A 418,625-nucleotide genomic window follows, 5' to 3' on the forward strand; every position below is an offset into this window, starting at 1 on the left:
TGAGGAAGAAGGAGGGAGGTCTGCGCCCGTGCATTGATTATAGAGGTCTAAATTCCATCACGGTGGGTTTCAGTTACCCACTACCTCTTATTGCCACGGCAGTGGAGTCTTTTCACGGGGCGCGCTTCTTCACAAAATTTGATTTCAGGAGTGCGTATAACTTGGTGCGTATCCGAGATGGAGATAAGTGGAAAACCGCATTTAGTACCACATCTGGCAATTATGAGTACCTCGTCATGCTGTATGGGTTAAAGAATGCGCCCGGCATCTTCCAATCCTTTGTAGACAAGGTTCTTCGAGACCTGCTCGGTCAGGGTGTGGTGGTATATATCGATGACATTTTGATTTACTCCGCCACACGCGCCGAGCATGTGTCTCTGGTGCGTAAAGTGCTTGGACGGCTGCTGTAGCATGACCTATACGTCAAGGCTGAGAAATGTGAGTTCTTCAAACGAGTCGTCTCTTTTCTGGGATATCGCATTTCCACCAATGGGGTAGAGGTGGAATGTGACCGCGTTACAGCCGTGAGTAATTGGCCGACTCCAACCACGGTGAAGGAGGTGCAGCGGTTTTTGGGGTTTGCCAATTACTACCGGAGGTTTATACGGGGCATCGGTGAGGTCGCGGCTCCCATTACCTCACTGCTGAAGGGGGGGCCGGTGCAGCTGCAGTGGTCGGCAGAGGCGGACGGAGCCTTTAGTCGTCTGAAGACTTTGTTTACCGACGCCCCGGTGATGGCTCATCCGGACCCCTCTTTTCCATTCATAGAGGAGGTAGACGCGTCCAAGGCTGGGTTAGGAGCAGTGCTGTCGCAGCGCTCGGGCGCGCCTCCAAAGCTTCGCCCCTGTGCGTTCTTTTCTACGAAGCTGAGTCCGGCGGAGCGCAACTATGATGTGGGGGACCGGGAGTTGTTGGCTGTGGTCGAGGCCCTGAAGGTGTGGAGACATTGGCTTGAGGGGGCACGTCACCCTTTCCTCATCTGGACTGATCACCGTAACCTGGAGTACATCCGGGCAGCGAGGAGACTTAACCCTTGTCAAGCCAGGTGGGCCATGTTTTTTGAGGTTTCAATTCACCTTGTCGTACATTCCAGGTTCCCGGAACCGGAAGGCCGATGCACTGTCGCCTCTCCACGACACCGAGGAGCGGACCATTGATCCTATTCCCATCCTCCCTGCCTCCTGTCTGGTGGCACCAGTGGTTTGGGAGGTGGATGCGGACATTGAGCGGGTGGGGCAGTCAGAACCTATTCCACCTCAGTGTCCCACTGGTCGGAAGTACGTCCCGCTTAGTGTTCGCGATCGTTTGATCCAGTGGTCGCACACTCTACCCTCCTTGGGTCATCCTGGTGTGGAACGGACAGTGCGGGCCCTGAGAGGGAAGTACTGGAGGCCCACCTTGGTTAAGGATGTCAGGCACTATGTCTCTTCCTGTTCGGTGTGCGCCCAGTATAAGGCTCCTAGGCACCTGCTGCGAGGGAAACTACAGCCCCTCCCTGTTCCACAGCGACCGTGGTCCCACCTGTCGGTGGATTTCCTTACGGATCTCCCGCCTTCTCAGGGGAACACCACGATCCTGGTCGTTGTGGATCGGTTCTCTAAGTCCTGCCGTTTGATCCCTTTGCCCGGTCTTCCTACGGCCCTACAGACTGCAGAGGCCCTGTTTACGCATGTCTTCCGGCACTACGGGGTGCCCGAGGACATCGTCTCTGATTGGTGTCCCCAGTTCACGTCCAGGGTGTGGAGGGCGTTTATGGAGAGGCTGGGGGTCTCGGTCAGTTTGACTTCGGGTTTTCACCCCGAGAGTAATGGGCAGGTGGAACGTATTAACCAGGATGTGGGCAGGTTTTTGCGGTCCTATTGCCAGGACCGGCCAGGGGAGTGGGCGAAGTTTTTGCCATGGGCCGAGATGGCGCAGAACTCTCTGCATTCCTCTACTAACCTGTCGCCCTTCCAGGTGGTGTTAGGATACTAGCCGGTCCTGGTGCCTTGGCATCAGAGCCAGATAGAAGCTCCTGCGGTGGAGGAATGGGTTCAGCGCTCGAAGGAGACCTGGAGTGCCGTCCAGGAGTGCCTTAAACGAGCTGTAGGACGGCACAAGGAGAGCGCTGACCGCCGCCGCAGTGAGGCCCCCGTGTACAAACCGGGGGACAGAGTGTGGCTCTCGACCCGGAACCTGTCTCGAAGCTGGGTCTGCGATTTGTGGGGCCGTTCAAAGTCCTGAGGAGAATAAACGAGGTGTGTTATAGGTTACAACTTCCTTCATATTACCGTATTAACCCCTCGTTTCATGTGTCTCTCCTTAGGCCGGTGGTAGCTGGTCCGCTACAGGACGCTGAGGTGTGGGAGGTCCCTCCGCCCCCCCTGGACATCGGGGGGGGCCCCGGCGTACACAGTCCGGTCCATCTTGGACTCACGACGTCAGGTAGGGTGCATGCAGTACCTCGTGGACTGGGAGGGGTACGGTCCGGAGGAGAGGTGCTGTGTCCCGGTGGGGGACATTCTGGATCCAGCCCTGTTGCAGAGATTCCACAGCCTCCGCCCGGATCGCCCTGCTCCTCGTCCTCCGGGTCGTCCCCGAGGCCGGCGTCGGCGCGCTGCGGGAGCCGCGCGTCGGGGGGGTACTGTCACAACGTCTACAGAAGGTGGCGCCACTTCCTGGTCGGGCGGCGTCGGTGGTCGTCGTCCTACTAGCTGCCACCAATCCATGTTTCATGTGTCTGTTGGTTATGTCTGTTTAGTACGCACCTGTTCGTTGTTTGTAATTAGTGGGAGAGTATTTCGTTGGTCTGTTTCTTGTTCTGGGATTTGTGCGGGATTGTTTTGTGTTACGTTGAGGTTAAGGGCTGGATGATTTTTCCTATGTGTTTTATTTACACAAAATGTTTTATAGGCTATAGGGTTGCCGGGCTGCGCCCCGTGTATTTTTTGAGTTTGGAGCTGTTCTCCCTCTTGGTTGTGGTTTGCACCCTGCCTAGTCGCTGTATTCACTCTGGATATTATTAAATATATATTCTACAGACCTTTCGTCTCCTGCGCCTGACTCACCCGTTTCCTGCTCCTTGAGATACATGACACTTGTCAATATGTATTTTAGCAAATTCCAGTCTGGCTTTTTTATGTTTTTCTTTCAAAAGTGTAGTCCTCCTGGGTCTTCTTCCATGAAGCCCACTTTCGCTCAAAAAGCGACGGATGGTGCGTTCAGAAACTGACGTACCTTCACCTTGGAGTTCATTGGCAGCCAGTCAGGAAGTTATCCTTGGTTCTTTTTCTACCTTTTGCACTATCCTTCTGTTCAATCTGGGGTCGATTTTCCGCTTGCGGCCGCGCCCAGGGAGGTTGGCTACAGTTCCATGGACCTTAAACTTCTTAATATTTGCAACTGTTGCCACAGGACTATCAAGCTGCTCGGAGATGGTCTTATAGCCTTTATCTTTACCATGCTTGTCTATTATTTCTATGATCTCCTCAGACAAATCTCTCCTTTGCTTTCTCTGCTCCATGTTCAGTGTGGTGCACACAATGATACAAAACAGCACAGTGACTACTTTTCTCCATTTAAATAGGCTGAATGACTGATTACAAGATTGGAGACGTGTGATACTAATGAAAGAAACAAATTATTTTGAAATATCACTATAATCAAATTATTTATTATATTTTCTAAGTAGTACCAACAAATGTGACCAGACCATTTTAGAATATCTTTGTAGAATAAGCAATCATTCATCTATTTTCACAGCTTCTTTGCTTTATTCTATGACATACCAAAGGCATGCAAGTATACATGATAAAATAGCTTTTAATTTCATCACTTTTCAGGAGGAATGAAACGTTATTTCAATGAGCTGTAATGGTACCAACAAACTTGAGCACATCTGTATTTGCATAACTTTACACAAAGCAAAGGTAGGTGATACCGTAGATTATACTGTATGTTAAGCAATCAAATAGCTGCACCTTGGAAGTACCTTATAATGCAGAGGTGTTATCTTTCATGATACTCTGATAATCGACTGTGAGAGAATGACTTATGACAAAAGGACTATGTCAATGAATTATAGCATGAACCCTAAACACGGACGTGTTACATGTACGCATAGCATGAAGCTGATAATAGACTATAAAAACAAAGGATATATAGATCAGAGAAAAAAACACACCTCCAATGCTGATGCTATTGTGGCACATACCGTAACCCCAACAAACAGATTTGTTGGGTGTAGTAATTCATCTTGCTCCATAGTTTGTACTTGATTGCTAATGTCTATATCCTGTGATATAAAGTGCATTCAATGGTGCTTCAGGGGGAGAGGAGAGGACAAGCAAGCAGCTAGCCATCTTGTCTGTATCAGATTGCTTCACTGTCAGGATCCATTGAGAAACTCCAAACAACAGGTCATTGTCTCAAATGGCACCCTATTCCTTATATAGTGGACTATTGACTAGAGCCTGATGGGTGCACTACATAGTGCACTACTTTTGACCACCACCTATAGGGCTCTGGTCAAAAGTAGTGCACTACATAGGGAATAGGGTTCCATTAGGGATGCACCCATGCCTATCCATAGTCACGAGGAGAAGGGGTAGAAGGGGGAAGTTTATGCTAGCGAGCGGCTTGCTAGTGGGGATATCCTCCCTCACAGCAGTACGGAGGGAGGAGAGGGAAAATCGACGCCCTCCTCAACACAAAGGACCGCTTCACTTCTTTCTTGGTAGCTGTTATTTTTAGTCAAAACATCCAATACAATTGAACGTAGTGTGGGTCAAGGGGAGGCTAGGACACTTGTGAGGGAGCGGAGGGAGGGAGTGAGGGAGGGTGCCTGAGGAACAACAAACAGATGTTCTTTGATGATAATTGCAGAGAAGGGAAAAGGAGTGTGGACGGAGGGAGTGTGTTTGCGCACGTGTGTTTGTGTGTGAGTGTATGTGTGTGTATGGACAGAGGCAGGGAGGCTAGCTCATTAAAGTGTTCACTTTTTTAGGCACTCTCCTGACCTCCCCTTAAGCCCGTGTCGGTTTCTCCCCCAAGAGTCAGTCCCTACCTACACATGGAACTCTTTTCCACATCAGGTAACCCAAGCTAGCTATTAAAACAGATAGAAAAAACCCAGATAAAACAACACCATGGCACAACGTGGACTGTGAAGACACACACACACACACATACACATACACATATATGTAAATGTGTCATGGTGGAGCAGTGTAAAAGTGTCATGGTGGAGCAGTGTAAATGTGTCATGGTCGAGCAGTGTATATGTGTCATGGTGGAGCAGTGTAAATGTGTCATGGTGGAACAGTGTAAATGTGTCATGGTGGAGCAGTGTAAATGTGTCATGGTGGAACAGTGTAAATGTGTCATGGTGGAGCAGTGTAAATGTGTCATGGTGGAGCAGTGTAAATGTGTCATGGTGGAGCAGTGTAAATGTGGCATGGTGGAGCAGTGTAAATGTGGCATGGTGGAGCAGTGTAAATGTGTCATGGTGGAACAGTGTAAATGTGTCATGGTGGAGCAGTGTAAATGTGTCATGGTGGAGCAGTGTACATGGTGGAGCAGTGTAAATGTGTCATGGTGGAGTAGTACACATGTGTCATGGTGGAGCAGTCATGTGTCATGGTAGAGGAGCAGTGTAAATGTGTCATGGTGGAGCAGTGTAAATGTGTCATGGTGGAGCAGTGTAAATGTGTCATGGTGGAGCAGTGTAAATGTGGCATGGTGGAGCAGTGTAAATGTGGCATGGTGGAGCAGTGTAAATGTGTCATGGTGGAACAGTGTAAATATGTCATGGTGGAGCAGTGTAAATGTGTCATGGTGGAGCAGTGTACATGGTGGAGCAGTGTAAATGTGTCATGGTGGAGTAGTACACATGTGTCATGGTGGAGCAGTCATGTGTCATGGTAGAGGAGCAGTGTAAATGTGTCATGGAGGAGCAATGTACATGGTGGAGCAGTGTAAATGTGTCATGGTGGAGCAGTATAAATGTGTCATGGTGGAGCAGTGTAAATGTGTCATGGTCGAGCAATGTAAATGTGTCATGGTGGAGCAGTGTACATGGTGGAGCAGTCTAAATGTGCATGGTGGAGCAGTCTAAATGTGTCATGGTGGAGAAGCAGTGTAAATGTGTCATGGAGGAGCAGTGTACATGGTGGAGCAGTGTAAATGTGTCATGGTAGAGCAGTATAAATGTGTCATGGTGAAGCAGTGTAAATGTGTCATGGTGGAGCAGTCTAAATGTGTCATGGTGGAGCAGTCTAAATGTGTCATGGTGGAGCAGTACAATTGTGTCATGGTGGAGCAGTACAATTGTGTCATGGTGGAGCAGTCTAAATGTGTCATGGTGGAGCAGTGTAAAAGTGTCATGGTGGAGCAGTATAAATGTGTCATGGTTGAGCAGTGCAAATGTGTCATGGTGGAGCAGTGTAAAAGTGTCATGGTGGAGCAGTATAAATGTGTCATGGTGGAGCAGTCTAAATGTGTCATGGTGGAGCAGTGTAAATGTGTCATGGTGGAGCAGTGTAAATGTGTCATGGTGGAGCAGTGTAAATGTGACATGGTGGAGCAATGTAAAAGTGTCATGGTGGAGCAGTTTAAATGTGTCATGGAGGAGCAATGTACATGGTGGAGCAGTGTAAATGTGTCATGGTGGAGCAGTTTAAATGTGTCATGGTGGAGCAGTCTAAAAGTGTCATGGTGGAGCAGTTTAAATGTGTCATGGTAGAGCAGTGTAAAAGTGTCATGGTGGAGCAGTTTAAATGTGACATGGTGGAGCAGTGTAAATGTGGCATGGTGGAGCAGTGTAAATGTGACATGGTGGAGCAATGTAAAAGTGTCAAGGTGGAGCAGTGTAAATGTGACATGGTGGAGCAGTGTAAAAGTGTCATGGTGGAGCAGTGTAAATGTGTCATGGCAGAGCAGTGTAAATGTGTTGTGATGTTTTGTTCCTGTTTGGACCCCAGGAAGAGTAGCGGCTGCCTTGGCAACAGCTAATGGGAATCTTAATCAAATATTAAAAATACTAAATACTATTGTATCATTACCTCAAATGCATGTAAGTCCCTACCTGTTGTTGTACCATTACCTTACTACCTTACTCACCAGCAGTGACATCTGTTCACATTTGTAGGTAGCAAGTCCACCCCACCCCTGCACGACAGAATCTGAATGCCAATATCCTTCGCCTTGAACCAACCTGGGGGGGAAAAGTACATGTCACTCAGTGACAATCATTCTTCAAATGAAAGGTTAGGGAGCCACAGCCTTTAATCAAGTGAGGCTGTTAAAGTCAAGCCGTAAAGACACGCTGCCAGTGGCTGCTAGCCGATGAGTTGAGTGATTGATTTGTGTAAATCATTTTCTTTTTACAAGCTGCAGCAGCGGCAGCCCAGTGGAAACAGATGGAGGGACTCCTGGACTAGCTGACTGTCATACCCCTGCCTGACTGGCTGACTGTCATACCCCTGGATGACTGGCTGACTGTCATACCCTGCTTGACTGGCTGACTGTCATTCCCCTGCCTGACTGTCATACCCCTGGATGACTTGTTGACTGTCATACCCCTGCCTGACTGTCATACCCTTGACTGACTGGCTGATTGTCATACCCCTGACCGACTGTCATACCCCTGCCTGACTGGCTGACAGTCATACCCCTGGCTGACTGGCTAACTGTCATATCCCTGGCGACAAGTTTGATTTAATATCTCAATGGAAATATTATTTTATGTCATGCAAATTCTGGGAACTTTCCCCCCCAAAAATTGATTTCTGGATTTCTGGAAAACCTGTGAATTTTGGGAAAGTTCTGTGAATTTTGCAACCCTGCGTGCAAAAATGATGGCGGCCCCCAAGCACTTACCACAAATTCCTCGTTTTGCTAAGTTCGCCGTATTGTACATTCTTCTCCATTACTCTTTTTTTGTATGGTCATTAGCACAGTATTCATGATCCCAATTTTAGCTTGAAGAAGCCGGCAAATTTAAAAATGTAGATTGTGATGATTTATTGGGACAATGAACCTCTTGCTGCTGGTGATTCTCTGATCCACCTCTACGCAGACGACACCATTCTGCATACTTCTGGCCCTTCTTTGGATACTGTGTTAACTAACCTCCAGACAAGCTTCAATGCTATACAACTCTCCTTCCGTGGCCTCCAACTGCTCTTAAATGCAAGTAAAACTAAATGCATGCTCTTCAACCGATCACTGCCCGCACCTGCCCACCCGTCCAGCATCACTACTCTGGACGGTTCTGACTTAGAATATGTGGACAACTACAAATACCTAGGTGTCTGGTTAGACTGTAAACTCTCCTTCCAGACTCACATTAAGCATCTCCAATCCAAAATTAAATCTACAATCGGCTTCCTATTCCGCAACAAAGCCTCCTTCACTCATGCTGCCAAACATACCCTCGTAAAACTGACCATCCTACCGATCCTCGACTTTGGCGATGTCATTTATAAAATAGCCTCCAACACTCTGCTCAACAAATTGGATGCAGTCTGTCACAGTGCCATCCGTTTTGTCACCAAAGCCCCATATACTACCCACCACTGCGACCTGTATGCTCTCGTTGGCTGGCCCTCGCTTCATACTCGTCGCCAAACCCACTGGCTACAGGTCATCTACAAGTCGCTGCTAGGTAAAGCCCCACCTTATCTCAGCTCACTGGTCACCATAGCAGCACCCACCCATAGCACGCGCTCCAGCAGGTATATCTCACTGGTCACCCCCAAAGCCAATTCCTCCTTTGGCCGCCTTTCCTTCCTGTTATCTGCTGCCAATGACTGGAACGAACTGCAAAAACCACTGAAGCTGGAGACTCATATCTCCCTCACTAGCTTTAAGCACCAGCTGTCAGAGCAGCTCACACATCACTGCACCTGTACATAGCCCATCTGTAAATAGCCCTTCCAACTACCTCATCCCCGTACTGTATTTATTTATCTTGCTCCTTGGCACCCCAGTATCTCTACTTGCACATTCATCTTCTGCACATCTACCATTCCAGTATTAAATTCCTATATTGTAATTACTTCACCACCATGGCCTATGTTATTGCCTTACGTCCCTTATCTTACCTCATTTGCACTCACTGTATATAGACTTTATTTTTATTTTTTTCTACTGTATTATTGACTGTATGTTTGTTTATTCCATGTGTAACTCTGTGTTGTTGTATGTGTCGAACTGCTGTGCTTTATCTTGGCAAGGTCGCAGTTGTAAATGAGAACTTGTTCTTAACTAGCCTACCTGGTTAAATAAAGGTAAAATAAAAAAGAATCATAAATAAATAAAACATATTGCACGCCGTAGTTTACTAACAACTCAGTGGATAGTGCTAAAACCAATGACATCATATCTGAATTCTGCCATCTTTGTGCATGTTCGCCATTGAACCAGGTTTTCAATCTTCCCCTAATACTATCATAGACAAATACAGGTGCCCTTCAACCTAACACAAGCCTAATTCAAGGTCCATGTAGGTCCAATTTACTACATTCACAGTCATACCACTTCCCTCTTTCACATTGTCATTGAGAGGCTTTTTATATGATATTGATATAGATGTTCAACCTTTTATCCAAGGTAGCTCTTGGCCTGCTCTGCTGTCATGTCTGAGTCAGTCTTAACATCTTGTTACATAGGCATTCTCCTGTATATCCCGTGACCTTTCCTTTCCCCTATTGAGCTGCGAAGAACGCCTGAGCGTCCCAGAGCTGTTAGGAGTAGTGGGCAGTGGGGTGGTGTACGGGGGGGGGAGCGATTGAGCTGCCCTACATCTATCTATCTCTCCCCAAGGAGGGTCATGTTTCTCTTTCCAACATTTATTTGAACGCTATCATTTTCCGGGGATTCATATCTGAAAAATGGCATTGATTCTGGGGATGATAGATGCTAAGTGTCCATCTATCGACAGGCTTATTGACAGACAGGCCTGTGTAAATTTTGCATCTTATTACCCTCTGGGCTAAATGATACACCTTGTAAACCGGGAGGATGTAACTAGTCGATGGCTGTTCCCTTCACCTTTCTGTGTCCCAAATAGCGCCATATTCCCTATATAGTGCACTACTTTTGACCACAGCCCTATGGGCCCTCGTCAAAAGTAATGCACTATGTGTAGGCACAAGGATGCCATTTGGGGCTCATCCATTGTCTGGAGGTGTATCTCCTACTGAGCTGCCTGACTGTCACTGAGGAACACTGTGATTAATCTTGCTGTGGAAACACCTTATCAGTCTCTGTGTTGTTGAATAATTAAACGCAATAAGGATGGAGATTGACTGGAGGATGGAGATTTAGTTGGCTTATAGTCCACCGTGAAGAATCTTTAAGTCTTTTCTGCGGATTTTGTCGCTGTTGTTTTCTGTTATTTCTTTGACCTTGTGGCTAATATTGTTGTAAAGCATTTTTAGCAAAACTGTATGTACCATAAATCCTATGTAATATTATCATTACTTTTGCCCAATATAGTTTTTTACACAACACAGAGAGGTTTTTGTCATGCAGTACAGTGACCTACAAATGTGACTCTGAATGTGAAATAAAATCTGTGGTTAAATCGGAGGGTGATTGTAAATAGAAGATACTCCTGTCTTGGGAAGTTTGCTGTAGCATTAAAATGACTTATGTGGAGCTTTAAATCGACTGTATGTGCTGTGGAGCGACTCGATATTTTACTGCATTGTTTACAGGGAACCATTTCTCTCTGACTCGCTGAGGCTTATTGCATCTTAATCCTACCCTATTGTAACACTGCCGGCTAGGACGTTAAATAGTGCTCCACTGCCAGCCGTTTTCTCCATCTCAATTGGTTTTATAGTAATACACAATTTAACCTTCAGAATAGCATTTGCAGGTTCATAACATCTTGAACAGGTGTAATTTTTCTAACAAACAGGGAGCTACAATGTGACCCAATTTATCTGGGTTTGTAGTAATGCATACCATTAATCTATACGGCGATTCAGGAGCCATTACTTTCAGCATGCAGGCTAATAATTCATTCTTATTGTTCGAGACTTGCACCTAAGAGGGACTGTTTGTTTCCGATCCAGTTGTGTTCTTGGTGCTTTAACATCCTACAGAGACATGAGAAAAGCAAGGTTGTTACTCATAAAGTAGAATGCTTTAGAGCAGAGTGTCGGAACCGTCACAGATTATTGAGAGTAAAATGGCCAGCTGAGTATTTGGGCTGCCATTTGGAAATGGACTACATTCCTGGGTGATTACGCTGCATAATGTGCATTATAGTTTAGTTTTCTGGATGGTTCCTCTCTAAAAGATGCCTTTGACAAAACAATGCAGAGTGGAGTGGTACACTTACAATGGTCTGGGTTGGTATATCATGTTTGATTGGTGCTCAAAAGAAGCAAGATCAAAATCTGACATCCCACCATAACTTGGGCCTGAATACACATTGCTCTGCCAACTGGAAGCATAGTACCAGCCAGGATGGATGATATGGCATCCTAATTATAATCAGTATCTAAATACTGTTATTGTTCCCTGCTTCAGTTAAACATTGCCTTGTGTTTGCAGGCATTCAAGTGATTAATTACCCCACAGCGCGTGTTTAGTGGCTAGTTACAATAGCAGAAAGACCTCAATGCACTGTCACCATTCTTTCTGACACTGGGATCAGAATCCAACTATGCAGCTAGGCTACCTGTTGCTGTTCTCTTTCAATCCACCCAACCTCCTTGTTCTGAAAATAAATTAGCGTATTCTACATAATGCAGTGAACCCTAATTCTCTTTGATTAGTAGTGAGTTAGATGATAGTGACCCATTGAAATTGGTCATCAGCATAAATAACGAGCGAATGAACTGATAAAATGCATACTCGCTAGCCGTCGTAAATCAAGTGAAATCCACTAGGCTGTGGAAGTGGGTGGAATTAGGAGTCCATGGTCCTATTAATTATGTTGCCCGGTGTAGGAGACAGTGTGATAAATCAACCGTGAGAGGCCCCTTCAGTAGGGCGGGGGCCTTGGAGTAAGACTGCCTGCAAATTGCTGTGTGTCTGCCCCTAATTGTTTCTTAAATAACAGTCCTTTTGGAAGGCAGCTCGGAGAGGTAGACTACCAAGGAGGGTCAGCGAATGTCTTATACTTCTTACCCTGTGCTGTGATTCAGTTAGCCTTACCCTGTGTTGTGTTCCAGCTAGTCTTACCCTGTGTTGTGTTTCAGCTAGTCGTACCCTGTGTTGTGTTTCAGCTAGTCTTACCCTGTGCTGTGATTCAGTTAGCCTTACCCTGTGTTGTGTTTCAGCTAGTCTTACCCTGTGTTGTGTTTCAGGTAGTCTTACCCTGTGCTGTGTTTCAGCTAGTCTTATCCAAATAATCTCTTTCTCTTCCTCCTTCCTCTCCATTTTAAGTAAATGTAGAAGATATAGCTAGTTTATTGGGCTATGTTTGAGAATCATTGCTTAAGTGGTACATCACCTTCGCTATATTTCTTTTCAAACTACCCTGAAACTAACCCGTAACTACATTATAATGTGCAGTATGTCCGTTTTTAAGATATAGTGGAGAGAGGGGTAAGTTGAGCGAAGAAACGATACACAAAATGAATCATTTGACGAAATATTTAGGAATAGGTCATAATTTCATGGAGTCTTTGAAGGAAAAAAAAACACATGGACAAAGTGGTAAGTTAGGTGAAAAAAATAAAAGATTTTCAGGAAGTCAAATGAATGTATTGTGTTAAAGGTTTCATGATACTTATATCTAAATCAAAGTAGATCATTTTAAGATTGTTCTATACGTCAGTTGGAGTCTCTATAAGTTTCAAAATGAGGTCCTAAACCTAGCATGAAAGTGCATCCTTGTGGCTGTGTGGGCTAATATAGTCAAAATGTTTGCCTTGGGGTAAGTTGAGCCAATGGCCATGGGGTAAGTTGAGCCAATGGTTGAGCCAATTGCAAGTTGAGAAAATTGAAGTGTTTTCTTCCCAGGTGTAATGCAACACATTATTGCAGGGATATGAGGTAACAACAGGGCCTGGCCTATGTCAAATCAAATCAAATTGTATTTGTCACATGAGCCAAACACAAAAGGTGTAGACCTTAGAGTGAAATGCTTACTTCCAAGGCCTTAACCAACAATGCAGTTTTATCAAAATACCTTTAAAAAGTAAGAGATAAGAATAACAAATAATTAAAGAGCAGCAGTAAATAACAATAGCGGGGCTATATACAGGGGATACAGGTACAGAGTCAATGTCAATGTGCGGGGGCACCGGTGTCGAGGTAATTGAGGTAGTATCCAAATGTAGGTAGAGTTATTAAAGTGACTAAGCAGAAATTGTGTGTCTATCAATTTGCAATGTATGATATCAATTTGCAATGTATGTCTATCAAAGTGCTATGTATGATGCAATGCCATTTGATTAGCTGTTCAGGAGTCTTATGGCTTGGGGGTAGAAGCTATTTAGGAGCCTCTTGGACCTAGACTTGGCACTCCGGTACCTCTTGCCGTGCGGTAGCAGAGGGAAGAGTCTACGACTAGGGTGGCTGGAATCTTTGACAATTTTTAGGGCCTTCCTCTGACACCGCCTGGTATAGAGGTCCTGGATGGCAGGAAGCTTGCCCCGGTGATATAGTGATTACATGAGTGAACAGGGAGTACAGGAGGGGGCTGAGCACACACCCCTGAGGGGCCCCCGTGTTGAGGATCAGCGTGGCGGATGTGTTGTTACCTACCCTTATCACTTAAGGGTGGCCCGTCAGGAAGTCCAGGATCCAGTTGCAGAGGGAGGTGTTTGGTCCCAGGGTCCTTAGCTTAGTGATGAACTTTGAGGGTACTATGGTGTTGAACGCTGAGCTGTAGTCAATGAATATCATTCTCACATAGGAGTTCCTTTTGTCCAGGTGTGAAAGAGCAGTGTAGAGTGCAATAGAGATTGCATCATCTGTGGCTCTGTTGGTGCGGTATGCAAATTGGAGTGGGTCTAGGGTTTCTGGGATAATGATGTTGACGTGAGCCATTACCAGCCTTTCAAAGAATTTCATGTCTACAGACGTGAGTGCTACGGGTCGGTAGTCATTTAGGCAGGTACCTTAGTGTTCTTGGGCACAGGGACTATGGTGGTCTGCTTGAAACATGTTGGTATTACAGACTCAGACAGGGAGAGGTTGAAAATGTCAGGGAAGACACTTGCCAGTTCATCAGCGCATGCTAGGAGTACATGTCCTGGTAATCCGTCTGGTCCTGAGGCCTTGTGAAGGTTGACCTGTTTGAAAGTCTTACTCACATCGGCTGCAGAGAGCGTGATCATACAGTCATCCGGAACAGCTGATGCTCTCATGCATGTTTTAGTGTTACTTGCCTCGAAGCGAGCATAGAAGTTATTTCGCTCGTGTGATAGGCTCGTGTCACTGGGCAGCTCTCGGCTGTGCTTCACTTTGTAGTCTGTAATAGTTTGCAAGCCCTGCCGCGTCCGACGAGCATCGGAGCCAGTGTAGTACAATTTTGCTTGGAATATGTTAAGTGTTAAAAAAGTACAAAGTATTTGTTAAGCCTGTGTTAAAAATGTGTTCGGGAAATAAAGATGGACATGGTTTTAAAAAGGTAGTGGTAATACTTCATTCAGTACAGAAATGTGTAGGCGGCTTAACTTACCCTTTCCCGTGGCTCAATTTACCCCATACCCGGGGTAAGTTGTGCCATGAGATCACTTTTTTTGGACAAGCTATGTTTTGAAAACTGTTATGTTTACATGAATTCTGATTATTTCCAGGGATACACAACATACTGAAATATATGTAGATATCTTTGTTAGAAAGGATACTATATTTCCCTTAGAGTGGTGCTGAATGTAAAATATTTATCAACTCACCCAACTCTCCCCTCCTGTAATATAGACTCTAAGTGGGCAAATATACATATACATTATTTTCCCCTTTCAATATATTTCAATATAATAACATTTGAAAAATACATTTCAATAAATCTTTATCTGCTTTTATCTAAGTTCAGTTCTTTAGAGAATCACTTTCCTAGTGTTTGTTCATTCACACTGTGTCAAATTTCCATGCAGAGATTTTTCTTTTACCCCTCAAATAATGAAATAAAATGGATGAAATTAAATTACTTTAACTTTTGAGGCATGTAATAGCGATCAGCCCTCTTCAACATAGAGAAAAGTTCAGCTTATTAATGAGAATACTGAAGCCGTCATGAGCTACTGGTGCTCATTAAATTACTACTCCAAAGTGTGCATCACAAATAGCACCCTTTTCCCTAAGTAGTACACTATGTAGGGAATAGGGACCCATTTGGGACGCATCCCGACTAATAAAACTCCTTGAATTTGGCGCAGGAACTTAATTTATATTTATAGAGCGGTAAGCATCACCTACCATATAATGTGGTGTTTCCAGGGTATTTAACATTAAGACGGTCAAGATATGTCAATAAATGGCTTGGCGTCCTCCTCGACTTCTAGCTGCCAGTAGGAGTGATGAAAGGGTCTCGGTGGTCGGTGCTTTGATCTGTGGGAGGAGTGGTGTGTGTGTGTGTGTGTTCAGTGTGCGTGCATGCTTGTGTGTGTCCGCCACTGTATGTGTGTTCCGTCCTTCTGGTGACTTTCAGCCTGGGTGTAGGCTAGATGTTTGACTTTAAATAATGCTCCTCCTGTGCAGTCTGGGAAGGTGAGGAATAATGGTGTGGACTTTCATGACATTGCGTCAGTTCCAAGGTGACTGACTCTCGGACTGATTGCTCCCTCTCTCCTCTTCTCGCCTTGTCAATACGCATCCACTTGTCTGATGGAGTCACATCAGGGCAAGGCGCCTGACACCACAGGGTCTTTATTTCCTGCAGCAATCCTTTTAGAGCACACATCAATGGTGATTAATACAGTGTCAGACAGGGAGGCAGCAAGGAGGTTGAAGTTAACCCTGTACTGCCAGCCACACTGGCCAGGCCAGCCACCAGGACAGCACTGTACTGCCACTGCGACCCACAGATGCGTTTGCGCACGCTTGCACACACGCACACACACACTTACACACACACACCACTCCTCTCACCTTACCATGCTGCTTTGGGATGAAAGGGGAAAAGACACTAAATTAATACCATAGATCAAAATCTTTCCTTTTTGAGGAGGCAAGCTATTTTTGTATTTATTGTTTTATAAAAAAAAAACATACATTCTACACCTGAAGTGAAGCTGCTCCAACCAAATTCCCAAGTCCCCATGTCATTTCTTTAGAACAATTCTCAAACCTGATCTGTTCCAGTCATAAGTCCCACCCCTCAGCTTCCCTCTGCCCATCCCATCTATCTCCCTTTTCTAATCCCTTTGCATGCTGTAATGCTTCACATGTTGTATACTTTCAATCTTTCTAATAGCATAGAATCAACCGATTGCGAGTTGGGGGGAGAGAGAAAACAACCAACATGTACTGGTTAGAATAACAAGCAGCAAGTATAAAGTCATAGACTCCAGGCTGAATGGGGGATGTTCTCATTATATCTTAGTTATCAACACCTGATTAATTATACATCTTAACAATCCCATGATTGAGGAGGTAAGTCAACAGATTCTGGAACCATCTGGGTCATTCATAACCATATGTTCACACTTTGTTGCTGTGATATAACGTTTCGTGAAAACATTGGAATAAATGTTGCTGTTTTCTTGCTGCATATGATGATGTTTTTACTATTGTCCTGATAGAGTTTTTAACTCTTGCAATACATAACCTCTCCCTCACATGGAAGTGATTGTAGCTTTGAGCCTGTGGGTACTCAGAACCACTGGGGTGCCTTGTGACTCGTGATTGGGTGGGGTCATCACGATTAAGTGCCATCGATACTAATACATCGAGAGAGAGACGGCTCTGGCCCATCATCCGTCTGGGTCTAGCCTCTTTAATTAGACTGACAGCTCTGAAAACGTGGCCTGATGCAGAATCTGTCTTGTGCCGCGAGGAACATTAATTCAAATCTCAGTGTGAGAGTTAATGACGAGAGCAGGACGGGGAGGTGGGAGCAGCATCTGGGGGACTCGAGGGGACACCAGCATGCTTGTGTGAACTGTGCTGTTATGGCCTGAAGAGAAAGATCTCTAAGGCCTAGACACCTAAGGCCCCACAGTCAGTGTTGCACTATGTGACTACTGGCGGGAGATGATCAATGCCAGATCTTTCGCTTGGAACTCCAATTAAGTAATAGTGCCCAAAAAGCCGGTGTTTGGAGGATATATTGGCACGGGTGTTGTTAGACCAGAGACGAAGTCGCGACACAAATCTAGAGTTCTGCAAATCTATGGTTGCTAACCAAGATTGCTAACCAAGATTGCTGGTCATTAATTCATTTTATTCTGTATCTATGGACGTAACCAAGTCGTTCATTCTAAATGCTCGCTGGCAACGTTCTTATCACTTGCATGCTAGGTAGCCAACTAAGGGCTAACACAGTCACGTCAAACAGTGCAGCCTGAATAACAGCAAAGAATCTGCATCTGCGTATGTTTCAACTGTTTTCTAGTGACATTTATTTGTATATATCCATAACAATGAGCAATATTTGCTCTCTTGTCAAGAGACTGTTCAGAGGAGCTAGCCAACTACACAGTTAACAAAATCACTTCAAACTGAAGATGGAAAGACAGCAAACTAGCTGCATTTCAAATCGTTTCACCTGTCTTTCCATTGACATTTCTTTGTATATCCATACAAATTATGGTGATTCATGATTTTGACTGGCTGAGAAAAGTTGTCTGTCTTGTCCTGACACGTTAATCCTGAATGGGACAGTGGAGATTGAATTTCAATATTGAAACGAGACAGATGTTGAAAACCAATTGATAGTCTAAAAGAACGGGGAGATAATGTCTAGTTGCTTTTTACAGTGGAGATCAAGTTTATAAATTGCCTGGCTGGGCTGATGACACAGTGGACTGTGCAGTGAGATGGAACAGTAAATAGGCATTTCAACATCATAGCCTTACTGGCCATTTACACTAGACAAGTGGCACTCACATAGCTACGCTAGCCTCGCCCTCATGTGAGTGCAAACAAGCTAGCAAGCAAGCTAGGTATCAACAGCCATTGTCAGCCAATCCAGTAGGGGTTAGATGCTATAGTGAGCTTCGATTGGTCACTAGCGTCGTGATATAGCAGAGGATTTGAATAAAGTTCAGCTTTCTCTAACTTTAGCCACGCCCTGCTCAGCTCCCATGCTCGTATCACTCAACGGTCCCCTGCCCACTCCGCTTCTCTCGCTTTCCTTCCAGTGAAAGTGAATGGCTTCCGATGTTTCATCACGCGATGTTGCTTCCTTGTGTAAACGCAGAGTTTGCCGGTGGTAACTTGTGGAATAGACAATGGCTGGAACGCGGTTTTATCCAATCAGTGTCCAGGATTAGACCCACCCATTGCATAAATGTTTACAATCCATCTGTGTTTGATGGTATAAATAGTCTCTGAGAATAATGATAGAGATCAGTGGTGACTGATGCCACACTGCATAGGTTGCATCAGTTATAATACAGTTAGTTACACAGTAATAATTGGTCCCCATCACGGTTCATAAAACATAATTGAGCTGATCTGATAATGGCTTTTCTCAGCAATAATATATGGTATTTTCAAATCACATCAAGCTTGATGGCTCTATCATTATCAGCATTAAGAAGATCGTATCTCTAATCACTGTTTACTGTTATTTTAAGTTCCTCAAATTACTCCATGCAGAAGACACTCAGTCTTTAATAGTTCAGCTGCTCATTTCAGTTTGACTTGAGTCCACGCCCCTCCGATAGCTGACAAATTATAACCTTTTTTCACGACGCAATTTAGGGCACTCAAATCAGATTTGAAAAGAGCATATTATGCACAACAAATATGCGTAATTCACCCCCCAAAAATTTAACTTATAAAATGTGAAATAAAGCGAAGAGAGACTAAGTAGATTTACACGGTTCGCTAGTATGAATGTCTGGTATCATATTCTCTCACAGATCCTCTCACGCAGTGCCGCACCAGCTGCCTGGCTGCGTGGAAAAAAGAGTGCACAGAAGTGTAACAATGGATATCAGTGGAAAGTGCTTTAAAGTTAAAGCTGATGGATGGCTTGTCATAAAAAATAATTGTGCTGGTTGGTGAAAGTGGGTCTGCGTGCGCAGAGGCGGGAGAGCTGGATCTTGTGGAGAGCAAAGCGGAGCAGAGCAGGAGCAGAGAGGCTGATGGGTAGTGACAGGGGTCTGTCAAGACGTAGTGGCTGCCCAGAGTAGTGTGAAGACTGGGGCTGTTTCCCAAATGGCACCCTATTCCCTATATAGGGCCATAGGGCTCTGGTCAAAAGTAGTGCACTTTATAGGAACTAGGGTGCCATTTTGGATGTGGTCTGGAGCTAGAAGGTGGCTGGCAGAACAGAACAGAGCAGGCTGGCTGTCAGAGCAGGAAAGTGCCTTTAATACATCCAGAAGAAAAGGAATCCGCCTGTCAGGCCTGCTCAGCCACTCGCAGAGAGAGAAGGGGGACAGAGTGAGACTAGGTCATGTCTGTGGGGTGGTTATTGGGCTGGTTACAGGTACAGTACTAGTCCTTTAGGGAGACAGATCATCAGCTAGTCAGGGCTGCTCAGCTACTCGCAGAGAAGGAGGAAAGGAATATGGTGGAATGGGTAGAGACAGAAGGAGGAAAGGAATATGGTGGAATGGGTTGAGATAGACAGAAGGAGGAAAGGAATATGGTGGAATGGGTAGAGACAGAAGGAGGAAAGGAATATGGTGGAATGGGTAGAGACAGAAGGAGGAAAGGAATATGGTGGAATGGGTTGAGATAGACAGAAGGAGGAAAGGAATATGGTGGAATGGGTAGAGACAGACAGAAGGAGGAAAGGAATATGGTGGAATGGGTAGAGACAGAAGGAGGAAAGGAATATGGTGGAATGGGTAGAGACAGAAGGAGGAAAGGAATATGGTGGAATGGGTTGAGATAGACAGAAGGAGGAAAGGAATATGGTGGAATGGGTAGAGACAGAAGGAGGAAAGGAATATGGTGGAATGGGTAGAGACAGAAGGAGGAAAGGAATATGGTGGAATGGGTTGAGATAGACAGAAGGAGGAAAGGAATATGGTGGAATGGGTTGAGATAGACAGAAGGAGGAAAGGAATATGGTGGAATGGGTAGAGACAGAAGGAGGAAAGGAATATGGTGAAATGGGTAGAGACAAAAGACACTCCGAAGACACTAACAGTTGTAAAGTGCCTTTTAAAATTATTCATCCCCCTTGGCATTTTTCCTATTTTGTTGCATTACAACCTGTAATTTAAATTGATTTTTATTTGGATTTCATGTAATGGACATACACAAAATAGTCCAAATTGGTGAAGTGAAAACGGAAAAGTGGTGCGTGCATATGTATTCACTTCCTTTGCTATGAAGCCCCTAAATAAGATCTGGTGCAACCAATTACCTTCAGTAGTCACATAATTAGTTAAATAACGTTCACCTGTGTGCAATCTAAGTGTCACATGATCTCAGTATACATACACTTGTTCCGAAAGGCCCCAGAGTCTGCAACACCACTAGGCAAGGGTTACCACCAAGTAAGCGGACCATGAAGACCAAGGAACTCTCCAAACAGGTAAGGGACAAAGTTGTGGAGAAGTACAGAGCAGGATTGGGTTATAAAAAAATATCCGAACATCCAACGGAGCACCATCAAATCCATTATAAAAACAATGGAAAGACTATGGCACCACAACAATTATGTCAGAAGAGGGCCACCCACCAAAACTCACGGACCAGGCAACGAGGGCATTAATCAGAGAGGCAACAAAGAGACCAAAGATAACCCTGAAGGAGCTGCAATGCTCCACAGCGGAGATTGGAGTATCTGTCCATAGGACCACTTTAAGCCATACACTCCACAGAGCTGGGCTTTATGGTAGAGTGGCCAGAAAAAGCCATTGCTTAAAGAAAAAATAAGCAAACCCGTTTGGTGTTCGCCAGAAGGCATGTGGGAGACTCCCCAAACATATGGAAGAAGGTTCTCTGGTCAGATCAGACAAAAATGTTACTTTTTGGCCATCAAGGATAACGCCATGTCTGGCGCAAACCCAACACCTTTCATTACCCCGAGAACACGATCCACAGTGAAGCATTGTCACGTCTTGACCATAGTAAGAGGTTATTTTCTATGGTAGAGTAGGTCAGGGCGTGACAGGGGGTGTTTTCTATTTCTATGTTTAAGTTCTAGGTTGTCTATTTCTATGTTGTTTTTTTGGGTTGATCTCCAATCAGAGACAACGAGGACCAGCTGCCTCCATATTTAAGTAGGGGTTTTTCTTCCTGTTTTTTTGTGGGTAGTTGTTTTCTATTTCGATAATGTAACCTTACAGAACTGTTGGCTGTCGTTTTGTTTCTTTTGTCAAAGTGTTCTTTTCATTAAATTACAATTATGAGCACTCAACACGCTGCGCCTTGGTCCCCTTTATACGACGCCCGTTACAAGCATGGTGGTGGCAGAATCATGCTGTGGGGATGTTTGTCATCGGCAGGAATGATGGATGGAGCTAAATACAGGGAAATTCTTGAGGGAAACCTGTTTCAGTCTTCCAGAGATTTGAGGCTGGGACTGAGGTTCACCTTCCAGCAGGACAATGACCCTAAGCATACTGCTAAAGCAACACTCGAGTGGTTTAAGGGGAAACGTTTAAATGTCTTGGAATGGCCTAGTCAAAGCCCGACCTCAATCCAATTGAGAATCTGTGGTACGACTTAAAGATTGCTGTACACCAGCGGAACCCATCCAACTTGAAGGCGCTGGAGAAGTTTTGGCTTGAAGAATGGCCAAAAATCCCAGTGGCTAGATGTGCCAAACTTATAGAAACATGCCCCAAGAGACCTGCAGCTGTAATTGCTGCAAAAGGTGGCTCTACAAAGTGTTGACTTTAGGGGGGTGAATATTTATGCACGCTCACGTTTTCAGTTTTTTAGTCTTATTTCTTATTTGTTTCACAAGAAAAAATATTTTGCATCTTCTAAGTGGTAGGCATATTGTGTAAATCAAATGATACAACCCCCCCAAAAAATCTATTTTAATTCCAGGTTGTAAGGCAACAAAATAGGAAAAATGCGAAGGGGGGTGAATACTTTCGCAAGCCACTGTAGGAATAGGGACAGGGTAGAGACAGAGTGAGACCGGCTAATGTCTAGTCTGTGGGGTGAGTGGATTGGGACTGTCTGGTTTGTTACAGGTACAGAATTCTACTAGTCCTTAAAGGAAGACAGATCATCAGCAGCTAGTCGTGTCTACTAGGTTGCATCCCAAATGGCACCCTATTCCCAAATCAATAAAATCAAATCAAATGTTTCACATGCTTCGTAAACAACAGTTGTAGACTAACAGTGAAATGCTTACTGACGGGCCCTTCCCCAACAATGCAGAGAGAAAAATAGAGAAATAATAGAAAAATATAAAACGAGGAATAAATGCACAATGAGTAACACTAACTTGTATAGTGCCTATATACTGCCCCTATATAGTATGATACTTTTGACCAGGGCCTTTAGGTTTCTGGTCAAAAGTAGTGCACTTTATACAAAGAATATGGTGCCATTTGGGAAGCAGACACAGTCTACCACCAGTTATTCTTCCGTTTGGTGTGGGTCTGGGTTCATTATTAAATCTGCCCCTCATTACAATTGAAATTTGACAGCCAAGAAATTGGATTGTCAACTGCTTTACATTGTAAATGCAAGTTAAAATGCACCCACCACCACCTCTACCTCTTTCAATGTAATTTAATAGAACTGTTAATTTTGAAAAGCATAGCTTTGACATTGTGGTAGGCAAGCCATGGGTTGTTTTATAGTCTGTGTATATACACTACCGTTCAAAAGTTTGGGGTCACTTAGAAATGTCCTTGCTTTTGAAAGAAACACGTTTTTGTCCATTAAAATAACATCAAATTGATCAGAAATACAGTGAAGACATTGTTAATGTTGTAAATGACTATTGCAGCTGGAAATGGCAGATTATGGAATATCTACATAGTCATACAGAGGCCCATTATCAGCAACCATCACTCCTGTGTTCCAATGGCACGTTGTGTTAACTAATCCAAGTTTATCATTTAAAAAGGCTAATTGATCATTAGGAAACCATTTTGCAATTATGTTAGCACAGCTGAAAACTGTTGTGGTGATTAAAGAAGAAATAAAACTGGCCTTCTTTTTTTGGTTTGAGCCAGTTTTCCCTGTTCTGTGAAGGGAGTAGTACACAGCTGTAACAGTTGTCGTCTGGAATGGAGGACCAAAACGCAGCAGGAATGTGGATGCTCATCTCGATATTTATTTGAAAATAAAGTGAACACCAAAATAACAAAAACGACAAAGAACTCACGAACACCCAAACAGTCTTGTCACGCTCACACACACAAAACAAGAAACAATCTCCCACGAACACTAAACCAAACACATACCCATATATAGGACTCAATCAGAGGCAACGAGAAAGCACCTGCCTCCAATTGAGAGTCCAACCCCCATTAACCTAAACATAGAAATACAACTAACTAGACTAAACATAGAAATACATTAACATAGAACAGCGCCCAAAAACCCCGGAATACATAAATCAAATACCCTTCTACAAAACCACCACCCCGAACCACATAAAACAAATACCCTCTGCCACGTCCTGACCCAACTACAATAACAAATAACCCCTATTACTGGTCAGGACGTGACAACAGCGTTGTATGAGATCTTCAGTTTCTTGACAATTTCTCGCATGGAATAGCCTAGTCGTTTCTCGCATTTCTCGCATGGAATAGCCTAGTTTCCAATAGTCATTTACAACATTAACAATGTCTATACTGTATTTCTGATCAATTTGATGTTATTTTAATGGACAAAAATGTGCTTTTCTTTCAAAACAAGGACATTTCTAAGTGACCCCAAACTTTTGAACGGTAGTGTATATGGAATTGAACTAATCCAGTAAAATTAGTCATTTGTAGATTGTGTGTGTGTGCGGGCGTGCACGTGCGTGTGTGTTATGCAAGTGGCAGGGCGTTTGATTGGAGGGATGATTCGTAGACAGATCTAACAAAGGGATCGGATTACCCTCCCAGACGGACAGTTGATAGACAGAGAAGTAAGGGGTCTCATTTAGAAGGGAAAGGCTGTTTGCGCTGCCAATATGACAAAGGGGAAGTCGACAAGCCATTGATCCACGCTCACAGATGACAGTTTAAAAAATCTGCAATAATCATGACAAATGAGGAGAGGTACTGCAGGCGGAGCGTTCTCAATAATCAGAACAGAAAGAGAACAGAGAGCGTGGAGAAGAAATTCCAAGGTCAGAGAAACCCAACGGCTTCCAGACTGAACTTCTATGTGGATGGATGCTTTGGCCAAATTAAATATTGGTAAAGATAGGGGAGGTGTGTGGTCCACGCACTCCTGGAAGTCTGTATTGCATAATAATGTCTCCTTTGCCCTTGGCATTCAGATGGTTCTTCTGACATACAGAGAATCCATACAGAGGGACATTCACTTTACTTAATAAGTCTCCCTAACGCCCTTTAACACACGCACGCACGCACATACACGCACGCACGCACGCACCCACACACACACACACCACTCAGCTCCTGAGGCCTTGCCTCTGCATGGTGGATGAGTCTTCTAATCAGCCTTATCAGTCATATCTGAATTTATCTTATTCCAGAGAAGATGTCAATATATTAGCCGTTGTGTCTGATACACAAGGTGACCCCTGGCTGACTTAATGGTATAATTCATTATCCAGTAATGAAGTCAATATCTTGTCTCGAGGATGTCTGTCTATTGGGACAATTAATTGTAGTGTCATTACAGTTAGCTCTTTTCATTTAAGCTTGGCAAGTCGCATAAAACTAATGTTCTTAGTTATCGGCTGCTCAAGTAGAATGGAAGAGGAGGAAATTGCAAAGGAGCTATTCGAGGGGCTGCTGCTACGACCGACACAAAAATACCCTTTTCCAGTGACACACAAACACTCTGTCATCGCGGTCCCTTTGGGAGATGCTACAACCTTCTCTTTTTTTGGACTACATAACTTTACCCAGAAGAGCACTGTAAGTGGTCTGTGTGTAGCTTGTGTAGAGGAGTCAGGCGCAGGACAGCGGATATTAGTAAATAAACGTAATTTACTCAAAATAGACAAATATAATACAATAAAGCGAGCCCACATAACGGACCGTCTTACATACAAACAATTACTCACAAACAAACATGGGGGAACAGAGGGTTAAATAAATAACAAGTAATTGGGGGATTGAAACCAGGTGTGTAAGACAAAGACAAAACAAATGGAAAATGAAAAGTGGATCGGCGATGGCTAGAAGGCCGGTGACGTCGACCGCCGAACACCGCCTGAACAAGGAGAGGGACCGACTTCGGCGGAAGTTGTGAAAGGCACCCCATTCCATAGAAGCCTTTTAGCAGCGTCGGCACTTCTAAACTCAGTAAAAACAGAAACATCCTCTCAATGTCAACTGCGTTTATTTTCAGCAAACTTAACATTTAACATTTACGTCATTTAGCAGACGCTCTTATCCAGAGCGACTTACAAATTGGACTTACATGTGTAAATATTTGTATCAACATAACAAGATTCAACAATTGAGACATAAACTGAACAAGTTCCAGAGACGTGACTAGCAGAAATTGAATAATGTGTCCCTGCACACAGAGGGGGAGGTCAAAATCAAAAGTAACAGTCAGTATCTGGTGAGGCCACCAGCTGCATTAAGTACTGCAGTGCATCTCCTCCTCATGGACTGCACCAGATTTGCCAGTTCTTGCTGTGAGATGTTACCCCACTCTTCCACCAAGGCACCTGTAAGTTCCTGGATATTTCTGGGGGGAATGGCCCTAGCCCTCACCCTCTAATCCAACAGGTCCCAGACATGCTCAATGGGATTGAGATCCGGGCTCTTCGCTGGCCATGGCAGAACACTGACATTCCTGTCTTGCAGGAAATCACGCACAGAACGAGCAGTATAGCTGGTGGTATTGTCTTGCTGGAGGGTCATGTCAGGATGAGCCTGCAGGAAGGGTACCACATGAGTGAGGAGGATGTCTTCCCTGTAATGCACAGCGTGGAGATTGCATGCAATGACAACAGGCTCAGTCCGATGATGCTGTGACACACCACCCCAGACCATGACGGACCCTCCACCTCCAAATCGATCCCGCTCCAGAGTACAGGCCTCGATGTAACGCTCATTCCTTCAACGATAAACGCGAATCCGACCATCACCCTTGTTGAGACAAAACCGCGACTCGTCAGTGAAGAGCACTTTTTGCCAGTCCTGTCTGGTCCAGTGATGGTGGGTTTCTGCTTGTAAGCAAAGTTATTGCCGGTGATGTCTGGTGAGGACCTGCCTTACAACAGGCCTACAAACCCTCAGTCCAGCCTCTCTCAGCCTATTGCGGTCTGAGCACTGATGGAGGGATTGTCTGTTCCTGGTGTAACTCGGGCAGTTGTTGCCATCCTGTACCTGTCCCACAGGTGTGATGTTTGGAAGTACCGATCCTGTGCAGGTGTTGTTACACGTGGTCTGCCACTGTGAGGACGATCAGCTGTCCGTCCTGTCTCTCTGTAGCGCTGTCTTAGGCGTCTCACATTCCGGACATTGCAATTTATTTTCCTGGCCACATCTGCAGTCCTCATGCCTCCTTGCAGCATGCCTAAAGCACGTTCACGCAGATGAGCAGGGACCCTGGTCATCTTTCTTTTGGTGTTTTTCAGAGTCAGTAGAAAGGCCTCTTTAGTGTCCTAAGTCTTTATAACTGTGACCTGAATAGCATTCATTGAACAAGCAAGGGAAACAGTGTTTAAACCCTTTACAATGAATATCTGTGAAGTTATTTGGATTTTCACGAATTATCTTTGAAAGACAGGGTCCTGAAAAAGGGATATTTTTTTTTTCTGAGTTTAGATAGATAGATACAGAAAACAGCAAAGTTGATTATAGGCTAGATTTTGCTTGGCTTAGATAAACTGACCTTTCGGGTAGCTCGTTCAGCCAGGGTAACTAATTATGTCAGTCGTTGAGCCGCGGTTCAATGGGACGCGAGGTCCAAGACACGAGAGGATAATTTAATATCCTATCACGTTATTCTGATTGACATCATTTTGGCTTTGGGACCTGACTTGTGACTCCCGTGTGAAAAGTACCATGTGGCTACAGGCAAGCACATTTCAGAGGAAGTGTGCTTTCTGTCGTCTCAGTCCCAAACTAGCACAGCGCTGTTATTAACAACACGCAGGGTATTAGCTTGTGGTGAAAATGGACTGGGAGGAGGTTGGGTCGAGGGAAGTGGAAAACAGTTACATGTTCAGTGGATACTGGATACCCAAATGTGTTGTTTAGTCATAAACGTTGGTCATGTTTTTAAGGAGTATTTGTAATAGAGCATAAAAGTGGCTTAGATGCAGTGAAACAGACATTCCACACCGTTTTTCAGAAGTTTGTTTGTGGACCATGACATGTCACCCTTTTTGATGCAATGTGTAAGTATAGCACACATACAGGATGTTTTGGTCTTTGAACATAGTTTTTAAAAGATGAGAATTATCACTGGACCCAAGCCATGCAATGTTGAAACCTGTTTTGTGTGTTGTCCGATCTCTACACCCATAATCTCATTGTCTTTACCCTGATACTATAAAAAAGTCAGGTTATTATCTCTCTGACACAACTTCTCCGGCACAACACACTTCCTTTGCCTTTGCAGTGTAGGAAGGGTAAAGCATAGTTCCTGTTTTTCTGTGCCCATCTGTAAGGAAAAAACAGCCCAAGGTAAAACGATGACTGCGACTTGGCACAAGATTAAACGTCCCTCTGCAAAGTCCATTAATAATTCTCATATTTTGGAAACAGACCATGGTTGCATCCCTAATGGCACCGTATTCCCTATATAGTGCACTACTTTTGACCTGGGTCCTGATCAAAATAGTGCACTATATAGGGAAAAAGGTGCCATTTGGGATGCAGTCTTTACCTACAGTATCTGCTGTATTTAATCTCCTCTCACAGGGAGAGAAAAAAGGTCAACTGGGAGAGAGGGAGGAGTGGAGAAGAGGTTTTTTTCTTCTTCCTGTTCAGAGTGATGGGCCTAGCTTTTCCAAGGCACCACATTTGTCTGTCAGGACTCAGAGTTACGGCAGTGATTTAGTCTCCATCACATCAGCCTGGTGTCCGGTTGATGATACTGCCAGGCGGGATATAAGGGGAATTTGTCACTTCAGGATTTGACAGGGAGATAATTGCTGATAGTTAACAGAATAGGAAGAATACCCAGCATTACAGACAAACCATAAGTTGGGGGTTTGGAGGGAGGATATGTTTTGCTTGTGGATGATGCAACTTCAATCTGGTGAAGGGCCCATAGAGCTCTGGTCAAAATGTGGTCCCATAGAGCTCTGGTTAAAATGTGGTCCCATAGAGCTCTGGTTAAAATGTGGTCCCATAGAGCTCTGGTCAACAGTAGTGCACTATCTAGAGAAAAGGGTACCATTTGGGACTCAGACCCAGACATTCCTCCCTGTCTCCCTGCAAATGTTATTTTTCCCCTCATTATTTCTCTGTTGAACATATGTGACTTTATGCCCTTCTCCTGTGCGTCTAGCTTACAAAATACTTTACATTTTTTGCTTAGTTTAATATATGCTCTTTATACTACCATTAACGGTTTCGATGGAGAGAATTACTGTACTTTCATGGCACTTAAAAAGGCAGATGTAGTAAGCTGCTCTGAGTCCAACAGAGCTGGAGTTTCTAAAGTTTTAAACATACTGCCTTGAGGCCAGTGAACTGTACCTTTAAGGCCACTGGGCCCAATTAGTTAGAATACACTTTCAAGTGGTATTTGATTTCTACCTCTGCATCTGGCAGATTGACATACAGTATGAGTATGTTTTCTATGTTTTGGAGCAGGAAGTTTTAGATGTTGGATATGACAAATTGAAACAATGATAATGATAAAAGATAATATGTTCTTAGTCAACTTACCTGGTAAAATAATGGTAAATAAATAATATGATATATTCTGTGTTTACTTTTATAAAAGACAATAGCAATTAGTTAAAAAATGTGTTTGAACCCAAACGATGGTGATCAAGGCAAGATATTTGATAGGTCAAAATGGCACCCTATTCCCCATATAGTGCACAACTTTTGACCACGGTTACCACCGGTCATAGTACTGCATTATATAGGGAATATGGTGTCATTTGGGAAATATCCATTGTTTCCTTTTAAGATTCAGTAGACAAAGTCGACAGGTCACACTAGACAGATTTAATAGGTGTAGTGGGAGGATCACTTAGCTAGCTAGCCAGAGATAAGGGAAATGTGCCAGAAACAAACTCAGCTGTGGTATTTAGGGAATCATGTCTCTAATATAGCCAGCGTTGCGGTCAGAGAGCAGAGCAGAACAGAGTACTCCCCCCCCTCCCAGCCCCTGGATACATCCCAAATCACACACTTTTCCATTTATAGTGCACTACTTTTTATCAGAGCCCTATTGGGCCCTGGTCAAAAGTAGTGCACTACATAGAGAAAAGGGCGCCATTTTGGACACAGCCCCTGTCCTGTACTCCTGTGTGTTAACTAACACTCACCAGAGCGCTGGGTTGAACTGGGACTGTGAGCCAGAGAGAACAAGACATGCAGGCTAGCTATCTCACAGCAGAAAGGTAACCTAGCTGAACCTAGCCTACTGCGCCCACAGTGGGAGTGGAGAGACTACTGAGGAAGTCAGAGGGGATTTGGTCAGATATACAGTACCTCCATAAAACACCCATTTTTATCTCTTCTGGGACTTCAGTGGCAGAGGAAAGACTACTGAAGAAGACAAAGTCCATAGAGAAGTCAGTTATAGTGGGTGATTAAGCAGATTTACCTAGGATGGAAATATCGCTTTAGGTCTTTGGGGATGTATTTACTACTGTTGTTTCAGTTGGTGTGGGTTTTATGTGCAGTTTGTGCATTGGAGGTGTTGCGCAGAAGATTACCTGGCCTTATGTTATATTTTTATGAGGATGCACAAAAGGATATATCAGTTGATATAGCATGAAATCCTATGATTTAATTTAATTGACGTAATCTTGAAATGCTCATTATGTACGGTAGAAATCTAATATTTCCTACTGGGTTTGCAGTTATAGATGCATATATGCTAGTGATGCTTTAGATGGATTGATTGGTGAAGAGGTTAGATGCCTGGGTTCTTGTTCCCCTCTATAACTGCTAGGCCTCAGTCCTCAGTCTTGTCCTAGACTCTGCTACATCCCAAATGGCACCCTACTCCCTAAGTAGTGCAGTATATTAGGAATAGGGTGCCATTTTCAAGTTTCATGTTTTAATGTCACATGCACAAGAACAGTGAAATGCTTTTCTTGCAAACTCAAAACCCAACAATGCAGTAATAAATAACAATGATGCACTAAAAATAACAAAGTAGAACATAAACACGGAAGATATAGAAATAAGAAATAAGAAGAACATAATAAAGTAAGAAACATTTGGGACATAGACCCAGAGCCAGAATCTACCTACGGATAACTACCACTAATGAAGGTCTCTTAAGATTTCTCCAGCAGGTAGCACCCAGCCCAGTCAGTCATCACAGATTAGGTCAGTGGAACGTACATCTATACAACATCCATTCGGCTGGCTGCTGGAATGTCTGACTGTTGCATGATGGATAACTGATGGAATGAGTTTTTGCCTGGCTCTCGCTATTATAAAATCTTTTCATTGTCATCATCAGACGTGGGCCTACGAATGAAGGGGATTGATGAATGAGGGAGCAGAGTGTCAGAAACAGAAACATCCTCGCCCCTGGGTTTGTGTTCCAAATGGCACCCTGTTCCCTATATAGTGAACTACTTTTGACCAGAGCCCACTGTGGGATTGTTGTTGTAAACGCTAGAGGAACCCGTGGAACATAATGGGAAGAGATAGAACCTTATGGTGGATGGAACTGGTGTTACCACAGTGACAGTGTTCCGTGATGAATGTTCTGCTTCCATCTGGTTGGTGAAATAAATATCTGGACCTGTGTTTGACCTCACACACACCAGACACATCTTTCATGTTGGGGTGACATCCACATCCATGTGGGAATCCCAATTATTGGCATGGGGGTTGGAGCTAGGTAGCAGAAATAGCAAGTGTTGTTGTTTTTAATGAGCTTTGTCCTGAGCTAAGGGGTAAAATAAAAACAGGCCTCAAAATAAGTTTCTAAAACCTGCTGATGCTGTGTTTAACAATATCATCAAGGCAGAGTCCAGGGCCTACATTTTAAAAAAGCAGGAGAGGAATGAGTCTCGTAAAAATGTGCATAGGCACAGCCTTTTTCTTCCTCCCAATCTCCTTCCCTCGCTCTGCTTCCCTGCGCTTGGCTCGGCTCTCTCTCTCTCTTTCTCTCTCTCTCTCTCTCTCTCTCTCTCTCTCTCTCTCTCTCTCTCTGTGTTCTCTTCTGACCTTGCAGCTTCTGTGCCCCATCCATCTTGGGCTGCTTAGCCATTTCACTGGATTCATACTGTGCACGATTAACGCAATTCATCACCACAATCATCCTCGATTAATCACCCCTTTCCAATGAATGTTTTGACATCCAGTTAATTTTCTGCTGATGATTTATCAAATTATAATCACCATACTCTGAAGGAGTCATTCATTATGTTGATACATGATAATGATGCCAAAGTGGATTGAATTTTAAGTAAGTTCTCTGGGATTATAACATATGCGTTATTTTGAGTAATGTTTTATAACCTGTCCTTTTACAGGGCTAGGACACTCCAGGGACTGAGCCGGCACTAATGTTATAATAATCAATGCAGAAAAAGGCAGGTTCTTAATTCAATTTTTTCTCCACAAATTGTTTGGCCAGGGCACCGAGAGCATGAAGAAAGTTAAATTAAATTCAAAGACTGATTTAAGATGAAGTAATTAAAGTTTTCACTAATTCAATCACGGCTTAACCACAGTACTACAGATAAAGAGAAAGCAAGGACTTTCTTTCACTTTGCTACACTCAGGTTCTTAACTATCTATTGAAGTTTCATGCTCATCATTATTTGGGTCTAGGGAAATCCATCAAGAAAATTGCCAGCCATTAGCCTATTAGTCATTAGGAAAAGAAAATATATATTTTCCATTAATTTGTATTTGCTTTAATACAGTATATACATTAGTGCACGTATTGTTTAGTGTCAACATTAACAGTGCAATGTTGTTAGGCTTCTTTGAAAACAATACAACATGTACTAATACCTTAATGTGTTTTATAATGTGTTTTATAATTAAAATGATGAAGCCACCCAGTCATAGGGAGGGACTCTCTGTGTCAGACTAAATTAACTGTGATTGCTGTATGGTCTCATTGCCTAGTCTTGGGACCTCTTGCTTCACTGGTTAATTCGAGGCTACATTCAGATTGAATTTATTGTCTGAACAGCTTACGACATGCAAAATCACATGAGTCTTTTGTTTTGTTGTGTGGATGACTACATGCTGTGACCCAAATGGCACATTATTCCCTATATAGTGCACTACTTTTGACCAGAGCCCTATGGGCCCTGGTCAAAAGTAGTGCACTATAAAGGGAATAAGGTGCCATTTGGGATGCAATCCATGTCAACGTAGGCTGAATAAACACTGTTAGGCAATTCATTAGTCCAGTGCTCTACGTGCAGCGTGATGGGGTCAAGTGTCTCGTTCCCCTTTTAGGGGTTCAATGTCAGCTTGTTGTTCCAAGTTACACGATGACGGGAGACAATTCTCCAAGAGCCTAATGATTTTGATGGTTTAGTGGTATGGATCTAGATAGTAAGTTAAGAAAATACATGTATATTTTACTCAATGTCCATTGTTTTAATTAACACCACAAGTGCGTTTTGCAGAAGCAATATTTATGAAATATATATTTTTTAATGATATTACTTTTGCGTACAGCTTATCTTTATCAGGTGAAAGGGTTAGATGAATGCATTACGGCATAATGATGGATAAACCTGGCGCTTATAAATGAGAAAGTATCCAAGTCTTCTATAGGGAAGTGTAAAAACCCTTGGACATCTGGCTTTGTTGGCCCTAATAGTCTTCCTACCAAGGGACTGATTTGGCTGTCCTCTTGTGTGTTACTCTTGTATCTCACTCCCACCAATTCTGGCAGGCTAAGTGGTCAAATTGAGCCATTTTGTTTCACTATAAAATAAACCTAGACCTATTATGGTGATTTGTCATTCACGGCCACTCCCTTATCCCTCAAAACGCAAAACGCCCATCTCTCTCTCTCTCTCTCTCTCTCTCTCTTCCCCTCTTCGGTTCCCCAGCTCTAAAGTGAAATGCATCGTGGGTAACCTTGTAGAGTGGTCCTGCCTGTGTTTCTAGTTTCTGTGGCCATCTGGTGTGATGTGCGGGCAGCAGCGGAGGCTCGGCAAAGGGGCTTGGCCTACGGGTTCTTGTCAAAAATACTGCACTACATAGGGAATAGGGTGCAATTTGGTATGTAACCTCAGGGCCTGGTAATTGATGTTGCTTATTCATCTGCTTCCTGTGTATTTTCTCTGCCCTTTACTCACTGCATGGCCTTTTTTGGCTGAATTGTTTGAAGATTTACTGTAGTTCTTACTGGGCTCTGTAAGAGAAGTGGGACTGCATTCCAAATGGCAGACTATTCCTTGTTCAGTGCACTACTGATCAGGGCCCATAGGGCGCCAATAGTGTACTATATAGGGAATAGGGTGTCCAGGCTGAGGGCCCTGCTTAGACAAAGGCCTGTTTTCTTAAGACAAGATAGAGCCAACTCCGCACCAAAAATCTTCCTATGCAGTGCTGTCCCTTGACGCAGAAAAATAATTTGACCGCTTTGAATGGAGATACTTACGTGTATGGGTTGTGTTAAAGCATTTTGGGTTTGGTTCCTCTTTCATTCACATGATTCAAACGCCAAATCCAAATACGGCTTGAAAATTACATCTTGAAATACTTCTTGGACATTTACATTTTTTGACATTCTTATTGTACAGAAATCCACAGCTAAGCTGCATGGCGTGGCACTGTAGTGGGCTGGTGAAATGCCATCTCTACCATCAAAGACCTTTGTTAGGTACACCTCTTCTAATATTATCTTTGACTACCAGATCTTGATTAATTGAGGTTGATAAAAACAAGGGATTCTGTTTTCAGTGTAATTTACAGCACTTCTTCAAAGCCAGGTAAAAAATGGGCTACATCTCAAATGGCACCCTATTATTATATGCATTATAGTGCACTACTTTTAACCAGAACCCTGCACAACATAGGGAATAGGGTGCCATTTGGGATGTAGCCATATTCTTTTCCAAAAACAGCTAAGCAACTGCTATCTTTTCTCATGAAATACAGTCAAAGGGGGGCTATTGCAATTCAATACTGGAACAGTGTTAGCACTATAGACCTGAATGGATACATCTTTCTTTTAGGCCTACTGCTGAAGTTCATTGTGGTGCAAACACTCCCTTGAGTGAAGTTTATGCTCTCTAGCTTGTTAAATTGCCTTTGAAGTATGAGCTTAAACGTCAAGAGTTAGCGCCTCCAGGGGCAATGTCTACTAAGCTAACATATGGAATTGTTTTAAGATAGCTAAATGATTCATGGTATGACTATGTGATTTGGAATTTTAGGAACCCTGTAGGTATATATATACATAGAGAGAGAGGTATATAAATTCAATTTGGCCTTACTGCTATTAACCCACAGAACACACTGAATAACATATCCATGCATGGCAAAACAGATAGTAATACAATTAATCAAAATGAAGTATGTTTTGAAGTATGTTTCATATTTACCTTAGTTGGGAAATGCCTTATTCACTTCTATTCATTTTTACCACACAGTCACAGGTGACCTTCAGACGATTCCTGAGAAGATTGTGGGCAGCATAGAGCAAAACAGACATGTCTGTGTTTGTGAGAGTCTCTGATTTTTACTAATAGAACAGTGATTACAATGCCGATTTCTGGTTGGGTGAGTGCTCAGGGCATCGACAATCAAGATATCCAGAGCAGTAAATGTGCCCCATAAGAGCCAGATACAATGTACAATAGAGTGCGTGGTCAATAAATAACAATAGTTGTAAAATCACACTGAGGAACCTCATAGAAGTATCAAAATCAATATCAAACAATTGTATGCTACAAAATAGCACTGACACAAACAATATAGATTCTACAACCCAATTGTCATATAGCCGCTATATGACGATTGTGTTCTAGAATCTATATTGCTTGTGTCAGTGTTCTTTCAGTTCCGCCTGCCCTTGATATCTGTCACCCGAGGTGCAGATAAACAGTGGGCCTATTTGAAAACAAAGATCTGATTATGGGGGAACATTTAATCCCAGCTTGACGAGTCAGCAGGCTGCATGGGCGACAGCTTTCAGGAGAGCCCTTTTGAAGTGGTCTTTTCAGAGTCTTGACTCATTACACAATAAAGAGCACTTCGCATGTAACTGAAGTGGCTTGGGAAATGACGGCTAATGATGTTGACAGCAGCAGAGAATTACAAAGGAATTTGACTAGACTTGCATAAGCTCTATCCATCTCTTTGCAATAGAGCAGAGGAATGGAGATGCCTTTTTTGTTGTCGCAAAGGGTCTGGCTGAGTTGTTGTACAACGAATCAACAACAAGGATTTTCTATCGACACAATTTATTGAATGGGGGAAAAACTCACCAATGTTACATAGAAAGGACTAGGCTACATCATGCATGATATTTACTTGGTATTTTTCCCAGTAGAAAATGGTCTAATTACGGTCTACTGACTCTCAGCATCACACACATTTTGAGGCCAGGTTATTAACGCACTAACACTGAAAAGTGTCATCGAATTTACAACAGGAAAAGGTGTTAGGGTCTGTAGCAATGCTTGTCAAAAAGAGCAGTTTAATACCAATGAAAATATACCAGTTCTATGACCCGAATAACCCCAATGTTAAACTGTCATCTGTCTTTGAAAAGTCACCAGTTGTCAACACCCTATCCTCTTTTAATTGAGAAGGGGGTGCAATAAAGCAAGGTTGATAAGTAGAATAGTTTAATTAACACTTAGTTCGTTATTCTGAAGAGGTATAAGATAAATGTCTTTTTTTAATTGAAGCATTGTTTTTTTCTTAATTTAAGCATTGTTTAGTTCATGTTCAACTAATAATTTACAAATGATGCCAACCAATATATTTTAAGTCTGAAATCCTAGTTTGGGTTCTGTCATTATAGTGTAATCCAATCTTAATATCTTATTTTGTATAGAAATTTGCATATTAATTTAGCTGTAGCCCTTTCTTGCAATCAAATGACCTAGTGGCCTCATAGGTGGAATGTTATTAATATTTTTCATATTTTAATAATTAATGGTGTTTGTATGTCAAACAGTTTTGCTATATTTCAGTCTTCTGTGATGCATATAAAGTGCAATATTGGGAACCAACCTCAAAATGTTATACATTTCAACTCTATATCTGACACGGTACAGGTGTCTTCTTTTTAAGCCCATAACAATGTGTGTGAGGTGTATACTTTTGTTTCAAAGTAGATTTTTAAGACTACCACGAATCACTCTGACCCTGATTTAGCCCACTGCAGTAAATTGAAGTAGGTATCAAGTTCACATAAAAAATGGCCTTTGTACTTTATGACTTCGATATAAAACTGCAATACATGATGCTGAACCTAACACTTCAACAGATCGGTGGAGATGTGAACTTTTTGCAATGGGCTTCCCATGGGCTAGCCATCTTGTTCTTTATCCTGTCCAAACAATAGGTGGACTAATCTTGATCATGAGACTGTGAATAAGAGGGCAGGAATGTGAATGGTAAACACACATAAGAAGAGAGAGAGGCACCTGTGAGGACAATATATTCTACAGGGGGAGGGGGAACAAAATGCACACAAGGGCCACGTCCCAATTCAAATCAAAGTTTATTTGTCACGTGTGCCGAATACAACAGGTGTAGACCTTACAGTGAAATGCTTACTTAAAAGCTCTAACCAACAGTGCAAAAAAAGGTATTATGTGAACAATAGGTACAAAAATAAAAAAATAAAAACAACTGTAAAAGACAGTGAAAAATAACAGTAGCGAGGCTATAACAGTAGTGAGGCTATATACAGGCACCGGTTAGTCAGGCTGATTGAGGTAGTATGCACATGTAAATATGGTTAAAATGACTATGCATATATGATAAACAGAGAGTAGCAGTAGCGTAAAAGAGGGGTTGGCGGGTGGTGGGTGGCAGGAAATAATGCAAATAGCCCAGTTAGCCAATGTGCGGGGGCACTGGTTGGTCGGCCCAATTGAGGTAGTATGTACATGAATGTATAGTTAAAGTGACTATGCATATATGATAAACGAAGAGTAGGAGCAGCGTAAAAGAGGGGTTGGGGGTACACAATGCAAATAGTCCGGGTAGCCATCTGATTACCTGTTCAGGAGTCTTATGGCTTGGGGGTAAAAACTGTTGAGAAGCCTTTTTGTCCTAGACTTGGCACTCCGGTACCGCTTGCCATGCGGTAGTAGAGAGAACAGTCTATGACTGGGGTGGCTGGGGTCTTTGACAATTTTTAGGGCCTTCCTCTGACACCGCCTGGTGTAGAGGTCCTGGATGGCAGGCAGCTTAGCCCCAGTGATGTACTGGGCCATACGCATTACCCTCTGTATTGCCTTGCGGTCGGGAGGCCAAGCAATTGCCGTACCAGGCAGTGATGCAACCGGTCAGGATGCTCTCGATGTTACAGCTGTAGAACCTTTTGAGGATCTGAGGACCCATGCCAAAACTTTTCAGTTTCCTGAGAGGGAATAGGCTTTGTCGTGCCCTCTTCACGACTGTCTTGGTATGTTTGGACCATTCTAGTTTGTTGGGGCTGTGGACACCAAGGAACTTGAAGCTCTCAACCTGCTCCACTACAGCCCCATCGATGAGAATGGGGGCGTGCTCCGTCCTCCTTTTCCTGGAGTCCACAATCATCTCCTTAGTCTTGGTTACGTTGAGGGAGAGGTTGTTACTCTGACACCACCCGTATAGGCTGTCTCGTCGTTGTCAGTGATCAGAACTACCACTGCTGTGTCATCTGCAAACTTAATGATGCTGTTGGAGTCATGCCTGGCCATGCACTTGTGGGTGAACAGGGAGTACAGGAGGGGACTGAGCACACACCCCTGAGGGGCTCCAGTGTTGAGGATCAGCATGGCAGATGTTGCTACCTACGCTCACCACCTAGGGGCGGCCCGTCAGGAAGTCCAGGATCCAGTTTCAGAGGGAGGTGTTTAGTCCCAGGATCCTTAGCTTAGTGATGAGCTTTGAGGGTACAATGGTGTTGAACGATGAGCTGTAGTCAATGAATAGCATTCTCACATAGGTATTCCTTTTGTCCAGGTGGGAAAGGGCAGTGTGGAGTGCAATAGAAATTGCATCATCTGTGGATCTGTTTGGGCGGTATGCAAATTGGAGTGGGTCTAGGTTTTCTGGGATAATGGTGTTGATGTGAGCCATTACCAGCCTTTCAAAGCACTTCATGGCTACGGACGTGAGTGCTACGAGTCTGTAGTTATTTAGGCAGGTTGCCTTTGTGTTCTTGGGCACAGGGACTATGGTGATCTGCTTGAAACATGTTGGTATTACAAACTCAATCCGGGACATGTTGAAAATGTCAGTGAAGACACCTGCCAGTTGGTCAGACACCTGCCAGTTGGTCAGCACATGTCCAATTGGCACCCTATCCCCTATATAGTGCACTACTTTAGACCAGGCCATTTCAGATGAACTCAAGGCAGCTGGAAACCTTTTAATTAGTGCTAATTACCTTACCAGACGAACGTAGGTCAGTCGGGTCTTGAAAGGAATTGTGTCAGCGAGAAGGTGAGAGAGCAAAGATAACTGCATTAGCTAGCTGCACATTTGACTCTGTTGAGTCAGAAAATAATAGGCATAGGGAAAATAGGTTGTTAATGCAACTTTAAACCTTTCCTCAAGCAAGTTGCCCTAAGGCCTAATTCCAATTAAACAATCAAATGGTTTAATTTTCTATTATACTGAACAAAAATATTAACGCAACATGTAAAGTTTTCGTCCCACGTTTCATGAGCTGAAATAAAACACACAAAAAGCTTATTTCTCTCAACTTTTGTGCAAAAATTTGTTTACATCCCTGTTAGTGAGCATTTCTCCTTTGCCAAGATAATCCATCCACAAGTGTGGCATGTCAAGAATTACCTCGACTAATTCGACTAACCGGTGCACCAACACATTGACTCTGTACTGGAACCCCTTGTATATAGCCTCGCTATTGTTATTTTACTGCTGCTGTTGAATTATTTGTTACTTTTATTTATATTTTTCTACTTATCTATTTCTTACTTAATTTAAGGATCAGGGTCCCGCTAGCGGGACAACTTCCGGTGAAACTGGAGGGCGCGCAATTCAAATAAATAATCATAAATATTAGGGATTTTAAACATTTGGGTACATAAGTGTCTTATATTGGTTGAAAGCTTAAATTCTTGTTAATCTAACTGCACGGTCCGATTTACAGGAGCTATTGCAGCGAAAACATACCATGCGATTGTTTCAAAATATTCAAAATATTTTTCCACCGGCACAGGTTTCATACATTCACATATAACGATTAAATATTCACTTACTTTTTGAAAATCTTCCTCTGATTTGTCATCAAAAGGGTCCCAGCTATAACATGTACTGTCGTTTTTTTTTAGATAAAATCCTTCTTTATATCCCAAAAAGTCAGTTTAGTTGGCGCCATTGATTTGAGTTATCCACTCGTCTTTGAAGTTACAAGCCTGAAACATTGAACATAGACTGCTGACACCCTGTGGAAGCCATAGGAATTGCATCCAGGGAGCTAATTTTCAATATGACCTTTCTCTTGCATTTCTAAGAGGATGGTGTCTCTCAAAAAAATAATTCTGTTTTTTATTTTTTTTTATTTTCTACTACCATATCTATTGTGTTATATTCTCCTACATTATGTTAACATTTCTACAAACATCAAAGTGTTTTCTTTCCAATGGTACCAATTATATGCATATCCTGGCTTCAGGCCCTGATTCAGACAGGAAGTGGAGAAAAAAGGGGCCTAGCCCTAAGTTAACATGTTTTTGTCTTCTTAGCTTCTTAAAGCATTGTTGGTTAAGTGCTTGTAAGTAAGCATTTCACTTTAAGGTCTACAGCTGTTGTATTCGTCGCATGTGACAAATAACATTTAATTTGATTTTGATTTGAAGCTGATTAAACAGAATGATCATTACACAGCTGCACCTTGTGCTGGGAGGCAAGCTTCTCTGTAAAAACCTACCAGTACCTGACAAAATATCTGCAAGTTTGTCAGTCAATTCTCTCCTCAGGTTTCCGCCACCATTGCAGTAAATACTATATATATATATATATATATATGAAAGACACGTGTTTCAACTGGTCAATTAACACAATAATAACACCAAAGAAATTTTGACAATATAATATGGCTAACCAGAATAAAAACCCTCTATGGTTCTTCAAAAGGATCTAAAAATAACCTTTGAGATTGAGAATGGTTCTTTATTGAACCCTTCTCCATAAAGTTTCTTTCTATAAAGAACCATAAAAAGGGTTCTATATAGCCCCAAATACGTTGTAACCATAGCGGAACTCTTTTTTTGGGGATATATAGAACCTTTAGTAACGGTTATTTATAGAACCTTAGGAAATAGTTATTTATAGCAATATAAAGGTTCCATTTAGAACCTTATGAGGATTGTTCTTTATAGAACCTTACATTTTTTTATAGAGCAACGAAAATGGATCCGCTATGGTTACAAGCCAAAGAAGCCTAATTTGGCACTATACAGAACCATTTTTATTTTACTGTGTGGGTCAAAATCATCTTAAAAAGTCAGTCAGTCTCCTTCCCTTCAAATCCAATCCATTTACATTACATTTACATTTACGTCATTTAGCAGATGCTCTTATCCAGTGCGACTTACAAATTGGTGCATTCACCTTATGATAACCAGTGGAACAACCACTTTACAATAGTACATCTACATATTTTTTGGGGGGAGGGTGGGGGGGGGTTAGAAGGATTACTTAATCCTATCCCAGGTATTCCTTAAAGAGGTGGGGTATCAGGTGTCTCCGGAAGGTGGTGATTGACTCCGCTGTCCTGGCATCGTGAGGGAGCTTGTTCCACCATTGGGGTGCCAGAGCAGCAAGCAGTTTTGACTGGGCTGAGCGGGAACTGTGCTTCCACAGAGGTAGGGAGGCGAGCAGGCCAGAGGTGGATGAACGCAGTGCCCTTCTTTGGGTGTAGGGACTGATCAGAGCCTGAAGGTACGGAGGTGCCGTTCCCCTCACAGCTCCGTAGGCAAGCACCATGGTCTTGTAGCAGATGCGAGCTTCAACTGGAAGCCAGTGGAGTGTGCGGAGGAGCGGGGTGACGTGAGAGAACTTGGGAAGGTTGAACACCTGACGGGCTGCGGCGTTCTGGATGAGTTGTAGGGGTTTGATGGCACAGGCAGGGAGCCCCGCCAACAGCGAGTTGCAGTAATCCAGACGGGAGATGACAAGTGCCTGGATTAGGACCTACGCCGCTTCCTGTGTGAGGCAGGGTCGTACTCTGCGACTGTTGTAGAGCATGAATCTACAGGATTGGGTCACTGCCTTGATGTTAGCGGAGAACAACAGGGTGTTGTCCAGGGTCACGCCAAGGCTCTTAGCACTCTGGGAGGAGGACACAATGGAGTTGTCAACCGTGATGGCGAGATCATGGAACGGGCAGTCCTTCCCCGGGAGGAAGAGCAGCTCTGTCTTGCTGAGGTTCAGCTTGAGGTGGTAATCCGTCATCCACACTGATATGTCTGCCAGACATGCAGAGATGCGATTCGCCACCTGGTTATCAGAAGGGGGAAAGGAGAAGATTAATTGTGTGTCGTCTGCGTAGCAATGATAGGAGAGACCATGTGAGGATATGACAGAGCCAAGTGACTTGGTGTATAGCGAGAATAGGAGAGGACCTAGAACTGAGCCCTGGGGGACACCAGTGATGAGAGCACGTGGTGCGAAGACGGATTCTCGCCATGCCACATGGTAGGAGCGACCTGTCAGGTAGGACGCAATCCAAGAGTGAGCCGCGCCGGAGATGCCCAACTCGGAGAGGGTGGAGAGGAGGATCTGATGGTTCACAGTATCAAAGGCAGCAGATAGGTCTAGAAGGATGAGAGCAGAGGAGAGAGAGTTAGCTTTAGTAGTGCGGAGAGCCTCCGTGACACAGCAAAGAGCAGTCTCAGTTGAGTGACCAGTCTTGAAACCTGACTGATTTGGATCAAGAAGGTCATTCTGAGAGAGATAGCAAGAGAGCTGGCCAAGGACGGCATGCTCAAGAGTTTTGGAGAGGAAAGAAAGAAGGGATACTGGTCTGTAGTTGTTGACATCGGAGGGATCGAGTGTAGGTTTTTTGAGAAGGGGTGCAACTCTTGCTCTCTTGAAGACGGAAGGGAGGTAGCCAGCGGTCAAGGATGAGTTGATGAGCGAGGTGAGGTAAGGGAGAAGGTCTCCGGAAATGGTCTGGAGAAGAGAGGAGGGGATAGGGTCAAGCGGGCAGGTTGTTGGGCGTCCGGCCGTCACAAGTCGCAAGATTTCATCTGGAGAGAGAGGGGAGAAAGAGGTCAAAGCATAGTGTAGGGCAATGTGAGCAGGATGCTTGGAATTTAGAGTGGTAGAAAGTGGCTTTAGCAGCAGAAACCGAGGAAGAAAATGTGGAGAGTTGGGAGTGAAAAGATGCCAGGTCCGCAGGGAGGCTAGTTTTCCTCCATTTCCGCTCGGCTGCCCGGAGCCCTGTTCTGTGAGCTCGCAATGAGTCGTCAAGCCACGGAGCAGGAGAGGAGGACCGAGCCGGCCAGGAGGATAGGGGACATAGAGAGTCAAAGGATGCAGAAAGGGAGGAGAGGAGGGTTGAGGAGGCAGAATCAGGAGATTGGTTGGAGAAGGATTGAGCAGAGGGAAGAGATGATAGGATGGAAGAGGAGATAGTAGCAGGAGAGAGAGAGCGAAGGTTGCGACGGCGCAATACCATCTGAGTAGGGGCAGAGTGAGTAGTGTTGGAGGAGGGCGAGAGGGAAAAGGATACAAGGTAGTGGTCGGAGACTTGGAGGGGAGTTGCAGTGAGATTGGTAGAAGAACAGCATCTAGTAAAAATGAGGTCAAGCGTATTGCCTGCCTTGTGAGTAGGGGGGGGACAGTGAGAGAGTGAGGCCAAAAGAGGAGAGGAGTGGAAAGAAGGAGGCAGAGAGAAATGAGTCAAAGGTAGACGTAGAGAGGTTAAAGTCACCCAGAATTGTGAGGGGTGAGCCATCCTCAGGAAAGGAACTTATCAAGGCGTCAAGCTCATTGATGAACTCTCCAAGGGTACCGGAAGAGGGCGATAAATGATAATGATGTTAAGCTTGAATGGGCTAGTGATTGTGACAGCATGGAATTCAAAGGAGGAGATAGACAGATGGGTCAGGGGAGAAAGAGAGAATGTCCACTTGGGAGAGATGAGGATTCCAGTCCCGCCACCCCGCTGACCAGATGCTCTCGGGGTATGCGAGAACACGTGGTCAGACGAGGAGAGTGCAGTAGGAGTAGCAGTGTTTTCTGTGGTAATCCATGTTTCCGTCAGTGCCAAGAAGTTGAGAGACTGGGGGGTAGCATAGGCTGAGATGAACTCTGCCTTGTTGGCCGCAGACCTGCAGTTCCAGAGGCTGCCAGAGACCTGGAACTCCACGTGGGTCATGGGCGCTGGGCCCACCAGGTTAGAGTGGCAGCGGCCATGCGGTGTGAAGCGTTTGTGTGGCCTGTGCAGGAAGGAAAAACAGGGATAGACAGACACATAGTTGACAGGCTACAGGAGAGGCTACGCTAATGCTAAGGAGATTGGAAAGAAAATTAACTAAACAACTGGGGAAGCTAGAGAGCAGGGCCTCCCTCACTAACCATTCGCTGAAACACTCAAATATAACTATTCCAACTTCCACTTAGAAATTATAATTGATGTAAACTACAGTGGTTCAATGTTTCCAGGAATAGGCTCAAACTTAGTTTATTCAGCTAGATAACTTGGTACAGTATTCTTCCGTGAAACCCACCCAGTGCACCGTGTCTTATGACACTGTAGCTAACTAGCATGCTAGCATCCAATAACACACGGTTAGGACCAATACTTGGTTACAACAAACTACCAATGGATCATTCGTGTCCGTGTCTAGTTCCTTTCATAACGCAGAAGTAATTAAACGTTGGCTCGCTAACACAAAGTCAGTCCTGCTAGCTACACAAGTGGACTACACAACTCGAAAGCTTACGTTGCAAAAATCTTATTGACTAAAAATGATACAGTACTGCTAGCTGGTAGCTGGTAGAGTTGGCTAGCTAGCAGTGGCTGCGTTTACCTTTATCTTTGATACAAAGACAACTATGTAGCTAGCTAACGTTACACTAATCAAATCGTTCCGTTGTAATGTATTTAGTTTCTACAGTACTGCTAGTTGGTAAAGTTGGCTAGCTAGCAGTGGCTGTGGTGTTGTGATGTTGACGCCGTTTGGAAAACGGTGCGAACGAACGAATACAGCTGGCTAGCTGGCTAGCTAACCTTATTAGTTTCTCAAAGTTAGTTTCTCAAAGCTACACCTACACCTTTAGCTACACCTTTATCCTTGATGCAAAGACAACTATGTAGCTAACTAGCTAACATTACACTAATCAAATCGTAATCATATCGTTCCGTTGTAATGTAAGGAATGTAAGGAAATGTAATATTACCCGCGGAGTGAAGAACAGCACGACTACTCACTCCAGCATCCGGAAGTGAGTAGTCTTATATCTTCTTATATCTAGTCAACCAATCCTGTATTACATTCTTATATCTAGTCAACCAATCAGTATCACATTCTTATATCTAGTCAACCAATGAAATCAAATGAAATCACATTTTATTGGTCACATACACGTGACTAGGAGATGTTATTCCGGGTGTAGCGAAATGCTTGTGCTTTATATAGAGGAGCAATGTCAGAGCAGAACGAACTAAGATACAGTAGAATAGTATAGAAAACAGTATACATATGAGATGAGGAATGCCAGATATGTAAACATTATTAAGTGACTAAGATACTGTAGAATAGTATAGAATATAGTATATCGATATGAGATGAGTAATGCCAGATATGTAAACATTATTAACAGTCTGATGGCCTTGAGATAGAAGCTGTTTTTCAGCTTTGATGCACCTGTACAGACCTCGCCTTCTGGATGATAGCGGGGTGAACAGGCAGTCGCTCAGGTGGTTGATGTCCTTGATGATCTTTTTGGCCTTCCTTTGACATCGGGTGCTGTACATGTCCTGGAGGGTGGGTAGTTAGCCCCTTGTAATGTGTTGGGCAGACCGCACCACCCTCTGGAGAGCCTTGCGGTTCCGATGGTGTAGTTGCCGTACCAGGCAGTGATACAGCTCGACAAGATGCTTTCAATTGTGCATCTGTAAAAGTTTGTGAGGGTTTTAGGTGACAAGCCAAATTTCTTTAGCCTCCTGAGGTTGAAGAGGCTCTGTTGCGCCTTCTTCACCACACTGTCTGTGTGGGTGGTCCATTTCAGTTTGTCAGTGATGTGTACGCCAAGGAACTTGAAGCTTTCCACCTTCTCCACTGAGGTCACGTCGATGTAGATAGGGGGTGCACCCTTTGCTGGTTCCTGAAGTCCGCGATCATCTCCTTTGCTTTGTTGACATTGATTGAGAGGTTGTTTTCCAGGTACCACACTCCCAGAGCTCTCGCCTCCTCCCTGTAGGTTGTCTCATCATTGTTGGTAATCAAGCCAACTACTATTGTGTTTAGTCTGAAAACTTGATGATTGAGTTGGAGGCGTGCTTGGCCGCACAGTTATGGGTGAACAGGGAGTACAGGAGGGGGCTGAGGAAGTCCAGGACCCAGTTGCACAGGGCGGGGTTCAGACCCAGGGCCTCGAGCTTACTGATGAGGTTGAAGGGTACTATGGTGTTGAATGCTGAGCTATAGTCAATAAACATAGGTATTCCTCTTGTCCAGATGGAATAGGGCAGTGTGCAGAGTGATGGCGATTGCATCGTCTGTGGATCTATTGGGGCGGTAAGAAAATTGAAGTGGGTCTAGTGTGGCAGGTAAGGTTGAGGTGATATGATCCTTGACTAGTCTCTCAAAGCACTTCATGATGACAGAAGTGAGTGCTACGAGACGATAGTCATTAAGTTCAGTTACCTTTGCCTTCTTGGGCACAGAAACAATGGTGGCCATCTTGAAGCATGTGGGGACAGCAGACTGGGATAGGGAGAGATTGAATATGCCTGTAAACACACCAGCCAGCTGGTCTGCGCATGCTCTGAGGACGCGGCTAGGGATGCCGTCTGGGCCGGCAGCCTTGCAAGGGTTAACACATTTAAATGTTTTACTCACGTCGGCCATGGAGAAGGAGAGTCCACAGTCCTTGGTAGTGGGCCACAACTGTGGCACTGTGTTATTCTCAAAGCGTGAGAAGAATGTGTTCTGCCTGTCCGGAAGCAAGACATCGGTCTCGGTGACGTGTCTGTAGTCCCTGCCACATACGTCTCGTGTCCGAGCCGTTGAATTGCGACTCCACTTTATCTATATACTGACGTTTTGCTTGTTTGATTGCCTTGCAGAGTGAATAAAGACGCTGTTTATATGCTACCATATTCCCAGTCTCCTTGCCATGGTTAAATGCTGTGGTTCACCCTTTCAGTTTCACACGAATGCAACCATCTATCCATGGTTTCTGGTTAGGGTAGGTTTAAATAGTCACAGTGGGTACTACATCTCCTATACACTTCCTTATAAACTCAGTCACTGTATCCGTGTATGCGTCTAGATTATTTTCGCAAGCTACCCGGAACATCTCCCAGTCCATGTGATCAAAACAATCCTGAAGCGTGGATTCCGATTGGTCAGACCAGCGTTGAATATTCCTTAGCACATGTATTTCCTGTTTGAGGTTCTGCCTATAGGAAGGGAGGAGCAAGATGGATTCATGGTCAGATTTGCCGAAAGGAGGGTGGGGGAGGGCCTTGTAAGAATTCCGGATGTTTGAATAGCGATGGTCGAGAGTCTTAGCAGCGCGAGTAGTACAGTCGATATGTTGATAGAACTTCGGCACCCTAGTCCTCAAATTTGCTTTGTTAACATACGTGGTTTTCAGTTTGCATAAAGTCCAGTGAAGTTCTTTGAGGGCCGTCTTGGTATCGGCTTGAGGGTGGATGTAAAAGGCCGTGGCAATTACGGAGGAGAATTCTATTGGGAGACAATATGGTCAGCATTTGATTGTGAGGTATTCTAGGTGGAGTGAACAAAAGGACTTGAGTTCCTGTATATTCCTAGAATTACACCATGTGTCGTTAATCATGAAACACACCCCTCCGCTATTCTGCTTCCCGGGGGGAGATATTTATTCCTGTCTGCGCGATGTACTGAGAATCCTGCTGACTTTACCGACTCCGACAGAGTATCCCGAGAGAGCCATGTTTCCGTGAAACAAAGTATGTTACAGGCTCCGATGTCCCTCTGGAAAGAAATCCTTGCTCTGAGCTCATCAACTTTGTTATCCAAAGACTGAACATTAGCGAGTGATATATTCGGAAGCGGTGGGGGGTGTGCGCGCCTCCTAAGTCGAACCAGCAGGCCGCCTCGAGTGCCTCTCCTCCACCGGCAATGTTTTGGGTCGGCCTCTGGAATAATTGAAATTGCTCTGGAGAGAGTGAACAAAGGATCTGCTCCAGGGAAGTCATATTCCTGGTCTTAATGCTGGTAGTTCTGGTGAGTTACCGTCGCTCTAAACACAAAACATTTCCTGAGCAAAAATGTCAAAAATAGTACATAAAAAACAAAATACTACAGAGTTCCTAAGAGCTAGTCGCAATGCTACCATCTCCGTTGGCGCCATCAGTCCAATCCAGTATCACATTCTTCTATCTAGTCAAACATCTAGTTTTGCATTCTGATATTTAGTCAAACATCCAGTTCGCATTCTTATATTTAGTCAACCAATCCAATGTCACATTCATATATCTACTCAACCAATCCAATGTCACATTCTTATTATGCTTACCTACGGCCAACCAATCCAGTCACATTCTGACATTTTTACCTACAGCCAGCCAATCCGGCGTCACATTCTGAGATTCTTATCGACAGGCAACCAATCCAGAGTCACCTTATAACGTACAGCTAACCAATCCAGCATCACATACAGTATGTAACTTACAGGCTACAGGAAACCAATCTGGCTCACATTCTGACATTCTTGCCGACAGGCAACCGATCCAGAGTCACCTTCATTACCTACAGGCAACCAATCCAGTGCCCCATTCTTACATTCTTACCTTTGGGCCACCTCTGGTGTTCCACTGATCCTCGGTCATTAATCAAAGTAAAGAGCTGTCCTGACCGCAGCCCCATCAGCCCTCATCCCTTTGAAGTAGCCTGTCCTCTGCAGCATGAGGAAATAATTTGCTGCCTAATTCAATGAGCCATCAGCCCGGTCCAGCAGACCTAATGACGTGAGAATATTAACCTCACCACCACCAAGAGTGGAGGCTGCAAAGCTAGCACTGGATATATCCAGGAAAGCCAGTCTATTATTCACCTAACCAAGGCCTGTTTCCAAAATGGCACCCTGCTCCCTATGTAGTGCACTACATTTGACCAGGGCCATGGTCAAAAGTAGCACACTTTTAGCAGATAGGGTGCCATTTGGGATGGAGACCAAGGATTCAGTTGAGCCCCATTTCTCAGATCAGGACAGGCTTGCCCTATTTGCTCTCTCGTCGTGGCCATCTCTGCCTCAGCACTAAACCCTTAATGGGATACTTTGAGGCCCTTTATCTACTTCCCCAGAGTCAGAGTTTTGTCTCTGTGTCCAGTATGAAGGAAGTTAGAGGTCGTTTTGAGAGGCAGTGCTAACTAGCATTAGCACAATGAATGAAAGTCTATGGGTAACTACTAGCATGCTAGCAGATACCCATAGACTTCCAACTATTGCGCTAACACTACATAGCATTGGCTCGCAAAATTAAATCTAACTTTCTTTGTATTGGACACAGAGACATAAAAATGGTAATCCATTAGTTCATCTGACTGGGGAAGTAGATAAAGGGCCTCATTTCCAAAATCCAGGAGTATCCCTTTAACCACTGGACTCTATTTTTTATTTTTTTAATTTTTATTAATTTCACCTTTATTTAACCAGGTAGGCCAGTTGAGAACAAGTTCTCATTTACAACTGCGACCTGGCCAAGATAAAGCAAAGCAGTGCGACACAAACAACACAGAGTTACACATGGGATAAACAAACATACAGTCAATAACACAATAGAAAAATCTATATACAGTGTGTGCAAAAGCAGTAAGATTAATGAGGTAAGGCAATAAATAGGCCATAGTGGCGAAATAATAACAATTTAGCAATTAAACACTGGAATGAAAAATGTGCAGATCATGAATTTGCAAGTAGAGATATTGTGGTGAAAGGAGCAAAAAAAATAAAAAATATGGGGATGAGGTAGTTGGGTGGGCTATTTACAGATGGGCTGTGTACAGGTGCAATGATCGGTAAGCTGCTCTGACAGCAGATGCTTAAAGTTAGTGAGGGAGTTAAAAGACTCCAGCTTCAGTGATTTTTGCAATTCGTTCCAGTCATTGGCAGCAGAGAACTGGAAGGAAAGGCGGCCAAAGTAGGTGTTGAGTTTGGGGATGACCAGTGAAATATACCTGCTGGAGTGCGTGTTACGGGTGGGTGTTACTATGGAGACCAATGAGCTGAGATAAGGTGGGACTTTACCTAGCAAAGATGACCTGGATCCAGTGGGTCTGGCGACGAATATGTAGCGAGGGCCAGCCAACGAGAGCTTACAGGTCGCAGTGGTGGGTAGTATATGGGGCTTTGGTGACAAAACAGATGGCACTGTGATAGACTACATCCAATTTGCTGAGTAGAGTGTTGGAGGCTATTTTGTAAATGACATTGCCGAAGTCAAGGATCAGTAGGATAGTCAGTTTTACGAGGGTATGTTTGGCAGCATGAGTGAAGGAGGCTTTGTTGCGAAATAGGAAGCGATTCTAGATTTAATTTTGGATTGGAGATGCTTAATGTGAATCTGGAAGGAGAGTTTACAGTCTAACCAGACACCTAGGTATTTGTAGTTCTCCACATATTCTAAGTCAGAACTGTCCAGAGCAGTGATGCTAGTCAGTCGGGCAGGTGTGGGCAGCGATCGGTTGAAGAGCATGCATTTAGTTTTACTTGCATTTAAGAGCAGTTGGAGGCCACGGAAATGGAGTGTTGTATGGCATTGAAGCTCGTCTGGAGGTTTGTTTACACAGTGTCCAAAGAAGGGCCAGAAGTATACAGAATGGTGTCGTCTGCGTAGAGGTGGATCAGAGAATCACCAGCAGCAAGAGCGTCATCATTGATGTATAGAGAAAAGAGTCGGCCCGAGAATTGAACCCTGTGGCACCCCCATAGAGACTGCCAGAGGTCCGGACAACAGGCCCTCCGATTTGACACACTAAACTCTATCTGAGCAGTAGTTGGTGAACCAGGCGAGGCAGTCATTTGAGAAACCAAGGCTGTTGAGTCTGCTGATAAGAATGCAGAAAAAGGTGAAGACCGCCAGCCGTGGCTAACGAAGACTAGTAGCTAGTTAGCTGGCTAGCTTTTGACGGAACTTCCAGTTATAAGAAATAAAAGTAGCAGATCTGTACCATATTGGGTGAGGTGGGTTGCAGGAAAGTATATTTAGTTCATAGATAGAAAGTGAGATTAAGATATATACAAAAGAGACCGGCTATTTACACGGGATAAGACACAGGATAAGACAAAGACAAACCCATACGTCCTATAACAGTATGGTACACAGGAGGCCGATGGCACCTTAATTGGGGAGGACAGGCTCATAGTAATGGCTGGAACGGAACTAAATGGAATGGTATCGAACACATCAAGCACATGGTTTTGCATGAATTGATAGAGAGAGATACTGAATCAAATGATACGATAACACTGGAGGCTGCTGAGGGAGGACAGTTCATAGTAATGGCTGAAATGGAGTAAATGCAATGGTATCCATTGCATTTACTCCAATTGCATTTACTCCATTCCAGCCATTACTATGAGCTGTCCTTCCTCAACAGCCTCCAGCTAGCTAAAGCTTTCACAATGTTGAATGATATAGAATTTTTAATACTAACATTTCAGATAATATTCTGTCAGTACATGCAAAACTTTTGTTTTCTTCTCGAAAAGTGTCTCATATATATTTACTAGTACAATTAAATCCCTTGATTTTTAATACAGATCAGCTGGCCTGGTAACACCTGAGGATATGAAGAACATTGCACTTCTGAAAATGCTCTTGCCATAATGCTGTACAACATTGTATTTTAAATAACATTAAAAAAAAACTAATATTTTTCCAACAAATGTTCTTCCAAGTAATTTATTATGCTTTCTTATCTTGACAGGCAATCTGTACGAACGGCAAAGCATCCAGTCCATTATGCCCATCACTCCTGCAGTATTGGCAAATTCATCAGGCATTTCTCTCTCAGCCCCCCTGAGCAGCATGTCAATTTGCCTGTCATCATTCCTTCCCAAGTCTTTACTGGCAGCCTTGTTGGAATATAAACATGACTTATCTGGCTGCGTCCCAAATGGCACCATATTCCCTATATAGTGCATCCTATGGGTCCTGGTCTAAAGTAGTGCACTACATGGGGAATAGGGTGACATTTAGGATGCAGACATGAATTCTCAGTACTAGATCTGGTGGCTGGAAGCTTGTCTTTGATGAAGCATTACCCCTCAAAGTGGAGAACATGTTCCAACCCGAACAGTATTGAAACATATGACTTTAGTGTTTAATCGAATTTGTACAAATATTTAGATTTTTTTTTGAGAGTTTAGAAATGTATCTGGAAACAAAATAAATATGGCCTTACTTAGCTTTTTTGAGAGAAAGTGGGTCTTGAAGGCCTCTGATAAGAATGCAATGAAAAATGTGTTTTTAATTTATTTATGAATATCATTCAACAACATTTCTTGAGTAATCATTCTCTCAGCATCTTCCTATTCTAGGCGGTTATAATGGCAATGTTGTCAAGGCTATCAAAACCCCAAACTTTACCTCATACCTGGAGACATTGCAGAGACTCTTGAAATGACACAAAGTGAAATCCAATTTGACACGTGAGAAAAACATGTTGTGGCATGTCTCAGTGCCTTGCAGGCTGGCCTTACTTCCTCTATGGTCACAGGTTGAGGACATGCGACCTAAAATGCATGCAAACTAATGGCCGGAGTGAGTGAAGTTTCCTCCAATAAGCCCAAAGTGTTCGCCTGATGTCAGCAGGAGTTTATAAATACGCATGTCTGCGTATGCACTCGTCTATCGATCCATCCATCTCCGTCTGTCCACCCATCTCTACATCACCCTAGCTATCTCTTGGCATTCACTCGCTTTGAAGAAGGAGGAGAATGAGAAGGAAAAAGAGGGTTGCTTTAGGAGGCGGCTCAATTAGCAATTTCCCCTCACCTCTGCATCGAAAAGAGATAGGAATAAGTATGTACAGGCTGCAATCGCAAGTCAATGTAATTTTGATAATCTCTTAAATCTACTTGTCATTATCTGTTTGATAAATGCACCGTAAATCAAATCCACAGTGTATTATCCACTCAGTAAAGGCATTTGTCATATCAGGATATCATTTTTTAGTAGGAAAACATCTCCCATTTAAATAAATTAAGCTTAATGATTTATTTTGGATTTGGCTCTGACTATTTTGCTTATTAATGTCTGCAGCTTACTGTAGGTTGCGGGTTAGTTAGGACCAACACACCTACACTCTTAAAAATGTAGGTTGAAGTTGGAACCAAATACGGTTCTTGAGAGCGATGCCATTGGGAACCATTTTAGGGTCTTTGAAGAACCATAAAAAAATCCAAAACCAGAAATGTTTCGGCCCTGCAGAAATGAAATATCCCTGCTGTAGGGTTTTAAGCCTCATTTGGATATTTTCCGGGGGGAATTTTTGAGTTACCAGTACCGCCATGACTGTGTTTGCTCGTGACAGAGACATGGTTTTTCCCATTCATTCATTTTAAGTCCTGTGGCCTTCACCAAGAGGATATGTTGTCATAAAAATGTTATTCTTTGAAACAATACAATAATAATTTCATAAGATCTTATTTTGAAGGCCTAGTTTTTATCCTATTACAGTGACCTGAAACTCATAGTTTAAAGGCCACATAAGGCCTGCAAGTCACATTATGCTGTCCATGAGACGAGAACAACATGCTCTCGTGTTTGTCTATAAAGCACGTCTGAATAAACTACCTTCTTATTTATCATCACTCATCAATATTATAATTATAATTCCTAAAACCAGGTCTCAAGCATGGATTACACTTGAGGCCCATGCGATTTCCACAGAGTTGGGTATGGCTGCCTTTTCCTGTTACGCTCCTTGCCTATGGACTAGCCTGCAGACTAAACTTAAACTTGAGACTTGTCCCCCTTGCCCATTTTAAACATTTATTGGAGGATTTTTATTTTTGCATTGCTTGTAACTGTTTCGGGTAATGCAAGTTCTTGTGCTGTTAGGGGAATAACCTATGTGTAAATGTAATAATCTGCTGCTGTATTTTTTTTGTGTTATCTGTGATCATTTTGTTTGTCTTGTGTAGTTTCTTAATAATTGTACCTAAACTGTATGTGTAAACATGTATACGCAGGGCCCAGCTGTAAAAGAGATCTTGGTCTCAGTCTTTGTTACTATTGCAATCCAGGCCGAGTGGGGATATCCAACATTCTGAATTTCAAACTATAGAACCCCTTTCCTACATTTTAATATAAAAATGTATTTTATCAAACAAAACTATGCTACATTTTATCTCTGGGATCCTCAGGATGACAAATCAGAGCAAGATTACTGAATGTAAGTACATTATTTACCTTCAGAGGTGAATGTATTTAAACCAGTTGCCGTGCTAAAAGGTTTTTGTTGTTGTGCACTCTCCTCAAAAAATAGCATGTTATTTTCTCACTGTAATAGCTACTGCAAATTGGACACTGCAGTTAGATTTACAAGAATTGAAGCTTTCTGCCCATAAAAAGCAGTCTGTCCTGGAAAGTTGGCTGTTTACAACGTCATTCTAGTCACATTAGCGGACGTTAGCAACAACCGTCCCAGTTTAGGGACACCGATCCCGTAGAGGTTAATTGAACTTCTCATTTAACACTAGAAATATTACACTGAAAAATCAATACTAGTTAACCCCTACCAATTTGCTCTGTGCTATGAAAGGCCACGTCTGCAGGCTTCCATACATTTCAAGAACCTTTTAGAATTCTGAAGAACCATAGATGCCACATCAAGAATCGGGCAAGAGTTTGCCAAGGAACCTTAAGAGTTGAGGAAGAACTAATTTAAGAACCTTCATCTTTTCAGTGTGGTTGGCACCATTATCCCCCGGAGAGAGACTAGTGAAACCCTCTGTTAGGGTAACAAGGCCCCACGTAAATTCATATGAATACCTTAGGCCTTGTCCCTCGGGATAAACCAAACGGAGATCTGAACAATGGGATTTTCTACACACAAAAAAACAAGGGTTCCTCAAGGGTTCTTTGGGAAGGGTGATGGTTCTATGGCTCATTAGAATATTTTGGGGCATGGTTTACTCACAGCTCTTTTTGTACAATCATGAGTGAAAGTGTGTTTCCAGTTTATCTAAAGTAATATATATGACTATGGCCAATGACGGTGTCTTGTGAAAGACTCTTGTATGGCCTTGTGTCAATTGAAAACAGTTGACTAAATCAGTTAGTGTTTCTAAATTCTTTCCTCAGAGACCCCCAGCAGTTCCAGAAGTAGATCACTTGATTCAAGCTGGATATGGAGGTCCTGGGCTGGCGTGGTTACACGTGGTCTGCGGTTGTGAAGCCGGTTGAACGCACTGCAGTGCAGCAGCCAGAGCAGAGAGAGCAGATGTCTTGAGGGAGATAGATGTGTGTCTCAAGGTGAGAGATAAACAAGATGGTACCTGTGAGGTGGGAGATGTAACGGGCAACCCTCAGCTCATTAGTGAACTAAGAGGAGGAAGCTGAATGCACACACAGCTCAACGCTCAGCTCATCAATGTCCACAGGAAATAATAAGAGGGATCTATTTTAATATCCATATCTTGTCAACCAGTCAAGGAAATCTGTCATAGTGATGTGTGAATGCTCAGACACTGCAGCATATTACGTATGAGTCAATGACTATGAAATAAGCACAGTAATAATAATGTAATGAAATCATGCAATGAAAACCACCTTTCCTTAGGCCTATACTGTGCTATGTCCTTCAATTTATACAAAAGCAAATTATCTTTGAAAATGAAACATAGTTGTAAGGAGCTTATTGGTCACTATATTGTACATAGCTATTACAAACTATATTGTACCTAGCTTTTACAAACGTCTTTAGGTCTTCAAGTGTTATATAAATCCCATGTATTATTGTTATTATAGCTATCCAGACTACTCTAAATGATCTTTTCAAGTGGAAAATTGTTATTTTGAGCTTATTGGTCACTTTATGCCCAAGTGTCCCTTGTGGGACTTCCTGGGTTTAAAAAAATTACTTAAACCAAGCTACCATCCAGACTGCACAAAATATGGTTGGTTCCCATCTCAGTCCCATCAGTCCCATAGCAGTGAATTTAGTTGATTAAATCAATGGGTGCATGCAGCAGAACTGACACGAAAACAACAATTAATAAGCAACCCCCAATGCACCGCACCGCAGCTCCCTCTTAACCAGGCAGCTAATAACATTACACTGCAAAAATACCCTAATCAGACAGGTGGACAGGGATTTGAGAACACTTTGATTTTCTTACTGTGGAAGTCAGTATTATTGTGCTGGGACTCAAAAGCATATGGGTAGGATGTATTGTATTGTTTACCATTGGTATCACAGTCTAAGGTATTGTTGTGCTAAAAGTTCTGTACCTTATAAGTAGCCTATCATTTTATTTTGGCTATCTTAGTTTTTGTACCACAGTTTGTTTCCATTGAACTACAGTATATGTTACAGATAAGTGTCCTACAACAATATGTAAGCTTGTTGTCTTGTGATCTCTCTCTCTCTCTCTCTCTCTCTCTCTCTCTCTCTCTCTCTCAATGTAATGGCTTTATTGGCATGGGAAACATATGTGTTAATGTTACGAAAGCAAGTGAAGGAGATAAAAAAAATAAAAATAATGAAATAAACAATACAAATTAACAGTAAACATTACACTCACAAAAGTTCCAAAAGAATAAAGACATTTCAAATGTCATATTATGTGCAAAAAGTTAAAGTACAAAAGGGAAAATAAATAAACATAAATATGCGTTGTATTTACAATGGTGTTTGTTCTTCACTGGTTGCTCTTTTATTGTGGCAACAGGTCACAACTCTTGCTGCTGTGATGGCACACTGTGGTATTTCACCCAGTAGATATGGGATTTTATCAAAATTGGGTTTGTTTTCTAATTCTTTGTGGATCTATGTAATCTGAGGGAAATATGTGTCTCTAATATGGTCATACATTTGGCAGGAGGTTAGGAAGTGCAGCTCAGTTTCCACCTCATTTTGTGGGCAGTGTGCACATAGCCTGTCTTCTCTTGAGAGAAAGGTCTGCCTACGGCGGCCTTTCTCAATAGCAAGGCTATGCTCACTGAGTCTGTACATAGTCAAAGCTTTCCTTAGGTTTGGGTCAGTCACAGTGTTCAGGTATTCTGCCACTGTGTACTCTCTGTTTAAGGCCAAATAGCATTCCAGTTTGCTCAGTTTTTTTGTTAATTCTTTCCAATGTGCCAAGTAATTATCTTTTTGTTTTCACATGATTTGGTTGGGTCTAATTGTGTTGCTGTCCTGGGGCTCTGTGGGGTGTGTTTGTGTTTGTGAACAGAGCCCCAGGACCAGCTTGATTAGGGGACTCTTCTCCAGGTTCATCTCTTAGTAGGTGATGGCTTTGTTATGGAAGGTTTGGGAATTGCTTCCTGTTAGGTGGTTGTAGAATTTATCGTCTCTTTTCTGCATTTTGATAATTAGTGGGTATCAGCCTAATTCTGCTCTGCATGCATTATTTGGTGTTTTACGTTGTACACTAAGGATATTATTGCAGAATTCTCAATTGGGTGTTTGTCTCTCTCCTTCTCTTTCTCTCTCTCTCTCTCTCTCTCTCTCTCTCTCTCTGTCGCTCTCTCTCTCTCCCTTTCGCTCTCGCTCTCTCTCGCTCTCTCACCCTCTCTCTCTGTCTCTCTCTCCTCTCTCTGTCTCTCTCGCTCTTTCTTTCTTTCTTTCTCACTCTCTCTGTCTCTGTCTCTGTCTCTCTCTCGCTCTCTCTCCTCTCTTTCTCTCCCTCTCTCTATTACTCTCACGCACACTAGAATGCACATTAAAAAGGATTTGTTCCCCAAAGAAGGTCGGCATTTGTAAGGATACTGACAGATTTAAGCATCAATTAACTTGATCTACAGTGGGCACATTATCATACGAGGTTGTCAGCTGTGGCCATTTGAGGGAAACAAATACCCCAAGCTTTGTGCACCTTCCATGGCTTGAACTTTGTATGGACCCGGAGTTGCAATGAATGTCACAGTCCATCATTCATCCTGTTAGAAGCCATGCATTCTGTTTGAGAGAGAGAGAGAGATAAAGAGGGGGAGAGAGAGAGCGAGTGTGTATGTGTGTGTGTGTGTGTGTGTGTGTGTGTGTGATCAAGTTATTCCATACTAATAACCATAAAGAAAATGTGGATTCCAAAATGCTTTGTCATGTGCGCTTGCCTTCTTGCATTGTGATGTCAGGCCCATCTCATCCTATCCTATCCCAGGCCCGTTCTGAGGTCCTAAGCCTCATTACGTTGGCTAGGAAAATTATACCTCTGTGCCATGGTGATGGATGACAAGTTAAATTTGTGTCCAGGGACTGAAGGTGAATGGTGACAGAGGTATTTATCTTGAGAATGGAGGCTAGGGTCAGGCGAGGCTGGGTGCCTTCAGACACAAGACGTTGATAAATTCATCCAGCGGACCCCATTGCTTCGGCCTTTTCTTTGTTTTGAATCCTGGTCATTAGCTAAGTGACCCGCATCGCTCATGCTGCCAGGGTGTGAAGAATGCCTCACTGTGCCCAGCTAGCCAGCTAGCCATCCAGCCATCCCATGGCTACCTCAATGCTGATGCTTGTAGTTCATTCCTCTACTGGACTCAGACCGTTGAATGTTTTGCTTCGGCTGCTATATTCACTACAAAGTTAAATGTAATTAAATATAATAGAAAATGTAATCTACGTAATCCCCAAAAGCATTATTGATCATGAGCGGGCCATAACCAATAACCATTAATACTGCATACTTAAAGAAATGTTAAAATCTCACCTTAATGGTACATTCTTTTATAAATTGCCGAGGTGGAGTCACTTTTGAGGACACAAGCTCAAGTACACAGTACAAATATGATACAAATATGAAATATTTTATGATGTGTTTCCTTTTCAACAAAACTGTATGAATAAGGCTTTAAATGACTTATATGCTTTCTAAAAACAGCACAATCAAATTATTAAACAACTAACTATAAGATTTCACATTCCTTATAACTGTAAAATTATGTGTTTTTGTATGTTTAGTGTTAGATAAAACGTGCATATTTTTCGTCTATGACAGAAAGTGTTTTTCTGTCTAAAATGTGTCATTTATTTTAGATGAATGGCTATACATCGATCTCTGAATGTACTACAGTGATGAAACCAATCTCTCCTGCTGCACTACAATGTAAAGATTTCAGGCATGTGCTTTGTTAGTGATGTACTGTAGGGTTCAGCCTGGAGTTGATGGACAGTCGGAGGACCGATTGAAATGGAAGGAGGGACATCCCAGTTTCAAATGGTTTTAGATGTCACACAGGCTCCGAAAAAAATACTAGTGTGTCAGTGGGAACCAAGGCTATCGGTCATGCAAGCTATTTTGATCTACGGTGTCCACAGATCGATTTACTGTATAAGTGAACATGATGGGCGGAACCGGTACGAGAACCATAACATCGAAGAGGTTTTAACCAGAATTTAACTATTCATGCTTTTAGAGAAAGCTCAGTGTAGGTCTCTGAATAGGCTAACGTCCTCCAGACAGCAAGAGGGATTCCATATACAGTACATTCAGACAACTTCTCTTTTCCCATATTTTGTTACGTTGCAGCCTTATTCTAAAATTGATTAAATTAAATGTTTTCCTCATCAATCTACACACAATACCCCATAATGACAAAGCAAAAACAGGTTTTTAGACATTTTAGCAAAAACCTTCGCTATGAGACTCAAAATTGAGCTCAGGTGCATCCTGTTTCCATTGATCATCCATGAGATGTTTCTACAACTTGACTGTAGTCCACCTGTGGTAAATTCAATTGATTGGACATGATTTGGAAAGGCACCCACCTGTCTATATAAGGTCCCACAGTTGACAGTGCATGTCAGAGCAAAAATCAAGCGATGAGGTCGAAGGAATTGTCCGTAGAGCTCCGAGACAGGATTGTGTCGAGGCACAGATCTGCTGCAATGAAGGTCCCCAAGAACACAGTGGCTTCCATCATTCTTAAATGGAAGAAGTTTGGAACCACCAAGACTCTTCCTAGAGCTGGCCACCCGGCCAAACTGAACAATCGGGGATAAGGGCCTTGGTCAGGGAGGAGACCAACAACCCGATGGTCACTCTGACTGAGCTCCAGAGTTCCTCTGTAGAGATGGGAAAACCTTCCAGAAGGACAACCATCTCTGCAGCACTCCACCAATCAGGCTTTTATAGTAGAGTGGCCAGACAAAAGCCACTCCTCAGTAAAAGGCACATGACAGCCCACTTGGAGTTTGCCAAAAGGCACCCAAAGGACTCTCAGACCATGAGAAAGAAGATTCTCTGGTCTGATGAAACCACGCCTGAACGCCAAGCGTCACGCCTGGAGGAAACCTGGCACCATCCCTATGGTGAAGCATGGTGGTGTCAGCATCATGTTGTGGGGATGTTGTTCAGTGGCAAGGACGAGGAGACTAATCAGGGTTGAGAGAGATCCTTGATGAAAACCTGCTGCAGAGCAATCAGGACCTCAGACGGGGCGAAGGTTTACCTTCTAACAGGACAACGACCCTAAGCACACAGCCAAGACAACACAAGAGTGGCTTTGGGACAAGTCTTTGAATGTCCTTGAGTGGCCCAGCAAGAGCCCGAACTTGAACCCGATCGAACATCTCTGGAGGGACCTGAAAATAGCTGTGCAGCAACGCTCCCCATCCAACCTGACAGAGCTTGAGAGGCTCTGCAGAGAAGAATGGGAGAAACTCCCAAAATACTGGTGTGTCAATTTTGAAGCGTCATACTGTTTCATGAAGTCTCAAGGCTGTAATCGCTGCCAAAGGTGTTTCAACAAAGTACTGAATAAAGGGTCTGAATACTTATGTAAATGTGATATGTTTTTAGAATTTTGCTAAAAATAGGCTTTTAGAATAAGGCTGTAATGTAACAAAATTTGGAAAAAGTCAAGGGGTCTGAATACTTTCCGAATGCACTGTATTTGAATATTTGTATCTAAAAGCATAATTGAGAAATAATTAACAGAAATGTTCATATTTACCCAGGCCTCCTTTTAAGACTCCAAAGGATTTTAATCTGTAGGTGCCACAAAGCAAACACTGGTGTCATATGAAGCTTTATCACGGGCTATGTAATATTATTAGTATTTTGATTTCAATAATACTTTTTTAAAATTAAATGTATGAATTTTGAAAAATACAGACATGAATATAGAAAATATAAATTTTTTGATTAGGCACATTTTAAAATATATTGTTGAACATAATAGGGACACAGTATCTTCATGCCTTTTCGCCTGGTGGGCAGTGCTATACGTCACAATGTGTTTCAAAGTGCAAGGACTATCCGATGCACGTCCATGTTCAACCGAGAACCCTCCGCCTGGGACCTCATTCATAACGTCTTCACTGTCATCATTATGGTGAGTTTATTGTCTACAATTGCATTTTTCATATTAGTACATCATTTTTCTTTATTTGAAGTAACGATAGCTAGCTACTGAGTGCTTGGACCAGTTTTCCCGAAAGTGGTGTCACGACTTCTACCGAAGGTGGCTCCTCTTCCTGTTCGGGCGGCGCTCGGCAGTCGTCGTCGCCGGTCTACTAGCTGCCACCGATCCCTTTTCCTTTTCGTTTGGTTTGGTCTGTCTTGTGTTTCACCTGTTTCTTGTTGAGGTTCATTAGTGGGTATTTATTCTCGCTCTAACAGTTTGGTTCGTGCGGGATTGTTTTGTTTTCCCTGTCGTGGTTTTGGGTAGCGGTTTATGTGTTTGGCTCATTTAGACAGGTGTATGCTTATTCTGGTCCTGTGCCTGTTTATTTTGAAGGACTCTGGAATAAACGCTTTCTCTGTATATTTAGTCTCCTGTGCCTGACTTCACCCCCCCCCACCTCTCCTAGGGAGATTTGACAAGTAGACAATGTATAGGACTAACGTCAAGTTTTGCTTGTTAGCCAACCAACAACATCAATGTCGCTATCAAGCTAATCTACTAAATTTACCTGAATTAAATATATGAAACTGATCATGACTCAATTTAATCTGATTTCACTGTGATGTGTTAGTTAACATGCAATAATACCTGTACACTGTCAATCACAGATTAATGATTTGCATTTAGATGAACTAATTCAGATTTATTTAGTCTAGTATATCCTTTCGCAGAAAAAGCAAAAGGAAAAAGTGTATTTCTCTCAAATGTTTTGCACAAATTTGTTTACACCCATGTTAGTGAGCATTTATCCTTTGCTAAGATAATCCGTTCACCTGACAGGTGTGGCATATAAAGAAGCTGATTAAACAGCATGATCATTACACAGGTGCACCTTGTGCTGGGGACAGCAAAAGGCCACTCTAAAAGGTGCAGTTTTGTCCCACAACACAATGCGACAGATGTCTCAAGTTTTGAGGGAGCATGCAATTGGCATGCTGACTGCAGGAATGTCCACCAGAGCTGTTGCCAGAGAATTGAATGTTAATTTCTCTACCATAAGCCGCCTCCAACGTCATTTTATAGAATTTGTCAGTACGTCCAACCAGCCTCACAACCGCAGACCATGTGCATGGGGTCATGTGGGCAAGTGGTTTGCTGATGTCAACGTTGTGAACAGAGTGCCCCATGGTGGTGGTGGCATTATGGTATGGGCAGGCATAAGCTACGGACATCGAACACAATTGCATTTTATCGATGGCAACTTGAATGTACAAAGATACCATGATGAATTCCTGAGTCCCATTGTGAGGCCCATTTTTTTAGGTGTCTGTGACCAACAGATTCATATCGGTATTCCCAGTCGTGAAATCCATAGATTAGGGGCTAATACATGTATTTCAATTGACTGATTTCCTTATATGAACTGGAACTCAGTAAAATCCTTGAAATTGCTGCATGTTGCGTTTATATTTTTGTTCAGTATACATTGATATTTGTTTCAGTTGTACAATAGTAGACCTAGCTGCATAAACTGTATGTATGTGAAAACATCTCTCTCACTCCCTATACTTCACAATATGTAGACTTATTCAACTACCAAAAACAGACTTATCCAGCTGAAGCAATCTATGTTGTGCATGCTATGGTGTGCGTTTTACAGTAGACCTAGCTACACAAGCTGTAGCCTTTCTCTCTCTCTCTCTCTTTCATTTATTTGAGGCCAACTTTACACTAATATTGTCCTGGAGGCATACTTACACACCCAGTATCATTACATTATATCACTGAACTTTTTTAATATAACATAATTTGTTTAGCTTCTTTCTATTCTGTGGCTGCATGAAATAGCAAACATAACGTGAATTCAGCGATGACATTACTTCACCTTTGTTACTCCCTGATGAAACAGTAACATCCATACTGTAGTTAGATGGTGTCCTAAATGTGCACACATTTTTAAAAACCTGTTTTTTCTTTGTTATTATGGGGTATTGTGTGTAGATTGATGAGGATTTTTTTTATTTAATCAATTTTAGAATAAGACTAACGTAACAAAATGTGGAGAAAGAGAAGGGGTCTGAATACCTTCTGAATGCACTGTATTAGATACCGTTCCACTGATTCCGCTCCAGTCATTACCACGAGCCCCTGTGACAACAATTTTGGACCCCCTTGTGGCCCCCCTAAATGTGGAGTATGAAATAATTTTGACATAACACATTTTTGCTATCGTTCTTTTTTTTACATCCGTTATTAGACAGTGATGATGATTATAAACATGGTCTTTTGCCTGCTAATGCCTGCAATGCAGTGAAGAAAACGATATGACAACAATAATGTCTAATGTAACTGGCCCCTCTAACAGTACAACTGGCCCCATCTTGGCCCCCCCTAGTTGAAATGGTCTAGTACCGCCACTGCTATTAAGGTGCCACCAACATTCTGTGATTTGGAAATATCCTTGTTGAAGCAATTTTTGGGTATGCGTTACACAGCAGTGTGAAAGAATTGTCTTTAAACTTATACCCCAGAAGTGAATCATGTTTATTAGATGCTTAAAATAATACTTAAAGTTCAGTGTCAGCTCTATTGTAACTGTGGGCCTTGCTGTTCACAGGAAAGGGCTGGGGCACGTTCAGCATGAAACAACGATTTGAAACATTATATAGAAATAAGCTATGTAGACCAAACATGCATCTTTGACATGTAGAATAAGGAATCATGGCTCTGTTCATGACAATTCTATCTGCAACGTTCACCAACGTTTGGCTTCTGAACGTGGTTCTGTTAACATTTTCCAGTAAAGTATATGGATTGAGGAAGTGGTTGGATGCAACACAGAGACCCCTAGTGGAGAATTACAATGCTACAGTAGAGTTGTCAAGTCTAGAATTATATAATATAGTCAAAGATATGATGTCATTACGTCTGAATGACAATTCTCTCTTATTGCAACGCAGTCTTTGCCTGAGTGTGTTGTGTGAAAGGAATATCCAGCATCAATGATATGCATAATATTTGTAGCTGAGTCTATAGGAATTTAATTTACAATGCTGCTATAGGCTGAACTTATTTTTTCCTCCTCTTGTAGGTGTCAGTGGGTGCTGTGAGTGCTTGAACAGGGCTATAGGGTGGTGCAACCGAATAGTAATGGCAAAGCAGAAACACACACACACACACACACACACAAGTAAATGTTGTGTGTTCTACTCAGGCAGAGTGTTGTATCTATTCCTGTACTGCATCAGTGGTGTTGTGATTTGACACTTCAGGCCTCATTTTCCAATTATGTGAATTCATTAGTGATTGATACAATGTGAAGTGGTCATTTGTTTCTGCTTTTGAAAAGTTTTCTTCTCGGCCCCAGCGATCGCTAACCACTTTAGCACACTCCATCCATCATTTTGTCAACGTTCTAATGTTCTAGCACCAAAACCAACTAGGAAATGAAAGAGGAACAAGGGACAAGCCGCTGGCTCTTTTCACCATATGCCAAATTACACATTTGGAGACTTAAATGTTGTACGACAGTTGTCGTATGACAATCACTTCTTTGACAAGTCAATACATTTTGAGGTAAATTAAGTCATGGGTCCCAATTTATTTTAGGATACACAGTTCACAATGCAGGAGTAGGCTACACAATGCAGGGACATTAGCATACAATATCTTAACGTTCTATGTAGGCTAACTGTAAGTGAGAAATGTATTAATAGCTAGTCTAGTGTGTTACGACGAGGTATCAGCATACAGTGTATGTTGATTATTGACAGCTTTTTTTAAGCATGAAATAGAACGTATTTTTTAAAGGCCACCTATTGTCAATCAACCTCTCAAACATTTTTTTTCTCTTTTAAATAAAAGCTCTGTTCGTCCAAAACAAAACCCTTTCCAGAATGCTTTCTGCCCCATTATTAACGACATCGTGGAACATTAATTATGCTTTCAGAATGTCGGTCCACGATGGCAGGATAATGCTGCTGCCATTTGCCATTCTGCTTTTTGACCATGATTTATAAATATATTTACTTTTACCAGTTCTCTTAAGTGCTTTCTTTTAACATGCACGGTATATTAATCATTTACCACAGAGGAATACTGTACCTTAAGGCTTAAAGGAATACACTTGCTTTGGCCTATGGAAGTTAAAAGGCTTTGTGGTTGGTTTGACGCTGACGGAAGGCATTGACTGACAGCTTATGTGTGTTTTTGTAATGTAATATTTATAATGTGTCACATACCAATGCATCAGTCAATGGCTGTTGTTTCTGTGTAAGGTGTTTTTTGTCTGACAAGGTTAGGCAGTCAAGCAGTCAGGCAGGCAGGCAGGCAGGCAGGCAGGCCTTGGAATACAACCAAACCTTTGATTTTGCCCCGGAAATCAAATGAGTGCCCGTGAGTGAATTTTTAGTAATGACGTAAACACGGAATGAAAACAGATGATCATGTTATTGAAAGAAAGAGCTCAGTGTTCTCAGTGCAACTGGATGAATGATCCTCAAATACCCCCCCTCCCTGTACACACACACACACACACACACACAAACACAGAGACACACACACACGTACAGTATGTATACTGTAGATATAAAGAGCCTACTGTATACAAAGTGTGTGGTTATCTGCCTATGTTAGGGATTCCCAAACGTTTTTGGCCCACGACCCCATTTTGATATCAGAAAATTCTCGCGACCCCAACCATGTGATTTAAAAAAGAAAATTAACATCCAATGTTTTTTATTTTTATTTGGGGCTATGGCAGTCAATTGAAAAACATTCTAACAGTATTTCTTATTGTCTTTTCAACTTACCATCACATACATTTAATGTGGGGCTATGACAGTCAATTGCAAATTAGTCTGACATAATGTCTCTTGTCTCACCACTGCTAACGAGATAGGTGTGCTTGATGCATTTCGCATCGGAGCTTCTCAAAGTCATGGGGCGTGGTTGACAGTGTGCACCTCATCTCTGCTGTCACATCCAACCTGGATTGATATTTGGTTTTAATGCAGATGAGAGCACTGAATCCAACTTCACACAGATATGAGCTGGCACAGAGTAGCATACTATGAGTTTCAAGGTGCTTTTAAGACAACTGGAAAAAATACGAGGTCAAATCATGACGTCAGTGATCTTCAGGTCGGAAAGTCGGAGTTCCCAGTTATCCTGAACACACTGAAGTTGGAAGTCAGAGATTTCCAGTTTCCAAGCTCCCAGTTGTTGAACACGGCATTAAAGAGGGAGACGGTAGGGTATTCCCTTGAGTCAGGAACCAGCGGCCCGTGAATGCGTTGTCTGCAGCATTCGGTCACATGACAGCTCGATCAGCTGTTCGATTTCACTTATCGGCATGTCAACTGAGCCAGGATCACAGTCAAACAGATTGGGAAGTTGGTCCCAAAGTGCTCTTCCAAGCGTTGGAGGTGAGAAGTCATCACTCGTGTGGGACACTTACTGATGCTGTTTTCTGTTATTTTCTTTTCATTACACAGAAAGTCAACCAAGTCTATTTTTTCTACATCCATTATGAATGACAACAGTGCCTCTCTCAATGCGAAAAATGTTTCCGACATTCTCTCTTGATAACCACCAAGCCTCGGACTGAAATAGAACATTGTCATGCCCTGATCCCATATTTCCACATAGTTTTGCAAACAGGTGTGGGCGCAATGGATGTCGTTTGATGTAGTTTACAATGAAAGTTACCTGCTGCATCATATCTCTGAGTTCTGTGCTCAGCTCTTTTGCCAAAAGTTGTCTCAGTGTATCATACTATGCGTCCTTATGGCAGAGGGAGACATAACTAGAGTGCAGAGGCATGCCGACCGTCCCGCCATAGATGGAGCACCATCTGTGCAAAAGCCCACCATTCGATCCCATATAGAATCTGTTTTTCGTCAATATAGCCATGTAGCACACTGAACATCCCTTATGCAGTTTCATGCTTGGGAATCATGAGGCAGAACAATATGTCCTCGTGAATAGCATCCCACAACAAGTATAGCGAACAAAAGTCAATGCATGGGCATCTCGGCCCTCACAGCTAACGTCCATTTGGAGAGCATAAGCTGGGGAGTTTTTGAGTCGTTCAGTCAGAGCATAAATTCTTTGTTTAACAGTGTTATCTGAAAAAATTATTGATGTGAGTTTCTGTGCCTCTGCCTCCCCACACATTGTTTTCACCATATCAATTGCTACTGGTATTATCAAAGTCTCTGCAGTAGTGTGTGGTTTCATAGCATAGTGGGCCTAGCCATTCACCATGGGAAGTGCAAAGGTCAAGTGCTGACATTTCCAATGATCTAAGGGCGCTCTCTCGTAGAATTTTATGCTTTAGATTTGGATAATTTTCATTTAGATTTTTAAGGTTAAAACCTCTTGGGGATAGAATCCCAGTGACGGGATTGCTAGCATGGCGGGAAATTCAAAACATCAAAAATCTAATAATTTCAATTTCTCAAACAATCAACTATTTTACACCATTTAAAAGATAAACATCTCCTTAATCGAACCACATTGTCCGATTTCAAAGAGGCTCTACTGCCATATGAGTTCTGTTATACTTAGAGACACCATTCAAACAGTTTTAGAAACTTCAGAGTGTTTTCTATCCAAATCTACTAATAATATGCATATTCTATTTTCTGGGCCGGATTAGTAACCTGTTTAAATTGGGTATGTTTTTCATCCGGCCGTGAAAATACTGCCCCCTAGCCCCAACAGGTTAACCACATTACAATGATTTTGAGATACAAAAACGATTATATAATATATATATTTTTTGTATATATATACAGTACCAGTCAAAAGTTTGGACACACCTACTCATTCAAGGGTTTTTCTTTATTTTTACTATTTCCTGCATTGTATCATTTTTTAAAACTATTTTCTACATAATAGTGAAGACATCAAAACTATAAAATAACACATATGGAATCATGTAGTAACCAAAAAAGTGTTAAACAAATCAAAATATATTTTACATTTGAGATTCTTCAAAGTTGCCACTCTTTGCCTTGATGACAGCTTTGCACACTCTTGGCATTCTCTCAACCAGCTTCATGAGGTAGTCACCTGGAATGCATTTCAATTAACAGGTGTACCTTGTTAAAAGTTTATTTGTGGAATTTCTTTCCTCCTTAATGCATTTGAGCCAATCAGTTGTGTTGTGACAAGGTAGGGGTGGTATACAGAAGATAGCCCTATTTGGTAAAAGACCAAGTCCATATTATGGCAAGAACAGCTCAAATAAGCAAAGAGAAACGACAGTCCATCATTACTTTAAGACATGTGTGCTATGAAAAGGCCACATCTGCATGTTTCCATTTTAAGACCTTTTAGAATTCTGAAAAACCGTAGATGCCACTTCAAGAACCCCACACGTAACTCAAAGGTTCTTTATCGGGCAAGAGTTCTCCAATGAACCTTGAGCTGAGGAAGAACCGTTTAAGAACCTTTTTTTCAGTGTAGGACAGCACTTCCATGCCATTTGTTTTGGTTGAGATAAGAGCTGGGATGTCAGCTATAATCAGCTGGGTGTGTGTGCGTTCATGCACTGATTGCATACTGTAAAGGCTACAGTATGTGATCATCAAAATGCACTTTACACAAGTGATCATAATAATGTACGTCAGGTTCTTACTGTTTTAAGTCTTGTCTTGAGTTTAATATACAACAAATGAAATGCAAATAAAACAATGAATTAGGTTCGATAAAACATGCACATTTGAAAGGAAGAAAACAACTTTTGAAGAAAGAAACTAATTTTCTTTGTTTTTAAATGCAGTGGTTGTATAAGAACATCTGTTTGTGGAGAGGGGTTGTGAGCAGGACAGCACAACAGTGGGAATTTCACTAACATCGAGGGCCAACTTTTCAGCGGCAGCAAATTGAGTAGTGTGTCGTGATCCAGTAATTGATGTAGACTTTCAATGCGATCTACAAGTTCTCAAATTTTGTGTGTCACACTGAAACAGGTAGCACAAGCAGATACAGAGGAAAGGAGTTAGCGAGGCTGTCCACCAGTTGAGATTGTTTTGCAGGTGGATGACAAAGTGAATAACAGAAGAAAAACTAAATTATAAAAAGGCTGAACATGGACATTTTTTTTTTAAGATACAGCACTTTCTCAACTTAATCTAATTGTCACATTGTCGTTAAGACCACTTCGTTAAAAACAACAGCCAAGGTCATTAAGGGGTTAGCTAATTAACACAAGGGAGAGGAGTCACAAGGTAATGAACGGAGGCTCTTTGGCGGCACGCACTGCAGTATGATCTGTAACCAACGCACGCATGCACACACACGCATACATGCCATGCAGCTGCAGTAAGGTCAGACTAAGGGCAGATAGCGAGTGCTGAACAAAAATAAGAAGCGCAATTAGAGAGATGACTCATCCTGCTCTCATTTCAAGTTAAATTACACCTCGTAAAACAGACTGTAAAACTTAAAAGTACTCATAATTCCCTCACGATTTATTTATTAGCTGTGTGTGTGTGTGTGTGTGTGTGTGTGTGTGTGTGTGTGTGTGTGTGTGTGTGTGTGTGTGTGTGTGTGTGTGTGTGTGTGTGTGTGTGTGTGTGTGTGTGTGTGTGTGTGTGTGTGTGTGTGTGTGTGCGCGCGCACTGAAACACATCGGCAGGTAGCCTAGCGGTTAAGAGCATTGGGCCTGTTAACTGAAAGGTTGCTGGTTCAAATCCCAGAGCCGACTAGGTGAAAACTCCGTCAAGGCACTTATCCGTAATTGCTCCTGTAAGTTGTTCTGGAAAAGAGTATCTGTAAAATGACGATAAATGTTTAATATTTGTACAATGCTTTCGACTCTGTCAATTCTTCTTTGGACACACAATTCTTATCGGCAGACTCAACAGCCTTGGTTTCTCAAATGACTGCCTCGCCTGGTTCACAAACTACTTCTCAGAGTTCAGTGTGTCAAATCGGAGGGCCTGTTGTCCGGACCTCTGGCAGTCTCTATGGGGGTACCACAGGGTTCAATTCTCTGGCTGACTCTTTTCTCTGTATATATCAATGATGTCGCTCCTGCTGCAGGTGATTCCCTGATCCACCTCTACGCAGACGACACCATTCTGTATACATCTGGTCCTTCTTTGGACACTGTGTAAACTAACCTCCAAACGAGCTTCAATGCCATACAACACACCTTCCGTGGCCTCCAACTGCTCTTAAACGCTAGTAAAACCAAATGCATGCTTTTCAACCGTTCGCTGCCCGCACCTGCCCGCCCGACTAGCATCACTGCTCTGGACGGTTCTGACTTAGAATATGTGGACAACTACAAATACCTAGGTGTCTGGCTAGACTGTAAACTCTCCTTCCAGACTCGCATCAAACATCTCCAATCCAAAATTAAATCGAGAATCGGCTTCCTATTTCGCAAACAAAGCCTCCTTCACTCACGCCGCCAAACATACACTCGTAAAACTGACTATCCTACCAATCCTTGACTTCGGCGATGTAATTTACAAAATAACTTCCAATACTCTACTTAGCAAACTGGATGCAGTCTATCACAGTGCCATCCGTTTTTTTTACCAAAGCCCCTTATACCACCCACCACTGCGACCTGTATGCTCTAGTCGGCTGGCCCTCGCAATATATTCATCGCCAGACCCACTGGCTCCAGGTCATCTATAAGTCTATGCTATCTCAGCTCACTGGTCACAATAACAACACCCACCCGTAGCACACGCTCCAGCAGGTATATCTCACTGGTCATCCCCAAAGCCAACACCTTCTTTGGCCGCCTTTCCTTCCAGTTCTCTGCTGCCAATGACTGGAACGAATTGCAAAAATCGCTGAAGCTGGAGACTTATATTTCCCTCACTAACTTTAAACATCAGCTATCTGAGCAGCTAACAGATCGCTGCAGCTGTAGATAGCTCATCTGTAAATAGCCCACCCAATCTACCTACATCATCCCTATATTGTTTTTATTTACTTTTCTGCTCTTTTGCACACCAGTATTTCTACTAGCACATCATCATCTGCACATCTATCACTCCAGTGTTCATTTGCTAAATTGTAATTACTTCGCTACTATGGCCTATAAAATTGTCTTACCTCCTCACGCCATTTGCACACACTGTATATAGACTTTCTATTGTTTTCTATTGTGTTATTGACTGTACGCTTGTTTATTCCATGTGTAACTCTGTTGTTGTTTGTGTCGCACTGCTTTGTTTATCTTGGCCAGGTCGCAGTTGTAAATGAGAACTTGTTCCCAACTAGCTTACCTGGTTAAATAAAGGTGAAATAAAAAATAAAATAAAATAAACATAATTGTAAGTAATATTCTAATACTTCATGTGAATGTGATAATACATTCATCTGTGTGCGGAGGTTGACAATTAATGCCTAGGAATACAAATGTTAATGCTATGTAGTTTGAGAAAAGAGATATCTATGTAAAGAGCTGATGATTTTACGCAATTCGTCATTAGAACTGACTGAACAGTTGCTGATGCTACGTGTCTGTGTGAATCATTTCTCATCTTTTCTCCCCTTTCAGGGGTATGACATTACAATTGTATAGCTAATACGCTATGTGTTTGTAGATGGACTGAGGTGAATAAACTTACAGCAGCCATGTCTGGGGTCATTTTCTACTTGTTTTTGCAGTTCTCCAAATAGCATTTTAAAGTATTTTAATTGGATAGAAATGCTGTAAATGAGCTTCCACTTTCAAAACAATTTGTGCGGCTACTGTGAAATACAAATCCCATCCCTCAATGAAATTCATTCATTCATTCTGATTAAGGTAGCATTTACTTTTTTTACAATATACTACAGTCAATTGTACGGTATTGTACTGTGTGTTATTACAGAGTACTTGCTTTAATACCATATTTATAGAAAGTAGGTGTACTGTAATATGAAATCATTGGCGACCGGTCATTCAGGGCAGGTCGTAGATTTTCAGATACTCAACAAGAAGGTCTGATTTCATTATTACTGAAACAGGACCGAAGTGGTAAATATAAAGATCCAGTTCATTAAAAAATTGGAGGCCCCTTACACTTCAGGGTTGTGATGCAAAGATTCTAGTAAAGTGCATAGCGCGTAGAATTAAAAAGGTATTGTCGGATATTATTCATCATAATCAGACAGGTTTTTTACATGGACGATACATTGGAGATAATATAAGACAATTACTGGAAAAATTAGAACACTGACAAATCTGGGAAACCAGGCCTGGTATCCACAACTGACTTTGAAAAGGTTGTTGATAAAGTATTTCCAATTTATAAATGCCTGGAACATTTCAATTTTGGAGAATCTTGTATCGTTGACTATAGGAAAAGAAGGGCGGAACATCAACGGGGCTGAAGTGGAGCGGGTCGAGAGTTTCAAATTCCTTGGTGTCCACATCACCAACAAACTATCATGGTCCAAACATACCAATGCAGTCGTGAAGAGGGCACAACAACACCTTCTCCCCCTCAGCAGACTGAAAACATTTGGCATGGGTCCCCAGATCCTCAAAAACGTCTACAGCTGCACCATCGAGAGCATCCTGACCGGTTGCATCATCTCCTGGCATGGCAACTGCTCGCCATATGACCGTAAGGTGCTACAGAGGGTAGTGCGTGGGGCCCAGTACATCACTGGGGCCAAGCTTCCTGACATCCATGACCTATATACTAGACGGAGGAAGCCCCAAAGAAGCGGTACCGGAGCACAAAGTCTAGGACCAAAAGGCTCCTTAAAAGCTTCTACCCCCAAGCCATAAGACTGCTGAACAATTCCTCAAATTACCACCTATTTACATTGGTGAATCAAATGTATAATAAGGCTGTAACGTAACAATGTGTGGAAAAAGTCAAGGTGTCTGAATACTTTCCGTTGGCACTGTACGTATTGAATTGCATGGCCTTTAAAGGCACATTGTCAAGTGTCCCATAAAATAAGGGCATCTGCCGTACCTATGTTATGTAGGAAAAAGTCAGTTATAAATTTTTCTGTCCTGTTTAAAAACTAGTTGTCATCCATTAGGCTTTGATTACATTTCCAATATCCTCACCCACATGGAAATTCTGAGTAATGAACATGCCAATTATTTGATGTTCCGACCGCATTCTGTCACCTATCAACACTTTTTAAACTTTTGGTGCCAGCGAGAATGACATTAGAAAGTAGTCAAGAAGACTAGCTTGACTGACCCAGCAACCTCTTTACAGTCAATGGGCCCTGGTCAAAAGTAGTGCACCATCTCAGGCATAGGGTGCCATTTGGGATGCAGCCTTGGATTTCTGTTCTCGTGACATCTGCAACTCAGTACTACTACAGGAAGAAATGGGCAGTATTTCTGTTACATGTATTTCAAATATGTATATTCAATTACTTCTGAGTATTTTGTAATTTGTATTTGATTTGATTTAGATTTATAAGGATCCCCAATGGCCAATGCCAATGGTGAGAGCTGGTCTTACTGGGGTCCGACACATAACGAAAAAGACAATACAGACAAAATACTTTACAATTGACATACATTTAAAAACATGAACATGTTGTGTGCGTGCGTGCGTGTGTGTGTGTGTGTGTGTGTGTATCTACCCGTTACACATACATGTTAGTACACACAAAAAGTAGGTCACATGGGGTAGAGGCGTTGTGCCGTGATGTGTTGCATTATTCGTTTTTTTATTCCAGGTTTGCTGTTCACTTGCGCTATATAAGATGGAAGGGATTTCCATGCCCTCATGACTTTTTATAATGCTGTACGTTTCCTTGAATTTGTTTGGTAACTGGGGACTGTGAAAAGACCTCTGGTGGCATGTCTGGTGGGGTAAGTTGTGTGTCAGTGCTGTGTGTAAATTGACTATGCAAACATTTTGGAATTTCCAACATTATTGTTTCAAGAAGTGACGCAGTCAGTCTTTTCTCAACTCTTAACCAAGAGACACTGGCATGCATAGTGTTAATGTTAGACCTCTGATTACAATGAAGAGCAAGACGTGCCGCTCTGTTCTGGGCCAGCTGCAGCTTAACTAGGTCTTTCTTTGCAACACTTGACCATATGGCTGGACAATAGTCAAAACTAGAGCCTGGGCTGAACTACACTCCAATGTATTTTGTAAAAGTATACTTTCGAGAGCAGTAATTTCCATTTTTAAAATACAAAATACTTTTCTGTACCAACCATTTTGTGGACCCCTTTCACCCTGCATTGGTATCAGAAGTCTGATGGTACTATGATGTGATGAGAGTGTCTGCTAAATGAACTAAATATAAATGTATATGTATTAACAATTGCAAAGCATATTCTAACCAAGGCCTATAATAATACCCAGTGTGCTTTGCAGCTCATTTTGGTATGTTCATTTTCACATACATTTACATTTTGGTCATTTAGCAGACACTCTTATCCAGAGTGACTTAGAGTCAGTCATTTAACTAAGGTAGATAAACAACAACATATCACAGTCTTAACAAGTACTGTAACAAATAACAAGTTACTGAGAATGTTGTTGCTGTTCTGGTCGACTACTTGTAAATATATTTCTGTATTTTAAAATATTGTTCTGCACTTTATTTTGACACATTGATCATTATCATATTTTGTAATTGTATTTTGTAATTGCATTCTGTAATTTTTGCCCATCCCTGACTACAGATGATGGATTCCTCATTCATTAAGTAAGGATCCGCCCCTTTTCTTCCATTTTCGCCTGAAATGGCATACTCAAATCTAACTGCCTGTAGCTCAGACCCTGAAGCAAGGATATGCATATTATTGGTGCCATTTGAAAGGAAACACTTTGAAGTTTATGGAAATGTGAAAGGAATGTCAGAGAATATAACATAATAGATCTGGTAAAAGATAATACAAAGAAAAAAACAACTGTTCTTTTGTATTTTTTGTCCCATCATCTTTGAAATGCAAGAGAAAGGCCATAATGTATTATTCCAGCCCAGGTGCGATATACATTTTGGCCAGCAGTCTATGTGCAAAGTTTTAGAGTGATCCAATGCGTTTATGTTCAAAATGTTGTATGAAGACTGCCCAAATATGCCTAATTTGTTTATTAATAACTTTTATGTTCAAAGTTTTGCACTCTCCTCAAACAATAGCATGGTATTATTTCACTGTAATGGCTATTGTAAATCGGACAGGGCAGTTAGATTAACAAGAATTTAAGCTTTCTGCCAATATCAGATATGTCTATGTCCTGGGAAATGTTCTTGTTACTTACAACCTCATGCTAATCGCATTAGCCTATGTTAGCGCAACCGACCCGTGGAAGGGACACTGATCCCGAAGAAGTTTTAAACTTGAGCCTATTTCAATGCTGAATTGAATGTAATTTAGAAAACAAGTGGCATACAGTAGAGGCTGCTGAGGGAGGATGACTCATAATAGTGTCTGGAACAGTGCAAGTGGAAACCATGTGTTTGATGTATTTGATACCATTACACTGATTCCACTCCAGTCATTACCATGAGCCCGTCCTCCCCAATTAAGGTGTCACCAACCTCCTGTGGCGTCATAAGGCATTTTTTCCCCTGCACAATTCCTTTCTGAATTTAAAACTAATCCAAGAAGTAATCATCTAGTTTTTCAAAAGTATCTGTAATCTGATTCAAATAGTTTTGCTGGTAAAGTAACTGAATATGATTTTTTTTGTGTTCAGATAACATGTAGATTGAGTAGATGTAATCAGTTACTCCCCAACCCAGCTAGTAAGTGTTTTTCTATTCATCATGGTTATATCACAAACTCGTCTCTAGTGGTGATTGTTAGATCTCAAGTAACTTTCCTCTTTACAGCCCATAAAATCAATGGACATATTTTCAGAACAGGTTAACAGAACTGTATTGATGCAATCATCCACACATTTACCACAACCTTGAGCACAACAGAATTTAGTAATTAAGTCTGTCATTTCTTTGGCAATTTGCTCACAGCTTGAAACACTAGTCAATTGTTCAAGACTGTCAACAGTATTTCCTGAATATCGACTTTGTACCATTAGGTTTTCTTGCAACTATGAATAAAAACAATCTAAAAGTTATTTGTTGTATTTTAAAGTTAGCTAACCATAAAAAAAATTGTGTGACATTCTGTCACTTCTTGAAAAGGCGCCTCAATACTCGACAGACAGCACTGTTGATTGCTTTCCCACCTCTCACGGGAGAGGACCCAAATTACCTTTAATCTCCCGGCGCGCCACTCAAAACAAGGACAAGTGTTCAAGTGGGCATGCTCTTGTCATCATTTTCATTTCAAGATTTGTTCTCTATTCTCTCTGTTTCAGCACCAAACAGTGAATACAAAGGACATGGGGAAAAAAGGACATGGTTCATGTGAATGTATTATTTTTCTCATTTGACAAGAACCTCTTACACCTTTTCTCCCTTCAAAAGATCCAAAAACACAGGTTTAATCACGAAAATGAACAAATACTCCTCCTCAATCAAGCAGGACCTTTGAATCTAACAAACTACCAGGGATGTATAGTTATTTTGTTTGACAATAAAAACACATTGGAATGCTAATTATCTTTGTTGAACGAAGCTCTTCATTGGTCGTCTACTGCCTAATGTCAGTAGCCCACAGGTAACCTGACCGATCTCATTGGCCTATACCCCATCCCTTTCTATTACACACTCATGACATTATCCTTGGGCCCATACTACCATCAGTAAGGTCAAGTGACACTCAAACTGGTTTCAGTTTAGTTACATTCCGGCTTTAGACTATGGTGATATCATCTATTGTACAGTATATCAGGAACGGGCAACTTTGATTGGAGTGGGGGCCACAAAAAATATGAACTCATCATGAGGGGCCGCAGTGGCTTGTGGGTCTGCGTACCCACACCCATAACCCCCCCAACACACACACACATTGCGAGCAAAACATTTTAGTGGCCCCCCTCTTGACAGCGGAGATAAATATTTTTCGTTTTAGAGTTCATTTCGTGCACATTTTGCCATGGGGTGGAGAGAAATGTTTGCTGTTTTTAATATGACATCGGAGTGAGACTGACAAACAAAATCAATGGGGGCCCCGCGGCCGGTAATTCCAACATGATAAGAAGTTTAGATACTGTAGCTGGCCGCTGAACTAACTTAGCAATCTAAAAATGTTTAGCTGACATGGGCTGATTGACTGATTATCAGTGATTGACCTAACATGAGAAAACCTGCTGATTCACAACCACATTTTGAAACTACACCTTGTAAGTTGAGACCCCGACTGGGTTTTAAAAAAAAATTATGTTTTACATTTTTTCATTGATCCGAGTGCCTTCAAAAGGGGTGCCGCCAGTTGCCCATCCCTGATCGATATGAATGCAGCTGCCACTCTATTAAAGCTATTGGACACAGTTTATCATAGTGCACTAGGCTTTAATACGGGCGATAGGTTCAGTACACATCACTGCATTCTGTATCAGAAAGTAGGCTGGCCCTCTCTTATGTCTCGTAGATCAATGTATTGCTCTCTTTTTGTATATAAAGGCCTCTTGTGCAAACTTCTGATATTACTTGTTGTTAAATTACAGACATAAGAGTCATCAGACCTGATCACAGGGATGGCTCACTCTGGAGATCTCTTCGGTTAGATAGATCTGTGTTGTATTTTTGCACCTTATATGTGGAATGATCTTCAGAACTCTCTAAAGTTGGATGTTTTGGTGCTGTTAGGGCCGTTCAGATGGCTGGTTGGTGATTTTTTACTGATGAATGTGTTTTTCATGATTATGTTTTGTAAGTTACTTTTCTTAAATTGCTTGTAAATATTGTGTTTCTGGATTGCATTGGATTTGTACTCCCTGTACTCCCTGTTCACCCTCTCCCTCAATGTCAACAAAACAAAAGAGCTGATCGTGGACTACAGGAGACAGCAGAGAGAGCACGCCCCCATCCATAGTGGAGGGGGTCAATAGCTTCAAGTTCCTCGGTGTGGACATCACTGACAACCTGAAATGTTCCCTTCACACAGCGTGGTGAAGAAGGCACAACAGTGCCTCTTCAACCTCAGGAGGCTGAAGAAATTCGGCTTGGCCCCTAAGACCCACACAAACCTCTACAGATGCACCATTGAAAGCATCCTGTACGGCATAGCCTGGTATGGCAATTGCACTGTCCGCAACCGCAGGGCTCTCCAGGGGGTGGTGCGGACAGCCCAACACATCACTGGGGCATGCTGCCAACCCTCCAGGACACCTACAGACCAGCAAGGCCAGGACCTCAGCCACCCAAGCCTGTTCACCCCGTTACCATCTAGAAGGTGGAGTCAGTACCGGTGCCTCAAAGCTTGTCATGTCCTGACCAGTAATAGGGGTTATTTCTTATTATAGTGTGGTCAGGGCGTGGCAGGGGGTATTTGTTTTATGTGGTTCAGGGTGTGTTTGTGTATGTGTTCATGTAGAGGGGGTATTTGGTTTATATGGTTCGGGGTGGTTGTTTATGTAGAGGGGTATTTTGATTTATTAGTCCAGGGTTTTGGTTATTGTTTTATGTTAGTTTAGTTCTATGTTCAGTCTAGTCGTTTGTATTTCTATGTTTAGTTAATTGGTGTTGGGGCCTTCAGTTGGAGGCAGCTGTCTATCGTTGCCTCTGATTGAAGGTCCTATAAATAGGTATGTGTTTTGTCATGGGATTTTGTGGGAGATTGTTGCTGTGTATAGCTTTGTGCCTTACCGGCCTGGTCTTTGTCGTCGTGTTTTTGTATACGTGTTTGTTTTGTTTTTCCTTCTTTGTCCTTAAATAAAAGAAGATGAGTATACATTTTCCCGCTGCGTCTTGGTCTAAACCCTACGAAACCCGTGACAAAGCTGGGACCAAGAGACTGAGAAACAGCTTCTATCTCCAGGCCATCAGACTGTAAAACAGTCACCACTAGCCGGGTTCCACTGAGTACCCTGTCCAGAACCTTAGTCACTGTTCTAGCCAGCTATCACCCGGTACCCAAAACCTTAGAGACTACTGCCGTATGTACATAAAGTTATTGAACACAGGTCACTTTAATAATGTTTACATACTGTTTTACCCACTTTATATGTATATACTATAGTCTAGTCATGGCTCATCCAATATACAGTAACTACTGCTGTACAAACCTTGTCCATACTGTCTTTACACACCATTATATGCAGCTGCAGGGCATTCGGAAAGTATTTAGACCCCTTGACTTTTTCCACATTTTGTTACGTCACGGGGTGGCTACCTTCAAGAATCTCAAATATAACACATTTTGATTTGTTTAACACTTTCTTGGTTACTACATGATTCCATGTGTGTTATTTCATAGTTTTGATGTTTTCACTATTATTCTACAATTTAGAAAATAGTTTTAAAAAGTATAGAAAACCCTTGAATAAGTAGGTGTATCCAAACATTTGACTGGTACTGTATATTTATATTCTCTGACATTGCTCGTTCTGATTATTTTTCATAATTTTGTATTATTTGTTTTGGATTATGTGTGTATTGTTGTTGTTGTTTTGCTACGTATTACTGCACTGTTGGAGATGGAAACACAAGCATTTAGCTAGGTATTACTGCACTTTTGGAGCTATAAATACAAGCATTTAACTAGGTATTACTGCACTGTTGGAGCTAGAAACACAAGCATTTCGCTGCACCTGCGATAACATCTGCAAATCTGTGTTTGCGATCAATAAACTTTGATAAATATAGTGAATTTGTTTGATTGTGTGCAGGGCTCCATTGTAAAACAGGCCTTGTTCTATGTGAGATAACTCTGTTTAAATACAGTTAAATGAAAACAGAAAAGGCACCATTAACTGTGATATTGTTGAACCCTATAGATGTTGCTAGATGGCAATTGTTACAGTAACTACTCCAATGATTATCATTCCATGCCATGTGTGTTTTACGTTATAGTTGTCTGCCTGCCTGTCTGCCTGTCTGCCGGTCTGCCTGTCCGTGTCATTATAAAGGTCAGTAGGTCTACAAATTGTGAGACTCCAGCCAACCAAGCCATAGACTGTTCTCTCTGTTTCCGCACGGCAAGCGATACTGGACCAAAACAGGCTCCTAAACAGCTTCTATCCCCAAGTCATAAAACTGCTAAATTGCTAACGAAATCGCTACAATGACTTTGTGCATTGACCCTTGTATTTGTAATTCTTTTGTTGCACTGACTCTATGCACACTCACATGACTCTACACACTCACTCACACACACTCACACACACTCACACTGACACACACACACACACACACACACACACACACACACACACACACACACACACACACACTTAATTTGCTCACATACTGTATATAATACGCACACACATTCATACTGACTCTACACACACGCACATACATACAGTTGAAGTCGGAAGTTTAAATACACTTAGGTTGGAGTCATTAAAACTTGTTTTTCAACCACTCCACAAATTTCTTGTTAACAAACTACAGTTTTGGCAAGTCGGTTAGGACATCTACTTTGTGCATGACACAAGTCATTTTTCCAACAATTGTTTACAGACAGATTATTTCACTTATAATTCACCGTATCACAATTCCAGTTTACATGCACTAAGTTGACTGTGGCTTTAAACAGCTTGGAAAATTCCCGAAAATGTGATCATGGCTTTAGAAGCTTCTGATAGGCTAATTGACATAATTTGAGTCAATTGGAGGTGTACCTGTGGATGTATTTCAAGGCCTAACTTCAAACTCAGTGGCTCTTTGCTTGACATCATGTGAAAATAAAAAGAAATCAGATTTTTTTTTGTAGACCTCCACAAGTCTGGTTCATCCTTGGGACAATTTCCAAATGCCTGAAGGTACCACGTTTATCTGTACAAACAATAGTACGCAAGTATAAACACCATGGGACCATGAAGCCATCATACCACTAAGGAAGGAGATGCGTTGTCTCCTAGAGATGAACGTACCTTGGTGCAAAAAGTGAAAATCAATCCCAGAACAACAGCAAAGGACCTTGTGAAGATGCTGGAGGAAACAGGTACAAAAGTATCTATATCCACAGTAAAACGAGTCCTTTATCGACATAACCTGAAAGACCGCTCAGCAAGGAAGAAGCCACTGCTCCAAAACCGCAATAAAAAAGCCAGACTACGTTTTGCAACTGCACATGGGGACAAAGATCATACTTTTTGGAGAAATGTCCTCTGGTCTGATGAAACAAAAATAGAACTGTTTGGCCATAATGACCACCGTTATGTTCGGAGGAAAAAGAGGGCAGCTTGCAAGCCGAAGAACACCATCCCAACCATGAAGCACGGGGGTGGCAACATCATGTTGTGGGGGGGCTTTGCACTTCACAAAATAGATGGCATCATGAGGCAGGAAAATTACGTGGATATATTGAAGCAACATCTCAAGACATCAGTCAGGAAGTTAAAGCTTGGTCGCAAATGGGTCTTCCAAACGGACAATGACCACAAGCATACTTCCAGAGTTGTGGCAAAATGGCTTAAGGACAACAAAGTCAAGGTATTGGAGTGGCCATCACAAAGCCCTGACCTCAATCCTATAGAAAATGTGTGGGCAGAACTGAAAAAGCGTGTGTGAGCAAGGAGATCTACAAACCTGACTCAGTTACACCAGCTCTGTCAGGAGGAATGAGCCAAAATTCACCCAACTTATTGTGGGAAGCTTGTGGAAGGCTACCCAAAACATTTGACCCAAGTTAAACAATTTAAAGGCAATGCTACCAAATACTAATTGAGTGTATGTAAACTTCTGACCCACTGGGAATGTGATGAAAGAAATTAAAGCTGAAATAAATCATTCTCTTTACTATTATTCTGACTCTGAGCCCGCCTGCCTAATCGTTCTGCCTGCCTCTGACCCTGAGACTGCCTGCCGTCCTGTACCTTTTCCACACCTCTGGATTGTTGACCTCTGCCTACCCTGACCCTGAGCCTGCCTGCCATCTGGTACTGTTGCCCCACCTCTGGTTTACTGACCCCTGCCTGCCTTGTCTATTGTCTGCCCCTGTTGGAATATTAAACCATTGTAAATTCAACGTTTCTGCATCTGGGTCTTACCTTGATTCCTGATAGTATGAACTGGCCATGACTGACCCAGCAGCCCTGGCCAGCTGCGCAACGACATCTCCACCCAGGGAGCCACCATCGGTAGGCACGAGGAATTGCTTCGTGGCCTTGTGGAGGGGGTACAAACGTTAGCTAAATGCCATGACTGGGAGTTGGACAGTTTTCTGGAGCAATTCCACGGGTTGTCTGGGAGACTGCCTACCACAGTGATAAACCCGCTAGCAGCGCCGTCTCATCGGTCACTCCACCTTCTCGGGAGCCCCGCTTACCTCCTCCGGAACGCTTCAATGGAGAGCCGAGCACCCGTCGGCATTCATAGCTCAGTGTGCCCTCGTCTTTGAGCTTCAGCGCTCCTCCTTCCCCTTGGATCGCTCCAAGAAAGCCTTCCTCATCACACTGATGTCCGGGAGGGCATTCACCTGCGCTACTGCTGTGTGGAAACAACAGCCGGCCATATGAGCTAGTCTGGAGGGGTTCGTGGGAGAAGTGAGGAAGGTTTCTGATGCCCGTTCTCTGGGTGAGAGGCCGCCCGGAAGCTAATCCAGCTTCGGCAGGACTCCCGCTGTGTAGCTGATTTATGCGGTGGATTTCCGCACATTGGCAGTGGAGAGGGAATCAAGAGGCACTGTTCAATATGTTTCTGCACAGCGCCTCGGGGGAGGTCAAAGATGAGCTTGCAGCCCGGGAGCTCCCGACGGTCTCGTTGCCGAGAGAACCCGAGGCCTCCCGACCTGCCCCGAGGGCTGCTGAAGACGGCCGAGTCACCGCTTCCTGAGCCTATGCCACTAGGAAGAGCTGGGCTGTCGCCAGCGGAACGGCAGAACAGGATCGACAGAGTTGTCTGTGACTCTTGGTCATTTCATGTCCTCTTGTCCTTTAAAAAAAACAGGCTCAACAGTAGGAGCGAGTACTCTGGTGGGCCATATGGAGAACATTCCTGCTTCCCTTGCTTGTACCACTTTTCATGCCATTCTGCTGTGGGGAGACCAGTCCAAATCTCTCTGGGTTCTCATTGACTCTGGGGCTGATAAGAGTTTTTTGGACACTACCCAGCTGAACATTCCCACTCAGCCCCTCTCCTCCATTCCCACGGACGTTAGAGCACTGGACGGGCGCTCTATAGGTGGAGTTACCCACAACACCACTCCCATCAATCTACGTGTGTCAGGGAGCCAATGCGAGGCTATCCAGGTCCTGCTCATCAAGTCCCTTCAAATTCCCGTGGTATTGGGATTCTCCTGGCTCCAGCGACACAATCCCCTCATTAACCTGTTATGGCTAGGGGGCAGTATTTTCACGGATGGATAAAAAACGTACCCGATTTAATCTGGTTACTACTCCTGCCCAGTAACTAGAATATGCATATAATTATTGGCTTTGGATAGAAAACACCCTAAAGTTTCTAAAACTGTTTGAATGGTGTCTGTGAGTATAACAGAACTCATATGGCAGGCAAAAACCTGAGAAGATTTCATGCAGGAAGTGGCCTGTCTGACAAGGTGTCGTTCGTCTTGTCTCTGTTTATTGAAGAGTGAGGATCTTAGCTGTCCCGTGACACTTCCTACGGCTGCCATAGGCTCTCAGAAGGCGGCAAAATACTGAATCGTGGCTTTGCAGGCTCTGGCTGAAAAAAAGTAGCGCATTTGGGTAGTGGCTGGTTACAGTACTGTGAGACTCAGGCTCGTGCCCGCGTCGACCGAAAGCTTTGTTTTCTTTCCTCTGTTTAGCTAAATGGACATTCCCGGTCGGAATATTATCGCTTTTTTACGAGAAAAATGGCATAAAAATGGATTTTAAACAGCGGTTGACATGCTTCGAAGTACGGTAATGGAATATTTAGATTTTTTGGTCACGAATTGCGCCATGCGCACGACCCTGATTTACCATTTCGGATAGTGTCTGGGACGCACGAACAAAACGCCGCTATTCGGATATAACGATGGATTATTTTGGACCAAACCAACATTTGTTATTGAAGTAGCAGTCCTGGGAGTGCATTCTGACGAAGACAACAAAAGGTAATCAAACTTTTATAATAGTAAATCTGATATTGGTGAGTGCTAAACTTGCCGGGTGTCTAAATAGCTAGCCCGTGATGGCTGGGCTATGTACTTAGAATATTGCAAAATGTGCTTTCACCAAAAAGCTATTTTAAAATCGGACATATCGAGTGCATAGAGGAGTTCTGTATCGATAATTCTTAAAATAATTGTTATGCTTTTTGTGAACGTTTATCGTGAGTAATTTAGTAAATTGTTAGCAAATTCCCCTGCTAGTTCTGAACGTCACATGGTAATGTAAAAAGCTGGTTTTTGATATAAATATGCACTTGATTGAACAAAACATGCATGTATTGTATAACATAATGTCCTAGGTGTGTCATCTGATGAAGATCATCAAAGGTTAGTGCTGCATTTCGCTGTCTTCTGGGTTTTTGTGACATTATATGCTAGCTTGAAAAATGGGTGTCTGATTATTTCTGGCTTGGTACTCTGCTGACATAATCTAATGTTTTGCTTTCGCTGTAAAGCCTTTTTGAAATCGGACAGTGTGGTTAGATAAAGGAGAGTCTTGTCTTTAAAATGCTGTGAAATAGTCATATGTTTGAAAAATTGAAGTTTTTGTATTTTTGAGGAATTTGTAATTCGCGCCACGCCTATCATTGGATATTGGAGCAGGTGTTCCGCTAGCGGAACGTCTAGATGTAAGAGGTTAACTGGTCTACTGGTGCCATCATGGGCTGGAGCCCGTTCTGCCACGCCCATTGCCTGAAGTCAGCACAACCTGCCCCGGGACGTCCTCCTGCGTGCTCGGAAGGTGCCCCGGACCTATCCGCCATTCCTGCGGAGTACCAGGACCTCCGGGAGGTGTTCAGGAAGGCCCGGGCCACTTAGCTCCCGCCGCACCGACTGCGGGATTGACCTTCTCCCTAGCATGACTCCACCCCGGGGACGACTGTACTCTCTGTTGGGACCAGTGACCAAGGCAATGGAGACCTACATTGGGAACTCCCTTCATCCGTTCTTCTTCTTCTCCCGCCGGCGAAGGGTTCTTCTTTGTGGAGAAGAAGGACAAGACCCTGCACCTGTGTATCGACTACCGGGGTCTCAAAGACATAACGGTGAAGAACCGCTACCCGCTACCCCTCATCTCCTCGGCCTTTGAGCCGCTCCAGGGGGCCACTGTGTTTTCCCATCTACGGAACGCCTACCACCTGGTGCAGGTACGGGAATTGGACGAGTGGATGACCGTATTTCTACACGGCCAGTGGTCACTAAGAGTATCTGGTCATGCCATTTGGCCTTATCAACGCCCCTGCTGTGTTCCAGGCTCATGTCAATGATATTCTCCCCGACATGTTGAACCGGTTCGTCTTGGTCTACCTAGATGACATCCTTGTCTTCTCTTGTTTCACCCAAGAACATGTGCTCCACGTCCAACAGGTTCTCCAACACCCCCTGGAGAACCAGCTGTTTATAAAAGTAGAGAAGTGCGAGTTCCATCGTTTCACCATACCTTTTCTGGGTTTCATCATAGCGGCAGGGAGTGTGCAAATGGACCCGGGAAGGTGAGAGCGGTGGTGGATTGACCCCAGCCTACTTCCAGGGTGCAGCTGCAACGCTTCCTGGGGTTTGCCAACTTCTATCACCACTTTATCCGGGGCTACAGCACCCTGGCTTCCCCCCTGTCCACACTCTCCTCACCCACGGTTCCATTCACATGGTCTACAGCTGCTGACCGGGCGTTCCGGCTTCGCTTCACCACAGCTCCCGTCTTGGTTAATCAGGACCCTTCCCGTCAGTTTATGGTGTAGGCAGATGCTTCTGATGTCGGAGTGGGGGCGGTCCTGTCCCAGCGTTCAACCCTGGAACTCAAGGTACATACCTGCACATTCTTCTTCCACCGCCTCAACGCCACGGAATATAACTATGATGTGAGGAATTGTGAGCCTCTCGAGGTGAAAACGTCGTTGGAGGAATGGAGGCACTGGCTGGAGGGGGCAGAACACCCATTCATTCATCGTGTGGACCGACCACAAGAAGCTGGAGTATCTCCGCACTGCCAAGTGCCTCAAATCCAGGCAAGCAAGATGGGCCCTGCTGTTCACACGGTTCAACTTCTCCCTCTCATACCGGCTGGAATCCAAGAATGTCAAGCCGCATGCAGTGTCCCGCCGCTATAGCTCCATGGGTACCACCCCAGAGCCCGAGACCATCCTTCCCACCTCGTGCCTGGTGACGGCACTCAACTTGGGTATAGGGAATCAGGTCCGGGAGGCATAGCGGTCCCCAGCCAAACCCTGAGGGGGCCCTGATAATAGGATATTTGTTCCTGATGCTGTCCGCTCTGCGGTCCTGGAGTGGGCCCATTCCTCCAGGCTTGCCTGCCACACAGGCTCCCATCGGACCCTGGCCTTCATGCAACAATGCTTTTGGTGGCCTATGATGGTTCCGGATGTCGCCGCGTTTGTCTCCACCTGCACGGTCTGTGCTCAGAATAAGACTCCTCAGCAAGCTCTGGCTGGTCTTCTGCAACCACTGCCTGTCCCTTACCGCACCCTGGTCCCACATATCCCTGGATTTCGTCACAGGTCTCCCCCGTCTGAGGGCAACACTGCCATCCTGACTGTGGTCGACCGGTTTTCCAAGGCTGCTCACGGCATTCCTCTCCCCAAACTACCCTCGGAGCGAGACAACCAGGATCATGAGACTACTCTGCACTGCGTGGTCTCTGCCAACCCCACCTCCTGGAGCCAGCAGCTGGTGTGGGTCGAGTACACAACATCCTTCCATGCAACACCCTTCCCTGCTCTGCCACGGGTCTATTTCAGTTTGAGCTGATACCCAGGGGTATCAGCCCCCGCTCTTCCCCAAGCAGGAGGAAGAGGTCGGCATACCTTCTGCCCAGATGTTTGTCCGCCGCTGTCGTCATACCTGGAGGAAGGCCCGGTTGGCCCTCCTCAAGACCACCTCCAGGTATCGACGACAAGCGTATCGCCATCGGACCCCGGCTCCACAGTATCGCCTCGGGCAGAAGGTATGGCTATCCACCCGGGATCTGCCCCTCTGGGTGGAATCCCGCAAACTCTCCCCCAGGTTTATCAGCCCATTTCCCATCTCCAAGATTATTAGCCCCTCTGCTGTTTGACTTCTTTTGCCCCGTACCCTTCGTATACATCCCACCTTTCATGTGTCCAAAGTCAAACCTATGTCTCACAGCCCTTTGTCTCCTGTTTCCAGGAGACAAAGGGTGTCTCTCATCTTCCCCATTATCCCCTGTGTATTTATACCTGTGTTCTCTGTTTGTCCGTTGCCAGTTCATCTTGTTTGTCAAGTCAACCAGCATTTTTGTTCTCAGCTCCTGCTTTTCCCAGTCTCTCCTGACTCTGAGCCTGCCTGCCTGACCACTCTGCCTGCCCCTGACCCTGAGCCCACCTGCCATCCTGTACCTTTGCCCCACCTCTGGATTGTTGACCTCTGCCTACCCTGAGCCTGCCTGCCGTTCGGTACTGTTGCCCCACCTCTGGTTTACTGACCCCTGCCTGCCTTGACCTGCCTATTGCCTGCCCTTTTGGAATATTAAACCATTGTCAATTCGACATGTCTGCATCTGGGTCTTACCTTAATTCCTGATAGCTACTGACCCTGGAACTGACTCTGTACATAGCTACTGACCCTGGAACTGACCCTGTATATAGCTCCTGACCCTGGAATGGATCCTGTATATGGCTTCTGACCTTGGAACTGACCCTGTATATAGCTACTGACCCTGTAAATAGCTACTGACCCTGTATATAGCTACTGACCCTATATATAGCTACTGACCCTGGAACTGACTCTGTACATAGCTACTGATCCTGGAAAAGGCTCTGTATTTAGTTACTGACCCTGGAACTGACTCTGTACATAGCTGCTGACACTGGAACTGACCCTGTATATAGCTACTGATCCTGGAACAGACCCTGTATATAGCTACTGACCCTGGAACTGACCCTGTATATACTGTAGCTAGTGACCCTTGAACTGACACTGTATATAGCTTACATACTTTCTCGTGTTCTTATTTATATATATATATATATATTTATTTATTTATAATTTTGTTCTCTTCATTTTACAGTATAATACTTTTACTACTGATATTGATTACTGCAATGTTGGTAAATAGCTTGCAAGAAAGGCATTTCACTGTACTTGTGCATGTGACAATAAAACCTAAAACATAGTTTAGTTGAAAAGTTGAACGTATATCAGTACCATTCTAGTGTTGCCCTGCAGCAGTTGGCATACTAGACATTCCATATGTCAGGTCACATTAAGAGGATTCGTGATGGTGTATTCACCACATATAGGTGGTCTCTAAATTAAGATGTCAGTCTCAGAGTTCAGATGACAAGCATTAAAATCAATGCCTTTGGAAAGTATTCAGACCCCTTGACTTTTTCCACAATTTGTTACGTTACAACCTTAACCTAAAATTGATTAAATAAAAAAAACATCAGCAATCTACAAACAATACCCCATAATGACAATTTACATAAGTATTCAGACCCTTTGCTATGAGACTCGATATTGAGCTCCAGTGCATCCTGTTCCTATTGACCATCCTTGATATGTTTCTACAACTTGATTGGAGTCCACCTGTGGTAAATTCAATTGATTGGACATGATTTGGAAATGCACACACCTGTCTATATAAGGTCCCACAGTTGACAGTGCATGTCAGAGTAAAAACCAAGCCATGAGGTCGAATGAATTCTCCGTAGAGTGCTGAGACAGGATTGTGTCAGAGCACAGATCTGGGGAAGGGAACAAAAACATTTCTGCAGCATTGAGGAGCCCAAGAACACAGTGGCCTGCATCATTCTTAAATGGAAGAAGTTTGAAACCCCCAAGACTCTTCCTAGAGCTGGCCGCCCGGCCAAACTGAGCAATCGGGTCAGAAGGCCTTGGTCAGAGCTCTAGTGTGCCTCTGCGGAGATGGGAGAACCTTCAAGAAGAACAACCATCTCTGCAGCACTCCAACAATCAGGCCTTTATGGTAGAGTGGCTAGACGGAAGCCACTCCTCAGTAAAAGGTACATGACAGTCCGCTTGGAGTTTTCCAAAAGGCACCTAAAGACTCTCAGACCATGAGAAATAAAATTCTCTGGTCTGATGAAACCAAGATTGAACTCTTTGGCCTGAGTGCCAACCGTCACTTCTGGTGGAAACCTGGCACCATCGCTACGGTGAAGCGTGGTGGTAGCATCATACTGTGGGTATGTTTTTCAGCGGCAGGGACTGTGAGACTAGTCAGGATTGAGCGAAAGATGAACGCAACAAAGTACAGTCGTGGCCAAAGGTTTTGAGAATGATACAAATATTAATTTCCACAAAGTCTGTTGCCTCAGTGTCATTAGATATTTTTGTCAGATGTTACTATGGAATACTGAAGTATAATTACAAGCATTTCATAAGTGTCAAAGGCTTTTATTGACAATTACATGAAGTTGATGCAAAGAATCAATACTTGCAGTGTTGACCCATCTTTTTCAAGACCTCTGCAATCCGCCCTGGCATGCTGTCAATTAACTTCTGCGCCACATCCTGACTGATGGCAGCCCATTCTTGCATAATCAATGCTTGGAGGTTGTCAGAATTTGTGGGTTTTTGTTTGTTCACCCGTCGCTTGAGGCTGGCCACAAGTCCTCAATGGGATTAAGGTCTGGGGAGCTTCCTGGCCATGGATGCAAAATATCGATGTTTTGTTCCCGAGCCACTTAGTTATCACTTTTGCGTTATGGCAAGGTGCTCCATCATGCTGGAAAATATATTGTTCGTCACCAAACTGTTCCTGGATTGGTTGGGAGAAGTTGCTCTCGGAGGATGTGTTGGTACCATTCTTTATTTATGGCTGTATTCTTAGGCAAAATTGTGAGTGAGCCCACTTCCTTGGCCGAGAAGCAACCCCACACATGAATGGTCTCAGGATGCTTTACTGTTGGCATGACACAGGACTGATGGTAGCGCTCACCTTGTCTTCTCCGGATAAGCTTTTTTCCGGATGCCCCAAACAATCGGAAAGGGGATTCATCAGAGAAAATGACTTTACCCCAGTCATCAGCAGTCCAATCCCTGTACCTTCTGCAGAATATCAGTCTGTCCCTGATGTATTTTCTGGAGAGAAGTGGCTTCTTTGCTGCCCTTCTTGACACCAGGCCATCCTCCAAAAGTCTTCGCCTCACTGTGCGTGCAGATGCACTCACACCTGCCTGCTGCCATTCCTGAACAAGCTCTGTACTGGTGGTGCCCTGATCCCGCTGCTGAATCAACTTTAGGAGATGGTCCTGGTGCTTGCTGGACTTTCTTGGGTGCCCTGAAGCCTTCTTCACAACAATTGAACCGCTCTCCTTGAAGTTCTTGATGATCTGATAAATGGTTGATTTAGGTGCAATCTTACTGGCAGCAATATCCTTGCCTGTGAAGTCCTTTTTGTGCAAAGCAATGATGACGGCACGTGTTTCCTTGCAGGTAACCATGTTTGACAGAGGAATAACAATGATTCCAAGCACCATCCTCCTTTTGAAGCTTCCAGTCTGTTATTCAAACTCAATCAGCATGACAGAGTGATCTCCAGCCTTGTCCTCGTCAACACTCACCTGTGTTAATGAGAGAATCACTGACATGACGTCAGCTGGTCCTTTTGTGGCAGGGCTGAAATGCACTGGAAATGTTTTTCTGAGATTCAGTTAATTTGCATAGCAAAGAGGGACTTTTCAATTAATTGCAATTCATCTGATCACTCTTCATAACATTCTGGAGTATATGCAAATTGCCATCATACAAACTGAGGCAGCAGACTTTGTGAAAATTAATATTTGTGTCATTCTTAAAACTTTTGGCCACGACTGTACAGAGAGATCCTTGATGAAAACCTGCTCCAGAGCGCTCAATACCTCAGACTGGGGCAAAGGTTCACCTTCCAACAGGACAACGACCCTAAGCACACAGCCAAGACAATGCAGCTGTGGCTTTGGGACAATTCTCTGAATGTCCTTGAGTGGCCCAGTCTGAGCCAGGACTGAAACCCAATCGAACATCTCTGAAGAGACCTGAAAATAGCTGTGAAGCTACGCTCCCCATCCAACCTGCTAGAGCTTGAGAGGATCTCTAGAGAAGAATGGGAGAAACTCCCCAAATACAGGTGTGCCAAGTTCGAAGCGTCATACCCAAGAAGACTCAAGGCTGTAATCGCTGCCAAAGGTGCTTCAACAAAGGACTGAGTAAAGGGTCTGAATATTATGTAAAAGTAATATTAATTTTTATTTATTTTTATAAATGACCAATTATTTATTAAAACCTGTTTTTGCTTTGTCATTGTGGGTTATTGTGTGTAGATTGATGAGGGAAAAAATGATTTAACACATTTTAGAATAAGTCTGAAGCCTAACAAAATGACAAAAAAGTCAAGGGGTCTGAATACTTTCCGAAGGCACTGTAGATCTTTCTGACCCACATACCATGCTAATGAGTCCATACATAAATAACTCAACCCATTGAATTGCAAACCATTGGTCTGTTTGGATTAAGTTAGTTTGGGACATATTTATGTTTGTATCTTAATTTAATTATACTTTTCTCAGCCATCATGAAGGTAAACAATGGTTTGGACCTTATTAAAGTAGAATATTACCAATATGAATTTGGATGCCATAATTGGCTCTTGACTTGTGGGTGGATAATTTAGGTTTCACTATGGTAATCAGGGGTATAGCTTACTGGATCATTTTCCATATCCTTAGTGCCAGTGGCCCTTTATTCATTATTTCCTGACAGACTATTCAATGTTATAAAATTGTATCAGTCAAAAAATGTGATACACAGACCAGCTGGCTAACCTGAATAAAGGTGTGAAACTCTGTCCCTCCATTCAACTTCAGATAGCCCTAGATTGGTTTTCCAGCAACTTGATAAGGTGCATATATGTCATAATAAAATTCACACTGAACTCAATGCCCCACATGTGGAAAGGGTGTTGGACACTGTCTGGGAGTAGGTTGTTGTTTTTCACAAAACGTTCCCTATGTGAGGTAGATCAAGCCCACATCATAGAGACAATCAAGTACTCACTTGAACTTATGTTACACCCCAGGCCGAAGCTGGTGCTACAACAAATTCTACCAACTACGCCAAATAAGGCATGATGCTGACATGACACCTCTTTACGTTAGGTTAGCCTTGGCTCATGTGTTAATACTACGCTAAGCAGCTTCCTCTGTACGTTAGCTATAGCTCATGCCTTATTACTACGTTAAGCAGCTACCTCTATACGTTAGCTATAGCTCATGCCTTAATACTACGCTAAGCAGCAACCTCTATACATTAGCTATAGCTCATGCCTTAATACTACGCTAAACAACTGCCTCTATACGTTAGCTATAGCTCATGCCTTAATACTACGCTAAGCAGCTACCTCTATATGCTCTGGCTCTGAATTTATGCTACCCTGACTCTGAACAGCTCGTTACACTCACATAATCAAACATGTTTTTTCTTGTGTAGATTTTCTTGTGTAGATGTATAATTATAATTAGTATGCTTTGTTTAACTGATTGAACAAATGTTTTTCTACTTACAGTGCACTCCAAAAGTATTGGGACACTGCCACATTTTTTGTTGTTTTGGTTCTGTACTCCAGCACTTTGAATTTCAAATCATACAATTAGATTCAGGTTGAAGTGCAGACTTTGCAGCTTTAATTTGAGGGTATTTTATCCATATTAGGTGAACCGTTTAGATATTACAGCATTTTCTGTACATAATCCGCCCATTTTAGGGGACCAAAAGTATTGGGACAAATTCACTTACATTTGTATTAAAGTAGTCAAAAGTTTAGTATTTGGTCCCATGTTCCTAGCACGTAATGATAACATCAAGCTTGTGACTCTACACGCTTGTTGGATGCATTTGCTATTTGTTTTGGTTGTGTTTCAGATGATTTTGTGCCCGATATAAATTAATGGTAAATAATGAATTGTGTCATTGTGGTGTGATGATGAGTGAGAAAGTTACAGACTCACAAATGTCACAGCCCCAAGACATGCTAACCGCTCACCAATACAATAATCATGGTAGCGTCCACATTAATGTAGACGTGTATAGAAACATTATATTCTTACTTACAATAAAAGGGAATCCCAAATGACACAATACATGATTTACCATTCATTTCTATTAAGTCTGCACTTTAACCTCATAGTCATTGTATCATTTGAAATGCAAAGTGCTGGAGTACAGAGCCAAAACAACATAAAATGTGTCACTGTCCAAATCATTTTGGAGCTCACAGTATACTGTATTTGTATGTTGGTTTTTGTTGTGTGATTTTCATATACACTGTAAGCCATTTTGGGCTTCCAACCTCACCTGCACACTGTTTTACTTTAAAACAAATCTGTACTCTTTTGTCTTTCACTTGTTTTCTTTGGTGCGAATAAATAAAAAAAAAACATGAAATTAGCTCTGGCTCATGTGTTTTGGCAGGGCATATCCACCCTGTGAGGTTAAAGCCCAGAAGACAGGCTGGAAAATGACTGCAACTGAAGGAGTTAAGAGCAGCAGCAAAGGCCCGGCTCTGGGAAATATACCCAATCAAATCTTATTCTCAGTACCACACTGCATGGCTGTATGACTATACAGTAGCTGTAGCAGCTAGAAACAGCGGTTTTCACCTGTCATACTCATTACTCTTATCTGTCTGTAGCATCAGATCCACAACACGTCAATAAATGTTGGGGAGGATGGGATTCCCACCAATGTAATGAAATACTGTGGATGGTGTAAAATGCATTATGTTGATTATGGTAGGGTACAAAGTCATGGTTAGGATTAATGCTCTGTCTGGTCAAATGACCATTATATTTACTATATAATTGGATTAGAGCGTAACTTAAAAACAGGGTGCTAAAGTAATGACAGTATAAACCAAATTATATGTAATGTGATATTGTATAATTATTGATTGTAACACTTTTCACATTAGTTTAAAATGGGTGTGTTAATGCAAGAGAGACAGAGAGAGAGAGAGCGAGAGAGAGAGAGAGAGAGAGAGAGAAAGAGCACCTCTTGGGTGGTCTACCATTCCTGTCGCTGAGTTAGTCTTCATCATGCATTCCCTACCTTTGTCTGATGACCATTGTAGACTAGCAGCAGAGCATGTCAGAAGACATTTATAAACTGTGTGGTTCGAGCCCTGAATGCTGATTGGCTGACAGCCGTGGTATATCAGGCATACATAACACTCCTGAAGTGAAGCCAGAAAAAGACTCAAGGTTGCTGCTTTTTAGCCGTCATTGTCGTTCCTCGTCCCTCCCTTTAAAGAGATTGTTAAATACTGTTGTGCTTGGGACTCCCTCCGACACAACAACACACACACACACTCGCTCTCCTCCACCACCACCTGAAAGGGGTCTTTGTGGCCATAGGGCCCCCATCCGTTACCTGCTGACAGGCAAAGCATGACTGATGATCTGCCTGAGGTGCCCCAGTATACTTTGTCAGCTGCTCATAATTTATACATCTTATCTCTGTCAGGAACTAAAGACAGAGCAAGGCTTTATGGAAATGAAAACAGAGATTTGTTTAGACTCCAGCATGTTCGAGTGAAGTGGAGTGATACCAGACCTGGTGGAGAACAGATTTGAAACATTTGTTTGAACCCAGTATTTGTTTGAAAACTGTGTTTGAACCCAGATATGAGTGATATTTCTGATAGATAGGGTTTCTGCAAAGTTAGCTCCCTTTATCTGGCTGACACTCGTTTCATTTTGCCAATTTTTACCCTAAGCCTGTGTTCCAACTAGCACCCTATTCCCTATATAGTGTGCTACTTTTTGGTCAAAGGTAGCACAGTATATAGTGAATAGGGTGCCATTGGGATGCAAACAATGTGTTTGTGATGGGGCTCTCCTCTGAGGCCAATCAGGGCTATGTCTGTTTATTCACTCTGGCTCTGTCGTATTTCTAGCACAACCAGGGCTATATCTGTTTATTCACTCTGGCTCTGTCGTCTTTCTAGCACTCAGGGGAAGTGGTGAAGACATGATACAGAAAGCTGGAGGTGCATCCAGACAGACACCTGGTAATAAAACATGACCTGTTTCCATGTGGGTTTAGCTTTAGTTAGTGAGACTTGTTTTACATGGAGTATTTATGGTTAGGGTTTCAAATGCATTCGGAAAATAAATGCAATGCAATCACAAACCATGTTGTAAGTGCAGTGAGATATTAAAATGTATTACAAAAGTTGTTAGTGTAATTACAAATGTAACTACACTGCAATAAGGACCCTGCAAAGGAAAGCGTTACTTAATTCTGATATATTGAGAGGTTTTGGGAGGACCTTATTGAACCCACAGTACAACTGAACACGGGTGGTTCCATGTGGCTCAGTTGGTAGAGCATGGCGCTAGCAACGGCAGGGTTGTGGATTCGATTCCCACAGGGGACCAGTATGAAAAATGTGTGCTCTCACTACTACTGTTAGTCGCTCTGGATAAGAACGTCTGCTAATGACTTAAATGTTTACAAAAATTATGTTGAAATAAAAGTTGTGCTAACTTGAAATTACACACCCTTGTGACTAGTTGAATAAAGGTTAAATTCTTATTTTTTTCTAAGAATAATAATATCTTCATAATAGGTCAGATGTGACAACTATGGTGCTGTAGATCATTCCTTCTCATGGACTGAGATGATTTGTTACCCTAAACTGGAGCTTGATCCATGTGAATTGTTAGGTGAATTACAGTGGAGGATACTTGTAATAGGAAGTTATCAATTAAACGTCACAATAGGGTGCAGAGTGTTCATCAGAGTTATACAGTAGGTAACTGTTTAGCTCTATCATCAGAGTTATACAGTAGGTAATGTAGAACTAAGAACAGATATAGCCCTTGGTTCACCCCAGACTTGACTGCCCTTGACCAGCACAAAAACATCCTGTGGTGTACTGCATTAGCGTCGAATAGCACCCGCGATATGCAACTTTTCAGGGAAGTCAGGAACCAATGCACTCAGTCAGCTAGGGAAGCTAAGGCTAGCTTTTTCAAACAGAAATTTGCTTCCTGTAGCACTAATTCCAAAAAGTTTTGGGAAGAGCACCTCCTCCCAGATGCCCACTGCACTGAGGCTAGGAAACACTGTCACCACTGATAAATCTATGATAATCGATAATTTCAATAAGCATTTTTCCACGGCTGGCCATGCTTTCCACCTGGCTACCCCTACCCCGGCCAACATCTCAGCACCCCATGCAGCATCTTGCCCAAACCCCCCCGCTTCTCCTTCACCCAAATCTAGGCTGCTGAAGTTCTGAAAGAACTGCAAAATCTGATCCCTACAAATCAGCTGGGCTAGACAATCTGGACCCTCTCTTCCTAAAATTATCAGCTGAAATTGTTGCAACCCCTATTACTAGCCTATTCAACTTCTTTTTCGTAACGTCTGAGATCCCCAAAGATTGAAAAGCTGCCGCAATCATCCCCCTCTTCTAAGGGGGAGACACTCTAGACCCAAACTGTTATAGACCTATATCCATCCTGCCCTGCCTTGCTAAAATCTTCAAAAGCCAAGTTAACAAACAGATCACCGACCATTTCGAATCCCACTGTACCTTCTCCACTATGCAATCTGGTTTCCGAGCTGGTCATGGGTGCACCTAATCCACGCTCAAGGTCCTAAACGATATCATAACCGCCATCGATAAAAGACAGTACTGTGCAGCCGTCTTCATCGACCTGGCCAAGGCTTTCGACTCTGTCAATCACCGTATTCTTATTGGCAGACTCAATAGCCTTGGCTTCCCAAATGACTGCCTCGCCTGGTTCACCAACTACTTCTCAGATAGAGTTCAGTGTGTCAAATCGGAGGGCCTGTTGTCCGGACCTCTGGCGGTCTCTATGGGGGTGCCACAGGGTTCAATTCTCGGGCCGACTCTTTTCTTTGTATGTATCAATGATGTTGCTCTTGCTGCTGGTGATTCTCTGATCCACCTCTACACAGACGACACCATTCTGTATACATCTGGCCCTTCTTTGGACACTGTGTTAACAAACCTCCAAACGAGCGCTATACAACACTCCTTCCGTGGCTTCCAACTGCTTTTAAATGAAAACTAAGTGCATGCTCTTCAAACATTGCTGCCCGCACCCTCCCGCCCGACCAGCATCACTACTCTGGACGGTTCTGACTTAGAATATGTGGACAACTACAAATACCTAGGTGTCTGGTTAGACTGTAAACTTTCCTTCCAGACTCACAGTAAGCATCTCCAATCCAAAATGAAGTCTAGAATAGGCTTCCTATTTCGCAACAAAGCCTCCTTCACTCAAGCTGCCAAACATACCCTCGTAAAACTGACTATCCTACTGATCCTTGACTTTGGCGATGTCATTTACAAAATAGCCTCCAACACTCTACTCAGCAAACTGGATGTAGTCTATCACAGTGCCATCCGTCTTGTCACCAAAGCCCCATTTCTTTTCTTCTGTGTTATTGACTGTACGTTTGTTTATGTGTAACTCTGTGTTGTTGTTTTTGTCGCACTGCTTTGCTTTTTCTTGGCCAGGTTGCAGTTGTAAATGAGAACTTGCTCTCAACTGGCCTACCTGGTTAAATAAAGGTGAAAAAAAGAAAAACTGTAGCTCTATCATCAGTTACACAGCAAGTAATCGTTTAGCTCTATCATCAGAGTTATACAGTAAGTAACTGTTTAGCTCTATCATCAGAGTTATACAGCTAGTAACTGTTTAGCTCTGTCATCAGAGTTATACAGCTAGTAACTGTTTAGCTCTATCATCAGAGTTATACAGCAAGTAACTGTTTAGCTCTGTCATCAGAGTTACAGCAAGTAACTGTTTAGCTCTTCATCAGAGTTATACAGCTAGTAACTGTTTAGCTCTATCATCAGAGTTATACAGCAAGTAACTGTTTAGCTCTATCATCAGAGTTATACAGCTAGTAACTGTTTATCTCTATCATCAGAGTTATACAGCTAGTAACTGTTTAGCTCTATCATCAGAGTTATACAGCTTGTAACTGTTTAGCTCTATCATCAGATTTATACAGCAAGTATGCTTTTCATGATCAGTAAACATCAATATATCATGTAATTTCAGATACAGTGCCCTCCGTAATTGGGACATGGAATACCTTTTTCTTCTTATAGCTCTATACTCCAAAAGTTTGAATTTGAAATCAAACAATAACTATGAGGTTACTGTCAGCTTTAATTTGAGAGTACATCCATCCGTATCAGGTGAAACATTTAGAAATTACAGAACTTTTTATACATGGTCCCCCCATTTTAGGGGACCAAAAGAATTGGGACAAATTCACTTATGTGTATTAAAGTAGTAAAACATTATGTATTTGGTCCCATATTCCTAGCACGCAATGACTACATCAAGCCTCTAACTCTACAAATTTGTTTGATGCGTTTGCTGTTTGTTTTGGTTGTTTCAGATTATTCTGTGCCCAAAATAATCTGTAATGAAACAGGGATTTTGGTACAATTTGTTGAAAGCTCCAAAGCATTCAGAAAGCCTTGGTTTCCCATCACTTGTACTTCTAGAGGCCTTAACAAAGACTTCCAAACTGGTAGTGACTACAGGGCAAAACAGACCAAAGACATGGAAAATGCTCAACCAGGTTTGAGACTTGCTGCCACTCCAAAATGTCACTTATACACATTTAATTGTTGAGGCACTCAACCACAGATCAGTTAAATTGGTTCAGCGCTCTCACTCACCGGTGCAGCAAATGCAGCCTCTTACAAGGCACGCCTCATAACACGATAATGAGCCAGAAACACAGTGGGGTGGATTTACAGTACCATTTGAAATACAGTATTTCTTTAAAGTAATGGACTGTTTTGTTAAACCAACGTTTCATTGGAATTTATGGTATCGTTTATCAGTTAAAATCACCCAGAGTGTATTGCAATATATGGCAATTTACTGTAAATAATGAATGCGTTACATTGCTTTTAGTTTTACTTTATAATAGTGTAAAAACAACAGTTCCTGTATAGAAATAAAATAATTGTGCTGGTAGTATGGGTCATATCTTTTGAACTGTTTGGGCTAGAAACAAACCATTTTCTTTGTAGCAATAGTTCAAAGATAACGGTCACGAATCTGTGTTCGGTTTGTTCACTATGGCACCCACACGCTGCGGTACAGCGAAGCCTAATCATAACAAGATACTTTTTGGGGGGGACCAAAATAGTCTGTGCTTCATGCGTCTCACCCGTCAGCATGAGGTTGGCGCCTGAAACTGAACATTTGAATTTACAGTAGCCATAAGGTATTATTGTAAAGAAATGCAGAATGTTAGAGTCATTTTTACAGAAGTCTTCCAATTATAGTTAATAACAATATTTTTCAGCATTTTACCCACAATGCAGTGCAATCTACAGCATTCATTCTGTAAAAAATTGAGGTGTTTTACTGTGCATTCTACAGTGTTTTACTGTTGTAATTACAGAAAAGTCCTACATTGTGTATAATATAATAGATAATCCAAAACAAACATGAACTTTGACCTTAAGAACAACCCAGACAGGTGTGTCTGCTCAGGTGATGACAGATCATATTATCCACTTTTCTGTGCTCATCGATACATTGTTACATCACAGTTTAGCTTCTAATAAATACACCACAATGAGTGTAGCCTATAGTGCCCCTCCATATTCAGAACTACATTGTAACTATCTGTATATCCACAAACAGACGTATGAATGTACTTCTGAGTGTATCTTGATTTCTAGGTTATAGTATACTAGAATTTCAGACGGGACTGTATACTAGCTATTCAGACTAGGACTTGTCTGGTGTGTCTGTCTGTCTCCTATCCATCTAGCTCTGAGCTGGTGAACCAGCAGATATAATTTGCACCAGTACATCATCATGTGGCTGTAACCTTAGCTTGGAGAGAGGACTCAGTCTTTGTTCTCTGGCAGGCTCACTGCCGATGTCTGGCGGAGTGCTGAAAGATATGATTATCCCTAATGTCAATGCATAGCACCATCCCTGATAAGAGATTGCTTCACTAGAGTCCACCTCACTTATCTCTCTCTCTCTGTCTAATATTTTATGCTCAGCTTTTTCTATGGAGGGTGGGATACGAAAGAGAGCTATTACTACATGTAAATGCCAAAATAAAGGAAACACTTGTGTAACTGAGGGATACAAAGTACATTGAAAGTAGGTGCTTCCACACAGGTGTGGTTCCTGAGTTAATTGAGCAATTAACATCCCATAATGCTTAGGGTCATGTATAAAAATGCCCAGTTGTGTATTATTTTGCCTACCATGGCTAGAAGATCTCAGAGAGTGACTTCGAAAGAGAGGTCTCAAAGTAGCATAGGGGGTTTAAAATGTTTGTGTGTGTGTGTCTCAGTGTGTGTCTCAGTGTGTGTCTCAGTCACCAGATCTCAACCCAATTGAACACTTATGGGAGATTCTGGAATGGCGTCTGAGACAGTGTTCCACCACGATCAACAAAACACCAAATGATGGAATTTCTCACTGAAGAATGGTGTTGAATCCCTCCAATAGAGTTCCAGACACTATGAATCTATGATAAGGTGTATTGAAGCTGTTATGGCTCGTGGTGGCCCAAAGCCCTATTAATTATGTTGGTGTTTCTTTTATTTTGGTTGCTTGTAGCTAAATAACTTAAAAACACCATTGAAGTGTAAAATTCAACAAATTAGTGAATAAAAAGGTGATACTTGTCTGTGATTTACCATAACAAACTAATGTAAACTCTTTACTAGTGCGGATTGGCTGCATTGAGTGGTGGAGTGGAGGGGGAGAAGACCTGTAGTTGAAAAGCATGTGACTGTGAGTAAGCGAGGGGGTGGGGAATGATGGGGGTACCATCCCCCCTGAGCAGCCCAGTGATGAGGAGCAGTGTCTATCCTCAGATTAGGACCAGGAGATGAGAGGACGGAGACACAAGGGGGGCGGATGGGGCCATGAGGGGCCAGGGCCTGTGGAATGCCAGCTGCGAGACAGCCAATTCCCCCAACCCTCATCACACCACGTGCACCACACATCTCTCAGCACCTACTGTTCCACCAGCCAAAGCCCCCCTTGCTATTAAGTTGACAGAACTGTTCATATCCTGGGCTGGGATGATAGATATGTCATATCTCTGTTGAAAACCCTGTTTGTCTCTCCCAGGTGTATGAACTCCCTTCTTCTTTCTCTCCAGCGACGGTGCAGACAGACAGACAGTGCACATGGCACTTTTCGACACTCGGGGGAAGATAGTGATTTGGCATTAAGACATTATCAAAGGGGAGATCTTTCCCATGCAATTATGGTGGAAAATAAAGGTGATGAGATGTGTCGCACAAAGGAAAGCAGAGGATCAAAAGGGGTTTGGAACTGATTACAATAAAAGGCAGCTAGCATCCAGCTAGCTAGCACTTCAACCCAGTCTGTGAAATCCATGGCACTGTTTATAAACCAGTATGTAACTCAAACACAGAAACAAACATATCATTTTTTCAAGACTGAATTCGATTCATATTGTATTATTTCAAGCCAACAATTGTTAGGCTAGTCCCTGTATGTGTGATGCTCTTTTACTGTATACTGGTGCAACTAAAAAAAGATAATCTGAATCTAGTGACTACGCTTAAACTATGTTTGAAAAACCAGCCCTTAGAGGCCTATTGGGGCAGGTAAGCAAGTTTTAGCACTAAAAGAGTGGTTGTCAGAAAATGCTGCTAATGAGTGGCCTCTCACAAAGTGGATTGGCTGTTTCATTTCTTATAAAGCGTAATTGTTCCCTGTAATCCAGACTGAGTACCACTTCTCTTTCATCTCCATAGAAGAGATTAAAAAAAAATAGATTTGTCATCCAGGCCGGGAGGCCATATTCCACTCTTAGCTTCAGCCGGCTCAGCTCAACCCTCAGCTCTCTCTCTGTCTCAATGAGATTTACTGACCACTGTTATCACTAAGGGCACTATTCAATTCGCATTGCGGAAGTTCAGCTTTACAGCGTGAGTGAAGTTTAAAGGCAATGTTCCCGCTGCATTGCATTTACGCAACTGCATTTACGGTAAACATTGCATGTGTCTGAAATTACCTTTAAATTTCTATCGCTGAATATGTAACACTTCTGCTTTACAGATTGAATACAGCCCTAATTCTCTGAACATTACAAGTTGGTGAGAGGTCATTATCGTTTACGTTTCCTATGAGTGAGAATGAATAAAATATAAAAATTTTCTTCTTAGCTTTTCTTCTTTGTCTTATTTTATTAGCCCTTTTTTCTCCCCAATTTCATGATTATGATCTTGTGCGATGACCTTCCCCTAACGACGCTGGATCAATTATGCGCAGCCCTATGGGACTCCTGGTCACAGCCGGTAATGACACAGCCTGGGATCGAACCCCAGTGTAACGATGTACACTGAGAGTCGGGAAGCAAGTTCAGGGAGTGAATACATTTCATAAATAAACGAACACAACAAGAAACACGAACAGCGCACCAACATGACAGAAACAGAAACAATGACACCTGGGGAAGGAACCAAAGGGACTGACATATAAAGGGCAGGTAATCAAGGAGGTGATGGAGTCCAGGTGAGTGTCAATGCACTGATGCGCGTAACGATGGTGACAGGTGTGCGCCATAACGAGCAGCCTGGTGACCTAGAGGCCGGAGAGGGAGCACACATGACACCCAGGCTGTAGCGATGCCGGAACACTGTGATGCAGTGCCTTAGACCGCTGCGCCACTCGGGAGGCTCCTTCGCTTTTCTTTCAATTACATTTTTATTTTAATCATTGTGGACGTATCAGGCACGTTTAATCAAACAATCAAAAGCCTCAGTCATATTTCTTCATACATTCTTAATCATCAGTCATTTACAATGGCAGAGCAGGGCTCTCATTCTTGTCAAAATGTAGGCTAACATGTCAATACATTGACTGATGGATGCTACAGTATTGTTATCTGAAAACATTTCTATGAATCTTCTAGAATGTTTTGAAACTCCAACTGAAATTCCAACATGTCACTTCCTGTAACTCACAGCGAATAGAAAACCAGAGCCAGTGAAATAATGAATCAGGTTGATGGACAGAATTATAACCTGCTTGCTTTCCTAGCTACTTCTCCAATGAAGCACAGCAGCACACAGCTCCATCAGCTAGCTTAGCACTTCTGAACAGCTGCAGTGATTTAGCACCACACCAGGGGAGGACAGAGGACGGTGGTTATTGAATTTATTCACAGGAAGGTGGTGGCTAATACTGGCTCATAGTCTTTACGCAGTAGAGCAATCACCTAGCATGTCTCCTTTAAAAGGGCGGAGAGAATTCACTGATGACAAAATAGTCTCTAATTTATGAATGACTAAAGATAATTGAGTTTCTATGAAAGGAATAAACTGGTTGAAATAGGTGTTTTCTGGGAGAGATCGACATGATATTCCACATGATGGTGTGCTTGCAACGTTCCTCTAAACTTAGAGTTGTAAGTATTCCTCGCTTGGACAAAAAGCTCAAAGGAAAAGTACAGCAGCAGATCAACTGAAAGTGTCTTTTTCTTTTTCAAAAGTTGCTGGAGTTCCCTTACAGTTGCTTTAAGCAATAGAATCACCATTAATCCTCATTCAGTCACTCTCTTGTCACTGTGAAATCTCCTCCTCACCCCTCAGTCAGAAAGAGAAAAGTCCTTCAGGGGCCTGATAGGTTGTGGACTGATGCTTAGCAACAGAATTCCAGTGCCCTAAGTAGCAGTAAGCTCCTCGCTGCACCCTTTGATGTGGCTGTCAAGCCAGATTTACATGGCTTTAACACATTGTCATCACGTCCAGATGTATAAAGGGATAAAAGAAAGTGGTGTTTACACTTTTTTCAGTTATAATTAAATGGTGTTCCTGATGATTATGATTCCTGAAGTGACGGGTGGGAGATGGAGCGTAGGGAGGAGGGGATTCATCCAGGGAGGTCTGACGGAAGCAAAGCTACATAGTGCAATTTCACCTCCGGACATTTTAAGGAATCTTTTTTATTCAAGAGCTTCTCATCCATGAAAGATGTGAATGTCTTTCACTTTCCACTCCAACAGGTGACAGACCAACAGTTAAATACGTTGTAAACCAAATAAGATTGTTGTAAGTTCACAGTGATATCTGGAACTGTCAGCTATCCATACAGTAGAAGCAGCTACACTAAAAGTTCCAATTCCAATAACTGTATTGATCTCCAGGGCTCCAAAAGCATATCTGTCATATTAGTGAGTACAGATGTAGTGTCCCCATGGTGATACATTCTGATGCAATCGGATTAATTGCTGTGATAACTCATAGCAGATATATTAAGACATAAACACTCAGTCAGACATATGCCTTGAGGATGGTGTTGGAAAACAACCCTGAGCTTGATGATGTGAGTCATCTGGACACAAGTGCTAAGTGTCACAATCTGAAGCACACTCATATGCTCTGATGACGATGTATTAGACAGCAATTAAGTTGAAATCAAGTACATTACTATAGGGACATAAGCGGAACCCATCATGCTAAAGAAGGATAAACACATGTCAGTAAACTTGAGGGAGGTATGAATTTTACATTACAAATCATCTGAGCGCAGAAGTTGAAATCTGGTGTTCAAGGTTCAATACTTGAACCCCTTCTATTCTCACTTCCTAAACGTTCGAGTCGCTACAATGATAATTTCTCTCGGTTTGGCTAAGAATACTAGTAATACATTTTATAAAGGAGTGTTAGAAAGAAGCATAATGAGAAATGTTGTTCTAGGGATCTAAAAGTTGAGCTTTTGATATGTAATCCATCCTCAATAATTTCTCTCTCAGTACTAAAAAACCTCTCTGTGGCCTTGTTGTATCTTAAGAGGTCCCTCTTAGCCTTTAAGATTCAGATCTAAAGGTCTTATTTCAAAGTGCTATTCGGTTCATGCATGTGAACCAAGGGACTGCTGCTATCAAACCATGTCCTTTGACTGACTTACAATAGGATCTCAACCACTGAAGAATGCCTTCGATCTCCATGTGAGTGGGGCTACTTGTACCATTGAGGGCAATAGAGTTTTTAGGGAGGCCTTGGCTAAATCATTCAGATCTTACATATTGTCTTTTCTCTTTTACATCTTTTTAAAAACTTTTCTGAACTAAATTCAAGTTCAAACACGACATTATTATATCACTGTAATTTTGAAATAGTTTTGACCAAGACAGTATTATACACATATGAAGTCAAAATCAAGCAGAGAAGACTGCGAAAGATGAAAAACTACACTTCAGGAAAATGAAACGAGAGAGCGACTGAGCGAGAGCGAGGGAAAGACAGACAGAGTGAGAGACTGAGAGACTGAAATGAGAGACAGAGAGAGAGAGACTGAGAGAGAGTGACTTAGAGATAAAGAGAGAGACCTATCAAAGACCTCTCTGATGAGAGTAGGCTACCCGTCCTGTTGGGGGAGGACGCAGAGAGCTGTGGGTTGGCAGCGCACTACATTGCTGCCTGCCATAAGATGAGGGACAGTGTCTGACAGACCAACCAACCTGCACATGTCCTCTATGGTTACTGTTATTGTTCAATGTATGGTTATTTTGACCCTTGATTATTGTTGTTACTGTTGTCCCGTTGACAATATTGGTTATTATTATTTTAATTATGTTAATATTGTAAATCTCCAGAGTAAGCTTTGGCAATATGTACATTGTTACGTCATGCCAAAAAAGCTAATAGAATTGAATTGACAGAGAGAGACTGAGAGACAGAGAGAGAGACTGAGACTGGGTGAGAGAGAGATGCTCAACATGCTCTGCTCACACCTACTGTGATGGTCTGGTCCTAAACCACACAAAAACAACACTAGACACTAAGGAACACAAAGCTTTGACTATCTCATCCTGGAAGATGCATGTTCTGAGGTCATCTGCCTTTGGCCTAAAGAGCAGGAATTGTGACTTCTTCAAAGAAATTGGAAATACAGACATTGTCATCCTACAAGAAACATGGTATAAAGGAGACGGGCCTACTGGTAACCCTCTAGGTTACAGAGAGCTGGTAGTCCCATCCACCAAACTACCAGGGGTGAAATAGGGAAGAGACTCAGGGGTATGCTAATTTGGTATAGAGCAGACCTAACCCACTCTATTAAATTAGTCAAAACAGGAACATTTTACATCTGGCTAGAAAATAATGAGAAAATTATCTCAACAGAGAAGAATGTCCTCATGTGTGCTACTTATATCCCCCAATGGAATCCCCTTTAACAGCTTCTCCAACCTAGAGGGGTCATGTACTAGTCTGTGGCGACCTAAATGCCAGAACTGGACAAGAACCTGACACCCTCAGCACACGGGGGACAAACATCTACCTGGATGTGAAAGCATTCCCTCCCCCATATGCGCCCCTAGACACAACTACAATAACATAACCAACAAAAACGGGTCACAACTCCTGCAGCTCTGTCGGACGCTAGGCATGTACAGTTGAAGTCTGAAGTTCACATACACTTAGGTTGGAGTCATTAAAACTAATTTTCAACCACTCCACAAATGCCATGTTAAGAAACTATAGTTTTGGCAAGTGGGTTAGAACATCTACTTTGTGCATGACACAAGTCATTTTTCCAACAATTGTTTACAGACAGATTATTTCACTTATTATTCACTGTATCACAATTCCAGTGGGTCAGAAGTTTATATACACTAAGTTGACTGTGCCTTTAAACAGCTTGGAAAATTACAGAAATTGATGTCATGGCTTTAGACGCTTCTGATAGGCTAATTGACATAATTTGAGTCAATTGGAGATGTACCTGTGGATATATTTCAAGGCCTACCTTCAAACTCTGTGCCTCTTTGCTTTACATCATGGGAAAATCAAAAGAAATCAGCCAAGACCTCAGAAAAAAATTGTAGACCTCCACAAGTCTGGTTCATCCTTGGGAGCAATTTCCAAATGCCTGATGGTACCACATTCATCTGTACAAACAATAGTATGCAAGTATAAACACCATGGGACCACGCAGCCGTCATACCGCTCAGGAAGGAGATGCCTTCTGTCTCCTAGAGATGAACGTACTTTGGTGCGAAAAGTGAAAATCAATCCCAGAACAACAACAAAGGACCTTGTGTAGATGCTGGAGTAAACAGGTACAACAGTATCTACATCCACAGTAAAACTAGTCTTATATCGACATAACCTGAAAGGCCGCTCAGCAAGGAAGAAGCCACAGCTCCAAAACTGCCATAAAAAAGCCAGACCACGGTTTGCAACTGCACATGGGGACAAAGATCGTAGTTTTTGGAGAAATGTCCTCTGGTCTGATGAAACAAAAATAGAACTGTTTGGCCATAATGACTGTCGTTATGTTTGGAGGAAAAAAGGGGTGGCTTGCAAGCACGGGGGTGGCAGCATCATGTTGCGGGGGTGCTCTGCTGCAGGAGGGACTGGTGCACTTCACAAAATAGATGGCATCATGAGGGAGGAAAATTATGTGGATATATGGAAGCAACATCTCAAGACATCAGTCAGGAAGTTAAAGCTTGGTCGCAAATGGGTCTTCCAAATGAACAAGCATACTTCCAAAGTTGTGGCAAAATGCTTAAGGACAACAAAGTCAAGGTATTGGAGTGGCCATGACAAAGCCCTGACCTCAAACCTATAGCAAACGTGTGGGCAGAACTAAAAAAGCGTGTGCGAGCAAGGAGGCCTACAAACCTGACTCATTGTGGGAAACTGTGGAAGGCTACCTGAAACGTTTGACCCAAGTTAAACAATTTAAAGGCAATGCTACCAAATACTAATTGAGTGTCTGTAAACTTCTGACCCACTGGGAATGTGATGAAAGAAATTAAAGCTGAAATAAATAATTCACTCTACTATTATTCTGACATTTCACAATCTTAAAATAAAGTGGTGATCCTAACTGACCTAAGACAGGGAATTTTTACTAGGATTAAATGTCAGGAATGGTGAAAAACTGAGTTTAAATGTATTTATCAACAAATTGGCGAGGGCACTAGAACAGTCTTCGGCACCCAGCCTCACCCTACTAGAATCTGAAGTCAAATTTCAACTTTTTGCTGATGATCTGGTGCTTCTGTCCCCGACTTAGGTGGGCCTACACCAGCACCTAGATCTTCTGCACAGATTCTGTCAGACCTGGGCCATAAATCTCAGTAAGTCAAAAATAAGGTCCAGTTGCCACGACCACGAATACAAATTCCATCTACACACTATTTCCCTAGAGCACACAAAAAACGATACATTCCTCGGCCTAAACATCAGCACCACAGGTAACTTCCACAAAGCTGTGACTGATCTGAGAGACAAGGCAAGAAGGACCTTCTATGCCAACAAGAGGATCATAAAATTCGACATACCAATTAGGATCTGGCTAAAAATACTTGAATCAGTTATAGAACCCATTGCCCTTTATGGTTGTGAGGTCTGGGGTCCGCTCATCAACCAAGAATTGACAAAATGGGTCAAACACCAAATTGAGACTCCACATGCAGAATTCTTAAATAATGTCCTCTGTGTACAACGTAAAACACCAAATAATGCATGCAGAGCCGAATTAGGCCGATACACTCTATCAAAATCCAGAAAAGAGCGGTTCAATTTTACAACCACCTAAACTGAAGCGATTCCCAAACCTTCCATAACAAAACCATCACTTATAGAGAGATGAACATGGAGACGAGTCCCCTAAGCAAACTGGTCCTGGTGCTCTATTCTCAAATACAAACAGAGCACCAGGACAGCAACACAATTCGACCCAACCAAGTCATGAGAAAACAAAAAATAATTTCTTGACACATTGGAAAGAATGAACAAAAAACTGAGCAAACTAGAATGCTATTTGGCCCTAAACAGAGTACACCGTGGCAGAATTCTTGACCACCGTGACTGACCCAAACTTAAGGAAACTTTGACTATGAACAGACTCAGTGATGTCGTGTCTGGAATATCATTAAATGTGAAGACTTATTTATATTAAATCCGTTCTCCAGGTTTAATTATTATGTAATTAAACTAATCATGTAAACATTAATTAACTAGGAAGTCGGGGCACTACGGAAAATGTTGAGATTTACATAGTTATAATTTTCAGAATATAACTCTTCAGATATTTTAATATCTGATCAATTACAGTCTTCTATTAATGAATTATTATTATTACCTCATCTTGTTCTCATTACTGAACACCGCAAAACATTGGATATCTGCATGAACCCTAATTTCCATAATGAATCAGTAATATACAAATTGGCTTAATTATATATTTACTAACTAACCAAATAATCACAGAAATACATAACAAACAAACAGTAGACATTGGTTACTAACAATGATAGAAACATCCCTAGTGGGCTAAGCCGATATGACGGCTTGGTAGACAAAGAAAAGGGGTGGGGACTGAGAAAGAACAGGAACGACAAAATGGATCCACTACACACAATGGATAATTATAATAATTGAAATGCTAATCCTTTGCACATGAACGGCCACTCATTCGAGAATAATTGCAATGCATATATTTACACCCGTATGTCATTGTTGTCTTCTCTGTTGGAATCCGATCCATCTGCTGGAGAGTCAATCGACAGAAAGTCTCTGGTTGTGTTCATAATTGATACATTAGGCGTACCCATGGATGTCGCATAGAATAGGTGTTTCACTCTTATTTGCTCTTATTCTGTACTGATGCTAGTTTCAGAGTTTAACCTCTCTGGAGTATGTGGGACGCACTATTCAACAGCCAGTGAAATAGCAGGGCGGCAAATTCAAAACAACAAAAATCTCAACTGTAACGCCCTGGCCATAGAGAGGGGTTTTTGTTCTTTATTTTGGTTAGGCCAGGGTGTTACATTGGGTGGGCGTTCTATGTTCTTTTTTCTAGGTTGGTTTGTTTCGTTGATTTTGGCCGTTTGGCTTCCAATCAGGCACAGCTGTAGTTTGTTGTTGCTGATTGGGAGTCACACATAAGTAGCCTGTTTTTCCTTTGGGTTTTTGTGGGTGATTGTTTCTGTCTAGTGTTTTCTGTTTTGTTCATGTAGGACCAGACAGGACTGTTTGCTGTCGTTTCTGTCGAGTATTTTGTTTATAGTGGTTCATTTGATTAAATCTTTAAAATGAATACACATCCTCCGCTGCATCTTGGTTTTCTTACGACAACAGCCCTTACATCAACATTCAAATTTCTCAAACATACAACTATTATATCCCATTTTAAAGATACACTTCTCGTTAATCCAACCACATTGTCCGATTTCAAAAAGGCTTTACGGCGAAAGCATAACATTAGATTATGACAGCAACCAAGACAAGAAAACCACACAGCCATTTTCCAAGCAAGGAGAGGCGTCACAAAAACCAGAAATACAGATAAAATGTATCACTAAGCTTTGATGATCTTCATCAGATGGCACTCATAGGACTTCATGTTACACAATACATGTATGTTTTGCTCGATAAAGTTCATATTTATATCCAAAAACCCCATTTTACATTGGCGTGTTATGTTCAGAAATGTTTTGCCTCCCAAAACTTCCGGTGAATGAGCACATCAATTTACAGAAATACTCATCATAAACGTTAATAAAATATTCAACAGTTATTCAAAGAATTATAGATACACTGCTCATTAATGCAACCGTTGTGTCAGATTTCAAAAAAGCTTTACGGCGAAAGCAAATTTTGCAAAAATCTGAGTACAGCGCTCAGATATCAAAACAAGCCATATAGATACCCGCCATTTTGAGTCAACTGAAATGACAAAAATTACATTCTAAATATTCACTTACCTTTGATGATCTTCATCGGAATGCACCCCCAGGAATCCCAGTTCCAGAATAAATGTTAGTTTTGTTTGATAAAGTCCATCATTTATGTCCAAATACCTCCTTTTTGTTCATGCGCTTAGTCCACTACGAATGCAGGAAGCGTGCACAAAATGTCAAGATGAAAAGTCAAAAAAAGTTATATTTACGTTCGTAGAAACATGTCAAATGATATATAGCGTCAATCTTTAGGATGTTTTTATCATAAATCTTCAGTAATATTCCAACCGGACAATTCCAATGTCTTCAAAAAAGAAAAGGAACACAGCTAACTCTCACGCGAGCCTCGCCACTGAGCTCATGTCATTTTCTCAGTCGTCTACTTCCAGGAGCTCGTATTCTCTCCCCATTCACAGTAGAAGCATGAAACAACGTTCTAAAGACTGTTGACATCTAGTGGAAGCCGTAGGAAGTGCAAAATGAACCCTAAGTCACTGTATACTGTATAGGCAATCACTTGAAAAACTACAAACCTCAGATTTCCACACTTCCTGGTTGGATTTTTCTCAGGTTTTTGCCTGCCATATGAGTTCTGTTATACTCACAGACATCATTTAAACAGTTTTAGAAACTTCAGAGTGTTTGCTATCCAAATCTACTAATAATATGCATATCCTACCTTCTGAGCCTGAGTAGCAGGCAGTTTACTACGGGCACGCCTTTCATCCAGAGGTCAAAATACTGCCCCCTACCCTAGAGAAGTTAACCATTTCCAGCCGTGTAGCCAAAACTACAGCTGTATGGTCTAATGGTCTACAGAATTGTAGCCATTCCAACGTGAAAATTCTGTCCCAGCGTTCTCTGACTTATTACATATTATGTAGGAACTGGGTTTTATACTCTGTGGAAAAAGGGGCCGTTCTATGATGCCTAACGTGACGTCTGGGCTCACAGGGGTGTGGCCACTGACTAGTTAATCTTTATATGAAAATCCATACTCTCATTTAGAAGGTTAACATCACATTACATCTTTTCACCATAAATAGTTTCATGTTTAATCACATTCGTTTCACAACATTTAGATGTAAACCTGACAGATGGGAAATGTACACTTTAAGAGATACAGTTATGTGTGTTTCCTGTCCTTCATGAGATCCCCAAGTGAAACACACTCGTTATGACTGTGCCTTAAGTGTCCACGGACCATTCCCACATTCTCAAAAGTAGAAATATTGTTTAATTTTCACATTTTGTGGATTGGGATTTTGGCCAAGTCTCTCCCTGTGTCCCACAGTCACACATTCCAATCTCAATACTACAGACCCAGAAGCAGAGTATTTACGACTGTCATAAACTGTGGAGAAAGAGAGAGGGGGCTATGATACTCCCCCCAGGGCACTTCATGACAGTGAGTATAGCCTTGCTATTGAGAGAGGCCAGACCTGACTCTCAAGAGAAGACAGGCTGTGTGCACACTGCCCACAAAATGAGGTGGAAACTGAGCTGCACTTCCTAACCTCCTGCCAAATGTATGACCATATTAGAGACACATATTTCCCTCAGATTATACAGACCCACAAAAACAAATCCAATTTTGATAAACACCCATATCTATTGGGTGAAATACCACAGTGTGTCATCACAGCAGCAAGATTTGTGACCTGTGGCCACAAGAAAAGGGTAACCAGTGAAGAACAAACACCATTATAAATACAACTCATATGTATGTTTATTTATTTTCACTTTTGTACTTTAACTATTTGCACATCGTTACAACACCATAATAGCCATAATATGATGTTTGAAATGTCACTATCCCTGTGGAACTTTTGTGAGAGTAATGTTAACTGTTACATTTTTATTGTTTATTTCACTTTTGTTTATTATCTATTTCACTTGCTTTGGCAATGTAAACATTTGTTTCCCATACCAATAAAGCCCTTTGAATTGAATTGAATTGAGAGTGAGAGAGAGAGACAGACAGTGAGAGAGAAACAGAGAGAGCGAGACACAGAGAGAGAGAGAGAGCGAGAGAGAGCGAGAGAGAGAGACTGGTCCACTGCTCTCGTGTTTAAGTCATCTGTTGTTTGGGTTAGAGATAGCCTTCCTTTGGAACAATAGATAGCCGCCAGTACACACTGAACTCAAACAGGCAGTGAGAGACAGTGGGGAAATTAGGGACAGTTTGCACAGAATTGTAAGTCGTTGCAACAGGTCAAAATTATTACAATTACAAGAGAGTTGTTTACCTTATAAGGTGCCCAATTCAGCTTTACGGGACATCGTCTCATCTGATGTGGCTGAAGTATAAATGTGTCTGTGTCACGTCCTGACCAGTAAAGGGGTTATTTGTTATTGTAGTTTGGTCGGGACGTGGCAGGGGGTGTTTGTTTAGAGTGTTTCGGGGTTTGTTGGGCTATGTTCTTATGTAAGAGGGGTGTTTGTTTTATGTGTTTGGTGGTTAATGTTCTATGTTAGTATCTTTCTATGTTCGTTCTAGTCTTTCTATTTCTATGTTTAGTTAATGGGGTTGACCTTCAATTGGAAGCAGCTGCTCCTCGTTGCTTCTAATTGAAGGTCCTATTTAAGAGGGGTGTTTTTCTGTGGGATTTTGTGGGTAGTTGTTCCTTGTTTAGTGTTTGTGCACCTGACAGGACTGTTTCGTTTTGTTATTTTTTTGTATATGTATTTATTTGTTTCTCCTTCTTCAAAATAAAAAGAAGATGAGTATACATATTCCTGCTGCATTTTGGTCAAATCCTTATGACACCCATGACAGAACTACCCACCAACAAAGGACAGAGCAGCGGGGTAAGGAGCACGATGAAGAAGGATGGACATGGGGGAGATGAGGATGAGCATATCCAGGGCTATGGAGGAGTTAAGGGAGCCTGAGAGGCAGCGGGTAGTTTGGCTGGGCCAGGGTTGAGCCCTAAGCCAACTCCCTGTGCTTACCGGAGGCAGCGTGGTACTGGTCAGGCCCCGTGCTATGGGGTGATGTGCACGGCGTCGAGGCCGAACATCCACAGGCCGGTGTGCTCGGTGCCAGTGTCCTGCATTTGCCGGGGGGGGAAGCGGGCACCCAGCCAGTATGGGTGGTGCCAATCCTGCGCTCGAGACCGCCAGTGCGCCTCCACGGCCCAGTGTATCCTGTTCCCGCTCCCCACACTAGCCCTGAGGTGCGTGTCTCCAGTCTGGCGCCTCCACTACCAGCCCCACGCACCAGGCCTCCAGTGTGTCAGCCCAGTCCAGCTCGTCCTGCTCCTGCTCCTCGCACTAGCCCTGTGGTGCGTGTCCCTAGTCTGGCGCTTCCTAAGCCAGCCCCACGCATCAGGCCTTCTGTGCGCAGTCCCCGTCCAGAGCTTCCGGCAACAGTGCCCTGTTCAGAGTGTCCGGCAACAGTGCCTCGTCCAGAGTGTCCGGCGACAGTGCCTCGTCCAGAGTGTCCGGCGACAGTGCCTCGTCCAGAGTGTCCGGCGACAGTGCCTCGTCCAGAGTGTCCGGCGACAGTGCCTCGTCCAGAGTATCCGGCGACAGTGCCTCGTCCAGAGCTTCCGGCAACAGTGCCCCGTAGAGAGACGGTCCACACTCCGGAGCCAATACGACAACCGTGACAGTCTGAAGTAAAATTCTGTATACGCATGGGTTTATTAAGACTTCCTGCCCTAGATGCAGTAAACTCAATTAATGATTAATAAAAATTGAATTAGAAAGAGAGAGACTGTGAGAGAGCGAGTGAGAGACTGTGAGGGACCAAGGACTAATAACAAAAATTTTTTTTATTACAAATTTGACCCAAATAATTATCATGGCATTTGTGTAGACAGCAACCTGGAAAAAATATTCTGTGCCATTATGAACAGCAGATTACTGCATTTTCTCAGTGAAGACAATGTCCTGAGCAAAAGTGTAATTGGATTCCCACCAAATTATCGAACATCAGACCATATTTATAACTTACACACCCTAATTGATAACCATGTCAGTCAAAACAAAACAAGCATGTTCCCATGCTTTGTAGATTTACAAAAAGAATTTGATTCAATTTGGCATCAAGGTCTTTTACTGAAATTAATTGAAAGTGGTGTGGGTGAAAAACCATACAGTACCAGTCAAATGTTTGGAAACAGCTTCTCATTCAAGGGTTTTTCTTAATTTTACTATTTTCTACATTGTAGAATAATAGTGAAGACATAAACACTATGAAATAACACATATGGAGTCATGTAGTAACCAAAAAAGATTCTTCAAAGTATCCACCCTTTGCCTTGATGACAGCTTTGCACACTCTTGGCATTCTCTCAACCAGCTTCACCTGGAACGTCCTGAAGGAGTTGCCACATATGCTGAGCACTTGTTAACTACTTTTCTTTCACTCTGCGGTCCAACTCCTCCCAAATCATCTCAATTGGTTGAGGTCAGGTGATTGTGGATGCCAGGTCATCTGATAAAGCACTCCATCACTCTCCTTCTTGGTCAAATAGCCCTTACACAGCCTGGAGGTGTGTTTGGGTCATTGTCCTGTTGAAAAACAAATGATAGTCCCACTAAGCGCAAACCAGATGGGATGGCGTATTTCTGCAGAATGCTGTGGTAGCCATGCTGGTTAAATGAGCCTTGAATTCTAAATAAATCACAGACAGTGTCACCAGCAAAGCACCCCCACACCATCACACCTCCTCCTCCATTCTTTACGGTGGGAACCAGACGTGCAGAGATCATCCATTCACATACTCTGCGTCACACAAAGACACGGCGGTTGGAATCAAAATTTCAAATGTGGACTCATCAGACGAAAGGATAATTTCCACTGGTCTAATGTCCGTTGCTCGTGTTTCTTGGCCCAAGCAAGTCTTCTTATTATTGTTGTCCTTTAGTAGTGGTTTCCTTGGAGCAATTCTACCATGAAGACCTGGTTTACGCAGTCTCCTCTGAATAGTTGATGTTGAGATGTGTCTGTTACTTAATCTCTATGAATCATTTATTTGGGCTGGAATCTGAAGTACAGTTAACTCTAATAACTTATCCTGTACTGCAGAGGTAACTCTGGGTCTTCCTTTCCTGTGGCAGTCCTCATGAGAGCTAGTTTCATCATAGTGCTTAATGATTTTTGCAGCTGCACTTGAAGAAACTTGAAAAAGTTATTGAAATTTTCCAGATTGACTGACCTTCGTGTCTTAAAGTAATGATGGAGTGTCGTTTCTCTTTGCTTTTTTGAGCTGTTCTTGCCATAATATGGACTTGGTCTTTTACCAAATAGGGCTATCTTCTGTACACCAACCCTACCTTGTTACAATACAACTGATTGGCTCAAATGCATTAAGAAGGAAAGAAATTGCACAAACTAACTTTAAAAAAGACACACCTTTTAATTGAATGCATTCCAGGTGCCTACCTCATGAAGCTGGTTGAGAGAATGGCAAGAGTGTGCAAAGCTGTCATCAAGGCAAAGGGTGGCTACTTTGAAGAATCTCAAATATAAAATATTACACTTGGTCTGCGATTGTGAGGTCGGTTGGACGTAAAGCCAAATTCTCTAAAACGATGTTGGAGCTGGCTTATGGTAAAGAAATTAACATTAAATTCTCTGGCAACAGCTCTGGTGGACATTCCTGCAGTCAGCATAGCAATTGCATGCTCCCTCAAAACTTGAGACATCTGTGGCATTGTGTTTGTGTGACACAACTGCACCTCACTAAAAGGGATGTAAACAAGTTTGTGCACAACATTTTAGAGAAATATGCTTTTTGTGCATTTGGAAGATTTCTGGGATCTTTTATTTCTTCTCATGAAACATTGGACCAACACATTATATGTTGCATTTATATTTTTGTTCAGTATATATACAGTGCCTTCGGAAAGTATTCAGACCCCTTGACTTTTTCCATATTTTGTTTTACGTTACAGCGTTATTCTAAAATGGATTCAATCGTTTTTTTCCCTCATCAGTCTACACACAATACCCCATAATGTCAAAGCAAAAACAGGTTATTAGAAATGTTTGCTAATTTACATATTTAAAAAAATGTATATCCCATTTACATAAGTATTCAGACCCCAAAGTACTCAGTACTTCAAATCAAATCAAATCAAATGTATTTATATAGCCCTTCTTACATCAGCTGATATCTCAAAGTGCTGTACAGAAACTTCAACTTTGTTGAAACACCTTTGGCAGTGATTACAGCCTCAAGTCTTCTTGGATATGACACCACAAGCTTGGCAAATCTGTATTTGGGGAGTTTCTCCCATTCTTCTTTGCAGATCCTCTCAAGCTCTGTCAGGTTGGATGGGGAATGTTGCTGCACAGATGTTTTCACGTCACTCCAGAGATGTTCAATCAGGTTCAAGTCCGGGCTGTGGCTGGGCCACTCAAGAACATTCAGAGGCTTGACCCGAAGCCACTCCTGCGTTGTCTTGACTGTGTGCTTAGGGTCATTGTCCTGCTGGAAGATTAATCTTCGCCCCAATCTGAGGTCCTGAGTGCTCTGGAGCACGCTTTCATCAAGAATCTCTCTGTACTTTGCTCCTTTCATTTTTCCCTCGATCCTGACTAGTCTCCCAGTCCCTGCCACTGTAAAACATCCCCACTGCATGATGCTGCCACCGCCAAGCTTCACCGTAGGGATGGTGCCAGGGTTCCTCCAGACATGACGCTTGGCATTCAGGCCAAAGAGTTCAATCTTGGTTTCATCAGACCAGAGGATCTTGTTTCTCATGGTCTGAGAGTCTTTAGATGCCTTTTGGCAAACTCCAAGCGGGCTGTCATGTGATTTCTACTGAGGAGGGGCTTCCGTCTGGCCACTCTACCATAAAGGCCTGAATGGTGGAGTGCTGCAGAGATGGTTGTCCTTCTGGAAGGTTCTTCCATCTCCACCGAGAACCTCTTAAGCTCTGTCAAAGTGACCATCGGGTTCTTGGTCACCTCCCTGACTATGGCTTCTCCAACAATTGCTCAGTTTGACCAGGCGGCCAGTCTTGGTGGCTCCAAACTTCTTCCATTTAAGAATGATGGAGGCAACTGTGTTCTTGGGGACCTTCAATGCTGCAGAAATATTTTGGTACCCTTCCCCAGATCTGTGCCTCGACATAATCCTGTCTCGGAGCTCTAAAGATAACGGCTTGGTTTTTGCTCATACACCGTCAAATTATATAGACAGTTGTGTGCCTTTCCAAATAATGTCCAATCAATTGAATTTACCACAGGTGGACTCCAATCAAGTTGTAGAAACATTTGAAGGATGATCAATGTAAACAGGATACACCTGAGCTCAATTTCGAGTCTCATGGCAAAGGGTCTGAATACTTACTGTATGTAAATAAGGTATTTCTGTTTTTTATTTGAAATAATATTGCGAACATTTCTAAAAACCTGTTTTCGCTTTGTCATTATGGGGTATTGTCTATGAATTACTGAGGATTTTATTTATTTAATCCATATAGGTAACAAAATGTGGTAATGTCAAGGGGTCTGAATACTTTCCGAAGGCACTGTAAATTAATTGGCCAAAGCAATCAACAGCCCCCGGTCTTACTCTTAATGACACACAAATCAAATGCGTCCTGTATGCAAATGACCTGATACTGCTGTCCCCCACAAAAGAGGGGCTACAGCCACAATTACATAATCTGCAACAGTTCTGTCAGACCTGGGCACTAACCGTCAATCTCAAAAATACAAACATTCTGATATTCCAGAAAAGGTCCAGATGTCAGGGAAACCAATACACATTTTTACTAGGCTCCACTCATATAGAACACACACACACATAAATCTCGTTCCAAGATGGCGCAGCAGTCGAACGTCTGTTTTGTCTTGTCCCGTCCCGTCCCATGTATATATCGTTTTCTTCATATATATTTTGGATATATTTCTAATATTTGTAATCTCTATTTCCATCTACTGACTGAACATACTCTCCTGCAACCCGTATCGCCCAATGTGGTATGGATCTGCTATTTTAGACACTTTAGAACCGGAACCCCCATCAGAAGCTAGCCAGCTAACTAGCTACTAGCTAGTAGTCAGTTAGCCACTGCTAGCGGTCATCACCGTTAACTCAGACATCAGCCAGCCTCAGCCCGGTCAATTCCTGACAGTCTGCACAGCGCGATATCATCCCAGAGCATGTCGGACTGCTTTTTCTCTACCACATCTCCGGATTTGTACCGCAAGCTCTGAACCTTTACACCGGATCATCACAGCTAGCTAGCTGCTATCCGAGTGGCTTCTCCTGGCTAACGTCTCTGTCCCGAAGCAAGCACCAGTTAGCCTAGAGCTAGCCTCGAGCTAGGCCCATCTAGCCGAAGAGGTCCATCAGCCAGTTCTTGGGCTACAATACCTATTTTGCCAACTGGCCTGGACCCTTTTACTGCCGAAACGGAGCCCCGTCGATCCATCACAACTGGTTTGCCAATGTATCCGTCTGAGGAGGTTTCAACAGGCTCTTCCGTTGCGATGTCCCCCGGAGGCCCATCTGCTAGCCTGCTAGCCCCGGCCCGCTAGCTGACTGAATCGCCGTGTCTCCAGCTCGCCTAGCTACTCACTGGACCCTATGATCACTCGGCTACACATGCCTCTCCCTAATGTCAATATGCCTTGTCTACTGCTGTTTTGGTTAGTGATTATTGTCTTATTTCACTGTAGAGCCTCCAGCCCTGCTCAATATGCCTTAGCTAGCCCTTTTGTTCCACGCCCCACACATGCAGTGACCTCACCTGGCTTAAATGGTGCATCTAGAGACAAAACCTCTCTCATCGTCACTCAATGCCTAGATTTCTCTCCACTGTACTCACATCCTACCATACCCTTTTCTGTACATTATGCCTTGAATCTATTCTTCCGCACCCAGAAATCTGCTCCTTTTACTTTCTGTTCCGAACGCACTAGACGACCAGTTCTTATAGCCTTTAGCCATACCCTTATCCTACTCCTCCTCTGTTCCTTTGGTGATGTAGAGGTTAACCCAGGCCCTACAGGCCCCAGCACCACTCCCATTCCCCAGGCGCTCTCATTTGTTGTCTTCTGTAACCGTAAAAGCCTTGGTTTCATGCATGTTAACGTTAGAAGCCTCCTCCCCAAGTTTGTTTATTTACTGCTTTAGCACACTCCGCCAACCCGGATGTCCTAGACGTGTTTGAATCCTGGCTTAGGAAGGCCACCAAAAATCCTGACATTTCCATCACTAACTATAACATTTTCCGACAAGATAGAACTGCCAAAGAGGGCGGAGTTGCAATCTACTGCAGTGATAGCCTGCAGAGTTCTGTCATACTATCCCGGTCCGTGCCCAAACAATTCGAGCTTCTGCTTTTAAAAATCCACCTATCCAGAAACAAGTCTCTCACCGTTGCCGCTTGTTATAGACCCCCTTTAGCCCCCAGCTGTGCCCTGGACACCACATGTGAATTGATTGCCCCCCATCTCTCTTCAGAGTTCGCACTGTTAGGTGACCTAAACTGGGATGTGCTAAACCCCGAACCTACCAGGTACCACCCTAAATCTGTAACCATGGGCACCCTCTTAGATATCATCCTGACCAACTTGGACCTCTAAATACACCTCTACTGTCTTCAACCAGGATCTCAGCGATCACTGCCTCATTGCCTGCGTGCGCAATGGGTCCGCGGTCATACGACCACCCCTCATCACTGTCAAACGCTTGCTAAAACACTTCAGCAAGCAGCCTTTCTAATCGACCTGGCCCAGGTATCCTGGAAGGATATTGACTTCATCCCGTCAGTAGAGGATGACTGGTTGCTCTTTAAAAGTGCTTTCCTCACCATCTTAAATAAGCATGCCCCATTCAAACAAAATTGAACTAAGAATAGATGTAGCCCTTGCTTCACCCCAGACTTGACTGCCCTTGACCAGCACAAAAACCTCTTGTGGCGTTCTGCATTAGCATCGAATAGCCCACGCGATATGCAACTTTTCAGGGAAATCAGGAACCAATATACTCAGTCAGTTAGGAAAGCTAAGGCTAGGTTTTTCAAACAGAAATTTGCATCCTGTAGCACTAATTCCAAAAAGTTTTGGGACACTCTAAAGTCCATGGAGAATAAGAGCACCTCCTCCCAGCTGCCCACTGCACTGAGGATAAGAAACACCACAAATTATTCTACAATAATCGATCATTTCAATAAGCATTTTTCAACGGCTGGCCATGCTTTCCACCTGGCTACCCCTATCCTAGCTAACATCTCAGCACCCCCTGCAGCAACTTTCCCAAGCCCCCCCCCCCCACACACACTTCTCCTTTGCCCAAACTCCAGACAGCTGATGTTCTGAAAGAGCTGCAAAATCTGATCCCTACAAATCAGCTGGGCTAGACAATCTGGACCCTCGATTTCTAAAATTATTCGCTGAAATTGTTGCAAACCCTATTACTAGCCTATTCAACCTCTCTTTCGTATCGTCTGAGATCCCCAAAGATTGGAAAGCTGTCGCGGTCATCCCCCTCTTCTAAGGGGGAGACACTCTAGACCCAAACTGTTACAGACCTATATCCATCCTGCCCTGCCTTGCTAAAATCTTTGAAAGCCAAGTTAACAAAGAGATCACCGACCATTTCGAATCCCACCGTACCTTCTCCACTATGCAATCTGGTTTCCGAGCTGGTCATGGGTGCACCTAAGCCACGCTCAAGTCCTAAACGATTTCATAACCGCCATCGATAAAAGACAGTACTGTGCAGCCGTCTTCATCGACCTGGCCAAGGCTTTCGACTCTGTCAATCACCGTATTCTTATTGGCAGACTCAATAGCCTTGGCTTCCCAAATGACTGCCTCGCCTGGTTCACCAACTACTTCTCAGATAGAGTTCAGTGTGTCAAATCAGAGGGCCGGACCTCTGGCAGTCTCTATGGGGGTGCCACAGGGTTCATTCTCGGGCCGACTCTTTTCTCTGTATACATCAGTGATGTTGCTCTTGCTGCTGGTGATTCTCTGATCCACCTCTACGCAGACGACACCATTCTGTATACATCTGGCCCTTCTTTGGACACTGTGTTAACAAACCTCCAAACGAGCTTCAATGCCATACGGCACTCCTTCCGTGGCCTCCAACTGCTTTTAAATGCAAGTAAAACTAAGGGCATGCTCTTCAACCGATTGCTGCCCGCACCATCCCGCCCGTCTAGCATCACTACTCTGGACGGTTCTGACTTAGAATATGTGGACAATTACAAATACCTAGGTATCTTGTAAGACTGTAAACTCTCCTACCAGACTCACATTAAGCATCTCCAATCCAAAATTAAATCTAGAATCGGCTTCCTATTTCGCAACAAAGCCTCCTTCACTCATGCTGCCAAACATACCCTCGTAAAACTTACTATCCTACTGATCCTTGACTTCAACAATGTCATTTACAAAATAGCCTCCAACACTCTACTCAGCAAACTGGATGTAGTCTATCACAGTGCCGTCCGTTTTATCACCAAAGCCCCATATACTGCCCACCACTGCGACCTGTATGCTCTCATTGGCTGACCCTCACTACATAATCGTCGTCAAACCCACTGGCTCCAGGTCATCTATAAGTCTATACTAGGTAAAGCCCCGCCTTATCTCAGCTCACAGGTCACCATAGCAACACCCACCCGTAACACGCACTCCAGCAGGTATATTTCACTGGTCATCCCCAAAGCCAACACTTCCTTTGGCCGCCTTTCCTTCCAGTTCTCTGCTGCCAATGACTGGAACGAATTGTAAAAATCACTGAAGCTGGAGTCTTGTATCTCCCTCTCTAATTTTAAGCATCAGCTGTCAGAGCAGCTTACCGATCACTGTACCTGTACACAGCCAATCTGTAAATAGCAAACCCAACTACCTCATCCCCATATTATTACTTATCCTCTTGCTCTTTTGCACCGCAGTATCTCTACTTGCACATCATCATCTGCACATCTGTCACTCCAGTGTTAATGCTACATTGTAATTATTTCGCCTCTATGGCCTATTTATTGCTTTACCTCCCTACTCTTCTACATTTGCACACACTGTACATAGATTTTCCTGTTGTGTTATTGACTGTGCGTTTGTTTATGTGTAACTCTGTGTTGTTGTTTTTGTCTCATTGCTTTGCTTTATCTTGACCAGGTCACAGTTGTAAATGAGAACTTGTTCTCAGCTGGCCTACCTGGTTAAATAAAGCTGAAATAAACAAAAAATTATAAACATACACCACATATTTATTATTTTAAAAAATTGCTCAACCTGGCCGTGATTCAACTGAAAGACAAAGCAAGGAGGGCTTTCTATGCCATTGAACTATCTATTAAATTAGACATAAAAATTAGGATCTGGCTCAAAATATTATAATCAATAATATAACCAATTGCACTATATGGCAGTGTAGTGTGGGTTCTGTAAGATTATCCTCAGAGTACAGAGAAAAACAACGCATGCACAGCAGAATTAGGCCAATTTCCTCTTCTGATTAATATTCCAAAAAGAGCCACCAAATGATATAATAATTTAAAAACAAATGACCCCCCTCCTAACACGCTGAGGGGGTGGCCCTCCTCTGACACACACAGACACAGACAGACAGACAGACAGACAGACAGACAGACAGACAGACAGACAGACAGACAGACACACACACACACACACACACACACACACACACACACACACACACACACACACACACACACACACACACACACACACACACACACACACACACACACAGACCCCATGCCAAGCGGGTGTCCCTCTTCTGAGACCACTGACCACTTTGCAGCACATCCACTGGTACCATGCCAGTGAGAGGGGGAAAGGTAGTGAGAGAGAATAAAACAATGGGAGAGAGAGGGAGAGAGAAAGAAAGAGAAGAAAGAAATAGAGAGAAAGAAAGAAAGAAAGAAAGAAAGAAAGAAAGAAAGAAAGAAAGAAAGAAAGAAAGAAAGAAAGAAAGAAAGAAAGAAAGAAAGAAAGAAAGAAAGAAAGAAAGAAAGAAAGAAAGAAAGAAAGAAAGAAAGAAATGTCAACTCTCAAATGTCAAGAGTTGGCCATAGAAAATAGTCCGCATAGCCAGCTGGTTCTGAGGCTCAGTTCACTAACCCCTACCAATCCAACAAAGCCCCAGGACAGCACTCAGAAAATCACAAATTTTTCCCATAATGCACCATAATTCACAGTATGCTGCTGTAAATATACAGCAAAACAGGTAATTTTACAGCAGTGTAGCAGAATGCCATTGTCCCCATAATATATTGCTCTTTACAGTACTGCACTGTAATATAGAGTTACAGTAGCGAACTGTAAAAGTTTTGCTGTAAATTCACAGAAATGTGTTACACTGATGTGTGCACTTATTGTATGTTGCTCTGGATAAGAGCATCTGTTAAATAACTGAAATGTCAATTGTAAATGTTTTACATACAGATCTCATATTACTGTATTTAATTATCCGTTATATTTGACTGTGTAAAACCTAGCAGTAGTAGTTATTTATCTGAGAATGAGGCGGATATATTCACTAAATGACCAAAAGTATGTGGACACCTGCTCGTCAAACATCTCATTCCAAAATCCTGGGCATTAATATGGAGTTGGTCCCCCCTTTGCTGCTATAACAGTCTCCATCCTTCTGGGAAGGCTTTCCACTAGATGTTGGAACATTGCTTCGGGGACTTGCTTCCATTCAGCCACAAGAGTATTGGTGAGGTCGGGCACTGATGTTGGGCGATTAGGCCTGGCTCGCCTTCACTGGAACTAAGTGGCCTAGCCCGAACCATGAAAAACAGCCATTATTCCTCCTCCACAAAACTTTACAGTTGCACTATGCATTGGGGCAGGTAGCGTTCTTCTGGCATCCGCCAAACCAAGATTATGATGGTGAAGATGGTGAAGCGTGATTCATCAATCCAGAGAATGCGTTTCTTGACCAATGGCGCATGCTTTACCCCACTCCAGCCAAAGCTTGGCATTGCGTATGAGTGATTTTAGGCTTGTGTGCGGCTGCTCGGCCATGGAAACCCATTTCATGACGCTCCCGAGGAAAGTTATTGTGCTGGTGTTGCTTCCAGAGGCATTTTGGAACTCGGTAGTGAGTGTTGCAACCGAGGACAGACGATTTCTACGCGCTACACTTCAGCACTAGGCGGTCCCGTTCTGTGAGCTTGTGTGGCCTACCACTTTGCGGCTGAGACGTTGTTGCTCCTAGATGTTTCCACTTCACAATAACAGCACTTACAGTTGACCAGGGCAGCTCTAGTAGGGCAAAAATTTGATGAACTGACTTGTTGGCATCCTATGACAGTGCCACGTTGAAAGTCACTGAGCTCTTCAGTAAGGCCATTCTACTGCCAATGTTTGTCTATGGAGATTGCATGGCTGTGTGCTCGATTTTATAAACCTGTCAGCAACGGGTTTGGCTGAAATAGCCGAATCCACAAATTTGAAGGGCTGTCCATATACTTTTGTAGATATAGTGTAGCATTTAGCAAAAAAACATGATTATTTGTCTCTCTGAAATGAAACCATCAAGTGATAGATTTTCAACAAATACATGTCTGTCATTGAACATGCCATAATTAGATATGAAAAAACACTAATCTCTTTCATAATATTTTTAAACAATAAAAGCAAATTTACCAACATTTCTGAAAATGGATATGTAGCATTTTGGAATGAAGCGCTTCAAACATAAAGTGGATAGTAGTATAGTAATAATATTATATTGAATAGTATTTAAAACCAGCAGCCAAGGAGGGGGGGACAGAAGAAGCCAGTGTCCAGTGGTGATTTTGCATCCTCTAACCCGTGGGTGGTAGTGTTAATAATGGGCCAACTAGGAAATGTTCATTATTGTGGACAAGCAGCAGGATTATGAGGGTCTTTGTGGGAGCATGAAGAGCGTCGGTGGGAAAAGGTCTGTAATCGGTGGGGCTGAGAGGAAATTAAGCCAGGCAGGTGGCAGATCCCCTTTTAAACAGGGGTACTTAGGAAATGAAAGCAAAACGCAAAGAGGATATTCAAATATGCAACCAGACATTGTTGTCTTTCTTGAGAGGTTATATATCCCAAATATCCACAGATGCAAAAACAAAGAAAGAACACAAAGAAAAAGCACTGGTAACAATGTATTAGGATAATCCATCTGTAGATGCTCTTCAGACTATCTGGAACATTTCAGCTAACTATCTACTAACCCTAACCCTTAAGCCTTATCCTTTCTCTAAACTTAACCCTTTCCCTAGTCCTAACCCTGACCATAACTCTTACCCGAACCCTTATTCTAAACCTACCCCTAACCCTAACCCTTAAGCCTTATCCTTTCTCTAAACTTAACCCTTTCCCTAGTCCTAACCCTGACCATAACTCTTACCCGAACCCTTATTCTAAACCTACCCCTAACCCTAACCCTTAAGCCTTATCCTTTCTCTAAACTTAACCCTTTCCCTAGTCCTAACCCTGACCATAACTCTTACCCGAACCCTTATTCTAAACCTACCCCTAACCCTAACCCTTAAGCCTTATCCTTTCTCTAAACTTAACCCTTTCCCTAGTCCTAACCCTGACCATAACTCTTACCTGAACCCTTATTCTAAACCTACCCCTAACCCTAACCGTAACCTCAGCAAGCAGTTGCTTATCAACATATAGTTTGTTGATACTATGACATACTTTTTATATAGTAACATTTCTAAGCATTGTAAGCATTATTCATAAGCATTTGTAATAATTTATGAAGCATTTATACACATTTATAAAAATTTATAAACATTTATAATGGCTTATTCATGAAAGTAGTAATAAAGTGTTACTAGATATCCTATTCCTGCCTATTATAACTTTGTAAAGAAATCCAAATCGACCTCACTGCCTGAGATCTATCTGTCTGCTAAATAACTGGTAATGAAGTGTACTCCACAACAAAAACAAGTACAGGTAAATGTCGAATATGTCTATCACATTTCCATGAACATAACAAACAGCTAGCTACTTAGTCAGCTGTGCTGGCTACCAGACTGCACTCTGGGAATATGTACCAGTTGAGTTGATTGGGTAGTAGTGCCATGCCACCTGTTGGTTTGACTTCACATAGCAGCAAAACTTTAGGAGACGCATTAAACTGTTGCCTGACAATCTGATGATACAACGCTGTCATTATCATTCCAACAGATCATTACTTGTAGAACTGTGTACTTCTCTTAGGTATGACTTAAATAATGTAAAGTACGTACAACATGTAAAGTATGTAAGTATGTCCATAATGTAAAGTATGTACAGTATGTAGAGTATGTACAGTACGTACAGTATTTATAGTATACACAATATGTAAAGTATGTACAGTATGTAAATAATGTAAATAATGGACAGTATGTAAAGTATGTATAGTATGTAAAGTAAGCATGGTATGTAAAGTATGTACATCAGTATGGAAAGTATGGAAAGTATGTACAGTATGGCAAGAAGGTAAAGTATGTAAAGTAAGTACAGTATGTACAGTATGGAAAGTATGTAACGTGTTTACAGTATGTACATGTACAAAGTATCACAGTATGTAAAATATGTAAAATACATAATGTATGTACATTATGCTCAGTTTGTAAAGTATGTAAAGTATGTATGGTATGTGCAGTATGTGAAGGATGTACCGCGTGTGAAGTTTTGCGGTATGTAAAATATGTACCTTATGTAAAGTATGTACCATATTAAAGTGTTACAGTATGCAAAGTATGTAAGATATTTACAGTATGTACAGTATGTGCAGTTATTTACATTCTTCATAGTATAATAGTTTTTATTCCTGGCATTGATCCTTGCCTTTAACATTACAAACCCTGTAGTATTTCAGACTATAACAGAGGATATCTTTGTTGATTTTCAATACGTCACCGCACCCAGGTCGTTGCTGTAAATGAGAACGTGTCCTCACTCAACTTACCTGGTAAAACAAGGGTAAAATAAAAAATAAACCTTCAGTGTAGCTTTAGGACCTGGTCTAGCAGGGGATTTAATATGATGATTCCATTTTAATAAATTATTAACATTTACTGCACTTCTATTGAACATATTATAGCTGCATGTGGTACGATATTTGTTTAGTAAATGGCACTTAGGAGCATACAGCCACTGGAGGAAGGCTCCTCTCAATAGCCAATTTTCATTAGCCCACACCAGTCTGTCTCTCTCTCTCTCTCTCTCTCTCTCTCTCTCTCTCTCTCTCTCTCTCTCTCTCTCTCTCTCTCTCTCTCTCTCTCTCTCTCTCTCTCTCTCTCTCTCTCTCTCTCTCTCTCTCTCTCTCTCTCTCTCTCAATCAGTTGTGTTGTGACAAGGTAGGGGTGGTATACAGAAGATAGCCCTATTTGGTAAAAGACCAAGTCCATATTATGGCAAGAACAGCTCAAATAAGCAAAGAAAAATTACAGTCCATCATTACTTTAAGACATGAAGGTCTGTAAATCCAGAAAATGTCAGGAACTTTGAAAGTTTCTTCAAGTGCAGTCGCAAAAGCCATCAAGCGCTATGATGAAACTAGCTCTCATGAGGACCGCCACAGGAAAGGAAGACCCAGAGTTACCTCTGCTGCAGAGGATAAGTTCATTAGAGTTACAAGCCTCAGAAATTGCAGCCCAAATGAATGCTTCACAGAGTTCAAGTAACAGACATACCTCAACATCAACTGTTCAGAGAAGACTGCGTGAATCTGGCCTTCATGTTCGAATTGCTGCAAAGAATCTACTAAAGGACACCAATAAGATGAAGAGACTAGCTTGGGCCAAGAAACACGAGCAATGGACATTAGACCAGTGGAAATATGTCCTTTGGTCTGATAAGTCCAAATTTGAGATTTTTGGTTCCAACCGCCGTGTATTTGTGAGACGCAGAGTAGGTGAACGGATGAGCTCCGCATGTGTGGTTCCCACCATGAAGCATGGAGGAGGAGGTGTGATGGTGTGGGGGGGTGCCCCCCATTATCAGTGATTTATTTAGAATTCAAGGCACACTTAGCCAGCATGGTTACCAAAGCATTCTGCAGCATTACACCATCCCATCTGGTTTGCGCTTAGTGGGAATATCATTTGTTTTTCAACAGGACAATGACCCAACACACCTCCAGGCTGAGTAAGGGCTATTTGACCAAGAAGGAGAGTGATGGAGTGCTGCATCTGATGACCTGGCCTCCACAATCACCCGACCTCAACCCAATTGAGATGGTTTGGGATGAGTTGGATTGCAGAGTGAAGGAAAAGCAGCCAACACGTGCTCAGCATATGTGGGAACTCCTTCAGGACTGTTAGAAAAGCATTCCAGGTGAAGCTGGTTGAGAGAATGCCAAGAGTGTGCAAAGCCGTCATATTTAGATTTGTTTAAAACTTTTTTGGTTACTATATGATTCCATATGTGTTATTTCATAGTTTTGGTGTCTTCACTATTATTCTACAATGTAGAAAATAGTAAAAATAAAGAAAAACCCTTGAATGAGTAGCTGTGTCCAAACTTTTGACTGGTACTGTATATAGAAACTTTCAATGAACAACTCATCATATATATATATATATATATATATATATATATACTTTTGGGGGGAACTCAGTCAGGGTCTCAACTTACTGTTGAGCATTAGAATAATAGAATAGACAAGGTGCAATTTTGAAATTCGGTTGTCCATCAGCAGGTGACTCAATTAGCCCATGTCAGAATTGTATTTATTTATTGGGAAGTTAGTCTAGCAGCCAGCTATTTAAACTTGTAGTAAGCATGGTCAAATGACCAGTTATCATATTAAAAATGGCAAACATTTGCCTCCAGCCTATGGCAAAATGTGTAGAATTGTAGGAAATTAGCTGTAAAACTGCTATTTTTTCTCTCCGCCCTATTGCGAAATGAGTGGAATTGCATCAAATTTGTTATAAAATGGCTAAATCTTTTCTCCACCCCATGGCAAAATGTGTAGAATCCAGTGGCAGTCACTGCCGTTCATGATGAGGGAGGACGATTTTTCTTACATGAGCATGGCCTTATTTCTATTACAGCATGTTGGATGACTGTCATTCATACTCCATTCACCCAGTTCAATGTAACATCGATAGGTTTAGGCTGACACTCAAATTTTCCCTATACCCATCATGAGCTTGCTACAACCTAACCTATGAATGAAAGTTTACAACGTAGTTGCACACATGTCGAGAGAACATTTTGAGATGACGGACAGTGACACATGGACAGACAGTGGCACATTAAATACTGTCTTGCACACTCTTGCCTGCATCTATCTTATCGAAGGTATACTCATTAGTCCAACAGTTAAAAACAAGAGTTTCTATTGGACAAATTCAGGTATTTTTATCCCTGTTTTGTTTGCTTCTGTTTAAGAAACGTTTTTCAACAGAATCGGTGGAATGAATACACCCCTGATCACGCATAAACACAGTTCACTTTCATAGCAGCCATGTTGTATTCCTTCTCGCCTCTATGCACTCTCCTCTCACCTTTTCCATTCATTTGTGGACTTCAATGAACAACTCATCAGCTGTATGTGACCAGGCGAGAAAACCTTTCCATGTCATAACTGCTACAAACAGCCTATATCGTTGTCCCCATATTAGCTAAAGTAACGTCCTAGTCAACATAGCTAATAGAACTAATGCTTTAGTAAACCCGCTACAATCATGCAGTAACTTTACAGTGTATAGTTAGTAAGCAGTTACAGCGGCAGGCCCCGGTGGCAATAAATTAATAAAACCAAAAGCTTACCTTGACTTGGAAGAAATCCAGTGTTGTGTTGGACAGTCATAGCCAGCTAGCTAACATAGCATCCCTCTGTTTGAGCCGGGTGTTTGAGTAACTAAACCATCCAGCTGCATTTTCTAGTAAGTGAAACTGAAAGTGAAAAAAATAACAAAATCTCTCTCTCTCGCTTCTCCTGCATTTTTGAAGAAATGAATTTGTTGAAAACTGTACACAGACCCACTAGCCACTGCGGCCCCTAATGATTTTTTCCCATATTAGCATAGACATGAAATCAGTCAAAAGAACAAGAACAAGATAAAACTAGCTGAAGCAAGCCACCTAAGATTCCCCACATGGTGGCTTCTTGTCATTGTTGCTAGCTATCTGGCCACCCAGAATCACAACACATGGCCTTCTGCCCCATTGAAGAGCGCCCATAGTTTTCATGACGTTGTTGGCTAACCCGTCTATAGGAAGTTCTGATGTTCCCTGTAGCTCAGTTGGTAGAGCATGGCACTTGCAATGTCAGGGTTGTGGGTTTGATTCCCACGGGGGACCAGCATGAAAATGTATGCAGTTGCTTTGTATAACAGCGTCTGCTAAAATGTTCAAAGCTGATCTTCATGACTCAGTCAACTGAATCATCTCCCAGCAACATGTCACATCTAAAAAGATCAACCTTTCAAGTCCTGACAGCGAGATGAGTTGTCTAGTTGGATTAGGACAACAGAGAAACCTTTGGTATGACAGATGGGAAGGTAACTATGCTGAATAGTTTTGGTTTAAGTTCACCTAAAAAGGGATAATAGGATAAATATCACTAACCCTTCACAAAAAAGGTTACCTTATAAACACTTTATGTTATAAGAATAAGTCAAGTTTACCAAGGTCACCTTATGGTAGTGTTACCAACATATCTGTACTTTATACAATCTTGAGAAAACTTGAGAATTTTATTTGCATTAGATCAAATCGAACTCATAAACAACATCAATGATCTAACTATGCTGCTGACAAAAGACTGTCAGGATCCTGAATTCAACCCCACAGAGAAAGATCCCCAAAACATCTGGATGCCTGTCCTATCATAAATCTACAAGATAAATGCTGGAGCTTCAAAAGTCAGAGAGAAATAATGACTTGTGCAACATCTTGGCACAACCTGAAACATACTTGAAATACAAAACATCTCAGATGCACAACTCAAAGGGAGGCCACAAATCACTCAGGCACATGAGTTATGATTTCAGTGCATTTAAAACATTTTAAAAGCACGGAACCCTCTTGAATCAACATTAGTTCTATGTCCGCCTTGTTATTCAGTTTGTTTAAGGCCAGAGCGAATGCAAGCTTATTCTACACTATATTTATGATGATACTGTTACTCACTGTACACCAGGTTTGGTTTTTGTAGCCATCTTCTCAACATTTTCACAATATACACTACTGGTCAAAAGCTTCAGAACACCTACTCATTCCAGGGTTTTTCTTTGTTTTTACTATTTTCTACATTGTAGAATAATAGTGGAGACTTCAAAACTATGAAATAACACATATGGAATCATGTAGTAACCAAAAAAGTTTTAAACAAATCTAAATATATTTTATATTAGAGATTCTTCAAATAGCCACCCTTTGCCTTGATGACAGCTTTGCACACTCTTGGCATTCTCGCAACCAGCTTCACCTGGAATGCTTTTCCAATAGTCTTGAAGGAGTTCCCACATATGCTGAGCACTTGTTGGCTGCTTTTCCTTCACTCTGCAGTCCAACTCATCCCAAACCATCTCAATTGGGTTGAGGTCGGGGGATTGTGGAGGCCAGGTTATCTGATACAGCACTCCATCACTCTCATTCTTGGTAAAATAGCCCTTACACAAACTGGAGGTGTGTTGGGTCATTGCCCTGTTGAAAAACAAATAATATTCCCACTATGCCCAAACCAGATGGGATGGCGTATCGCTGCAGAATGTTGTGTTAACCATGCTGGTTAAGTGTGCCTTGAATTCTAAATAAATCACAGTGTCACCAGCAAAGCACCCCCACACCATCACACCTCCTCTTCCATGCTTTACGGTGGGATATACACATGCGGAGATCATCTGTTCCCCCACACCGCCTTGAAGACACGGCGGTTGGAACCAAAAATTGGCAATTTGGACTCCAGAACAAATGACAAATGTCCACCAGTCTAATGTCCATTGCTCGTGTTTCTTGACTCAAGCAAGTCTCTTCTCCTTATTGGTGTCCTTTAGTAGTGGTTTCTTTGCAGCAATTAGACCATGAAGGCCAGATTCACACAGTCTCCTCTGAACAGTTGATGTTGAGATGTGTTTGTTACTTGAACTCTGTGAAGCATTAATTTAGGCTGCAATTTCTGAGGCTGGTAACTCCAATTAACTTATTCTCTGCAGCAGAGGTAACTCTTGGTTGTCACGTCCTGACCAGTATAAAGGATATTTTGTTATTGTAGTTTGGTCAGGACGTGGCAGAGGGTAGTGTATTTATGTAGTACGGGTTTTTTTTGGTCACTGGTTTATGTTTGTATTTCTATGGGTATGTTCTAGGTTAGTTTTCTATGTGTAGGTTGGGTGCTGGACTCTCAATTGGAGGCAGGTGTTTCTAGTTGCCTCTGATTGGGAGTCCTATAAGTAGGTGTGTGTTTTGTTTGTTCACTTGTGGGTAGTTGTTTGAGAGCACTGCTTCTGTTGAGCCTGCGTCTCTGTTCCTGCGTCTCTGTTCCTGCGTCTCTGTTCCTGCGTCTCTGTTCCTGCGTCTCTGTTCCTGCGTCTCTGTTCCTGCGTCTCTGTTCCTGTCAGTAGTTTGTTTATTGTTTTTCCGTGGTGTTCGCATTTTGATTAATAAATATGTTGAGCACGCAACCCGCTGCGCTTTAGTCCCATTCTCTCTTCATCGACAGCCGTGACATTGGTCTTCCATTCCTGTGGCGGTCCTCATGAGAGTCAGTTTAATCATAGCGCTTGATGGCCTTTGCGACTGCACTTGAAAAAGTTATTGGAATGTACCATATTGACTGACCTTCATGTCTTAAAGTAGTGATGGACTGTCATTTATCTTTGCTTATTTGAACTGTTCTTTCCATAATATGGACTTGGTCTTTTACCAAATAGGACTATCTTATGTATACCCCCCTACAACTTTAACTGATTGGCTCAAACACATTAAGACGGAGAGAAATTCCACAAATTAACTTTTAAGAAGGCACACCTGTTATTTTAAATGCATTCCAGGTGACTACCTCATGGAGCTGGTTAAGATAATGCCAAGAGTGTGCAAAGCTTTCATCAAGGCAAAGGGTGGCTATTTGAAGAATCTCAAATATAAAATATGTTTTTGGTTACTACATGATTCCATGTGTGTTATTTCATAGTTTTGATGTCTTTACTATTATTCTACAATGTGGAAAATAGTAAAAATAAAGAAAAACCCTTGAATGAGTAGGTGTTGTAAACCTTTGACAGGTAGTGTATTTCTGAAATATATGGATTTTTAGATTATATTACATTCTTATTTAGTCACATGCACATATAGTTGCAGTGTAAAGTGAAATACATTACTTAAGCTCCAAGCTCCAGCAGTGCACAATGCAACCATATGATTAACTCAGAAACATTAAGCCTACAAACAACACGTCTGCTCTTCTTGGAACAACAGCAAAGACCATGCAGTGTTTTTATTTATCTTAAAAGACCCCCACAGAGTTGTCATCTGGCCTTTGAGATCTGAGGTGACAGGACATTTTTCATGATTGTCCTTGTCTTGGAGAAACACCCACATGTTATGGATCTGCCCCTTTTTTTCAATTTTTGCCTAAAATGACATACCCAAATCTAACTGGCTGTAGCTCAGGCCCTGAAGCAAGGATATTCATTTTCTTGGTACCATTTCAAAGGAAATGCTTTGAAGTTGTGGAAATTTCAAAATAATGTACGGGACTATATCACAATAGATATGGTAGGATAAAATCCAAAGAAAAACCAACCAGAAGTAATTTTTTTTGAGAGCCCATGCTCTTACAATGGAAAGTATAGGGAAATAATTAAATCTAGCTCTCAGTATGCAATTCCTATGGGGTTGTGTGTGTTTTTATTGGTCCGCGGGCCTACAAAAGGGGATCTGCGGGCGACCAGTTGCCCATCCCTGATCCAAGCCAACCCCGTCTGTTTTGCCCCATAACTGTGCACGTGTCAGTTTTGATACTTAACAACTAACCTGTCTATAGGCTATCATTTCAGCACACTCTTTTCATCAGACCATCTTATATGTCAGGGATCATCAACCAGATTCAGCCGTGGGCTGACTTTTTTTCTGGAGCGGATGGTCATGGGGCCGGAACATAATATCAAAACATTTGTAGACTGCAAATTGACAGCAAGATATAATATTTGACTAAAACATCATCATTTCAAACCTTGCTTAGATTTGTATACAATAAAGTGTCTGTCTTTTATGCATGGGAATACTTTCCTTGTGTTTTTACAATATTTTATGGCCCAAAAGAAACATCTAAATAAAATAATACTAATTGGGGGGCCAAATAAAACCACCCGTGAGCCAAATTCAGACCGCGGGCCTCTCGTTGGGGAACCATGCCATAGGCTGTCATTTCAGTACACTCATTTCAGCAGACTCATTTCAACATACTCATTTCAGCATACTTATTTCAGCATACTCATTTCAGATAATAATGCTGCCATATACATGAAGTGGAGACATCGCACATTATGCAAATTAAACTCTAAGTTAACCTTAACCCTATAGTCAACCCACACTAAAAAAAACAATAAACACTTCTATTCTGCCATTACATCTAAAATTCTACTTTACAGTTTTTGTTTCTTCTCGTCTCCTCAGTAGTGAAACAGTGATATTCTTGGGAATACCTGTCTGTATTTCACATGAATAGTCTTCTATTTAACCCCTGAAAGTCTAAGCCTTGAAATTGGCCTTTAGTACTATAGCCCATAGAAATGCATTGAATAACACATTCATAAATGACTTCAGACAAGTTCCGTGGGGCCTGTGAGGGTTGTAGAACAAAATGGAGAAAACCAATGTGTTCATGAGAGTCATCTTTCCATAGAGTGCTCATATTGTAGGCCAAACCATTCTGACGCTAGAAAAGTTTTGGGGAGTAAGACCGATTTTCGGGATGTCTCCTGGCCTAACAAACAGTGCTGTAACTCTGCCACTTAACACAGCAGATGCGAAAGCTGACATAGGCAGATGCGGTGAATCAAAACTCAGCCCATGGAAAAAAAACTGATATCTCTAGCTTAAACTGACAGATTTTTATGTGGATTTAAAATAAATGTTCATTTGATTGACTGAATCACAGTAAATGAGTGGGAAAACCCATCTCCCTGCTTGACATGGAATCATGGCTCTCTCTGGATATACTGTCTCCTTCCATACAGCCAGCTGGGTTCTCAGTTCATTGCACAGACATGAATAAAGAACTCTCCGGAAAGAAATAAGGCAGGGGTGTATGTTTCATGAATAACTACTCATGTGTGATTGTGAAAACATACAGAAACTCAAGTCCTTTTCTTCATCCGACCTAGAATACCTCACAATCAAATGCCGACTTTATTACCTCACCAGATAATTTTCTTTGGTTATAGTCACAGCCGTGTATATTCCCCCTCAAGCTGATACCAAGATGGCCCTCAAGGAACTACACTGGACTTTGTGCAAACTGGAAACCACATATCCTGAGGCTGCATTTATTGTAGCTGGGGATTTTAACAAAGCAAATTTGAGGAAAATGCTACCGAAGTTTGACCAACACATTGACTGTAGTACTCGCTTAGGAAAAACATTAGATCATTCCTAGTAGCCTTTTCGAGATGCCTACAAGGCCCTCCCCTGCCCTCCCTTTGGCAAATCAGATCACAACTCAATTTTGATCCTCCCTTTCTATAGGCAGAAACTCAAACAGAAAGTACCCGTGCTAAGGTCTATTCAACGCTTGTCTGACTAATCGGAATCCCTGCTTTAAGATTGTTTTGATCACGTGGACTGGGATATGTTCCGGGTAGCCTCAGAGAATAACATTGACATTTACATGGACACGGTACCTGAGTTCATCAGGAAGTGTATAGGGGATGTTGTTCCTACGGTGTCTATTAAAATCTACCCAATCCAGAAACCGTGGATAGATGGCAGCATTCGCGCGAACCACCACATTTAACCATGGCAAGGTGACTGGAAATACGGTTGAATACTAATTGTAATTATTCCCTGCGTAAGGCAATCAAACAATCCAAATGTCAGTACAGTAACAAAGTGGAGTCGCAATTCAACGGCTCAGACACGAGACGTATGTGGCAGGGTCTACAGACAATCACGAATTACAAAGGGAAAACCAGCCACGTCGCGGACACCGATGTCTTGCTCACAGATAAGTTAAATACCTTCTTCACCCGTTTTGAGGATAACACAGTGCCACTGACATGGCCTGCTCCCACGGACTGTGGGATCTCGTTCTCGTAGCCGATGTGAGTAAGACATTTAAGCGTGTTAACCCTCGCAGGGCTCCCGGCCCAGACAGCATACCTAGCCGCATCCTCAGAGCATGATCAGACCAGCTGGCTGGAGTGTTTACGGACATTCAATCTCTCCCTATCCCAGTCTGCTGTCCCTACTTGCTTCAAGATGTCCACCATTGTTCCTGTACCCAACAAAGCAAAGGCAACAGAACTAAATGACTATCGCCCCGTAGCACTCACTTCTGTAATCATAAAGTGCTTTGAGAGGCTAGTTAAGGATCATATCCCCTCTACCTTACCTGACACCCTAGCCCCACTTCAATTTGCTTACCGCCTCAATAAATCCACAGATGATGCAATCGCCATCGCACTGCACACTGCCCTATCCCATCTGGACAAGAGGAATACCTACGTTAGAATGCTGTTCATTAACTATAGCTCAGCCTTCAACACCATAGTACCCTCCAAGCTCATCATTAAGCTTGTGGCACGGGGTCTGAACCCCTCCCTGTGCAACTGGGTCCTGGACTTCCAGACAGGCTGCCCCCAGGTGGTGAAGGTAGGAAACAATATCTCCACTTTGCTGATTCTCAACACAGGGGCCCCACAAGGGTGCGTGCTCAGCCCCCTCCTGTACTCCCTGTTCACCCATGACTGCGTGGCCATGCACGCCTCCAAATCAATCATCAAGTTTGCAGATGACACAACAGTAGTAGGCCTGATTACCAACAATGACGAGACAGCCTACATAGAGGAGGTCATGGCCCTGGCGTATTGGTGACAGGAAAACAACTCTGCCTCAATGTCAACAAAACAAAGGAGCTGATCGTGGACTTCAGGAAACAGCAGAGGGAGCCTGCCCCTCTCCACAACGACGGGACCGCAGTAGAGAAGGTGGAAAGCTTCAAGTTTCTCTGCATACACATCACTGATGATCTGAAATGGTCCACCCACACAGACAGTGTGGTGAAAAGGCACAATCCGTGCCTCTTTAACCTCAGGAGGCTGAAGAAATTTGGCTTGGCCCCTAAGACCCTTAGAAGCTTTTACAGATGCAGATTTGAGAGCATCTTTTCGGGCTGTATCACCACCTGGTACGGCAACTGCACAGTTCGCAACCGCAGGGCTCTCCAGAGGGTGGTACGGTCTGTGCAATGCATCACCGGGGAACACTGCCTTCCCTCCAGGACACTTACATCACCCGATGTCCGAGAAAGGCCAAAAAGGTAATCAAAGACAACAACCACCTGAGCCACAGCCTGTTCACCCCGCTATTATCCAGAAGACGAGGTCAGTACAGGTGCATCAAAGCTGGGACCAAGAGACTGAAAAACAGCTTATATTTCAATGCCATCAAACTGTTAAATAGCCATCACTAGCCGGCTACCACCCGGCTACTCAACCCTGCACCTTAGAGGCTGCTGCCCCATATACTGTACATAGACATGGAATCACTGGTCACTTTAATAATGGAACACGAGTCACTTTAATAATGTTTACATACTGCTTTACTCATCTCATATGTACTGTATATACTGTATTCTATTCTACTGTATTTTAGTCAATGCCACTCCGACATTGCTCGTCCTAATATTTATGGATTTCTTTATTCCATTCTTTTAATTTTAGATTTGTGTATTGTTGTAAATTGTTAGATACTACTGCACTGTTGGAGCTAGGAACACAAGCATTTCGCTACATCCGCAATAACATCTGCTAAATATGTGTATGTGACAAATAAAATGTTATTTGATTCGACACTATTAAACTAATTCTTACCACGGACCTTTGAGACTCCTCCACTACAAACCGGAGGTAGGCTATTTGTCCCAAATGCACCCTATTCCCTATTTAGTGCACTACTTTTGACCATAGCCCATAGGGCTCTTGTTTAAAGTAGTGTACTATATCAGGAATAGGGCGCCGTTTGATAGGCAGACGATGAGCTGTACTCCAGCTCCAGCAGTTATCATTGTTACACAGTGAATGAGATTATAATGCCATGGCTGGGACTCTGGGGAAGACTGTGCTGTAAGGGCATAAAAGGAGGAATTGGAATGGAAATGGATCTCCAGTGTTATTTTGCTTTCTCTCTCTCTCTCTCTCTCTCTCTCTCTCTCTCTCTCTCTCTCTCTCTCTCTCTCTCTCTCTCTCTCTCTCTCTCTCTCTCTCTCTCTCTCTCTCTCTATCTCTCTCTATCTCTATCTATCTATCTATCTATCCCCTATTATAACTGGTGCTAACATGGGTCCTTTGTCCTGATCTTGTCCACATTCTGATTGTGCCCGCATTTCCAGAAATGTGTCTACACATGGTATTAAAGGTATTCAAATGTGTCTGCATTGTGACCAGGTTTCCTGGTCCCTTCCTTTATGCAAATTATTGAACAGCTTTTCTTTCCTAATAATATTTATATATTTACTGTAAGACACATATTGATGAAATCAGACAATGGTGCCACCTGTCAATGATTTTAGAGGGCGGAATAATGATTATCTAAATGGTATCTCTGTCCAGATCTGTCTACACTTGTAAGATAACCGGACACAATCTGAACCTGACTACCTCCGGCGGTGGGCGGGATGATCGGGATGATTGTCTACACCTGTCTTAAAATGTTGGCAAAATCAGAATGTGGACAAGATCAGGACAAAGGACACAAGTTAGAACCAGGTATACATGGGGCTTCTCTCGCTCTCTCTCTCTCCTCCCCCCTCCCTCCCTTATGGAAAAACCACATGTATTTCACGTGACGTGTTCCAAAAACACATGTTTTAATGTGATCAAGTGATATTATGTAAAGTTAATGTCAACTTGTAAAGCAATGTGATAACATGAAACTACACGTGAAATCATGTGATTTTCCACATGTGAAATCATGTTGTTTTTCTGTAAGGGCTCTCTCTGTCTCTCTCTCTGTATCGCTCTCTGTCCAGAGGTTACAGAAGGAAAACATAGCCTTTTACAATAACCCTTTATCACTACAACGTTCAATCTTCAGTGTGTACTGGCTCAGGGATTCACTGTATCTCATTATTTTAATACTTTCAAATATTTTTGAATGACATTTTTCTAATTCTGTATTGCAGAATATGGAATAGCAGCGTTAGTTGTACAATTACACTTCATCAGAGAAGACAAAAGAGCAGTGTGACGGTACTCTCTGGAGGAGTTGGTTGGGGATGCAATGCTCAGCAGTGGCATATGTTAGAAGAGATGATAAAAATAGTGGAAATAAATGTGCTGTTTTTGAGACAACCTTGAGAGCAGAGATACAGTGCCACAGGGCTGGCTCCTAGTCGCTAACTAAATGTGACAGTTGGGCAGTAGAGCTGTTTCTAGTCACCACACATCAGAAATTGATATTTGGACCAAACAAAAATTCATACTGACTCATTCGTTTTTTTTCCCTACACATGGTTTATGGACAAGTTACAAAAAATGTTTTTGGGGCTTGAAACTTAAAACACTATACATCAAGATATTAACCTTATTGCATTCATGTGTCTGTCTGGGGGGGGGGGGGGTGAGCATAAACATCAAATGTCAGGTTGAAGGACAATAAAGTACATCTTATCTGTGATATTATATAGCTGAGCTCTGTATCTTCCATCCACTTCCAGATCATATTCCATCCTCTCTCCGTATCTCAGCTGGGACTTTGTCATGCAGCCAAGCACATAATATGCTCTGAGCTCTGTATCATGTCCAATTATAATTATCTTTGTCAGGCCTGAGCCCTACAACCCTCATGCAGATAATATGATAATATGTCTTCATAACCAAGTGACCGTACATGCGCAATATTTATCTCCTTCTGAAGATTACATGTCAATAAAGTAATGGCGTCTGGGAGGCGGCGTGGTGTGACGGGGAAGATTAAGATGATTGCGCTTTCTATTCTACGTGTCAGGGTTGTGTACACATCTGATGGTGGCGAGGGGGTGAGGAGAGTGAGAGAGAGAGGCTCAGCCAGGAAGGCTGTCATTGGAGCTCCTTTGTTAAAACCCTTTCCTGCAGTCGAATGACCAAAGCGCCCTCTAGCGGCCTCATGGGTGGAACGGAATTAATATTTTTCATTAAAAAATATATTTTTTATCCGATGTTTTTATGTCAAAGGATTTTGTTATATTTTGTTATATTGTAGTCTACTGTGATGTACTGGATGTGATCTGTAACCTGTTGGATGACTGGTATTATGTAGTTGTTGAGCGGCTTCACTGCAAGTATATTGTATGTTTCGAATATTCAATAAATAAATAAAAAATACTTTCCCTCAACATCAGTAAAACAAAGGAGTTGATTGTTGACTTCAGGGAGCAGAAGAGGGAACATGTCCTGATCCACATCAACGGTACTGTAGTAGAGAGAGTCGCGAGTTTTAAGTTCCTCGGCGTCCACGTCACCAATGACTTGTCATGGACCAACAACACCACCACTCTTGTCAAGAGAGCGCAACAGCGTCTCTACTTGCTAAGGTAACTGAATAAATTCGGAATGCTGCCCCGGGTCCTCTCCAAATACTACCGCTGCACCATCGAGAGCATCCTGAATGGTTGAATCACGGCCTGGTACGGGAATTTCTCAGTGCACGACCACAAGGCGCTCCAGTGGGTGATGAAGATAGCCCAGTACATCACTGGGACCGTGCTCCCACCCATCCAGGACATCTACTTGAAAGAGTGCCTGAGGAAAGCACGCAACATCATCAAGGACCCTACACACCCCAGCCATGAGCTGTTCTCTCCCTTACCGTCAGACAGACTGTATCGGAGCATGAGGTCTGATACCAACATGCTCAGTGACAGTTTCTATCTACAAGCCACTTGAAAAGGACTGACCACCTGCTCTGATTCTCTGCACCTTAGCACACATACACTCACTTGTGCACACACCCACACAGACATACATACACACATATACATTCATGCTACACACACATCACAACTGCTGCTACCAGATTCTTATTATACTGCTCAGTTTATACATTGCCCCCCCCCTCCCCCCAAAACATGTGTAAATATTGGACTATAAATTGTGCCTTCTTCCTGTATTATACTTGTGCTAAAATGTTTATTATATTCTACTGAGCCATTTACTTTATATTCATATTCTTACATTATATTGTGTCTTATTGTTGTTGCATTGTCGAGAAGGATCCTGCAAGTAAGCATTTCGTTGTATACCATGCGTATCCCGTACGACTAATAAATAGAACTAGAACTTGAGGTTCCTGATGCTTGGCAACCCACTAGCTGTGGGTCTTGCTGCTTCCCTCCTCTCCCAAACTATGATGTGATGTGACACAGTGACAGAAAACAGGGGAGAGGGGGGACAGAAATAAATGAACAAGGGATCAAAATAACTGTGTCCTGGCCTGGGCTGGAGTGGGGCCCATCAACACCAATAAGCGTTAGCTGTGAACACAGTGTCACAATGGGAGAAGTGTCATATCACTCAGCCAGCGAAGTAGAGGGCTAGCTTCATTTGACTGGATACGCATCAGTCAGTCAGGGTAATGCATGGTGACGTGGTGTAGAGAGGGCCTCACCTCTGGCTCTCTCATTATGGTGCGTCAGTGTTAGTGGAAACCTTCTCCTGTCACGATTCAGTTGCAGCATCAGACCACCATCTTTGAAATGGCCCCCTATTCCCTATAATAGTGAACTACTTTTGAACACGGTGCCATTTTGGACACACTCCCTCTCCTGTCAAGCTCCTGTTCCATCTAGTTCAGACCACTTTCTTATTTACTTGAGCTCCTTCCATCCATGTGTCCAGTCGTCTCTATCAAGGGTCTTACCAGTACAGTAGAAAGATGAGCGATGTTGCATGAAACTCTTTTAAAGGATCTTACTGACAACAGTAGGATGATGTGCAATGATCCATGAAACTGTTTTAGTTGTTTTGTGTGTGTGGTTGATCCTAGCCAGTGGTGGAAAAAGTACTCAATTGTCATACTTGAGTAAAACTCAAAAAGTATTTGGTTTTAATAGACTTAAGTATCAAAATTAAATGGAATTTCTAGACTTAAGTATCAAAAGTAAAAGTATAAACCACTTCAAATTCCTTATATTAAGCAAAGCAGACGGCACAATGTTCTTGTTTTTTTAAATTGACGGATAGCCAGGGGCATACTCCAACACTCAGACATAATTTACAAACGAAGCATTTGTGTTTAGTGAGTCCGCCAGATCAGAGGCAGTAGGGATGACCAGGGATGTTCTCTTGATAAGTGTGTGAATTGGACCATTTTCCTGTCAAAGTGTAACAAGTACTTTTGGGTGTCAGGGAAAATGTATGGAGTAAAAAGTACATTATGTTCTTTATGAATGTAGTGAAGTAAAAGCAAAAGTTGGCAAAAATATAAATTGTAAAGTACAGATACCCAAAGAAACTTAAGTAGAACTTTAAAGTATTTTTACTTAAGTACTTTACACCACTGATCCTAGCAAACTACTCCCCAAAAAGCGAAGCACTAGCATGATTGAACATGTCGATACCCAACAACTGAAAGCAAAAACATAGATAAAATAAAAAGTAATTCATATCAGAGATGACATTCCGTTAGTTGGCCTTTGTTTAACCTGTCACAAAGCTTCAGTAATACAGACATGTGATGGACTGTATTATCCTGTCATTGTCTCCTGCAGACTGGCATGCCAGAGAAAAGAAGACACCTTTAAAGTCCATCCCAAATGGCATCATAAACCCTATGTAGTGCACTCCTTCTAGGGTGACATTTGGGATGCTGCCTTAGATTTCTCTTATGAGACAAGGTAACTAGAAGATTGTTCCTGTGGTTACAAAATGGCGGCATTAGCCACCACCAGAGTCCCATCTCCGTCTCCTCCCAGCCCCAGTGTCATGTTTCATTATCGGGCGTCCAGTAGAATAGTCACCAACTGATAAAGCCAAGGCATATCATTCCCTCCGACTCCGAGGTGGAAGGGAATTTAATTCTGGAGTACATAAATTTGCGACCATGAGAGATCATAGTAAGGAGACTAATTTAAGGAAAATTCAATTAATTTAATAGATAGACCACTCTGTCTGGGAAAAGTCTGTACATAACATATTGTTACAGTAGCTCTGCTGCCGGGAGATAAGGGAATAGTAATTTAAGACTGGGCACAGCACTAGCACTAGGGATGAAGGCCTGTAATCCCGTCGGATTGAACCTCTTTGCAGAACATCATAGGGGATAGAGAGTGTCTGACAAGTATTATTTCGTAAAGGGGATTTTGAAAAAATCTTTCAATTTAGCGTGATAATTGAATTGACTGTTGACCCAAGGCCTCAGGACACACACACACATCATACATGCGTGTGCATACCAGGAACATGCACATATAGAGGTCTAAGGGTGCCTGGTCCTCTGCTCTTCTGCCCTCCTATGAGAAAAAGTGCCCTTTCAGATTGGTGGTGATTTTCAATGATTGTATTTTTATTTCACTTTAGTCTATTTTCTCTCTTGTTATTTCAACGAATTGCCCATCAAACTTGGTCTGGCTAACACCGAACTCCAAGTCGTCAGTTGCATCAACCAAGCCACATCAAACTAACTGATTTCTCAGTTTTTAATCTAAGAAATGTCCCCCTCCCACCCTTCTGCCTGCTCGTCCTGCAGGCAGAAACCACCGGCGCGGAACAATAGTGTAGTAGTGGCTACCTTGTGAGTTGCACGTGTCATCTCACAGTCAGGAACAGGGAAGGCTTCAGTTCAACTGTTTGTTAGTAGGACTAAAAGGCAGATGTCAGAAACAAAACATACTCCAATCACCGGTAAAGACTGGTTAGATTGTTTCAACAGAATAGCTAACTACATTTGCTAGTGAAAGTTTACACACCCCTTGCAAAGTCTTCACATTTTGCTGCTTTAAAAGGAAATCCAAAAAGGGAATAAATTCTTATTTTTTTCTCCGATCTATACAACCTACTCCACATTTGCGAAGTTAATAATAATTATAACAAAAAATATGTCTTGATTGCATGTCTTCACACCCCAGAGTTAATACTTGGTGGAAGCACCTTTGGCAGATATTACAGTTGTGACACATTTAAAATAAGATTCTACTAACTTTGCACTACTCCTACTCCAAAGCATAGCTTCTACTTGTCCCTCTGAAGAAAAACAAATGAATCCCAGGGTTTTCAAAAGACTGAGGTGGGTTTCCCTCTAACCTTTTTACTTGGGCTTTGCTCCATTCATATTTATTTTGATCCTGACAAACTCCCCAGTCCCTGCCGGTTACCAGCATACCCATAACATGATGCTGCCACCACAATACTTGAAAATACAGAGGGTTTCACCAAGCCTGTAGGTTTTAATTTAGGCCAAACCTTAAATGTATTTGCTGTGTTGTCTTGCAGTATTGTTATGTTTTATTTAGTATGTAGGTAAGTGTGGTAGGGCCACATTCAGTACATTACCATGATACACATCCCACCCCTAGTGGGCAGTGGCTGCCGGGGCCAGGTAAGGAAGCTCTGGTATGCATAAGAAGTCTGTGGTATGCACAGGTGGGAGAGATTACTGAGTGAATCAGCTAAACGAGGCTGATCTACCAACCCACTGGGCTCTTTATTTTGTGTCATGCCCTTTTGGATTTGTTTGGTATTATTAGTTATTGTGTGCCACCAACTGAGCGACCGCTGGATCTCCAGCAAGCAAACCCTCTGTCCCCAGGCACACACACACACAACATGGTGCGCACACTCATACCTTCTCTTTAATGCACACACCTAGTCAGTCAGGTTACCGAACAATTTGATAAGCCTACAGTAGTTCCCCTAGACCAGCTATTCCCAAACCCAGGGGTAAGCGCAATGCCGTCGGGGGTACACCAAATAAAAATGAGATTCACATTTTCAAACAGTCCATTTAGATGTTCCAATGGGGCTATACATATGGGTGATGTTTTCTTCTCTATTGAGTAGCCTCGTTTCGCTGCCAAAAATAAAATTAAACCATCTAGTGTTCAGCGAAATAACAACACAATGTCAAATACAGGTAGCCTAGTCAAATAATTAACATCCAATCACATTAACTGTTACTCTCTCGCAGGAAACCTTCACTCTTGCGCAGGCATGTAGAAATGAAATATGCCAATTTGAAAAATAAGCCACGGGAGTTTTCTGAGCGAGAATTAAGACAACTTTCGAGTAATAAGACATGTATAAAAGCAACAGATACCATTAATAAGAAGGGGCTATAAGCATCGTATATGGTGAGCTACCGAGTGGCTAGGACAGGCAAGCCCCATGCTATTGTGGAGGACTTAATTCTTCCTGCTGCCGCGGATATGGCTGGGACAATGGTGGGGGAAAAGGCCCCAAAAACTGTACAGACAATGTCTTCATCAAACAACACTGTTTCACGACGCATCAGTGACATGGCAGGAGATGTTTTGAAACAATTACTGCTTCGCATACAAGCCAGTGAATTCTATGTGTTACAGCTGGATGAGTCAACAGACGTGGCGGGCCTGGCACTGCGCCTGGTATATGTCCGTTATGTTTATGAGGGGTCAATTAAGGAAGACATCCTCTTCTGCAAACCACTGGAAACCAAGATAACAGGAGGGGATATTTTTAAAGTAGTGGACAGCTTTGTGAGATCAAATGGACTTTGGTAGTCAAGATGTGTTTGTATCTGTACTAATGGCTCAAAAGCCATGACAGGGAGACATAGTGGAGTGGTAACGTGCGTGCAATGATATGGGCAGCGACCATGTAACGCTTTTACAACATACAGAAGTGTGCTGGTGATCAAGGGGCGAGGTATTGACACGTTTTTTTAACAGTAACGTTTTCTTTACTGACCATAATTTTCACTTGTCTGACTGCTTGCATGATGACGAGTTTCTCACACGACTGGCCTATCTGGGTGATGTTTTTCTAGCCTGATTGATCTGAATCTGGGATTACAGGGACTCTCCAGGACTATATTCAATGTGCTCAAAATTGAGGCTATGATTAAGTTGGAGCTTTTCTCTGTCTGCATTTACAAGGACAACCCACAGGTCTTTCCATCGTTGTATGATTTTTTTGTGTGCAAATTAACTCAAGCTTACGGACAATTACTTTTTTCAATTTTTGCTAATGACATGCCACTGACTTTGAGTAAAGCCAGAGTTTCTATGTGTGCCGATGATTCAACACTATACATGTCAGCTACTACAGCGACTGAAATGACTGCAACACTCCAGAAAGAGCTGCAGTTAGTTTCAGAGTGGGTGGCAAGGAATAAGTTAGCCCTAAATATTTCTAAAACTAAAAGCATTGTATTTGGAACAATACACTCACTAAACCCTAACCTCAACTAAATCTTGTAATAAATAATGTGGAAATTGAGCAAGTTGAGATGACTAAACTGCTTGGAGTAACACTAGATTGTAAACTGTCATGGTCAAAACATATTGATGCAGTAGTAGCTAAGATGGGGAGAAGTCTGTCTATAATAAAGCGATGCTCTGCCTACTTAACAACACTATCAACAAGGCAGGTCCTACAGGCCCTAGTTTTGTCGCACCTTGACTACTGTTCAGTCGTGTGGTCAGGTGCCACAAAAAAGGACTTAGGATAATTTCAATTAGCTCAGAACAGGGCAGCACAGCTGGCCCTTGGATGTACGCAGAGAGCTAATATTAATAATATGCATGTCAGTCTCTCCTGGCTGAAAGTGGAGGAGAGATTGACTTCATCACTACTTTTATTTATGAGAGGTATTGACATGTTGAATGCACCGAGCTGTCTGTCTTAACTACTGGCACACAGCACGGACACCCATGCATAACCCACAAGAAATGCCACAAGACATGCCAGAACAGACTATGGGAGGCACACAGTGCTACATAGAGCCTTGACTACATGGAACTCTATTCCACATCAAGTAACTGACGCAAACATAAAATTAGATTTAAAAAAAACAGATAAAAAAAAACACCTTATAGCGGGGACTGTGAAGCAACACAAACATTGGCACAGACACACGCATACACACACACACACACACACACGATAACATACGCACTATACAGTACATACACATGGATTTAGTACTGTACATATGTGGTGGAGTAGAGGCCTGAGGGCACACAGTGTGTTGTGAAATCTGTGAATGTATTGTAATGTTTTAAAATTGTATAAACTGCCTTAATTTTGCTGGACCACAGGAAGAGTAGCTGCTGCTTTGGAAGCAGCTAATGGGGATCGATAATAAATACAAATACAAATGTGATATAGCGAAGCACCTGAGTGAGCTGGGTGCGCAATTACGCAGGTGTTTTCCCGAAACGGACGACACAAACAACTGGATTTGTTATCCCTTTCATGCCCTGTATCCAGTCCACTTATCGATATCTGAACAAGAGAGCCTCATCAAAATTGCAACAAGCAGTTCTGTGGAAATTGAATTTAATCAGAAGCCACTGCCAGATTTCTGGATAGGGCTTCGCTCAGAGTATCCTGCCTTGGCAAATCAAGTTGTTAAGACACTGATGCCCTTTGCAACCACATACCTATGTGAGAGTGGATTCTCGGCCCTCACTAGCATGAAAACTAAATAGAGGTACAGACTGTGTGGGAAAGGATTTAAGACTGAGACTCTCTCCAATACAACTCAACACTGCAAAGTTATGTGCATCCTTTTAAGCACACTCTTCTCATTAACCTGTGGTGAGTTATTCACAATTTTTTATGAACAAATAAGGTTTTATATGTAAGATGGCTAAATAAAGAGCAAAACTATTGATTATTATTATATTATTATTTGTGCCCTGGTCCTATAAGAGGTCTTTGTCACTTCCTACGAGCCGGGTTGTGACAAAAACTCACACTCATTCTAATGTTTAATAAATGTATCATATAGTGTGTGTGTGGCAGGCTTACAATGATGGCAAAAAACAACATTTGAGAGTGCGCTGACCCTGGTGCTAGAGAGGGTACACAGCTGGAGGTTGAATGTTAGAAGGGGTACGGGACTATAAATAGTTTAGGGAACTGCTGCCCTTGACAAAGTGAGTATAGTCTAAAAGGAGGTTGTCTAATTGGTTCTGTAGCACTATGCTAAAAAATATATGTTGACATTTTGTCTAGAGGAGCATTACATAATTATAAATGTAAGAAGTTTAAGTCAAGTTTCTTTTTTTTTTTTTTTACAAACTAAGTGTAATACGAATAATTGAAGCTATTTCCCAGCCTCCAATTTTGTTTGCTACTCTATAAGCTTAAACAAAAAAACAAAAAAGTATTGTTTAACAGTTTTTGTATTATCATAAGATACTAAGATACGTAAGATACACTCAGTTTTAGAACAGTGTTATGAGCAGTGTAATGTCTTTACCTTTTTTGGCTGCTAGTGTACAGTATCTACAGTACTCAGTCTAGTGTACAGTATCTACAGTACCCAGGTCGAGTGTACAGTATGTACAGTACTCAGGTCTATACAGTATCTACAGTACTCAGATCTAGTGTACAGTACCCAGGTCTATACAGTATCTACAGTATTCAGGTCTAGTGTACAGTATCTACAGTACTCAGGTATAGTGTACAGTATCTACAGTACTCAGGTCTAGTGTACAGTATCTACAGTACTCAGGTTTAGTGAACAGTATCTACAGTACTCAGGTCTAGTGTACAGTATCTACAGTATGCAGGTCTAGTGTACAGTATCTACAGTACGCAGGTCTAGTGTACAGTATCTACAGTATGCAGGTCTGTACGGTATCTACAGTACTCAGGTCTGTACAGTATCTACAGTACTCAGGTCTGTACAGTATCTATAGTATTCAGGTCTGTACAGTATCTACAGTACTCAGGTCTAGTGTACAGTACTCAGGTCTATACAGTATCTACACTACTCAGGTCTAGTGTACAGTATCTATAGTACTCAGGTCTAGACAGTACCCAGGTCTAGTGTACAGTGTCTACAGTACTCAGGTCTATACTGTATCTACACTACTCAGGTCTAGTGTAAAGCATCTACAGTACTCAGGGTGTTTGAAGTGTTGAATAAACTTGGGTCAAAGGAAATCTGCCTAGTGACATGTAGCCGTGGTTATAACCACCTTACATTTGCAAACCATCCATAGGTCTCAGAGGAAAGTTGAATGCACAACAACATTTTGTGCATGTCATTATGATATAGTGGTCTGGAAACCTTTCATATGTGTCCCAAATGGCACCCTATTCCCTACACAGTGCACTACTGTTGACCAGGGCCCATAGGGTGTGCCATTTGGGACAAAACTCCTGTTACCCCTCCTATGTTTATTTTTTATTTGTTATTATTTTACTTTTATTTAGCCAGGTAGGCTAGTTGAGAACAAGTTCTCATTTACAATTGCGACCTGGCCAAGATAAAGCAAAGCAGTTCGAGACATACAACAACACAGAGTTACACATGGAGTAAAACAAACATACAGTCAATAATACAGTAGAAAAATAAGTCTATATATAATGTGAGCAAATGAGGTGAGATAAGGGAGGTAAAGGCAAAAAAGGCCATGGTGGCAAAGTAAATACAATATAGCAAGTAAAACACTGGAATGGTAGATTTGTAGTGGAAGAAAGTGCAAAGTAGAAATAGAAATAATGGGGTGCAAAGGAGCTAAATAAATAAATAAATAAATAAATACAGTAGGGGAAGAGGTAGTTGTTTGGGCTAAATTATAGATGGGCTATGTACAGGTGCAGTGATCTGTGAGCTGCTCTGATAGCTGGTGCTTAAAGCTAGTGAGGAAGATAAGTGTTTCCAGTTTCAGATATTTTTGTAGTTCGTTCCAGTCATTGGCAGCAGAGAACTGGAAGGAGAGACGGCCAAAGGAGGAATTGGCTTTGGGGGTGACCAGAGATATACCTGCTGGAGCGCGTGCTACAGGTGGGTGCTGCTATGGTGACCAGTGAGCTGAGATAAGGGGGGACTTTACCTAGCAGGGTCTTGTAGATGACCTGTAGCCAGTGGGTTTGGCGACGTGTATGAAGCGAGGGCCAGCCAACGAGAGCGTACAGGTCGCAGTGGTGGGTAGTATATGGGGCTTTGGTGACAAAACGGATGGCACTGGGATAGACTGCATCCAGTTTATTGAGTAGGGTATTGGAGGCTATTTTGTAAATGACATCGCCGAAGTCGACGATCGGTAGGATGGTCAGTTTTACGAGGGTATGTTTGGCAGCATGAGTGAAGGATGCTTTGTTGCGAAATAGGAAGCCAATTGTAGATTTAACTTTGGATTGGAGATGTTTGATGTGAGTCTGGAAGGAGAGTTTACAGTCTAACCAGACACCTTGTTATTTGTAGTTTTCCACATATTCTAAGTAAGAACCGTCCAGAGTAGTGATGCTGGACGGGCGGGCAGGTACGGGCAGCGATCGGTTGAAGAGCATGCATTTAGTTTTACTAGTATTTAAGAGCAGTTGGAGGCCACGGAAGGAGAGTTGTATGGTATTGAAGCTCGTCTGGAGGGTTGTTAACACAGTGTCCAAAGAAGGGCCAGAAGTGTACAGAATGGTGTCGTCTGCGTAGAGGTGGATCAGAGAATCACCAGCAGCAAGAGCGACTTGTGACCAAACAACTGCAGTGCCTGCCTGTTTTCAAATTCAGGGCTATTGATAAAAGTTTTAAATGGCTGCCATATTATCCTGGGACTGCAGGGAGATTAATTTGAGTCAATGTTCATCTGTAATTAATTTGCCATTTATACTGCACAACCACCAGAAAGAGAGTGAAAGACCAGAAAGAGAGAAAGAGAGAGAACGAGAGAGAAAAAGAAAGAGACTGCTGCACACCAATGACAGGGAAACGCTGTATCGAAGCAATACTTAGGATTCATCCCAAATAGCAACCTATTCCCTATGTAGTGCACTACTTTTGATCAGGGCCCATAGAAACTTAGCTTCAATCCTGGATAGATTCGATTTTGTTAAACTCTGAAAGCTTGGACAAAGTAGCATAAACCACAGTACAGTATTGTCAACAAAAAAGATTGTGGTGAAACCCTATATCATGTTTGACTGTTCATCAATTACACACATTACTCAGTGTAATTGGATGTAATGTGTTTCAAGAACTTGAAACTAAATGACTATGACGAACTGAGTAATATGTTTAAGATAAGAAAGTCATTGTGGAAAAAGTACCCAATTGTAATACTTGAGTAAAAGTAAAGATACCTTAATAGAAAATGACTGAAGTAAAAGTAAAAGTAACTCAGAAAAATACTACTTGAGTAAAAGTCAAAGTATTTGTTTTTAAATATACTTAAGTATCAAAAGTAAACGTAATTGATGATATATACTTAAGTATCAAAAGTAAAAGTATAAATCATTTCAAATTCCTTATATTAAGCAAACCGGACAGCACGATTTTCTTGTTTTTTAATTTTATTTACAGATAGCCAGGGGCACACTCCAACACTCAGACATCATTTACAAACAAAGCATGTGTGTTTAGTGAGTCCACCAGGTCAGAGGCAGTATGGATGACCAGGGATGTTCTCTTGATAAGTGTGTGAATGGACCATTTTCCTGTTCTGCTATGCATTCAAAATGTAAAGAGTACTTTTGGGTGTCAGGGAAAATGTATGAAGTAAAAAGTAGATAATTATATTTAGCAGTGTGGTAAAGTAAAAGTAAAAGTTGTCAAAAATATAAATAGTAAAGTATAGATACCTCAAAAAATGACTTAAGTACTTTCAAGTATTTTTACTTAATTTTGCTCTGAAGTACCCCCTCTTGTGCCTTTTACCAGTAACTTGTGCATAGGCCAAGTACCACCAGGGGTCCTAAAGTTTAGATGTTTGCTTATCATATCTGTAGGGTACCGTTTGGGTTGCACCCATGGACATTATACATTTTTGTATACTTTTTAGCCAGTAGTTCTGAAAGTAGCACTTATGAGCCGTGGCTAACTGAGTCAAGACAGTAATTCTGCAAATAGATTATGCATGAATGAACTACACATTGACACATCCAGCCCAAAGTGGTAGATAAAAAAAACTTTCTTAGTCGCAAAAGTACCGGAGCATGTCTTTAAATTGGTGGTACAGTAACCAAACAAGGTTGGGAACCACTGGATTATACGACTACAAATATAGCAGTAAATATGAACAGTATCTAATGGTGTTGGTGATGAAACGTTCCGTGCAGATCAGGCCGAATGACTGTGTACAGCTAACGGCTTACAGTATGGCTGAAAGCATGTAAATAACCTCATAATTCACCCTCTGTTAGGGTTGTAAATGAACATGAGAACACAGGCTATCTATCTACCCTGAAGGTATTATTTAAGCTGTTAGCGATGATAAGAAAAGTTTAATTGCGTTGTTAATAGATTTTTCCGGACCATTATGGCCTTCATTGATTGCGGGGTTGATATAAACGTTATACACATGCAATGTGAAAGGGACAGGCCCATAAGGAGTGGATAGAAAGCCTCGGTGGCAGGGAATAGATAACCTTGAGACTAAGCGCTGCTACATCCTTTGGTTATGTCATTCCTTGACATATTGATGGCTCTTGAAAAGCTAAAAGCTGATTGAATGCATAATGCAATCATTCACTTCAGCTCGCAATTATTTCCCCTCTCTGACAGAAATGCGATGCTGGTTAGATTGGACGACAGCTTTACTTCTGTTGTCTGCGATATCCTTGTTGCTCATGACATGAAATACATGGGGAACATTTTCTTAAAACCACCTGTGTATAATAATGCATGTATTGTATTATGGTGCTATCTATTGAATTATCACTGTTCATAAGTATTCATACCAGCTCATGCCTCCTCATAACAATCTCTGCCTACGGTAGTATACTGTTTTTATAGTTATTGACGTAATAGGAACACTGTCATTCACTTGAAATAGAAGGATTTTTATATTTTTATCGTTAGCGTTATTGTTCTAGGTGTGGACAGACCATTAGTTTTCAAAATTAGATATAAACTGTATCGGAGAATGGTCTGCTTCTTCTACTGCCAGATTATATACAGTGTGATGGAGATATTAGGCTACAAATCACTTTCATCCTGGTATTGTAATGTCTCTTTAATTGTATACAGACCCTCTTCTGGATGTCAAGACAAGAGTTCTCAGTGCTCTCTCATACAGTATTCTCTGTGGCCCAAATGAAACAATCTTGCAACGCCCCTCAGCCTCCCCTCCTCTGCTTCCCCTCATCCTCCCCTCCTCTGCTTCCCCTCATCCTCCCCCATCTGCTTCCCCTCATCCTCCCCTCTGCTTCCCCTCATCCTCCCCCCATCTGCTTGTTCCCATGGATTTTAGATTTCCCCTCTGATAGATGAGATGTGAAGGCAAGGTATACATTTCCTTCATCTTTCATTCCCTTACTTTTCCTCCCACCACCACCACCTTTCCTTTCCCGCACTCTATCTATCAAGCTGTGTTTCTGCTATCATCCTCTGTTTGTACCTGGTCCCTTTTCCTTCCCAGCTGGCTGTTCAAGACCGTAAGAGTCAGGTGAGCTGTTATACCCTGCAGTGTAGACTACACTGGTGCCCATAGTCCCCGGTTATGCCAACATCACTCCCGCTGCTACGACAACCAAACACTAGCAGCCAGTTGAGGTAAAACAAGCATACTGTAACTACGCCAAACAAACAGGCTGCTAGCCAGAACATCTTTGTGAATTAGCGATATAAACAAACCCCAACTACTGTACAGTCTAGCTGCTCCAGCTCTCATACACACCTATCGTTTTGATGGGAAACCATCCCACCATCTACATGACCAGCCATAAACACATAACACCCCCTCCACCACCCTCAGTGTCTTGCCTGGTAATCTGTTTGAATCTGCCTAAAATGATGATGAGCTTTATCCCTCCATCCATCGCCTCAACACTTTGTCTCAAGGCGAGCTGCAGCAGCTGGAGTACACCTCTCTCTCTCTCTCTCTCGCTCTCTCTCTCTCTCTCTCTCTCTCTCTCTCTCTCTCATAGTGTCCCCTGCTTCCTGTCCTCCTCCCTTCCAGGAAGCGTATCATGGCCCAGTCATATTCTCCTGGTGGTAGAGCCTTATGAGAGACGACAGCTCCTCACACTTCACTGTTTGGATCACCTCAAGTACTGTAGCTGCAGATATTGGGGAAAATGACACTTCCCACCGCAAAGACCAAATGTAGATTAACTGAAGGTGTCCGGAGGCAGGCCCCTGTACAGCCCCTCTCCTCTCCATCCTGACAGAGCGGGCCTGCTGGTGTAAACTCAAAATACAAGAGAGACTGGGGCTGTGTACCAAATGGCACATTATTCCTATAGTTGACTGCTTTTGACCAGGGCCCATAGGGTCCTCAGAGTGCTGAACATTTGAAATGAACTGACCACCTGCTCTGATTTGCCACACCTTAGCACACATGCACTCACTCACTCACGCACGCACCCACACAGACATCCGCACACCCACTCAGACATCCACACACCCACACAGACATACATACACTCACACACCCACACAGACATACCCACACCCACACAAACACACACATACTGTATACATTCATGCTACACACACATCACAACTGCTGCTTATTATGATTGTTAAATACTGCACAATTTAAACACTTGCCCCCCAATCCCCCTTCCCCAAAACACATGTAAATATTGGACATTAAATTATTAAAATGTTTATTCTATTCTACTGAGACATTAACTTTATGTTCGTATTCTTATCTTTTATTATTTCTTATTGTTGTTGCATTGTCCAGAAGGAACCTGCTAGTAAGCATTTCGGTGGGCGGTGTATTCCATGTGTATCCTGCACAACAAACTTGAAACAGGCTGACAGTCTGAAAAGACATCTGAGAGGACTGAATTCTGGAGACAGAAGGGTGATGTTGGTGGTGGTTGATACACTTAGAAGCAGCAATAGGAGGGAATGTCAGGTTTGCTTAGACTCAATGGTAATGTGTTTGTTTGAATATGCTACCCACTAATGCAAATAGTTCTATATACTGCCATGTAAAGGCACTATATAGCGCTATATGTGCTATTCAGTGCTATATGGATTTTTTTTGGAAGGTTCTAAATGGAACCTGTATGGTGCTATAAAAAAACATTCGTAAGGTTCTATAAAGATCCATAAAAAAAAGTTATATCCACCACCAAAAAGGGTTCCGCTATGGTTGCAACACTTTTTGAGGGTTCTTTATAGAACCTTCATAGAGAATGCAAAGTGCGAAGTGTTTTTAGTTTTTTATTCTGGTTCAATATCCATATAATATTGTTAAATATAATATTGTTAGAATTGCATGGTTGTATTATTGTCTTCATTAAATAGTTGAATCAGGTGTGGTAGCTCTGGAATGGCTGGGGGTCCCTGAGGATGTCATTGAGAACTACTGACTTAGACAACAGTTCTCAACTGACACAAAGCCACATGTGAGTCTTTCACAAGACACCATCACTGGTCACAGTCATATATTTATATAATATGTAATATCATAACACAGCACATTAGATCAACTGGAATGACACTCTCACTCACGGTTGCACAAAACCACACCCCAATATATTTAATGAGCTGCCGCCCCTACATTTTATTTATTACTAAAAGAGAAAATAACCCTTTTTTTACTGCAAAGAACCATTGAAGGAATCAAAAGGTTCTTTGGGTCAGTATGGTTCCACATACACCCATCACCCTTCCCAAAGAACCCTTGAGGAACCCTCATTTCTTAGTGTGTATGGCACCACCAGTATCTCTATCCTCATATCTGTTTTCTGTCACTACGTACAATCCTGGGCCTGTCTCGGCACTTTCTCCTCTCCGAGCAGGGCCCTGCCTGTCCTGACAATGTCCTTTCACATCATGTTATTGTATAGCACACTCTGGGATGCAGTAGTGCAGTCAGCAAGACATCACTCAGCCTCTTTGTCTGATGTCTGCCCCCCTTTTCTTTGCCATTAATGCACTTGGCGTCCATTTGAAAGTGACGGGGAACGGAATGTGCCTATCTGTTTAGCTGTCAGAAGATCATTGACAATAGTAATAGCACTCACTGTTTGCCTCATTAGCCTTACTGAAATCCATAGCGGCAGGCTGAAGGATCTGACAAGTGGCAATCTCCCCACCACTTTTATTTCATCCGCTGTACTGTTATTCCCTCACTCTGCCTTTCTATCCTGTCTCGCTCTCTCATTCTCTTGTTCTATCTCTCTCTCTCTCATATCCTTTCAAAATCACAGAACAGAGATACATTTTTGACATTACAGTACAGAAATGAAATCTACCCACGGTGTTAAGGATTTCTCCAAAATATTCAGAATGAATACATGAGGCCAGACCTATTCAAGGGATAGCAGGTTTGTACACACATCCACCAAATATTCCAGGGGCATGGCAAATGGATTTTGGGTCCACTGGGGTTTGTCACATCAGAACAGTGCTTCAGTACAGATCACAAGGTCAGATCTTCTTTTAAAATTATAGATGTCTCAAATACAGTCTCCTCACTTTAGAATCAGGATTTGGTGCACTAAAATGTATTGACTTTTTTCAGTGGCTAAGGTGTGGAATGTTGAACACCTCTGCATGTCAACACAGTCTCAACTGGTGTTAATCTGCGGTTCAGTTAATCCTAAATGACCTGTAAGTAATCTATGCACAGGTATTTAGATGCCCTATTCCCTAGAGTGGCTACGATTGACAAAACAACAAGTTTGGTCATCTTGTGTTACAATCATTTTCTTTACATACAGTTCAAGTCAGAAGTTTACATACACCTTAGCCAAATACATTTCAACTCAGTTTTTCACAATTCCTGACATTTAATCCTAGTAAGAATTCCCTCTTAGGTCAATTAGGATCACCACTTTATTTTAAGAATGTGAAATGTCAGAATAATAGTAGAGATAATTATTTATTTCAGCTTTTCTTTCTTTCATCACATTCCCAGTTTGTCAGAAGTTTACATACACTCAATTAGTATTTCGTAGCATTGCCTTCAAATTGTTTAACCTGGGTCAAACGTTTCGGGTAGCCTTCCACAAGCTTGGCACTATAGGTTGGGTGAAGTTTGGCACATTCCTCCTGACAGAGCTGGTGTAACTGAGTCAGGTTTATAGGCCTCCTTGCTCGCACACGTTTTTTCAGTTCTGCCCACAAATTGTCTATGGGATTGAGGTCAGGTCTTTGTGATGGCCACTCCAATACCTTAACTTTGTTGTCCTTAAGCCATTTTGCCACAACTTTGGAAGTATGCTTGGGGTCATTGTCCATTTGGAAGACCCATTTGCAACAAAGCTTTAACTTCCTGACTGATGTCTTGAGATGTTGCTTCAATATATCCACATCATTTTCCTGCCTCATGATGCTATCTATTTTGTGAAGTGCACCAGTCCCTCCTGCAGCAAAGCACCCCCACAACATGATGCTGCCACCCCCGTGCTTCACGGTTTTGATGGTGTTCTTCGGCTTCCAAGCCTCCCCCTTTTTCCTCCAAACATAACGATGGTCATTATGGCCAAACAGTTATTTTTTTGTTTCATCAGACCAGAGGACATTTCTCAAAAAAGTACGATCTTCGTCCCCATGTCCAGTTGCAAACCGTAGTCTGGCTTTTTAATGACGGGTTTGGAGCAGTGGCTTCTTCCTTGCTGAGCTGCCTTTCAGGTTATGTCGATATAGGACTCGTTTTACTGTGGATATAGATACTTTTGTACATGTTTCCTCCAGCATATTCACAAGGTCCTGTGTTGTTGTTCTGGGATTGATTTGCACTTTTCGCACCAAAGTACGTTCATCTCTAGGAGACAGAACGCGTCTCCTTCCTGAGTGGTATGACGACTGCGTGGTCCCATGGTGTTTATACTTGCGTTCTATTGTTTGTAGAGATAAACGTGGTACCTTCAGGCATTTGGAAATGGCTTTTTCTGAGGTCTTGGCTGATTTATTCTTATTTTCCCATGTTGTCAAGCAAAGAGGCTAGGTAGGCATTGAAATACATCCACAGGTACACCTTCAATTGACTCAAATTATGTCAATTAGCCTATCAGAAGCTTCTAAAGCCATGAAATAATTTTCTGGAATTTTCCAAGCTGTTTAAAGTCACAGTCAACTTAGTGTATGTAAACTTCTGACCCACTGGAATTGTCATACAGTGAATTATAAGTGAAATAATCTGTCTATAAACAATTGTTGGAAAAATGACTTGTGTCATGCACAAAGTAGATGTCCTAACCGACTTACCAAAACTATAGTTTGTTAACAAGAAATTTGTGGAGTGGTTGAAAAACGAGTTTTAATGACTCCAACCTAAGTGTATGTAAACTTCCGACTTCAACTGTATACCCACAGACAGATAATATATATAAAATTGAAATTCATTGGTCGCGTACACGTATTTGCAGATGTTACTGCAGGTGCAGCAAAATGCTTAGGTTTCTAACTCCAACAGTGCAGTAATATAGGATGAGCCATGACCAGAATATAGCATATACATATATTGTGGGTAAAACAGAATATAAACACTGTGTACATAGGGCAGCAGTCTCTAAGGTGCAGGGTAGAGTACCGGGTGGTAGCCGGCTAGTAACAGTGACTAAAGTTCAGGGCAGGGTACTGGGTGGACTATTTTACAGTCTGATAGCCTTGAGATAGAAGCTGTTTCTCAGTCTCTCGGTTCCAGATTTGATGCACCTGTACTGTCTACGCCTTCTAGATGATAGCGGGGTGAACAGGCAGTGGCTTGGGTGGCTGATGATCTTCTTATAGATGGCTCTACATATTCCCAGAGATTACCTACTACACAATCTTCTCCACAGTAGTATTAAACAATCCATCATTCCCTTAACTGTGGCTGGTTTTGTTCCAAATAGCACCCTATTCCCTATATAGTGTACTACAAAAGTAGTGCACTATATAGGGGATAGGGTGCCATTTGGGATGCTGTGTTCAGTAATCAGACACATCCCTCTAGTGTCTTCTGCCTGTCTCTCCTGACTCCTCTGGCCCTGTCAGCTTCTCCTAGTGTTGCTTCAATCTCACAGTCACTCTGAGCTGAGCAGTCAAGTAGATGCTGACATGATTGCCTTTAAGCAGCGCCTCTTGTCCCCATCCCTCTTCTATCCCTCTCTGTCTTCCCCTCTCTTCTCCTCCCCTCTCTTCTCCTCCCCGCTCTTCTCCTTCCCTCCCCTCCTCTCCCCCCCCACCCTCCTCCACCCCTACTCCTCTCCTGCCCTCTCCTCCTCCCCCTCCTCTCCTCCCTTACTCTCATCATCAGTGACACACAGCTGCAGCCAGACAGGCCAGGCACCTCTTGTGACAGTAAGAGCACCATGATGGATTGCCCTGCCAAAACTGCTGATCAAAGGGGGTCAAAAGTCAAATCTGGGGCTGCACTATCTGAGCATGTGCAAGAGAGATAGGTTGCACTGGGCATGTGAAATAATTAGATAGGCAGTGGAGCTCTTGTTACAAATAACTCAGTTAAATCTGAATTTTATGAATTTTTGTTTGGTTTATAAACTTTTTTGAATTGAATGTGTTTATTTAATCTTTATTTTGTTTCTTTTTCAGTTTATTTGATCAAAGACACATTTTTAATAAGTATTTTTTTGGACTGTGAACATGAACAGCTGAGCTGGAGTACTTGATCTTCGGGGTTCATCAATATAATAGTGATTGGATGTGCTATCAGAGGTGTTATGGAGTGCAGTTTTATTAGTGCTTGTCTGATTGAGGAACATGGCTTATGTATACAGACAACTGGCACAGACAGTCATAGGAGGAAGATACCAAAATGTGCACCTCACCCCTCTCCCCTCTTTCCCTCATACATACACACACGCGCACATGCACACACACATACAGTATATAAACATAAAATGTAATCTACGCCCTGATCTGGCTGAATAGGCGCTCTGCTGAAAAGAGCAGACATTTAAAAGTTTGTGACATGTGTCACAGTAGCATTGACCCAGTGGTAGTGATGTACTGTAGGTAGAGATGACAGCATCCCAGCCACTGAAGATAACTCTGGGACATGCCAAGTTTGGTATGTGTCACGTCCTATCGTTGTCACGGCCACGCATCTCAACAAGATGCAGAGGTACTCCTGTACGTAAACAGCATCATTAAAACGGTCATGTTTTTACCTTTTACCTTGTTGAGAGATTACATGGTTAAAGGATTTATTGAAGTGATAATACCCGAGAAGCCAGTGTTTGGAGGAAGTCAAAGTCGAGGGCCGGCAAACTGTGCAACTATTTCCTCCAAACACCGGCTTCGAGGGCGTTATCACTTTTATACAACGGGTTGCCAACATATTCAAATAATGATTGACATATTTTCATTAAAAACATTATTTTGATGAATTTATTCATACTATTTTATCCTTGCACAAGATATAGTCCAGACACAAATCTAGGGTTGCTACCCAAGCCGTCAAGATGGTTTAAGAATTTGTACATGGTTTAAGGATTTTTATATATATATATATTTATATTGGATGCCTTCCTAATTTTGGGTTAAAACATTTATCAAATGTACTAATATTGGATAGACTTAGCACACATTTTGCTGAGGGGATATGTTCTTTGGAGAAAAGTTGTAATATTCTAGCTGTGCCACTAGAGATGCTGGTTCGAGTCCAGGCTCTATCGCAGCTGGCTGCGACCGAGAGACCAATGGAGCGGCGCACAATTGGCCCAGCGTCGTCCGGGTTAAGTGACGGTTTGGCCGGCAGGGATGTCCTTGTCCCATCGCACTCTAGTGACTCCTGTGGCGGGCCGGGAGCAGTGCACGTTGACACTGTTGCCAGGTGTAGGATGTTTCCTCCGACACATTGGTGTGGCTGGCTTCCGGGTTAAGCGGGCATTGTGTCAAGAAGCAGTGCGGCTTGGCGGGTCGTGTTTCGGAGGACACACAGCTCTCGATCTTCGCCTCTTCCGAGTCCGTACGGGAGTTGCAACGATGAGACAAGACTGTAACTACCAATTGGATACCGCGAAATAGGGGACAAAAAATGGGTAAAATAATATAAATATATATATATATATTTTGTCCACCCACACTGTCTCAGGGATACACTATGTGCCTTGTATCTCACAAAGAATAAGAAAATTACATCTTTATGGAAGAACTGACCCAGTCATCATCCCCCAGGTCGTAGGCCTACTCCATCAATAAGAGTCAGACATACAGTAGTGCACTACATAGGGAATAGGTTACCATTTGGTACGAGTCTGATTTCATGCCTGGTTTCAGATTAGCGACATTTATCACTGTGAGAGAAGATGGTATAATTAGCTTGTCAGTCTACTTTAGGCTGAGCTAGCGCCCGGCTAGCTCTCTGCGGGAAGAAGGATGGACTGCATGCCAAAGGACCTGACAGCCAGTCGATAATGTGGCAATTAATGTCATAAATAATTCTAAAGCCAATTACTTCAAAATGGACCCTGCACTCTCAAAAAAGCACTGTATTTGCTATCCTTCCCCTTCTAGCAGAAGGGGTCGATTTTTTCCCTTCTACATATGCGACTAATATAGCCATATGGCAGGGTTCACCAACTGACAGTGGTTTGATTTGGCCCCCAAAGATATATAAACATTTTAAAAAATGAATTAAAGACTAAAAACACCAGGAAATCAGCTCCAAAAACGTTGATGTTGGATAATCTGTTCCAAGTATTCCCACGCATAATACAGACATGTGATCGTATACAAATGCAAGCAATGTTTGAAATTATTATGTTTTTGTCAAATATCATATCTGCTACTTGCGGTCAACTTGCAGTCTACAGATTATTTGTAATTGTGTTCCGGCCCCCTGACCTGCCACTCGAGAAAGAATTGGCCTGTGGGGGAATCTAGTAGAGGATCCCTGCCATATGGTGAAACCATAATAATTTCGGATAGGATTTATACAGTACATGGTCTTATGTGTATTTGTACAGTCAACACAAACATACATTTCATTTGAGAATGCCTAATATACTGTGTGTGTGTGTGTGTGTGTGTGTGTGTGTGTGTGTGTGTGTGTGTGTGTGTGTGTGTGTGTGTGTGTGTGTGTGTGTGTGTGTGTGTGTGTGTGTGTGTGTGTGTGTGCGTGTGGACGTGTGTGTACGGACGTGTGTGTGTGTGGACGTGTTCCTACAAGAATAGTAAATGAACAAACATTTGACCAACTGGGGACATTTTGTTAGTCGCAACAAAGTCAAATGCTATTTCTAGGGGGTTTAGGGTTAAAGTTAGTATTAGGGTTAGTTCTAGTGTTAGGTTTAGGGTTAAGGTTAGATCTTCGGGATAAGGTTAGGGGTTTGGGAAAATAGGATTTTGAATGGGACTGAATTGTGTGTCCCCACAAGGTTAGTTATACAAGAGTGTGTGTGTGTGTGTGTGTGTGTGTGTGTGTGTGTGTGTGTGTGTGTGTGTGTGTGTGTGTGTGTGTGTGTGTGCGTGCGTGCGTGCGTGCGTGTGTGTGTGTGTTGGTGGTATCATTATTTCTTTGTCATATTTTCCAATAAATTTCTATTGAAATTGGAACATGTCAAAACATATATTGTTAATATGGGTATCAAACGACTGTTTTCATCTAAATGAATGTGCCTCATCTCCTCTCATGTCCGGTCATAACAGAATGGTTTCTCAAGTTCATAAATAATGTGAGTCAATAATTGAATGGGAATAGCAGTTAAATATATCAGATGTATCTCTAAATCCTTCCGGAAGGCCTTGAGACGGAGGGTCAAGCTGGGTGGTAATATATAGAGTAGACTGTGATGTCTGAAGGTTGTGTCAGTTCTCTTCTACATAATGCATGGATCGTGTAACTCAGACTGACTCCAATCTCCTGAACCTGAACCTTGGAATGAGCATTTTACTAAGTAAATCAGCCAACATGGTGGCATTTCTATTAACCCACCAATGTGCTACTGACACAGTCATGAATCATGAATCATATCATATCATACAAATTATAAATCATGTTTACTACTACATAGGGTGAGGGGTAAATGTTATTAGATACATACCGCCATCTGTTTGCAGTTATGGCTAATTTATTTTTAGCGCAGTAGTAAGTAATAAAATGGAGTGTTGTCTTTTAGAGGGTTGGGAGTAATAACAACTGGGAAGGAGGGTAAATGGAGGGCACTGGTGTAATCAATCTAGCATATACTCAGTCAGAGTATAATTAATGTACTTGTACTGAAGTGTCTTTGGCACATTGAATTTTACCGTGAATTTCACCAGATTATACCAAACATTGACTGTACAGTATAGTTAATACAGTAATGTTCACTATCAAGAGGTCCAAATGCAACATGATAAGTCATTACTTCAGCAGATGTACAATAGCCTATATATGTAAAACAAATATACTTCCCACATTGTCTTCTCAAGGTACACTGTAAAGAAAAAATCCTGTTGTTTTACTGTAACTTACTGGCAGCCAGTTACCTGTAAATTACTGTAAAAGAAAGTACAGTATATAACTGTAATTTCCCCCCAAACTGTGGTTTAACACTACATTACTGTAAAGTGCTTGCTTTACAGTAATGTACTGTTAAACCAAAATGTAACCCTATGAGGTTTATATTTTGTCTGTGAAGCAGTGTAGTCTTCTCTGGATATGTTCAATAATATTGAATGTGTAATATGTTGCATTATATCTCACTGTAGTGTAAATGCTTACTGTACGCCCTATAGGGTTTATATGTTATATTTGAAGCGGTTTACACCCCCCCAGGACACTGTGGTTCAAGCATTGAGGTAGCAGAGAGCTTCGATTTATGCAAGCACTGAAACAAAGGAGTCAAACATTTTGACCTTTACAGAAAACACAAAGGGTTCAGGGCCAATGGTGCCTCAGAGGCAAACTGTACCCTTTTGAAGGAGCAGGGGGGCCTTCGCTTACGACATGGATCAAATGTTTATCTGCTACCGTTTGTACCGCTCAAATTGTACCAGTTGAAAAAGGGAAGAACAGAATCTCCTTGGCTGTCTTTGCTACACCGTTCTTTTTTCCTTCCATGTATGCTTCACCTTTATTATTTAGATATTTTTTCATGAATGCTTTCTTTTTTATATAATATAAGAGTCAAAAATAGGAGAAAAGGAAGGAGTAGTGATAGTGGAAGTAATACAATTTTACTTTACTGATTTTACTCAAGTTGGGTTTATTGAAATGTTTTAAAATGGTTGCAAGGTCCACTACTGTACAGGTCCCATATTGTTCAACCCCTCTGCTTGCGTGCAGCCAGGTCTGAGAAGAGAGGATCCTTCTGTTCTCATTACTTTCTGTATCAGAGAGGAACCTAATGCAAAATGAATGTGGCCCATGGCATAAAATATGGTGGTCGAGCTTGGCACAGAAGATCTCTGTTCAAAAAGCCTTGGAACATCTGTGTAAACACATGGCTTTTTTTCAACGATGTAGACAATGTTCTCCTAGCCTTAAGATAGATGTCTGGGGCAATATACATTGCCCTGAGGCTGTACTCTACTGTACCAGGCTGGCCCTCAACATCTGTAAACCACCCAGATCTACTTGCAATATCCAAGCATTATCGTAGGGTGTAGTGGAATATCCCAGCATTATAGCAGGGTACAGAAGAATTAAGGCTTGGGTCTTAATTTGGGGTCTTCGTTCATACAAATATTTTCTTAAACATTTAGCTTATTAGTCTAGTGAACAAAAAACAGTGTCGACTTTGTACAGTAAAAAAGGATCTAACATGTCCCCACACTATTTCAATATTAGGATTTTCTTCCAAATATTTTTGGTGGTGTAGTTCTCCACTAATGCATAGAATCAATTGTCAATATAAAGATAAGCAGACCTTTGTACTATTGAATAACAATAGTTTCAGACATTCAGAAGAAATAACATGGTCTGAAAAGACACGGGTGGTTTTATAAAGGTCATATCTGTGGGCTTACAAGCGTTTGTAATCCAAACAAAAAAGAACAAGAAATACCAGTGAACGATAACAACCTCATAGAAACCTGCTCCTCCTTCCTTTGTTGTTGTTCTTCTTCTGTATTTCTGTTAATAATAGCCCAGGGTAAAGATTTATCTGCTGTTGACAATTTACTTCAGCTTCAAATAAAGCAGCCAAGGTCACTTTTTCCTTCCCCTCTTTTTCTCCTTCTGTGGGCTGCCGGTCCCCACAGGATTAAATTGTCATGTCCTTCTAATAGACAGCACAGGGAATCATTAGTCCTGCTCAGCTGTCTGACTGATAGGCTTTTCAGGCCTATCACCAGAGTGTCTGGCTGTGTCCAGAATAGCACCCTATTCCCTACACTGTGCACTACTGTTGACCAGGGCCCATAGGGAAACACATAGGGCTCGTCAAATGCAGTGCACTATGTAGGGAATAAGGTGCAATTTGGGACGCAGGCACAGCCATAGGCCTCCCCTCCCTCCCTCCCTCAGCCAGCCAGCCATTATTGACACTGTGTCAGGGCTGAGAGGGGGATGGCTTAATCAGGCAGGACACTCAACATTGATTTGACAAGCCTGGCGTAATGACCTCCTTGTTTTGGTAAAGGATCACTGTTTATCCAGGATGGCATTGATGCACTAAGAGCCACCGCCTAGCTAGCTAGCTCGCCTACTGCATTGTCATGGAAACTATTATCACTAGAGGCTGCATGGCTAGCTCAGCTCTGGTGTGTGTGTGTGTGTGCTCTGATGCTGCTCTGGCAGTGATCTCAGTAACCAACAATCCCATATTTCAGTAGTGCAGTAGTGCATAGGGATAGGGATTCGAGTGTGCTTCAGTAGCTGCGACAGCCATGGTGTATCAGTGCAATCAACAGCCCCTCCGGTTTCCTCGAGCATCTGAGGTGTCAGACAGTAAATATTATTGGCATGCTGACAGTCCCCCGCCGAGCCAGGGTGTGTAAAAACGTTAATAAGCAACATGATGGGCCCACTTCATCCCAAGGTGAGAATGTGGAGACTGTCTTATCAACTATTATCCACAGGCTGCACTGAGACAGCCAAGCCTCCCCTGTCAGATGATTTGTCTGGCAATCGCAAAGGGGGAATTCAGACACAGAGTTACACGCTTGTAAATGGAAATGTATTCCCTTTTTATGCTTTTCTCTCGGTGCGTATTCTGACCTTGAACTTAAGCATGAGGAAACGCATGTGACAGTCAGCTTTTCCTTTGGGGTGGAGATTAAAGAAATAAAGGTGTGGCTACAGATACGCCGTATTCTGACCTTGACATAATTCCCTCATTCCACCACCTTTACGCGTGAGGAAACCATGAATAAGGTCGAGCACCTGTAGGTTCAAAGTGGAAAAACATCTACACTTAATAACAGTGTTCTCCTTGCACTGTAATGTATAAATTGATAAGTGCTAGGTAAATGAGTAATCCGTTTGGAGAAGGGGATTGTAATTACAACTAGAAATTGTTTTAGATGATTTTTTCTTATGATCACTGGAGACATGTGAAACCAGTCATATGGAAGCAAACTGAAAATCATATCAACATGGAATGTATTGCAAACCCTTTTTCACAGCGAAGTAGGCTATAACTAGCTGTGCCGTTATTCAGAATTGTTATTGTTTGTCTTCATAATTTGCGGGGATGAAATTTGGAGATCCAATCTATTGGCTTCGGATGTGATCTTCCTGTCCGGGTTGGCGCCCCCCTCGGGTTCGTGCCATGGGGGAGATCTTCATGGGCTATACTCAGCCTTGTCTCAGGGTAGTAGGTTGGTGGTTGAAGATATCCCTCTAGTGGTGTGGGGGCTGTGCTTTTTTCAAAGTGGGTGGGGTTATATCCTGCCCGTTTGGCCCTGTCCGGGGGTATCGTCGGACAGGGCCACAGTGTCTCCTGACCCCTCCTGTCTCAGCATCCAGTATTTATGCTGCAATAGTTTGTGTCGGGGGGCTAGGGTCAGTCTGTTATATCTGGAGTATTTCTCCTGTCTTATCCGGTGTCCTGTGTGAATTTAAGTATGCTCCCTTTTATTCTCCCCCTCTTGTTCTGTTTCTCTTTTTCTCTCTCTTTCTTCTCTCGGAGGACCTGAGCCCTAGGACCTTGCCTCAGGACTACCTGGCCTGATGACTCCTTGCTGTCCCCAGTCCACCTGGTCATGCTGCTGCTCCAGTTTCAACTGTTCTGCCTGCGGCTATGGAACCCTGACCTGTTCACTGGACATGCTACCTTGTCCCGGACATGCTCTCTCTACCGCACCTGCTGTCTCTAACTCTGAATGATCGGCTATGAAAAGCCAACTGACATTTACTGCTGAGGTGCTGACCTGTTGCAACCTCTACAACCACTTATCTGACCCTGCTGGTCATCGAGGAACGTTTGAACATCTTGGCCATGTTCTGTTATAATCTCCACCCAGCACAGCCAGAAGAGTACTGGCCACCCCTCAGAGCCTGGTTCATCTCTAGGTTTCTTCCAAGGTTCCGGCCTTTCTAGGGAGTTTTTCCTAGCCACCGTGCTTCTACATCTGCATTGATTGCTGTTTGGTTTCTGTACAGCACTTTTTGACATTGGCTGATGTAAAAAGGGCTTTATAAGTACATTTGATTGATTGATTGTAGCGCCCAACCTACCGTGTTGATTTATGCACTCGACAATGTTTTAACTATATGCTATATCATGTTAAATATAAGCAACTATTGGGAGACAGTAATACCCACATACATTTATAACTGTCACTTTAGTGTCCATTTTGCATCATTCCATTCCATTCCGTTAACCTTTCTTTCCTTTGTCACGTCCGTGTAGTTTTTCCTGAGGGTCGCTAGCAGTAGTGGATCATATTACGTTCGCAATAATTATAGAACTCAGATCACACATAGCAGTTTAAACCTGCAGCCTGGCACACGGTTCAAGACGGCTGCACTGCTGTCATTACAGTTCAATTCTTAGTGAGGATTATTATGGTAGATTTATAGGACTGTTTAACCCCTATTGTACAGTACACTTGTCTCACCTTCCAATATTTCATGGATTTAACTTGAATATGGAAACTTTCAGGATTAATCAAACCACTGTCTTTTGCTTCATCAATATATTTTGTTCATAAAGGCTCAACAAACCAGTTTTTGTTATGATTCATAAATACTTTCCTAACCCTAAAATAATTTACAAGATCAGAGTATTTTTTTTATCTACCAATTGATGCTGAAACAGAGACGAATATTCATATATTTAGATGACTTTCTTTCATTGATCCCTAATATTCTGAACCTCTTCTCTTGATATGCTAGTGAGTCTGTCAACAAAATTCGAATTAAAGGTACACCGTATTTAAAGAGCGTGTTACACACCTGCATAAGGTAAATCTGAATACCTGGACACATCTAGACAAAGGAACACTTATGTGAGAATGTGATTCATTGACTACAGCTCAGCGTTCAACACAAGTGCCCTCAAAGCTCATCACTAAGCTAAGGACCCTGGGACTAAACACCTCCCTCTGCAACTGGATCCTAGACTTCCTGATGGGCCGCCCCCAGGTGGTAAGGGTAAGTAACAACACATCCTCAACACGGGGGCCCCTCAGGGGTGCGTGCTCAGTCCCCTCCTGTACTCCCTGTTCATTCATGACTGCATGGCGAGGCACGGCCATGCAGTCATCCAGCACCATCATTAAGTTTGCCGACCACAACAGTGGTAGGCCTGATCACCGACAACGACGAGACAGACTTATAGGGAGGTCAGAGACCTGTGCCAGGACAACAACCTCTCCCTCAACGTGATCAAGACAAAGGACATGCTTGTGGACTACAGGAAAAGGAGGACCGAGCACGCCCCCATTATCAACGACAGGGCTGTAGTGGAGCAGGTTGAGCGCTTCAAGTTCCTGGTGTCCACATCACCAACAAACTAACATGGTCCAAGCACACCAAGACAGTCGTGAAGAGGGCATGACAAAGCCTATTCCCCCTCAGGAGACTGAAAATATTTGGCATGGGTCCTCAGATCTTCAAAAGGTTCTACAGCGACTGGTTACGTCACTGCCTGATATGGCAACTGCTCGGCCTCCGACCGCAAGGCACTACAGAGGGTAGTCCGTACGGCCCAGTACATCCCTTGGGCCAAGCTTCCTGCCATCCAGGACCTCTATACTAGGCGGTGTCAGAGGAAGGCCCTAAAAATTGTCAAAAACTCCAGCCATCCTAGTTATAGACTGTTCTCTCTGCTACCGCACGGCAAGCGGTACTAGAGTGCCAAGTCTAGGTCCAAAAGGCTTCTAAACAGCTTCTACCCCCAAGCCATAAGACTCCTGAACATCTAATCAAATGGCTACCCAGACTATTTGCATTGTCCCCCCCTTGTACACTGCTGCTACTCTGTTTATTATCTATGCATAGTCACTTTAATAACTCTACTGTACCGACATGTACATATTACCTCAATTACCTCGACTAACCGGTGCCCCCGCACATTGACTCTGTACCGGTACCCCATGTACATAGCCTCGCTATTGTTATTTTACTTCTGCTATTTAATATTTGTCACTTTTATTTATCATTTGGGGGGGGGGGATTTTTGCTTAAAACTGCATTGTGAGGATACCCTAGGATAGGGGGCGCCACAGCGCATTTTGAAAAAAATTCGTTCCCATTTTCAACGGCCTACTAATCAAACTCAGAAGCTAGGACATGCATATACTTATTATATATGGATAGAAAACACCCTAAAGTTTCTAAAACTGTTTGAATGGTGTCTGTGAGTATAACAGAACTCCTATGGCAGTCAAAACCCCGAGACCGATTGAAACAGGAAGTGGAATTCAGAATTGTGGACTCGACTTCTCATCTTTCCCTATTAATCACACAGTTAACAATGGTTCAGTGAGCACTTCCTATTGCTTCCACTAGATGTCGCCAGTCTTTTCACAGTGGTTTGAGCCTTATACAGTCGAAACTCAGTGAATGAGACGCGTTGGAAATTGGTCACAGGGGATGGGCCATCACCATTATGACGCCGGCGGCCATGTCTACCCCCACCTTTGTAAACGGTTTGAAACACAATGAAATCATCCCCCTCGAATCTTATTGGCTCTCTTGGTGTTACAGGCCCTGAAGATTAATGTTTTACAACGTTTGACATGTTTGAACGAACCTAAATGGGAAAAAAACGTTTTATTTCGACACGGCTGTGCCACGCCCGGCAGAGTATTTGGATACAGCATTCAGACGCGCTAACAACAGAAAGCTAATGGAACATAAATGATGGACTTTTTCGACCGAAAATACATCTGTTGTGGACCTGGGATTCCTGGAAGTGCTTTCTGATGAAGACAACTAAAGGTAGGCGATTATTGACAATATTATACAAGATGAGATGTGACATGCGATTGTTCCAAGATGGCGCCGAGCTCGGTTTATTAGCTCATTTTCTGTGTATCGCATCTCCTTTTATCGCAAAGTGTGATTACCCAGTAAAGTTAATTTAAAATCTGGTATGACAGGTGTTCTCAAGAGATATTCATCTATAAATGTTAGATTGACAATATAAATTTAAAAAATCGTTTTCGAATAGTAATAAATGGAATTATGCGCTATTTCCCGGGACGCATTTGAGGGGAAAATAGTCAGTCAACGTTACGAGCCGATGTAAAATGCTGTTTTTATATATAAATATGACCTTTATTGAACAAAAGAATGCATGCATTGTATAACATGATGTCCTAGGTGTGTCATCTGATGAAGTTTGTAAAAGGTTAGTGCTGCATTTAGCTGTTTTTTGGTTATTTGTGATGCAAGTGGTTGGTCGGAAAATGGCTATGTTGCTGCTTTTTACGATGGACTCATCTAACATAATCTAATGATTTGCTTTTCCTGTAAAACCTTTTTGAAATCGGACGACGTGGGTCGATTCAGGAGAGGTGTATCTATAAAAAAAATATATATATATATAAAAATAAAAAATTAAATTATGATTTTTTTTTAATGCTAATTGGCGATATGATTTTTCGCTGGATTTTGATCCCGCTAACGGGATCAGACGCTGAAGAGGTTTTAAGGGCTTGTAAGTAAGCATTTCACTGTAAGGTGAAATACCTGTTGTATTCGACGCACATTTGATTTGCACATTTGATTTGATTTGGAATACCAACTACTGAGAAGTGCATTGGAAAGTGTGCATAGGAAAAACATGCATTACCTATGTCTGAATTTGCCCCAAAATGCCTTGTGTATACTAGAATATATAGCCTAGAAGCTACAGTATGCTGGACTGTATTCCTCTTAAAATGGAGTTGATATTTCATATGTACAATATAATTAGTAATTCAATTATTAGGGATCCTCCACACCTATAAAAAAAATATAAGATCACAAATAACAATATGACATAGAACACAATACATCAGATTTTTTAATTTGTGAAAATACAAAATTAAATCATGTACAACTTATTTACAATCCTTAAAAAGACAATATACTGTATTTAGCATTGGATATTGTATGTGCAAATGTAGGACCTTAATTTGATAGTAGTGTATTTGAGGTTCAAAAAAGCTTCTGAAGTTTGTAGTTTCCACTTTGAAATTTCAGACTTGATTTTCCCTAAAGGAACATTTTCATAATGTCCATGAATTCTAATACACATAATTCACATTTCCGCTTTGCTGCAGGATTATTTCCTTGCTGTAGCAAACTGGCTCAAATTAAGATTCTACATCTGTATGACATAGTCAGAAATATAAACGTAGCACTTGTCATTGTGTCCACAAATCAAAGTGTTAAAATATACAAACAAAACAAACTAAACTGCAATGCCAATCTCCTCTTCACCCAACATCTATAAACGCAATAGAAATAATTCACTAAAGCTTTGTATTGACTTCTTGAAAGGACCTAGAAGTAAACATAGAACATTTTATTTCGCAGTTACTAAGTAAATGCCTAATTTCAATGTTAGTTTAAGACTTTTTAACTCTCATTATTCATTACAATGCTAATTATCTTCAGGGAATCTGTACATTCCCAATAACCTTTTACAATTAAATATCACATTTTTCCAAGAATTTACATGATTTGAAATGTAATTTATACGGTTTGAAATGTCTCTATGACTAGATATGACACGCTCTTCTTTAGCAAAAGCAATATACATGCCCTGTTTCTATATAATCCCTATCTTAATAAACCACTTTCTCTACAGTGGGTCTTTAGCCAGAGTTGTCCTTTGACCTAAACACTGCCCGGCACATTGCTGGCATGGAAATCTTGGGTGTTCCCCACGTCAGCAAAATGCCACACCATTTCTTTCTTCAGATTACTGACCTTTTCTGTCTCTTTAGAGTCATGTACTGCTTTGTATTGTATGCAGACAGAAAAGAGATTAACACATATGGTTATGGTTTATGGACATGACACATTGGTGAACAGTTTTAGTGTCAGTTGTGTTACACCAAAACATGAGAAACTGGCAGTAAAAAGCTTTGTACTGTAGTTAGCCAAATGCTCCCTTTAGATTCAGCTGTTTTGGGGTATATCTACAGAAAATCCTTGACCTTCTTCTACAGTCTGAGTACAGCACTGGGACTGGTCATGGAGAACATCCAAGGTACTCTAGTGCCTCCATGCCAAGCAGTGCTTACAGCCAAAGAAGGATCCGTCTACTGGTATAGCTCTGGTCCAGGGGGTTAATGCGCATTCCTCTACTAACAGAGTTGCGGAGAGAGCTGTGAGATCGGTGAGTGGGTTCAGGGGTCAGGGGTTGTTGTAGTTGCGTGATGGTACCAGAGCTACAGATATATACACCCACTTCATACGATATGTGGCTTTCTAATTTTTTCACCTAATTCCTGGTGATATTAACATAATTTACAGTATAACCCTCCCTGTGAATCCAGGTAAGTCTATTAAGGAATTACGGTATAGGTAGGGGTAAACAGGTAGGGTTATACAGTATAACCTAATCTAATAAGTAGGCCTATTAGTTAAGGTAATTGAGGTATAGGTAGGGTTAAACAGGTAGGGTTATACAGTATAACCTAATCCAATAGGTAGGCTTATTAAGGTAATTAAGATATAGGTAGGGTTATACTGGTAGGGTTATACATTATAACCTAATCTAATAGATAGGCCTATTACAGTAATTAAGATTTTGGCAGGGTTAAACAGGTAGGGTTATACAGTATAACCTAATCCAATAGGTAGGCTTATTAGTTAAGGTAATTAAGGTCCGTTCATCTTATTAGCTGCTCGGTTAGCTACTGAACATCCTCCAAAACAGCTTCATCATACTTGGGTTATAGCATTATGTCGCTATAATGACAGGTCAAATGTATTGGGAATATGGTTTATTTTGTATTTCCAGTGTCATTCCACCCACATCTCATATTCCAGTATATTTGTTGGACATTGATATCAAAGCTAAAAAGGCAGGAAGTATCCTGTAGATCAGAAGATGCGAAAACAAACTGGCCAATCGAAATAAGGCTTGGGCCAATACAATAAAATGTACTATTTTGACATGAATGTTGACAATCAATCACAAATATAGTCTTGCGAACTGACTCTTAATAAATGAAGATCCACAAAGTGATAATATGGTGAAATCAAAATCGATAACAATATAATTCTGGTGGGACAGCATTTAACAAAAAAACCATATACCCTTTTGCAAACTTTGTTTTGTATTGTATCTTACCAGGCATGTCAAAAACACATGGACCCAAAGCGTACGACTTTCCAATACTGGATACATGTCAGTCTTGAAACACTATTCTACAAATGAATGTTAAAAAATGAAAATGCTTTCAATGGCAAATCATTTGTCCAGTTTCATAACAATCTAATATAATGTTTCATGATATGTAATCTTGTGTTGCGTTGCTATCTATTCTGACTGAAGCGACCCTCATTCTCCAAAATGGGTAATTGATGGAGTCTGGTCACTAAGGAGGAACTGGCTGTGCAAACTACATGGCTGAGTGTTAACGTTAGTGACTGACTGTACATTTGATTGATATATGATTGTATTTATGTATATTACGTTGCTTCATTTATATATAAATATATATATTATGTTACTGTATGTACTGTACATATGAACTGGGAAAAGGTTGTCCTTTTCCAAGATGTTAGTTTGTACTGATGTGATCAGTAACTGGTGACTGATGAAGAAGGAATCTGAGGGAGAATAATGAATGATGTTTTCCCATGCAAACACCCCATTCGTCCCAGCAATTCCTTTGTTCTCTGGAGTTCTATGTTAAAAGAATGCTTCGGGATTTTGGCAATGAGGCCCTTTATCTACTTCCCCAGTGTGGATACCATTTTTATGTCTCTGCATGCAGTTTGAAGAAAGTTTCTAACTTGCATTAGCGCAATGACAAAGTCTATGGGTATCTGCTAGCATGCTAGCACATAGACTTCCAGTCATTGCGCTATGTGTAACGCTTGTTAGCATTGGCTCGTGAAACTACCTCAAACTTCCTTCATACTGGACACAGAGACATAAGAATTGTATCCACGAGTTCATCTGACTCAGGGGGAAATATATACAATCCCAAAGTATCCCTTTAAAGCTAGAATCTTTACTTGAAACAATAAAGCGGTCAACCCTTTTTGGGGGGGTAAAAAAGCTGAGGGATGGGCCTGGAGAAATGTAACCACTCTCAAATTCATAGAGAGAGCTACGGATGCAAGGACTGACCAGCCATGATATCAACATTACAGTTTTAACCATGTTTTGAGGCTATATAGTATTTGTTTACATATACATTGTTTACAAACATTGGAGTAAAACAAGCGTATATTTTGGGTTCTGATGGGGTACGACAGTTGAACTAAGCTCATGAGGCAAGTTTAAGTTATATTCTTCAAGATTCAATGGGTATATATCATTAAAGCAACTAAAGATTCTAGCTTTAAGGTGTTCTTCAGGTTCCAGTTCCACGGGTTCTAGGTGTACTTCCATGTGTTCTCTAGGTGGGTTCTAGATGTTCTTGGGTTCTAGTTCCAAGTATTCTTTCCAGGTGTTCTACAGGTGGGTTCTACTGTAGGTGTCAACATGGGGTTCTGTAGTTCAGCATTCGTCCTCCACCTCTCTGATGGATGGAATATGGTTGTTGGTGGATTTGTAAGGGTTCTGGTTGACCTGGTGGTTGGCTGTGTGACTACTGTGACTAGTACTCATTGGCTTGATGTGAATGCTCCTGTGGTAGGCCGCGTTCTTAGGCTCATCTGTAAACCATGTCTTTTCTGAGAAGCAACAGAGAAATCAAACAGTTAATGGTTTGTGGATGTTACTGGTTCCATCTTAAATGTCACCCTATTCCCTATACAGTGCACCTTCTTTTGACCAGAGCCCATAGGGGACTGGTCAAAAGTAGTGCACTAGGGAATAAGGTGCCACTTGGAATGCAATCACTGTTTACCAAAATGTCTAAGTGATTAAAAGGCTATATCATAAGCATTCCAAATCAGTGCTGTTTAAGCTGAATGGGACATAATGTCAGATAGCAAGCTATCTTTATAGAATAGTTTACCATGCTGTTGTGTGTGTCAGTGGTCATGCAATGCAAATATCATAATGTACCGCCACAGTACAATAGTCTAAACAATCAATGCATTCAGCTCTGGGTCAGCTGGGATGGCTGAAATGGACTCATAGTCCCTAATGGCACCCTAATCCTTATATAGTGCACTACTTTTGACCCAGAGCTTTATGGGTCCTGGTCAAAAGGTGTGCACTTTAAAGGGAATTTACTCTACTTTGACTGACTTTACTTTTTTACTTTATGTCCCCATCTGGAACATGTGTTTGCTGTTTAATTTGTCTGAAAACAAGTCAAAGTGGCATCAAACCATTTGGTGTGGTCATATGAACAACTCCATAATGTAGTATTTAAGAGGGACTGATGATGAGCTTATAGTCATGCAGGTCTGGGATGCTGTCGGACATTGTTGCATTTATTTTGGAAACACCAGAAGTATCTTTGCTTTCATTTAGAAAGCAACAAAAAAAAGTCAACAAGGGCATGACTGATGCATTATCTACTTCATGCATATTCATTCATCGCATCCATACCTTGGCCCATTTTATTCATCCTTGTTGCACTTTAGAAAAACAAGTGTGAACTACGCATGTAAGACAAATAGCCACCATACATTGTATAACCATATGTCTAATAACCATTCTAAATGTGCTGGGATGAAACTTAAAGGGGTTCTTCAGGATTTTGTTTCTACTTCCTCTGAGTCAGATGAACTCGTGTATACCATGTTTATGTCTCTGTGTCCACTATGAAGGAAGTTAGAGGTAGTTTCGAGAGCCAATGCTAACTAGCGTTAGCGCAATGCCTAGAAGTCTATAGGTATCTACTAGCATGGGTATCTATGAGTTCATCTGACTCTGGAGCAGTAGATAAAAGGGCCTCATTGCCAAAATCCCAAAGTATTCATTTAAGGATTTTGGGCACTGACCAGCCAGGCTAATAGATCACAAATTCAAAATCTGTGCCATGCGATATTTGAACATTTCACTGGCCTGGCTGGCTAGTTTGTCAGATTTTCTACTAGCCCAGTATAAAAAGTTCTAGCCTCAGGCTAGATTAATATCCATCCCTAAAATTGATGTTACAGCATGTACGCTACATTGGTATACAAATGCAAAGCAACTATAGAATGTCCATGCTTGTTTCCACAGCGTTCAGAGAGTTGTCCATGCTACTGAATAAATGGTCCTCTTTTTGATTTCACTGTAATTAAAAAAAAGATATGAAAAGCATGCAACATCCAAACTTAATATATCTAAAATAGGCATTCGCCTATATTAAAATACTAAAATAAGTATGCTATGTGAGACCAAAAAATATGCAAGATAAATAAAAACAAGCTTGTAAGTATATTTGTAGTCTCACCTACAGTACTAACCATTGTAGCATTCACTCAGCAACCTCAGTAACTGTTAAAGATATCCTGTAAACCCACACTTAAACTTCAGTATTCTCAAGGAGATCACACACAAATGATCTCTCAGTATGCATTTATAAATATGTTTATAAATAGTGAGTCAAACCATTAATAAACCATTAACACATGCCTTATAAATAATCTGATGAGTTGACAATAACTGCTTTATAACCGATTTATTAGTACACTGGTAGTACATTATAAATTATTTTGAAATTGTGAACAAACTATGTTCAAACACCTTATTAATTATCTTAACTCAGTAATAAATAATTAAAACACTGTAATGCCTATTAACAGATTGCTTATTGACATTTACAAATATAGGAACAATGATTAATAAATGTAAGTAAACTGTTTATAAATAGTTTATTATGGGATCTTAATATCAAGTGTTACATTCTGCTGTTATCAGCGCTTGAATTGGGATGAAAGAAGTGCAGGAACTGTCTTTTTCCAAGTCGGTCCTTTAAACTATGTTTGGCGAAATTCAAAAATGACATTATGCTATAGAGACCTCTGATTATTCACTGTTAAGGGTTCATACACATTTTCAATGACTTCTCCATGACTTTTAACCAAATTTGCATGACTATTATTATAGTCTACATGAAAAAGTAAGCATTATTGAGACTGGAAGGCTGCTTACTGTTGCCACCCTTGATATAAAATATTAAAACCAAATACTTTTGTCTTTAAAAAATTATTCCCTCGTTCAATGATTCAGGGATCAAATGGATAAGGTATCTAACTAGACATGTTTATATACAGTACCAGTCAAAAGTTTGGACACACATACTCATTGCAGGATTTTTCTTTATTTTTACTATTTTCTACATTGTAGAATAATATTGAAGACATCACAGCTATGAAAAAACACATATGGAATCATGTAGTAACCAAAAAAGTGTTAATTAGGATAGGAGGCAGCATTCGGAATTTTGGATGAAAAGCGTGCCCAAAGTAAACTGCCTGCTACTCAGGCCCAGAAGCTAGGATATGCATATAATTGGTAGATTTGGATAGAAAACACTCTAAAGTTACCAAAAATGTTAAAATAATGTATGTGAGTATAACAGAACTGATATGGCAGGCAAAAACCTGAGTAAAATCCGTCCAGGTAGTGCCATAATTTTGAAATGGGTGTTTTTCTATTGAAAGCCTATCCATCATATAAACGGTTATGACCCAGATTGCATTCCCTATGGCTTCCACCAGTTGTGAACAGTCTTTAGACATTGTTTCAGGCTTTTATTCTGAAAAATTAGGGACAATGACCTCTTTAAATGAGTGGATAGTGGAAAGTCCCCAACCTGTGCGCGTGACCTAGAACGCGCCTTTCGTTGTTTTTCTTTTATATTGACGCCGCTATTGTCCGGTTGAAATATTATCGATTATTTAGACAAAAAACAACCTGAGGATTGATTATAAACATCGTTTGACATGTTTCTACGAACTTTACTGGTACTATTTGGATTTTTCGTCTGCCTGTTGTGACCGCATTTGAGCCAATGGATTACTGAACAAAACGCGCCAACAAAACGGAGGTGTTTGGACATAAAGAGGGACTTTATCGAACAAAATTAACTTTATTGTGTAACATGGAGTCTTGTGAGTGCAACCATATGAAGATCATCAAAGGTAAGTGACTAATTTTATTGCCATTTCTGACTTTCGTGACTAATCTACTTGGCTGGAAAATGTTTGCATGCATGGTTTGCTTTCGCCATAAAGCCTTTTTGAAATCTGACACAGCGGCTGGATTAACAAGAAGTTAAGCTTTATTTTGATGTATTACACTTGTGATTTTATGAAAGTTAAATATTTATAATAATTTAATTTGAATTTGGCGCTCTGCAATTTCACCGGATGTTGGCCAGGTGACCCACTAGCGGCACGCCTTTCCCAAACAGGTTTTAAACAAATCAAAATATATTTGAGATTCATCAAAGTAGCCACCCTTTGCGTTGATGACAGCTTTGCACACTTTTGGCATTCTCTCAACCAGCTCCATGAAGTAGTCACCTGGAATGCATTTCAATTAACAGGTGTGCCTTTTGTGGAATGTGGAACAACACATTTGTGGAATGTCTTTCCTTCTTAATGCATTTGAGCCAATAAGTTGTGTTGTGACAAGGTAGGGGTGTTATACAGAAGATCACCCTATTTGGTAAAAGACCAAGTCCATATTATGGCAAGAACAGCTCAAATAAGCAAAGAGAAACGATAGTCCACCATTACTTTAAGACAATGTCAATCAATCCAGAACATTTCAAGAACTTTGAAAGTTTCTGCAAGTGCAGTCGCAAAAACCACCAAGCGCTATGATGAAACTGGCTCTCATGAGGACCGCCACAGGAAAGAAAGACCCCGAGTTACCTCTGCTGCAGAGGATACATTCATTAGACTTACCAGCTTCATAAATTGCAGCCCAAATAAATGCTTGACAGAGTTCAAGTAACAGACACATCTCAACATCAACTGTTCAGAGGAGACTGCGTGAATCAGGCCTTCATGGTCGAATTGCTGCAAATAAACCACTGCTATAGGACACCAGTAATAAGAAGAGGCTTGCTTGGGACATTAAACCGAAATAAATCTACCCTTTGGTCTGATGAGTCCAAATTTGAGATTTTTTTGTTCCAACCTCCATGTATTTGTGAGAGACAGAGTAGGTGAACAGATGATCTCCGCATGTATGGTTCCCACCGTGAAGCATGGAGGAGGAGGTGTGATGGTGCTTTGCTGGTGACACTGTCAGTGATTTACTTAGAATTCAAGGCACACTTAACCAACATGGCTACCCCAGCATTCCATCCCATCTGGTTTGCGCTTAGTGGGACTATCATTTGTTTTTCAACAGGACAATGACCAAACACACCTCCAGGCTTTGTGTATTTTAATTGACAAAGAAGGTGAGTGATGGAGTGCTGCATCAGATGACCTAGCCTCCACAATCACCCGACCTCAACCCAATGGAGATGGTTTGGGATGAGTTGGACCGCAGAGTGAAGGAAGAGCAGCCAACAAGTGCTCAGAATATGTGGGAACTCATTCAAGACTGTTGGAACAGCATAACAGTTGAAGCTGGTTGAGAGAATGCCAAGAGTGTGCAAAGCTGTTATCAAGGCAAAGGATGGCTACTTTGAAGAATCTAAAATCCCAAATATAGTTTGATTTGTTAAACACTTTTTTGGTTACTACATAATTCCATATGTGTTATTTCATAGTTTTGATGTCTTCACTATTATTATACAATGGATAAAATAGTAAGATATAGAAAAAACCCTTGAATGAGTAGTTTGACTGGTATTGTATAAGGCTCAGATATTACTGTTTCAGGGGAGATCTATGCACAGCAAGTTATTTGTCAATTAGGCTATTCTTAGATCATTTTTTACGTTGTCACATTAACTGTTTAATACATTTACATTTAAGTAATTTAGCAGATGTTCTTATCCAGCGCGGCTAACAGTAGGGAATGCATACATTCTCATACTTTTCCGTAGAGGGGAATCCCAGCTTTCCTACGGTGCAGATGTATTTAGGCTATCTATAGTGCCGGTGGAAAGGCGACAACTACATTAATGCTTAGTTAGCTATAATTAAATAGAGACATAACTGCTACAAGTTATGTTTTGAATTGGCCATCTAGTTAGTCTGTTGTCCGTCATTATTTTATACCTGCTGCTGAAATGTCGCACTCTCTCTCCTCGGGCAACAGCCCACTCACACTTGCACACACGCAGCACCACAGACGTGCACTGAAGGGTCATTCCGATAATAGCTGATTTTTTAATTGATTGATCATATTTAAAAGTGTGCTTTCATGATTTACATTAACAACAATTATGAAACTAATTTCCATGACCTTACAAACCTTAATTTGACAACTTGGAACTGCGCATCATGCCATTCAGGCTGGCACATTTTCAATCTGCACAAGTCTACTGTCACACGCAGATTCACTGACTAGTGGCAAATAAACTTGAACAAAGCGGAATCAGAAAAATGAATGCCCACTCTCCCTTGCTATTATTCAATGCAGATCCTGCCTTCATTCCACTTTGATCAAACTTTTTTGCCTTGGTGTGGGAATCTGGGCCGGCAACATGCTATTTTGTTTTATAGAGGAGCCGGTACGCAATTCCCCAAAAATTAGAAGTGCCGGTACGGCGCTCCGGACAGCTCTGGCCCAAGTCAAGCACTGGCTGTCATCATCAACTTAAGGCACTTCGGTAGCCATTTTGATTTCTATGTTATAGAGCCATTGATGTCGATCAGTGAGAAGAAACCGGATAGGACACTTGACAACAGTTAAGACAGTTCACAGACATTACTCAACAAACACAAACACAGAGAATCAGACAAACATGGTTACGTCCCAAATGGCACCCTATTCCCTGAACCCTAAAAGCAACAATCTTTTTTCTTTTTTTGACTCAAATTGGTAATGATTTAAAAGAGACACTAACTGTCAAGCAGTAACACTTTTTATTTTATTAACCTTTTGTACCATAAATGAAATGGCCAATAGAGCTCTGGTCAAAAGTAGTGTACTATATAGAGAATAGGGTACCATTTGGGATGCATCCATCTTTAGAGGGGTACATACTTCTGTTTGTCCCGCGAGTCCCTGTTCTTGGCGCGGTTGGTACGGTTGGTGGCAGTGAGAGAATGGACGGAGGAGCTCTTTTTGCTGGAAGAATGGGAGGAATGGGAGCTGTGGGAGAGGCTGGCCCTGGACTGACCCGCATTGTGGTCAAACTGCATCAGGCAGAAGATCAGGTCTGATGGCACCAACTCAAAACCATATGGCGGATTGGTTATCACATACCTAAAGAGGAAAGATACCGTGATGAGTCATCAATACAAATGATCTACTATTGATTTATCCCCAAAAATTATCAACCAGATGCCAAAGCTGGTTGAAATGACGTAATTACAACCATATTACAACGGTTGAAATCTAGTTGTAATGATGTCGTTGCAACCAGTTTTGCCTTCTGCGTAGTGGACATTCTGCCAACAGTAATTTAAGCTACAACATACTCACCGTTTAGTGCATTGACTTGTATGACTTTGTGTGTTTAAATGTGCGTCTCTTAATCGATAAATTCCGAAGCACAGCATGTTGTATGTTTTTAATGCTTTACAGAATAAGTCACCGTAGCAACCACCATCCTGTAAGGCAGAGAAGCAGAACATTTCATACTGAGTTTTGATATTTCTCACACGTTTGTCAAATGATACAGATCTCAATAAAAAATCTGATAAAAATACATATATTTGTTAATGTGAATGAAAGGTGTATTTACATATGAACATAGTATATCTCCCTCAAAACGAATTTCATTATAAACATGTCCACTGTTTGTATGGTTCAGCATTTGCAATGATAGGGGTCACAGGGCTGGATATATCATATCACCCAGCCGTCTCCACATGCCTTGTTCTCCCCTACTGGCCTCGGTGAGCAAACAGCCCCGAAGGACTTCTCTCTACTGCAAGCCGAGGTGACAAAACACAACCAGTCACTTACTCCCAAGTCAGCGAAAGGCCCGTCGTACAAGGCTAGCTGTGCCACACGACACCTGTCCCGGTTAGCGAGGGTCTGCGGCGTGCTGTAGCCTCCTCGTAATGCGTTCTCCTCCGCCAACAGACCCTCCAGCTCCGGAGTGGCCCCCCCTGTTACCAGCGTCCGGATCAGGGTGAGGATATTATCATTGAAGTATGTCTGAAAGGATGAAGGAGAAGGAGAGAGAGAAAGAGAGAGAGAGAGGGAGTATCCTTAAGCAAAGCAAACCCAGCCAAAGTCACAGCTGAATCCACTCAAAGTGCCATGCAGCCTGAAGAGACAGTGCTATCTAACCCTGGCCTGTCTCTTCACGTCGCCCTGCACCCAGACTGAACAAACAGGATATTCCAATTACTGCAGGTTACTCTCTCTCACACTCCTCTCCTTTCACGTCCATCAAACAGAGCTACATTGACTTGTTCCTACACATTCATGCTGTTGAAGTACTCTTAGGAGTGGTAAGATCTGGAACGAAAGGTTTAGCTGGATAGAGAAGAGACGACAGTAGAGTAGCTGTGGTGGGATAATAAATATTTAACAACCTCCTGTTAGTCAGTTACACCAATGTAGACTAGAGAACATGTTCAGGCCTTTTGATTTCTCTGTCCCTTCTCCTTAATATCATGCACATGTTGGTGACTGCTTTGTTCCCCATTAGTGAGCCTGTACTGTGATGTCTGCCGCTTTCTATCGCTGTAGACTATAGAGGCTACAGCTGTCTCTCTGTCTGTCTGTCCTTGTTTGTTCTACACAGGGACATGTCCCCTGGCTGGGCTGCTGTCAGGGCTCCAGAGCAGAATGATGGACGAGGTCAATCTATTAAGTAGCATGACCTTTGTCTACAGTGAATCGCACTTCTCAGTCAAAGTGAAAGGTAGACAGATGAAGCCATCATACCAGGTAAAGTGCCAGGCTTTCGTGTCTTACTTCCTGGAGCTTTTTAAACACTGGGACATAAAATGCAATTGTACCAATGGGATTCCACTAAGACATTGCTTGATATGATGATGTCTGTATAGATACCTTTTAGTTAAAAACATCTATAGTTACACCTTTCTAACCAATATTTTCATTGCGCATTTAGGGTATGAAATGTCTAAACCACAAGCACTTTGCGTTATCAACTGGGGTCCAAACCCCGGTCTCTGGCGAGCCCACTGAGCTAAAGCCTAGCCAATCGGTCAGGTGAGCCAACACAAGCCTTCAGGTCTGGGTTTTGTGTCGTACCGCACTCATCAGGGAATCCAGCACACTGACTGCGAAGGCCGTCCCACAGGCGAAGGGCTGAGTGAGGTACAACTCTGTGTCAGGGTCATCATCATCATCCTGGTCCAGGAACTGAACATTGGAGTCATTCACTGGTGGAGAAAGACATACAAATATGAACTTATTGATGTGTATGCTACTACAGTATCATGGTATAGCATGAGACACATGCTGTTGACTTTGCCAGTAACATGCCGACTAGACCGGCCAGGTTGCGTGCGTGAGCATTGCAGCACATACATGTTATTCACTCATTTCATCCAAACTGCTTGTGCGTCAACGGGCAGTTTGGATGCGCTGATGCGCTGTAAGTCCCGCCTTTCCCATCTACTCATTGGTTTTCCCAAGCATACCCATGTGGGTGATTGAAAGATGAATGTGGAGAGATTAATCCTCGACTAACCTGTGCCCCCGCACATTGACTCTGTATTGGTACCCCCTGTATATAGCCTCACTATTGTTATTTTACTGCTGCTCTTTAAGTAATTTTTACTTATCTATTTTTTACTTAACACTTATTTTTCTTAAAACTGCATTGTTGGTTAAGGGCTTGTAAGTAAGCATTTCACTGTAAGGTCTACCTACGCCTGTTGTATTCGGCGCATGTGACAAATACAATTTGATTTGATTTAATCAAAGAAAACTAACAAAAAACGAACTAGGTCTCCCCTTTACCTGTGAAATAATTGTCAAAATAGAGATTCAAAATCGTGTGTTAACTCAAAATTCTACAGAAATTCTACAGAGTTCCAGCAAAAAATAGGACCATTATGGATTTCAGGTAAAATAACAACCCAATGTTTATCTCCCAGGCCAAAGTAGCTAGCAACATCAAGCTAGCTAAATGTCCATGAATGTTTCATGTGTGTTTCGACCAGTCTCCAAATTAATAGAGTTGGTTCACAGTTGGTTTTGATATTTTAACTTGCGTCTTAAACGTGTCTAGTGGGGAGAGACAAAATCAACATGACCACATGGCGGACGCGCGTATGGGGCCGGTTTGGTCAAGGTGTAGGCTGCTGAATATACAATACAGTATAACTCAATTTAATCAAAAGCTCAACCATATGGAGTAAAGAATTATCATGCATACCATATACTTTTACATACAGACTAAATGTGCAACTTAATCTGAGACATTGTTCACATCCAACAGTGACTATGAAGCATCACATATTCAGTGATAGAATGTACACAATGCCTGATAGCACAGAGGGATTGCTTTAAACAGTCAATGGCACGGGATATGGATTGTTATGAGAATGAGAGGGGGTTTAGTATTTCATAAGTATACATTCAAATCATTGTTGTACTTGGAGAAGATCTTAATCTTATAGGCATCCTTGATGAAACCAAACATAGACTGAGTGTACAAAACATTTAGGTACACCTTCCTAATATTGAGTTGCACCCCCTATTGCCCTCAGAACAGACTCAATTCTTCGGGGCATCTACAAGGTGTCTCTTATTGATGTGTATGCCACAGGGATGCTGGCCCATGTGACTACAATGCTTCCCACAGTTGTGTCAAGTTGGCTGGATATCCTTTGGGTGGTGGACCGTTCTTGATACACACAGGAAACTGTTGAGCGTGAAAGACCCAGTACCGTTGCCGTTCTTGACACACTCAAACCGGTGAGCCTGGCACCTTCTACCATACACGTTCAAAGGAACTCTTTTTTTCTTCCCAATTCAACCTCTGAATGGCACACAAACACAATCCATGTCTCAATTGTCCCAAGGCTTAAAAATCCTTCTTTAACTTTTTATTGCAGTGGGATAAATCAGGGTCAAATAATTTATTGGTAGTCTTAAACAAAATGGATTAAATAAAATTAATAAATCCTCATCAATCTACACACAATACCCTATAATGACAAAGTCAAAACAGGCTTTAAAAAATGTTTGCAAATATATTACAAATAAAAAACTGAAATTCCTTATTTACATAAGAATGCAGACCCTTTGCTATGAGACTCGAAATTGAGCTCAGGTGCATCCTGTTTCCATTGATCATCCTTGAGATGTTTCTACAACTTGATTAGAGTCCACCTGTGGTAAATTCAATTGACTGGACATGATTTGGAAAGGCACACACCTGTCTATATAAGGTCCCACAGTTGACAGTGCATGTCAGAGCATAAACCAAGCCTTGAGGTTGAAGGAATTGTCCGTAGAGCCACCAAGACTCTTCCTAGATCTGGCCGTCCGGCCAAACTGAGCAATCGGGGGAGAAGGGCCTTCGTCATGGAGGTGACCAAGAAAGTGATGGTCACTCTGACTGAGCTCTAGATTTCCTCTGTGGGGATGGGAGAACCTTCCAGAAGGACAACCATCTCTGCAGCACTCCCCCAATCAGGCCTTTATAGTAGAGTGGCCAGATGGAAGCCACTCCTTAATAAAAGGCACATGATAGCCTGCTTGGAGTTTGCCAAAAGGCACCTAAAGACTCTCAGACCATGAGAAACAAGATTCTCTGGACGGATGAAACCAAGATTGAACTCTTTGGTCTGAATGACAAGCGTCACGTCTGGAGGAAACCTGGCACCATCCCTATGGTGAAGCATGGTGGTGGCAGCATCATGCTGTGGGGGATGTGGGAACTAGTCAAGATCGAGGCAAAGATGAACAAAGCAAAGTACAGAAAGATCCTTGATGAAAACCTGCTCCAGAGCACTCAGGACCTCAGACAGGGGCGAAGGTTCACCTTCCTACAGGGCAACGACCCTAAGCACACAGCCAAGACAATGCAGGAGTGGCTTCAGGACAAGTCTCTGAATGTCCTTGAGTGGCCCAGCCAGAGTACGGACTTCAACCCATCGAACATCTCTGGAGAGACCTGAAAATAGCTGTGCAGCAACACTCTCCATCCAATCTGATTGAGTTTAAGAGGATCTGCAGAGAAGAATGGGAGAAACTCCCCAAAGACAGGTGTGCCAAGCTTGTAGCGTCATACCCAAGAAGACTTGATGCTGTAATCACTGCCAAAGTTGCTTCAACAAAGTACTGAGTAAGGGGTCTGAATACTAATGTAAATGTGATATTTCCATTTTTTTTAAATATAAATTAGAGAACATCTAAAATCCTGTTTTTGCTTTGTCATGATGGGGTATTGTGTGTAGATTGATGAGGGGGAAAAAACAATCATTTTTAGAATAAGTCTGTAACGTAACAAAATGTGGAAAAAGTAAAGGGGTCTGAATGTTTTCCAAAGGCACTGTACATTACAGAAGACTGAAATATAACAAAACCGTTTGACATAGAAACACTGGATTTTCGGTGTAAAAATCAATAAATGTTTATTCATTATGAAAAATAGTAATAACATTCCACCCATGATGCCACTAGAGGGCGCTTTGGTCATTTGACTGCAGGAAAGGTTATCCTGTCTCCTCCCCTTCATCTACACTGTGGATTTAACAAATTACATCAATAAGGGATCATAGTTTTCACCTGGATTCACCTGGTCATGGAAAAAGCAGGTGTTCCTAATATTTTGTAAACTCAGTGTATATTGAATCTGTGAGTATTGTCTCTGGTTGGATTTGTGGTCAGCTATTACAACCCATATCCAGGCCATTCATACACTCATGACTTCATGCATATTTAAAGCCTCAAGCTTTGAAATTCAACGCAAGCAATCCTCAAGAGATTAAATATATAGTATTAACGACACCGATAAGACATAGTTTTGTCTTGTAAATATAGCTATAGTTCCAGCTATATCTACACTGAACAAAAATATAAACGCAGCATACAACAATTTCATTGATTTTACTGAGTTACAGTTCATATGAGGTTATCAGTCAATTGAAATAAATTCATTAGGAACTAATATATGGATTTCATATGACTGGGAATACAGATATGCATCTGTTGGTCACAGATACCTTGGAAGGAAATGGGCCTCACAATGGGCCTCAGGATCTCTTCACTGTTTTTTTGTGCATTCAAATTGCCATCCATGAAATACAGTTGGGTTTGTTGTCTGTAGCTTATGCCTGCCTGCCCATAACATAACCCCACCGCTACCATGGGGCACTCTGTTCACAATGTGGACATCAGCAAACTGCTTCCCCACAAGATGCCATAAACGTGGTCTGCAGTTGTGAGGCCGGATGGACATACTGCCAAATTCTCTAAAACAACGTTGGAGGCAGCTTATGGTAGAGAAATGACAATTCAATTCTCTAGCAACAGCTCTAGTGGACATTCCTGCAGTCAGCATGCCAATTGCATGCTCCCTTAAAACGTGAGACATATGTGGCACTGTGTTGTGTCAAAACTACACATTTTTGAGAGGCCTTTTATTGTCCCCAGTACAAGGTGCACCTGAGTAATGATCATGCTGTTTAATCAGGTTCTTGATATGCCACACCTGTCAGGTGGATGGATTATCTTGGCAAAGAAAAAATTCTCACTGACAGGGATGTAAACAAATTTGTGCACAACGTTTGAGAGAAATAAGCTTTTTGTGCCTATAGAACATTTCTGGGATCTTTTATTTCAGGTCATGAAACATGCGACCAACACTTACCATGTTGCGTTTATATTTTTGTTCAGGGTATTCATTTAAAAAGTCTTGTTACATACTTTTCACTGCCCAAAACTATGTCAAAAAAATGTTAAACATGCCTTTGGCCACAAAAAGCACAAAGCTCTTAAAAAAGAAAGTATTGATGTTGAGTTTTGTTTCAGAAGTGCTACTTCTATCAGACACTTCCAGCTGGGTGCGAAAATAAACGTCAGTCAGATTTGACGAGTCAGATGAAAGGAAGGAGGTCATTGGCCAGAGGATATGATCTATGAAGAACTAAGATGCTACTTTGGAAACAGCCACAAGGACTTGTTTTGGGATGAAAGGTCCTTGTGATTCTCAGAAAAGAGAAAGAAAAGAACAGGCGGATGAAGAAAGGAAGAAAATAAATAGGCCAAAACAGTCAATTGCAACAAAAGAACCCAGAGTAACATAGTACAATGTGCTCAAAGTGATACCATGGGAATGAACCAGACTAGGGCTATGTCCCAAATTTCACCCTGTTCCCTACATAGTGCACTCCTTTTGACCAAGGCACAGGGCCCTGGTCAAAAGTAATGCACTACATAAGTAATAGGGTGCCATTTGGGAAGCAACCACAGTCTCTTGGGCCAGGCAGCACGAGAAATCAAAAGGAAGCTTGATGGAGGAGGAGGAGGCGGCTGTAGAGCAACACTGAGGGACTAGCTTCTTACCCAGCTCTGTTATTATTTGTATGTTGATCCCACTGCTTTTATCCTGACTGAATGAAACCACAGGCAGGACTTTGCCTGCTGTTTTTGATAATGGTGCTACAGACAAGTGTTAGGGAGAAATAGTTAGGTGATGAAGCATGTTCAAGAGGTTGTTAAGATTCGATGAATGTATTAGTCATGAATGGTTAAAAACATGAAAATCATCTTCAGAATGTTAAAGAGCAGCAATTGACTGAGGAATTATGCTCTGTTTGGTGTTGGTTGGTTGTCATCGTCAAAACCTGAAACATTCTTACTATAGATTAGAAAATGTTTCATATTCTCAATGAGGCAATTCATTTTGGTGCTTTTTCGTCAATCATTACAAAAAAGTATTAATATAATTACATGAAACGTTTCCTTTTCACACATTTCACCCTCCTAAAAGAGTTTGTCAAAGTGACATTTCATTCATACCTGCTGACATACCTAGTTCAGTGATGATGGGGATGTTGGCTCCTGTTGTGATGGAAGCCTGTCGGACTAACCCCCCATGAAGTGGACTGTTTTCAGGAGAGGACCTGTCCATGCCTGGAGGAGTGAAACCTGCATGGAAAGATATATAGACGTTAATGACTGCCAATGACATATATTAAAATGCCTTATGTAGCTGTTATAAAGGCTTTATGAATGCGTACATTGTAGGTTACTACAAAACACATTCCTGCTATGTAGCACTGTTGTTCTGCCCCTGAGCATGGCATTTATCCCCATTGTTCCATGGCACCGATGACGTGGATGTCGATTAAGGCAGCCCTCCGCACCTCTCTGATTCAGCGGGGTTGGGTTAAATGCGTAAAATACATTTTAGTTGAATACATTCAGTTGCGCAACTGACTAGGTATCCCCCTTTCCCTTTACTTATCTATTATCTGAGGAAGGTATATCAGTAGAAAGGAACAAATAATGATTTATTTATGAGTTGATGTATATTTTAGCCATTCTTTGTCACATTCAAATAATTTGTAGTAAGACAATATTACACAATGTTGAGTGCAATATTCTTGAGAGGTCCCTCCATCCATCCCTAAAACATAACAAATGTTACATGTGGCCCATTTTGTTTCCATTAAAGCCACAAAATAATAAAACAAGTGACGTGAGATTGACATGACATCTCTTGCTTTCCTCAAACTGACAAGTAAACACATTAATTCAGTGATGCTGTATGCATTATACATGGTCCTTGTTTTGACATCTGTGTCTTGCTGCTGACTACAGAAAACCGCTAGGTCATACAAGTATTAGACACAACCAAAGTGCACAGAAATGTATTTTCAGGTCAAGAGGTCTCATTTTCAATGCCAGGGAGTGGCAGGCCATTATTGAAGACCATCTCACTCCACTGCCACTCCTCACACGAGAATTGTTTGATATAATATTGATAAATGATCTGCTATAAAAAATATATAGAAATGTTCAGATTGATTACATATGAATAATAATAATAATCATAATTATTCATGTGCATTTTAATCTACAAACAAATACACATTTAATTGACTTTGCTTTCTCAAGTAAAGCTTTATGCCAGGATAATGCCAGATTATCACCAATTACATTATGAAGAAACCAACCAGTAGCTAACTAGTCATTGAAGAACATGAATCACCAGGCTTTCCTGTCAAACACACCAGGTCAGGGATATTCTTCCTGCCAGGGCCTGTCCCCTCTGGGCAGAGCACTGAACTATGATAGGCCAACTCCTTCCCCTTGCTTACCTTGGGAGTTAGCCTGCAAGACCCCGATGCTATCGTCAAACTGCATGGACTTGATGTTGAGTGACGCCAGGATGCATTCCTTGTCCTGCAGTGACGCGTCGTCAATATTGTTCTGATTGGCCGACAGGATGACACACATGTCACAGAGGTTGATATTGACAGCCCTCAGATCGGCCCGGCTTAATGGTGTGCCCTGTGAAATATGAATATAAGATGAACAAACATTGTTATTCTATAATAAATTATAATAGTAGAGATGTGATGGTGTGCCCTGTGACAGGAGAGGGATACAAAGATGAAAAAGTTATTCTATACACTGTAAAACATTTCCTGTAATTTTTACAGTAAATTGCTGGCAGCACAGTAATTTGTTACAGTGTAATAACTTGTACAACACTGTAGTTGAACAAAGCCAAAATGTAAAGATATATACAGCTATATAACATTAAACAAAGATAGTCATTGTACAAAGTGTGAATGGTCACGTCACATCGCTGAGTCTCAGTTTCAGTTATTTAACTCTGTTTCAATTAACTCATATTCCTTTTGTGTCTTTCTTCTAGAGGAAAACAAACTGACATCAATTTTCAAAATGTGATTTAGCTCTACTCACAGGTAAGATGGAGACTTTGGGGAAGTTGTGAAGGGTCTCCCATTCCCTCTTCAGATACTCCAGAGAACCCACAAACACGATGGGTTTCAGCTCGTGGTAGTGGAAGTTGCTAGCTCTCAGAGGCATCACAAGGTTCCTTAGGCCCACCAAAGCCGACTTCGCGTCTCCAAATATACAGACGACCACGTGGCCGCTTAGGACAGTCATGGCAGCTTCACTTCTGGTCTGAGACAGGGAAACAAATCCAGTGACATAATATAATACAAGCCTTATAAAAGGACATTAGAAAGGCTCTTACTTATAACAAGTAATAAAGCATTATACCTGCAGGCTGCAAATTACTAACCAATGCTATCCTCATTCAGTTCAGTTATTCTGAACAAAGTGTCCCTTGAAATTATTATTCACCTACTGACTGTAATATAGTATCTATTAGATTGTAATTTGCCATTTCTAATACAGCATATTGGTATAAGAAATGTCCTATACACAGAACCCCCCCATGGAGCAAATGGCATGCCAACCACCTCATTACAATGTGTTTAACTGCCCTTTTGTGACACGATACGTCTGTCGCGGGAGAGGACCGTGTCACCGGATGCGTTCCAATTAACACCCTATTCCCTTTATAGTTGACTACTTTTGACCAGGACCCACAGAAAACCCATAGATCTCAGGTCAAAAGTAGTGCACTATATAGGAAATAGGGTACCATTTGGGACACAAGCAATGATGAATGACCCCCCTCAGCGGGAGGGAGTATGGAGAAGCGTGAGGGAGTGAGGTACCCACCAAGATGACCTTCTCGATGTCTTTGGACTGGCACCAGTGGAACATCCCTGTGGAGTCGTACTTCTTCACGTTCATGTCCATGTTCTCAATCTGTTCGTTTCCCGGCATGAGGAGAGGGTCATGCCTAATCAAACAAAAGAAGGAGGGAGGGAGGGAGGAGAGAGAAGAGGGAGGAGAGAAATGGAAGGATAAGAGATAGACCTGGAGGGAGGATTGGAAGCTTGTCGTCGTTGTGTCGTTTTAAAACGTAATGAACTGGCGCATGGTCGGCAGCCGCTGGTCAATATTTGAACATCAAGATGAAAGGCAATAAATTGTTGAGCATTATTTACATGCGGTCGTATAACCTGAAAGTTGGCGAGACATATTTGTCTGGTTTATATTTCAGCTCAGCAGATGGAGGTATAGTATATCATGCTTACAAGCTAGAGATAAAGAACATCTACATGTCAGAAAAGCATATTTCAGATCAGGGAACCTGACTGCTGCTTACAGTATGTACAGTGCCTTCAGAAAGTATTCACACGCCTTGACTTTTCCAAAATTTTGTTGTGTTACAACCTGAATTTAAAATATATTAAATTGAGATTTTGTGTCACTGGTCTACACACAATACACCATAATGTCAAAGGGGAATTATGTTTTTAATTAAAAATGGAAAGCTGAAATGTCTTGAGTCAATAAGTATTCAAACCATTTGTTATGGCAAACCTAAATAAGTTCAGGAGTAAACATTTGCTTAACAAGTCACATAATAAATTGCATGGACTCACTCTGTGTGGAATAATAATGTGTAACATGATTTTTGAATGACTACTTCATCTCTGTACTCAACACATACAATTATCTGTCGAGCAGTGCATTTCAAACACAGATTCAACTATAAAGAGCAGGGAGGTTTTCCAATGCACCTATTGGTAGATGGGTAAAAACAAAAAAAACAGACATTGAATATTATTTTGAGCATGGTGCAGTTATTAATTACACTTTGAATGGTGTATCAATACACCCAGTCACTACAAAGACACAGGCGTCTTTCCTAACTCAGTTGTCGGAGAGGAAGGAAACCACTCAGAGATTTCACCATGAGACCAATGGTGACTTTAAAACTTCTTAAGGCTAGGGGGCAGTATACGGAAGTTTGGATGAATGAGGTGCCTAAAGTAAACTGCCTGTTACTCAGGCCCAGATGCTAGGATATGCATATATTGGATAGTATTGCATAGAAAACACTCTAAAGTTTCCAAAACTGTTAAAATAATGTCTGTGAGTATAACATAACTGATATAGCAGGTGAAAAGCCGAGAAGAATCCATCCGGAATTTTTGTTGTTGTTGAGGTGACGCCATTTAAAATGCCTGTCTATGGGAAAATCAAAGGAATACCTCCCAGATTGCAGTTCCTAGGGCTTCCAGTAGATGTCAACAGTCTTTAGAAAGAATTTCAGGCTTGCTTTTTGAAAAATGAGCTAGAATTTGTAGTTTTTCTAGGTGGCTCCCATTTTGGCAGTAGTACTTCGGTAATTATCTCCGGTAATGAACATGCTATTCTCTGTCTTAAATTGTATTGTTTATTTACATATTAGGGTACCTGAGGATTGATTAGAAACATTGTTTGACTTGTTATGATGAAGTTTATTGGTAACTTTTGGGATTCATTTGTATGCATTTTGAACGAAGGAAACTGGTGGATTACTGAGTCAAGCGCGCCAGCTAAACTGACTTTTTTAGGATATAAAGAAGGACTTTATCGAACAAAAGGACCATTTGTTATGTAGCTGGGACCCTTGGGATTGCAAACTGAGGAAGATCTTCAAAGGTAAGTGATTTATCTTATCGCTATTTATGACTTTCGTGACGCCTCTGCTTGTTTGGAAAATGTTTGTAATGCTTTTGTATGCGGGGTGCTGTCCTCAGATAATCGCATGGTATGCTTTCGCCGTAAAGCCTTTTTGAAATCTGACAAAGCAGCTGGATTAACAAGAAGTTAAGCTTTTAAATGATGTAAGACACTTGTATTTTGAATTTCGCGCTCTGCAGTTTCACCAGATGTTGGCTAGGTGCGACGCTAGCATCCCACCTAGTCCAAAGAGGTTTTAAAACACTTGAATGGCTGTGATAAGAAAAAACTGGGGATGGATCAAAAACACACATCCTGTTTGCAAATAAGGCACCAAAGTAAAAAATGTGTCAAAGAAATTCACTTTCTGTCCTGAATACAAAGCGTTATGTTTGGGGCAAATACAACACATCACTGAGTACTATTCCACATATTTTCAAGCATGGTGGTGGCTGCATCATGTTATGGGTATGCTTGTCATCGGCAAGGACTAGGGAGTTTTTTGTTTAATAAAAATAAATGGAATAGAGCTAAGCACAGGAAAAATCCTAGAGGAAAACCTGGTTCAGTCTGCTTTCCAACAGACACTGGGAAACAAATTCGCCTTTCAGCAGGACTATCATTTAAAACACATGGCGTTGATTACCAGGACAACATTGAATGTTCTTGAGTGGCCTATTTATAGTTTTGACTTAAATCAGCTTGAAAATCCATGGCAAGACTTCGAAAATGGCTGTCTAGCAATGATCAAGAACCAACTTGACAGAGCTTGATTAATTTTTTTAAGAATAATGTGCAAATATTGTACAAACCAGGTGTGCAAATCTCTCAGAGCCTTACCCAGAAAGATTCACAGCTGTAATCGCCGTCAAAGGTGATTCTAACATGTATTGACTCAGGGGTGTGAATAGTTATGTTTGTGAGGGCACTCTATGTGTCATAAATGGCACCCTAGTCCCTATATACTGTAGTGCACTACTTTTGATCAGAGCACTATGGGCCTTGGTCAAAAGCAGTGCACTATATAGGGATAGGGTGCCTTTGGTTCGCACCCTCTTTCACTATTGTTAAGTGTCCTGCACTCAATATAGCACTTTACCTCCTTCGGGTTTTCACATAAGGCATCAGCAGGACTGCCCATAAAATTCCAGTTTCCATCCTCAAAACACACTCATCAATATGATATTAAAAACCTTTTAGGGGATCTGCAAACAAATCACTTTTACTCAAAGTCGAAGTCAAAGCTTTTTTTATTCTTATTTTTTTCAAGACTCTTTTTTCTGCTTATTCCTGTCAGAAGCGATCAGTGGAGACGCCAACAAACTGCAGGGTCATCAGAGTGAGTGACATCAATGGTGAGGAGGAAGAAGGAAGGAGATGGCAGCAATACACTGCTTCTGGATGCCTCACAAATTGCACCCTATTCCCTATATAGTGCACTACTACCTTTGACCAAGGCCCAAGAGGCTCTGGTCAAATGGGCCTTGGTCAAAAGTAGTGCAACACATAGGGAATAGGGTGCAATTTGGGACAAACACTCTGACTGGCATGAGCACGGACAACCAATTACGGCTTCCTTACAGCATACAGCTTCTGACGCTGCACTCCTCACGGTAAAAGCTTTAACAGACCACACTTTAAATATTTCAGCAATTTGCCCAATCATATTTGCTTTCCAAACTGAAGGCCATTAATGTTTTAGCATCTGAGCGGTGTGTGTGTCAGGGCCGAACAAACCAATTTCTAGTGAGTGCGGTTATGAGCATCTGAGCTTGATGGTATCCTACACTGACCACTAAACGTTCTCCAAAAAAGGGTACCTGCGGTTGTACTGTGCATGCATTGACGCTAAAACAGATATGATCTTTACATACCTTTTGAAAACAGTAGTAGTATTCAGGTTGTGGAGACAGGTTGGGGAGAAGGCCAATCGGTAGTATGAGGGTTAAAGCACATTTTATATGGGATTATTAATTGTGTTTTAGGATATAACGCCTTATCATCAAGTGCTACAGGCCTAGAAAAATAAGCATGCCTGTTACCATGTTAATCTTTGAAAATAAATACTACTTTTAGTTCCATACATTGTCCCTAGCTTTTGTTACAACATGGATTAGTCAAATACATTTGCCTGAAGATAATACCCTCTGAAATATACACATACTCTGTCTTCATCCTTTTAAATACTTTATATCTTTTATCAGTTAAAAGCACTGTATCTTTGATCTGTATGGACATTAGAAGAATGCCACCCTAAGTAAGGTTTTAAGTATGCATGATGGTGTCAACTGAAAGTACAATCCCTCAGGCTCCATCAGACAGGAGACCCAAAATGTCTGCCTGTGGGGGTTTAACCCAAGGCTATAGCCATAATGTCCTCTCTCTCAGGAAAGTAGTTGGATAACGCTGGCAAACGTCTAATTTAGAGCAGCAATCAGCAGTTGAAACAATAACAAAGCAAACTCCCGTCTCTGTTTTGGTAAAAAGCTGAGGGATGGGGCTAGAGAAATGTAACCACTCTAAAATCCATGGACAGAGCTATTGATGCAAGGACAGACCATCCATGATATCAAAATGATACTTTAAAAAAATGTTCTGAGGATATGTCGTGTTTATTTAAATGTACATTGTTTACAAACATTGGCGTAAAACAAGCTTATATTTTGGGTTCTGATGGAGTATGACAACTAAGCTCACGAGGCATTTATTTTATTATAATCTTCAAGAATCAGTGTATATCATTCATTTATAAGTTCAAAAATGGATGAAGCAACTGCAGATTTCACTTTAAAATGCTTTCTACTTCTCAAACTCAAATCTGTCAGGAGAACTCAATTCAAAACGACAATTCAAAAAGACCCAGATTTGTACGTGAAAGACACAAAGGTTGTGTTTAAACAGGGTTAGTGGAGGAAAAGTCTTGGTGTTTTAGTGTGGTGCACGACCCACACTTAAATATGTGAAGATACACTATACAGTACCAGTCAAAAGTTTGGACACACCCACTCATTCAAGGGTTTTTCTATTTATTTTTTTACTATTTTCTACATTGTAGAATAATAGTGAAGACAAACTATGAACTAATACTTATGGAATCATGTAGTAACCAAAAAAGTGTTCTTCAAAGTAGCCAGCCTTTGCCTCGATGACAGCTTTGCACATTCTTGACATTCTCTCAACCAGCTCCATGGGGTAGTCACCTAGAATGCATTTCACTTAACAGGTATGCCTTGTTAAAAGTTAATTTGTGGAATTTCTTTCCTTCTTAATGCATTTGAGCCAATCAGTTGTGTTGTGACAAGGTAGGGGTGGTATACAGAAGAAAGCCCTATTTGGTAAAAGACCAAGTCCATATTATGGCAAGAACAGCTCAAATAAGCAAAGAAAAATGACAGTCCATCATTACTTTAAGACATGAAAGTCAGTCAATCCGGAAAATTTCAAGAACTTCAAGTGCAGTCACAAAAACCATCAAGCGCTATGATGAAGCTGGATTTCATGAGGACCGCCACAGGAAAGGAAGACCCAGAGTTACCTCTGCTGCAGAGGATAAGTTCATTAGAATTACCAGCCTAGGGCCTCCCGAGTGGCGCAGTGGTCTAAGGCCACTAGAGATCCTGGTTCGAGTCCAGGCTCTGTCGAAGCCGGCCGCGACCGGGAGACCCAATTTTGTCCATTCGCGCACTAGCGACTCCTGTGGTGGGCCAGGTGCAGTGCATGCTGAGATGGTCACCAGGTGTATGGTGTTTCCTCTGACACACTGGCGCGGCTGGCTTCTGGGATAAGCGGGCATTGTGTCAAGAAGCAGTACGTCTTGGCTGGGTTGTGTTTCAGAGGATGCACAGCTCTCGACCTTCGCCTCACCAAAGTCCGTACAGGACTTTCAGTGATGGGACAGGACTGTAACTACCAATAGGATACCACGAAATTGGGGAGAAAAAGGGGTAAAAAATAAATATATAAAGAGTTATCAGCCTCAGAAATTGCAGCCCAAATGAATGCTTCACAGAGCTCAAGTAACAGACACATCTCAACAAAAACTGTTCAGAGGAGACTGCGTGAATCAGGCCTTCATGGTCGAACTGCAAAGAAGAAACAACTCATAAAGGACACCAATAAGAAGAAGAGACTTGCTTGGGCCAAGAAACACGAGCAATGGACATTAGACCGGTTGAAATCTGTCAAAATGTGAGATTTTTGGTTCCAACAGCCGTGTCTTTGTGAGACGCAGAGTAGGTGAATGGATTATCTCCACATGTGTGGTTCCCACCGTGAAGCATGGACGAGGAGGTGTGATGGTGTGGGGGTGCTTTGCTGGTGACAATATTTGTGATTTATTTATACTTCAAGGCACACTTAACCAGCATGGCAACCACAGGATTCTGCAGCGATACGCCATCCCATCTGGTTTGCGCTTAGTGGGATTATCATTTGTTTTTCAACAGGACAATGACCCAACACACCTCCAGGCTGTGTAAGGGCTATTTGACCAAGAAGGATAGTGATGAAGTGCTGCATCAAATAACCTGGCCTCCACAATCACCCGACCTCAGCCCAATTGAGATGGTTTGGGATGAGTTGGACCGCAGGATGAAGGAAAAGCAGCCAACAAGTGCTCAGCATATCTGGGAACTCCTTCAAGACTGAAAAGCATTCCAGGTGAAGGTAGTTGAGAGAATGCCAAGAGTGTGCAAAGCTATCAAGGCAAAGGGTGACTACTTTCAAGAATCAGAGTGGCGCAGTGGTCTAAGGCACTGCATCTCAGTGTAAGAGGTGTCACTACAGTCCCTGGTTCGAATCCGGGCTGTATCACATCCAGCCGTGATTGGGAGTCCCATAGGGCGGTGCACAATTGGCCCAGCATCGTACGGGTTTGGCCGGGGTAGGCCGTCATTGTAAATAAGAATTTGTTCTTAACTGACTTGCCTAGTTAAATTATTCCATATGTGTTATTTCATAGTTTTGATGTTTTCACTATTATTCTACAATGTAGAAAATAGTAAAAATAAAGAAAAACCCTTGAATAAGTAAGTGTGTCCAAACTTTTTACTGTATATACAAAAGTATGTGGACACCCCTTCAAATTAGTGGATTCGGCTATTTCAGCCACACCCTATGCTGACAGGTGTATAAAATCGAGCACACAGCCATGCAATCTCCATAGACAAACATTGGCAGTAGAATGGCCTTACTGAAGGGCTCAGTGACTTTCACCGTGGCACTGTCATAGCATGCCACCTTCCAACAAGTCAGTTTTTACATTTCTACCATGCTAGACCTGCCCCCGTCAACTGTAAGTGCTGTTATTGTGAAGTGGAAATGTCTAGGAGCAACAACGGCTCAGCCGCGAAGTGGTAGGCCACACAATAAATCTTACATTTACATTTTACATTTTAGTCATTTAGCAGACGCTCTTATCCAGAGCGACTTACAGTAGTGAATGCATACATTTCATACAATTTCATACATTTTTTTTTTTGCTTAACGCTACAGTATACAATAACATTATAGACGATTCTGTACTACTAACTTTGTGGCAATGCCCCCGTGCACAAAGCGTGGTCCATACAGAAATGGTTTGTTGAGATCAGTGAGGAAGAACTTCACTGGCCTTCAAAGATCCCTGACCTCAACCCCATCGAACACCTTTGGGATGAATTGGAACGCCGACTACGAGCCAGGCCTAATCGCCCAACATCAGTGTCCAACCCCACTAATGCTCTTGTGGCTGAGTGGAAGCAAGTCCCCGCAGCAAGGGTCCAACATGTAGCGGAAAGCATTCCTAGAAGAGTGGAGGCTGTTATAACAGCAAAGTGTATGCCTAGTTCTCACAATGGTTGATCATCAGAAACAACCACTTCTATTAGCAATTAGTTATCTCAATTTATTTTATCATTTATTCTCAGTAGTTGCCTGCATGTGGATATACCTCTATTTCAAAGTATAAACTATTAGCTCCTTCATATGTACTTTGCATATGTACATTTTGGCTGGGCTGATCTAACATTATCAATTTACCTTATACATTTTTTTTATTTTACCAGGCAGGTCAAGAACAAATTCTTATTGACAATGATGACCTGACATGTTGTGTTCTTAATAATCTGTAGGAAGTTGAAAGGAAGACCAGAACAGGTGCTAATAAGAGTGAAAGCATTTAGTGCTTTTACACCCAGCTAAATATTTCATTACGAGCTGGATGTTTCACCACTCACTCAGTGGAGGACTGTCACTTCAATCTCCACTCCCCACCATGACTGGTGATTGAGGCAGAGACTGTCTGCCAAGATAGCTATCTCTCACAGTCTCACAGACACACCGTGTGCATTCCAAATAGCACTCTATTCCCTATATATAGTGCGTTACTTTTGACCAGGACCCATGAGGCTCTGATCATTGGTAGTGCACTATATAGGGAATAAGGTGCCATTTGGGAAGCAAACACTGTCAACCATGACGGCCTGGCTGCCTGTCACTAGCCTACACCGCCACTCGCCTCAGCCGTGATGTACCCAACATGACATGTGTGTCACGGTGCAGACGGGTATAAGCAAATGCTTTGTGACTTTCCACAATTAGATGTGTCTCATGGCCCATCAAGAGGTATGGAAATGGTGTTAATTTCAGCGAGGAGGAAATCGTCAAGGAGGATAGTGGAAGAGGAGGTGAGGTGTGACTTGTTACTTCAGTGACATGTCACATTCTCTCTCTGCCATCATCAGGAGATGACTATATCACCATGACTGCGTCCCAAATGGCACCCTATTGGCACCCTATTCCCTACATAGTGTGTTACTTTTGACCAAAATGAAGGGCACTTTGTACTTAGGAAATAGGGTTCCAATTGAGACGCATCCTATATCTCCTAGTATCTCTACAGCTGATTGCTTTCATCAACACATACTGTAGGCTATGGGTTTAATTATTTACACTGTGTAGATTTAGCAGAGTTGAAATCTGTATGAATGCCATAGGTTTCAGATCCATCCGTGAACCAAGAACATTTTGGGGCGTTTCTTTTTTTACATTCTAATTAGTAATATTTCTCCTGCCTAGCTTGTAAGCCTATCACAGTGATGGATTAATTTAGATTCACTTTCAACATGAAAGATAATACATCAGTTGCGTATAAAATCAATGAATTCTAGAGCATAGGAGTTGACAGCTCAACTGAGAAGAAACTCTGCTAGAAGCTGGGCATTTTATTTGTGTCAAATTTCCTCTTCCAGCATTCCCTTTAGTAAGAGTAATGTAGCTACAGCAGCTCCTAGCTGTGGGTGAACACTCACTCTGTCCCGCTCCACTCCAGCAGGCAATGAAAGCAGGCGATGGCTTTGAAAATGCTCCCCCATCATACAAACTGACAAAGGCATGCTTTTCAAAAACCCACAGCCAATCTGTTGATCATTACTTATTTACAGAGGCCCCCAGGTCCTGTAGAAAACACATTTGATATAGTATACATAACCAGATGGTTTTTTTCTCCGCTTGTAGAAATAAAGTATCCCTGAGGCTAACCCAAACAATCCCCCCTTCTCCACAGCGCATACAGCCAGGCAGTCAGGCGATGCACCGTGTAGCTCTTAAGTAGTTCACATATGAAAGATCAGATCCACCTGTATATCCAGCAGTATTAACATGACTAACAGAGGAGGAGGATACGATAGGATAAACTTCAATGTCCCCGAGGGGGAAATTGGCTTAGACACACAGTACTGCTGTATACAAAATAAACACTGTACATTACACACTTTGGTGTGAGTCTGGTGAGTTAGCGTCCGTTTAGCTAAGGGCTATAACATGAAAAAGCCTTAGTCTGAGTAACATTACAGATCCCCAGGTCTTCAACTACCTTCCCAGGAGCCAGGGAAACCTCCTAAAGCGGTACTGTAAAGCTCTGACACCACTTCTAAGCAAATCAAAAGAGGGCAAATGCCTGCTAAGAAAAATGTCCAGTCAAACAGATCAAAGAAAACATGTGTAAATTATGTGACAAACAGGGGCACTCCTTAGTTTTCTGCACAAAGGTGATTTCCTCATGTAAGAGGGTGAACAACTGTTTGTGGGTAACTGTAAAGTGTAGTATTATTATAACTTTCTTGGAAGTACCTTCAATTCAACTTACTTTTACACAAGTATATAGAGTAGTAATATACAGTAGAATTCCATCATGTTTTATACAGAGAGGTTTGGAGTTGTTCCATACACTGCTGTGCAACTTCTCTCTGACCTGGTTCATCTATTACCTTTCCCCTTCAATGATAAGGATTCTTCTATTCCCTCTAATGGCCTAATGTGTTGAATAACAGTCCCTATCACCCGTCAAAATCAATAAACACTCATTTAATTCCATGGGACAAGATAAAAGCAAGGTAGCATTTGATTTTCAGTTTGGATGGTGATGGTGCACATCACTCGTGGCCTTATGAACCAAAAATAGAACTCAAAGGGATTGCTACAATAAAGGAGTAGCCCCAGGCGATAGAACCACAGGAGCCTCTCTGATTGGTTGGTGATGTCATTAGTGTCACTGCTGTTTAAAGACTCCAGTACATGTGGATGGGACTAGGATGGTGACAGTTGAGGCCTTAAAACTAGAGTATATCTCAAACAGATTATCATGGTCGGTCCGTCTGTCCCTCTCATTAAATAACTATTGAAGCTCTATGTGTCATTAACCGCTGATGAACTGACAGAGTAAAAATGCTTCGGCGTTAGAGAGTTCTCTGTCGCTTCTTTTTCTATGTCTCATTCCATGCAACACTTATCATCACACAGTTGTTAGGTTAAAGAAATAGAAAATAATATTACTGATATATAGTGCTCTCTTGAAGCTGTTGTCCTACCTCATCATTTTTGGTGAACCGTTGGGTGAGTTCCTTGTGTTTCCATTGCGTTGTTTCTTTTTAGGCGACAATGTCGAATGCTGCTCCTCTTCGACTGCAAGCACAGGCAAGAGTATGAGGAACAAAGGAATGCCTGAGTGAGAACACTTACAGTAAGTCCTACATTTACTGTATGTAAGTAACCAAGACAACACCAAGACAACACAATCAGTTCAAAAGTCAGAGAAGATCCCAAAGAGAGAGGTTAGAATAAGGAATGGGAGACCAGGAGGTGAGGAAAGGTTGAGGTGGGGTAAGGGCAAGACAGGAGGGCAGGAGGGCACATGGTATGCAAGTACAACCTGACATGTTTGACAAACAGTCCAAAATCCCCAAAATGCAACTCAACCAAAATGCAGGTGCACATTGTCCGTGTGTGTGAACATAATGATTCAACATGCTGTAGTGCCATCCCCATCATGCTGCTGATATAATGTATCACTGACTTACTGTAAAACTGACTTACTGTAAAACAGTAAGTGCTCATTTTAGCTCTTACTGTAGCTTTCATACTGTGAAACCTATGAACTTCAGCAATACGGATTGAATCGAGCCCCTAGTATCACTAAGAGTGTGTGACTGACTGTAACACATGCATTAACCCAGTATAGGCAAATATTATTTAAAATTCCATATGTCCTATTAGCGACTACTCATTATATTAGAAACACTTAGATGCTTCTACTGCCGGCTATGAAAATCACTCACAATGTTCGTTCATCTAATTAAGATAATAAAGCATAAATATCACGGAGATGACATCGGAAATATGGCCCCTTTGTTCTAATGTCTGAATGCATCTGAGGTGGCTGGTCTTTAGTTTCCTCTCATCTCGGGGCCTGACGACATTGACTGCGATGCCCTTGGCTCGTGTAATTAGGTTGGTCTGAGTGCCAGTATGATTTATCCACCGCTCAGCTTCCCCTTGGACATTGTCTTTTAACACTACGTGAAACTACATGCACTGACCCAGGCTCTTCTCTTTGCAGAAAAATAAATTACAAGTTTCACCCTCGAGTAGAAATGAATTTAGCTGATATCACATTTATACACAAAAAAAGAAAGAAGACAAAACAGCTCGTCTGTGCCAGTTGAGTGAAAATAAAATGGAAGAAAAACAGCAAGTTGACAGCTTCTAACTAAGACTGTTACTAAAATCCTCTCATTGCATGTTAGCGTTTCTATTCACTTATCTTTAACACTCAACTAGCCATGTTAGCAGCCATGTTGAGTTATAACGAGTTAGATATACAAAACCAGGATAATGTCCCAAATGGCACCCTATTCCCTATATAGTGCACTACTTTTGACCAGGGTCCATGGGTGCCGTTTGGGACACACTCAGACAAAACCAGGAGAAGCAGCTAAGTGGTTTTAAATTATGTTTCAGACTGTCAACACGACACAACGTGTTTCAACCTGACCTCCCTTTACAAAGGAATCTAGAATGTAACTCCTACATTCAAATGAATAACATCTCAAATATCATGGTCCTTTGAAGTTGGGCTACACGTCCAATTGCAACGCTGCTGGCATGTCTACCTACGACAGCATAATGGAAACAGGGACGAAGCATTGTAAGTAAGGGGCTTTCAGCAGAGTGGGATGCTGCTCACCCACCCACACACAGACACACATACACACTGCTGGAGATGGCTGGTCGTTTGTTCACATCTTCCTCAGTCAGTTTGTTCAATATTTAATAGCTCCCAGCTGACAGCTGCACACACTGGGTCATTAGTAAGGAATGCTACACATGCAACCACTCCACTCCACCCCAGCAGTACAGCAGCCTTCGCTTCAGTCACAAACACATGTGCTGTGACATTAGCTGTTGAGCAGGGCCTAGCTAGCCTAGCCACACCGTGCCGCACAGAGGCGAAACGCAAAGGGGGCTTGTAACCCCTCCACTCGAGCCTAGCAACAGCCTCACTCACAAACACATGCGTTATGATGCTAGCTAGTATTGTTGAGCCGGGCCTAGCAAGCCTAGCCACACCGTGCCGCAAGGAAGGGCAACACAAGGGGGCTTGCAATCTCTTCCTCAACCCCAGCCACGGTCTCAAACACATGTGTGTTGTTATCTAATAGTGGTGAGCAGGGGCCTAGTTACTGTAGCCTAGCTAGCCACACCATGCTGTGGTTCTATGTGAGAGGGCTTCTTACATGTACAGTGTCTCATATTGAGCAGGGTGGCATTACTGGAGTGGCTGAGCTGGTATCTGTATTTCACTGGCAGGCTGCGTGCCCTCTGGAGCCTGCTGGCCTCCTCTGCTGCCAGCCCCCCTGGTCCACCTGGTCCCCTCGCCACCTCGACCAGCTCTCTGGAACCCAGGAGGCTACGCCTCAGCACTGAGGGCCCCCTGGAAGGCTGCAGGCTTCCTTTACGGTTGTTGACTAGAGGAACTGACCCAGAGCCGGACCCAGAGCCAGGCAGTACTACTCCACTGTGGGGCGTTGCTACTTTATGGTGGGCCGCGTTGGCCGTGGAGTTGTGGTTCAATTTAATAGACTTGTTCTGATAGGTTGACCTTTTGATATGGGTGTTGTCTTTAACTGCCAAATAGAAAATAATGAAAATTAGCAAATAATAATAATCGCAGTTTATGAAATGTAGTCTGTCCTCAAATTAGTTACTATGGGGTTGAATTAAAATGACTTTATAATGGGTTGGATATCAGTGGATTTTTTTTTTTCATAGTCGTGTCATTCATTATTATTTTAAGTACGGGGTATGGCACAAGAATGCTAACAGTTAAATAATTAAGGAGCTCATTGTTATTAAACACCACTTAACCAGTAGACTCTTAAAATGAAATGTTAGATATGACATTTACTTTGATATTCATAATAAACATGAATGAATCAACAGCAGGGCTTTCAGGTGTTACTTGGATTGTTGAACTATAAGAACAACGGCATGACAACGGACATTTACAACCAGTGTCTAAAAAGGAAAAATAGCATAATGCTGAATGAGGATGAGCTAAATGTAGTTAATCACAATAAATCTAATAAATCAACTATTTTAATCCCTAATCAAAGCTGTTTATTTGTTTATTTACTTATCTAATTTCCTAGTGTTTAAAATAGACAAAAATTGTAAATATGACTCAAATCTAACAATACCATCAGGAGGAAGAAAGATATTTCCACCTCGCCCAAAGCTAGCTGGGAGCAGAAGCCAGTGAAGCCAGGGTGTAGAGATGATTATTTAACTGGTCAGCTGTCTAATACATTACCGTCCCAGCCCCAAACCTCCTGCATTCATCTGTCCCACATCAAATCCACACAGCTTTACAGCAGGGACAACACATTGTGGCAGATGTGCTGGCTATCTAGGACCAATGATGTTCAGTGCATTCTGAAAGTCTGAATACTTATGTAAGTATGGTATCTGTTTTTTATTTGTAATAAATTTGATAACATTTGTAAAAACCTGTTTTTGCTTTGGAATTATGGGGTATTGTGTTTAGATTGATGAGGATGTTAAATACATTTTAGGATAAGGATGTAACGTAACAAAATATGGAAAACGTGAAGGGGTCGGAATACTTTCCGAATGCACTGTAAAATATTTGCCCTGGATTGCTGATTCTATGTATTGGCCATTGAGAGGCTTTGAAGACACCAGTCGGTATTCACACTACCCAGTAGGAGCAGTCCTCCAGAGGACATTAATAATGTAATTCTACAGTATTTTAATTAAATGTTTCAAGGATTTACATGTATTTAAATATTTGTGTTGTTGTAGTGGGGACAGTAATATTAGTCACCTCAAAATTATACTTTAAGGAAAAGGTTTTTATATTTTTGAATTTTTGTTGTTTAGCTCACATAACATAATTGAAAGTATGCATTAAGCTGTCTGTAATAGAATGCACATATATTCAAAAATTAATATAGTCATTAATAACTTCTATAGCTTACAAAATAACATTTCTATAGCTTCCTAAAAATGTTTAACAATGGTGGGGGACTGCTATGATGGAGGCACAGTGGTTTCAACACAGCGCCCCTATCAGTCATCTAGTGAATGTATAAATCATTGTCTAGGGCCCTCAACTCTGTAGATGGTCTATAGTAATATTTTCTCACTGCACTATACCCCTCCTAAATAATGTAGAAGATTATGTGTTCTCATTGTCAACCCCCCCCAAATGAAAACAATTGATCCAATAGCTATTTCCAAGTTCTCTTGAAATTCTCCAGACATAAGTGTTATCTGAGAACTAGAGTGCTATACTCTACAGTCCAGTGAACTCCAGAGATACCTTAGAGCCGTAGCACCATCTACTGCTCAAATTACAACTAATACTTAATGAAACATATAGTATTGGAATATAAAACTGAAAAACAGGTATCGGTCTGTATTTTCCAACCCAAAATATTTTTAAATCAATAAATAAAGTGATACAATAAAATGTCATCATGAGAGTTATACAGTTAATTTGCCTCATGTACCATGTTAGGCTTACTGTACAGCCATGTTTTTATCACAGGGCAACATCAGACAGACACTAGCCCCCTTCCCAAAGATACACAACCCAGTCCAGAGGGACATAATACATAGTCGCTTTATCAACGTCAGTGTTTGAGGATGTGGGATTACTGAGCAGTGAAACGCAGGAGTGACTGACAAGCAGGGTTGAGGTAAATTAATTTTTGTATTTGTTTTAATCTTTATTTGACTAGTAGTTAAAAATACATTTTTATTTATATTTAATGCACTCAATCTAGGAAGTAAACTGGAATTCCAATTCCAATTTTTCTCCCATTAGAAAAATAACCATTAAGGAAAACTGGAATTGGAATTTAAGTGTACTTCCTGAATTAATGAAATTAATTGAAATGGAATTGACCCCAACCCTACTGACGAGCAAACAGGAAAATATGAGGTAGACACAGTCAGAAGGATGGAGGCAGGGAATGGACAGGGGACTGGGAGGAGGGGGGTTAATGACTTAAGAAACAAATAAAAACATAAATTGAAATCAAAACTTACTTGATTTGATATATCCGTTATAGTTATTTTTTGCTGAGAAAAATGCAGATACAATGAGAGGTTACAGGGTTGTTGCAATGAGAGCAAATGATATAGGATAATAATACAGGTTATAACTGAAGGCTGCAATGTTGGTTAGAAAGCCGCTGTTGGGTTAAATCTCTTTAAGACACTACTGAACTGTGGTGTGCCTTGAAGACCATATAGACAAAGCAATGGAAAAAAGAAACAAATATTAAGAAAAGAAGAATGTTTCAATGATTTGCGGTGATGCCGTCAGCAAGCTGAAATTATGAATGGTTAACTTAAAATGATAAACCTTATTCTTACAGCGCAACGTAGTTGTAGTTACTGCAAATACAGTACAGCATACATCGATGACAGAGGCCTATAGCAGAATGGTCTACATCTACAAAGGAAAGATTTTCCCTACTCCCCTTGAAAAATAAATGGGATATCCCCGGTTCCACAGGATTGCCTGGGAACATCTGGATGCATGGAAGTTACTTTCTGTGAGTCAGTGATTCGGCTTTTGGACCCAGAGAAAGTACATGTTCATAAATACATTACGCATTGAATCCCGATCCCTGTATAGTACAATATAAAGGTCAGGCTTTGGGCTAAAGGCAGGACTGTGACAGGACATGTTCAACCAGGGAGCATGCTGGTCCTGGCATCTGTCGTCTGCGATCGGCCGGCACAGGACTAAGAGACTAGCATCTGTCCCCCAGCGAGGGGGGGGGTGAGAGGGAGCGAGAAATGGGGAGAGAGGGAGAGAAGAGAGGGAGAGGAAGGGAGAGAGAGAGGGCCCTGGGCGAGGAGAGAGAGAGATGGGGAGAAAGGAAGGGAAGAGAGGGAGAGGAAAGGAGAGAGAGGAGGAGAGAGAGGGGGCAGTGGGGGGATGGGGAGAGAGAGCGAGAGATGGGGAGAGAAGAGAGTGAGAGGAAGGGAGAGAGACAGGGGGAGAGAGGGTGCTCTGGGTTGCCTAGTGGTTAGGAACTGTCACCCTGAGTTTCATGACAACCGGTAGCACTCCAAAAAAAAAGAAAATGCAAACATAATTTCCATGTCAGCCCGCGTAAGTCCCTGCCCTCAGCATATCGCACACCGTGTAGACAGCGACTCTGGAGCATTCTCTGCTATCTTATCCATGCAGCCAGACTACAGCTAGTCAGCTGGTCACATCCACAACAGCCCTGGAAGACATGATGCAGCTGGAGGCGAGAGGATAGCCCCAGAGATGTAACTATGTGCTGTAGATCTGCTTTTGATCAAAAGACTTTTGCTTAAACAAATTTGGACTGACTTAATATATCAAAGTAACATGTAACAACACATTGCATATTCTGCTCTTCTCAGGACTTATTTTCCCCCGACACAAACAACAACATGCACTAGTGTCGGGTGATGATGTCATGCGCCGACACCTCAGAGAGATATAAAGGAACAAAGCTCCCTTGGCTCCATGTCTGTGTCTCTGTCTGTAGGGGCCTGAGTTACCAGAGACAAAGCTCCCTTGGCTCCATGTCAGTGTCCCTGTCTGTAGGGGCTTGTTTCTTGGCAAGCTGGGTTGTGTGTCTTACAGCCCCGGCTCTTAAAGCATCTAAATGATGAGTGATCCAGGTCACTAGTAAATGTACCCCATTGTGAAACCCTTCAACAACGTCCAAATAATAAAGGCAAGGAGAATTGGTTTAGTCCACCCAAAATATCTAAATATTAGCAGAAATATAGTATTTTGTCAATAAACTCAGCTTATTCAAATGTAAGAGATGTACTGTAACCAACTAAAAACCTTTCATAATTCAATAAAATAATGATACATCATTTCATACCCATCTTGAAAGAATCCATATAAATTATACATTTTTAAAACAACAACAATAAAGCCGTAAATGATCTGACGCTAAAGTAAAACTAAAATACTAACTATGAAGAAACAGCACAACACACGCTAGACTAACATAGCATGCTCTAGAAGACAACTACCATCTTCACTAGTAGCAGGACAAAGACACTACACAATACCTAAAATCATAACACGAATATCCAACAACATCAACAATCACACCAGTAGCTAACAAAACTGCCATATTTAAACTATTGATTATTTTTTAAACCACACAGAAAACACACGAGCCAGACTTTGTACCACATGAACATACATACAGTGAACATCACGAACATGGATAACACATGCTGTGTCACGTTGACAACTTACAGGCACTTAAAGTGGTTGAGAAATCATTAAGAGAGACAGGAGAGAGAGGGAAGCCACGCTGCTGAAGGGTGTCCTTCGTGCTACTATCATGATGCACATTGGCTGACATGCAAGAGCAGTCACACTCTGAATGGCCGCAATCAAAACAACATGCCAGCATCATTCTCTTGTAGACGGACATCTTGGCTACAGTCATGGGACGGTAGGGTGGTTGGTTTGTTGGTTGGTTGGATGGCAGGATGAGAGGAGGAGAGGAAAGGCAGCAGGTTAATGGCAACGCAAGGTTATTCTGTACCTAGGGAGGAGGATGGGGCTGGGGGATACTTGGGAAGGGAGTAGCTGGGGAGTCAGACCCTAACTACCACGTCACTGGCTGGTACTACTATTCTATCATCTAAAACTGACCAATGTAGCTAAATCCTATTGTGGGCTTTAGTTTGAAAACATTCATTGATGCTAACTTGTGTTCTTATGCACATAAAATTAGGATCTTCAGTCAGTAGCTATCTTCTGAGACTTGTGGATGTAAATATCAAAGGGTCAATGATGACACTCAAGGTCATGGATGATAGATGTCCTGAGGTGAAATACACTGTACTCAATACTAGCATATAAAAGGTGAGTGGATGGGTTACTGTATTCATTGTGTAGTGTATCACAGTTATACACAGTTATAGTATCACAGTTACACCAAAGGTATATCACATGATATAGTATGCAGCCTAAAGGTTTAAATAAAACAGTTTGCTGGTTTTGTGATGAACATGAACTGTAAGCATTTGACAACCCAAGCAAAGCAGGACTCATGCCAAAAGCTATAACTACAGTATATCTTTGTCATCTTGACATAGATCCTCAGAAAAGTTCACATGATGTAGCCACTGGATGAGATGTTAGCCACATACAGTACAGTACACACGTAAGAGGATGGGACTGGGTACTGGTTGAGCCTGCATGGGAAAGAATTGTGTTCACTTTGTTGGATTCGTAAGAAGTGAAGGTGTAGTGACTTTTGGGTAGAAAAAATGGCACCTTCAGATTTCAAATTGTGCTGTGTTGTAACAATTACTAGTTTATAGAGTTTGGAGGACATCTGGTGGTTAGTTACAGTAGAACTGCTTCTTTTTCTACAGAAGTCAAATACATTTTACATTTACATTTTAGTCATTTAGCAGACGCTCTTATCCAGAGCGACTTACAGTAGTGAATGCATACATTTAATTTCATGCATAATCACGTAAATACCACACTCTAAAAAAAGGTTATTGAGGGGGGTTCTTTGTCAGGTGTGAGGGTGATAAGTGTAACATTTTTTTTTTGCATTTCAGGATGGTTGGTTGTGTGATGGTTGTGAAGTACCATCCTGTTCTTTCCCCCTCCAACATGAATGCCTTTATGCCATGAAGTACTACACTGTTAAAAAGTTCCTCTAATTTTTATTCATTCTGGGGTTTTTCTTTATTTTTACTATTTTCTACATTGTAGAATAATAGTGAAGACATCAAAACTATGAAATAACATATGGAATCATGTAGTAACCAAAAAAAGAGTTAAACAAATCAAAATATATTTTATATTTGAGATTCTTCAAAGTAGCCACCCTTTGACTTGATGACAGCTTTGCACAATCTTGGCATTCTCTCAACCAGCTTCATGAGATTCATTTCAATTAGCAGATGCGCCTTGTTAAAAGTTAATTTGTGGAATTTCTTTCCTTCTTAATGTGTTTCAGCCAATCAGTTGTGTTGTGACAAGGTAGGGGTGGTATACAGAAGATAGCCCTATTCGATAAAATACCAAGTCCATATTATGGCAAGAACAGCTCAAATAAGCTAAGACAAATGACAGTCCATCATTACTTTAAGACATGAAGGTCAGTCAATACAGGAACATTTCAAGAAATGTGAAAGTTTCTTCAAGTGCAGTCGCAAAAAACAAACATCAAGCCCTATGATGAAACTGGCTCTCATGAGGACCGCCACAGGAAAGGAAGACCAAGAGATACCTCTGCTGCAGAGGATAAGTTCATTAGAGTTAACTGCACTTCAGATTGCAGCCCAAATAAATGCTTCACAGATTTCAAGTAACAGACATCTCAACATCAACAGTTCAGAGGAGACTGCGTGAATCAGGCCTTCATGGTCGAATTGCTGCAAAGAAAACACTGCTGAAAGACACCAATAAGAAGAAGCGACTTGCTTAGACAAAGGAACACGAGCAATGGACATTAGACCGGTGGAAATCTGTCCTTTGGTCTGATGAGTCCAAATTAGAGATTTCTGATTCCAACCGCCGTGTCTTTGTGAGACGCAGAGTAGGTGAACGGATGATCTATGCATGTGTGGTTCCCACCGTGAAGCATGGAGGAGGAGGTGTGATTGTGTGGGGAGGCTTTTGTGGTGACACTGTCTGTGATTTATTTAGAATTCAAGGCACACTTAACCAGCATGGCTACCACAGCATTCTGCAGAAATACGCCATCCAATCTGGTTCGCGCTTATTGAGACTATCATTTGTTTTTCAACAGGACAATGACCCAAAACACACCTCCAGGCTGTGTAAGGGCTATTTGATCAAGAAGGAGAGTGATAGAGTGCTGCATCAGATGACCTGGCCTCCACAATTAACCGACCTCAACCCAATTGAGATGGTTGGGATGAGTTGGACCACAGAGTGAAGGAAAAGCAGCCAACAAGTGCTCAGTATATGTGGGAACTCCTTCAAGATAGTTGGAAAAGCATTCCTCATGAAGCTGGTTGAGAGAGTGACTGCCCGCCTGGTTCACCAACTACTTCTCTGACAGAGTTCAGTGTGTCAAATCGGAAGGCCTGTTGTCCAGACCTCTGGCAGTCTCTATGGGGGTGCCACAGGGTTCAATCGTCGGAACGACTCTTTTCTCTGTATACATCAATGATGTCGCTCTTGCTGCTGGTGATTCTCTGATACACCTCTACGCAGACGACACCATTCTGTATACTTCTGGCCCTTCTTTGGACACTGTGTTAACTAACCTCCAGACGAGCTTTAATGCCATACAACTCTCCTTCCGTGGCCTCCAACTGCTCTTAAATGCAAGCAAAACTAAATGCTTGCTCTTCAACCGATCGCTGCCCACCCCTACCCACCCGTCCAGCATAACTACTCTGGACGGTTCTGACTTAGAATATGTGGACAACTACAAATACCTAGGTGTCTGGATAGACTATAAACTCTCCTTCCAGACTCACATTAAGCATCTCTAATCCAAAATTAAATCTAGAATCGCTTCCTAATTCGCAACAAAGCAACAAAGCATCCTTCACTCATGCTGCCAAACATACCCTAGTAAAGCTGACTATCCTACCGTGACTTCGGCGATGTCATTTACAAAATAGCCTCCAACACTCTACTCAGCAAACTGGATGCAGTCTATCACAGTGCCATCCGTTTTGTCACCAAAGCCCCATATACTACCCACCACTGCGACCTGTATGCTCTCGTTGGCTGGCCCTCGCCAAACCCACTGGCTCCAGGTCATCTATAAGTCATTGCTAGGTAAAGCCCCGCCTTATCTCAGCTCACTGGTCACCATTTGCTCCTTTGCACCCCAGTACCACTACTTGCACACTCATCTTCTGCACATCTATCACCCCAGTGTTTAATTTGCCATACTGAAATAATTTCGCCACTATGGCCTATTTATTGCCTCACCCCCCTTATCCTACCTCATTTGCACACACTGTAAATAGACTTTCTCTATTGTATTATTGACTGTATGTTTGTTTATTCCATGTGTAACTCTGTGTTGTTGTTTGTGTGGAACTGTTTTGCTTTATCTAGGCCAGGTCACTTGTTCTCAACTAGAGTGTTTAAAGCTGTCATCAAGGTAAGGGTGGCTACTTTGAAGAATCTAATATATTAAATATATTTTGATTTGGTTTAACACTTTTTTGGTTACTACATGATTCCATATGTGCTATTTCATAATGCTGATGTCTTCACTATTATTCTGCAATGTAGAAAATAGCACAAAAAAAGAAAAGCCCTTGAATGAGTAGGTGTGTCCAAACTTTTGACTAGTACTGTAACTGTCAACCAGCTGTCAGTAACTTACTGTACTTAACCTGGACTTTCCTGATTACAAGATAGCGTAATATTAGTTGACATCTGCTAAGCACTTGGGACCTCACCTGGCAGCAAACAGACCTTCCTGCCACGCCATCAGGTCAGTGAGAGTGACAGAGATCAGCCAAAGTAAGTTCCTGTGAATTTTACAATAACTACTTGAAGCAGGCTGACAGTAAATTATTGAAAAATAAACATGAACTACAGTACCTGGTGACCAACTGCCATTAAGTTACTGGAAAATGCACAGTAACCTTAACCCTTATGGAAAAAACACATGAATTTAACATGTGAACACGTGACCCTTTGTGATCACTTGTGATTTACTGTGAAGTTAATATGATAACGTGATAGCATGTGACAACATGTGATAACATAAAACTACACATGACAACATGTGAGAACATGATCTCATATGAAATTAATGTGAAATAAATGTGACAACATTGGGATGCAAAATTTCAACATGTGAGAACATGAAACTACAAGTGACAACATGTGAGCACATGTGAAAACATGATCATGTGAATTTGTTTTTACAACATGGGGATGCAACATTTCAACAAGTGATACCATAAACTACATGTGACAACATTTGAGCACATGTGAAAGCCTATATGTCAAATGCCATTTAGAATACTTTAAAAGGCATTATCGACATTCATTAAATTTAAACAGTCATGGTCCCCTGCAGCTTTTGTCTAGTTGCCAGTTTGTTTCAGGGATGACCCCAAGGACATTTACATTACATTTACATTACATTTAAGTCATTTAGCAGACGCTCTTATCCAGAGCGACTTACAAATAGGACGCTTTTAGGATGTTCTCAGAATGTTGTGTTATGGTCTCCTATAGGTTTTTGTCTAAAATACGGTAAATCTAAAACTAGTTACTGTATTTTACAGCTAAATTAAGGTGTTATGTTAAAGGACAGTATACTGCAGAGATTGGCTATATATTTATTGCCAATAATACTTTTCAGCATGTTGCCTAAAGTTGCAGTACAAATAAAGTAAACATGCACAACAACTTAAGTGTTATTTCTATAAAATGACAGTATGCTGCTATATTCTGATTTCAATTACTGTAAAATCTTGTATAATTTTGTACTGTGAACACAATTGGGAAAAGCTGCCCAGAATCAAGTAAATAATTGTACAATTATCAACACCAGCGTAACATCAACATAAAACTATGCAGGGCTTAAGGACACTACAGTATACATTTGGGGATTTTAACTTGCAACCTCTTGATAGGGAGTGCATTGATGTTTCGGCAGTGCCAGCAGGGTCATACTCATTACTTGGAACATATTTTTATTACATTTTTTATTTAACTAGGCAAGTCAGTTAAGAACAAATTATTATTTACGATGACCTACATATATTAACACACTCAAAAAATAAGGGTATGGTTAAGGTACAGTGTTGTTCCTTGGCGTACAAAAAAAGTCAAAGGTATACATATAAACTCACATGGTACAGTTTATATTTTGAATATAAGGTACAATCATTATTACACTTTGAAATATAGGTGGGGGCAGAGATGGGCAGTATTTCTGTTACATGTATTTGAAGTATGTATTGCTGAACTATACTCCAATGTATTTTGTAACAACATACTTTTGAGTGCTGTAATTTGTATTTTGAAAATATAAAATACTTGTCTATACCATTTTTTTTATAGTGGTTCACCATTTTGTGGCCACCTTTCACCCTGCATTGGTATCAGATTTCTGATGGCACTATGGTGGGATAAGACTGTCTGCTACATGAACTAAATATGTGTGTATGTAAACACTTACAATTGCAAAGCATGCTGAGTATTATTCTAATGAGCACCGCCACAAAACAAGGTTCGGTCGAGAAGGGATACAGCTTTTGTCAAAATTGACTTTTCGTAGCAGGTTTTGTAAAATTTATGCAGCAGTTTAATTGAATTAATGTAGCAGGTTAGGATAATTAGGTTAAACTGTATCCCATCTAGACATTACCCCAAAATAAGGCCAATAATAATAATAATACCTAGTGTGCTTTGCAATTCATTTTGGTTCATTTTCACATACATTTACATTTTGTAATTTAGCAGACACTCCTATCCAGAGTGACTTACAGTCAGTGCATTCAACTAAGGTAGATAAACAACAACATATCATATCAAGTAAAACGTTTCTGTAACCGTTACTGAGAATGCTGTTGCTGTACGGCCCTTCTACTTGTAAATGTATTTTTGCATTTTAAAATACAAACTACATGTATTTCAATAAAATACATTTCAAAATACAAGTATTTTGTAGATTATTTTTGATACATTGATATTTATGGAAGTTTGTAATTGTATTTTGTAATTTTTTACCCATCTCTGTGTGGTGGAAAAGTACTGGTTGGGGCTCATTAGCATATTTGGGGGAGTGGTCAAATGTTGGCCATTAGCTAATTGCCGTTTCCCAATGACTTTAAAGCACCTGAATGCATCCAACTGGTATTTCCAACTTCACAATTGGTAAATTCCCACCTCCCACATGGTTACTAATGCAGTATTATATTGAATATATTGGGTAGAAAAATTTATCATTGTACTAGATTCTCTGCACATGTACCCTTTTTGTACACCAGGGAACAACATTGTACTGTATCCATACATACTTTCATATTTGATAGTGTGTGGAGATATGTTCATTTTAACAAAACCATCTGGTGGCCCTCCAGAGACATTAATGCACTCCAGACCAAAAGGTTGCAAGTTCAAGTGCCGAGAGCATTTATGCACACAGGGCTAGATTCTATAAGATCTGCACTAATGGACACCTGCATAGTGGTTGTTTTGGCAGTGTCAGAGGTGGAACTGCATTAGAGCTGTCAAATCCCCAAGCAGTTCCCGGCCTTATACCTAAAGCAGACATTACAATTGGCTGCACAGAGCTGCATTAAGAGAAATTCCATGCAGCCTTGTTCACAATTTGGAACACCGGACTGTGCTATGTAATCTACAGCTCAATTAGGCTGATAGAATTTTAAAACATTATTTGAGTTTCATTACTTCTATATAGCCTACACTTTCTCATTATGAAATTCTAACATGATTAGGATGGGTGTGGCTTTGTGACAATGACCACATGAGCAGCCACTCACCGATTTGACAGGTCTAATGAGTTACAACTCCAACGCCGCCATATTTATTTTTATTTTATCTTTATTTAACTAGGCAAGTCAGTTAAGAACAAATTCTTACTTACAATGACGGCCTACCCCGGCCAAACCTGGATGACGCTGGGCCAATTGGACTCCCAATCATGGCCGGTTGTGATACAGCCTGGATCACCAATATGCTTGATCTGATTGAATCTAGGCCTTAACCTGTTTGGGATAGGGGGCAGTATTTTCACGGCCAGATAAAAAACGTACCCGATTTAATCTGGTTACTACTCCTGCCCAGAAACGAGAATATGCATATAATTAGTAGATTTGGATAGAAAACACTCTAAAGTTTCTAAAACTGTTTGAATGGTGTCTGTGAGTATAACAGAACTCATATGGCAGGCCAAAACCTGAGAAGATTCCATACAGGAAGTGCCCTGTCTGACAATTTGTTGTCCTTCTAGGGCATCTCTATCGAAAATACAGCATCTCTGCTATAACGTGACATTTTCTAAGGCTTCCATTGGCTCTCAGAAGGCGCCAGAAAGCGGAATGACGTCTCTGCAGTCTCTGGGCGAAAAAAAGCAGGAGTTTTTGTGAGTGGTCAGGCAGGGAACAATGACAGTGGAGTGCGTGTGCACGAGACGACTCCATGTTTTTCTTTCAGTCTATGAATGAATATAACGTCGCCCGGTTGGAATATTATCGCTATTTTACGAGAAAAATTGCTTAAAAATTGATTTTAAACAGCGTTTGACATGCTTCAAAGTACGGTAATGGAATATTTTGAATTTTTTTGTCACGAAATGCGCCCGCGCGTCACCTTTCAGATACTGACATGAACGCACGAACAAAATGGAGCTATTTGGATATAACTATGGATTATTTCGAACCAAAACAACATTTGTTGTTGAAGTAGAAGTCCTGGGAGTGCATTCTGATGAAGAACAGCAAAGGTAATCCAATTTTTCTTATAGTAAATGTGAGTTTGGTGAGCACCAAACTTGGTGGGTGTCAAATTAGCTAGCCTGTGATGGCCAAGCTATCTACTCAGAATATTGCAAAATGTGCTTTCGCTGAAAAGCTATTTTTTTAAATCTGACATAGCGATTGCATAAAGGAGTTCTGTATCTATAATTCTTAAAATAATTGTTATGTTTTTTGTAAACGTTTATCGTGAGTAATTTAGTAAATTCACCGGAAGTTTGCGGTGGGTATGCTAGTTCTGAACATCACATGCTAATGTAAAAAGCTGTTTTTTGATATAAATATGAACTTGATTGAACAAAACATGCATGTATTGTATAACATAATGTCCTAGGAGTGTCATCTGATGAAGATCATCAAAGGTTAGTGCTGCATTTAGCTGTGGTGTTGTTTTTTGTGACATATATGCTTGCTTTGAAAATGGCTGTGTGATTTATATTTGGCAGGGTACTCTCCTGACATAATCTAATGTTTTGCTTTCGCTGTAAAGCCTTTTTGAAATCGGATAATGTGGTTAGATTAACGAGAGTCTTGTCTTTAAAATGGCTTAAAATAGTCATATGTTTGAGAAATTGAAGTTATAGCATTTTTAAGGTATTTGTATTTCGCGCCACGCTTTACCATTGGATATTGGTGAGGCGTTCCGCTAGCGGAACGTCTGTCCCTAATTAATGTCAAGTGTCCCTGAGCACTGCTACTTTTTCGTTGGTGTTCGTTGGTCAGATAATCGCAATATTATGGTTGCGTCCAAAGTGTGCTAACGAATGTTGAGGTCAATTCAAAAAGTCAACCAAATTCCAAAATAATTTAAATTAGAATTTCTGTGTACTTCCCGAATACAGTTCGTTGTATAAAGTTCAGCTGAAGAAATACATAAAAAGTTGTTTCCACTATTTTCACCACAACTCCGTAACTGGTAACTTACTATAAAATTACATGATTTTTTATTTTACAGTTTGTGCCAAAAGCACATCTAAACAGGTATCCTATACGTTTAAATGCAATTGCAAGTGAGGAATGGCAAGCTAATTTATGTGAAATCATGTGAAAACGTGTTTTTGGAACACTTCACATGTGAAAACGTGTTTTTGGAACACTTCACATGCCATTTTACATTTGAAAACGTGTTTTTGGAACACGTCACGTGACATTTGAAATCATCTGAAAATGTGTTTTTGGAACATGTCACGTGACATTTCACATGTGAAATCATGTGAAAACCTGTGTTTTTGGAACACTTCACATTTTACATTTAACATTTAAAAACCTGTGTTTTTGGAACACTTCATGTGACATTCTACTTGTGAAAACATGGATTTGGAACAATTCACATGTGACATTTCACATGTATGATCATGTGAAAACCTGTGTTTTCGGAACACTTCATATCTGACATTTTACATTTGAAAACTTCTGTTTTTGGCACACTTCACGTGACATTTCACATGTGAAATCATTTGAAAACCGGTGTTTTCGGAACACGTCACGTGGCATTTAACATGTGAAAATATGTTTTTTGGAACACTTCACTTGTGACATTCCACATGTGAAAATGTGAAAACATGTTTTTGGAACACATCATGTGACATTTCACTGGATTTTTTTTTGTTGAACACTTCACATTAGTGATCACATGCAATTTCATGTGTTATTGCTGTTCAGCTAAAGTATGACCCCACCTGGTCGTTGAACAGACAAAATCCGGATTTTAAGTACACTGACCTTTCTGCTGCGCCACAAAGTCTGTAGCATTGCCATACATATTCATTACCTATAATACATCTCTGCACTCATCATTGATTTCATTTACTTACAGTATTTCAGCAATTTGAGGGTTTTCTGTATAGCTGTCTAATGTTGGTGGGGCATATTATTCTGTTTTAATGTCACACCTGAATCACTATGATAAATATAATAGTTTTTCTTTGATTGTATATTTAACAAAGCTGAGATTTAGGCCTAGGAACAGTGGGTTAACTGCCTTGTTCAGGGGCAGAGCAACAGATTTTTACCTTGTCAGCTCGGGGATTCGTTCTTGCAACCTTTCGGTTACTAGTCCAACGCTCTAACCACTAGGCTACCTGCCGCAAGGAACATCATTCTCACATAGGTGTTCCTTTTGTCCAGGTGAGAAAGGGCAGTGTGGAGTGCGATTGAGATTGCGTCATCTGTGGATCTGTTGGGGCGGTATGCGAATTGGAGTGGGTCTAGTGTTTCCGGGAAGATGCTGTTGATGTGAGCCATGACCAGCCTTTCAAAGCACTTCATGGCAACCGATGTGAATGCCACGGGGCAGTAATCATTTAGGCAGGTTACCTTCGTTTCCTTGGGCACGGGGACTATAGTGTTCTGCTTGAAACATGTAGGTATTACAGACTCGTTCAGGGAGAGGTTGAAAATGTCAGTGAAGTCACTTGACAGTTGGTCTGCGCATGCTTTGAGTACACGTCCTGGTAATCCGTCTGGCCCAGCGGGTTTGTGAATGTTGACCTGTTTAAAGGTTTTGCTCACATCGGCTACCGAGAGCGTTATCACACAGTCATCAGGAACAGCTGGTGCTCATGCATGCTTCAGTGTTGCTTGCCTCGAAGCGAGCACAAAAGGCATTTAACTCGTCTGGTAGGCTTGCGTCACTGGGCAGCTCGCATCTGGGTTTCCCTTTGTAATCCGTAATAGTTTTCAAGCCCTGCCACATCCGACGAGCGTCAGAGCCGGTGTAGTAGGATTCAATCTTAATCCTGTATTGACGCTTTGCTTGTTTCATGGTTCGTCTGAGGGCATAGCGGGATTCCTTATAAGTGTCTGGATTAGTCTCCCACTCCTTGAAAGCAGCAGCTCTAGCTTTTAGCTCAATGCGGATGTTGCCTGTAATCCATGGCTTCTGGTTCGGATATGTATGTACAGTCACTGTGGGAACGATGTCGTCGATGCACTTATTGATGAAGCCGATGACTGAGGTGGTGTACTCCTCAATGCCATTGGATGAATCCCGGAACATATTCCAATCTGTGCTAGCAAAACAGTCCTGTAGAGTAGCATCCGCGTCATCTGACCACTTCCGTATTGAGCGAGTCACTGGTACTTCCCGCTTTAGATGTTGCTTGTAAGCAGGAATCAGGAGGATAGAAGTATGGTAAGATTTGCCAAATGGAGGGCAGGGGAGAGCTTTGTATGCGTCTCTGTGTGTGGAGTAAAGGTGGTCTAGGATTTCTTTCCCTCTGGTTGCACATGTGACATGCTGGTAAAAATTTGGCCAAACTGATTTAAGTTTGCCTGCATTAAAGTCCCTGGCCACTAGTAGCGCCGCTTCTGGGTGAGCATTTTCTTCTTTGCTTATGACCTTATAGAGTTGGTTGAGAGCGGTCTTAGTGCCAGCTTCGTTCTGTGGTGGTAAATAGACGGCTACGAATAATATAGATGAGAACTCTCTTTGTAGATAGTGTGGTCTATAGCTTATCATAAGGTACTTCTTTAAGGCTTCTTTAATATTAGACATCGCACACCAGCTGTTATTGACAAATAGACACACACCCTCACCCCTCCTCTTACCAGAGGTAGGGTCTCTGTTCTGCCGGTGCATGGGAAATCCCGCTTGCTCTATATTATCCGTATCGTCGTTCAGCCACATCTCGTAAAACATAAGATGTTACAGTTTTTGATGTCCCATTGGTAGGATAATCTTAATCGTAGGTCATCAATTTTATTTTCCAATGATTGCACGTTAGCAAGAAGAACAGATGACAGTGGGAGTTTACTCACTCACCTACGGACTCTCAGAAAGAGGCGAGGATCTGGGCCTGTTCCAGTGAAAGCAGGGTATCCTTCTCGTCGGACTCGTTAAAGGAAAAAGTTTCTTCCAGTCCGCGGTGAGTAATCGCTGTTCTCATGCCCAGAAGTTATTTTCGGTCATAAGAGACGGATGCAGCAACATTATGTATACAATAAGTAAAAAAAACGAGTTACACAAAACGCAAAAAAACCAACAAAAAAACAGCACAATTGGTTGGGAGAATGTAAAACGTCAGCCATGTTCTTCGGCGCCATCTTTGGTTCACTCCAAAGTAATCAGAATGAAGCAGCAAACTGTCCCTTACAGCAATAATACCTTAATCAAGCTCTAAATATAGAGTAACTTTTTGAATATTTACCGAATTTTCACTGCAACCAGTAGCCAGAAAATGTTGAACAGTGTAATGAAGAACCCTCTGGTTGTTACAGTGTAATGAAGAACCCTCTGGTTGTAACAGTGTAATGAAGAACCCTCTGGTTGTAACAGTGTAATGAAGAACCCTCTGGTTGTAACAGTGTAATGAAGAACCCTCTGGTTGTAACAGTGTAATGAAGAACCCTCTGGTTGTAACAGTGTAATGAAGAACCCTCTGGTTGTTACAGTGTAATGAAGAACCCTCTGGTTGTTACAGTGTAATGAAGAACCCTCTGGTTGTAACAGTGTAATGAAGAACCCTCTGGTTGTAACAGTGTAATGAAGAACCCTCTGGTTGTAACAGAGTAATGAAGAACCCTCTGGTTGTTACAGTGTAATGAAGAACCCTCTGGTTGTTACAGTGTAATGAAGAACCCTCTGGTTGTTACAGTGTAATGAAGAACCCTCTGGTTGTTACAGTGTAATGAAGAACCCTCTGGTTGTTACAGTGTAATGAAGAACCCTCTGGTTGTTACAGTGTAATGAAGAACCCTCTGGTTGTAACAGTGTAATGAAGAACCCTCTGGTTGTTACAGTGTAATGAAGAACCCTCTGGTTGTTACAGTGTAATGAAGAACCCTCTGGTTGTAACAGTGTAATGAAGAACCCTCTGGTTGTAACAGTGTAATGAAGAACCCTCTGGTTGTAACAGTGTAATGAAGAACCCGCTGGTTGTTACAGTGTAATGAAGAACCCTCTGGTTGTTACAGTGTAATGAAGAACCCTCTGGTTCTGTTAATGTAATTTATGTTTACATGGTTATACCAAGAATTATTCGAAGAACTGATGTAAAAAGGTCAAAAAAGGGTTCCTTACAGGGACAGAAAATATATATAATTGGTACTAACTAGCACCCTTTTTTTCTCGTGTACCACAGGAAAAATTATTGTTATGTAATTGGACTCGTTTAAGGCTACATTGTATATTTGGCTTCATCAAATACTTAAGGTTGACGGGTATCTACCCTAATGTATATATCGACAAATCTACCAATCATCACGTTTTTTGTGTTCTCCTTGACCTGAGAGTATAGCGTGCAAATGAGATGTGAGTGAACGTGAAGGATGCAGGCAGAAGTGTCCACCATCGCCACATGCAACATGTGCAGTACACTCAACAATAACAAAAGAGATCGAACTCAAGGGTAGCAGGCTGTACTACGGAGGGTAGGGGTAGGGCACCTATATTACTCACAATAAAGCACTATACGTGAACAGTTAAAACATTGTTTCATGTTCCAAGGCAGCAGAAAGAGAATACATCAAACATTAGTGTCAGTAGATATGGTCATCAAAGTTATGAGACAAGACAAGCCTCTTTAGACTAGGCACAATATAGAAGAAGCCTGTTTGAAATCTTGAAAGGAGAAAATAAAAACAGATTTAAGACAGATCACACTGTTTTCGTTGTTGTCATGACTGGTCCGAGATCTGTTCGGACTGTTTTGTCAACTTTTATAGTCATTGCAATGCCAAACATGACAGATCTGGGACCAGGCTATATGTTTCTATATCCTCAGTCTCTTTATTGAGTGCTATATTAAATATTAATAAATATGCGACCCAAACGGCCACCTATTCCCTATTGTGTCCACTACTTATGACCAGGGCCCTGTGGGATCTGGTCAAACGTAGTGCACTATATAGGGAATAAGGTGTAATTTGGGAGTCAGCCTAAGAACATAGATGGTGATTTATTTCTGTACACAGTTATTTGGGCACTCGATGCTTGTTTAAAGTAATCATATGGCCTTTCCTGAGGCAGAGGTTACAGGGTTTTATCCTGTGGATTATTAATAAAGGACATAATTGGTTTAGACAAATGGCTATGTAGGTCGTGTAAAGACAACGGTTGTGTTCCAAATGGCATCCTATTCCCAATATAAGGCACTACTTTTGACCATAGTTCTATGGACCCTGGTAAAAAGTAGTGCACTATAAAGGGACAGGGTGTCACGTGACACAGACAATGTAGTGACGCTATAATGTTTATGCGAATGTTGGGCTCTGTTCAAACCTCTAAACAAATACCTGTCAACAGGCATCTAAAGCGGTGTTTATTCAACAACTTTGGTAGTTATTCTACATTAATAATATCTAATATGTATAGAAATGCGTAAAGTAGAACATACAGTACAGTATAATACATGTACAGTATACACATTGTTCAAATATCTTTTATTAGAAAAACATACTAACACCTCGATCACACCGACAGCGCCATTGCATTTTGGTACACATTCATTTCCAACGTAACGATGCGTTTGCCTTGCAGCATTGCGTTGCAGAGGCAGTTGCAGTGCGTTCTGTGTGGTGCATACGTTGGATTTATCGAACATATGCGTCAAACTGTATGCTTAGACGGCTTAACAGAAACGGTATCAGAGATTGAATGTTGAACTTTTGTTGCACACATATCCAGATGATGCTGCGTACCATTTTGCACAATAACAAAGTAGGTGTGATTGAAGCGTAAGACACAGTTTTATACAGTATCTACATATGCATATTCAAATATGCATGTGCATTAAAGACAAAGCTCAATAAATATTGTTATTAATTAAAGAACAGTAAATAAATACTTACATCGTTTGCATCCACATTTCTTTATCCTTTTGGGATCTGTGATATCATCGTGACAAGCTTTGCAGTAAAAAAGTGCCCTAAGAAAACAGCACAAACATATTTCAGTATTAAATCATCAGTAAGTCCAAGAGTAATTGAACATACGGTAGTTTGATGTCAAACTGTATTTGGAGGCTTTCTGTCTCTTCTAACAGAGGCAATTAGGTACATTTTCCTACATTTACAATACATTTTATCCTGATGCCTAGTCACCTTACCCCTGTACATATTTACCTCTATCACTCCACTATTCCTGCACATTGGAAATATGGTACTGGAACTGACCCTGTATATAGTATACTTACTTCATCGTGTTCTTCTTATTTCTTATTTTTCTATCTCATATGTTTTGTTCTACCTTGTTATTTTTAGTGCATCATTGTTATTGATTACTACATTGCTGGGTTTACAGTTTGCAAGAAAGGCATTTCACTGTACTTGTGCATGTGACATTAAAACTTGAAACATTTACATACCTTTTTACTTCTTTGGCATCGCTGGCGATAAAGAACCCCAGGGTTCCTTCCTGCATCTTCACATGGTTCCCGGGGTTGATGAGGGTGCTGTTGTCAATACAAACAAATATACATGGTCGTCAATGAGGAGAATCTTTCTGTTACATTTAACATCCTAATGCATTAATCACAAGGAATGGTACACAAGGTACACCTTTCGGACAAACACGGGTTGGTGAGGTACTGTAGTTCCTGGGAATCAAGCTAAAAACAAATGCAGGTGTCACTGGTATTATAAAATGGCTGCCATCACCCAATGATAATTAAACAGTGACAAGTAATGATTAGAGAACCTCCACCTATAGAGAATGGAAGGGACAATATGAGCATCCTCAAAGCTAAACCAGTGGCCAAAACAGGTTGTAATGATACCATTTCAACCAGCTTTGTCAGCTGGGAAGATGCTTGTATTCTAACTAGCCAGATCACCCCAGAACTGTTTGTGTACAAACAGATTTGGGGCGATCAGGCTATTTGTATAAACCTGATGGTGCAGTAAACAAGCACTGGCTCTTTAAGAGGAACATACACGCCACATCAATCCTCACTAATTAGGTTAAGATGGTACATGGCAATGTTTTCAGTCTTTAATGATTTTAGATGGAAAGTAGTCATTGATGTTTCTTTTCCATTGAGACTGTGACAGTAATTAGGCCAAACACACCAGCCATGCTGTAATAAAAGAAGAGTTAATTGCATAATTTCACACCTGCATACACATCAAACAGTAATCTGAAATTGGATGGTGGAAACATCAAACTATAAATATGAATACAAATCTGAATAACAAATGTGACATGGATGACTGTGGGTGTGTTTGAAAGTACTGAAGGTAAAAATAAAGAATATGGATGTCGGGGGCATACCACTTTCTTTGTCAAACTTTGTCAACTTTCTGTAAACCATAAAGTGTGTCAAAAATGCCAATTAGTGATGAGTACTGTGTATTAAGTTAAAGTTGAAATCCATTACAATAGATCACAGTCAGGACAGCTCTATTGTCATGGCAGTCTGGATATTGAGGTTTGCATGTAAAGATCTGGCAAATGGACAACCTGTATTGTGCTGCATATGACTTGGTTCAACATGATTTTTACAATACAATTTCTGACAAACATCACATCGTACAATTGGCAATGTACAACACACAAGTAGGAGTGAACTTTACCTGCTTTCCCTTATATCAGACTTGTACTCGATAGCAATCAGTAGCAGCTTCAGCTTCACATAGCAGAGTCTAGAGAGGAGCATTCAAAATCAGAAATATTTATACACAATCAAAGAGATAAGTAGGAGAGAGAGAGACGGACAGATGTAGAGAAAGAAAAGGAGAGAGAGAGATGGAGAGAGAAAAAATAAAAAATATAGAGGGGGAGAGAGAATATACTTGATATAGTAGGGTACTTCAGAAACGAGGGTCATACTTACTCACAAATGGTCGGGAAGGATAAGCCCACAAAGGCACTAGACAGGTACTCAGTGTACATTTCATTGGCTACTCCTTCCAGGTAATACTTCTGCCACGTGTCCTCTTCAATCTGAAACAATAACAGATAAAACATGGCTTGCAAAGGTACAGTATGTTATCATGAACATATTTCACTCGAACAAAAGTTAACAAAGTGACCATAAAGCAAATAACCCTTTAAGAGTAATTAAATCTATGGTGTATACTTAAATATAAGACAAGTATTCTGAAATTGCAAATACAGTCAGACAAAGTGTGAACATTACTGTGCTAAAGGCTGTGGAAAAGTGGAATAATGTTAGTTCAATATCTCTGGCTCTTCCTGGTCCTTCGAGACGGTTTTAAACGGATGACCTAACGATTACAGTCTCTTTGGCTCTCCCTAACGAGTACCTTGATGAAGGACCTCATGGAGAAGAGGTTGGCCAGCATGGTGGACAGGCCCTGAGCCAGACAGCTCTGTGCTATGAAGCCCAACTTCAGCTCAGCAAGGCAAATGGCATCGTCACCCTCCTTCCAGTTCCAACTGGGAATGTTCAAAAGGTGGGCCTGGGGACACACAGGAAAGATGGAGCGAGATTAGGGTTATAAAATTCTCGTACATTTCCTGAATTTTGCAACCCTTCTATACAAGGGAGGTGCAGGAAGAGCATCAGTAGAGAACTCATGTTCGCCTGCCTCCGCTGGAGTTCAATGACACAGTGTAATAAGTGGCACTCCGAAGGGTTTGTACTGTACACACCTTGTTGTGGTACTGCAACATCTGGGTAATGATTCTGATTTTTGGGTGGTAGTTCTTGATGGATATCACCCTGGAATATTGTTACAAGAAACAACATAAGACCCATCTAACAAATCTAGGACACAGTAGTAGTAGTAACACAGGTTTCTTGCTTAGGGAACTTGAGGTTAGACATTGGTATGTATTATCAATGCATTTCTCCAGAATACATTTTCACGTGCTCTCGAGCATACTGTACTTGTGTAATTTATCAAGGTGATAGAAAATGGAATAACTTTTGTATATCAGAATACATTTCCATATTTCCAATATACAGTTATACAACACAGCGTGGTTAAGTTGTCTCTGTACCTCATGATGTTGGAGGCATCCTCAGCATCAGGGTCTGCACAGTATTTATTAGCTAGGATCAAACAGGCGTCTGCTGACTCTATCTGAGGGCGGGAGATGACAGAAACATAAGACCTGACTCTATACAGACAGAGGCTGTTTCCCTAAAGGCACCCTATTCCCTACATAGTGCACTACTTTTGACCCTGGTCAAAAGTCGTGCACTACTGTATGTAAGGGAATAGGGTGGCATTTGGAAGGCAGATAGACTCAGGACATTAGACCGATGCCAACCACCCAGGTGCTCCATCTGTAGAGACACCAGATATCAGAACTGCATTCACTCAGAGCTATGAACAGCATTGCATGTCAGAGTGTGTTAATTTCTAACTTCAGACAAAGTATATTGCTCTCTTATTTACCCTTTATAGATATCAATAGCCGTGTCCGAATACCCATACTAAATAGTTGGCATTTTGGGCTTGCAAAAATATAAAATGTTAAACTATGTGAAATTCCCAAAATGTTGTATGCTTTAAATGCCAGGATGTCATACTCATTTTGGATTTTCATCTAGTAAAATTCACTGCACACTATTGAGGAAGAGATTAGTCTTTGGAGACCCACGTGTGTTTGACAACATCTGATAATCAGATATGGTTTCACGCTGAACCCAAAATGAGCGAATGGCGGTAATCAACGCAATTGTGCATTAGATTATGCATTCTCAGTATGGATGAGCCCAGTATGTTGATATTTGTTGCTTACTGCATTCGATTTGACTAAAAACAGACCTTCTAATGTAGTAGGATTTGTACATATTATGCAGTTTTAGTATGTAGTAAGCAGCACAGATTTCAGGCACAGCCAATAACTTACCTGGCTGCTAAATTATGTCTCAATGAATGTTTGACAGTAAAAAATACAATTTACACAATACCGTTCAAAAGTTTGGGGTCACTTAGAAATGTCCAGGTTTTCTAAATAAAAGCAACTTTTTTGTCCATTAAAATAACATCAAATTGGTCAGAAATACAGTGTAGACATTGTTAATGTTGTAAATGACTATTGTAACTAGAAACGACAGATTTTTTTATGGAATATCTACATAGGCATACAGACGCCCATTATCAGCAACCATCACCTGTGTTCCAATGGCACGTTGTGCTAGCTAATCCAAGTTTATCATTTTAAAAGGCTAATTGATCATTACAAAAACCTTTTGAAATGATGTTAGCACAGCTGAAAACTGCGTCCTGATTAAAGAAGCAATAAAACTGTCCTTCTTTAGACTAGTTGTGTTTCTGGAGCATCAGCATTTGTGGATTCGATTACAGGCTCAAAATGGCCAGAAACAAAGGACTTTATTCTGAAACTCGTCAGTTTATTCTTGTTCTGAGAAATTAAGGCTATTCCATGCGAGAAATTGCCAAGAAACTGAAGATCTCGTACAATGCTGTGTACTACTCCTGTCACGCCCTGACCTTAGAGAGACGTTTATTTTCCTCTAGTTTGGTTAGGTCAGGGTGTGATGTGGGGTGGGCAATCTAGTTTGTCTATTTCTTTGTGTTGAGCCGAGTATGGTTCCTAATCAGAGGCAGCTGTCTATCGTTGTCTCTGATTAGGAATCATACTTAGGCAGCCCTTTTTTCCACCTTCAGTTGTGGGACCTTGTTTTTGTGTAGCTGCCTTTGAGCAGCCCCAGAACGTCACGTTTTCATTGTTCTCCTGTTTTGTTGTTTTGGTGAGTTTCATTTTCATTAAAAAAGATGTGGAATTCCATGCACGCTGCGCCGTGGTTTATTTATGATTTATGATCGGGAGTTCGAAGATAGCGATCCTGACAGAAGATCCCACCACAAGAAAGCCAAGCAGCGTGCGCTTACTGGGAAAACGAGCTGGACCGGGGAGAAACAACATCGACGGAAGCACGAGAGGCAGCCCCCCAAAAAATGGGGGGGGGGGGCACACTGGGAGTTTGTCAGAGTCAGGGTGGAGATCTGAGCCAACTCCCCGTGCTTACCGTGGGGAGCGAGTGACGAGGCAAGCACCGTGTTATGCGGTGATGCACACCATGTCGCCAGTGCGCATTCACAGGCCGGTGCGATCTGTGCCCGCGCCCTGCAGTTGTCGAGCTAGGTTGAGCATCCAGCAAAGACGGATTGGGCCAGCCATACACTCCAGACCTCCAGTGCGCCTCCACGGCCCAGTATATCCTGCGCCAGTTTAACGCACTGTCGCCGGTGCGCCTGCACAGCCCAGTTCGTCCTGTGCCAGCGCTCCGCCCTTGCCGGGCTAAAGTAAACATCCAGCCAGGACGGGTTGTGTCAGCCCTAAACTCCAGACCTCCAGTGCGCCTCCACGGCCCAGTATACCCTGTGCCAGCTCTGCGCACCCGGTCTCCTGTGTGTCTCCTCAGTCCGGTGAGACCGGTTCCAGCTCCACGTAGGAAGCCTCCAGTGATGATCCAAGGTCCGAAGCCTCCAGTGATGATCCATAGCACGAAGCCTCCAGTGATAATCCATGGTCCGGAGCCTCCAGTGATAATCCATGGCACGAAGCCTCCAGTGATGATCCATGGCCCGGAGCCTGTAGGGATGATCCATGGCACGGAGCCTCCAGTGATGATCCATGGCCCGGAGCCTGTAGGGATGATCCATGGCACGATGCCTCCAGTGATGATCCATGGCCCGAATCCTCCAGTGATGATCCATGGCCCGGAGCCTCCAGTGATGATCCATGGCCCGGAGCCTCCAGTGATGATCCATGGCAAGAAGCCTCCAGTGATGATCCATGGCGCAGAACCTGTAGCGATGATCCATGGCACGGAGCCTACAGCGAAGTCCCCCGGTCCGGAGCCTCCAGCGACGTTCCCCGGTCCGGAGCTTCCAGCGACGTCCCCCGGTCCGGAGCCTCCAGCGACATCCCCCGGTCCAGAGCCTCCAGCGACGGCAGCCCCGGTCCGGAGCCTCAAAGGTAGCCCCGGTCCGGAGCCTCAAAGGTATCCCCGGTCCGGAGCCTCAAAGAAAGCCCCGGTCCGGAGCCTCAAAGGCAGCCCCGGTCCGGAGCCTCAAAGGCATCCCCGGTCTGGAGCCTCCAGCGATGGCAGCCCCGGTCCGGAGCCTCAAAGGCAGCCCCGGTCTGGAGCCTCCAGCGATGGCAGCCCCGGTCCGGAGCCTCAAAGGCAGCCCTGGTCCGGAGCCTCAAAGGCAGCCCCGGACTGGAGCCTCCAGCGATGGCAGCCCCGGTCCGGAGCCTCAAAGACAGCCCCGGTCCGGAGCCTCAAAAGCAGCCCCGGTCTGGAGCCTCCAGCGACGTCCCCCGGTCCGGAGCATCCAGCGACGGCAGCCCCGGTCCGGAGCCTCCAGCGACGGCAGCCCCGGTCCGGAGCCTCAAAGACAGCCCCGGTCCGGAGCCTCAAAGGCAGCCCCGGTCCGGAGCCTCAAAGGCAGCCCCGGTCTGGAGCCTCCAGCGACGTCCCCCGGTCCGGAGCATCCAGCGATGGCATCCCCGGTCCGGAGCCTCAAAGGCAGCCCCGGTCCGGAGCCTCCAGCGATGGCAGCCCCGGTCCGGAGTCTCAAAGGCAGCCCCGGTCCGGAGTCTCAAAGGCAGCCCCGGTCCGGAGCCACAAAGGCAGCCCCGGTCCGGAGCCTCAAAGGCAGCCCCGGTCCGGAGCCTCTGCCTTTGAGCAGCCCCAGAACGTCACATTTTTGTTGTTCTCCTGTTTTGTTGTTTTGGTGAGTTTCATGTTCATTAAAAAGATGTGGAATTCCATGCACGCTGCGCCTTGGTTTATTTATGATCGGGAGTTCGAAGATAGCGATCCTAACAACTCCCTTCACAGAACAGTGCAAACTGGCTCTAACCAGAATAGAAAGAGGAGTGGGAGGCCCCGGTGCACAACTGAGCAAGAGGACAAGTACATTATAGTGTCTAATTTGAGAAACAGACCCCTCACAAGTCCTCAAATGGCAGCTTCATTAAATAGTACCCGCAAAACACCAGATTCAATGTCAACAGCCTATAGGGAGGAGGTCAGAGACTTGGCCAGGTGGTGACAAAATAACAACCTATCCCTCGAAGTAAGCAAGACTGAGGAGATGATTGTGGACTACAGGAAAAAGAGGACCAAGCACGCCCCCATTCTCATCAACGGGGCTGTAGTGGAGAAGGTTCAGAGCTTCAATTTCCTTGGTGTCCACATCACCAACAAACTAGAATGGTCCAAACACACCAAAACGGTCATGAAGAGGGCACGACAAAGCCTATTCCCCATCAGGAAACTAAAAAGATTTGGCATGGTTCCTGAGATCCTCATAAGGTTCTACAGCTGCAACATTGAGAGCATCCTGATCGGTTGCATCACTGCCTGCTACGACAATTGCTTGGCCTCCGACTGCAAGGCACTACAGAGGGTAGTGCGTATGGCCCAGTACATCACTGGGACTAAGCTGCCTGTCATCCAGGACCTCTACACCACGCGGTGTCAGAGGAAGGCCCAAAAAAAGACCCAGCCACCCCAGTCCTAGACTGTTCTCTCTACTACCGCATGGCAAGCGGAACCGGAGTGCCAAGTCTAGGACAAAAAGGCTTCTCAACAGTTTTTACCCCCAAGCCATAAGACTCCTGAACAGGTAATCAAATGGCTACCCGGACTATTTGCATTGTGTGCCCCACCCCAACTCATCTTTTACGCTGCTGCTACTCTCTGTTTATCATATATGCATAGTCACTTTAACTATACATTTATGTACATACTACCTCAATTGGCCTGACCAACCAGTGCTCCCGCACATTGGCTAACCGGGCTATCTGCATTGTGTCCCGCCACCCACCTCCCACCAACCCCTCTTTTACGCTACTGCTACTCTCCGTCCATCATATATGCATAGTCACTTTTACCATATCTACATGTACATACTACCTCAAACAGCCTGACTAACCGGTGTATGTATGTAGCCTCGCTACTTTTATAGCCTCGCTACTGTATATAGCCTCGCTACCCTCATAGCCTGGTTCTTCTCTAGGTTTCTTCCTAGGTTTTGGCCTTTCTAGGGAATTTTTCCTAGCCACCGTGCTTCTACACCGGCATTGCTTGCTGTTTGGGGTTTTAGGCTGAGTTTCTATACAGCACTTTGATATATCTGCTGATGTAAGAAGGGCTATATGAATACATTTGATTTGATTTGTTATTTTTCACTGTGTTTTTACTGTTGTTTTTATTTCTTTACTTTTTTTGCACTGTTGGTTAGAGCCTGTAAGTAAGCATTTCACTGTATTCGGCGCACGTGACAAATAAACTTGTTGGCGGCTTTTTCTTCACTCTGCGGTCCAACTCATCCCAAATCATCTCAAATGGTCTTCTATGCAGAGTTCCTCTGTTCAGTGTCTGTGTTCTTTTGCCCATCTTAATATTTTATTTGTATTGGCCAGTCTGAGATATGGCTTTTTCTTTGCAACATTGCCTAGAAGGCCAGCATCCCGGAGTCACCTCTTCACTGTTGACGTTGAGACTGGTGTTTTGCGGGTACTATTTAATGAAGCTGCCTCTTGTGCGGAATCTGTTTCTCAAACTAGACACTGTAATGTATTTGTCTTCTTTCTCAGTTGTGCACTGGGGCCTCCCACTCCTCTTTCTATTCTGGTTAGAGCCAGTTTGCACTGTTCTGTGAAGGGAGTAGTACACAGCGTTGTACGTGATCTTCAGTTTCTTGGCAATTTCTCGCATGGAATAGCCTTCATTTCTCAGAACAAGAATAGACTGATGAGTTTCAGAAGGAAGTTCATTGTTTCTGGCCATTTTGATCCTGTAATCGAACCCACAAATGCTGATGCTCCAGAAACACAACTAGTCTAAAGAAGGACAGTTTTATTGCTTCTTTAATCGGGACAACAGTTTTCAGCTGTGCTTACATAACTGCAAAAGGGTTTTCTAATGATCAATTAGCCTTTTAAAATGATAAACTTGGATTAGATAACACAACGTGCCATTGGAACACAGGAGCGATGGTTGCTGATAATGGGCCTCTGTACGCCTATGTAGATATTCCATTAAAATCAGCTGTTTCCAGCTACAATAGTCATTTACAACATTAACAATGTCTACACTGTATTTCTGATCAATTTTATGTTATTTTAATGGATGAAAAATGTGCTTTTCTTTCAAAAACAAAGACATTTCTACGTGACCCCAAACTTTATAAACCCTTGTAAACGCTTTATAAAAGGTAACCATATTGTAAAGTGTGACCAAATGTTCTTATACAACAAGGACCTGGTATAGTTATTGAAGAGTTGGACTGTCAAGGCCCTATTCTCCATTAGTAGCTGAAAGGAATAAGTCAGGTTAATACTCATTAAAACAGGCCGGTTACCTTGACTCTGGCCAGGTCATGTGGGTTGAGAACAGATCCCTGGTAGAACTCCACCTGGGTGAAGTGGCGTTTAAACAAGGCTTCCAGCTCAAGATTAGGGGAAATACTGGGACACAAAGTAGAGTTTGTTAATGTTAACCAAGGCCTCCACTTCACCTCAAGATTCGGTTTAGTACTGGGACAGACAGGAGAGCGATCTATGTGTTAATGTTAGGGGCTGAGTGAGGTCTGCTCTCCTCAGCAAATCAAAGTGCAATTATTATGTAGTATTTGAAATGTAAATGATTCTAATGTATTGCTATAAGTAGTATGCTGGTGTACCGGGCAGGCCCAGCGCTACCAATGGTTTGCATGGATCTGGGTGCTTTTTAGGATATAGTCATTGTAGAGTCTGAGTATTCCAAAAAAAGGAAAGGTGGTGGCAGTTCCCGAAAGGTTGTTGGAGTCATTTTTGGGAGCTGCTATCACCTTTCCTTCTCTGAAACACTCAGTATTGTTATGAGTTTTGGGGCCATTTTCCCAGACCCAGATTAAACATAGTCGTGGAATTAAACACACTTTCAATTTCCCATCGAGTATGGTTTTTAGTCCAGGACTAGGCTTAATCTGGGTCCTGGAAACTGGCCTGTAAAGTGTAAGGAAAAAACATGGTACACTTACTTATGGAGAAAAACAATTTCTACATTGACATCATCCCTGTCCTTGTGTAGGAAGTCTTTAAGGAAGTTGGACACACTTTCAAGTGTTATATGACCACAGACCACGATGTGCCTATAGGAAATAAGATCCAGGAATAGTCATAAGATTTAAGCTATGGTTCGCTAAAAGCTGCAGCCAAAATAAAGACGCTGATAAACTGCTGATAGATGTCAGTGTCACGTTCCTTCTTGATTCTCAAAATAAAATAAAATTATACGTTGGATCTGACAAAAAAAGTATTGTCCACACCACAGTATAGTCAATAAAAACAGGACCTAAGAAATGTGGTTTCTGTGTAGAAAATGAACACTGCCAGCCCTCTGTTTACTACCCCCAAAAATACATAATTCTCCCTGGTTTGTACATGTTCTGTGATGAACAGGAGGCCATTTTTATGTGAACAGGTGTCAGTACTAAGAGCTCTTTAGTCCTATGTGGTGCCTGAAGGACAGGAGAGATCACAGAGCTGAGCATGTTCTGGATTGCCAGTAACAGATTAAAAAGGATGAGTTTCCTTTGTTGGCGATTATGATGTGATTACTACATTGTACAATCCAGGAAAGAGCTTATCTTTAGCTAGAGACATCTTGCCTCCACGTGAGGGAAGTTTTCCGTCAGACTGTAACCCTGCTACAGGATAGTACATGCAGGATTGTGCGATAACGCTTCATCGTGAGATGAACTCAGGATGGGTTTAAGAAGGGCATTTTCCAAACCAATTGGTTTGATTTTGTAGATGTTACAAGTAATATATACATACTGACAACTCACATACTGTACATCGTTTTGAAATACCTCTTTAATATTGTATCTTATTAGAGTTTGGGGTGGCAGGTAGCCTAGCGGTTAGGAGTGTTGGGCCAGTAACTGAAAGGTCATTGGTTCAATTCCCTGAGCCGACTAGGTGAAAAATCTGTCAAAGTGCCCTTGAGCAAGGCATTTAACCCTAATTTCCAATTCGTACGTGTGAAATAATTATTATTACATTTGTTATTTATTGTATCATATTTACTTTATATTATTGGGGCTTTTATTACTTGAATATTACAGAGATGCTATATTTATATTTGTAGATGAAGGTATTAAAATGTATTTACGGTATAACTGAGACATAAGGATATGAACCACTTGAAACAGAAATACAGATACATCAGCATACAGAAGGAAAGAGGGAATAAATGGCCAAAACAGAGTTATAGAGACTGGACTAAAACCAAGTACAACAATTCTACAAAACAAAATTCTAAAAGCGAGCCAAGAGAAATCAAAGTTTGTTCAGAGGGTGGAAGCATCCAGCGATTTAGGGCAGAATCCTATTGTACCTTAAGAAACATGTTTTTAACTTGAATTTCAGTGTGATCCATGCATTGATTATGTGTTTGGGCCTTAGGGTGTAGGTCTGACTGAAGATTAAGGCCAGGAATGTAGCAGGGCTTGGAAAATAAAATGAACTGGTGGTACCAGACAAAAAATACATCATCCAGAAGAGAAAAAACAGGAAATTAAAGGCAAAATATAAACGGCTAAAAAATAACTAACTAAAAGCATGCGAGGAACATGCAAGATCATGTGTGGACGAAGCAGATGTAAAAGGTAACCGCATTTCAAATCATCTGGAAGAGAATTATATTTAAAATAGCTGATTATTTAACTGTAGGTAATCCCTTCTTGTAGTTTCTTAGGACACTCTTTTGCTATTGTGCAGTATTTTCTATGACATCATCTCTGTCACCAAGATATAAGACATAATGTTCAACATTTATTTTGAAATAATATAAAGGTACTACAGCTATAGCTGCAATCAGTCTTGACTTTACTGTAAAAAAGATAATAATAAAAAAAAATACAACTACTTTGTGGTGGGTGGCATGATGCATATGATTGGCAAACACGAAACACAGACACAAACATGTAAGCATTCTAGTAAATAAGCAAGTACAACACTCAAGCATATAGCAAATAATGCATTTGACACATCACAAAAAAACATGTATTCATTATAAGAAGCAATGACAGCTAGCACACAAATACCGGTACAAAGCAATAGCATAAGCTTTCATGGCCAAGCTCTCCAGTCACCAGTATGACTTTATTCCCCAAAATGTATAAAAGTATTAATATCAATAATTTCTGGATAATTACTGGTATGCCTCTTTAGGAGAGGGGGACTTGAGTAGTCACACCAAAACCACACTTTTTAGAATCATTTTTGTTTTGTATATTTGTTTGACTTACTTTCTGCCTCGTGTTGAGTTATAACTCCCTCCGTATTTCTTCCGATTAAGGATGAGAGCAGCAATTTCTGGCACGTAGCGAGCAAACATGGCCTACATGCATGGAACAGAAAAAAGAAAAGGGCATGCAGAGGATGGTTCTACTGCGGCAGAGGCAGTAGAGCCTCCCAGTAATACTTACTTTCTCCCATTAACCGCACTATAGGAACCACCATATTTCTTGCGGTTTCCTATTAACTCTATGATTTCAGGGACGTAGCTCGCAAACATGGCCTAAGGAGAAGATAGGAGACAGAAGAAAATACTAAAAAAAAGATACGCAAAAGAGAGAGCAGGGCGTCTATTTTTGCTTAAAAGATATCCGTAAAATCAAAAAGAAATTTGAGAAATTAAGAGAGAAAAAATATTTGAATAGAAAATGTTTTTAAAAAAAATTGTTCTGGATACAGTAGGTTACACACTGAGTGCACAAATCATTAGGAACACCTGCTTTTTCCATGACATAGACTGACCAGGTGAATCCAGGTGAAAGCTAGGATCCCTTATTGATGTCATGTGTTAATGTGTCATGTGTCCACTTCAATCAGTGTAGATGAAGGGGAGGAGACAATTAAAACATGTATTGTGTATGTGTGCCATTCTGAGGGTGAATGGGCAAAACAAAAGATTTAAGTGCCTTTGAACGGGATATGGTAGTATGTGCCAGGCCCACTGGTTTGTGTCAAGAACTGCAACGCTGCTGGGTTTTTCACACAACATTTTCCCGTGTGTATCAAGAAAGTTACACCACCGAAAGGACATCCAGCCAACTTGACACAACTGTGGGAAGCATTGGAGTCAACAGGGGCCAGCATCCCAACCTGGTGTCAGAGCATTTCGTATTATTCTGTATGTAAATCTGGGATATTCCATTTAGTATGGTATGTATTAATTTGTGGATGTCCGTCACCCAATTCGTATGATATGTAATGAATTACAATTCGTATTATATGTTATGAATTTCCAAAACGTATGATATGTTACAAATTGTAGCTAGGTGGCTAATGTTAGGTAGCTGGCTAACGTTAGCTAGGCTAGGGGTTATGGTTTAGGGTTAAGGTTAGGTAATTAGCTAAAACGGTTAAGGTTAGGTTTAAGGGAAGGGTTTGCTAACATGCAAAGTAGATAAAAAGTAGTATATAGTTGAAAAGTTGCTAATTAGCTAAAATGCTAACATTTTCCATGATGAGATTCGAACTCACAACCTACTTTAATTTTTGCCTTAAGTAACCATCTGTCTTACGTAACCATATGTCCTCGGATTTACATTTACTATGTTACATCTAGTCTATGAGACCAGGCTGAGCATCAAAGTGGAACACTTTGGACACCTTGTAGAGTCCATTCCCCAACAAATTGAGGCTGTTCTGAGGGCAAAAGGGGGTGCAACTCAATATTAGGAAGGTGTTCTTAGTGTTTTGTACACTCAGACAAAGTTAGATTACTACACTATAGTAAAAGTTATAACACAATCTGAAATTATGTAAAGGTTGTCATATTCAGATTAGAGAAAAAAATGTATAATAAGCAATGAAGAAGAAAAAAATGACAGGAAATATTTAACTTAACCAGCTTTTACGGAAATGTATTTAGGAAAAAAGCAGGAAAAAATTACAGTTGACTATATCTGTATGCCAAGCTGTGATTGAAAAGAAAAAGTTGAAAGTAATAAAAAGGAAGAAAAAAACCTTATATGCCATGTTTTGTCCAACAAACACTTATGCCAGGTTGATTTGAATAGTACAGCCCAATGTAACATAGCTGCAAATTGCATCAATTCATTAAATTGCTGAAAAATTACCTGAATTATGTCAATCCTATAGATGTGAAGCCTTGTGCATACCTACATTTGACTTGACAGTATATACAACTTATATATAACTTATATATTGTATACATTTATATAAACTATATAATATAACTTACATGAACGTATATAAACTTGGGTAGGAGAGTGACACATCATATTGTTAATGTCACTGATAATACTCAGGTACAATGTCCAGAGATGAAGGATAATAGAGGCCTTTCAGCAACCCTTGAACCTCCGAACTACTGTAGTAGTACTGTACTAATGTACAAACTCAGCCTTCTTCCATTGTTATCCCAAATAGAAATGATCAAGTCAAATTAACATATTAAAAGTTAAATAGTTTTGGTTGCATATCATGCTAACTGACTGTTGTGTATCATGGGTGTTACTGGCATCCACTGCTGTGCCATGTTAATCATCAAGCTGGTCTATAGATCACTCCTTTCACTGTGTTTGTTGGAATTTGGGGAAGGGGAAGCTCAAGGATTGGGTCACCTGAAACCGCACATTACTTTAGTTAATGTTGCGAACCATTAGAAAACAAATCTTACTCGGTTTGAAAAATATAGAAATGCAATAAAACTATATAATAATAATAATACATATACATGTATATACCTTCAGTACAATTATTATATAATAAATATTATAGGCGTATAATACTTACAAATAATAATACATTTGACAATAAACTGCCATGGGTAACAAACTGCCACAAAAAACAACTATAAGACAACAATGGAGCTTTGATTTTAACAGGCACTGAAGTGCAAAGACATTCCAGCTGTTGGTAGCAGCAGCAGGGACATGAATCATGATGATTGCAGGTGTGATCGTATGGATGAAGGACGGAAGCAGGTTAGGAGTAAATGAAATAAGAGAGGGATTTTTACCAAACCACCAAGGATGAAGAAGACCATGAAAAGTCGTCCCAGGGTGGTTTTTGCATACACGTCTCCATAGCCCACAGTGGACATAGTAACCATGAGTAAGTAGACACATTCCCAGTAGGAAAGTGCTTGGGAATTTTGGAAGTTTTCCCAAGGATCCCCTGAGTTTTCCACCTAGAACAGAGGTCACAATAATGGATATTTAAAGAGAGGAACATGCAGAGCATTGTATTACAACTTACTGACTTGCTTACATACTTACTCAATGGCCGTCTCCGAATACCCATACTTGTATTCTAAATAGTAAGCATTTTGGGTAAGTCAAAAAAGTTTTATAGTATGTGAAATGTAGAAAATTGAGTATGGTTTAAATGCCAGGATGTCATACTCATTTCAGTTTTCATTTAGTAAATTTGCTGCATACGTTTGAGGAATAGAATCGTCCACGTCTGACAACAGCTGACAATCAGCTGAGGGTACGTGCTGTACCAAAATGAACCAATGGCGGGAATCAACGCAATGTGCGTATTAGATGCCGCATTCTCAGTAGGATGAGCCTAGTATGCTGATATTTGTTTGCTTACTGCATTCGTTTTTACTTAACAATACGTTCCAAATAGTATGTAGTACGATTAGTACACGGTATGCAGTTTTAGTAAGTAGTAGCCAAGACAGATTTTAGACACGGCCACTTCATTATTTACTTTATTGTTTACTTACGGACTTATTCACTTAGTCACACCGTATCAATTATTTACTGTTCTCAGAACCGTAATAAACTTCTACATTTTCAGAAGCAATTACCATGCTACCATTTAGTGGTCCTGCTCATTTAAAAACAGAGCCGAAAATATTCCACAGTTATATCATCCATCAAGTGAGGAATACTTTGAAGGGCCTAGGTTGTACAATGCTTTACTTAACATTTTGCCCACCTATCTGTTATATGTGTCAGAGACGGAGTATTTACCATAATACAGTACTTAGTCCTTCTGTTTTGCCTTTATGGCTCTCTGTAACTTACCAGATGTATGAAGCCTGCCGCTGTTAGCCATGTACTTATGAAGATTGAACATAAGTTCACCAGTTTTATGGAATTGCTATTGAAAACAAGAGAGCCAGACAATATCAATTAACAATGCTAGTGTTCAACACCAAAGACCTGCCTTGTGTGAGTTCAAAAGAAGAACACCAGTAAAGGATGCCCTTTTGATAACACAATGAATAATTGGTAACACTAACTTGAACTATTATGTCAAAACAGTGCCAAAACATTACATATCACAAAGTAGTTATTGCTGTATAAGTGCCTAATGGTGATTTTGTCTGAAGAACATCCTTTGGGATAACGGATGATAGCTGGTTACAGTCTGAGCTGCTCAACCTACAATATTATGTAACAACAACCAACCAAAAACTTGGTCAAAAAGTTTTTGGGAATATTATTTCAAAATCCAAAATTTTAAACTAATGACGAACTAGCTTTCATGGCCGTTAACTTTTCAATACAGAATCAACTGTGAATACAAATGTTCCTAAGGTATTTACAGGTAACTGACAAAATAAAGGAAACACCAGCATAAGGCATTGGGCCACCACGAACCAGAACAGCTTCCATGAACCTTGGCATAGATTCTACAAATGCCTGGATCTCTGTTGTTGGGATGCAACACCATACAGTACTTCCATGAGAAATTCCATCATTTGGTGTTTTGTTGATGGAAAACTCTGTCTCAGGCACCACTCCTGAATCTCCCATAAGTGTTCAATTGGGTTGAGATCTGGTGACTGCGACGGCCATGGCATATGGTTTATATCGTTTTCAGGCTCATCAAACCATTCAGTGACCCCCCCTTGCCCTGTGGATGGGATCATTGTCATCCTGGAAGAAACCACTCCCATCAGGATAGAAATGGTGATCTCTCACAATGGCGGTGTATTTATTGACGTTTACCTTGCCCTCTAAGGCAGGGTTTCCCAAACTCAGTCCTCGGGACCCCAGGCGACTGTACACGCTTTGGTTTTTGCCCTACCACTACGCAGCTAATTGAAATAATCAACAAGTTTTGATAATTTCAATCAGTTGTGTAGTGTTTGGGAAAAAAACTTGAGGACCGAGTTTTGGAAATGCTGCTGTAAGGGGTTGAGTGAACCATGCCAGAAGAATATACCCCACACCATAACAGAGTCGCCAGAATCCTCATTTACTCAAGTGTTTCCTTTATTTTGTCAGTTAACTGTATATTTCTAAGGTAATGTTACAGTGACTTGCATTGTTCTGGCCGTTCATGTACTGTGTGTTCTGTTCTGTTCTGGCCTTACCTCCATTACAGTAAACGAGTCTGGGGATTATTCAAAAAAAATGTTGAGCTATAAGCTCTTTCTGACATCTGTGCAGCACAAGCTTTAATTCTAAGCAGTGGGGTAAATTGTAGAATTCATCATGCTGCCCAATAGGTTTCCAAGAGCAGAACATGTGCACAATTTGGAATTCCAATGAAAAATATTGAAATTAAATTGAATATAGGATATGTTATACATCCTAAAGAACAATACCTAACATGTTAGCATTTCAGTTTTTAAAAGTGACAAAAATTATTTACTTGTTATCTCAGAAGTACAGTATAATATGGTAACTTCTTTCATTCCCCAAATATGACAGCAATAAACCAAACTGTTCCCAAGTAATCCACCCAGACTGAAAGTAGGCCATGCTCAGCTGACTAGTTTCCAAGAATTTCTTTTTTTTTTTGAGAGGAGGTTCTATATTTAACAATTTGCAGTAGCTACTGTACATTAAAATGCCACTGTATTAGAAGAGCCTGTGAGCGTATTGTATAATTGTAAATGTATCAATATTCATCACAGAGCCAGAATTACAAACATTGTCATAACATAGTGCATGCAAATGCTTTGAATACTACTAACTGGAATTAATACACACCAAATTTTACTGAAATTGAATACAGTGAAGGTGGAGAAAATAATAATGCACTTACCTAGTTTTTAATATGTTCAAAAACTGTAAGATTTCTGAGAACTGTATCAACCTTAACGCCCTTAAAAACCTCAAGCCTGTGTGAGAGAAAAGTAAAAGTAGAAGTTATTCAGAGTGAATTATTTGCATGTTATTAATATAAATCCGCCCACTGTAAATCCGGAAAAACACAGGAAACCAACATAATTGCATACCCTTGAAGCCTTCATGCATTTTTAAAAGCTTCAATGGATTCATGACTAATAGAAAATTAAAGGCCTCTCAAATAAACAAAAATAGCAGTGGAAAAGCACAACCAAAATTTTGACCTTTCAAAAAACAAAACAGCAGCGACGAAGCAAGTAGCAGCAACTGCAAAAAAACGTACTAAAAACAACAAACTCTGCATCAAATAATCTTCTGGAGAAAATAAATACAATGCTAATATCAGGAGACCACTAAGTCAAAAAGCACCAGCGTAAGGACTAAAAGAGCGAAAACAGCAAGAGATGAAAACCTGGATTAGTCGGACCAAAGACATGTGGACAGGCCCAGTTAGATGGGTCAACAGTCGCATAACGTCAAATAATCCCAAATTTGTTGCCATTTGTTTTTTAAATCTGCTAAATCTGAGTACCCTTCCAAGAGTTTAAGGACACAGGTGCACTGGTGAATTGCCAAATGCTGTCGCATGTGTGTGTGTGGCCTGTGCCACACAAAACCAAACAGCCTGTGGCTAGTCGTGCTCACCAGTACAATCTAATCATCCAACAGTTCGATGTGAAAGAATGAATTGTTTATTTTTATGGCACAAAAGTCTGTTTCAGTATGGCACACAACAGTATGTCAATCCCACAATCCCCTGGGTTAACTAAGTGTACTACAACACATGCACAGTAGATGTAGACCTACTGTATTGTCAATGTTGTGTCACCTAGAATATATAATTACATTTGTTTAAAAAGAATGACAATATATTGTATTTTCCTCCATTTTCAATGATTATTGTCCATCATTTCCTAAATTATAAAATCAGATTATGTTACTCATAATCCAATTTTTTCAATCACTTTTTTACAAGTATGTGGTAACCTCTTATGTGGTAAATCCACATTGCAATCAATACATGTTCATATAGAAAACTTGCTTTCACAATGCAATGCTCACATTACTTTTGATATGACTGCCTTCTTATTTATTAAAATACGTTTTACTCATACTTAATCCATTTTCTCTAAATTGATAATCCCTTACCCGTTTGGTAAATCTATAGATTTTAAACTGTTTTGTCTGCTATATACATATGTGGACACCTACAGAACTAAAATGTATGTTTGTAAAGTATAAAGTAGGATATATACGGCAATGCACTATTATGATTTTAAATCTGATATTGACAGGAACAGAAATGTACTGCATGTAACAAAAACATCCCTTATACAGTAAGCATCCCTTATCCCTTATACATATAATTATGGATAAAGTGACTAGGCAACAGGGTAGATAATAAGCAGTAGCAGCAGCGTACGTAATGAGTCAAACGAGTTAGTGAAAAAAAGGGTCAATGCAGATAGTTAAACGGTTAACCAATAGCTACCTGGACTAACTATTTAAAAGTCTTATGGCTTGGGGGTAGAAGCTGTGGTCCTTTTCAGAGTTGGTGCATAGGTACCACTTGCCTTGAGGTAGCAGAGAGAACAGTCTATGACTTGGGTGGTTGGAGTCATTGACAAATTTTAGAGCCTTCCTCTGACACCGCCTGGTATAGAGGTCCTGGATGGCAGGGCGCTTGGCCCCATCAACTTGTATGCCAAGCAGTTGCCATACCAAGCGGTAAAGCGGTAAAGCAGCCAGTCAAGTTGCTCTCAATGATGCAGCTGTAGAACTTTTTGAGGGTCTGGGGGCCCATGCCAAAACTATTCAGTCTCCTGAGGGGGAAGAGGTGTTGTCGTGCCCCCTTCCGGACTGTGTTTGTGTGTGTGGACCATGATAATTCCTTAGGTGATGTGGACACCGAGGAACTTGAAGCTCTCGACCTGCTCCACTATAGCCCAGTTGATGTGGGTGTGCTCGGCCCTCTGTTTCCTGTAGTCCATGATCAGCTCCTTTGTCTAGCTGACGTTGAGGAAGAGGTTGTTGTCCTGGCACCACACTGCCAGGTGTCTGACCTCCTCCCTGTACGCTGTCTCATCATCATCTGTGATTAGGCCTACCACCGTCATGTCATCGGAAAATGGAATGATTGTGTTAGAGTCATGCGTGGCCACGCAATTGTGGGGGAACAGGGTGTACAGGCGGGTACTACGCACACAACCCTAAGGGGCCCCCGTGTTGAAGGTCAGCGTGGCGGAAGTGTTGCTGCCTACCCTCACCAGCTGGCGGCTCGTCAGAAAGTCCAGCATCCTGTTGCAGAGGGAGGTGTTAAATCTCAGGTTCCTGTGCTGAACGCTTAGCTGTAGTCAATGAACAGCATTCTTCTTCTTCTTAGGTGGGGTTTAACTGCTGTTGGCATCCAATATATTGCATTACCGCCCCCAACTGGACTATAGTATAAATCCATTATACATTGTGATACAAAATGGGAAAAGGAAAAAGGAAAACACCCTTCCAACTAACCCTACATTATAAACCCACTACGTCATTCGACTACTTTGACCCTATCTGCTCCTGCACCATGCCAGCGGCCTGGGAGGATGGGACCCCACACCTCAACACACCCTGTAACTCTTATGAAGTCAAATCTTGTATACGCAAATACTTCTCTGCAGCTGCCACCACCACATCTATTTTCTGTGATTTGCATTCCATTTCTGCTGTACAGTTGATAACCATTGCTATGAAGCCAACCTTACTGAAGCATATACAGTGCCTTGCGAAAGTATTCGGCCCCCTTGAACTTTTCGACCTTTTGCCACATTTCAGGCTTCAAACATAAAGACATAAAACTGTAATTTTTTGTGAAGAATCAACAACAAGTGGGACACAATCATGAAGTGGAACGAAATTTATTGGATATTTCAAACTTTTTTAACAAATAAAAAACTGAAAGATTGGGCGTGCAAAATTATTCAGCCCCCTTAACTTAATACTTTGTAGCGCCACCTTTTGCTGCGATTACAGCTGTAAGTCGCTTGGGGTATGTCTCTATCAGTTTTGCACATCGAGAGACTGAAATTTTTGCCCATTCCTCCTTGCAAAACATCTCGAGCTCAGTGAGGTTGGATGGAGAGCGTTTGTGAACAGCAGTTTTCAGTTCTTTCCACAGATTCTCGATTGGATTCAGGTCTGGACTTTGACTTGGCCATTCTAACACCTGGATATGTTTATTTGTGAACCATTCCATTGTAGATTTTGCTTTATGTTTTGGATCATTGTCTTGTTGGAAGACAAATCTCCGTCCCAGTCCAGGTCTTTTGCAGACTCCATCAGGTTTTCTTCCAGAATGGTCCTGTATTTGGCTCCATCCATCTTCCCATCAATTTTAACCATCTTCCCTGCCCCTGCTGAAGAAAAGCAGGCCCAAACCATGATGCTGCCACCACCATATTTGACAGTGGGGACGGTGTGTTCAGGGTGATGAGCTGTGTTGCTTTTACGCCAAACATAACGTTTTGCATTGTTGCCAAAAAGTTCGATTTTGGTTTCATCTGACCAGAGCACCTTCTTCCACATGTTTGGTGTGTCTCCCAGGTGGCTAGTGGCAAACTTTAAACGACACTTTTATGGATATCTTTAAGAAATGGCTTTCTTCTTGCCACTCTTCCATAAAGGCCAGATTTGTGCAGTATACGACTGATTGTTGTCCTATGGACAGAGTCTCCCACCTCAGCTGTAGATCTCTGCAGTTCATCCAGAGTGATCATGGGCCTCTTGGCTGCATCTCTGATGAGTCTTCTCCTTGTATGAGCTGAAAGTTTAGAGGGACGGCCGGGTCTTCGTAGATTTGCAGTGGTCTGATACTCCTTCCATTTCAATATTATCACTTGCACAGTGCTCCTTGGGATGTTTAAAGCTTGGGAAATCTTTTTGTATCCAAATCCGGCTTTAAACTTCTCCACAACAATATCTCGGACCTGCCTGGTGTGTTCCTTGTTCTTCATGATGCTCTCTGCGCTTTAAACGGACCTCTGAGACTATCACAGAGCAGGTGCATTTATACGGAGACTTGATTACACACAGGTGGATTCTATTTATCATCATTAGTCATTTAGGGCAACATTGGATCATTAAGAGATCCTCACTGAACTTCTGGAGAGAGTTTGCTGCACTGAAAGTAAAGGGGCTGAATAATTTTGCACGGCCAATTTTTCAGTTTTTTATTTGTTAAAAAAGTTTGAAATATCCAATAAATTTCGTTCCACTTCATAATTGTGTCCCACTTGTTGTTGATTCTTCACAAAAAATTACAGTTTTATATCTTTATGTTTGAAGCCTGAAATGTGGCAAAAGGTCGAAAAGTTCAAGGGGGCCGAATACTTTCGCAAGGCACTGTATCACTCGTTGGCCAAACCCTCTGTGCTGGCACAGATCTACTACTACAAAATGTATTTATAAAGCCCTTTTTACATCAGCCAATGTCGCAAAGTGCTATACAGAAACTCAGCCTAAAACACTAAACAGCAAGCAATGCAGATGGATAAAGTTGTGTGTCAACTTAATCCATCCTCCTCTACTTTCTTCACTGTCTCAACATATGACACCGGCACTACTCTGACTCTGGTCCCCTCAACCTACCTCTTTTGTACCGGACACTTCCAATCCCCAGCATCGTGGGCACTCCTACAGTTGACACACAACTTTATCCACCAAGACTACACAATCCTCTGTCCCATGCCCTCCTGCACACTTCCCACATCTTGGAATCTCGCTCCTACACACTGCTGCGACATGACCACAAACGTTTCATGAACAGCATTCTCACATAGGTGTTCTTCTTATCCAGGTGGGAGAGGGCAGTGTGGAGTGCAATAGAGATTGCGTCATCTGTGGATCTGTTGAGGCGATATGCGAATTGGAGTTGGTCCAGGGATGATGATGTTGATGTGAGCCATGACCAGCCGTTCAAAGCCGTTCATGGCTACAGATGTGTGTACTACGGGGCGATAGTCATTTAGATAGGTTACGCATATTGTTTTTATGCAGATTTTAGAATACTCGCATGAACATCTGTCGCCAACTGTATGGAAACCTAGCTAATGATCTACATTTTTTTATACATCTCCCATTTGGCATGTCTCATGACGCGGTTTACAGCAGCACTGATGGCTTAGTTCAGAGTTTTGAACAACCCTTCCTCCCATTTTGTTCCATGCTGACTGAAGACCTAGCTAGCGAGTAACTAGCTAACACCAAACACAGCTATATAAACCATTCCCTCTTCAAACACGCCTTCTCTGACGTTGGTTACAAGGCGATTCTAGTACTAATTAAGTAAGAGAATATCATGGTTTTTTTTATTAAGGGGTGGATCAGCTTTAATATTGCGGTAAGATTGTTGCTTTCATCAATGTACAGTTGAAGTCGGAAGTTTACATACACTCAATTAGTATTTGGAAGAATTGCCTTTACATTTTTTTTTTTACTTGGGTCAAATGTTTCAGGTAGCCTTCCACAAGCTTCCCACAATAAGTTGACTCAAATGATATCAATTAGCCTATCAGAAGCTTCTAAAGCCATGACATCATTTTCTGGAATTTTCCAAGCTGTTTAAAGGCACAGTCAACTTAGTGTATGTAAACTTCTGACCCACTGGAATTGTGATACAGTCAATTATAAATGAAATAATCTGCCTGTAAACAATTGTTGGAAAAATGACTTGTGTCATGCACAAAGTAGATGCCCTAACCGACTTGCCAAAACTATAGTTTGTTAACAAGAAATGTGTGGAGTGGTTGAAAAACGAGTTCTAATGACTCCAACCTAAGTGTAAGTAAACTTCTGACTTCAACTGTATGCATACATAGACATTCATACATATACATACTTTTTTTTAGAATATACCTTTATTATTCCCTGCAAATCCTACCACCCCTCCCCCAATTGGAGTAAACTAATAAACAATAACACTTAGGCACTCCCTTCAGTTTATACATATTATACACATTTTACAGACACAGTCCATTTTACAATAGTTATATTTTGCTTGTTTTTAGTCCTTCTATTTCTGATGTCCATCCAGTTTGATTTCTATTTGTAACTGTGCTATTTCACAACATTTCTGAACCTATATACATGTTATAGAAACTATGTTTTCCATTGGTTATCTTGTTATTAGTCCCAACCTTCAGCTCCATTCAACCACTCCCATCTATCTCTTATCACCATCCATATACCTGCTGGAGCGTGTGCTACGGGTGGGTGTTGCTATGGTGACAAGTGGGAATCGAACCCACAACCCTGGCGTTGCAAACACCATGCTCTACCAACTGAGCCATGCAGAAATTTGCCTTGCAAAGACTTATAGATGACTTGGAGCCAGTGGGTTTGGCGACGAATATGTAGCGAGAACCAGCCAATGAGAGCATACAGGTCACAGTGGTGGGTAGTATATGGGGCTTTGGTGACAAAACGATGGCACTGTGTTTGACTACATCCAATTTGCTGAGTAGAGTGTTGGAGGCTATTTTGTAAATGACATTGCCGAAGTCAAGGATCAGTAGGATAGTCAGTTTTACGAGGGTAAGTTTGGCAGCATGAGTGAAGGAGACTTTGTTGCGAAATAGGAAGCCGATTCTAGATTTAACTTTGGATTGGAGATGCTTAATGTGAGTCTGGAAGGAGAGTTTACAGTCTAGCCAGACACCTAGGTATTTATAGTTGTCCACATATTCTAAGTCAGAACCATCCAGAGTAGTGAAGCTAGTCGGGCGGGCGGGTGCGGGCAGCGATCGGTTGAAGAGCATGCATTTCATTTTACTAGCATTTAAGAGCAGTTGGAGGCCATGGAAGGAGTGGTGTATGGCGTTGAAGCTCGTTTGGAGGTTTGTTAACATAGTGTCCAAAGAAGGGCCAGATGTATACTGAACGGTGTCGTCTGCATAGAGATGGATCAAAGAATCACCCACAGCAAGAGCGACAGGGGTTGCAACAATGGCGGCAGATCATTTTAGGAAGAGAGGGTCCAGATTGTCTAGCCCAGCTGATTTGTAGGGATCCAGATTTTGCAGCTCTTTCAGAACATCTGCTATCTGGATTTGGGTGATGGAGAGAAGCAGGGGGGGGGGCTTGGGCCAGTTGCTGTGGGGGGTGCAGAGCTGTTGGCCGGGGTTTGGGTAGCCAGGTGGAAAGCATGGCCAGCCGTAAAGAAATGCTTATTGAAATTCTCGATTATCGAGGATTTATCAGTGGTGACAGTGTTTCTTAGTCTTAGTGCAGTGGGCAGCTGGGAGGAGGTACTCTTATTGTCCATGGACTTTACAGTGTCCCAAAACTTTTTGGAATTAGTGCTGCAGGATGCAAATTTCTGTTTGAAAAAGCCAGCCTTTGCTTTCCTAACTGACTGTGTGTATTGGTTCCTGATTTCCCTGAAAAGTTGCATATTGCAGGGACTATTCGATGCTAGTGCAGTACGCCACAGGGTGTTTTTGTGCTGGTCAAGGGCAGTCAAGTCTGGAGTGAACCAAAGGCTATATCTGTTCTTAGTTGAATTTTTTTTTAAAGGGGCATGCTTATTTAAGAGGGTGAGGGAAGCACTTTTAAAGAACAACCAGGCATCCTCTACTGATGGGATGAGGTCAATATCCTTCCAGGATACCCGGACCAGGTCGATTAGAAAGGCCTTCTCACAGAAGTGTTTTAGGGAGTGTTTGACATTGATGAGGGGTGGTCGTTTGACCGTGGACCCATAACGGATGCAGGCAATAAGGCAGTGATCACTGAGATCCTGGTTGAAAACAGCAGAGGTGTATTTAGAGGGCAAGTTGGTCAGGATGCTATCTATGAGGGTGCCCATGTTTACGGATTTGGGGTTGTACCTGGTAGGTTCCTTGATAATTTGTGTGAGATTGAGGGCATCTATTTTAGATTGTAGGACGGCCGGGGTGTTAAGCATATCCCAATTTAGGTCACCTAGCAGTACGAACTCTGATGATAGATGGGGGGCAATCAATTCACATATGGTGTCCAGGGCACAGCTGGGAGCTGAGGGGGGGTCTATAACAAGCGGCAACAGTGAGGGACTTGTTTCTGGAGAGATGGATCTTTAAAAGTAGAAGCTCGAACTGTTTGGGCATAGACCTGGATAGTATGACAGAACTCTGCAGGCTCTCTCTACAGTAGATTGCAATACATCTTGCATCAAGAAGTTCCTCGTCTGTAATTTGGCTTTCACATGAGTCTTTCTGTACAGATGTTAAATTTTACCTTATTAATAGGAAAGAAATCCTTACAATTAGCTTCGGTTAGCGAGATGGAGGAGACTCACACGAAAACATTTTCTTAAAGTACTTGACTTCCTCTTTCAAAATATCATTTGGTTCCATCATTTGTAACAAGTTTCAATATATATTTTTTGGTAGCATTTCTATGTTAAAGATTGGAAAATAATTTGGTGCATTTTTTCCCCATATTCCATCCAGTTCGCTTTATTTTTATAAAATATTACACTGGATCTTTCTTGAATAAGTTCCTCCATTTCTTTTTTTTTTCTAACTTATTCTGTGCCTCTATGGTGCAGTTTTTATTGCTATCGAACTGTACTGCTAGTCCTTCAATTTCCTTTGTTAATATGGACTCTTTTGATCTAAATTGCTTTTGTTTTATAGATGAGTACTGAATTGCATGGCCTCTAAAGGCACATTTAAAAGTGTCCCATACAATAAGGGGATCTGCTGTACCTATGTTATGTCGGAAAAAGTCAGTTATAAATTCTTCTCTTCTAGTTATAAACAAGCTATCATCCAGTAGGCTTTGATTAAATTTCCAATATCCTCGCCCACGTGGAAATTCTGTAAGAGTAATATATATGCCAATTATGTGATGATCTGACCGCATTTTGTCCCCTATAAACAGTTTTTTAACTTTTGGTGCCAGAGAGAATGACATAAGAAAGTAATCAACACGACTAGCTTGATTAAGCCTCCGCCATGTATATCTCACTAGGTCAGGGTATTTAAGCCTCTATATATCCACTAATTCCAATATATCCATGATTTCCTTAAGTGCCTGAGGGTGATAGTTTGTAGTGTGATTTCCTTTCCGGTCCATAGAGGTATTTAAAACTGTATTAAAATCCCCCACCATAATAATAGAGTCTAGTGTTGCTTGTAGAGTTGATAAATTCTTATATATATTTTCAAAGAAGCTTGGATCATTATTATTTGGACCGTATAGATAAATAAGCCATATCTGTTTATTGTATAATAACATATTTAACATAATCCATCTACCTTGATGATTTGTTTGGACAATTTGCACATTTGGATCAAAATTACTGTTAATCAATATTGTCACCCCTTTTGAATTTCTTTGCCCATGGGAGAAATACATTTCGCCCCCCCAGTCCTTTTTCCACAAAACTTCATCTAAAATCGTTGAAAGAGTTTCCTGTAAACAATAGATATTATATTCCTTATCTTTTAGCCAGGTAAATACTGATCGTCTTTTCATATTATCTGCTAAGTCATTACAATTATAACTGGCTGTACTTATTTCACCACTTACCATAATGAGACACAAGTTTCAATTCTATTTATCAAAATATATGTTTGTAAACGTACCATTAAAAAGTAACATGATGATTGAGTGTCTATATAGCTGTACCATGATATTTGCATTGCTACTAAGTAAACCTCCAATTGGTCCCCACTATTCCACCCGCTAAAAGCCCTCTTCATCCCGAGTTGGGTTGTCATCCCAATGCCCGGCAGACCACCCCCGACCCCCGGATCCCATAGCCCCGGAGAGACCGGGATCCATCCTTCGAAAAGAGCACACAGTGCCACCCACAGAACAGAAGCAGATCAGAATATTAGAATATCATGTTACCATTGGTGTATTAAAATGAGAGTTAAGGTGATGTCGCCTTGTCCCCTTAATAATGAATCCAAGTGTTTGACATGGGGGAGGGGACCAGTAACTTTATCATCAAACTTAATCAATGAGGAAGCAACAGTCATACTTGGGTCATCATACTTTGATCTGGTTTCCTTCAAATAATCACATTGTGAAAAACATGACTGACTGTTCATGACCTTTAACCTGTTTAAAGGTCTTACGCACATCGGCTACGGAGAGCGTGATCACACAGTTGTCCGGAACAGCTGGCGCTCTCATGCATGGTTCAGTGTTGCTAACCTCCACGGGAGCATAGAAGGTATTTAGCTTGTTTGGTAGGCTCAGGACCCGCGGCTGAGTTTTCCTTTGTAATCCGTGATAGTTTGCAAGCCCGGTGTATTAAGGTTCGATCTGGGTCCTGACGCTTTGCCTGTTTGATGGTTCATTGGAGGGTATAGCGGGATTTCTTATAAGCGTCCGGATTAGTGTCCTCCTTAAAAGCAGAAGCTCTAGCCTTTAGCTCACTGAGGATGTTGCCTGTAATCCATTGTTTCTGGTTGGGATATGTACATACATTCGCTGCGGGGAATACTTCATCGATGCACTTATTAATGGATGAATCATCAGATGAATCCCGGAACATATTCCAGTCTGTGCTAGCGAAACAGTCCTGTAGCTTAGCGTCCACTTCATCGGACCAATTCCATATTGAACACATGTATAGCCTAATGTGAAAACAGTGTAATGTCTTGTAATTTACAGTACTGTAGCATACTACATTTAAAGGGACATTTTGAAATGTTTTGCTATTGGATTAACTGGTTGTTAAAACAACTAAATTGAGAAGATATCATGTTTTCTTTTGGTGATTAAATCAATGTTCTCATGGTATTTCACAGTAAACATATATTTTGGATAAATCATTGAACGGTGAAAGATTAATGCACAATAAAAAGGTTTTGAATATAAGACTTGCTGTGTTACAAGTGTTACCAGTTTGGAGTTTTGTACTAAGAGTTTTAAAAATTCACCACATGCTTGTGAGAATAGCACCAAAGCTATGTAGAAACAAATGCCCTCAAAAGCTTGACTGTGTCAATCCTAGAAAGTAACTAAAAAACATTACCGTAATGCATGACTCAAGGCAACTAAAACCTCCTAAATGTACCAGCACTAGAGGTATTAACCAGGGTGTCAATGTCTCACTCTGATTTAGTCCTGGGTATATGTACTGAATACAAGTATCAAAGCATCCCAGGTAGACTGTAATATAATTTCTTACAGCAAATTCTACTCTAAAGTACTTGTAGACTAAAGCATATCCTCTCTTGAAATTAGTAAATATTCCTAAATAATCTTTAGTTGAACTGCAGCCCCAAGAGTAAACAATCAAGTAAAATCCATCTCCATAGACGTGCAGTAAATCATGCCTTTGGTAACAAAAATGTTACGGTAAATCAAATATCTATAATCTATAAATACAATATATAAACCATTCAGCGTCTCACTTCCTCCCCACACATTTTTATATTGATGTTACAGAAGCTTCGTCCAGATGGCAACACAACGCACAACACAAACACCGGACCTGAGCTCTCTCTCTCTCTCCAGCTGACACGATAGCCGCCAGTGGAATTTGGACCAGGCATAGACAGCCAGTCTCTGGATTTATATTAGATCCTATATATTATTTGCTACATCGGCTAGCAACGTCTTAAGTTCTTACCCCAGTAAGAGATGAAATGAAAACAGGAAGTCAAGGTGTGACACAGGTTGTCCCGGTCCTCTTTCTCCACGGCCTGCCGTCGCTGGACCATCTTGACCCTGTAGCCATTCTGAAAGAGCTCCCCGCAAGACTTCTTACGTCTCCACGTGTTCTGAAACTTCTCAGAGCGTGTGCCCCCTTCGGGCCCTCGGTACACTAACATCTTAGTCGGAATCATGATGTATGTCTTCCAAGACTGACAAATACCTTTGGCTAAATGACGGGCAAGTCGGCAAAAGCTTCTCAAAATCAAAAGTAAGTTGTCCAGTTGTTGCTTCTCGTCAGTCAGTGTCCAAACATTGCTCAGTTCAAGGCTTCACAACATCCTCTGGAACCACGTTTTCCAATTCCTTAAAACAGCTTACTCTATCTATCCACTGCTTCTTTTCCCTTCCTTTATCACACAGCAAATCAATCAAAGGCTCTCAGTATCCATCTCGGACAGCAGAGAAAAGACGAGCAGGTGGGCTCAACATGTCTGTGTCCAGCAGGAAGAGATTTAGGTGTGTTGGGATCAGATTTACCACAGACACTCATACTGTAGCATCCTCGTTGTGATCATCAGTGGTGTACGGCAAGCTTAAAGCAAGCCCCTCTTCTGATCCATCAGAATATTACACTATAAGCTCCTTTAGGATTCGCCAACCCAGAGAAAGACAGAGGCCAGACAGACGGTGAGGCAAGTATGTCCTATTACTACCAGAAAATGTACAGTACATCTCATCAGACTGCAGATAGTCTATAGGATGGCCACATTCTGTCATAGACAGTCATTTTAGGGTAGAATGTATTTTAACTCCTCAAAACTGTCACCAGAAAGAAAGTGTATCACCACGTGATGTGGCAGTGCCGAGTCAAGCTCTGGGCATAGAGTGGCATTTTTCCTATTTTGTTGCCTTACAACCTGGAATTAAAATATATTTTTGGGGTGTTTATTTTTTACAAAACATCTACTTTTTAAAAAAAATATTTTTGTTGTAAAAAAAAAACAAGACAATCAAAAACTGAAAACTTGAGCGTGCATAATTATTCCCCCCCAAAGTCAATACTTTGTAGAGCCACCATCTGCAGAAATTACAGCTGCAACTCTCTTGGGGTATGTCTCTATAAGCTTGGCACGTCTAGCCACTGGGACTTTTGCCCATTCTTCAAGGCAAAACTGCTCTAGCTCCTTCAAGTTGGATGGGTTCCACTGGTGTACAGCAATATTTAAGTCATACCACAGATTCTCAATTGGATTGAGGTCTGGGCTTTGACTAGGCCATTCCAAGACAATTAAATGTTTCCCCTTAAACCACTCAAGTGTTGCTTTAGTAGTATGCTTAGGGTCATTGTCCTGCTGTAAGGTGAACCTCCGTCCCAGTCTCAAATCTCTGGAAAACTGAAACAGGTTTCCCTCAAGAATTTCCCTGTATTTAGCATCATCCATCATTCCTTCAATTCTGACCAGTTTCCCAGTCCCTGCCGATGAAAAACATCCCCACAGCATGATGCTGCCACCACCACGCTTCACTGTGGGGATGGTATTCTCAGGGTGATGACAGGTGTTGGGTTTGCGCCAGACATTGAGTTTTCCTTGATGGCCAAAAAGCTACATTTTAGTCTCATCTGACCAGAGTACCTTCTTCCATATGTTTGGGGAGTCTCCCACATGACTTCTGGCGAACACCACACGTGATTGCTTATTTTTTTCTTTAAGCAATGGCTTTTTTCTGGCCCCTCTTCTTTAAAGCCCAGCTCTGTGGAGTGTACAGCTTAAAGTGGTCCTATGGACAGATACTCCAATCTCCACTGTGGAGCTTTGCAGCTCCTTCAGGGTTATCTTCGGTCTCTTTGTTGCCGCTCTGATTAATGCCCTCGTTGCCTGGTCCGTGAGTTCTGGTGGGCGGCCCTCTCTTGGCAGGTTTGTTCTGGTGCCATATTTTTTACATTTTTTAACAATGGATTTAAATGGTGCTCCATAGGATGTTCAAAGTTTCAGATATTTTTTTAGAACCCAACCCTGATCTGTACTTCTCCACAACTTTATCCCGGACCTGTTTGGAGAGCTCCTTGGTCTTCATGGTGCCGCTTGCTTAGTGGTGTTGCAGACTCTGGGGTTTTTCAGAACAGGTGTATATATACACTGAGATCATCTGACACTTAGATTGCACACAGGGGGACTTTATTTAACAAATTATGTGACTTCTGAAGGTAATTGGTTGCACCAGATCTTATTTAGGGGCTTCATAGCAAAGGGGGTGAATACATATGCACGCACCACTTTTCCGTTTTTTTTATTTTATTTATTTTTTGAAGCAAGTTATTTTTTTCATTTCACTTCAACAATTTGGACTATTTTGTGTATGTCCATTACATGAAATACAAATAAAAATAAATTTAAATTACAGGTTATAATGCAACAAAATAGTAAAAACACCAAGGGGGATGAATACTTTTGCAAGGCACAGTATCTGAGAAGCTTTAGGAATCATTAATGAATTTTTCTCTGGATTTGGTGAAAGAACAATGATCCTGAATTCATCACAACTGCTGTAACAAAAGCTGACTGCTACCTACTGTACATTCAAGCTGAATGTTTTACATTCCACATAGCAGCTCAAAGCAGGAAAGGGCAGCAATGCTACTGTACAACAGATGGAAAAGCATTACATTCTATTGATGGAAAGCTTATATATTAGTTCATCTATTCATTCAGTATATCAATTGAGGTACACTTGCTATTGAAAATGTGTGCAATGAAAGTAATTTCAAAACATTCAGATGTTAAGTGAAATCCCAATGTCCAAAATCAACACAAAATATAAAACCTTTCCAGCAAGATTACAGAATAACATTTTCAAAAAACATCTATCTTATTTTCTTTCAATATCCATAAGTGCAATCATTTAAGGCTAGTATCAGTGGACAGCTTAACACTAAAAGCCTCTTTCTGTGTTTATTTGTACAGCTCATGAGTAAAAAGCTGGAGCATTTGGAGCAGGAATTAGCTGCTATCTTGTCTTTTTGGCCAATGTTCTGCTGCTCTCTGGCACTCGTCCCCGAAAAGCTCTCACAAATTACTTACTAAAGCAGCAATGGAGGTTTGAATTTGAATGACAAACTGGTTTTATTTTCCATCCAAAGGTATCAAAAACCAGAACAGTTGAACTTCCAACTAAGACTTAGTCAACATGGAAACTCAACTTGCAGGGTAGCTAGGCAACATCACTCAACAGAATTACTTGGTACGTTGCCAGAGTTAGCTACAGTAGTAACTTGGAGGGTAGCCTATAAGCAGTTAGCTACAGTAGTAACTTGGAGGGTAGCCTATAAGCAGTTAGCTACAGTAGTAACTTGGAGGGTAGCCTATAAACAGTTCACTACAGTAGTAACTTGGAGGGAAGCCTATAAGCAGTTAGCTACAGTAGTAACTTGGAGGGAAGCCTATAAGCAGTTCACTACAGTAGTAACTTGGAGGGTAGCCTATAAACAGTTCACTACAGTAGTAACTTGGAGGGAAGCCTATAAGCAGTTAGCTACAGTAGTAACTTGGAGGGAAGCCTATAAGCAGTTAGCTACAGTAGAAACTTGGAGGGTAGCCTATAAGCAGTTAGCTACAGTAGTAACTTGGAGGGAAGCCTATAAGCAGTTAGCTACAGTAGTAACTTGGAGGGTAGCCTATAAGCAGTTCACTACAGTAGTAACTTGGAGGGTAGCCTATAAACAGTTAGCTACAGTAGTAACTTGGAGGGAAGCCTATAAGCAGTTAGCTACAGTAGTAACTTGGAGGGAAGCCTATAAGCAGTTAGCTACAGTAGTAACTTGGAGGGAAGCCTATAAGCAGTTAGCTACAGTAGTAACTTGGAGGGAAGCCTATAAGCAGTTAGCTACAGTAGTAACTTGGAGGGAAGCCTATAAGCAGTTAGCTACAGTAGTAACTTGGAGGGTAGCCTATAAGCAGTTAGCTACAGTAGTAACTTGGAGGGAAGCCTATAAGCAGTTAGCTACAGTAGTAACTTGGAGGGTAGCCTATAAGCAGTTAGCTACAGTAGTAACTTGGAGGGTAGCCTATAAGCAGTTCACTACAGTAGTAACTTGGAGGGAAGCCTATAAGCAGTTAGCTACAGTAGTAACTTGGAGGGTAGCCTATAAGCAGTTAGCTACAGTAGTAACTTGGAGGGTAGCCTATAAGCAGTTCACTACAGTAGTAACTTGGAGGGTAGCCTATAAACAGTTAGCTACAGTAGTAACTTGGAGGGTAGCCTATAAGCAGTTCACTACAGTAGTAACTTGGAGGGTAGCCTATAAACAGTTAGCTACAGTAGTAACTTGGAGGGAAGCCTATAAGCAGTTAGCTACAGTAGTAACTTGGAGGGTAGCCTATAAGCAGTTCACTACAGTAGTAACTTGGACGGTAGCCTATAAGCAGTTAGCTACAGTAGTAACTTGGAGGGTAGCCTATAAGCAGTTAGCTACAGTAGTAACTTAGAGGGTAGCCTATAAGCAGTTCACTACAGTAGTAACTTGGAGGGTAGCCTATAAGCAATTAACTCCAGTAGTAATTTGGAGGGAAGCCTATAAGCAGTTCACTACATTAGTAACTTGGAGGGTAGCCTATAAGCAGTTAGCTACAGTAGTAACTTGGAGGGTAGCCTATAAGCAGTTCACTACAGTAGTAACTTGTAGGGTAGCCTATAAGCAGTTCACTACAGTAGTAACTTGGAGGGTAGCCTATAAGCAGTTCACTACAGTAGTAACTTGGAGGGTAGCCTATAAGCAGTTAGCTACAGTAGTAACTTGGAGGGTAGCCTATAAGCAGTTCACAACAGTAGTAACTTGGAGGGTAGCCTATAAGCAGTTCACTACAGTAGTAACTTGGAGGGTAGCCTATAAGCAGTTCACTACAGTAGTAACTTGGAGGGTAGCCTATAAGCAGTTCACTACAGTAGTAACTTGGAGGGAAGCCTATAAGCAATTAGCTACAGTAGTAACTTGAAGGGAAGCCTATAAGCAGTTCACTACAGTAGTAACTTGGAGGGTAGCCTATAAGCAGTTCACTACCGTAGTAACTTGGAGGGAAGCCTATAAGCAGTTCACTACAGTAGTAACTTGGAGGGTAGCCTATAAGCAGTTCACTACAGTAGTAACTTGGAGGGAAGCCTATAAGCAGTTGGCTACAGTAGTAACTTGGAGGGTAGCCTATAAGCAGTTCACTACAGTAGTAACTTGGAGGGAAGCCTATAAGCAGTTCACTACAGTAGTAACTTGGAGGGTAGCCTATAAGCAGTTAGCTACAGTAGTAACTTGGAGGAAGCCTATAAGCAGTTCACTACAGTAGTAACTTGGAGGGTAGCCTATAAGCAGTTCACTACAGTAGTAACTTGGAGGGTAGCCTATAAGCAGTTCACTACAGTAGTAACTTGGAGGGTAGCCTATAAGCAGTTAGCTACAGTAGTAACTTGGAGGGTAGCCTATAAGCAGTTCACAACAGTAGTAACTTGGAGGGAAGCCTATAAGCAGTTAGCTACAGTAGTAACTTGGAGGGAAGCCTATAAGCAGTTCACTACAGTAGTAACTTGGAGGGTAGCCTATAAGCAGTTCACTACAGTAGTAACTTGGAGGGAAGCCTATAAGCAGTTCACTACAGTAGTAACTTGGAGGGTAGCCTATAAGCAGTTCACTACAGTAGTAACTTGGAGGGAAGCCTATAAGCAGTTGGCTACAGTAGTAACTTGGAGGGTAGCCTATAAGCAGTTCACTACAGTAGTAACTTGGAGGGAAGCCTATAAGCAGTTCACTACAGTAGTAACTTGGAGGGTAGCCTATAAGCAGTTAGGGCTACAGTAGTAACTTGGAGGGTAGCCTATAAGCAGTTCACTACAGTAGTAACTTGGAGGGAAGCCTATAAGCAGTTGGCTACAGTCAGTTGGCTACAGTAGTAACACTTAGGGTAGCCTATAGGCAGTTGGCTACAGTCAGTTGGCTACAGTAGTAACACTTAGGGTAGCCTATAAGCAGTTGGCTACAGTAGTAACACTTAGGGTAGCCTATAAGCAGTTAGCTACAGTAGTAACTTGGAGGGTAGCCTATAAACAGTTAGCTACAGTAGTAACTTGGAGGGAAGCCTATAAGCAGTTAGCTACAGTAGTAACTTGGAGGGTAGCCTATAAGCAGTTCACTACAGTAGTAACTTGGAGGGTAGCCTATAAGCAGTTAGCTACAGTAGTAACTTGGAGGGTAGCCTATAAGCAGTTAGCTACAGTAGTAACTTGGAGGGTAGCCTATAAGCAGTTCACTACAGTAGTAACTTGGAGGGTAGCCTATAAACAGTTAGCTACAGTAGTAACTTGGAGGGAAGCCTATAAGCAGTTAGCTACAGTAGTAACTTGGAGGGTAGCCTATAAGCAGTTCACTACAGTAGTAACTTGGAGGGTAGCCTATAAGCAGTTAGCTACAGTAGTAACTTGGAGGGTAGCCTATAAGCAGTTAGCTACAGTAGTAACTTGGAGGGTAGCCTATAAGCAGTTCACTACAGTAGTAACTTGGAGGGTAGCCTATAAGCAGTTAGCTACAGTAGTAACTTGGAGGGTAGCCTATAAGCAGTTAGCTACAGTAGTAACTTGGAGGGTAGCCTATAAGCAGTTCACTACAGTAGTAACTTGGAGGGTAGCCTATAAGCAATTAACTCCAGTAGTAATTTGGAGGGAAGCCTATAAGCAGTTCACTACATTAGTAACTTGGAGGGTAGCCTATAAGCAGTTAGCTACAGTAGTAACTTGGAGGGTAGCCTATAAGCAGTTCACTACAGTAGTAACTTGGAGGGTAGCCTATAAGCAGTTCACTACAGTAGTAACTTGGAGGGTAGCCTATAAGCAGTTCACTACAGTAGTAACTTGGAGGGTAGCCTATAAGCAGTTAGCTACAGTAGTAACTTGGAGGGTAGCCTATAAGCAGTTCACTACAGTAGTAACTTGGAGGGTAGCCTATAAGCAGTTCACTACAGTAGTAACTTGGAGGGTAGCCTATAAGCAGTTCACTACAGTAGTAACTTGGAGGGTAGCCTATAAGCAGTTCACTACAGTAGTAACTTGGAGGGAAGCCTATAAGCAATTAGCTACAGTAGTAACTTGGAGGGAAGCCTATAAGCAGTTCACTACAGTAGTAACTTGGAGGGTAGCCTATAAGCAGTTCACTACAGTAGTAACTTGGAGGGGAAGCCTATAAGCAGTTCACTACAGTAGTAACTTGGAGGGTAGCCTATAAGCAGTTCACTACAGTAGTAACTTGGAGGGAAGCCTATAAGCAGTTGGCTACAGTAGTAACTTGGAGGGTAGCCTATAAGCAGTTCACTACAGTAGTAACTTGGAGGGAAGCCTATAAGCAGTTCACTACAGTAGTAACTTGGAGGGTAGCCTATAAGCAGTTAGCTACAGTAGTAACTTGGAGGGAAGCCTATAAGCAGTTCACTACAGTAGTAACTTGGAGGGTAGCCTATAAGCAGTTCACTACAGTAGTAACTTGGAGGGTAGCCTATAAGCAGTTCACTACAGTAGTAACTTGGAGGGAAGCCTATAAGCAGTTGGCTACAGTAGTAACTTGGAGGGTAGCCTATAAGCAGTTCACTACAGTAGTAACTTGGAGGGAAGCCTATAAGCAGTTGGCTACAGTAGTAACTTGGAGGGAAGCCTATAAGCAGTTGGCTACAGTCAGTTGGCTACAGTAGTAACACTTAGGGTAGCCTATAAGCAGTTAGCTACAGTCAGTTGGCTACAGTAGTAACACTTAGGGTAGCCTATAAGCAGTTGGCTACAGTAGTAACTTGGCGGGTAGCCTATAAGCAGTTCACTACAGTAGTAACTTGGAGGGTAGCCTATAAACAGTTCACTACAGTAGTAACTTGGAGGGTAGCTTATAAGCAGTTAGCTACAGTAGTAACTTGGAGGGAAGCCTATAAGCAGTTCACTACAGTAGTAACTTGGAGGGTAGCCTATAAGCAGTTAGCTACAGTAGTAACTTGGAGGGAAGCCTATAAGCAGTTCACTACAGTAGTAACTTGGAGGGTAGCCTATAAGCAGTTCACTACAGTAGTAACTTGGAGGGTAGCCTATAAGCAGTTCACTACAGTAGTAACTTGGAGGGTAGCCTATAAGCAGTTAGCTACAGTAGTAACTTGGAGGGTAGCCTATAAGCAGTTCACAACAGTAGTAACTTGGAGGGTAGCCTATAAGCAGTTCACTACAGTAGTAACTTGGAGGGTAGCCTATAAGCAGTTCACTACAGTAGTAACTTGGAGGGTAGCCTATAAGCAGTTCACTACAGTAGTAACTTGGAGGGAAGCCTATAAGCAATTAGCTACAGTAGTAACTTGGAGGGAAGCCTATAAGCAGTTCACTACAGTAGTAACTTGGAGGGTAGCCTATAAGCAGTTCACTACCGTAGTAACTTGGAGGGAAGCCTATAAGCAGTTCACTACAGTAGTAACTTGGAGGGTAGCCTATAAGCAGTTCACTACAGTAGTAACTTGGAGGGAAGCCTATAAGCAGTTGGCTACAGTAGTAACTTGGAGGGTAGCCTATAAGCAGTTCACTACAGTAGTAACTTGGAGGGAAGCCTATAAGCAGTTCACTACAGTAGTAACTTGGAGGGTAGCCTATAAGCAGTTAGCTACAGTAGTAACTTGGAGGGAAGCCTATAAGCAGTTCACTACAGTAGTAACTTGGAGGGTAGCCTATAAGCAGTTCACTACAGTAGTAACTTGGAGGGTAGCCTATAAGCAGTTCACTACAGTAGTAACTTGGAGGGAAGCCTATAAGCAGTTGGCTACAGTAGTAACTTGGAGGGAAGCCTATAAGCAGTTGGCTACAGTCAGTTGGCTACAGTAGTAACACTTAGGGTAGCCTATAGGCAGTTGGCTACAGTCAGTTGGCTACAGTAGTAACACTTAGGGTAGCCTATAAGCAGTTGGCTACAGTAGTAACACTTAGGGTAGCCTATAAGCAGTTAGCTACAGTAGTAACTTGGAGGGTAGCCTATAAACAGTTAGCTACAGTAGTAACTTGGAGGGAAGCCTATAAGCAGTTAGCTACAGTAGTAACTTGGAGGGTAGCCTATAAGCAGTTCACTACAGTAGTAACTTGGAGGGTAGCCTATAAGCAGTTAGCTACAGTAGTAACTTGGAGGGTAGCCTATAAGCAGTTAGCTACAGTAGTAACTTGGAGGGTAGCCTATAAGCAGTTCACTACAGTAGTAACTTGGAGGGTAGCCTATAAACAGTTAGCTACAGTAGTAACTTGGAGGGAAGCCTATAAGCAGTTAGCTACAGTAGTAACTTGGAGGGTAGCCTATAAGCAGTTCACTACAGTAGTAACTTGGAGGGTAGCCTATAAGCAGTTAGCTACAGTAGTAACTTGGAGGGTAGCCTATAAGCAGTTAGCTACAGTAGTAACTTGGAGGGTAGCCTATAAGCAGTTCACTACAGTAGTAACTTGGAGGGTAGCCTATAAGCAGTTAGCTACAGTAGTAACTTGGAGGGTAGCCTATAAGCATTTAGCTACAGTAGTAACTTGGAGGGTAGCCTATAAGCAGTTCACTACAGTAGTAACTTGGAGGGTAGCCTATAAGCAATTAACTCCAGTAGTAATTTGGAGGGAAGCCTATAAGCAGTTCACTACATTAGTAACTTGGAGGGTAGCCTATAAGCAGTTAGCTACAGTAGTAACTTGGAGGGTAGCCTATAAGCAGTTCACTACAGTAGTAACTTGGAGGGTAGCCTATAAGCAGTTCACTACAGTAGTAACTTGGAGGGTAGCCTATAAGCAGTTCACTACAGTAGTAACTTGGAGGGTAGCCTATAAGCAGTTAGCTACAGTAGTAACTTGGAGGGTAGCCTATAAGCAGTTCACTACAGTAGTAACTTGGAGGGTAGCCTATAAGCAGTTCACTACAGTAGTAACTTGGAGGGTAGCCTATAAGCAGTTCACTACAGTAGTAACTTGGAGGGTAGCCTATAAGCAGTTCACTACAGTAGTAACTTGGAGGGAAGCCTATAAGCAATTAGCTACAGTAGTAACTTGGAGGGAAGCCTATAAGCAGTTCACTACAGTAGTAACTTGGAGGGTAGCCTATAAGCAGTTCACTACAGTAGTAACTTGGAGGGAAGCCTATAAGCAGTTCACTACAGTAGTAACTTGGAGGGTAGCCTATAAGCAGTTCACTACAGTAGTAACTTGGAGGGAAGCCTATAAGCAGTTGGCTACAGTAGTAACTTGGAGGGTAGCCTATAAGCAGTTCACTACAGTAGTAACTTGGAGGGAAGCCTATAAGCAGTTCACTACAGTAGTAACTTGGAGGGTAGCCTATAAGCAGTTAGCTACAGTAGTAACTTGGAGGGAAGCCTATAAGCAGTTCACTACAGTAGTAACTTGGAGGGTAGCCTATAAGCAGTTCACTACAGTAGTAACTTGGAGGGTAGCCTATAAGCAGTTCACTACAGTAGTAACTTGGAGGGAAGCCTATAAGCAGTTGGCTACAGTAGTAACTTGGAGGGTAGCCTATAAGCAGTTCACTACAGTAGTAACTTGGAGGGAAGCCTATAAGCAGTTGGCTACAGTAGTAACTTGGAGGGAAGCCTATAAGCAGTTGGCTACAGTCAGTTGGCTACAGTAGTAACACTTAGGGTAGCCTATAAGCAGTTAGCTACAGTCAGTTGGCTACAGTAGTAACACTTAGGGTAGCCTATAAGCAGTTGGCTACAGTAGTAACTTGGCGGGTAGCCTATAAGCAGTTCACTACAGTAGTAACTTGGAGGGTAGCCTATAAACAGTTCACTACAGTAGTAACTTGGAGGGTAGCTTATAAGCAGTTAGCTACAGTAGTAACTTGGAGGGAAGCCTATAAGCAGTTCACTACAGTAGTAACTTGGAGGGAAGCCTATAAACAGTTCACTACAGTAGTAACTTGGAGGGTAGCCTATAAGCAGTTCACTACAGTAGTAACTTGGAGGGAAGCCTATAAGCAATTAGCTACAGTAGTAACTTGGAGGGAAGCCTATAAGCAGTTCACTACAGTAGTAACTTGGAGGGTAGCCTATAAGCAGTTCACTACCGTAGTAACTTGGAGGGAAGCCTATAAGCAGTTCACTACAGTAGTAACTTGGAGGGTAGCCTATAAGCAGTTCACTACAGTAGTAACTTGGAGGGAAGCCTATAAGCAGTTGGCTACAGTAGTAACTTGGAGGGTAGCCTATAAGCAGTTCACTACAGTAGTAACTTGGAGGGAAGCCTATAAGCAGTTCACTACAGTAGTAACTTGGAGGGTAGCCTATAAGCAGTTAGCTACAGTAGTAACTTGGAGGGAAGCCTATAAGCAGTTCACTACAGTAGTAACTTGGAGGGTAGCCTATAAGCAGTTCACTACAGTAGTAACTTGGAGGGTAGCCTATAAGCAGTTCACTACAGTAGTAACTTGGAGGGAAGCCTATAAGCAGTTGGCTACAGTAGTAACTTGGAGGGAAGCCTATAAGCAGTTGGCTACAGTCAGTTGGCTACAGTAGTAACACTTAGGGTAGCCTATAGGCAGTTGGCTACAGTCAGTTGGCTACAGTAGTAACACTTAGGGTAGCCTATAAGCAGTTGGCTACAGTAGTAACACTTAGGGTAGCCTATAAGCAGTTAGCTACAGTAGTAACTTGGAGGGTAGCCTATAAACAGTTAGCTACAGTAGTAACTTGGAGGGAAGCCTATAAGCAGTTAGCTACAGTAGTAACTTGGAGGGTAGCCTATAAGCAGTTCACTACAGTAGTAACTTGGAGGGTAGCCTATAAGCAGTTAGCTACAGTAGTAACTTGGAGGGTAGCCTATAAGCAGTTAGCTACAGTAGTAACTTGGAGGGTAGCCTATAAGCAGTTCACTACAGTAGTAACTTGGAGGGTAGCCTATAAACAGTTAGCTACAGTAGTAACTTGGAGGGAAGCCTATAAGCAGTTAGCTACAGTAGTAACTTGGAGGGTAGCCTATAAGCAGTTCACTACAGTAGTAACTTGGAGGGTAGCCTATAAGCAGTTAGCTACAGTAGTAACTTGGAGGGTAGCCTATAAGCAGTTAGCTACAGTAGTAACTTGGAGGGTAGCCTATAAGCAGTTCACTACAGTAGTAACTTGGAGGGTAGCCTATAAGCAGTTAGCTACAGTAGTAACTTGGAGGGTAGCCTATAAGCATTTAGCTACAGTAGTAACTTGGAGGGTAGCCTATAAGCAGTTCACTACAGTAGTAACTTGGAGGGTAGCCTATAAGCAATTAACTCCAGTAGTAATTTGGAGGGAAGCCTATAAGCAGTTCACTACATTAGTAACTTGGAGGGTAGCCTATAAGCAGTTAGCTACAGTAGTAACTTGGAGGGTAGCCTATAAGCAGTTCACTACAGTAGTAACTTGGAGGGTAGCCTATAAGCAGTTCACTACAGTAGTAACTTGGAGGGTAGCCTATAAGCAGTTCACTACAGTAGTAACTTGGAGGGTAGCCTATAAGCAGTTAGCTACAGTAGTAACTTGGAGGGTAGCCTATAAGCAGTTCACTACAGTAGTAACTTGGAGGGTAGCCTATAAGCAGTTCACTACAGTAGTAACTTGGAGGGTAGCCTATAAGCAGTTCACTACAGTAGTAACTTGGAGGGTAGCCTATAAGCAGTTCACTACAGTAGTAACTTGGAGGGAAGCCTATAAGCAATTAGCTACAGTAGTAACTTGGAGGGAAGCCTATAAGCAGTTCACTACAGTAGTAACTTGGAGGGTAGCCTATAAGCAGTTCACTACAGTAGTAACTTGGAGGGAAGCCTATAAGCAGTTCACTACAGTAGTAACTTGGAGGGTAGCCTATAAGCAGTTCGCTACAGTAGTAACTTGGAGGGAAGCCTATAAGCAGTTCGCTACAGTAGTAACTTGGAGGGTAGCCTATAAGCAGTTCACTACAGTAGTAACTTGGAGGGAAGCCTATAAGCAGTTCACTACAGTAGTAACTTGGAGGGAAGCCTATAAGCAGTTGGCTACAGTAGTAACTTGGAGGGTAGCCTATAAGCAGTTCACTACAGTAGTAACTTGGAGGGAAGCCTATAAGCAGTTGGCTACAGTAGTAACTTGGAGGGAAGCCTATAAGCAGTTGGCTACAGTCAGTTGGCTACAGTAGTAACACTTAGGGTAGCCTATAAGCAGTTAGCTACAGTCAGTTGGCTACAGTAGTAAAACTTAGGGTAGCCTATAAGCAGTTGGCTACAGTAGTAACTTGGCGGGTAGCCTATAAGCAGTTCACTACAGTAGTAACTTGGAGGGTAGCCTATAAACAGTTCACTACAGTAGTAACTTGGAGGGTAGCTTATAAGCAGTTAGCTACAGTAGTAACTTGGAGGGAAGCCTATAAGCAGTTCACTACAGTAGTAACTTGGAGGGAAGCCTATAAGCAGTTAGCTACAGTAGTAACTTGGAGGGTAGCCTATAAACAGTTCACTACAGTAGTAACTTGGAGGGTAGCCTATAAGCAGTTAGCTACAGTAGTAACTTGGAGGGAAGCCTATAAGCAGTTGGCTACAGTAGTAACTTGGAGGGTAGCCTATAAGCAGTTCACTACAGTAGTAACTTGGAGGGTAGCCTATAAGCAGTTAGCTACAGTAGTAACTTGGAGGGTAGCCTATAAACAGTTAGCTACAGTAGTAACTTGGAGGGAAGCCTATAAGCAGTTCACTACAGTAGTAACTTGGAGGGTAGCCTATAAACAGTTCACTACAGTAGTAACTTGGAGGGTAGCCTATAAACAGTTAGCTACAGTAGTAACTTGGAGGGTAGCCTATAAGCAGTTAGCTACAGTAGTAACTTGGAGGGTAGCCTATAAGCAGTTCACTACAGTAGTAACTTGGAGGGTAGCCTATAAGCAGTTCACTACAGTAGTAACTTGGAGGGTAGCCTATAAGCAGTTCACTACAGTAGTAACTTGGAGGGAAGCCTATAAGCAGTTAGCTACAGTAGTAACCTGGAGGGTAGCCTATAAACAGTTAGCTACAGTAGTAACTTGGAGGGTAGCCTATAAGCAGTTCACTACAGTAGTAACTTGGAGGGAAGCCTATAAGCAGTTCACTACAGTAGTAACTTGGAGGGTAGCCTATAAGCAGTTCACTACAGTACTAACTTGGAGGGTAGCCTATAAGCAGTTCACTACAGTAGTAACTTGGAGGGTAGCCTATAAACAGTTCACTACAGTAGTAACTTGGAGGGTAGCTTATAAGCAGTTAGCTACAGTAGTAACTTGGAGGGAAGCCTATAAGCAGTTCACTACAGTAGTAACTTGGAGGGAAGCCTATAAGCAGTTAGCTACAGTAGTAACTTGGAGGGTAGCCTATAAACAGTTCACTACAGTAGTAACTTGGAGGGTAGCCTATAAGCAGTTAGCTACAGTAGTAACTTGGAGGGAAGCCTATAAGCAGTTGGCTACAGTAGTAACTTGGAGGGTAGCCTATAAGCAGTTCACTACAGTAGTAACTTGGAGGGTAGCCTATAAGCAGTTAGCTACAGTAGTAACTTGGAGGGTAGCCTATAAACAGTTAGCTACAGTAGTAACTTGGAGGGAAGCCTATAAGCAGTTCACTACAGTAGTAACTTGGAGGGTAGCCTATAAACAGTTCACTACAGTAGTAACTTGGAGGGTAGCCTATAAACAGTTAGCTACAGTAGTAACTTGGAGGGTAGCCTATAAGCAGTTCACTACAGTAGTAACTTGGAGGGAAGCCTATAAACAGTTCACTACAGTAGTAACTTGGAGGGTAGCCTATAAGCAGTTCACTACAGTAGTAACTTGGAGGGTAGCCTATAAGCAGTTCACTACAGTAGTAACTTGGAGGGAAGCCTATAAGCAGTTGGCTACAGTAGTAACTTGGAGGGTAGCCTATAAGCAGTTCACTACAGTAGTAACTTGGAGGGAAGCCTATAAGCAGTTGGCTACAGTAGTAACTTGGAGGGTAGCCTATAAGCAGTTAGCTACAGTAGTAACTTGGAGGGAAGCCTATTAGCAGTTGGCTACAGTCAGTTGGCTACAGTAGTAACACTTAGGGTAGCCTATAAGCAGTTGGCTACAGTCAGTTGGCTACAGTAGTAACACTTAGGGTAGCCTTTAAGCAGTTGGCTACAGTAGTAACACTTAGGGTAGCCTATAAGCAGTTAGCTACAGTAGTAACACTTAGGGTAGCCTATAAGCAGTTAGCTACAGTAGTAACACTTAGGGTAGCCTATAAGCAGTTAGCTACAGTAGTAACACTTAGGGTAGCCTATAAGCAGTTAGCTACAGTAGTAACTTGGAATCTGTGCATGTTTACTTCCAACTAACATAACAGTTCTGAGTGCTTTCTGGGTCTTTAGTGTTTGAGTGCGTATTTGTGGATGTGTGTGTCTGTGTGTATCTATGTCAGAATGTTCAGACAGAAGATTTGGGAAAAGGCTCTTTGGTCGATGAGAGATTGAGCCTGACTAGGGATATGAGAGCGTATTCATTCAGTGAGGGCAGTAGTGCTAAGCTCTAGCCACAGAAGTTACAGCATGACCTGGGTTCAAATACTATTCAAAATAATATCTAATACTTTACTTGGGCTTGATTGAGTTTGCCTGGCTTAATGAACCAATAGAATAGTCCCAAAACTGCAAACCCCGCTGTTAATTCAGATATAGCATTGTCATAGCATTGCCAGGTCATCACCATCAATCTCCATCTATTTTTAAAAGCAACTGAGTGCTAAAGCATGTCTTAGTTGGATGCACATTAAGGCCCAGCAGATGGCAGTCTTTTCTTTGGACAAAGGACAGCCTGTAGGGTTATCTTACCCTATGGGCCTGGTCAAATGAAGCGCACAAACTAGGGAATAGAGAATCATTTTGGATACAGAGCTTTATCTACCTATGTCCCCTGAGGGGTATCCTATGAATCAGGTTTGAGGACCTAGTGAGGTAACTTTGTTAAACTCTGAGATCAACTAGGGATAACGAGTCATACGAATGTGGCTCACCTTTTAGTCAGGTACATTTCTATGGCAACGAATCATTCAGAACTAACTTGCTCCGGGGTAAGCGAAGTCAGGGCTAACTCCATTTATCATGACGTTACCATTGGTGTATTAAAATGTGGCTTTTTGTGATAACACAAAAATCTCTTAATAATCCAACCTCGATCCCGCCTCCTGAATCCAAGTGTTTGACATGGGGGAGGGGACCAAAATGTCATCACATATCATGACAAACATTTTTTTAATTTAACCTTTATTTACCTAGGAAAGTCAGTTAAGAACAAATTGCTATTTACAATGACGGCCAACAAACATGATTTTGACAGTTCGGGACCTTTAAGCCTAAGCTGGAAGATGAAGTTACCTGAAGCTGGTTAGCTTTAGAAAACCCTGAATAGATCTATTGTTTCTTGCTTCGTAGGATACCCCTCTGGTCAAAAGTAGAGCACTATAAAGTTAATAGGGTGCCATTTGGGACATAAACCTTTATCTGCCTGTGGGCCCTGGTCAAAAGTAGAGCACTATATAGTGAATAGGCTGCCATTTGGGACACAGACAGAGCTACAGTCAGATGCTGATCAGGACTGAGAGGAGGGAGGCGTGGTCCTGAGTTCTTATTGACAGCTAATTGACAACTGATTGACAGCTGATAAAGCCCTAACCAACACCTGCATGTGATGAAGCAGAAAATCACCTTTATCTGTAATCTCCTATAGACCTCTCGCTCTCTCCTGGAGATTAGCCACAGTCCTCTGCATCCCAAATGGAACCCTATTCCCTATATAGTGCACTTCTTTTGACCACGGCCCATGAGGAATAGGTTGTCATTTGGGACAAGGACTCAGGCACACATTCATTTAGTAGATTGATTTCTATTTTAAAGCAGTGAATCAGGCAGGCGCCACTCAACAAAAGCCTATTAACTTTAATATCCCATTCATCATGTACTTTCAATCATAGACCAATTTCAATCACTTCAATCATCATTCCAGGTACTGTGGCAAGCAAAACAAAAAAGCTTGTTCAATGACATGAAAGGTATTGAAATGACTTGTTGTATTCCATCATGGCAACCTAATCCAAGACTGACAGCAGTGCAATATCACAACATTGTGAAATGTACATTGACAGGAACCAGAAACCATCACTGGTAAGTAAACAAATGATTGCTGTCAATGAACAACCAATACCATTATTACTGTCAGCCCCAGCAGCTACTCCCAGCATCTGCGGATGTTGAAAAGAGGGTTGGGTCCAACATAAGCTAACCAAAGTGAAACAGACCAAAAAGGAATCCATCAGGATCAACTAGAAAACAATGATTTAATACAACAATCCATCTTAAACCACTGTAATACAAATATAATCCAGTGGGGGGCGGTGCTGACCTGCTCACCATCGAGGTTGAAATATAAAACACCACTCCCACATTTGGCCAACCTGTAGGCTGTTTTGGAGGTCTGAGCAATCCAACCAGGACCAAGACTACTACATTAGAACTAGCCCATATAATAGACCTTTAGAGGTGTAAATGTATACAGGTATTCTGTACTTACCAAGCCAGCTCCTGTTGAGATAAACTGACACGAACACCGGGGGAACAGTGAAGAAGTCCACCACTGAGTTCACCTCCAGCCAGAACCACAGCTTGTCATTGGCTGCAATAAACTGAAAGGGAAAATAAACCAATTAACTACAGTACCAGTCATTCCAGGGTTTTTCTTTATTTTTACTATACTGTAGAATAATAGTGAAGACATCAAAATTCTGAAGTAACACTGATGGAATCATGGAGTAAACAAGAGTGTTAAATAAATCAAAATATATTTGAGATTCTTCAAAGTAACCAACCTTTGCCTATTTGCACACTCTTGGCATTCTCTCAACCAGCTTCATGAGGTAGTCACCTGGAATGAATTTCAATTAACAGGTGTGCCTTGTTAAAAGTTAATTTGTGGAATGTATTTTCTTCTTAATGTGTTTGAGACAATCAGTTGTGTTGTGACAAGATAGGGGTGGTATACAAAAGAAAGCCCTATTTGGTAAAAGACCAAGTCCATATTATGGCAAGAACAGCTCAAACAAGCAAAGAGAAATGACAGTCCATTATTACTTTAAGACATGAAGGTCAGTCAATCCAGAAAATGTCAAGAACCGTCGAGCGCTATGATGAAACTGGCTCTCATGAGGACCACCACAGGAAAGGAAGACCCAGAGTTACCTCTGCTGCAGAGGATAAGTTCATTAGAGTTACCAGCCTCAGAAATTGCAGCCCAAATAAATGCTTCACCGAGTTTAAGTAACAGACACATCTCAACATCAACTGTTCAGAGAAGACTTGCGTGAATCAGGCCTTCATGGTCGAATTGCTGCAAAGAAACCACTACTAAAGGACACCAATAAGAAGAAGAGATTTGCTTGGTCCAAGAAACACGAGCAAATTATTAGACCGGTGGAAATCTGTCCTTTGGTCTGATGAGTCCAAATTTGAGATTTTTGGTTCCAACCGCTGTGTCTTTGTGAGACGCAGAATACGTGAACGGATGATCTCCGCATGTGTAGTTCCCACTGTGGAGCATGGAGAAGGAGGTGTGATGTTGTGGGGGTGCTTTGCTGGTGACACTGTCAGTGATTTATTTAGAATTCAAGGGACACTTAACCAGCATGGCCACCACAGCATTCTGCAGCGATACGCCATCCAATCTGGTTTGCGCTTAGTGGGACTATCATTTGTTTTTCAACAGGACAATGACCCAAACACACCTCCAGGCTGTGTAAGGGCTATTTGACCAAGAAGGAGAGTGACGGAGTGCTGCATCAGATGACCTGGCCTCCACAATCACTGGGCCTTAAACAAATTGAGATGGTTTGGGATGAGTTGGACCGCAGAGTGAAGGAAAAGCAGCCAACAAGTGCTCAGCATATGTGGGAACTCCTTCAAGACTGTTGGAAAAGCCTTTCAGGTGAAGCTGGTTGAGAGAATGCCAAGAGTGTGCAACGCTGTCATCAAGGCAAATGGTGGCTACTTGGAAGAATCTAAAATATATTTTTGATTTAACACTTTTTGATTAATACATGGTTCCATATGTGTTATTTCATAGTTTTGATGTCTTCACTATAATTCTACAATGTAGAAAATAGTCAAAATAAAGAAAAACCCTTGAATGAATAGGTGTGTCCAAACTGTTCACTGGTACTGTATAACCCACCGGCAGGGTTGGGGTTAATTCCACAAATTCAATTCTAACTAAATTCCCTCTCCCTGTAAATTTGAATTCAGACATAATTCAATTAATCTTATTTCCATTGTTAGGTACATTCTAAGAATTCCATCCCCAATCCAATATTATCCCCAACAATTACACAAATTCAAATTCAATTCCCTCAGGCTTTCAGGCTGATCCTGTCACTGCTCAGACAGCCTAGCTATACTGGAAATACAGAAATACATATACATGTTTTAAATAATTTAAAACAAATCCTAGAGTAAATGTTTCATACTAAGTGAATTAATTCCATTAACGGGGAAATGTACAAATATTGAATTCCAATTCAATTCCAAATTAAAAATGTTTTAAAATTCCAATTCAAACAGTTTAATTCCAATTCAATTCCAATTCCATAACTTGGAGATTATTGAAACTCGAGTCAAATTCACCCATAATATTCCACTTCCTGTGACAATTAACTGGAATTGATCACAACTCTGCCAACCATCCCCCTTTTAATGTTGATACATGACTGTTGTTTGTTCAGGGTACAAAAAGGCATTAAAGTTATGAAAGAACGACAGGTACCCGCAAACTGTTGAATGCTTCCACAGTGCGATGTTTTGACTTGAATGACTTTATCGGTCTTTGTTTCATGACATGATTGAAACTTCACTAGCGTAACAACTTGTTGTGTACAAGTCCTATGTAGCCTTGTACTTTCTTTACTTACCCGTAGACCAAAGTACAAGAGGAAGAAGACGTTGAAAGCCATGTCAATCTGTAGTGTGAAGTCTTTGTAGAAGTTCTGACAGGACTCGATGGGGCTGTCAAAAACACACAGAAAACTAAAATGTTAGAAATTTTTCACTTAGATGCATTCTTCTTCCCTGATTTAAAAAAAAAGCGAAAAAATGAAGAGGAATGAAAGAACTTGAAGGTGCAAAAGTTTGTATTTTCCCAGGATGTCTGTAGCGCAAATAACATGCATGAATAGTCACACAAGCATGTAATTGTAACATGTTGATATACCCCTGATTAACACTTAAAGAACTGTGTGTACATTATTCTTCTGAAACTCACATTTACATGTTAGTCATTTAGCAGACGCTCTTATCCAGAGTCACTGAGAGTCAGCAGTTTGGCTAAACTGTGGAGTTATTGGCTCAGATTCATTTTAATTTCCACAATACAGAAAAAAACAATGCTGTTGTAGACAAATGGTAATCTTAGGATATCAATTCAATGTAATTAAATCCAAACCGAGATTAGGGAAGGACAAACAATTGGACCAAAACACAGTTTGAGATGATTATGTAAAAAGACAAACACAGAGAGGACACCGCTGCACTTTGTTCTGACATGGTTCTGACATAAAGCTCCACTCATTCTGGATCAAGTGTCCACTGGCCAGCCTGGCAGCTAGACAGTTCCCCTCCTTCTCTCTCTCTCTTTAGTTAATGGTATTTCTTCATCAGTCCTCACACTGACTTCTGAGTTGTTTCCTGAGGGGTATGCTACAATGCAAGCTAGATTTACTCAGGGTTTTATAAAGCTAGCCAGCTTCAGTTGACGTCAGATTCCATCTTACATGCTGACCAGACCAGACGCGTGGCGTGCGCGAGCGTCGCAAAATACATTTACACATACATGTTATTCATTCTTTGCACCCACACTGCTTGCGAGCGTCTGCATAGCTAGGCACTCAAATAGAACTTGGTTCTATTTGTGATGCTTGATGCTCTGCAAGTCCTGCCTCTCCCAGCTCCTTATTGGTTTTTAGGAGCATATACCCACGTGCTATCTCCTCATTGGTTTTTAGGAGCATATACCCACGTGCTATCTCCTCATTGGTTTTTAGGAGCATATACCCACGCCGGTGATTGAAAGATGAACTGAGGTCTACACTCCAGTCGGTTATGGTAATGCCCCTTAAAGTTGGTTGCCAACCGCCATATAAAGTCCAAAGAAGAGGAAGAAGCCTGAAGGAAGGAGGAGAGATGACTAGAAACTAATTAGGTTTACCATTTTATCTGTGGATTAATTCTCGGAGTAGAGGACCTTGTGCATTCCAGGTAAAACAACAACCCAATGTTTAGATTCCAGGACAAATTAGCTAGCAACAGCAAGCTAGCTAGCTAAATTGCCATAAATGTTTAATGCTTTTGGACCTGTCCACAAATTAATATAATTGGTTCAGAGTTTGTTTTGATAATTCAATCTGCGTGTCCTCATCGTCTGGTGTGCGGGGACAAAATCAACACGCACGCACGCGTGCAGTCTGGTCAGCATTTTAGACTGTCATGTTACGAAGGTGGATATTGATCGTGTACCTGCCCTCGAGCCTGCGCGACCTGGGCTTGCAACTGCATGTTCATGTCGCACGAGGCTAGTTGAATGCTGAAACATTAATACATTGGTGAGTAAGTGCAAAATTTTTATTTGCACCGAAATCCTAATTAAATAAAAGTAATCTTGCCAATTCATCAGGCTATGATGTGAAATAGGCTTTTAGAAGTGTCGTCTTTATTTTATTACGTATCGTTAATGTCATCTTTGGTGTGCTTATCAATGCACAAGCACCTTTCCCCCCTCTTAATTGTATTAAGTCATACAAAAGTTTTACAGTGCGCAAAGTTTGAAATGCATTCTGTCATTAGTAAATGTTTGTGATAGGTATTTTAACACACAATAAAACATTTGATTAATACAAATATTTAAAGGTCCTGAACAGTCAGATTCCCGTTTAAAATAGCCTTTTGACTTACTAAAACATCACCAAAAATATTTTTTCCAGATAAAAATGCTCAAAATGTGTGAAAAGTAACTTTTTCTCTGTCAAACTAACAGGAACTCTGAAAAGACAGGCTGAGTTGGCGGGGAGCTTATGATTTGATTTGATTAATTTAATTTATGCTCTCAGTCGATAAGACTGAATTATGCAGAATACAGTTACATTTAGACAATACTGTAGCCCTTTCCTACAGTCAAATGACCTAGTGGCCTCATGGGTGAAATGTTATTAATTACAGGTGCCAAATGGTTTTGTTATATTTCAGTCTTCTGTGATGTATATGAAGTGTAATATTGGGATGCAGACTCAAAATGTAATACATTTCAACTCTATATCTGACATGGTACAGGTGTCTTCTTTGTTTAACCTGTTGGGGATAGGGGGCGGTATTTGCACGGCCGGATAAAAAACGTACCCGATTTAATCTGGTTACTACTCCTGTCCAGTAACTAGAATATGCATATAATTGTTTGATTTGGATAGAAAACACCCTAAAGTTTCTAAAACTGTTTGAATGGTGTCTGTGAGTATAACAGAACTCATTTGGCAGGCCAAAACCTGAGAAGATTCCAAACAGGAAGCGCTCTCTCTGACTATATCTTGGCCTTCTTGATCATCTCTAACCAAAACAGGGGATCTCTGGCATGACGTGACATTTTCTAACGCTCCCATAGGCTCTCAGAAGGCGCCAGAACGATGAATGGTGGCTTTGCAGGCCCTGGCTGAAAAACAGTAGCGCATTTTGTAAGTGGTCGATCTGAGGACAATGAGACTGGAGGCGCGTGCACGAGCCGACACCATGTTTACTTTCTCTCTCTTTGAACGAAAACAACGACTCCCGGTCGGAATATTATCGTTTTTTTACGAGAAAAATTGCATAAAAATTGATTTTAAACAGCGTTTGACATGCTTCGAAATACGGTAATGTAATATTTTGGGGTTTTTTGTCACGAAACGCGTCGGGCGCATCACCCTTCTTTACCCTTCGGATAGTGTCTTGAACGCACAAACAAAACGCCGCTATTTGGATATAACTATGGATTATTTGGAACCAAACCAACATTTGTTATTGAAGTAGAAGTCCTGGGAGTGCATTCTGACGAAGAACAGCAAAGGTAATCAAACTTTTCTAATAGTAAATCGGAGTTTGGTGAGTACCACACTTGGTGGGTGTCAAAATAGCTAGCCTGTGATGGCCGGGCTATCTACTCAGAATATTGCAAAATGTGCTTTCACTGAAAAGCTATTTTAAAATCAGACATAGCGAGTGCATAAAGGAGTTCTGTATCTATAATTCTTAAAATAATTGTTATGTTTTTTGTGAACGTTTATCGTGAGTAATTTAGTAAATTCACCGGAAGTGTTCGGTGGGAATGCTAGTCACATGCTAGTCACATGCTAATGTAAAAAGCTGGTTTTTGATATAAATATGAACTTGATTGAACAAAACATGCATGTATTGTATAACATAATGTCCTAGGATTGTCATCTGATGAAGATCATCAAAGGTTAGTGCTGCATTTAGCTGTGGTTTGGGTTTATATGCTAGGTTGATAAATGGGTGTCTGATTATTTCTGGCTGGGTACTCTGCTGACATAATCTAATGTTTTGCTTTCATTGTAAAGCCTTTTTGAAATCGGACAGTGTGGTTAGATTAACGAGAGTCTTGTCTTTAAAATGGTGTAAAATAGTCAGATGTTTGAGAAATTGAAGTAATAGCATTTCTAAGGTATTTGAATATCGCGCCACAGGATTACACTGGCTGTTGAGTAGGTGGGACACAAGCGTCCCACTGGCCCAGAGAGGTTCATGTTTGTACACTCATTGACTGGCAGACAATTTACAGATACCATGACTCTCAATGATGTCAAGAACTATATGATTTGCCCGCTTGGTATGTCTCTTGATGTAATGACATGACAACTGTGTTAGAGTCTTGGGCAACCCTTCCTCCGCTTTTGTTCCATTCTGGCTGAAGACCTAGCTAGCCAGTTACTAGCTAAAACCAGACACAGATGAAAGCGGAAACCTATACATATATTAATATGAGAAACCTCTAATTATATTTACTGACACGTTGCAATCAAATTTTGTCACCAGTAGAATAGCTACCTACAATAGCGCTGTAATTCACGCCCCTCTGCGACCACGCCTTCTGCGATGTTGGTTACAAAGCGGTACTTATTTAAATTAGGTAAGAGAATAAGACGTTAGTTACCATTGGTGTATTAAAATGAAAGGATTTTGCGATGACATGGTGTAACGTCTGCTTCCAACTCACACTCTCAAACACGTAGATCCCCTGAACGCAGCTCACTTTCCAGCCCACTTTCCAGCTCTCACACTCAAATATATAGATATCCTGAACGCATCTCACTCTCCAGATCCCAATCACCTGAATTCTGATCACCTGTTCACACACCTGTATGTTATTATCACACGCTATTTAGTTCAGTTCTTTGCACCCCATCATTGTGAGGTATTGTTTGTTTTGTGACACACTTCTATTCAGAGCTCTGTTTTTCCCGTAATTTAATCCTCCGTGTATGATAGTTTTTGCCTGCCTCACTAACGACGCCTTTTGCCTATTCCCTGCCTGTACGTTAGCCTATCGGATTTCCTGTTATCAACCTATTGCCTGATCTCCCGGACGACATTACTAGCCTTTTCCCTGCCTGTACTGTTGCCTTTTTGGACCCACTGTGTATGACCTTCTGCCTGCCCCTGGAACCAGCTACCTGCCTCCTCCTGTGGTCCTTTACAATAAACACCTGCTGCTCCCTGCGCTTGAAACCAGCTCTCTGTCTCTCATCATGTTCACTACACATGGGGGATGGGACCAGTAACTTAATGACTAAACTAAACTAACAATGTATAGAGCATTCGGGAAAGCTTTATTCTAAAATGGATGAAATAAAACATTTTCCAATCTACACAAAATACCCCATAATGACAATGCGAAAACAGTTTATTTTTAAACATTTATTAAAAATGAAAACAGATACCTTTATTTACATAAGTATTCAGACCATTTGCTATGAGACTTGAATTAACCTCAGGTGCATCCAGTTTCCATTGATTGTCCTTGAGATGTTTATGCAACTTGATTGGAGTCCACCTGTGGGAAATTGAATTGGACATGATTTGGAAAGGCACACACCTGTCTATATAAGGTCCCACAGTTGGCAGTGCATGTCAGAGCAAAACCCAAGCCATGAGGTCGAACAAATTGTCCGTAGAGCTCCGAGACAGGATTGTGTCGAGGCTCAGATCTGGGGAAGGGTACCAAAACATTTCTGCAGCTTTGAAGATCCCCAAGACCACAGCGACCTCCATCATTCTTAAATGGAAGAAGTTTGGAACCACCAAGACTCTTCCTAGAGCTGGCCGCCCGGCCAAACTGAGCAATCAGGGGAGAAGGGCCTTGGTCAGGGAGGTGACCAAGAACCCGATGGTCACTCTGACAGAGCTCCAGCGTTCCTCTGTGGAGATGGGAGAATCTTCCAGAAGGACAACCATCTCTGCAGCACTCCACCAATCAGGCCTTTATGGTAGAGTGGCCAGACGGAAGCCACTCCTCAGTAAAAGGCACGACAGCCCCTTGGAGTTTGCCAAAAGGCACCTAAAGGACTCTCAGACAATGAGAAACAGGATTCTCTGGTCTGATGAAACCAAGATTCAACTCTTTGGCCTGAATGCCAAGCGTTACATCTGGCGTAAACCTGGCACCATCCCTCCGCTGAAGCATGGGGGTGGCAGCATCATGCTGTGGGGATTCTTTTCAGTGGCAGGGACTGGGAGAATGGTCAGGATCGAGGGAAAGATGAACAGAGCTAAGTACAGAGTTCCTTGATGAAAACCCGCTCAAGAGCACTCAGGGCCTCAGACTGGGGTGAAGGTTCACCTTCCAACAGGACAACGACCCTAAGCGCACAGCCAAGACAACACAGGAGTGGCTTCAGGACTAGTATCTGAATGTCCTTGAGTGGCCCAGCCAGAGCCCAGACTTCAACTCGATCGAACATCTCTGGAAAGATCTGAAAATAGCTGTGCAGCGATGCTCCCCATCCAACCTGACAGAGCTTGAGAGGATCTGCAAAGAAGAATGGGAGAAACTCCCCAAATACAGGTGTGCCAAGATTGTTGCGTCATACCAAAGAAGCATCGAGGCTGTAATCGCTGCCAAAAGTGTTTCAACAGATGACTGAATAAAGGATCTGAATACTTATGTAAATGTGATTAATTTATTTTTTATACATTTGCAAAAAATGTCTAAAAACCTGTGTTTGCTTTGTCATTATGGAGTATTGTGTGTAGATTGATGAGGGAAAAAAACATTTAAATTGATTTTAGAATAAGGCTGTAACGTAACAAAATGTGGAAAAAGTCACGGGGTCTGAATACTTCCCGAATGCACTGTACAGTCATTTTCATACTTTGGTCATCCTACTTTGATCTGGTTTCATCCAAATATCATCTAATTTCATGAAGAACATAATCTTGACCGCTCGGGATGTTTAAACAAGGTTGTGAAAATGAAAAGTAGGCTTGGAACCAGTACCAGGGATGAGCAACTACAGTACTCAGGACCTGATTGGTGTCACACCCCAGCTAACACACCTGACCCCAATAATCAACTAATCATGATCTTCAGTTTAGAATGGAATTAGTTTAATCAGCTAGGTTTGCTAGGGATGGGGGAAAAGTGTGACACCACTCTGGCCCCCGAGCACTGGAGTTGCCCATCCCTGGTATGTAATTTTTTAGGTTAACAGATAAAGCAGATTGCGTTTTTAATTTTGCCTGTTGCATTATTTTTTCATTATGGTAGGGTTGTTTACAAAGAGTGCACGGACAAGGAGCAAATGGAAGCTTTCCTGAGTTGACGATCCACTGTTGTGCAGCTCAAGAGAGGTGATTAAGTTACACTTGAAATTCACTACTGTTTGCCAGCTTAACTATCTGTGTACCCTATACATTTCCTCTAGCTCAGGCCTACAGCTATGCATTTGGTTTGCTAATTTGCAAGCTCAAGCTTCTTGTAATTTAGCCCAGAATTTCAAGTGTAACTTCATCACCTCTTGGTTACAGCAGATGTACAAATACCCTTTATTTTTTATCACTGAACCCTCTCTCTGGCTAGGACATATAGACAAACTCTGTGTGACTTTTACTGCTGAGGTCGATTACCATCCCCCGCCTCACCCTGACCTCATTGTCCAGTGTTAGGGACAAGGTTGCCAGGGAATTCAGTCAGCTGACCTAGTCAGCCAATCACAGGCCCTATCAGGTGGGTTAACAGACCCCTTAGTTGGACACGGGCGTAGAAAGACGACAGGTCAGAAGAACTCTGCACCACCTCAACACAACGCACCACTGGACCCTTCCAACATGGACAAGCTTCCATCTTGGACTTCCTAACTGTGTGTTAGTGTGTGAATTACCATAAACCACTTTCATCGAATCTCTTCCTATTTGCTGTGAATTAAATTAATGACTGGTTTATCTTTGTGAGAGGGAAGGAATCTGATTTCACTGGTCCTCAACTCACAGCACATTTAATTCAGGATAAGTGGAGTTAGCCCTGAGTTAGCCTGCCCTGGAGAAGGTTAGTTCTTAATTAGGGATAGGGTTTAGTTTAATGAAATTCCGCCTGACTGACGTGCCCAAAATAAACTGCCTGTTACTCAGGCCCAGAAGCCAGGATATGCATATAATTAGTAGCATTGGATAGAAAACACTTTGAAGTTTCTAAAAAACTGTTAAAATAATGTCTGAGACCATAACAGAATTGAAAAAAATCCAGCGAAAATCCAACCGGAATCTTTTTTTTTTAGGTACCAGGCTCTTATTATGGAAACCAATTGTTTCTATGTAAATCCATCTCCCAGATTACAGTTCCTATGGCTTCCACTAGATGTCAACAGTCTTTATTCAAGGTTTCAGGCTTTTTTTTTTTAAACAAACAAGTATTTGGAGTTTTGGTTAGGAGACCACCTGAACAATATCAGTCTTTCGGCGTGCGAGGGAGAGGGCGCACGCTTAAGAATTTTCCTTTCCTATTGAACATACTACTTTCTGTATGAAATATTATTGTTTATTTACATTTTAGGGTACCTGACGATTAAATAGAAACGTCGTTTGACTTGTTTGGATTAAGTTTAGCGGTAGCTTTTTGGACTCCTTTGTCTGCATGTTGAACGAGTGGATTACTGAAATTGATGGCGCCAACGAAACAGACATTTTGGGATATAAAGAAGGATTTTATCTAACAAAACGACCATTCATGTTGTAGCTGGGACCCTTGGAATTGCAAACAGAGGAAGATCTTCAAAAGTAAGTGATTTATTTCATCGCTATTTGTGATTTTTATGAAGCCTGTGCTGGTTGAAAAATATGTTGTGGGGCGCCGTCCTCAGACAATCGCATGGTATGCTTTCGCCATAAAGCCTTTTTGAAATCGGACAACGCAGTTAGATTAACAAGAATTTAAGCTTTTAAATGATATAAGACACTTGTATGTTCATGAATGTTTAATATTACGATAATTTATTTGAATTGTGCGCCCCCCAATTTCACCGGATGTTGTTGGCTGGTGTCCCGCTAGCGGGACGCCTATCCCTTAAGGATTCACTGCCATAGAAATGTACCTGTCTAAAAGGTGAGCCACTTTCATGTCACCGGTTATTCAGAGTTGAACTCCTCTATATCGCATCGTACCTTGCCACTCTGGTGTGATAAGAGTAATGAAGGCTCCTCAGAGGAGGAAGTGAAGGACCATCCTCCGCAGTGATTTACATTTTTACATTTAAAAAGTTATCCTTTTCAGATAAAACAATACTAAATATAATCACGTCACCAAATAATTGATTAAAACATACTATCTTGCATGAAGGTGTACAGTACCCTCAACAGCACTCTGTAGGGTGCACTATGGTGTAGCCGGAGGACAGCTAGCTTCCGTCCTCCTCTGGGTACATTGACTTCAATATAAAACCGCGGAGGCTCATGGTTCTCACCCCCTTCCATAGACTTACACAGTAATTATGACATCGTCCAACCTCTCAGAGCTCTTGCAGCATGAACTGACATGTTGTCCACCCAATAAAAGGATCAGATAATGAATCTAGTGCTGAAAGCATAAGATACAGCTAGCTAGCACTGCAGTGCATAAAATGTGGTGAGTAGTTGACTCAAAGACAGAGAAAGACAATAGTTGAACAGTTTTTGACCAAGAGAGAGACTTTTTTTCACTTTCAGTTTCATTTACTTAGCTAGCCAGTTTAGCCTAATCAAACACCCTGCTCAAACAGAGGGATGCTATGTTAGCTAGCTGGCTATGACTATCCAACACAACACTGGAACTCAAGATAAGCTTTTGGTTTTACAAATCTATTGCCATCGGGGCCTGCCGGTGTAAGTGCTAAACTGCCTACTGAGTGTACACTGTAACGTTACAGCATGATTGTAGCAGGTTTACTAACGCGTTAGTTCTATTAGCTATGTTGACTATAGCGTTACTTTAGCTAATATGGTGACAATGCTGTGTAGGCTGTGTGTAGCAGTTATGATATAGTTTGGCTTGGAAAGGTTTTTTCACCTGGTCACATACAGCTGATGTTTTGCGCATTGATGTCCACAAGGGACAAAGGGAAAAGATGGGAGGAGAGCGCATAGATGCGAGAAGGAATACAAGGTGGCTGTTATGAAAGTGAACTGTGTTTACGCGTGATAGGGGTGTATTCATTCCGCTGATTCTGTTGAAAAAGTTCCTTAAACGGAACAAAACAGGGATGAACATACCTGAATTTGCAAAATATAAACTGTTGTTTGCAACTGTTGGACTAATGATCGACCTGTGTGCACCTACGTTGTAAACTTTAATTCATAGGCTAGGTTGTAGCAACCTCATGATGGGTAGTGGGAAATGTTAAGTATCATGTTGTAGCCTAAACCTATCGCTGTTACATTGAACTAGGTGAATGGAATATGAATGACAGTCATCCAACATGCTGTAATCAAAATAGGGCCATTCTCATGAAAAAAAATGTCCTCTGACCGCCACTGAATAACAGCGTCTGCCAAATTACCATAATGTAAACGTACAAATGAACAGCTCAAAGCATACTGGGTATTATTCTAATGAGTTTGCCCCTGAAATGATTGGACTTATTTCGGGGGTGGATCTCATTGGAATAATACCCAGCCTGGTTTGCAAGTGTTCATTTGTATATTTACATTTTGGTCATTTAGCAGACACTTATCCAGAGTGATTCAAGGTAGGTAAACAACCATATATCACAGTCATAGGAAGTAACATGTTTTTTGTTACCATTACTGAGAATGTTTTTCTAGTGAAGGCATGTACTTGCAAATGTATTTGTATTTTGAAATGACAAAATACCTCAATATACCTGTGTCTTATGTAAATACAATACTTTCCAAAAGTATTTTGTATTTTAGTTTGATACAATGGTCTCTAGAGTATGTGGTAGCAAATCTATAGGAAGAGAGAGACTGCAGATTCTTTCAAACAAGAGACCCGACTATGTTTGTTATGCTTTCAAGTCTGAACCATTCACCAACAATGGTTCAGAGTTTAAGGCTTAACAAACATAGTCGGGTCTCTGCGTTTATAGAAAAATACATCATTTTTGTATACGTGGCAGTCAGCAGATGGTGTGTTAAAGGCAATTAGTTGTCTGTGCAGATTTAAGATAGCACAAGGTTGACAACCTGAGGGCTCAACCGTTTAACTGCATTCACAACAGCAAACACTATAATGTGCTAATTTCTGCAAGTTTCCATACATGTGACTTTTTGTAGATAGTAAACCCACTGGATGTCACATGCTCCGGTCGCACCCAAACGGACTATATTAGCTATAAATCCCACAAAGACAAGTTTTATGCCTTTAGAGATTGACTACTCACTCAAGGATGATTGAGGCTGAGGATGTCCTAAAATGTACAATGTACATTGTGTAAAAATAATTCTTCAGTAGGCCTACAAGGCTAATTACAGGAAGGGCCCATATCTGTTACAACCAGCTGTCACTTAACAGATGACACGCTACACAACAAGTTGCTGCCGCTGTGAGTCAAAGTGTGACTTGAGGCAAGCTGAGAGCCTTGTTGTTGACATTGGGTCAGCTAATGACGTTGGGTCAGCTAATGACGTTGGGTCAGCTAACGCTTCAGGCGATGGACAGAGGGATAATACAGTATACAAACTTCTTAAATTCATTTATATATAAAATGTTATTGAAATATAATAATCAGAACCTTTAGAAAAACTGACAAGGGAAGTACCACAACACGGTTCATTTTGCAAGTCAAAAGATTAAAGGTCAGGTCAAAGGTCATATGTTCTTCATCAGGTGAAAAGGTATTTCAGGTCGTAACCTGGATGACAGGGTGGGAGTACACATGGTATTGCATAGAACGTAACTCTACCTGCGTTCGGTTAGATAATGAAATTGGACAAATCACTCACAAAAAACAACAGACAGCACTAACCATAGTACTCTAATGTAGTGGTTCTCAACCTGGGGTACTAGTACCTCTGTACTGGCTTATCCACATGGGCTACTTGGGAAAACTCATAAGAACATAGAGTAGGCTTAATGATCACTTGCACATGAGGGGGTGCATTGTGAAGTGGTACTTCAGGCAGATTGTGCTATTTTGTATCCAACTTCATATAGCCAGCCAGAAGAAAGGCACACAGACACCCACACTTCAGTTTTTTTAGTAAAAGATATCAAACAGTGATGACAGGCATTGACAGGACAGTCACATGTTCACTGCTCTCAGAATAACTCTTTCAGACTGAATGCACAAAGGGATTGTAAAGTATAAATGTGTTGTAAAAAGTTATATTTTGTGTAATGAAACAATATTCCAATGCCTGTATGAGCCTAGCTGGGCACAATCTCCTGAGACCAGATGGCTAATGACTTCTCTCTATAAAGTCCTTAGTTGGTAGATCATGATGCTTGCAACACCAGGGTTGTGGGTTCAATTCCCATAGTGTACCAGTACGAAAAATGGATGCACTCAGTCGTTCTGGATAAGTGTGTCTACTATTTGACAAAAAATGTAAACGTAAGTTTGGCCACACCTCCCCCCTGTTCTCTGGGCAATAAAAAAAGCTTTTAGGCGTCCTTCCTTTACTTCCTAATGGCACATCAGTAGGCTAAATAATAGCAATATAGCCCTTTTAATGCAAAACACGTCAAAAATCTGAAAGGGCGTTCCGTTGGTGTTTCCTAGTGCTTAATGAGTGATGTTGATTGTTCTAGAACAGGAAATTTGGTATTTCCTGTCTGTTCTGTTCTGTTCCGTCTGAGAGAGGCTCGGATCCTTGCCTTATAGAGATTATTAAGCAATTTCATCTGTGAGTAAAGGATTGTTGGCGTCGTGTGGTCGTTGAAATTTACTGTAAGCCCGAGCGGGCAACGGCAGTTACCTGGAAAGGATTTATCTCTAAAATGAAGAGATGACAGGACAGAAAGACAGGAGAGGACAGACAGGACAGGACAGACAGGGCCAGGAGTTAAAGGACAGAACAGGGACAGACAGGACAGGAGGTAAAGGACAGAAAGGACAGGACGGGGACAGACAGGACAGGAGGTAAAGGACAGAAAGGACAGGACAGAAAGGACAGGACAGACAGGACAGGAGATAAAGGACAGGACAGACAGGAAAGGACAGAAAGGGCATGGCAGGACAGGACAGACAGGATTTGAGGTAAAGGACAGGAAGTAAAGGACAGAAAAGACATGACAGGACAGACAGGAAAGAACAGAAAGGACACGGCAGGACAGGTCAGACGGTAAAGTACAGAAAGGATAGGACAGACAGGACACGAGGTAAAGGACAGAAATAACATGACAGGACAGGAGGTAAAGGACATGACAGGAGGTAAAGTACAGAACGGACATGACAGGGACAAGACAGACAGGAGGTAAAGGACAGAAAGAACATGACAGGGACAGGACAGGAGGTAAAGGACAGAAAGAACATGACAGAGATAGGACAGACAGGACAGGAGGTAAAGGACAGAAAGGACAGGACAGGAGGTAAAGGACAGAAAGAACATGACAGGGATAGGACAGACAGGACAGGAGGAAAATGGACAGAAAGGACAGGACAGGAGGTAAAGGACAGAAACAACATGACAGGGATAGGACAGACAGGACAGGCGGTAAGGGCCATGGCAGGACAGGAAAGGGCAGGAACAGAAAAGACAGAACAGAGCAGGAGGCAGGATCCGTGCTCAGGGTTCAAATCAAATCAAATGAAATGTATTTGTCACATACACATGGTTAGCAGGTGTTAATGCAAGTGTAGCGAAATGCTTGTGCTTCTAGTTCCGACCGTGCAGTAATATCTAACAAGTAATATAACTAACAATTTCACAACAACTACCTTATACACACAAGTGTAAAGGAATGAATACGAATATGTACATAAAAATATATAAATTAGTGATGGCCGAGCGGCATAAGTAAGATGCAGTAGATGGTATAGCGTACAGTATATACATATGAGATGAGTAATGTAGGGTAAGTAAACATTATATAATATAAAATGGCTAGTGATACATTTATTAGATCAATTTTTCCATTATTAAAGTGGCTGGAGTTGAGTTAGTATGTTGGCAGCAGCCACTCAATGTAAGTGATGGCTGTTTAACAGTCTGATGGCCTTGAGATAGAAGCTGTTTTTCGGTCTCTCGGTCCCTGCTTTGATGCACCTGTACTGACCTCGCCTTCTGGATGGTAGCGGGGTGAACAGGCAGTGGCTCGGGTGGTTGTTGTCCTTGATGATCTTTTTGGCCTTCCTGTTCTAACAGCATGTGGTGATGACTGAATCATACAGTATAGTATGTACAGGCGTGTGAAAGCTTCTAAAAATCTCAGGGTAATAAGAATAATACATACTTCTGGGCCTTGTTTTCCAGTCACTTAACATTACGATGATCGTACCAACTTTTTAAGTTTCCCAAACAAGCACGTAGTGCTCACTAAGTGCATCGCTGCTCTCGGATCAGCTTTCTCCATTCAAATATTACCTTAACATTCAAATTATTCCACAATACTGACGACGGATCAGCTCCTACAGATATTACCAATGGCTGCAAATAGGCTATTGAGGTGACTTATTATGCTTACCCAATAATAATGCATTAAATCACAGATTTGGCACATCATTGTGTCACACATCATGAACCACCTTGAGGCAAAAATGACAGACAGTAGCCTAGTCACAAAATATAACTATATTGATAGAACATGACATCGATTCAATATACAGTTGAAGTCGGACGTTTACATACACCTTAGCCAAATACATTTAAACTCAGTTTTTCACAATTGCTGACATTTAATCCTAGTAAATATTCCTTGCCTTAGATCAGTTAGGATCACCACTTTATTTTAAGAATGTGAAAAGTCAGAATAATAGTAGAGAGAATGATCTATTTCAGCTTTTATTTATTTAATCACATTCCAAGTGGGTCAGAAGTTTACATACACTCAATTTGTATTTGGTAGCATTGCCTTCAAATTGTTTAACTTGGGTCAAACATTTTGGGTAGCCTTCCACAAGCTTCCCACAATAAGTTGGGTGAATTTTGGCCCATTGCTCCTGACAGAGCTGGTGTAACTGAGTCAGGTTTGTAGGCCTCCTTGCTCGCACACGCTTTTTCAGTTCTGCCCACAAATATTCTATAGGATCTCAATCAGGGCTTTGTGATGGCCACTCCAATACCTTGACTTTGTAGTCCTTAAGCCATTATGCCACAACTTTGGAAGTATGCTTGGGGTCATTGTCCATTTGGAAGACCCATTTGCGACCAAGCTTTAACTTCCTGACTGATGTCTTGAGATGTTGCTTCAATATAGCCAGATAATTTAACACATAAGAAGCTAGCTAGCTAACAAAGAACAACAAAGAATATCTAGTTAACAGAAGAAAAGAAAGAGAAAATCAGGACAGAAGAAAAAGGATATCAAAGTGAAACAGTTCTCTAAAGACACATGAGACAATAATACAAGAAACAACACTTCTGTCGCTCGTCAACTATGTGTCTGTCTATCCCTGTTCTCTCCCCTCTGCACAGGCCATACAAACACTTCACACCGCGTGGCCGCTGCCACTCTAACCTGGTGGTCCCAGCGCGCACGACCCACGTGGAGTTCCAGGTCTCCGGCAGCCTCTGGAACTGCCGGTCTGCAGCCAACAAGGCTGAGTTCATCTCAGCCTATGCTACCCTCCAGTCCCTAGACTTCCTGGCGCTGACGGAAACATGGATTACCACAGATAACACCGCTACTCCTACTGCTCTCTCTTCGTCTGCCCACGTGTTCTCGCATACCCCTAGAGCATCGTGCCAGCGGGGTGGTGGCACTGGAATCCTCATCTCTCCCAAGTGGACATTCTCTCTTTCTCCCCTGACCCATCTGTCTATCTCCTCATTTGAATTCCATGCTGTCACAGTTACCAGCCCTTTCAAGCTTAACCTGTTAGGGCTAGGGGGCAGCATTTGCACGTCTGGATAAAAAAATGTACCCGATTTAATCTGGTTACTAATCCTACCCAGTAACTAGAATATGCATATACTTATTATATATGGATAGAAAACACTCTAAAGTTTCTAAAACTGTTTGAATGGTGTCTGTGAGTATAACAGAACTCATTTGGCAGGCAAAACCCTGAGACATTTTCTGACAGGAAGTGGATACCTGATGTGTTGTATTGACTTTAAACCTATCCCATTGAAAAACACAGGGGCTGAGGAATATTTTGGCACTTCCTATTGCTTCCACTAGATGTCACCAGCCTTTACAAAGTGTTTTGAGTCTTCTGGAGGGAGATCTGACCGAACAGGAGCCATGGAACGATGATGTCCCATTAGACACCTGGCGCGCGAGTTCATGTTGGGTACCCTCGTTCCAATACGTTATAAAAGAGTATGCATTCGTCCACCTTGAATATTATTCATGTTCTGGTTAAAAAAGGCCCTAATGATTTATGCTATACAACGTTTGACATGTTTGAACGAACGGAAATATATTTTTTCCCCTCGTTCATGACGAGAAGTCCGGCTGGCTTAGATCATGTGCTAACAAGACGGAGATTTTTGGACATAAATGATGAGCTTTTTTGAACAAAACTACATTCGTTATGGACCTGTGATACCTGGAAGTGACATCTGATGAAGAGAATCAAAGGTAATGGATTATTTACATAGTATTTTCGATTTTAGATCTCCCCAACATGACGTCTAGTCTGTATCGCAACGCGTATTTTTCTGGGCGCAGTGCTCAGATTATTGCAAAGTGTGATTTCCCAGTAAGGTTATTTTTAAATCTGGCAAGTTGATTGCGTTCAAGAGATGTAAATCTATAATTCTTTAAATGACAATATAATATTTTACCAATGTTTTCTAATTTTAATTATTTAATTTGTGACGCTGACTTGACTGCCGGTTATTGGAGGAAAACGATTTCCTCAACATCAATGCCATAGTAAAACGCTGTTTTTGGATATAAATATGAACTTGATAGAACTAAAAATGCATGCATTGTCTAACATAATGTCCTAGGAGTGTCATCTGATGGAGATTGTAAAAGGTTAGTGCATCATTTTAGCTGGTTTTATGGTTTTGGTGACCCTGTCTTTGACTTGACAAAACATTACACACAACTCTTGTAAATGTACTGTCCTAACATACTCTAAATTTATGCTTTCGCCGTAAAACCTTTTTGAAATCGTAAAACGTGGTTAGATTAAGGAGATGTTTATCTTTCAAAGGGTGTAAAATAGTTGTATGTTTGAAAAATTTTAATTTTGACATTTATTTGGATTCAAATTTGCCGCTCTTGAAATGCACCTGCTGTTGATGGAGTGCACCACGGGTGGCACGCTAGCGTCCCACCTAGCCCATAGAGGTTAACATCCTTATCATTTATCGCCCTCCAGGTTCCCTTGGAGAGTTCATCAATGAGCTTGACGCCTTGATAAGTTCCTTTCCTGAGGATGGCTCACCTCTCACAGTTCTGGGTGACTTTAACCTCCCCACGTCTACCTTTGCCTCATTCCTCTCTGCCTCCTTCTTTCCACTCCTCTCCTCTTTTGACCTCACCCTCTCACCTTCCCCCCCTACTCACAAGGCAGGCAATACGCTTGACCTCATCTTTACTAGATGTTGTTCTTCCACTAATCTCATTGCAACTCCCCTCCAAATCTCCGACCACTACCTTGTATCCTTTTCCCTCTTGCTCTCATCCAACACTTCTCACTCTGCCCCTACTCGGATGGTATTGCGCCGTCCCAACCTTCACTCTCTCTCTCCCGCTACTCTCTCCTCTTCCATCCTATCATCTCTTCCCTCTGCTCAAACCTTCTCCAACCTATCTCCTGATTCTGCCTCCTCAACCCTCCTCTCCTCCCTTTCTGCATCCTTTGATTTTCTCTGTCCCCTATCCTCCAGGCCGGCTCGGTCCTCCCCTCCTGCTCCGTGGCTCGACGACTCACTACGAGCTCACAGAACAGGGCTCCGGGCAGCCGAGCGGAAATGGAGGAAAACTCGCCTCCCTGCGGACCTGGCATCCTTTCACTCCCTCCTCTCTACATTCTCCTTTTCTGTCTCTGCTGCTAAAGCCACTTTCTACCACTCTAAATTCCAAGCATCTGCCTCTGACCCTAGGAAGCTCTTTGCTACCTTCTCCTCCCTCCTGAATCCTCCTCCCCCTCCCCCCCCTCCCTCTCTGCGGATGACTTCGTCAACCATTTTGAAAAGAAGGTTGACGATATCCGATCCTCGTTTGCTAAGTCAAACGACACCGCTGGTCCTGCTCACACTGCCCTACCCTGTGCTTTGACCTCTTTCTCCCCTCTCTCTCCAGATGAAATCTCGCGTCTTGTGACGGCCGGCCGCCCAACAACCTGCCCACTTGACCCTATCCCCTCCTCTCTTCTCCAGACCATTTCCGGAGACCTTCTCCCCTTCCTCACCTCGCTCATCAACTCATCCTTGACCGCTGGCTACGTCCCTTCCGTCTTCAAGAGAGCGAGAGTTGCACCCCTTCTGAAAAAAACCTACACTCGATCCCTCCGATGTCAACAACTACAGACCAGTATCCCTTCTTTCTTTTCTCTCCAAAACTCTTGAACGTGCCGTCCTTGGCCAGCTCTCCTGCTATCTCTCTCAGAATGACCTTCTTGATCCTAATCAGTCAGGTTTCAAGACTGGGCATTCAACTGAGACTGCTCTTCTCTGTGTCACGGAGGCTCTCCGCACTGCTAAAGCTAACTCTCTCTCCTCTGCTCTCATCCTTCTAGACCTATCTGCTGCCTTTGATACTGTGAACCATCAGATCCTCCTCTCCACCCTCTCCGAGTTGGGCATCTCCGGCGCGGCCCACGCTTGGATTGCGTCCTACCTGACAGGTCGCTCCTACCAGGTGGCGTGGCGAGAATCTGTCTCCGCACCATGCGCTCTCACCACTGGTGTCCCCAGGGCTCTGTTCTAGGCCCTCTCCTATTCTCGCTATACACCAAGTCACTTGGCTCTGTCATATCCTCACATGGTCTCTCCTATCATTGCTATGCAGACGACACACAATTAATCTTCTCCTTTCCCCCTTCTCATAACCAGGCGGCGAATCGCATCTCTGCATGTCTGTCAGACATATCAGTGTGGATGACGGATCACCACCTCAAGCTGAACCTCGGCAAGACGGAGCTGCTCTTCCTCCCGGGGAAGGACTGCCCGTTCCATGATCTCGCCATCACGGTTGACAACTCCCTTGTGTCCTCCTCCCAGAGTGCTAAGAACCTTGGCGTGATCCTGGACAACACCCTGTCGTTCTCCACTAACATCAAGGCGGTGACCCGATCCTGTAGGTTCATGCTCTACAACATTCGCAGAGTACGACCCTGCCTCACACAGGAAGCGGCGCAGGTCCTAATCCAGGCACTTGTCATCTCCCGTCTGGATTACTGCAACTCGCTGTTGGCTGGGCTCCCTGCCTGTGCCATTAAACCCCTACAACTCATCCAGAACGCTGCACCCCGTCTGGTGTTCAACCTTCCCAAGTTCTCTCACGTCACCCCGCTCCTCCGCTCTCTCCACTGGCTTCCAGTTGAAGCTCGCATCCGCTACAAGACCATGGTGATTGCCTACGGAGCTGTGAAGGGAACGGCACCTCCACACCTTCAGGCTCTGATCAGGCCCTACACCCAAACAAGGGCACTGCGTTCATCCACCTCTGGCCTGCTGGCCCCCCTACCTCTGAGGAAGCACAGTTCCCGCTCAGCCCAGTCAAAACTGTTCGCTGCTCTGGCACCCCAATGGTGGAACAAGCTCCCTCACGACGCCAGGACAGCGGAGTCAATCACTACCTTCCGGAGACACCTGAAACCCCACCTCTTTAAGGAATACCTAGGATAGGATAAAGTAATGCTTCTAACCCCCCCCCCCCCCCTTAAAAGATTTAGATGCACTACTGTAAAGTGATTGTTCCACTGGATATCATAAGGTGAATGCACCAATTTGTAAGTCGCTCTGGATAAGAGCGTCTGCTAAATGACTTAAATGTAAATGTAAATGTAATTTTCCTACCTCATGATGCCATCTATTTTTTGAAGTGCACCAGTCCCTCCTGCAGCAAAGCACCCCCACAACATGATGCTGCCACCCCTGTGCTCCACGGTTGGGGTGGTGTCCTTCGGCTTGCAAGCCTCCCCCTTTTTCCTCCAAGCATAACGATGGTCATTATGGCCAAACAGTTCTATTCTATCAGACCAAAGGACATTTCTCCAAAAAGTACAATCTTTGTCCCCATGTGCAGTTGCAAAACGTAGTCTGGCTTTTATATGGTGGTTTTGGAGCAGTGGCTTCTTTCTTGCTGAGCTGCCTTTCAGGTTATGTCGATATAGGACTCGTTTTACTGTGGATATAGATACTTTTGTACCTGTTATCTCCAGCATCTTCACAAGCTCCTTTGCTGTTGTTCTGGGATTGATTTGCACTTTTCGCACCAAAGTACGTTCATCTCTAGGAGTCAGAACGTTTTTCCTTCCTGAGCGGTATGACGGCTGCGTGGTCCCATGGTGTTTATACTTGCGTACTATTGCTTGTACAGATGAATGTGGTACCTTCAGGCGTTTGGAAACTGCTCCCAATGATGAACCAGATTTGTGGAGGTCAACATGTTTTTTTTCTGAGGTCTTGGCTGATTTCTTTTGATTTTCCCATGATGTCAAACATCGAGGTGTTGAGTTTGAAGGTAGGCCTTGAAATACATCCACATGTACACCTCCAATTGACTCAAATGATGCCAATTACCCTATCAGAAGCTTCTAAAGCCATGACATAATTTTCTGTAATTTCCCAAGCTGTTTAAAGGCACAGTCAACGTAGTGTATGTAAACTTCTGACCCACTGGAATTGTGATACAGTGAATTATAAGTGAAATAATCTGTCTGGAAACAATTGTTGGACAAAAAACTTGTGTCATGCACAAAGGAGATGTCCTAACCAATTTGCCAAAACTATAGATTGTTAACTTCTTGGTGACAGGGGGCAGTATTCAGAAATTCAGATGAATAACATGCCCAAATTAAACTGCCTGATACTCGGGCCCAGAAGGTAGGATATGCATATCATTGGTATATTTGGATAGAAAACACTCTAGTTTCTAAAACTGTTTGAATGATGTCTGTGAGTATAACAGAACCCATATGGCAGGCAAAAACCTGAGAAAAAAATCCAACCAGGAAGTGGCTTGTAGTTTTTCTATCTAATCCCTATTCAAACTACAGTGTCTGTGGGGTCATTTTGCACTTCCTAAGGCTTCCACTAGATGTCAACAGTCTTTAGAACCTTGTTTTATGCTTCTACTGTTACTGGGCAGAGAATAGGAGCTGACTCAAGCCTGGGACCAATGAGTTGTTTACTGCGCACTCACACAGGCGCGCCCTTCCTTCTTTTTCCTCTGTAATGAATACGCTATTGTCCGGTTGGAATATTATCGAAGATTTATGTTAAAAAGACCCTAAGGATTGATTGTAAACATCGTTTGACATGTTTCTACGAGCTGTAATGGAACTATTTGACTTTTCGTCTCTGGTTTTGCACTCGCGCATTATGCCTTTGGATTAGTGATCTGAACGCGCGAACAAAACGGAGGTATTTGGACATAAATATGGAGTTTATCGAACAAAACAAAAATTTCTTGTGGGAGTCCTGGGTTGCATTAATCTTACATCTAGACGTTCCGCTAGCGGAACACCTGCTCCAATATCCAATGATAGGCGTGGCGCGAATGACAAATTCCTCAAAAATACAAAAACTTCAATTTTTCAAACATATGACTATTTCACAGCATTTTAAAGACAAGACTCTCCTTTATCTAACCACACTGTCCGATTTCAAAAAGGCTTTACAGCGAAAGCAAAACATTAGATTATGTCAGCAGAGTACCAAGCCAGAAATAATCAGACACCCATTTTTCAAGCTAGCATATAATGTCACAAAAAACAAAACCACAGCTAAATGCAGCACTAACCTTTGATGATCTTCATCAGATGACAACCCTAGGACATTATGTTATACAATGCATGCATGTTTTGTTCAATCAAGTTCATATTTATATCAAAAACCAGCTTTTTACATCAGCATGTGACGTTCAGAACTAGCATACCCCCGCAAACATCTGGTGAATTTACTAAATTACTCACGATAAACGTTCACAAAAAACATAACAATTATTTTAAGAATTATAGATACAGAACTCCTCTATGCACTCGATATGTCCGATTTTAAAATAGCTTTTCGGTGAAAGCACATTTTGCAATATTCTGAGTAGATAGCCCAGCCATCACGGCTAGCCATTTAGACACCGACCAAGTTTAGCCCTGATCAAACTCCGATTTACTATTACAAAAGTTTCATTACCTTTGTTGTCTTCGTCAGAATGCACTCCCAGGACTGCTACTTCAATAACAAATGTTGGTTTGGTCCAAAATAATCCATCGTTATATCTGAATAGCGGCGTTTTGTTCGTGCGTTCCAGACACTATCCGAAATGGTAAATCAGGGTCGCGAGCATGGCGCAATTCGTGACAAAAGATTTCTAAATATTCCATTACCGTACTTCGAAGCATGTCAACCGCTGTTTAAAATCCATTTTTATGCCATTTTTTTCGTAAAAAAGCGATAATATTCCGACCGGGAATCTCCGTTTAGCTAAACAGAGGAAAGTAAACAAAGCTTTCGGTCGACGCGGGCACGAGCCTGAGTCTCACAGTACTGTAACCAGCCACTACCCAAACGCGCTACTTTGTTTCAACCAGAGCCTGCAAAGCCACGATTCAGCATTTTGCCGCCTTCTGAGAGTCCATGTGAGCCGTAGAAAGTGTCACGTAAGAGCAGAGATCCCCTGTAATTGATAGAGATAATCAACAAGGCCAAGAAATGGTCAGACAGGGTACTTCCTGTACAGAATCTTCTCAGGTTTTTGCCTGCCAAATGAGTTCTGTTATACTCACAGACACCATTCAAATAGTTTTAGAAACTTTAGGGTGTTTTCTATCCAAAGCCAATAATTATATGCATATTCTAGTTTCTGGGCAGGAGTACTAATCAGATTAAATCGGGTACGTTTTTTATCCGTCCGTGAAAATACTGCCCCCTAGCCATAACAGGTTAAGGAGAAGTGTATCAATAATTCTTTCAATAACTGTTGTAAATTTTATCAATGTTTATGATGAGTATTTTTGTAAATTGATGTGCTCATTCACCGGGAGTTTTGGAGGGAATACATTTTCTGAACATCACACCAATGTAAAATGGGGTTTATGGATATAAATATGAACTTTATCGAACAAAACATACATGTAATGTGTAACATTGAGTCCTGGGAGTGTCATCTGACGAAGATCATCAAAGGTTAGTGATTAATTTTAGCTGTATTTCTGATTTTTGTGACACCTCTCCTTGCTTGGAAAATGGGTGTGTGGTTTTTCTTGTTAAGGCACTGTCCTAACGTAATCTAATGTTATGCTTTTGCCGTAAAGCCTTTTTAAAATCTGATACTGTGGTTGGATTAAGGAGAATCTTATCTTTAAAATGGTGTATAATACTTGTATGTGTGAGAAATTTGAATTATGAGATTTTTGTTGTTTTGAATTTGCCGCCCTGCTATTTCACTGGCTGTTGATAGTGTGTTACAAGACATTTGTGGAGTGGTTGAAAAACAAGTTTTAATGACTCCAACCTCAGTGTATGTAAACTTCTGACTTCAACTGTAATTGAAATAGCCTATATAGGCCCATGTAGCCTACTGTATATAGGCCTATCTTTTTAATGTATTCATCTCGGTTTTCGTTTGAAGCTTAATTTTATCCTTCACTTGTTTGTAACAATTGCAAATACTTTGTAACTTTGTATTTGAAGTCAACTTAGTTCACAAGTTATCGGCAGTCACAGTCAGACAGATAGTCTAAACATCTCAATTATATGTTTAGGGGAGATAAAGTGATACGGAAGGGCATTTTGGCTGCACTACGAGTGGGCTGATCTCATGTCCTGACCATAGAGATCTCTTATTTTCTATGGTAGAGTATGTCAGGGCATGACTGGGGAGGTTTATTCAAGTTTTATTTTTCTATGTTGTTTGGTTCTAGTTTCTGTTTTTCTATGTTGGGTTTTTTGGATGATCCCCAATTAGAGGCAGCTGGTCATCGTTGTCTCTAATTGGGGATCATATTTAAGTAGTTGTTTTTCCCACCTTTGTTACTGGGAGATTATTTTGAGTTAGTGCATGTAGCACCTCTTCGTCACGGTTTGTTGTTTTGTTTATGGTTTATTGTATGTCTTGCATAGTTTCACATTATAATAAAATATGTGGAACGATATTCCCGCTGCACCTTGGTCTGCTCCTACACACAATCGTGACAGAATCTCCCACCACCAGAGGACCAAGCAGCGTGGTCAAGAGGAATGGACCTGGGAGGAAATCTTGGACGGGAAAGAACCCTGGAGGCAGGAAGGGGAGTATCGCCGTCCGAAGGAGGAGATAGAGGCAGCGAGAGCAGAACGACGACGCTACGAGGAACAGAGAGTGGTCGGCGGAGCCGAGGGGTGAACCAGAGCCAGTCAGGGAGTCGAGTGAGGAACTCAACAAAAGATTCCGGAGAGAGGTGTTGGCGTTGAGAGCGCTGCAGAGCGGGCGTGCTTACCCTGAGGAGCGTGTGATCAGTCAGGCACCGTGTTATGCGGTGATGCGCACTGTATCTCCAGTGCTCATTCATAGCCCGGTGAGCACTGTGCCTGCGACCCGCATTTTCCGGGCTAAAGTGAGCATTCAGCCAGGACGGGTTGTGCCGGCTCAGCGCTCCTGGTCTCCAGTACGCCTCCTCGGTCCAGGATATCCTGTGCCAGCTCTATGCACTGTGTCGCCAGTGCGCATTCACAGCCCAGTTCGTCCTGTGCCAGCGCCCAGCATTTGCCGGTCTAAAATGAGCGTTCAGCCAGGACGGGTTGTGCCAGCTCTACGCTCCAGACCTCCAGTGCGCCTCCACGGTTCAGTATATCCTGCACCAGTTCTACGCACCAGGTCTCCACAGCCCAGTACGTCCTATGCCTCCTTCTCGCACTCTCCCTGGAGTGCGTGTCCTCAGTCTGGTGCCACCTGTCCCGGCTCCACGCACTAGGCCTCCAGGGTGCCTGCCCAGTCTGGTGCGTTCTGTGCCTACTCTCCGCACTCGCCCTGAGGTGCATGATACCAGTCTGGCGCCACCTGGTCCAGCCCCACGCATCAGGCCTCCAGTGCGCCTTCCCGTTCCAGAGCTTCCGGCGACAGTTCCCAGTCCAGAGCTTCCGGCGACGTTTCACCGTCCGGAAACTCCTGAGATGGTCCACGGTCCGGGACCTCCTGAGACGGTCCGCGGCCCGGGACCTCCTGAGACGGTCCGCGGCCCGGGACCTCCTGAGACGGTCCGCGGCCCGGAGCCTCCAGCAATGCTGGTGGGTTTGCAGGATGAGAGGGTTCTTCGTCCCGCACCAGAACCGCCTCTGATGCGGGAGGATCCGCGGGATGAGAGGGTTCTTCGTCCTGCACCAAAACCGCCACCAACACTAGACACCCCCCCCCCTAACCTTCCCTTTTGGTTTCAGGTTTTGCGGCCGAAGTCCGCACCTTTGGGGGGGTACTGTCATGTCCTGACCATAGAGAGCTCTTATTTTCTATGATAGAATAGGTCGGGCCGTAACTGGGGGGGGTTTAATTCTAGTTTTATTTTTCTATGTTGTTTGGTTCTAGTTTCTGTTTTTCTATGTTGGGATTTTTGGATGATCCCCAGTTAGAGGCAGCTGGTCATCGTTGTCTCTAATTGGGGATCATATTTAAGTAGTTGTTTTTCCCACCTTTGTTTGTGGGAGATTATTTTGAGTTAGTGCATGTAGTACCTCTTTGTCACAGTTTGTTGTTTTGTTTATGGTATGTCTTGCATAGTTTCACATTATAATAAAATATGTGGAACGATATTCACGCTGCGCCTTGGTCCGTTCCTACACACAATCGTGACATCTTAGCTGCCTTGAATTTGCCTGTCTGGTTTGGTGGTTATGCATGTTGCTAGTATGTGCTAACTGGCCTGAATAATACTGTTTTTTTAAATATAACATTCCTAAAGAAAATCAGAAGACTGGATGGTAATTTGTTTTCAACATGAAGCCATGAAAGATTCTGATGCATTTGGATAATATTCATACGGATAGAGCAATGAAGAGCTAATCGGGTTCTATAAAGGGTTCTATATAGCCCCCAAAAGGGTTGTAACCATAGCGGAACCTTTTTTTAGTGCTATATATAACCTTTTTTAATGGATCTTTATAGAACCTGAGGAAATGGTTCTTTATAGCACCATACAGGTTCCATTTAGAACCTTATGAGCATGGTTCTTTACTGAATCTTCGGAAAATGTTTGCGCTATCGTTACAAACCAAAGAACGCTTTTTTGGCACTATATAGAACCATTTGTTTTTAGTGTGTAGATGTGAGAAGGTTTTTAAGAACCACGTTACTAACGAAGGCTCTGGGAAATACCTTGGCTACTACAGATACATCGTAAGAAGGTTCTAATAATGATCTTAACGCTAGGAAGTCTGTGGGAAACGAGGCCCAGGTCCAGTGCATGCATTTTGGCCTATTGCCCACAATCCCGATACTAAAGTACACACTAAAAACCTATGGTTCAAAATAGTACCAAATAGTGGTTCTTTGGCTTGTAACCATAGCGGAACCCTTTTTGGTGCAACATAGAACCCTTTTTTGAAGGTTCAATAAAGAACCATGATCATACGGTTCTAAATGGAACGTGTATGGTGTTCCTGTCCTAACATTCTATAAAATAACCATTAAAAAAGGTTCTACGTATTTAGCACAAAACAAATAATTCCCTTACCGTTACAACCCTTACAGAAGGGGATATATAGAACCCTTTTTTATGGTTCTTTATAGAACCTTTATGGAGAAAGGTTCTTTATATAACCATTCTCAATCTTTGTAAATTATTTTAAAGAATCATACAAGGTTTTTATTCTGGTCAGCCATATTATATTGTTAAAATTCCATAGGTATTATTATTGTGTTAACGGTGGTTGGCCTGATGTCCGACAATGATGAAAAAGCCTATAGAGAGGAAGTCAGTGACCTGGCAGTGTGGTGCCAGGACAACAACATCTCCCTCAACGTCAGAAAGACAAAGGATCTGATCGTGGACTACAGGAGACGGAGGATCGAGCACGCATCCATCCACATCGACGGGGCTGTAGCGGAGCGGGTTGAGAGCTTCAAGTTCCTCGGTGTCCACATCACTAAGGAATTATCATGGTCCACACACACCGACACAGTCGTGAAGGAGGCACGACAATGCCTCTTCCCCTCAGGAGGCTGAAATGATACAGCATGGGTCCTCAGATCCTCAAAAAGTTCTACAGCTGCACCACTGAGAGCATCTTGACTGGCTGTATCAACACTTGGTACGGCAACTGCCCGGCATCTGACTGCACGGTGCTACAGACGGTAGTGCGTACGGCCCAGTACATCACTGGGGCCAAGCTTCCTGCCATCCAGGCCCTCTATACCAGGCAGTGTCAGAGGAAGGCCCTAAAAAAATAAACAATGCAACTGCAACCACCCAAGTCATAGACTGTTCTCTGTGCTACCGCTCGGCAAGAGGTACCGATGCACCAAGTCTTGAACCAACAAGACACTGAACAGCTTCTCCCCCGAAGCCATAAGAGTGCTAAGTAGTTAGTCCGGGTAGCAATTGGTTAAATATTTAACTATCTGCATTGACCTTTTTTGCAGTAACTCTTTTGACTCATCACATACGCTGCTGTTACTGTTTATTATCTATCCTGTTGCCTAGTCACTTTATCCCTACCTATAAGTGCAGTACACATCTACCTCAATTACCTTGCACCCCTGCACATCGACTTGGTACTGGTAACCCCATGTATACAGCCACGTTATCGTTACTCATTGTTTATTTATTCCTTGTGTTATTATTTTTCTATTATTTCTCTTTACCCTCGGCATTGTTGGGAAGGGCCTGTTAGTAAGCATTTAACTGTTAGTGTACACCTGTTGTTTACGAGGTATGTGACATAAAAGTTAATGTGATTTGAGAAGTTGAATCAAGTGAGCTACCGCTGGAACAGCTGGGGGTCCCTGAGGAGAGAATTAATAACCATTGACTGATTTAGTAACTGCTCTCAATTGACACAGAACACCATCATTGGCCATAGTCATTTATAATATGTAAGGGAATAGCACAACAAATTAGGTCAACTGGAATGGCACTCATTCATGGTTGCACAAATAGAGCTGTGCGCAAACCCTGCCTTAAAATATTCTAATGAGCCACCTCCTCTACATTATTATAATTAAAATAGCAAATAACCCTTTTGTGAACTGTAAAGAACCACTGAAGAGCTCAAAGGGTTATTTTAGTCAGTTTGGTTCCAAATAGAAACATCACCCTTCCCAAAGAACCTTGAGGAACCCTCATTTTGTAGTGTATACGTGATTTTGAATGTACAGGAAACCAACCATAACTGCCATAATCTGCCACATCTACAGTTACAGTTGTATTATCCACTTTGCAGGCCATCAAAAATGTTTAGTATGTGTAAGGAGCATATATTTTGTTTCAGAAATCATATTTCAGTGCCAGCAGCATGCCACCCTGCATCCCACTGCTGGCTTGCTTCTGAAGCTAAACAGGGTTGGTCCTGGTCAGTCCCTGGATGGGAGACCAGATGCTGCTGGAAGTGGTGTTGGAGGGCCAGTAAGAGGCACCCTTTCCTCTGGTCTAAAAGAATATCACATTTTCCCAGGGCAGTGGTTGGCGACATTGCCCTGTGTAGGGTGCCGTCTTTTGGATGGGATGTTAAACGGGTGTCCTGACTCTCTGTGGTCACTAAAGATCCCATGGCACTTATCGTAAGAGTAGGGGTGTTAACCCTGGGGTCCTGGCTAAATTCCCAATCTGGCCCTCATACCATCACGGTCACCTAATCATCCCCAGCTTACAATTAGCTCCTTCATCTCCCCTGTAACTATTCCCCAGGTTGTTGCTGTAAATGAGAATGTGTTCTCAGTCAACTTACCTGGAAAAATATGGGTTAAATAAATATTATTACAGCTTCTCTATAAATCAGGTTATAACCACATTAATCACCACATGTGCCTCTGGTACCACATCATTTGCCAGATTAGATTTGGATCCCATTGACAAAAAGAGAATCTCATTGTTTAGTAGAGCTCTGTTGTCACAGTGTAATAGCTTCCGGTGTACTATCATAACAAAAATCACGATACACTGTAGGTTACAGCTGTAATGTGTTGCAAAAAAGAATACTTACTCAGAGGAATCTATGAAGTATATTACAAGGGCTCCGATGCTGAGGGCAAAGACAAGCACCACCTGAAGAGGAGAGAGAGGAAAAGTTGGTCTCTAAGCTTTGCACTATTAATAAAGACCATCTAATGCATTCAATGTTATTAAGTAACACACTGAGAGGTAACATAAAGGTCCCAGTAATTAGCCTACTCTGGGGATATCACATTTACTGAGGCAGATAATATGTTAATTAAAGCTGGAATCCAGAGCGGTGAAACTGCCACGTCCATTTCACCGAATACTGTTTAATCCCTCTGACATCATTGCACACCATTGAACATGCAATAGAACAGTAGAGTATGTACTACAATTAATTTTTTTACCACAATGCTGGATGCTCATTTCCACAAAGCAATAACAAATGTGCCTCTGGTGGCAAGTGGCGCTGTTTTGCCTATCGCAGATCTCAGCTTTAAGGCCAAGGATAAATCATTCCTAACTGGCACTGTTAGAATATACATACATCACATCATCTCATTCTGACAGGGTTATAAAAGAGAGTGCTAGGCTACAACTACACCCAGGAACACACACACACACACACACACACACACACACACACACACACACACACACACACACACACACACACACACACACACACACACCCTAGCCTAGCTCAAAGGGAATAAACACAAACACAGAGAGAACTGTAAATAGAGCAGTATGCTACACCCTAGCTGAAAGGGAATACACCACACAGAACAGTAAACAAGATCTTGGCTCATCACGTCAATACAGTGAGACGAGGCGACAGTATAGCGGGGGATAAACAGAGATACGGCAAAGCCTTGAGCCTAGTCATATAGCTAACACAATAACAAAACAAGGGCATTGAGTGGCACCCTCTCTCTCTCTGTCTGTCTAATAGAGGAGGGCCTTTTGAATACAATTGAACATGTAGTCTATCTAAGGCCTGGTCCCAGATATGTTAGTACTGTTAAGCAACGTTTATGGTTGATGTTATGCCTAGTGTTCAGCATTACAAGGATCATGGGAGTTGACTAAACAAAACAAACAGATCTAGGCCCACATTGGGAGAGACTACAGGTTAAAGATGCACTATGCAGAAATCGCTCCGCCATAGTTCGCCTAATTTCAGTTTATGTGACAAAACAAGCAAGTACACTGTAGTGTAGAGAATCATTGTAATGACTACTCTGTTTGTATTCTGCCATATTCTCAGTCACCTTGCCATGGTTAAATGCGGTGGTTCGCACTTTCAGTTCTGCTCGAATTCTACCATCTATCCACGGTTTCTGGTTAGGGTAGGTTTTAATAGTCAAAGTGGGTACAACATCTCCTATACACTTCTTGATGAAATCAGTAACCTTCTCAGTGTACACGTCAATATTATTCTCGGAAGCTACCCGGAACATATCCCAGTCCGCGTGATCAAAACAATCTTGAAGCATGGATTCCGATTGGTCAGATCAGCGTTGAATAGTCCTTAGCATGGGTACTTCCTGTTTGAGTTTCTGCCTATAGGAAGGGAGGAGCACAATGGAGTCGTGGTCAGATTTTCCGAAAGGAGGGCAGGGAAGGGCCTTGTATGCATCCCGGAAGTTGGAGTATCAATGGTCCAATGTTTTTCCAGCGAGAGTACTACAGTCGATATGCTGACAGAATTTAGGTAGCCTTTTCCTCAAATTTGCTTTGTTAAAATCCCCAACTACAATAAATGCAGCCTCAGGATATATGGTTTCCAGTTTACATGAAGTCCAGTGAAGTTCCTTGAAGGCTGAGGGGGATATACACGGCTGTGACAATAACCCAAGATCATTCTCTTGGGAGATAATACGGTCGGCATTTGATTGTGAGGTGTTCTAGGTCGGGGGAACAAAAGGATTTGAGTTCCTGTATGTTATTACAATTACACCATGAGTCGTTAATCATGAAACATACACCCTTCTTCCCGGAGAGATGTTTATTCCTGCCGGTGTGATGAACTGAGAATCCAGATGGCTGGACCGACTCGGACAGTATATCCCGAGAGAGCCATGTTTCCGTGAAACAGAGTGTGTTACAATCCCTGATGTCTCTCTGGAAATAAACCCTTGCCCTGATCTCGTCAACTTATCCAGGGACTGAACATTAGCGAGTAATATACTCGGAAGAGGTGGGTGGTGTGCGCACCTCCTAAGTCAGAATAGAAGACCGCTCCGAATTCTTCTTCTCTGCCGGCGAAGGTTGTTCAAAACTCTGATGCAGTTGTCATGTTTTTTTATTTTAAATCTTTATTTTAACAGGGAAAACAGACTGAGACCTGGATCTCTTTTACGGCTGTGCCCTGTGTAAACATGTTGACATGTACAGTTTTAGGCATACAGACAAGAACATTTCAAACATACAAAACAAAGACACAATTCAACAGAAACAATCACAGACAACATACACCATACACATCCGTCAGTGATGTGAGACATGCCAAATGGAAAATGTATATATTATTGATGCAACTTCAATGTTGTTTGAGTTGCTTTGTGTATCACCAAATTAGCTTGAAATTATTTTTCTGCAACATTGCTCACCGAATCCAAGTTGCTTGACAAGAGCTGTCAGTCAAGGCAAACTCATGAGTATCAGCTCCCTGCCCGCTCAGCCTTTTCTTTTCAAACTTCCCGGTAGTTAACCATGAGAGAAAAAGTACTTTTCAGAATGACTGTGCAGGCCCTTCAATATCCAGTAACTCACTGGCAGCTTAACTGTCAATATGTTATTGTAAAATGCACAGTAATGTACTTGCAACTAGTGATGTTACGTATCAAAAATTAAACATGAACGTCCCAGTGCTCAACTACAATTAAGTTACTGGAGAATTCACTAACCTCTTACCAATGCAGCTCTTGATTGATACTATTTACAAAGATTGTAGAACAGAGAGTATGCAAATGAGGTGCTCAACCTTCATGAACATATCGATAAAACCACTTAAACTGGTACACTTCCACTAACAGCACAAACACAGCATATTTTAGACCATGCCCCCAAATATGCTAATGAACCCCCCCCCCAGCACATTGCTCCATCCAACATTTCAAAGTGCAGTGAAAGTAAGGTAAACAACAGCGTCATTTTACAACAATAACACCTTTATTCAACTGTAAAAATACTGTAACTCAGTATATGGTAACTTACATGTCAAATTACAGGTCATTTTTAACAGTGTGTGCCATAAGCAAATCTGAAGTATCCTATAAGTATAACTGTAGAACCTGTCATTGGTTCTACCTGGAACCAGAGTGTTCTTCGTGTGAGGGTTCTAAATGAAATGCAAAAGGGTTTCCCTACTTACAGGGACAAATCAAAGGGTTCAACATGGCATCCAAAAGGGTTCCCCCATAGGAACAAATGACAGAATGTCTATTGGTTCTAATGGTTTAACAATCTTTATCACACCCACAGATCCAGTGGTGTAGCAGGAAATTCAGCTGGCTGTCAACCAAGAAGTCGTGAGTTAAAATCCCAATTGAGGTTGACTCCAAAGTAATCAGAATTTTGCTGGTCTGCAAAACCACTCCCATCATTGTCATATTTCCCAGCATGCTGTGTTGCAGTTACAGTGAGGGAAAAAAGTATTTGATCCCCTGCTGATTTTGTACGTTTGCCCACTGACAAAGAAATGATCAGTCTATAATTTTAATGGTAGGTTTATTTGAACAGTGAGAGACAGAATAACGACAAAAAATCCAGAAAAAAGCATGTCAAAAATGTTATAAAATGATTTGCATTTTAATGAGGGAAATAAGTATTTGACCCCTCTGCAAAACATGACTTAGTACTTGGTGGAAAAACCCTTGTTGGCAATCACAGAGGTCAGACATTTCTTGTAGTTGGCCACCAGGTTTGCACACATCTCAGGAGGGATTTTGTCTCACTCCTCTTTGCAGATCTTCTCCAAGTCATTAAGGTTTCGAGGCTGACGTTTGGCAACTCGAACCTTCAGCTCCCTCCACAGATTTTTCTATGGGATTAAGGTCTGGAGACTGGCTAGGCCACTCCAGGACCTTAATGTGCTTCTTCTTGAGCCACTCCTTTGTTGCCTTGGCCGTGTGTTTTGGGTCATTGTCATGCTGGAATACCCATCCACGACCCATTTTCAATGCCCTGGCTGAGGGAAGGAGGCTCTCACCCAAGATTTGACGGTACATGGCCCTGTCCATCGTCCCTTTGATGCGGTGAAGTTGTCCTGTCCCCTTAGCAGAAAAACAACCCCAAAGCATAATGTTTCCACCTCCATGTTTGACGGTGGGGATGGTGTTCTTGGGGTCATAGGCAGCATTCCTCCTCCTCCAAACACAGCGAGTTGAGTTGATGCCAAAGAGCTCCATTTTGGTCTCATCTGACCACAACACTTTCACCCAGTTGTCCTCTGAATCATTCAGATGTTCATTGGAAAACTTCAGACGGGCATGTATATGTGCTTTCTTGAGCAATGGGACCTTGCGGGCGCTGCAGGATTTCAGTCCTTCATGGCGTAGTGTGTTGCAATTGTTTTCTTGGTGACTATGGTCCCAGCTGCCTTGAGATCATTGACAAGATCCTTCCGTGTAGTTCTGGGCTGATTCCTCACCGTTCTCATGATCATTGCAACTCCACGAGGTGAGATCTTGCATGGAGCCCCAGGCCGAGGGAGATTGACAGTTCTTTTACGTTTCTTCCATTTGCGAATAATCGCACCAACTGTTGTCACCTTCTCACCAAGCTGCTTGGCGATGGTCTTGTAGCCCATTCCAGCCTTGTGTAGGTCTACAATCTTGTCCCTGACATCCTTGGAGAGCTCTTTGGTCTTGGCCATGGTGGAGAGTTTGGAATCTGATTGATTGATTGCTTCTGTGGACAGGTGTCTTTTATACAGGTAACAAGCTGCGATTAGGAGCATTCCCTTTATGAGTGTGCTCCTAATCTCAGCTCGTTACCTGTATAAAAGACACCTGGGAGCCAGAAATCTTTCTGATTGAGAGGGGGTCAAATACTTATTTCCCTCATTAAAATGCAAATCAATGTATAACATTTTTGACATGCGTTTTTTTCTGGATTTTTTTGTTGTTATTCTGTCTCTCACTGTTCAAATAAACCTACCATTAAAATTATAGGCTGATCATTTCTTTGTCAGTGGGCAAACGTACAAAATCAGCAAGGGATCAAATACTTTTTTCCCCTCACTATAGATTTTTTCAATTGTTTGGTTTCAATATCTGTGTTTTTGCATGTAAACTAATTGATAAATTAAATCAATTAATTTATCTTATGCTACACAAAGATAAACAACATACATTTTCCTAAACTAATCCAATTTGTTAGGCTACTTATTACACCCTTTACTGAAATGGTTGTTCCAGTTTAGATGGTTTAGGTACTCACTGCCTTTCTAATCCAGCCAGTCATTCTGAATGCAGATTGGGTATGTCCACTCTGGCTGGAAACATCACTTTGCTAGTCAGTATAATATGTTTTGATGCTGGTCACATCACCAGTGTCCTAAACACCGCAAAGGCTAGTTATGGGGAAACAAAGCTTCCTGAAGCATTGAGCATTTCCAGCCAATTATGTCAAAAATAGGTTCATAATGCAAGGCTTTGATCAACACAGTGTACACTATTGGCATATGCTGATCAAAATAATTTAGAGCAGCCAAAGTACTATAGACAACGTCCCACACCCCATAGCGCCTGCACAGATTAGCCTTTTTGTCTTCTACCAAACCAATCAGGTGGCTGTTCGATGAAACAAAGTTTTGAACGGCATTGATCACGTGCCTCTGATAAAGTTTTGCAGGCATCGGCACACTGTTTAGAAGTATGCCTCAGAGCTCTGCAAAAACACCCCGAAGGCTGGTCACCAGCAAAAACACAACGAAGGATGATCTGCCAGCATAACAAGCTAGACCATGCTGGTCTGACCAGCATCTGACCAGCACGGAGCATGCCCTATGGGCCTTGGTCAAAAGTAGTGCGCTATATAGAGTGCCGTTTGGGACACAGCCAGAGAGTGGCTTGGGGTAAACTGAGAGAGCAAGCAGTCAATTGCAGAAGAAACGGTGATACCCAGCACCACTTATCATATTTAGACCAGTAAATAAGGCCAACAATTAGACAACATTTGAGGGAAAACTCTCTTATTAACTGCGTAGTCCATTGGCAGGAAAACAGGGAAGAAGGAAATCAACTTGATGAGACTGATAATATAGCTTCTATCTGAAACTATAGGTATATAAATAAATACTTTTTTTATATAACTATTTTCCCTAAAGTATGAAATGCGCCACACAACATGAAACGTTATTAAAAAGCCCATTAGGGACAATAATAATCTTATTTTTTCTTCAAAGAGTGGGGCAGTCCCACAGTGTATTAGATAGGACAGGAAAGGTAGGAGGAGAGTGGTAAATAGCAGTGAATCGGATTCAAACCCACACTGCGCAGGTACATATATTCTGAAAGGAAGCGGCTTAGACCACCAGGCCACTATCAAGCATATTGTCATTGCTACAAAATTAACAACCCACTTTCCTTATTAAATTTAAACCGCAGTGCATTTAATGTGGTCGGGGCCAGTACACTACAGTACTGTAATCCTGAGAAGCACAGATGAGATAAAAGCATCAGAAGTTAACTCCTCTCAGCATCCAGACCCGGGTTCAAATCTTCAAAAATTTTGTAGCATTTATTTTAGACTGCCAGGTGGGCGGGGTCTGTACTTTTTAATGCTTTTCTATTGGTTCCATTCCAACATACAAGCTCTATCAAGTACCACTTTAGTATTTGAACACACCTCTGACATGCCACGTTTTACATAATGTTGTACGAAGTAGCAGTGACCATGCCTGCCTTTGTCTATTTAGTAAAGGACAGCCTGAACCAGCAGCAGCCCTAGCCATCCATAATAGATGAGTAGCTCAGAACTCATTCATTTCCATGATGATGTGACATTGTATTGTCAGTGTGTCCATTGACGTCTCCCATGATGAGAAAACACCTTCATGAATTTTTTATTTCCTGTCCTTGGCTTCCTTTTTAAAAGCAGAGCTGGGGATTTCTCTCTCTATCTCTCTCGCTTGCTCACTCGCTCACGCACTCACTCACGCACTCACTCACTCACTCACTCACTCACTCACGCACTCTTTCTCTCTTTCTGTCTCTGAGCAATCCAATTTAGAAACAATGGCAGCCAGAGACAACGCCCCGAAACCTACAACTCATTATAAAACCAAATGAGAAACAGATGTAGTATTGGCAGTCAGGTAGATGTGCCAACTCACTCATTCTGTAACAAGACGAAACAATATCTACAAAGTTTGTCAATGAGGGTCTATGGCAGCCTGTATCATTTACGTTAGTCATTATTAATCATTACATAATCATGCCATGGTCAAACCTGCCATCTTCAATATCGTGGTGGATGAGCCACCGGTAGTTGATAGATGGGTGTTTCCACAAGAGGGCCCAGTTGGCTAGCTCATCCTTAGTCCTATGGGCCCTGGTCAAATAAAGTGCACTACATAGTTGCCATTTGGGACACAGATTAGCATGTACCACTTTACATACTAAGAAACCTGCCTAGAAAAGTAATATACTGTAATAGATGTACACTTATTATCCTGGTTTCACATCTGTGCTCTTATTGTCATTGTCAAACTAGTACAAAACTGATCTGGGACCAGGCTAGATTTGCATGAGGATACAATGGGCTTTCAGAAACAGAAACTTTATGCACCTGATTCTTGATATACAACTGTCTTGTGTATGTAAATGAGGAAACCCAGATAGATAACAGGAACATGGTTTGTACAGCTACAGTATAAGACTACAGCATACTCCAAGTCACTATTATTCGAGGCACAAGTAAGTATCAAGTCACAAGGTCCGAGTCTCAAGTTGAGTCCCAAGTAGATCGGGTCAAGACTCGAGTCAAGTCCAAGTCGTGCATTCTAAGAGCAAGTCAAGTCGAGTCACAAGATTTCAAGTCTCATGTCAAGTAAAAAAAAAAGAATAACAGCCCTTTTCATTATTTTGTCTACAACACATTTTGACTAGCTACAATAATAAACCTTTTTTTAACTAGGACTATTAAATAGCAGAGGTGGGACAAAGTCACAATTATTCAAGTCACAAGCAAATCTCGAGTCTCAAGTCGAGTCCCAAGTAGATCGGGTCAAGACTCGAGTCAAGTCCAAGTCGTGCATTCTAAGAGCAAGTCAAGTCAAGTCGAGTCACAAGTTTTCAAGTCAAGTAAACATTTTGTTTTTAATGCAAGGACTTGTTCAACTACAAATCTTTGTCTATTTATTGAGGCTACCAGACAGCCCTTTTCATTATTTTGTCTACAACACATTTTGACTAGCCTATGTAATTGTAAAATATGAACCTTGTACCAGTCAGTAGGACATGAAATCAGCAGAAGGCTGGTTGACATGCTCAGAGTGTAGATTTATTTACGGGTCTTAGTGAGCCAATGGTTAAAGAGCCAAATCATACAAAATATACAAGTAGATTTACCAAATATACACTGGCAATAGCCCAAATGAAATAGCCTCTGTATCAGGCTTAACTTGTCCTATCTGAACAGACACAGATAAAGGACAAGACTGTACAGCCTCTCTCTGAGAAACCAAATGGAATCTGTCTAACAGGAGCTCAAACAGGTAGGCCTACATAATATAAGCACTTGGCCCCCAGGACCATACAATTACCCAATTAGCAACTACAACCAATAAACTGGTTCTTCAATGTAAAAGGCAATTCCCACATCCATTGCTACATTGGTACATTCATCTTAAGCAGACATAATTATTTTTTATGATATTTCAACACCACGCATACATGGAACAATCATTTTCTCTTTGTCAATGTTCTGACTTCAAAGCATTCTATGGGCACTGAGACGATTGCGCACTCCTATTACGCACAACAAAAATGACAAAGACACAGACACACGGAACCACGACCTAACCCGGAAAATATGAACAAAGGAAACCACAAATTGAATTAAATAAAGAGAACTTCTACCTCATTGGTCTTGCGAACGTTCATGTGCACTATAAATATCACGCCCACTCAGAGCAGGCTAAGAAATGGTTGGCGAAATGTGTCGTAGGCCTATCAAACGTGAAACAGAAATGTCTACGTGTTGCAATAAACGGTCCGCGGATGGAGTGATAGATTTAGATTTACCACACAGGGCCTATGCTTTAAAAAGGGGTGAAAGCGACAGCAAACATTTCAACAAGAGAAAAAAGCTCTCTTCACTGGCGGGAGTTCAGAGAGCGAAGAGAGAAGGGAGTCTTCGCCACAGTAATAATTCACTTTAACAACAAATTGCAAATGCAAGCTTCATAAATAAATGATCCGTTTCAAGCAATTGTTAGGCGTACATACCAAAAGACCAGCAGGCCTATGTTAGTAATTGTTGCCCCATTGCTGGTCAACTTGCAAAGTAAACAGTTCATAATATTGATCAAACTATTTTTGGAGCTGCATATTTAATTATGGCAATATTCTCTCCCTATAATTTGACATTTGCGCTGCACCCAATCCTATAGCTGTAAAGCAAATCAGCAATCTGTTCGCCAGCTCACCCGACCTGTGTTGATTGACAGTTTGCTGTTTTTTTTATAAGGGCTATGCTGCGGCTGCTGTCTCTGGCTGCGTGGAGAGTAAATCCACAGACTCTGTGCCACAAAATGAATGACAAAACATTACAAAACCTGGCCAGATAATGTCAAGTCATCAGTCTCAAGTCAAAGTTGAGTCCCGAATTGAGGCTCCAAGTCAAATCATTTAATTTTCTGTCAAGTCTCAAGTCAACAACTCTGCTACACATGCTGGTATTTTCTACTACAAATCAGACTGATTTCCACAAAAAACTCTGTATGAGGAAACATTTCTATTCAATGCGGATGTATAGGCTACAATGTTTTCTACTTGCTCTGGTTTACAGACAATTCCTACTCTTCACTGAACGAAAACCATCAGAAAGACCAGGATGTGTGTTCCAAATGGCACCCTATTCCAGGTCCCCTGGTCAAAAGCAGGGAAAATACTAGGATAAGACAGGGAACCGGGAAAAGACAGGGGAAGAGGGAAATAACAGGGAAAAGACAGGGAACAGGGAAATAACAGGGAAAAGAAAGAAAGAAAGAAAGAAAGAAAGACTTATGTGACAATTTCCATATATAGTCAAGGCCAGCGAGAAGACTAGTTTTCAGGTAAATGAAATACTTTGTCCATCGAGTAAATCTTTTTGGTTGTTGAATTTTTTACATTCCAAGGCTAATGCTACTTCTGAGATATTATAATGGGTTGGCTTCATTGATATTGTGATACACTATATATACAAAAGTATGTGGACACCCCTTCAAATGAGTGGATTCAGATATTTCAGCCATGCCCGTTGCTGACAGGTGTATAAAATAGAGCACACAGCCATGCAATCTCCACAGACAAACTTTGGCAGTAGAATGGCCTTACTGAAGAGCTACCTGCCCCAATGCTACCTGTCCCAATGCTAATAGCATTCAATGAATGCTACTCATTGACTACAGCTCAGCGTTCAACACCATAGTACCCTCAAAGCTCATCACTAAGCTAAGGATCCTGGGACTAAACACCTCCCTCTGCAACTGGATCCTGGACTTCCTGACAGGCCGCCCCCGGGTGGTGAGGGTAGATAGCAACACATCTGCCACGCTGATCCTCAACACTGGAGCTCCCCAGGAGTGCGTGCTCAGTCCCCTCCTGTACTCCCTGTTCACCCACGACTGCATGGCCAGGCACGACTCCAACACCATCAATAAGTTTGCAGACGACACAACAGTGGTAGGCCTGATCACCAACAACGACGAGACAGCCTATAGGGAGGAGGTCAGAGACCTGGCCGGGTGGTGCCAGAATAACAACCTATCCCTCAACGTAACCAAGACTAAGGAGATGATTGTGGACTACAGGAAAAGGAGGACCGAGCACGCCCCCATTCTCATCAACGGGGCTGTATTGGAGCAGGTTGAGAGCTTCAAATTCCTTGGTGTCCACATTAACAAACTAGAATGGTCCAAACACACCAAGACAGTCGTGAAGAGGGCACGACAAAGCCTATTCCCCATCAGGAAACTAAAAAGATTTTGCATGGTTCCTGAGATCCTCAAAAGGTTCTACAGCTGCAACATCGAGAGCATCCTGACTGGTTGCATCACTGCCTGGTACGGCAATTGCTCGGCCTCTGATTGCAAGGCACTACAGAGGGTAGTGCGTATGGCCCAGTACATCACTGGGGCTAAGCTGCCTGCCATCCAGGACCTCTACACCAGGTGGCGTCAGAGGAAGGCCCTAAAAATTGTCAAAGGCCCCAGCCACCCCAGTCATAGACTGTTCTCTCTACTACCGCATGGCAAGCAGTACCGGAGTGCCAAGTCTAGGACAAAATGGCTTCTCAACAGTTTTCACCCCCACGCCATAAGACTCCTGAACAGGTAATCAAATGGCTCTTTTACGCTACTGCTACTCTCTGTTCACCATATATGCATAGTCACTTTAACCATATCTACATGTACATACTACCTCAATCAGCCTGACTAACCGGTGTCTGTATGTAGCCTCGCTACTTTTATAGCCTGTCTTTTTACTGTTGTTTTATTTCTTTACTTACCTATTGTTCACCTAATACCTTTTTTGCACTATTGGTTAGAGCCTGTAAGTAAGCATTTCACTGTAAGGTCTACACCTGTTGTATTCGGCGCAAGTGACAAATAAACTTTGATTTGATTAGATTTGAATGCATAGTGCCAACTGTAAAGTTTGGTGGAGGAGGAATAATGATCTGGGCTGTTTTTTATGGTTCGGCTAGACCCCTTAGTTCCAGTGAAGGGAATTCTTAATGCTCCAGCATACAGTGACATTCTAGACGATTCTGTGCTTCCAATTTTGTGGCAACAGTTTGGGGTAGGTCCTTTCCTGTTTCAGCATGACAATGCCCCCGTGCACAAAGCGAGGTCCATACAGAAATGGTTTGTCGAGATCGGTGTGGAAAGACTTGACTGGGCTGCACAGAGCCCTGACCTCAAACCCATCGAACACCTTTGGGATGAATTGAAATGCCGACTTCGGAGCCAGGCCTAATCACCCAACATCAGTGTCCTACCTCACTAATGCTCTTGTGGCTGAATGGAAGCAAGTCCCCGCAGCAATGTTCCAACATCTAGTGGAAAGCCTTTCCAGAAGAGTGGAGGCTGTTATCGCAGCAAAGGGCGGGACCAACTCCATATTAATGCCCATGATTTTTTAATGAGATGTTTGAAGAGCAGGTGTCCACATACTTTTGGTCATTTAGTGTATGTAAAAAGAAAAGTTCCACCTGCAGTAGATGAGTTATAAACTTGGTGTCATGTCACTCCTCAAAGCTATGTGGTTATATTCATTGTCCACAGCCATTGAATCAGCATATCAAAGAAGACACAGAGAAGATATCAAAATGCATATATATATATTCTCCTTTGATTTTGACCACTTTTTCTGTCTCAAGCCATCTGCCTGTCTTAGAAATGTTTAAAATCTGAACCACTGTCATAAACGACATTTCATTGAGACAACTGTGTGATGTGATTTTGATATCATACAGATGTATGTAGTTGTAGTCTTACAGAATACTACAAACTGATATGTAATAACATTAGGCTAGTGAACCCTGGACTGGAGGTGTGGCTTAGTAGGGGTGTGGCTTTCAGATAGTTGTCACCCACGGTTAAAGGAGGGGACTGAATCTGTCTCCATCTGTTAGTCACACGCGATATCTCAGAGAGCGCTGGCCCGATTTTGGCTAAAAAAGGGTGAATAATGTGTCTTGCCATAGAGAGCAACCATTTACAAAATGTCATTGATTGGCCAGATGGTGGTGCTATAACAAGTGATTGAAAATGCAGACTTTGAAAGGTCACACCTGTCACCATGTTTGACCCCCTCACCCCATGATATTAAGTACATGGGTCCCTCTTTTCACAAGGAACACATTTGCCTCAGGGACCCATAATGGATTTTCCACAATTTAAAATTTTGTGAAAAACACTTCAAACACTACTTTTCTGCCACCAAATGACCAATCTGCACAAAACTTGTTATGTGTCGTCTATGGACAAAGGTCTCTCAACGCAACATTTTTCAAACTAGTACCTAAAACAACATGGCCGCTATTCACCAATAAGTATTAATGTGGGTATGGTCTAGCACATCAATGCATATAAATCAGTCAAAGATATTCGTATCGTAACAACAACACTGTCAACCCTCAACATATGCAAGATCATTCATATCGACCACACGGTGGCCCTATAAGAGGCACGTTTATATTTCTTGATCTGTTTGACTCAGAGTGATGAAATTTGGTACACATGCTCAGCGATATGAGTCTAGCTAACCCACGCGATATCTCAAACACCACTGGCACGATTTTGACGAAACTTGGGTGAATGATGTGTCTTGCCATGGAGATCCAACATTTACAAAATGACACTGATTGGCCTGAGGGGGCCGCTTCAGTAATCAACTGTACGTATATTGGTCACACACGATATCTTAGATACCACTGGCACGATTTTGATGACGCTTGGGTGAATGATGCGTCTTTCCATAGACATCCGTCATTTTCAAAATTACACTGATTTGCCCGAGGGGGGCACTTCGTCATTCAAGGGGGACAACATGTTTACTGTTGCCTTGTACTTTTTGGAACCTTTACATACAGGTTCCTCAAAGACCCTTTTCAGAGGGATTCCTCAAAGAACCTTTTTGAACTGGAAAGGTTCCCCCTGTGTGGCAATTTGTAAAACCCCAAAAGGTTCAAGAGTGTAGAGCCACCCCATTATGTTTGCACTCAGTATGTTCAAAACATTTGCATTGCAACATTGCCCACAGAGAAACCATACAAAATAAACCACATTATCTTTTAGAGGAGGATTGGGAGTCTCAAAATTAATCTCAGGGAACACCTGGTAGTGTAATACACCTGAGTATTACACTACCTATATGAATAGGTAGTGTAATACTAGCTGAGTATTTCCCAGCCAGGACATCCCTGAGCTCTATCCTTGAGTCCCAATCGGCAGCTTATTCCCTGTTTAGTACACTACTTTTGACAATGGCCTATAGGTGTAGTAGACTATGAAGGGAATAGCGTGCCATTTGGGTCTCAGCCCTTGTGTGTTATTCAGGTCCCCCCTAAAGTATCTTTATGTTTTATATTTGGACCAGAGGATAAAGGGAACCCAGGTCAGCAGTTCACCTCAGAGCCAACAACAGGTCAGTGATATATTGGTTTGATGAATGCAGAGCCACATAGTAAACAGTGTTAACCACATAGTACACCGTGTAGCTTGAGAGATTCACAGAGGATGTGACCCTACAGAGATCCATCAGAGCACAGGAATGGAAACTGAACAGAGAGTTGACTACGTCGGACAGAACTCTAGGACAGAGAATGTCTGGCATCCTCCAGATTGGGAGGTTACATTCCAGTTTGACCACTGGACTCATCTAGCAGCGTGTGATAACTTTGACACCTTCTGGAAACAGAAGACACTCTACAGGAATGACGGAGTCCATCCAAATCATCTTGGCTCCTGGACTCTGTCCACGCATTTCAACGCTGCGTTGAAACAATGACTGGCAAATGATCCAAGACCAGCTCAGTTAATCCCTGCCATGGTGACAATGAGTTGTCATAATGCTGCATCAAATGTACATGATCTTAGGGGCATTGGCAAACACAATGTAAGTCATTTATGTACCCCTAATTGCACCGAATACATCTGTTTATCCTACAGCTATTGTAAGCAGTAATCATGAGCCTATAAACCAGAGTTACACTGTTAGCACTGAGGTGGTGTGCCTTAGTAGGAAGACCACTTTGTGCAGCTCACCCTGCACTATCAGCTCCAATGTAAATAACATGAGTAAGTCTACCTCTGATAAGGTTCCCAGTAAAGCATTAAAAGCAATCAAGCAACCCAGAAAAGTTCTAAAAATAGCCCATATTAACATATGTACATATGAGTGACTGGAACGAATTGCAAAAATTGCTGAAGCTGGAGACTTATATTTCCCTCACTAACTTTAAACATCAGCTATCTGAGCAGCTAACTGATCGCTGCAGCTGTACATAGTCCATCTATAAGTAGCCCACCCAATCTACCTACCTCATCCCCATATTGTTTTGATTTACTTTTCTGCTCTTTTGTACACCAGTATCTCTACGTGCACATCATCATCTGCTCATTTATCACTCCAGTGTTAATCTGCTCAATTATAATTCTTCGCTACTATGGCCTATTTATTGCCTTACCTCCTCATGCCTTTTGCACACACTGTATATAGACTTTCTTTTTTTTCTACTGTGTCATTGACTTGTTTATTGTGTTATTGGCTTGTTAATTGTTTATTCCATGTTATTCCATGTGTAACTCTGTGTTGTCTGTGTCACACTGATTTGCTTTATCTTGGCCAGGTCGCAGTTGTAAATGAGAATTTGTTCTCAACTAGCCTACCTGGTTAAATAAAGGTGAAATAAATTAAAATAAAATAAAAAATGTAGCCTAAGAAACAAGGTCCATGAAGTCAATAACTTGCTTGTAACAGATGACATTCATATTCTGACTATCTCTGAAACTCACTTTGATAATATCTTTGATGATACAGTGGTAGCAATACATGGTTATAACATTTACCGAAAAGACAGAAATGCCAACGGGGGCGGTGTTGCGGTCTATATAAAGAACCACATTCCTGTAAAGCTTAGAGATGATCTAATGTTAAATACTGTTGAAGTAATATGGCTACAAGTTCATCTGCCACGCCTAAAGCCCATTCTTGTGGGAAGCTGCTATAGACCACCAAGAGCTAACAGTCAGTATCTGGATAATATGTGTGAAATGCTTGATAATGTATGTGATATCAACAGAGAAGCATATTTTCTGGGTAATTTAAATATTGACTGGCTCTCATCAATCTGCCCACTCAGGAAAAAACTTAAAACTGTAACCAGTGCCTGCAACCTGGATCAGGTTGTCAGTCAACCTACCAGGGTATTTACAAACAGCACAGGTATTAAATCATCAACATGTATTGATCACATTTTTACTAACGCTGCAGATATTTGCTTTAAAGCAGTATCTGTCACGTCCTGACCATAGAGTGCTCTTATTTTCTATGGTAGAGTAGGTCAGGGCGTGACTGGGGGGTTTATCTAGTTTATTTTTTCTATGTTGTGTTCTACTTTCTTTTTTCTATGTTGGGGGTTTTGTATGATTCCCAATTAGAGGCAGATGGTCATCGTTCTCTCTAATTGGGGATCATATTTAAGTAGTTGTTTTTCCCACCTGTGTTTGTGGGAGATTATTTTGAGTTAGTGCATGTTGCACCTCTGTCGTCACGGTTTGTGTTTTGTTTATAGTTTATTGTTTGTTTAGCTAAGTTTCACAATATAATAAAGATGTGGAACGATACTCACACTGCGCCTTGGTCCGTTTCTACACACATGTGTGACAGTATCCAAATCCATAGGATGTAGTGATCACAATATAATAACCATATCTAGGAAAACCAAAGTTCCTAAGGCTGGGCCTAATATAGTGTATTAAAGGTCATACAAGAAGTTTTGTAGTGATTCATATGTTGATGATGTAAAGAATATTTGCTGGTGTGTAATGAGGAGCAACCAGACACTGCACTTGACAGATTTAGGAAACTACTTATTCCAGTTACTAATAAGCACACCCATTAAGAAAATGACTGTAAAAACTGTTAAAGCCCCTTGGATTGATGAGGAATTGAAAAATTGTATGGTTGAGAAGGATGAGGCAAAAGGTATGGCAATTAAGTCTGGCAATCGTACTGCAAATTAAGAAATCATGTGACTAAACTATATAAAAAGAAACAAACTACAAAATGAAACAAAGATAAATTATATAAAGAATGATAGTAAAAAGCTTTGGGGCACCTTAAATTACATTTTGGGAAAAAATGCCAACTCGGCTCCTTCATTCATTGAATCAGATGGCTCATTCATCACAATTCCCACTGATATTGCAAACTACTTTAATGACTTTTTCATTAGCAAGATAAGCAAACTTAGGGATGACATGCCAGCAACAAACACTGGCAGTACACAACCAAGTATATCAGACCAAATTATGAAAGACAAGACTTGTACTTTTGAATTCCGTAAAGTCAGTGTGGAAGAGGTGAATAAATTATTGTTGTCTATCAACAATGACAAGCCCCCGGGGTCTGACAACTTGGATGGAAAATTACTGAGGATAATAGCAGACGATATTGCCACTCCTATTTGCCTAATCTTCAATTTAAGCCTACTAGAAAGTGTGTGCCCTCAGGCCTGGAGGGAAGCTAAAGTCATTCCGCTATGCAAGAATAATAAAGCCCCCTTTACTGGCTCAAATAGCTGACCAATCAGCCTGTTACCAACCCTTGGTAAACTTCTGGAAAAATTGTTTTTGACCAGATACAATGCTATTTCACAGTAAACAAATTGCCAACAGAACTCAACAAGCACAGCACTTACACAAATGACTGATGATTGGCTGAGAGAAATTGATGATAAAGTGATTGTGTGGGCTGTCTTGTCAAAAGCTGCGCTGACGTCTAACATTATTGATCATAGTCTGCTGCTGGAAAAATGTATGTGTTATGGCTTTACACCCCCTGCTATAATGTGGATAAAGAGTTACTTGTCTAACAGAACACAGAGGGTGTTCTTTAATGAAAGTCTATAAAATATAATCCAGTTAGAATCAGGAATTCCCCAGGGTAGCTGTTCAGGCCCCTTACTTTTTTCAATTTTTACAAACAACATGCCACTAACTTTGAGTAAACCCAGAGTTTCTATGTATGCGGATGACTCAACACTATACGCGTTAGCTACTACAGCGACTGAAATGACTGTAACACTCAACAAAGAGCTGCAGTTAGTTTCAGAGTGGGTGGCAAGGAATAAGTTAGCCCTAAATATTTCTAAAACTAAAAGCATTGAATTTGGAACAAAACACTCACTAATCCCCAAACCTCAACTAAATCTTGTGGAAAATTAACAAGTTGAGATGACTAAACTGTTTGGGGTGACGCTAGATTGTAAACTGTCATGGTCAAAACATATTGATGCAGTAGTAGCTAAGATGGGGAGAAGTCTGTCTATAATAAAGCAATGCTCTGCCTTCTTAACAACACTATCAACAAGGCAGGTCCTACAGGCCCTAGTTTTGTCGCACCTTGACTACTGTTCAGTCGTGTGGTCAGGTGCCACAAAAAAGGACTTAGGAAAATTGCAATTGGCTCAGAACAGTGCAGCACGGTTGGCCCTTGGATGTACACAGAGGGCTAATATTAATAATATGCATCTCAATCTCTTTTGGATGAAAGTGGAGAAGAGATTGACTTCATCACTACTTTTACTTATGAGAGGTATTGACATGTTGAATGCACCGAGCTGTCTGTCTAAACTACTGGCACACAGCTCGGACACCCATGCATACCCCACAAGACATCCCACAAGAGGTCTCTTCACAGTCCCCAAGTCCAGAACAGACTACGGGAGGCACACCGTACTACATAGAGCCATGACTACATGGAACTCTATTCCATATCAAGTAACGGACGCAAGCAGTAAAATTATATTTAAAAAAATAGATCAAAAACACCTTATGGAACAGCGGCGACTGTGAAGCAAAACAAACATCGGCACACACACACACACACACACACACACACACACACACACACTATACATACACATGGATTTAGTACTGTAGATATGTGGTAGTGGTGGAGTAGGGGTCTTAATTTTGCTGGACCTCAGGAAGAGTAGCAGCAGCTAACGGGGATCCATAATAAATACAAAAAATATGGAAAATAACTGAGCACTGACCTCTGACTGTTGAATGTTTCTTCATCTAGTTTGGAGAGATCCCCTTGTCCTTTAAGACAGTAACACAGTACCTATTCAAATGACTCCCTTTGTGATGAAATCACAGTCCATACCAGGACAATAACAGGACAATGTTATTGTGAGTCAATGTCACTGACACTAAAATAAACTAATTACACTTGGGCTTCTGAGTGGCACAGCGGTCTAAGGCACTGCATCTCAGTGCAAGAGGTGTCACTACAATCCCTGGTTTGAATCCAGACTGTATCACATCTGGCTGTGATTGGGAGTCCCATAGGGCAGTGCACAATTGGCCCAGCGTGTTTGGCCGGGGTAGGCCGTTATTGTAAATTAGAATTTGTTCTTAACTGACTTACCTAGTTAAATAAAATAAATATTTTTTAAAAATGAATAAGTGACCTAAATAAAGAGTGGATCATTTCAAATAATTTGTTGTGGGTATCACACAGTAGCACAGTCCAATGGCAGAAGCTAGTGGAACAGTAATTTGTTACGTTTTCTATTGTACATGAAGAGTGGAGCAAATGAAAGGTCCTTCCTAACTAGCCTGTTGACACAAATCCTTCCTTTTACAGCAGTAGGCAGCTGTTCCATTGTATCCATCAGGGAAACTTTGACTAAGTCCCAAATGGTACCATATTCCCTTTATAGTGCGTAACTTTTGACTATGGCCCTATGGGCCCGGGTCAAAAGTAGTGCACTGAGTAGGGAATAGGGTGCCATTTTGGACATGGCAACAGCTACACCACTACGCCCACAGCTTCCAACCACCAAGTGATAACAGCAAGTTAGGGTTCTATTCAATCTGTACAACTGAAGCGTTACATGTGGCGCAATAAAAATGTTACGGTCATTTCCGACTGAGACGACATACAATGTACGCAGCGTTTACCGTAAATACAATCTCTGCTAGTGCGGCAATATTACCTTTCAATTTCAATCACGCTATAACACTGAACTTCAGCGATACAGATTGAATAGAGCCCTTAGCATCTTTATGACAACAGCCATAAACATGATGTAGTGATTAACATGATGTAGTGTCATGAGGGAGACTCTGGCAGACATCCAACGAGCATCTGAGACATTTACAACACCATTACCGTGAGGCTCGAAGATCCCTCTCCAACCTGACACAGGAAATGTTATTGGGTATTGCAGAAATGACAGGCATCTGTCTTCAGGTTTACAATAGTAACATCATGTCACCAAGCAACACAGCTGCTGCTGTTGTTTCTGTTGTTGTTGTTGTTTGAAAATGACAATGGTACACAAAAGAAAATGCTGGGTTCAAAAAAGATATATATATATTGGGGAAAATATTGGACAGAACGCACGTTGAGTTATTTTGATCCAGCCAGTTGGGTCACTTAGTTGGGTTGTTGGGTTAATGATGCTGGGTTACTGCGCTATGACCTACCGGGTCAGATCAGAAGACTAGAAGGGTGACTTAGTAGGGCCGTCTCTTTCAGCTAGTTCTTTTTGGCCATCTGTGAGTGTAAATGTCATTTCAGTTCATCTGTTCTGTTGAATTTGTAACTGTATGTTTAGAGCTGACACTTTCATAGCATTTATGAGGCTTACACAAGAGTATGAGTTCCTAAACTGCCTTTGCATATCCCAAAGTTGGGAGAGTTACCATATTGAAATAATGTTTTATATTAAAATATGTAATGTGCAAAAATATTGAAGGCAAAGTGAAATATTCAGTATACAGACTAAACATGATAAAGAGGAATGACATGTACTCATGGGTGGCCATGAGTACATGTCATTTCCAATAGGCACGCCCCCAATAGGCACGCCCCCAATAGTAATTCCTGTTCATCATGATAAGTTTGTACACTGCAAATTTTAATATTCCTTCAATATTTATACACATTACATATTTGTATATACATTACTATACAGTCAAAATGTACAGTCCATGAACTTTTGGAATAGACGACAAAGGCACATTAGCATAAAACTTGCTCTTTCCTCCACCTCTCTTTTCTTTCATTAACACCTGCTTTCATTCCTTTTACCTCTCTCTGCAAATAAACTCTTATTTTTATGCACAGACCAAAGAGATTATTGAGGATAAAATCTACAGAGAGGAACAGCTACTGTATGTGGCATGCTGACACAGACCGAGAATTAAACCCCCAGACAGCATGGCATTACTATCTGCCTAGGCCCTGTGTGCCAGCAGTACACACAACCTGCATACTAATAGGGCCTGTAGAACAACACAACACTCCACTCCACAGGCCTATAGTACATCCTAAATGACACCCTATGTAGTGCACTACTTTTGAGCAGGGCCCGTAGCACTATAAAAGGAATAAGGCACCATTTGGGACGCATACCCTGGCTTCCTCAAACATGCTCTTAATATAATCTACACAGCATGTATTTCATAAACAACTTAATTCACCCAGACCCAGTTATAACATAACAAAGGAAAATAGGAGAGAACAGGTTCACTGATAGTCAAGTCATTCTGGAATCTTCATCTAGATTCTAGAATCTTCATAATCACATAAATAAAATGGAGGGCAGTAACTTGGCAAGCACAAACCATTTAGTAAATTAGATGCTTGATAGTATTTAACAACCATGCCAATACTAAAGTAAATCTGAAAGAAAGTAACACTGCATAAATTAATCCTTAATCAAAGTTCTATAAAATGTTAATGTTCTTAAAATAAACAATGCCAATACCAAAGTATCAATGATTATAAAGTACAACTACTACCGTAAATAAATCCTTAATGGAACTTTTATAATAAAATGTTGCTTCAGTCAAAGACGCTACTGTACCTGTAGACTTTAAATCATTGCGCTAACAGTAGTTAGCATTGACTCGCGAAACTAGCTCTAACTTCCTTCATACTGCACGCAGATACATAGAATGGTATCCATGAGTTCATCTGATTCTGGGTAAGTACACTGTAAAACATTTCCTGTTGTTTTTACAGTAACCTACAACCAACAGCACAGTACATTACATACAGTACAAGTCAAAGGTTTGGACACACCTACTCATTCCAGGGATTTCTTTATTTGTACTGTTTTCTACATTGTAGAATAATAGTGAAGACATCAAAACTACAAAATAACACATATGGAATCATGTAGTAACCAAAAGGGTTAAACAAATCAAAATATATTTTATATTTGAGATTCTTCAAAGTAGCCACCCTTTGCCTTGACAACTTTGCACACTCTTGGCATTCTCTTAACCAGCTTTTAATTTATTTATCCTTTATTTAACTAGGCAAGTCAGTTAAGAACAAATTCTTATTTACAATGATGGCCTACCCCGGCCAAACCCAGACAACGCTGGGTCAATTGTGTGCCGCCCTATGGGACTCCCAATCACAGCCGGATGTGATGCAGCCTGTGTTGAACCAGGTACTGCAGTGACGCCTCTTACCCTGAGATGCAGTATCTTAGACCACTGCGCCACTCGGGAGTCCGAATGTAGTCTTCATGAGGTCGTGTTAAACAAATCAAAATATATTTGAGATTCTTCAAAGTAGCCACCCTTTGCCTATTTGCACACTCTTGGCATTCTCTCAACCAGCTTCATGAGGTAGTCACCTGGAATGCATTTCAATTAACAGGTGTGCCTTGTTAAAAGTTAATTTGTGGAAATTATTTCCTTCTTAATGTGTTTGAGCCAATCGGTTGTGTTGTGACAAGTTAGGGGGGTGGTATACAGAAGATAGCCCTATTTGGTCAAGTCCATGTTATGGCAAGAACAGCTCAAATAATCAAAGAGAAATGACAGTCCATCATTACTTTAAGACATGAAGGTCAGCCAATGCGGAACATTTCAAGAACTGTGAAAGTTTCTTCAAGTGCAGTCGCAAAAACCATTAAGCGCTATGATGAAACTGGCTCTCATGAGGACCGCCACAGGAAAGGAAGACCCAGCGTTACCTCTGCTGCAGAGGATAAGTTGTTTCGAGTTACCATCCTCAGAAATTGCAGCCCAAATAAGTGCTTCACAGAGTTCAAGTAACAGACACATCTCAACATCAACTGTTCAGAGGAGACTGCGTGAACCAGGCCTTCGTGGTCGAATTGCTGCAAAGAAACCACTACTAAAGGACACAAACAATAACAAGAGACTTGCTTGGGCCAAGAAACAAGAGCAATGGACATTAGACCATTGGAAATCTGTCCTTTGGTCTGATGAGTCCAAATTTGAGATTTTTGGTTCAAACCGCCGTGTCTTTGTGAGACGCAGAGTAGGTGAACGGATGATCTCTACATGTGTAGTTCCCACCGTGAAGCATGGAGGAGGAGGTGTGATGGTGTGAGGGTGCTTTGCTGGTGACACTGTCTGTGATTTATTTAGAATTCAAGGCCCACAACCAGCATGGATGCCACAGTATTCTGCAGCGATACACCATCCCATCTGGTTTGCTCTCAGTTGGACTATCATTTGTTTTTCAACAGGACAATGACCCAACACACCTCCAGGCTGTGTAAGGGCTATTTGACCAAGAAGGAGAGTGATGAAGTGCTGCAGATGACCTGGCCTCCACAATAACCCAACCTCAACCCAATTGAGATGGTTTGTGATGGACTGCAGTTGGACTGCAGAGTGAAGGAATGTGTTCACAAGTTACAATTTTCGATTTGAAAGTCCTGTATTTTGAAAAAAGTATTGCTAACATGCAAAAGGTTTTGGTATTTTATATCACTTGCACTTCTAGATTAGTGATGTTACGTTTGACACCGGAGCTCAAGGGAATACGTAGAAATCATTATGCAGTGTACTTCAAAGCGGTGTGCCGATGCCTATATTACTTTATCAGGAGCACATGATCAATGTTTGACGAAACAAAGTGTTGGACGTCAACCACTTGATTGGTTTGGTAGAAGACAAAAAGGCTACGCTGAGCACCCGCTAAGGGGTGTGGGACATATAATAATTTGGCTGTTTTAGGTTATTTTGACCAGCAGGTGCCACTAGTGTACACTGTGTTGTTCAAAGCCTCGTGTAATGAACCCATTTTCAAAAACTTCAAGCTTCTCTATCACTATTCTAGAGGCCCTTAAAGGAAAACTCAGCCCCAAAACTATTTTGGTATTTGTTTCATTTGTCCACTGTTGACATAGTCCCAAAAATGTTTTGCTTGTCATCCACGTATGATGCAAAATGCATCATACTGGGATGATTTCTGTGTTTTGAATGTTACATACAGTGCCTTTGGAAAGTATACAGACCCCGTGACTTTTTCCACATTTTGTTACGTTACAGCCTTATTCTAAAATAGATTAATGAATTTTTCCTCATCAATCTACACACAATACCCCATAATGACAAAGCAAAAACTGGTTTTTAGACATTTTTGCTAATAAAAAATAATACTGAAATATCACATTTACATAAGTATTCAGACCCTTTACTCAGTACTTTGTTGAAGCACCTTTGGCAGTGATTACACCCTCGGGTCTTCTTAGGTATGACGCTACAAACTTAGCACACCTGTATTTGGGGAGTTTCTCCCATTCTTCTCTGCAGATCCTCTCAAGCTCTTTCAGGTTGGATGGGGAGCGTCGCTGCACAGCTATTTTCAGGTCTCACCAGAGATGTTTGATCGGGTTCAAGTCCAAGCTTTGGCTGGGCCACTCAAGGAGACTTGTCCCGAAGCCACTCCTGCGTTGTCTTGGCGGTATGCTTAGGGTCGTTGGAAGATCTTCCTGTTGGAAGATGAAATTTCGTCCCAGTCTGAGATCCTGAACGCTCTGGAGCAGGTTTTCATCAAGGATCTCTCTGTACTTTTCTCCGTTCATCTTTGCCTCAATCCTGACTAGTCTCCCAGTCCCTAACACTGAAAAAAATCCCTACAGCATGATGCTGCCACCACCATGCTTCAAAGGGATGGTGCCAGGTTTCCTCCAGATCTGACGCTTGGCATTCAGGCCAAAGAGTGTAATCTTGGTTTCATCAGACCAGAGAATCTTGTTTCTTATGGTTTGAGATAGGGCTGGGCGATATGGCCAAAATATTATATCGCTCTATTTTAAAAGAATTGGACGGTATGACGGTATTTTTAGTTTTTGAATAATAAAAGCTCTATATTTGCTTTATGAGTAGTGAGTGATCCTCGGGTGGCAACACATACATTCTAAGTGATTTCAGTCTTTCGCCATTCTGATTGTTTTATACTGTTCAATTAAACTTCAACCAAAACAAATTTCAGCACTTTTATACATTTCTGCATTTCCTGCACTGAATTGCAGTGGTGGAAAAAGTACCCAATTGTCATAACGTAAAGATACGTAAATAGAAAATTACTCAAGTAAATGTGAAAGTCACCCAGTAAAATACTACTTAAGTAAAAGTCGAAAAGTATTTGGTTTTAAATATTCTTAAGTATCAAAAGTAAATGGAATTGCTAAAATGTACTTAAGTATCAAAAGTAAATGTATAAATAATTTCAAATTCCTTATATTAAGCAAACCAGATGGCACCCTTTTCTTGTTTTTTTATTTTATTTCCGGATAGCCAGGCGCACACTCCAACACTCAGACATAATTTACAAACAAAGCATTTCCTCCAGATCAGAGGTAGTAGATGACCAGGGATGTTCTCTTGACAAGTGTGTGAATTGGACCAATTTCCTGTCCTGCTAAGCATTCAAAATGTAACGAGTACTTTTAGGTGTCAGGGAAAATGTATGGAGTAAAAAGTACAGTATTTTCTTTAGGAATGTAGTGAAGTAAAAGTAAAAGTTGTCAAAAATGAAAATAGTAAAGTACAGATACCAAAAAAAAACTACGTAAGTAGTACCTGAAAGTATTTTTACTTAAGTACTTTACACCACTGCTCAATTGACATAATTTGGGCAAATAATCTAAGTCATATTTTTAACCAAATGTTGCAATTGCGATTTGCCTTGCGAATTAGAGCAAAACTGTTGGAATCATGGAAATAGAATGACTATTCTAATTATATAGTTAGAATATAATTGTGGGCACTTTGAATACAGTGTTGTTTGAGATGACAATAAATTAAAATGCCAGGGAGGAGTTGTTGTGACAGGGTAGGAACTAAAGTGTTGATAAGTGTTTCCTAAGGGACCCTCTAAGCTTTGGCTACATTGCATGTTCTCTTTGCTACTTCATGTAGCTAACATATTCTTGCTTTGCATATTCCTCTGATTGAGAAGATACTGTTGCACAAATAATATGCTGATTTAGGTCTACACTATCACTGGTATTATCAGGCTGTATTAGCTAGCTACATTTGCTCTTACTCAGTACATTTATTAGCTAGCTAGCTAGCTATTAGTATTAGTGGCTAACAACTAGCGTCTCACAAGATTTAGGGCAACTTGCTAAGAAAAGACAAACTAGCTGTTTGCTGATGTAAGAAACACAAACTAATAGTGTCATTATAGAACGCTAGTGGATTTATATTAAGAAGCAAAGTGACAACAGCATTGTTGTCATCAACATTGTTGCATGTGCTGCATTGACCATGCAGACGGAACGCAAGTGTCTCGTGGTTGAGGAACATCAAATGCGCTCCTTGAGTGACAGGGAGCATGGCTAGGTCTGTGTGGAAAGTGGCACGGAGAGAAAGAGTGGAGAGAGATGACTGAAGTAGCGAAGTAAACTATAAAAATGGACATTACACATAGCGTATCACATTTAACAAACCAAACATTCAAATACCGATATAGAAGGTAAAGTAAAAACCCAAACCGGTCCCTGCATCAATACCGGTATATCATGAAATACGGTTTACCGCCCAGCCCAAGACTGAGAGTCTTTAGGTAGGTGCCTTTTGGCAAACTCAAAGCGGGCTGTCATGTGCCTTTTACTGAGGAGTGGCTTCCGTCTGATTGGTGGAGTGCTGTAGAGATGGTTGTCCTTCTGGAAGGTTCTCCCATCTCTAGAGTTCCTCTTTGGAGCTCTGTCAGAGTGACCATCGGGTTCTTGGTCACCTCCCTGACCAAGGCACTTCTCCCCCGATTGCTCAGTTTGGCCGGGCGGCCAGCTCTAGGAAGAGTCTCAGTGGTTCCAAACTTCTTCCATTTAAGAATGATGGAGGCCACTGTGTTCTTGGGGACGTTCAATGCTGCAGAAATGTTTTGGTATCCTTCCCCAACCTTTCCAAATCATGTCCAATCAATTGCATTTACCACAGGTGGACACCAATCAAGTTGTAGAAACATCTCAAGGATGATAAATGGAAACAGGATGCACCTGAGCTCAATTTCGAGTTTCATAGCAAAGAGTCTTATGTAAATAAGACATTTCTGTTTGTATATTTAATTAATGTGGAAAATTTAAAAAAAAACATTTTTTTATCTTTGTCATTATGGGGTATTGTGTGTAGAGTGATGAGAGAAAACATGTATTTAATCACTTTTAGAATACAGCTGTAACCTAACAAAATGTGGAAAAAGGGAAGGAATACTTTCCGAAGGCACTGTATGCACAAAAAGATACTAAACAAAACCACATACCAACTAGTTTCCCCTTCATTAGGCATGGCTCCATATACAACAGCAGGATGTTAATTTGACCAGTTTTTCACAGTAACAGGATATTATTGTGTGGATTATAATTAATGGACATTTTTGTAGGGGTTGATACATTTATAGTTAGGGAAAATCAAGTCTGACATTTAAGTGAAATCAAAAACTTTAGAAGCATTTTTAAACCTTAAATGCCATACAGGCTTGCAAGTCCTGCTGTGCAGGACATTTCCTGCAACAGGGTGATCAAATTAAGATTCTACACCTGTAGTTTCTCACAACAGATTATAATGAAGTGCTCCTTAACATACTCTAAGCAGGTTCAATTACAACCATAGACTGCAAATAAATACAGAAGCTAAATAAGACAAATCTTCCCTTAGCACTTTACCATTTACTGACTCAAATACTTGAAGTTATAATATAATGCCAATATCAGCTTGATATTTGTTGATTCCTCGGTGGGGCATGTTACGTAATCATTTAGGATGAATCACAATATGAGACAATAAGATGTTATTACAGTAATGCATGTACTTCAATGTCTACCCCCTGTATTACAGGATGACAACATAATAATACAGGCAGACAGATAAGGCAGACAGAAAAAGTATATCCTAAACATCGTCTATGACGTGATGTGCTGGACACACAGGGTAAAATATCTCTCTCTTATGTTGTCAATTAATTATTCTGTCTGTCTGTGTTTTTATTCCATGGCGCTGTTGCCTCATCCTCTTCGTACTGTATTTGAATGTTTACAGAATTATAGCTTCAATATTCAATGCCTTTAAAAAAAAATGTTGGCCTTTAATTCTACAGAGAATACCCTATTATCTTACATAAGGAAATAACACCAGACAAATGTCCACATTGAAATATTTGATGCGTTTCCTATTTATGATTCCAAATATGTTCTTATAACTTTTGATAGTCAACTTTAATGGTATAATACACCCAGCAGCAACATGTGAGGGTCATAAATTTGGTAATTATGGGAGTCAATAACTACATCCCAAAACAGCATCCCATATCCAGTACACTACATTTGACCAAAGCCTTATGGGCCCTGGTCAAAAGTAGTGCACTATAAGGAACAGGTGCTATTTGGGACATACCAAAGACAAAAGCATGCATTAAAAAAAGGGCTTTATGGGCTGATGTAAAAAAACAAAATAAAAAAAGCTTGATAAATACATTTGATTAATAGCGTGTTAATGCTTTTATCTGCTATTGGAGACATGATGCCTGGCTGTAGAGACATGGCTAATTGCTAATCATCCATGCCTTGAGCTGCTGTTTACAGAAAGGATGCTAAACTAAGGAGGATGCACGCGCACAAACACAGAGAACAGGCTCCCTCAGTGACGTCATTGGGAGTTACTCAGTCAACAGAAGGCGCTGCATGGAACCAGGGTGGAAAAAGGAGACGCAGCTGATTTGCTCATTTTTCTCCTGTGTGGTGTTTATGACCCAGCCCCCTCCATGGTCAAACATTTTGTCTGATCAGCTTTAACAAGCACAACATCTGCCCTTTATCGTGTGTCTTTTTGCTTGTTGCCTTTAGAAATATAAAACCAAGACACAGGGACAAGTCACAACTTCTGACAACCAACACTCACAACAAAGTATCAGTTGCAGAACAAAGTCTCTAAAATAAAATAGTCAGGAGTTAAGAGAAAAGGTATAATATTAATAACTTCAACACAAGTACTTTCAAAGCAATACAGAGAGTAAAGCCAGCATACAGCAAAGTTGCTGTACTGTAAATCCCAAAACTTGAACACATCCAGTTAAGAGTCACATTCACACCTTTTTTGAGAGTCCATAACCAAGACGGAATAGCCCTAACACATTTATAACATCTTGAAATTCAGCACAAGCTGAAAGTTTCATTTTTTCAGAGACAAAGTAGAATCTACATTTCCCGACAGCTGGTTCCCAAATTACAGTCCAGCTTGGTGGGTAAAGTACTAACCAAACACAGGGAAATGACAGTCTAAATACTTATTCATGTGACTCCAACATCCTGCTGGCCTTCCTGTTCTGTAGAGCCCTGATGGGGGTTTGTGTGGCAGGTGCAGAGTCCATAGAGATTACCAGGAACAGCTATTAAACCATGATGCATCCAAAAAGGCACCCTATTCCCCATACAGTGCACTACTGGTGACCAGGGACCATAGGGCTCTGATCAGAAGTAGTGCACTCTATAGGGAATAGGGTGCCATTTGGGACGCAGACAGAGTCGACCAGGCAAACAGGAATAGCTCTTAAGTCCTGGCTAAATGAGCCACTGATTAAAGGGAACAACGAAATCGAACACTCCAGAGGAAAGCAGTTTGGCCTGAGAGACAAACACACACACGTAAGACCCACAAAGAGGTATATAATAGTATTTGTATGTACATTTAGCACACTTTCCCAGAGCCACATACAGTTAGTGCATTCATCTTAAAAGATTTTACTGCAGTAGACTGTGATTTTTAAACAATTCTACTTTGAAACAAAAGCACACACACCTCACACATAGTTATGGGCTTAAAAAAACCCTGCCCAGCTCTGCTGTCCTAGCTTCAGGGGGAACCTGGCTCCACCATTGGGGTGCCAGGACAGAGAAGAGCTTGGACTGGGCTGAGTGGGAGCTGCCCTCGAGAGGTCGCAGAACGGAGTGCTCTGGTTGAGTGTAGGGTTTGAGCTTAGTCTGAAGGTAGGGAGGGACAGTTCCTCTTGCTGCTCCGTAGGTAAGCACCATGGTCTTGTAGTGGATGCGAGCCTCGACTGGAAACCAGTGGAGTGTGTGGAGGAGTAGGGTGACATGGGAAGGTTGAAAACCAAGCGGGATGCAGCATTCTGGATAAGTTTCAGAGGTTTGATGGCACAAGCAGAGAGCCCAGCCAACAGGGATTTGCAGTAGTTCAGACAGGAGATGACAAGTGTCATGATTAGGACCTGTGCCACTTGCTGGGAGAGGTAGGGTCATACACTACGGATGTTGCAGAGCATGAACCTGCAGGAGTGAGTCACTGCTTTGACTGCAGAGAACGACAGGGTGTTGTAAAGGGTCACACCAAGGTTCTTTGCACTCTGGGATGGTGACACTGTGGAGCTGTCGACCGTTATGGAGGTCTGAGCGGGCAGGCCTTACCCAGGAGGAAGAGCAGCGGCGTCTTGTCCAGATTGAGGTAATGGGCCGCCATCCAAGCGGAGATATTTGCCAGGCATGCAGAAATGTGTGTCACCATCCGAGTGACTTGGTGTATAGCGAAGTGGAGAGGGCCTAATACTGAGCCCTGGGGGACACCAGTAGTGAGAGTAGGTGGTGCAGACACAGATGGTAGGAGCAGCCTGCCAGGTAGGATGCAATCCAAGAGTGTACAGAGCCTAAGACGCCCAGCCTTGAGATGGTGGAAAGGAGGAGATGGTGGAAAGGAGGATATGATGGTTCACGGTGTCGAAGGTAGAGGATAGATCTAGGAGGATGAGAACAGATGAGAGAGAGTCAGCTTTGGCAGTGTAGAGAGCGTCCGTGACACAGAAGAGCAGTCTCGGTTGAGTGACCCGTCTTGAAGCCTGAGAGTTGATCAGAGACAGCACGCTCAAGTGTTTTGGAAAGAAAGGGGGCACAGGTTTATAGTTTGACGTCAGATGATTCTAGTGTTGGTTTCTTGAGGAGGGGAGCGACTCAAACCATTTTGAAGTCAGAGGGGATGCAGCCAGTGGTCAGTTGATGGAAGTGAGGAATGGGAGAAAGTCTAGGGAGATGGTCTGGAGAAGGGAAGGCGGGATGGGGTCGAGCGGGCAGGTTGAAAGCGGCCAGACCTCACTAGTCGCAGGTTTTCATATGGAGAGAGGGGAGAAAGAGGTCAAAGCGTAGGCTAGTTCTGTGTGACTTGGACCAGTGGACTCAATAGGCTAAGTGAATGATTAGGAGCGGATGTCATCAACCTTCTGGTTGACAAAGTCATCCGTAGAGGGAGGAGGAGCAAAAGTGTTTCCTAGGGTTAGAGGCAGAAGCTTGAAATTTAGAGCCTTAGAAAGTGGCTTTTGCAGCAGATAAAGAGGAAAAGAAGGTAGAGAGGGAGTGAAAGGCTGATAGGTCCTCCAGAAGTTTAGTTTTCCCCCATTTTCACTCAGCTACCTGCAGCCCTGTTCTGTATGCTTGCAATCAGTCCCTCAGCAAGAGCATGAAGGGAGGGCCGAGCCAGCTAGGAGGAAAGGGGACAGTGCAAGTCATAGGATGTGGAAAGGGAGGAGTGTAGGGTCGAAAAGAGGCAAAATCGGGGCAGGAGGAAGAATGATTTAGCAGAAGGGAGAGAGGATAGAGTAGTGGGAGAGAGAGAGACAGAGAGCGCGAAGATTGCAATGGCAGATGACCATCTGGGTAGGGCCTGAGTGGCTAGGGTTGGAGGAAAGGGAGACAAAGTAGTGATCAGAGACCTGGAGTGGGGCCTTCCCCACCCAAGTGAGATTAGTAGGAGAACAGCCTCTAGTAAAGATGAGGTCAAGCGTATTCCCTGCCTTCTGAGTTGGAGGGGATTGGGAAAGGGTGAGGTCAATAGAGACAAGGAGGGGAAAGAGTTGGAAAGAAGTTAATCGAAGACAGACATCGGGAGGTTGAAGTCGCCAAGTACGAAGAGTGGTGAGCCATTGTCAGGAAATTAGCTTAAAGTGTCAAGCTCATTGAAGAACTCTCCAAGGGCACCTGGTGGGCAATAGATGACAACGTTAAGCTTGAGTGGACAAGTGACCGTATGGAATTCAAATGAGGAGACGACAGGTGAGAGAATATCCTCACCTGGCGAGAGAATATCCTGTGAGAGAATATCCTGTGAGAGAATATCCTGTGCCACCACCATGCCACAGACCAGATGCTCTTGGACTATGAGAGAAGTAGTCAGATGAAGAGAGAGCAGATGGATTAAGTGTTTTCTGGGGTGATCCATGTCTCCATCAGAACCAAAAAGTCAAGGAACTAAAAGGCAGCATAGGCTGAGATGAACTCTGCGTTCTTGACTGCAGATCGGCAGTTCCAAATGCTGCCAGAGACCCGGAATTCCACATGTCTTGTGCACGCAGGGTACACTAAATTAAAAGAGTAGCAGCCAAGAGGTGGGGGGGTCTGTAAAGCCTACAGGGAGAGGAGCAAACAGGTATAACAAAAAAAAAACACTTTCAAAAAATTGTATTATTGAATTTTAAAAGATAATCTACCTGCAGTGAAGCCGCTCAACATTTAGATTACATTCAGTCATCTAGCAGACACTCCCATCCAGAGCAACTCAGAGCAACCGAGGTCAAGCGCCCACCCAAGGGCACAAGAACAGATCCCCCACGCAGTAATCGATGCGGTGCCTGTTAATTTATCATTGAATCACAGCCTATTTCACCAAACGGATGATTTAACAAGCACATTCGCGAAAAAAGCACTGTCGTTGCACCAATGTGTACCTAACCATAAACATCCATGCCTTTCTTAAAATCAATACATAAGTATATATTTTTAAACCTGCATATTTAGTTAATATTGCCTGCTAACATGAATTTCTTTTAACTAGGGAAATTGTGTCACTTCTCTTACGTTCTGTGCAAGCAGAGTCTGGGTATATGCAGAAGTTTGGGCCGCCTGGCTTGTTGCGAACTGTGTGAAGACCACTTCTTCCTAACAAAGACCATAATTCATTTGCCAGAATTTTACATAATTATGACATAACATTGAAGGTTGTGCAATGCAACATTTAGACTTATGGATGCCACCCGTTAGATAAAATACGGAACGGTTCCGTATTTCACTGAAAGAATAAAACATTTTTTTTCGAAATTATAGTTTCCGGATTTGACCATATTAATGACCTAAGGCTCGTATTTCTGTGTGTTATTATATTATAATTAAGTCTATGATTTGATATAGCAGTCTGACTGAGCGATGGTAGGCAGCAGCACGCTCGTAAGCATTCATTCAAACAGCACTTTCCTGCGTTTTCCAGCAGCTCGTCGCTGTGTTTCAAGCGTTGCGCTGTTTATTACTTCAAGCCTATCAACTCCCAAGATTAGGCTGGCCATACTAAAGTACCTATTAGATCATCCAATAGTCAAAGATATATGAAATACAAATGGTATAGAGAGAAATAGTCCTATAATATCTACAACCTAAAACTTCTTACCTGGGAATATTGAAGACTCATGTTAAAAGGAACCACCAGCTTTCATATGTTCTGAGCAAGGAACTTAAACGTTAGCTTTTTTACATGGCACATTTTGCACTTTTACTTTCTTCTCCAACACTTTGTTTTTGCATTATTTAAACCAAATTGAACATGTTTCATTATTTATTTAAGACTAAATTGATTTTATTTATGTATTAAGTTAAAATAAGTGTTCATTCAGTATTGTTGTAATTGTCATTATTACACACACACACACACACACACACACACACACACACACACACATATATATATATATATATATATATATACACACAAAAACAATTAAAATCAAAATAAATAAATACCATATTTTATTTTAGAATTTTTATTTATTTATTTATTTATTTTTGTTTTGTATTTTTTTATTTTTAAATCAGACGATTAATCGGTATCGGCTTTTTTTGGTCCTCCAATAATCAGTATCAGCGTTGAAAAATCATAATCGGTCGACCTCTACTTCCAACCCAACCAAAACCGACCCAATCCACCACCAAAAATATCAAAATAGAAAAGAATTCACACACACAGTTGTCAAAGCTACAAAAGAGCAAATAAGATCAGAAAATAACTAGGTGAGAGAGGGGTGTGTAGCCTTCCTCAAAGAACTCTGCAGAACTGGCTTTGTTTCGGCGACGGGCTTAGTTGTGCTGACAAGACTGGCACAACCACTGCCTACAGCTGCTACTGAGAAACCAGGGGAGACTGAAGTACTAACACTAATTGATAATTGCCTAGCAGAGGTGGAGAGCATGCCGCCCTGTACTAATTGCTGATTGCCTAGGAGAGGAGAAGCCACACCCCTCCAATACAGCCACTGATTACCAAAACAAGTCCCAAATTGCCGTGCCAGTTAATCCTGGTTGATGTGTCAACAATCATCTGCATGTTATGAGCAGTCAGCATTTCACACACCAAGTAGGCTGCTGGGAAGACAGGCAGGACTTAAAGTAGATGGCCCCAGCTAGCAAAAAGATAGCACTAGACAACAGATAAAGGCAAAAAGGATACTTATCACTCCTGGAGAGATCACGAATCCTCTAGCTATAGAATGAAACACAACTTTTGCATTTTAGCTCTGTAGAGTATATGGAGCTACCAGCCTCTGATCAAAACACTGAAAAAGGCCATGAATGGCACTCTGCTACAGATACTATTCTGCTATAGACACAGAGAGAACATGTATAAACCAGTGGAGGCTGCTGAGGAGAGAACAACTCATAATAATGGCTGGAACGGAGCGAATGGAATGGCATCAAACACGTAGAAACCAATGTTCGCTCTCCCCAATTAAGGTGCCACCAACCTCCTGTGGTATAAACACATCACATCAAATATTAAATATATTTAGCATTTGACTTGACCTACAATGTGCCAAATTCAACAGGATATCAAAATGACAAGTAGGCCATATGAGACTGACCCTTCGGCCTATTTTTCCATTCGAGTGCCAGGCATTCAACGCAACAGGGGAAACGGTTACCAGCATCTCTGCTGTGCTTTGGTGTGTAAAGCTAGCTGCTAGCCTATGGGTAAATAGCTATCCCGGAGGGCCTTGATGGCCAAAGGCAATGACTGGTTTAATGTTTTCTAAAGGTTTTGTGACGTTACCATAGCATCAATGGTACACCCTTTGCTGCAGTCAAAAGACTAAATCACCCTTTAGTGTGGAATGTTATAAATATTTTTATTAAACATTATAAAAAATATTTAAAAAATAAACGACAATCTGGTGTTTCTATGTCTCACGGTTTTGTTATATTTCCGTCTTCTGTGATGTATATAACGTGTAATATTGGGCTGCGAACTCAAAATGTATTACAACTCTATATCTGACATGGTACAGGTGTCTTCTTTTTAGGTCTATAACCATGTGTGTGAGGTGTATACTTTTGTTTCAAAGTAGATTTGTTTAAGACCAAGAAACACTCTGTGTGACCCTGATTGAGCCCACTGCAGTAAAAGGTTAACATACATTTCCAATTTTCCAGGTAAATGCAGCCTGAATGCAACACCCCAACCAGAACCTTAAAGCATTACTTGACTGGACTCTGTCCAAATGTATTAAACAAAACCAACCTATTCATTCTTTGGCATTGAATACATTTTGTGTGTCATTTTGACAGATTGCCCTTAATTTACAGTAAGTGATGCAGAAACCTTGAAGCACTTAGAAATTGGACACTCAATCAAAGCTTTGGCTGATATCTTGAACTGTTCAGGTTGTATTTCATGTGGAGGTGTAATACTGTAACTACTCAGAGCCTGAAACACAATACACTTTGTTTGGCTAAGGTCACGCAGTGTCACACAGTGTACAGTGAGGGAGCTGACTAGGACTGTGTCCCAAATGGCACCCTATTCTGTTGAGATGAAGTATAATGTTCTAATACATCACACTACTATCAGTCTGAGAGATTAAGCATCTCAGAATTAAAGACTTCAAGATAGAAAACAGCTTTAACTTAAATAGCCTATATCAGTTCATATATCATACTCAATAGAAGTACTTATTCTAAAGGAAGTTTTTAGCTTGATTGCAATTAACCAAATAGACTGAGATAACGGTCTTAGCTCTGTCAAGGTTATGTACCCTAAATGGAATAATGACAACATATTAACACGGGTACAAACACACACAGACTCTCTCTCTCCTCTAAAGTTATTCATAATCTTAAAGTGGTCGCAGTGTTAATTCAACTCAGACTTGCTTTGGGAAAAGCTCATCAGTTTGGTGTAAAGTGGCGATGCGTTAGAAGGAGGATGACAGCTGCTGAATCAGGAAGCCACCTTGCTTGTTAACACCTACTTTTACACGTTTGTGTGTGTGTGTGTGTGTGTGTGTTTTGTTGCGTACGCACAAAATATGACCCAAAAAATGTGTGTGCCAGTTTTCAGGTAAAATTTGGCATTTATAAAAACTGAAGTTGAAGTGAGTTTGTTCTTATCCTCCCTGCAAACTTTAGGCCATGCGTGATCAGTTTCTAGTGGTTGAATTATTGCATTGCAAGAATGCAAAAGTAGCCTAGTAGCCTTGTGCAGGAATATGACACTCTTATTCATAACAAAGAAACATTTAGCAAAATATAATAACAATCATTTACCATTAGTGAGAACAGCATTAAATCGTACAATTTTATTTTAGCATTCAAAAATGATTAGAAATAGGCATATCTTTTCTATTATTTATTTAATTTCCATGATCATTGAAGAATAAACTCATTTTCTGACTGTGATGGTTTCATACTGGTAAAATAGCCTATAGGGCTACAACAAGTTTGAATAGGCTACCATTAATCCCATCAGTCATTTAATTGGACCCACTTCACAGTAGTAAATACATAAGCTTGTTCAACTATTTGTCTCCATGTGATCTGATCCCAAGTTTAACTGTACAACAGACGGTTCACCTGTTCCATTGACGTTCGTAGGCTATGTCTGAATACTGTAATGTCACATTTCTCCAGTAGAGAATATTTAATTTATAAACATAATACAGTTGGATAAAAAAGTATTGGGGCAGTGACAAATGTTTTGTTTTTTTGGTTCTGTACTCCAGCGCTTTTGATTTCAAATGATACAATGACTAGGAGGTTGAAGTGCAGACTGTCAGGTTTTTATTTGAAGGTATTTTCATCCACATCGGGTGAATCGTTTAGAAATTACAGCACTTTTTGTAAATAGTCCCCCCATTTTATGGGACAAATTCACTTATATATGTATTAAAGTAGTAAAAAGTATATTATTTAGTCCCAAATCCATAGCACGCAATGATTACATCAAGGTTGTGACTATACAAACTTGTTGGATGCATTTACTGTTTGTTTTGGTTGCGTTTTAAATTATTTTGTGTCCAATAGAAATGAATGGTAAATAATGTATTGTATCACTTTTATTGTAAATGAGAGTAGAATATGTTTCTAAACACTTCTACATTAATGTGGATGCTACCATTACGGATTGTCCTGAATGAATTGTGAATAATAATGAGTAAGAAAAGTTAAAAGCACAAATATCAGACCCTTAAAACACACTAACTTCTCACCATTACAATAACAGGGGAGATGATATTTGTGCATCTGTTATTTTCTCCCTCATCATTATACACAATTTTTAGTAATCATGGTAGCATCCACATTAGTGTAGAAGTGTTTAGAAACATATTCTTTTTTACAATAAAAGTGACTCCAAAATATCACAATACATTATTTACCATTAATTTCTACTGGGCACAACATAAACTGAAACAACCAAAACCAACAGCAAATGCATTCGAAAAGTTTGTAGAGTCACACGTTTGATTTAATCATTGCATGCTAGGAATATGGGACCAAATAAACTTTTGACTACTTTAATACACATACAGTATAAGTAAATATTTTCCAATACTTTTGGTCCACTAAAATGGAGGGACTATGTACAAAAAGTGCAGAAATTTCGAAACGATTCACCGGATACGGATGCAAATACCCTCAAATAAAAGTGGACGGTCTGCGTATTGTCCCAATACTTTGAGCTCACTGTACAGTACATTTGGAAAGTATTCAAACCCCTTGACTGGCACCATTCCTACAGTGAAGCATGGTGGTGGCAGCATCATGCTGTGTTGATGTTTTTCAGCGGCAGGGACTGGGAGACTAGTCAGGATCGAGAGAAAGATGGACAGAGCAAAGTTCAGAGAGATCCTTGATGAAAACCTGCTCCAGAGCGCTCAGGGCCTCAGACTGGGGTGAAGGTTCACCTTCCAACAGGACAACGACCCTAAGCACACAGCCAAGACAACGCAGGAGTGGCTTCGGGACAAGTCTCTGAATGTCCTTGAGTGGCCCAGCCAGAGCCCGGACTTCAACCCGATTGAACATCTCTGGAGAGACCTGAAAATAGCTATGCAGCGACGCTCCCCATCCAACCTGAAAGAGCTTGAGAGGATCTGCAGAGAAGAATGAGAGAAACTCTCCAAATACAGGTGTGCCAAGCTTGTAACGTCATACCCAAGAAGACTCGAGGCTGTAATCGCTGACAAAGGTGCTTCAACAAAGGACTGAGTAAAGGGTCTGAATACTTATGTAAATGTGATATTTCAGTTAATTTTTAATACAATTGCAAACATTTCTAAAAACCTGTTTTGCTTTGTCATTATGGGATATTGTGTGTAGATTGATGAGGGGGAAAAACAATTTAATCAATTTTACAATAAGGCTGTAACATAACAAAATGTGGAAAAAGTCAAGGGGTCTGAATACTTTCCGAATGCACTGCATCTTTGTGCTTACAGTTGTATACAGTATATTTATGCTTTATAGGGGCTTATCGTATCGTGGTATAAGGTTTTATACCAAACTGAAATTGTATTACTTTAGTTCCACTGTAGAAGAGAGTTCTCTATGACTGGACTGAGTCCCAAATGGCATCCTATTAGCATTCTATTCCCTATATGCTGTACTACTTTTGACCAGACCTCTATGGGTCCTGGTCAAAAGGAGTGCAATGTAAAGCAATAGGGTGCCATTTGGGATGCAGTCAGGATAGAAGACTGGAGAGGGAAGAAGCTAGCTGGCGGTGCTGGCTGTTAGAACGTGTCAGTCTGTCAGAGTGGGGTCTGCAGGAGGATCTGCAGAGAAGAATGGGAGAAACTCCCCAAACACAGGTGTACCAAGCTTGTAGCACCATACCTAAGAAGACTCAAGGCTGTAATCGCTGCCAAAGGTGCTTCAACAAAGTACTGCATAAAGGGTCGAATACTTATGTATATGTGATATTTTGTTTTTTATTTTGTTTAAATTTGCAAAAATGTCTAAAAGCCTGTTTTTATTTTGTCATAATGGGGTATTGTGGGTAGATTGAGGGAAAAAAATGATTTAATCCATTTTAGAATAAGGCTGTGATGTAACAAAATGTGGAAAAAGTCAAAAGGGTTCTAAAACTTTCCGAATGCACTGTATATCATAATATATAATAACCATTGCAGAATAAATTCCTCACCTTTCATGGCCATGATGAGTTCATATTCCCAAAGTAGCCATAAAACAAATTACCATGCGAATCTCTCATTTAATTGGGCCTATTAAATAGGCTATTATAATTTCTAGTTTTTGCTCTATGCATCCGAAAGGGAGCGCAGTTTATAATATACAGTAGAATTTAACAGGTGAACAGACAGTATATCTTTTGCATTGAAGTGTGTAGGCAATGTTTCAGAATTCGCGGGCAGTGCAGCATATATAGGTTCGTGGAAAAGTAAATACAAAACATAATTGAATTCAAATGATCTGTTACAGGTCCACAACAATTTGCAATTGTTTTTGTCTTTCAGAGAAATGGTCAGACACAGCAAATGAAAACATTCTGTCAACACCTCCAAAGACATTTGATCAAGATCGCCATTACTTTTTCCTTTAGATACTGTCTAGGCCTGATTTCAATACTTTGTTAAGTATACAGCAAATAAGAGCGTTGTCACCATAAAAGGTGAATAATTCTTCTGTGTTTTTCCGGCGAAATTATAATACTGTATGGCGTGCGCCAAATTGATCGATCTCAATATTTGTGTGTGCGCAGTCTTTTCAGAACCGCAGCGTTTATACATCTAAATGTGTCAGAAAAACAAGTCACTGCCCAACTGTCTTTGTAGGGTCGATATGAGAGTTATGCCACAAAATAGGACTGACGTCAAGAAATAAACAACATATTAAATATAGGTGAGAAATACTAAGAACCACAGCTACCGCATCAGTAGGCTAAATATACAATGAAGAGCTTTAGACCGTTTCTTTATATAAAAACAAACAGATAGTATTATAGGATACAACTTTGAATTGAGATATTATATGTGTTTATTTATAGTTTGAAGACTAGGAGGAGACAGTGATGACAACCCAGGGATTGTGTCCCATATGGAATTGTTTTCCCTAAGACAACAGACCCGTCCAGGCAGCTGCCACTAACCTAAAATAGCAGGCTGGGGAGGGTTGACACACACACACAGTGGTGGTGCTAGCTGGGCACTAGGGGTTTATTTGCACTGTGGTGGGAGGAAGGCCAGGAGCAGTTAGAGAGCTGAAAGTCACATGCACGTCTGCATGTGGACACACATAAACACACGCACGCAGGGACGGACAACAGAAGCACGCACATACACACACTTTCCAATCCCACTGGCATCACAGGCCACAGGTGGCACATGGCCTTATCTCCACTGCCAAAGGGCATTGAAGCTGGTGACTATGTGTGACACCAATGAGGGCTCCACTCTCCACTACATATGCCAGCAGCACTACTACCCTGTAGAGGCAAGAGTCAAATGGGTATGCTTCAGACATTTAGGGGAGAGGATAGAAGAGATGAGGACAGGGCAGGAAAGGAGATGAGAGGGCAGGATAAGAGCGAGATGATAAACTCAGTATTGCCTGACTCATCAGGGAGAGGAGAGTGTTATGGTGACTTTGTACTGAGATGAATGGAACATAGATGGTTTGATGATTAAAAACCCATTTCAGTTGTATCATCTACCATCTCTCTTCAGGTAACGCTGAGTTTACCCTCCCATTACTTTCCAATGACACCAAGGATGTTTCTCTTTGCTAGAGTCTCTCTCTCTCTCTCTCTCTGTCTCTCTCAAATTTGTCTCCACTTTTGTGGATTGGGGTGATCAGTCCTTGGTTCCAAATATTGGGGAAGATGCTAGAGCTAAGGATGATGTTAAAGAGTTTTAGTGTAGCCAATTGGAATTTGTTGTCTGTATATTTGATCATTTCATTGAGGATACCATCAACACCACAGGCCTTTTTGGGTTGGAGGGTTTTTATTTTGTTCTGTAGTTCATTCAAGGTAATTGGAGAATCCAGTGCATTCTGGTAGTCTTTAATAATTGATTCTAAGATTTTTTATTTGATCATGTATATGTTTTTGCTGTTTGTTCTTTGTTATAGAGCCAAAAAGATTGGAGTAGTGGTTCACCCATACTTCTCCATTTGGGATAGATAATTATTCGTGTTTTTGTTTGTTTAGTGTTTTCCAATTTTCCCAGAAGTGGTTAGAGTCTATGGATTCTTCAATTACATTAAGCTGATTTCTGACGTGCTCTTTTTTTTCGTAGTTTATTTCTGTATTGTTTTAGTGATTAACCATAGTGAAAGCGTAGACTCAGGTTTTCTGGGTCTCTATGTTTTTGGTTGGACAGGTTTCTCAATTTCTTTCTTAGGTTTCTGCATTCTTCATCAAACCATTTGTCATTGTTGTTCATTTTCTTTGTTTTCTGTTTGAAATATTTAGATTTGATAGGGAAGCTGAGAGGTCAAATATGCTGTTAAGATTTTGTACTGACAAGTTTACACCTTCACTATTACAGTGGAACGTTTTGTCCAGGAAGTTGTCTAAAAGGGGTTGAATTTGTTGTTGCCTAATTGTTTTTTTGGTAGGTTTCCAAAGTACATTCCTTCTATCTATAGCATTTCTTAATATTACTCAGTTCCTTTGGCTTTGATGCCTCATGATTGAGTATTGCTCTGTTCAAGTAGACTGATTTTTCTGTGATATGATAGGGGTGTCAGTGGGCTGACTGAATGCTCTGAGAGACTCTGGGTTGAGGTCAGAGATAAAGTAGTCTACAGTACTACTGCCAAGAGATGAGCTATAGGTGTACCTACCATAGGAGTCCCCTCGAAGCCTACCATTGACTATGTACATACCCAGCGTGTGACAGAGCTGCTGGAGTTCCAATCAGTTTTTTGTTGGTTACGTTGTCATAGTTGTGCCTAGGCGGGCATATGGGGGAGGGAATGCTGTCACCTCCAGGCAGGTGTTTGTCCCCCTGTGTGCTGAGGGTGTCAGGTTCTTGTCCAGTTCTGGCATTTAGGTCGCCACAGACTAGTACATGTCCCTGGGCCTCGAAATTATAGCTTCTCCATCCTGGAGGGGGAAATCAGTCTTCATTAAAGTATGGTGATTCTAGTGGGGGGATATAGGTAGCACACAGGAGGACATTTTTCTCTGTTAAGATTATTTCCTTTTGAATTTCTAGCCAAATGTAAAATGTTCCTGTTTTGATTAATTTAGAGTGAGTTAGGTCTGCTCTACACCAAATTAGCATACCCCCTGAGTCACTTCCCTGTTTCTCCCTGTAACCTAGAGGGTAACTAGTGGGTCCGTCTCCTCTATATCATGTTTCGTGTTGGATGACAATGTCTGTATTTCCGATTTCTTTGATGAAATCCAGGTTCCTGCTCTTTAGGCCAAAGGAAGATGACCTCAGGCCTTGGATAATCCAGGATGAGATAGTGAAGGCTTTGTGTTCGATAAAGTGTCCAATGTTGTTGGTTGTGTTGTTTGGCCTCAGGCCAGTAAGTGTGAGCAGAGCCTGCTGAGCATCTGGTACATTCCATTGCTTGGGCTAGTGTAAGAGTGTAGGTTGGGCCTGTTTGCCCGCTCAAGGCCTGGGCGTATGTGTGACTACCAAGTTGAGGCCCTCTTTGCGGGAGTGGGGGCATGGGGTGGGCAGGAGGGGCATAGGTCTGATCTGAGGGGGCCTAAATGGGTGTGGGCATGGTTGACTTGGGTGGGTGGATGTGGCTGGTGGTGTTGTGGTCTGGATGTAGGTCCTCTTGGTGTGGGTCCTCTATGTGTAGGTCCAGGGGGTCCCGCAGGTCTGGGAGAGTGTCTCGCTGGTCTGGGCGGGGTGTCTACTGATCTTTTTTTATTTATTTATTTAACCAGGTAGGCAAGTTGAGAACAAGTTCTCATTTACAATTGCGACCTGGCCAAGATAAAGCAAAGCAGATTCGACACATACAACAACACAGAGTTAGACATGGAGTAAAACAAACATACAGTTAATAATACAGTAGAAACACAAGTCTATATACAATGTGAGCAAATGAGGTGAGATAAGGGAGGTAAAGGCAAAAAAGGCCATGGTGGCAAAGTAAATACAATATAGCAAGTAAAACACTGGAATGGTAGATTTGTAGTGGAAGGAAGTGCAAAATAGAAATAGAAATAATGGGGTGCAAAGGAGCAAAATAAATAAATAAATAAATACAGTAGGGGAAGAGGTAGTTGTTTGGGCTAAATTATAGATGGGCTATGTACAGGTGCAGTGATCTGTGAGCTGCTCTGACAGCTGGTGCTTAAAGCTAGTGAGGGAGATAAGTGTTTCCAGTTTCAGATATTTTTGTAGTTCGTTCCAGTCATTGGCAGCAGAGAACTGGAAGGAGAGACGGCCAAAGGAGGAATTGGCTTTGGGGGTGACCAGAGAGATATACCTGCTGGAGCGTGTGCTACAGGCGGGTGCTGCTATGGTGACCAGTGAGCTGAGATAAGGGGGGACTTTACCTACCAGGGTCTTGTAGATGACCTGGAGCCAGTGGGTTTGGCGACGAGTATGAAGCGAGGGCCAGCCAACGAGAGCGTATAGGTCGCAGTGGTGGTTAGTATATGGGGCTTTGGTGACAAAACGGATGGCACTGTGATTGACTGCATCCAGTTTATTGAGTAGGGTATTGGAGGCTATTTTGTAAATGACATCGCCGAAGTCGAGGATCGGTAGGATGGTCAGTTTTACAAGGGTATGTTTGGCAGCATGAGTGAAGGATGCTTTGTTGCGAAATAGGAAGCCAATTCTAGATTTAACTTTGGATTGGAGATGTTTGATGTGAGTCTGGAAGGAGAGCTTACAGTCTAACCAGACACCTAGGTATTTGTAGTTGTCCACATATTCTAAGTAAGAACCGTCCAGAGTAGTGATGCTGGACGGGCAGGTAGGTACGGACAGCGATCGGTTGAAGAGCATGCATTTAGTTTTACTAGTATTTAAGAGCAGTTGGAGGCCATGGAATGAGAATTGTATGGCATTGAAGCTCATCTGGAGGGTTGTTAACACAGTGTCCAAAGAAGGGCCAGAAGTATACAGAATGGCGTCGTCTGCGTAGAGGTGGATCAGAGACTCACCAGCAGCAAGAGCGACATCATTGATATATACAGAGAAAAGAGTTGGCTCAAGAATTGAACCCTGTGGCACCCCCCTAGAGACTACCAGAGGCCCGGACAACAGGCCATCCGATATGACACATTGAACTCTATCAGAGAAGTAGTTGGCGAAGCAGCCGAGGCAATCATTTGAGAAACCAAGGCTATTGAGTCTGCCGATGAGGATGTCGTTATTGACAGAGTCGAAAGCCTTGGCCAGGTCAATAAATATGGCAGCACAGTATTGTTTCTTATCGATGGCGGTTACGATATCGTTTAGGACCTTGAGCGTGGCTGAGGTGCACCCATGACCAGCTCTGAAACCAGATTGAATAGCGGAGAAGGTGCGGTGGGATTCGAAATGGTCGGTAATCTGTTTGTTGACTTGGCTTTCGAAGACCTTAGAAAAGCAGGGTAGGATAGCTATAGGTCTGTAGCAGTTTGGGTCAAGAGTGTCCCCTCCTTTGAAGAGGGGGATGACAGCAGCTGCTTTCCAATCTTTTGGAATCTTAGACGACACGAAAGAGGTTGAACAGGCTAGTAATAGGGGTTGCAACAATTTCAGCAGATAATTTTAGAAAGAAAGGGTCCAGATTGTCTAGCCCGGCTGATTTGTAGGGGTCCAGATTTTGCAGCTCTTTCAGAACATCAGCTGACTGGATTTGGGAGAAGGAGAAATGGGGAAGGCTTGGGTGAGTAGCTGTGGGGGGTGCAGTGCTGCTGACCGCGGTAGGGGTAGCCAGGTGGAAAGCATGGCCAGCCGTAGAAAAATGCTTATTGAAATTCTCAATTATAGTGGATTTATCGGAGGTGACAGAGTTTCCTATCCTCATTGCAGTGGGTAGCTGGGAGGAGGTGTTCTTATTCTCCATGGACTCTACAGTGTCCCAGAATTTTTTTGAGTTTGTGTTGCAGGAAGCAAATTTCTGCTTGAAAAATCTAGCCTTGGCTTTTCTAACTGCATGTGTATATTGGTTTCTAACTTCCCTGAAAAGTTGCATATCATGGGGGCTGTTCGATGCTAATGCAGAACGCCACAGGATGTTTTTGTGTTGGTTAAGGGCAGTCAGGTCTGGAGAGAACCAAGGGCTATATCTGTTCCTGATTCTAAATTTCTTGAATGGGGCATGCTTATTTAAGATGGTGAGGAAGGCATTTAAAAAAAATAACCAGGCATCCTCTACTGACGGGAGGAGGTCAATATCCTTCCAGGATACCCGGGCCAGGTTGATTAGAAAGGCTTGCTCGCTGAAATGTTTCAGGGAGTGTTTGACAGTGATGAGTGGAGGTCGTTTGACCGCTGACCCATTACGGATGCAGGCAATGAGGCAGTGATCGATGAGATCTTGGTTGAAAACAGCAGAAAACATCTGTTGCTCCTGTGTAAAGTGTTGGGGCTGCGTTTGAGAGCGATGTCCTTTAGGGTCCGGGCGAAGATGGGCACTGCTGCCTTGTATAGGTGGACCAGGTCGTAAAGGCTGTTCAAGTCCAGGATGGAGTTGTGGGCCAGGAAAACATTTGGTTTTGAGGCACAGTCATGGGAAATACTTGCGTTTACCCGCTGTATGGTAGCAGGGTGGAAGTCTTTTCGTGGTAGCAGGGTGGAGATAACCACTTGTGCGTTGGAGAAAGTAGAAGAAGCTTTTACAATCAATCCCTTGAGTGCTGTGGCCACCATTTCCTGCTGTGCTCTCAGGTCTTTTGTGCCTGTGTGTATTATTATGTGGCTGGGTGAACCTAGTTGGTTCTCAGACAGAAGGTCTAGGGCGCGCTGGGTGTTTGGACACCAGAGTTTAGACACTCTGTGTTTGGGAAAAAGTATTTTTTACTTGTATATATTTCCCGTTTGAGTCCATAAGGAGTACAATCTGTGTCTTGTGTATGTCCTCGGTGGGTGTGGGGGGGTTGTCAGGAGGGCTATCAGGGTGTCTGACAGGGGGGATGCTCAGAGGGGGTGATATCCCCTGGGCTTGGGGTTCTTCATTTGTCTGTCCCTGTGATTTCGACACTATGGTCAGGGCTAGACTGTTCTGCTATGGCTCTCTCCCTGTCCCTCTCTAGCGGATTGCTCCTCAGACTGAAAGATTCTCCTTGTAGTGCTTTTCTCTCAGCTGCAGGTCATTCATGCTCTCTGAGGATGAGAACGCTCCTCTGGTCGACCAGTGTGTGTGTGCACGTGCACTTGCAGTGTGTGTGTGTGTGTGTGTGTGTGTGTGTCTGGGAGACAGTGTGTTTGTGTGAGGAGCTGCCTGCTACACTGTGGGCTCCCGAGTGGCACAGCGGTCTAAGGCCCTGCATCTCAGTACAAGAGGCAACACTTCTGGTTCGAATCCAGGCTGTATCACATCCTGCCGTGCTTGGGAGTCCCATAGGGCAGCGCACAATTGGCCCAGCGTCGTCCAGGTTTGGCCGGGGTAGGCCGTCATCGTAAATAAGAATTTGTTCTTAACTGACTTGCCTAGTTTAGTAAAGGTCAAATAAAAATTAAACTTGAGAAACTATCCTACCATATTTGCATAACCTGCAATAGAGCATGCTGGGAAATATAATAATGATCGGCGTGGTTTAGAGCAAACATATGTTTGTAACTTTACTCAGCAAGCTTGTTCAAATTCAGCTGATTTCGAGCAGAGTTTGAGTAAACAAACTTTTACACATGAGCTAAAATGCTTGTCCTTTTGAAGTCCACTCAAATCACATAATAACGTTGATTAACGTTGGTTAAGTTGGCTTTTTTACAGTATAGGTTTCCATAACCTTAACCATCACTCATATGGACTGTATAAATGTGTTCCTCACATCCATGACATGACTGGGATTGGGCTTAAGGTAGAGGTCATAGCGCCAGTTCTACGGTTCCAATAATAGAACACCTTTCCCAGTGGCCAGCCAAGCCTCATTCGCTCTCCTATCTCTGCCTTTTTTTTCTCTCTCTCCTCCCAATCTCCCACTCTCCTTCCCTCTTTTCTCCTCTCTAAATGTCACTCAGCAGGGGACTGTCACATTAGACAAAACATGCTTTACTGAGAAACCAAATCGGCCAGCAATGTAAAATCCTCCACCCAAACACATTTCAACTGTCTTTCAACTACGTGTAACCGATGTGAAATGGCTAGTTAGTTAGCGGTGGTGTGCGCTAATAGCGTTCAAATCGGGTGACGTCACTCGCTCTGCGACCTTAAGTAGTTGTTCCCCTTGCCCTGCAAGGGCCGCGGCTTTTGTGGCGCAATGAGTAACGATGCTTCGGTGGGTGTCAGTTGGTGATGTGTGCAGAGGGTCCCTGGTTCAAGCCCAGGTTGGGGCGAGGAGAGAGACAGAAGCTATACTGTTACATACGCCTAACAATGACACCGACATTGTGAATAATACTAAATTGGAAATAAAAACATGTCACTTACTACAAGCGGCCTGCAGAGTTTTCTGGCAGGACTGCAAACAGACAAACACAAGCCACCTGTTCAGCCCAGAGAACAGCAGCTTGATGACACCTCTAATGAATGGTCTTGACTCATACACAACAGTATGGTTGATTACAGAGAATCGGAAAAGGAGAAGGGAATCTTATAAGGTATTCATGGGTTTGTACGTTTCGTTACAATATTGTTTTGAACGTTCGTTTTAGGATTGATGTCCAACTGAACGTTCTACTCAATGCATTCTCAGTGGGCGCTGATGAAGATTTAGTCTGAAGTGCATTACTGTGGCTTTGAAACACCATGATATTTCAAAAGGAGGCAAATAATTCGGAAAACCTTTTGTCATCTTTGTTATGTCGCCAGATTGACTTTAGATGCAGTACAACTTTAGCTAGCTAGATAAGATTGAGCGGACATCACTGAACTGTAGCTAGCTAACGTTAGCATTGCTAGCAATTCTTTACAAACTTTGCTAGCTAATGGCAACATTGCCATCTCTCTTAAGTAAATTTGACAACATAATAAAGGGGCAAAGTTGTTCCTACTAATTATTTCCCTATTTTAGCAATATCATCGTATTTCCAGTCCACTATAGTGTAATTTGGACAAAACAGTCATTAGCCTCCATTCAGAATGAATGAGAGAGAGAGAATAAGTATCAGAGAGAGAGAGAATGTTTACTGTCCATTTGTTATTGTTTATTTCACTTTTGTTTATTATCTATTTCACTTGCTTTGGCAATGTAAACATATGTTTCCATGACAATTAAGCCCCTTAAATTGAATTGCGAGAAAATAATTATCAGAGAGAGAGAATTCTCAGAGAGAGAGAGAGCTCTGCATTGCATCTTCTGTTTTATCTGGGTGCACAGGGAGGGCATACTGCTGATCATAAACAGATAAGCTTTTTAGATATAGAGACGAGCTTAGGAAGGATATTGTAATCAAATAAACCTTGTTTGAACTTTTACTATCTGTAAAGACGGGCTCCAGGCTTCCCTGCTGCAAAATAACAGATATATTAAGACTGGCATTCTGAGGGGACACCTATTTGTCAGTCAGTCAGTCATGCTCCTGCTGTCAAAACGTTAACAGACATTTTAGTTTCGGTCTGAGGCGAAGACAGAAATGTTACATTAATATCCGATTCTATTCTCACATGCACTCAAGACCCGAAATACACCCTCAGATGGCCCAGAAATAGGCTTTAATTTGCCCCCTAAACAAGCTGACACAGAATACACACATCTGCCATGCTTAGGCAAGCTGTTGTTGCCATGGTGACAGTCAGGGTCTAGTCACTAAACAGTGGCGGTTGGCTCCACTGTGCTATTATTGTTAAGCTGCATTGGAACCCTCGTAGAGATCACACTAGTCCTTATATGATCACACACAAACATACATTGACATACACGCGTTGACACACACACACAATGACACTTATTCTTTCCAAATCATCACAGCTGCCAAAACCAACCAGAGAGGGACATTATTCACATAGTGATATGTCGATCAGCTGACCTCCCTTCTGCTCGGTCTTTGGCTACATCCCAACTGGCACCCTATAGTGCAGTACTTTTGACCAGGATCTATAGGGCTCTGGTCAAAAGTCGTGCACTATGTAGGGAATAGGGTGCCATTTCAGAATCAGCCTTTATCATAGAGGAGAGAACTAGGAAGCTATCTGGCTAAATCCTCATTTTAGGAGCATTTATCCTCTATTTCCAGCCACCACACAGATTAGAGGACAGGACAAACAGTACCAGCATGACCTGAGACATAGGGGCTCTATTTTAACAAACCTAACGCGATGGTAATTCTTAGCGCTGGTGGTAGCGTTATAGGTTCAGGGGGTGTCAGAATAATTTTTGCAAGAGGGCTAAGTTTTGATGAATAAACAAGTTGTGGGTGTGTCGAGGCTAGACACCTCACTGGCCAATCAGAACATGCTTCATAGCTAAATATGTGGTTGCTTCAAGTTGTGTATTTATTGGAATGTTAGTTCGTTATGGCCTAGTTTGTTAAATGGTTTCAATACGTATGATGTCTACCTTGTTCTAATTGCATTGCTTCAATATGGAAATACATTGTTAAACATAGGCTATAGTATTCACACGGATATAGGGGCTAGGCCTACTGGAAATTGCAGTCTGGACATGGACATGCCAAACATAGTCAATAAGCAAGATTACATTGACTAGGCTATTGATAAGGCCTACAATTCTGATCAAACCAAATAAAAACAACTTGTTTTAAATAGGCCGTGTCTAAATACAGTTCAAGGCACCATAATTGCACCCCGTGGTCATATAATACAGACAAGGCAACGGGCTATGGAGGGTTTTACACAAATACAAACTTTTGACAGGAGCTGGATAACGATCCAATATAAAGAGAAAGGGGGAATGTCCATTCACCGTTATACTGCTCGCAAATGTTTTACAAACATCATGGAACAATATTACACATCATTTTTGCATTTCTCCAGAAATAGCAGGTGAAATTGCATCGCATTCAAGCCATGTACGGTCTCACCATAAGCCCATGGACAGTAAATCTTGGTAATAAGTTTGGTTTTCCATTTAATTAAAACTATCACTCTGTTTTTTACGCCAACAACAATATTTCTAAATAGGATCGGGTCTGAAGCATGATATCATAAATCGCATCTCTCGTTCCACGAGCATAAGGCAATGTGTGCACACGTAGGCCTAAGGGTTCTTCGGCAGGAGACATGGATGTTTGTCCTATCGATTGAATATAGTTTATTAACTAGTATACAATAACCCTACAATAGGCCTAGTTATAACAAACATGTAGCCAATCACGTTTGGAAATATTTGTCTACACACATTGGATTCGCATTTCGAAAATGTACTGTATGTTCGAGCCATGGACAAGTGGACATGGCTCAAACATTCTAATAAGATTAGAGTACCATCGCTGTTGATATCTCACTGGGCAGAAACTGGTTGAATCAACGTTGTTTCACGTCAATTCAACAACAAATAAATCTAAAAAACTAATTGGATTTGCAAAAAGTAATCAACAGGCCTTTCTTCTATTCCACCCAACATTTAACCTAAATCCAACGACATGGTCCTTTTTTTGTTACTGATTTCATGTTGAATTCATGTTAGTTGACCACTCAACCAGATGTAAATCAAAACTAGATATTGAACTGATGTCTGTGCCCAGTGGGATTGCCTGTTAGTGACTTCGCCACATGAAAGGTAAACAAACAAACAGGCAAAAAGCCTAGGTCACAAGTGGATTTAGCACCAAAGACAGTCATCGGAATTCCCACAATTTGACAGTTAGGTCCAACAAATTTAAGTGAAAGATGCCATTTTTTTTACAAAATGGTCAAGGAAAAATAAGCTGTCTAATGTAAACAAACTTCCTACAGTCACTGACACCTTTTCACAAACTTTTCACAGAAGCTGCATGGACAAAAACCTTGTCCAATATAAAGAAAAACAAGAATGCCTGTTCATTGTTTTGCTGCTCGTGATATTTTTTTAAATAACATTGGTTAAAGGCTACTGACTAGGCTACTGACTAGGCTACTGACTAGGCTACTGACTAGGCTACTGACTAAGCTACTGTGCGCCTCTGCTGGCAAAATGGATGCCATAACCAATTGTGTTACAGCTTTTGGCGGGTCTTAAATATCACCATTAGCACTGGTTGAAATTGGCACATTGTCACACGTTTTTAAGGGCACAACTCAAACATTTCCACCCCCCCCACCTCAGTGCAAGAGAGCTGATATAAGAAAGGGAAATGACCAACCCTGGCGCCAGGTTCTGAAAATAGCAGAGCGCTGGCTTTTACAAGTCAAAATTGCCAAAGAGTGTGCGTTTGACACTAGCGCCAGTTTAACGGCAGCCGAAAATAGACCCCAAGCTGTGTCCCAAATGGCACGCTATTGACCATGGGGCTCTGGTCAAAAGTAGTGTACTAGATAGGGAATATGGTGCCATTTGGGAGACACATTCTATACTAGAAACCGTCTGCAACCCTTTTTTTGGACAATGTAATGGCCTAAAAAGAATCATTCAAATCATTTACAATGTGTAGCTAGGCTAACAGTGTTAGAAATGGTCCAATAACCACCATCTTTATTCCAGAGGAGGCTGCTGAGGGGAGGATTTTCACAATGTCTGGAATGGAATAATATGTGGTTGACACCATTCCGTTCATTTTGATCTAGCCATTCCCATGATCCCGTCCTCCTATTTACAGTGCCACCAGCCACCACTGTTTCAAACAGTAAGGGTAGCTGGTGACTTTGTTCTGCTTCACTAAGCCTAGGTGAAACTGCACCATTCTGACAGTGAATAAAATGAGAGTTCCTTCCTGGTCCATGCTGCTAAAATCATGAATGACAGCCTCCCTCCATCCATGTAGACAGTACAGTGGGCCAGGCCAGCTGGAGGTTGGACTACAATTGGGACTGGGGAGCAGGGTGGGGATGGAGGGGATGGAGAGGGGTGGCAGAGGGGATAATGCCCTTTAAGCACTGCATCCAGCCTACAGCAGCCCTTGGCACACCACTCCAACGTACACACGCCATTTCATTAGCCCTTCCTCCCCAGTCCTCCCCCATCATCACCCGTCCCTAAACTAGCTTTGCTAAGCACTGATAGCCAAATCATCAACGATGGCATCAACCCTTTTAAGGAGATGTACAGCCAACAGCGACCGCTCTGATGCCAAGCTGATTTTGCACCTTGCAGAGGATGACTGAGGACAGAGGACTGTCCTTAACTATAGGCCGCCTGGGCTGGCAGGATACACAGGATGGGTCCCAAATGGCACCATTCCCTATATAGTGCACTATGGGTTTCCGTATGGGCCCTGGTCAAACGTAGGGCACTATAAAGGGAATAGGGTGCCATTCGGGGCATGGGACGGGGTTAAAGTGAAATGAGGAGCGTCTCTCTAATCTGATGCTGGTTAAGTCTCTTCTCTTAATCTCACTATACAATATAATGAGGATAGCGTAGGATGGAGCGGAGGCATGTGACACACTTTGGTGAGCACTTCCACCGGTTCGGCTGATGATATCTGGGTTCTTCAAATACTATTTCAAATCATTTAAAATACTTTATCTGTACTTGAGTGAGATAGTCTGGTATAACAGACCAATATAGTAGTTCCAAAACTGCAAACCCCTCCTACTTGGCACTCCAGGCAGACCAGAGCAAACGCTCCAAGTATTTCAAATACTGTTTGAACCCAGGTCTGCTAGCTCACCAAAATGTAAACGGATCAACTGTGCTCTCTTGCTCTCGCTCTCAGGATAAGGGTATTACGGGATGGGATGGGGGGGGGGGGTATGGCCTTAATACTGTCCTATCTCAGATCCACTTCTCCACTTTGTCAGACGTCACCCTGGCTTTGTTGTGACTGATGGATGGTGTAGCTCTTTGTGTGTGAGACCATGTTAGGTTATGGTCTGTAAAAGCAGGGAGACACTAATTGGTGGTTCTTGATGAAGGCTCTTGATATAAATATAATATTAATTATTTAGCCTAAATGTTGGTCAAGTAAATCCACAGCAAGCAGACATGCATGTGCAACTTCCATTTTCATTTGTATAGACATAAATACAGCAAGTATTTCATTTGCAGCCCTGAGAGTGAGCTTGTGGCTTGCCAAATGTATTCAATAATTAACTTCTCATAATGACTAATGCAGGAAATGAACAGGCCCACAGAACAAATGGCATATTCAAGCCATTTGTATAAGAATTTCCATAAAAATGGAACGCTGGTTTTCAACGCTTCGGGGATACCACTTTCTCTGAGTCCTCTATATTCCTTATCAACTTTTCCTGACAGGTGACATTCACGTGTACCACGCCTTGTGAAAACATAAAGCAACCCAGAACAAAAATATGAGACACTAACTCACCCAGAGTCTGTCCTAATATGGACACTGTACAGGTTACTATAAAACATGGACCCTCCAGGATTCTGCCCTTATATGGGTACTGTAGTACCAGGACTCGGTCCTGGTAGGGACACCATACAGATGACTATGCAACATGGACTCCCCAGGACTCAGTCCTAATAGGGACACCATACAGATGACTATGCAACATGGACTCCCCAGGACTCAGTCCTAATAGGGACACCATACAGATGACTATGCAACATGGACTCACCAGGACTCTGCCCGTCAGTGTCTGGGCTGATATCATGACCCCGGCCCAGTCTTTGACGGAGGTCATCCAGCCCACCTCGCTGAGTGCAGCCACCGTCTCCTTGGTGTGCTTGATCCCATCCCCATGGGAGGTAGGGTTGTGGACCCGCTGAGCATTCTGGAAGAGAGAGAGAGCGAGATGTATTAAAAGAAAGAGATGGAGAAGGGGGTGAGAAAGGATAGAGACAGAGGGAATCAGCATTACTAATCAGGGTATAAGATCTTCAGAGCAAATGTATCGAATGTACTATCACGCTCCACCAGTCTCAAGCCCTGAAGAACAATACATGGTCGAGACCATAGCAGCCTGTTTTGCTTTCAATACGTCAACACACACGTTAGCAGGAGACAGGAGAGTAAGGCAAACACTGAGCCTAACACGGGCCTGGGAGACTGTGTGCATGCGTGTCTCTGTGTGCGCCTGTGTCTACCGTGTGTCTCTAGGAGAAGGTGTGTCTCTGGGAGAAGGTGTGTATGTGTGAGGAGTGTCTCCATGGTAGCCAAGCAGCCAAAGAGCACCTCTGCTGCTGCAGCCCAGCCAACTCACTGAGTTTCTGCCGCCTCAGTGAGTGGGCTGGGCTGTCTGCTGCCTCAGTGAGTGGGCTGGGCTGTCTGCTGCCTCAGTGAGTGGGCTGGGCTGTCTGCTGCCTCAGTGAGTGGGCTGGGCTGTCTGCTGCCTCAGTGAGTGGGCTGGGCTGTCTGCTGCCTCAGTGAGTGGGCTGGGCTGTCTGCTGCCTCAGTGAGTGGGCTGGGCTGTCTGCTGCCTCAGTGAGTGGGCTGGGCTGTCTTCTGCCTCAGTGAGTGGGCTGGGCTGTCTGTTGCCTCAGTGAGTGGGCTGGACTGTCTGCTGCTTCAGTGAGTGGGCTGGACTGTCTGCTGCCTCAGTGAGTGGGCTGGACTGTCTGCTGCCTCAGTGAGTTTCTGCCTCAGTGAGTGGGCTGGGCTGTCTGTTGCCTTAGTGAGTTTCTGCCTCAGTGAGTTTCTGCCTCAGTGAGTTTCTGCCTCAGTGAGCTGGTTGGGCTGTCTGCTGGACTGTCTGCTGCCTCAGTGAGTTTCTGCCTCAGTGAGTGGGCTGGGCTGTCTGTTGCCTCAGTGAGTTTCTGCCTCAGTGAGTTTCTGCCTCAGTGAGTGGGTTGGGCTGTCTGCTGCCTCAGTGAGTTTCTGCCTCAGTGAGTTTCTGCCTCAGTAAATGGGCTAGGATGTCTGCTGTGCGAATACTTAACAGTGTGTGTCATAAGCGCATCTGAAGTATCCTATAAGTATAACTGTAGAACCTGTCATTGGTTCTACCTGGAACCAGAGGGTTCTTCATGAGGAAGAATTTCTGTTACATGTATTTAAAATACGTATTTTAATTACTTCTGAGTATTTTGTATGTTGTATTAGACTGGATTGAACTACACTCCAATTATATTTGTAACAAGATACTTTTGAAAGCTGAAATGTGTATTTTCAAAATACTTTTCTATACCATTTCTATATAGCTGTTCACAATTTTGTGGCCCCCTTTCACCCTACATTGGTATCAAAAGTCTGATGGCACTATGGAGTGATAAGAGTGTCTGCTGAATGAACTAAATATAAATGTATATGTAAAAATGAACAATTGCAAAGCATGCTGAGTATTACTCTAATGAGCTCTGCTCCGAAACAAGGCAAATGACAATACCCAGTGTGCTTTGCAGTTGTTCATTTTCACATTTGTCATTTAGCAGACACTATTATCCAGAGTGACAGTGCATTCAACTAAGGTAGATAAACAACAACATATCACAGTCATAGCAAGTAAGAAGTTTATGTAACAGTTACTGAGAATGTTGTTGCTGTTCGGCAGGCTACTTGCAAATGTAGTTTTGGATTTTAAAATACATGTATTTTAATGATATACAATACTTTGTAAAAGTATCTTATATTTTATTTTGACACATTGTTCTTTAGGGTATTTTGTCATTGTAATTCATAATTTATGCCCATCCCTGATGAAAGGGTTGTAAATGGCCCTCAGAATGGTTCCCCCATAGGGACAGATTACAAAACCCTGTAACCAGAGGGTTCTTCATGAGGGTTCTACTTGATTTATTTAGAACACCCATAGAATTTTAACATAATATGGCTGACCATAAAAAATAACTGTATAGTTCTTCAAAGGGTTCTAGAAACAACCTTTCAAATTGAGAATATTAAGAGCATGTTCCTTTTCTTTATTTTTTTTTTATTGAATATTTAAAACATACAATATACTTGCAGTGAAGCCGCTCAGCAACTACATCACATTAGTCATCTAACAGACTCACATCCAGAGCGACACACAGAAGCAACCAGGGTCAATGCCCTGCTCAAGGGCACGTTGACAGATCCCCCACAAGGTCAAAAACGGGGAGCCCAACCAGAGATCCATCAGCCACCGGTCCAAGCTCCCAACCGCCAGGCCACCAAGATCCCCCCCCCCCCACAGTTCCTCAAGAGCTGCCCCTCAATCATCCATGGTTCTTTATAGAACCATCAAAAAAGGAATCTATATACTTCAGCACCAAAAAGGTTTCCGCTATGGTTACAAGCCAAAGAATCTGGTACTATTTAGAAGAAAATGATTTGTGTTCACTACCTCGTGAAGCGCCCCACGGTCCTGCAGCCTCACCACATGACGCTCCTTGCTTTTCTACCCATAACCCCCGTAGCCTGCACCTCACTGCCCAATGACCTTATGCCGTCAGATGTTGGTTCCGTCCCAAATGGCACCCTATTTCATATATAGTGCCCTACCTTTGACCAGGGCCCATAGTGCAGTAATACACTATAAACGGAATAGGGTGCCATTTGGGATGCATCCCTATTTTCACAGGAGCTCAGGACCTATGAAGAATCGCTTGATGCAATTTCACTGGGTTCTGAGAAGGTCGAGAGGCCAGTATGAACATGTTCACTGATGGGGAAAGAATAGAATACAACAAGACGCTGTGGTGATTGTGACCTTGTTTTCTCACAGATGATGGCACTGTGTGTGTGTGCCCGTGTGTGCGTGCGCTCGAGTGTATACCTATCTGCGTCATCTTCCAACAGCTGGTTAAACAATGCTACGTTTATTAGAGTCAGACTGCTGTGACTGTCGTCCATTTGTTGCAGTGTTAATACCCAGGATTTGAGCATGCCGTGCTCCCAACATGCACTGGGGTTGTTGTGTGTCTACACTGATTGGCTAGCATGACTTCAAAGCTCTCCTGGCATGTAACTGTGCAGCAAGCGGCATGTGCTGTGCCTCTGCTTCAACCATAAACCTTCAGAGAGCTGGGGGATCGGCACTGTTCCGATGGCACACACGCAAAGCACAGGACGTATGAATGGAAAGGCTACTAACACAGAAACAAAATCGCGCTCAATTGTTTGTATGTCTGTGAACAGCAGACAATAACGCATAATAACTAAAATATGTGAACAGATATAAAGGACATTTCTGAAATTAGGTTATATTGTCAGAGAGGATAGCATTATTCTGTGGCTCTTTCATGAGGAGATGCAAACCAAACTGAAGTGGTAATACTGGCACTGATAATATGTAGAAAACCCCATAATGAACAAACCCAGCTTCTTGTTGTTGTGGTTGTTTGTGTTTTTGTTGCAGCAGATCGTCTTTAGGGAAGCACCGTAACAGTTGCGGAACGGAAAACAGCATATTTAGTCTTATTTAGTGTCAGTCTAATGCTGTGAAATCTAGGTCACGTCCAAAATGACATCCTATTCCCTACATAGTGCACTACTTTTGACCAGAGCCCTATGAGCCCTGGTCAATAGTAGTGCGCTATATAGGCAATAGTGTGCCTTTTGGGAAGCATACATAATCGTGTTAGTAGGAGCTATTATTTAGAGCAAAGCCAGGCGTCCTCTAGCAGACGAGCAGACAAACCATGATACATCTCCTATTGCAGGGGTAGGCAACCCTGTTCCTGGAGTGCTGCAGGTACTTCAATACTTTGTCACAACTAGATACCACACGAGACCAACTGAGCTAATTGTCAGAGGAAGGCCTTAAAAATTGTCTCCAGTCAGCCAAGTCATAGACCGTTCTCTCTGGTACCACACGGCAAGCGGTACTGGAACACCAAGTCTAGGTCCAAAAGGCTCCTTAACAGCTTCTACCCCCAAGCCATAAGACTGCTGAATAACTAATCAAATAGCCACCCGGACTATTTACATTGACACCCCCCCTCTTGTTTTTACACTGCTGCTACTCAATGTTTATCATCTATGCATAGTGACTTTACCCCTACCTACATGTACAAATTACCTCAACTTACCTGTTCACCCGCACGTTGATTCGGTACCGGTAACTCCTGTATATAGCCTCATTATTTTATTGTGTTACCTTTATTTTATTTAGTAAATTTAGTAAATATGTTCTTATTTCTTGAACTGCATTGTTGGTTAAGGGCCTGTAAGCATTTCACGATAAGGTTGTATTTGGCTCATGTGACAAATAAAATGTGATAATTGATCAGTTCAGTGATTGCCTATATTCAACACACCTGGTCTTCCAGGTTGGTTAATAAATCAAAAACATGAAGCACCTGCGTCACTCCAGGACCAGGGTTGCTTACCCATGTCCTATTGTCTGGCCAGGGACATGCTCCTGCCCGCATGAGGCAAGGGCTCCATCCCAAATGAAACCTATTTCTAATGTAGTGCACTACTTTTGAACAGGGCCTGTAATAGTGCACTACATAGGACATGAAGGTCAGTCAATGTGGAAAATGTAAAAAAAACTTTGAAAGTTTCTTCAAGTGCAGTAGCAAAAACCATCAAGTAGCAAAACCATCAGCAGCAAAACCATCAAAAACCACCATCAAAACCTCAAAAATTGCAGCCCAAATAAATGTGTCAGAGTTCAAGGAACAGACACATCAACATCAACTGTTCAGAGGAGACTGTGTGAATCAGGTCTTCATGGTTGAATTGCTGCAAAGAAACCACTACTAAAGGACACCAATAAGAAGAAGAGACCTGCTTTGCCAAGAAACACGAGGAATGGACATTAGACCGTTGGAAATCTGTCCTTTGGTCTGATGAGTCCAAATTTGAGATGTTTGGTTCCAACCGCTGTGTCTTTGTGAGATGCAGAGTAGGTTAACGGATGATCTCCACATAGGTGGTTCCCACCGTGAAGCATGGAGGAGGTGTGATGGTGTAGGGGTGTTTTACTAGTGAGACTGTCAGTAATTTATTTAGAAAACACTTAACCAGCATGGATACCACAGCATTCTGCAGCGATACGCCATCCCATCTGGTTTGCACTTAGTGGGACTATCATTTGTTTTTGAACAGGACAATGACACAACATTGACACAAGCAAGGGTTGCCTTCCAGAGAGACAGATTGTAACATTCTCTGTTTCATGGAAAAATGGCTCTCTCAGGATATGTCGTCGGAATCGGTTCAGCCACTGGGCTTCTCCATGCATCGCGCCGATAAACACTTATTTGGGAAGAGGAAGGGTGGGTGTATGCTTCATGATTAACGACTCAGTGTAATCATAACAAGTTCTTCTGCTCACCCGACCTAGAATTCCTTACAATCAAATGCCGGCCATATTACCTCCCAAGAGAATTCTCGTAAGTTATCGTCACAGCTGTGTACATTCCCCCTCAAGCAAACACCACGACCGCCCTTAAGGAACTTCACTGGACTCTATGTAAATTGGAAAACATATATCCTGAGGCTGCATTTATTGTAGCTGAGGATTTTAACAAAGCAAATTAGAGAACAAGGCTACCTAAATTCTATCAGCAAATTGATTGCAGTACTCACGGGGGTAATACACTCGATCACTGCTACTCTAACTTCCGCAATGCATACAAAGCCCTCCCCAGCCCTCCCTTCGGCAAATCCGACCATGACGCCATCTTGCTCCTACCGTCTTACAGGCAAAAACTCAAACAGGATGTACCAGTGACTAGAACCATTCAACGCTGGTCTGACCAATCAGAATCCACGCTTCAAGATTGCTTTGATCACGCGGACTGGGATATCTTCCGGTCAGCCTCAGAGAACAACATCGATCTATACGATGACTCGTTAAGTGAGTTTAAAAGGAAATGCATTGGAGATGTTGTACCCACTGTGACTATTAAAACCTATCCTAACCAGAAACCATGGAAGGATGGCGGCATTCGCGCAAAACTGAAAGCGCAAACCACCGCATTTAACTACGGAAAGAGGTCTGCAAATACGGCTGAATATAAACAGTGTAGTTATTCCCTCCACAAGTCAATCAAACAAGCGAAATGCCGGTACAGGAACAAAGTGGAGTCGCAATTCAACGGCTCAGACACGAGACGTATGTGGCAGGGTCTTCAGGAAATCACAGACTACAAAACGAAAACCAGCCACGTCACAGACACCGATGTCACGCTTCTAGACAAACTAAACACCTTCTTGCCCGCTTTGAGGATAATACAGTGCCACCATCATGGCCCGCTAACAAGGACTGCGCCCCCCCCTCCCTTCTCCGTGGCCGACGTAAAACATCTAAACGTGTTAACCCTTGCAAGGCTGCTGGCCCAGACGGCATCCCTGGATGCGTCCTCAGAGCATGCGCAGACCAGCTGGCTGGTGTGTTTACGGACATATTCAATCTCTCCCTATCCCAGGCTGCTGTCTCCACTTGCTTCAAGATGGCCACCATTGTTCCTGTACCCAAGAAGGCAAAGAACTGAACTAAATGACTACCGCCCCGTAGCACTCACTTTTGTCATCATGAAGTGCTTTGAGAGACTAGTCAAGGATCATATCACCTCCACCTTACCGGCCGCCCTAGACCTACTTCAGTTTGAATACCGCCCCAACAGGTCCACAGACGACGCAATAACCATCACACTGCACATGCCCTATCCCATCTGGACAAGAGGAATACCTATGTAAGAATGCTGTTCATTGACTACAGCTCAGCATTCAACACCATAGTACCATCCAAGCTCATCATCAAGCTGGAGGCCCTGGGTCTGAACCCCGCCCTGTGCAATTGGGTCCTGGAATTTCTGACGGGCCGCCCCCAGGTGGTGAAGATAGGAAACATCTCCACTTCACTGACCCTCAATATGGGGCCCCACAAGGGTGCGTGCTCAGCCCCATCCTGTACTCCCGGTTCACCCACAACTGAGTGGCCATGCAAGCCTCCAACTCAATCATCAAGTTTGCAGACGACACAACAGTAGTGGGCTTGATTACCAACAACGACGAGACAGCCTACAGGGAGGAGGTGAAGGCACTCGGAGTGTGGTGTCAGGAAAAAAACCTCACTCAACGTCAACAAAACAAAGGAGATCGTGGGCTTCAAGAAACAGCAGGAGGGAGCACCCCCCTATCCACATCGAAGGGACAGCAGTGGAGAAGGTAGATGTGTACGCCAAGGAACTTAAACCTATCACAGACAAACTGAAATGGTCTACCCACACAGACAGTGTGGTGAAGAAGGCGCAACAGTGCCTCTTCAACCTCAGGAGGCTGAAGAAATTTGGCGTGTCATGCAAGATCCACAAACTTTTACAGATGCACAATCAAGAGCATCCTGTCGGCCTGTATCACAGCCTGGTACGGCAACTGCACCACCCTCAACCACAAGACTCCCCAAAGGGTGGTGTGGTTGGCACAACGCATCACCTGGGGCAAACTACCTGCCCTCCATGACACCTACAGCACCCGATGTCACAGGAAGGCCAAAAAGATCAAAGGACAACAACCACCTGAGTCACGGCCTGTTCACACCGCTACCGTCCAGAAGGCGAGGTCAGTACAGGTGCATCAAAGCTGGGACCGAGAGACAGAAAAACAGCTTCTATCTCAAGGCCATCAGACTGCTAAACAGCAATCACTAACTCAGAGAGGCTGCTGCCTACATTGAAATCCAATCACTGGCCACTTTAATAAAATGGATCACTAGTCACTTTACACAATGCCACTTTGAATGTTTACATATCTTACATTACTCATATGTATACACTATTTTATACCATCTATTGCACCTTGCCTATGCTGCCATATATTTACATGTACATATTCTCATTCACCCCTTCAGATTTGTTTTTTTAATTCAATTTTAAAGTTTTCTGAATTCTGTGTTTCACGATTTACGCAAATTTGATCATCATAAAGAGTGTCTAATAATCTGAATGAATAACAGTAAATGTGTAATAATGCAACAACATTACACTATTTTTTTATCAAGGTAAGTGCTTCAATGCAAGTTCTGTGTTTCATGATGCATTTTAAAAAGTAATGCAAGAATCTAGGCAACAATGCAGCAAGCAATAGGCAAAACCTAGACTTATACTTATGTAAAAAATAAATAAAACAATTTACATTTTTTTTGAATTCATTGTTTTTGTAAAATAAAGTGCTTCACATAAGTGTTTCATTATAAATGGATAAAAAAAATATATAAAAAGATTCATGCAAGAATCTATGGCTAATATCTATGGCTGGAGCCTGCCCACGGATCTTCTGTTGAACGGCACTCAAATGTTGGTCGAACACACGGGGCAGGTGAGTTTGACGGAGGCTGCTGTCATTTTCGGGCAATGCTCCTCCCTGTTTGCAATGCTTCACTGGAAACAAGCCGTAGCTTTCTTAGCTTTGCTAAGGGGATGTCAGACTCGGTGCACACAGCCACAAAAAGGCCTGAATAAATTCTCGTCTTGAATCTTCTGATGCGCTTGCACTAGTAATGGTTGTTTGAAGAGGCTCTGGCTAACACGGTGCTTTTCCTTGTTCTTCACATGGGCTTTAGACTTTAAGTGGTCATCACATGTATTTTTACGGGTCCTATCAATAGTGTGTTGACAGAATTTGCAAAACAGCTTATCGCCTGACTCATAGTCCTTTGGGTATTGCTCCGCTCTGAATTTAGGGGTTAGAGTACTTTTAAAAAAAAAATGTATGACTTGGCCGTCTCAGACAGCCTCTTCGACGTTTCTCAAAGTGACAGCCAAGTTGTGAGGTGACGTAAGGGTCCTACCTACGACCAACCCCCCTCGAAAACAGAAGTATTTCTCTAGGCCTACTCGTCTGTAATTTTACAATTATGAAATCATTTAGGTTACTACAATAATTAGGCCCAGTTTTGATTAAAAACAATTATCAATTTCAGCCAAATTATGGAAAATTCTGCAATATTCCTCGTTTTACAGTTAATTCCATGATTCCGTCCGCGTTTTTCGCATTACGGAAATCATAGGGCCCCTGGAGTGCTGCATCAGATGACCTGGCCTCCACAATCACCTGACCTCATCCCAATTGAGATGGTTTGGGATGAGTTGGACTGCAGAGTGAAGGAAAAGCAGCCAACAAGTGCTCAGCATGTGGAAACTCCTTCAAGACTGTTGGAAAAGCATTCCAGCTGAAGCTGGTTGAGAGAATGCCAAGAGTGTGCAAAGCTGTCAAGGCAAAGGGTGGCTCCTTTGAAGAATCTAAAATACTACATGATCCCATGTGTTATTTCATAGTTTTGATGTCTTCACTATTATTCTACAATGTAGAAAATAGTAAAAATAAATTAAAACCCTTGAATGAGTAGGTGTCTCAAACTTTTGACTGGTACTGTATGTTTCAGTAAGATTGGATTTTTGGCATTTATAGTAATAGTTATCAACTACTGCAGGGATGGAACGTAACTCCCAAAAAAAGAGAGGTTGTGGTGTAAGCTGCAGAGAGGTATTTGGGTGTGCGAGACTTGACATCAGAAGAGTTACAGGGTGTGTTAAGTGGTGGTGTCCCATCCTTTCAGGCTGTTCACCTGCGGTAGCACTAAATAGATTTAAATAGTGGAGTAGGGTATTTATTTATACTTTTTGTGAGTGTAGTGTTAGATGGTAAGGTATTTGTTGTATTTTATTTTTTGAATTTGTATTCTTTTTTTTCAAGCAAAGTATAAGGGAGTTATACTCCAGTCTAGTAGGTGGTGGTAATGCAACATTTTATTGGATGCCAACCGCCGTTAAAACATCATCGAAGAAGAAGAGGGGAACAATTTTTTAAAAGCAGTGGAACTGGCTTCGAGGTCCAAAGTTGAATTTGAGAGCACTGGGGCATACTTTCTGAGCACTCCAGTTCTTCCATACAGCTATGGAGATGGAAGATGGATAGAGATGGAAAGGTTTCAATACAGGTTGTCACTCTCAGACATGTTTCTGTCTCTAACAAGAATGTGAGGAATGCACTACCATTTAATATGACCAATAAAATATGAGATGTGTAGGCTATCGTTTTGTTTGTATCTCCTATCAGCTTGGCTTAGTTACTGAGTCGGAGAGGAGCGGAGGAGAGAACAGTAGAGGAGGAAGGGAGGAGAGGGCATTTCAATTGAATCCCAGTTAGTCGTATCTGGCTAAGAGGATCAGGATAAGTGAATCTGTGTTAGGGTGAAAGTGAGACACTAGTGAGGGGAAGATGTTTGTTTGTGTTGTCTCTGTGGAGCCTTAGATTGAATAGCTTGATTGACATTTCAAGACAATGTTCCCCCTTTAGCGGAGACTGCATTCACGGTAAACGCTGCATATGTCGGCTCAATCTGAAATGACCTTAACCTAGCAATCAAACAAGGAAATGGTTCCATATCATTTTTCAAGTATTCATTTTTCCCATACGGGATTTTAGAAACACTTAGAATAATGTCTGTGTTTCATGTTGGCTTACCCTGACATGGAGGTTTGATAACCGTGCCAGTATCTAAGACAAGGTGACTTTTATCAATATATTGGCCAATATTTACCCCCCAAAAATGAAATGCTAATTAGCTGCTAATGTGGCTGTCATAAAGAACTACAAATGCCATGATCTGGACAAGACTGCTGAATCAAGGCAAAGGTAAGAATCTTTGGATCAACTATCTATCGTTAGCTACATTTAGTAATGAATAAACTGGCAAAGTGCCTTTAAATTGACAATTCTATGAATTGTCTTATGCAAGTTTTAAATTGACAATACCTGTTAGCAAAGATGTCAGCTAGAGATGATGTGCAGGAGCTTGCAGGGATTTGTAGTCTTGCATGATGTCTACTTTGATGCTAGATAGCATTGTCCGAGAGAGATTTTCATGGTTATAAAAAAAATCCCAGGGTAAGCCTAAACAAAACACAGCCCATATTTGAAGTGTTGTTAAAATTCCCTATGGGAAAAATGAATGGTTGAAAAACAATTGGAACCATTTCCCTGTTTGACCGCTAGGGTATTATGACACCTCCACTGTGGGTCTCTATAGAAATCCAGTCAGAGTTAGGATAACCCAAAATGTTAACTTTTAGTCAATGGCAAACTGCATTTAAAATGACTGCCAAAATGGAGAAATTTGCTAACGGAGACCATCTAAATGGGATTAGCCATGTTAGTAACGGGTGCAATAAATCCAACTACTAACTAATTAGATTAGTTTAGAAACATTTGTTATTTATCTTTGTGTAGCATAAGATCAATCCAATCAATCAAAGGTACATGCAAAAACACACATACTGTACTGATACAAACTCTAAAAATCTACCTGCAATGGAGCATGCTTGGAAATATGATAATAAGGGGGGTGTTTTGAGAATGTGTGATGATTGCACCTTTAAATTCAAGATATTGGGTTAATAAAATGTACCAAAATACTAGATTATCCACACATGTACCCCAAAAGGTACCGAACAGATTATATGTGCACCTCTGAAGGTACACTGTGTAATTTGATATTTTTGTACCCCCGGGCACAATACTTTACACTAAACCTACCCTTTTTTCTGAGAGTGTATACAATGCTACACACTGCTACATTCAGAGATGTGCAAAGATATGTAATGCATCTTGTTACAATTACACAATACTCTAAAGACCAATGTATAAAATACAAATACCATTGACATTTAGCAGACACTCATCACACCACAGTGGCATCAGACTTCTGATACTAATGCAAGATGAAAGAGAGCCACTAAATTGTGAACCGCTATAAAACATGGAATAGAAACGTATTTTGTATTTTGAAAATACAAATTAAAAGGTCTTGAAGTATCTTTCTACAAAATACATTGGACTGTAGTTCAGAAGTAATTAAATATGTATTTTAAATACATGTAACAGAAATACTGCCCATCTCTGATGACACTACACTCTGAATTACCCTTCTGGCCATGGTACTCTGTAAAGCTTGAAGCCATTTTGATTTAGTCTAGTGCAACCTGTCTTCAATATAGCTGAGGAGTCATTCACAACCATTGATTTAGTAGAATAAAAAAAATGTTTTTAGTCATAGTGTTACATAGAATGAAGTACTAATACACCTATGGTAATGAACCTTCAGTTGAGCTCTTTCTATCAGATACACATCGTTCTCCACACATAGTTCTGAGCCAAGGTCAGGGAAATGTTGTTGCTTTTGATTGACACATGACATTCAAATAGCACCTGGTTAAATTGTACCCTGAATGTACTTCAGAGATAATGACTGAGTAGTCAACGAGAGAATCTGATGAAGGAAAAGTAAAAAAGTGGCATTAAATTCATATAATTGTCTTCAAACTGTGACCCTCTCAGATAGTTAATGACTAAGTCTAAAAATGTAGCATAAAAAGCCGTTCTCTATGAATTTTTTATGTCAGAAATGGCAGAGTTCAGAGATAAATGGCCAGTGGTGATATTAGACATCCCTCAGACCAATTAGTATAGTGAAAAGATCTCCTCATAAATCAAAGATGGCTGTCTAGCTTCGTCCTCAGGGAACCAAGATGACTGTTCTCACCTTCAGGAGACCAAAGTGGACTCCAATGTGAAGATCCTTTCATTTCTACTGGATTCCCAACTTCCCAATCAAGGCAAAATGGGTAGATTATAATACCACTAATTAATATAGAATGAATGAAGTGAACACATCAGTGAAATTTGCATTGATGGATTTAACTTGTGACGATGCAGACTAACGTCAAAAATACACAATTAACCGGTTTTCAACTTAAATGGCCTATTTATTCACGTTCAGATGAGAGCTTGCGTTTATATGTGTTAGCAATGATGGTTCTTTACATCCAGGCTTGTATCGAGTCATTACGTTGCTTATTTTGACTAAAAACCATGTTTTAGTTTGTAGCACTTCTACCGCAACTATCCTGCTTGAGTCTCATGACATGATGGCGGGCTGTTCTACAGAGCGCGTCCACTACTTTAGCTGTGTAGTGCGCGTGCATTGGTTAGAATAATCTATTTTAAAATTCAAAAAGGCACTCGCACATCTGAGCAATCTTTCTTGCAGGTGAATGGCAACAGTTGAACAAGATGAAGGAAAAAGGAAACCGCACACTGCTCTTGATAGTATCACTGATCTTTAATAAGCTTACTTATCGGCCTCACAGCCTTGTCAGGGACATAATATTACATTTCATGCTATTTAAAAAGTTGTTAAATACTATTACCAGTTACCATCATATTTGTTGATGGAAAATAAAAAGGTTTTTTGTATCTTGTTTTGAGGTGTCTCTTTTGTTTCATGTGAGGATAGGAATGGTTCCATTATTGGTATTTCCAATGGGACCATTTCCTGTTTTGAGGTCTTCTCTGGTCCAAAAAGTTGGAACCGAACCTAAATGGACCCAAGGACAGTCAGACCCAAACAGACCCAATAATTTTATTAATAAGGTGGACCCGGACAATCAGACCAGAACCCAAATGGACCTGACGATAACTAGACCAAACACATACAGTTGAAGTTGGAAGTTTACATACACCTTAGCCAAATACATTTAAACTCAGTTTTCACAATTCCTGACATTTAATCCTAGTAAAACATTCCGTCTTAGGTCAGTTAGGATCACCACCTTATTTTAAGAATGTGAAATGTCAGAATAATAGTAGAGAATGATTTCCGTTTTTATTTCTTTCATCACATTCCCAGTGGGTCAGAAGTTAACATACACTCAATTAGTATTTGGTAGAATTGCCATTACATTGTTTACCTTGGGTCAAACGTTTCAGGTAGCCTTCCACAAGCTTCCCACAATAAGTTGGGTGAATTTTGGCCCATTTGTCCTGACAGAGCTGGTGTAACTGAGTAAGGTTTGTAGGCCTCCTTGCTCACACACACGCTTTTTCAGTTCTGCCCACAACTTTTATATAGGATTGAGGTCAGGGCTTTGTGATGGCCACTCCAATACCTTGACTTTGTTGTCCTTAAGCAATTATGCCACAACTTTGGAAGTATGCTTGGGGTCATTGTCCATTTGGTAAACCCATTTGTGACCAAGCTTCAACTTCCTGACTGATGTCTTGAGATGTTGCTTCAATATATCCACAGAATTTTCCTGCCTCATGATGCCATCTATTTTGTGAAGGGCACCTGTCCCTCCTGCAGCAAAGCACCCGCACAACATGATGCTGCCATCCCCCGTGTTTCGCGGTTGGGATGGTGTTCTTCGGCTTGCAAGCTTCCCCCTTTTTCCTCCAAACATAACGATGGTCATTATGGCCAAACATTTGTATTTTTGTTTCACCAGACCCAGAGGACATTTCTCCAAAAAGTATGATCTTTGTCCCCATGTGCAGTTGCAAACTGTAGTCTGGCTTTTTTTAATAGCGGTTTTGGAGCAGTGGCTTCTTCCTTGCTGAACGGCCTTTCAGGTTATGTCGATATAGGACTCATTTTACTGTGGATTACTCCAGCATCTTCACAAGGTCCTTTGCTGTTGTTCTGGGACGGATTTGCACTTCTCGCACCAACGTACGTTCATCTCTAGGAGACAGAAAGCGTCTCCATCCTGAGCGATATGATGGCTGCGTGGTCGCATGGTGTTTATACTTGCGTACTATTGTTTGTGCAGATGAATATGGTACCTTCAGGCATTTGGAAATTGCTCCTAAGGATGAACCAGACTTGTGGAGGTCTCCAATTTTTTTCTGAGGTCTTGGCTGATTTCTTTTGATTTTCCCATGTTGTCAAGTAAAGAAGCACTGAGTTTGAAGGTAGGCCTTGAAATACATTCACAGGTACACCTCCAATTGACTAAAATTATGTCAATTAGCCTATCAGAAGCATCTAAAGCCATGACATAATTTTCTGGAATTTTCCCAGCTGTTTAAAGGCACAGTCAACTTAGTGTATGTAAACTTCTGACCCACTGGAATTGTGATACAGTGAATTATGAGTGAAATAATCTGTCTAAGCAATTGATGGAAAAATTACTTGTGTATGTAATAGAGGTCGACCGATTATGATTTTTCAACGCCGATACCGGTTATTGGAGGGCCAAAAAAAGGCGATACCAATTAATCGGCTGATTGTTTTATTTATTTATTTGTAATAATGACAATTACAACAATACTGAATGAAGACTTATTTTAACTTAATATAATACATCAATAAAATCCGTTTAGCCTCAAATAAATAATGAAACCTGTTCAATTTGGTTTAAATAATGCAAAAACAAAGTGTTGGAGAAAAAAGTAAATGTTCAATATGTGCCATGTAAAAAAAGCTAAGGTTTAAGTTCCTACCTCAGAACATGAGAAAATATGAAAGCTGATTGTTCCTTTTAACATGAGTCTTCAATATTCCCAGGTAAGAAGTTTTAGGTTGTAGTTATTATAGGAATTATAGGACTATTTCTCTATATGATTTGTATTTCATATACCTTTGACTATTGGATGTTCTTATAGGTACTTTAGTATTGCCAGTGTAACAGTATAGCTTCCGTCCCTCTCCTAGCTCCTACCTGGGCTCGAACCAGGAACACATCGACAACAGCCACCCTCGAAGAAGTGTTACCCATGTAGAGCAAGGGGAAAAACTACTCCAAGTCTCAGAGCGAGTGACGTTTGAAACGCTATTAGCGCGCACCCGGCTAACTACCTAGCCATTTCACATCGGTTACACCAGCCTAATCTTGGGAGTTGACAGGCTTGAAGTCATAAACAGCGCAATGCATTGCGAAGGGCTGCTGGCAAATGCACGAAAGTGTTGTTTGAATGAATGCTTACAAGCCTGCTGCTGCCTACCATCGCTCAGTCAGACTGCTCTATCAAATAATAGACTTAATTATAACATGATAACACACAGAAATATGAGCCTTAGGTCATTAATATGGTCGAATCCGGAAACTATCATCTCGAAAACAAAACGTTTTTCCTGTCAGTGAAATACGGAACCGTTCCGTATTTTATCTAACGGACGGCATGCCTAAGTCTAAATATTCCTGTTACATTGCACAACCTTCAATGTTGTCATAATTACGTAAAATTTTGGCAAATTAGTTCGCAACGAGCCAGGCGGCCCAAACTTTTGCATATACCCTGACTCTGCGTGCAATGAACGCAAAATGACACAATTTCACCTGCTTAATATTGCCTGATAACCTGGATTTCTTTTAGCTACATATGCAGGTTTAAAAAGATATACTTCTGTGTATTGATATTAAGAAAGGCATTGATGTTTATGGTTAGGTACAGTCGTGCAACGATTGTGCTTTTTTTCGCAGATGCGCTTTTGTTAAATCATCCCCCGTTTGGCGAAGTCGGCAGTCTTTGTTAGGAAGAAATGATCTTCACACAGTTCGCAACGAGCCAGGCGGCCCAAACTGCTGCATATACCCTGACTCTGCTTACACAGAACGTAAGAGAAGTGACAATTTCTCTAGTTAAAAGAAATTCATGTTAGCAGGCAATATTAACTAAATATGCAGGTTTAAAAATATATACTTGTGTATTGATTTTAAGAAAGGCATTGATGTTTATGGTTGGAGCAACGTGTACCTAAGCAATTATATGCAACGCAGGACAGGTTAGATAAACTAGTAATATCATCAACCATGTGTAGTTAACTAGTGATTATGATTGATTGATTGTTTTTTTTTATAAGATAAGTTTAATGCTAGCTAGCAACTTACCTTGGCTTCTTACTGCATTCGCGTAACAGGCAGGCTCCTCGTGGAGTGCAATGTAAAGCAGGTGGTTAGAGTGTTGGACTAGTTAACCGTAAGGTTGCAAGATTGAATCCCCAAGCTGACAAGGTAAAAATCTGTCGTTCTGCCCCTGAACAAGGCAGTTAACTCACCGTTCCTAGGCCGTCATTGAAAATAAGAATGTGTTCTTAACTGACTTGCCTAGTTAAATAAAGGTCTATTAATTGGACCCGAGTGACAAAAATGAAAAGAATAACTTGTTTCAATATATTATTAAAAAAAATTAAACGGAAAAGTGTTGTGTGCATATGTATTCCCCTTTGCTATGAAGCCCCTAAATAAGATATGGTGCAACCAACTATCTTCAGAAGTCACATAATTAGTTAAATAAAGTCCACCTGTGGGCAATCTAAGTGTCACATGATCTCAGTATATATATATATATACCTGTTCTGAAAGGCCCCCCAGACTCTGCAACACCACCAAGCAAGGGGCACCACCAAGCAAGGGGCACCATGAAGACCAAGGAGCTCTCCAAATAGGTCAGGGACAACCTTGTGGAGAAGTACATATCAGGGTTGGGTTCTAAAAAAAGATCTGAAACTTTGAACATCCCATGGAGCACCATTAAATCAATTATTAAACAATTGAAAGAATTTGGTACCACAACAAACCTGCCAAGAGAGGGCCACCCACCAACACTCACAGACCAGGCAAGGAGGGCATTAATCAGAGAGGCAACAAAGAGACCAAAGATAACCCTGAAGGAGCTGCAAAGCTCCACAGCAAAGATTGGAGTATCTGTCCATAGAATCACTAAGCCGTACACTCCACAGAGCTGGGCTTTACGGAAGAGTGGCCAGAAAAAAGCCATTGCTTAAAGAAAAAAATAAGCAAACATGTTTGATGTTCGACAAAAGGCATGTGGGAGACTCCCCAAACATATGGAAGAAGGTACTCTGGTCAGATGAGACCAAAATGTTGCTTTTTTGCCATCAAGGAAAATGCTATGTCTGGCACAAACACAACACCTCTCATCACCCTGAGAATACCATCCCCACAGTGAACCATGGTGGTGGCAGCAACATGCTGTGGGGATGTTTTTCCATCGGCAAGGACTGGGAAACTGGCCAGAATTGAAGGAATGATGGGTGGTGCTAAATACAGGGAAATTCTTGAGGGAAACCTGTTTCAGTCTACTAGAGATTTGAGACTGGGACAGAGGTTCACCTTCCAGCAGGACAACAACCCTAAGCATACTGCTAAAGCAACACTCCCATGGTTTAAGGGGAAACATTTAATTGTCTCTGGAATGGCTAAGTCAAAGCCCAGACCTCAATCCAATTGAGAATCTGTGGTATGACTTAAATATTGCTGTACACCAGTGGAACCCATTGAACTTCAAGGAGCTGGAGCAGTTTTGCCTTGAAGAATGGGCAAAAATCCCAGTGATGTGCCAAGCTTATAGAGACATACCCCAAGAGACTTGCAGCTGTAAAAGGAGACTCTAAAGTATTGATTTTGGGGGGGTGAAAAGTTATGCACGCTCAAGTTCTGATTTTTGTCTTAGTTCGTTTCACAAGAAAAAGCATCTTCAAAGTGGTAGGCATGTTGTGTAAATCAAATGATACAAACCCCCCCAAAATCTATTTTAATTCCAGGTTGTAAGGCAACAAAATAGGAAAAATGCTAAGGGGGGTGAATACTTTCGCAAGCCACTATGTTGGATATCCTTTCTATGAGTAAATTTAATAGAGTAAAATAAATATGGTATAGGCTATGCAGAGCCGTGGTTGGGTCCACTCGGGTCTATCAGCTGTAGTTACATAGAACCGAGACCCGATGACAATCAAACAGGACCGACCCGGACCCGAGGGAAAAGTTTGAACTTTAGACCAAGATCTTGGGTATTCGAGTTTGGGTGGACCCATGAAGCCCTCTATCTATTCTAAGTTTAAAGGGCTGGTCATGTATGGACAATTGTATGCTCTCAGGTAAGCCTATTTCACTCCTGTTTGTGAGTCGTTCTGTAGTGTTTGCAGTTTTTATGTAAATTTTGCATAGCTGAAAGCCAGGGTATAAACAAATTGTTTCTAAAAATTACTTTGTTAATTAGCAACATCGATTGAACATTAAACTTCAATTTTTATATATTCTCGTAACACCATACATCATTAATCATTGCAATATCATTAGCTTTGTAAATTATCTGCTTTCTGACTATTTGATACATTATGCAGTCACTTCTAAATTTAGGTTACACTTTCATCCAAACTAAATCTAGGCTCTACCACATCGGACATTAGACATGATTGATCAGCACTATAATCTCTGGATCCTTCAACATCATTTCTTAAAGGAAGAAGACATTAAACAGGAATAGAACATGCGGCCCTTGATACAATTTCTGCAGAAGTCCTTGCATTATTCAAAAACATATTAATACATATGTCACAAGATCTCAATTATAAATTAATCCGTTCTCTATGGTGAAAACTAAAAGCTATGGAAGCATCTCAAAATTCAAAAGTGGTATTAAAGTACCTGTTATTACCACTGTTTGGGCTATAGTCCAATAAATGCCAATATGTTGCCAGTTAACAAAAAAAACTCAGATTGCTTAGTGCTTACTCATATAATACTACACTTCTGTAACTGCTAAACTTGCACATTACCAGAATATCTCCATACATCCCATTTTTGTTTTGCCCCATAATAATGTTCAATCAGAGACTGTGTAGGCATAACTCTTATAAGATACAGGATATTCTAAACAAGAATGGGATGAAAGGGAATGTTCTGAATGTGCAAGTTCGGAAGTTAGAGAAGAGTAATATAACAGTGAGTAAAACACAATTCACACAGATAACAAGAATAACTTTTTCCATGTAAGAATATAACTGTCATACACAATCCATCTCTCTGTGTGTGAAAATCTGATCAGGAAAAGCATTTACAGGGCAGCTTCATTAAATAGTACCCGGAAAACACCAGTCTCAACGTCAACAGTGAAGAGGCGACTCTGGGATGCTAGCCTTCTTGGCCAGTAATTATGTTAGCTGTGCAAACATAATTGCAAAAGGGTTTTCTAATGATCAATTAGCCTTTTAAAATGATAAACTTGGATTAGCTAACACAACGTACCATTGGAACACAGGAGTGATGGTTGCTGATAATGGGCCTCTGTACGCCTATGTAGATATTCAATTTATTTTTGTACAATCTGTCGTTTCCAGCTACAATAGTCATTTACAACATTGTCTACACTGTACTTTTGGTTAATTTGATGTTATGTTAATGGTCAAAAAATGTAATTTTCTTTAAAAAACAAGGACATTTCTAAGTGACCCCAAACTTTTGAACGGTAGTATATGTAACATAATAAAGAAATCCTCATCAAAATCCTCAGTTTAAGCTACAGATATGTTTTTTGAATGGGCTGTGTCTCAATCCACTGCATCCTCATATGTTGCCCAAAACTCAAATGTAGCTGTCATGTCATTACATCAAGAGGCATGCCAAACGGAAGATTCCAAGGCGTTTTCAAATAAATGTGAGTCAAGGTAAGCTCCCCTCCCACTAAGTCTGTCTTTTCAGTAGTTTGACAAAGTAAAAGTATGTTAAATTTAAAAATCTCTTTCTACTGGGAAAAATTATTGTGGGTGATGTTTGTCGTCACTAAAAAGGGCATTTTTACACGGGAATCGGAATGACTGTTCGGTAGTGATGTTACATTTGATACCGGAGCTCCGAGGCATGTGTCGAAATCGCTAAGCAGTCTGCTTCGAAACAGTGTACCAATACTTGTATCACTTTATCAGAAGCACGTGATCAATGATGTCTGAATCTTTGTTTTGTCGAACAACCACCTGATCGGTAAGGTATTGGTTTCGGTACAAGACAAAAGGCGTATGCGAAGTCCTCTATAATAATTTGGGTGTTCTAAATGATTTTGATCAGCAGGTGCCACTAGTGAACACTGTTGATCGAAGCCTCGCATAATGAACCTAAAGTATTTTCAACAATTGGCTGGAAATGCTCAATGCTTCAGGAAACTTAGTTTCCCCATCACTACTGTTTGGGAGCAAAAAAAAAATATCTGTTGCATTCACTGATAACACTAACTCAATTTGACTGCCAAGATACTTCACGTTTAAAAAATGCCTGACTCCGCGAATGGTGATCCTCAAGAGCTTTTGATGGTGATTTGGTGGTCCCCGGAATGGAAAAGATTAATCCTGACACCGGTCTCTTAATTTAACCCTCACACCTGACTGAAGATCAAGCCTGACCACATCAGTGACTGGCATCATCAATAAGTGCATCTATGACATTGTCCCATTGTCCTGTGCGTACATATCCCAACAGGTCAACATTCCCAAGGCCGCAGGGCCAGACGGATTACCAGGACATGTACTCCGAGCATGCCCTGACCAACTCGCAAGTGTCTTCACTGATATTTCAACTTCTCCCTGACTGAGACTGTAATACCAACATGTTTCAAGCAGACCACCATAGTCCCTGTGCCAAAGAACATTAAGGTAACCTGCTTAAATGACGATGGACCCATAGCACTCACATCGGTAGTCATGAAGTGCTTTGAAAGGCTGGTCATGGCTCACAACACCATTATCCCAGAATCCTTAGACCCACTCCAATTTGCAAAACGCCCCAACAGATCCACAGGTGATGCAATCTCTATTGCACTCCACACTGCCCTTTCCCACCTGGACAAAAAGAACACCTATGTGAGAATGCTATTAATTGACTACAGCACAGAGTCCAACACCATAGGGCCCTTAAAGCTCATCACTAAGCTAAGGACCCTGGGACTAAACACCTCCCTCTGCAACTGGATCCTGGACTTCCTGACAGGCCGCCCCCTGGTGGTAAGGGTAGGTAATAGAGGTCGACTGATTAATCGGAATGGCCAATTTAATTGGGGCCGATTTCAAGTTTTCATAACAATCGTCATTTTTGGACACCGATTTTGGCCGATTACATTGCACTCCACGAGGAGACTGCGTGGCAGGCTGACTACCTGTTACGCGAGTGCAGCAAGGAGCCAAGATACGTTTAATGCTAGCTAGCAACTTATCTTATAAAACAACAATCAATCTTAACATAATCACTAGTTAACTACATATGGTTGATGATATTACTAGTTTATCGAGCTTGTCCTGCATTGCATGTAATCGATGCGGTGACTGTTAATTTATCATCAAATCACAGCCTACTTGGCCAAACGGGTGATGGTTTAACAAGCGCATTCGCAAAAAAAGCACTTTCGTTGCACCAATGTGTACCTAACAGTAAACAACAATGCCTTTCTTAAAATCAATACACAAGTACATATTTTTAAAACGGCATATTTAGTTAATATTGCCTGCTAACATGAATTTCTTTTAACTAGGGAAATTGTGTCACTTCTCTTGCGTTCTGTGCAAGCAGAGTCAGGGTATATGCAGCAGTTTGGGCAACCTGGCTCGTTGCGAACTGTGTGAAGACCATTTCTTCCTAACAAAGACCATCATTAATTTGCCAGAATTTTACATAATTATGACATAACATTGAAGGTTGTGCAATGTAACAGCAATATTTAGACTTATGGATGCCACCCGTTAGATAAAATACAGAACGGTTCCGTATTTCACAGAAAGAATGTTCTGTTATAATCTCCACCCAGCACAGCCAGAAGTGAACTGGCCACCCCTCAGAGCCTGGTTCCTCTCTAGGTTTCTTCCTAGGTTTTGGCCTTTCTAGGGAGTTTTTCCTAGCCACCGTGCTTTTACACCGGCATTGCTTGCTGTTTGGGGTTTTAGGCTGGGTTTCTGTACAGCACTGTGAGATATCAGCTGATGTAAGAAGGGCTATATAAATACATTTGATTTGATTAGAATAAATGTTTTGTTTCGAAATGATAGTTTCCGGATTTGACCATATTAATGACCTAAGGGTCATATTTCTGTGTTATTATATTATAATTAAGTCTATGATTTGATATTTGATAGAGCAGTCTGACTGAGCGGTGGTTGGCAGCAGCAGGCTCGTAAGCATTCATTCAAACGGCACTTTCCTGCATTTGCCAGCAGCTATTCGCTGTGCTTCAAGCATTGCGCTGTTTATGACTTCAAGCCTATCAACACCCGAGATTAGAGTGGCAAGTGCCTATAAGAACATCCAATAGTCAAAGGTGTATGAAATACAAATGGTATAGAGAGAAATAGTCCTATAATTCCTATAACAACTACAACCTAAAACTTCTTACCTGGGAATATTGAAGACTCATGTTAAAAGGAACCACCAGCTTTCATATGTTCTCATGTTCTGAGCAAGGAACTTAAACAATAGCTTTTTTTACATGGCGCATATTGCACTTTTACTTTCTATTCCAACAGTTTGTTTTTGCATTATTTAAACCAGATTGAACATGTTTCATTAATTATTTGAGACTAAATTGATTTTATTGATGTATTATATTAAGTTAAAATAAGTGTTCATTCAGTATTGTTGTAATTTTCATTATTACAAATATAATAATGGACGTGTATATCTGCCGTTGTCTTATCCCATGTAAATAGCCAGTCTTTTTTTGTGTGTGTGTGTGTGTGTGTGTGTGATATATATACTGCTCAAAAAAATAAAGGGAACACTTAAACAACACATCCTAGATCTGAATGAAAGAAATAATCTTATTAAATACTTTTTATTTACATAGTTGAATGTGCTGACAACAAAATCACACAAAAATAATCAATTATCAACCCATGGAGGTCTGGATTTGGAGTCACACTCAAAATTAAAGCGGAAAACCACACTACAGGCTGATCCAACTTTGATGTAATGTCCTTAAAACAAGTCAAAATGAGGATCAGTAGTGTGTGTGGCCTCCACGTGCCTGAATGACCTCCCTACAATGCCTGGGCATGCTCCTGATGAGGTGGCGGATGGTCTCCTGAGGGATCTCCTCCCAGACCTGGACTAAAGCATCCGCCAACTCCTGGACAGTCTGTGGTGCAACGTGGCGTTGGTGGATGGAGCGAGACATGATGTCCCAGATGTGCTCAATTGGATTCAGGTCTGGGGAACGGGCGGGCCAGTCCATAGCATCAATGCCTTCATCTTGCAGGAACTGCTGACACACTCCAGCCACATGAGGTCTAGCATTGTCTTGCATTAGGAGGAACCCAGGGCCAACCGCACCAGCATATGGTCTCACAAGGGGTCTGAAGATCTCATCTCGGTACCTAATGGCAGTCAGGCTACCTCTGGCGAGCACATGGAGGGCTGTGCGGCCCCCCAAAGACATGCCACCCCACACCATGACTGACCCACCGCCAAACCGGTAATGCTGGAGGATGTTGCAGGCAGCAGAACGTTCTCCACGGCGTCTCCAGACTCGGTCACGTCTGTCACGTGCTCAGTGTGAACCTGCTTTCATCTGTGAAGAGCACAGGGCGCCAGTGGCGAATTTGCCTATCTTGGTGTTCTCTGGCAAATGCCAAACGTCCTGCACGGTGTTGGGCTGTAAGCACAACCCCCACCTGTGGACGTCGGGCCCTCATACCACCCGCATGGAGTCTGTTTCTGACCGTTTGAGCAGACACATGCACATTTGTGGCCTGCTGGAGGTCATTTTGCAGGGCTCTGACAGTGCTTCTCCTGCTCCTCCTTGCACAAAGGCGGAGGTAGCGGTCCTGCTGCTGGGTTGTTGCCCTCCTACGGCCTCCTCCACGTCTCCTGATGTACTGGCCTGTCTCCTGGTAGCGCCTCCATACTCTGGACACTATGCTGACAGACACAGCAAACCTTCTTGCCACAGCTCGCATTGATGTGCCATCCTGGATGAGCTGCACTACCTCAGCCACTTGTGTGGGTTGTAGACTCCGTCTCATGTTACCACTAGAGTGAAAGCACTGCCAGCATTCAAAAGTGACCAAAACATCAGCCAGGAAGCATAGGAACTGAGAAGTGGTCTATGGTCACCTGCAGAACCACTCCTTTATTGGGGGTGTCTTGCTTATTGCCTATAATTTCCACCTGTTGTCTATTCCATTTGCACAACAGCATGTGAAATTTATTGTCAATCAGTGTTGCTTCCTAAGTGGACAGTTTGATTTCACAGAAGTGTGATTGACTTGGAGTTACATTGTGTTGTTTAAGTGTTCCCTTTATTTTTTTGAGCAGTATATATATATATATATATCTCTTTCTACCTACAAACTAATAAATATACTTTCCTGCAACCCGCCTCACGCAATGTGGTACGGATCTGCTATTTTTATTCCTTATAACTGGAACTTCCATCAGGAGCTAGGCAGCTAACCAGCTGCTAGTCTTTCTTAGCCACGGCTAGCGGTCCTCGCCTTTTTCTTCCCCGGCATTAGTCAGCATTAGCTCGGACAATCATCTGCCAGTCTGCACAGTGGGATATCAACCCAGAGCATATCGGACTGCTTCTCTCTACCATATCACCGGATTCCTGCCGCTCTGGATCATTACACCGGACCATTACTCCAGATCATCGCAGCTAGCTTGTGGCTACTGTTAGCTAACGCCTCTGTCCCAAAGCAAGCACCAGCTAGCCTAGCCTTGAGATAGCCTCGAGCTAGGCCCATATCCCAGCTAATTCTAGGGCTACAATACCTCCTTTGCCAATTGGCCTGGAGCTTTTATTGAACACGGTGCTGACGTGATCGCCCAATGTGGTCTCAACAGGCTATTCTGTTACGATATTGCCGAAAAACCATCTACCAGCCCAGCCCGCTAGCTTTTCTGAACGCTGTGTCCCCTGCTCGCCTAGCATAGTAGTGACTACCGAACTTTTACATTTTAGTCATTTAGCAGACGCTCTTATCCAGAGCGACTTACAGCAGTGAATGCATACATTTTTTCCCCTTTTTTTCTCCATACTGGCCCACCGTGGGAATCGAACCCACAACCCTGGCGTTGCAAACACCATGCTCTACCAACTGAGCCACAGGGAAGAGCACCCTGACACACCTATTGCTGCTCTCTTGACCCTATGATCACTCGGCTACACAGCTGATGCCCCCTGGACTGTTTCAATAACACGGTACCTCATTTTGTTTACCTGCCGGCCCCAGCCTCGAACTCAGGTCCTGTATGTACCTAACTGACACGCTCTGCCCATTCATCGCCATTTACCCGTTGTTGTCTTAACTCTCCTGATCAACACCTGTGATTGCTTTATGCCTCTCTCGAATGTCAATATGCCTTGTCTACTGCTGTTTTGGCTAGTTTTTATTGTTTTATTTCACTGTAGAGCCCTCAGTCCCGCTCAAAATGCCTTAGATAGCTCTTTCGTCCGACCCCACACACATGCAGAGACCTCACCTAGGTTAACTGATGCCTCCAGAGACGACCTTTCTCATTGTCAACCAACGAATAGGTTTACCTCCACTGCACTCACATTCTACCATACCCTTGTCTGTACATTATGCCTTGAATCTACTCTACCACGCCCAGAAATCTGCTCATTTTATTCTCTGTCCCCAACGCACCAGACGACCAGTTCTTATAGCCTTTTGCTGTACCCTTATCCTACTCCTCCTCTGTTCCTCTGGTGATGTAGAGGTTAGCTGGGGGCCCTGTAGCCCCCAGTTCAACTCCTATTCCCCAGGCACTCTCATTTGTTGACTTTTGTAACCGTAAAAGCCATGGTTTCATGCATATTAACATCAGAAGCCTCCTCCCTAAGTTAGTTTTTTTCACTGCTTTAGCACACTTCGCCAACCCTGATGTCCTAGCCGTGTCTGAATCCTGGCTTAGGAAGGCCACCAAAAATTCTGAAATTTCCATTCCCAACTACAGCATTTTCTGCCAAGAAAGAACTGCCGAAGGGGGTGGAGATGCAATCTACTGCAGATATAGCCTGCAGAGTTCTGTCATGCTATCCAGGTCTGTGCCCAAACAGTTTGAGCTTCTACTTTTAAAAATCCACCTTTCCAGAAATAAGTCTCACTGTTGCCACTTGTTTATAGACCCCCCTCAGCCCTTAGCTGTGCCCTGGACACCATATGTGTATTAATTTCCCCCCATTTATCTTCAGAGTTTGTCCTGTTAGGTGACCTAAACTGGGATATGCTTAACACCCCGGCCATCCTACAATCTAAGCTAGATGCCCTCAATCTCACACAAATTGTCATGGAGCCTATCAGGTACAATCCGTAAACACGGGCACCCGTCTAGCATCACTACTCTGTAGGGTTCCAAGTAGCTCTGGATATCTAGCAGGCCGGTTAGCAGAATGGGCCTTCAGCGGACGTCGTGCCTGAGGGGCCTGTTGGAATCCTCGGGCAGATTATGTCGGTTTATGTAAATAAATAATTATGTAAATTAGCATGCCCCATTGAAAAAGTGTAGAACTAAGCACAGATATAGACCTTGGTTCGCAGTCATCCCCCTCTTCAAAGGGGGTGACACTCTAGACCCAAACTGTTACACACACACACACACACACACACACACACACACACACACACACACACACACATCCTACCCTGCCTTTCCAAGGTCTTCGAAAGCCAAGTTAACAAACAGATCACCAATCATTTCGAATCCCACCGTACCTTCTCCGCTATGCAATCCGGTTCCCGAGCTGGTCGAGGGTGCACCTTAGCCACGCTCAAGGTCCTAAATGATATCATAACCGCCACCAATAAAAGACAATACTGTCCAGCCGTATTCATCGACCTGGCCAAGGCTTTCGACTCTGTCAATCACCGCATTCTTATCGGCAATTTCTCATATGGCTGCCTCGCCTGGTTTACCAACTACTTCTCAGACAGAGTTCAGTGTGTTAAATCGGAGGGCCTGTTTTCCGGACCTCTGGCAGTCTATGGGGGTGCCACAGGGTTCAATTCAACACTCCTTCCGTGGCCTCCAACTGCTCTTAAATGCAAGTAAAATTAAATGCATGCTCTTCAACCGATCGCTGCTTGCACCTGCCCGCCCGTCTAGCATCACTACTCTGGACGGTTCTGACTTAGAATATGTGGACAACTACAAATAACAAGGTGTCTGGTTAGACTGTAAACTCTACTTCCAGACTCACATTAAGCATCTCCAATCCAAAATTAAATCTAGAATCGGCTTCCTATTTCGCAACAAAGCATCCTTCACTCATGCTGCCAAACATACCCTCGTAAAACTGACTATCCTATCAAACCTTGACTTCAGCAATGTCATTTACAAAACAGCCTCCAACACTCTATTCAGCAAATTGGATGTAGTCTATCACAGTGCCATCCGTTTTGTCACCAAAGCCCCATATACTCCCCACCACTGCGACCTGTATCCTCTCGTTGGCTGGCCCTCGCTACATATTTGTCGCCAAACCCACTGGCTCCAGGTCATCTATAAGTCTTTTCTAGGTAAAGCCCCGCCTTATCTCAGCTCACTGGTCACCATAGCAACACCCACCCGTAGCAAGCGCTCCAGCAGGTATATTTCACTGGTCATCCCCAAAGCAAGCACTTCCTTTGGCTGCCATTCCTTCCAGTTCTCTGCTGCCAATGACTGGAACGAATTGCAAAAATCACTGAAGCTGGAGACTCATATCTCCCTCACTAACTTTAAGCATCAGCTGTCAAAGCAGCTTAGAGATCATTGCACCTGTACATAGCCCATCTGTAAATAGCCCTTCTGTAAATAGCCCAGCCAACTACCTCATCCCCATATTGTTATTCATTTTTTTGCTCCTTTGCACCCCAGTATCTCTACTTGCACGTTCATCTTCTGCACATCTATCACTCCAGTGTTTAATTGCTGAATTGTAGTTATTTCTCCACTATGGCCTATTTATTGCCTTACCTCCCTAATCTTACTACATTTGCACACACTGTATATAGACTCTTCTATTGAGTTATTGAATTAAAATGTGTTTATTCCATGTGTAACTCTGTTGTTTGTGTCGCACTGGTTTGCTTTATCTTGGCCAGGTCGCAGTTGTAAATGAGAATTTGTTCTCAACTGGCCTACCTGGTTAAATAAAGGTGAAGTAAAAAATAAAACACTGACACCTGACTGAAGATCAACCCTGACTACTGTCTGTTAACCCTCACACTGACACCTGACTGAATATCAACCCTGACTATTGTCTGTTAACCCTCACACTGACACCTGACTGAAGATCAACCCTGACTACTGTCTGTAACCCTCACACTGACACCTGACTGAAGATCAACCCTGACTACTGTCTGTTAACGCTCACACTGACACCTGACTGAAGATCAACCCTGACTACTGTCTGTTAACCCTCACACTGACACCTGACTGAATATCAAACCTGACTACTGTCTGTTAACCCTCACACTGATACCTGACTGAAGATCAACCCAACTACTGTCTGTAACCCTCACACTGACACCTGACTGAAGATCAACCCTGACTACTGTCTGTTAACCCTCACACTGACACCTGGCTGAAGATCAACCCTGACTACTGTCTGTTAACCCTCACACTGCCACCTGACTGAAGATCAACCCTGACTACTGTCTGTAACCCTCACACTGACACCTGACTGAAGATCAACCCTGACTACTGTCTGACACCTGACTGAAGATCAACCCTGACTACTGTCTGTTAACCCTCACACTGACACCTGACTGAAGATCAACCCTGACTACTGTCTGTAACCCTCACACTGACACCTGACTGAATATCAAACCTGACTACTGTCTGTTAACCCTCACACTGATACCTGACTGAAGATCAACCCTGACTACTGTCTGTAACCCTCACACTGACACCTGACTGAAGATCAACCCTGACTACTGTCTGTTAACCCTCACACTGACACCTGACTGAATATCAACCCTGACTACTGTCTGTAACCCTCACACTGACACCTGACTGAAGATCAACCCTGACTACTGTCTGTTAACCCTCACACTGACACCTGACTGAAGATCAACCCTGACTACTGTCTGTTAACCCTCACACTGACACCTGACTGAAGATCAACCCTGACTACTGTCTGTTAACCCTCACACTGACACCTGACTGAAGATCAACCCTGACTACTGTCTGTTAACCCTCACACTGACACCTGACTGAAGATCAACCCTGACTACTGTCTGTTAACCCTCACACTGACACCTGACTGAAGATCAACCCTGACTACTGTCTGTTAACCCTCACACTGACACCTGACTGAAGATCAACCCTGACTACTGTCTGTTAACCCTCACACTGACACCTGACTGAAGATCAACACTGACTACTGTCTGTTAACCCTCACACTGCCACCTGACTGAATATCAACCCTGACTACTGTCTGTAACCCTCACACTGACACCTGACTGAAGATCAACCCTGACTACTGTCTGTTAACCCTCACACTGACACCTGACTGAAGATCAAGCCTGACTGTTAACCCTCACACTGCCACCTGACTGAAGATCAACCCTGACTACTGTCTGTTAACCCTCACACTGACACCTGACTGAAGATCAAGCCTGACTGTTAACCCTCACACTGCCACCTGACTGAATATCAACCCTGACTATTGTCTGTTAACCCTCACAGTGACACCTGACTGAAGATCAACCCTGACTACTGTCTGTAACCCTCACACTGACACCTGACTGAAGATCAACCCTGACTACTGTCTGTTAACCCTCACACTGACACCTGACTGAAGATCAACCCTGACTACTGTCTGACACCTGACTGAAGATCAACCCTGACTACTGTCTGTAACCCTCACACTCACACCTGACTGAAAATCAACCTGACTACTGTCTGTAACCCTCACACTGACACCTGACTGAAGATCATTCCTGACTACTGTCTGTAACCCTCACACTGACACCTGACTGAAGATCAACCCTGACTACTGTCTGTTAACCCTCACACTGACACCCGACTGAAGATCAACCCTGACTACTGTCTGTAACCCTCACACTGACACCTGACTGAAAATCAACCTGACTACTGTCTGTAACCCTCACACTGATACCTGACTGAAGATCAACCCAACTACTGTCTGTAACCCTCACACTGACACCTGACTGAAGATCAAGCCTGTCTGTTAACCCTCACACTGACACCTGACTGAATATCAACCCTGACTACTGTCTGTTAACCCTCACACTGACACCTGACTGAAGATCAACCCTGACTACTGTCTGTTAACCCTCACACTGACACCTGACTGAAGATCAACCCTGACTACTGTCTGTTAACCCTCACACTGACACCTGACTGAAGATCAACCCTGACTACTGTCTGTTAACCCTCACACTGACACCTGACTGAAGATCAACCCTGACTACTGTCTGTTATCACACTGACACCTGACTGAAGATCAACCCTGACTACTGTCTGTTAACCCTCACACTGACACCTGACTGAAGATCAACCCTGACTACTGTCTGACACCTGACTGAAGATCAACCCTGACTACTGTCTGTTAACCCTCACACTGACACCTGACTGAAGATCAACCCTGACTACTGTCTGTTAACCCTCACACTGACACCTGACTGAAGATCAACCCTGACTACTGTCTGTTAACCCTCACACTGACACCTGACTGAAGATCAACCCTGACTACTGTCTGTTAACCCTCACACTGACACCTGACTGAAGATCAACCCTGACTACTGTCTGACACCTGACTGAAGATCAACCCTGACTACTGTCTGTTAACCCTCACACTGACACCTGACTGAAGATCAACACTGACTACTGTCTGTTAACCCTCACACTGACACCTGACTGAAGATCAACCCTGACTACTGTCTGTTAACCCTCACACTGACACCTGACTGAAGATCAACCCTGACTACTGTCTGTTAACCCTCACACTGACACCTGACTGAAGATCAACCCTGACTACTGTCTGTAACCCTCACACTGACACCTGACTGAAGATCAACCCTGACTACTGTCTGTTAACCCTCACACTGACACCTGACTGAAGATCAACCCTGACTACTGTCTGTTAACCCTCACACTGACACCTGACTACTGTCTGTAACCCTCACACTGCCACCTGACTGAAATCAACCCTGACTACTGTCTGTTAACCCTCACACTGACACCTGACTGAAGATCAACCCTGACTACTGTCTGTTAACCCTCACACTGCCACCTGACTGAAGATCAACCCTGACTACTGTCTGTTAACCCTCACACTGACACCTGACTGAAGATCAACCCTGACTACTGTCTGTAACCCTCACACTGACACCTGACTGAAAATCAACCTGACTACTGTCTGTAACCCTCACACTGATACCTGACTGAAGATCAACCCGACTACTGTCTGTAACCCTCACACTGACACCTGACTGAAGATCAAGCCTGTCTGTTAACCCTCACACTGACACCTGACTGAATATCAACCCTGACTACTGTCTGTTAACCCTCACACTGACACCTGACTGAAGATCAACCTGACTACTGTCTGTTAACCCTCACACTGACACCTGACTGAAGATCAACCCTGACTACTGTCTGTTAACCCTCACACTGACACCTGACTGAAGATCAACCCTGACTACTGTCTGTTAACCCTCACACTGACACCTGACTGAAGATCAACCCTGACTACTGTCTGACACCTGACTGAAGATCAACCCTGACTACTGTCTGTTAACCCTCACACTGACACCTGACTGAAGATCAACCCTGACTACTGTCTGACACCTGACTGAAGATCAACCCTGACTACTGTCTGTTGACCCTCACACTGACACCTGACTGAAGATCAACCCTGACTACTGTCTGTTAACCCTCACACTGACACCTGACTGAAGATCAACCCTGACTACTGTCTGTTAACCCTCACACTGACACCTGACTGAAGATCAACCGTGACTACTGTCTGTTAACCCTCACACTGACACCTGACTGAAGATCAAGCCTGACTGTTAACCCTCACACTGATACCTGGTGATTTGGTGGTCCCCGGAATGGAAAAGGTTGTGAACCGCTGCACTAGACAGACTGAGACACCCAGCAGTGATGCACATTGATTAGTGAAGGCATGGAAGAGGCATGGATGGAGCCATGTCTGCACATAACCCAGACCACCGTGTAAGGCTGCGTCCAAAATGGCATCCTATTACGGCACTACAAAGGGAATAAAGTGCCATTTGGGACGTACGGTATAAACTGTCAAGACGATGGGTCCTTTTCCTCTGGAATATAAGAAGCACACATAACCAACCCATAAAGTAAAATGCAACATCCATTTATGGCCAGCTATGTAAACTAACATTGATTGATTTATCCGGCAATAGATGTCGTTCAATTGATAATATACATTTTTGTTCTAATTCCTCTTAAGGGAAAAGTAATCAGATTACGTTACAGAGTTTGGGTAATCCAAAAGTTACATTACTGATTAAGATTTTGGACAGCTACACTTTATATACACAAAAGTATGTGGACAAAGCTTCATTCGGCTATTTCAGACACACCCGTTGCTGACAGTTGTATAAAACCGAGCACACAGCCATGCAATCTCCATAGACAAACATTGGCAGTAGAATGGCTTTACTGAAGAGCTCAGTGACTTTCAACGTGGCACCGTCAGAGGATGCCACCTTTCCAACAAGTCAGTTTGTCAAATTTCTACCGTGTTAAGAGCTGCCACGGTCAACTGTAAGTGCTGTTATTACGAAATGGAAACATCTAGGAGCAACAAAGGCTCAGCCACAAAGTGGTAGGCCACACAAGCTCACAGAACAGGGCCTAAGAGTACTGAAGCACGTAGCACATAAAAACAATACTCACTACCGAGTTCCAAACTGCCTCTGGAACCAATGTCAGCACAATAACTTTTCATCGGGATCTTCATGAAATGGGTTTCAATGGCCGAACAGCGGTACACAAGTCTAAGATCACCATGTGCAATGCCAAGCGTCGGCTGGAGTGGTGTAAAGCTCACCGCCATTGGACTCTGGAGTAGTGGAAACACATTCTCTGGAGTGATGAATCACACTTCACCATCTGGCAGTCCGACAGACACATCTGGGTTAGGCAGATGCCAGGAGAACTCTACCTGCCCGAATGCATAATGCCAACTGTACAGTTTGGTAGAGGAGGAATATTTTTTTCATGGTTCAGGCCTCTTAGTTCCAGTGAAGGGAAATCTTAACATACAATGACATTCTAGATGATTCTGTGCTTCCAACTTTGTGGCAACAGTTTGGGGAAGGCCTTTTGCTGTTTCAGCATGACAATGCCCCCATGCACAAAGCGAGGTCCATAATGAAATGGTTTGTTGATCTGTTTGGAAGAACTTGACTGGCCTGCAAAGAGCCCTGACCTCAACCCCATTGAACACCTTTGGGATGAATTGGAATGCCAACTGCGAGCCAGGCCTAATCGCCCAACATCAGCGCCCGACCTCACTAATACTCTTGTGGCTGAATGGAAGCAAGTCCCCACATCAATGTTCCAACATCTGGTGAAATGCCTTCCCAGAAGAGTGGTCGCTGTTATAACAGCAAAGGGGTCCAACGCCATATTAATGCCCATGATTCTGGAATGAAATGTTTGACCAGCGGGTGTCCACATACAGTTACACTGCAAGTCTTTGCTATGTAAAGCTCCGCCTTATCTCAGCTCACTGGTCACGATAACACCCACCCGTAGCACGCGCTCCAGCAGGTATATCTCACTGGTCATCCCCAAAGTCAACACCTCCTTTGACCACCGTTCCTTCCAGTTCTCTGCTGCCAATGACTGGAACGAATTGCAATTTATTTTATTTTTTTATAAATAAATTGCTGAAGACTTATATTTCCCTCACTAACTTTAAACATCAGCTATCTGAGCAGCTAACCGATCGCTGCAGCTGTACATAGCTCATCCAATCTACCTCATCCCCATATTGTTTTCATTTACTTTTCTGCTCTTTTGCACACCAGTATTTGTACTTGCACATCATCATCTGCACATTCCATATAACTCTGTTGTTGTTTGTGTCACACTGCTTTACTTTATCTTGGCCAGGTCGCAGTTGTAAATGAGAACTTGTTCTCAACTAGCCTACCTGGTTAAATAAAGATGAAATACATTATTATTTTTTTTAACATTACCAAAAGTAACAGATTACATTTTGAAAGTTGCCTACCCAATCCTGCTTACCAGTAGCAGCAGGTTCCCATTGCCAGGTATAGTTTGCATCAAAAATGGCACCCTATTCCATATATAGTGTACTACTTTTGACCAGAACCATGGTCAAAAGTAGTGCACTATTTATGAAATAGGGTGTCATTTGGGACGCATCCACTGTGGTGTTCACCATGAACACCACTTTGTTATTTTCCCTGACCTGACAGTCAGTCTGATAATGGGCATTATTCATCAGCAGTTCATTAATCTCACAGCATTGTCATCAGATGAGGAAACTACATCCATGGGAGGGAGAGGGGGAGAGAGCGAGAGCGAAAGAGAAGAGATCAGGCTGTGTTCCATTCCAGGATAGATGTTCCCTCCCCTGTAACCTGTATAGGCCTAAGTGAAATCAATGTGAGAGATTGTTTTGACCTACCCAGTTGTCTCAGACATGTTAAAAAGCAGGTAATGAGGGCAAAGAATACAGTCAATCTAGGGTTGTGTCCCAAATAGCACCATATTCCCAATATAGTGCACTACTTCTGACCAGCGCTCTATTGGCCCTGGTCAAAAGTACTGCTCTATAAAGGGAATAGGGTGCCATTTGGGATGCAGCCTTAGAGCTCAAAGAGCAGCCTGGAACTTTCCCTTTCAGGACACTGCAGTGGTCGAGTGGTGGGAGATATCTCCCTCATAAACAGGCCAACTTAAAAACAACAAGGAGAAATGGAACAGATTATCAGCCTCCATCTATGAAACGCTAAAAGCACCTGCTCTATTCTAGGTGCTTTGTTTGTGATGCTAATCACATGCACAGATTGGGTGGGGGTGGGTGGGAAACGGTGTTCCTGTTCCTACACTAACCAGCTCTCTGTTAGATCCTGAGCCTAGACAATTGCATAAGGGGAAGGATTTTCACTTAAAATGAATCACTTTGCTTGTTGCTTAGCAACCAAAAAAACGGATTCACATTGTATACATATATACGTGCCAGTTGCCTGTCGACTGATTGACATTACATCTGTGTGTGTGGGTGTGTGATTCTTGGGGAGAGAGGATAGAGGAAGACAGGAGTGAGTGAGTGAGATGCAAAAGAGGAGAGGGTAGAAGGAAGGGAGAGATGGGTGACACACGGGAGAGGAAGAGTGATTAATGTTTGTTCCATTGGTTCGAATAGGGGGGAAAAATAAAAAATACAAAAAAATGGCTTACTCATCATTACCTAGTGTTCCAGTCTCTCACGGTGCTTTAAAGTGGAACTAACAGCGTTTTAGCAATGTGAAATAAAATCAGTTCATACCCACCTGCTGAAAGAATGAGGCCTTTTTTTTTTTTATGTAGGAGAAGCGAGCACTTAGATATAGACATTTTCACATTTCCATACCTTGATAGAATGTTTTGGAATGAATGTAAGGCATTTGTGAAAATTCTATAGCAATATAGAGTGGCAAAGCGGCCATGCGTTTGGACAATTAACAGACACTACAGTAAATAAAACCTAATAAACGTGTCAAGTCTTGTCCAGGGCTATGTTCAGTACGTTTTTACGTTCTGGAGCGTTCATTTGAACGGAAACGGTGCAGTACTGAACGACCAGTTGAAAAGAGGGGAGGGGTTGGGTTGTGGGTTGGGGAGCGCTGTCAGCACCGCCACTGCCCTTTAAATACGTCACTCATTGCATCAAGGTACACCTCGCCACACCCAACAAACAGGAGCAAATGTACCTCAAAGTCTGTTCAAGAACATACAAGAATGTTTTGGGGAAAGGTGTCATTCAGTACAAACCGTTCCGTAACGTAGCAAACGTTCAAGTGAACTGAACACACCTCAGGATAGACTCTACACAGACTGGGTGCCATAGCCAATCAGAGCTAAATAAGCCATTTGCCACATGGGCCTGTCATCATTCCCTTTGAACTGGACTGTGTGTTTACAGGCAGTAGCACCAGCGTGACTTTAGATCATTAGAAAGCATTTGCCAAAAGCCACAAAATAGTGGATATCTGCAAATACCACGGGAGTGCCTTACATTTGGGAACTTTACAGTTGTATTGATCAAACAACCATGAACAGGTAGGGCCTCGCTCCCTCAGTTGATATTGATGTGCATAGGCAACAACAACTAATGTTAGCCAGAGCAAGATGAGCTCAAATCTAACGAGGGAACAGTAGATAAAGCCCCCCCCCAAAAAAAATGAGCTCGTAGTCGGCAGACAAAATTGCATTGATAAACAATAGGAATAGTAGACTGCTCGCCCTTCTGCAGCTTGCCTGCCAATGCATTGTTTTCCCAATCCCCGTTTTGACAACTGAATGCGAACATGCCTGCCCTATCATTTGATTGACGCCAAATACATTTGATTGACAACTAAGAGATATGCTAACTGTGGATGACAGTCTTTCAATTTCAGCATAGCTAGCTAGAAAACGGATTCCTATTTCTTGCTAGCTAACAAACTGATTCCCATGTCTTGCTAGCTAACCAGATGACACCTGCATCTCTAGCTCTAGCTAGTTATGGGGAAACAAAGCTTCCTGAAGCATTGAGCATTTCCAGCCAATTGTGTCAAAAATAAGTTAATTACTCCAGGCTTTGATCAACACAGTGTACACTACTGGCACCTGCTGATCAAAATAATTTAGAGCAGCTAAATTATTATAGACGACGTCCCACACCCCATAGCGCCTGCCCAGGGTAGCCTTTTTGTCTTCTAGCAAACCAATCAGGTGGCTGTTCGATGAAACAAAGGTTGATCACATGCTTCTGATAAAGCGATAAACTGCTCAGTGATTTCGGCGCATGCCTCGGAGCTCCGGTATCAAACCTTAAATCCCCAGCTGTAACCAATGACATGACATCCCCCCAGCAGCTTTCTCTTCCCTCTCTCTAACTTCCTCCCCCCCCCCTCTATTCCTTCTCTCTCCGAAGGGCTGATTGCAGCAAACAATATACCAGGTCAACTGTGACTTACAACCTGATAGCAATATTTGTTGGACTACCAAGAAACGTATTGGTGAATATGCTATATTAAATCAGGCATTGAACTGCATCCATCTATTCGGCCAACGCCTTATTCTACATCATGAATTTCTTGGTCAAATAGAACATATCTTTAAAGCCTCTTATAAAGTTGGTTTTGTAGCATAAACTGGTAATTTGATATTTTTGAGAGATATGATTGTCTGTTTCATATCTGTAAACTAGTTAAAACGCTGTCTGTATTGTCATGCCAAACATGTCTTTTGGAGAGAAAAAAAATGGATCAAAAAAATGTGATCATATTACTCCAGTGTTAGCCTCCCTACACTGGCTTCCTGTGAAGGCAAGGGCTGATTTCAAGGTTTTACTGCTAACCTACAAAGCATTACATGGGCTTGCTCCTACCCATCTTTCCGATTTGGTCCTGCCGTACATACCTACACGTACGCTACGGTCACAAGACGCAGGCCTCCTAATTGTCCCTAGAATTTCTAAGCAAACAGCTGGAGGCAGGGCTTTCTCCTATAGAGCTCCATTTTTATGGAATAGTCTGCCTACCCATGTGAGAGATGCAGACTCGGTCTCAACCTTTAAGTCTTTACTGAAGACCCATCTCTTCAGTGGGTCCTATGATTGAGTGTAGTCTGGCCCAGGAGTGTAAAGATTAACGGAAAGGCTCTGGAGCAACGAACCGCCCTTGCTGTCTCTGCCTGGCCGGTTCCCCTGTAACGGGCGTCGTAAGGATTGGACCAAGGTGCAGCGGGAACGTGTATACTCATCTTCTTTATTAATTTAAAAGAAGGAAAAACAAACAAATCACGTATACAAAACAATGACCGCCACTAAACCGTCCTGTCAGGTGCACAGACACAAAACAGGAGACAACTACCCACAAATCAAATTACAAAAACACCCCTATACATAGGACCTTCAATCAGAAGCAACGAGGAGCAGCTGCTTACAATTGAAGGTCAACCCCATTAACTAAACATAGAAATAGAAAGACTAGAACTAACATAGAAATACACTTACATAGAACATAGACCAAAAAACACCAGAACACATAAAACAAACACCCCTCTTACATAAGCACATAGACCAACAAACCCCGAGACACTCTAAACACCCGCTGCCACGTCCTGACCAAACTACAATAACAAATAACCCCTTTTACTGGTCAGGATGTGACATCCCCTCTCTCCACTGGGATTCTCTGCCTCTAACCCTATTACAGGGGCTGAGTCACTGGCTTATTGGTGTTCTTCCATGCCGTCCCTACGAGGGGTGTGTCACTTGAGTGGGTTGAGTCACTGACGTGGTCTTCCTGTCTGGGTTGGTGCCCCCCCTTGGGTTGTGCCGTGGCGGAGATCTTTGTGGGCTATACTCGGCCTTGTCTCAGGATGGTAAGTTGGTGGTTGAAGATATCCCTCTAGTGGTGTGGGGGCTGTGCTTTGACAAAGTAGGTGGGGTTATATCCTTCCTGTTTGGCCCTGTCCAGGGGTATCGTCAGGTGGGGCACAGTGTCACCTGACCCCTCCTGTCTCAGCCTCCATATTTATGCTGCAGTAGTTTGTGTCGGGGGGCTAGAGTCAGTCTATTATATCTGGAGTATTTCTCCTGTCTTATCCGGTGTCCTGTGTGAATTTAAGTATGCTCTCTCTAATTCTCTCTTTCTCTCGGAGGACCTGAGCCCTAGGACCATGCCTCAGGACTACCTGACATGATGACTCCTTGCTGTCCCCAGTCCACCTGGCCGTGCTGCTGCTCCAGTTTCAACTGTTCTGCCTGCGGCTATGGAACCCTGACCTGTTCACCGGACGTGCTACCTGTCCCAGACTTGATGTTTTCAACTCTCTAGAAACAGCAGGAGTGGTAGAGATACTCTCAATGATCAGCTATGAAAAGCCAACTGACATTTATTTACTCTTGAGGTGCTGACTTGTTGCACCCTCGACAACTGTGATTATTATTATTTGACCATGCTGGTAATTTATGAACATTTGAACATCTTGGCCATGTGCTGTTATAATCTCCACCTGGCACAGCCAGAAGAGGACTGGCCACCCCTCATAGCCTGGTTCCTCTCTAAGTTTCTTCCTAGGTTTTGGCCTTACTAGGGAGTTTTTCCTAGCTACCGTGCTTCTACACCTGCATTGCTTGCTGTTTGGGGTTTTAGGCTGGGTTTCTGTACAGCACTTTGAGATATCAGCTGATGTAAGAAGGGCTATATAAATACATTTGATTTGATTTGGAGTGGGCTGCAAGCAGCACATACAGTATGGAACCAGACTATAGTGCAACAGGTTGATAGTCAAAGAACCACTTTCCCTTAGTAATGTCTCCAAAGCATTATTTCCCTCGTAGTAGTAATAATCATGATTTTCATATTAACCGTCCAGGCAGGCGATGGGAAAGAGCTTAGTGAGGATAATGACTTTTAGATGGGTATTTTACTCACCAGCTGTATATGCAAACATGAGTGAGAGTACTACAGTATCCTCATACTGGTCTCGTTTCATACCTCACACTAATCTAGTTCTCTTAGCGTTGGCTCATACAGCAGTGGTCATCTCAGCTACTATAATTCATCAAAACAAGATTATTATTTTCTTGACTAACTCAAATCTGTGTTGTCAAATAGATCCATGCACATTAGTGATTGAATCCTCTATATTAGACATGGTTAATACAATGATTGGAGAGAGAGAGAGAGAGAGAGAGAGAGAGATCACTGAAGTTCCAAGGTCCTTCCCTCTCTTTGCCATCTCTCACTGATCTGCATTAGGTTGGGAGGTGATTACTACACTGAATGATTAAACAAGGAACTCAATGTCTAGCCACATCTATGATGCATTGTTACCTGTACTGTAGAGTTTTACGCATTAGAGTTTTTCTCCAAGTCTGGAGGATGAGAATAAGGCTCTGTCCCAAATGGCACCATATGCCTTATATAGTGCACTACTTTTGACCAGATCCCTATGGGCCTTGGTCAAAAGTAGTCCACTACAGGGCGGTATCCCTATTGATTGCACTTAATTTGTGATCTAACAATCTGCTAAAGTAACCTGACCACTAACTGCTCACCTCATTAGTTGTACAATAAAGCGATACCAGGTGTGTTCATCAACAAACAGTACTAAGTAATGTAACGTTACTCATGATCGGCCAGATGACATAATCCAGCCTATAGAATCAGAAATTGAGATGAACCTGTTCTTACATTTACGGGACGCTCTTATCCAGAGCGACTTGGAGAAGCAATTAGGGTTAAGTGCCTTGCTCAAGGGGACATTTTTCACCTAGTCGCCTCAGGGATTCAAACCAGCAACTTTTCAGTTACTGGCCCAACGCTCTTAACCGCTAGGGTGCCTGCTGCCCTTCTTACAGCAGCATTATACAAAGAAAATTGTCACCCCTATTCCTGAGAAATAGACACATTCCCTAGACAGCCATGGGAATGTCAAGACTGCAGTAGTAGGATGAAGGTTTGCACTGCTAGTGGTGAGCATGCATTCACTGTAAATAAAATCCTGCAATATTTACAGTAAATTACTGGCAGCACAGTAGCCAGTAAATTACCGTCAATTTACAGGCCAAATATAATTTATTTTAAAAAATATGGTATGATACTGTATTCTGTGGTACAGTATTCTCACTAATGCAACAAATATAGCATTTTACAAGGCATGCCTCAAAATATGTTAATGTGCCCTAGATTATTTTGCCACCCACAACATTTTCCCACAATGCACCACAACTCACAGTATGCTGCTGTAAATATACAGCAAAACAGGTAATACAGTACTTTACTGTGAAGTGTAGTGAAATGCCATTCAACACACAAAATGGATTTCTCTTTACAGTACTGTAATGTAGAATTACAGTAGCTAACTAAAAGTTTTGCTGTAAATTTACAGCAACTTGTTAGTGTTGCTGCCACCTTTATCAACTATTGTTAGAGAGATTTGGTCACTAGTGACACACACAGTATGGTTCTGGCAACTGATGATGCTTTTAAAGAATGTCTCATTGACACAACAATGCTGGACTGGTGTAATAGAACAGCAGCTGTCAGTGCTGGGGTGTGTCCAGGGTAGAGACTGGGTCAAAACTATTCCTGACTAACTGGTGGAATCCTGTCAACTAACAGTGCGGGTGTGTGTGTGTGTGTGTGTGTGTGTGTGTGTGTGTGTGTGTTTGCGAGCCTAGATATTTTCCTGGACAACATCGCTTCATGGAAAAGTTTGTAATTATACCCAGAGGTGTCTAAAAAGTATTTCTTCAGATGCAATGTCACCTTTTGTTAATTAGTGTATTTGTCACAGTCTGATCGAGTTACACTTCTATTAAATAAACTGAATATACATACTGCATGTATATATAGTATGAAGTACCACAGCTGCCCTTCATCCATCAACTGCTAAGACAGGCCTACATGACAGGCCTACATGACAGCCCTACATGACTGGCCTACATGACTGGCCTACATGACTAGCCCTACATGACTGGCCTACATGACTGGCCTACAGATGTGAATGGCTTTAACAAGTTGCTTTGGTTCTAAACTTGCTCATGTAATTTCAGACAATGATGAAACGAGATGAGACGGTTGTAAGTGATACATTGTGTTTGTTCATTCAACATTAGGCCAAATATGCCACAGAATGTTTGTTTTTTTAAATGGTGTCCTACCTCAAAACAAAACAAACATTCCCTAAAAACAAAACTAAAATTCCAAACAAACATTTTGATAATGAATAAATGACAAAAAGTATACTTTCGGTATTGAAATGATTTGATATGATGATTAGTGGATAAATGATGTTTGATTTCTGACAGGTCAAATAATTATCACTTGAAACAACAAGTGTCAAGAATACAGGCAGAGCTCAAGAGCTTCAGTAATATTATGCCAAATCATCACACAACAGATCAGCACATCTAAAACGCTAATACTCTAATTCACACTTAATAAAATACACTTGGAATGTAATAACTCACAAGTATCACTGTTACAATGTTAGGCATGTGTTATAACTATTGTAATGTTGTAACTTTTTTCATTTGGTGGAAAGGTAACAATGTGGCTCAGTGATTTTTGGTGCGGAAGCATTATTGCACAGACTGTCAGTCTCATAGGCATATATTAAAGAAAATACCCAATTCTATATGAATCCAAATGGTATGAAGCCAAAGTGCCACACTAAAACAGCAACAGTCAATTTCTGTCACAAGTTATGAAGGCATTGGAAATGTGCTGTGTGTGGACATATGAATATGACCAACCTTCTTTTTGGTGTTACAGTGGCAGCAGACGGTCCACAGGTACTTGAGAGTTCTCCAGAGCAGAATGATGAAGAGACCTCCAAAGAACGTGACCATGGAGGAGGCAAGGAAAGCCCACCACATGCGCTGCCCGTTGCTATCACAGGGCACATCTGGGGAGAACGGGATGATCACATCCATCTTGGATATGCGGATAGAGGGAGAGTCCGGGTAGTAACTATGTTTACCTTTAGGCATTATTCTGAGGCTACCGATGCCCAGGGATAGGTTTCCATGTTCTATAACTAGTATCCAGACGATTTGGGTAGTTCCAGCCAGTGCCCCATACCCCACAATTCAGCCATATTGCTTCAACTAACTACCACCCTTCCTTCCTCTACTCTACCCTGTCCGTTTACATCAGTCCTTCAATGTAAATGTTGTGTTCTCAACGACCTGTGACGCAGAAACTGCACTTCAAAAGGACAGGATATGATCGTTCCATTAACAGAAGTCATTCACAGATCGTACAATAAGTTACATGCGAAATCAGATATTTCTTCAAAACTAGTTCATATAATTATATATTGAAAATCCCGTTGCTGTTCTTCTTTGCTTGTTTCTTTTGGTGTAATAGTTCGATATTTCCAGGAAAGGCAGCAATTATCTTCGAGTCACCTGTCGTTCTGGTTTCTCCATCAGGTAACCAAATCGCGTAAAGGCAATCGATGGTAACCCTCGCCCTCACTCACAAAACTCCACCTTGTTGAGAACCAGCCGCCGCTTTAATAAGTCCGTTATTTCTGCTCCATTTAGCGCTCTCGCTAGGTGTTGAATACTACTTTCTCTCTTTATGACCGCAGATGACTTATTTATTTCCGTTCATAAAAGCTGTTCAATAACGCTTTCCATAGGTTTTCTAGTCCTCTTCTTGCTTCAGTGGCGGCCAGACGATAGCGGCTGACTGTCAGATCTATTTGGAAGATGACAAGGAACTGGGACGGCGATTTACAGGTAGCAGGGGTGGAGCCATCAACAAGATCCGGCCAACTCATGCGTTTCGGCGATCCTCAAACATTATTCTCTTATCGGTGATCCACGTCCATGGTGGCGACCGTTCTCATCCGTACACCCTTACGCAAATATGCACTAAACCCAATGTCTTGAAAGCGTTTTGCGTCTGAGGGAGGAGGAGAGGATTACTTTTTCCCGAAAAGAATACAGCAGAAATATGTTGTCCACACATCGGCTTGAATAGGACCTGTTGACGAGCCACACAAAAGCAATCTGTTGCTCTTTTAACGTTTCTTCATGTCAAGAAAACAAGTAGGCTACCTATAATTAAATGGAAATACGTAGCTTTGCCACATGTAAAATAATATCCATACAAAATGTAGGATTTAAAGCATGATTACATTTATTGATTTTAAAGAAGGATTATGATGATGAAATGAAGCAATTAAATCAATTAATTCATTGCTCGGAAATTATACAGCTCCAATTGTCGTTTTAAATATATATAACGTCTTGTTCTGACCGTTAGTCAGGTTAAAAAACTACTTTTTTACTTTTTACAAATGTATAAAAGTGGAGATTCTGCTCTCCCTGGTGGTCACATATTGCATCGATCCCCTAATCGTGAGCCTGAGCTAGCAGAGAATTCTTATTTTTTTAACCTTTATTTAACTTCGCAAATCAGCAAATTATTATTTACAATGAAGGTCTACCCCGGCAAAACCCGTACGACGCTGGGTCAATTGTGCGCCGCCTATGGGACTCCCAATCACGGCCAGATGTGATACAGCCTGGAATCGAACCATGGACTGTGGTGACGCCTCTTAATTGTATATTGCATTGACAAGATAGTCGAGTGACCGCTCTAACAATGGAAATACATGGCCTCAAATGGAAGAGGTGCATGGGGAGGCGGGATCAGGTAGGACCATTCTAGCCAATGAGAAGGTAGATACACCGAACAGGCCATAAAGAACTCATCTTTGTATCTGTGCTATTTGACGTCTGACAGCATGGACATCTCCATTTTAAAATAGTGCATTTTAAATGTTATTTTTCATTGGCTGATTGCGCCTAAAAATCCCCACCTAGTTGACAATTTCAAAATGCTGGAAGCCCTCAATGGCAAAGTCCATGCTAAAATGGGTTATATCCATGATGAGTCCTTTATCTCTATGACAACTGGCACAACTCCGATAACGATTTTTTTTTAAAGTTGCCGAAATGCCATGTATGTCCACTTATATCAGTGCATTCGTAACAACCTAACCATTACGAAACTTGTATTCGATCAAATAAGCCCCAAGTAGCAAATTAGCAATTCAATTCTTTGTTGACCAAATTCAACACGCTCTCATTGAACTCCATACAAAAATTCCTCTCTTCGTGGACAGATTTTGGGCTGAGTAAAACCTCTCCCTTTGCCTCTTCCTCTCTGGTTCGGATTGGGAAATTGGAACGGACAGAACGTGTACATGCCCATTCCAAATCCAGTTTCATGTGCGTTTTCTACGTCAATAAGAAATAATTCTCAGGGGGAAAAAACAGGTGTTTCAAATGGAGACAATAAAAAGATAGTGGCAGATACACCCCATTGATTACCGGATCGAATCCCCGAGCTGATAAATACAAATCTGTCGTTCTGCCCCTGAACAAGGCAGTTAACACACTGTTCCCCGGTAGGCCGTCATTGAAAATAAGAGTTTGTTCTTAACTGACTTGCCTAGTTAAATAAAGGCAGAATTTAACGCGTTCCTGAAGATTACAGCTGGATTTCTTAAAACGTTCCCAACAGAAGATGACATGCTCCTGCGGGCTAAACTATGATTGCAACGAAAAACCCAAAGGGTTAAACAGCAAGCAGATCAGTTAAACTCTTATTACCTTGACAAGTAGTTATGATACCAGTCATCTGGTCTAGATTCTCTACTCCCATCCCCAATGAAATATCGATCAGGAGCATCAGAAAGCAAGCTGATGAATGTAAAAATACTTTTTAAGTATAAGAATATAGAAGTAGTATGCCTGTATTTCTTTAAAACACAGAAACGGTTTGTTCCAACATTCATTTAAATGTGTATATATAGGACTCGTTTTACTGTGGATATAGATACTTTTGTACTTGTTTCCTCCAGCATCTTCACAAGGTCCTTTGCTGTTGTTCTGGGATTGATTTGCACTTCTCGCACCAAAGTAAGTTCATCTCTAGGAGACAGAACGTGTCTCCTTCCTGAGCGGTATGACGGCTGCGTGGTCCCATGGTGTTTATACTTGCATACTATTGTTTTTACAGATGAACGTGGTACCTTCTGGCATTTAGAAATTGCTCCCAAGGATGAACCAGACTTGTGGAGGTGTTCAATTTTTTTTCTGAGGTCTTGGCAGATTTTTTTTTATTTTCCCATGATGTCAACCAAAGAGGTACTGAGTTTGAAGCTAGGCCTTGAAATACATCCACAGGTACACCTCCAATTGACTCAAATGATGTCAATTAGCCTATCAGAAGCTTCTAAAGCCATGACATCATTTTCGGGAATTTTTCAATCTGTTTAAAGGCACAGTCAACTTAGTGTATGTAAACTTCTGACCCACTGGAATTGTGATACAGTGAATTATAAGTGAAATAATCTGTCTGTAAACAATTGTTGGAAAAATGACTTATGTCATGCACAAAGTTGATGTCCTAACTGACTTGCCAAAATAATAGTTTGTTAACAAGAAATTTGTGGAGTGGTTGAGAAACGAGTTTTAATGACTCCAACCTAAGTGTATGTAAACTTCCGACTTCAGCAGTAGGCTATGATGTAATGTTATTTTTTGTCGTGTGAGTTGTGACACTCATATGTAAGTGTCATACTCAGCCATAAAATAGTGCAATATACAGAGCATTCGGAAAGTATTCAGACTCCTTGACCTTTTCCAAGTTATGTTACAGCCTTATTCTTAAAATGATTAAATAAATGTTTTCCTCATCAATCTACACACAATACCCCATAATGACAAAGAGAAAACAGGTTTATAGAAATGTTAGCAAATGTATTTAAAATTAAAAAAAACGTATTTACGTATGTATTCAGACCCTTTGATCATCCTTGAGATGTTTCTACAACTTGATTGGAGTCCACCTGTGGTAAATTCAACCTGTCTATATAAGTTCCCACAGCTGATGACAGATCCAAAACCAAGCCATGAGGTGCATGACAGATCAAAAACCAAGCCATGAGGTCGAAGGAATTGTCCGTAGAGCTCCAAGAAAGGATTGTGTCGAGCCATAGATCTGGGGAAGGGTACCAGCATTGAAGGTCCCCAAGAACACAGTGGCCTCCATCATTCTTAAATGGAAGAAGTTTGGAACCACCAAGACCCTTCCTAGAGCTGGTCGCCCGGCCAAACTGAGCAATCAGGGGAGAAGGGCCTTGGTCAGGGAGGGCCACTGTGGGCCTTGGCCTTGGTCACCAAGAACCCGACAGAGCTCTAGAGTTCCTCTGTGGAGATGGGAGAACCTTCCAGAAGGACAACCATCTCTGCAGCACTCCCCCAATCAGGCCTTTATGGTATAGTGGCCAGACGGAAGCCATTCCTCAGTAAAAGGCACATGACAGCCCGCTTGAAGTTTGCCAAAAGGCACCTAAAGACTCTCAGACAATGAGAAACAAGATTCTCTGGTCTGATGAAAACAGGATTGTCACTTCTGGAGGAAAACTGGCACCATCCCTACGGTGAAGCATGGGGGTGGCAGCATCATGCTGTTGGGATGTTTTTCAGCTGCATGGACTGGGAGACTAGTCAGGATTGAGGCAAAAATTAACTGAGCAAAGGACAGAGAGATCTTTATCCTCTGCAGCAGAGGTAACTCTGGGTCTTCCTTTCCTGTGGTGGTCCTCATGACAGCCAGTTTCATCATAGCGCTTGATGGTTTTTGCGACTGCACTTGAAGAAACTTTCAAAGTTCTTGACATTTTCCGGATTGACTGACCTTCAAGTAATGATGGACTGTCATTTCTCTTTGCTTATTTGAGCTGTTCTTGCCATAATATGGACTTGGTCTTTTACCAAATAGGGCTAACTTACGTATACCACCTCTACCTTGTCACAACACAACTGATTGGCCCAAACGCATTAAGAAGGAAAGAAATTCCACAAATTAACTTTCAACAAGGAACACCTGTTAATTGAAATGCATTCCAGGTGACTACCTCATGAAACTGGTTGAGAGAACGATGCCAAGATTGTGCAAAGCTGTCATCAAGGCAAAGGTTGGCTACATTGAAGAATCTCAAATATAAAATATATTTTGATTTGTTTAACACTTTTTTGGTTACTACATGATTCCATATGTGTTATTTCATAGTTTTGATGTCTTCACTATTATTATTCAATGCAGAAAATAGTCAAAATAAAGAAAAACCCTGGAATGAGTAGGTGTCCAAACTTTTGACTGGTATTGTACATGTATCTCTGTAATGCATTTTGGCATTACATGCATTTTTAGCAAAGATGCAAATATATCTACATATATTTGAAATACATTTTTACGTGACGTTAAATATATTGAAAGTGTTAAATCAACAGTAGGTTTCCATCCAATTGGCGACAGATTTTCATGTGACTATAAAAAAAAATCTGCATAAAGAAAATGCAACTTTTCCCGCTAGTGCTGTTTCCACCAAACGTACCTGTTTTGGATTTTTTTAAAAGCACTGTCTGAGGACGTAGTGCACACAGAATGTACTTTTTTGCTCAAGTTTTCATGACCGAATTAACATCTAAAAGTTCGATGTGTTTCCATCCATTTTCAACTCTACGGATAGTTTTGGCACAAAAACTGTTGCGTTAAATAACAAATGTGCCTACTCTGGTCTTGGCACATGCGCTCTAGCCAACAGCTCGCAGATACAGTGCGCGTAGTCTGTGCGGGTAGGCTCGTCTACATGATGAGACTATTATTGATGTGATGAGAGTATTATAGAATATTTTTATTTGTCAAACAGTAGTCAAGCATGTATCATCATGTCACCAGAATATGACCCTCGATGTTTATTGGAAAGGCGCATCAAGAGCACAATGCACTTTCACCATCCTTCAACTTCTTCGGGATTTGGTTGGCGGATACACCGCACCTACTGAATTGGAGTGTGAGGCCAGTCTCGGCCTACCTACATTGAATTCTCTTCATTAGTTCCTCTAAGAAAGTGAAATTTTGCCCTAGACACCACCACCTACCCTACATTAAAAACCCACTACTTCATTCCACTACTTTGACCCTAGCTGCTCCTGCACCATCCCAACGGCCTGGGAGGACGGAACACCACCCCTCAACACACCACATAACTCTTCTAAAGTCAAATCTCGTATACCCAAATACATCTCTGCAGCTGCCACCATAACATCTATTTTCTGTGATTTACATTCCATTTATGCAGTACAGTTGATAAACCATTGCTATGAATGCTAAGAATCCAACATTACTGAAACATAAATCACTCGTTGGCATATCCCTCTGTGCTGGCACAAATCTACTACTCACTGGAATCCTCTCAGGATACCTCACACGTGACCCATCCTCCTCTACTTTCTTCACTGTCTCAGCATACGACACTTGCACTACTCTGACTCTGGCCAATTGAACCTGCCTCTCGCACCGGACACTTCCAATCCCCAGTAACATGGGCAGTGGCGACCCATCATTCAGGGCAGGTGGGGCAGAGCCCCACTTGTTTTGAGCCCCAACTGTTTAGCTAAAAAAAATATCAACTTGCAAACAAATGTAAAAAATATATAATTCCGTTAATAAAGCCACATACAAACATGGTCTCTCTTGAGTTAGGCAGCTCCAAAATTCAGGTGTTTCAGCCTAGCTCAATGCTTTTTGCTATGGAGGGGCAGCCAGCGGAAATACAGAGCATAGGGGGTTGGTAATGTTCTCTAGTTGCTCCGTGATTGGCTAATTCAGTCACTCATGGGGACACTACCTCACCGAAAAATCTACAGGGAGAGCTAAAAAATTCAAGCCCCTTGGGTGCCGCCATAGATTTATATTAGAAGTGCCCATCCAAGAAGGCTAAGTTCATTGGCCACAGATAAAATGATATCAAATCACGTCATATCTACCGTAGCTTTGATTGGACTGATCATGTCAACATCATACTTTAAAAATCGTAGCTTGCAAGATATGCAAGCAGTCATCATCATGAATCAAGTCGACAATCTACTGGCAAATCCTTTTCAATCCTTGTCATATGAAGAGAAATGAGATAAAACGTATCGGTGCTCATCGGCCATAAACATTACACAACAAGTTGAAAATTGCAAATTAAACAATGAGTGGTTTGTAAGGAATCAGTGGCTAACTGCAAGCATTGCAAAACAATCACTAGCCTGCTATTCAGTGGAGTGGGTGTGTGGGGAAGCACAGCCGAGAGCTGCCCAGTGACACGAGCCTACCAGACGAGCTAAATAACTTCTATGCTCGCTTCGAGGCAAGTAACACTGAAACATGCATGAGAGCACCAACTGTTCCGGATGACTGTGTGATCACGCTCTCCGCAGCCGATGTGAGTAAGACCTTTAAAGATGTCAACATTCAAAAGGCCGCTGGGCCAGATGGATTACCCAGGATGTGTACTTCGAGTATGCACTGACCAACTGGCAAGTGTCTTCACTGACATTTTCAACCTCTCCCTGTCTGAGTCTGTAATACCAAAATGTTTCAAGCCGACCACCATAGTCCCTGTGCCCAAAAACACTAAGGTAACCTGCCTAAATGACTACCGACCCATATCACTCACATCTGTAGCCATGAAATGCTTTGAAAGGCTGGTCATGGCTCACAACACCATTATCCCAGAAACCCTAGACCCACTCCAATTTGCATATCGCACCAACAGATCCACAGATGATGCAATCTCTATTGCTCTCCACACTGCCCTTTCCCACCTGGACAAAAGGAACACCTATGTGAGAATGCTATTCATTGACTACAGCTCAGCGTTCAACACCATAGTGCCCTCAAAGCTCATCACTAAGCTAAGGACTCTGGGACTAAACAGCTCCCTCTGCAACTGGATCCTAGACTTCCTGACGGGCCGTCCCCAGGTGGTAAGGGTAGGCAACAACACATCCGACTCGCTGATCCTCAACACTGGGGCCCCTCAGGGGTGCATGCTCAGTCCCCTCCTGTGCTCCCTGTTCACTCATGACTGCACTGCCAGGCACAACTCCAACACCATCATTATGTTTGCTGATGACACAGCAGTGGTAGGCCTGATCACCGACAACAATGAGACAGCCTATAGGGAGGAGGCCAGAAACCTGACCATGTGGTGCAAGGACAACAACCTCTCCCTCAACATAATAAGACAAAAGAGATGATTGTGGACTACAGGAAAAAGAGGACCGAGCACACCCCCCATTCTCATCGACAGGGAGCAGGTTGAGAGCTTCAAGTTCCTTGGCATCCACATCAACAACAAACTAATATGGTCCAAGCACACCAAGACAGTCGTGAAGAGGGAACAACAAAACCTATTCCCCCTCAGGAGACTGAAAAGATTTGGCATGGGTCCTTAGATCCTCAAAAGATTTTACAGCTGCACCATCGAGAGCATCCTGACAGGTTGCATCACTGTCTGGTATGGCAACTGCTCAGCCTCCAACCGCAAGGCACTACAGAGGGTAGTGCGTACGGCCGAGTACATCACCGGGGCCAAGCTTCCTGCTATCCAGGACCTCTATACCAGGCGATGTCAGAGGAAGGCCCTAAAAATCGTCAAAGACTCCAGCCACCTTAGTCATAGACTGTTCTCTCTGCTACGGCATGGCAAGCGGTACCGGCTGCGCCAAGTCTAGTCTACTCCCAAGCCATAAGACTCCTGAACAGCTAATCAAATGGCTAGCCCACTACGCTGCTGCTACTCTCTGTTATTATAACTCTGACAACCCTACCTGCATGTACATAATTATCTCAAATACCTCGACACCGGTGCCCCCGAACATTGACACATTGACTCTGTACCGGTACCCCTGTATATAGCCCAGCTATTGTTATTTACTGCTGCTCTTTAATCATTTGTTTTTCTTATCTCTTACTTTTTTTTACTTTTTAGGTATTTTATTAAAACTGCATCATTGGTTTAGGGCTTGTAAGTAAGCATTTCACTGTAAGGTCGACACCTGTTGTATTCGGTGCATGTGACAAATACAATTTGGTCCACGTCTGGATTTAAGGGGGTCAATTTTCCAAGCTTAAAAGCATAAACATTCAACATTGGACTCACTGAGGTCGGAAGTCAGAGATTTCCAAATTCCCAGTTCCCAGTTGTTTTGAACACGGCACTAGCTAGCCAACGTCACCATGACTTCGCTTACAAGTGTGATTGCTGATCATTGCTAGACAGACATTTTCAAGTGCTGCCATAGATTTAAGCCAAACTGTAACTAAGCCACTCAGCAGCATTCCATGTTGTAGTAGTAAGCAACTCCAGTGTATATTTGGCCTTGTGTTTTAGGTTATTGTCTGGCTGAAAGGTGAATCTGTCTCTCAGTGTCTGTTGGAAAGAAGACTGAACCAGGTTTTCCTCTAGGATTTTCCCTGTGTGTAACTCTATTCCATTTCTTTTTATCAAAAACTCCCTAGTTGTTGCAGATAACAAGCATACCCATAACATGATGCAGCCACCAACAGACCTTGAAAACATGAAAAGTGGCACTCAGTGCAGTGTTGGATATTCTCCAAACATAACATTTTGTATTTAGGACATAAAGTTCATTTCTTTGCCACATTTTTTGCAGTTTTACTTTTGTGCTTTATTTCATGTTTTGGAATATTTTTTATTCTGTACAGGCTTCCTTCTTTTCACTCTGTCATTTAGGTTAGTATTGTGGAGTAACTACAATGTTGTTGATCCATCTTTAGTTTTATCCTGTAATAGACATTAAACACTGTACCTGTTTTAAAGTCACCATTGGCCTCATGGTGAAATCCCTAAGCAGTTTTCTTCCTCTCCGACAACTGAGTTAGGAATGCCTCGCAAAGAAAGACACCTATTGGTTGATGGGTAAAAATAAAAAAGCAGACATTGAATATCCCTTTTAGCATGAAGTTATTAATTACACTTTGGATGGTGTATCAATAAACCTAGTCACTACAAAAATACAGGCGTGGGGTACAAAGATAAGGTAGTAATTTAAAAATGTTAAACACTATAATTGCAAACAGAGTGAGTCCATGCAACTTATTATGTGACTTAAATGTTTATTCCTGAACTTATTTAGGCTTGCCATGACAAAGGGGTTGAATACTTATTGACTGAATACATTTCAGCTTTACATTTTTATTAATTTCTAAAATGTCTAAAAACATAATTCCACTTTGATATTATGGGGTATTGTAATGGATTTTGCTTCATGGAATTCCCTATTGTCATGAATCTACTTTAGTCCCCCTAAAGAACACCACAGTTACCAATAACAATGCAATCAATCAATCAATCAACTGTATTTATAAAGGTATTTTTACAATCAGCAGTTGTCACAAAGTGCTTAACAGTAACTCAGCCTACATCACAACAGCCAGGCAGAAGCATATTGGCTAGGTTGGAAAAACTCCTACCATTACCTCATCTACTGCCACTTTCCAATATCCCTGCTGTTTTCACGGTTGACTTACAGTAGTCTATTATTGTCTTTCTGTGACAGTCTAGGTGCACTTCCATTTCTATAAAATTAGTTATTAAATTATCCACAACTTGATTATCTCAGATTCATTCACATCACGGACACATTCCAAATCTGATTAATCAAAGTTAATAAAATATAATTAATTTAAAACGGGCCTAGCCGACAATTCTCTACTCCACCTGCGTTGGCTAGTGCAGGCAGCATAATTGTGAATCACTGAAGATCTCTGGTTGACATTTTCCTTTGTAATTGGAGGAAAGATTAAATCTGCTGAAACAAGCACTGTGGTTCTCTATGGACGCGTGTGCACACACACACACGCTCTCTGACTGACCCACACGCATATGCTCACACTGATGCAGTGGCGGCAGTGAACATGGAGAGGGTCTGACTGAAGCTAAGCCTTCTCTGTCATCAGCTGAGTGCCAGCTGTCCCTGGGAGGGAAGAGGCTCGAGGCTGGGCCTTACAGTACACTACCAGCTCTAAGCCCTGTAGCGAGGGAGAGACTGGGCCTTACAGTACACTACCAGCTCTAAGCCCTGTAGCGAGGGAGAGACTGGGCCTTACAGTACACCACCAGCTCTAAGCCCTGTAGCGAGGGAGAGACTGGGCCTTACAGTACACTACCAGCTCTAAGCCCTGTAGCGAGGGAGAGACTGGGCCTTACAGTACACTACCAGCTCTAAGCCCTGTAGCGAGGGAGAGACTGGGCCTTACAGTACACCACCAGCTCTAAGCCCTGTAGCGAGGGGAGAGACTGGGCCTTACAGTACACCACCAGCTCTAAGCCCTGTAGCGAGGGGAGAGACTGGCCCTTACAGTACACTACCAGCTCTAAGCCCTGTAGCGAGGGAGAGACTGGCCCTTACAGTACACTACCAGCTCTAAGCCCTGTAGCGAGGGAGAGACTGGGCCTTACAGTACACCACCAGCTCTAAGCCCTGTAGCGAAGGAGAGACTGGGCCTTACAGTACACTACCAGCTCTAAGCCCTGTAGCGAGGGAGAGACTGGGCCTTACAGTACACTACCAGCTCTAAGCCCTGTAGCGAGGGAGAGACTGGCCCTTACAGTACACCACCAGCTCTAAGCCCTGTAGCGAGGGAGAGACTGGCCCTTACAGTACACTACCAGCTCTAAGCCCTGTAGCGAGGGAGAGACTGGGCCTTACAGTACACCACCAGCTCTAAGCCCTGTAGCGAGGGAGAGACTGGCCCTTACAGTACACCACTAGCTCTAAGCCCTGTAGCGAGGGAGAGACTGGCCCTTACAGTACACCACTAGCTCTAAGCCCTGTAGCGAGGGAGAGACTGGCCCTTACAGTACACCACTAGCTCTAAGCCCTGTAGCGAGGGAGAGACTGGGCCTTACAGTACACCACCAGCTCTAAGCCCTGTAGCGAGGGAGAGACTGGGCCTTACAGTACACCACCAGCTCTAATCCCTGTAGCGAGGGAGAGACTGGGCCTTACAGTACACTACCAGCTCTAAGCCCTGTAGCGAGGGAGAGACTGGGCCTTACAGTACACTACCAGCTCTAAGCCCTGTAGCGAGGGAGAGACTGGGCCTTACAGTACACCACCAGCTCTAAGCCCTGTAGCGAGGGAGAGACTGGGCCTTACAGTACACTACCAGCTCTAAGCCCTGTAGCGAGGGAGAGACTGGCCCTTACAGTACACTACCAGCTCTAAGCCCTGTAGCGAGGGAGAGACTGGGCCTTACAGTACACTACCAGCTCTAAGCCCTGTAGCGAGGGAGAGACTGGGCCTTACAGTACATTACCAGCTCTAAGCCCTGTAGCGAGGGAGAGACTGGGCTGATTGAAGATGGGATACTGTGGCGTGTACATATTTTATTGCGTTTACTGTTGTTTTTGTGGTCTGCACAGGATCAGTTTCACATATCATATCATGGGTATTGTGTGATGATATAATAATCTGATAATCAAACAAATCACTTCAAAAAGTAGGCTTTTACCACAGGTGGGCTCCAATCAAGTGGTAGAAACTTCTCAAGGATGATCAATGGAAACAGGATGCACCTGAGCTCAATTTCAAATCTCATAGCAATTTCGAATCTCATTCCATGAGGTCTGCGGCCTTTCAACTGCAGACGTTGTGTAACCACGCCAGCCCAGGACCTCCACATCCAGCTTTATCACCTGCGGGATAGTCTGATTCACGTCCAGCTCGGCACTTGTGGGTTTTTACTTAAAATCCATTCAATCAAGACCGTGGGACGGCATTCTGAAAAAACTAGCTAACACACACAACATCCTGTTTGACCGAAATATCCGTTGTCTCTTTGTTATCTTCATTGTAAAGTTGGTACATCATGGACTGATAATGGAATGGCTATTCAGAGGAACAGGCTACCATATCAGGATCAGTATTGAAACAATCAATTAGTAATGACTTTCAACTATGACCAACAATTGCATTGCATAGCTCAAGTGTATTTGGAATGTTTTCAAAAACGATCAATTCATTGATCATCACTGTGCTATCACCCAGCCCAAGGCCCACCCAATCAGATTGAGCAACAAAAAATACAAATAAAACATGGAATGCTCTCTACTTGTCAGCGTTCCAAAGGGGACATTATATGTATTTTTACCTAAACATGCAAACACCATCAGACAGAATTAATAGCTTGCAGTGCACTGGAATGACATTCAGATGAACTCGAATGACATTCACTCTCATTTCAGTCAGTTATTATTGGCCACCAATGACAGTGAATGTCATTTCTGGCTACGCTACTGCTAGATATTCCTAGGTGTTCCTTTTGTCCAGGTGAGAAAGGGTAGTGTGGAGCGCGATTGAGATTGCGTCATCTGTGGATCTGTTTTGGCGGTATGTGAATTGGAGTGGGTCTAGGGTGGCCGGGTGGATGCTGTTGATGTGAGCCAAGACCAGCCTTTCAAAGCCCTTCATGGCTACCGACGTGAGTGCCACGGGGTGGTAATCATTTAGGCAGATAACTTTCGCTTCCTTGGGCACAGGGGCTATGGTGGTCTGTTTGAAACATGTAGGTATTACAGACTCGGTCAGAGAGAGGTTGAAAATGTCAGTGAAGACACTTGACAGTTGGTCCGCGCATGCTTTGAGTACATGTCTAAGATTTTTTTCCCCTGGTTGCACATGTGACATGCTGGTAAAAATGTGGTAAAACTGATTTAAGTTTGCCTGCATTAAAGTCCCCGGCCACTAGGAGCGTCACTTCTGGGTGAGCATTTTCTTCTTTGCTTATGGCCTTATAGAGTTGGTTGAGAGCAGTCTTAGTGCCAGCTTCGTTCTGTGGTGGTAAATAGACGCCTACGAATAATATAGATGAGAACTCTCTTGGTAGATAGTGTGGTCTACAGCTTATCATAAGGTACCTTTAAGACTTCTTTAATATTAGACATCGCACACCAGCTGTTATTGACAAATAGACACACACCCCCACCCCTCGTCTTACCAGAGGTAGCGTCTCTGTTCTGCCGGTGCATGGAAAATCCCGCTAGCTCTATATTGTCCATATCTTCGTTCAGCCACGTCTCGGTGAAACATAAGATGTTACAGTTTTTAATGTCCCGTTGATAGGATAATCTTAATCGTAGGTCATCAATTTTATTTCCCAATGATTGCACGTTAGCAAGAAGAACAGAAGGCAGTGGGAGTTTACTCGCTCACCTACGGATTCTCAGAAGGCTGCCCGATCTGCGGCCACTTTTCCGGCGTCTTTTCTTCACGCAAAAGGCGTGGATCTGGGCCTGTTCCAGTGAAAGCAGGATATCCTTCTCGTCACACTCGTTAAAGGAAAATGTTTCTTCCAGTCCGCAGTGAGTAATCACTTTTCTGATGTCCAGAAGTTCTTTTCGGTCATAAGAGATGGTAGCAGCAACATTATGTACACAATAAGTAAAAAAATAAGTAACACAAAACGCAAAAAAATAACAAAACAGCACAATTGGTTAGGAGAATGTAAAACGTCAGCCATGTTCTTCAGCGCCATGCTGTTCATCGACTACAGCTCAGCATTCAACACCATAGTGCCCACGAAGCTCATCACTAAGCTAGGACTCTGGGACTAAACACCTCCCTCAGCAACTGGATCCTGGACTTCCTGACGGGCCGCCCCCAGGTGGTAAAGTAGGCAACAACACGTCTGCCACGCTGATCCTTAACACTCGGGGCCCCTCAGGGGTGCGTGCTTAGTCTCCTCCTGTTCTCCCTGTTCACCCATGACTGCGTGGCCAAACACAACTCCACACCATCATGAAGTTGGCTGACGACACAACAGTGGTAGGCCTGATCACCGACAACGATGAGACGGCCTATAGGGAGGAGGTCAGAGAACTGGCAGTGTAGTGCCAGGACAACAACCTCTCCCTCAATGTGAGCAAGACAAAGGAGCTGATAGTGGACTAAAGGAAAAGGCGGGCCGAACTGGCCCCCATTAACATCAAGGACGCTGTAGTAGAGCGTGTCGAGAGTTTCAAGTTCCTTGGTGTCCACATCACCAACAAACTATCATGGTCCAAACATACCAAGACAGTCATGAAGAGGGAACAACAAAACCTTTTCCCCCTTAGGAGAGTGAAAATATTTGGCATGGGTCCCCAGATCCTCAAAATGTTCTACAGCTGCACCATCGAGAGCATCCTGACCGGTTGCATCACCGCCTGGTATGGCATCTGACCGCAAGGCGCTACAGAGGGTAGTGCAAATGGCCCAGTACATCACTGGGGCCAAGCTTCCTGCCATCCAGGACCTATATAATAGGCGGTATCAGAGGAAAGCCCATAAAATTGTCAGAGACTTCAGTCACTCAAATTATAGACTGTTTTCTCTGCTACCGCACGGCAAGCAGTACCGAAGCGCCATGTCCAGGACCAAAAGGCTCCTCAACAGCTTCTATCCCCAAGCCATAAGACTGCTGAACAATTCATAAAATTGCCACCAGACAATTTACATTGACACCCCCCCCCTTTTACACTGGTGCTACTCACTGTTTGTTTGTTACCTATGCATTACCTCAACTAGCCTGTACCCCTGCACACTGACTCGGTACCGGTGCCCCCTGTATATAACCTCATTATTGTTATTGTGCTACTTTTTATTTTAGCCTACTTGGTAAATATTTTCTTCTTCTTGAACTGCACTGTTGGTTAAGGGCTGTAAGTAAAGCATTTCACGGTAAAGTCTACACTTGTTGTATTCGGCGCAT

General features: G+C 42.1%; 1 protein-coding gene across 9 annotated transcripts; it reads right to left on the minus strand.

Annotated features, from left to right (window-relative positions):
• Nucleotides 1-172,588: 172,588 nt before the first annotated feature.
• Nucleotides 172,589-403,972, minus strand: LOC106611671 (calcium-activated potassium channel subunit alpha-1). Of its 9 annotated transcripts, none has more exons than XM_045723527.1 (30): nt 402,743-403,971; nt 359,439-359,594; nt 305,212-305,273; nt 276,201-276,294; nt 273,815-273,926; nt 244,509-244,584; nt 242,534-242,609; nt 241,513-241,683; nt 238,769-238,860; nt 236,495-236,605; nt 235,835-235,940; nt 229,482-229,564; nt 229,131-229,200; nt 228,782-228,937; nt 228,349-228,458; nt 228,089-228,157; nt 226,882-226,968; nt 226,367-226,443; nt 209,129-209,161; nt 204,085-204,178; nt 193,400-193,523; nt 192,608-192,832; nt 191,995-192,187; nt 190,703-190,819; nt 184,964-185,094; nt 183,701-183,895; nt 183,215-183,342; nt 182,774-182,995; nt 178,120-178,164; nt 176,308-176,445 (listed from the first exon to the last, which is right to left on the minus strand). In XM_045723527.1, exons 1-29 carry the CDS (start codon nt 402,977-402,979, stop codon nt 178,131-178,133), a joined length of 3,441 nt encoding a protein of 1,146 aa, XP_045579483.1. In that variant the 5' UTR covers nt 402,980-403,971; the 3' UTR covers nt 176,308-176,445; nt 178,120-178,130. The 9 variants fall into 9 exon arrangements, with proteins under 9 accessions (XP_014067709.1, XP_045579486.1, XP_014067691.1 ...); XM_014212164.2 differs by lacking the exon at nt 238,769-238,860 and adding an exon at nt 238,949-239,040; XM_045723528.1 differs by lacking the exon at nt 238,769-238,860 and adding an exon at nt 238,949-239,040 and having other exon boundaries at nt 176,348-176,445; nt 178,107-178,164; nt 402,743-403,972.
• Between the last annotated feature and the right edge of the window lie 14,653 nt (nt 403,973-418,625).

Source organism: Salmo salar, chromosome ssa01 (assembly GCF_905237065.1).
Source record: "Salmo salar chromosome ssa01, Ssal_v3.1, whole genome shotgun sequence".
NCBI lineage: Eukaryota > Metazoa > Chordata > Actinopteri > Salmoniformes > Salmonidae > Salmo > Salmo salar.

Bases quoted from the DNA above. Each gene is read 5' to 3' on its own strand.
- LOC106611671 (XM_014212234.2), bottom strand. From the start codon at position 402,979: ATGCCTAAAGGTAAACATAGTTACTACCCGGACTCTCCCTCTATCCGC. The intron at 239,041-241,512 runs GTAAAAATCCCT...TCTTCTCCTTAG, and splicing joins TCTTCATCCTTGGTGGTTTG to GCCATGTTTGCGAGCTACGT. The intron at 228,158-228,348 runs GTAAGTATGACC...GCTCCTCTCTAG, and splicing joins TCCTTCCCGACCATTTGTGA to ACTCTGCTATGTGAAGCTGA.